The sequence below is a fragment of the Gopherus flavomarginatus genome, chromosome 7, assembly GCF_025201925.1.
Source record: "Gopherus flavomarginatus isolate rGopFla2 chromosome 7, rGopFla2.mat.asm, whole genome shotgun sequence".
In the NCBI taxonomy this organism is placed as follows: Eukaryota; Metazoa; Chordata; order Testudines; family Testudinidae; genus Gopherus; species Gopherus flavomarginatus.
This window is the reverse complement of record NC_066623.1, coordinates 24,231,952-24,743,566: the sequence shown is the minus strand read 5'-3', so window position 1 is coordinate 24,743,566 and position 511,615 is coordinate 24,231,952. Positions and strand designations below refer to the sequence as shown.

The 511,615-nt window shown below is 40.5% G+C and overlaps 3 protein-coding genes and 1 long non-coding RNA gene across 11 annotated transcripts; 2 read left to right on the top strand and 2 right to left on the bottom strand.

Annotated features, from left to right (window-relative positions):
* Nucleotides 1-105,480: 105,480 nt before the first annotated feature.
* On the bottom strand, nucleotides 105,481-135,963 carry GABRA6 (gamma-aminobutyric acid type A receptor subunit alpha6). Of its 3 annotated transcripts, XM_050962732.1 has the most exons (10): nucleotides 135,907-135,963; nucleotides 135,573-135,691; nucleotides 135,035-135,102; nucleotides 133,381-133,601; nucleotides 133,211-133,293; nucleotides 131,870-132,013; nucleotides 131,272-131,424; nucleotides 126,654-126,913; nucleotides 112,089-112,358; nucleotides 105,481-105,905 (listed from the first exon to the last, which is right to left on the bottom strand). In XM_050962732.1, exons 1-10 carry the CDS (start codon nucleotides 135,942-135,944, stop codon nucleotides 105,855-105,857), a joined length of 1,407 nt encoding a protein of 468 aa, XP_050818689.1. In that variant the 5' UTR covers nucleotides 135,945-135,963; the 3' UTR covers nucleotides 105,481-105,854. The 3 variants fall into 3 exon arrangements, with proteins under 3 accessions (XP_050818689.1, XP_050818691.1, XP_050818690.1); XM_050962734.1 differs by lacking the exon at nucleotides 112,089-112,358; XM_050962733.1 differs by lacking the exon at nucleotides 105,481-105,905 and having other exon boundaries at nucleotides 112,039-112,358.
* Nucleotides 135,964-143,542: 7,579 nt separating this feature from the next.
* On the bottom strand, nucleotides 143,543-220,776 carry LOC127055697 (uncharacterized). The gene is made up of 3 exons (XR_007775572.1): nucleotides 220,433-220,776; nucleotides 217,549-217,645; nucleotides 143,543-146,616 (listed from the first exon to the last, which is right to left on the bottom strand). It is a non-coding gene; the product is annotated as an uncharacterized LOC127055697 (long non-coding RNA).
* A 142-nt stretch (nucleotides 220,777-220,918) lies between these two features.
* Nucleotides 220,919-488,823, top strand: GABRB2 (gamma-aminobutyric acid type A receptor subunit beta2). 6 transcript variants are annotated; one of them, XR_007775509.1, is made up of 12 exons: nucleotides 220,919-221,005; nucleotides 221,121-221,212; nucleotides 222,104-222,171; nucleotides 333,507-333,727; nucleotides 391,594-391,676; nucleotides 455,064-455,201; nucleotides 457,393-457,545; nucleotides 458,658-458,902; nucleotides 463,372-463,482; nucleotides 479,917-479,967; nucleotides 481,909-481,988; nucleotides 482,638-482,722. XR_007775509.1 is itself a non-coding variant. In XM_050962710.1 (11 exons), the coding sequence occupies exons 1-11, from the start codon at nucleotides 220,929-220,931 to the stop codon at nucleotides 482,983-482,985; spliced, it is 1,587 nt and encodes a 528-aa protein (XP_050818667.1). In that variant the 5' UTR covers nucleotides 220,919-220,928; the 3' UTR covers nucleotides 482,986-488,823. The 6 variants fall into 6 exon arrangements, 4 of the variants coding, with proteins under 4 accessions (XP_050818667.1, XP_050818669.1, XP_050818668.1 ...); XR_007775510.1 differs by lacking the exon at nucleotides 463,372-463,482; XM_050962710.1 differs by lacking the exon at nucleotides 481,909-481,988 and having other exon boundaries at nucleotides 482,638-488,823.
* On the top strand, nucleotides 277,891-280,193 carry LOC127055598 (zinc finger and SCAN domain-containing protein 29-like). The gene is made up of 2 exons (XM_050962792.1): nucleotides 277,891-278,486; nucleotides 279,569-280,193. Exons 1-2 carry the CDS (start codon nucleotides 277,964-277,966, stop codon nucleotides 280,054-280,056), a joined length of 1,011 nt encoding a protein of 336 aa, XP_050818749.1. The 5' UTR covers nucleotides 277,891-277,963; the 3' UTR covers nucleotides 280,057-280,193.
* Nucleotides 488,824-511,615: the final 22,792 nt, after the last annotated feature.

Genomic DNA, 511,615 nt, shown 5'->3' with positions numbered 1-511,615 from the left:
ACTGAAAATCCCAGCCCTATGCATAATTATATTTGTATAGTAACAAAAAAGCCATCTAACTGAAGATAATATTGCAAATAGAAATATATTTTTTAACGCTAGGCCTTCTTTTCTTTCCCAGTTGTTCATTGTAAAATTGCAGAAATAAACAGACATCCTACATTGCTTCACTATTTCATTTCTTTTCCTCATTCAAATAAATGACTGAATCAATTTTGAAGAAATTTGGTGACTATAGTATTACACCCAGGGGGAATATATAGCATGCCAAAATTTCATCTGTAGTGTATTTGAGTTATAATCTACTGCAAATGTGTAGAGCTCCACTGGCAACACTGGAAAAGCAACTGCTAAAACTCTTTTCTCATTTTACTTGCATTGGGATATAAAAGAAAAGTGTTTTTGTTTTTTTTTTAGTTGAGCACCCAGGGCTATATGGAATGGTCCATTCCTCCACTGGTATAAATGCTGTACACCAAAAGTTGACAAGGTTTTGGGGTTCTCCCTGGGTGAAGATATTGACCTAAAATAGGAAGCAGCACATTATATTTTTAATTCTTTCTTTTAAAAATGTAGGACAAAACTATTCATTTTTCCTGTGTGGCTGAGATTCCAGCCCATCAGTGAGACATGTAGCCCAGATTTTCCCATTTTCTTTTAAAGTCTGTTAGCACAGACCTCATTTCAGTCAATCGGAAGTGATGGAAAATATTTGGGTTTAGTGAAAGAGACTGGTTTATTACATGCTTTTGAGAAAAATTGTAAACTGATATTTCTAGTTTTTAAAGAATGTTTTGCACAGGAATTGGCTCCTTGTTAGGTTCTTCTTACCAAAAGGGATGCATTTTCAAAGATGGAGGGGTGAGTGAGAGAGACAGATCTCTTTCTATTCTCAAAATGCTCTGGTCTAAAGAGCCTGTTCCGAAGCCCAATGAGGCCAATGGGAGTTTTCCATTGACTTCAGCAGGTTTTGAATAAGACCATTTGGCTAGGACTTTCAAAGCAGTCTGAGAGTTAGTTACTCAACTCTCATTGAAGTTGAATGTCTAACTTTCTCAAGTGCCTTTTGAAAATCTTAGCCTAAATGTATAACTAATAACATTTAGGTCCAGATGATTTTGATCTTCAGTGGGTTTCTCACGTGAATAAAGAGAATTGGATTTGGCTCTTAATGTCTCCAAGTTGTTAACTATTAGCTATGCATCTCACTGCATAGATCTACAGTTCACATTTGGAAAATGAAGATGTCAAGAAGACCTATGTGATTCATTATTTTCTAGCCAGCTTATGAGTTGGGCAAATTTTCAAAAAGAATGGTTCAATCATTCAGATGATGAGCTATTGCTACAGTTAAATGCTTTTTAAAAAAATCTAAAAAGATCAACTGTAACATCTTGCTGAAGGATTGATTAGATAATGTTTGTGTTTTGTGTATGAAAAGTTGCATATTAGTGCAAAATGGCAGTAGTAGTAAAGTTAGACCAGTGACATCTTACTTTCAATGGAATGTTCAGAAACAACTAAAAGAGTATATTAAAATTAACACAGAGCCCGATTTTCAAAATTTCTCCACACACATCATTTCATATTGTTTTCAAAGTGAATGCCTGGGTATGGAACATTTTTCATAATCTGGCCACTTATTTATCTGCCTAAATCTGGCCAATGATCTCTACATACAAAATATATTTTATATACATTGACAGGTCAGACTATCAAACATTTTTCAATAGTGTGTTTGTTCACCATATTAATATATAAATAATATAATAATATATTAATGACATGCATCTGAGGAAGTGGGTATTCACCCACGAAAGCTCATGCTCCAAAACGTCTGTTAGTCTATAAGGTGCCACAGGATTCTTTGCTGCTCTTATTAATATAGTAATTTTCCCATCACACAATTATATATATAATGTGTGTGTGTGTGTGTGTGTGTGTGTGTGTGTGTGTGTGTGTGGTGTATACACATATATATGTAAAATGACTGAAATGTTCCAGAAGAATTGTTCTAATAGAATTTACCCCAAACAGCAGATCAGATAAAGAATTAAAACAAATATCGATCTGTTCCAAAGCTTTGATCTCTGTTAGCTACACGTCTTGCTTATGTGATTAAACAAATGTTTTGTAGATATATAACTAAGATTTGATTTTTTTAAAAAATTTAATGTGCTCCATAAATATATAGAAGTGTGTCTACCCTCCCTTCATAGACTTAGGGAAATTCAATTAATTTGATTGCTTTTTTACTTCATTTTACAACTGCAGAAAAGGCATGAGTGAGTATCTCTTGACACCTAACATTTTTGCAGTTGGTGATATCAGCCAGGAGTACACATAAATGATGCCGTTTTTTCTTTTTTTTTTTCTTTTTTTTCCCCCCTTAAAATAAATGAGTAGAAATGGAAGAAGACTTGGTTGGAAAATCCTGATGAGGATCTTTGAAAATAAGTTTCACTGTTCTCAAAGAGTCATTTGGATTTGAGATACTAGGTACCATTAAAGAAAAATGGACATTCTTTCTGGGTACATATTGAAAGACTGAAATTGACACTTGGACAAATAACTGAGGAACTAACTGATGTTAGAACCTTGAAAAAGATAATTGATGACCAAATGCTAAAATGCCCTGATACAGTTTGCCAGCCTACTGTAAACTTTCACTTGTGAATTTATCCAAGCATCTTAAAATACAGTTAAATGTATTTATACCTTGGCTTGAAGGTGAAGATTGCTATTTTCAAATACCACCACCAAATGAAGTTTGTGAAACTGAAAATGTAGGTTGCTATCATAGGTGCTAACACCACTTCATGACTGATGTCATAATGGCAGAAAGACATTAGAATCCATTTTTTAAAGAAAGTTTAGACTCTATATATAGCAGTACCAGAAAAAGAATGAGTTTCTTTGGGCATGTGGGCTTTAAAAGACAAGAAAGGGGTATTAAAAACAAAAACCCTTGTAACTATGTAGTCCAACTTCCTGTAAACTTTCGTGATCGTGGCCATTGATGAAACATGAGGCAGGTCTATTTCAAACGTTTTTTTCTTTTTCTCTATTTTTGGCAGTAACTGGATTTTCCTGAATGTCATATCTTCACCATAAAGCAGTATGTTCTGTGCTCCACCCAACCCTGCTGATGAGGTGAAAACTTGACATCTGAAGCCTAAGCCTTTCCAAAGCCTTTATAATCCCTTTATATAAACTAACCTTTCTGCACCCAGGCTTGACTACCACAACTATTGTCCATGCAGAATAGCTGAACTGAATTACCTTCAGCACTCTGTTAATGCCAGTCTTTAATGACAAGTGGGTGTCATTCATCCACACTCAGGAAATGGCACAGTGGTTTCCACAGAACTCCAGACGCCCTGCCCTGCTCATGAACTGAGAGATCCATTTTGGGATTCAAACCTTGATATTGTGATTGGTAGTTGAGTGTACCAACCTGTGAGCCCATATTAATTGTACTTTTTCCTACTGATCTTCAGGGGCATCATGTGCATTCACATTTAAATCTACAATTACATCTATCTTTGATTATAACCTTCCTAGAATCTGATAGGATGAAACCAATTTGAATGGGAACTGTGCTAGGGGGTTCCAAATCTGCTGAGTTTGTTTTTTCTCTTTTTAAACAAAATTATCTTGCAGTAGCATGGTTAGTGCATTAGTAAGCGTCCATTGCTTGCCACTTCAGTTATAAATGAAATAACTGAGTATGACAATATGATAGAAAGTGAGTGGTGACTGGAACAGGGAAATAGAAAACAAATATGATTAAAATCTGTCAGTGTACTTGCGTACATGTTATACATACTAAATACCAGATTATCCAGAAAATGTGAATGGCCTCAGCTGTTACTCTCGTGTTGTGTTTGGTTGGTTGTTTTTTTTAGTTTCATTTTTAGTTTTACGTTGAAAATTTTTTAGATTCTTGGACCTCACTTCAGCAAAACATTGAAACATGTTTAAATAGATCCATTTTCAGAAAAATACTTAAGCACATGATGAAATCTCATTAATTCAAATTGAATTTAATAATGCTCTTTAAGTACAAGATTTAGGTGCATTGCTCAATAGGGATGGTTTGCTGAATTGGAACACTAGCTTTCCTACTGGCTTGCTATGTGAACATCATTTAAATTCTCTGTGCCTCAGTATGCTCATGTGTAAATGGATATAATACAACCTGCAATCTGTATTCAGCCAAAACTCCCTTAGACTTCAGTGGCAATTTTGACTGAGTAAAGACTGCATGACTAGGGTTTTCATAACGGTGTTATGCAGTAATTACATAAAGTATGTAAAACATTTTGAGATCCTTGGAAAAAATGGAATGTTTTGTGTTTTATATTTGGATGTATGTATCTACCAACATGACGCAACATGTGCTGTGTGACTGCTGAAGCAGTTAGCTGTGGATCAAGCTGTTCAATGCGGGTGTTAATCCCAAGGCAATTTTGCATACACTGTACATGGTCATCACATTTGTTTGTGTCTATGGTTTTGAATGTACATAGCCCATCTACTATATAAACAATTGAGAAAACACTTGAATAATATCCTGGAGATCTACAGACTCATATTTCATTTCAAAGTGACCTTTTGTGATAAAATGTTGGTGCAGTCAAGTGTGGTAAATGTGTGGGTGCTTATACTACTCTAACTGTTGATCATATTAAAAAAGCAATGATGTCAATGAAAGGTTATAGTTGAATACTTAACTATTGCATTTCCCTAAATGTTTTGAAGTTCCTCATCCAAAAAAACATTGATTATATTGCACATTGGTACATTCAGGTTTATGGTAATTAATGTATAGGGCCATAATTTTTTTAACATTGGGAAAAGACATTTTTAAGAGACTCACTTAATTCAAAGGTAACTGAAATATATATAATTAAAGGGAGAAAATATCTTTGGATAGGGATCAAGCATGCAAAATCTCAACTTTCTGAAAAATTCTGATTTGGATTATCAAAGAATGAAAATATAAGTTATAACTGAAACTCTTTTGCAAGATAATGCTACATTGTTCACTGCCAAATGGATGCTATGAGAATCCCATGTTTGCAGAAAATCTTTAATTCTAAAACATCTGATCACTGAAGATGCTATACTTTATATTTTAATAAGTACTGGCCTTTTGGAGACAGTGCTTTAAATGTTCATTAGCCTAAGCAATTTTGTAGGTCAAGGGCAAGATTTTCAGCTGATCTAAATCAGCATAGCCCTAATAAAGTCAATGTACCTCCATTGACTTGCATCAGATGAAGGTTTAGTCCATGCATGCTACCCTATTGAAATGAAGAAAGCAAGTGCTATAGATGTTTAGGGTATTTCAGGAACAGTCAGTTAATTTAATGTGAATACATATTTAGCATTTCCATTCTTTACTCCCTTCTTTCATTGTTTGTTAACATATTCCTTGGTATCCTGGATATTGTTGTGCAATTTTGCCCATTATTAAGTTCTTTCTGCATGACTATTAAGATCTATATTTGCCAATCTACTACATAAAGTGTAGATGTATTTTGAAAAATGACTTTGCAAAAATTTTACGTTCTTAGTCAATCATTTTGCTCCCTAGTTCTATTTAAAATTATGGCTAAACTAAAATTAGAGGCAAATTCTGTTCTCCTCTACACTAGGTGTAATTCCAGAGTAACTACTAAAATCAGCGCAGATATTTGGGATTAATATTAGTGTAACTGAGAGTAGAATATACTTAGCACCACTATGTAGAATTGTTAGCACTGCTGTGGGAGAGTATTTTGGCTCAGGAATTAAGAGAATTGATAATAAATCTGGTTGCAGGACCAAATTCTGAAGGCAAAAGCATTGCATCTAAGGGCAGAACATGAAGACATTGTGTTTGCATAAATTTAACGGGGGCGGGGGCAGATTTTGGCCTACGGAATCTTTATTACTAGAAAAGATGCATAAACCACAAAGAATTCAGCCTGACTTTCAGATTAAATGGTGAGGTTGAATGTCGTGAAATTACGTTTTTACTTATAAACTGTGAACCTTTGCTTTGGAAGTCATTGAGTGACAATATGGAACCACACTGTGCATCTTTTCAGATGAGATTCATACATTAAGAGAAGGTAAAAAACTAAGGGCTTGTCTACTCTTACCAGGGGATCAACAAATGGCAATTTGTGCATCAGCAGTCGACTTAGCGGGTCTAGTGAAGACCCGCTAAATTGACTGCAGATTGCTCTCACATCGACTCCTGTACTCCACCAGATCAAGAAGAATAGGGGATGTCGATGGGAGAGCGTCTCCTATCAACATCACGTAGTGTGGACACCATAGTAAGTAGGTCTAAGCTACTTCGATTTGAGTTATACTATTCACATAACTCAAATTGTATAGCTTAGATTGAATTTCCCCTGTAGTGTAAACAAGGCCTAAGAGTGAAATCCTGGTTTCATAGACATCAATAGCAAAGTTTCCATGAACATCCAGGGGGCTAAGATTTCAATCTGAATGATCACATGCAAACAAGTGAACAATACTAGTTAGAATCTTTAAAAGGCAGACATTCAGAATAAGAACTCTGTTTCCCATTATGTTATACATTACACCTTCCCATACTTCCCCACTTCTGTAAAAATACTTTGTAAAAAATGAAAAACAAATAGAACATAGTACACAAGTTCCTAGTAACCTGTGTGTAACTATATTTAAAACTCAAAGAGTCTTGATCTGTCCAAATATTTGACTCTTACAATTTTTTTTAATAAGGTAGATATGCAGTATTTGATACTGCATCCCTGGATGATGATGCCTAGCACTGACTCAACACAACTAGTCTCAAATACTCCATGTATAAAGATTACAGAATCAGGACTATAGAACATTTATCCTAGGGCAAGTATAAGACTTGTAGTAACTTATGGTTATTATGATTTGATTTACTTGTATAGTAGCTCAGAATCCACCCTATTTACTGAGTGTTCTGGGCACAATAAGGAATGATCTGCAACACAACAATATTCTGACATAGACATGGGGTTTATGAAGACATAACCCATTTTTCAAAGAAATTTAATTTGGGAATATGAGCTTATTTGTCTGTAATGCACATATACAGTTTCTCAAGTGCAGACTGAATATAGCTTTATTCACTAGAATTACATACAGCTGTAATTTAAGCATCTTTATATGAATGACTATATGATGACATGGTTAAGCCGGTGTGATAAAGCAACAGGCATATGCCACATTTTGTTCAATGAGTAGTAAGCAACTAAATGCTTAATCACATTATAGAGAATTATGGTTTCATGATTTTCTCCTGTGTTATGGGTGATGCCAATGGCCATAAGATTTCATGATTGATGTTACATACATGGATTAAAGACAGTGACTTGCTATGGTGTCTGAAATATATCAAACAACCTTGCTTTGCTTTGGATGCCAAAATAGACATATAATGCAGGATGTCATTAAGACAAGATTGATGCAAATTATAATGCATGGGCTAGCAATCCAGTATGTCCATGCAAATATAACACGTTAGCACATAAAGTGTCAAGATTTGAAACATTAATGACTACATTATAATGTTATGACTTTGACAGATAGTAACATCAGAGTGCTTAGTCTTGGGCTTCTTTCCCAGATGAAGAAGGAGGAAAAGGAGTAGGAGAAGGAAGTTTTTTAAGGAGGTCACTTGTAGGTAATAGTCCAGCAGGATGAGGTATCAAGAAAGCACAGGAAGCACCTGTCAAATGTGAATTTTATTGTAATTCATACAGGTTTAAGCCAGCGGCACTTGAGTTAAACAAATAATTTTAAAATGGATAATTTATTCTGTTAATTTGTCAAATTTTTCTGCTTATGGATCATGCACAAGTAGATCACTGTTTCCTCAATTGTATTTTTTCACATTTATTTGATAAATATCTTTGGTTTTTTTCTTTATTCATTGATCTTGGGGTGGTTTGCCCATGCCATCAGTCACTGATGCCCATGATACAGTGGCTACACTTCTATTTTTAGCATGCTTGTTTGATGAGAGCTAGCACAAATATATCCACTCAGACTGGGAATCATACCATGTCATGGTATAATTCCCCACTCTGAACCTTAGCGTCCAAAAGATGGGGTACCAGCATGAATTCCTCTAAGCTCAATTACCAGCTTAGTACTTGTAGCGCTGCCACCAACCAGGAATTCCAGTGCCTGGTACACTCTGGTCCCCCCTTGCCTGGGGACCCCCAAGACCCAGACCCTCTGGATCTTAACACAAGGAAAGTAAATCCTTTCCCTCACCGTTGCCTCTCCCAGGCTTTCCCTCCCTGGGTTACCCTGGAAGATTACTGTGATTCAAACTCCTTGAATCTTAAAACAGAGAGGAAAATTCACCTTCCCCCCTCCTTCTCTCTCCCCCTCCCAGACTCTCCCTGAGAGAGACAGTAATCCTAACACAGAGAGAAAATAACCTTTCTCCCCCCCTTCCCTCCTTTCTCCCCACCAATTCCCTGGTGAATCCAGACTCCGTCCCCTGGGGTCTCACACCAGAAAAAAAAACAATCAGGTTCTTAAACAAGAAAAGCTTTTAATTAAAGAAAGAAAAAACAGTAAAAATTATCTTTGTACATTTAAAATGGAATAGGTACAGGGTCTTTCAGCTATAGACACTGGGAATACCCTCCCAGCTGAAGTATACATGTACAAATTAAAATCCTTTCAGCAAAATACAAATTTGAACTCCTTCCAGCCAAATACACATTTGAACTCCTCCCAGCCAAATACACATTTGCAGATAAAGAAAACAAACATAAGCCTAACTCGCCTTATCACCTAGTACTTACTATTTTGAATCTATGAGAACCTGTATCAGGGAGATTGGAGAGAAACCTGGTTGCACGTCTGGTCACTCTCAGAATCCAGAGAGAACAACCACCAAATTCTAACAGCACACACAAAAACTTCCCTCCCTCAAGTTTTGAAAGTATCCTGTCCCCTGATTGGTCCTCTGGTCAGGTGACAGCCAGGCTCACTGATCTTGTTAACCCTTTACAGGCAAAAGAGACATGAAGTACTTCTCATAGACTCATAGACTCTAGGATTGGAAGGGACCTCGAGAGGTCATCGAGTCCAGTCCCCTGCCCTCATGGCAGGACCAAATACTGTCTAAACCATCCCTGATAGACATTTATCTAACCTACTCTTAAATATCTCCAGAGATGGAGATTCCACAACCTCCCTAGGCAATCTATTCCAGTGTTTAACTACCCTGACAGTTAGGAACTTTTTCCTAATGTCCAACCTAAATCTCCCTTGCTGCAGTTTAAGCCCATTGCTTCTTGTTCTATCATTGGAGGCTAAGGTGAACAAGTTTTCTCCCTCCTCCTGATGACACCCTTTTAGATACCTGAAAACTGCTATCATGTCCCCTCTCAGTCTTCTCTTTTCCAAACTAAACAAACCCAATTCCTTCAGCCTTCCTTCATAGGTCATGTTCTCAAGACCTTTAATCATTCTTGTTGCTCTTCTCTGGACCCTCTCCAATTTCTCCACATCTTTCTTGAAATGCGGTGCCCAGAACTGGACACAATACTCCAGTTGAGGCCTAACCAGCGCAGAGTAAAGCGGAAGAATGACTTCTCGTGTCTTGTTTACAACACACCTGTTAATGCATCCCAGAATCACGTTTGCTTTTTTTGCAACAGTATCACACTGTTGACTCATATTAAGCTTGTGGTCCACTATGACCCCTAGATTTCTTTCTGCCATACTCCTTCCTAGACAGTCTCTTCCCATTCTGTATGTGTGAAACTGATTGTTCCTTCCTAAGTGGAGCACTTTGCATTTATCTTTATTGAACTTCATCCTGTTTACCTCAGACCATTTCTCCAACTTGTCCAGATCATTTTGAATTTTGACCCTGTCCTCCAAAGCAGTTGCAATCCCTCCCAGTTTGGTATCGTCCGCAAACTTAATGAGCGTACTTTCTATGCCAACATCTAAATCGTTGATGAAGATATTGAACAGAACCGGTCCCAAAACAGACCCCTGCGGAACCCCACTTGTTATACCTTTCCAGCAGGATTGGGAGCCATTAACAACTACTCTCTGAGTACGGTTATCCAGCCAGTTATGCACCCACCTTATAGTAGCCCCATCTAAATTGTACTTTCCTAGCTTATCTATAAGAATATCATGTGAGACTGTATCAAATGCCTTACTGAAGTCTAGATATATCACATCCACCGCTTCTCCCTTATCCACAAGGCTCGTTATCCTATCAAAGAATGTTATCAGATTAGTTTGACACGATTTGTTCTTTACAAATCCATGCTGGCTATTCCCTATCACCTTACCACCTTCCAAGTGTTTACAGATGATTTCTTTGATTACCTGCTCCATTATCTTCCCTGGCACAGAAGTTAAACTAACTGGTCTGTAGTTTCCTGGGTTGTTTTTATTTCCCTTTTTATAGATGGGCACTATATTTGCCCCCTTCCAGTCTTCTGGAATCTCCCCCGTCTCCCATGATTTCCCAAAGATAATAGCTAGAGGCTCAGATACCTCTTCTATTAACTCCTTGAGTATTCTAGGATGCATTTCATCAGGCCCTGGTGACTTGCAGGCATCTAACTTTTCTAAGTGATTTTTTACTTGCTCTTTCCTTATTTTCTCTTCTAAACCTACCCTCTTCCCGTAAGCATTCACTATACTAGACATTCCTTCAGACTTCTCAGTGAAGACCGAAACAAAGAAGTCATTAAGCATCTCTGCCATTTCCAAGTCTCCTGTTACTGTTACCCCCTCCTCATTGAGCAGTGGGCCTACCCTGTCCTTAGTCTTCCTCTTGCTTCTAATGTATTGATAAAAAGTCTTCTTGTTTCCCTTTATTCCCATAGCTAGTTTGAGTTCATTTTGTGCCTTTGCTTTTCTAATCTTGCCTCTGCATTCCTGTGTTATTTGCCTATATTCATCCTTCGTGATCTGACCTAGTTTCCATTTTTTATATGACGCCTTTTTATTTTGTAGGTCTCGCAAGATCTCAAGGGTAAGCCAAGGTGGTCTTTTGCCACATTTTCTATCTTTCCTAACCATCGGAATAACTTGCTTTTGGGCCCTTAATAGCGTCCCTTTGAAAAACTGCCAACTTTCCTCAGTTGTTTTTCCTCTCAGTCTTAATTCCCATGGGACCTTGCCTATCAGCTCTCTGAGCTTACCAAAATCCGCCTTCCTGAAATCCATTGTCTGTATTCTGCTGTACTCCCTTCTACCCTTCCTTAGAATTGCAAATTCTATGATTTCATGATCACTTTGACCCAAGCTTCCTTCTACTTTCAAACTCTCAACAAGTTCCTCCCTATTTGTTAAAATCAAGTCTAGAACAGCTTCCCCCCTAGTAGCTTTTTCAACTTTCTGAAATAAAAAGTTGTCTGCAATGCAGTCCAGGAACTTATTGGATAGTCTGTGCCCCGCGGTGTTATTTTCCCAACATATATCTGGATAGTTGAAGTCCCCCATCACCACCAAATCTTGGGCTTTGGATGATTTTGTTAGTTGTTTGAAAAAAGCCTCATCCACCTCTTCCGCCTGATTAGGTGGCCTGTAGTAGACTCCCAGCACGACATCACCTGTGTTTTTTACCCCTTTTAGCCTAACCCAGAGACTCTCCACCCTTCCGTCTCCTATGTCCATCTCCACCTCAGTCCAAGTGTGTACATTTTTAATATATAAGGCAACACCTCCTCCCTTTTTCCCCTGTCTATCCTTCCTGAGCAAACTATACCCATCCACACCAACATTCCAGTCATGTGTATTAGACCACCAAGTTTCAGTAATGCCAATAATGTCATAGTTGTATTTATTTTTTAGCACTTCCAGTTCTTCCTGCTTATTACCCATACTTCTTGCATTTGTATAAAGGCATCTAAGATACTGGTTTGATTTTGCCTCCCAACTTTGCCCTGACCCTCCTTCCTCTCTGCCATTATAGCCCGTGCTCCCTCCTGTTTCCAACCCATCTCCCAGGTCTTGTTCCCCACTTACCTGTGGGCTTTGCTCACCTGTCCCCGTCGAACCTAGTTTAAAGCCCTCCTTACCAGGTTAGCCAGTCTGTGCGCAAATAAGGCCTTTCCCCTCTTGGAAAGGTGAACGCCATCTGTTCCTAGCAGTCCTTCCTCAAGTAGCATCCCGTGGTCGAGGAAACCAAAGCCCTCCTGGCGACACCATCTTCGCAGCCAGGCATTCACCTCCACGATGCATCTGTCTCTGCCCGGACCCCTACCTTCAACAGGAAGAATCGAAGAGAATACCACCTGCGCTCCAAACTCCTTAACCCGTACTCCCAGAGCCCTGTAGTCACTCTTGATCTGCTCAGCGTCACACCTCGCAGTATCATTTGTGCCCACATGGATGAGTAGCATGGGATAGTAGTCAGAAGGCCGGATAATCCTCGACAAAGCCTCTGTAACATCTCGGATACGGGCCCCTGGAAGGCAGCATACCTCCCGGGATGAACGGTCAGGGCGACAGATGGGTGTCTCCGTCCCCCTCAGCAGAGAGTCTCCAACCACCACTACCCTACGTTTCTTATCAGTGGTGGCAGCAGACCTCCCAGCCTTAGGGGTACGAGGCTTCACCCCCTTAACTGTTGGGGGTGATTTCTTCTCTCCTGTATTTTTTACCACAACAAGAGGGTTCACAGCAGCGGTGGAGCACTGCCCGCTGCTAGAAGTAACCAGCTGGCTGTGTCCACCCTGAGCCTCCTCCTCCACTGGTGTGTCAGGTACACCCTGAGGCATCTCCTCTTCCACTGGAGTGTCAGTAGTCCTGTCAACTGGGACAGCACCATCAGCTGTCTCCACATGGATACTGTCCAGGAATTGCTCATGGACATGGATGTTCCTCAGCCTGGCCACCTCCTCCTGTAGCTCTCCCACCTGCTGCCTGAGAGATTCCACCAGTAGGCACCTTTCACATTGGATGCCACCTCCAGCCTGGATATCAGTAAGTGGAAATTGCAAATTACAGTCTTTGCAAGCCCACACCAGAATCTGGGTAAAAGCATCCATGCTTTGGTGCTCTGTCTGGCTATTAACTCTGTCTGTTCTATTAACTCTTAACTATCCATTTATGACACACACCCTGTTCTAAGTGTAGATGTAGCCTTACTAGAGGGAATATTCTCTGTGTATCCCTGAGCATGGAAACTGCAATTGTCCCTGGTCCATGCATGCAGGGCATACAAGGGAGCTAGAAAGCTCCTTGCATTCTCTTACCTCCTGTTCATCAGCAGAAGGGCCTGGGACAATGTAACCCTGAGTAAACTTTGCAGTCCCAAAAGGAAGTAAATTTAGGGGGCTTTCCTAGATGATACTGAAAGAATTCACTAAAAGATATGATGACTTATAAGTGCATTTTATGTTTTCCTTGGTTCTTTTAAATCAGACTCAGTGGAGAGATAATTATTATGGTATACTAATGTCTACATTTGAATCTCAGGGAAGATGTGGCATTATTTTGTTATTGGTTTTTTATTATAACTGGTACTTAACCTGGATATGATTTTATATCTATTCAATTTATTTGTTGTATTTATTTTGGGCCTAGCTGATATTACACAACTCAGTCAGGCAAAAACCTGGAGGGAGAAAAGGAGGTTGAGACTCCTTTGGCTAAACTGTACTCTGTTACACCAGTGGAAGGGCATAATCTTGCCGATTCTTAGTGTATATTTACACTTTGAGCTGGAAGTGTGATTCCCAGCTTGAGCAAAACATCTGCACTAGCTCTGATTGAGCTAGCACCTCAAAAATGTGGCAGTGTGACTAGCAACCCTGAGTGTGTGCCTGTCCAAGACCCTAGGCACAAATCTGAGGCTAGCCTCTACTGCTGGTTGCACTGCCATAGCTCCACTATTTTTAGTACACTGGTTTGATCAGAGCTAGCACAGGTAACATCTCCATAAGCTGGGGACCTACCCACAGCTCAAAGTGTAGACAGACTCTCACTCCTGTAGTTCCAGCATTGCAAAGCCTGAAAGCAGCTGCCACTTCCATTTCTTCTAGGGCCTGCCTGCAAAGACCAGGAAATTCTCTGATTCGACACGTTCCCTTTGTAGCCTCTACCAGCAGGTTGCTTATGGCGTCCACAGCATAACTTCAGTTGTTCTCCCTGTATAAATCAGCCAGGGCCCATGCAACTTCCTCAGGAAAAGGGCTTTGTCAGCATGGTTGAATCTGGCCTATTGTCAGCCATTACACCCCATATGTGACACTTATAGGGTGTCCAATATGACCTAATCATTAACTTAACATTTACTTCCCTGCTGTATTCTGGAATTTGTGCTATTAAGAAAAAAGAAACCAAACATCCAAAGAACAAACACAGTCAAGCAGATTGTTATTCTAAATCAGGCCTGCACAACTCATAAAGCGGCGAGGGCCATATTACTACAAAGAAAACAGCTGAGGGCTGACCCCTCCCCACAGTGCTGCTAAAACCCCTCTAGCCCCCCCGAAACACAACACACACACACACCCAGTGCCGCCCACACCGCAGAAACAAACCCTCCTTCCCGAGCACCACCCTGCCGAAACAGCTGTGGGCTGAAAAGGAAAGTTGGGGGAGGGGAGGGTAATAGTTGATTTAAAAATTTTCAGTTAAAGCAAAAAAATTTTAAAATTATTTTAATTTTTTTTATGAATCATGGAAAAATGAAAAACATCTGTTCTGTTGAAAGAAAACATTTGTACTTTTCATAATGACCTTGCAAATTTAATGAGAGATATTACATCTCTTTTCGGCAACAAGACTGTCATACTCGGGGGTCATATTTGAAGTGGATATTTTCATAACGTCTTCCAAATGGTCATCAGTCAGAGAAGTACGTTGCTTGTTTTTATTCATGTTTATGATGGAAAATGTTTGTTCACATATGTAAGTGCTTCCAAAAATGCTGAATGTTTTCAGTGCAACTTCGATAAGATTCTTGTATTTTTCATCGTCCAGACTTTTGTAGAAGTCCTGCAGGCTGCTTTCTCTGTGCTTATTTCAGTAAACTGCCAAACACTGAAGTTCAATAACCTCCAACTGCAAATCTAATGGAACTTCCTCTGGATCCACAGAAAAGGGATCTTCAATCAGCTTCAATTGGATGTCTTCTTCTTTAGACAAAGTAAGTCTTCTGTCTAATTCTTCAATCGAAAGATTGATTTGCTTTGCATATTTTTCTCCTACCCAGCATGTTTGTGCTGAGGGATATTCTGTGCACAAGTGGGAAAGTGACACATTTCACCTATTGACAGCTGACTTCTGAAAAGTTTCAATTTCATTTTGAAAACTTTCACTGCTGCACACATGTGAAATATAAGTCGATTTTTTCCCTGAAGTTGAATGTTGGGATCATTCAGGTGTGCTGTAATATCACAAAAGAAAAAGAGATCTTGATTCCAGGACTCATTTTCAAGCTCTGGGAATTTTATTGGCCCATTTTCTTGGAATTTTGTTACCTCCTCTTTCAAAGCAACAAAACTACTTCTGTATAGTAGATTAAGTCGCTGCACTCGGCATTTACCCCTTCAAGAAAGGCTCAAAATGTCCTATGTTTTAGTCCTCTAGAATGGATGTAGTTTACAATGGAAACTACCATTGACATTACATGCTCAAATTTTAAGACTTTGCTAAACAAAACCTGCTGATGTTTGGTTATTTGTCTCCTGATAAATTCTTCAAGAAGAGTAACTGCTCCAACATTTTTTCCGCACATAGCTGGAGTACCATCAGTACAAATGGCCACCAAGTTTGTGAAATCTAATCCCAATTGATCATTCATGCACTTTATCACTTCACTGGAGATTTCTTTTCCTGTTGGGCAACCCGTCATGGAGCACATGCCAACAAGTTCTTCAGTAATTTCAAAGTTTTTATCAATACCTCTATTATAAATAAGAAGTTGGGCGGTGTCTTTTAAATTGGTGCTTTCATCCATAGCTAGGGAGTAAAAGCAGAATTCACTGACTCTCTGCTTTAACTGATCACTCTGATTAGTAGAAATGTCAGCTATTCTTCTCTGTACAGTCATGTGTGAAAGACTGGCATTCTCAAATATTCCCCTCTTTTCTGGACATAACTCAGATACAGCAATCAACATACACTTTTTAAAAAACTTGCCGTCTGTGAAGCATTTCCCAGCAGCATCAATTTCCTTAGAAATTTGAAAGCTTACTTTAGTAACCGTATCCTTCTCAGTGCTCACTTTCCTGAAAATTTGCTGTTCTCCACTAAGGTTTTTCGCTAAACTGGCTGCTTTAATTATTTTTTCATTTGGGTTCAATTTGGTGAGCTTGGGATGTTTAGTTTCAAAGTGCCGCTGAAGGTTGTATTCTTTCAGAACGGCTAACATTTTGCGACACACGAGGAACAGTATTTTGTCATTGGAAACAGTACATAAGTATTTATTCATCCATTCAGTATTGAAAACTCTGTGCTCTGATTCTATTTTTCTATTTTTCTTTTCACTTATGGTAGCCATTATGAAGCTTAAGATTTTGTTGAAAAAATTCACACACAAGGGAAACACTCACAGTCACACACAAAGAAGAGATATCTCACGGAGCGTGGCACACTAGCAAGGCACTGACAGTGTGTGGAAGCCTGTAGGGAGGGAAAGAAACGGCGCGCATGGGGTGACCAAATCACAGCAGTAAAATAGGACCCGCCCCATCCTCACTTGGCTCCACAATTACACCCCTCTTCAACCCCCCAGGGGTCACGATATTACTGCACACAGCAGTACCAAAAATTAAAATACTGAAAATGGATGCCTCCCTCCAGCACCGACTCACTGCTCACCTCCTCACTCCACCCCCCAAAGTATAAAGCCTTGCCGCCACTGCCCACCTGCCCACTTCGATCATCATCCCCCCATGAAATAAGGGGAGGGGAAAAGGAGGACAGTTTGCAGGGATTTTCCTGGGCTATGAACTAAGCCAGGGAGAGGAAAAGGGGCAGTGTGAAGGGATTGGATGTGACTATCCAACACACAAACAGGGGCCGCAGGGAGCCCCGGCCTTTAGGGCGGTTGGAGCGCAGCACACTCGCACAGGACTGTGAGGTGCCTCCCACCCCACCCCACCCCCGGGCAGGAGGTGAACCCCAGGCCAGTGCAAGAATATTTTGGCCCTAGGCGAAACTTCCACCTTGCCCCCGCCCCCACCCTCGCCCCCGCACATCGGTTCATTGAGTGGCAAATCCCAACGAGCCTTTATAGACCCCAGGGGCCAGCCATGTCCAGGGCTGCTCCCCAGACCAGGTTCTGCCCCCCGCCCCCTGAACTCCCCTGGAGGGTGCAGAACCCCCCCACAAGCCCTTCCCACCCCATTTTGGCAGCCCCCACCCCAAGTCCATTCACTGGCTTTGCTGGGCTTGGGCCACTGCAGCAGCTCGGCAGGAAGGAGCTGCCTTCTGGAGGCAATGGAGAGCCAGTGTCCCACTTGCGGTGGCGGTGAGCCCCAGCCATGAAGGAGCCGGTGCAGTGCAGGGGGGCAGCAGCTCTGCAAAGGCGGTGGCACTGCTAGCGGGGAGCAGCCATTCCCCCTGCCCCTTCTGCCCAGGCTGCAGCCTAGTGCCCCCCCACCAGAGGCTCGTGCAAGCTGCAGTGGATGCATGCAGGTGCTGGCCCCCCATGCGCCCCCCGACTGCCCCCTCACCATGCTTGGGCTCTGTGGATCCTGGGAGTGTGAGCCATCACCACTGCTGCTCCTCCCGGAGCAGACTCAGAGCCCCATGCCCCAGCAGCTCACACACCCAGGAGCCACAAAGCCTGAGCGTGGCAAGGGGGGAGTCAGAGGGTGCACTGGGACTGCCGACCACATGCATCTGCTTCAGCTTGCAGGAGCCCCTGTGGGGGGGGGGGGGCGCCAGGCTTCAGCCTGGGCAGGAGGGGTGAGGGGCGAGGCTTTTCCCTGCTAGTGGTGCCGCTGCCTATGCAAGGCTGCTGCCCCCTGTGCCATGCCGGCTCCTCCATGGCTGGGGCTCACTGCCCCTGTAAGCCGACGCTTTGGCTCTCTGGTGCCTCCGGAAAGTGGCTTCTCCCTGCTGAGACAGGACACCACTTTTTTAGGGTTACCATATTTCAACAATCAAAAAAGAGGATGGGTGGAGATCCCCACCTGAGCCCTGCTCCATCCATTCCCTCCCACTTCCCACCCCCCTCAGAACCCCCAACCTCCCCTGCTCCTTGTCCCCTGACTGCCCCCTCCTGAGACCCCCCTCCCACCCTAACTGCCCCCCAGGACCTTATCTCCCTGCCCGTCCCCTGGCTGCCCCAACCCTTATCCACACCCCCACCCCCTGACAAACTCCCTGGACTCCCACACCCCATCCAACCACTCCCCACCCCTGACAGACACACCCCCAGAACTCCCGACCCATCCAACTCTCCCCCTGCTCCCTGTTCTCAGCTGCTCCAATCCCTCTCCACACCCCTACCCCCTGACAGCCTCCCCAGAACTCCTGACCCATCCATCCCTCCCCCGCCCCCTGAGAGCCCCCCCAGAACTCCCAACCCATCCAACCCTCCTCCTGCTTCGTGACTGCTTTCTGGGACTCCCCTTACCTCACGTGGAGCCAATCAAACAAGCTGCCTAGCACACACCCCCTCCCCTGCAGCATGCTGTGATGCAATGCTTAGGCAGGGGAAGGGGGGCAGGGGAGAGACTCTGCCTGCTGGAGGCCAATGGGAGCAGCTAAATCAGGCCCAGGCGCCCAATCAGCCGCGCTGCACTCTGCGTGGGGGGAAAGGAGGGGAGGAAGAAAAAAATCTCAGATGGCTGCACTGGTCCTGGGCGAACCCGACAGCCCCACTCCATCGCTTGCCCATGGGCCACACGGTAAGCCCACGCGGGCCACATGTGGCCCACGGGTTGCATGTTGCGCAGGCCTGTTCTAAATCAAACTAAAATAAATTAGGAATAAAATTGTGCACAAAGTGCCCATACACAGGCTCTGAGTGTCTTGCCAATTATTTAAAATGAGATTTAGGTATTGTCATTTTAATTTGGCTCATCCATTCTTCCAAGCAACAGCTCATACTGTAATAATAATAATAATAATAATAATAAAAACACTCCCATGTGTGAACGTATACCTCACTTCCTCTACCTCTCTTAAAAGGCCACCTAAATCAAATGCAACATGCCCTAAAAGTTGATAAACCTTGGTTATATCAGACCAGCAGCTGCAGGGCATTCCAAAGACCCAGCATCCCATATGGAGAATGCCCTGCCGGCCACCCGAATTCTGTTATATCTAGCATCAATGCCTCCACTGATTGCATTATTAGTGGAGTGTCCTGGGAGAAGGATTGTCTCTTGGACAAGCTGGTCTCATTGTGGCATTACTTTTGATACAGAACTTATCACTGATCCACTACAAGGACTGATGGTATGATGTGGTCCATTATTAGTGATATAACAACCCGTATCTGAAAACCCTAAAGGGTTAAATCTGGATCTCCATGATATAATTCACTATGAGTAATGTACTAGTTTCATAATTTAAAATGTCATCCCACTATATGAACTGATCATCTAAATCATGTTTCCTTTGGAGGCCTTGTGCTACATTGCTCTCAACTTCTATTTCATTGAGAATTGAAGGGCACTCTATTTCCAAAAAGAACCTGACAAGATAAGTCTGTTAGGCCTTATCACAGCAAGCACTTCTGCATGTGCTTAATTTTTAAGTATGTCAGTAGCCTAATTAAACTCAATGAGACTAAAGTCAAGCACACGTGTAAATGTCTGCAGAATTGGGACCTTAATTTTTAAATCTTCAAATATTGTCTACTGGATACTTCTCTCTTTTTCCTAAACATCATCTGACAGGACTTAATTTTGAGATAAATAGAACAGTGTAAAAAGTCACCAAGAAATCTGCTATTATTGTTTTAAACATTTCTATAAAAATATAGTCAGGGTATTATTCATCTATATCTTAATTCTGCTTCAACTGGTTTATTTCATTAATTAGTGCTGGGGGAAAAAACCCTCACAGTTTTCTGCTTGGCAAATAAAGTATCATACACATAAATCATTCCAGGATAGGAATCTATTACTGAAAATAGCCTGATAATGGCAATGTTCTTGTTCTTCTACTTTATAATAATGCTATTAAAATGCTTCTTGGCCTTGGTGGATGTAAGATTCAGTAGGGCTCGACATTGCCACATAAGGTGTGCTTTTCATTTGTCTTATACTCCTGTTGCATTCCAATAAGTGCTTCCAGATGATGCATTCATTTAATGTGAGTAACAAACAAATCTCTTGTAATAAATAATCCTGTACTGAAGCAGAAAACAGAATTGAGGCTTATTCATGTCTTAGTGTAGAAATGATTTCTAATGTAAAATATTTTCACCTACAATAATTCTGGTTTTACGTATGTTTATGAAGGTCCTAATTTTGAAAAATGGCTTCTCTTTTCTCCCCACAGTTTTGAAAGTGGAAATAATTGTGAGATCAAATATGTATGGGTATGGTATGACTAGGCCCTACTTAACACCTAACAATTCAATTGCATATACAAGTGCTATAATGTGGGTCTATTTGTTTATGGGCACAAAATTGCATATGCAACATCTGAAGTGAGACTTTAAAAAATGAATACCTAAGGGTCTAACTGAACTATCATAATGTAAATAAATAGTTTCAGAATTAATACCATGCTTTATTTCTTTGTTAACATTATGATAATTAATCAAAAGTTTATACAACGCTAGTTTACTGAATATTCATTTTGCTTTCTAGAAGTTTCATAATTATCTGTACCGAAAAACTGATAGTAGAATGTGCCAGAACTTGCTAGAAACTAAATCATGTGACAAGATTAGTTTCTATTATACTAGTAATAAATGCCAAAATATTTAGCCCTATGTCAATTAAAAAACCTCACAAAACCCCCTAGACATTGTGCACTGAAGATAATTACTATTAGACAGTGGGTGTGATATAGCCCCGAATCCTGAACACATACACATGCTTCACTCTGTGCATGTACATTGTCCAAACTGGGACATGGGTGGCCTAACCTAATGGTCAGAGTCCAAGCAAGGATTGGAGTCAGTCCAGGAACCAAGCCAGGGTCAGAGGTAGTGCAGGAGCTAGTCAGGAGGTGTGTCAGTTGCTCAGACTGCTCCCTATGCCCCCTTCTGGCTTAAATAGTATGAGCCGGACAATCAGTGGAGCCAGGCCTTGTCCCCAGTCAGAATCCTTATGGGCAGTGCCTTTCAGAGGGACCAGAGTCCTGCTAGCCCCTCACTTTCAGTTGTTCTGGATGAGCTGCCCAGTGGCAACCCAGTGTGAGGGTGGCTTGGGAACGCATGGGCCTTTAGATAAGTAGTTCTATTGACATCAGTGGAATTACTCACTTGCATAAACATAAGCGACTGAAGCATCAAGGCCATATCAGTGGTCAGAAGAAACAAAAACATTTCTTTACGAGTTCCTGGTCTCTACTAATTCTCTCTAGTGCAGGGTTGCCCTCTACTAGGAACTGTTTTCCAGCCCACCTTTCTGGTGCTGGCACTTTATTTTTGGCAGGCCAATCAGCTGCAGGTCTGAAGTGGCTATGTTGTAATTAGCCATTGCTTACATTCCAGTTAATAATTGTTAACTCTTGTTTTCGGTCCTCCCATATTTCCTCATATTCCTGAAAAGATGGCACATTCTTGTAGTGAGACTGAACTTAATAGTACCATCTGATACCAAATTCTCACGCTGTTTTTAATTAGAGAAATACCAAAGTATGTGATTAAATTCAGTACTGTTGGGTCCACAAAAGGAGGATTTAATTTAGCAGGATGGTTTCTACTTAGATTTAAGAGTCCTATGATCAGTATGAATTCAGTATTCACCAAGGGCTAAACTGGAAATGATAGAAAAATATTGTTCCATACTTACAAAAGTTTGCACAATGAATCAATTATATGTATTTACAGGGTCATTCGCAAATATGTCTTCTAGGGTCCTTTCAAAAATAAATTGTTTTCAGAATCAAGGCAGTTGAATCTCTGATGCTTAGAGAGAACTTGATGGGGAGGACGTTTTCACCAGAGATTTCCTAATAATATCTTTTAAGTGCAATCTTAATTTCAGTGTGCCCACACTAGGAAAATGTTTTGAGTAGCACTTCTCGAAGAGAAGTGCTTGAAAGAAACATTGCAATAAGGGGGAAAGGTTGACATGTCAGGGACCAGACCAGTCAGGAACAACTTCTGGCCAGCTCCCTGACTAACGGCACTACTGGGCAACCAGGAAGCCCACTCCCTTAGAACTAAGAGAGTGGCCACAGACTCTGATTTGACTGCTGGTTTAGTAGCCCTGCTTATAAGCATGGCCTCCACAGCACTTCACCAGCTGCTCAGATATACCATGCCTGCAGTTGTGCTTGCCCTTCTTTCAGTCCCCGCTCCTGCTTTGTTTCAGCCCCTATTTCCCTCTGCCTTCAGTCTTCTGGCTTTGATCCCTGGCTCTGCCTCTGGTTTACAACTCTGGTTTACCCCCGGCTCTGGCATTTGGCCTCTGTTCCTCTGGTACTGATCCTTGGCTCATTTCCTGGACTCTGTTCAAGTTGGATCCAGCTCTAACCAGAAGGCCAACCTCTTGTTTCCACCACTAGGCCTGACTGGCACAACCTGGTTGGCTACACAGGGGAAAAGGGTCCAGATGAGAATTTGTTAAACTGTTTTACAAGAGAAAGGAATCAAAGGGAGAGAGGCAGTCAAGTGTAAAAGGGAAGACCCTTATAAGAACTGGGCCTCTTCCATCCGTAATATATCAATTGTTACAACTGAAATCCAAACAAGAACTTCTTAAGAACTTATGGAGCAATGTGAAATCTGAAACTATCGCATCTATCCACAATTTTAAATAACCATGTTAACATTACATACACACAGCTCTCCTCACAAAGAAGGTAAATATTTGTTTCGACTCTCAAAAGGTGACCTATGTAATTTTACTGATTACAACACAGTAAGGGTCCAGGAGTTAATATTAAGATCACGTTGCAAAAGAAATAAATCAGGAACGGATTTTGGTGTTGCTTGTTTTTGTTGAAATGGAATTTATGAAGCTGTGGGTTATGAAAAGAAGCTAAGCTATTGAGAAACAATCTAAATATGGTTTAAGATATGAAATGGGTAGGAAAACAGTAACATAATCTCCTACTGTGCTTTATAAAAAAAGAGGCTGAGAAGGAGAAAACTGACAAGAGAAATAACATGGGCTTTCAGCAGAAAATGTGCTGGAGTCTTCCATCACTGTGTGAATGCAGCAGCACATATAAGGCAGAGAGGTTGGCCTGTCCATGCTTCCTTGGATAGAGATCTGCTAGAAATGGCTGGTCAAAACCTATTGATCTTGATCTAACAGGGTTTCAGCCAGCATGGATCCTAACCGGCTCCATTTAAGTCAGTGGAAGTTGGATCAGTTCCTTTCAATCTTTCATTTTATCACTGCACCATCACCAATTTAAGTAGCAGGTCTCCACCTTTTCTGTCATTGGTTCACCTAGTGCTGCCTCTAAAGTTTCATCTTATGAATAGGGATGAAGCTATGAAGGGAGAGTTAATGCCTAGTCAGTCTCTGTGAGAGCAGACACTGTACCATTACTTTTCTCTTGTTCTGCCAGCCCCATCTCAAGGCACTACCTGCAGAACTCTGCATGCTCATGTTTGGTGTAGGACTGCTGCTGTTGGCAATGAAATGAAGGGGGCAAGGTATAGCCTCTGTGACTGCCTTGTCACAAAGCTTTTACACATGAATGTATGACAGTTGATTTCTTACATTTGAAATGCACAGCAATGAGCACTAACTTATTTATACTGAGATAAATGTGCCAAGTTAGTTTAAAAGATTTCATTGAAGATTAGAGAAGCAACAGGAATCTTATTCACAATAGAACATGCGTGCAAGTATTAAACCACAAAACATCAGAGGGACCTAACAGAAACACCATCTGAACATGGCTGGGAATGGGTAGATGGGACTAGGAAGAGCTCATTCCTTTAAAAATATGGCTAACCATGGCCCAAACCAAAACCCATTCATCTGGCTTCTACACAATTGTTAGGTTCTTGGCAAACACTAAACCAAGTTCTTCTGAAGTAATCCAATATAAGAGCATTTCTAGTGTGAAAAAATCTAGTATAATTCCAAGTCCTTTATCTGAGGTTCTGAAAAAGCTGCAGAGTTGTAAGTAAAAATTTAAAAATTTATGTTGGAAAACTTTTGCAGCACTATTTATCAGGCCTGTCTCTGTGCTCTGCATCCATCATTTTCATAACCTATGAAATTCACTATACTCTGCAATAGATGCACTTTAAAAGAGAAATAAACCTCTTTATTTAAGTGTAATCCATTAATCATAACTAAAAATAATACACATTTACAATTCTTAGTCCTATCAGGAACTATGGGTCTTGAAGACTGGTCTATCAGGCTCGTAGGCACAAATAATTTCCAACCTACCAGCCAATGGCATGTTAACAGTTGCCAGAATAGAAGCTGAACCCTGACAGATGATGCTGGTCCTGGAATTTGATTGGCAGAACACTGGGGGCCCTTATTGGTTCACAACCTCTATATAAATTCAGCCCAGAAACAGGATGTTGTCCTGCAACTGAGTTCTCCCTGCTTAGGACTGCTTCTCCTGCAATACCCGCTCCTGATGGCCTGGCCACTTGGCCCTGCCTGCTAAATGACTACTAGTTTGCCCTCTGGCATGTCTCAGACTCTGTTTTCCTAGTAACCTGACCTGACCTGACACCTGACTCTTGGTTTTGTCCTTGGGCTTGCCTCAGACTCTCATCTGCTGGTAGCTGACTCAGTCTGATGCCTGAACCCTACTCTGACCACTAGGTAAGGCTGTCTATGCCCTGGTTGTGACAAATCCTTTGGAACCATTTATTTTTGAATTATTAATACATGTGATTAAATAAAAATTAGGCAGTAATACCCACATCATCAACAGTAACAACAGGCCAGAAATGAATTACAGGAATCACTGAATGCTCTGTAAAGTGGGCAGATGTTTCACGTTGCAATACTCTTTTGCCCCAGCATATGCCGTATTATAATTAGAATAGAAAGCACTCCAAATACAGTAGTTAATACAAATATTTCAGGTGCTAAACTACTGAGGTCAAATCCTGGCCCCTATGTAGTCAATTTCACATTTGGTCTCTTTTATAATGGTATCTTCTATAGCTATGTTTTCCTTCTATCCCAAGTTCTTCAGGATCTCTTTGAATCAAGGCTCAAGAAACTCAATGACAGAGGTACATAAACTTCATGGGATCATGGCCACACTATGAGTCTTACCCTGCAAAGTTCCATACCTTTTCAACTCTCCTTGACATCAGTAGGAGTTGTGGGTGTTCAACATCTCACAGGATGTGCCCTTGTATTAGTTTTCACACAGCTTTGGTCAAACTCCCAAAGTCCTGTCGCAGGAGTCAATATAAAATGTTAAATGGATTCTCTGGGGGCCAATCTCTTCTGTTTTTCTACAAAGCCTGGGTCAAGAATCTGGACCAGGACAGCACAGGGTGATGAGTGCACACGGTATCATTGAGTCCTGCCTCTGAAAAAAAATATTGACTGTGGTTTTCAGACGTGACTTCACAAAAGTTATAACATTCTTTGTCATTCAGTAAGACAGAGGAAAGAGACAAGACTATTTAAAAAACACTACACTTCCCCTTGTTTTTAGCAGCCTTTCTAGCTACAAACAAGACAAACTCTGACATGTAAACCACTACCTTTAACAATTTTACTTCCAAATTACTTCATCATATGCATCATTACTTGCAGAGGCTTGAGTCTTCTGTGATTCTAAATTATTAGGCCACATAAAGTAGTGCAGGAGCCATAAATCAGAATTTATATATATGTATAAATTCCTGCCTCAAAGCAGTCTGGAGCAAGCAAGCACTGCCAATTCTACACGTCAACATCAGGAGTCTGTCTAACGTTGGCATCCCAACTGATGTGCTCAGCCAATAAAGTTTCACTAAAGCATCAGTACAACTAGGAACATGAGACTGATGACAATGCATAGAAACCTCATTTATATTCCAGTTTTTTGCCAATGTACAGATGAGAACATTACTAAAAATATTTCCAAGATCTCTGTTCTTTCATATTAAAGTTTTACTGCAACTTTTGATGCAGAGACTTGTATCTCCTCCTAGTTAAAGGAGAGAACTTGATAATTGATTCTAAGTATTGATTGTCAATGATCATGTGATTTGCATGTCAAGATATAAAACTTGGAGTATAGATTAGCACTCTTCATAAGAGCGTTAGTTTTCAGAGACGGGACAAATGGGGCTATTAGTCTAAAAAAAAAGTGGATGACTTTTCAGAAGGAAAGGAAAAATTTCTGCTCTGAACCCTTTGCAAAATACGTGGACCCCTTCATTTATCTGATTTCATTTCTAGCTGAGTGCATCTGGAAATATTGAGATAAATACCGTAGGGCACAGCCTTTCAGAGTCTATCTCTAGAATCACATCATTAGTACTTCCAGGAAAGACATTAAAGTGTGGCAGTTTGAGGTTCAGCTACAACATGCAAACTCCTAAGAGATAACTGAGCAGTTCTCTGAAGTTTTTACTTTTTTCAACTAAAGGAAATTCCCAGGGCAAAAAACATTGTTCAATTATAATCGAAACTATAAATATGTTCATAGAAAGGTGCTAATAAAATGCTTGTTATGAATAACTGACAAAAGTTTTTTATATGAAGTGTCTCACTGAAAATTAAAGAAAGGACTTGCCCAAGGGGACCCCATAAAAGTTGGCTGCAGCACCCATATCAGGATGGTCTGTAAGATAATTGTGTCAGGGTTAAGAACCCTCTTTGGTCTGTATAGGGAGCCAGCTCCAGTGTCTGGGGAATTTTTCTTGAGGTTCTGAACCTCTTACAACAGATGTAAAGACTAAACATCAAAGATGAGATAAGATAAAAGGATCATAAAAGCCATCAGGTACTGAAAAAGATGGCCATCAGACTGACCTCTGAGGACCCCCTCACAAGCCCTGGAGTAGATTCTAGGCAGCATTGTAGCCCAATGAGCATCCTGGGGAAGCTGTTGTACCTTAGACAGTCCCCTGGGACTGGCTAAACTACATTCTGGACCTCGGCAGACCCTGGAGCAGTCCGGGTTCATGATGTCATAAAGGTGGTTTACAGTCACCACAGCCCTCTTTCTCCCTGTGTTGCGAGTTCTGTGCTGTAGCTCTGAGGCTATGTCTACACTTGCAGCTGGGGTTTGTGATTCCCAGGTTGTGTAGACATACTCATGTTAGCTCTGCTCAATCTAGCTTGCTAAAAATAGTAGTGTAGCTGGTGCAGCATGGGAAGCTTAGGCTAGATGCCCTAGTATGTACCCAAGGACTCCAGGCAAGTTTCCATTATTGAGAGTAGACATTGATTCTGAAGATACCATAAAAATAAAATGTTCTGCCCACAGGCAGCCAAACCCACATCTCTACCTTCACCTGCACACTCACATAGTGTATACTTACACATCACGCTGCTTAGAAATGCCCATATTTTCCCATACCTATTGGGATTATCTCTGATTATACCTTCTGCAGTATATTTGGTGGGTTTTACTATGAATTTATAAACTGAGCACTAAGAGCCTCTTGCTAGTTGGAAAATAACCTCATTTGTCTTTACTTAAAAACCAATACATATATAATGTTGTTACATGGCATATTGTATAAGCATACAGTACATATATATTTATACAAATTGTATAAATTTGTGCTTCTGACCCATTTATGTATAAAATTGTGCTTCTGACCCATCATGCAGCCAAGACGTTGCTTATCATACTGACTACCTTGCTTGAACAATCAGTTTTAAATTAACATTAAAGAAAATCCTACATATGCTCTTTATGTTTCTAGAATGTAAGCTCGTGTCTTTTTCTAATTTAGGATTGAATGTTATTTCATCTAAACTTTTTTTTTTTTACATCATGTGAGCATGACAGTATTAGGGAATATATACCCTTCATGAAAGTCAAACCCACACATTCTCTAATTCATTCTGTTCGTAGGAGAAATTGCTCAGGTTAGGATTTGTTTTCACGAGAGGCAGCAGAGTTTTTAAAGAAATTCCTAGTTTTGCTTAAAACAATTTTCCATTATCTCTAAACTGCCTCAATTAATCCTTTGCAATATTAGTGTGGTGACATGTTCAAATGTATATCAACTACCCCACTATCTACTTAATATCTCACTATTTGAAATAACTCCTTGGAATTTTGAAATTGAAATCTGCTTTTACAGAAGCTTCTCTCTCTCATACTCACTGGTTTGTTGCTGGTCAATTTTTGCTTGTAGGCAGTTGATTCTATTTAAAATTAGAGCTCTGAAACCTTTTATTTAAAATAAAAATACAGATTTTACCAATGACCCAATGACTTATGCATCTGAATATTTGTATTCAAGTGAGCAAATAGTGCCATTCGTCTAATCACTCACATGATTAAAGTCATCAAGTGCATACCAGTTTGCAGGATCAGATCCAGACATAAGAATAAAATCATAGCTCAAAGATGGGTTTGCTAAATTTAAAACAAAATATGATGTTTTAAGTGCTTCCCAATTCAGGCTCCGGACAGATGGAAGTGTTCAACTTAAAATGCAAATTCTTGATGCTTAAACTGTGATTATACAATACCATAATTAAAGACTGATGAATGATTTATTATTTCTGTTAAAATATGTATCATTGCTTTTAGTTTAGGTTCTGCTTTCTGTTTCATTTGCTGCGCTGGCAGTAGATTTGAAGCTTGGAGGTCTGCCAATTTTTTTTGATGTCTATTCTACTTTTAAAAATCCAGTCAGTGTTTTAAAAGATAGACTTCATTAAGCATATAATTGTGTCCTAATATTCTTCCATATGCTACCAAACTAGGACTTCAGTCTATTCTATTCTAATCTAGTCCATTCTAGATACCTTCTTATACTTATACTCATTACCATAGTACCTTAATACCTCCCAGTAGTGCATTAAGCAACACGATTAACATTATTTAATTTAATTTAATTTAATTTAATGTATTTAATTGTATTACTGTAGCACCTAGGACAGTGGTGAGCAACCTGCAGTCTGTGGGCCACGGGGAGCTGTGAGCGGTAGTGCAAATATAAATGAACGATCTGGCAGCCTGCCAGTGGATTACCCTGATGGGCCGCGTGTGACCCATGGGCCACAGTTTGTCCACCACTGAGCTAGGATCTTCAGTCATGGACCAGGACCCTGTTGTGCTAGGAGCTGCACAAACATAGAACAAAAAGAGAGCTCCTTCCCCAGAGAGCTTACAATCTAAGTATAAGACAAGAGAGAGTAGATGAATACAGAAGGACTGATGAGGGCATACAAGATAATAGTGAGACTATTGGTCAGCATGATAGGCTGTGGTCCCAAAATGATAACAGACTCACCATTATCAAGTTTGGGTTTTTTTGTAGGCATCACAGCAAAGGAGGGATTTGAAAGAGAACAGTGAAGTGGCTTGGCAGATGTTGGTGGGCAGTACCACCCATGCATGAGGGGGAGCATGTGAGAAAGCACAGAGTTCCTTGTTCAAAAATGTAACATGTGGGCAAGGAAGCTAAAATCATGGGTAAGTAGGAGGCAGGTGATTTGTTCTCTCAACCTCCCCTCAAGGAGGAAAATTATGAGTACACTGGAGTGTTTTGTTTTGATTTTGGGGGGAGGGGTAATCATGGGCTTAATTTTAAGCATGTGAATAGTCCCACTGAAGACAATGGAACTAATCACTTATTTTAAATTAGGCATATGGTTAAATTCTTCCCAAACTGAGGTCCTACTTTGAGACAAGCAGGAAGCTCTCTGCTTGTTTTCATTTTTGCTTTGTTTCTGTTTCTATTTTGTATTGGCTTGATGCTGTGTATAGTGGGAAAGACAAATGACAAATATAAAATGCTTAGAGTGCTGCGTAAATAATTCTGAATAATTCAGATTGCACTTAATAGTTAACAAAGTATATAATCTATACTGTATAATAGAATGAAAAATGGTTATTTCTCCTGGGATGTAATTTTAGTAGATAAAATTCAATCTTGTCATTAAATCAAACCAGAGATTCTACCCTACCCTGATGGTACATAAAAGAAATGATATTCAGAAAACTTCAGTCCAGGATACGTATGACAACCCTCAAGCATATGTACGCTTGCAGCACAGTAGGAAATATATGTATATGTTAATTTCATTTTTATACCTTTTATTAATTCAAAGCAAATTGTGATATAGATATGATAATGATTCAAGACTACTTTAACTGGAGACCAAATTTTGCCACTTTTAAACACAGTAAGTATTCTACCAGTAGTTCTATTGATTTCAGTGGGACTATATGTGGGGAAAGGTGCTACTAGTAAGGGTGGCAGGATCTGTCCCTATAATTGTAATAAGCTTACAATGCACCACATAGTGAATTGTGATTATGCACTTTTTCAGAAAGTATAATTTATTGAGAAACCTGGAGAGGATTGGCTAAATGTTGGATGTTTTAAAATTACTAATTAGCTTGGCAAAAAATAAACGACACAGCCCTCTTATTTTTTTCTGTGTAAAATGTTAACCTCCAATTGAAGCAAAATGAACCCCTTCCTGCAACATCATTTGTGATTGCCATATCACTGATATCTTCCCTAATGCCTTTTGGACACAACAGCATCTCTGCCCACAACCTTTATTTCTCTGCTATATCCATTGTAAATTCATTTTAAGCCAATTTTAAGCATGGCTGCAATATGTGTGTAGTGATGCACTGCCAATATTTTACTTAGCAGCATCCACAAAAACATCTCCTTTAGCTTGTCATAGCATCTATCATCCATACTGGAGGAGTCACATGCTCACAGGGCCTGATCTAAAACCCACTGAAATCAATGGAAAAACTTTGAGTGATTTCAGTGGGCTTTGGATCAGGCCCACAAAGAGATAAGCAATGAGGGAATTTATTCATTTGTTTTCCCATTTTAAGAAAAAAAAATAAAAGGGAAGAAGCTTTTCTATAACCATAACCAAGGAAGGAGGTAAGGCTACTTACCAAATAAACTTACAGAGAGTGCACTTGCTGGAAATGTTTATGCTTTCACATGAACATATGCTGAGCGTGTGAGATTAATAGCCGAAAGTTCAGACAGCATAGTTTGAAATAGAAGGAGGGTGAAGATCTTGTAGTAAGGATATTCTCCTCTGGGAACATATATTTTGAAACTACCTACCATTTGGTGCAGTCTGATACATTCTGAAAGCAAAAGATTTTTCTTTTCAGAATTCTTTTCATAAACCTCAGGGAAAAGTCATCTTTGCAGGATGATTAAGCAGTATCTAGAGAGGGGTAAACTCCATCAGAGAAAGGGAAACCAACCCCCTCCCCGCCCTTCCATTTGGTGATGGTACTTTTAGAAGGGGTTCCTGGAAGCTGCTGTGGGAGCCCTCAAGCACATTATGGTGTGTATGGGTGATATGTGTAAAACAGAAAGGCAGTTGTTTTAGAGAATATACTCTTGCAGTTAGAGATTGCTCACACTGGTGCATAGAAACTCCATTTCTTCATGCTGTTGGAAATATATTTAAATTCACTTATCAGTCAGGACACATGAGTTCTTTCTGAAAGAGGTTTGCTGCTGAAGGTTATGCTGTGCTTGTCACTAAAATATTATTTTCTTGGCTGTTAAGGCTTTAGGACAGTAAAACTACAGGCAATTGTTAGTGTGTATGGTCCAATGGAAAATGTAAACTGGTTTGGTTTTTTTTAGAGAGACAAATAGATTAACCTAAAGAAGATGGTTCGCACAACTCCATTACATCTATTTTGCAGAGGAATTTTTTTTACTGTAGCTCCATCTCTGGATTGTGTGCCAAGTATCTCCCCTCCCCCACCATCAACTTTCCCTTTCAATTTCAGAGCATGAGCAAAATCTGTACTGTACAGCCTCAGTTTGCCAACCATCATAGAGAACATTTAAAATGTTTGCTAAAGGGATTAGGAAAACATTAGAGGACATGGGCAGACATGCTGGCGCTAAGGGTGGTAGGGGTGCAGCAGCACCCTCTAGCTTGAAGGGTTTTCCATCATATACAGGGTTACAGTTTGAACCAATGACTCTCAGCACCCCCCAATATAAAAACTGTGCCAGCGCCACTGGACATAGGTCTGCTATTGGTAAGATCGATAACCGAGGCACTGATAACCAAGATTGTACTGCATTTGTCCAGAACATGTTTCTAATAATCGATCTATTTGCATCCATCAATGTGAAATAATATGTCATGAATTCTTTTTTCTCCTCACTAAATTTTCTAAAGAGTGTTAAGCATGAACAACTTAAATGAACATGATGTATCACAAGGTGCACCAGAAAATGTAGAGAGAGCTGGACTATTGAAACTGACATAAAATCCATAAGACAAAGGAAAGGTGGACAAAGAGATAAAGAGAAAAAAATTAGGAGCATTCCCCACATCGTCCCTCTGAAAAAAAGAATAACAATGCAATTCCAGTTGCTTTATTGCTATTTTTTTGGTGTGGAGACTACCTGACAGAAAAGTTAATGGAATTTGGAATTTAAGACCCATCTCATCTCTAATAACTTTGTATTGAAAGCCAGTAATGTCATTTATTATGCACTTCCTAATACTGTCTACTAGACTTTTAAGAGTTACTTAGCAAAGTACCAAAACTGAACAAGGAAAGTGATGGGGACCCAATGTGCATCGTGCACATGGTCCCAGAATTCATTAATCTGTCACTATCACCATCTCTAGAATTTCCCAGGTAAAACTTCCATTGATTGGGACCCACTACTATAATTTAGTAGAAAAGAGGGAAATTAATCACTGTTGGAGGTTCTATCCTGACAGTTTTTGTAGCTTTTGTTTACATCACTCAAATTTTTCAGGATTATGGGTTTGCTCCTGCAAGATGTTGATCACTCTGCCCCCTATCCAGCAAGACACTTAAAGCATGTGCTTCCATGCTTTTTTGAATTGGGGCCAAGCTACTCAGAACTTAGAAGGATCAAGCCATTATTCTGCAGCAGCATCTCTGCTATTGTGTCCCAAGCTGCTGTTAGCAGACATGAAGTCTCTTAAGAAACACACACATCCCAATGTATCCTATTGGTGAGTACTCTTATGAGTAATTGAAATGAAAAGTCCTAATAAGAGCATGTATTGTTTATGATTAATCATAATTAAATTTTAACTTTCCATCTGTAATGAAATCTTTTCATTATTATTTTATGATACAATAGCACATGAGAAAGGAACTTTGCAACAGATAACAAATATTTCTCATTCTTAAATTTGTATTCCTATCACAAAGGATGGATTTAATTCACCTTTATTTTTTACCTATTGTAGACAGAGAGAGACAGCAGGTTGGATAACATAACACAACACTTGCCTTGTCTCTCTCCTATATTATAGTCTTTTCTCAGTAGCAAATGCTATAATTTGCAAAAGATTTTCCATCATAATCCCTTGTTTATACACTCTCATAACTTCCTAAGCAGTTATCTTTGAAATTTTCTTGGTGTCTGGCTAAAAGTGAATTTATTTGGTAAATATGAATAAACTCCACTTTGGAAATTTGAGGTTAGAAAAAAATACACTTTCCCCATTTAAAAAAATATATATATATATTTTGTTTTCCCATGGATAATCCCCAAATGGCTAAACACTGAAATCTGGAATTCATTACATAAATAATACTCAATGAGGAGTATGTCCTAGGTCAAGGGTTAACAAGTAATTGGGTGTTAATTGTTATGAATGGCTGGAAATTGGCTAATACTCTTACATAGAAGTGCTCTGTCTCTGGAGATGGTGGGGGTACCTTGTGAGAAGGAGATAGAAAGTGTCACCCTGCCTATGGTGCGTGCAGGAATCCCAGCTAATCCTGTAGCCAATGGGATATAACAGACATAGTGGAGTGGCTGAACTGCTGCTCTGTGCCAAGCCACAAGGTTTGTAAGTAGGATTTCTTCCTGTCCCAGCAACCCTGACACCCTGTTTAATCATTCTTTGCATGAAGGTTGAGTGTGAATTTAGGATTTAGAGTGGTTTAATCTCATATGCTGCATTAAGGATTTATTATTTATTAAGGATGGTCTTAAAACATTTTAAGCCACAAGTGCTGCCTTTAGTCCTTAAAGTAGCTTAATCAGAGATTTTAGACTTTTCTTTAAAAAGAAAGAAAAGATGGGTGGAAACCCATGTTGTTAATGCAATGTCAATTGTAAGCTCTTCGGGGCAGGGACCATGTCTCCCACAGTTTGTCCAGCACAAAGCACAATGGGACCCTTTACTCCGAGTAGTGTATTTATTTCAGTTTAAGTACTAGTTTAAGGAACCCTCTATAGTCACAGAATCATAGATGGAATCAGGTTTGGTCAAGCAGAATCTGGATCAGATACAAATGCAAATGCAGAAATCCTCTTTGATACCAGTGGGAGAAAGAGAGACCTAATCCAGCTCCCAGATCTCTGTGGCTACCTTCTGAGTTCCTGTTAAAAATATCTGCTCCTCTTGCTCCTGTTAGTGCTGTTTCTCCCACTCTGTCTCCTTATTTCTCTCTATGGACTGTATTTTGAGTCTGATACACTTCACTTTTTCTGGCGCTCTATATGCCCTGTTACCCTTCTAAGCTTGCAGTATTTCCACCTAAAGTGTTAGCTGAGTCACTACTGAACAATCCTTCCCATTGGGAAACACACCAAGGAAAGCAAGGAGAGAGAAGCAGCGATGAAAGCAATGCTCCCAGGACTTCCCGCTGACTTCCTTGGCACTGCAACACTGAAGACCTGCTGCCAGAGACTCTCCAGCTGATCTCACTCCACTACTGAGGAGTGAATGCAACAGGAGTTTAGGGTGATTAATGTGTGTGGAACTATCAGAGGCAGAAGTAGAAGCTGTAACAATGAGCGTATTACAAGAACATTAAAAGAAACACTTAGAAGGGAGCAAAGATTACAGTGTACAAGTGATAGACTGTGATTTGTTTGTGAAATTCCTAGACAGGCGAAAGCACACAAAGGTATCTGAGCTGCAGACCAAGGTACACAGAGTTTCATAATATAGTTAGCAAAAAATAATACAAACCACAGAAAGACACAGAGGAGTGAAAATACGTCCTGCTGATCTCCTTGCAGCCCTGAAGAAGATATCCTGCCAGAGACCCTCCTGCTGATCTCACTCCATTACTGAAAAGTTAAATACAAAAGCAAACACTATCTCAGTCAGACTTAATTTTATTGTAGATTCCCTGTCATCTTGATGGGGACAGGATAAGCATTTCTTAGACCACCCCAGCCAACTTTCCAGGGAAAGAGGATGAATGCTGGTGCAGAGATGTATCCTAGATGGGGATCCGTACAATTTTTATCCCCTCCACTTTGAGAAGCAGAAGGAAATATTTGTAATATAGTCTCAACAGAGATTCTATTATGTGGGGAAAAAATGTTAGATTAATAAATCAAACAAAGAATAATAATACCTTTCACTCATGTACAGCCTTGTTCTTTGGAAAGGGGGCTACATATCATACTGACAAATTACAAATAATATAACTTGTAACACCATTTTACAGATGGGAAACAGCCTTAGTTCCATCTGGTATAGGGTCTCTTTCCTCCCTCTTTGTGCTTCTTTTTACATTCTCCCATAAGTAGAACATGAACCTTATTGTGCTAATTCAAACTGAGCTTTCAAATCCATGACGTTTGAGTGGGTACAAAATTTGGCAAAACAAGTTTTGCAATTCCTTGTTTCTATGCCTGTCTTTCTGTCCTTTGATTCCAATATATATTAGAAATGGTCAAAAACCAAGGGAAAAATAATGGGAAAACTTTGGAAAAATTTGTCTAACAAATATTTCATGGAAATGTTCTGAGCATCTCTAATAAATATATTGATATTTATATTGATCTTTTATTTGGTTAACAATAGCTGTGTGCTATTACTGATATGACAAAGCCATGTGTTGTGGGATAACTGTAAAATTAATCAAAAAACGTTTTAGATTAGAAAAGGAGACTGAGGCATCACGGTTTTGAAATATGCCATACTTTAGACTGGATAAAAGATAGATGCCCCAAAACTTGGTAAGAAAATAAGAGACTCAAAATAACAGAATGTGAACAGAAGCAAAGAAAGAACAGAGTTGAGGGAGTTTAGGGTGATTTATGTGTGTAACTGACTACCGGAGGCAGAAGTAGGAGCAGTAACCATGAACCATTAAAAGAAACACTTAGGGGGAATAAAGATTACAGTGAACAAGTGACAGTGATTTGTTTGCAAAATTGATAGATGGAAAAAACCATACAAAAAGTCTCAGAGATGCAGAATGAGGTAAACAGAGTTTCATAATATAGTTAGCAAAGAATAATATAAACCACAGAAAGGTATATAAAGGTGAAAATATTTTCCCAGGCTGGAAGCTATTGGGCACTAAGAACTAGAGAACAAACAGTTTATAGGACAGAAATTTTCACCTATCTCCAATATTACTGAAACACTAGAACACAAGTGGTAGATCGCCTAAACAGCTACATGGCTTTCAGATGCAGAACAAAATGTTGATCTATCATGGCTCTCAATGTCCACAAAGATGGCAAGTTTCCTTGGCAGTCATGAAGAGATTGGCCCTGTTGCACAGCTCATGGCTGAGGACATGGGCAGCACCCATTCTGGGCACAACTGGCAGCAACAAACCTGAATAATGGATGGACAGTGATTCAAATCTAGACCAGGTAGTGATAAAGAGTTGTTACGATTTGGTACTACTGACTTATCTGGATTTAGTTGTATGCAGTGTAGTGGTAGCGGTGTTAGTCCCAAGATATTAGAGAGACAAAGTGGGTGAGGTAATATAATTTAACTCATCCATCTTGTCTTCCTAATATCCTGAATTAGCTTAGTTCCAGTACATAAGATTTCCTATTAAAAAAATTACTACCATATCCTTCATTAACTGGCAAACCTATTGGTAATCTCATTAGAGAGGCCTAGGAATCGCCCTGATCAAAGTCTCTTTGAAATCAGTAGGAATCTTTCTATTAACTTCAGAGGTTGAAGGATCAGATCTTAACACTAGAGATGGTCCCCAAGGAAGGACTGAGGTGCCTTTGTGGGTCTGTTTGTGGAAAGTCTTATTGACATTGGCATATCTCTTCCACGGATAAAGGCAATTGCAGTTTCCCTGGCTGCAAGTTCAGCACTTTTTTATGCACAATACATTTATGCAAAATATTTTTAAAACTTTCAGGCCTAGATTTTCAGATGTTCCTAACACATTTAGGAGCACAAGTCCCACTGAAAAGAAAGGTTCTTATCCTATCAGGCACTTCTGAAAATTTCACTCAAAGCAAATAGTTAATATAAAGGGGAAATACAAGTTTGTTCTATTTCCATGTATCTGACTAAGCCTGGATTAACCAGTGTGCACTTGGGATATTTGCATAGGGGGTTCCCATTTCAGAGGTCCTTCCAACTACTGAAAAAATAAAAACAACAAACACCACACACACCAAAAAAAACAACCCAAAACTTACCTCTGCAAGCCCAAATCAATGATGGACATACATGTGGTTATGGTAGAAGTGGCTGGAGCAAGTGTCAGGTCATAGTGCCATTCAGGTTTGGCCTGGCTGACCCTCTGTCATAAAGGAGGGATGACCAGGCAAATCTGAGTGAGTGACATTGTGACCTGGCACACAGGTCACAATGTCATTCTGTTTTGGCACCCTATGCAAAATCTCTGTCATCAACATCAAAGTCTGCCTCCTTGGGCAGCTGCCTAGTTTGCCTGTGGCTATAGCAGCCCCTGAATACCCGTATGTAGTGTGGAAGTAAAGAAAGAACTGACAGGAATTTGTAGGGGATCTTAATGCATGACAGGCTCCATTAGCAAGAGTTAGGCTAACTGTAACCCTAATAACGCAAGATTTGTAGAAGCGAGAATTGTGTGAGGCAAGTGGAAAATAACTGTGTGAAAAGTTGTTTTGACTTTGTGTAGATAATGTGTAGATAATACAATATGTAGACTGGAGTCTCTTAAGTGAGAAAAACAAAATATTAGGATGACCTATGTATAAACAAAATGCAGCTGTTGCTTATTATTGTCTGTAATAAAAGTATAAATGCTTGCTGTAATTGTTTAGCTGTTAAGATACCTGTCTAGGAAGGGGACACCCTATGTCCTAGTGCACTTTCTACCGCTGTAGCTGGTAAACAGAATAAAGTGTCTGACTCTGCTGCACCCTACCAAATAGTTTTTCTCTGACAATAGCATGTACAAAAAAAATCAAGACACATGCACACTATAGTTAAATTGATCAATTAATTTTAAGTAAGGAATTGCATGTCGGAAACACATGCTCCTCCAAGCAAAAATTATTTAAAGAAAAGGAACTGCTGGTGAACGAGTTACTAAGCAAGGAACATCAGGGGTTGGGGTGCAATCTCCATAGTGTACAAGGCCCCAAAATTCTTTAATCTGGCACTGAGCCTACTCTACAGCACAGGATTCCTCCCTGAAGGAATTCTTCTCCCATAGCATAGTGTTGGTGCAATATCTGAATGTGGGGTGTTGATTTCCTCTGGTGCATTTTCCAGGCCTTAATACTTGGTGCCATAGGGTTTGGCTTTTCATTGCTACAGAGGACAGCTGATAGGAGGTTTAATGGCTATTGTTGATTACTATGGCCATTGGAATTGTACCATCATTCAGGGTTGTTCAGAATTTGTTGCAGTTTCTGGGCTTGATAAGTCATTTGGCTGAAACTTGGCTGTAAATTGAGAGCAGGTGGGGCACACCTTGGACAGAATCTGACCTGGCCATGGACTTCATGACCACGCACATTATGAGGCACCCCCACAGAAACTGACTCATAGGAAAGGTTAGGGTTTAGGAGCTGCTGTAACCTCTTTAGCAGGATGTAGGCTTTGGGTATTTACGGTGTTGTGGGGTTAGGGGGTGTCAATTAAACTTGATTTGACTCATTCAAGAAAGCTATGACCAGAGGGCTTAAAATCCTAAATCCTTATCTGTGAGCACTAGCAGTTAATACTAAAGAAATTGGAAAACTGATCACCTTAAAATTACTATTGTGGTCATCCCATTACATTGTTTGCACTATAATATCTGTCTATGACAAGTAGTAACAGAGAATGGCACAGCAAAAAGTAGCTTATAAACTGCACTGGACCCTTGTTTATTTTGAAAGTTAATTCATTTCAGAACAAGCAGTGACTGGAATGAATACCAGTAATGCAGGCCACTAAAGATAGTTTTTCACAAATGCTCTCTACAAAATGCATTAGGTCTTTCTAAAAAGTACACAAATAATAGGAAGTAAAACACATTTGTGTATAGGCCAGCTCCAAAGCCTATGGAAGTCAATGGGAGTCTTTTACCTTAGGATTCCTGTGTTTGCAGGAGAAAACCCACTCTATAGAAAGCCCACAGCAATCTATAAATAAATAGCAAAGCAGTCATTATTCTTCCCATTGTACAGTATTAGTTTTGGGTTGCTGTGGCTGTATAATAAAATGGCAGAGATACTTTAGTAATTCACTTTGAACAAATAAGAATCATCTAACTCATTCACAAAGATCAAGGATGGTTCTCATATCACTGAAGCTCTATAGTCTAGAAATTCCTTAAAAATAGAGTCATAAAAAGAACATAAAATGTCATAGCAGTTGTCCATCTAGTCTGATATCTGTCAGTGGTTAGTTCCTAGAGCATCAGAGTAAGGAAAAATCAACAAACACATAAACATAAATCTAGCATGTTGTGGTATACTGTGCACATGGGAGATGGGAAATCCTTTCCTCATTTCTGTAAGCGATCATTCTATGTCCTGGAGCATGAGATCAAATGACCATGTAACCATGTGAAATGTACCCTCTAAAATGTAGTGCAGCTCAGATCCAGCCCAGTCTCTTCCATGACATGGCTCCTTTAAGGAATTGGGCATTTTAGGGAGCAGCAGACAAACTGGAGTGTTAATCAGGGTGCTATCTCCTTAACGGGATAGAACTCAGCTGTTAGCTGGCCCTGGGAGAGAGAAGAGTGCTTCTGTGGAGTGGGAGTGTGGGGGTGGAGGGTGGTGAAATCCTATAGCCAGGGGGTTGGTTAAGAACCAGGGGAGGAGGTAGTCTGTGAAAGAGATTCTTCTGAGAGGCCATGGGTTGTGATGGGACTGGCAGAGTTCTCTGGCTCAGAGGTAACTGGAGGGGCAGCCGGGAACCTGAAGTTCTGATGTGAGAGTGGACTTAGGCTGAAGGGTAAATGTGTTTCTTAAAGACTCGATACATTGAACTGCAGGAAGCCAAATGGTACTTCAAGTACTCTGGGCTATGAACGAGCTATTGGGAACTGAAGGTGAGATGCCTGGCAGGGCCATGCTGTGCCACAAGCGGTGCCCTGGAATGGGACCCTGCCGCAGACCCTTATTGCTTTATCTTGTGTTTCTAAAAATGATATTAATGAGGATAAAATTATCCAACTGCAGCCTGCAAAGGAGATGAATCTATTTCTTTTTCAGCATTAGGACTGAACTAATCAAACAGGGTTTTTTTTCTAACTTTATCCCATGTGGAAAGCTGTGTGCTCTGACTTCCACCAATAATTAATTAATAAAAAACATGTCAAAAGAGGGCCATGCAATGATTAAAGAATGTATCTGTTCAAGGGGCAGCAGCAGTAAGAGGCAATATAACAAGAGAAGAATAAATACTAGAGAGAGACCTCAACAAAATCCCCTATAGCAACACACAGGCTCAGCTCCAGCTTTGAATTTTACAAATGGCTCCCATCTTCATAGTGGGCTGACCTGACATCTCAGATCCAAAGGCACTCCACTGTGTGGGTACTCAGACTCTAATTTCAAATACAAATTTTGTGTCTTGAGACTCTCTAATATAATCTAGGACTGTGTCAGGAAGAGAGACCCTCAGAAAACAAAGTACATCCTTAACAAATCATACCCATACTTTCAGCTAGTAGAACTCCATTAATCTCTTCCCCAAGCACAAGGGGACTATGCTGGCTGCATCATCCAGTACATAGTGTAGTTTGCTCCCTCCTTCTTCCCTCACTGTGGCTAGCCCAGCTCATGGACTAGTTTGAAGGGGGAAGGCTGCCTCCTTGCCACTTTCCATCTCTTATAAAGCACCAGGCACCCCTACGATGTACAAAAGGAACAGTCCCTCTTTAACCTTCAGTTCAAGGACTGCAGTTTTGACCACCTCTTGCACATGCCATGCAAGGTCTGAGGAAAGATTCCTTGTGTTGTCTCCATGTACTGTGAAGCTCTATGACAATTTAGCCCTTAAGGGGCAGATACCTGTGAATGTTTGTTCTTATTAACAAAAGTAACACATGTGCTGCCAGAAAATTCTAAGGCAAAGAGAAACAAGTTGCTGAAATAGTCTCATGGATAGGGCTGCTATCAGCATGGTGGCAGAGATGATTGAATGGAACAAGAAAACCTCCTCCATTGACACTAGGTGGCAAGCAGAGGGGAGCATGAAGAAAGCTGTCAAACAATCCTCACTGTTTAAAAATAAATGTTACCACAGCAATGGTTCTGGGTTTCCTTTATAACTCCCATCTGCTTCACTTTCTTTTTCAGTTTCAATGTAGAGAAGCCTAGGATTGTGATCCGAAGGTGACAATGGTGCACAAGTGCCAGAAGGGAACCTATCATCCCTACATCTCAAGTAGTGGAGCTGTGATTACAAAAGTATTCTTATCACACAGAACATGATAAAACTCCATTCTTCTGGCAGGTCAGGAGGAGGGCATGGGTATCACTGAGTTTCCTTCCTTAGAGAAGAACAGACAAGTGCTTCATCTGGCTACTGAATTAAAAGGCGTAAACATGACAGGGAGGACAGTTACTGTATGTACCACTCATTAGTGGCTTTCATAAAAATGAGCAGACTCGTTTTATTTCCAGATTGCACTGTGATGAAGGTCACTGAGTTAAGTGAGTCAAACACTGAGAGGGTGGTTCATGAGAAAAAAAGCAGTCTTTTGCCCAAGCCCAGAGATGTTAGAACTAGAGATGGAACTAAAAAAAATAAATCAAAAGCTGTTGCCCAAGGCTGGTTTTTATCGCTGTTTGTCTTTTGTCATTCAGTTAGGTGAATTAGTTCATTCCTAATGGTTCACTAAAGAGTGGCCAGAGCAAAGTTCATGTTCAAATGTATTTTTCAAAAGTAGGAATGATAGCTACCTTGGCAAAAGGACATATCTTGATGCATGCAAAGTTAAACAAAATCTTTCTTTCCCTGTGGTGGTCATGGTCGTGATTTTGAACATCCCCCATGCCCCACAACAGTCATGCAGGAAGCTTAAAATAATGTATAATGTCCAAGATGCTCAGCTGGTCTATTACGGCAGAGCTCTGAAATCAATAGAGCTGTGCTTATATGTACCAGCAGAGCACCTTGCCCTTCTCTGTCTTGATTTTACACTTCTGCAGTAAGTAGCTTAAAATAAGGAGTAGGAGGATGATTCAGAGCAGATACCTCACAAGAGCCAAAGCAGTATTTTTGAGATCCCACTTTTCTCTTGAGAGACCAGCAGGTTCAAAATGTTAAGCCTATGGCTATAGAAAATGCTAAATTCTTCCTTTAGTGTATGTTTGTGGGGGATTTTACCACTTATTTCTCTGTCTTTATCCCTGAAGCAAAACTTCTCTTTTCATGCTCACTTTTATGGGTCATGTTGTGTAACTGAATGACAGAAAGATTGGGAAAGTGTTCTAGTCAAGTACTTCCCTAACAAGTTTTAAGTCATGACAACATAGGTTGATTTTGTGTGTTCCTGTCTCTAATGTCTACTTGAGCTGACTACTAAGAGCTCTACAGATACATTCCTGTAATAGTCTGTAACTGTGCAGTGGGAGTCTTAGTATACTCCAACTGCACAGTTTTCTTGCTAACGGGAGCTTTTGGAACCTCTTATACTGACAGCTCACTGTAAAAATAAACAGAAATAAGGGCAGTTTACTGTACAATGGCATTTACATGGAAAGAAAACACATGCATCACACATTTTAAAAATAAATTTCCTATAAATAGAAACATGCAGTTCTTAACTTGGACAGTGAGAAACTAACTAGCTAGGCCAACATCTTCAAAAGTGACCAATTTCAGAAAGTCACGTGGATACTGAAGGACAAATTCTGCTATAACTAGTCTATATCAGTAAAGATAATAGGATTTCACAGGTGTAATCTAGTGCAAAATTTGGCCCTTGATATTTCAGCCTCTTTTTCGCTTTGTTATCCACCTACCTGATCTTGTGATTCTTTTAACCTCCTAGGCAGCTTTTCAACTTCCTTCCCGTGGTTGATCTTTTCTCCTTCAAGATTTCCCCATAATCGCCAACCCCTATGGCAACAAGCAGAATTTACCTACTGGCCTTTGGTTTTCACATCTGTTTCTATGATGCATGAGTTCAGTATTTCCTGCCCCCTCCCACACTTAAAATCCTCCAAAAATCCGTTTGGCTTTTTCTCCCGTAATGGCGAAAAAATAATACACTTCCTGAAGATTTTTTTTCTTCTTTCCACAAAAATAGCAAAATGATAAATTCACTGGAATTGCTTGACATGCCAAATGTTTTATACACTTTCCACAGAAGGACGTAACATTCTGTTTACCACATATCACTTTAGAAGCTTCAAATGAGAAAAGGATGGACAGATATGAAGTCTTAGACCCACGGGGCTAATTCTGTCCCTACAGGAACCTATTTTGGGGTTCCACATGAAATGCAGCAACCTTTCAAGAGAACAGCTGATCTTGTTCTCATGAGATTTTTGGGGTAGAAAACAAAATTTTAGTGGTATTGGGTCTACAGCCAACCATAAACCTTTTTCCCTGATTTAATGACAAAACTCAAACCATGAAATCTACTCTAAACTGGATCCAGATCAGCCCATCTCTAATAACTTCCCTTTGTGCTATGTCTCTGTCATAACATAATCCCAGATTTGGACCTTAGCGTCCAAAATATGGGTGTTAGCATGAAAACCTCCAAGCTTAGTTACAAGCTTGGACCTGGTAAAGCTGCCACCACCCAAAAAATTAGAGTGTTTTGGGGCACTCTGGTCCCCCCCAAAACCTTCCCTGGGGACCCCAAGACCCAAATTCCTTGAGTCTCACAACAAAGGGGAATAAACCATTTCCCTTCCCCCCTCCAGGTGTTCCCTCCCTGGGTTCCTGGAGAGATACACAGAAGCAAGCTCCGTGAATCTAAACAGAGGGACTCCACCCTCTCCTATTTCCAGTCCTGGAAACACAAGCACTTCCCTCTTCACCCAGAGGGAATGCAAAGTCAGGCTAGTAAATCTAACACACACAGATTTCCCCCTGACTTCTTCCTCCCACCAATTCCCTGGTGAGCTACAGACTCAATTCCCTGGAGTTCCCCATTAAAGAACAACTCCAACAGGTCTTAAAAAGAAAGCTTTATGTAAAAAGAAAGAAAAATACATAAAAATGGTCTTTCTGTATTAAGGTGACAAACACAGGGTCAATTGCTTAAAAGAAATATGAATAAACAGCCTTATTCAAAAAGAATACAATTCAAAACATTCCAGCAACTACACACATGTAAATACAAAAAAACAAACCTATGGTCTTCCTATCTTTGTACTTACAACTTGGAAACAAAAGATTAGAAAAGCAGGAGACAGAAATCCTCTCATAGCCGAGAGAGTACAGGCAGAACACAAAAACAAAGAACTCACACACAAATTTCCCTCCACCTAGATTTGAAAAAGTCTTGTTTCCTGATTGGTCCTCTGGTCAGGTGTTTCAGGTTACTCCTTTCCAGGTGTAAGAGACATTAACCCTTAGCTATCTGTTTATGACAGTCTCATACCCATAAGTTGTTCTAATTACTTTTACTTTTCTGCTGCAGAATATAGTGAGAAGCGAAGTCTGCCCTCTGAGCTGTCTTTCAAACTTCTTTATACAGAGTAATAGCAGCAGTAGGAGTTCATTGCTATTATTTTAATTTTACTCTACATTTTTCAAGGTATTGTATCAAGGTTGAAAAGTTGTAAGTTTCACAACATTGTTCACATCTGCAACAACAAAATATCTATTTTGCCTGAAAAAATGTGGTGACAGAAATTGGCATTTCACCCACTTCAGTGACCAGCTACCAGCCACATAACTATGGAGGGGAGAAGGGAACTCGATAAGGTCCACTATGATCCTCATGCTGTAGACCTAAGATAGCTTTGCAGTGTTTAACTTCGGTGATAGGCAACGTGGAAAACTGAGATAAATCAGTCAAATTGCTACTAATATAGGGATGACTGAATTCAGAAACACTTTTAACCATCAGCCTGTTAGACTCTTTGGCTGGCTAACTATTCTGCGGCTATCTCACTTCAGAGGAGATCTGCTGGGGCTTTTGCCACAAGATTGTTCTACTGTCATTGCAGCATTGTCTTCCCTTCGCTGCATGAGCAGAGAGAAGATAAACCAAGGCAGAACCACCAGGGTGGGGGCATGATGCTGCAAAAGCATAATCACTTCACATTCACAGAAACCCCTCTACATAAGCTCCAGGAAAACTTATGGACAGAAAGTTAGAAGCTAAGGAGCAGTGTGTGCTATAGGCCTTTACAGAGGCAGCTGATCTATAAGCAAATAACTGCACCTAAGTTAATGCTAGTAGAAGCACAATTGTCTTAGGATTCATGACTGAGCCTTCATTGGGAGAGCAGGATGGGTTGTGGGGTGAGATATTAGCACAGGTGCAGGGTAGGGGACAATGGAAGCACAGCTCTTCCCAGAGTTGTGCTGAGAAGGGAGAGAAAATTATGATGTGTCTCTTTATGAGAGGGTTAGAGCAAGCATCTGGAAGTCATGAATGCAGGGTTCTATTCTTAGCTTTGCTAGTGGATCTAATGGGTTCTTGCACAAGTCATTTAACATTCCTGTTCCTGGGTTTACCCATCCATATAATGGATGTAAAAATGTCTCGCTCCTAGTGGTACTATGAGACTTAAAACCAGATTGTGCCTCTGATCTTCCCCATGCTCTTTCAAGACGCTAGTGCTGCCATGGACACTAACCAGGAGCAATGCCTCTGCTTTCCAATAGGATTGAGCTTAACCTCTCTCCACTGGTGAAAGTGGAGAGGGGAAGGTGCATTTCATGTCTCTCCCCTTGCATTCTTGTGCAAAGCTAGGCACATTCTAACCCTCAGTTATTCAGTACATATACAGTGGTATAAGAACCTATTGCTAAAAAGTACAATGGAAGGGCAAAGAATCATGTTAGTTGTTGTTAATATACCTGACAATTTTGACCACCGGTTTAAAAAAGTTTAAAAAACTGTGGTGCTTTACAGCAGAGGTCTTTAAGCATCAGATATTCTAAATCTCAATGCAGCATCATTTATAATAATAAAAGCTCTTCGAATATTTTGCATAACAACTGTTGCTAAGAAAAATCTGCAGCCTAGACCAAAATTCAAATCCTATCAGCATTTCCAGAGCTGGAGAAGACTAAATATACATAGTTCAAATGGCTGGCTTCCTCCAGCAATGATATTTTTAGATGTTTTACAGAGTTATACTGATTTAGTACATAGAAATATTCTTGCTAAATTATAAATATAAGTGGAGATGAGGAGACTGGATCAAGACAGTACCAAAATTTGATTTTTGTATGGTTCAGATGTTTACAAGTTCAAATCTGAAATCAAATCCATCTGCTGAACCAAAATAGCACATCTTGTGATGAAGTTTCTGCATTCTCTCTCTGACCTCATCCCTTCTGCCTGCAGTCATGCCAAGGTCTGGCTGACATAAGAGTGATTTTGGCTATTCTTCTTTTACATTGAATTGTTGATCTGCTTAAAAGGATGTTATTGCTGACAGAACAAAGGTAATGGAAGTTTCGAGGTAAAAACACAAACCTGTAACAACAAGAATCTTTGTTTCCCGGTAAAAGTAAGGAACCGGGTGAGGAAAACATGACACAAACTGAATAAAGAAGCAAAAATGCAGAAGTGGGATAAATTGAAACTTGTACTTGTATAAAATAGGGGTTACATGAAAGCCAAAAGCTTGATGTGCTAAAAGCTGACTGGAAGAAAGTTAAGGAATATGGAATATGGAAATGTGAAAAAAATCCAAGTGAAAAAGGCCCAGATTAGAGAACACCAGACCAGAAACTGAAGGAACAGGTCTGAAGAATCAGCCAAGGAATCCCAGGAAGCTACAACCATCAAGAAATGCAGGAGAACTTTCTGGTTCCCCAGAATGTGGTAACTTGGGCCCTCTACCTGTTCCATCTTGTCAGTGGTTATTGTCTGGCATAAATATTTATAAATGTAAATGTTCAGATACTATAAATGGCAATTATCAGCGGGTAGCCATGTTAGTCTGTATCCACAAAAACAACAAAGAGTCCGGTGGCACCTTAAAGACTAACATATTTATTTGGGCATAAGCTTTCGTGGGTAAAAAACCCACTTCTTCAGATGCATGGATTGAAAATTACAGATGCCGGCGTTATTATACTGACACATGAAGAGAAGGAAGTTACTTCACAAGTGGAGAACCAGTGTTGATAGGGCCAAAATAATCAGGGTGGATGTAGTTCACTCCTAATAATTTATGAGGAGGTGTCAATTCCAGGAGAGGCAAAGTTGCTTTTGTAGTGAGCCAGCCACTCCCAGTTCCCATTCAAGCCCAAATTAATGGTGTTAAATTTGCAAATGAATTTTAGTTATGCAGTTTCTCTTTGAAGTCTGTTTCTGAAGTTTTTTTGTTCAAGTATGGCTATTTTTAAATCTGTTATAGAATGTCCAGGAAGATTGAAGTGTTCTTCTACTGGCTTTTGTATATTACCATTCCTGATGTCTAATTTGTTTCCATGTATTCTTTTACGTAGAAGTTGTCCAGTTTGGCCAATGTACATGGCAGAGGGGCATTGCTGTCATATTATGACATATAACACATTAGTAGATGTGCTGGTGAATGAGTCCCTGATGGTGTAGCTGATGTGGTTGGGTCCTCTGATGGTGTCACTAGAGTAGATATTAGGTATTGGAGGGGTAGCTGTGTTAGTCTGGATCTGTAAAAAGCAACAAAGAGTCCTGTGGCACCTTAAAGACTAACAGATGTATTGGAGCATAAGCTTTCGTGGGTGAATACCCACTTCGTCAGACACATGCATCTGACAAAGTGGGTATTCACCCATGAAAGCTTATGCTCCAGTACATCTGTTAGAGTAGATATGGGGACAGAATAGGCAACAAGGATTGTTGCAGGGGTAGGATCCTGGGTTAATGTTTCTGTGTTGTGGTGTGCAGTTGCTGGTGAGTATTTGCTTCAGGTTGGGAGGCTGTCTGTAAGTGAGGACTGGCCTGCCTCCCAAGGTCTGTGAGAGTGAGGGATCATTTTCCAGGCTAGGTTGTAGATCGTTGATGATGCGGTGGAAAGGTTTTAGCTGAGGGATGTATGTGATGGCAAGTGGTGTTCTGTTATTTTCCTTGTTGGGCCTGTCCTATAATAGGCGACTTGTGGGTACCCATGTTGCTCTGTCAGTCTGTTTCCTCACTTCCCCAGGTGGGTATTGTAGTTTTAAGAATGCTTGCTAAAGATCTTGTAGATGTTTGTCTCTATCTGAGGGATTGGAGCAAATTCAGTTGTATCTTAGGGCTTGGCTGTAGACAATGGATCATCTGATGTGTCCTGGATGGAAGCTGGAAGATGGAAGTGGTCAGTAGGTTTCCGGTATAGGATAGTGTTTATGTGACCATCACTTATTTACACTGTAGTGTCCAGGAAGTGGATCTCTTGTATGGACTGGTCCAGGCTGAGGTTGATGGTGGGGTGGAAATTGTTGAAATCCAGGTGGAATTCTTCAAGGACCTCCTTCTCGTGGGTCCATATGATGAAGATGTCATCAGTGTAGCACAAGTAGAGGAGGGGCGCTAGGAGAGAAGAGCTGAGGAAGCGTTATTCTAAGTCACCCATAAAAATGTTGGCATACTTTGGGGCCATGTGGGTACAGATAGCAGTGCTGCCTACCTGAAGGCATAAGTTGTCCCCAAATCTGACAATAATTTTGTCTAAGACAAGGTGGATGAGGTAATATCTTTTACTGGATCAACCTCTTCTTGTGAGAGAGTAAGCTTTTGAGTTTACACAGAGCTCTTCTTCAGATCTGGGTAACTAACTCAGAGTGTCACAGCTAAATAGAAGGTGGAACAGATTGTTTAACATAAGTAGTTAACATATATTTCAAGGGACCATTAAATTGAAGTGGTCCATTAACACCCTTCCAGTCACAGGGAGCAAAGGAAGGGAGAGAGGAGAAAACAGCTTGGTGGAGGAGAGGAAGATGCTAGTGGGCTATATATTTTTGTAATAAGCCACAAATCCATGTTCATTCCATGATTTTTAGTGTTTAGCAAAGTTGTGAATTTATGCTGCCAGGCTTATCTTCTGAAAGTCTTGTGCAGGTTTCCTTTGAGGATGAGGACTGATAGGTCAGATATGGAGTGATGACTTTGTGAAACGTGTTCACTCATAGATGATGTGGTGTTTGTCTTTCATCATTTTCCTGTTTGAGCTCATTCAAGATCATTGTGACTGTCTGGTTTTACCCAAATAGTTGCTATTGGGGCATTTAGTGTACTTGATGAGATACACCACATGTTGTGATAGTTATCTGTAGGGCCCATGGATCTTGAAAAGTGTGTTGTGGGAGATGTTCATCAATAGTTCTGTCTGAAATTCTGTAAATAAAGGTGAAAATTGATTAAACCCAAATTAGGTGGACTTGTGACTCATTTCCAATCCCACCCCCAACAGTGTAAACCTGCCCTAAATTGTGAGAAAGTGCTGCAGGGTGGTGAGTTTTGTAACAATGGGTTATGGAGAATGTAGCATCTCTGTTATACCCAGGGGGATGTTCCGCCTCGGTCAGGATTGAGACTGAGGTGTGATGATACGACAAGAGTCTGGGGGAAGCATCATCTGCTGCTAATCTGTAGATGAAGTAAGGTCTTCATTCACCAAGGCTGCATAAGTACTAAATCCATACAATTTATTTAAAGCCATGTTTCTCTTACATGCAAACTAGTGCTTTAAATAACTTCATAGATTAGAAAGCCAGAAAGGATTATTGTGATCATCTAGTGTGTCATCTTGCACCTGCCATTGGACTTCCCTTAATTAATTCCTTTTGAACTAGAGGTTGTTGGGTTTTTTTAAGAAAAAAATCCAGTCTTGATTTAAAAATCACCAGTGATTGAGAATCCACCACAAGCCTTGGTAAATTGTTCAAATGGCTAATTACCCTCACTTGAAAATTTACATCTTATTTTCAGTCTGAATTTGTCTGGCTTTCCCTCAAGCTATTGGCTTTTTTTATATCTTTGTCTACTAGATTGAAGAGCCCATTGTCAAAGTTTTGTTCCCGGGTTCTTACAGGCTGTGATCAAGTCATGCTTTAACCTTCTGTTTGTGACAATAAACAGATTGAGCTTCTTGAATGTATCACTATAAGGAATCCTTTCCAATCTTTTAATCATTGTCACAGCTCTTCTCTGAGCCCTTTCCAATTTATCAGCATCCTTTCTGAATTGTAGATATCAGAACAGGACAGAGTTTTCCATCACTGGTCACCCCAGTGCCAAATACAGGAATAGAAACCTTTCTACCTCTACTCAAGATTCCCCTGTTTGAACATCCAAGCATTTTGCTAGCCCTTCTAGCCACAGCGTCACACTAGGAGTTCATGTTCAGATGACTACTTAGCATGACCCTCCCAAATCTTTTTCAGAGTCACTGTTTCACAGTGCACAAAATGCCACACGTGGAGTTGCACAGAATTTGGCAACTAGGTTAAAATCTGCTGTAATTTTCATTTTTTGAGGGAGGTCATTATCTTAGAATCCTTGTCAAAATCTACTCTTCAACGTGCACATCTCAATTGTTTCAAAATCAATCACCAGGTCACATGAAGACCTTATGGAAGGACCTATGGTTTCATCTTCTCTGTATGTTCTTTGGCAGAAAAGGACAACTGTACCACCAATTCCAAGCATAAAATCATGATTCATAAAATCATGAAACCATGAGATTCCTAAAAATATAATAAATTTTATGCTCTTTTATTTGCCTTTGTGTCTTTGAGCCTTTAGGATTCATGTTTTCCAGCTTTTCTCTGCAACAATGAAGGAGAGAAGCTTACCTTTTTGCCTCACATTTTAAATAATCACATGGCTCTAGGAACTGGAGCTTTAAGAAAAACATCCTGTCTTGTGAGAAATTCCCATTGGTAACAGTGGAGCATCTTTGTGTGTAACATTATGATTTATGGCAAGAAGTGTTTATCAAAGTTTAGAATACTACCACAATTGTTTTTTCCTGGGAGTGTGGGAAGAACTCACAAAAGCAGGGTTGACATCTGGGCGAATCTGTGGGCACATCTAGGTAGAATTTATCTGTTGCATTGGATGTAGGCATCTTTCCTTTGTCCCTTTTGCTCTTCCATTGGAGCTGCTTTGAGAAGTCAATTTTGTTAACATGGCATGTAGGACGGTAGGACACTGAACCAATTCACTTAGTCTTCTATTGACCTTCACCCTTCACACAGTACTTTGTTACTGCAATCAAAAGATACAAAACTACCCAAGCATGCTGAAGATTTTGTACTATTAAGGAAAATATAAACAGACTCCCTGTTAATATCACCACTTACCTTGTAATATTTGCTATATAAAAGCTAATAACAATATATTGTGATGAATAAATTCTTAGACCAAAGATCATTTTGTTGTGGAGTATAGTTATTACTAAGTTAACAAGGAACACTCACAATGGATTAGTAGTGTTATACTGATATATGCTCCCCCTCTCTCTTAACTCTGTTCTTCAGAATCTTTGTGATTCTTAGGAAGAACTACTACCCTCTCTCATCATACATTTACATTGTATTTATCTGAAAAGCTCCCACTGTTCCTTTTATTGGAGCTGGAATGTAGGTTAACAACATATCCAGATCCCTCCTTATGCACCCCAAAGCCTTCTGACAAGGAATATCAATGCAAACTACCTTATAATGTAATGCAAATGTAGTTCTATGTGTGGGTTCTTTCTTTGGGACTCTCCTTGCACTCTATTCATATTGTCATCAGAACACTTAGCTAGAGGACTATGTCATTAAAATTACAATTGCACTGAACCTTTTAATTGCCACAGAAATATACCAAATATAGATATGTAAAATCTAGACTTTTCACATTCCTACTGATTACAACTGGGATATTCAAAGTTTTTATGAGTATGAGACCACCTTCAAACTGAGGACTGAAATCCAATGGTAAAATTTCTATTAATTTCAATGGAAGTTGGGTTAGCCCATTAAATAATTGGTATTTCAACAACATGATATTCTGCTGAGGTTTCATTTTTTAAAAAAGGAATATCACATACTGTATTGTCAAGCAGCCAAGCAAAAAATATCTTTACTAGTACTTAGATTTCAGTTAAAAGCAACAGAAAAATTCAATTCAAATATACTTAAAGAAAAAGATTGGTAAAATAAATGTTATTGTGCAACTTCTTCACAAAAAAGCCCTGGAAAATAAATATTTCACAGTTTGCCACAGGCTTCTGTAGGATGGAAGCCACACATTATTTTAATAATATTGGAAACTTTATTAAGAAATGTAAAACAATGGTAGATGCAACGTCATAAATACATAAAATACGAAGGAAGTTGTCAGTCAATACAAACTACTTGCAAAATCAGGCAGAAAATTGTGCAATGAGTAGATACAAAAATGGTGGTGCTTTTGCTTCAAATTCCCTACTAGAGGAGTGGCAGATTTTGTCTTAGAACTTTCTTCCCATAGTATATTTCTTTTGTGGGATCACATAATTTTGAGGGAATCACATAATTTCTTGGATTATGTTCTGCATCTTTATTCTCCTACTACTGTTTTACCTTAGCACTTCCTGTTTAAATAATGCCCCTGAATCCAGAAAGTACTTTGTGGACTGCTGGGAAATATAGTCAGGTTCATTCCCAGGGAGTCACAGTTTGTTCGTACCATTCATAGTTCTAGAGGGAATTTGAAAGAACTCTGCAGGAGCAACGTAGAGCTCAAAGTTTTGGGGAGAGGCCCTCACGTTAATTTCTGCTTTTAAAATTTGTTTGGCCTGAACAAATCTATGGCAATCACTTTCATTTTTACAGAAACAAAAGGTTAACTGTTTGAAAACTCTGCAAAAACATTTATAGAAAAGCAGCCAACAATGTTTAGCTAGTGGAAAAAAATTATACATGCCTATCACAGTATATGATCCTTTACATTATTATTATTACCTGAAAATATATTTTCAATCTGATCTAGTGCTTTTTAATAACTCCTGCACAGATACAAGTCATGGAACATTAGCTAATAATAATGTCATTCATTAAAGTACAGAATGGCTGGTCATCTGTGCTGTGAAATTTCTTGACAATATTGTGGCTCTCATTAGCTTCTAATTTCTGTGCAACTCCTCTGCTCTCACTCCTATGAATTGGAGTAGCCAGAAGCAGGAGTTTTGAATATGGCTAAGCAACACCTGTGTTTTTTTGTTGTTGTTTTTTAAAGGAAGATTTTCTAAGTGCATAGAATAGAATAATTTCATAATCCCATCACAAAGTAGCCTGTGTTGCTCTGTCAAAATAATCAGAACTTTTCAACCAGCAAATTCTTTCTCCTTATTTCTTCATGCTGTGTTGAAAGGTACATCCAAACAGCACATAAAACAAGAGAGTAATTTTACCTCTGACTTCTCTCGATATGTACAAGCCATTTAAACTTCACCCTCAAGGTTTGTATTCACAAGAGAAACCTCTGATTAAAATATAGCCCTGCAGTGTGCAGCTGAGTTCTTTATTCTCTGTGTGATAAATGAATGATGGCAATAAATGTATAGAAAGCCTTACTTTAGAAAAATCATGATGAATCATTCTAACATCAGGGAAGTCATTAGCTGCTGATCCAATAGCAGGTTATGACTTTAAGTTTTTATTCCAATTATAAAAGTACATTTTAAAAAAATTCAAGGATAGCAAAATGGCCTCCTACATTGTGTAAAATGGAGCACTTCAGAGCAAAACATTTTGTAATAGCAGAGGATCGAAGTGCCAAGAATTAACACAAGTTGCATATAATGAACTGTCAGAACATGAGATGGTTGAAGAGGCTGATCAGTTCATAAAACAAAATAAAATTATGAAGCGGTTTTGGTGGGAGGGAAGGAAATTAATGCTGCTGAGGGACTGTGGTTTGTGTCATAAACCAGTTGACTCTCCCTTATGGTTTAATATGCAAATATTGCTTATTTCTCTGTGTATTAAAGTGCACTTATTTTGATCTTTGGCCTCCTCACCTGAAATCTACTCACTTAGTCCCTTGTGGCAATGGATATGTCTCCTATTCCAAGTTTCTCAGCAACCTTCTATCACCAATTACCACCAAAATATTTCTTGATTTCCCCCATATGTGAGTCAGGTGAAAGCAGGGACTGAAAATTACACTGGGATGAGCCCCTGATTTTCAAAGTTCAGTCCTGGATTATGTGCAGTGTTAAACTTCACTTTCCCATAACCTGTCATGGCTAAGGACACATACTTTATAATGCCAGATGATGGGGATTCAAGGTTGCCCAGCAATCTAGCTTTCAACCTTTCACTTCCAGTCCTGGCAAGTTGTAACGTACCCTTAAACTTTGTAAACTGGCTAATTCCCTTTTGGTCTGACTTTTTGTCCTTCTGGACAAAAGTCTCTTCTGAAGTCTTTGATTATCTGATTTAAATCCTAAATGCTAGAGTTGGAGACTCTTTGGCTTTACTTAAGAGTTCCTCTGAGGAAAGCATCTATTCCTAGGCAATTTGCAAGTCCTCCTAGGGTAAGAGGAGTTGTTTATCTGGGTTTTCTTTTGAAATGGGTAATGATAATGAGGTGTAATTGAGAATTGCTTTGGGTTCATTAATATGCATGTTGTCATCCAATTGTTTACCTGTTTCCTTTAAAGTCACCTCCTTGAGCTCTTGGAATATGACTTGTAGATTATCACAGCACTTTTTCTTTCTTGAGTATTATTGCTGGGGGGGTGTTATTTTTGTTTTGTGTGTTTTGATGTCAGAATTGTGGGGATTTTAATGATTATTTTTTCTTTTCTTACAGAGTTTCTGGGATTTTTTTCCTAACTGATTTTCCATTAATGTGGGCTTTGAATTTTCTAGTTGCCCTAAATGCACTGTTACTTAGAAGTATTTTAATGTACAAATAGGAAAACAAAAAGTCCTCCCTTGCATTTTAAACCTTTTTCTTCCATTAGACATTCACTAATATCTTAACTATGTTAATGGCTTGATTTTTTTTCCCCAGAGGTTCTTGGCACATTGGTTCTCACTGGCATCAGTAGCAGCTTGGGGTACACAGCACCTCTGAAAACCAGATTTTAAATATTAAGCCTTTATTTTGTCTTCCCATAAAACATCACAATTAAATACCTGGTTGTTGCATAGCAGGTCCCTGCTAGCTATTAAGATAGTTACTGCTGTATTTGAACTTCCTATTTCTTTTTCAACAAATCTTTATAGCTAATAGGTTAGATCTTTTGCCAAATGCTTTTCCCCTTTCCAGTGAAGCCACCCTTAAAAACTATGTCTTGGCCAAGGAAAGCTAAACCTACAGGTAAACTCCACGTCCAGTACGTACCTCTGAGCACCGACTGAGAGAGGATGCTTACACAAGATGAGCTTCTTATCCCCAAGGGTTTAGCATGTGGAATTGAACTTAAAATCCAAACATGGGTCCCAGTGTGACAATATTTCCTTTTTCATTTTCTCCCTTCTAAACAATTTGTTTTAGCATTAAATCTGCTGCACAGAATTCAGTAAATCAGGTTTTTCTGCAGCAGATCCAGTCTTGTGGACAGTGAGCAGGACTAGTGCATAGCCCACCATTCTGTGACTGTTCTTCCAACTTATGCATTCCCTCTGCACCAAGGAAATTGGATCCACATAGATGCTGAATCCCACAGACTCTTCCCCTGGTATGGTCCAGCTCACTCCTCTTTGCTTTCCAACCTATGTAGCATGTAATTCCACAATGGGTAGGGAGAGGAAGGATGGCCTTGTGCCCAAGGCACTGGACTATGATTTGGGAAATTTGGGTTCAGTACCTGATTATTCAAGACTCCCTGTGTAACCATATGACAGACTTTTTAAGGGTTCAATTTTGCTATAGGCAGCTAAATGGACTGATTAGATTTTCAAAAATACTCAGGAGCTTCTATTGTCACAGTCCCAATAGTTTTGGACCCTGCATAGTTTTGGGTCCAAGGGACTGAGGAGAATTGGATGGCCTCCTGCCTAGGCCCCATCTTTCCTCCAATTCTCGTATTGCAATACCTGCTGAGCTGCTTCAGTGTCCGTTTGTGACAGCGTGACTTTCTTTCTCCCGGAGCTGTCTCATCCCTGAAATTTCTTTCCCCCTCCCCAGTCCACATGGCTGCCTTAAACGATTTGTCAGGGGAAAAAATGTGCAAGGGTATTAAGTCTAAATGGTCTAAGGCAGTGTTGAAAAAAGTAGGAGCCCAGTCCCGCAAGCCTTTGACTTCAATACGCCTAATCACATGAGTAAAGATTGCAAGATCAGACCATTAAGAATACAAACAAGTTTCTTTCATGGACATTCATAGTTATATGAATTTGTCTAAGGGTGAGCAGAAAATCAACAAAATAATAGGCGCAAATAATACGAAATTTCTCAATTTGGTTGGTCAAATATCTTTCAAATGTATCTGTTCACTTTAGATAGGGTATTTAAACAGATATTTTAATATAACACAACTGTGTATGTCATATTACTTGTTGTTGACTAGGCCAGATTTTCAAAAGAATTCAAGGATGCTGCATTCTGTCCTGTACAGAGGCAACTAAATGAGAGCTGTACTCTTCTGAAAATCTGGTTGCAATTTTCAACTCTGAGCACTTCTGAAAATCTGTCTCAAAAGGTACCTTTATCTGTGGATGCACCTGATTCATTAAGGCTTAATTAAATATTCATAGCTTGATTCATAATTCTCAGCCATATTTTTTAAACTTCAGGCTTGATACCTGGAGCCGTATACTGTCCATAACATTCTCTCCCAAAACTACCAGTAACTTCTATTATGATACTGGTAGAAAGAACCGTATACTTGATTCTTCTATTTTATTTGCATTAACTTCTAACTCTTAATATTTTCCTTTCATTGCTTTTAAAGTAATTTTTAATCAGTATCCTTTCTTTTGCTTTTTACTGTCATATAAAATCAAATGAAAGAAGCAGGTTTTTTATTTCCATATAGTTTAGCGGGACTTCAAGATGAGACATCACATGGATTTAATATATAGAGTTTGTGAGAAACTGAGCAGTGGCCTAAGGTCTTCAGAAGGTACACTAGCAAATAAGTCATTTGTGGACTGACTCAGACCCAGTTAGGGTCCAGGGGAAGACCTATTGAAGTCAGTGAGAGGTTTTTCATTGAATTCAATGGACATTGGGTCAAATTCTTGGATGAGATTCTCGCATCCACTCCAGCCCCTTTTTACTCTGGATAAAGAGGTTGGAATAGCAGAAAGGGGCTCTTAATGCCCTGTAGCCAATTATATCCTAAATATACCTAATATTTTTTATAACAGCGAAATACAAGTATTAATGTTGTAACACAAGGTCTTTAGGCATGTTAGATATTTAGCTTAGCCAAACAAGGCCACATTTCAAAAGATAGACTAACGTGAGCAGCTAACCAATGAGTGACCCTATGTCACCAGATGAAACAGTTACAGTAATAGATAACTGCAGATATTTAGGAAATTATATATTGCAATGTACCAGTTAAAGTAGGTTAAAGTAATTTGGGGATTGTTGCAGACATAGGGTATCAGCAATGAGTTAACCGCAAATAGTTATGGTGATTAAGTAACATATTTGTGAATGAGTATAAGGGGAACTAACAAGTTAGCCTATGAAAAATGGGGCACACCAAATTTGGTGGGGTGTGGAAGTATAGATAATGAAAGGGGATTGAAACCTTCATAAATGCGTCTGAACCCCAATGGGTTTCAGAATAAACACTGTAATAGCTTGTGTGCCCTGGGAGACACTAGAATGACAGCCACTGGTAGTGGTGGCAATGAGGAGGACAATAATGACTCACAGAAGGAGTTGTGAATGGTGCTAGTCATAGGACTAACCACTCTATATTATCTCTCTATCTGTTGTGGTATTTCCATGTTTCTGGAATTGCTTATCTGCTTAGTGGATTTGTTAATAAAGGGATGTGTGATAACTTGCAGATGTTTCTTGTGCGGTTCTCAGGTCTCTCATTCTAATAACATCAGTGGTGATCTTCCTGATGTGGTAACCATTCAGGAGACCAAAAACTTATTGACAACTGTGGTCGTGAAAATTAATCAGAACACCAAGTAGGCTACAGGCACATATCAGTCTGGGGGAGAATTCCCTTGGTGCAAGAACTGAGGAAGATAGATATCAATTTTGAGAACCCACTGTCACATTGTAGTGTAGGGGATAGGCCAGAGTTGGAGCTGCCGATGGGAAGGGAACACTGGGGACAAGACTACAGCATGGAGCAATGTGAAGATTCTGGACAAGGTTGTTGCCCATAGGGCAACTTGAGGAGTCTGCTGTAACTTGAACATTCCCTCAGGGCTGGAGCTGGAGCAGAGCAGAATTGGGAAAGCACCTCCGTAATTTAAAGCCGACATAGTCTCTCATTCCTTTGGCTGTAAATTCTGTGCCTCTAACAGTCACATCTCAGAATTCACCTCTTCCTTATGACTGAGAGGACTGTGATAATGTTTATTATGAAATCTGTCCCTTTGTGATTATACATTTCCTCTCACCATTTGGTTTCTTAATTGCAGTCTGTCTCTTGATTTAGTTCCATTGTATGAAATTACCAGACCTCCTAACTAGACTGGGCAGAATTTGATATATATATACAGTAAGTCCTCACTTAAAGTCGTGCCAACTAACGTTGTTTCCTTGTTGTGTTGTTGATCAGTTAGGGAACATGCTCCCTTATAACCGTGTTTGGCAGCCACCTGCTTTCTCCACTGCTTGCAGAAAAAGCGGCCTGTTGGAGCTAGCTGGTGGGGGCTTGGAACCAGAGTGGACCAGCAGCCTCCCTATCAGCTTCCCGCTCCCCTAAATTCCCTGTGTGGCAACCACCCAGCAGCAATTGCCAACAGTTCAGCTGTTCCTCCCCCAACTGCCATGTGCTGATCCTGCCCTCTGCCTTGGAGCTGCTCCTGGGAGCCTCCTGCTTGCTGTGCAGAGGTTGGGGGGAAGAGGGATGCTAATGTCAGGCTGTTCCCCTTACCCCCCCCGCTCCTGCACCTTATCTCCACAGACAAGGGAGGGGGGGATACGACAGGACTGAGGATGGAGGGAGCTTGCTGGCAGCAGCTGCTGTCTCAATTTGCTGATCTACTTAAAAAGATAGTGTTCTTAGAGGGAGGCCAGCATATTTAAAGGGGAAATATTTGTCTTTCTTACACACGGTGTGTGTCTCTTTCTCTCTCTGCCATGCTGTCTCCCCTCCCTCCATTAGCGCTGCCTTGCAGAATGTGAGGCTACATCAACAACAATGTGTTAACCCTTGAGGGCTCAACCAAGTGCTAGTTCATAATTTAGCAGTAAGGCATTCCCTGAGAAATATCCCACCCTTTTCAACCCTCTGACTTCACCACCTTCACAATCATCATTGCTGTGTACAGTATTAAGTTGTTTGTTTAAAACTTATACTGTGTGTGTGTGTATGTGTATAGATATAAAATATAGTCTTTTTTCTGATGAAAAAAATTTCCCTGGAACCTAACCCCTCATTTACATTAATTCTTATGGGGAAAGTGGATTCACTTAACACTGTTTTGCTTAAAGTAGCATTTCTCAAGAACATAACTACAGCGCTAAGCGAGGAGTTACTGTATATGTATTTTCAAAGAATAATACTGCAGTTTATTTCTAAGCATTTTTTTCCCAAATTTTATAGATTAATATTTTCACAATTGTGGAAAGTTGGGTGGGAGGTGTCAGACAATTGAATGACAGTAGATGTGATTCAAAAAGTTAAAATTTTATAACCTATTAAAAACGCAAATTGTCAACATCAAATAGCAAAATATACAAAGTAAATATCCTTATTCAATAAATCGTATCAGTTTTTACTATTCATTCACTAGTCCATTTTGAAACAAGCCTAATTCAAAAGTCTAAATCACTGGATTTTTACTCTAATAAATTCCAAAACAGCAGTTTTCTCACTTTGTTTATCTGTACATTTCTGTTATCGATGGAAATACATTTTCTGTGGTTTGTGTGTATGGTGCAATTGATGTTTGCCAGTAAATATGTAATCCTTCCAAACCCATATGCATAACTATTTTTGTTACCATTGATGGTAATGGGGAAATACATTTTGACTCTTGGCTCCCTTCTGTAATAAAGACTATAATTTGATCCACGTTCTTAGTAGTTAAAACTAATTCTAAGTATGCTAATTTGCCCTGTTTTCCAAATGGAAAATGTGCTGGAGACAGAGTGTGTATAATTGTTAAAGACACATTTCTATCTCACCTACTGCTATGATAGCAGCTTGCCACCATCATTCTTCAAGGTGGAAGAGCAGATGTTTCACAGTTGACATCAGTGCTACTCTTTGGCTAGCTGACAACGGAAGTCCATGACTCCCTCCCTTTTCAGATCACAGATGCCACTTTTGAGACATTTCTTTACTAGGAGAGCAATCAAACTGTCACACGTTTGGCACCACCATGCAATATTATTTTGCACTTTGTACCTGTGTCCCTGCACGTCTGTGTCTGCATGTGTGTTGGTCTAGATCAGCAGAATTGTATATGGGAACTGTGTGTGCCATGGCAGGGATTTAAATAAGTAGTTATCTGAGAATGGGATTTTTCTAATGGATGAAATCCTGTTGGGGCCACTTTCCACACCAAAAATAGACAGCATGTAAGCTTTGTTCTTTTTAAGCTAAATTTGACATTCTTGCCGCATGAATGCTTCTCCTAGGCTTCCAAATATTGTTTATAATCAGGCCAATAGTTCACAGAGATTCAGTTCTCTGCTGCCTCAAACTACTTTGACACTCTTTCCTTCTCCAGCTTTGGAAGAGGACGGGAGGAGGAGAAGGTGTAAAGAAAACAGAAGTGTTTTGAAAGAATGCCAATTTGCAAGCACTTGTGACAGGACGAGGTTGTGTCTCCTCCTCCATATATTTTCAAATGTGAACAATATTCAAAATGGAGACCAGATGGATAATTTCAGCTCTCCAACATGCACTGTATCATTTTATTTATTTGAACCCCTGGTTGACAAAGTTGCAAGCAATGATTGTTTCAGTTTCTCCAATCACTAACTTTTTTTTTTTACTGTTCTCTTTTTTAAAAAAATATATGAAGTAATTCAGTCTTCACAATAACCCATCATTTGGTCTGCTCTTGCAAGTAGCAGACTGAATCAGGTTTTCTGTGACTGCAGTTAAACCATGGAGATTCTACATACTATAAGCACTTCCAAATAGAGGGGTGGTGCTTAACATATGCATGGACATACAGAGTATTGGTGGTCTGTCCCTCTTGCAATCATTAGCTGTAAAACATTATGTAGCTATATCCTATGATTAACCCAATAAGCATGAGCAGATGCTATGGTATCATTAATTATTGGAAATTTCAACTTTGGAGCTGCACTTTAAAGAATAGTAATTTTTAAATGGTTCCCTTTCACTAATACCCATCCTAGCAACAGGACAGGCAAAATAAAAAGAGGTAAATATTTTTTAAAAATACCTTCCCTCTGTTTTTTTAAAGTGATTATATGTGTATGTATTGGCATGTGGCCTTACAGGATTTAGCTGTAAAGACAGTTAATCCTGTATCTAATCTTCCTTGGCCCTATCCACCTCTGTCTCGACTTTCTCTCCAGCTGTTTTTCCTGCTCTCCTCTCCTGCTACTCAGCAGCTTCAGGAACTTAAATGTCATGAAAGTCTTTGCAACTCACTGCAAATATTTTGGTTTTGGCTGGATTTGAAAGGATAGGAACTGGGGAAAAGGTTAATTAAAAACTGCAGTAAAAATAAAATAAAATCATTCACAGAATCTTTAAAAGTGAGAGAGGATCTGAATAATATTGACAAACAATTTATATATAAAATAATATAGAAAATGTATATGGAATATTTTCTCAGGAACCACTTTTTCATAGTGGAAGGATACATGTCATATAACTAATGCATTTTAAAACTTTTTCTAATGATATGTTAAAGTAAATAACAACGTACCAGCAATAAGATACTGGTATATCTTGCACATTAGTATGGTATTGATTCACTTCTTGATATCTCACACTACAGCCATGTACCAATAGCCTAGTAAAGTGACTTATTGCTATACTGGCCAGTGATGTGGCTTTAGATGTCATGCTTCTGGAAGTGATATAAAAGCATTCCGGCCACCGATTATTCATCATAAATTTGGGTATGTCAAATAATTGAAGGACTGTACTATGCAATCAAGCAAACCAAATATTTCAAATTATAGTCACTTGAGGCTGGGACAATCTCTTTGTTCTCTGGTTGTGCAGCACCTAGCACAGTGGGGTCCTGCCTTATGACTAGTGCCCCTAGGCACTCTGGAACACAAATCATACAACTCAGTCCATCTCTAAGACTAAAGTATATTTCATTGCATTTAAAAAGCTCAAATGAAGTGAAAAGTAATAAGCGAGATCCAGCTCTAGATGGACACCTACCCAAGGGTGTTTGATGAGAATTACAACATGTGGGACGTGAGTAAAGCTTTCTCCAAATTTACAGATGAAACTGTTTGCAGGGGAGAAATCCTTCCAAGGTTTCCTCACGTCCCACATGTTGTAATAAACTCCTAACCGGAAGTGATTTATCCTGCAGGTTTTACGCTGCCTTCTCTTACAACTTTTAGGACTAAAGAAAGTATGTTTTCCTCTTTAATAGTGTTACTGTCACTGGGAAGAAAACAAAACAAGGGGAGGGGGAGTAATGGGCAAATTACTTCACTTCTCTGCATAGCTGAGCCTGTCATTAACATAACCAGGTTGTTATCCATAAAGACCTATTTCTTAAAAAAAAAAAATACCCTCCCCAGTACCCACAACCACAGAAGAATAAAAAATATATGTAGTGCCAGAGTGTGGTCACTCCTTCTATGGACTCACAGGAGCAGATGAGTGTACGCAGTGGTGAGCTGGAGCCAGTTCCCACCAGTTGGAACAAGGCTTTAGTTTTTTGAGAGGTTTAGTTTTTTAGGTATTGTTTGCTTTTGGCCCTTTTGGGTTGCAGTGGGAAGAGCTGGCGGTGCTTTTTTGAAGTTTGATGTTGTTTGCTTTTGGCCCCAGCCTAGGGGCTAGCTTGATTTGGGTATGGTGGATTTAGATATTTTGTTCCCTTACTCAAATTGCAGTATGGGAGGTAAAAAGGACTTGAAAAGGGCCAACCCACCGGGGTTGGAGAGGCTTGATTTTTTACTTTTTTATATAGACTTAATTTTTTGGCTGGACCCGATGAGCAGGTACATTAGCAGGTAAGGACTCAAATTGGGCTGCATACCTATGAAGAGACATGAGAGTATTTTGGAGGGAAACAACGTATTTGGTTAACTTTTTGTTTTTTTAAGTGGCTAAATTAGTTACAGGTTTTGGGTTAGCAAATTTGGGGTATGGCCTGCCGAATAAAAGTTTAGAAGATGAGAGACCAAGTTGACCCCTAGGGGCAGTTTGAACTGCTAAGAGGGCCAAAGGCAGAGCCTGAAGCTTTTAACCCAGTTTGTGCACATATTTTGGAGAGCTTAAGCTTTAAAGTTTGGTTTATTTTTTTTATATGGTTTAGGGACAAATGGGACCTATGTTGATGAGGGAGAGGGTGCGAGCACCATTTGGTTGGTGATATAAGGTTGGTTTTCACAGACAGTGGGATTATTTTATTTTTTGGTGGGCATGAACATGAATAATGGCAATCTCGAATGGCAGGTGCACGGCCTTTAACAGTTTTAGAATTAAGGGCCCATATGCTACTTTAGTGCCACCGGAGATAATAAAACCCCACTTTGCCCAGAATTGGCTCGTGCCATGGCAAATGTCAAAAGCATATTTTGAATTAGTATAGATATTTACAAACTGACCTGCTGCCAGCTTACATGCTTGGGTGAGGGCTACCAATTTTGCCATCTGGGCTGAGGTGGAGGGTCCCAGGAGTGCAGACTGTAATACCTTAAACTAGGTAGATACTGCAAATTTAGATATTTGTTGGCCCTTTACAACCCGTGCTGAGCGATCTGTATACAGTTTTAGGTTAGCATTTGGAATGGGCCAGAAGGCCAGCAGCAACTACCGCCTGAAGGCAACCAGGAAAGCCTTGTGCCACCGGATTTAATTTTTGGGAATAGTACGCCACAGGTTGTTTCTTGGGCCCAAAAGTTTGGATTAGGACATTGGACTCCAGACGGCTGCGGCAAACTAGGAGCGGCGCCATCGAGGTGTTTAGCCAGTCTTCCTCACTTCACCGCGGCTCCTGGGGTTCGTGCTCCGATAAGGTGAGCCCTAATAGAATAAGGAAACACTTCCTGGGTTCTGATTATATTCTGGTTACCTGTTTACTGTATTTCTGTCTTATACCTTTGGGTGTTAGGTGTGTGGGCAAAACTAAGCTTCTTGTTCGTAATTCCTCAGGGTGGAAGACATAGCGTGCGAGGAAGCCCTGAGGTCATATTAAAATCCTTCTGTTCCATCCCCTGTAGAAGTCAGTATAAGCAAAGATTGCTGGCTTGGATTTTTTGGTTTAAACCATTATCCCCTCCTTCTTTCTGTTTAATTCTCTATTTAAGTGACAAAAAAGGGAATGGGTGAGTCTCAGCGGAAGCGCTATAAGGATAGCCCTTTGAATTTCATGTTAAATAAATGGCCTTTACCTGATGTTCAGAAAGAAATGAAAAAAACCACCCATTTATTATTGTCTTCTAAACTCTGGGGCTGCCCTCTCCACTGTTACTGTCAAGCCGAAGAAGGGAAGCCTTATAAATAAAAGTATTCCAGTAATAGGAATAGGAGGCACAGCTCCGGCTTGGCCTCAGTCCCGGACAGCTGGGCGCCCTGACTCCAGTCCCGGCTAAGCGCCCCAGCTCCGCCCGAGCAGCTCCGGTCCCAACCCCGGCCCCAGCCGAGCGGCCCAGCCTGGCCCCAGCTGAGTGGCTCCGGCCTGGTCCCCACCTCTAGGCAGCGAGGAGCAAGGAGGAGGTGTTGGATAGAGGGCAGGAGAGTTGGGGGGTGTGGATTAGTGTTGAGGCGGTCAGAGGCAGGAAACAGAGGGATTGAAGGGAGGCAAGGGTCCCAGGGGGTCAGTCAGGAAGGAGCAGGGGTTGGATGGGGCTGGGGGGGCAATCAGGGATAGGGATTCCAGGGGCAGTCAGGGGACAGAGAAAAGGGGTAGTTGGATGGGGCAGGGGTCCCGAGGGGGCCATCAGGAATGAGAGGAGGCATTGGATGGGGTGGCAGGGGGCAGTCAGGGGACAGGGAAGGATGAGTCAGGGGTCCCGGGGGGGCTGTCAAGGAACGTGGGGGGTTGGATGAGGCAGGAGTCCGGGGGGGGCATGACCCCCTTGTGGGGTGAGGAGGAGGGAACCGGTTGTTAATATTTTGGCAGCTCATCACTGAGTATGGGAAGCACCACTGCCTTGCCCCCAGGAGATTGTGCTTCAGGAGATACACTATCTCCTAGAGCATTCCCCTAGGGTTATGCAACTCTGCAATTGTTTACACCTCATCCACAAAAGTGTATGCAATTTGTATAATCCAGCCTTGAAAACGAATGCCTCATAGCAAGAAAAATACCAAAAAATTCACTCCACTCTACATAGGGAAGGGATTCATAAGTAAAATTTCCTTTGCCCAATGCAAGCCAGGCAATGTCTACACTACGGTGTGATTTCCCAGCTTGTGTACACATACTTGCGCTAGCTCTCATCAAGCTAGCGTGAGTATAAATAGCAGTGTAACCATGGTAACAAGGGCAAAGGCAGCACAGCTTAGCCATTGCAAATACAAACCTGCTTGAAATCAGCACATGTGCCACTGCTACCCTGGCTACAGTGCTATTTCTATTCACGCTACTCTCATTAAGCTAGTGCGAGTCTGTGTACCTGAGGTGGGACTCACACTCCTAGCTCACAGGAGTAGCCATAGATATAGCCTTAGAAAGGCATTTGTTGTCCATTGAACTGCTAGGAACAGCAATGATACTTACCTAATGACTTGCATTCTCCTTGAGGTTTATTTTCTATTAATAATTATCTGTGACTTAGAATTTATCTTGAATTCTCCTTACTGCACTTGAACTGATTACACACTCCCATGGTTAGAGTCAAAAGTGATATGACTGCATTCTTAATAACAGCTGCTGACACGTGTATACTTAAAAATATCACTTCTGAAAGGTGTTTCTACGCACAGCAAGCAATATGAATATCTGAACAACTGCAGAATAGCTATGATGAAAAGACTCTGATATTAGCTTTAACCAGAAGGGACATTGACATAGACTTTTATGGTCATGGATAGCTCATATTTTAATTTATTATTGTTTGTTATATGAATTATAATCGCACTTAGAGGCCGCAGGCAAATTTGGTACCTTGTTGTGATGGTCTCCAATCAAGCACATAGTAAAGGAGTTTACTGTCTAAACAGGAATGAAGCCGGGAAAGAGAAAGCTGTCTAATTATTTACATCTCATGGACGGAGACACAGAGAGATTGATTTAGCCAAGGTCACACTGGAAGCCTGAGGGAGAATCAGGAATCTAAGCCAGATTTCCTGCATCCTAGTCTAGCATCTTAACCACAGTGCCATATCTCTTCTCAAGGGGCCTAGCCTTCCTGTTGTAGGTGCAAATTATACCTGCAATTGGATTGTGAGTACAAATCTGCTACAGGTGTTAAACCCCAATCTGTGTATGTGCAAATTATGTGGTCAGAAGTGAAAATGTTATAACTTGTGGGTGCAAAAGTAAAGTTGAATAACAGAATCAGTAGAATTTAAAATAAAAAGGTGAAAGTATGTGCTTCAAATGGAATATTTTAGAAGACTGTGATACATCTGAATGCTTGGCAGAAGTGCAGTACCACAAAGGCCCTCCAGTCTTCCAAGATGCCTGTACAAGATTCACAAACTCACAGCTTGATTTGTGTACACTTATCAGGCAATTGAACAAAGGGTATTGTTAGCTCCAAAGTGTAGTAGTTAGAGGTGCATCAGTGGTCAAAAAAGCAAACAACATTCAGTGGGTGAGTTATCAGAGTCTGGCTATATTGTTAATGTAATTCTTATTTCATTTACACTATATACAGCAGTCTTTGAGCAAAGGTAGTCACAAACAGCATGCAGGCAAACCACTCATTCAGAAGATTCATCACTAATGCCTATGCACCATATCAAAGAAGCCACAATGCATCAAGATTGACTCTAGTTACAGTTTGTTAGAAAGAAAACAGTCTTGCTACTTGCAACAGCTCCCCAAAAGAAATTTAATCACAAAACTAGCAATAATATGTCATTTCATCTGAGTGAACAGTGCTAATGCTAAGAAAGAGAAATTAAAAGATTGTAAAAGTAGTGTCTGGGACTTCTGCCATAACAATCTTACAATGCCATTATCTGTATTCAGATCTGATCAGCCCATTAGAAAAAAGGTGGTTGCAGAAACTGAGGGGGTTCAGAGATGAACAACAAAAATTATTGACATGGAAAGTCTCTTATATGGGGAGAGAGGGACTGCTTACCAGAAAAAGAAGATACGATTAAAGTATGCAAAATAATGAGTGGTATAGAGAAGGTAGATTGGAAATGTTCTTATGTGATGTGAAAAATTCATATATAAGAGACAAAGGTCGCAAATTTTAACAGAAAGCAAAATTAGCTTGTGGAATTCATTGCCACAAAATATCACAATGCCAAGAGGCACGGGATCCTCAGAAAGGACTGGCCATTTATATGTTTAGAGTTACAATAGTTTAAAAAACAAAACCAAACATTTCAGAAGAATTACCAAATCCACTGCATCATGGCACAAGTCAAATTCTAACTAATGTAGGTTAGGAAGAAAATTATCCTTGGTCAGGATATTCCATAATTGCCTCCCCTATGGTTTCTTCCACCTTCCTTTGAAGCAGGTGGTACCTAGGAGTGCTGGCGACACAATAGTGGACTAGATGGAATACTACTCTGATCCAATATGGCAATTTCTATGTTCCTATGAAATTGCTATTTGGGATTTGACCCTGTGTTCACTGAAGTGTATGGCAAAGCTACCATTAGCTTCAAGGTTGCAGGAAATATTGCATACATACCTATTTACCCACATACATATGCAGGGTTTTTTGCTTTCTCTCTCAGCCTTTAGAACTAAGAATTGCTATCTAAATCATGAGTGTGATAAGCACATTATTGGTTTTCTATTCCTTCTGCTTATTTATTAGTAGTACCTGACATTATTTTAATAAGGCAGCTAAGTGAAAATGTATCTAAAAAGTATGTGTGTGTATGAGTCTCATAATTATCTGCTCATGTTAACAAGCACAGCTGACAATTTTTTATTTAGCAAAATGAGTGAAGCCCTTGAGCCCTGCCAACAGTGTTTTTCTGTTAATTAAAGTGCGACTTTCCCACCCTGTTTTTTGCTCCTAGTAGACAGCTGAGAGTCTTGCACATCTTGCAAGGAGGTAATGAGATGGAAATATAAGACCAAAAGGTCTCAAGCAAGAACACATGTTTTTCATAAAGCCAATGGAAAGGTTAGGGTCCCAAGTCACACAGGATGAGAAATGTTTTTGAATTAACTATCATAAATAAGCCTCCAAAACATTATTTGGTTGGCTTGATTTTTTGGATGCAAGCTACTTAGTTCTAAAATGCTGGGCTTCATCCTCCAATATGATCAACCCACTTTATACTGCTCAAGGTCTCAGAAACAATCTCTGAGCAATATCCCAGTGAGGGGGTCTCCCCAGGTGACACAGAGCCTTTATGTCGTCTCTATGCTAGCTCCCCTCCTAGTACAGGGGACGTGTTGGGTGAGGAAAGGGATCTTCCAGGAGCATTCTGGAAGGAAAGAGAAAAAGCAGCTGAGACCCACCACACTTTACCTATTCTCAGCTGCCAGTTTCCTCTAAGGGTTGCTCTATGGCAAGAGACAGGCTTTGAAAATGTGTGTGTAGGGTCTGGTCTACACTATGCATTTAAACCAAATTTAGCAGCATTAAACCGATTTAACCCTGCACCCATCCACACAACGAAGCCCTTTATATTGATATAAAGGGGTCTTTAAACCGATTTCTGTACTCCTCCCTGACGAGGGGAGTAGCACTGAAATCGGTATTGCCATGTCGGATATGGGTTAGTGTGGCCGCAATTTGAAGGTATTGGCCTCCGGGCAGTATACCACAGTGCACCATTGTGACCGCTCTGGAAAGCAATCTGAACTCGGATGCATGGGCCAGGTAGACAGGAAAAGCCTTGAGAACTTTTGAATTTCATTTCCTGTTTGCCCAGCGTGGAGCTCTGATCAGTACGGGTGGCCATGCAGTCCCAAATCCAAAAAGAGCTCCAGCATGGACTGTACGGGAGATACTGGATCTGATCGCTGTATGGGGAGACAAATCTGTTCTATCAGAGCTCCATTACAGAAGATGAAATGCCAAAGCATTTGAAAAAAATCTCCAGGCTATGATACAGAGTCCACAGCACAGTGCTGTGTGACAAGCGTAATGGAAAGCCAAAGAATCAAATGGACGCTCATGGAGGGCGGGAGAGGGTACTGAGAACTCCAGCTATCCCACAGTCCCCGCAGTCTCCGAAAAGCATTTGCATTCTTGGCTGAGCTCCCAATTCCTGAAGGGTCAAAAACATTTTCCCAGGTGTTTCAGGGTATATGTCGTCAATTTACACCCTTCCCTCCCCGAAAGAAAAGGGAAAAAAATCGTTTCTTGCCTTTTTTCAATGTCACCCCATGTGTACTGCATGCTACTGGTAGATGGAGTGCTGCAGCACTGAACATCAGCATCCCCTTCCCAGTGGCAGATGGTGCAATATGACTGATATCTGTCTTCATCATCAGCCCGTGAGTGCTCCTGGCTGACCTCAGTGAGGTCGGCTGGGGGCACCTGGTTAAAAATGGGAATGATTCGCAGTCATTCCCAGCAGATGGTACAAAACGGCTGGTAACGGTCCTCATCATAGCAACTGGAGGCTGAGCTCCCTCAGCCCCCCCCCCCTTTCATGTCTAAAGAAAAGATTCTGTACTGCCTGGACTATCGTAGCAGCGGGAGGCTGCACTCCTCTCCCCCGCCACCCTTAAATGTCCTGCCTGGACTGTCATTGCAGCTGGAGGCTTCCTCCCCCGTCATTTTATCTCACTAAAAAGTCAGTGTTTCTTATTCCTGCATTCTTTATTACTTCATCACACAAATGGAGGGACACTACTGTGGTAGCCCAGGAGGGTTGGGGGAGGAGGGACGCAGTGGGTGGGGTTGTTACAAGAGCAGCCCCTAGAATGGCATACAGCTCATCATTTCTGTGGGATCTCTGGGGCTCTGACCCGGAGCGGCTGTGCTCTCTGGTTCTCTAGTACACTTGTCCCATATTCTAGGCAAGATTGACTCTATTTTTAGACAAAACATAAAGAGGGGAATGACCCGGGAAGTCATTCCCATTTTTGTCCATGTGACCCCGGCCGACCTCAGCGAGGCCAGCCAGGAGCACCCATGACAGCAGCAGATGGTACAAAAGGATTGATAACTGTCATCTCATTGCCAGTTTACAATGGCAGACAGTGCAATAGGGATGGTAACTGTCTCTGCTACCTTGCAAAGGCAAATGAATGCTGCTGTGTAGCACTGCAGTACCACGTCTGTCAGCAGCATCCAGTACACATATGGCGACAGTGACAAGGCAAAACGGGCTTCATGGTTGCCATGCTATGGCATCTGCCAGGGCAATCCAGGGAAAAAGGGCGTGAAATGATTGTCTGCCGTTGCTTTCACAGAGGAAGGACTGAGTGATGACATTTACCCAGAATCACCCGCGACACTGTTTTTCCATTGGGATCTTAACCCAGAATTCCAGTGGGCGGGTGAGACTGAGGGAACTATGAGATAGCTACTGGATAGCTACCCACAGTGCAACGATCCGGAAATCGACGTTAGCCTCGGTACATGGACGCACCAATGTGCTTAGTGTGGCCACGTGCACTCGACTTTACACAATCTGTTTTACAAAACTGGTTTATGTAAAATCGGAATAATCCCGTAGTGCAGACATGCCCTCTGTGTGTGTGTGTGTGTGTGTGTGTGTGTGTAAAAACAGTGTGAACATATGTATATATGAATATATATAAAGAAGATGGAACAGTTTCCATAAAAGTCCCCTTTTTTCTAAAATTCCCATAACTGATCAAAACATTTACCTTGAGGGCTGAAATTTTCCATGCTTAGTTTCTGCTTTAAGAATAAGGTGTAATAATAAAGTAATGTGCCTTTGCTCTCTTTTGGGAAGGAGGTTGGGTTATTAGCAGGAGTGGAAGGTAGAGGAAGTAAAACTTTCTGGCTATGCCTCTACTGCCCTGCAGTTCAGACTACTGGGGCGTGAATAACAGTGTACACCAAAGTACTGTACTGTAACTTCCCTGTGTGGACTGTTTGAAGAGGAGGATTATATTAACATGAACAAGGAGCCTTTTAGTTTGCACCTTCAGCATGCACATGAGGAAATTACAGAGCAGCATTTTGGGGTATATGCACTGCTATTGACAACACTGTACTCCAAACTGCAGGGCATTGTAGATGAGCCGTCTGTCAATGGGAGCTCTGGGTTCTCAACTTTGAAAATCAGGCCACCTGTTTAGATGCTTAAATATGAATTTAGATGCCTAACTTTAAACACTTGAACTTCAAAATATTGTGCTATATTTATGCTGGTAGCATATAAAGATATACACCCATTGCAGAGCGTAATCACAGTAGTGACACTAAGGGTATGTCTGCATTATGAAATTAGGTCGATTTTATAGAAGTTGATCTTTAGAAAGAGATTTTATACAGTCGATCATGCGTGTCTCCACTAAGCGCATTAGGTCAGCAGAGTGCGTCCTCAATACCGTGGCTAGCATTGACTCATGGAGTGGTGCACTGTGGGTAGCTATCCCACAGTCCCTGCTGCCTATTGGAATTCTGGGTTAAGCTCCCAATGCCTGATGGGACAAAACATTGTTGCGGGTGGTTTTGGGTACATGTAGTCAGTCTACCCTCTCATCCCTCCAAGATGAGACCTGCCTGACAGTTGAGAAGCACGTGGCGATAGCCCTGTGGAAGCTTGCAATGTCTGACTGCTGTCAGTCAGGAATCAATTTGGAGTGGGCAAATCTACTGTGGGGACTTCAGTGATCCAAGTAGCCAAGGCAATCAGTAACCTTCTGCTAGCAAGGGTAGTGACTCTGGGAAATTTGCAGGTCACAGTGGATGGCTTTGCTGCAATGGGGTTCCCTAATTGTGGTGAGGCGATAGACAGAACACACATCCCTATCTTGGCACTGGACCACCTTGCAAACCAGTACATAAACCACAAGTGGTACTTCTCAGTGGTGCTGCAAGCACTGGTGGATCACAAGGGACATTTCACTGACATCAACATGGGATGGCTGGGAAAGATGCATGACGCTCAGATATTTAGGAACTCCCAGTTGTTCGAACAGCTGCAAGAAGGGACTTACTTTCCAGACCAGAAAATTACCATTGCAGATGTTGAAATGCCAATAGTTATACTTGGGGACCCAGCCTACCCCTTGCTCCCATGGCTCATGAAGCCATATGCAAGCAGCCTGGACAGTAGTAAGGAACAGTTCAGCTACAGGCTTAGCAAGTGCAGAATGGTGGTAGAATGTGCCTTTGGATGTTTAAAAGCTTGCTGGTGCTGTTTGCTGACTAGGTTAGACCGCATATCATAACCTTAGTCCCACATTCGGACCTTAGCGTCCAAAATATGGGGGTTAGCATGAACCCCTCCAAGCTTAGTTACCAGCTTGGACCTGGTACCTGCTGCCACCACCCAAAAAATTAGAGTGTTTTGGGGCACTCTGGTCCCCCTGAAAAACCTTCCCTGGGACCCCAAGACCCAAATCCCTTGAGTCTCACAACAAAGGGAAATAATCCTTTTTCCCTTCCCCCCTCCAGGTGCTCCTGGAGAGGTACACAGACACAAGCTCTGTGAATCCAAACAGAGTGAATCTCCCTCTCTGTTCCCAATCCTGGAAACAAAAAGTACTTTCCTATTCCCCCAGAGGGAATGCAAAATCAGGCTAGCAATCCAACACACAGATCTCCCCTTGATTTCTTCCTCCCACCAATTCCCTGGTGAGTACAGACTCAATTTCCCTGAAGTAAAGAAAAACTCCAACAGGTCTTAAAAGAAAGCTTTATATAAAAAAAAAGGAAAAATACATACAAATGTTCTCTCTGTATTAAGATGATACAACACAGGGTCAATTGCTTAAAAGAATATTGAATAAACAGCCTTATTCAAAAAGAATACAAATCTAAGCACTCCAGCACTTATATTCATGCAAATACCAAAGAAAAGAAACCATATAACTTACTATCTGATCTCTTTGTCCTTACACTTAGAACAGAAGATTAGAAAATAGAACTACTTCTCCAAAGCTCAGAGAAAGCAGGCAGACAGAAAACAAAGACTCCGACACAAACTTCCCTCCACCCAGAGTTGAAAAAATCCGGTTTCCTGATTGGTCCTCTGGTCAGGTGCTTCAGGTGGAAGAGACATTAACCCTTAGCTATCTGTTTATGACACGCCCCCCAAATTGCAGACAGTGGGGAAGCTCACTGGCGGCGATTTCCTTCTAGAACTTGAAAATAAACAGATTAATACAACACATACACCTTTACATATACTCCTAAGTATATAACTAACAGACTTCTACATTTTAAGAACACTTTTTAACTACTGAATTCTGGGAAACTCTCACGGGAGAGTGCATCAGCTACTTTGTTAGAAGCTCCTGTGATGTGTTGAATTTCAAAATCAAAATCTTGGAGAGCTAAACTCCAACGAAGAAGTTTCTTGTTGTTCCCCTTGGCAGTATGAAGCCACTTTAGTGCAGCATGGTCAGTTTGTAGTTGGAACCGCCGTCCCCAAACATATGGGCGTAGCTTTTCCAGGGCGTACACAATGGCATAGCATTCCTTTTCACTGACTGACCAGTGACTTTCCCTCTCAGACAGTTTCTTGCTGAGAAACACGACAGGATGGAAGTTGTGATCTGTTGCTTCCTGCATGAGCACTGCTCCTATACCACGCTCAGATGCATCTGTGGTTACTAGGAATGGCTTGTCAAAATCCGGGGCCCTGAGCACAGGGTCAGACATGAGCATCGCCTTAAGCTGGGTAAAGGCCTTTTGACACTCATCAGTCCACTTAACTGCATTTGGCTGGGTCTTTTTGGTCAGGTCGATCAGTGGGGCAGCGATTTGGCTGTAGTGTGGTACAAATCGCCTGTAGTATCCGGCCAAGCCTAAGAAGGATTGGACCTGCTTCTTGGACCGTGGGACAGGCCACTTTTGGATAGCATCCACCTTGGCCTGTAGGGGGTTTATGGTTCCTCGACCCACCTGGTGCCCCAGGTAAGTCACTCTGTTTTGGCCTATTTGACACTTTTTGGCCTTAACAGTTAGTCCTGCCTGCCTGATGCGCTCAAAGACCTTTTCCAGGTGTAGTAGGTGTTCGGGCCAGGAGTCTGAAAAAATGGCCACATCATCGAGGTAGGCAACTGCAAATTCTCCCAGTCCAGCTAGTAGACCATCTACCAGCCTCTGGAAGGTGGCGGGTGCATTTCGAAGGCCGAAAGGAAGGACATTGAATTCATACACCCCTGCATGGGTGACGAATGCTGACCTCTCCTTGGCAGGTTCATCTAGCGGTACTTGCCAGTACCCCTTGGTTAAGTCTATTGTAGAGATGAACTGGGCACGTCCCAACTTTTCCAATAGCTCATCGGTACGTGGCATTGGATAGTTGTCCGGACGAGTTACAGCATTTAGCTTACGGTAGTCCACGCAAAAGCGTATTTCCCCATCTGGTTTGGGTACCAGAACCACTGGAGATGCCCATGCACTGGTAGATGAGCGGATTATACCCATCTGTAGCATGTTCTGGATCTCCCGTTCTATAGCAGCTTGGGCATGAGGAGACACTCGGTAGGGTGGGGTTCTGATTGGGTGAGCATTACCTGTATCAATGGAGTGGTATGCCCATTCAGTCCGTCCTGGGGTGGCTGAGAACAATGGGGCGAAGCTAGTGCACAGCTCCTTGATTTGTTGCCGCTGCAGACGTTCCAGGGTGGTTGAGAGGTTGACCTCTTCCACGCCACCGTCTTTTTTCCCGTCGTAGTAGACACCGTCAGGCCACTCAGCATCATCTCCCTGGACTGTAAACTGACAAACCTGTAAGTCTCTGGAATAGAAAGGCTTGAGAGAATTAACATGGTACACTTTAGGCTTTAGTGAGGAATTGGGAAATGCTATGAGGTAGTTTACAGCTCCCAGGCGCTCTTGGACCGTGAATGGCCCTTCCCATGATGCTTCCATCTTATGGGTCTGTTGCGCCTTCAAGACCATAACCTGGTCTCCTACCTTGAAGGAACGTTCTCTGGCATGTCTGTCATACCAGGCCTTTTGCTCTTCTTGAGCATCCTTTAGGTTCTCTCTAGCAAGGGCTAAAGAGTGTCGGAGGGTGCTTTGTAGGTTGCTTACAAAGTCCAGAATGTTAGTTCCTGGAGAAGGCGTAAACCCCTCCCATTGCTGCTTCACCAACTGTAATGGCCCCTTAACCTCGTGACCATACACAAGTTCAAATGGTGAAAACCCTAAACTGGGATGTGGTACAGCCCTGTAGGCAAACAGCAACTGCTGCAACACTAGGTCCCAATTACTGGAGAATTCGTTGATGAATTTTTGTATCATGGCCCCCAAAGTTCCATTGAACCTTTCAACCAGGCCATTGGTTTGATGGTGGTACGGGGTGGCAACCAAGTGATTCACCCCATGAGTTTCCCACAGTTTTTCCATGGTCCCTGCCAGGAAATTAGACCCTGAATCTGTAAGGATGTCAGAGGGCCAACCTACCCTGGCAAAGATGTCTGTTAGGGCCAGGCACACAGTGTTAGCCCTGGTGTTGCCTAGAGCTACTGCTTCCGGCCATCGGGTAGCAAAGTCCACTAAAGTCAGTACGTACTGCTTTCCTCTGGGCATCTTTTTTGGGAAAGGGCCCAGAATATCCACAGCTACTCGCTGAAATGGGACCTCAATTATGGGGAGTGGCTGGAGAGGGGCCTTGACCTGGTCTTGGGGCTTTCCCACTCTTTGGCATACCTCACAAGACCGGACATACTTGGCAACGTCCTTGCCCATCCCCTCCCAGTGGAAGGACTTCCCCAACCGGTCCTTGGTTCTGTTCACCCCAGCATGGCCACTGGGATGATCATGGGCTAAGCTTAAGAGCTTCCCCCGGTACTTAGCTGGAACCACCAACTGTTTTTGCGGCTGCCATTCTTCCCGGTGTCCACCAGAAAGAATTTCCTTGTATAAAAGTCCTTGGTCTATAACAAACCGGGATCGATTAGAAGAGCTGAGAGGCGGTGGGGTGCTCCGTGCCGCCGCCCAAGCTTTCTGAAGGCTGTCATCTGCTTCCTGCTCAGTCTGGAACTGTTCCCTTGAGGCTGGGGTCACCAGTTCTTCCTCAGACTGTGGACTTGGGCTTGGTCCCTCTGGAAGCGATGTAGGTGATGGGGTTGTTTCCATTGCTGGTGAACCGCTCTCCGCTGGTGCACCTGAGGGTATTTCAGGCTCTGGCTGAGCCTTTTGGGTATGGCTGTCTGTTGCTTCTGCCAGTTGTGGCTCGCTGGCGCCCACTGGCGTTGAGTTTGAAGATGGGGTTGCAATTGCCGGTGCTGGTTGCTGTTCCAGTTCCGGGCCTGGGACTGCAGGTGCTGTGGCTGTTTCAGTGGTTGGCATGGAATCCGGGTCCACTACCTCTGTCTGGGTCTCTGGTAACACAGACGGGGCCTCTGTGGACGGCTCAGGAACAGGAATGGGTCTGGAAGCTTGCCTGGTTTGGCTACGTGTAAACATTCCCACTCTCTTGGCCTGCTTCACCTGGTTGGCCAAGTCTTCCCCCAGTAGCATGGGGATAGGATAATTGTCATAGACTGCAAAAGTCCACATTCCTGACCAGCCTTTGTACTGGACAGGCAGTTGAGCTGTAGGCAAGTCTACAGCTTGTGACATGAAGGGGTAAATTGTAACTTTGGCCTTTGGGTTGATGAATTTGGGGTCAACGAAGGATTGGTAGATAGCTGACACTTGTGCCCCCGTGTCTCTCCACGCAGTAACCTTCTTTTCGCCCACTCTCAAATTTTCCCTTCGCTCCAAGGGTATTTGAGAGGCATCCGGGCCTGGGGATCTTTGGTGTGATGGTGGTGTAATGAATTGCACTCGCATGGTGTTCTTGGGACACTTGGCCTTGATATGTCCCAGTTCATTACACTTAAAGCATCTTCCATCTGATGGGTCACTGGGCCGAGGTGAGTTACTGGAGACTGGTGAGGTTGAAGGGTAGGGTATCTGTGGCTTTACTTGGGTGGTATGTGGGGTCTTTGGCTGTCCTCGGTTGTAGGGTTTATGGTCTGTGTGCCCCCTGGGGTAATCGTTCCCCTTGACAGTAGCTTTCTTGCTTTCTGCCAGTTCCATCCATTTGGCTCCAATCTCCCCCGCCTCAGCGATATCTTTGGGATTTCCATCTTGTATGTACCGTGTGATGTCTTCAGGAACACCATCCAAGAACTGCTCCATTTGTAGGAGGAGGTTTAGTTCTTCCAAGGTTTGAATGTTGTTTCCTGTTATCCAGGCCTCATAGTTTTTTGCAATGTAGTAGGCGTGTTTGGGAAATGACACCTCGGGTTTCCACTTTTGGGTTCTGAAGCGCCGACGGGCATGATCTGGGGTTATCCCCATTCGGTATCTGGCCTTGGTTTGAAAAAGTTTATAGTCATTCATTTGCAGCTTAGGCATTTCAGCTGCCACCTCTGCTAAAGGTCCACTGAGCTGTGACCTCAATTCTACCATGTACTGGTCTTCGGGGATGTTGTACCCAAGACAGGCTCTTTCAAAATTTTCCAAGAAGGCCTCGGTGTCATCACCTGCCTTGTAGGTGGGAAATTTCCTGTGCTGTGGAGCAATAATTGGCGCCGGGTTGTTAGGGTTGGCTGGCACATGCAGCCCAGCTTTTGCCAACTCCAGTTCATGTTTTCTCTGTTTTTCCTTCTCTTCATTCTCTTTTTGTTGTTTTTCCATTTCTTTTTGGTGTTTTTCCATTTCTCGGTGGTGGGCCGCCTCCTCTTCTTCTTGCTTCCTTCTGTGGGCCAACTCTTCTTCTGCTTGTTTCCTTCGGTAGGCTACCTCTTCTTCTTCTAGTTTTCTTTTGTGTGCTGCCTCTTGGGCTGCCTGTTCTCTTTGGAAGGCTGCCAGTTTCATGCTTTCTTCCTTTTCTTTCATCTCCATTTCTCGCCTGTGTTCAGCTTCTTTGATTTGTTCTTCGGCCTCAATTTTTGCCTTAGAAGTCATGGTTCCTGTTTTCTTGTGTTGGGGTGCCCTCCGGTGTTTATTTTCTGAACTGCAGGTTCTCTGTTGCCTCCTGGAGTCTGCCTAGCAACAGTGCTTTTTTTCCCTTTCTCTCTCTAGCTAATGTTCAATGAAGGGAAACCAGAAAAACCACTTTATTTGCATGCATATAAGTGCTGGTACTTGCCTCCTAATGGGAGGGCTATTGCATGACAAAAGACCCTTAACAGTCTGGTAATGGCTTCTTGCTTAACATGCAAGCCACAAACTGCCAGAGAGAGCAGAAAAAAAAATTCTCTCTGGTTCCCTTTTAAAACCAACTGTTTCTCTCTGCTAAAAAGCCCTTAGCAGAGAAGAGAAAAATATAATATTCCTACTGGCTTCTGGATTCTGTCTATATCCCACCGCTGCTACTCATATCATAACCTTAGTCCCGCATTCGGACCTTAGCGTCCAAAATATGGGGGTTAGCATGAACCCCTCCAAGCTTAGTTACCAGCTTGGACCTGGTACCTGCTGCCACCACCCAAAAAATTAGAGTGTTTTGGGGCACTCTGGTCCCCCTGAAAAACCTTCCCTGGGACCCCAAGACCCAAATCCCTTGAGTCTCACAACAAAGGGAAATAATCCTTTTTCCCTTCCCCCCTCCAGGTGCTCCTGGAGAGGTACACAGACACAAGCTCTGTGAATCCAAACAGAGTGAATCTCCCTCTCTGTTCCCAATCCTGGAAACAAAAAGTACTTTCCTATTCCCCCAGAGGGAATGCAAAATCAGGCTAGCAATCCAACACACAGATCTCCCCTTGATTTCTTCCTCCCACCAATTCCCTGGTGAGTACAGACTCAATTTCCCTGAAGTAAAGAAAAACTCCAACAGGTCTTAAAAGAAAGCTTTATATAAAAAAAAAGGAAAAATACATACAAATGTTCTCTCTGTATTAAGACGATACAACACAGGGTCAATTGCTTAAAAGAATATTGAATAAACAGCCTTATTCAAAAAGAATACAAATCTAAGCACTCCAGCACTTATATTCATGCAAATACCAAAGAAAAGAAACCATATAACTTACTATCTGATCTCTTTGTCCTTACACTTAGAACAGAAGATTAGAAAATAGAACTACTTCTCCAAAGCTCAGAGAAAGCAGGCAGACAGAAAACAAAGACTCCGACACAAACTTCCCTCCACCCAGAGTTGAAAAAATCCGGTTTCCTGATTGGTCCTCTGGTCAGGTGCTTCAGGTGGAAGAGACATTAACCCTTAGCTATCTGTTTATGACACCTCAGCGCAACGAATATTCCCATTGTTATTGCTGCTTGCTGTGTGCTCCATAATATCTGTGAGAGTAAGGGGGAGATGTTTATGGCAGAGTGGGAGGTTGAAGCAAATCGCCTGATGGTCAATTTTGAACAGCCAGACACCAGGGCGATTAGAAGATCACAGCTAGGCACGCTGCGCATCAGAGAGGCTTGAAAACCAGTTTCACGACTGGCCAGGCTACGGTGTGACAGTTGTGTGTGTTTCTCCTTGATGCAAAACTGCTACCTTTGTTGAATTTACTTCCCTGTAAGCCAATTCACCTCTCCCCTTCGACCTATTGTTCTGAATCCATGCATTCTTTATTTATTTAAAAAAAAAGTGAGATCACTGACAAGATAGCCTGGGTGGGGTGGGGGAGGAGGGAAGGACAAGGCTACATTGCTTATTGTAGCCACATTACAAATCAAAGCTGTTTGAATGACAGCCTTCTGTTGCTTGGGCCATCCTCTGGAGTGGAGTGGCTGGGTGCCCAGAGCCTCCCTTCCCCACCCCTCACCCGCATTCTTGGGCGAGGAGGATATGGAACTTGGCAAGGAGGGCAGGCAGTTATGCAATGGATGCAGTGGTGGTCTATGCTCTTATTGCCTTTCCTGCAGCTCCATCAGACACCTAACCATGTCCGTTTGCTCCCCCATTAGCCTCAGAATCTCCTCCTTCGTGTTCTGACGACGCTCAGTGAATGCTTTCCTGGCCTCTGCCACAGAATGTCTCCATGCATTCAGCTGTGCCCTATCAGTGCGGGAGGACTGCATGACCTCGGAAAACATGTCATCGCGAGTGCATTTTTTTCACCTTCTAATCTGCGATAACCTCAGGGACGGAGATGATATGGGGAGCATAGAAACATTTGCACCTGCGCGGGGAATAAAAAGGGGGAGTAAAATTTAAGAAGATACATTTCTGAGAACAAAAGGGAGACTCGTTCCCAGTGAATCAAGCAATTCACAGCAGACAGCACATGTGCTTTAGGTACAAGGTCACATTTTGCCTTTTATATTGAGTGCCTGCCAGTATGTTGAGACATCACACATGGCTGGGCAACAGAATTCGGTTTCAAGGCAGCCATGGTAAGCCAAAGAGGCCATGGTAAGCCAAAGAGTATGCTGGATTGGCTTTTTTTGCCTTCATAATGTGTGGGAATGGTTAGAAACTGCAGTGCCCTCCTTTCCAATAGCAAGCAATGCCGTTTAAAAGGAGGGGGCTGTGGTGTTGGGTTGGATGTGCAGCACACCCATTGCCCCACCATGTGGCTATTCTCTGGGATGATCCCTTTTAGCCAAGTGCAAACAGCCCAGCATGAATTGGGTCCTTTTATTGTTCCCTTACAAAAATTCCCCTATCTCAACCAGGTCACCATGAATGATATCACTCTCCTGAGACTAACACAGAAAGATAAAGACCGAATGTTGCATGAATGCAACCAAAACCCAGGACCATTTGCTGCCATGCTTTGTGCTGCAATGATTCCAGACTACTTGCTACTGGCTTGGCATGGTAAAGTGTCCTATCATGGAGGACGGAATAAGGCTGCCTTCCCCAGAAACCTTCTGCAAAGGCTTTCAGAGTACCTCCAGCAGAGTTTCATGGTGATGTCCCTGCAGGATTCCTGCTCCATCCCCAGACACGTTAACAGACTTTTCCAGTAGCTGTACTGGCTGCAAATGCTTCCCAATTCTTCAAGGTAAATCAAACATTAAGCATGATTGCTTTTAACCCCTGCAGTGTAGTTACAAATGTGCATGCACCAGAGGTGCCTTCTCCGCCTTCAGGGTCTGGGAACCCGCCTTGGGAGGGTATTGACTCCAGGGTGATGAAAGGTCCTGGCTGCCAGAGAGAATGGATTCTCCGCTTGCCTGCTGTGCATTCTCTTCCTCCTCTTTCTCGTTCACAAAATCTTCCTCCGTGTTGCATAAGACTTCCCTCTTTGCAGGTGTCCACAGACAGTGATGGGGTACTGGTAGGATTCCCCCACAATGGCATGCAGCTGGTCATAGAAGCAGCATGTATGGGGCTCTGACCCAGAGCTACTGTTTGCCTCCTTTATCTTGTGGTAGGCTTGCCTGTGCTCCTTAACTTTCACGCGGCACTGCTGTGTGTCCCTGGTATAGCCTCTCTCCATCATGCCCTGTATGATTTTGGCATATATATTAGCATTTGTTCTTTTTGATTGGAGTTCAGACTGCACAGATTTTTCTTCCCATACAGCAATCAGATCCAGTGTCTCTTGCTGGTTCCATGCTGAAGCTTATTTGCAATTCTGGGACAGCATGGTCACCTTTGCTGCTGAGTTTGCGACATTGACCAAACAGGAAATGAAATTCAAAATTTCCCCGGGGTTTTTTCTTTGTACGTGACTAGTGCATCAGAGTTGAAAGTGCTGTCCAGAGCAGTCACATTGGAACATTCTGGGATAGTTCCTGTAGGCCAATACCGTCGAATTGCATGATGGTGTGCCTGCAGTACCCCAAATTTGACCCAAGAAGGTCAAATTTAGTGCTACTCCCCTCACTGGGGACAAGTACAGCAGTCAATTTTAAGAGCCCAATAGGTGGACAGAACGAGGTTGATTGTGTAGCTGCATTGCTTATAAAATTGACCTAACATGGCTAAATTTGGCCTAGCCTTGTAGTATGGACCAGGGCTAAGAAACATTGTTATTTTTAAAGAATTACACAAGTTTTTATTATAAGTCAATATTATCAGTGATGATTTTACAGTAAAAATTTACTCTTGAAATCTGTGTTCTTTGTAGAGGAATATTTCCCCTCAACATTCTTGGTTTAACTAAGTTCAGATATAAATATATAGATAAATATTAAATTTAGCCTTTGCCTAAGAGAAAGATTAGTAATAACAATGACTAGATCCTAACAGTTTCAGGGTGTTGTGGAAGCTTCCCAGCATATCTGCCAATGCAACTGTTTTGGCTCAGCTTGCAACACCTCTGCTATTTTAGTTTTACAGACTATATCTTCTGCATAACTACTCTATCATGAGGATAATCAATGTGAATATTCACCAGGCACATGAAGTATAAGAAACAAGTTTAGCTTAAGTTTATTACTTAAGTACACAAGCTCTCCTATTGACCTGATAGACTGTAATGGCTCCAATGAGTGATTAAAGTTTTAGTCAATAATCCATACATTACGGGTGCCTAATTGCATGCATTGACACAATAGATTAACCTGAGTTTCTCCATATAATGTAAATTATATATTCCTAAATTAAACATTTTCTCTAACTTTTAAAAATACTGGAATGAAAAAGATTAGAAGAAGCCAAAGTAGAAAAGTATCCAAGAGTGTTCATATAATAAGGTTATTGCTCTTTCTAAAACAAGGATAGCTAAAATGAAGTCTTCCACTTGATCTCTACATTTTCCAGTGCAAGACCAAGACCCAACACAGCAAGTCAAATGTGGGCTCTGATTTATTTCAGATTTGATCATTTGAATAAGATCTTTCACGTGACTACAGCAGGCTTTTCTTTACCCTTAATAGTTGTGTGTTACATCATTACCTATTTAGAAAACTGGGATCTATAAGTGGCCTGTTTTTTTTTCTTCTCATTATATGGTACATTGTATGAGCTAACCACAGCTTTTTGATGATCTCTCTTTCTCTGTTATCAACTTAAGTTGTCTATCTCATGTTTAGAGCTATTGTTCTAAGCTGCTTAGAGCAGAAGCAGTGGAGTGTGAGGACTGAGGGCAGATGATGCTGACAGAAAGCCCAGAAGTAATGTTTTAAGTACTGCTGGAGCCAAACCGTTTTCATTGAGCAGATAATATGCATTTTTAGCAACTGTGTGAGTAAATATGCATTGACAGGCACCCACAGATTTCTTCTATGCTTTTCTGTGACATTGCACTCCATATGTTTTATGAAAATACGCTTATGAGTGTGAATATGATGTAACTGGAATATGCTTTATGCAAAAGGTCTCTTGTAAGGTATCATAACAAAGGTTAAAACCTACTGAATATATTCCTCCTATTTGAATGTATGTATCATTCTTGTATCTGAAACTAGAAATATGAAGTATAACTCTGAGGTCCTATTGTAATTATGCAAAGTGTGGGCCATTAATGGCGGCTTAGAATCTTGATGGCTCCCATTGATTAGGACAATTGGTTGTGAACAGGTTTATTTACCTGCAAGCCTTCCTGTGTATGTGTGCCAGCCCATGGGTAATGAAGAATGAGGTCTCACAGGACACGCGACATATCAAATGATACTGGAATCCATCTTAAATCTGGTACTTTTCCATTTAGAAGGAGGGGTGGGGACCCAGAGAGACAAAAGATTCCTGCCTTGTGCTATAAAAGGGGGTGGAACAGAACAAAAGGAGGCTTCAGTCATGAGAAAGCCCCTGTTTTCCACCTATGATGTCTACTGGAACTAACAAGGACTGTACCAGGGGAAAAGATTGGGCCCAGACTAGGAAGGGGTCTAGTCTGTGGAAGAAACTTATTGGAACATCTCTGAGGGTGAGATATTATCTGCAATCAGTTTCTTAATGTATAAGGCTTAGAATTGCATGGATTTTGCTTTATTTTGCTTGGTGACTTACTTTGTTCTGTCTGTTATTACTTGAAGCCAATTAAATCCTACTTTTTATGCTTAATAAAATCATTTTGTTTATTAATTAGCCCAGAGTAAGTGATTAATACCTGGGGGAGCAAACAGCTGTACCTATCTCTCTATCAGTATTATAGAGGGCGGACAATTTATGAGTTTACCCTGTATACGTTTTTTACAGAGTAAAACAGTTTCAGGTTTGGATCCCATTGGGAACTTGGTGTCTGGGTGCTGGAGATAGGTGACCTGCTGAGCAGTTTTTGGTTAAAAACTGCAGCTTTGGGGGCACGGACCAGACCTGGGTCTGTGTTGCAGCAGGGTAGTGTGTCTGGCTCAATAAGGCAGGGTTCTGGAAGTCCCAAACTGGCAGGGAAAACAGGCTCAGAGGTAACTTCAGCATGTCAGGTGATAGTCCCAAGGGGGTTTCTGTGGCCAAACCCATCACATTCCCCAAGAAAATTTTATCTTTGAACCATAAAATGCATTAATCAAATAATATTGAAGATGTAAGGCTGGATTTAGTGGCATGATACATCTGGTGCAAATTTGTCCATAAAAGCAATATAGACAGCTCCAAAGGTTCATGCCCAGTGAAAGGGTGCTCCTTTACTCCTACTACCAGCACAAGGATGCCTATACCACTTCCTATCCCAGCTGCCAGAATATCAGGGAAAATTAGAAATGGCCAGGATCCACACAAACTGGTACTCAACTTTATTTTCAGCTCTAAGAGCCTATTTGCAGACAGCATAAGTTAGTTAGGACACCTTTGGAGCACTCTGACTCAGTGCAAAGGGACGAGACATTTTAAGACTGGTTAAATTGTCCATCTTCAATTGATCTGAGGTGCTCATCAGTGTTCCCTCTAATTTTTCTCTCGCATGTGCAGAATGAATTTTGTTATGTGCACCAATATGGAGGTGATGTGTGACACATCACCTCCATATTGGTGCACATAACAAAATTCATGTGGCGTAGTTGGGGCTGAGAGATTCGGAGTGTGGGAGGGTGAGGGCTCCGGCTGGGGGTGTGGGCTCAGGTGCGGGGCCAGGGATGAGGGGCTCAGGGCTGAGGCAGAGGGTTGGGGTGCAGGGGATGCAGGCTCTGGCTGAGAGTGCAGGCTCTGGCGTAAGGTCAGGGATGAGGGATTTGGGGTACAGACTGCCCTGGGGCTATGGTAGGGAGAGAGAGGACTCCACACAGCTCTCTCTTCCCACAGCAGCACCTGAGCTGGGGGATGAGAGGTGCCTCTCTCCACTATGACAGGTCTGGGGCTGGGGCCGTGGGATAGCCACCTCTCCCCGGCCACAGCAGGTCTGGGACAGGGCTGGGTTTGGATCATGAAAGAGGCATCTCTCCCCCTGCCATAGCAGGTCCAGGACGTGTCTGGGTTTGTGACAGGGAAAGGGAGCCTCTCCCCCAGCCCCAGCAGGTCCAAGCAAGGGGAGGGACACCTCTCCCCCAGCCATGGCAGGTCCAGGGCTGGTATGGGGTCAGAGGGGAGAAGCATCTCTCCCCACCACAGCCCTGAGCACCTGCGCAGCGCTTAATAGGCTGCTTCACAACCACACAGCTCAGAAGGAGCTTAGGTGCTCATACAGGAGAATGAAGTCATTACTTAAATTTAAACCGGCTAATACCATAAATTAAAACTATATTTTCTAGAAAGAAACTGTCGGGGGTAGGGGAATGCCATTTGTTCCCACACAGCAGAGTGCAAAGAAGGTCCTCGGTACAGCTTGGGAAATCTATGGAGCAATGATAATTTACACCAGCTAAGGATCTGCCCTGCCTTGTTTTTTAATTCTCTTTCCTGTTAGGTTTATCTCTACCATAGATTTCAAAATGTTAGTTGACTTCTGAATGTCTTCAGTATGACACTGAAGAATAGAGAGTAGAGCTGGCCAATTAGGGGAATTCTAGAAGCTCATGGCTGTTTTAGCAACTCTCACTGGCAGAACAGAGTCTGTCTGGGTACAGATAATCCATCGGTGCATTTAACCCAACACCAAGACATTCTTATCACTCATGCAAACACAGTCTCATGGGGATGAAAATTCAAAGGAGATACATCTCTGGAAGTATGTTTCCACACCTGACATGCTCTGTGTGCAGAAACCTGATCAGCATGTTTAGCTTCCAATTGTAAATGTAATGCTCTTGTACAGTCTCACTTCCTTTGATGTTTCAACATTATCCCAAGTCTTCTTGTGTACAGAGACTCATTAACTTCTTAAAGCACAAATGTTAGGTGTCTGGTTTTCTGTTCTGGTGAGCTCTTCTCAACACAAGAACACAAAAGTGTGTGTAGGGAGGAGGTGGGGGAGGTGTCAGTTACTCCCATTGACATAAACTAGCCTATAGAGAGAAAAGACGTGGGAATTGATTCTCCACTTCTCTGCATCTGGTGAAGCCACTGACATCAGTGGAAAGTGGGTGTAAAATAGAGCTGTTCAAAACTGTTCTATTTTTCAAATTTGAAAAATATTTTTGAAAAAAATTAATTGAAATTCTTTTCAGGCTTCTTTCTTTTTTTCTTTGTTTCATTTTTCAACCATCTTCTAGACTGGTTCCAAAATTTAATATTTTTGCTGCATTTTTCAACCAGCTTTCTAGTAAAGCACAAGCAAATGGGAACATTAACAATTTACACTCACTACAGCTGTTACAAGATACAGGATCTGATTTTCTCCTATCTTGTAACCCCACAATATAGTGGAAAATCATAATGCAATCTCAGTTAGACTGACAACTCTTGTCAAATAACATACTAAGTAGTATTCTTCCAAAATGAAGCTTGACACGAGGCGTATAAGTAACACAATTTGATGTTTATACAGACATCAACTGATTCATTGCTCCCTGATCATAGCTTACCATAGTCTTGGATGCAAATGGATATAAATTTATCATTTAGTTAGTAAAAGACCTCCTGAAGATTTAAAAACACTCTTCACCATAAGCAACATTAGCTCAGGGAAGTTTAAAACTGTATATTGTCATACGTTTGACATACATCTGTCTGCAATTCTTGCTCAGGAAAAATATTGATTTGATTGGGAGTGTTGCTTAAATACGGATTTCAGATTTGGGTCCTTGATGGTCACCCATGAACACCAAGAATAGAAAGAAAACTTCTCAAATTATGTCACCGTTTTGGGCGAGATGCTGACACTACAGATGCTGGTTCTGTGGATGTTTACCTGTGGAATAAGGTGTTGTCCAAAATGAGTGTCTGAGCAGGAGACTCTTAATTATAAAATGATCAGAGCAGATAGTGACAATAATTATTCACACAAAATTATTTGATGCTTCACAGAAAAAAAATGAATACATTATTTGGCAAATCTTGTTCTGCCACCTGTACCTGCTTGAATAGTACCAAAAAGTTATTTGTGAATAATTTATTTGACAATTGACAGAAAATGACATGGAATAAACTATGCATGAATATTATTCACAGGAGAAGGCTCTTTATCATAACAAAGCGTCTGTGTAGGAATCATTCTGCAGGAGTCTCTCTCTCCTTCCAGTTATTATTGAAGGAGCATAACCTCTATAATTTGGGAGAGGATTCAGTAAGTGCTATTCTCTAAAGCAATAAGAGAAAAATTCTGCAAGGCGCAGTCCATAGAAATGTGAGAGAAATGCTGTGAGATTGATTGCCAGGGGCTTGAATGGATGACAATGGGTATGAACAGATTTACTACTTCTTCCAGTAAAAGGCACAGCGATATATATAATCATGTAAGTTGCAGTCAGAGATGGCTTATAATGCTTTTTTTAAATGTTTGAATAAATCATAAAACAAGACAAAAATATATTATAAAATGACATGCCAAAGGGTCCTTTATGAAATCTTCAGTGATCATGCAATCTGTTGTGCAGTAATGGCCTGGTTTTCAGAAGTGCAGAGCACCCGCAAATCCCTTTGAAGCCAGTGGGAAGCTGCAGGCACTTGTAGCCTTTTAAAATAGGCCATAAATCTTTACAGTTCTGTCTGCACATCTTCACTGCCATCTTTCTGATGGACTCACATATTATATATTATTAGATCAATAGTATCACATTTCTAGTGAGTTCACTTGAAATTTGTATTCAGTTTATATCATTTGTGAAATTCACATGATAGTTGACGATATATTTGGCTTCTTAATTATATTGTATTAACAATTGGTCTGAATTCATGTGTGTCATACATATCTCGGTATGCAAGTATTGATTTGTTGAGTAATGGTATTCAGATCAGACTTGGTACTTTATTTTACCAAGATTTCTGCATGTAAAGGTTAATGATTTTCTGCACTCATAGTTTTATTCCATCATGACATAAAATGGCACCCTTTTTATGGCTTGTGCCAAACCATTGTCACTCAGACCGTGAGGGCTATTGAGCAGCTCTAGCTGCAACAGCAGTGGAATTAAGGTAACACCTGCAATAGTCTGTTTGCATCGGATGCCATTTTGGATTTTGTAGTCCAGAGCCAGTGTCTGCTGCATTGTCCCCATATTATATTGGGCAAATTACAGAATGCTGATAGTGTAATTAGCTTTTCTGATTGCTTCATACATGATATGGTGCACCAAGAACTCTTTGCTGCATTCTCATGTCAGAATGTAAATCTCCCTCTTCCTGAAGAATTTTCTATCTACTATAATATAGCCTCTTATTTGAAATCTTAGAGGAAACAGTATCATCCAGTGGATAGAGTGCTAGACTGAGACTCCAGAAACCTGGATTCTATTCCCAGCTCTGCCACTGACATGCTTTGTGACTCTGTTACTCTTTCACTACATACCCTTTTCTACCGTCTTTATTTGGAGTGGTCAAAAAATTTCTGTTGAAACTGTTTTTTGTGTTTGTTTGTTTGTTTTTTTACTCTGGTGCAATGTATTTATACTAGAGAACTGCACTGGTGCAGCTACATTTAGGTCCAAACCTAGTTGTTTTGCAGGCCAGGAAGGAAAATATTTCAGTGCCTACAAGTGGCTGAGCCTAAAAAGCCCCCCAAACAAAAAGCAGAGAGGAGCAACTAAGTGATGTGGTACCTCTTCTCTCCCAATTCCCCACAGATTTGGCGTCCCCAGATGTTGTTGGCCAGGGCAACTACCCTGATGTCCTGCCTCTAGTGTCAGCTCTAGAAATATCACTATAGCTAGAAACAGAAAGGCCCAAATTCCTGCAAGTAATCTTTATCTGCCCTCTGCTTAAGCAGTGTGATTTGCTGTTAATACAGAATGCAGTTGCTTATGTGAAGATAATTTGGTGTGGTCTGTCTTATTTCGTCCTAATAAGAACATAAGAACGGCCCTACTGGGTCAGACCAGAGGTCCATCTAGCCCAGTATTCTGCCTTCTGACAGTGGCCAGTCCCAGGTGCCCCAGAGGGAATGAACAGAACAGGTAATCATCAAGTGATCCATTCCCTGTTACTCATTCCCAGCCTCTGGCAAACAGAGGCTAGGGACACCATCCCTGGCCTTCTTGGCTAATAGCCATTGATGGACCTATCTTCCATGAATTTATCTAGTTCTTTTTTTAACACAGTTATGGTCTTGGCCTTCACAACATCCTCTGGCAAGGAGTTCCACAGGTTGACTGTGTGTTGTGTGAAGAAATACTTCCTTTTATTTGTTTTATTATTTCATTTGGTGACCCCTAGTTCTTGTGTTATGAGAAGTGGTAAACAACACTTCCTTATCTACTTTCTCTACACCAGTCATGATTTTATAGACCTCAATCATATCTCCCCTTAGCTGTCTCTTTTACAAGCTGAAAAGTCCCAGTCTTATTAATCTTTCCTCATAGGAAGCCCTTCCATACCCCTAATCATTTTTGTTGCCCTTTCCTGAACCTTTTCCAATTCCAATACATCTTTTTTGAGATGGGGTGACCACATCTGCACACAGTATTCAAGACGTATGCGAACCATGGATTTATAGAGAGGCAACATGATATTTTCTGTCCTATTATCTATCCCTTTCTTAATTATTCTCAGCATTCTGTTCGCTTTTTTGACTGCCACTGCACATTGAGTGGATTTTTTCAGAGAACTATCCACTGTCCAAGATATCTTTCTTGAGTGGTAACAGCTAATTTAGACCCCATCATTTTATATGTATAGTTGGGATTATGCTTTCCAATGTTCATTACTTTGCATTTATCAACATTAAATTTCATCTGCCATTTTGTTTTCCCAGTCACCCAGTTTTGAGAGATCCTTTTGTAGCTCTTCACAGTCTGCATGGGTCTTAACTATTTTTAGTAATTTTGTGTCATCTGCAAATTTTGCCACCTCACTGTTTATCCCTTTTTCCAGATCAGTTATGAATATGTTGAATAGGACTGGTCCCAGAACAGCCCCCCTTGGATCACCACTGTTTAACTCTCTCCATTCTAAGAACTGACCATTTATACCTACCCTTTGTTTCCTATCTTTTAACCAGTTACCAATCCATGAGAGCACCTTCCCTCTTATCCTGTGGCAGCTTACTTTGCATAAGAGCCTTTGGTGAGGGACCTTGTCAAAGGCTTTCTGAAAATCTAAGTACACTGTGTCCACTGGATCCCCTTGATCCACATGCTTGTTGACCCCCTCAGAGAATTCTAGTAGGTTGGTGAGGCATGATTTCCTGTTACTAAAACCATGTTGACTCTTCCTCAACAAAGTATGCTCATCTATATGTCTGACAATATTATTCTTTATTATAGTTTCAACCAGTTTGCCTGGTATTGAAGTCAGACTTACAGGCCTGTAATTGCCAGGATCACCTCTAGATCCCTGTTTAAAAATTGGCATCACATTAGCTATCCTCCAGTCATCTGGTACAGAAGCTGATTTACAGTTAGTAGTTCTGCAATTTCACATTTGAGTTCCTTCAGAACTCTTGGGTGAATACCATCTGGTCCTGGTGACTTATTGCTGTTTAATTTATCAATTTGTTCCAAAACCTTCTCTAATGATACTTCAATCTGGGACAGTTCCTCAGATCTGTCACCTAAAAATAATGGCTCAGGTTTGGGAATCTCCCTCACATCCTCAGCTGTGAAGACCGATGCAAAAAATTCATTTAGTTTCTCTGCAATGGCCTTATCTTCCTTGTGTACTCCTTTAGCACCTTGATCATCCATGGTTGTTTAGCAGGCTTCCTGCTTCTAATGTACTTAAAAATAATTGCTATTACTTTTTGAATCTTTGGCTAACTGTTCCTCAAATTCTTTTTTGGCCTTCCTAACTGTATTTTTACACCTTATTTGCCAGTGTTTATGCTCCTTTCTATTTTCCTCACTAGGATTTAACTTCCTTTTTTAAGGATGTCTGCCTCTCACTGCTTCTTTTATTTTGTTGTTTAGCCACAGTGGCTCTTTTTTGGTTTTCTTACTGTGTTTAATTTGAGGTATACATTTAAGTTGAGCCTCGATTATGATGTCTTTAAAAAGTTTCCGCACAGCTTGCAGAGAATTCACTTTTGGCACTGTACCCTTTAATTTCTGTTTCACTAACCTTCTCATTTTTGTGTAGTTCCCCTTTCTCAAATTAAATGCTACAGTGTTGGGTCACTGTGGTGTTTTTTCTGCCACTGGGATATTAAATTTAATTATATTACGGTCACTATTACCAAGCGGTCCAGCTATATTCACCTCTTGGACCAGATCCTGTGCTCCACTTAGGACTAAATCAAGAATTGCCTCTTCTCTGGTGGGTTCCAGGACCAGCTGCTCCAAGAAGCAGTCATTTAAGGTGTCAAGAAACTTTATCTCTGCATCCCATCCTGAGGTGACATGTACCCAGTCAATGTGGGGATAATTGAAATCCCCCATTATTATTATTATAAATTTTTATATATATTTGAATCTAATCTATTTATGTGCATATCTGAGCATCTAAGAAGCATAGTATTAAAAATTAGAGCTGACCAGAAAATGACAATTCCGTGTCACAACAACTTTTGAGGTTTTGAAATTTGTCTTCGTTCAGCACTGGAAAGAGAACAAAACCTTTCAAACATTTTCACAAAACAGCATTTTCTCAGAACAACTCTTTCCACTCGAGATGGTCAGGGTTTCTGGTTCTGCATGCTCTGTCTAGTCAGAAGGGACCAGAGTGCTCTGGACCTCAGAAATCTTCAAACACCGTCTCAGGCCTAGTCTACACTGAGGGAGTGGGGTTGGGGGGAAGAGGGATCAACCTAAGATACACAACTTCAGCTATGAGAATAGCGTAGCTGAAGTCAACGTATCTTAGGTCGACTTACCTTGCATCCTCACAGTGCGGGGTTGACTGCAGCCGTTCCTGTGTCAACTCCGCTTCTGCCTCTCACCATGGTGGAGTATAGGAGTCGACATCAGAGCGATCGGGGATCAATTTATCGCATTTACACTAGATGCAATAAATCAATCCCTGATAGATCGATCACTACCCACCGATCCGGTGGGTACTGTTGACGTACCCTTAGTCTAAATCAATACACCTTCAGGTGAAATTGTAGTTACTGCTCTATACCAGCAATATGAAAGAAGATATGTCTTCATGAAACATATTGGCTTTGATGATACACACCATGTTGAAGAAAGTACATTTTGTCAAAAGCATGCTGACCAGCTCTTAATCAGAACAATGGGCCAGGCCTAGCCCCCCACCCCCGCGATTGCTCTGTGCCACTCCATTGGTGCAGTGGGGTTATAAAGCTGCCCTAACCAGACAGCTAAGGGCTCCCTAGCATGGGAAATCACCAGGTGGTACAGAGCTGATCTTCCCAGCATAGCTAGGTTTCCACAACCTCCTTCTTCAATCCCCAGTGTAAAGGGTATATCAAGGGCGTGGTCAGTGAAGGAAGAGTAACTAAAGTGCTGTTGTTGTCCAGCTCATCTCTGAATGGCACCATGTCCCATTAAGGGGTCACTACCCATGGCTTAGAGCTGTCCTGTGGCTGCCCAAAATGGACCCCAAGTGTCACCTAGCTAAGAAGAGCACAAAGGTAGCACATATCCAGTTTTGCCGCCTCTCCCTCAAGTCCTACACTGACTATAGATTTTGTAGACTCAATATATAATTTTGCAAGTTGATGTCTGTGAGACACAGATCTTATCATAAAACATATATATTAGGAGATGCCTTTAGATTGCTGTAACTTTAAATGGATCTCTTAGTAAGTCAGAGTGTTCAGCTCACACATCTCTGACCTGAATATATTTCTGATGATTTGGGAACATAAAAAGGTGTTGATTATAAAAGTGGTGAGTCCTTGATTGGTATAAAATTTAGTGAAATGGTACCTTGTGAGTGCACAAATTACTTCATGTTCCTAAAATAAATCTAGGTTGTTGGAATCATGTAGACATGAATTGCATAGTGCCGCTGGAATTAGAATTTTAAACCTTATTTAGCTTCTGTGGCTGTTTTATCGATGCTGAATGAAGCACATTTACCCACTGGTTTTAATAAAAAAAAAAACCACAATAATGCTTCTGCAATTGCTCTATAAGGAGTTGTTAATGAACACATCTCAAATGCAGAAAGCCATTTTCTGATCAAGAAACTCTTTTTCCAGCCAAAGAATAAAAATAAATTAATAGATACATCATATGCAGAGTTTCTTATAAAGGCATTTGTGGTCTCTTTTGCATCTCAATTCTAGCTCTCTCTGAGGGTTTTGTCTTTTATTCACCATTAGAAACTCCTCATGTTGCCTTCATATTATATGCAAAGCTTTTTTTCTTTTTTTTTAATGTAATGGCAGGCATTTCTAAGTGCAGCTTTTAGAGACACATTTGCCTTAATTCATTTAATTAATTATAGTTGTCAATATTCTTTGGGCTTTTATAACTGATCTTTTTAGGGGTTGCATTTATTCAAACATACTTATGCAATATTTTGGAAAAGATAGCCCTTTGCTAGGTTTAACCAACATCACCATTCCATTTGAGTTATCGCATAAAAATAAAAAATCATATTTAAACAGCTTTCTTATATAAGGCCCCACTTCCAATCTCACTTACATTAGTTTAACTCCAGACTAATTCTATTAACGTCAGTGGAATTATTTCTGACTTTCATTGTTATAAGTAAAATCAGAATCAAGCCCTAAGAAAGACAAGCCAAACTTTAATCTTATTTAGTCACATTGATTTAAATACTGTCTGAATAAACTTCAGCTCAAATATCTTAAAAGCATGTGGTCAAGTCTTCAACTAATGAACATTTATACCAGCAAAGGTATATCTGGTCCATATTGTCTAGCAGGAAAAAAAACATTCATTTCCATTGAGACAGATGTACAAATTGTACCTCAAGAGACAAACGTCAGAATGATTTCAGGCACAAGCCCAAACAGGGTCTGTGCTATGAATTTCTTAAATTGGGGAGGTAATATCTCAAAAACTTAAAAAATGAGCTTTCTACTATAAGGAGTTTCAAATTCCTTAGTGGTTTAGTATAAATAGTGCTATTCAGACCTCACTCTACCCATGAATCCCACCAAAAAATTCTCCTTGCCCAAACTTTAAAATTATTAATTGAAACAAAACTAATTAAGAACATGAGATAAACCCACAAAAGCCAGAAAATTCAGAGGTAAAGCTGAACTTCCCTAGTCCCCCTGTTGTGCCTATATTTTACTGGTGCACAGATAAGGCCATACATTGCCCTCAGTGTATATGCTCAGCTCCCATTGGCAGGAGCTGATATGCCTCCCACTGCATAAGTAATCACCTGCAGCATTTTTGTTTGTAGACTTTTGCTATTCCTGGATGCAAAAACATAAGGTATAGATGTCTTTTTATAACCTTAAATCACCGAATGCACTGTGATTTGAATATATTTTTCCAGTTACACTTTCTTTTTACATTCACAACTAAGTTAATTAACAAAAGAAAATCCTCTCATGGCAGCATATACTGTGGGAGTTAACACACTAGATTACTAGGTAATTCAGTACTTGGGCTCTATATCTGATATATACATATTTACAAAATTGTAAAAATGCTTGTTAATATTTAACAGTAGATCTTGTGAAGGACAGGGTGCTAATAATTCATGAATACTGTATGGTGATTGGGATAGTTACCGTATTACTATATTAAGTCATTGGGCTGTTTACAGTGTGCATATGTTGGTTTAGTTTAATAGCAGGAGGTTAGGAGGCTCCATACAAAACATCTCCTGCTAAATATCTGGGTTAAGCAACAACGTCTGAGCTATTAACTCAAAGGCATCTACTATCTTGGTTCCAACCAAATTACAAATCTTGTTTCACCAATGGTAGAGATCCAACAGATCAAAAGCACTATAAACAGATACTCTATAGCCAAAGGCCAGACAATTATTAAGGAGCTGTTTTCAGGGAACAGACTGACACACAGAGAACCCGATGAGGGGACTAAAGAAGTCAGGCCTTCATTGGCTTCCACTACAGGGGATGATAAGCCTTCATTAAGACAGTCATATGTGTAGCCTTTCCATTGTTTTAGAACACTCTTTCCCTTATGTTATGCTTCATTCCTACTGTTAAGATGAAACAATACTTTGATTTAAGAAGGCTATTTTGTGTCATTAAGCTGCTAGGACACAAACACTCAGAGCAGGGGTCGCCAACCTCTGGCACATGGCTCACCAGGGTAAGCACCCTGGCAGGCCAGGCCAAGCTAGTTTGTTTATCTGCCGCATCAGCAGGTTCAGCCCATCGCAGCTCCCACTGTCCACGGTTCGCCATCCCAGGCCAGTGGGGGCTGCGGGAAGCGGCACAGGTGAGGGATGTGCTGGCTGCGGCTTCCTGCCTCTCCCATTGGCCTGGGATGGCAAACCATGGCCAGTGGGAGCTGCGATCGGCCGAACCTGCCAACACAGCAGATAAACAAATGGCCCAGCCTACCAGGGTGCTTACCCTGGCGAGCCGCGTGCCAGAAGTTGCCAACCTCTGACTCAGAGGGAAGAACCACAGGTGCACAAATCCTGTTGCACTTGCGGGGTATACTCAGTTGACCCACAGGGTACTGTAGTTCAGGACCTGGCCTAAGAATGTGATAATACTGAGACTCCACCCTGAGAGAGATGAAGGCTCAAGGCCTAAGACTTGAGAGGGTATTATACTCTCAATGACACCGAGGTACAGCTAGTCCTGTAACTGTGACAGACCTATAGCTTTCTTGACTTCAGTAGGGCTGCACTGATTTACACCAGCTGTGGTTCTTGGCCTACATCTGTATTTAGGAACTTTCTTAAACTTGATTAACTCTATAACACTATTGAAGGGCTCATTTCAATGTGCTCATGGACACTGATCTTAGACTTGTTTTGTTCAATAAACAATATTAGCTAGAAAGATACTTTCATGTATGCTAGCTACCTTCTAAATGTTAAGTATCTATGAGTTATCTTTATTACTTAGGCCAAAATAAGTTATGTGAGCTACAGGCATACAAACTTTTATATATATATGAGGAGTGAATCAGGGAACACAACAGAAAAGCTTTGACTCCATTGCCTAACATTACAATCTCTTCAAGCTGAAAACTTAATATCCCAAATTCTATGTTTTTATGACCAATTAAAACTTGAGAAGACATGCATTGATTATATAAAGGTTGATATTCTTGTTCTTACCACTAGGATGATGACAAGTACCACAGTAACTAACATATGGATTGCTAGCTTTATTAAATCCAAATTATTAACATCCTTGCTATAGAAATTTGTACTAAAACACAGTGCGTAGAAGACAAAAAAAAAAGCTTTACAGCAAAGGTTGAATATAAAATACCCAATGGTATCTAAAATAGGAGGATCAATTATTTCTTAAGAGAAGCATAGAATTTAGTGCAATGCTTGACTTCTGACTGACTCTAGTACTTAACAATATATGAAAATGATTATGGAATCTAATATCCGTGGTAAAGTAAAAAAGTGGATGCAGGGAACGATACTAAAAACAGATTGAATTTTCATGCGCTAATGATCTCCTTGTAAAAGCACTGATCAGTAACACAGACCTATAGGACCAAGGATCAAAGACAGAAATGTTATAATTCAGATACCAGTATAACTTCTCTCTTTTGCATCCTATTTTCCCAGTTGAGAGTAGTCCTAGTTGCTCTGCCTATGTATGGTACCACATATGATAAAATCACCCATTTTCTACTACTACTCTCCTTGGGAAGATATTATAATAATTACTGTGAAAGGTCTTGATTAAAGGTAGTTAAAAAAAAAATTCTGATGGAACAAAACTTCCTGGAGAAATGTGTGAATAGTGACAAAATTTATTTTTAAAAAAGTGGGGAAAAAGCATTTTGATAAGGTTGAAATGTTCTTTTTTGACATTTTCAGAGTTGAATACTTTTGATTTTGAAGTATCAGAGGGGTAGCAATGTTAGTCTGGATCTGTAAAAGCAGCAAAGAGTCCTGTGGCACCTTATAGACTAACCGACGTATTGGAGCATGAGCTTTCGTGGGTGAATACCCACTTCGTCAGATGCAAGTGATTTTGAAGTTACTTTTCATTTAAAAATTAATTTTTATTTCTTTTTTAAAAAATTAAAACATTGAAATATTGAAAAATGCACATTTTAATGTTATCAGAACAATGTTTCAAATGACATGAAATAGAATATTTTCTGAAATTTTATTTCATGGGATTTTTTTTTATTATTATTATGATTATTATTATTTTTCTTCATTCTGATTCAGAGTGAAAACAAATTTAGAATTTGCAGAATATCCCACAAACTGGAAAAGTCACACAGTTCTATTCAGTGGATGTCATGAGGTACTGTTGCAGAGCATTTCTGCTTTGGTTTAGTGAAAATATACTTTTTGGTTTATGAAATACAAGTCTTGTGATACAACAGTTTTATATGATTATGTTTAGCATGGTTGAAGATATTTTTCTTATCTGTTTAAAAATGTGCATTTCTTAAGCATAAGAAAATACAAGAGCTCTTTCTGGGCAGTTTGAGGCTGGAAGAAACACAGCATGAACTGAGAAGAGATATTTAAAGAGCACTGTAGCCAATTGTAAACACCAGCTGAGCACTCTTTATTGAGGTTGAGAAGTACAAGTAGAATCTATTTTACAAACTAATTGGGGATTGAGGAGTTCATAAAATTGAACATCTCAAAATTACAATTGTTACTGAGCATAAATTGCAGTCTGGAGCACTGCATCAGTTTCTTCTTGTCATAGAATTTAAGGACAGAAGAGGCCACCTAGTCTGACCTCCTGTATATCACATCCCACCAATACCACCCAGCACCAGCCCCATAATGCAACAACAGAATTTAGACCAAGGTATTACAGTCCTCAGAAGACTAAACTATTATATGCGTCAGGCAGAGCATAGGAGGGACTGAATACCTTTACAGGAAATAGATTAAGTGAGAGATACCCAGATGATCCCAGCAAATGACCAGCATGCCATAATGCGAGGAAAGTGAAACAAACCCAAAGTCACTGCCAGTCTGACTTGGGGAAAAAATTCTTCCTCACCCTTTAAACTACTGCAAAATGATGCATGCTAATGCATTGAGGGCTTCAGAATGTGAAGATGTGAATGGATGTGGACTTAACTCTTCATCAGCATCACTTTTGTGATGTGATTTCTCCCTCTGAGTCAGGAAAAATGGTTTGTAGAACTGATTGGTGTTCATAAAATTGAGGTTCTCCTGTGCAGCTGAATTTTGGATTCATTCTTGTGCAGGGAAAGTGCCAGGGGCTTTCCCTGCACAAGCGGCAGAACAAGTTTGGGAACCACTACTTTAGATGAATCTAGAACAGTAGGATTCAGAAACTGGAGGCATCAAAGAAGTTTCAGGAACTCGAGGAACTGGAAAATAAGACATTTCTAGACACAGAGGCTATACTATGCCCTGAAAATAATCACAGATCTTTCTCCAGGACTCAAACTGAAAATGCTGGAATGTATGTATATCAACAAGCAGAGCTTATATCTGCAGTAGACCTGGTGTGTTCCAGGAGAAAACACATGTATTAAGAATTTTAACTGAGAATTTTCCCTTTCAACTCTTTTCTAGTTACTTAAGTTCAAGTTGAAGATGCAGCTTTCTTTTTGGGCATTTTGTTGTTGCTGCTAAAAAAGGATACATATATGCTACCACAGAGAGAATCCTACAAATAGGAGAAGTTATAAAACTGAAAAATACCTTTCAGAAGCCCTAAAAAGGGCATATATCTCCCTATGCAGCCAACCTCTGGCCTTTCCTTAGCTTTTTCCTCACCATCATGTGCTTTTAGCAAGTAAGGGCCTGATCCTGAGTGGTGCTGAACACTTCCAATCCTCATTTAAGTCAATGGGAGTTGTAGGTGATCAGCAACTTACAGGATCAGACCCTAATTAAGGAGGAGTGCCTTAAGTGTGCCATTCAAGAGCACAAGGAGGGTCCTTTCTCTGTCTCTCCCCTTCCCATACACACACACACTGCATACTTGTGTAAGAGGTAGCTAGGCCTAGCTATTAAAGAGTAGTTTTCCTTCATTCCTTTTATTACATCCTTGAGAAAGATTCTTTCTTAGCAATGTATTTTTTTTGTAAAGTGTCCCATCAATTCATGCTGTTCCATCACATTCATAATGACTAAAGCGGTGTGAGAACAGTGTCAGGTGAAATTAGGCAAGAGTGAGCTGATACAGCCTGCAGGACTGAGTTTTGCTTGGTTTAATTTTGGATTTAATTCACGTGATGATGATCATCACTTGGAAAAAAGCTAAAGAAACCCTTTTAAACCATGGTGCATGCACAGTGTCGTATACTACATTCCTTGAGTAGGGCATCAATCAAAGTCCTTTGGGGCAGAGTTGGGCATGCCCTTCCAAACTAGCTTCAAAAGGGATTAGAAATGTCATTGTAATAACAGCTTCATAATGGTTTGCAGCCTCAGCAGCGTGAACAGGCACGCAACTGAAGAACACATCTTATTGAAAAACTACTGCCAAGATTCAGGTTAGGGGGAGTCACAGCTGGTCACATCTAGTCACCATGAGGTAATTTAAATAAGAATATCAGTACACAGAAATGAGCTAGACCAAAGGACTCATTTCAATATTTGCATTGTTTAGAATTACATTATTTTAACAATGCAATGACCGTACTCCTGCAGTAAGGTATTGCTCAATGTCAGAGTAGCAGAATTCAGACCCTGTGGGAGTAATGGTGCATTGAGGACCCTGTTTGAATTTGAATGGAGGCTGAGTATGAGAATGTTTCAGTTCAAATCACACAGCTGACATCCCTCTACTTTGGACCGTGCCTAGTTTTGACTCCTATACAAATATGCAATATGCATGAGGTGCTCTGTATAATGGCTTTCTGACTTGCAGTGTATTTTTCAGCCACTAAATATCTGTGTCCAGTATAGAGTTTCGGAGAAGAGTAGTGCCTGGTAAACAAGGGAGACAAAACTGTACCCTCAAGGTATGTGGAAACTTGCTTGTTTGCTCTGCTTTTTGTGGGTGACTTTTTTTTTAAAGGAAATAGTTCCTGTTTAAGTGATGATCTGAAAGATTTATTGTGTAGTTATGGTCAGAAATTGGAAGGCAAAAGTGGCATGGCTGTGTGTGTCATATTTATACTTTGTCAGTAACTTCTATGTCCAAGGTGTGGAAGTAGATAACACACAAATGTATTCAGATAACACACAATATTCTAGCATGAGGATATCAACCTGATATCTGAAAATCAAAGAGTAATCTTTATACTTTGTATATCACCAATGCAACACATTTTGGAGTCAGAATTCAGGTGGCAATTTTGCTGAAGATATGTGAGAGAAAATGGAATATAGCTTACTCTTCCCACAGCTGTGCTGACACTATATTGTGAATAACTTGTTTTTCCTCAGTAAATTTAGCAGCTATGTTACAGCAACACTGTGCATTTTTGCAGTCACTTTTCACATCTCTCACATGAAGAGAGACTGTAAAGATTGAGATTGCTTACCTTAGAAAGGAGATGAATCAGAGATGACGTGATAAAAATGTATTTAAAAAATGAATGGCACTGAGAAAGTAGAACGGGAGCTTCTCTTCTCACTGTCTCAAAACACAGGGGAAGAGATGTTCAGTGAAATTTAAAGGGGGCAAATTCAAAACAAAAAAAAAAGGAAATACTTTTCTCACGATGCAGAATCAGATTAAGGAACTGATTGCCACAGAAATCCATTGTGGCCAGGAGTTTAGCAATATTCAAAAAGATTTTAGATAACTCTGAATATGCCGTTATAATAAATGATAACACAAACTTTGGAAGAGACATTAAATCTTGTACTTCGGGGTTTAAACCAATCTATAACTATTAGAGATTAGGATGATACCTAGTCTGGGGGTACATTATTCCATATCTGCCTCCTGTCGGGTTCTCACATCTTCCTCTGAAGTTTCTGGTACTGACCACTGCTGGAGATATGATACTGGACTAGGTGTGCTGATCTACTATGGCAATCCCTAGGTTCCATATTTTAAAACCCTGGCTGGAATTTTATTCAGTTTAGAAACCATGAAAAACACAAAAAACCTATAACGGTACAGGTAACTTCTCTATTGTAAGGGGCTTTCCATTATATCTACAATATAATTCTGCCCCATTCTCTGTTCTTAGTCATCTTTTTCTCCCCACTTACCATGGTTACATGCTTCCCATTCATTAATTCAAATCCACATCTTGAATAGTCAGTGGTACAAAATCAGAGCTCACTTTTTATTAGGATTTAAGGAAATCTCAGGTCAGTATTCATAGAACTTGTCTCCAGAGCATGAAAATCCAGGATCTTTCTTTATTATTCATGAAGATTCTTAGGTCTTCTGGTCCGAGCATCCTGTTGGGCATATACATGTTCCCATCTCTAGCTTTTCAAAGTGCCTATGCGAGGGTGACTCAGGCCACCTTGGCCTCCCTGCTGGAGGCATCTGTGTCCTGACTACCCCTGGTTCAGAAAAACTCACCTCAGCAGTGCTACCTGTGAGATTTAGTCCTCCAGAGGCCTAGAAGGGCCAGGAGGTGATGCGGATGATTAGGGAGCCAACAGGCCAATTAAGAAGGTTTACTTGCTTCCTTTGAGGGTAGTCCTGGGGGATACTGGGATGAAGGGGAAGCTCCTCAGTGCTAAGTCAGAAGCCGAGAGCCAGGCCAGGTCCAGTCCGATCTGATCCTTGGCTTATAGCACTGCAGCCACATGTGTCTCTGTTATATTTGTTTGCCCGTTTAAAAGAACGGATAGCCAGATTCTAAGGTGGTTATTATTTAACCATTCAAAGATTGTATGCTGATCTTACCGTACAGACCACCCTCATCTGGATCAGTTGCTACTCCTTGTAAACTAAGGCAGGCAGCACCTGCCATGCCACACCCCAGTGCAAGGGGGTGTAATAGTGGTGAGTGGAACTACTTACAGCACCACTGCCTAGTTTCTACTGTTCCTATTAAAATGGTTCATGCCTTATAAAAGCAGTGTACATGTAGTAGTAATTATGAGCAGGATTGTTCCTCATTTAGAAAATGCAAGGAAAAATTAAATACTTCCCTTAATTTCTTTTAATTTGAGCTACATATGCTCAAGTGTCCAAGCAGATACACAGGGGCAACTGCTGTTCACCTTGCCCATGTAAGAAAGAAATCCCACTGAAGTTAGATGAACAGAATTTGGGCCCATACTATACGGTATATATTTGGATCAAAACCTGAGAGTTCAATATCAGTTTTGAAGGTGCTAATACATTATTTCCAAGTTTAGATAAGTTTCATTGAACCAACCTATAGCTTAAAACACTGTAATCAGCTGTAGGTGTCAAGCAATTTTTTTCAAGGCATTTGAAAGGATTTGTTTCAAACGCTTATATTTAGACTGAGTTGTTTTAACTAAAACAGAGTTAAATACAAAATTAAGCTTTTTTTCAGTTCCAGTTTAGCCTTCCCTTCACCTTTATACATTTATATTTTATAAACAAGGCTGTCCAAAATTATTTTGAAAACTGTGGTAGATTATTCACTCTGTGTGTGTGTGTGTGTGTGTGTGTGTGTGTGTGTGTGTCTGTGTCTGTGTCTGTGTCTGTGTGTGTATTAATATAAAATGTGTTTGTAAAGCAAAAATGAATATATTTACACAAGCCAAATATCCATTTTAAAATCCAAATAATCTTTGGGCCTTTGAGTTTAGTTTGTTCTTTGTCAAGTAAAATATATTTACAAATTCTAAAATACAAAGTTGTAGGGGAGGTCCTGTGTTTAATAAAGATATTGTACGGAAACTAAAAATGGGGAAAGCTTTCACAATTCTGGTTTCAGAGCAAATGGGAAATAATTCAGTACACTTATAAGTGCCTTCAAACATGCCAGTCTGTTACCTCTGGAATAAAATTAACTGCATATAATGACATCTCGGTGTGTAGGCTGCAATTACTATATTAGCCCAAGTGTACTGAGCATGAAACTTACTCTACCCACATAAAGTACACACAGGTGGAGAGCAGGGAGGCTGAAATTGAACTGAGGATCTGACCTAGTGTGTTGTGTCTGGTTGCCAGACCAGGAGAAGCTACATACATATTAAAATAGGGGGAAAGTAGGCAACTAAAGCCAGATCTTAAGATGGCATAAATTGGCATAGCTCAAGTGAAGCACTGAGAACTTACAAGAGCGGAGAATCTAGTCCCTGAATATTAACTCAGAGTGATAAAGAGGTTTAGTTTAGATGAAACAAGAAATCCTTTGCAATACTTAGATCTATCATAGAAGATTAGAGTTGGAAGGGACCTCAGAAGGTCATGTAGTCCAACCCTCTGCTCAAAGCAGGACCAATCCTCAGACATATTTTTACCCCAGTTCCCTAAATGGCCCCCTCAAGGACAGAACTCAAAACCCTGGGTTTAGCAGGCCAATGCTCAAACCACTGAGCTATCCCTCCCCCTCAATGAACCATTGCAGCACCTAATCATCCCACTAATTTTTAATTCCATTTAGCTTAACAACAATTTAATATAAATGTAGGAGTTCTTAGTTTATTTCTACTGCATGTTATTCTCAATGCCATCCAATATCCACTGGGCTTGCTAGAAAGAAGGCTCAGGTTTTATTTCATTGAGTAAGTTCTCTCTAATTACATTCTTAAACGAGGATAATGGAGACAAAGGGTGGGTATATGTCAGAAAATATAAAATGTCAGAAAACAAAGAAATATGTAACATAAATACTACAACAAGGACTGGACCTTTCTTTGTTACAAGACTGTGAATCAAATTGTAAATACCTTCAAATCTAATGGTGGTGAAAGTGACACCAAACTTGCTGGTAGTGCTTTATCTGAGTATAGGCAAGATAAAGTGCAATATCTTAATTTACCTGCTCAGATTAATAAGCAGTGATTTACATGTCCTGTTCCATTCCCTTTGGCATATATTTTTTGGATTTTTTTTATAACAGTGGGTGAATCTTCATTTAAATTTTACATTTAAACAAGATGATAAAAACAAGAATACAAACAAATGTACAGCATTCATCATGAAAAATTGATAGGGTTCGACCCTCTTTGACAGGACATCTCAACAGATATTAGGCGTAAATTGACAACAGCCCTGTTGACTGCAATGGAGCTGAGCCTACTCACGCTAGCTCAGAATCAGGTTTTCATTAGTACCTTTAAAAGTACTTAAGGGAGATGTTACAAGGACTCTCAATTTTGATTCAAGATTTACCTTCAAACATTCATAATAGAATTAGAACAAGTATAATTCTCGGTCCTAAACCATTTAACAAAATAAGAACTCGAGCTTGCACTCTGAATCAACACCTTAGAACTTTGCACAGAGACTTCAAGCAGCCAAGAGTCTAAATTTCCAGATGGTATCCCACATAAATACACTATATTTTACATTTGGGGCAGGCAGAGATAGACATTCATCCTTTGAAGTCACTGAGCTCCACAAGATGGTCAGTGATTTGTCAAACCTGTGTTGCATACATCAATTGGGCTGATAGTCATTCCGAAGATGCATTGCAGTGGGTTCAAAAAACTAGAAGAAAAGGTACAAGGGAAATTTTAGTCATGTGCTGCTAACAATGCAGTCAATCAATAACGCAACTCAGCTATTGATTCCCAGCTGCCTCAGCAGGCTTAAACCAGCAACTTATTGTAAGGGAGAATCTTCTCAGGATTAGAAGCAACATTTGCTACTGGGATCAGCAAAGCTCAATTCTATGTATGATAATGACTCTGGCTAGTTCTTTTGCAGTTCATTTTATTTTCCAGTGGTTAAAATGAAGCATGATGTTATATACATTGCAAGGGTCAGCGAAGTCTTCTGAATGTTAGCATATTATTGTATATGGGACTGGGCGACAGGGGATGGATCACTTGGTGATTACCTATTCTGTTCATTCCCTCTGGAGCACCTGACATTTGCCACTGTCAGAAGACAGAATACTGGGCTAGATGGACCATTGGTCTTATCCAGTATGGCCATTCTTATGTTAAATGCCTTTCCAGTTCTCACACTTCTTTCTCCTGGTCTATCCACTCTGCTGCTGCTAAAATCAATTCCTCACTCAAATCTCTGTGCGGTTTCTGCATCACATTCAAACTCTACATCTTCTCGTTTAAGCCCCTGCAAAGCTTCCTTCCTCTATCCCACCATGCTCATCTCCAGGTATGTGCATAACAGGAACAGCGAGAGTTACAATATGGAGGTTCCAAGAAAACCTACAATTTGGGAAGTGATATAAATCTTCATTCTTCAGGTCATAAACCAAACTCTTACTGATTGTGAAAGATGGAGAAAGATTCCCTCGGGGCAGATGTTCCCATAACTGCCCACTGCAGGGCTTCTTGGGCCTTCCAGTGAAGCAGCTAGCCAATGTCAGAGACTGGACACTGGAGTTGATGGACCGCTAGTCAAATTTTTAATGGCAATTGCTATCTTCCTAATACGTTATTCTTTGCACTTTGGTTTCGGACAGTATGCTCATGTAGAACTGTGTGAACAAAGTTTATCTGGGGGGAATTTATTATCCCTCGTATATTATTTCCACAGTTAGGGCTATTTCAGGTCTAGGGCAACTTTCACTGAAGCAACCTATATTTTTTTTCAAATTAGTTAGATTCTCCACTCATAAATCCCTGTATCTGGCTTGTCTGTCCTGGTGGTTTTGGAATGGTGCCTCCCACTGTGCTCAGCAGATGAGTGTATGCATGCAAATACAGTTGGCAGTATTCCAGTGTCATGTAGGTGTGATGAGGAAGTCACATTCTGATACTTTGCAGCTAAATTAATTACAAATTGACCTTACATAGAAAGAGAATAAGTCCTCTTAGAGTAGTGGTTTTAATGCTTTGATTTTTTATATTATAAATGGTACATCCATGCTGCTGCAGTTAAACATCTGTCAGCATTTCAGTTATAAATCTATCTTTGCAGAGGCTTATAACATGGCTACCAAAATTCATTGTGGTCTAGAAACTGACATCTGTGGTTTCAGGACATTTTTATATAAAACATTACAAACACTTCAATTTTCCTGTTACGAACTGCACGGGAGGAAAAAATCAGTGGGACTCTAATTATAAAGCCAAGCAAACTGCAGGCAGAACATTGTGTTAGCTTCATTTCACAACTCTGCTGATACAACTGTGGCCCTGCAACACCACTGCTACTCCAGCCCTGAACAGGTGTTGAGCAATAATGGCCAAGTGTGTCAAAAATACCAAACCGTGTGGTGGTTTTATGATATGGAGAATTGCTGTTTATGGACAAAGAAAAGTCATTTCCACCCATGCTCTAGCTAAGATTTGACTCATTTCTCTTTACCCTATTTTCTTCATGAACAGAAAATTCCCATAATCCTCTTGTTTTAACTTGCATTTGCTTTTCTTTCATTTTAGAGGGTTTTGTCATATTACTTAAACGTAATGTAGGCCTGGGCATAAGTAACTTACTTGCCTCATTTCTTAGTGGGTATGACAGGCAAGGTAAATTGATCAGTCGGCTAGAGACAGGATGTCTGCATTAGCTGAGATAAGAGGGAATATCAGGATACTGTTTACAATGGACAAAATAAGCCTGGAACGTAAGATGAGGTAAAAAGTAAGTCGTGCGTGCACAATATGTGAACAGAGCATGCTGTACAGGGATTGATTCTTGCAGAATAGCCAAACCAATCCGGAAGCGTGTGATGCAATGTATAGTTAAGAATGCAAGTGTTATTAGTGTTGGTAAAGATGTATATAAGGAAAACTTTTGCCTATACCCACCCCCTATACTTGAATCTGATGAACTCAGCATAGCTTTGATGTATGCAAATAAAGGAGCCTGAGTGACGAGACTGGAGTCAAAATGAGTTCTTTGGTAACTGAGTGGTAGAGGTCTCAGGGGACCCCCAACAAAGATCAAACCAGCAATTTTACAAAAAATTTGATAAAGTTATATGTGAGATTCTCTGATCCAGCTGAGTTGTACTTGGCACAGGACCAGCGCGGGGGATAGGATCTGACATTACACCATTTATGCAACCCCCACTCCTGATGTCATGAAGTATCAACTGCATAAAACAAACCAGCCTGGAAGGCTGCCAGGGTCTGTTCAAGAACCCAGAGTTCAGCTGGATCCAGTGCACCAACTTTCCCGGCCACGCACCATAATCCAGATTTTGGGAGGACAGTATGACATAGGACCTGCTGTGTCAGCACTCTGCCATCAGTGGATTCCTCCCTCTAGGAGACATCCTCCAATGCTTGGATTCACTGGGTTAATTGCTGCCTTGCACAGAGGGATTGGTACAAAGGGCCCATAAATTTAGCCTGTGGTATACCTGTGACCAATGGGCATAAGTACTCCATTTTTAGCTTGTTGATATTGATGGGATTTATATATACATTAGGGCAACATTTTTCCCTTGGTCATTTTGTTAGTATATTTTCCCTTGTGGCATTTTCTATTGTTCTGCATATAGAAACAACACTGAGAATAAGTAAACATGGCAAGACACTTCTTTCAATACACAAAAATCTAATTATTGCATCTGTGTATCTAATATTTTTATGTTTTCCTTTTAATTGTGTTTTCCAGAATTGTACAGTTCTCTAATAAGAAAATCATTTAATGATAATGATTTAACATTTATAAAGCACTGCACCTCCTTATGAAGTGCTTTACAAATTGTATTAACTGACACACCATGCAAACTATACAGGGATCAGTTCATTCACCCCTAAAATGCAGCCACTTTTGATTTGGGCAATAAGCAGTAACTATATGATAGCGCACAGCAATACTTCCCAAAAGTCTAAGGGACAGATCTTCAGCTGGTGTAAATCAGCATGGCTCCATTGACTTCAGTGAAACTATGCAGATTCACTCCAGATGAAGGTCTGACTCCAGATCACGAGGTAAGGAAGAATACTATAGCTACTGAAATAAAAAGAAGAATTTGGGCAGACTATATAATGTTCTGAATTGGAAAACAACCAAGACGCCTGTGTTAACACACCTGCTCTTACAAAAAGTGCCATGGATCTTTATTACAAATGATCCAGAGCTCATTGTTATGTCTCATCTAAAAAATGGTTGGTCAGTTTCTCAGCTAGTACAAAGTGGCATCATTCCGTTGACCTTGCTCAGAGGAGCTACGTCCAGTTTAAATCAGCTGAGGATCTGACCCAGTAGTTCTAGCCCCACAGTCCACCATAAAACATACTGGAGAAATCTTGATTGAATACAGACTAAAGGGATAAAAGGACCACCTTCAGAAACACCAACACCACTTATTGCAACAGTATGTATGATTTCCTTAAAGGTCTCCCAATCCAGATTACCCTTGCTTAGATTCTGAGATCTGACTGTACAAAGTGGATTTATTTTAAAAAAATGCAGACACACATGCAAGCTGTTATTCATTTCGGAAGCCCAAGTGATAAATAATTAAAACTATACCTTTATATGGTCCATATTATAAGGATCCAGACCTCTTGTAGGCCCTAATCCTGCAAAGCATTTAAGCACGTGTGTAACTTTGCTCTATGATTAGTAGAACTATTCACCCCAGTTCTGCAAAGCACTTCAGCACATTCATGATTGGGGACACTAGTCCCTGATAATATTACTATACAGAATGCACCATAGTGTTAGCACATGTAATGGATATTTGGATAATATTAATGTATTTATTTTTTTAAAAGACGTAATAAATTATTTTTAAAAAATCTAATAAAACTGGATTGTTATATAAAAATGTGCATAGGTTGCTACTTTTTTTGGAAATGTAAGGCTCTATGGATGAGCCGAATGAGCCACTTCCGTAAAGTAGATGCATGTTTATTGACTAATCTCCATTGACTTCTTATACAAGTTATACACTGATCCAATGTAGTCAGAGTATGAAAAATATTAATGATGATCAAAGATATTGTGGCAGGATTCAATTTGCTAAAACAATTTATTTCAGTAGCATATCCCTGTTTAGTAACTTTGGGCCTAATCCTGCAATTGAGTTGAATTGGCCTGTTTACATGGCCCAAGCTTTGCAGAATTATGCCTTGAATAGAAAAGATTTATATAGCAAAATGACTGTAGGCATTTCAGGCAATAATGAAAAGTTAGTGAGATAGTATAATAGATTATAATTCTAACAATGAATATCAAAGCCATCATTCTTCACAAATGAGTAAACAAAAAGCAAAATGTAATTTATGGAGAAGTGTCTGAAAAATAGAAACACTGACCGAGTTCTGTAGTTCTGCTTTAGGATTTCTGCCATATTATAAGGCTAGTCCTGAAAATAATTTCTCAGTTGTGTGTGTCTTTTGGGAGCATTTAAAAGTGAAACATGAAAAATGATTGCAGTCAGCACTATCCGAAAAGCCTTTAAAATGTGTAGGGTTAATATTTATGGTAATATACTTGGTTCAACTTAAATTTTTCATAGCAACTGTGGGAAAACAACAATAGTCTTTCATTTTCCATCCTCAATTTAGAATTTCAGAGCAAGATCCTCATTTGATACAAATCAGAACAGCTCCAATAAAGTCAGTGGAGTTTACAACAGTTTACAATAGCTGAGTATCTGCCCCTCAAACTCTTACACTACAGTTCATGTAATAATTATGTATTGTATATATTTGTTTTAGGGGAACCTGAATATTTCTGACTGGTTGCGTGTGTGTGTGTGAGAGAGAGAGAAATATATACGTTTTCACTCTCTGTTGAGTATTCAGTATTGTTCAAATGTGGCCATTCTTTCTGTAACTCTCACACACAAAGCAAAGTATATTCATAAAATCCATTGCAATGTATTAGGTGGTTCAAAGACAACATGGTAACAAAGTAAACACCTCATGGGTTGCATCATTCTTTTGTCCCATCAGCTGTATTTAGGTGAAAGAGAATAAGTTCAAAGGAGAATTTAAGCTATTAGAAGAAAGATTTAGGGTTTTAATGACTGCCTGAAAACGGTAAGCTAATCATTGACAGATTAACCCAGGAGCATTCAATTTGCATCATATGCATCTTTTCCACAACACCTAGGAATAAGTCTGGGAATACTAAGGACAGGACATTTTGCTGCTTAATGCAAGTAAAACTAAATCTTTTAAACAAAGTTATGCAGAGGGGGATGGGGTATATGCATGTGTGTATTCAAACTTTATTGAGGTAAAAAGATGCACCAGGGTTTGATAGATAGATAGATATGATGGAGCAGTATTTAGAGAATGTACAATGCAAGTGCAGCCAATTTTTTCCTACTGTTTAATGTTTAGAATGCATCTTAATTTTTTCTTTCTTTTAAGAGACAATGCAAAATAAACTCATCATTTTAAGGCAATCATAGAAGATATTTGGGTTCTTAGCTCCTTCATTTCACTTCTTCAACAAATACTATACCATTCCTTGTCACACCTAACAAGATTAAGCGATGAAAGAAATAAAATTTGCTAGGAATACTGTCATATATACAGTCTTAGACAACTGCCCCCAACCTGCTCAAAGTATGTAGAAAGAAATTTAATTTCTCCCCTATGAATAGTATTACTTCCTTGTCTTCAATACTCCTTTCTCACTGGCTGCTAATGTATATTATTACAAATGTCCATGCTGCAAAGAACTGAGTAACTGAAGTTCCAAGGCTGATTTAAAAAAAAAAATGCTGGCCCCTAAAGCATAATTTCATTCTGTAACAGTTGAACACAATTAAACACTAGTACTCACTTCCATAGTGTCTTTTGAAAGGTAAACAACCCAATATACCAGGTTGAATCCTGCAAATGCCACTGGAAAGAGGATCCGGGAATACTGGTCTATTTTACTAGTGCCTCCGATTGCTGGTGGTGGTGGTGGCAGTGGTGGGGCTGGCAGGGGAATAGATGTTGGTTGACCTTGAGATGCACTATTGGACATTATGCTGGCTTCAGGGGACTGGTCTGTCTGAGAGGTTGTGGAGTTCATTCGCTTCTTTAGGTTACAGTTGGAATCAGAATGCTGTAGGGAGAAAACATTACCAGATTCTCAGCTGTCAGATTTGAGACACATGTTTGCAGTTTCTTTCAACATACTGAAATTAGGCTTCCTTCTGCCTTTCTGCTTGGTTTTCTGAGCATTGTTGTTGTGGTTTTTTGTTGTTTTTTTTGTTGTTTTTATATTCCTCGTTGTACAGTTTAAAGCAGACACAAAACTAATACACATAGACATGCTAATGGCCAGAGTCAGTCCTCAGGTGTATATATGTGCATCACTCTCACGACATGAAAGATACATGCAGATATCTGAGGCAATATTTGTCTCAGAGCTTTGATATAAGATGATCGAAGAAAAAGTGTTCTATGTATAATGTTGTTTACCATTATTATATATGTGGGCTGGGTGAGGGAGGGAAAGACAATAGATCAGAAGAGGAACCGGAGAGAAAAGACAAATGAGAGAACACAGAAGAAAAGAGATGAAGTAGACATAAATCCCGTACTTCTCTTCTACGTCAGTGCCTCAACTTATAGGGCCAAATTCTACTCTCAGATATGTGCACACAAATCCCATTGGCTCCAACAGATGTTGCATACAGATAGCTGAGGACAGACATTTTCTCTAACTAGGATTTTTCTGCCACTTTTTTATAGCATAATCTGTGTTTAATAAAAATGAAACCCTGCTGTTTCTCATGCTTTGCAGAATAGCACTGACCATCACTGATCACTGACATCAACATCTGTTCCTCCATTGTTCCCCTTGCCAAACTACCCCTCACAGAACCCAACCATGCTGTGAAATCCATAAAATTCAGCCAGACCCATTGATGCATTAGGTGTTTGCCTTCCCTATAAAGTATCCAGAGAATGCCCAGTTCATTGTCAAATGTTTTCCTATCCTGCTTGATTCAGAAAGACTGAAAACAGGTTGACTGTGCTTATTAAGCATGGATGAACTCTCCTGGGGCTCCTTAACCTGAGGTATCTATGCTCAGTTCTATCTTAATTCTTTCTCGATTCCTGCCACTGAAGTTTTTCTACCATTGAGACTGTTATTTATTGTTTATATTACCGTAGCATGTGAGAGCCTCAGTCATAGACCAGAATCCTATTGTGCTGGTTGCTGTAGAAACACAGAACAAATGACAGCCCTTACCCCAAAGAGTTAACAATCCAGTGGATTCACTGATTCTGCTCAGTTCTGTCTACTATCATCATAGCTAGGCTTGAAGCTTACAGAATCTGAGGAAGGAAGGTGTCCCAAGAACCTATGTTTCAGGGTAATGGATAAAAATGTTGGCACTTAAATTGGGTATAATCTCTGTGGATGTGAATTAGTGAAAAACCTAAAGAGCTTTTTCAGTCATCCTCTGCAGAAACAGAATGACTGAAACTGATGACTGAAGTCTTCGGCAATTTAAATGCCATTAGATTAACAAGAATGCTTGTATTGTAAAATAGAATTGTCATATTACTTCTTCAGACAATGCACAATCAACGGACAGTCAGCTTTGGCAGGGGATGTTATGCAGGCCAAAAGTATAACTGGGTTAAAAAATGAATTAGATAAGTTTATGGAGGATAAATCCATCAATGGCTATTAGCCAAGATGGTCAGGGACACAACCCCATAATCTGAGTGTCTTCTAACTGCCAGAAACTGGGACTGGACAACATTTCCCTGTTCTGTTCATTCCCTCTGAATTATATGGCACCAGCCACAGTCAGAAATCAAGATACTGGGCTATATGGACCATTGTCTGACCCAATATGGCCATTTCTATGTTTTTGTATTTGAATTGTATAGCACGGTAAAATGCTGTTGGATATCTAGTTTTGGTTACAAAACTGTGCAAAATTCATTATTTGGACATTGATTTTTATGACAGTCATTTCTTTAAGAACATCCCAGTGTCTTATTGTAAAAGTTTTATGGCTTGATTCTTCAGCTGCTCCATGCATCAGATTTCATTTCAATGCAGAAGCTGCAGGATTGGACCTTAAGCATTTAAAGAGATGAACATGTGTTTGTGACAGGTTGGATCACAGAAACCCCCTTGGGAACTGCCAACTGATGTGCCAAGACTACTTCTGCCCCTGCCAGCTTGGGACCCCAGCACCTTGACTTGCTGAGCCAGAAACACCTGTCTGCTCCAACACAGACCCAGGGTCTGAATTACTTGTCCCAAAGTTGCAGCCTTACCTGAAAGCAGCTAACAGAAGTGTTCTTGCCTTTAACACTCAGATGCCAAACTCCCAATGGGGTCCAAAACCTAAATAAATTCATTTTACCCTATATAATGCTTATACAGGGTAAACTCCTAAATTGTTTGCCCTCTATAACACTGATAGAAATAAACACAGCCATTTGCCACCCCCCCGAGTATTAATGCATACTCTGGGTTAATTAATAAGTAAAAAGTGATTTTATTAAATACAGAAAGTAGGATTTATGTGGTTTTAAGTAGTAACAGAGAGAACAAAGTGAATTGCCAAGTAAAATAAAATAAAACACGCAAGTCTATGTCTAATCAAACTGAATACAGATAAAATCTCACCCTGAGAGATGTTTCAATAAATCTGTTTCACAAACTGGATGCCTTCCTAATCTGGGCACAATCCTTTGCCCTGGTACAGCCCTTGTTCCAGCTCAGGTGGTAGCTAGGGGATTCCTCATGATGGCTTCCGTCTCTTTGTTCTGTTCCACCCATTTATATATCTTTTGCATAAGGCAGCAATCCTTTGTCCCTCTGGGTCCCCCCACACCCTTCTCAATGGAAGAGCACTAGGTTAAAGATGGATTCCAGTTCAGATGACATGATCACATGTCACTGTAAGACTTCATTACCCACTTGCCAGCACACACCTATACAGGAAGACTTACAGGTAAAACAGAGCCATCTGCAGTCAGTTAATGGGAGTCCTGGTTAATGGGAGTCATCAAGACTCCAAACCACCATTAATGGTCCCCACTTTGCATAATTACAATAGGCCCTCAGCTATAGTTCATATACTATATTCAGATACAAGAGTGGTACATTTATACAAATAGGATGATCACACTCAGTAGATTGTAAGCTTTGTAATGATACCTTACAAGAGACCTTTTGCATGAAGCATATTCCAGTTACATGAGCATATTTTTATAAAATCATATAGAGTTCAACATCACAGTGTTGAAACAGTTATTCTATTCTATGATAATCTATAGTTAATATCATGCACTTACGGATAGACAGATAACCTGGTATTGACAATATGTCTTATGTTTGGTGAACAAAAGGAATGTAAAAGAATTATCTTCTTAGTATTCAGTATCACTGCTAGAGTATGAAAGAGAACCACACACTTCTCACAAGAGGCCAGATTCTGCTCATGGATGCACATGCTGATTTCCCATTGAAATTGATGGAAGTTGTATATGTGTATCCACTTGCAGAATTTGGTCTAAGAAAACATAAACAGAAGGCAATGGAGAAAAATAAGCTTCTATTTGCACAACAGATAATGCTTTTTCTTTCTCTCACTGTTTCTACCCCTCCCCGCACACGTTTCTTTCCTGAATCCCAAGCCCCTGCCCACACTATGTCAAGTAACTGAAGAGAAACATGTTTTGCAGATGGATTATAAGTGGCATACATACTGTGAGGCTATGTCTATCTGGAACACAGATGTTTGATTTTTGTATTTTCCAGTTACACTGCAAGCAGCAGACAGGTTTGAAGGGGGAATCATCCACAGATGTGTCACAGAAACAGAAAGAGGGTTACCCATGTGCACTGGCACTAATCATAATAATCCTTCTCTCTAAACAGACTGGTTGTTTGAGCCTGAGCCATTACTTCCGCTCAGAGTCACTATCCCATTCTGCTTCTGTGCCCTGCTTTCGAAACTGGAATGTTGCTAGACATGCAATGTGGTTTGTCTTTAGCTTTTGTACAAGAGGGCTTGGTCTCTCCACAGTGGAGGAAAATGAGCAGAATTTTTTTTTAAAAAAGTGTTTATTATTTCATCCTATCACTTGTCAATAAACAGCATTCTGACATATATAAATCAGGACAAATTCTGCCTTGAATTACACTGGTGTAAATCAGGATTCAGTACACTGAAGTCGAGGAGGTACCATGGTGTATAGCTGGTCGAAATGGGTATATCTACACAGCCCAAATAGACAGACATAGGCTAGTGGGGCTCACACTAGTGTTCTAAAATAATTGTGTAGGTGCTGCTTTGATGCTGCTCAGGCAGGAGCTTGGGCTCTGAAGTCCATCCCCATTCCTAGGCTTCAGAGCCCAAGTTCCAGCCCAAGCTGCAACTTCAAAACACTGTTTCTAGAGCACTAGCCAAGCCCTGCTAGCCCAAGTCTGTCAACCAGGGCTGTGGAAGCTCTCTCCCCCAGGCTGTATAGACATCCACAGTGAAAAGAAAAATAGGCCCACATGTTGCTGATGATGCTTTGGCAGAAGGTACATTAACATTCTTTCTATTGTTCTACTGTTAATGCAAAGATAGCAAATCCTTTTGTATAGGGAGTTGGTTGAGGGGAGCTGAGGTGGTGATTTTGTCAGTGGGTTTATTAAATCTTTTTGTTATATTTATGTTGCTGCAAGGGTGGGTTATCTGCAGGGACTTGCTGCAGGTTGTTTATTGGGGGACGTATTTTTAAGAGTGAAGTATTCCCAGAGCATGGTGTGGGCAGTTCTTTATTTAGTATAGCACAAATTTTAAGAAATAAATATCTCTACCCATAGATGCTGGAACTGGGAGAGTGGGGGGGCAGGGATGCTGCCACATCCCTCTGGCTTGAAGTGGTTTTCATCATATACAGGGTTTATAGTTTGATTCAATGGCTCTCAGGACCCCCAATATATGAATTGTTCCAGCACCCCTGTCCCTACCATGCTATGAAGGAACATTCTCTTCACATCAGATGATGATAAATTTGGGGAGGTTTTGCCACCACAAGATACAGGAGATTCCTTTTATTTTAACTTCTCCCTTACTTTCAAGGGCCCACTTGTATATCTTCATTTAGCATTGCAGTCACAGAATCCTTGATCACAGATTCAAGGTGAAATATATTAATTAGTCCCAATTCTTGGGTCCCATTGAACGAGACAAGATAGTTTTATACTCCCAACCCTGGACCTAGCCAGTGGCTGGATGGCAACTGGAGCAATTAAAAGGAGCATCAAATTGCTTTAAGTTACACCTCAATGGCCTGTTCCAGCAGCCAGGACACATTATTGCTCCAGCCATTAATGGCCAGTTCCTTGGGCATGCCCCATACACTGAGGAACATCAGGTAGAGCTGGTAAAACTCTCTGGAGGGGAAACCTCAAATAGCTGCTTAAACCAATTTAAAGATCCCTGTTTGCTACTTAAGCAATGCAAAAGGGGCAGATGGAAGCCTAGGACTTGGTCTTTTGTGTTGCAATGGATTGTCTTTACCAACACTATCATTGTAAATTATTCTCCAATTTATAATACAACTTTTTCTCAGCTACCAATGAAGACTCACCCAGACACTCTGGCCAAAGGAACAGCAGCAAGAGGATGCAACAACCTGTGGCTTTCATTCAAATTAAATTGATAAAGTTTATGCGTGAGGATGGGAGCCTGCAGGTTCTGTGGCAGCTGAGCTCTGAATAGTTGCTGTAGTCATTACTTTTCTCTACTTGGATTTTCCTTTTTGAGTGTTTTCTTTGACAAAGAGCATTGAGATTACAGTGACGAAATTTGCCAAAACACTACACAGAAAGAAAATATATGAACTATTACAACTAGCAAGCTATGTTAATCCCTGCTTTTATGGGATATAATAAAGCAAACTTGTCCAGCACACCTAACACAAAATCTCAAACACTGTTAGTTGATTTGATAAATTGCAAAAGAAACTGGCTTCTTTACGTGGCCTCTTTGCTGACAATGCAGATTTGTGATGCAGCACAATGAACAAAATTGCTCCATGCCTGCAGTCTGACCCATGCATGTGGACCTTTGCACAATCACTCAAAATTAAACAGGAGGTGCTGTACTGCATAGAGTAGTAAGGTGCTGTCTAGGACTAACTAAGATCATACAACTAAACTAATCTGGATGCCCTTTGGATGCCCACAAAGCAGCTAGGAATCTATTCCATCCAGATACTTATCACCCTCCATTCTCACTGACTTTGCTAGGGTTTTCTTGGCACAACTCAAGAGGCTCTCAGCAAATTGCAGCATCAGGCCCTTACCGCCTGTTAGAAAAGATAGAGCAAATATCACTTTGGAGTGTATGTAATTCTGTATTCTAGCATTCTCTGTTTTTATAGGGATGCTGTGCGCGTATTATTAATTTTGTGTGTATATTTTTCTCTTCATATTTCTAATTAAAAATCACTTTGAAATTATCTGTAAATCTGCCTTCCTTCGTACTGTGGATATGTGATTTTGCTGTCACTGCAGCTTGTAGCATAGCACTAACATGAGCATCTTATGTATGTGTGTAGATACCAACAAACTTTAAAACAATTTGTACCTGTTCTTATTGCTGTCTCCTTTGCTCACTTAAGATTATGTACTTTTCCTGTCAGTACAGTGAAGTCAGAAGAAAATAATGGCAATAAACTCTAAACTTTCAGATAGAAAAATGTGATATTTCTTATTTCCTTTGTAATTTACTACGCTAAGGATATAGAATTTTGCTGTCATCACACTGGAATGAAATTAGTGCCAAAGCTCAAATATGCCTGGACAAGCATTAAACAAGAAAAAAGCATAACTCCTATGCTTTTCCCCCTTTCGTCTTATTAATATACCTATGAATATGTGACATTTCTACCAGCGCTACGCAATATAAATGAAATAACTAACTAATAAATCCTCAAAGATTATTCAAGGGCCTAACTTCCATTATGGGTGTTAGGTGCCTGACTACTTTTGAGGATCTGGACCCTAGACACTACAAAACTTAGATAATAACAATAATTAATAATTGATAGAGCTGTTGTTCTCATTTTTGTTTGTTGACCTAATGGCAAAAGGACTCTAAGAACACTCATTTAGATCCCAGTGACATAGATATAGATTTAAAACCAAAACACCATTGAAAATATTAAATCTACATCCAAATTGGGCCAGATTACTGAGCCTTTACTCACAGTGGTGAGTACTTACTCATAAGAGTAGTCCCAATGTCAACAAGACCAACCTTATGAGTAATTGCTTACCAGTCAGTATAAGAGGTTCACTGTCTGGCCCTCGATTAGTAACCTTCTCTCCAAAGTTCTACATTGCTCCCGACATCCGTTGATTCCATCACCAACATTTAAAACAGGTAAGGAATTGGCGCAACTGAGCCCACAGCTGTTACTAACGCTATTAACATCTGCAGAAGAAACACAGAACTCCATCTGAGGATTGGTCCTGCTTTGAGCAGGGAGTGGACTAGATGATCTCTTGAGGTCCCTTCCAATCCTAATAATCTATGATTCTATGATCTCAGCAGGTAAAAAAAAAAAGCTCTTTTAAAGATTTATGATCTTGCTGTCTCAGTGCAGTTCCATGATATGATAAATCAAAATGCAGACTGACACTGCAGAGCCTCTGACAAAATATATTTATTTTATGTTATTTATGTTAAATGTTTGAAGCCAAGTTTTGCTCTTAGATACACTGGTGCCAACCCAGTAATTTAAACGGAATTATTCTGGAGTGGCCCAAGTGGAACTGTGAGCAGAAGCCGGTTTCTCCATTTACTTTATGCAATCTTTGCAGCTTTTATGCATAAAGAAGTGATATTCCTTCATTTTTACTCTGTAATCACATTTGTTTTGTCCTATTTTAATATGTGCTGCTGTGATTACTGAGATCAGACTGCAATACTGGGCAAAAACGTCTAAATGCTAGTGGGGAAAAACCCTCATATCTTGAAATACAAGACATATAACATATATTTGTGTGTGATTTCAACTCTCTCTTCTCTCTCCCATCCCTATCACTCAGCTCTAGCTCTAGAAAACATTTAACTCATGTGGACCCAAATGATCATCAGTTACTTGCCCTCTCCTTTCAGCCACATCAGGATACTCATTAAACATGTCCAACATATTCTGATTGATGTAATCGCAGGGAACTAAATCCTTTATACTGGAAAAACATCAGGCTCCTCTACACTTGAGGAATGTTGCTTAAAGACAGAATAAGAATCCTCTGCTGTCGGAGCCATATCCCTTTTTGGCTTAGGAAAAAGAGCTGCTTGAAAAAAACAAACAGCAAAAAGCTTTCACAAAAATATTTAATTGGAAAGGGTTTTTTATTTGTTGATTTTTTTTTCACTTTTCATTTGTTTATCGAAATGTCATCAAAAATTCTGACCAGCTGTATAGGAAATAATCCCTGTTAAGCTCTTTGACTGTCATGCTGCAAAAGCTCTTGGATACTGTACAACAGGCATCCATACTAAGTGACTTAGGTCCTTGTGCTCTAGTGTACTGGTGGACTCTGGCTCCCTCCTGAAGTCAGTGAGAGTCCAGGGGATTCGAGGCACCTAGGGACCCGTGCAACACTTTCAGGATCTGGGCCTACTGAATAAAGAGAGCTGTGAGGAAGAAACAATATGATTCATATTTAAAACACATATTTGAAATGGAATAAAATCTAAAAGCTGTACTGCTTTCCTATGCTATAGATTCTGAGTTGTTTTTGATATGCTGGAACAAACGTAATTACTGTAAGAATAAAAATGGGCTTCCATCAGGGTCCAGATGCATTCTCAGCTTGTTGCTGTCATATTTTGGAGTGGAATGCCCATAGTTTTGTATTTCACACAGAGATCACCTGCAGCTGACAAATACAATGAGCCAAATTCTGCTCTGAGCTACCTGAGGTAAATTCATAGTGACTCCCTGGCAACAAGTGAAGTCACTCTGGGTTTGTATCACTTCACTGAGAGCAGAATTCAGCCCACTGTATCTGACTGAAGAAACGGAGTCCAAGGACTTAATGGAAGTTTGTAGCAACTCCACTGAGTATGACAGAATAGAATTTGGCCTTGTGCTGTCTCTATTTTTAGATTACAGAGGTCTGGTGGAGGATTATGTAACAACATATTAGCAAGAGATTTTGAATAAAAGAGGCATTTGAACAAAATTAACTATCCCGAAGGGTGAGAGGGACATGTCTACTGTATTTTGAATGATTTTTGTAGTAGACAAAATTAGATTTGGAATTGTAAAAAATTGAACATATTCTGAATCCACTTTAACTTGATGGGTTTAAAACTATTCAAGCAACTAAAGCTTTTAAATGACTCTTTGAATTTTCATCAATACTAGATCTTCCCTCTCTGGTCTTGTCTGCTACAATGAAATGTTTGGGTGCAACTATTTCATCGTTACTACACCACCAGTGGAAGTGTTTGTGTAAACAGGGGCATACACACCATCATATCACTTAGACTGGTTGGGACAGGCTTAGAGAACATGATGGCAAAAATGCTGGTATCTTATTTACACTGTAACTCACCCCATTAATACCACTAATGAAATTGTATTGGTAGCACTGAATGATTCCCAGTCTAACACAGCCCTCCTGGACTCTTCAGTAACTAGCTCAACCTTAACATTCTCCATCAGCTTTCACTATCTAAGGAGTAAGTTATATAAAGACAGAAGGAAAATAGCAGTCTTCCTTCTGACACAGACACTGCTCACTACATTTCTCCTGAAAATCCCAACTGATAAACCTAAACCCTTGGCAATCACCAAAAAACAAAACAAAACCCACCATTATAGTGGAAGAAAGGTTGTTTTTTTTTTAACTCTGCTGGAGAAATATTAGAACTGAACAGAAAAGGAGACAAGAAGATCTGAGGGCATAGGAGAATGTGAAGATTTTTAATTAAGGGATTTCTTTTAATCACGTGAAGCAGAGAATTTGGTGCTACTTAGACAGGTGGGGGGAGGGGTAGAGAAAACTTATCCTATTTAAAACATTGTTGAGGGTGAATAGCACAGGGCCTGGTTAAAAAAAATTAAGACACACAGAGGACATCTTAGAAAAGACAGGAAGTCCTGCAACAATATTATACAACGATCTAGAACAAGAACTAGACCTTGCAGAAATCAGAAAGAAAAGGAACTGCAAAAGAAAGCAATGGCATGATTTAGAATCAGATAAGGAGTAAGGAACCAAAGCATAAGAAGTGAATACAAAACAGAAGGGGCAGGGTTCTAGAGAGAGAAAGAAAAAGAGACAAGACAAATAGGAGAGTGATATAGCAGTAGTATACAAAACACAGTCACCCCTCCTTTCCTCAGAACACCTTCCTTAATGACATTCTAGTTCCTATTAACTCCCCTTGAACCAGGGCTGCCTTTTTACAAGAATTTTTCCCAGCATGCCTTTATGAGAGTCAGCCCTTTAAATCTAACAGAGTCAAGCAGTTGCAGTCCTAAGTAAGCCACTTTTGCAACTGCTTGCTACATCTTCTTCTAATTCGTAAGAACTCTTGATTCTTGTGATTTCCCTTGGTTTTTCCCTTTCCTATTCCTGAGGAGATGGGTACATCCTTATGCCAAACCACCAGGGTGGAAGTGGAGCAATATTCCACAGGTATAAACAGTGATTGCTGACTCTCTGAAGATACCAACTCTGAAGTTCTGCTTGGGGAGAAGTTCTATGCACTGCTGTCTGTAACCTTTTTAAATTTGGAGACTTTTGTATAGGGCTTATATTGTTTGCTTGGTTGGATTTTGCTTCTTTCCTAGTTTTAGATGCCATGTATTATTTGTAAATAGCTCTGTTAAGGAAAATATTTGTAGACTGTGTTTCTTAGATATTTTACTACTCACTTGCTGGCTTTTATTGCTAAAATGGTGAAAAACGAGGGAAGTATTGATTGTACTTACTTCTACAGTTGTTTGTGGTTTAAACCCTTGAGAGGGAAACTTTACAGAGTGCGAATTTCAAACTTCTTTGTTTTGTTTATTGATTTCTTCAAGGTCAGACTTTTAGCCTGTGTTCAGATTGGGCTATAATGGTATGGAGAATATGTAAATCCCTTCAGTGGCTGTGGGAGCTGCCAGGCTTTTTAGACTCAAGCCCTGGCATGACTGGGAAAGCAGCTATGTGGAGCAATGTCCTCAGCAGCAGGGCTCTCACTTCCTTTACTTTGTAGCATCTGTTGCAGAGTCACCCCACAGCAGACTATGCAGAGGAGGGCAAACTGCAAAAAGACACGTGCTGTAATTGCTCAGTATGAAGTTAAACTGTCTGAATATGGGCCCTGTTTTGGGGAAGCTGAAACTCCTCTGTGATCTGCACTAGAGCTTGAAGATAGAGGAGTCCCTCTGTGAAAGGCAGTGGTTCTGTACCTTATATGGGTTTTGCACCATTCTGACTTCACAGTAAGAGAGAGCAGAATCCTACCCAAAACCTTGGATTGTAAATTTCTGAAACCCAATATGAGGACTTTGAGAACTGATGAAGAGGCTGAGAATAATGAAAGTGCTGATTGGATTTTGGTATTTGATTGAACATTTGCAACATGAATGTAATGTTCTTTTCACTAGAGACTCTTGAGTTCTGCTAAACTCTCTGTTCTTTGGGAGCTGAGGGCACTCAGCACCTTGAGGATCAGGCTCATGATGCCTTTGGCAACCAGTGCTGTGGGTGGGCCTCCTCACTGCAACTTCTGGGAACAACAAATAGGAACTACGTCAGACAAGTTTTCCTGCCAGGCCTCCTTGAGCCACCTTGTCTTATTCAGATTCCACTGCATGTATTGGTGTCTTCAAAAAAAATGAGGCAAAAATTTGTCTACCTATGAACAGGAGTTGGATCTTCTAATATAATTTTTTTCTTCTGGGATCTCAGAATTTTAATGACTGCAATACTTAAGTAAGTGTTTTACTGGATATAATTTGATGTCTCTGCCTACTGTGTTTGGACTCTAAATTGTGTAAAATTATATTTTTCCCTTCTCCAAGAATGCAGGATTTTATGGACCATTATCACATTGTTCTTTTCTCCTCCTTCTGTCCTCTTTGAATTAATTTCATTGTTTATATATAACGGACACTCTATAGATCATATTACATTTTCTTTATATATTTGGGTCTTTAAATGGAACAAATGATGAAGAGCATTATTCAGGGACTCAGACCCGAAATGTCTTTCCAGTTTAGGGTTCTTATTCTAAGATAGGGATGTGCTTTTTGTTAATATTTTCTTTTGCTATGTCATGTCAGGTGATCTATTTAACTTAGTATTTTGATATTTTCCTGAGTGATTTCCTGTGAAAAAGCTATATTTGGGGAAAAAAAAAGGAGGGAGGGCTTAAAACCTTTTAAAGTGCTCCTAGTCTTTAAATCTGTAGCATTTTACCTTTGTAGCATTAATTTGCTGTTATAATATATTGCCCATAGGATATATAATGTCCTCGGTCAAATAATAATAATTCAGTCATAACAACTAAGCCTTTCTCAAATGTCATGACATTTGAAAAAAATTATTTCATCTGAACATTAACAAATATATTATCTGCTTTTGTTGTAAGTTGTGATGAGGCAAGTTATTATTAAGGTTTCCTTAGAATAATAAAAATGTAAATATTCAACATGCACATCTAGATTTACTTTACGCTTATTTATTTACAAGTTTCCTCAAAATTGAAAATCTACTTTTTCATTATCCATTATGGCAAACTTCTGCAAACTCTATCACACAGGACTAGCTTTGCTCAAGTCAGTCTTGCTTGAGTTTTTTTGGGGAAGTTCTTTAACCTCATTTTACACAATCTGGGCAGGAAAAAACTCTGTTTTCTGAGTTGTAATGTGTGATACAGTTTCTTTAAATTTTTATGAAAGACAAAAGATGTTATGAGAATAATCTGCTTTTCTTTATTTTGTCTGTCTTTTCTGTAGTCTCCTGTTTCTTCCCAATGCTAAAACAAATCTTTATTAAAATGCACTGCGGGCTTGCCTAGACACACAGTTAGTGTGCGGCAAGCTGCAATATAAATCTATAGTATGCTAGTTGTCCATATACACCCTGCTACCATGCAGTAAAAGTTCCCTAGAACACTTTAATCTACTCTGCTTTACAGAAGTATATTAAAGCATGCTAGGGGATGGCCTACTGGTGCACTGTAGACTTGAACCCCAGTTTGCCACACGCTGTTTTTCTAGACAAGCCATGAGATTTATGAGCCCAATTCTTCTGCCACTGATGTCAAGGAAATGTTGTTTTTTATTTCAATGGGGAGCAGCAACAGTAACAGGCTGTACAACTACACCTTTGTTAGTAAATGTACCCTACTACTTTTTAAATGGTTTGAGATACACCTAACCTATTACAGTTTAAGTTGTACTAAAGTATATTTAAATAGAAATGTTTTAGCTAGGGACTTTGAGATTTGACATGGAGAAGCAGGATGGCTTTGTGGTTAAGGCAGTGGAATTGTATTCAAGAGAACTGGGTTCAGTTGTGCTACCCACTTTCTGGGTCACCCTGGGCAAGTCCCTTAATCTTTATGTGCCTCGGTTCCCTATCTGTAACCGGAGATGACGATAATGTTAACTTAGCTTGGATTAGTGTTGTGCATATAAATAAACTGAAGTTGGTGATAATGCAGGCTATAGCATTAGTTAGGGAGACTTGGTAGGGAAAATATTTAAAACCAATTTTCAACCATTTAACATATCTTGCTATTGATAAAAGAAAGTATTTCTGTCTCTCTAATGTGCTGAATATTTACCCCTCTTCCTTTAAAACTGTATCTCTGTGTCTTTCTCAAAGCTTCCGCCAACACAGCTCTTTATGCAAGTAACAGATGCCAAGTTTATGTAAAAGCTAATTCTCCTTCCCCCAACTGACCCACTTATGGTATGTATATTACAGTGATCCAGTAACCATCTAGCCAATGCATGCTCTCACTCTTTTTTGAACAGTGCCCTGCAAATTCTGCAATCTTACTATGATGTAGTCTGCATACTGGTGATTATTTCCCTGAATCACAGTACTTACAGCATTGCTTGAAGAAAGTATTTGTGTGTAACACTCTAATGTTGTTTTTCTTTAATTATTTTGCTTTATATAAATAAGAATGACTGAAGAAGAATATCTCCACTTAATACAAACAACTACAAATGAACTGCTTTCACCTGTTGACGTTAGAGCAATAACTTCCTTGACATTTGAATTGATGTGACTCAGTTATGTAATCTGTTCCAGACTAAGATCACTTTAACATTGTTCAATTGTTTTGCATTCACTACTTTGGCTGTCTCATCCTATATGATGCTTATTATTAGAAAAATGAGCAATTACCGAGATAATCTCGTCCTCTGCTGGTACAGTTGCTGCTGATAGTGCTGCTGCTAGTGCTGCTGCCCGGGCTGCCTTCCTCATTGCTCTCTGAGTCTGAAGATTGGTAAAGTAGTTGACAGCTGCAAACTCGATAAGTGCAGAGAAGACAAAGGCAAAGCACACAGCTATGAACCAATCCATGGCAGTAGCATAAGACACCTTGGGCAAAGAGTGGCGCGCACTGATGCTTAAAGTGGTCATTGTTAGAACTGTAGTGATCCCTTTAAAATAACAGAATGAAAATTAAGGTATTAGGATTTTGCTTATATCCATATTGCTTATAAATTGTTATAAATATATAGATTACACTTCCTATTGTTTCATTACTATGCTCCCTATCAGCTGATTAACAGATTGCAAAATACTCTTTGTGCTTCAAACAGTTCATATTTGTATATCTAACCATAGTGAATAAGCCATCCTAGATTGTATGCCATATTTTAAAATGGTACACAAATGTAAAGTGAAGATACTCACTGGCTGGGTAAGTGTTCTTTCTAGAATGATGCTAAAACATGGATATAACAGCATGCCTGGAAGCACCACTTTCTAGAGAAGGTAGTTGTAGGAAGGCAAATCCCATATAAGAAGGAAAGAGCTCAGCTTTCAAAAACCTATTTTATCTATGGGTTAGTGAGCACTATCTATTGCAATAATCCAGGTTAAAATACTATAGTTTAGTAACATGTAATTTCAGCATCCTTCTCCACCCATCCCACTTTGAGGTTACATTGAAGGGACATAAGGTGTCATGCAGAACTCCCAAGACTAGTGGCAGGATAGCTTCCAAGATCAATGTTCACTCTTTACAGTGGCAGGTGGGTCTGAGGATACCTTATACTGAAGTAAATAGATTGCCGAACACTGCTTCTCTCCTCCAATGATCAGGAAAGGGTGGGTGGGAGGTAGAAAATGTTATGTTATGTTGTATTGATCATCAATATGCTATGACTGATGCTGAGCAATGAGAATGCAGTGTCATCACATACTGATGTAATACCTCACTGCAGCCTCTGGACTATGTGAGTAGATTATTTTAGGGTTCTCTCTGCAACTCTCTCTCAAGATGCAGCTTGTCAACTATCTGCAGTTGAGTACCACTGTTCCAATGTCATAATCTAACATGTTGTTAATAAAATGCAAATAGAAGATTAAAAAAAAAACAATATCTCCTGTCCCCAAAATTTGGCAGACATTTTTATAACAGAAATATAAATAAGTCTGAGGTATAATTCAGTGTGAAAAGTCCATGACTCACATATGCACATGGGTGAAGTTTTCAAGATTATATGTGCTGAGATTAGAACATGGTCGTGTGCTATTTAACAATATTTAGTAATGTAATGATGGATTCAGTGTCTGTATAAATACTTATCAGTACTGGAATTTAGATATTAGGAATCTGGCAGATTCCTATCAGTAAGGGCTGCATGATTTTAGAAGATGATTTTCTTGAAATGCTCTGGACTGACAAAATCTGCCTTATCTCACAGAATGCCAAAACACAGTTGAAAAAATTGTACAATTGATATTTGTTTATCTTTGGCTGTAGATTTTAAATATTTCTCAGTAAGATTTAAGAGAGTTCAGTTAACATCACTGTAAAACTCATTTTATTTCACTACTTGCATTATAAAATTTTGCTTTAAGAATCTTTCCACGTCTGAGATTTTTATGAATAGGATAGCTCAAAGGTCATATTCTGGCTCCCAGTGTGATACGAAAACAAGAGAAAGCTGATCGTATCTATCTGTGCATAAGATTTTCCATTCTGAATCTATTAGCTAAATATTCATGTAGAGGGGACTCATTGTGAGGACTCTGAGACAGACATGAATCTGGATGAAGTGGTGAGACCATGAACACAGTGGGTGTGAGCTAAAGGATAACTTGCATATGACTCTTAATGGGACATACTTAGAAATACGCATGTTCTTTATTCCACTCCAGGCTGTGAGTAATATATATATATATATATATATATATATATATATATATATAGGGAAGCGCATATTGGGAATCCACTGCCCTTTTTGAGTACATAGCAGTACAGAGGAGTATTACTGTACTTGAGATGGTTCTGCCTACCACACTGTTTCTTTCAGAAGTTTCTAGCAAGCAGACCTTTATGACCCCTGCTTCCCCTTCATCTTGGGATCATAGCATTCCTTATTTTTGTAGACTGTAATCTTGCACCCTTTTGAGGGATTCAATCTGCTTACAATGTTGCCCCATTTATATAATATTGGAATTGGTTTTTGCAAACTAGCTTTAATCTCCCATCATTAATTTCTCCTTTCCTCCCTCTTTAAATCTTTAATTTGGGGAAATTCAGATGACTTTTCAAGCCAAATTCACTTAGATAATAATTATAACATCAATATTTTCCAATGTTATACATAATGGGATGTTAGATCTTCCATTTTAAACCTCTGATTTGTCACTGGGTCTGATAATTTGCTCTAGGTAATAAGGAACTGAGCCTGCAATCATTTTGCAGGTGAAACTCTCTGGAGTCAAAGGAGTTTTCTCCGAATAAAGACTGCAGGTTCAGGCTGTAATGGGGATAAATCCTTCAGTCCTTGCCCTGCAGAAACTTTCAGTATAGTCATTGGACTGAATGTCCTGAGTTAGGACTGATGGAGTTGGTATATTTTTTGTACAAAGTGTCAGGCTTGCTATTACTATTTTTTCAGCAAAACTGGCAATGGCACTTGCATTTACTGTGTTTTCTAAGAATATTCCTCTGTTGCTAATTCTGTATTTACTCTTCAGTCTGAAATGGCTCATAAGACTGTCATTTCAGATGTTTGTAAATATTTTTTAAAAAATCAGTCTGAAGACCTATTTACCCAATAGACTGAGCAATTCCAAATCACCCATTCAGCCTGTCAGGTGAATAGTATACATTTCACCAACTATGCCATGATATGCTTCCGATCATCTGTAACTGTTCCATGAACTACGCAGTACTGGGAGTGTTATATTATGATGTCGGATTGTCAACCCACATTTGTTCTATACACACTGCACTTCAATAGCAATACAGCACCCTTTAAAATCTATTATATCAACTCATCCCAGTATCTGTTTATTCTTTATAGTTCTGTCTGAATACTTAAGACAATAAACATTAATTTCCAAATTTTCAAAAGTGGTCTCTAATTTTAGGTTCCACATTTTTGTTGGGATTGTAAGATTCCACACTGCAGTTGGGATTGTAAGAATGAAGAAGCATGCACAACTCTATTTCAAGTCAATGAAAGTTGTGTGCGCTTGGCACTTCTAAAAATTGGGCCCAAGGTGTCCAGTGGCTCTAACATGCACATGAGTAGCTGTACATATATTAATAGTTCCACTGCAGTTAAGGGAGACCCATAAAAGCCAATCCTCCTGTCCCCTGAAGTTGGGCAACCAACATTTTTGAAAATATGACCCTAGATCCTGTGATCTTAGTATAAAAGGCAAATACAGAAGTTTGGTCTGTACAAAGACTACAGGACTTGGCTCCAAGGAATTTACAATAATATATCTAGAGCTGGTTGAAAAATGATATTGGGGAAAATGTGTTAAAATTTACAATTTTTCCCCATTTTTCACTGTAAATATTTTTGATGAGAATTTTTTGTCCAGCTCTAATTATACTCCAGTCCTTCTCAACCATTTGGTTGGTGGAAGTTCTGTCTTTGAGGTTGATGGGCACAGTACAGGTCCAAAATTAAGAATGAAGTAAACAGAAGAAGAGTCTAACTTACAAAAGCCAAATATATATATGAGGATCCAAAATATAAAATTGATAGTCCACCCTTTAGCCCAAGCCATTGGAGAGAAGGCAGCCCAATATCATGAGAGACAGGCAGATAAGAGAGCTTGTGATGGGGGTTTTTGTTTGCGTTTTGTCACTCTTTTAACATAACTTTTCATAGACTTCTCCAATTTAACACTATATATTTAATTTTCATTAGTTTTATTGGTAAACCTTTCTTTTAATCTAAGTATTGATTTTAACAGAAAACAAATCAAGAGAAAACCTCTGTTCTCAAATCTGAATGGTGGATCTTAACTCTAAAACTCTCCGTGCACAGTTGCCTGGAATGTCTATGGATACCACACAACAGAAACAGTCAAAATTGACCATGTAAATTTTCTGAGAACAGATTTCTGTTCCTAGTACAATTTTTTTAACATTATTTATTTGGTTTCAATACAATTATTTATTTTTGTTCCCTGGGATCCATTAGTTTTTTCTTTCTCTACTTAAAAACAAATTCCCATCACACTACAGTAGCTGTTCAATACAGTGGATTCAATACAACAAATGAATTTCATGGTAAAAACGTTAATACCAGCCACAGTTCTTGCTGGAACAGATTCTTTGTTGATCCAAAACACAACCTGAGATAGGACTACAGTCATGGTGCATGGAATATATGTCTGAATGAGATAGTAGCCTATTTTCCTTTGCAGATGAAAATAGAGCAGTTGAAGTGAATATTCACCTGCAACAAACAAGCAATGAAAGGTGATGAATAAATGGAATCATGACATGAGCTGTTGCAGAGACTTTAACACAGCATACCAAAAACTGTTCTAGCTGGAACAGACTCCTTATTAATCCAGAAAGACACCTGAGAAAGAATGACTGTCATAATGCAGGGAGTATAAATCTGTATCATGAAGTAGCCCATCTTCCTTTGCAAGTGGAAATAAACTGTCATTATTACGTATTCACCTGTTAGGAGACAAGTATGTCAGCGTTATTTTGGCAATATATGAATGAACATTACTGGAGTAAACTTTGGAATGTCTTATATTAATATGTTGTGTTTTGAGGAAAGCAGTGGTGAATAATGGGCCTCCTACTATATGATAAAGTTTAGCTGATCAATAGAAGCTAAAGTGAATCAACTGAGATAAAGAGAAAAGGTAAATCAGTTATTACTTTGATATGTTGTTCTGCTATTGAAAAAGCAGTGTTCCTGAAAGTTACATTAAACTTTGCCCGCCTATGAGCAATATGTTGAAAATCAATCTTTTGCAGGAAACAAACAAAACATTTTCAGCCAATTTAGTTAGGGGAAGAAGAGTAAACAGTTAAGAGATAAAAAGGAAAGCAATTAGTTGGTTTCCAATGAGTGTTTTCTAATGTGTCAATTCTACATGAGGCTATGTCTTACCTGTGTTAGATTTAATTGTTTCACTAGACACTGTTTGTCCTATAAGATCATACTGGAGGAGACTGGAAGACTCTTGTGGTACTTCTACTGAATACAGAGGTCCCTTTTTCCATGTGTAAATGATTTCACTTTTTGGATAGGCATCTGGGGTATCATAGAGGAAAAAATCAAGAGTATTAATTATATTACAGTAGTGCCCAATGGCCAAAATAAATATTATGGCCCCACTATGGTAGGTGTTGTACAAATAAGGACACTTGGTCCCTACCATTACAAACTCTTTCTAATCTAATTAAAATTCAATTCTAATTAAGATTCAGCTCCTGAGCATAACAAACAGGATGGGGGGACAGGAATGATGAGGGTAATAGTAATAATAGCTTCTCCTTCTCAACCTTCCTCTTCGCCCTGGCTCCCATGTAGCTAGCATCTCCACAGGACCCTTTTCGCCCATTTAGCCACATAGGAAGGGCAGACAGTGCTCATGCCCAGGCTGAGAACCCATAACATAGACTAATAACATGCCTCAGCTTGAGGGTTTTGAATTACATTAAGGTTCTTTTTTATTCTAATTTTAAAATTCCCTATCAATTCATAATGCATTGTGCTCCCTCAATATTTATCTTGTTTCCCTCCATAAATAAAAGGTGATCTTGTCCCCATGGCCTTTGTATTTATTTTCCCTCTGTGCTACATAGACTACAACCACCACCCATCTACCTACCATTAAAGGGGCTTATTAAGAAACATAAACTATCACTATGGCTCCCTGGGAGGATGGGTCCCCCTCTCTCTACATAAGCCTCCTCTTGATGTGGTATATCTGCCACACATGTGGGTCTCTGAGACTGTCAGGGCCCTGAGAGGTATCCCACTCACTCTGATATTGCCCACAGTAGAGAGGTGGTTCCCTCCAGCTGAGGGCAGAAAGTCTGTTGATTGCAAGTGGTCATTTCAGCATAGTTCTTCATTCAAAATATACCAGTTTCTTTAATAAGTGAGAGCATATAAAGATAACCTTTCTTCACTGCTAAAACAGCAGATTTGTTTAAAAGGTACCAGCATACACTTGACTGTGTCAGAATAACAAAAAAACACAATACAGTTTATAGCCATGAGCTTGCAATGAGATCCACTAGCCTGGATTCCACTGACTATGCAAAGTCCTAGTACTAGTGGTATGCATGAACAGATTCTGATGTGGGATATGGGCCTATAGTTAATTAACTCCTATTAAGGACCCCATTTTCAAGTTCTTAAAGTCACTAACAGGCCCTACATCCTGTTGTTCAAATATGAATAAATATATTAAAAAATCTGAAACTTTTACAAAAAACTTACAGCTCCCAAACTTCAGTGGACAAGCATGCCCATCCATAGGGAAGTTTACCAGCCGCATGGGACAATCAGCATTAATGGTCAGTCTAAAATACATTAAAATAAATTGTACTGAGTTCCTTCATTAACAGTTGAAAACAAGTTCAACAGGAAACAGCACAGCAGAATCTTACCTCATCGTGTAGAGAATAGTTCCATTCTGCATAATTCTGAAAAGTTTGTTAGGAGTTGTCATATTATGAGCAATTGACTTTTTTCCATTTCTAAAAAAGGTGTCTGGTGTCCAGATCTTACTGACCATTAAATTGTTCAATCTAAGAATTTCAGTTGGCCCACTAAACTTCAACCTCTCATCAGTCCAAGTCTGCCGAAAGAAAACATCCATTGTGTATTCCTACAGGAAAACAAATCAATCATAGGTCATGGCCAAAAGTACTGACCTAATATAACTCAGTGGAGGACACAACACAGGTGGTAATACATTTCATTCACCACTGCTTAATCGCTTTAATCCTATTATCATTAAGTAGTTGCTAAAAAAAAGTCAGTCTATGAGAAAAATATCCTATTTTCTTACTATTTTAATAAAGAGCTGTGAATTAATCATTGAACAGATAATTTGATATGAATACAAAGAAAGTTCATTTTGCTCTCACAAAACACAATTTAATTCAAATGACTGCTGTTGTAAAGAGATACAAATGTCTAGTTTTATATGTCTTATGACTGCTACAAGAAACTCTCAGTACTTAGTGACAGTGAACAAAAAAAGACACCCTCAATATCTCTTATGCAAATTGTTTTGCATATTTGCGACAAAAATCTTATACATATTCATTAGTGTGATTACACAGCATGTCAAGTTACTTCATAGTGCTATTGCAAATTAATGCTTACAAAAACTTTTTCTAATGTTCATGTCAAACTTTTCAAGGAGCCTCTAAAGTTAGTCTCCTCAATCCATATTTAAGCACCTAAACAAGTTACTCAGAAGCCCAAATATAGACACCTAACAGTAACCGCCCAAGTTAGAGAATACACAGCCACTGTGACTCATAGCTGGAGAGCGAACACCATTTCTAGAATGCAAATATACTTCATGGTTATTTGGGGAGCATGGGAAATGGTTTAGTTTCGATGGGTTAAACTCTTGCTATTGGTTTCAATGTACGTTCTTGTAAACGTATAACTTTTATAGGAGTCTGCAGCTACCTGTGTTCGGGTACCACACCTTATAGCTTCGACTGCTTTACTGAGAAAAGGAAAAGGTGGAAATCATCAGTATTCCCGAATTACTCCTGTCTTTATTTTACTATTAGTCTGTTTCCTAACACGCAGCCCTGCTGTAAAGCTCTGTATTGTAGCACACGTGCCTAAAATCTTCTTAATGGTGCTTATGCATCTTTAACCAAGCCTTCCTTTCATTCAACACTCAGTAAAGCAACGGTCGCTCTCGTTGCCTTAGCTTGGGAAACAAACTTATTTGCAACCCATTCCTCTCAAATGTTCTTTGCAAATGCTGCCGAAATTGCCTGGCCAGTTAGGTTGACACCATTGTGGAACTCGCTCTATGGGACCCAGTAGTAAAATGCTCTCTGCTCGGTCCCTCAGAGGCAGGGATTGTCAAGAAGATTAAACCCTAGTAATCTGCTCTAATGACAGTCCACTCAGATGCCACCTTAATGAATCCTGGAAAACAAGACCGGGGCCGGGGACAAGCGCAGCTCCCATGCTGGAAAGATCCCACGGTTTGTGCGGCGAGAATGTCAAAAAAAAAAGGGAACTGTTACCGAGCCCTTGGTGTATGTAATTTATAATGAGTCTTACCATCTCCACGTCTGACACGGGACCGAAGCTGGTCACATAGATATCCGTTTTGACTTCTGTAACAGCACCTAGCGGACATTCAAACAAGCTCTGAGCACCGCCAGGGTCACAAGCGAAGAGATGTATGCTATCGACAGGATTTCACTCAGCAATCCGCCTACCCACAGCACCTTGTCCAGGACATTAGCGTGGCCCTGGGGCACAGCAACACTGCTGTGGAGGAACTTGTTCCCTAGTGCATTACAAAACAAACGGGGTGTACGCAGGGAACAATGTTCACTTTGACCTTCTGCTTCTGGATTGTGTAAATCAACAGCAATTGTTTCTCCTGTAAACAACTCCATTCTGAAGGGGTAATTCAGATGCAAACTTTCTCGTCTATATTGAAGGGGGTAGGGGGAGGACACCTTCCACTGCTGTGACTTTCCCTAGGAGAAGGGGGTAGGAATTCAGGGCATGCAACTGTTTCCTCTCTAAAATCGATTTTGGACACAGGGAGAGGGGAGAGCTACAGTTAAAGATACTGGGTTTCCTCTACCTCCAAATCCAGGTCGGAGCCTGTTGTCATATCCATCCAACAACTTATCCAGAATTCGGGTGATGTTTTCAGAGTACAGTTTCCCTTCATCAGTCTGGCTCCCCAGCGCCTTGTCTACACTGCAATTAACACATCAACAATGCCATCGTCCAGCCAGTCCTTCCCTTTCCGTGCAAAGTCAACAGTTGCTTTTTTTTAGCCAGGGTCACGGAAATACAGCAGGAAACATACACCCCGCCACCCATCCCCTTTTCCCCATTGACTCGACTCCGGGCAGGGCACTTGGGTTGCTTAGTCTGTGATTGTCTTTAGTATTGTTTAAGAGCTTACTCACCAGAGAGTAATGCACATCCAAGAGAACAACCAAGCCATGCTTCAGCACTGCGGTCGGGACTCCCGGATAGCCTTCTGCCTAGTTAACTGGAGCAAGTTCCACAGTCCATCTTTTCCTCTCTCCCCTGGGAATGCCCGGGGCTTTATGATCTAAAAATGCAGTTGTGCGGGTGGAGTTGTTTGTTTTCTCCCTCTTCTGGTTCTGCACCCTCTTGTGCGTGTGTGTGCGCGCGGTTTGATTTCCACGCCGCGGTTCAGCCTCGTCTGACTGTTTCAGTTGGGGAATTAGAGTTTGAAGGGACGGTGCACGGTCGGAGAGCAGTGACAATAATCGAATAAGGCATTAGGGGAGATTAAAAGGAAGAAATCCACTGCTAGTTTTGGCATGGAATTAGCAGGGACCCGTTAGGAAATCTGGAAAAGCGCTGGCATCTTGCTGATAGAGATTATATTAGAAATGGCCTCAGCTTTTATTATTTTTGTGGTTCACAGAGAGATTATTATGCAGCTTCTGCATCATTAGAACTTTAAAAAAAAATCTATGATTTTTCAGTAGGCTGTTTTCTGACCTTTCCCAACAGATTTATCTGTGACAAGGCCTTTCAACCTATCATAGGGTTTCTTGAATCCCCCATTAACATGTAGATGTTCATCCTTCAATGCTAGTTTTCTTTTTTAATACTGGTCTTTACTGGGGAGTTGCATGGAACTATTTATATTCGGATTTTAAACCAGAGCATTATGAAACATGCTACTTCTGCCCGGATTGGTGCTATCCCATTTTAAATACTAGGGTTTATGTATCATTGCTAATGTTGTAATGATAGGTATTACTGATTGGATCATTAAGGATCACATTCTTCAACAATTGTGTTAATATAGCCAGATCTAAAGGAAGGTAAGATCAGGCCTATCTTTCAGTGATACTACTACTTCTTCTAAAGCCACTAAATGATATAGCTGGCATGCATGTATTTAGCTCTGTTATAAATAAAACAACTAGATGTCTTGTCTCCTAATAGTAATAGGTGGGGAAAACAAGTCACTGGATCAAAGCAGACTAATTCTTTGTAACATTTTGTTGCTTAAAATACATTTCCTTCACTGAGACTGTAAGCAAATATATTTAAGTTCCCATTGATAGACCCAATGCAGGGTGATTCTATGGGGCTGATGGAGGAGAATGTTCATGTCACAGCAGAGATCTTTCTTTCATCATATGTAGTCCAACAGTTAGTTTGTTTATTAGGTGTTTCCCCACCCAGTTTAAGATTTGGGTCCAACAAAAAAGGGTAAAAATGCTCTAAACTATATAATTGCTAACAAAATGAATGATCTATTGTCATTCAGAGACATTTTTGTGTGACATTATGTGAGAATGGGACTATCTAGCCTATAAACATCACAGTAAGTACATCAAGTATTAAAGGGATTCACTGTATGTAATAGAGAAATCAGAAAATCAAAGCTGCCATGCCATGGGGGTTTTATTCCCTCTCGGGATCACTAACCAGGATTCCAGGCCCACCACTTTAAAAGTCTCCCTATTTCTCTAATACATTTGATTTCACTGGCATGTTCTCTACAGCTTTTATGTGCATCCACTCTAGTCAGAACATTAAAACTGCATTTAGCCTTTAAACACCACTAATGCCCATTTTTAGCAAACATGCTTCCATTAGTATTAAATATGTAAACACCTCTGTCTCGCAGGGAGAGGTAGCTCAGTGGTTTGAGTATTGGCTTGCTAAACCCACCGTTGTGAGTTCAATCCTTTAGGGATGTGGGGCAAAAATCTGTTTTGGGATTGGTCCTGCTGTGAGCAGGAGGGTGGACTAGATGACCTTAGTCCCTCCCAACCCTGATATTCTACATGTTAACAATTTTTTGTGGCTCTGCTGTGAGACTTTGTTATATTCACTGCACAGCTACTTATACTCCCTGACTTACATCAGGACCACTGCTTGGAATGGTATCTTTTCACGTGCTGCATAAGGAAAGAAAGCAGTTGCTCCAAAATAAAAGCAAGAGCACCTTCTCAGATTGCTCACTCCCTGAGTGTTCAAACAGAAATCATAAAACGACTTGAACCTTGAGATGATGGCTAAAGCACAGGGCATTCATTCTCCAGAAATGTCTTGTACATATCAACTGAAACTACATCTCACATAAAAAATACATAAACCCAATTTTGGCTTTCTTTTTTAGTTTATAATAACAGCTACTTCAAGGCAAGGCACTTCCTGGGGATTAATGGTTCAGTGCTGCAGTGCCATTGGCTCCTCCCAGTCGTGCATTAATCCCCAGAAATGCCTACACCTTGTTCTTACTGCTTAAGTAGAGCAGATGTTTTCTTATTAATCAAATCAAGTATTGCAATGTTGAGTACTCTTCAGTCCAGTTCAAAACAAGGCTTTTAATGTACAAAGTGAAAGGACAAGACAACTCAGGGTGAGTCAGATGAAGGGGAGAATGCTGTCTCCATAAATTGGACTTGATAGTATTCTCACTTCTTGATCCAACTCTGACTAGTACCAGTAGTCAGGCCATTTTTACTATGACTATGCTGTCAGTGGAGCAGTGAACAAGACACTAGTGGCCTCCCTCTCTCACCAGTCCTGCTCTGTCTATATGGCAGGAGCTATCACCAGTTTTCTCTATTAACGCTCCATTCCTCTGGGGGAGCTAAACTCCATTTGTTCCCCTTAAGAGACCTTCATTGCTACAGATCATGGTGACATATACTATTTGGTATATTTAATTCATTAACACAGTTAGACCAATGTCTTCCTGATTTTGGGTGCCTCAGTTTCATATACCTAGGGCCTGATTTTTCAGAAGTGCTGAGCACCTATGACAAATGGAATTTGGTGGGGGCTGCAGATGCCCAGAACTTTTGAAAATCAGGTCTCCCCAAAACTGAGACACCCAGCATTTGTGCATACTTTTGGAAATTCAGTTTCAGGTATGTCCATGATATAGAAAAATTATTAGATCACTTATTTGGTCAGAAACATTTGTAAGTTGTTGATGCAACATATGAGCAAACTAAATTAATTAAAACCTTATGAGATAATTTTTGCGAGGCATAATGCATATATCTCTCTATTTCAGGCAACGACAGGTGAAGGCACAGAAAAGGCTATGGACAGAGACAGAGTCGACAGTCAAAAACATCTCAGTATTTGACCGAGAGAAAATTCAAATTACACAGTAATTTTAGCCCAAATTTGAAACACCTCCTCACATGGACTATCCTTAATCATGTGATCCAAGCCATCCTATTGACTTCAATAGTTTATTTGTGTGAGTAAGGTCTTCTCATGTGAGTAGCAGTTGCAAGACAAGGCCCTACATTAGTAGTGCTGTCTGGAGGAGCATTTCCTGGTTTTGACTGGCATGTAGGGTGACCAGATGTCCCAATTTTATAGGGGCAGTCCCAATTTCTGGCTCCTATTACCTCCCACCCCCTGTTCCGATTTTTCATACTTGCTGTCTGGTCACCCTACTGGTATGCTAGCTAGTGAGAGCACTCTGCTCTGGTGCTTTTGTTTCTATTGTCCTTTTCAGAGCATGGGGTGTTTTTTTTCCCTTTTTCTTACTGAAAAACTTTCTCCTCTTCTCTTCCTCAAAACCCTATGTCATGGCAAGCTTCCTAGGTCAAGCAGAGCTGGATGAGATTTCATTCAATGCCCACTCTCAACTTAGCCCCAGAAACTGATGCAGAGTTACAAAAGGCATTTGATTGAATGTCCTAGCTCTGCAGTGCTCCAAATCTCTGCCAGCTGAGAGACAAAGAGATCCTCAGGGTCAGAGCCTGTCGTGCACCAGACACTGTTCCATGAATCCAAAGTTGCCCTAAAGCTGCCTTACACAGTCACCCAGAGTAGCTCCTATGGTTCCTTTCTCCCTGCAGCAACTGCAGGGGGGATAGCAGGGAAAGAGGGAGTATGAACATGGCCCTTGGCAAGTTGGCAGCTGGCACAAGTTAGAGCAGCAGTAAGTCTGTTCTAACCTGCACTAACAAACCAGCCCAACAGAGAGCAGCCTTGGGATTACAAGAGCACAAAGCCTTCTCTGAATCCAGTCGCTCCCTTCAGTTGCATCAAACACTCCTCAGCTGTTGCCTAAACTTGTAGGTGCCTACATTCCCTAGGCACCTAGATATCTGTCATTAGGCAAGCGCATAGCTGCACCTGTCCTATGCCCACTTGACTCACTCACACACAAACCATGGTAGGATCCTTGAATTAAATATTCCTCTGCCTATCTTGCCTGCAGGACCCGATCTGGAAGGCCTGCTCAGAGGCCATGTAACATGTTGGCACATGTACAAAATGCCAGAGGAGGAGATGCTGTTATAATCTTTAGCCCAGTGTTTAGGGCAGGGCTTTCCAGGGCTGAGCCCTGGCACCCCTAGGCTTGACAGTTCATAGCCCCGGCACCTCTGAGCTTGCCGTGTCAGTTATAAAAGTTGCTTGAGCCCTGGCACCTCTTTCATTACAAATTAAGCACTGGGTGAGGGCACTCATCCAGGATGTGGAAGAGCTGGAGTTGCCTGCCTGATATAGAGCTGGGATTTGAACTCATATCTCTCATTTCTCAGAAAGTGCCCTATGGCTGTGGGGTATGTTTTTCAGTCTTGCCCATTGAATATGTTCCACTTTGTATAATTAGTCATTGGAGCAGGGACATGAACTGGGGTTTCCCACACCCCAGGTAAGCATTCTAACCACTAGGATACACCATCATTCTCTGAGGCCTTCTCTGACCTAATGACTATTTAATTAATGGAGCCAGAGGCACCAGCCCCTCCATTTTTTACCAAAAAAGGCTTATGTGCCAAACTCCAGCAAAGAGCTCCTGGCTGTGAATACCAAGTGGAGATAGGCACTCTCTTCTCACTCAAACTTAAGTATCTAAATCCCTCCGAGGGGTGGGACTGAGGCCTCACCTCTCTCCTCTTCTGTTGGTGAGGTTAGGCAGCTCTTCGCTCAACTTGTTGGCTTTTGTGAATCCTATTCTTAGTTGCATAACTCTCCTATGCATTCTATAGGGAGCCTGAGCACCTGCTGTGGAATCCACTAGGCATCAGGGTGCCTAAAGTTAGGCATTGCAACTTTGAGAAAAGATCCTTTTTGTCTGTCTAGCCCTTTTTGGACCAAACGTTTGGAAATCTGGTAAGAAAAATGAACTGACTATCTGAGAAACTGGCAACAGCTGGCGCTTTGGATAGCAACATTGTAAGTGTGGAGGCACAGTTTCACTCTCCAGCTGTCAACATTATCACCTTATGGAACATCATTAAAACTGTGATGAAAAATAATGCATCTGAGTCACAAGAGCAACAATACTCCTGAAAGTGAATGAGTTTCTTGTCTGCCTAAAGGAGGTGTGGGAGACAATTGGACATGTGCAGACATGTTCCTAACTTCCTGAGAGAAGCTTTTGGAACCAGAGCCATGAAATGGAAATCTAACTAGATGACTAGTCTGACTGAAGTGATTGTGGCAGCTCATGGGTTAAAGTACCAAAATTGACACAAAACCCACAGGATTCCAATTATGTTTCCAATATTTGCTGTTACCAAAATGCTACAGGTGGCTAATGTAGGAGCCATTCACCTCTGGAGAAAGGAGATGCCTACTATTTTTTTTCCCTCCTTCATCATTCACCTTGCAAGGAAAATGATTCTGCACATACCTGTATTTAAATAAGGGGCAAAGATGGTGTCTTTTCAGATCACAAAATTCATTTGCTTCTAGAGTTGAAGGAAATAATGGGAAAACTGTTCCTGAAAAATGTGTCCTTTTTTGTCAACATTTTTCAGAATTTGAAATGTTTGACCAGCTCTATTTATTTGCCAATGAAGAAACCCTTCTCCGTTTTAGATGATGTATGGTATACATGTAGCTAAAGATCAAGGTCATGCTTGTAAATTCAATGGAAATGAGATTCTTGTTCCTGTTCTGGCTTCTTTATGTCACAAAACAGCCTTAAAACTTTACAGTTTATCCTTGCTTGCGACGGTCCTGAAGTGTTATATAGCTCCCACATTGTCTCCTATGCCAGCCTACAGCTGGAAGATGGTAACTGATGGCAGAATTATCATGCTGCCATGGGAGGTGGAGAGAGGGCAAAGCAAAGCAAGCTTTTAATATGTATGAACTTGCTCCCTCCCTAAGACTGAGCTGAGCCCTTGTGATATAATGTTGGCAGATTGTTTCCCCCCCCCCATTTGTTTAACAGCTTCTGCTTGAGTTTGTGAGACAGACACAAAGATATATTTAGTGGGGATGTTCTTTCAATACTACGGTAATGTAATATTAAATGGGAAAAACACTGTTCCACCAGCCATGATAACTTGGCTGTGTGTCATTAATATATTATTATATTATATTATTATTATTATATAATGCTGTGCCTTTACACAGCTCTTCATAAATACAGAATAAGGCTTGGTCCCTATTCTGAATCGCTTAATCTGCAGGGGAGCAGAAACCTAGGCATTATGATGGAGCAGGAATGCAAAGGGGAGAAGATGATTCTTTGTTTCCTCCTGAACCTAAGTAAACTATTCATGGTGGCCAGAAAGCCCCAGCTCCACGGAGCTAGAGGAATTGGACTCTCTCTATATGACTGTTGGCCCAGCATAGGTTAATGCTGATTGAGTTTGGATTAATTTGTGCAGGTCCCTCACCTGTAATCTGTTTATCTACTTATATGTTTAATGCCGCATTCAGCATGGTACTCAGACAGTAGGTGATGGGGAAAGCCTCCCACACCTCTCAGATTTATGGCAACAGCAACTGTTGCGAGAGGCCCTAACAGCCCATTTTCATTGTTATGCTGCCATGGACCTTGATGCAAGCTGAAGTACTGTTAAGTGATAGCAACCCCTGTCATGTAACAATGCTAGTGGCGTGGCTTTCTTTTAACATTGGGCTGGAACTGTATTAGAATAAAGGAAAAAATATTAGTCCTAGAGCTCCTCCCTCTCTCTCTGCTTCACTGCCCATCTTCAGCCTAGAATTTTTCCCAGCCACTCCAGCTGTTGTCATACTTCGATTTACAGAAACGGTACACCTACTCCACCCTGCTCCCATTCCCCCCGGTACCATCCCCTCCCCTAAAGATCTGTGGTTTTGTGAAGTCAACCATCCTGCCACTTCTGCTGAGAGAAAACCTGTACACATACAGCAATGAAAGTGTCAAATGAATGAATCCAAACTCAGTTTCTGATCCCCATGTGACAATGGTAATATGGGGCTCTCAGTTTGGTTACAAAATATGTTGACACTTAAAAATGTGAAGAATGTCTCTCTTCTGTTCATATTTGCAACTGTAACTGTATCATTTATGCATAATATAAAAATAAAACATATTCAGTACAGAATCTGAGACAGGACAAGATACTGTAGTATGACAAGCAATTCAAGTGTTTCCTTAACAGATTACTATTCTTGGAAGATACTATTTTAGTGGATACTTTTTTCCTGTAGTTGTGCATTTAGATATGGAGCCATAAGGGCCTAAAAATTATTTTGTGCGAGCAAGATCTTTATTAATAAAACATTAAAAACCATGTTTTTACATAATATCACTTTTTATACATAACAAAAGCTTACAGTTCAGTTTTCAGAATTATTTCATTTATTACTCTTTTTTTCAGATGATATAATTTTCTCATAAATTCACCTCTTCAGATCAAATTTTCTACAGTTGGCTTCTGTCCAAAAGTATGAGGGAAACCCTTGCAGCCTTAGAATTGGAGGAAGGTGAAACAGATTTCTTTTTTAAAAAAACAAAACAAAAAGAGGAAACAATTTTAATTCTAAAGCACATTTTTTGAGACATTGATCTGAATAAAATAGACTTTTGAAAGTAGAAATTAGACATCTAATTAGTCTTCTACAGGAGTAATCTTCTGCTGGTTCAAGGTAAAAAATGATTTCAATTAGGTAAAATTAAGACTGTTTGGAATCTGACCATGCACACAGCAATTATTTTTAAGTATACAAATGAGTGCTTCCAGATAGATTAATTACACAGAAAGGCAGAGGGTGTGTTTCAAAAGTGCCTAAATGACTTAGGAGCCTAAGCCTGTATTATATATACATTTTTATACCATGCTCAATACCATAGTATCTGAGTGCTTTCCATGAGCACATTAAACACCATGACTATACATCCTCTCACCAGAGAAAGAATCACATGGAGTGGAGTGTTTTGTTTTGGTAAGTTATATATATCTGTTGCTGTGTATTTATATTAGAGAAGATAAGTTCAAATAAATGAGCCTTCCACTTGGAGCAGAAAGTGGTGAGATTTGTGATAGTCCTTAGTTCCTGGTGGGGGAGTTCATTCAATAGTCTTGTACCGCCTCTGGAGAAGGTTCTGTCTCCCACACAAATGAGTTTTAGTCTTATTATTGAGATTTCCATTGCATCAGAAGAGTGAAGTTGTCAACAACAGTCTTTGTCCCACAACCTTAAAAAGTCTTAAGTATCCTGGGCCCAGGCCATGGAGCGCTTTGAAGATAAGGACCAAGGCCTTGAACTTGATTTGGAATTCTATAGGAAGCCAGTGAAGAGAGCTGAAGACAGATTTGATGTGCTCACAGTAGCCTCTGTTCCTGAGGAGCATACTGCAACATTTTGTACTAGTTGGAATTTCCTCATTGCTGAAGATTTCATGCCCAGCTATAACACGTTGCTGTAGTCCAACTGAGAGGTGACAAAGGCATGAATAACTGAGGCCAGATCTTCATCCACCAATGTGGGACAGACTCTCCTAGCCAACCAGAGATGGTAGATAGCATTACTCAATGTGAGAACTGAACATCAATGAGGAATCCAAGAGTACTTCTAGACTACGGACTGAATTGACTGACTGTGGATGTGAACCTTCACTCAAAGGAGACTGCACTGTCACTGAAAACTCCTCAAAATACTTTCATCTGCCCACCAGCATCACCTCTCTTTTGCTCAGGTTCACCTTCAGACAGCTTCTCTTCATCCATGAGTTGATCTCATCCAAGCACTGGGCTGGTAGTGGTCTGTCTGTATGTGATGAAGGATAAGTAGTGCTGTGTGTCACCTGCATATTATTGGCACTTGAGTCCATGTCATCTGACCAATTCATCTAGTGGTTGCATGTACATGATGAAAAGGACCAGAGAGAAAATTAATCCTTGTGGAACCTCACAGTTTCAGGGGTCTAGTGGCAGACGTGAAGTTTCCATCATTATTCTTTGTGTGTCCCTCTCCACCTCAGGAAGGACTCAAACCATTTTAGTGCATTATTCTAGACTCCTGCCACTTCTCTCAGGTGAGACAGTGGTATAATGCTGCAGAAAGGTCCATGAGGGTAAAAAATGCAAGTCTGTCCTCTATCCAATGGCAGGAGAAAATCATCCATCAGTGCCACTAAAGCAGACCCCTATCCTGTCCAGAATCCAGATTGTGTTGAGTCTCAGATGTTGTTTTCAGTTAGATGAGCTTGTAGTTGGCCTTTGGGTAGATTCTCTATGTGCTTGCTCAAGAATGACAGGTTTGACACTGGGAAATAGCTGGCTAGGAGTAAAATATCTAGGAGAGAGTTTCTTCAGTGTTTGAAGAAGAAAGGGAAGATTCCTTATCTGAATAAGGCATCGGCTATTTTGGTCAGGAGTGGCATAAGTTGTTCATGACTCTTTCACAAGCCAGGAAGGGCATGGGTCAGATTCATAAGTCTTGGATTGGGACTCTTTTAGGGTGTTCAGAAGAGTTCCTGGATGTGCATGATCTTTCAAGTAGGATGATGCATGTTGTAGGCACTCAGGATTGCTGGAGCAATTTACTCCCCAGATAGCTTCTTGGGTGGGATTTGGCAGCCTTGGTGGAGGCTGATAGGAAAGTTCTCTTGGCCTGTAATACAGCTTCAGCATAGGCTTTGAGGAATCCATTATGTTTCATGCTGTCTGAATCAACCTCTGTTTTCCACCACTGATGCTTGAGTTTCTAACTCTCTCTCTCTTCATCCAGTATAGGGTGTCAGAAAACCAAGGAGCAATGAGGAGAAAGGGGCAGTTTGGGGGACAACGTGTCAATGTCCGAGGCTAGTGTAGAATGGTAATGATTCACCAGGTTCTCAACTCCTTATCCTGTGGATGGGGTGCTGCTGTACTTTAGCAGGCTTTCAAACTTATTGGAATCCATGAGTCTTTGTGATCAGATCAGGATCTTTCTTGTTGCTTGAGCATTGGAAGGTCTCTGATTACTGCCTTTATGACCTGAAGGATCAGCCGTTGTGTCTTCTCTTCACTATGGTATCAGAGTGTCTGCATAAGTGTGTGCCACTTGGGAAGTGTGCATATTTATTACAGTGTATTAAGACTGCAGCTGTGCAAAGTCTACAGCCTGTCCAAATGCTGTATTTGAACCTGAAGTCTTCTGGCCCCAGCTTCTTAAGTTTTCCCCAAAAATATTGTTTATTTCAATGTGCAACCGTTGAATTTCCTGGACTCTTTGTCTTGCACAACAGAATGAACTAAGATATCCGGTGTCAGAGAAATGTTAAATTGTTGACATCACAGTGAGTCCTCCAGATGCTCTGTGGCTTCCCCAGTCTCCAAGTAGGTCCCTGGTCAGCTGTTGGGTCCAGTTCAAACTGATTGATAAGTTGGTTCCATGTCCACTCTCTTGCTTGTTTTTCCTTGGTTTACCTATTCCTGTAATAATTACAATTTGAAAAAGGTCAGTACAGTCATAAGTTACAAGTGCAACAATAATTTTAACTAATATGTTCCGTCTCTCTCTTCATCTATATATATATATATATATACAGGGACTTGATTTATGCCCTGCATGGGTGGGTGGAGGCTGAGCTTCAGTGATATTAACTGCAATCCATGGAGCACAACTTAGAGAAAAGTTTCCATTGGTGTTCCAGACTCTAGACGAGTATCTGGCGCATCCTCCAGGTGGTCTAGCTATAATGACTCCTAGTCAGCATCACTCAGAGTAAGGGTGAAGGGTCACTTACACAATTTTGGACCTTCTTTCTGGTGTACATTATATGCTGGGAGCCCTATGTCAGGGTCTGAGCTAGCAGACAAAATATAATGGGGTACTTCTTATTCCTGTTTTTCTTGTTGCCTTCCTATATTTCTATTTATTTTTAATAGTTACACAGCATGTGCAATGAGACCAAATTAATATTGCTGCAGGACACCAACTTTTGAATCTTCTAACTTCTTATTTTATTTGTACAACTTAATTTTTGCACTAATATATAATATTGAATTTATAATTCACAATGGAGATCCATTCAATTAGTGCCAAACTGCTCTGAGGCAAGCAAAAACAAATGCTTTGAAAACAGAACACCCTGAATATACAAAGGTAATCATTTAATTATTACTATTAATTTCTCACATCATTGGACTCAATTTCTCTAGTCTGAAGGGACAAGCTTCTCAAGTTTTTTCAGGTTTATGAAAGATGGGAAGCAATGTAACTTTAATCCATCAAAACCAGTTCCTCAGAAGTGACACACTTTTAAATCCAACTGCTAATACTAAACATTTATTCTGATCTTCAGCTATATAAAACATTTCTGAAGTGTTTGCAAATTCATTGCGTACATATTTTCCTGAATAACCAATCTTCTGCAGACAAAGTTAATTTTAAAAAAGAGGATGATCTTATTTTCTAACAAATATTATGTACTATTTATGCTCTTTTGTTTACTATTTGTTTCCCGAATAAATCAGTGATGATGCACTGGGGCAATGTTTGCTTGTACTGTATTTCAGAAATTAAATATATGGATTGAATGAATTATAAATATGTTTACACATAAATTTTATTCAAACATACTGTACCATAAAATTCAAAATGTATGAGTGATCTGACTACATAACATGATGATGGTGGTTTGATTTAGGAAAGGTGAAACATTTCAACATTGTAATAAATTTACAATTTATGCTCCTTTTAAGTGGAAATTACTTTCAAAGATGTACAACATATCTGCTTTATATTTTGCTATTTTATAAATGAGTAACATAATTGAGTATTTCTTATATTATTACAATTTTTTTAACTGACTCATGCAAGCCCAATGAAGGCTATTCAGAATGAGCTATTCAAACAAAGTGCACAAAGATCCCAAAAGGAGACACTGACACAGTTTTAACAGGAATGCTGCATTAGATCCAATAATATCTCTAACCCCCAAGGCTGACACTAGGTCTGCACCTAATGTTGAATTGCCCAAGGCTCTGTGATTTTCTGGGGCAGGGGAAGAAGGGCTGAGGGAGCATTTTGTCAAGACCTCTTCCAACCACTTCCCCACATCTTCAAAGATCAATGACGGCAGCTCATCCTCTCCAGCCTCCCACTAATAGCATGCACTCTGATCTCCTCATGCTTTTAAACCCTCCCTTATCTTCAGAACAACCCCTGACCTATCCAGCTGCCAAACCCTACCACCTTTTGCTGTGGAATGCAGATTGTGGAAGTGCAGGAAGTGTTGTATATCTTATTTCACACAGGGCCCTGCAAAATCTAGAGGTGGTGCAGCTATCCACCCCGCCACCATCCTCACAATGTATGAACACAGAGCAAAAGCACAGCTCCTATTAGTCAAGGGTCAAATGTAAGCATGAGTATTCTAGAAGAAGCCATAATAGGAGAAGGGTTGCGGTGAAGTTAATCCTCAGGGCGGAAATGGCAGAGCTCCCAGATGTTTCATTTTAATGTCTTAGATATACACACACCAGGTAAGGAAAGAACAGAAATGGGGAAGAAAAAAAAAACTTATGCATCTGATTCCACCTCCAGAAGTGACACAGACATTTGTATCTCAAGATGCAGGCCCCGAGCTCCTTACATTGATATTGACAGCATATTAATGCTGAATAATAAAGCAATCTTAAAAGTCATTTTTATCCAGGGTGTTGGTGTTTGATGTTGCATATCTTGACAAGATACTAGTGAATGTGACTGTGTGTAGGTCCAGTATGGCAGATACTTATAGTTGGCTGGGCTGTTTAGCACATACGGAAGCTGTATCTGAGAAGAATGCACCTAGAACTCCATAGGACCAATCATATGTGCAGCAGAATTTATTACTGATTTCCTAGAGTAATTGAATGTTAGAACCTTCAATAAAATGGTTTCATTCACATCCTTGGGAGTTTTAGAATATATTGTTATTACCTAAATTTGCAAAGAATTAACATGATCTGAGGTAACCAGAGATTGCTTGAAGAAAGATAATGTTGTACAATGGAAAGAAAAGAAGCACTGAAACAGAGGAGAGATATTAACTAAATATGTAAGGAAATACTCATATGAGTTCAGAGGGTGAAATATTAATAAATGCAACATATTATAAGCTATATTTTAAGACATTTCTAGCTCTATATGTGTTCATTATATTCTGACCTAGTATAGTAAACAAAATAAGCATATTATATATTAAGTATCAAAAGAATTTAAGAGAAACCAAGGGAAATATATAAGAAAAAAGGAAAATCCATAATTCACCTGCTAGTAAAAATACAATTAAAAAAAATTCATCTCCCAATCAAATATTTATTAAAAAGCTAACTTGGTTATATCACTTTGGTTACATCAAAGGTTATCTTCTCCTCTAATACTATGCAGGCATCTTCCATTGACTGCAATTGAAGCAAAACAAGGAAAGATTATTTTAAATAATATTTAAACATTTGCTACGTTATATTTAAGTTAAAGGATATCTTGTATACTCTATTTCACCAGGAAACAACTGTTAACATTGGAAATAATTTACCAGCTGTATAAAACCATTAGACCACTCCTGATGAAATTTTAGTATCATTTGCCACACCAGTAGAAATACATTCAGAATTGCTGGTAATTTAGCCCAAATTGCCTTTTTCTGTGAAATACATCTATGCTTTTGTACACTGTACTTCATACCAATGTTTTATGGTGGACCAAAACATTTCTTGGATGAACATATTAGATTCAGTAATTTGTCATTGGTTATAAAATACTGAAACCTTTATTGTAACAACTGCTTTCTAAATATTTATAGGCATAACTACAAGGAAGAACTGGCAAGAACTCAGAGGGGAAGAGACAGAAATTTGTTTCCTTCAAGGTAATTGCTAAATGCTCATTGTTGTGGTTGTTGATTTAAAAATATATTCTGGACGAAAAATATATAGTTTTCATTGATAGGCAGATCTGCTACATCTATCCACCTTCAGTAACACCCTGTTGAAATCAACAGAACCCTTGCAGAGTATATACTTACTCAAAGTAAGGGTATCAGAATCTGATCCATACACTGACAATCCTCCACCCCCATACACAAACACTTGATCTAATGCCTTCTCATCATGAGCTAAAATAATCATTCATAAGCTACCTAATTATATGGCTATCAAAGAGTACTTTACATGAACAGCAGTAAAATGCAGCTATAAAACCTGAGCAGCTATTTGGGTAAATTAAATTAAGAAATAACATTTTGACTATGTGTCCAACTCCTCTAACATTCCTGGGGCTATGTGACTGCCTCTGATCTACTGATCTCTATGGTAGGTTTATGCAAAGATCAAATGGAGTATGTGACTTGAGGGAGGGAGTTCTAGATTTCAGGTTCATAATGCATAATATGAAACTGTTGGGTAGCTAACTGATCCATGTCTGGACCTTGGAAAACTGGAAAGTCTAAATCAGTGGTTGGGTTCCCCATACATAGGGTATGTGCATTCCTGTGCCAAGTAGCGTGTGTATATCAGTAGCTGGAACATGCCTCTTTACCCCAAATCTACAGTTCCATTTGCATGGGGTCTTCTGAGCAGTCTCTTATTTCTGTTTTAGAAAAAAATCATAATTGAGCCCTTTAAGCTAGTGCAGTCCTTATATGGCTCCAGCAAACTACACATTGTACAAATCCCAGCCTAAGCCTTCTCCACATGCATGGCTGCTCAGAGGGCTTCTTTCCTAGCCTAAACAGTCTCTCATTTCCATTATATCCAGGCTTGGGGGTGCTGAAGTTTTTTTTTCCTTTAGTTTAGAATTTGTCTATTCCAGAACCTAACTCTCACCTTGTTACAAGATCCTAAACTGTGCATCATGGATTTTTTGGCTTCCAGCACTGAGAAACACCAGCCAGATTTTTGTGTATATTAAAGATGAAGAGCTATTTAAAAAGACAAAAAGAAAAAAGTCAGACATGTTACCAGTTGATACATGTCCGGAAAAGTAGTAGTATGTTGTACTCTCAATGACTCAATTATATGGCTATGGCTGCTTGGTTTGTGGAATTTGTATTAGGTTCTTATGCCTTTTTTTTCTCTCAAAACTTTGATTCAGATTTAAATCTCCATCAAATTATTTTGATCCTTCTTCTGCAAGAATACTTTTTCCACTCTAGCTCTCTTTTTATTGATAAGTTTTTGCCTTTTATTCCTCGTCTGCCGCTTAGCCTGAGTTTTACTGTCCATTCTCCAGTTCCCACATTTATTCCATTCAACATGGATAAGTCCATGGCAATGGCTGTGTGAACTGTGACTGAAAACTCTGAACTATTTAATTAGTCGTGAAGTTTTCATGTGTAATTTTGTGTTCACTGCCTTCATCCACCTCTTTAACAAAGTACCTCCTTCACTTTTCTGCCATATAAACTACAGCACATTTCCTTCATTTTTCATGCATAGTCATAACATATATCAATTTTTTTCACTGACTGTAGTTTCTGCATTCATTCTGCATTCATTGCCGCTATTGGCATCAATGTGTCTTAAGTGATGAGGATGTAGTGAAGAATCTTCCATTGCATTTCTATTCAACTTACCACTTTTTGATTCTACAAGTATAAATTTGGATGCCACTAGTCCAGTTTTTCTGATGTGTTTTTTTCTGTTTGTAGAGGAACAGGTGCCCAGTTGTGAATTCCAGTTGTTGTTTTTTCATTGCCCCAACCTTTTCTATTAATGTAATTTTAATTAAATGTTCTTCAGCCAAGCACTTCATCATGGGCATAACTTTAAGTGCATGAGAGTCCCATTGACTTAAGTTGTACTGAAGTGATTTGCTATATCAAGGGACCTTTATTTTGTTCATCTACATAATCAGCCAGGAGATTTCTATAAGGATCAAATTCCAATAACAGTTTGTCCAAACCCAGTGCTTTGGTCCAAGCATCACTGTAGTGGGACACAAAAACACTGGAAATTGAGAACTGATGTACATATTTATTGATTGCCATCCTAGGACTATTTGTGAGACGGATGCCATATTTCTGTTCTCAGTTACATATGTGCAATTCAGTATAGTCCAGAGCAGTGCATTCTCCACTAAAATAATATCTACACCACAACGCCTTAACAACTGCTCCTTGTAAAATTCATAATGATGTCTCCTCCATCCTGATGCCTTCTCTACTAGACTATGGTAGAACCTAACCCAGTTAGCTAAGAAAAAACTCTTCCTCATGAAATTGACCTATAAATGAAGCCTGGGATTTTCAAAGCGGCTTGAGGGAGATAGACACACTAACTCCATTGAAATTCATTGGAATCTGGGAGTGTAAATCCTTTAGGCTCCTTTGAAAATCTATCCAAAATGTGCTTTTAATGGTAGCTCCTAAAACCCTACAATATTACTTCTAACACCTTCCTGCAAGTTTTATACCAAACATGCCTGTTAATCTTGTAGCTACTTCTTTTTTTTTTTTTTTAAATAACCCTAAATCTGACTGGTCTTCAATGATATGCTACAAAAAAATGTCTTAAAAGGTCATTAATTTTGATCATCATTTACTTTAGAAGTGGGGATCATAACCCTAATTCTCTAAGGTACTTAAAACACATGCCTAGCTTTAAGAACCTGATTCAAATGACATCAATGCGGCTGATGATGATATCGTAAGGAAAGCTCACTGTTGTAATCATCATCATTTTTTTCTGACATTTACAGGTCAATGATTTGTAAACGTATTAAAAGTTCCTATATAAATAAATAGATTAAAAAATAAGCACATATGAAAGTATTTATTTTGTAGTGGATATTTGGTCCATCTAAAAAGTTTCTACTCTTTTCTCAGCTATTTCAATTGGTTTTTGCTTATTAACTCGTCTAATATGTGTATACACGAGATATCTAATATAATCTACATATATATAAAAGATGAGACAGCTGTTAGACTCTTATTCTTCGTTATGTTTAAAAACAATCAAAGTAAAATAACAATTTAATGACTGCTATTTTTTATCCTCCTTATCTGATTTCCCAGTATAATCATTTGTTGACCAATTTCCCTTTTTCCACATCCTGCCTGCTGTGACTATATTCTATTTTCTCTTTGCAGTAATTTATCATTTTAATTTGCTTCTCTTGATTTTTATAGCTACCCATGTCCGTCTCCTCACTAGATTGTTTATAAATTTAAAAAAAAATACCTCCTGCTTAATGTTTATATTATTATTTTAGATCTTCACTTGGCCACCTTAGTCTCTATTGCTTTTGAGGAGAAATTTCCATGTCAGTGTTTCTAATTGGATCTTCAATATTGTCCACTTTTCAACAGTAAATTTTCCATACACTGTAGAGTGACAAATAATAAAAAATTGGTTGATGCAGCTCCCAATTAAGTCAATGTGAGTTTTGTCACTGAGTTAAGTGCACATAGTACCCAAAATCTCTACAGTATTCTATGAAACTCAGCTTTCTAAAATTATTTGTACTGCTTACTCTAGCACATATTTATTAATTTATAAACTAACAATATTGTGATCATTATATACTAGACAATCTCTGGCTGTAACTGCTTTATCTTGCTTGGCTCTTTTCCTCAGATTAGATCCAGAATAGTCCTCTGGCCAATAGACTTTCAACAAATTGCATAAGAAAGCAGTCCTGAAATACCATATGGGGTGCATTTCCCTACTTATTTTTTGCATATCTGTTATTTCAGTCAGAATCTGAGAAATTAGAATCCCCAGTATTTAAAGTGCTGGTTTTCTCATGAGCATCTTCTTTAAAAAATAAAATAGAACAGAAAAAAATAATAGTCTGTTGTGAAGGGCTATAACTATAATCAGAAATCACCTACTTATATTTATGTTCTGAAACTTCCATAAAGTTCAATAACTTGTATCAACTTCTATCTGTCAGCCAATATAATTTTCCTCTGCAGACTCAGCATATTCTCCTCCATGATATTGCTTCAGCCTCTCCTGTTTTAGTTTGACTGTTCAACAAACTCTGTATCCTGAAATGTTAACTCTGCAATCATCTCCTTTGTCCAGCAGTGTGTGTGTTAGTCTAAAGATATCATGCTTAGGATCTGATCCTGCAAGCACTTAATGCATGTGCTTAAAGTCACTCAAAGGGGTAGTCCAGCTGAACTCTAGTTTTGTGTATGAGGTAATTCACGTATAAATATTTGCATAAGGATCCTATTCTTGAAAGAACGATAAGGTGGTCTTTTGGTTAAGGTACTGAATTGGAAATAGGGAGATTCCCAGCTGACCAGTAACTTTTTTTTCATGTGAGACTTTGAGCTGGTCACTTAATTGCTCTGTACGTCAATTCCCAACCTCCGGAAAAGGGGTAATAAAGAGAGTTGGTTGGAAAAATTCTGACAAAACAATCTTTCATTGGAATTTACTGATTTTTCTAAATTAAAAATTTTTGCTGAGGTGGTTGGATTCTGACAATTGTGACAGATTGCAGGCAGGGTTCTATTGGAAGCCTGCCTGGTTTCCTGCCAGCTTGCCTGCCCAGCTCCTCAGCAGTCCACCTGGCTGAATGATGGGCATCTGAGAATCTGGAAGCTCTCTGAGCCCTAGCTCCCAAGCTCCCAGCGACCTGCAGCTCCCTCAGTAGCCTGGGCTCCTAGGACTTCCAAGGTCCACAACTGCAAGCATTTGCCAGGCAGACTGCCTTAGAGTCGGGGACCCCAGGCTTCTAGGCTCCATGGCTCTTGGGCAGCTTTCCAGACAGATTGCCCCAGAGTCACCATTCGCTTTTACAGAGAATTTCAAATTTTTTTGATTTCATTCCAAATCAAAACAAAATCATAGTTTAAAATGCCAAAATCCTCTCCGAACAGAATTACCTTTCCCTGCCCAGCTCTAATAACAATAATTCCTTCCTATCCACCCATCATCTGTTCTGTGTCTATCTTGTCTGTTCAGACGATAAACTTTTTGTAGATGAGCCAGTCTCTTAATATGAGTCTATACAGTGTCTAGCACGACTGGGCCTGGAGCCACTACTGTAAAAGTAACAACTGTCAGAGTAATTCATCATTCTCATTAAGGCTGGTCAAAAGTTTTCCACCAAAACATTTTTTGATAGAAAATTTGATTTTTGATTACAGGAAAAAAATTATGGAAAGTATCTGCTTCCCTCAAAACTTTTTCATTGGAAAACTGAAAACCCTCAAATAAAAAAATGTCACTTGAAAACCATACTTTTTTTTTAAAGAGGGTAGTTTTCATGCGAAAAAATTTCAGTTTTGAGTAAACAAAAATCAAAAAATAAATTCAGTTTTAAGGGCTGACAAAAAAATTTCTGCTTGGAGAGTGGGACAGAGGGAGAGATGGGTAGAAAATATGTGTGACCAGTTCTATTTCTTATTGTATATTCTAATAGCCTTTTCATGGAAGTTACTTTGCTTTCCCTTAGCTGTCCTTTTATGGCAACTTTCCATTAAACCCATCTCTTAAGGTATCACAAAAAATAAATATGCATTTTTCCTTAATAGTAAACTATCACTTTGCTCCTCAATGGTAGGGACGCAATCCAAATCTTCTCAATGTAAAAAATTTAAGAAGTCTAAATGCTGGAAAAAAGAAAAACCAAAACACTTGTTATTGAGTTCAGTTTTGTTTTGTTCTGGACCTAAAACTTGTATGGTGTCATAAATTAAATTCTTACCATATGTGAAACCTCCAACCCATCTCCACTGCTGCTACTGAGCAGCCACATATTGCTACTAACAGGCAATCCTCACAGAGAATGACTTCCTCAAAACTATCAGGACATCATGCTCATGTCCAACCCTCTGAATAATTACATCATCATCCCTTTGGGGCAAATTAATCAAGAGGCCAACCTGATGGTGTACAACAAAGGATATGAACTTATTAAATAACCTGGAAATCAGCCAAACATTCATACTTATGACTAGCTAGCAGTAAGAAAGATGTTCTTTTGTGGGCATTGGCCATATTATTATTATATATTAATTTCATAAGTGCTCATATTCAAAAGTTTCTGAGCACCAGATGGGGGAAAATACCATAAAAACTAAATTTATAAATAGGCAGCTTAATCCAAAATCACATACTAGAACTGGCAAACGTATGAATCCACAAACCCAACAATGCCTAACTGGTGTGCTCTGGGACAGCAGTCCCCTTTAAAGTTTCATTAGTTTTCCCATCTCCATCTACAGATAGGAGGCCATATTATTCGCTATCTAGGCTGGTGTATTTGGTCACCAAAGATCATTAAAGAATTAAATACAACATTTTGGCATTCACCTGAATATTGATGTTTGATTAGATACACCATAATGTGTTTGTCTGCATTAATCTAAAAGGTGCATGCTTATCAGAGGTCACTGACTTTTGTCAATATGTTAATTGCATACGGCACTATCCATTTTTATTTATAGTAACATGAACTCATTAGTAGGGCAAAGCATATAATATTTACAAATATACTGCAATAGCAACAACCAATATAAATTCATTTATAGCAATACCTGTCCATGAGACTAAAATAGTAATCCAAACGAAAACAGATGCTACTGTCCATAAATCTAACGATATGCAAATCATTCTTAATTTTTTATCCAAACCTTCAGCAGAACTACTTTACCCCTTCCGCCTTTAAATATCTCCACTGCTGTGGAAATTTGTTCCACAGTTTCTTCGTTCATATGACTAGGGTATTATGACTCTCTTTATTCAAAACCACTATCAGATTAGGTGGGACCTGGCATCTTTGGGTTCTGCTTGGTGATGGTTGCTTGTTTTGTATTGTCTGGAACATTGCTGGGCTATTTTCAGTGGGGAAGCTGTTGGAACCTTCTCCCTTTGATGTTTCACCAGAGCCCCCGTTGGGTGAACTGAAGAGCACAATGCCCTTCCCTGTAGTGACCAGGGGAGAACTTTCAGTGGACAGAAGGGAAATTACACAGTGCCTGGGTGGGAGGTGGCATGAATGTGAGAGAGCATGTGTGGGTGGGGGAGGGGTCCTGTTTTTCCATTGGATGGAGTTGGGAGAATAAGCTAGCCAGTCTGTTTAAACTTGTTTGAACTTTTCACAAGCCTATTGCTATGGCTGGCAACCCCACTCTACCTCCCCTTAGTATAGCATTGGTGCTGTGTTATTTAGGATGCTGCAGGTCTGACTGATCACTTTTTAGGGGATTGCAAGGAAATTTTTCTCATTGAACCAAATAGGCAAGAGGTGTGGTGCATTTTTGCAAATAACCTTCCTTGCAACATCATGGAAGCACAGTTAGGTTATAGCACTAAGACTTAAAAAGTTTAACATTAGGCAAGTACGACTGTTTTAGCTTGTCACAACTTGTGGCAGGTATCCAATGCAGACAAGGATAAAAGGGACCAACTCCCAGAGGCCAATGGAGACTCAGCTTGTACTCCTGGCACTTTTGCCTGTGGGAAAAAGGGAGACAAAAGTTCTCTCTTAGGAACCTCTACCTCTGTTGGGGAGGTGGAAAGGATTCAAAAATGAGCTGAGCCATAGGGTGGGCCTAGGCTGGTCTACCCCAAGTTATTGGATGTTTGTGTGAACCCAGTAAATGCCTGATGTGTGAGAGCAGAGCAGTGAGGCACATAATGCCCCTCTCCAGTATTAGGTGAAGTTACAGCCTGCTGCTTAAAATCTATCCCCTGTGTCTGTCATTTGTTAGCCCGTCTGATCTGATAAATGCAAGGGGCATTTGTTTGCACACACCCTTAATTAAAAGCCACATTTAAATGGAATGCCTGGTGCTGAGACAAGGATGGGGAAAATATACATAATAGTCACCTTGGCTTTTGGAGAGCTCCTCCTCAGTACTGTTTGACAAGATAGTGTATGTAAGTGTATCTATTGTAATTTGGTTCTTGTTTGCATCTTTCAGAATATTTTTATGTTGTAAAACCAAAATATTGCTACGTGAACAAGTTTTACTTATTTGAGAGTCCTGATCTTGATTTCTCTTGGGAGAAAGTCTGGAACTTATGAAAACTATACAAGTAAAGATGATTATGATCATTCTCCTCTGTTTCTGCCTTTCAGAACTGTGATCAAACTGCAGTTTTTTATATGTATATTTTTGTCAATATTAGGGCACTTCGCTTTTGGTTTTTATGAAGCATGGACATGAATTTACTAATGTCGATCAAAAGCCAGTACCAACACTATGGGTACATCTACACTACGGGATAATTCCGATTTTACATAAACCGGTTTTATAAAACAGATTGTGTAAAGTTGAGTGCATGCGGCCACACTAAGCACATTAATTCCCCACACAGCGATCAGATCCAGTGTCTCCCGTATGGTCCATGCTGGAGCTCTTTTTAGATTTGGGACTGCATTGCCACCCGTGCTGATCAGAGCTACACGCTGGGCAAACAGGATATGAAAATCAAAATTTCGCGGGGCTTTTCCTGTTTACCTGGCTGCTGCATTCGAGTTGAGATTGCTGTCCAGAGCGGTCACAGTGGTGCACTGTGGGATACCGCCCGGAGGCCAATACCATCGATTTGCGGCCACACTAACCCTAATCCGATACGGTAATACCAATTTTAGCGCTACTCCTCTCGTCGGGGAGGAGTACAGAAACTGATTTAAAGGGCCTCGTAGTGTGGACGGGTTCAGCGTTAAATTGGTTTAACGCTGCTAAAATCGGTTTAAACGAGTAGTGTAGACCAGGCCTATAATAAAAACCTATGATGATGAAGGTGACTATATTAGGTTGTAATCATCTCTTGTTGGATTGCATGATTAATTTTATTTCAGCAAGTGATGGATCAAGATGGACATCATAAAGCCAACATAAAGGCAGGTTATCTTGTATCTGCCACCTTTCATTTTCGAGATACCGAGCAGTAAAACAGCTCTTTCTGTTTCTGTATTGAAAGATGGTAATATGTACATCAGAAAACTAAAGAGGCTGCAGGAAAGGTAGAGAGTGTAATGAGAATGCACCAGATCTAAATACTGTAAGAACCTGAAATTTTATTTTCTGGCCCCGACAGGACAAAGGATCACATACTCAGACAAGTTCTGCAACCTGGGGGGAAAAAGAAGTCCAAGCCATGTTTCTCCTCCTCTAATTCTAAATAACCAAAATGATAAAAAATGAGCAAAGCAATCTAATATGCTATATTCATATGCATTATTAATAGTGGAAAATTGTGAAGCATTGTAGTACAGCACACAAATGTAATCTTTTTTGGAAAAAGAATACCTTATTACAGTATCTATAAAAAATCAGTGCACTGAGTTTTTTTCTGGCTTCAACATTTAATTTTATGCCAAATAAGCTTTCTGGAGAAGAGTTGCTAAATCCAAAGACCTTTTGTTTAGAAGTCAGAGAAGGTTGGTTTTTTAGTTTGTTTTGTTTTTTAAGAAAAAAGCACCATGAAAAATCTTCACCTCTTAATTTCCTCGCTAATTTCTGAGTTTTTAAAGAAGCTTTGATTTAAGCTATATTAAAATAGCTTGAAGAATGAAGAAAAAGAAGAAACAGCGCAAAAAATAATAGAATATGTTTCTTGACTCATTCTGAAGATATGTCAAACCAAAAGTCAGTTTTAGAGGGAAAAGATGCAGTTACTTGGAAAGTGATCTTGTCTGAAACAGGAGAATTAGTCTACCTGTATGATCAGTAAAAGGAGATGGACCACTTCTGTGCTAGGAGCTTGCCATACATATGAGGGAAGAGGCTTGATGTGCTGCATAGTGAAATGGTACTTTTCACAGAATCATTTCACTGCAAGGTATATGTGGTATATTTGGAGTTGCTGTTTTCACATTCATTACATCAGAAATCCCATCTAAAATCACTGAAACTCAAAATACAAGTTGTATTGGTCAGTATCAACTGTTTCATTAGGTCACATGTTTATGTTTCTGTTTACTGATTGGATGAATGTAACTTCAAATCAGCTTTCTCCTAGGAACCCTTATGTTTACGATTAAAAATCAGCAAACACTATTGCAATGGATCAGATGTATTTTGTGATATATTTCATTAAAATATGCAAAATCTATAAAGGATGCGTTCAGAAATTCCAATGTCATCTGAAGGACAAGTCACTGGCCCATGTTGATACAATGCTTAAAATAGCATGTTGCAGAAATTCCTTTCCACCTTATGCATCTGTAAGATCTTGCAAATTTACCCCAGTCTAAGATGGTTCTTGACCCATCCAGCCACATTTTCCATTTAACTTTTCCAAAAATACTCACCAGACACATTTTACAATCTGTTATCCTCACAAAGTAATTAAGCTTCCTTTTCTCTGCAACGGCTGTTGCTAAACAATATAGAAAACCTCAAAATTCTGAGATTATCCTGCTGGCAAAATTGAAATGATTTACCAAAAATTACATTCTTTTTTTAAGTGTAGCTTTCTGCCCTTCCACTTCTCCCACTAAGCTCTTTAACATTTCTGTAACGTTTCCTCTAAAAGATGGGATTTTTCTCCTTTGTTTTCAATAATCTAACACAATTAGAGCATCCTTGAAGATGAAACTAAGGAAAATAAATTAGGAAATTAATACCATGATCCAATGAACCTTTGGTACAATGAACACAACTAGGAATCAGTAAAATCATTAGCTGAACTACAGTGAAGATAATATAGGATATAATTTAACCTAACATCTCCAGTGTCCTTTTAAGAACCATCTCATGTCCTCCAGTGCAACTCTACCAAATGAAAATCCTTTTTACCCCTATCTTATTTCCTGTTCTATTTTCTTTCCATCTGCTTTGGAAATTATAAGGCCCTATATGCACAAATATACCAATATGGATGCTAATAGTTACTGAGGGAAAATTAGACTTGGAATGGACCAGGCTTACAATGATATGTGCATAGACCGATCATTGATACTGATGGAAGTTTTCAGGTGGATTAAGGACAGAGCATATGACTCTTTGGGATACATTTTAAATATTTAGGGCTATATCCACAAAAGGATTTGTGCACCTAGTTGTCATATTAGTCATATTAGATCAACCTCCCCCCTCCACCTCACTGAACTGCAACTTAATCTTATTGACAACTAAAGCCCCCTAGGTGCCTAAATTTCTGCTCGTGGGCATGCCAAAAGCAGCCTATGTCTTCATGCCCAGCTGATGTCTAAGTCTTGACAGCATCCTCAAATTAAATGTTGCCCCATACACTGCCTGTGGGGCCCAATTCAGTAATGTTCAGAGCACGCCTATTGGATGGGCCCCCACCTAAAGCAGCGGCGGAGGTGGTGGTGCCCCACCCATTATAATTTAAGTACAGTAGTTAAAGCATTCACACAGGATGTGGGAGACACAGCTTCAACTTCCCATGGAGTAAGAATTTCAACCCATGATCCTAGCTCTCAGAAGAGTGCCCTAACCACTGGGCTATAGGATATTCTTGAGTGTGTCTCTCTCCACCTCTCCTATTGAAGCTGTTCTGCTGTGTATAAATAATTATTCTTCGGATCAGAGGCAGAATGAGAACTCTCTAAGCCCATTGTCAGGGCACTCATCTGGGTTGTAGGAAGACCCAAGTTCGAAAACTTGCTCCAGTGACTATTTAATTAGTCATACAGAGTGGGACATATTCAACAGGGAGATGGAGAGACCATGCCCAGAATAATCCATAGCTCACTGATTAGGGTGCTGGGTTCAAGTCCTTTCTCTACATCAGGCAGAGGGAGGATTTGGACCCAGGTCTCCCACATCGTGGGTGGGGGCTTTAACAACTGGGGTAAAGGTTATAAGGTGGTGAGGAGCACCTCCTCTTCATTTATTTTTAAGAGAAAGGGCCTAGGCACCTAACTCCAGGAGAGGGTTCACAGCTGTGAATACCAAGCAGAGGAAGATAGCTGCATCTACTCTGGATTTAGGTATTTAACTCCTTTTGGGAGAAGGCCACACCCTTCTCTTCAACATTTCCTATTGGTTGTTTAGGTGTTGGCTCCCTGCTCAGTTTGCTGGCAATTGTGATTCACATTCTATGCCATCATGCACCAGCAATGCCCCTCTGTCATGTACAGTGGTCAAACCAGACAATCTCAATGCAAAAAAATAAACGGACATAAATCAGATGTCAAGAATTATAACATTCAAAAACCATTCGGAGAACATTTCAACCTCCCAGGACACTCAGTTACAGACCTAAAAGTCACAATTCTTCAACAACAAAATTTAAAAACAGACTCCAACGAGAAACTGCAGAACTGGAATTAATTTGCAAACTGGACACCATTAAATAAGTCTTGAATAAAGACTGGGAGTGGATGGGTCATTACACAAACTAAAAACTATTTCCCCATGCTAATTTTCCCCTATTGTTCCTCACACCTTCTTGTCAACTGTTTGAAATGAGCCATCCTGATTATCACTACAAAAGTTTTTTTCTCCTGCTGATAATAGCCCACCTTAATTGATTAGTCTCATTAAAGTTGGTATGGCAACCCCCATTTTTCATGTTTTCTCTCTCTCTCTCTTTCTCTCTCTCTTCCTACTGTATTTTCCACTGCATGCATCTGATGAAGTGGTTTTAGCCCACAAAAACTTATACCCAAATAAATTTGTTAGTCTCCAAGGTGCCACAAGGACTCCTTGTTCTTTTTGCTGATACAGACTAACACGGCTACCACTCTGAAACCATTCTTCAGTACCTAACTCTCACCATGCATTGTATAGGGAGCCTGGGTGTCTCGCTCAGGGCTGTGGATTCCACTAGGTGGCAGGGCTTCTAAATGTTAAAGGTTGCAGTGCTGATCTTGCCCGTGGTACCTACACATGTACATATCCACAAATCATTGCACATTAAAAAGTAAGGTGTACATATACAGCTACCTCTGAGTGCTGAAATATCCTTTTTGCACACATGAGTATAACATAGTTATGTGTGCATTTAAGGCATAATCCAAAGCTGAATGAAGTAAATGGGAGTCTTTCAATTTACTTCAATGGGTTTCAATGAGGCTCTTATTTTGGATGGAGCTTATGGACTTAACTTTTAAAAAAACTGAAGGTGTAGACATTCTTCATTTTTTTTATTCTCAAGGGAAGTGTGGAAAATAATCAGTTTCTACATCTAGTTCTTTTCTATTTTGAAACTGTGTTTATGGGATAAAAAGGGACCAGGGCAAAAAAAACCCAAAAAAACCCAAGATGACTTTTTTTTCTTTGAAGCTGTCCCTCAATATGTGAGAATCAATAGGGTAGGATATTTTTACATATACCAGTCTGGGCCATGTCCTTTTAACCAATACATCTTGTTTTATGTGTTTATGTGACCGATGGAGGGAAGCAGAGCCAGAGAAAAGATGATGAATGTACCACATTCTTGAGAGCTGCATAGGACAACCAAACAGTACACAGTGTTAAAAAAAACAGCACTTCTACTCCAGGCACCAGTCAATAATACTAGGCCAAGATTTTCAAGAGTGATATGATTTTTCATGCCCCCGTTTTCATGTATTCAACCTGAAACCATAAAGGGGCTTGATTTTCAGAGGGTCACTGTTCAACACTTTCTGAAAAATCAGATCTCTCCAAAGTGTCCTAACTGGGAACCCAAAATCACTAATCGCTTTTTGAAAATTGTGACCATTATTTGAACAAGTAGAAGCAAGCTACTTATTAGAGCAGGCAACTGAAGCTTGTAAAGGGATGCAAAAGTTTGGTACTCTTGGATTTTTTTTTTTTTTGGTAGATAAAAAATGGAGAAGTTTGCTTTAATATCTACTTTTTTCTGGTCATAACCAAACCATTAAACAATTCTGTAATTTTTAAAAATTAAAGAAATAATCATTTTGATTGTTAAATATGGAGTCAGGAAAAATTAGACTTGTTAGTTTGAGGACTAGCTTTTCTATAAAAATTGTTGGGGGGTTTAAGCTTTGATTTGTATAGGTTTTGGTTTTGGAAGCCAAGTGGGATGTATATGGGATCTGCTTCTGAAGTGTTGTGGTGGTATATGTTTTGGAGCAGAAGGACAAAAGGTGTATTCTTGGAAATATTTTCTAGAAGGAAATTTGGATGTTCCCATGGGAGAAAGACATAAATAGTAAAAAGAAACCATTTTCAAGAATTACCTCACAGTCCAAAATAGGAATTAGAGGGATTCCAGAATTGTCTCTGTGATGTGCTTTTTCTACATTGGATATTGGTCCAAAGTAACAAAGAAAAGAAGGATATACTGGATATGTGTTGGTATGTATTAGTTTACTCAGATTAGGATATACTTAGTGACAGTTTAGCCTAAAAATAAAGGATGTATTCTGATATTGCTTCATAAAGAGATTTATCAGGGGAGACAATGTTAGTTGTCTTGACTCATACAGTACTTGATCCGTTGCAGTGCCTAGCGCTCTCATTTGCACTAGTTCTTTTATAAGTAACTTCTCTGAAAATAATTGGGCTGCTTGCAAGATCAGTGGTTTAGGGCCTGATCTAAAGCCCATGGAAACATTTCCATTGACTTCAGTTAGAGCAGTATCAAATCATTAAACCTGATATAGATCACAGAAAAGTCAATGCCAAAATTTCTATTTACATTTAGTGGGAGCAGGATTAGGTCCTTCTGTTTTATTGCCATGAGAATAGACTTAACCTCTTTATTTATAGCCTACCAAGGTGGGAATTGTAGCCAACAAAAATATTGTACAGATGTTATTCATCCAAAGAAGTGGCAAGTATAAAATAGTAGTATTCAGTGTTGTTGTAGCCATGTTGGTCCCAGGATATTACAGATGTAAGGTAATAAGTTTTATTGGACCAACTTCTGTTGGTGATAGAGACAAGCTTTCAAGCTTACACACAGCAGTTTCTCAGAAGAGCTCTGTGTAAGTGTAACACTGACAGACCCCAGTCATTGGTGGGTGGGATCGAAGCGGGGACCTCTGGAGCTTAGTGCATGAGCCTCTACAGCATGAGCTAAAAGCCAACAGGCTCTTAGCTAAGGCTGTAGAGCAGACTCATTTAACTCTCTCTCAGTGCCACTAGATGGGACAGAACATTGCACCAGGAGGTGTGTGGGTTACATAAGCTCAAAAGCTGGTCTCTCTCATGAACAGAAGTTAGTCCAATAGAAGATATTACCTCACCCACCTTGTCTCTCAAGTACAAAATAGGCCACTTTTGAGATTAATTGTGGATTCATCAACAGAAAACTTTGATATTAAGTTCAAGATGATGCTGTGTTAAAATAACATAATTACTATGGGAATGCTTGTGTGTTACACATGCTGTTATGTACATGGGGGTAAAGGATCTTAAATCTGGAACATTTCTATTTTTTATTTCCTATATCTTGTGAATCAATAATTTGAGTTTCCTAAAATTCCTAAGGGAAGTGCATTAATGCATCTTTTAAAAGGACAAGTCTAAAGGGGGAAAACAAAAATGCAAAAATACTAATGGTCTACAAATTTCCTTGTGTCCGGAAAAGAAAAAGAACACAAACTATGATTCATCTTTTAGGTATATGGGAACTGGTCATTCACATTTTTCAGTGCTGACAACGATTTGTTGCCTTATAGAGAAAGGGAAATTATTATACTTTATTTATAAACATTCCTAAATAAAGGTTTTATTGTCCCACTAATACAGATAATAAATTCCATAAAAACAGAATTATCTTTATAAGTGAGAGGGGAAATTACCAAAATAATTACAGTGTAAACATTGGTTTCCTTATTAAAAAGTAACTTATGATGGAAGTAAGAGCCCTACCAGAAATTTTCCTCATGACTATCATCAATTTTCCAAAGCTGTAGACTAGAAAAAAGGGAACTGAATTTTTTTTCCTACATTGCTGTATTGTTTCCTTCCTTTTAGTGAAATAATGTAAATGTTTAAACTGCAGTTGCAATGTGTAAATACTCCACCCAGTGTAAGGGTTACCCATCCCTTTTGTTTATGCCTTTTATTTCAAAGAAACAGTGTAAAAGTGAAAATCCAAAACTGTAATTCAAACTATTTTATCAATAAAAGCTTAGCATGGGGCAGATGTGTTCTTTGTGATGATTGTAGGTTGATAGAAATTCCTGTACAAATTGCTGTTATAAAAAAATCAGCTGTTTGATGTGTTTGGCTGTTATTGAGCAGAGGAGGAATACTGCTTATGGATTTTTGCTTAGATGACATTTATTGCTTATATTTTTAGAGATGTGAATAGGCAACTACTAAGATAATGAGGGAAGAACTTGTTTTAACACTACCAAACTCCTCTTAAATGCATTTAGATCATCTTGGAATGATCAACTACCCTACTATTAAAAAAATGAGATTTTTGAAATATAAAAGTTCTCCTGAGAAGATGAAAAATGAAGAACATGAATTTCAAAGCATTTTCTGAATTACAAGACTCACTGAATCCATCCAGCAGAAAGTACAAACTAGGTGCCTCAAGCACAGTCAGTGGCTGTGTGGTGGGGCAGTGCCCCAACCCCTGAGGAAAAGGGCTGAACCAGGCCCCAGCAGCTGTGCAGACCAGCAGCCAATCAGCCAAGGCCTGGGGAGAGCCAATCAGGACAGAGAAAGAGGCAGCCAATCAGAGCCAGGCTAGGTCCTATATAAAGGCTGCCTAGCAAAGGAGAAGTTAGTCACTCCCTGACTAGTGGGGGGTGGGGAGACTGGTTCCTCAGCTAAAGAGCAGTACCTTGGATAGAGCAGTGCTGGGCAGGCTTGGGGGAGCAGATTGGAGCTCTGGCCAGATACCTGCCAGGCTGCAGCCCTTGCTAGAAGGGGTGGAGAAGGTGCATATGGCCAAAGGGGAAGTGGCCCAGGGAAACTAGGCAGACAAGAGGGGAGAGAAGGAGGACAGAGGGAGGCTGCCACTAGAGGGTCCCTGGATTGCTACCCAGAGTAGCGGGCAGGCCTGGGTCCCCTTCTTGCATTACCCCTGCCCACTGAGGAGAGGGGCTACTACAGACTATGACCTGCTGCTGAGATGAGGGGCTAGATGCTAAGGTTGTGTTTGGCCACTGAGGTAGGGCAAACAAAAGGACTGCTGTTAACCCCTGTCCCCTGGGAAGGGGGTGAGATCAGAGTAGTGGGCACTGACAGAGGGCAGTGTCCTGAAGCTGATGAAGACTGTGCTGAAGAGGACCTCACTGAGCAGGGAGCATGTGGGTCCCAGGGCAGCAGAATGGAGGCAACTGGTGAGCTATCATGCGGTGAGGATGCCCTGGACTGGTCAAGAGCTAATTCCTGGAGTGACTGGCAGGGGGTGCCAGCGGTGGTAAGTTGAACCCTGTCACGGGCTGATACAAAGTAATACTAAAGTCCCTAGGCAAACTACAAGGCTCACCTTTTCTCCCTTGCCTGTGAAGAATTGTGTAACATTGCTGTTGAACTCCACTGGGGATTATATGGGGAAGATTGATTCATTTTTGATTTAATTACATTATCATGGGGCTATTTGATTTGATCCAGGGTATTACAGGATGAATTTGCAGCAAGCCCTCTAACACTTTCAATTATACAGTGTTCTTCTCTATTTGAGAAGTCCTAACCTCTCCATTGCTTATAACAGGTCTTTGATCAGACAACTACCTTCGGCTTGCAACATGAAATTTTGTTCTGATTTAGCTGATATAAACCGAAGCAAATCATCATTTCCTTGATCTGGCTTGTGTTGCTACTGCTTAATTTTGGCAGCAAACCAAATGCCTTAAACAACCTAAGGCTAAGCTCCTGCTGAAACCATAGTAGCATCAAATGTTGCACTGGGAATCCCTTGGGAACAGAAATCCAGCCCAGCTGCTGCAAAAGCACCTGTAGTAGAGGAAGATTGGAAGAGAAAGCTGGGCCAGGCTCCCTTAGACTACTGCACGTATCTAGCACCAGACCCAAGTAGTCCGGGCTCTCCTCTGGGGTATCATATGCGGCACGATCCCCCTCTCACACACCCCTCCCAGGGTTGGTTTAAAAACCAGTGTAACTGAAATGTACAAATAATAGAGAATCAGGAGCTCACGAGTTCTAGATTCACTTCTGCTAATAAGGCTGTATCCTTCACATTTTTTGGTATTAACCAATGCCTCAAACACCAGAGAATTCACACAAACTGAAATTAGAATCCTGTGTTCTAACACACCAGACCCAAATCCCATCTGTTTAGCCACACTGCTGCTTAGAAAGAGCATACCATAACTTTCTCTTTGGCTATGTTGTCTGTAAAATGGGCTACTCATGCATAGGTAACCCACTATTTCAATGTGTGTTGCTTCCTACTCTAGTGGCAAAGAATGTGGTGGGGAGTACTAAGTTGTCACAAACTTGCTCAACTTTTGAGGCTACAGGAATTCGTCTAGCAAATGCTCCAATGCACAGATCTATCTCATTGCCTTTATTAGTATAGACAGAACCCTAATGTCATTGCAAAGAGCAGTCAGCCAACAGGAGTATGGCATAAATGTAAGATACCTGAAATGATCAGTATTCTGTCAGATACAAACACTTTTGCTAGCCCCTCCAGCTTCACTTCAGTACTAGGAAAAGCCATTTGCTTGCTTTGGGGCTGATTCTTACAAATTGTGTAGGCTGCTCTCTGGGCCTGCCACTAGTCTTGAGTTCAGGCTCTTAAGCCAGCTAGGTCCCTGCAGCTCATGCTTGCTCCTACAGCCCCACAGTTCCTTCTGCAGTAGCAATGCCACCCTCCAATCAGAGGGAGAGTTAGCAGCAGGTCGTAGGAATGGGATTTCCAGCCAGCTGTTTAGCTCATCAGGGCTCCATGGGGGATGCAGAAGCGAGCTCCACTTCTCCAGCCATCCCCAGCCAAATGGGATTCCTAGGGCAGGGCCAGCCTTCACAATATTGATGCTGATCTGTGGAATAGGAGATCCACACAGAATAACAGCTGTTTCCTGTTATCCACTTATGTAGATAGTCTGGTAGATCAACTGGTAAAGTCAGTGCCAATGGCTGAAGTTTCAAACCTTGCTGCAGATACTGGGGAATGGGACAGAGGTGTTCATGTTAAATTTTTTCTCCTGTTACCTTTTATAAAACAGGAAATTGTGGTGGTTTTTGTTAAACTTACATTATAAAGGTTTTTTGATTGCCAAGTCAAGCATTTTTGAGCTAGACAATGCCAGCTTTAAAGTTGCCTGTGCAACCCTAAGTCAACCATCTTGTGCATATGCATTATGCTACAGTCTTTAACTACATAATCACGTTCTGTGTTTGCCACAGGTCCTCTCTCATACAGTGGCCAGGAAAGATGGTTTAAATCACCATTGAAGAGGAGCTGGTGATAGTGAAGTTGAAGTTAAGGTAATCAAATAATTATACTTTATCAAAATTCTTGGTTATAAGTCAATAAACAGAGCTGGTGACTCTTGCTGATTTTCCTTTCACTAAATTGGAGGACTTGGCCAAGATTTTGAAAACTAACTAGTAGTATTAAGAATTCTTGGTTACTCAGCTTCAGATGCCCATGTAGCCTGATCAAATTACTGAGTGTTGTTGCAGGTTCTTTTCCAATTCAGGTGGCTACTTAGAGTTAATTAAGAAGACAAAATTGGTGGAGCACACACAAACTCAATACAGACCAATATAACTGAAATCACAGGAAAAATCAATATTTGTATGTGTAAAAATAAGATAAATACAGCAAAGTGGTTTCCTGCAATATTTATATTTGTTTATACAGTATGCATACTTTAAAACCTTACAGAGACATTAGAAACAAAGATGGAAGTAAAAGTAAGTGGAGATCACCCACAGGAAGCCACTGGGCCAGGCTTTCTACCCAGTTGGGACACCGGGACAACAATGTGGGACAACAGGTTCGATAACCACATCTTCTATACACCATTTCCTATTCCACTCTCATGTGTTTTGAAACATATTTGATAAGGTTTTGGCTCCTGCCTATGAGTGATATTCGAGCCAACCTTATGTGGTATACTGGCCAACAGTTTAAATTTCTGTGAACATCTCATTTGTGTCAATGTCTCAGTAGATTTGATACGTCAATGCAGTTAGCTCCCTGGTTACCTTATTGCAAAAATACCCTAAGATGCTACCGTGTGTGTTTGTGGTTTACCTATTTATCACAATTATTCATATTGCAAAATTTTATAACCTTAGGGCAACCTTAGGACAAACATGTATAATTTATATACTTGACAGAAGGTTATTAATAATCACGCTAGCTTATACCAGCTACCAACTTTTCTGGGCCTCACTCTGAACCCTTAACTCTTCATGCTAAAAACATGGACAAGTCCATTTTTTAATAACTTTTGTTTCTTCTACTTCCTGTTATAGCTTCAATAGCTTCCATTATTTCCAGAAGCAAACATAGCAGATAAAATATAATTCTCAAACTAGAGACCTTCCAAGGTTAGGTATGGGATCAACAGTCAATACCTGAAACCAAGTTTCAGAGGCTGGAGTGCTCTGAACTTTCTTAAAAAGGATCTGATTTTCAGATGTCTCAGATTGAGCACATCTCAGGATCACCAGACACTTCTGAATTTCTCACACCTGACATGTTCACTAACCAGAAAAAAGAACTGTAATTTGTTGTATGTTGTTGAAGACCAGCGGCCAAATTTTCAAAGGTGCAGATAGATGTGAAGTGCCTGGGCAGGTTAGAGCACTTAACTTCCATTGACTTTCAAACGGGCACCTGCAGGACCGGTGCTAGTATTTTTAGTGCCCTAGGTGCACAGCTATTTCACCGCCCCGCGTGCTGGTCCCGCGGCTCCAGTGGAGCTGCCACAGTCATGCCTGCGGGAGGTCCACCGGAGCAGCGGACCATCCACAGAAATGCCTGCCAACTGCAACCGGAGCCGCCTGCCGTGCCCCCCTGCCCCGGCAAAATGCTGCCCCCCAATAATCCTGGCGCCCTAGGCGATTGCCTAGGCCACCTAAATGGAAGCGCCGGCCCTGGACACCTGGTGAGACTTAGAGAAGTACCTATCTGCACCTAAATTCCTTTCTAAATCTGGCTCAAGGGCAACTGAATGCTTGAAATCTGGTTAAAAACAAATGAATGGCCTTCTGTTTTCCTCTGAAGGGAAAATCAGATTTGGAAGGGTGGCTCCTAAATGAATGAGTTTCAATCTTGATACTGTAGCTCAATAGGAATATGGAAATTAGGAAGTCTGTGACCTATTACAGGTGTCTGTACACATACTAATCCAGTATGTTCAGACTGTAATGAGTTGTAAGTACTGATATGGTAACACTCATCTGTTTCTAATGATTGGTCACAGACACTAAATTGAACATTTCTGGATTAATACTTTTTTATAGTAAAACTTACAAAAAACAAACCCTAAATCTAACCAAGTATAAATGATTCCATGTAGAAATAGGACTCAGTTAACTTCCCCTATAATGCATTGTACAGAATAGATAGACCTGAATTATACTGGGTTTTTTATGCTAATGTTAATCTTTCCAGTGTGTTAACCTCATACATTAGCATTAACTACAGCAGGAAAAAATGCAAGTAAACCACAATAAGTCCACTACCAATGCTCATGATTGGGAACAAAAAACTCCAAATCCTTTGATGGGTTTAGCAGATGACTTGTATAACCACTACAATAGGAAACATACCTTCGTAAATAAATATCTTATGCTGCTACACAAGAAAGCAGAGGTTGGTTTTTTTTTTCAATTTAGCATTTTTGGTTTCTTTTGCTATCTTAATGAACATAAAGAGATGCATAGGTTTCAAAAGAGCATCCCATAATATGTTTGTACTGAATATGCATGATTTATTAATTAAGTAATAAACACTTAAAAATGCATATATAAACTTTGACTGAAAGTTCAGTACAAAACAAGCAATACACAAAGACACCCTATTTGTGGACTTTTAGTTAACCATAGATTTTGTATTCTGTGCTGGTAATCATAAAATGAGAAGAGATATTTAGTCTGAAATTGGCAAGAAAAAGTTGCAATTGCATGTAATACTTCATTAACTAACAAATTGACCACTGTGCTTGGACATGTGGCCCCCGCAGCATGGGAGAAGGAGAGGGTTAACACTCTACTTTTACTTTCCCTTTCCCACCTTCCCCAGACCTAAAATCACTAGACTGAAATCTCTTCCCAAGTCTCTCCAAGGCCCTGAGATCTGTTGCCTGTAACTGCACCAGATGAAAACATCAGATTGCAGGTAGAGAGGGATTAGACACTCTCATGGATTACATGAACTGAAAAGTCTCTTCCAACTTTCAGTTCCATGATTCTAGAATTCTGTGGGCAGAATGGGATCCATACCTCAACTGCACCCAGAGTGAGTCATTAATCCACTTCTGCCATCACTGTGCCCAGATGGGCTACACTGCCAGGATGTGATCCTAGGAGATTATTCAATTAGCAAATTTTAAAGTACTACCCAGGTAGTGAATTGCATTCATACCCAATTAGCAGTCAATAAACTACAAATCTACTCATCTTTTAGTATTCTGTTTTCAGACTCAACTGGGCAAATACTACAAAAAAGTCTCTGAGATCTGCCGTTCAACTAAAACAGAAAGCAAATGACCCCTTTTCACAAATGTTATTGAAAACAAATATGTAAATATTCCAGAACCACACTTTTGTGGGTTTGGGAGTCATTCAGTCAGAAAGCAGAAACAATATCAAGTGACTGAGGGTATGTCTACACTAAGAGATTATTCCGATTTTACATAAACCATTTTCTAAAACAGATTCTATAAAGTCGAGTGCACATGGCCACACTAAGCACATTATTTTGGTGGTGTGCGTCCATGTACCGAGCTTGCGTCGATTTCCGGAGCGTTGCACTGTGGGTAGCTATCCCGTAGCTATCTCATAGTTCCTGCAGTCTCCCTCGCTCATTGGAATTCTGGATTGAGATCCCAATGCAAAAAACAGTGTCGCGGGTGATTCTGGCTAAATGTCATCACTCAGTCCTTCCTCTGTGAAAGCAACAGCAGACAATCATTTCACGCCCTTTTTCCCTGGATTGCCCTTGCAGATGCCATAGCATGGCAACCATGGAGCCCGTTTAGCTTTTTGTCACTGTCAACATATGTGTACTGAATGCTGCAAACAGACACGGTACTGCAGTGCTATACAGCAGCATTCATTTGCCTTTGCAAGGTTAAAGAGACGGTTACCAACTATAGCACCGTCTGCAACTGGAAATTGGTGATGACCGTTATCAGTCCTTTTGTACCGTCTGCTGCTGTCATGGGTGCTCCTGGCTGGCCTTTGCTGAGGTTGGCTGAGGGCACATGGACAAAAATGGGAATGACTCCCCAGGTCATTCCCTTCTTTATGTTTTGTCTAAAAATAGTCAGTCCTGCCTAGAATATGGGGCAAGTGTACTAGAGAACCAGACAGCACAGCTGCTCTGGGTCAGAGCCCCAGGGATCCCGCAGAAATGATGAGCTGCATGCCATTCTAGGGGGTGCCCCTGCAACAACCCCACCTGTTGCTTCCCTCCTTCCCCAACCTTCCTGGGCTACCATGGCAGTGTCCCCCCCCCCCCCCGCCATTTGTGTAATGAAGTAATAAAGAATGCAAGAATAAGAAACACTGACTTTTCAGTGAGATAAAATGAGGGGGAGGCAGCCTCCCACTGCTATGATAGTCCAGGCAGTACAGAATCTTCATTAGACATGAAAGGGGGTGGCTGATGGAGCTCAGCCTCCAGTTGCTATGATGAGGATGGTTTTCAATCCTTTTGCACCGTCTGCTGGGAATGACCAGGAGTCATTCCCATTGTTGCCCAGGCGCATCCAGCTGACCTCACCGAGGCCAACCAGGAGCACTCACGGGATGATGAGGATGGTTTTCCACCATTTTGCACCATCTGACATCAGGAAAGGAAGGGGAGGGGATGCTGCTGTTCAGCGCTGCAGCACCACGTCTACCAGCAGCATGCAGTAGACATATGATGACATTGAAAAATGGTGACAGACTTTTTTTTCCCCCTTTTCTTTCTTGGGGGGTCGAGGGGAGTAAATTGATGAGATATACCTGAACCACCTGGGACAATGTTTTTGACCCTTCAGGCATTGGGAGCTCAGCCAAGAATGCAAATGCTTTTCGGGGACTGTGGGATAGCTGGAGTCCTCAGTACCCCTTCCCTCCCTCCATGAGCGTCCATTTGATTCTTTGGCTTTCCGTTACACTTGTCACGCAGCACTGTGCTGAGTCCCTGCTGTAGACTCTGTATCACAGCCTGGAGATTTTTTTCAAATGCTTTGGCATTTCGTCTTCTGTAACAGAGCTCTGATAGAACAGATTTGTCTCCCCATACAGCAGTCAGATCCAGTATCTCCCGTACGGTCCACGCTGGAGCTCTTTTTGGATTTGGGATTGCATGGCCACCCGTGCTGATCAGAGCTCCACGCTGGGCAAACAGGAAATGCAATTCAAAAGTTCGCAGGGCTTTTCCTGTTTACCTGGCCAGTGCATCAGAGTTCAGATTGCTTTCCAGAGCAGTCACAATGGTGTACTGTGGGATATTGCCTGGAGGCCAATACCGTCGAATTGCGGCCATACTAACCCTAATCCGACATGGCAATACCAATTTCAGCGCTACTCCCCTCGTCGAGGAGGAGTACAGAAATCGGTTTTAACGGTACGTCTACACTACAGGATTATTCTAATTTTACATAAACCGGTTTTGTAAAACAGATTGTATAAAGTCAAGTGCACGCGGCCACACTAAGCACGTTAATTCAGCGGTGTGCGTCCATGGTCTGAGGCTAGTGTCGATTTCTGGAGCATTGCACTGTGGGTAGCTATTCCGTAGCTCTCCCATAGTTCCCATCATTGTCGCGGGTGGTTCTGGGTAAATGTCGTCAGTCATTCCTTCCTTCAGGAAAGTAACAGCAGACAATCATTTCGCACCCTTTTTCCCTGGATTGCCCTGGCAGACGCCATATCACGGCAACCATGGAGCCCGTTCAGCTTTTTTTTATTGTCACCATATGTGTACTGGATGCTGTTGACAGAGGTGATACTCCAGCGCTACACAGCAGCATTCATTTGCCTTTGCATGACAGCACAGACGGTTATCAGTCTCATAGACTCATAGACTCATAGGTCAGAAGGGACCAATCTGATCATCTAGTCTGACCTCCTGCACAAGGCAGGCCACAGAACCCCACCCATCCAATTTTATACAACCCCTATCCCAGGACCGAGTTATTGAAATCCTCAAAAATGGTTTGAAGACCTCAAGCTGCAGAGACACCACCAGCAAGCGACCCGTGCCCCACGCTGCAGGGGAAGGCGAAAAACCTCCAGGGCACCTGCCAATCCGCCCTGGAGGAAAATTCCTTCCCGACCCCAAATATGGCGATCAGCTAAACCCTGAGCATGTGGGCAAGAGTCACCAGCCAGCACCCAAGAAGGAGTTCTCCGCAGCAACTCAGTACCCATCGCATGCAACATCTCCCCGCAGACCATTGAGCAGACCTGTCTGGTGGTAATTCAAGATCAATTGCCCAAATTGACGATCCTATCATAACATCCCCTCCATATACTTATCAAGCTTTGTCTTAAAGCCAGGAAAGTCTTTTGCCCCTACTACTTCCCTCGGAAGGCTATTCCAGAACTTCACTCCCCTAATGGTCAGAAACCTTCGTCTAATTTCAAGTCTAAACTTCCTAATATCCAGTTTATACCCATTCGTCCTCGTGGCTACATTAGTACTAAACTTAAATAATTCCTCTCCCTCCCTAACGTTAACCCCCTTGATATATTTATATAGGGCGAGCATATCCCCCCTCAGCCTTCTTTTGGCCAGGCTAAACAAGCCAAGCTCCTTGAGTCTCCTTTCATAAGGCAGTTTTTCCATTCCTCGGATCATCCTCGTAGCCCGTCTCTGAACCTGTTCCAGTTTGAATTCATCCTTCTTGAACATGGGACACCAGAACTGCACACAGTATTCCAGATGGGGTCTCACCAACGCCGTATACAACGGTACTAACACCTCCTTATCCTTGCAGGAAATACCCCGCCTGATGCATCCCAAAATCGCATTTGCTTTTTTAACAGCCGTATCACATTGGCGACTCATAGTCATCCTGCTATCAACCAGTACCCCAAGGTCCTTCTCTTCCTCCGTCGCTTCCAACTGATGCGCCCCCAACGTATATCCAAAATTCTTATTATTAATTCCTAAATGCATGACCTTGCACTTTTCACTATTGTATTTCATCCTATTTCTATTACTCCAGTTTACAAGGTGGTTCAGATCTTCTTGAATAGTATCCCTGTCCTTCTCCGTGTTAGCAATACCCCCCAGCTTCGTGTCATCCGCGAACTTTATTAGCACATTCCCGCTCTTTGTGCCAAGGTCAGTAATAAAAAGGTTAAATAAGATCGGTCCCAAGACCGATCCTTGAGGGACTCCACTGGTGACCTCCTTCCAGTCCGACAGTTCACCTTTCAATACGACCCTCTGGAGTCTCCCCTTTAACCAGTTCCTTATCCACCTTACAACTTTCATATTCACTCCCAGCTTTTTCAATTTAACTAACAGCTCCCCGTGCGGAACCGTGTCGAACGCCTTACTGAAATCTAGGTAAATTATATCTACCGCATTTCCTTTATCTAAGTAATCCGTCACCTTCTCAAAGAAGGAGATCAGATTGGTTTGGCACGATCTACCTTTAGTAAATCCGTGTTGCAGTTCGTCCCAATTACCATTGACCTCTATGTCCTTAACTACTTTCTCCCTTAAAATTTTTTCCAAGACCTTACATACTACAGACGTCAAGCTAACAGGCCTATAATTACCCGGATCACTCTTTTTCCCTTTCTTAAAAATAGGAACTACATTAGCAATCCTCCAGTCATACGGCACAACACCCGAGATTATCGATTGCTTAAAAATTCTCGCTAACGGGCTCGCAATTTCACGCACCAGTTCCTTTAATATCCTCGGGTGGAGATTGTCCGGGCCCTCCGACTTCGACCCATCAAGCTGTTCAAGTACGGCCTCTACCTCAGTTGCAGTAATATCCACTTCCATATCCACATTCCCGTTTATCATCCCTCCATCATCGCAAGGTTCCTCACTAGTCTTATTAAAAACCGAGGCAAAGTACTTGTTTAGATGTTGGGCCATGCCTAGGTTATCCTTAACCTCCATTCCATCCTCAGTGTATAGCGGCCCCACTTCTTCTTTCTTTGTTTTCTTCTTATTTATGTGGCTGTAGAACCTTTTACTATTGGTTTTGATTCCCTTTGCAAGTTCCAGTTCAATGCGGCTTTTAGCCTTCCTCACTTTATCCCTACATGTTCTGACCTCAGCAAGGTAGCTTTCTTTACTGATCCTGCCTTCCTTCCACTCCCTGTAAGCTTTCTGCTTTTGTCTAATCCCCTCTCTGAGTTGCTTGCTCATCCAGTTTGGCCTGCAACTCCTGCCCATGGTTCTTTTCCCCTTTCTCGGGATGCAGGCTTCCGACAGTCTCCGCAGCTGTGACTTAAAGTAATTCCAGGCCTCCTCCACATTTAAATCCACTAATTCCTCCGTCCAATCCACAGTCGTTCTGTGCTGTATGCTGTGCCATTGTAAATTGGCAATGAGATAAAGGTTATCTGTTGTTCTGTACCGTCTGCTGCTGTCCTGGGTGCCCCTGGCTGAGGTTGGCCGGGGGCGCAAAGACGAAAATGGGAATGACCCCCCGGGTCATTCCCTCCTTTATGGTATCTAAAAATAGTCAGTCCTGCCTAGAATATGGGGCAAGTGTACTACAGAACCAGTGTATCAGAGAGCACAACTGCTCCGTGTCAGATCCCGCAGAAATGATGAGCTGCATGGCATTCTAGGGGGTGTCCCTGCAGCAATCCCACCCGTTGCTCCCCAAACCTTCCTGGGCTACCGTGGCACTTCCCCCCTCCCCCATTTGTGTGATGAAGTAATAAAGAATGCAGGAATAAGAAACACTGACTTGTTACTGAGATAAAATGGGGAGAAGGCAGCCTCCAGTTGCTATGATAGTCCAGGCAGGACATTAAGCGGTGCAGGGGAGAGGAGCCCAGCATCCCGCTGCTATGATAGTCCAGGCAGTACAGAACATTTTCTTTACACATGAAAGGGAGGGGGCTGATGGAGTTCAGCCCACAGTTGCTATGATGAGGACGGTTACCAGCCGTTCTGTACCATCTACTGGGAATGACCGGGAATCATTCCTATTTTTACCCAGGCGCCCCTGGCCAGCATCACCTGAGGCCAGCCAGGAGCACTCACGGGCTGATTATGATGACGGATATCAGTCATATTGTACCGTCTGCCACTGGGGAGGGGAGGGGAGCGGATACTGCTCTTCACTGCTGCAGCATCATGTCTACCAGCAGCATTCAGTAGACATAGGGTGACATTGAAAAAAGTGTCAAATTATTTTTTTCCCTTTTCTTTCATGTGGGGAGGAGGGGATACATTGACGAGCTATACCCTGAGCCACCCTGGACAATGTGTTTGAACCTACAGGCATTGGGAGCTCAGCCAAGAATGCAAATACTTTTTGGAGACTGCTGGGGACTGTGGGATAGCTGGAGTCCTCAGTACCCCTTCCTTCCCTCCATGAGCGTCCATTTGATTCTTTGGCTTTCCATTATGCTTGTCACGCAGCACTGTGCTGCGGACTCTGTATCGTGGCCTGGAGATTTTTTTCAAATGCTTTAGCATTTCGTCTTCTGTAACGGAGCTCTGATAGAACAGATTTGTCTCCCTGTACAGCGGTCAGATCCAGTATCTCCTGTACGGTCCACACTGGAGCTCTTTTTGGATTTGGGACTGCATGGCCACCCGTGCTGATCAGAGCTCCATGCTGGGCAAACAGGAAATGCAATTCAAAAGTTCGCGGGGCTTTTCCTGTTTACCTGGCCAGTGCATCCAAGTTCGGATTGCTGTCCAGAGAGTCACAATGGTGCACTGTGGGATACCGCCTGGAGGCCAATACCATCGATTTGCGGCCACACTAACCCTAATCCGATATGGTAATATCGATTTTAGCGCTACTCCTCTCGTTGGGGAGGAGTACAGAAACCAATTTAAAAAACCCTTTATATCGATATAAAGGTCTTTGTTATGTGGACGGGTACTGCATTAAATCGGTTTAATGCTGCTAAATTCGGTTTAAACGCATAGTGTAGACCAGGCCTGTGGTGACAACACATACAGGGGAAAGGAGATATTATGAACAGTGAGTACTTAAGCAACAGTTGTGCTGAGTAGTTTAGTAGCAAATCATAGGCTAACATACGTTTGCATAAAAATTTATTAAATTGTGAATCACTAACAAATTAGTTTTAATCAATGAATCAATCTATTCATTAAGTATTTGCAAACAAAAACAAGGCTTAAATGTGTGAACAAATCACCAGCTCTATTTCAAATGTGTGGAAAAGACTGGATTGATATGAACAGCTTATGAATTCCTTCTAGTGATGAACAAGGGTAAAGTGTTCATGGTGATTTTATTAACTCTGTGAGCAGCTTTTGGATAATAGCGACCATACAGTTTTCTTGATCTGATTGGAAGAACTTATGGATTTGCATGGTGAGTTCTTTCAGCAGTTTTACTCCTTCTTAGAGGACTCCTGGAGTGTGGCTGTTGGTAATTGCTCGTCTTCCCTGAAGTTATCCTGTATCTGGTCCTATAAGGAGTCACTCTTCCTGTTCAATGTGTATATAAAGCCGCTAAGATTGTGAAACCTTTGGACTTAATTTGTATGCCTGTGTTGATGACACGCACCTCTACAACTCTCTTTCATCCAACCTAGATTTTGTAGGGTTTTTTGTTCTTGCACAGCGTAACTATCATAGGGCTCTGGAAAAAAGTGAAATGGCTACAGCATCAGCAGAATTAGATAGAAGCCATGTCTGTTTGTGTGTGTGTGTAGCAGAGAGAGCCTGAGACATAAGGCCTAATTTAAAGGACGTGGTATGAGACCTAAACAAAAGTCAGGCCCTGCTAATTAAAGCAAAGTTAGCAAGAGTCAGGTTATGAGCAAAAGTCAGGCCCTGTTACAAAATATGCCTGCTTGCAGGTTCCTTGTCTGGAATATGAACTTGATAAGTACAGGGCAAGTTTTGCAAAAACACAAACGCTCCTAAGAAGTGCTAGGCACAGGATACTTGCATAAACACATAAAAGGCATTAATATTGTGCTTTGTCAGCAACGAACCTGGCTGAGTGCCTTTGCCATTCAACTGAGTCCATGGTCGTCTTCGGCAGTTCAGTCAAAGTCTGTTGTATGGGCTATCTGGCCAGAGCCAATACAGCATGCAGAGAGAACACAACTGACATGAGTTTGTTGGCTTTTGTTGTTCGTTTTTTTTTTTTTTGTTTGTTTTAAAGAGGGAAGATATTTAAATGAAAGCTGAAATATATCAGCACCATATGTTGTGGGTCTTTGCCCACCTAGCACCATGGCAAATCAAGGTTCTATTGGATCCTGGATTCCCAGGTAAGCTGCAGTGAACTATGAGGCCTTTGTTGCTCTCTATGCCTCAGTAGTGCATTGTGCACAGGGTTACTTTCACAGAGACTGCTCTCCACCTGATGAATCCTGAGGCGTGTCCATTCCAAGAGTTAAATAGGAGGGAGTAAAATTCCCTATTCTGAAAAGGGCTATAAAAGAGTTAGTTAGTATTAGTTATTATGAGGGGCATGGATTAGCATTCATGTCACACTCCCCATCAGTACCCGGCTCAAGCCAGCAGGCCAAATTTAGTGATGAATCCTGAAGGGATAGCTCAATGGTTTGAGCATTGGCCTGCTAAAGTCAGGGTTATGAGTTCAATTCTTGAGGGGGGCCATTTAGGGACTGGGGTAAAAATCTGTCTGGGGGTTGGTCCTGCTTTGAGCAGGGGGTTGGACTGGATGACCTGCAGAGGTCCCTTTTAACCCTGATATACTGTATTCTAAAAGCAAAAGGAGAGCTTCCTCTCTTTTCAGGCAGGTGAAACTAAAATGAGAGCTTGATTGCTGCTTGAAGGGAATTTCTGGGGCTACCAGTCTTTCCCTCCATGAGGAGGAGCAGCAGCAGCCCTGGCAAGCAAAGAGAGGACTTCCAGTTGAGAGAGCTCTTATCAACCTCCTCTCCTCTAAACAAAGGTGCAAGGCAGGCTGGGTTGTAGATCCTCATCTGGCTCTGTGCTGTGGGACTCAGTGGGGACAGGATTTATCCCTTAGTGCAGAGAAGCCTCAACATTTTCACCCTGTGAGTGATGCAGAACAGGAGAGTAAGTAGTCATCACAATGTTTGTTGTTGGCGGATCGGGAAAGAGAAATGCAATTATTGCAGAACTTTGGATGCACATTGTCCTCTGACCACACTACATCAGTGGATTGCTCAATAACAGCTCTTCTTCCCCAGATAGACAGCTGTTTGCCAGCATCAACCACTTTTCCTCTGAGTAGCTCTGCCAAACTTGCTCCAGCCCAAGTGCCAAAATGAGTAATATGGAAACAAAAACAAAAGTGCTGAATATTCAGGTCAAAATGTTACAAAATCTAAAAATGACATAGTATGGGTGCAGATGCAGATACCAAATACTAAAGGCAGGGTGATAATGGAACAGAACAATCTGCCCTTCCCCTGTTTCAGCTTCCAAAGTGGGTAATGTCTTAGTTTTCAGGGAGATAAATACTGAGGCCTTGGCTACACTGGCGCTTTACAGCGCTGCAACTTTCTCGCTCAGGGCTGTGAAAAAAACACCCCCCTGAGCACAGCAAGTTACAGCGCTGCAAAGTGCCAGTGTAAACAGTGCCCCAGTGCTGGGAGCGCGGCTCCCAGCGCGGCAAGCTAATACCCATGGGGAGGTGGAGTACCTGCAGCACTGGGAGTTTTGAGTGTAGCCAAGCCCTGAGACTTAGCACTGTTTGTTGGTAGGCACGGATGCATCAGTGCATTTAAGAATGCTTTCAGTACAACTAGTAGCTTGGGGAGAGAGGGAGATGTCATATGTATTCATAGCAATTTATCTGAAAAATCAGTGACTGTGCTTACAGACTCAGCAGGTGATTTGACAAGATGCCCAGGTTTTGGGGACCTGTGTATTAGAGGGCACAAGAGACCACAGCAGTGGTCTGTTTTCTAATCCTAGTGATTGATTACCTGAGAGAATTATCTAAACATAGCTATTTTTATTTTGGCAGTATACAAGCAGAAATAAATTATTTAAAATCTCCACCTTAAAAGAAAGCAGTAAATACATACAGTAGTATTTTTATGAGCCTCATATACTGTACCATCGAAAAAACTCCATGGTATTTCTAAAGAACTTATTTTACCATTTTAAAAAAAAATAAATAAAATTCTTTACCTTGACACATCCTGCATCAGACTGTATATACAAGATTTGACGTTTTCATGAGGCTCATGCTGATTGCATGGGAAACAACATGCTCCATTCCAGCTAATATAATCTATTTTGGTAACAGACATTTGGGTCAATCTGTTCTCATACAAATTCTTAATAAACACACTTTTTTTCCAGCTATACAATTTGAATGGATGAACTAGATCTGAGTAAACGGGCAAGCTAGAAGAATCATTTTTATATTTCCCAGAGATTTTATTATTATTTTACTATTATGTTTTGTGGGGATTTTTAAATGAAGCTTAATTTTTAATGCATCTCAGGATTATTTTAGGGTATAATTTCATGGGTACATTTTCTAAATGGGCAGGTACAAGGAATAACTTTCTAAAGCCTGTATTTCTGTAGACAGAAGGTTAAGCATGCAGCTATCCAACTGACATGGGGGTGGGGGGAGTTATGGTCTCATTGCATGCACCTTCCTTTGAAAATTTGACTTTCATTTTGTTTACAGAGCTGTTTATTAAATATAGGCAGTTGACTTGACTCCACTCCACTTTTTTCATATTTGCAGAATTTAATCTGTTTTGTTCTGAAACTATTTTATCGCAATCATATATAGCAAGATTTAATGTGAATTGCATGTTGTTAAAATTACAATTTGATCGCCTGTTTTTCATGAGCTATTGCTTATAAGCTTGGTAACATTTGAACAGTGTTAGCATTAATTTTCCAATAAGTAAAACAAATGTGTATTAGAATATTTAGCAACTACTGTACAGTTGTTAAATTTAACAACCTAACCAGATTTACTTAAATCATTAAAAGCCTATTAGGTCTGCAGCATATTTCATTTCACCCAGAGCAATCTGCAAGCCGAAGGGTCAGTTTCACAAGCAGTGTAAAAGAAGCTTTTGTTTCATCCAACACTTAGCAAAGGCTAATTGAATTATTTCATGAAAGATTCATCAACATGAATATTCATTTCAAAGTTGCTAGAGATATGCTAAAACCATAATCACCTCAGAATTGCTATGGAAGAATTATGCTGGTCTGACAACAGGAAGATGACATTTGGTAACCTACTGTATTTCTCTCTGTCCTTATATAAGTAATGTGTTTTCCTGCGGGCCTAGTACATGCAGTGTGTTGCTATACTATCCTTTCATTTCTGAAGGCAAAAATTTCAATTCTGGCTGAGTTCACAAGTGAAAGCAGATTTGTTGGTCTCATCCTAGGCCCTAGTGGACATGTTGTGTAGCAACCCTACAGTTTGGTACTAAGTAACATAACTAGAGGACTGAAATATGTTTTCAAAGCTGTTTAGGGAAACCTTCTCAACTCAAAGCTATGAGCCTATCATCTTCTGGAGCAACATATACATGACGACAAAAACACTGAAGATGCAGCTGTAGGCTTGTGTAAAATGGTCACGCTGAATTCTAGGTGTATCTGTGCATAACTTAAGCCTTATTCTGAGGATTTAAGTAGTGCATAGGTCTTGTGTGGGCCCTCTGCACAGGAGTGAATTTCGCCCAGATGAGTTTTTCCCCAATACTTAAGGCTTGTCCACATAGCAAGACAGTGCACAGCAAGCCAGGGTGTGAATCTACAGCACACCAACTTGCTGTGCACTAACTCACCATGCAAACAAGTCCTTACAGATATTTTAAATTAGTCAATTTTTAAAATTAGTAAAATTTGAAGCAGGTGCTCAGATGCTGGTGAGACCCATAGGGATAAATAGATCCAAATTATTTCTTACCACTCCTCCTACTGTGCTTCCAGAATGACAAGGTGGGAAGGAGGATATTGGTTGGAAGGAACAAGATGGAAGAGATAATTTCCAATGAGCAGCTCAGTGGCTCCTCCCTTAGACAAAAGAAATGAGATATTTCTTTGTATTTTGTAACTGGCTATCTAAGATCCTAGTACAAATCTGTGTACAAATCAGACTGTCTCAAACTGTATTGTGACATAATGATCCACGCTGGAGTGACTAACCAACCATCCAAAGAACAAATGTTAATTTAATAAAAGACTTGGGGAGAAAACATAAGCAAAGCTTCAAGTGAGCTTCTGAATCACTAGAGACAAAAGTGCTTTACCACTGTCTCTCAATTCTGTATTTTTTTTATGCTACCATGTTTGTCAATTCTGACTTTGCAGCATTTTACAATATGCAGTCAAAAGTACTGAAAAAAGTGGAAATGCTGCAGCTTTTGGTTGTTTGTTCCCCCATTTCTTTCTGCATGCAGTCCATGTCAGTGTCTTTGTTGGTTACCTAGGAAACTATTGTAGGATGGAGTTTGATTGGCTGTGTTCTCAGATTGATTATTAAAGTCGTGGGCAATTTCAAGTGGCAGACGTTTCATAGGTTGCACAAAGTAAGTAGCACTAAATGATTTACAATTTAAGATTCTTTTATTTAGAAATGAACTGTATGGAACATTAGATATGTCAAATCTTTGAAAACTTGGATCAGAAATGAGTAATAGTTTAAAATTTTGTCTTCTCTGCATTATAATTCTTGTTTCTTCTAGACATTTTAACTCTTATCTTGAATTGTCTTCAGTTTATTTCCTGATTTTATTCAGAGGTGTCTGGTCAAGGGCAGGCAGGCTACATAGTGATTACCACTGCCTGAGAAGACCAAAATCACAGGAGATAGTTCCCTTTCTTGTATTTTGCCCCTCTTCCTATCCTCCAGATGGAACCATAAAATCCATATTTTATGCTGTTTGGACATGGGGTTTGGGGCCCATATCTCCTACATTCTAGCATTTTCTTTTCCCTTCATCTTTCCCAGTCATTAATTTCCTGCCCTATTCACAATGGATCTGCTTTTCATGACTGCATGTGAGGCCACAGAGACCCAGCGAAGAACCTGGTCCCGCATGGCCTCCACTCCCATCCCTGCGCTCTCTAACTTGACGGCTGGAACTCTTCCCATCTTTTCCTTCATACTGCTCGGGCTCCAACCAGCCTGTAAGGTGGCCTGCTAGCATCATGAAGTCTGACTTTTGGCAGGCATATTCAAAATGTAGAGGAAGATCTGTTCCTCTGAAGGGAAGGACAGCAAGAGGGGAAGGGGTAGGAAAGGATGAATCCCAGAACATGAACAAGACAGGAGTGGGGGAACATAAGAAATAGATGGAGAAATGAGTAACAATGACAATGAGAGGAAGAAGATGGGTCAACAGAAGGAGAGAGACTGAGAATGGAAAAAAAGTATTAGAAGCAAACTTGTATACAGAAAAGCCTGCTAAAGCACTGGAGCCATATGTTTGTTTTTTCTTTATTTGTTGATATTTCTGTCGCAGTCGCCACAGTCAGGAATGGGACGTTTAAGACCATTCCTTTCATTATTTGTTATGTTACTGCCTAGAGGTCCCAACTGAGATTTAGCTTATTGTTGCTACTTTTCTCTCTCCTTCTGTCTTTGGAAGCGAATGGCATATGGGCCCTTTGCTATGTGGATATCAGACTTTCCAGCCCTTAAGTCAGATCTACCCTAGTCAGCAGTACAAATTTTGTATAAGATGTTTAGAGACTTAAAGATCCAGCATGGACAGACTGAATCACATTGTACCATTTTTTGGGAAGTCATCCATAATTCCTGTAAGACTATCATACAAACCTTTCCCCCACAGGGGGTGAGGTAGGCTTTCCTGTCCCTATCCTTCACTGATTTTTATTAAGTCTGCTTTTACAGGTTCAGATGTCACCTGTATGTTCCATAGATCACCTGCATGTGTTCTTCCAGAGGATAGAACTTTCAATACATTGCATTTCTTTCAGTGGGATATTGGGTGTTTTGGACATAACTCATTCACTTGACATTGATTGCTAAGGTACACCCTCAGTGTTCCAATACTGCATCTGGATCTCAGGCATATATTGCTCTAATGCATTCATGGTTCTCTATCTTGAATATGTTTTTAGTTTTGGATTTATACCATTTCCCTAAGAGCACCTTCTGCACTTCACGTTATAGTTACTCTTACACCTTCTCTTCTGAGCCAGATGTCTCTTTGCTGATGCTTACAACAAAAGTGCAAGCTTTTTATCCTGGGAGGAATACAGACTTCCTGTGACCTGTGCAAGTTACTAATCTCCTTGTGCCTCACTGTCCCAATTTGAAAAAACAGATTTCCTTTTCCCTTATCCTTTCTTTATATTGTCTTTTGAGACTGTAAGCATTTACAGGGTTAGTACTGTCTCTTAAATAATACACTGTGCATGTATCTATTTTATGGGTTTATCCAGTCACCCATCACCATAGTATCTGTGCACTTTTCATGTAAAAGCAGTAGCAAAGTAGGGATTTTATTTGATTTGATTAATTTCCTGTTTGGGGTGGGCAGTGTTGCAGGTTTACAGGTAGAAGGGGCTGTCAGTGTTAGTGTTGTTCATTTTTCAAATTGCAGCATCTAAAACCAGTCACACTCTAGATTGATTGTCTGTCTGTCTGTCTGTCTGTCTGTCTGATTTCCTCAGAGGCCCTGATATGACACGGGCATTAGGCATTATTGTAATATAAATAATGATAGATCAACTGTAATCACTCTATAGAAGCTCATGATACTTTTGTGCAAGTGCAGCAAGTTATATTTCCTGTTCAGATGAGATTCAGCTTACTGTGCTGGAACACATTTGCGATTTAAAAAAAATCATATAATACATGCAGATACTGTTGCTACTTAATATCCAGGACTAGAAACATTTTTTGTTGGTATCAAGCATCTGAACTTAATGAGGAGCTTATCAAAACCTTTGAATACCCTTACATTCTGCCATTGGTTGTCTCAAGCCATTGGTTGTACTAGCGAAAGAGAATGGTTGTAAAATAGGTGTCCCTGTGGTCAAGTTTACTAGACCATTCTGGGTTCTGTTTACCATCTTCATTCTCAGCTGCAGTTCACCCTGGCACAATCTTTGTTGCTTTTTCATCTATTTATTTTTAAATGGAACCCATGATTGTTTCATAAAAATAGACAGTCTTAAAATTCTTATGGTGACAAACTGTCACCAAAGTGTTACTTTGTAATGTAGTTTTGTGGTATGGTGGATTTGTTGGTTAAGTATGCATGGTTCTCTTACTTGCCATTTGTATACTCTATTTTTTCTGATTAGAATTCATTTTTGGATAATATTTTGATTATCTGAGACCTTATTACCTATTTCTGAATCCCAGTCTGTACTGAAGTATCATGATATGCACCTATATTTTCTGGTTTTCCCTAATAGATAACCTCCACTAAGAATTATGTGGACAACCTATAATGGGATTGTGTCCTACCATGGTCAACATGTTGCCTAAATTATGTGTTACGCTATTGAAAGTTTTTTTTAAAATTCCATAATAATTTGTGCCAATTATATATCAAACCCAAAATTTTTGTCACACTACTAGTTACTGGGGCAAGGGATGGCCCTGGACTTCAATGACATTCATAGAGTGTAAGACCATAAGTCACCATTAGATTATCAAGTCTGACCTCCAGCGTATTGTAGGCGAATACATTTCACCCAGTTACTCTTGTTTTAACACCAACAATATGTTTGGCTAATGTTTATCTTCCAGAAAGGCATCCAGTTTTGATATGAACACATCAAGAGATGGAGAATCCACCACTTCCCTTGGCAGTTTGTCCCAGTGGTTAATCATCCTAACCGTTAAAAATGTGACTTATTTCTAACTGGAATTTCTGGTTTCTGATTCCAACCAGTGGTTCTTGTTATGCCTTTCCCTTATAAATCCCTTTAGTACCTAGTATTTTCTCCCCATATAGGAACTTAAACACTGTATGCAAGTATTTATGATATTCCTCTCAAGCTTCTTTTTTGATAAGCCAAACAGATCAAGCTCTTTATGTATTTCAGTGTTTTATATTTTCTCCAATCCTTGAATAATTTTTCTGGCTTTTTTTTCTGTACCCTCTCTAATTTTTCAACTTCTTTTTTGTAAAATGTGGACACCAGAACTGAATGCAATATTCCAGTATCTCTCTCACCAATGTCATATTTAGAGGTAAAATCACCTTACCACAAAAGGAGGATCCCTGAGAAGTTTTCTCTTTAACTCTTCTTTTCCAAGAGCCCTGAAGTCTTCTGTAATTGGTGTAATTCCATGTTATGCTATGACATTGATTCCAAATTGTATCATCACCAGTGAATACTGGCCAGATAACATCATAATCCCATCCAATCTTGCAATTACAGCTCATATATTTTTTCTTCAGGGAGACAGCACACTATCCACCATCTTGCTGTCCTTTGCTGAATTCTCTTCTTAATATGGATTACTCCTGCTTGCCTTTTTAGGATGGTTGAAGAATCTCTCTTGGTAGCTACCTACCTTTTTCCACTCATAAGTTTGTCTTCTGTAGTTTTCTGTTCCATTCTTCCAGAGACATGTTCTTTGGTAGATGACTTGCTGAATGACATAACAATTTGATATATTTAGCCTGCTTGACTGACTCCTAGTTCTCTTTCCCTTCTGGTCACAAATCATCAGTCCACTCACTTGGTTCCTACTCTCTCCTCAATTCTTATTGCTGATCCTTCCCCTTGTGGTATCTGTGGCAACACTTTCAGAATTTTTTGATTAATTGGAACACTATTCAATGCTGAAATTAGTGCTTCCAGACAATGCTTCTTGTCCTCCAGTATGTCTATCAGCTTTTACTTCATGCACCTCATCTCTTCTGTATGTTGGCAGAAAGGATACCATAGAACATCAAGGCATGTCATAGCAGTTGTTCCCTTGCTGTCCATATCCACAATATGGTGTATGTTTTAAATCAAAAAACAAAATGAAAAGCAACAAATGATTCTTCCCTCCCTGTCTTGCCACACAAACACATTAAAAACTATTGAAATAGTCTAGTCTTGAATTTCATTTAGCAATACTAACTTTAAGATTATTGGGTTGGAATTTTCTTTATTTGGTTTAAATCTTTGATTTAATGCTTCACCAGGGTCTGCTGCTGCTTATGACAAGTTGTACATATATTAAAACTGGAATGGTAGTTACAACTTTCTCTGCTGGGCATTTCAAGAGATGGGGCCAGATTTTCAGAGCTCTGTCAGCACTAGATTTTTCAGAAGAGCTCAGCCTGTTGATTGCTGAACTGTTCTGAAAATCTCTCCATAAATGTTGTAATGGAAGCTGCTGGGTGCTGAGCACTTCTGAAAGTCGTGTGTGTGTGTGTGTGTGTGTGTGTGTGTGAGAGAGAGAGAATAATGCGCTGGTGGTGGTTTGTACTGATATATTATTTTTACTGATCTTGCTTCCTGTTCCTCAAAGATTACAGTGCTGTTACCCCAACCAATTCTTGCTCCCCAGTTGTAGCCAGCCTCCATAATACGCTGGTGCTATCATTCTCTTTCCTAAGGTCTCTTTTTGTGTCCTTGCAATAGCGGATGCATGGTTCAGGGGACAGAGCACTAGCCTGGGACTTGGCAGTCCTGGGTTCAATTGCCTGTTCTGTTCCAGATTCCCTGTGTGACCTTGAGCAAATCACTTAGTGCCTCTATGCCTCAATCCCCCATCCGTAAAATGAATATAATAACACTGCCTTACCTCACAGGAATGCTCTGAGGATAAATACTTAACAGATTGTGAGGTGCTCAGACACCACAGTGATGGGGGGCCATACGCCTGCCTTTCTCCATGTAGTTTGTGCAGTGATAGTTAATATATGGTGGCTCCTATACACAATTACATGGAGAAATAATGACTCCTGTATCATTTCACCTGTTTCAAAATGGGAACTGTTAACTGGCAGGTTATGCCAGCATTCCAACCAGACATCTACTAATTAACTCAGCTGTGGAATTCGCAGCCTGATTTTACTTGCTACCCACACAGCTTACTACTAGGAAACCTCACTGTGACAAGCTGGTAGATGCAGCAGCTGGTAGAATAGAACAAAGGAATCTGTTTAGATTGAATATGAAGTAAAGACTGCCTGCAGCCAGAGTCTAGTCCTAAAACTAAGACTTGGGTAATTCTGCCTGGGGTTCAAATAAAAAAGGGTATGTGGGGCCTTCCTGCAGCACAAAGTCAAGTGTGGGCATAAATAGGAAGCATCTAACTTTCAATGTTCTCATCTACCAGTTCTTTCCTTGTTGCTGGTTTATAAGAGAATCTGTGCATGGTACGAATTATGCTTGATAAGACAGCTGAGCAAATTCTGACAAGCCTACTAGTTGGCAGCAGTTGTAGGGATACTGCTTGCCTAGGACATGGGTTTTAATCTCTGTTTTGCCAGGTATTATGCAAAATTCATCCACCCCATCTGACTAACTAAAAGATCAGTTGAACACACTGAAAAAAGATAGCAAATGCTACATGGGTGGCTACCAAAGTACTCTTCTGATGATTCAGACACTACAAAAGTATTTCAGTCTATCATAGAATATTAAGGTTGGAAGGGACCTCAGGAGATCATCTAGTCCAACCCCCTGCTCAAAGCAGAACCAATCCCCAGACAGATTTTTACCCTAGTTCCCTAAATGGCCCCCTCAAGGATTGAACTCACAACCCTGGGCTTAAACCACTGAGCTATCCCTCCCCTGTATCATGAAATCATGAATGTGTTAAGCAAAGTAATGGACAATAGTGTGCATTTGTCATTTCAGAATTACAAAGCTCTACTCTTTCTTGAACTGCCCTCCCTTTTTTTGTGGGTGTAATTTTGTACATATGAAAATTTGTCTGCATTTTTGCTCTTTTTTTTTCTAACTACTGATTTTTGGCATCCATGAAGGAACATATTGGGCAGTTTTTTGCAGACACCAAATTACACCAAAAGAACTGGAAGCTTGGATTGATGCCCAGATGAACATTTGGTCCAAAATATATAAACACTACCTAAGCACGCAATAAAAACTATTACAGAATTGCAGGGACCTTGATAGTAGAATGGGATAAAGGATATCTTGTTTCTCTTTACTGCTCGTTTCCCTAGTTATACCCAATCTTCTACTATTCCCTGTTAGCTGAAAATTCATAGCACTGCTTTTGATTAAGAAACTCCAGAGGACTGTCTTCATCTGAAAGGGATATTCCAATGTAGCTCATCATTGATAGATAAGAGCTGCACTATAGGAAGTGGAGAGATCATACATACAAGACAAGTTTATTTCCTAACTTTTCAAAGTTGTGTTCCAAATTTTAGCTGCTGTTTTTTTTAATGATGTGGCTAAAACCTCAAAGTGATGTATTTTCAAACTGGCTCTAGATATGATATACAAAAGTTGTGTGGAAAATAAAAGCAAAATGTTTTTGACTAAAACATATGGGCTTTAAATACTGTATTACAGGGGTCGGCAACCTTTCAGAAGTGGCGTGCCGAGTCTTCATTTATTCTCTTTAATTTAAAGTTTCGTGCCAGTAATACATTTAAACATTTTTAGAAGGTCTATTCTATAAGTCTCTACAATATATAACTAAACTATTTTATGTAAAGTAAATAAGGCTTTTAAAATGTTTAAGAAGCTTCATTTAAAATTAAATTAAAATTCAGAGCCCCCCAGACCGGTGGCCAGGACCCAGGCAGTTTGAGTGCCACTGAAAATCAGCTCGTGTGCCACCTTCGGCACATGTGCCATAGGTTGCCTATCCCTGGTATATTACCATGTGCAAGCAATAATCGTGACTTCCTTTTCTGATCCTTAATCAAGCAAAGACCCAGCAGGCAAAATCCTGACTCAGGTGTTCACTGTCCACACTTCCCCAACATAATCAACATTCAGGCACATTTTGCACTTTTGGAATCTCAAGGGGGAAGTTGAAATGGGCAAGGAGCAGCCTTGTGTTAGCCTACTCTTGCATCCTGGAGCCTCAGGCAATTTGAGACTTAAATCCCTCTGTCTGGGTATACTGCAAGAAGGACAGGAGACTTGTTATGGGTTTTATTCAGGCTACAACTTTATACAGATGTCTTGGACTACTCCGCAGATAAAATGTACATTGCAGGCAAATCCATGCTTATTCACATCAATTCTCTGAGGCTTCCAGTAGCCCCCCTTCGTTTCCATCCAGGTCCCCCGGCCGACTTATGGCTTGGACCTTACCATTTACCAGCCTTGCAAGAGGCATAAGGAGGGCTATGAACGGGGTGGGGGTTGGCTCCCTGCCATACTGGTCATGGGAGTCCCTGAACCACTCCCCCATTCTGTTTCTTATCCAGTACCTCCTTTTAAGTCCTTTACCAGGCCACTTATCTGGTCACTGGCTGCCCTCCCTATAGAGTACCTGCACTGAACATCCACTGCAAGGAGGCACTAGCCATTTGCTCGGCTGTCTCTCCCCAAACTCCGCTGGGTTCCCAGACATCTGCAAATGGCCTATTGGCTGGCAGCCCTACTGGGGAGAAAGAACCCATTGCCTCATGTGTCAGTTAGATGCCTGCAAGTCACCGGGGCCTGATGAAATGCTTCCTAGAATACTCAAGAAGTTAATAGAGGAGGTATCTGAGGCTCTAGCTATTATCTTTGGAAAGTCATGGGAGACGGGAGAGATTCCAGAAGACTGGAAAAGGGCAAATATAGTGCCCATCTATAAAAAGGGAAATAAAAACAACCCAGGAAACTACAGACCAGTTAGTTTAACTTCTGTGCCAGGGAAGATAATGGAGCAAGTAATTAAAGAAATCATCTGCAAACATTTGAAAGGTGGTAAGGTGATAGGGAATAGCCAGCATGGATTTGTAAAGAACAAATCGTGTCAAACCAATCTGATAGCTTTCTTTGATAGGATAACAAGTCTTGTGGATAAGGGAGAAGCGGTGGATGTGGTATACCTAGACTTTAGTAAGGCATTTGATATGGTCTCGTATGACATCCTTATTGATAAACTAGGCAAATACAATTTAGATGAGGCTACTATAAGGTGGGTACATAACTGGCTGGATAACTGTACTCAGAGAGTAGTTATTAATGGCTCCCAATCCTGCTGGAAAGGTATAACAAGTGAGATTCCGCAGGGGTCTGTTTTGGGACCGGCTCTGTTCAATATCTTCATCAACAACTTAGATGTTGGCATAGAAAGTACACTTATTAAGTTTGCAGACAATACCAAACTGGGAGGGATTGCAACTGCTTTGGAGGACAGGGTCAAAATTCAAAATGATCTGGACAAATTGGAAAAATGGTCTGAGGTAAACAGGATGAAGTTCAATAAAGACAAATGCAAAGTGCTCCACTTAGGAAGGAACAATCAGTTTCACACATACAGAATGGGAAGAGACTGTCTAGGAAGGAGTATGGCAGAAAGATATCTAGGAGTCATAGTGGACCACAAGCTAAATATGAGTCAACAGTGTGATACTGTTGCAAAAAAAGCAAACGTGATTCTGGGATGCATTAACAGGTGTGCTGTACACAAGACACGAGAAGTCATTCTGCCGCTCTACTCTGCGCTGGTTAGGCCTCAACTGGAGTATTGTGTCCAGTTCTGGGCACCGCATTTCAAGAAAGATGTGGAGAAACTGGAGAGGGTCCAGAGAAGAGCAACAAGAATGATTAAAGGTCTTGAGAACATGACCTGTGAAGGAAGGCTGAAAGAATTGGGTTTATTTAGTTTGGAAAAGAGAAGACTGAGAGGGGACATGATAGCAGTTTTGAGGTATCTAAAAGGGTGTCATCAAGAGGAGGGAGAAAACTTGTTCACCTTAGCCTCTAAGGATAGAACAAGAAGCAATGGGCTTAAACTGCAGCAAGGGAGACTTAGGTTGGACATTAGTAAAAAGTTCCTAACTGTCAGGGTGGTTAAACACTGGAATAAATTGCCTAGGGAGGTTGTGGAATCTCCGTCTCTGGAGTTATTTAAGAGTAGGTTAGATAAAATGTCTATCAGGGATGGTCTAGACAGTATTTGGTCCTGCCATGAGGGCAGGGGACTGAACTCGATGACCTCTCGAGGTCCCTTCCAGTCCTAGAGTCTATGAATCATTGAGGGACACCAGCAGCTCCATTGTCCTTGACCTGGTACTGCAGCAACTGCCCTTAACGGAGGGCCACATAGGCGACCCATTCTCTGGAGCCTTGTATGGACAAGACTCCTTAAAAGAAAACAAAATAAACAAACTCGTAAGCTGGAGCCAAAAAAAAATCTGCATTTTGCCAACCGTATGACATTCCGAGGTTCCAGAGAACCCATGGCAAACTGGAAATAGACATAGCGTCTGCTATGCTATTATCCATGGCCGGCACGTGCTTGGAAGAAAAAACAGATGAAGGTTAAGCGTTGGAGAACAAATGCCCTTACCAACTTTCCCATTGTGCGAGAGCTGGAAGTTTGGCGATTGATAGTCTGTGCTACTGCCATGTTGTCACACCAACGGCACACCCATATATTAGACTCAAATTAATAACCATTTGTACCTTCACAATGATACCCCCTTAAATTGAGCTAGAAAACTTTTCCACATCACAAGTCTCACCACATATGTGTAGTGACTCGTACGTAATTGTGTGATCTGGCTATGCTAGCCCATGCCACTGCCAGCAACAATCTTGCAAGCAAAGTTCAGCTCAAGGCCCAAGTAGGTTAATATCATGAAAGGGGCCTTCTGTTTTCTTTTGCTAGGCGTTTCCCCAACTACTTAGCCAGGGCCTGAAATGTGCCTAACAGGTAAAAACACTCATCTGGCCCAGCTTGCACCTGCGAACAAAAATTTGTGCAAATAATATACTATTTGCTTTAGTCCTACTGACTGCACCACTGCCCAATTGTACTAAATTTCTGAAAAGCTGCACAGGATACTGAACAGCCCATGGGCATAGCCTTGTCGAAATGAAATTGCTGGCGGTAAGCATCTTAAACAACCACCATTATTAAATGCCCAGCAAATACTATTATGTGCTTGGGGGCCCTTTTTGGGCTTGTTACAGTATGAACAACCCCCTGGCGCCCTTGGTGTTATGCCCTGGAACCCCAGTGTGTGATGCCACCTATTCCAGTTTGTGTTGCTGCTCTTAATGGAAACTGCTTCTGACATGCCCCCAAACATATTGAGTGCCCGCCTAATTATATTCGTATAATTAACGAAGTCTGGGCTGCTGTCTGGATAGGCCTGTACCATAACACCTGCCTAGATGATGAGGGCAGCCTCCCAATTTTCTTTCCATGTTCTAGGCACCTTTGGCCTCTTGGGCAGTTAGCTGTTTTTGCTTGCCTTGTCCGTGTTTACTGTCTGTGAACCCTTCCTGGGCCATAGGGACATTACATGCACAAATTGCCTGTGAGGATTCTATATTTAGTTGCACGGAGTAAGTGAGCTGCCATCGGGTAAGCTTCCCCAGCATAACTGTACTGCAGAGCCCTGCTCCCCCATAGACTCCCCCAGGAGAGTCTACTCTGTCCCCTGTGGTTACATGCCCTAATGGCCGATGAGTTGCCATGTGCCCCGTCCTTGTCCTGCTGCTGAAACTTGAGCCCATGCTGGGCCTACCCTGTCACCCTGTGCAGACCCCTCACATCTAGCTGCCTGAAGCTGCTGTTGTAATTGCAAATTAGCTTGGAGCAGCTGGGTAATGCTGTCAGTTCCCCCCACCGAAGGCTGGATACCACCGCTGCCACCCATTTCCCCAACCTCTGTGTGGTTTAGATTACACTCACCCCCGGGATCAGCATTAAGCAGCCTAGTCTTGCATCCTGGAGTCCCAGGCAATTTGAGACTTAAATCCCACCCCTACTGCCTTACATGATAGTGTGGGCCTTGGGAAGGGATGCCAAGAGTTTTTGCCTTTCCCAGCATCCCTGCATGCAGGGTCGGCTCTACTGTTTTTGCGGCCCCAAGCTTCGCGCGGATGGCGGGGGCAGTCTGTGTGCCATTAGGGTGGCACATGTGTTTCTGCGATGGCAGCAATTTGGTGGCAGCTTCTGTCTTCAGCTGGGAGACAAAAGCTGCATTGCCGTGGACAGCTGAGCATAGAAGCTGCTGCCAAATTGCTGCTGCCATGGATATGTGCGTGCCGCCCTAACGGCACACTGACTGCCCCCGCTGTCCACGGCAGCAATTTGGCACGCTGCTTGGGGGGAAAAAACACATGGACTGACACTTCTTGCAGACTGCCGCCACAAGCACCTGCTTGGAATGCTGGTGCCTGGAGCAAGTCCTGCCTGCATGAAGAGCTAGTTCTGCATTGAGACGTCTGAGCTGAATAATAGCTAAGATGGGGTGTCAGCTGGGAATGAAGACACAGTACATCTGAAGATTTCCTCTCACCCTGTCCCAGGCAGGAGAAAGAGGGACACAACAGGAATCTTGAAACACTTGTCAATCCACCCACACAAGTTAGCTTTTTGGGGGGTCACCTGAAGCCCCAGTTCTCAGGTCTCTCAGAATATCCACAGATACGTGCTGAAATGGGACTGTAATTATGGGGAGTGGTTGGAGAGGGGCCTTGACCTGGTCTTGGGGCTTTCCCACTTTTTGGCACATCTTACAAGACCGGACATACTTGGCAACATCCTTGCCCATCCCCTCCCAGTGGAAGGACTTCCCCAACCTGTCTTTGGTTCTGTTCACCCCAGCATGGCCACTGGGATGATCATGGGCTAAGCTTAAGAGCTTCCCCCGCTACTTAGTTGGAACCACCAACTGTTTTCGTGGATGCCAGTCTTCCTGGTGTCCACCAGAAAGAGTCTCCTTATATAAAAGCCCTTGTTCTATAACAAACCGGAATTGGTTAGAAGAGCTGAGAGGCGGTGGGGTGCTCCGTGCCACCGCCCAAGCTTTCTGAAGGCTGTCATCTGCTTCCTGCTCAGTCTGGAACTGTTTCCTGGAGGCTGGAGACACCAGTTCTTCCTTAGACTGTGGACTTGGGCTTGGTCCCTTGGGAAGCGATGTAGGTGATGGGGTTGTTTTCGTGGCTGGTGAACCGCTCTCCGCTGGTGCACCAGGTGGTATTTCAGGCTCTGGCTGAGCCTCTTGGGTATGGTTGTTGCTGCTTCTGCCAGTTCAGGTTCGCTGGCGCCCTCTGGCGTTGGTGTTGAAGATGCGTTTGCAAGAGCTGGCGTCAGTGCTGGCAATGGTTCTGGTGCTGGTTGCGTTTCCAGGTCCGGGTCTGGGACTGTAGGTACTGTGGCTGTTGCAGTCGTAGGCAGGGGATCTGGGTCCACTACCTCTGTCTGGGTCTCTGGTAACACAGACAGGGCCCCTATGGATGGCTCAGGAACAGGGATGGGTCTGGAAGCTTGCCTGGCTTGGCTGCGTGTAACCATTCCCATCCTCTTGGCCCGCTTCACCTGGTTGGCCAAGTCTTCCCCCAGTAGCATGGGGATGTGATAATTGTCATAGACTGCAAAAGTCCACATTCCTGACCAGCCTTTGTACCGGACAGGCAGTTCAGCTGTAGGCAAGTCTACAGCTTGTGACATGAAGGGGTAAATTCTTACTTGGACCTTTGGGTTGATGAATTTGGGGTCCACTAAGGATTGGTGGATAGCTGACACTTGTGCCCCCGTGTCTCTCCACGCGATAACCTTCTTTCCACCCACTCTCAAAATTTCCCTTCGCTCAGAAGGTATTTGAGAGGCATCTAGGCCTGGGGATCTTTGGTGTGATGGTAGTGTAATGAACTGTACTCGGTTGGGGTTCTTGGGGAAGTTGGCCTTTATATGTCCCAGTTCATTACACTTAAAGCATCGCCTAGCTGACTGGTCACTGGGCCAAAGTGGGTTACTGGAGATTGGTGAGGTGAGAGAATAGGGAGTCGGCGGGTTCCTTGGTTGTAGGTGGGGTCTTGGGTTGCCCTCGGGTATAGGGTTTATTGTTGGTGTGACCCCTGTGATATTCGCTCCCCTTGATAGTAGCTCTTTTCTTTTCTGCCACTTCCACCCATCTGGCTCCAATCTCCCCCACCTCGGTTACAGTTTTGGGCTTCCCATCTAGGATGTACCGTTCTATTTCTTCAGGAACACCCTCTAAGAACTGCTCCAATTGTATTAGGAGGTGCATGTCGTCCAGAGATTTAACATTGGCTCCTGATATCCAGGCATTATAATTCTTTCCAATGTGGTAGGCGTGTCGGGTGAATGACACATCTGGTTTCCACCTTAGGGCTCTGAACCTCCGACGGGCATGCTCAGGTGTTAGCCCCATTCTGATTCTGGCCTTGGTTTGAAAAAGCTTATAATCATTCATGTTCTCCTTAGGCATTTCAGCCGCCACCTCTGCTAGGGGTCCACTGAGCAGTGGCCTCAGCGCTATCATGTACTGGTCTTCAGTGATGCTGTACTCATGGCAAGTCCTTTCAAAATTTTCTAGGAAGGCCTCAGTGTCATCACCTGCCTTGTAGGTGGGAAATTTCTTGGGTTGTGGAACAATAACTGGCGAAGGGTTGCTAGGATTGGCTGTGTTCTTCTGCTTAGCCTGTTCTAATGCCAGGGCCTGCTGGTGGGCCTCCCTCTGGAGTTCTGTCTGTCTTCTGTGGGCTGCCTCTTTGTCGTCTTGTTCTCTTTTGTGGGCTGCCTCTCTTTCTCTTTTTTCCCTCTCTCTTTCTTTTATCTCCAGCTCTCTCCTGTGAGCAGCCTCTCTTTCTCTCAGCTCCATTTTTTTTCCTCTCAGTTCCATCTCTTTTTGTTTTATTTCTAGTTCTTATAGTTTCTTTTCCATGTCTCACCTGTGGTCTGCGTCTTTGATTTGTTCCTCTGCCTCCAGTTTTGCCCGTTCCTGTTTCAGTGTCCTTGGTAGTCATGGTTTCTGCTTTCTTGTGTTGAGGTGCCCTCTGGTGTTTACTGCCTGAAATGCTGCTTTTCTGTTGCCTTCTTCGGGTTGCTTAGTAACAGAGTCTTTTTTTTTTTTAACTCCTTCTACCTAGCTATTCCCGATAGAGTTAGAAAGGGAAAAAACCATTCATTTGCAAACGTGTTTTGCTGGTGTATGGTGACTCACAACTGGAGTCCCTTTGTTTAACAAAGATCCTTGTTAAACCCTAATGCCTTTGCCTTCAGAGTACTCAGAAGGGAAAGACCAAAAAAACTTGCAGACCTTTGCTTTTAAAAGCAATCTCCTCTAGCCTGCTTTACACACAGCTAGCAGGGAAAGAGAAAGAGAAAAAATCTTACTGGCTTTTGCTCCTAAACCCAAACCTCTCAGTCTGCCTGCAGATAGCTAGCAGGGAGAGAAATAAAAACCTCACTGGCTTTTGCATTCTATCTTATCTATCCCACACGCTGCACACCATGTCATGGTATAATCCCCTACTCTGAAACTTAGCATCCAAAAGATGGGGTACCAGCATGAATTCCTCTAAGCTCAATTACCAGCTTAGTACTTGTAGCGCTGCCACCAACCAGGAATTCCAGTGCCTGGTACACTCTGCCCCCCCCCCCAAAACCTTGCCTGGGGACGCCCAAGACCCAGACCCTCTGGATCTTAACACAAGGAAAGTAAACCCTTTCCCTCACCGTTGCCTCTCCCAGGCTTCCCCTCCCTGGGTTACCCTGGAAGATCACTGTGATTCAAACTCCTTGAATCTTAAAACAGAGAGGAAAATCCACCTTCCCCCCTCCTTCTCTCTCCCTCTCCCAGACTCTCCCTGAGAGAGACAGTAATCCTAACACAGAGAGAAATTAACCTTTCTCTCCCCCTTCCCTCCTTTCTCCCCACCAATTCCCTGGTGGATCCAGACCCAATCCCCTGGGGTCTCACCAGAATAAAAAAAAACAATCAGGTTCTTACACAAGAAAAGCTTCTAATTAAAGAAAGAAAAAACAGTAAAAATTATCTTTGTAAATTTAAGATGGAATATGTACAGGGTCTTTCAGCTATAGACACTGGAATACCCTCCCAGCCTAAGTATACAAGTACAAATTAAAATCCTTTCAGCAAAATACAAATTTGAACTCCTTTCAGCCAAATACACATTTGCAAATAAAGAAAACAAACATAGGCCTAACTCTTCTTATCTACCTAGTACTCATTATTCTGGACATATAAGAGATTGTATCAAAGAGATTGGAGAGAAACCTGGTTGCACGTCTGGTCACTCTCAGAACCCAGAGAGAACAATAACCAAAAACTAACAGCACACACACAGACTTCCCTCCCTAAAGATTTGAAAGTATCCTGTCCCCTGATTGATCCTCTGGTCAGGTGACAGCCAGGCTCATTGAACTTGTTAACCCTTTACAGGCAAAAGAGACATGAAGTACTCCTGTTCTATTAACCCTTAACTATCTGTTTATGACAGAGCAGTATTCCAGTGCAAAATGGATTTAAAAAGTCCTTTGTCCATGGCTAAGGAGAAGTTGTCACTAACTAATTTGACCTTAGAAGCTGGAAGATTAAACCTGACATACTATCAGAGGGGTAGCTGTGTTAGTCTGGATCTGTAAAAGCAGCAAAGAATCCTGTGGCACCTTATAGACTAACAGACATTTTGGAGCATGAGCTTTCATGGGTGAATACCCACTTCGTCAGATGCTCCAAAATGTCTGTTAGTCTATAAGGTGCCACAGGATTCTTTGCTGCTCTGACATACTATGTTGCATGCTCGCAGGTAATTGTAGAAGAAATGTGCTGTTTCTGACAGGATCCAAGCCAAAATATAAGCATATGAGTTTAGAAGAGATGCTTAACACTCTTTAATACCAAGTTAAATTTACAGATACTAATTTAAAATAAATAGTAATGAGCCTGCTCTTAAAAACTTGTATATTGTGGATCCTGTAGGAAGGGGGAGGCAACATATCCATTTTTTTTAACCTTTGATTTCACATCTAACTTTTTAAAAGAATTAACAGGATACAAGAGATAGGATAGATCCATATATTTTAAGGCCAGAAAGGACTACTGTGATCATCTAGACTGACTTCCTGTACAAGACAGGCCACAGGATTTCCCTGAATAATTATTGTTTGAAATAGATCATCTCTTTTAGGGGGGAAAAAAGTTATCCAGTGTTGACTTAACTGCAATCCTTGGTAAACTGTTCCAGTGGTTAATTCTCCTCGCTCTTAAAAATGTATGCTTCATTTCCAGTCTGAATGTGTCTGGTTTCAACTTCCAGCCATTGGATCTTGTTATACCTTTGTCAACTAGATTGAAGAGCCCATTATCAAATTTTTGTTCCTAATGAGGTTACTTACAGGCTGTGATCAAGTCACCACTGGTTCTTTGTCAGGCTAAATAGATCAAGCTCCTTGAAGTGCCCATTACCACTTCCCCCCGCCCCCCATGTAGGTACTTATAGACTGTGATATAGTCACCCCTTAATCTTCCCTTTGTTAAACTAAATAGATTGAGCTCCTTGAGTCTATTGCCATAAGGCATGTTTTCCAATCCTTTCATCGTTCTCATGTCTTTTCTCTGAACCCTCTCCAATTTATCAGCATCCTTCTTGAATAGTGGGCACCAGAACTCTACAAAATATTCCAGTAGTAGCACCAGTGCCAAATACAGGATAATAGAAACTCCCTACTCAAAATTCTTTTCTTTATATGTCCAAGAATTGCATTAGCCATTTTGGCCAGGACCTCATGTCCAGTTTATTATCCACCATGACCTCTAAAGCTTTTTTTCTTAAAATAGGATCACCTGGACTACATTCATTGTTCCTAAAAGTATAACTTTTTATATAGACAAAAACTTCCCTTTACATTCCAGGCCCAATCCCACAAACACCAAAGCATGTGCTTTGCTTCATCTATGTGTGTAGTCCCACAAGCATCAACTGCACTATTCATGTGCATAAAACAAAGCAAGTATATGTCTGTAGGATCAGGAGCCAAGTTAACATTATTGGTAAACATTGAGCACATTTATTTAAAATTTCTGGTCGAATTTTTTTTTTGGGTGGGGGCTGAGGAATGGCAGGTAGGTAATGGTGGTAGAAGGGAAACACTAGTGTCTTCTCAAGCCTGTAATCATTAATAAGAATTAGATTAAACACATTAAAAAGGAAAACAAAATGTTTTTTGAGTGTTGCAAAGTTACCTTGCCTTCCCATGCATGCTATATATACCTAAGGGGGTGGGGAATAACCAGTGATTATGTGTATATAGTAAACTCATTTTTGTTTGCCTCAGGATTTTACCTTTCAGTATTTTATCAAAATGAACATGATACTCTAGGTAAGTATCTAAAACATCCTCCAAATACCACATTTAAATATGGTATGTTCACATTTTCAGTGTAATGTATTTTGTGAGTAAAATGCTATTATAATAGACAGAAGGCATGCTTTAATGGAAATGATAGGGACAACTCAATATAACTTGCAATTAATTTTAGGGGTCATTAAGCAGAGAATGAGAGAAAGCATGCCCCTTTAACTTTTTAAGCCAGCTTAAGCTGCAGTTCATTAGATTGCTAGCCTTGAATTATTTTGTCCATCTCCATCAGGGTATTTGTTGTTAGCGTTCATTTTTAATGTGCGCATTCTTATGTACTGATCCAATATTTAAACTTCCTTCAAGGGCTGACTTCTCTAAAACAATCATACTCTAATTTTCTACAATTTGGAGTGTTTAGAACTCTGCCTTGTGTTCCTCAAGCTATTTCTAATGCCAACACAGGATCTATACATCAATTCTTATATATCTTAGGCATTTTAAAAAAGGCTTTAATTTTTACATATTGATTTGTTTGGTTGCAATAGAGCTGCTACTCCAGAACCTTGAACTTCCACAAACTATGAACAAAAGGTAAAGAGATAAAGAAATTTACAGAATCAGAAAATGAAAGTACTTAATATAAAGTATAGCCGCAAAGCTCAATAGGACATCTGTTAATCATTCCAGATAAAAATCGCCTCATATTCAACATGGGCTCAAGATGGCCTCTATGTTTGCATGTCCAAAAATGTTTGCACAGACAAGTGTAAGATTTTGTAGTCTAAAATGTATATGTACCATTGGCACAAAGTTTTGGCTAAGCAGAAATTAGGACGCCATTTTGAATTTGCACTCACTTCACAGAATTTTGTAACTCAAAATGTTTCTAAATAACATTCATTTTGTGTAGTACCAAATATAAAGTCAATGATGTTATTCACTGTGGTGAAGGATGGCAGATTTGGTGAAGAGAAGATATTTCACTGTAGTGCTGTGCTTAAGAGTTTTTCTTCAGTTACATATGAGAGGTAGCGATATTGTTAAAGAGGGTCTGACTCCAAGTTTTACTAGTGTTTTCAAAGGGAGCAGGATTAGCTCAAAGTTGGTAGACCTAAAAAATTGTGCTACTCTACCTTGAAACTAGTCCTTTAGAGTGCATTGATTGTTTCCTGTACAGACCCGTGTGTGTATGTGGAGCCTCACTAAATCATGAGAACAAAATACAGTTATATGGGTGTATGGGGTTCATTGTAAGATAGACATTTAAATCTGAGGCCCCTATTTGGGAACATCTTTACATGAAAGAAGAAACTTCTCATGCTGTTGCTCAAACTATGATGAAAGTGGTATATGCCCAATAATACTACTAGACCAATGGTACATAAATCATCCATAGCAATTAAATGCTGCTGGAGTTTTGTTGGAATACTAATTATATGATAGGGTCTAGTGCCTTGTTATAGGTGTATTTTTATTATTATTTATTTTAAAATAAAACAATGTGTAATGTGCTAGAGACAATTCCCATTTACTGAACAGTTTCCTGTGAATCTCACAGTAAGTCATATCTCCATCTGTTTGTTTATTTGTGTAAGGGCAGCATGGATCGATATACAAATATGGACGACTTAAGGGTCAGAGCTTACAGATGAGACTACTGTCATGGGAGGTCATATTTCAGAGCCAAAAATCTTTAGTGTCCCTTTAACAGAATATGTGATGTCTTAGCTTTTGATTTACTTTGCAAAAGATTTACACTGAGCCTTCTAAATACAAAAAGCTTCTTAAGTTAGATCTCATCTTTTCTACATTGTGTGACGGATTCTATTGACCATATAGTGAGTGGTATGTACCTGGTGAATGGTTACCAGTGTTTTGATTGATCTATAGCTAATAAATACAGACTGACTTGTCTGCCTCATTCTTCTGAAATACATAGAACTATTTGCAGAAGTGTGGATTAAGAGCTACATCTTGTGAAAATATTTATATCACATTGCACACAAGCATAAAATATGAGTGTCCATTTCTGTAGCCTATTTCATAAACAATTCACACCACTTGTATACACTTATCTGAAATGTCCTATCCTGGACTCCTTAACCAGCACTCAATTTGTCAAGGTGTTTTGCCTCAGACTCCAGGATTGAGTATAGTTGTTATATTTGTGTCATGTATACATCCATCTGGTGTTTAGTAATCATATCTATTGATCTTTTCTTCTTTATTGCTGATGCATGCTGAAATAAGAATCTAAATGCTGAGTCAGTTAACAAATGATGGTGGTATAGCGGGGATGGTTCTGAGAGCATCCAGTAATTAGGAGATCCTTGGCTGTATAAACTCCATATGAAAGACTATCGAGGGTCCAGTAGAAGCCAGTGGGACCTATGTGCCCAAGTGGCCTATGGGCAGGAGTCACCTATCTTCTCAAAATCCAAGCAAATCTTGGGAGGTGTGGTGGTTGAAATACCTGTCTTCTTTAATCAAGGAGGAGGAGGAACCTTCATATTACTCCTCCGATTGCAGAAATTGACAGGTGGACGATGGGGGATGGATCACTCAATGATTGCCTGTTCTGTTCATTTCTTCTGAAGGATGTGGCATTGGCCATATTGGAAGACAGGATACTAGATGGACCATTGGTCTGACCAAGTACAGCTGGTCTTATCTTATCTGTAAACTGAAACTCAGTGTTTCCGTTACTGTATGGGGTTATTTATATTGAAGTATTATGAGGCTTCTGGATGTTAGAACTGTCTTTTAATTTTCAGATAATTTTAGAAACTCGTTTTAAATTTGGAAACTCTAGTCACTGGTACTCAATCATCTGGTGCCACTCCAGTATCAAAGGCTTTCTAAAAAAATAATTGCTGATGGTTCAACTATTGAGTTCCTAATCTCATATCACCTGTAGATGCTAACTCATCACTACTTTTAAATTTATCTACCGCTGTTTCAATAATCTATCTTCACCAGGAAAAAGTGGAGAATACTCTCACACATCCTCCACAGATGTATTGTTAATATTCTCCTTCAATACAGATACAAAGAAACTTTATTTTCTCTACCAATTTATTTTTTTTAACAGTAACTAATACTTGCTTACTTTGATGCACTATTAATGGTCTCCAAAAGGTTTTTTAGGATAAAATCTTCAAAACTGGGCCCTGCCACTGAGAGTACAAAGTTAATACATCACATTTTTGTGCACAGTTTGAAAGATATACACTTTATCAGTTCCACTAATATTAAAATAATATGATTCTTCATCATTTTCTCTCTCTTCTATCCTCAGTTCTTAAAAACCACTCACTATGCTGCAATATTTTTATTTATTTATTTGCTCCTTGTGGCATTTTAGAGCCCTGCTTAAGTTTCCATTAACCAGCTTACCATTCACCCACACTAAATTAATTTTGTTTAGTTTTGCATAAAGGAATATGGTATCCCTGAAAATACTCTATTCTCGTTGTAAAATTTAGCTAACTTTTGCTTATAGTACCTCTTACCAATAAATTATCACCACTCTGTTTTTGCTCAGTATAGATGGAACAGTGGCTCTCAACCTTTCCAAACTACTGCCCCCCTTTCAGGATTCTGATTTGTCTTGTGTACACCCAAGTTTCACCTCACTTAAAAATTACTTGCTTACAAAATCAGACATAAAAATACAAAAAAGTGTCTCAGCACTTTATTACAGAACAAATGCTTACTTTGTTACCATAGAATTATAAAATAAATCAACTGGAATATAAATATTATGCTTGCATTTCAGTGTGTAGTATATAGAGCAATATGAACAAGTCATTGTCTGAAATTTTAGTTTTTACTGATTTCACTAGTAGCCTGTTTGTAAAGTAAATATCTAGATGAGTTGATGTACCTCCTGGAAGACCTCTGTGTACCCCGGTGGAGAACCACTGGTATAGAGTATTTCTCATTTTATCAAATTAAGGTTTAGCCTTTGACATCTGCTCCAGTGCCTTGCTGAATTTGGCCCTTTATTTGGAACAGATAGAGACATTCAATGGGGTTACTCCAGAAATTCAAACTGGTAGGGACAGAATGTGAAACAGTTGCCAGGATTCAATGGTTACTTTACTTCATTAAAGTGTTTTATAAACTAGGCTACAATTTCGTAACTATGATATAAAATGCATCCGAACTTATTTGCCAAGAGTCAGTAGGCTCTATTGTGGCTGTTACATTAGATAGAAGTAACATATTGACAGAGAATGATATCTAGAAGGCATATGGTAAAGAAAGCAGGGAGTGCTGCATGCTGGGAGATCTATTCCTATTTTCCCGCAGCACTGCATTGGGTGGGGGTGAACATGCATCTGTGGCTCTCCTGAAAATGTATTAAATGAATAAGAATGTATTTCATAATAACTCCTGTGCTTATTGAGCTTTCTATTTACACAATGATACTCCTAGAATAGTCGGTATAAAATAATAGCTGGTCTCTATTAAAGGAAAGCTAAGTAACACATCTTTGTTATTAGTGATTAGTTTTTTTGTGAGAAGTAAACAACTTTCAGCTAAAAACAGAAGCAAAAAAAATTAGAAAATGCAAAATAGACTGTATATTAATCTTCAACTATGCAGCAATATTATACTAATTACTGCATTATTTTGCAGTTAAGGTGAATGCATTTCATAGCATGTGACATGTCTTGCTGAAGTGAAAGTCCTATTCCACCTGATATTTTTGGCTGTAATACACCACTTAGACTGAGGAACATCTCAGTCAAAATCTGAGTTACATGCTTTTCATTTCATTCAAAAGCAGGCTAAGTGCCATGACATTTTACAATCTCTTTACATTTTTATAAGCAAATCTCACTGTCTTGTGTGTTGCTAAACAATGAAATGAAGTGAGAACCACTTGTCACATAGGACAAGTAGCTCACCTACTTCAGTGGCTTAAATCAGGGGCTTAAGGGGAAAGTGTAAAACCCACATAAAACACCTAATTTTACAATCTACTCCCATTGGTATAGGAAGGGAATGTTCCAATAGAGCACAGGCCAGGGAGTTATGAACTCCTTGCTTTTATCCTGACTCCCACTGCAACCTTGGGCAAGCCCTAACATACCTGTCTCCATTTCTTCATCTGCAGATTAGAGAAAAGTCATGATACATTATTTATTATTACATTTAAACCCCCTACAGTAAAAGAATGTGAAGATTACACTCAAAAGTCAGGAAATAATCTTGCTTGTGAAACCTTAATTAGGTCTCCATGCACATATGAAATGTCGTCTTCATATTCCTATAGTAAGTCTGTTACAGAATCGGAAATAGAACCCAACTTTCCTGGGTTCCAGTCCAGTGCCTTAACCAAAAAAATACCCCACTGTTTGTTTTTTTCTTACAGCCCTCTGACTCATGTGCTGTGCGCTGAATAAGGAAAGGGTCCTGTAAAACAAATGGAATTTCATCATATAATTAAGACTCTCTCATGATATAAATGCACAATAGGGCTGAGTGAATATTGCATGTTCAACCTTAATTCTTGCATTCCCTAACTTCTGTATATTTGATCTTGGAACTTTGTTTTACTCATTTTTTAAAATATGTAATTTTAGGGGTTTAAGACTGAAATGAAAACTGAAAAAAACAAAACCCAGAAGTTCCATTATGTGAAACCATATTGACCAACTTTCAACCCTCCATGGGTCATCAGCAGAGATGGAACTACAATACGGATGTCTGCCACTTGACCTAAAAAAGTAACTGGTAGCAGTAGCAGGCTATTATCCTTTGTGAACCAGCGACGACAGGGGTATATGACATACACTTGGCCAATGGCTTATATAACTATTTATTTGACAGAAGGAGAAAGTTGAATAATCATGAGTTCTATTGCTGGCTCTGAAGTGGGTGCTGTTAGTTCAGCCAAGTACTTTTAGGTGCACTCATTCTTAAAGGCAGTGTGCTCAAATGGATGAGATTTAGATCTGCTATGTCAGAGTCTACGGTTCTGCTGCAAGCTCCCCCATAAATAACCTTGTACACTTCCTTACCCCATGTGCAAAATGGGACTATTTATCTTCATCCTAAAGGTTGGAGCATGAGGCTTTGCTCAGTGGCAAGGGATATGAAGTGCACAGAATTATCACCAGTCGGTGGAAGAACGGAAACTAGAACTCATCTCCTCCTGGGTCAAATGAGCGTGCTCTCCCCCTCACCAGTCCAAAGGCGATGTTGACACTGCTAAGGGAGGCTCAATGAGGTCTGGGAGCTTCCTCAGTGCACTGGCATGCACAAGGCTGCGTGGGTTTCGGCATGCTCAAAACAGATGGAATGTTCAGAGACTTTTCCAGTAATCCTCTAACACATTCTACCGAGTGTGTTGCCCATGTGGGAATTTTGGGTCCAATATGGGTACATTTTCAAGGAGACAGCAAATGGAGATTATGGAATGGAAATTTGCAGGTAGACTGAAGAACAGAATAGATAAATGGAGGCAACAGTTATGTAGCTCTTCCACATAGCCCAATCAATGTGACTCACTTTTATTAGGTGGTTTCACTTGCTCACAATCGTCTGTTGTTTGACTGTATGATAATGTCTTTTCCTCAAAAATTGAGGTCTCTCTCTTCAGCCCCATTCCCTGACTGCTATTAAACAAATACATTTGCATAGAAACCTCTAGTGCTACCTTTAATCTCTCCACATGCTGAAGACTGGTCAGTCATTCCTACCTATCACCTTTTAACTTGTACTTGTTTTTAATGCAAGACAGGGCTTGATGTCTCACATCATTATTACCAAGTTTACTTTATAACCTCTTGTAAAGGATATTTATCCAAATCATTGAGAAACGGTGAACATCTTAAAACTATCAGTTCTCAATTTTTCCACTATGTTGTCAACTCTTTAAAAGAATTCTAACAGATTTATAGAGGCACAATTTATCCTTATAAAACCCATTCTGATCATAAAATTTTACAGTTCTATTTTCAATGAGTTTCTCAGCTGTGCTGCCTGGCCCTAAAGTAAGGCTCATCCGTCTGCCAATTCCTTGGGTAATCTTCATCTCTTTTTTAAAAAGATGGACACAGTTGGCCATACTTCAAGTGTTTCTGTTTTGTAGCTGATAAATTATGAATTTTGACGATAAACATGTTTGTTAGCAGTTCACCACTTCATTCTTGAATTCTTTCAAAACTCTTGGTTAAATGTCCCCATGTTAAGTTCTCCTCACACCTTCTATGGGTCATCTCAATTATCACGTCTAAGATTTTTTTCTCCTGCTGCTGATAGCTCATCTCAATTGATTGGCCTCTTAGTTGGTATGATTACTTCCACCTTTTCATGTTCTCTGTATGTATAAATATCTTCTGTCTGTGTGTTCCATTTTGTGCATCCGAAGAAGTGAGCTGTAGCCCACGAAAGCTTATGCTGAAATAAATTTGTTAGCCTCTAAGGTGCCACAGGTATTCCTGTTCTTAGTTCTGGTGACATTGCAGTTCAGCTTATCTAGTTTTTCCATCAGTTCTTTTCATATTTTTGATGCCTCTATTTCTGACAATGCCTCATCCTCAGTACCTATAAACTTTTGTAGAATTTAACAATCTCATTTTATCAGTAGAATCACATCAGTTGCTCTTAATAATCCAATGCAGACTAGGACTTTCCATATATAAAGGCCTAAATTCTGACATCTGCAGTTAGAGGCAATCCACTCAGGGATGGAGTGAAGAGATGTAGGGACAAGAGGTGGTTCTACGAAGCACAGTGCCTGCATACCACATAGGCAGAATGCATCAGAGACATGGTGAAATGGGCTGTGAAAAGCATGTTCACACCGTCTGCAGAAATGTGCCATGTAGTCTCCTGTCTCTGGACACTAGCCGATACTGGGATGACAGTGAGAGACAGGACCCTGGTATGTCCTCAAACCAGCTAGCCACATCCCAAGTCAGAATTTCAACAGTGGTTCTCAAACTCTCTCCCCCCACCCTTCAAGGGCACCTTTGGCATCTGACTAGATGTCCCAGACCTGGCCAGACTCAGAACATGCCTGGCAGTGTCCCCAGCAGCATGACTTCTCATGCACAGTGAGTGCAAGGTCATGCTGTGTGGAGGACGCCATTACGTGAACAAAATAGTATCCTCCATGTGATAAAAGCACCTGAATGCTGTTCCAGCCTGGCTCCAGGGACAGACTCCTGCATAACCCACGGTTGACTCCCAGGGGTCCAGGGACTCCACTTTGGGAACCACTGATCTAGAGCATTGCAGGGAGCACTAGCTACCTGCTTTTGCTCATGGAATGCTAGAAGCAGCATTCTGCTTGGCTCCGGCATACAAGGAGAGTAGATTCCCTCAGCTCTCTCCCCTTCTTGAACACCCATAATTGGCCAGCCATAATTTTGCTTATGGTAAATTACAAACCACTGTTCTCATAGTTCCAATTGCTTTTTGAATCCTCATTTTGTAACAGGAAGACAAGCAAATGACACTAAAGTTCACCCATTACATTTCTCCTTAGGCTAAATTCCTTTTTAATATGGACTCCTCTGCTTCTGACCCGATGGCTTTACTTAAGCAAACATCTTCCCGGATCAGTCTTGTTTGTTCCATCAAGTATATGGAATTCTAGCATTATCTTTTCAATCAAATATTTTGCATTTCTTAAAATACATCAGTTGAGGCTCAACCCCCAACAATAGACTGGCCACTAGCATTTTTACCTCTGTAAAGCACTTTGAGATCTATATATGAAAGTGCTATATACATTGAGTGAATCAGGAAGCATTTTTCATTTCAGACTCTGGGTCAAGCCATATTCCATGTTTGATTTCCTAGAGCTCAGGCTCCCCCATACATTTTTAGAGGGCTGTCTGTATCTGGACAGCGCAAACATTTTATGCTGATCCTGTGCCTGACCTCTCAGACACACAGATTATTTCACTTCTGGGAAATTACTTTGACTGGAGACCTAAAACAGTAGTTTCCAACCACATTTTTCTAGGGCACCCTTTGAAATGCTCTGTTAGGGGAATGACCCGCTGTGACAGGCAGGGCCTTGCTGGTCAAGCTGGGGCACCCCCATCAAGCCAGTATGGGGGTGGCCTGCTCTGCCACTTAGTCATGGGCTTCCCCATTAAGCAAGTGACTTCTGTCAAGTGTGGCCCGGCCCCTGAACAGGGTCACCTAAAGAGGTATCCATGGATTCTGAGCAGCAAAACAATCAAACAGTCTGAGGAATTAGCCCCCTGGGCAAAGTAGCAAACAGGCTGCAACCCCAGGGCAGGGTGGGGCAAGGCAAACAGTCTATAGCCTCACATGTCTCTGGGCTGGGGCATGGTTTAGGCAGCTTCCTCAATGGGCGGTGGCTTGGCTTGGCTTCTTTTCAGCAATCTACACAGCCAGTGAGTCATCTGGCGGGTAGTCCAGGTCCCTGGGCTTTACCACCAGGGACGCTGCAGGTACCTCTGCAGGAGCCAGCAGCGTACTCCCTTCCTCCTGCATTGCCATCCTTACTTGGCCTGGGCTGCCTCCTTTTAAATGAGTTCACCACTTGGCGCATGTGCAGCAGGGAAGAGGGGGCGTGGCCTCCTGGGTTTACAATGATTGGTCTGCCCCTGGCGGCCCAATGCAGGGCTGGTACACCCCATCAAACCCTCCCCTTCCTGTGGGCCATACCCTGGTATCTCTACTCCTGGTCTTTTCTTCCCCCTTCTTGTCTATATCGATGCTAAAATTTTTGCTTTTCTTTGAATTAACTCCCACCTTCTCTGCTGGCTCCTGTTCCTAATTTCTTCTTTCAGCAGGAGACTTCATAATGCTCAGCATAAAGGGGATTCCATTTGTGATTCTGGGAGATTGAACTCCATGTACTTTCCCAGTTGAAATGAGTGTTGTGAAAACACAGACGCTAAAATCTTTTGGGTGGTTGACTTCTGCTTTAGTCTTAAGATTTGACATGTACAAGTGGACAGCACCTGAGAGCTGGCTGGGGGAAAAAAATAAAAGAAAAATTCACAACATTTCACTTCTGTTTTTCATCCCAATTTTCCAACCGGCTCTAACTATTTGCAGAATCATTTACTATTTATAATAGTACCTAAGATTGCGCTGGGAGCTCTAAAATAATGTAAGAAGGCAAGATCCTGCCTTGCTAATGAAGGCCCAATGCTGCAATCAATCCATGCAGCCAGTCCCCTGCATCCCTATTGAACTGCCCTGACTTTAAATGGGACTCCATGTAGTCATGAGGCTCTGCCTACACAGGTCACGTTGCAGGGCTGGGGCCCAAGACAAACACCAGTTGAGGGACGGGACAATTAAGAGACACACACACACACACACACACACACACACACACACACACACACACACACACACACACACACACACACACACACACACACACACACACACACACGAAGTGAGGTGATCCTGGCACACATCCTATTGGTTCATGGATTTTTATATTTCTTAAATGTTTTTATTACCCTGCCTCTCTGCCCTACCCAATTCCTCTACCTTCACAGCCCTGGTCTCCTTGCCTTTAAAAGTCAAAGGTAAGTTGGTGGCACAAGCTAAACATGGAAAATTGGCCTCTGAAATGGCCTCATCTGTCCCCGTGGTCCTTGGTCCTATTTTAAAATATTTTCTTAAATGGTTTAATCCGCTCTTACCAAGTTACTCCACCTATCTCATCTTACTCTGGCTCCCAGTCATCCCTACCCTCCATTAAACAGCTCTTACTTGGTCAACCAAAACCCCTGTTCCCTGCCCGGTATCACCCTCAGACATACTTCCCACATCCCTCCCCACCCCCAACAGATAGTCTCCCCGTCCTGCCTCTCTGGACCAGAGAGCTTTCCAAGGTTCTTTAACCACAGCTGCAAGAGCACATTTGAGATGAGGAAGCACAGTATATCCACGGTCAGTGCAACTTTCCATGGTTCTCTGATGGCGAAATCTGATGCCAGTGTAGTGGAAACTATTCTGAGGTGGGGCTCACTCCTCAAGTTGAGAATACAGAATGACTGTGGAACTTCAATTTTGCTGTCTACATCCCTGTTACACTAAATTATATTTACTCCACCACTTTGAAGGAAATAACATTTTTATGCTTTAATGATTTAATAAGAGTTTTAGATTTCCTTTTGTCATAATTCAAGGTGCCAGACGTTTTGCATTTTGCTCCAATTCCTTACAATTGACACTTTTCTGCAATCAGAGCATTTGGGGATGTCTCACACAACCATTTCACTTCCATTTTTATATTATCAGTAATTTAATTTTGTATTAAAACCTTAGTGCAATGTACACCTAACATCTATTGATCCCAGGCAATGCTAAAAGGGATGTTTGTTAAAAGACATTCAGGAATTCAGTACCTTAATGTTTCCTACCTGTCCTTTTCACTTATAAAATAGTCTGGATCATGACCTGGGTTTTGCTCTTACATACTATATTTTAACTCTGTGAGTATAATATGCAGTTTGTCCTAGAATGAACAAATCTGAGTTCCAATTACCAAAACTCTACATACAGAGAAAAGCTAATTAACATCTACTCTTTGCTCCCTTGTCCCTGCTTTCCTCCTGCAATTAAGTACAGTGAACACTATATTAATGTTACTTATTCTCTGAACAATTTACCAGACCAAATTTATGCATAAGATTGGTCAGTTCAACTTTCAAACATAAAATGATAAAAGAAAACCAAGTGATATAACACATTGCAACTTTAATGTTCACGTAAAATAAGACAGGTTCTGACTCAAATTTAAATTCAGTAAAGATTCATCTTGGAGAAGTTAGAGGTGGAAAAGACTTATTAAAATGGATCATCACAAACATTCACCTGCAATGGCCGCAGGACATATTCAGTCCCCAAGACAAAGTACATATCAGATGGTAGGGGATGTGTCTGATATTAAACTCATAAGAACAGATTTTAAAAAATTATTAAAGCTAATGTTTAAAATCAAATTTACACAAGTTAAAAAGGAAGGTACTGTATATCTGGGGTCAGGCTTGAGTTATGAGAGATTACAAGGGTCACAAGTTACATACATAGTACATAACCAGCATAGACCCAGATTGGGGTGCAGGAGTTTTTAAAGCATCAGTGAATAAGTGATCTCAGGTATGCCACCCATAGAATGTATTTAGAGTCCAAGTCAGTATTGGTGTAGCGAATAGGTATATGGGTGGGGTGCGTCCCTAGGTTTGTCAGGGAAGGAAGTATTATAATTTCATCCTAGTGAAAAGGCCAAGAAAGAGGGAAACTGTACTTGTACAGGGGTGTGTGTGTGCAAACATGATAGTGAAGAGAGGTATAAGGGTCTTGTCAGCATGCCTTTGACTTATTACTCACAAGTGGCATAGCCCTGAATAAAGAAACAAAGGGACAGATTTTCAACTGGCATAAGCTGGCATTAAGTTCAATTGAGCTACACTGATTTATACCAGCTGAGGATCTGGCCGAAAACTCTTATTTCACAGCACAGTATATTCTATATATGTTACAGGGGAAAAAAGAGATTGCTTTAGAGAGTTAACATTTTATGGGGACTAATTTTTTCATCTCTCTGCCTGTGAAACCAGGTGTTTTAGCTACCACGAGTACAAATGTAAAGAGATTAGAGGGAGTCATAACCTCTAAAAATTACCTACAATACCTTGTTTATACACAAAATCGTCATGTTTTTAAAGTCTAATATCTCAGGTCTTTCCAGAAGTCTGGCAATCTGGTGGTCTCCACTATGGTATAAAATCTGCAGAATCATGAGATGCCAGACCTTAACCATATCAGTGGAGTAGGACTGATGCCTGCCAATCCAGGTGCTTGCACAAGTAGGTAGTCGATCCTAAGCTGTCGTGCATTCAAGATGAATTAATGAAGGGACGATGCACCCAAGATCAGGCACTCTGACTTAAGACATAGAAAACGATTTGAGTTGGTGCAGCCCTTATTGACCTGATGTCAGCCTACGACATTTTGTGGCACATCAGGCTGCCTGACAAGCTGCTATTGAACCACACCTTCAGCCAACATGGAATAATTTTCATCTGAAAAATTATTAACCGAAGTTATATCCTGCAAGTCAGGCAGAAAATCAGTCACTTTAAACATCTCTGCAAAGGGCTTCCACAAGGGTCAATTTTGGTTCCCCTTTTTGATCAATATGTACACATATGACCTTCCTGGAACGTGGGCTGAGAAGTATGTGTATGCTAATGACATCTGTATTGCTGACATAGGAAACTATTTCCATAGGGTTGAAGTGAATCTCAGTCAAGATATGGACATTTTGACCACTTATTTCCACTAATATCTTAGTAAAACGAAGACAGTTGCAACTTTCAGTCTAAACAATCTGACTCGCCTTGATCTGTGCACAGGGATGGTTGCTGCCATTCCAACTAGCTGTCACTGCAAAAGTTGTAAGGAGCAAAACTCAACCATAGCCTGATGTACTGGCCTCACTTGAAAATGAGCATCTGAAAATAATCTCTCTTCCTGTTCCACCTTGATACAAAAACTATCAGGAATCTCCTGGGGAGCAGACCCTACATCTGTAGTAACCCTCATGTTTGCTCTAGCTGAATAGTGATCTATGGTCTGGGAGTGCAGTCACCACACTCAGCTTGTCAACATGGAGCTGAATTTGGCCACTCATCATTAGTGCAGCATAGACACCAACTTGTAGTTTTCCCCCGGGGTGTTTCACCCCAAGGCCCTGCCACCACTCTGCCCCTTCCCCTGAGGCCTCACCCTTGCCCCCACTACCTTCTCAAGGCCCCAGCCTCGCTCTGCCTCTTCCTGCTGCTGATCAGCTGTTTGGTGTGGCCCAACAGCTGTTTGGTGGTACCCCTGATTAGCTCAACAGGCTACTGTCTGGCTTGTCCAGAGTAGCCACAACTATGCACCTGACTGGCTGGGTTTCCTATCCATGTGACTGTGGGGCAGTTTATAACGCATAGCCTCCCTTTATACAGATCTCATCTTCTGGATATGGAACTTGGCCATTGAGCTCTGATGTCTGCATATGAGGAGGAGGTGGTCATCTCAATGCAGTTTCTACATCAATAGAAAGGCCAACTTGCCTTAGAGCCTGATCCCATGGGGTACAGTGCACCTTCAACTTCCACTGAAGTCAGTGTGAACATAGGGATCTTGAGCCCCTGGTTACTGTACAGTGTCGTCAGGTTCTTAGATTTTAAAATAAACTTAAGTAGCTTCTGTTTTTGTAAAGTGTTTTTAGTTGAAGCAGCAAAGAATCCTGTGGCACCTTATAGACTAACAGACGTTTTGGAGCATGAGCTTTCGTGGGTGACTTCAGATATGCATCTGACGAAGTGGGTATTCACCCACGAAAGCTCATGCTCCAAAACGTCTGTTAGTCTATAAGGTGCCACAGGATTCTTCGCTGCTTTTACAGATCCAGACTAACACAGCTACCCCTCTGGTGCTTTTAGTTGCTTGTCCATACTTTATTTTTATATACAGTTTTGTATCACTGTTTTAAATTTGATATTTATAACAAACATAAACAAAATAAACTTTTCTGTGTGTAAGGACGTCACTGTTTTGAGCTGTTATCTATTCAAATGCCAAAGCTGAGTACAAACGCTATTTACATTGCTGTATAGAATTGTATTCACTTCTGTATGTCTTGACTCCTATGTTTCTAGCCTTGATGTCACATGGTATTAGACTATAAATCTTTCCCTAATCCTGCACTGAATATTGCCAGCTCTGGGCCTTAGATCTTTCTTTTTATCTGATTCACATTTCGACAGGAAAGAAAGAAAGATCTTAATAGCAGTTCAATATAATAGTAAAATCAGAGCTGAAAATAACATAGGAATTTAAAATGTCAGATGCGGTTCCAATGTAAATCCTTATGGGTGAGGACAAAAGTGCACAATCAATGCCTTTTACTACCAGACTACAGGTTTTATCATGTGGTTGCAGAAAAAAAGAAATGCATATCATACATATCTGACAATACAGGATTCATTGTACAAATGAATGTCCACTACCTGCTTTGAGGACCATTTTTCAAGTGCTTTGAAAGTGAAGCATCCCAGCTGTGAGAGAACAGATACCTTCATTGGTTAACATAGCATCCATCATGCACTAAAAAAAAAATAAAAAATCCTATTTCTCAATCTTGAACAGCAAAAAAAGGGCATTGCAGTGTGACAAATTGCTAAAAATTTTTACTCATACATGATTATTTTTAGAATACATAAATAAGACATTTCAGAGCTCCTGAAAACTCTTCTAGCCTGTTAACCTTGTAGTGTTCATATGCATGAATTCTCCCTATGCCATAACTCCAACTGCCATAATAGGAAAGAGTGTCAGTCCACTTAGCAAGTATATTACCTCTTTTTTTCCCTCTACTCTGGGTCTTCAAAAGTAATTTGAGTCTAATATTTTTCAAAGGAACCAAAAACAAACAATACAGAGATCTCACACAAAGGCTTACTTTGTTGGGGATGACTTTTGAGGGTTGCCATGGTAGGCTGCTCAATCCTACCTGTTTCCTATGAATATGGTTTACTGTGTGAGTGCAGCAGACGGGTAGATCTGCATGTGTTGCCTGTGGAATGCACTAGACCAGGGATTCTCAAACTGGGGGTCAGGACCCCTCAGGGGGTCAAAAAGTTATTACATGGAGGGTCACAAGCTGTCAGCCTCCACTCCAAATCTTGCCTTGCCTCTAGCATTTATAATGGTGTTAAATATAGAAAAATGTGTTTTTAATTTCTAAGGGGGTTCACACTCTGAGGTTTGCTATGTGAAAGGAGTCACCGGTACAAAAGTTTGAGAACCACGGCACTAGGTTGTGGTAAACTGGTATCTGTGTTACCTAAGGAATATTTTGAAGGGCAGGGGGAAGATATTTTGACCTTTTACAAGGTTTGACTCTGATCCTTCCCACTCACTAACCTTCAGTAGTTGAACATTGATTACATTTTTTTTAAACATACCTGCAGAATTTTGTTAAATGGATGCTGGCCTTTAAATCTACCTCTCATGTATTCAGCTTTTCCTCCTTTGCATCCTTGTTGTTTCTTCAAAGTCTCCTAAGCTGCACCCCTTCTCTCACATAGTATCTGTGCTTTTACCATCTGCCTGCAATCAAGGCCTGCTCATTTGCACTCCTGGTCCGTGCACCCCCTTCCCATGCGCCTTCCTGATGCAGTTCTCTTCAGCTGTATCCCCCTGCCATTGTTTCCTCAGACAGCTGCACTCACTACCTATAATCCCTCTCCTCAACTGCACCCATTTCCCTTACCACACATCTAGACCATGCCACCTCAGTTGCACCCTCTTCCCATGCATCTTATTGCCCGGGTCCTCTTCTTCGGGCCCCACCCAGCCCTTCTCGCTCGTGCCCCAGCTGGTTTGGAGGAAGGAGCCGGAGCGAGGCTCCCCTCCCAGCAATCTGCCAAGAGCAACTGGGACCCGCTGCCGGGATTCGCGTGTTGCCGGGGGCCGGTACAGCTGACTGGCGTAGGCTGCATCCGCAGCTCTGCAATTCTCACGGCTGCACCTCCAGCGGGTTTGGTTTTTACATGCAGTGCATGCCCAGGGAGGCCGGGGACTGTGCTCTGCCTCTTCACGCGGGGCTCAGCTACCTCTTGCTTCAGTTTATAAAATATATCCATACATCTAAAAAAAAACATCCCTCGTCCAGGCGATTGGAGGCGTTTGTTTGTTTGGTGACCGTGATATGCATGCATGTGAAATGGCCTTTCACCAGGCAGCGGGCTTTGGTCTGTGGAGAAGGGGGGTATGAGGTTTTAAACCATTCCCCTTTGGGTGGAGGGGGGCTTAGCAGCCTGAAGCTCCTGTCATTTGCTGTGAGTGGAATGACTAAACGTTTATTGAGGGGAAATCGGAGGCTTTCAAAGCGTCTGTTCCTTAGCCACGGTTCACGTCTTTCTCTCTGTGCAACACTCACCCTTGTTTCTTTCCTGCTCCCTCCCTCCCTGCCTGCCTTCCCCTTGCAGCGAATTAAATATTGCTTTTGTGAACTGAGGAATTTAGTGTCTCTGCCAAATTCCCTTCGCTGTGCAATCCAGGCAAGGCGAGGACGCGTGCACACCCCAGATCCGTTCAATGAAGCAACACAAATCCACGGGTCCAAATGGGTATTTGGAGGAGGTGTAAAAGGAGCTACAGCAGCGGGCAGATTTGCAAGGAATAATTTAAGTCCTCTCTCCCCCACTCCTTCCCTCCTCCCTCTCTCTCTCCTGCTCAGGATTTAAATGTCACTCAAAACATCCTCAAATCAGTTTTCTGCTCGTCTCCGCTTTCTTCCGAAGCATTAATTCGGCCCAACTCTGCCTTTCAGCCGCTCTGGTGTTTTACTCAGAAAGGTAAGGAGGGTCTGTGAGTGGAAATGCACCGGGTATGGAATGGTCACTAAAAGCCTAGTTTTCTTTGCAGGGTATCCCGCTCCCCGACCCCATTCCGTGGCCAGGCTAAATCTACCTGAGGAATTTGCATTCCCTGCTAAAGGAAAAAATAGCATGATCCCCTCCCCCCCCGCCTCCCCACACTTGCCCATCCTTGCCAGCCATTGCTGTACGCTTAGGAGCCACGCTAAAATACAATGGGAACATAAAAGCGAGACGTTCGTTGTAATTGCCACCCTTATAATATTATAAATCTCCAGAATTGCCTGGCTGGTACGTCATAAAGCGAGTCCCTCTCTCCCCTCCCCAATTCCTCTGACCTAGGAACAGCTCCTTCTAGGAGAGTAGGAAACATCCGAATCCCTTCTTACAAGAACCTGGTTCGTCATCATTTCATTTTCCCCCAGGAAGATTACCATAGGCTCAACCCTCTCCCTCCCCCCCTACCCCCACCCCGTCTTGCAAATCTAGGTCCCTTTTTTCTGCCCCTCACCTTTCTTCACGTAGACTGACGTTTCCGAGGAGCGTAAAGTTAAGCTACCCCTCGTGTCTGCCTCTCGCACCGTATGCACGATTTGCAGCCCCAGTTTCTTTTAAACCTCTTTCCTCCTCTGTTTCTAATCGGATCCTGCACATGCCCGCCCCACTTTAAGCTAGGTTGCAAAACTGCCGTACCCTGCAACTCCTGAAACTTCCCTGCTTGCTGCAGTTTATATTATATTGTAATATACTGACAAAAAGACAAAAAATACACTCGATCCTCCTGTGGGATGACTCTTTTTTTTAAATAATGCATTTCCTTCTTCCCCTTTAATTTTTTTTTTTCCGGCAAGGAAATTTGCTCTATCTCCAGCAGCAACCACTGCTCCTTTTGATGTTGTGGTACGCCGTGCGCATGCGCCTCACATTAGAATTACTGCACTGACCAGAGTAAGTTGGATCTCTTCTCCTCTTCACTGAAACCCTAAATCATATCAAAAGCTAAAGGGATGTTGAGAGTCCGGAAAAGGGGCTACTTTGGAATTTGGTCATTCTTCTTAATAATAGCAATGGTGTGTGCACAGAGGTAAGTGAGCGAGACATCTCTTTCCCTTCACTTTGAATTGCCCTGTATGCCACTGTTCCCCGAATGGGGAGATTGGCTCTGAGATACAAGAAATATGTATTATTGTTTTTTTTAGTGTCAATGACCCTAGCAATATGTCGCTGGTAAAAGAGACTGTGGATAGACTGCTGAAAGGCTATGACATTCGCCTGAGGCCAGATTTTGGAGGTAATTTGATTGCTTTTTGAATAAGAGCTGTTCCATACTCAGGCTGTGCAGCTTCTGTGTGTGTTTTGCAACGTGTTGTGGGTGCTGCTGCTTTGGTGTGTATGTTGCCATTTTCTCAAGCTGACCCAAAGTTAAGCCAATTGTTACTCAATTTTCTTAGCACTGGATGCTCTTAATGCGACTGAAAAGCTGTATATTTGTAATCGGGCTCATTTGTGAGAGTGTGTGCGGATAACTTATTAATCCATAATTAAACCCTCGGTTAATTGGCTTTATTGAAATGCAAATCTCTTAAGTTTATCCAGCGTTTGTTCTAGTGAACCTAATGTGTCTGTGACCACAGTTACTATTTTTGAGTACAAAATATGCTCTTAACTGATACAGAAAATGACACTTAACCCAATGTTTGCTGCAACTTTGAACTAGTTGTGTGCGTGAATGTGTGTGTACTACTCCAGGAAGCAATCTTAAGAGCCGGGTATAAATCATTGGAATCTCAGGTGAGATTCTTTTTTCTCAGTTTGTCTGTCGCATGTGTCGAGTAGAAGGAGTTAAAATGTGCAGTCCAATCTTTTCTCCCCCTCTCCTACGTACCGATTCGAACTAGTTAATACAATAATCGATTTGTGTGTGTTTGTCTATATAACTAGTGTCTATAGAGCCCCCGTTATTAACACGTGTGTGCATGTTACATAAAATGTCCCTACAGCTGACGGCGGAGGCAAAGGGTGAACACTCTGCAAACGGAGGGTTTTCCAGGTTTCAAAGGAGAGCCTGGTTTGTTGTTACCAACACTCGTGCCATATCGTCCTTTGATTAGTCTTGATAACTCTGGTGAGAATGAGTTAAGTTCTTAGAGATCACATTGCGGACCATCTCGTTGGTTTGCAGGTCCCCCAGTGGCTGTTGGCATGAACATAGACATTGCCAGCATAGACATGGTATCAGAAGTCAATATGGTGAGTATTTAGTTTTTTTACCCCCTCTCTCTCTCCCCTGAAGATTGTGGTAATAAGCTTGGGGGTTGGGGGAGAAATGACTGATTATTTCTCATCTGGTCACATTGTGCAATGGCTGGTACTCCCCGACCGGTGATCAACCAACCGTACTCCCCATCCCCCACTCCACCCCCAAAATCTCCTGCTGCTCTTTGTGTGCATTGTAAACCTAGTAAGGACTTGTTCTCCTCTTTGGCATTACGAGACACTGCCTTTGCCTGTCTGCTACAGCAAATGTTACCAGTCCAAACCTGCATGCAGATTCTGGGGAGTGAAAAAATCCGCGGAAATCTATGAATAAATGCATTTAATCAGAGGGGGGTTGGATTTAGGGAGGCTCAGGTTTGTGCCTCCTGCCCTCGCCACCCCCCCGGAAAAATCCAACAAATTAATAATCTGCAATATAGGCTACAAGGATTATTTTTATATTATGACTCACAACATGTTCAAAGCTTGTACGATTTATTGACAGTCTTACTGTTTAGTAGCTACCACTTCAGCCGTACTGTAAGCGCTGTTGAGCGGGCCCTCGAGTTTATAGTCAGCGGAACAACGTTAGTCTTGTTTTGCTTCGTGCAAGAGCGCCCCCTGCTGACAACGGGGTTCCACTGCAGCCGAAAGACAAATTATAATACCGTTCAACTAAATCCCCGATGTGCTGCTGGTTCGTTCTTTAAAAGGGTTTAAATTATGTTTTTCTTTGCACTTTGTGCCTATTGGGGAGCGAAGGGACCCGCAAATGCTTCAGCTAGCAAGGCCACGTTGGACTGCCTGCAAATTATTTGATTCAATTACAAGACCTACATGCTTTTTCATGTGCCAGTCACTGAAAAGTGCTTCAATGTGCAGAGGAAGTTTGTGAACTGGGTAGAGAACTAGGTCTATTCCCAGCCAGATTTCCTTACACTTGATCTCAAACTAAACTAGATATGGAACCACACAGTGCAGCTATCTCTTCTCTTATGGGTGAGGTGATAGCCCGTTAATACATAGTTCAAAAATGTCTCAAAGCATTGTGCTTTACATCAAAAATGCCTTTCAGATTATGTGGGTGGGAATTGAGTTCAAATGGAGATTTTGCTTACAGACTTGTTTTTCTACCTAACTTTTTTTTTACAAAACGAGTTGTTTTACAAACTACACACACAAAAGTCAGCCCCAAATAAACATTTTAATTTATGTAAATCAAAGCTATTCCTGTGCTCTTCATTTATAGTCTATATGTAATACAATGTTGAAGTTGCTGAAAGGATAATAAGAAGTTAATTAATTATTAGTGTGTTTTGCTTCCATTATTTGGGGGTCTAATGAGCAGTTGAGAAAACAGCAGCATTCCTGAAACTAACATCTGAGAAGGAGCTCTTCAAGGGTTAAACTGGACTTTCCTAGTAATGACTTTGCTTACATGTAAATGTTATGGGCCAAATTCTGCAGTCTTAACCTTAATTTCAGTTTTGTTTGGTTAAGGGAACTGGTTTGGGCCCTGAATGATGACATGCAGACATAAAACATTCTAGCAGCAAAGGCAACATGGTAAATGCATATTAATAAAATGTATGGACTGGGAAGGAGATAAGTATCCTGTTTAAAAACAAATTGTCCAACATTGCTGGCACTTCTAACTATACATGTGAAATTATTTTTCAAAAAAGTTATAAAGTGCCACTTTGCACTATCTTGACCTTTATACCCATTAAAATATATTTTGCTTAATGGTTCAATCGTCTGATCTGAATTAATACTTTCCAAAAATGCTGTACTCCCTGGGTAATGTTGTCCAGTGCACTAGCATCCATTTGTGGTTTATTTTCGTAACTGAAGGTGTTCTGTGACTTACAGAAAATGTTCCATAATATAAAAAGGCAACTTTAGGATTACAAGAATATTAGCTTTTGTTTTTGGAAGACTTGCTAGTTGAGTGCTTGGTCTGCTATCATTGGAGACAATGGCAAAGTTCCCAATAACGTCACTGGGAGCAGAATCAGTTCCCAAGTATTAAGTTTTAAAGTAGCTGCCTAAAATACAGTCTAAAAATCTTTGCACTGAACTTCTGGTTTTGTTGTCATGGGATACTTTGATATGTTCTATTCAGGAAGTTTAGGTGCTAAAGAAACAAAATTACATTTTATTTTAAGCAGCTTCCTTTTAATGAAATCTGGGTAGAACAGACATGGCATATATAGAATCTTTATAAACATCCGTTAGCCATTTGAGAATGTCACTTGCTAGTGCTGTGAGCTAGAACTGTTAGGTTAGTGTTACATCTCAAAATCTCTGCAAAACTGGACATTGATGCAATACCTTTTCTTCATTTAAGAGGGTGCAGAATCTGTTAAATAACTGCCAGAAATTTGATCTCTATTGAAAAAATGTCACCTGTGTAATGTGGCACAACACACACAAACTGAATATTGTTTTGAAAACTTCTTGTGTATGTCTTGAATATTTAAGTTTCTTTAATGAAAATTGTACTTTAGAAAAACAATGAAGTCTTTTAAGGACTTTGTTAGATAATTTGGCAAAATTGGCAGGCGGGTTTGTTGTAAAGAGACATATATTGAGTTTTACCCATCACAATTGTGTTAGAGACTGAACATTGTATAACTGTATCCGAGCTTAACTAGTTGGAACATGACTAATTTCATTCTTGAAACCACAAGTTTTTCTTCAATAATTTTTTTTATCGTTTAGTATGGGGATAGGGGTTTCCTAATCAACAATAGTAAGAGTTATTTTCTCAACCTATTAACTGCAAAATAAGAAACACATAAGAATGCACTTACAGTACTCTAAAAATCATAATGGATATATGTCTTGATAGATTAACAGTGAATGACCTAGGAAGACAGGCACACAAGAAGAGAAGGAGAGAAATACTTAACATATAGGGTCGTATCGTGCTCCTTTTGAAGTAAGTGGGAGTTTTGGCCTTTGATAGAATCTCTTTGCAGCTCTCATTACTTCAGAAAGGTTCTCATCTCATTTAGAGATCCTTTTTCCTACTTGTGGACCTTTTGCTGCTCATACTGAAGTCAATGGCAAAGTTCTCACTGACTTCAACTGAAGACAAATCATTGCCAATATATGTTTATAGCTTGCACTAACTTTTTGCCTGCAATGGCGACTACACAACCTGGGACATTAACATGAGACAATCACTGATAACTGCAATATGAACTTAGTTTTAGAGTCCCATCCTTTCCAACACAAAGACACACACTTCCATAGGCAGAAAGTTTTTCTATCATCATCCACAATAAATCAGGCTTTGTAGTTGCCTTCAAAATAGCTACTCTGGTCGGTAACAGCATTAAAACTGGAAGCAATTCATTTACCTCTAACCTTTCCTAGTTAGAAAGTTGGAGATATATTCATAAGCTTATATTACTTTTTCAAAACCTGTTGGTAAAGAGTATATATGTACTTGACTTTCCAGCTCTGGGCTATACTGAATGAACATAAAGGGAAGTAGTGAGTCCTTCAGCTACATCTGTGAGTTGATAGGTTTCATGTCTGAATTTGCTTTCAGACTTCATATTTTGCACAGGAGTAAAATACTTCATGTAATGCTTTTGTGCAACACAATAGTAACCATAGCTAATTTCATTGACTTCTTTGTGCTTTGAATCAGGCCCTGTATTACCATTGTTGAGAGTATGCTTTGTGCCAGTCATACTGCAGTTTTCCTTAAAGATTTCCTGGTGCAAGTGAAAGTTGAAAATAAACATGAAGAGGTGTAATAGCTACTTAAACCAAAATGGTTTTCCTGTCAAAATGAATTCTGTGTTACATAAGATGAGCTGTATTGCAGTGAGCCTAATATAACATTCTCAAGAGAGTTTCCAGGTGTTTGTTACTATACTTGAATTTCCTTCTCAGCTTCCTTTTTCCCTGGTACTAATCAGACTCATTATAAAGATAATATCTCTAGAGGGCTTAATAGTCTATTTTTAAACAACTAATGCCAGCTGAGATGTCAGATTTCCAAATCTGCACCCTCTTGATTAATAATTGGAGCAGAGACTTTGACACTGACACAGCAGCTAAGATTCCTTCTCTCTCCCCCAATATCTCTATTATGTTTAGAAAACAAACTTAAACCTACGCATTTGTTTGGTGGCACAGAAGGAAATTTAGGATGTATTTTTTCCTCTGAAGTCTTCACTGAGTGTCCTCTATAGCATATTCTGCATTTGTTTTGCTTGTTGACCTTCCATGGATGAGAGAGTGCAGATCTCGGAGGAGACTATTGGACTGGAATTAGGTTCCAAATTTTGGTTTGTTTTTTTAAAAATAGTTGGAAACAGTTTGTGTCTGCGAATGTGGCTCTTTTGGAATTCTGATACAGAATATCCTAAAAAGAGAAGGAATTCTTGATATATTTTACCCCCAAATTAGTTTTACTTTAAGTGATGTGTTATATTTAATTTAATTATAGCTATTAATCCATACTGAGATGAGGAAGGTAGAATCTAAACAAGTGACTTGGTTCAAAATATGCACTTGGATGTAATTTTAAAGAGCAGCAGTAATATGTCGATATTGGCACGTGGCTTTAGTACGCATGCATGGAGCCAAATTAATACATTAGACTGGTTTGTTTTATTGGGAGTCGTCATGGTTGGTTGAGTGTATAATCCTTCCATCAAGAAGGAGTTACGGGATACAAAGGCAGTGTTAGTATATCAGGGTAAGATTCACTTCTTACAATCTGCTGAAGTTTTTACAACAGACCCTATTAGCATCTAAGCTCTGTAGAGAATTACGTTTAATATTATATAGCAACTTCTGTACTCAAGGTGCCCCAGAGTACAATAAGACACTGATAAGTCAAGATGTAGTGATACCAGAACTGTGCTGTTGCACTTTTCTTGGTAGGGCAAAGCAGTACTCTGTTAGTGGACCTCGTATTTTCAGTTTCTATCATAGTCCATATTCACTGCCGTGTTCTCTTAAAATCTGCCACACTGCCTTGAGGTATTCCAGGTAGGGAGCATTAATAGAGGATCAACCGAAGCAATCTAGTGTAATGAAAATAGTCTGATGCGGGTTTTCAGACTTCAGGTAGTCAGAAATTGCCTCTGGGTGTGTGAAGTGGGAGCAGGGCTGATGAGAGGAAGGTAAGGGGGAGCAATTGTACCAGGCCCCCCCAAAAGGTCTATAATCTCTGCACAAATAAAGTGAAATTGGACGGGGTGGGACCCCAGTGAGCATGATGTACTGGAGTCCAAATTTCTTTCGATGGGCCTGGCAGGGAGACAGGATAGGAGGGACCATTTGCTTGTTGGGGAAGGAGTGTGGTGGGTAATGCTGATAAGGGGAAAGGAGAGAGGTTGGAGCCAGATAAACCAGAAAAGGGCAGAACAAGATAGGGATAGAGCTCTGGTAAAGGAAAGAGAAGGAGAGGAAGACACGACAAATAGAGAAAGGGGGAAGATGGAAAACATGAGGGGGAAAGGAGAGAGAGCAGGAGGGAAAGAGATGAAGAACATTGTGCCTGCTGGCAATAATCCCCTTATTGTTTACATACCGGAGATACTGGCAAGGGCAGGAGTAGTAGAGCATGGCCACTTCATATGCCTTGATATAGGGCATCTAAACATGAAAATTAAAGTCACATATTGGGAGGGCATCACTTTCTTGGTTTTATAACACAAGATTACTATTTGTTCATTACTGGTTTATTATTTCTGCAGTGACATGGGTGTGCATGGAGCTGTTTGAACAAAAGACAGTGGTCTTTTCCCAAAAAGCTTCTAGTCTGAGTCTCATGTTGAAAATATTTCTGCAAATAGATTTAGAACTTTTGCACTCCCAAAATTATCCTGACTGCACACCCGTGCTGGTAGTGCATGGCTATATAGATAAATGTAGCAACTCCTATGAATGCAGAAGTAGATCCCAAACGTCTAGGATATGACAAACTGTCTTACTGAAAGAAGGAATTTTGGTCTGAATATTGAGATTATCCATTGTTCATTTTGAATAGTACACTTCTACCCTGATTTACCACAAATTCTGATAACGCGATAAAGCAGTGCTCCTGGGGGCCGGGGCTGCTCACTCCAACAGATCAAAGCAAGTTTGATATAACGTGGTTTCACCTACAATGTGGTAAGATTTTTTGGCTCCTGAGGACAGCATTATATCGAGGTAGAGGTGTATAATGATTTCTTTAATTTCCTGGAGAGCGCAGGGTTCAACAGAAAGGACCTCAGTTTAGTATCTTGTGTGAAAGATTTAGTAGTACAGTGCCCTCTTCCAGGTCTGTGGTATAAAAACCCAGTAAGAGCTCAAATGATGGTAAAAGACTTGCATTCATGAGCACCTGGCCCAAAAATGAGAGTGCTGCCATTAGTATTATAGGCATGGGTTAAAATATATGAAGTAGATCTGTATAATGTGCATACATTATCATGTAATTTTTTTTATATAAAACACCTGTATATGAATTGAGTTAAGCTTTAAAAATACATTTTCAACTGAATACAATCCAAATATGCATTCTTAATATTATGTATTTTATGTTCAAATAGTTCCTGGGAAATGGACACCTACTTCAGTAAGACATTAAAGCTGAGAGTGAGATGTATTTTATTTATAGGAAATGGTCACTTAGCATGTCTACATTTCCTGTGATAGCTTTCTCCATTAACTGTTAACTCATTGGCTTATCTTATGTTTAGAGAACTCTCTGTGTGCTGGTACAAATCTCTGTCTGATGACCTGTAGCCACTCTCAAGCCCCTCTTTACACCTTCAAATGGATGATATATTAGCTTCCACCTGTGTGCTCTTCCTCCCTACAGTAGACAGGAAGCATTTGTTCCTTTAGCATTAGCAATCACATCCAAATTATAGTTGTGGTTGAGTACTATACTATTTATTTAAGAAAGAGAGGTGTGAAAGAGATAAAAATAAAGAAAAGTATTTAATGCAGAGGCAGTGACAGAGCCGTGTGGTACTATGAGCTGGAAAAACACAAATTACAAAGGTTAAAGAGTGGTAGCTATATTCTTTATGCTATTAGCAACGACCCACTTTGTAAATGCTCTTTGGAACTGTCTGTCTTTTTGTGCTTCATCTGAATGTCAGTGTGTAGCCTGCTTCCACATAATGCTGTTTTAAATAGTGAAGCCCTGACTTTTCTCCTTTCCCCTCCCCACCCCAAAGACTACCTCCTAGTCACTTCTGAAGGTGTTCCGTTTGACTTTCTAGGGTGCATTGCTCTCGACTTTGTGGGCCCAGGCAAGCACTGAGATTATTCACACAACTATTATTAGCACTTTAGCATGAGCCCAATTCTGTAGACCAGGCTCTGAGAGTCACTGCTGTGTTTTGTTTTTTTGGGTTTTTTGCCATGTAGATATACCCACAGAGACTTGCACAGAGTTTCAGAAATAAACTTTAATAAATGCCCATGACCTATAAATCTTGAATCCCTAGAAAGGCGCCTGTTACAGTGTCATCACCAGCTTCTGTTTAAATGTATGGTCTTTGCACTGACCTTTAAGGAAGACAGTAAGTGCCCAGTTCAATGGCCTGATTTCAGTGGGAGATTTTCTTGCTCAAAGAGTAATGAATTGGACCCTACAGACCTGATCCTGTAATTTCTTTCATACAGAGGTACAGCTGTGACCACTGAAGTCAGTGAGGTGCTGGGTGCAGTAGTCCATGTTGTGTGCAAGAAGTTGCAGTATCCTGTTACTTAAGACATTTAAGTCAAGGATTTTTTGTAATATCTTCGTTCGCTTTAAAATGAATGCAGCATTTCTGTATAATTATCCTGATATTCTTTTCTTTGCTTTCCTTTAACAAATTAAACATACTGCATTGGACATCACATTTTCTATGCTGCAATGTTTCAGTCTTATTTTTTTTTAGTAGAAGTAGTTTATTTTAAATTGATCACTTTGGATTTATTCTTCAGACCAGTGGATAGTTGCCAGAAATTTAAAGCTATTGCCTTGAAGATGATCTGTACAGCTAAGTTAATAATTACTGGCATCTTATTTCCTGTTAGTACTCACCCATAAATATTTTAACTAATTTGGCTTCTGCCAGAGAAGAGAAGATGTATTTGTATTTACCATGTTTTATGGACAATGTCCTATAGTGCTAAATCGTGGGAAAGGACTCTCTGTGCACTTTGTTACCTGCTAGTACACGGCTTTCTGTATTTCATAACTTGGCTATTGGCTATCCCATAAGATCTTTATAAATTAACTGTGGTGGAATGAAAAATATTTTTATATCATGTTCTATAAACATGTCACTTACAATTTTAAAGAGATATCTGTGTTTGTGTTGGTGCCTCCGAGTGCTGCTAAAGTTAAGTCTATCAGTATTCCATGACAAAAGCCACCCTCTTTGTCCATTGTTTGTAGTTTGTTTTTCAGTACTCAACTGGGATGAAACTTGGCATGAAAAGGTCTCCGAGCGGATATGATGCTTGCTTGCCTGCCCCAGTGAGGCCAATGGAACGGCTTGTGTGAATAAGGAGAGCAGGATATGGCCCCTTCTGACAAATCCATAAAAAGGGGATGGTTTTCTTTGTTTTTGTAACACTTCTTTAAAATAATGAAAAATTTCATCGTGTTACATTTTAAGCAGACCTAAGCCCTTAAAAACAAAACATCCTAAAATGCGTGAGTTATTAATATTCAAAATTGACTACTGAGGTTTCACAGAAACTTGTAATAAAAAATGCATATTAATACGGTAATAGTGGCATATCATGGATTGACGAAAAGATAAACAGCACAGAAGAAGCCTTTGTGCTTTATTATAATTGCTCTTCAATATGCATCTATGAGCATTCCCACCTCTCTCATTTTATTTTAAACAGCAATATTACCAAACAAGAGAGATGTAACAGCTCTTGTAGAGATAATAGTGACCCCTAAAATGATGATAAAACATTAAGGGAAATACTCTTTCCTCTGTGCGGATGATCATTTGGGAGTGCCACCTGTGGCTAACGGCCAGATTATCAAATGAAGGTGCCTACATTGTATCTGCAAAAAATATTTGCATGCTGTTTGTGCTGCATAGACATTATTTACATTTGCAAATGGCGAAGCTTGTTGAAATCAATGGGTAGACTCCTGTTGGCTTTGGATTAGGCCCTAATTGTACATCTAGATACTCATTTGGGGGCCAGATTTTGGTTTTGCATGTACAAATGTGTATGCCCATTGTTGTCAGCCTTTACTGAAAATATGGTGTTATAGTCAAAATTCTGTCCTCAAAGACACAATTTCAGAAGCTTGACTAGGATAGCACAAGTCTGACTGAAAGCAGAATTTGTCATTAGGCTCATGCAGTTCAGAGGTAATGTTCTGAGTCTGAATCCTTCCTGTGCCGTCAGACATCGCTTGGGGCATGAACAAGGTTCTGCCATCCCTGTGTATCCTGGGATGCTCTTTGCATGTTCTCTCTGTTAAGTCCTATAAGTTTTCCCTCACTAAATATTATTTGACAGAGTAATTCTTTTGGTTAACCCCCTTTTACATGTTCCTCCAGCAAAACAGCTATGGTAATGGTATCAGTCATGGAAGTGCAGCTGAACTTGTGTGAATTTGTCTTGTGAGATTTATCGTTTATATTGATCAAATAATTTAAAGACCCCTGATTCCATAACAACCAAATTTTGCTCTCAGTGGCATCTCTGGAGGAAAATCAGTGGAATCACTCTGGATTTACAGCAGTGCTGTTGAGAGAAGAATTGAGCCCTACTTGTTTTTAAACACATATTGGTTTTATTCTTTTGCAAAAACATTAGCACTGAATCTGCAAAGACACAGCATGGTATAATGAGATGATCTGATAAATGCGAACTGAAAGACATCTACATTTTCTTACCTATATTTATTCATTTCCATAATAAATTAATACTTCATGTGTAAACAGTTCAGATTTCCAAACTGTCTTCCCCTCAGATAAGCTTCAGTGGCACACCTGCTTTCAGTAGTGATTCAACTTAAAGACATTTAGATAGTAGCAGGAACAAGCCAGACAACAGAAGATAAGCAAACGACCATAACTGAAATGTGAAAAAAAAGCTTTGTGAGCTAAGAAATGATTTGGGATTTTTATCTTGAGTTTTCTGGTTTGGGTTAGTTTGTCTGAAAACTGCAGCATCTTACGGGCCAAATTTTTAAAAGTGCTCATTGTGCTACACAGGCATTATTACATATGCAAATGTCTAAGCCCATTGAAGTCAATGAAGAGACTCCTGCTGACTGTGATTCAGGCCCTAATTGCACATCAAGCACCTAAATGAAGTGGCCATATTTTCAGAAGTTCTCAGCATCCCACAGCAACCATTGTTATCAAAGACATAACTACATTGTTTTAAATGGGAACTGCCAGGTACGTAACACCCTTGAAAACTGGCCCACTTTAAGTGCCTGGATGGGATCCGAACTCTTTTGGAAACCTGTCTCCAATTCTGGATGTTGCTTTTTTTTTGAAAATCTGACCCTCTAATTTTATTATGTATTAAATCTTTAATGGGAGTTTAAATTGTAAATTATGTAGTTGAGTCACAGACCCATTCTAGGCTACTGAGTAGTAAAATATACCTTTAGGCTATGTAAATGTTGTATTTAGGCCTTTAAAAAGGTATCTTTAAGATTAAATGCATACTTAATCACACCCATTTAACCAAAGGAGTAAAATAGCTTGAAATCTTTATGATCTATAAGGATAAATATGTATTTTCATTTGCATAGTACTTGTTACCCAATAGTCCAAAAGTCTGTATGGTTCATTGTGTAAATCCATAGTTCTGTTCTCTTTTTTACAGTGGATATTTTTGAATGAATAGATCTAGCACCTCCAAAGGAGTTGTTGCAGACTGTTGTGGAAATTTCTTCCTATTTCAAGGACTATTGAAATAGGAGGATCTATTGGCTCTTTTGGAGCTGTCACAGTGGTTAGTGCTCATCTGTCTTTGGCACACGTGCTCTGAAAATAACCATACAGTGTGAGTCCCAATTAGTTTCCATGTGCAGTAAATGGATTTTCCAAATAAAATATTTCAGATTTTTTTCATATTTTTTTATTTCTGTTCTAAAATTATTGTATTCTTCTAGTTTAAAAGATAGGGAGGAGGGAAACAGGGCTAAGTATGTTTATGCATGTCATATTTACAAATGAAATGTAGCATATTGTAACTAACCGCATCACTATTATACTAATCTTGTAACTCCAGAAACAATCAAAGAAGCTCATCCAGAACTAGCAGTTTATTTTAAACATGATGAAATCCTCTCCAATTTCAAGAAAACACTCATTCCGTTATACCCTTCTGTAGTATTTAAGTTAGCTCTGGATTTTGTCACACTATGTTGAATGCTAGTATAAGAGATCCTCTAAAGAATTGTTTCTCTGATAGAATTAGAGATGTAATGCTTATTTCTGGAAATATAAAGATCCTTAGGCTTCTTGGGATAAAATACTTTTAAACTTGTTCTCATAGACAAATGACTTGCAAAAATACCCTTTTAAAATTTAATAAAAAGTCCTTTTCAAGATATAGGAACATTTGTAGAGTTAAGCATAACTGAGACCTTTATACCAAGTTTCAGTAAGACTATATTACAGTGGCTGATGTGTAAGCCCCTGAAAATAGGTTTGTAATGGAAATACCAAGAGACCCTTAACTATAATTATTCTTGTTAGTTTAAATGCCTAGAAATGAATACAGTTTTCATTGATCTACTATAATGTGACAGAAGTGACTACTCTCAGGGAAATTCATAGTGATTCCAGTTACCTTGCTGCATTAGGAAATTAAGTTAAATGTTATTCACCCTGTGCAGAAGACTCCGACAGTGCCACTCAGAGTGTACCATTCAGGTCCCATGTAAACTTTATTTTGAGGGTTTAAAGTGGTGCTGACTGCACGGGGCTGAGTTTCACCCTCTGTGTCTATCATAGGCACTTACTCCATGGGTGCTCCAGGGGTAGAGCACCCACAGAAAAAAAATAGGGGGTGTTCAACACCCACCAGCCACCTACCAATGAGCTGTTTGGCGGTGGACAGGAGGCACTGAGGGGGGAGGTGCAGGGGTGGGAAGAGGGGCAGTGATCGCGAGGCACGCTCTGGGGAGGAGGTGGAGCAGGGGAGAGAGGCCTCAGAGGAGGGGTAGGAGCAGGAGGAGGAGGCAGAGCGAGGGTGGGCCTTGGGAGAAGGGATGGGATGGGGGTAGGGCCACAGTTGTGGAGCATCCACCTGGAAAAGTGGAAGTCGGCGCCTGTGGTGCTAGTGGGTGATTTAGATGACTAGAGATTTCCAATGTGAGATGGCTCCTTGCCTTTCTAAGACATGATGTGTTTATCTGAACTAGGTCAACAGTGTCCAGAATTGTAACTGTCTAATAGCAGCTCAGTGTCTTCTGTGAAATCAATGGGTAGTCTCAAGACTTACTGTTGGACAAATGAATACATCACAAAAAACATAATGGCTGTTATTGGCAGTTTCAATGGAGAGTCCTAAGGAGACCAAGCAGTCTTGGCATGGAGAATGAAGTACTTTCTCACTGCTAGGATTGGTTCTTCAGGGTATGTCTACACTTAAATCACTACAGCTGTGCCACTGCAATGCCAATGACAGGGTTTCTCCTGCCAGCATAGATAAGCTATTCCCCTGAGAGGTGGTAGCTAGGTTGAGGTTAGAATTTTTCTGTTGACCTAGCACTGTCTACAGGGGGATGTAGGTTGGCTTAACTATGCCACTCAAGGGCATAAGTATTATGTCAACCTAATTTTCTAGTGTAGATCAGGACTCGGTGTTAGGGTTGAAGTATGTTAGTGGAGTAATGGGAAGCCCATGTGGCTGCTGCCAATGCTAAAATGGTTCTTCGATACATGGAAGACTTCAGTTTCCAGCTGTGTCTTTCTGGCATCTTCCACCTCTTTGAATAAAGTAATACAAAGGAACTCTCTTGCTCTGAGTTATAAGACTGAGGGAAGGTATGTGCTAATGAAAGGACTTGAGTGTTGAATTTAATTTTGATTAACTTTTTAATTGGATTGACTTTTTGGGAACAGAAAGATGTATCAGTACTTGATATGTCACTTGACATTTTAGTGATGAGACATCTATGCTGCAGTATAGAATGACTAGATAACCATCTCACAGCTCTGCAGAGGCAGTAATTATCTAGAGCAGATGCAAAATAAGAGATTTCTTTCAAAATAAAGATCTTTCTTTTAGGGAAAGTGTTTGTTTGTTTTTTTCCACATTTATCCACTCATGCCAACTTTATAAGCATAATGTATCTTTTAGCTTTGTTCGCTGAGTAAGCCCTGTGAAAAACAAGAAAAGATTTTTTTTTTCACCCACATAATTTATGGAGAAGAAAGTACAAAATGAGAACACGTTTGCACATGAACGCATGAGCTGGGGTGGAAGTGGAATAAAGGATTCTGATGTTTTTCCCAATATGCTTTGACCTTATTTGTATCTACAGTTATTCCTTTCAATATGCATTAAAAGCAAATTACAACCAAAAAGTAAAACTGCATGGAGATACCAAACCAGAATATACTAAAAATGATCATATTTTTCCTGTCATGCAGTTAGTTAAATGTATTGACTGCAGTACAGGTAAAGATTTTATCGTTCTTTTCATTATTCAGGAAATGAAATATTATTTGGAGAGAAGAGGAGAAGGCTGGATGTTCAAAACAAAACAAAAAACCTGCTCCACTCTTTTCAAACAATTGAATTACTGTATCTCTATTTTTGGATAATTCTCTGAAAACTTCAGCTCAGTGTGCAGCAGTGGCCATAAAGGCTAACAAAATGTTAGGAAATGGATAGAAAATAAGACTGAAAATATCATAATGCCACTATATAAATCCATGGTGTTCCAACACCTTGAACACTGTGTCCAGTTCTGGTCGTGCCATCTCCAAAAGAATATAGTAGAACTGAAAAAGCTTCAGAGAGTGGCCACAAAGATGATCCAAGGGAGGAAACGGCTTCCAGATGAGGAGAGACTAAAAAAAGAGTAGTGTTTGCAGTAGTGTTGTTGTAGCTGTGTTGGTCCCAGGATATTAGCAAGACAAGATGGGTGAGATAATATCTTTTGTTGGTTCAATAAAATATGTTACTTCACCTACCTTCTATTTAAAAAAGATTAGGGCTATTCAATTTAGAAAAGAGCCAGTTAAGGGATGCGGGGGAGGATAGAGGTTTATACAGTTATGAATGGCATGGAGAGAGTGACTGGAGAAGTGCTGTTTATCCTTTCACACAATACAAAACCAGGGGTCCCCTGATGAAATTAATAGGCAGCAGGCTTAATACAAACAAGAAGTAGTACTCTTTTTACACAATGCACAGCTAACCTGTGGAAGTCATTGCCATGGATGTTGCAATAGCCAAAAGTATAACTGGGTTAAAAAAAGAACTAGATAAGTTCATGGAGGATAGGTTCATCAGTGGCTATTAACCAAGATGATCAGGGATGTCACCCTGTTCTCGGTGTGATCCTAAACCTCTGACTGCCAGAAACCAGGAGGGAAAGATGGGATGGAGCACTCCAACTGCCTGGTTCTGCATGCTCCCCTGAAGCTCTAGTTTGGGCCACTGTCAGAGACAGGACATTGGGCTAGATGGACCTTTGGTCTGACCCATATGGCAGTTCTTTGCACCTCCCTGCCTTGCTTCTTGAAAGATTGATAACTGCAGCTGCTGTTGGCTTAACATTTTTTAATAATGAATGGACATCAACATCACTATACTTTTGCAGCTGTTTATAAATCATTCAGAATGACTGCTTTTGCCATTTTTGCATTTGTTTATAAAGGTGTTGTGATTGATAAGTTTATGCTCATGAAGTAAAGGCACATTACTGCATTGAGTATTCAGTGCAAGTTGACTATGTACTTTTCCCTGTCGCTTTGGAGCTTTGTGCAAAAATAAGATATTGGGGTGGTGGTGGGGGGAAAGGGAAGTAAATTGCATCCCATGTGAGAGTTTTAGGTATGGTGGGAATAGTAGATTTGGTTTCCTCAAACCTAAACCTGCACCTGGGTCAGATCCAAAACTGGATCTGTCTGTTTTCTTATTTGAGTTGAAATGCAGCTGAAATCTTGTGAGAACATAGGCCTAGTCTTCATCTGACCTTGAAGCTGAACCTTTACCTATTCTTTACCTCATTCCAGTTGCTACTTCCGTGTCCCAACTCCAAAATATAACATATAAAATAACTTGGATGGCCAAAGGTTATTTGACATCATGACTCTCAGTGCAGCCAAAACATATATTGTGCCTTTGTGTCTGAGGGTAGAATAGTTGCCATTCATTTGCAAAAAGATGCAGACCTGCTTGTGGAACTGCAGCAGCGTTTTTCAGTGCAATATGGGACAGCTGTGTTTGAGTTTCTGGATTTCAGACTTTCAGCAAAGTAAAATGCATTCTGAAGCTGGCATGATTGATCTCAGCAAAGAAAGGATGCCAGTATTACACACTATCCATCAATCTCTAACTGTTATAACTGAGGATGTGTAGAGAGCTTCACGAAGGCCGGGAGTGATAATACCAGAGCATGAGTTTACAGCTGATTGTGCTTATGGAACTCCCATTGGAATCAACAAGAGCTGTGTGTACAGACTAGCTTCAGAATCAAGTCTGTAGGAGGAAAGGATGGTGCTGGTGATCGTAATTCTGAAGTAACGTTATCTCAAGTTATCTGTCACTGTCGGTGACTGAGGAGGTTGGGTGTTGGGAGACCAATGTTAAAGCAGACTATCTTTAATCGCTCAGAAGATAATTGAAATAGAGAGACTCAGCTGACATATAAGCTCCATCAGACTGGTTTTTTTTTTTCAAGTTCCATATTGTTCATACCCAAATACTGCAAGCACTTCCCCCATCTAGAAACAGCCTAAACAGTGGGGCCTCAGTGGGCTTTGTATCAGGATCAGAGACTCTAATAAATCAAAAACACAAAACCTGCAGTTCAGCAAACCAAACACATTATTTATTGGCATGTTTTCCTACAGAGAATGCAGATTAAAATGGCTGCAGTCAGCCTGTAGTTTATATGGTTGACTGTTAAGGTGAACTAACCAGATAGTATAAAGACAAAGGGAGTACAAGCCATATTCTTCCCTATTCCAGCTCTAACGTCAAACTGGGAATAAACAAAAAATGTACTCAAGCTCTGTCCACAATCCCATACTCCACTTGCAATTCCACATTAGCTTCTGTATGTTTCTGATCAAATGTTCAATAGTGAGATAATTAAAAATGTTTACATTCAGTTTTTGTTAGACATGAGAGCTAACACCTGTGGAATGAGTGGGGTCTATTTCTACTTCTCCAAGCTGCTAACCAGATGCTGCTCTCAGTTACACAGCTATAATTATATTATGATTATCTCCACTGGTGTGACTGAGATCGGAGTTTGGTCTGTTGTTTGTTTCTGTTAGCAGCTTCAGGAACAGCATTGATTACTATTCAGAAATGTTTCATTGCAACCATACAGAAGCTGAGGAGTCACCACAGAAGTGTTGGTCTGGCATACCACTAAGTACTAACTGAATATAACCACCACTTCTGTCCTTTAAGAGCATTGTTTTGTAACATGACTATCAACTAGACAGCTCAGGTGACCGCAGATTTTGGTTCAGTCTTGTGATTATTTTACCCCAAATAGTAAAAGAGTAACAGTGCTTTGCCTTGTATGGAATAGAAAGAAGACATATGCTTAGTTCTTCAGCAATTTGTCTGGATTAGCCACAAATTTATCAATTTGAAACTATGAGCAACAGAGCAGAGGCAATCCTTGCAAGTGAACTCATTCTTGTGATGGGACATGCTCTGTTTCCATGACTACAAATCTGAAGACCACGAGTCTCACTCTAGCTTGCTTGACCAGGACATAATGGCCACTAAACTGACCTGCTTATGTATGTCCATGCATAGGTGCCCACTCCATTTGTCGCTCTTGTACTGACAGCAGAGGCACTCCTGCATCTGGCTGAGTCTCCATCAGCTTTTAACAGTCAACTCTTTTGGGGTACATGGGCAGAATGTATCCTCACAAACACTCTATGTCTATTCCTCCCTTGCTAACTGGTACATACTTTAAATGACTCTATTTTTCTCATTTCCTTTGCACTGGTCCAGATGAAAAATACCAGCTTAAAGAGCTCAGCTTAATTAACAATAGTAGTCAAAATATTATCACACAAAAATTCTTCTCTATTTATGGTCAAACGTTTCTATAAAGTGAGACTAAATTTCTCTTATATTGGCTGGGTCATTTACGCCTAGATATGTGGGACTGTTGGGAAGTTGATTAGTGGGGTTAGGTTTAATGTGATGTTGGGGAGTTGGTAGCAATAGGGAGGATATAATAGGTCAAGTAGAAGCTATGGTGGTAAATCCTGGTCTAGTAATATAGTAGTATGGGATTTTCTTATATGAATCTCAAGGTAGGCATTGTTTAGTCATCCTATTTTAAAATGTTGTTTAAAATAGCACTTAAGACAAACACAGCTAATACATTTGAATAAATAAAGAGCACAGTCAGTACTGGTAATTGAGTAGAGTAGAATATTTATAATAAATTTTATTTGGTTTAACCATAATGGGTTTTATAAGGTAGTGTGGTGTAAGAAATTATTTTGCATATCTTAAAGATTATTTTGTTTTTTGCATTCAAGAAACCTAGAAGAGTTCAGTGTTTATGTATACTGGCAAGGTAATCATAAAATTTTTTATGTTCAGAGAGGTCTTGGAGACTGTAATTTTTCATTATTATACAGCTACCTTCATATAGATCGTTTTTAACACTGTGTAAATGGTTTGGATCATCTGCCTTCATCTTTAATTGAGTAGTGTCTACTTAAAGACTAATGAAACTTCAGGAATGGTGATTGATGGACAGCATAAAACATCTGTTACAGCATAGAGCAGTGACAGAGGACTAACAATTGCATTTTTAGTGCTTTAAATTGAAGTTAAACAACAGGCACTTAGGGGTTGTTGGGTTTTGTTTTTTTTTTTTGGTCTCTTGTCAAAGCTAAAATCCATTTACAATGTATATGTTAAATTAAGAGAGTAGTTTGTTGAAATCAGAGCAAAATAAAATAGTCTGCTAGGGTGTTTTTTTTTTTTTTTTTTTTTTTTTTTTTTTACTGTGGTTGTTCATTTTCTCTTCTGAGAGTTACTTCTCTGCCCCCTTAAGGAAAACTCTATGTAGGAAAACATCCTTGGAATTAGGATTACTGTTACAAAATTAGAAATTAAAGCATCTGTGTGCTGCTTTGTTACTGAGTTTCTTACTTATGGGTATGATGGTGTTGAACTATCATTCTTCCTTAGAATGTTAAACCACAACTGGCATTAAATCTTACTCTTGTTTGCAGTTTTAGCACAGAAGCCAAATTATGGCATAAAATGCGACAAGAGATTGAAATATCAACCATAGTGCTAGGCCTTCCAGGTCACAACTGAGATGCATTGGTGGACATAGTGCAGAAGCTTGCAAGGTCAGGGGTTGTGGGAAGATGCTGTCGTCTCTCTTGGGCTGTCACTCTTGTACCTTTCACAAACCCTAAATTTGCAAAATCAAGAAACCAAACAATATTTTAGATTCAATATTTTTTTTAAGCGTAAGCTTCACATTCTGATTGCTTAGGATATGTTACAAGGCCACTTTTTGGGATGCAGGGGGAAGGTAGTCTGAGCCAACTACAGGCAAACATTATATACTTTTTTCTTCATTTCCTTCCTTAGCCCTGCTCTGCTTCTTATCACACTCGAATGCCTCCCCTCTGGCCCCCAAATATGCCAGGGCAAGTCAAGCCCCTTGGATTAGAGCTCTAAGGGCCTGCAAGTGTTTCTAGATCCCAAGCCAGTCTACTGCATCCTGTCTCTGTGCATCTGAATCACAAGTTCTGCTGTGTATTAGGCCTTTCACACTAATGGATTGGGTCTTCTTGAGGTGCTAGCTGATTTCCCATGAGACCTAATGTTGGACATCCTTTTCCAAGACGTTAGCCAGAAGCATCCATTAATGGGTAGTAATTGGTAGCTAACATGAGTTGCTGTGAATGCTTACGTGTCCTGCAATGCAATTTTTTAATTCAATGAGACTTTATTGGCACAATAAGCTAAAAAAAGTATTGCCAAAGTAGAAGAAAGAGACCCCTGAGGTAGCTGTCTGAGGTAGGAGCCTTCTATGGTATTGATGCATGCTGTTTAGGGGTAGTTCTCTATGCTTATGTCTACGCTGCAGTTAGACACCCACAGCTGGCCCAGGCCAGGTGACTTGGGCTTGTGGGGCTGTTTAATGGTGGTGGGGGCATTTGGGCTTGGGCTGCAATCTGAGCTCTGGAACTCTCTCACCTCACAGAGCCTGGGCTACCGCCTGAGCCTGAATGTCTGCACCATAATGAAACAGCACTGTACTCCGAGCCCGAGTCACCCGGCATGGGTCAACCATAGGTTTTTAATTGCTGTGTAGACATACCCCCAGTCCATTTTTCAGCAGTTATCCTCAGATTGCTGGGTAGTGTGTTGCCACCTCTGCCATTTGTCTTCTTTCTTCTAGGATCAGGCACTGTTTTAACTCCTCACTTTTTTTAAGAAAAATCTTTTTGCGATTTCTGATAATTGAAGGAAATGTCTCTCATACTTTCTACTGCACTATCGCAAATACAAGAAAGTTTGTCTTTGTCTAAATCTCTTGTCTGTCATATTAGCTGTCTAGTCATTTCTTACTGGGTTTGGACTATGCTTTGTGCCTCCCAGTTTCCACTTCTGGTTTATGGTTATGGATTCTGTATTTGGTGAGAATCTGTTTTTCATTTTTCACGTTTCACTGTGGTGAGGTAGTCTGCTAGTATGTTAGCTCTGAGTAGAGATCTGTAGCAGTCTAGTTTATTGTTGGTTTTTGGTCTATTCTTTCTAGTGACTCATGTACTTGTATTGTAGGTGGCGCTCAGGCATCCTGAGCATTTTTCAGTTCTAGGTGGGGTTCTTTGCTCCATTGGTCAGGAGGTAGGATTTGCTAGGTTCAGACTGTGATATGTAGCAGTGGTTACTGCTTCCATTTGGATTAAATTTTTGATCTTCTAGTATGTTTTGGTGGGGAAGCATTTGTTGCTTTGAGATCGGACCAGAAGTTGAATAATTTTTTTCTGCATATTGATCCAGCATGTGGTATCGTCCTGGTCTGCTCTGCAGTCATTTGGTGCTGGAGCTCCTGTACACAAGGAAGATTTGTTTGCAAAATGGTAGCTATAGAGTTTCTGGTGGGGTTTTATCTCAGTGAGTTGTTAAAATTTGGGCCCCAGAGTTCACTCCCAAATGGTTGGGTAGATTGGCTTGGATTATGTTGTTGAATACTTCTGGTAATAGTTTTATTTGGATCATATAGAGTGAGTGGTTCTATGAAGCCCAAAAAGGCCCACAGAGCTGATTTCCTGTCATGATTTGGTAGTCAGACTAAAACCATTTGATACGCTTCTTATGAGGCTTAATATGTATAATTTAGGATATATTCAATTTCAGTGGCTCTGTAATTAAAAAAAAACATAAATATCTGTTTTGGTTAAGTTGGGACTTTTTGTCTGAAATATCATGATCTTTGTTTTTTCCTCAGTGACTTGTAGGGTTCATGTATTAGAAAGTATACGTTTCTCTGGAGACCATCTTGCATAAGTGATATGACCAGGTCATAAGCATAGAGCATTTTATCTCCAAGTCCTTTAGTAGGAGTCTAGGGATTGTTTCAGTTGGACTGGTAAATCACTGATTTATATGTTTGCCGTATTGTTGTGAAGTGTTGGTCTGGGGATACTGGAGACAGGGTATGTGAGGTAATATATTTTACTGGACCAACTTCTGTTGGTGAAAGACACAAACTTCCCAGCTTTCATGGAGTTCTTCTTCATGCCCTGAAGAAGAGCTATGTGTAAGTTTGAAAGTTATTCTCTTTCTCCAAGAAAGGTTTGTCCAATAAAATATTTCACCCACCTTGTCTCTCTATTGATGTATTTATTGAAGAGGGTCATGCTGTGATTAGATCCCTGTTTTATGGCCCTTTCTTGCTTAAAGAACTCTGCATAATGTTTTTTGCTATCCTGCATTTAATGAACTGGTTCATGGAGTTAATGAAGTCATACATTTTCCCATTATTTCCATTTTGTAGCATTTTAAGGATCGGTCCTGAGTACCAGACTGAGACAAAAGCTTTTCTGAAGACTATGACCTGGGCAAATATTTTCCTGTATTGTGTATTTGTTAATAAGAGTTTATAGGGTGAGGACAATGTGTTTGGTGGCTTGTTTCTAAGGGAGAAAGGCAATTTAGATTATATTGGGGATGGTTACATATAGTAGTATTCTTTTCTTGAGGATGCTACAGAATAGTTTGAAGTTGCTGCTTACACAGATATCTCAGTAGCTGCTGCAGTTCCTAGTTGCTAGTAAGATCCACCTGACCATATATGAGGGGAGTGGTAGGCTGGAGGGTTAAGCTAAATAGTTTTAGGAGAGCTATCTGGTTTCAGGTCTCAGTGCTATATTTCAGCATCTTGGCCAGGCCCCTGATTTCCTGAGTTTGAGGTTTTGAAAATTTTCCTTTAGCAATATATTGAGAAAATGTCCCTCTGGACTCTTTAATGTGTTTATACAAGCTTCAGTAGAGAACAGAAAATTAGATGTCCAAATTAATATATCAGCTACATCTGTGTCAATCTGGAGTAACTTCATTGAAATCTATAGATTTACTGTGGATTTACAGCATTTTAACTCAGACCAAAATCTGGTAAATCATTTACAAATAGTCATTGATACTAATGTAGCACCTTTCATGTAGGTTCTCAAAGCATTTTACAAACAGTAATTGTGTAAGCTTCATGTTGAGGTATTTCACTATTTTACTTATTTTATAGATGAATAAATTAAGAAATAGAGAGGCTAAGTGAGTGGACCAAGGTTACACAGAAACAAATTGTGGCGCTCAATCTCTATCCATGAGGCCATCCTGTGAATTTCGTTAGATAGATTGCATTATTGAAGCATACCAAACCACTAATTTCTGAACCCTACAGAAAAGAATCTTGGGTGAAATTACTGTCTAAAATTTTCAAGACAGACTATAGTGAAAATACCAGACTGTGGAGAGAATGAGGTATAATCATTGTGACTTGCTAGTTAGTAAATATGCCACAATTTATCAGACACGGAAAAAAGAGAACGCCCTGAACTAATTTAACCTACTAAATAAACACGAGTTGTAATCACAAGCCTTTGAAGGTCTTTATTAATGTCAGCTGACTCAGAAATTTGTGCAGATATATTTAAAGTGCAGGGCAACTCAAACTTTAAAAATTCTACTACCTGATTGGAAGTGGAATGAGTTGTTTTTTATGGAAATTCCTAAAATGGCATTAATAAATGGAATAGTACTTTTAAATGTTAGGATAACAAAATTATCTGTAAGGGATAAAATCAGACTTACTTAGTGACTGAAATCTGGATCGTCCTCCAACATCTTGACACGAAGGAGTTCTCAACCAATGCAGTATCATAGGAAGGAGGAATTGTATAGCAATGTCTTCCTACTCCTTTTTGTCCCAATGGAAGTCACTCCACTGAGTTTTCATGCAGAAGAGGCTTGGGGGTACGATTGAGGGTAGTAAGGAAAGAGGCCCTACCTTAAAGGGGTTCTGTGAAGCTTCGTTTGGCATTTGTGAAGCTTGCTGAACTCCTTGGATAAATGTGCTATATAAATACCATAGTATTACAACTAAGACACAATAAAGTTCAGTTTTCTGTAGCATCTTTCATACAAAGTATCACAAAACATTTCCCAGAGAGTCAATCAAAAGCATAAGTGGAAAATAAAAGCTAAATCTGAGGAAGTGCAGAGATACTTCATGAGGCATGGGAGAGCACATCAGGATGAAAATTATCCACCTGTACAGAAAAATGGAGGGGGACAGAAAAGCAGCCATAAAGAAAATATTGAGAGGGTTGTGAGTACAGAGAGATAAAGTAATAATGTTTCATGGAAAATTTTGAAGGCAATCCTGAGTTGGATTGGTAAATCAATAAGATTCCTGCAAAGTGACTGAGAAACAGAGTGATATGCTTGTTGCAATTACATCATTTCCATTCAGAATTGAGCCCCAGTAACTGTAGTGAAGAAATTGATGGGACACGGATTTTCTGATTTCCTGATGTTTCTGTATTCTGTACCTATGATATTTGAGAACAGGGGTTTCGAGAGACCATAAGAGAGAAATGCAGTAGTCGAGATAAAGTGATTAAGACATGAGTAAGATAAGTGATTTTAAATTACATTTATCATAAAGTAAAAACTGATAATATTGACCCACCTTGCAAACTCAAAATGAGAGTACACATTTTCTTAGCCTGAAGGCACTTATTGTTTAATTTCAAAGATCTTGAAGTGAACACCAATCTAAATGACAGTGTAATAGGTTCCTTTGATAAAGATGGATAAATAAGATGTCATTTTGTAATACGATAGAATCTCGGAGTTGTGAATATTTCGGTAATGGAGGTTGTTCATAACTGTGGACAAAATCTTATGGTAGTTCTTTCAAAAATGTACAACTGACATTGACTTAATACAGATTTGAAATTTTACTATTCAGAAGAAAAATGCTGCTTTCCCTATACTTTTTTAGTAGTTTGTTTAATTCAGCCATCGATGGACCATACAGAACTATTAGCCAGGACAGGTAGAGATGCAAACCCATGGTCTGAAGGATGTCTTGCCTCTGTTTGTCAGATGCTGGAAATGTGTGACTGGGAGAATCACTTGATGATTACCTGTTCTGTTCATTCCCTCTGGGGCACCTGGCATTGCCCACTGTCGGAAGACAGGATACTGGGCTATATGGACCTTTGGTCTGATCCAGTATGGCTGTTTTTATGTACTGTATTTGCTTTGCCTTTTTTAATTTTTTGTTTGTTTGGTCTCTGCTGCTGCCTGATTGTGTACTTATGGTTCCAAATGAGGTGTATAGTTGACTGGTCAGTTCATAACTCTGGTGTTCATAATTCTGAGATTCTGTGTAGAAGAAATCACATTATTTAATTGGGCTGGTAAAGAAATTTTAGCTTTTTTTTTTTTTTTTAAAGCCAGTTGTTCTTAGCCACAAATACATCTTCATTCTATTGCACATATTTGAGCTTAGCAATAGAACAGACATTTTAATCTTTATTTGCATTCCTTGTTAAAGGTCTTAAAGTGAAAAGTTAGCCGAGTCATAGAAGAATTCTTATTTTTTTCTGTGTTGATGGAGAGTTAGTGCTTGGTGATACCTAAAAGAAAGAGTTTGGATATTGTTAGCTGGAGACCAACTGAATTCCCTTTTCTTTAAAAAAGAAAAAAAAAAGAAAAAAGGGATTACTGTGTACTAATGATCTGTTTATAGGTTTCCTAAAAAATAAGATCAGAATTTAACTTTGAAATCAATTATGTATAAAAACACTAAAACAAAGTCCTTTCTATATTGCTAGTTCACATGAAGCTTGATCTATTTTAAAGGAAAAATTATGGTTCTTGAAATATATGATGCCATTTTAAAAATACTACCAGTTTATGCAGAATTTTCCATTGTCTTGGAGGATGCTTCTGAACATTCAGTGTTTGCTGTTCAATCTCAATAATTGCAGAGCTGTGGCATTTAGCACTGGTTATGACTTCTGTACTTTCATTAACTTTGCAACACATGCAGTAATAATCTGGGGTTAATTAAATTTGGCTCAAGTACGTGTATGTGAGCATTTCTTTTAGTGTTTCCACTTCCTGATTCCTCCAGTATTCCTTTGGTTATATAAGAGAGCTTGAAATTTTCTTTATGACCTCCTGACTTTCAGAAATGTATTTTCTCTTATGGGATAGCCTGGTTCTAATTTCTCATTGAATTGCTTGATGTCAAATTACAAATTTTGGTCTCTTCTATAAATGTGGCATGGTTGACCCAAAACTCTGTCTATGCTCAGTTTTCTCTCGTATATTGGTGGTTGCTCACATAGAGAGCATTAGTGATATTTATTAAGATCCTGTCATGCAAAAAAAAATTTAACAGAAAACTTTATTGAAATGAATGAGGAGTTGTGCTCAAAAATCAATGTCATGCCATGGCCCATAACTGGTTACATCACGAATAAATCTTTTTTATTAATGTATTTTAAATACAGCAGTTGAATACTTGGTATATAGTTAGTGCCATACAATAAACATTTCTGTTTCCGTTTGTGAATGTCATACAGGTACAGAAATAGTTTAATAGTGATCCAAAATGGACTTATGTAAAATCAGTCTGGTGCAAACTGTAATTCTTAGAGTCTCCACAAAGCCTGATCAAGGCACGGCATAAGTCCTATTTAAGCCCTTAAACTAGATTTAAGTGGAACTTAAATTGTTCTTGTACCTGGAGAGCTGGTCTTTGGTACAGGGCCATACTTTACCCTTAATAAATTACTAATTTTGCTTTATGGAATAAGAATGGATTTAAGCACATTTCAGTGCTTTCTTGAATCAGGTCCTTTTTTTCTGGCTAGCGTACAGTGAAATATACTTAATTAAATACTTACATAATTTTCTAGCTATTCAGCCTCTCTCTGTGGTATGCAGCATCATTAGGATCACCGAACTGTTTATTATCAGAAGGGTAGCTGTATTAGTCTGGCTCTGTAAAAGCGGCAAAGAGTTCTGTGGCACCTTATAGACTAACAAACATATTGGAGCATGCATCCAATGAAGTAGGTATTCACCCATGAAACCTCATGCTTCCATACATTTGTTAGTCTATAAGGTGCCAAAGAACTCTTTACCGCTTGAACTGTTTATGGTTTTTTGTTAAAAGAAAAATTAGATAACTTTAAATTCATATTTTTTCTAAAATAATTTGCCCTAGCTGGTGGTGAATTGCATCAAATTTTTATTAATAAAATATTAAAACGAAATTGTTTGTCATTTTCAGTTTATTTTTATTTTTTAAATCACAAGTTTTGTGCACGCACACAATTTTTCTAAGTTTTTCCACTGTTGCTAACACCAGGATTGCTTACTGTCCCAGATTTTCAATACAGCCTCCAATCTAAGTACATGTAGAATTAGGGTGTGCACCTCCCTCATTTGTGCATTGTTATTTCCATGTGTATGCTGGGTAATTGTGGTACTTACTGCCATATTTGTTTACTATGTAACTGTTTCGTTGCACAAATGGGCAAGTGGTTGTGCACACAAATTATGTGCAACCACTAGCAGTTTATAAAATGTGGCCTATTTTGTCTTGAAGAGCTGTTAAGACATAAAACTTGGAAAACCTTCGGTTTAAAAACAAACCTATTTATAATTAATATATTTTTTCTGTCTCTTGTCTTGTTCATTGCTAAGAATGTGTAGAAACAAGAATGTAGGCAGTGTAGTTGTAGCCATGTCGGTCCCAGGATATTAGAGAGATGAGGTGGATGAGAGCTAAGAGCTCTGTGACTCTAAAGCTTCTCTCACCAACAGCAGTTGTTCCAATAAAAGATACTACCTCACCCACCTTATTTCTCTAGAAACAAGATTTGTTATTTCTTTTAATCTCCTCACATGAATTCACTGATTTCTCTTCAGGCCTGATTCTGCAATCCTTATTCACTTTGAATGACACACAAACAAATCAGGCTGATTCAACAAAGCGCGTAAGTGCATGCTTAATTGACAACATGGTGCTTAAGTCTCAGTGAAGTCAGTGTGAGTAAAGCTAATGTTTAACTTTAAGCAGTAGCTTAAATGCTTTGCTGAATTGGGTCCTGTGAGGGTTGTGGGCTTGGGTTCTTGGCAATATCCCAGTCTTTTCCATTGTAACTAATGATGCTGTCACAAGCCAAGGATTCAGTTGAGAAGTGAGTTATAAGTAGTAGGAGCAGATGAACAGAGAAGGAAATCCTGTTTTCATGCAAATATTCTCAGTGATGGAAGAAAAGAAGAGAAATACAGTTATATGATATGTACACAGGATTATTTCTATGCAGAATATTTTTTCAAATTTTCCTTGTGACTTCAGCTGTTCTGTGAACATCCAAGGAGATTATTGTGCTTCTAATCAGTTTCCCACTCATTTTGATCCACACCACTTTGCTGTGCCATCTTAGTGTCACTTTTTAAATTCTGCAAAAGAAACATTTTGTTTATAATACAGAAATAAAAATCTGGAGAGAGGAAAGAATCTTTTTTGTCCTTCAGGTTAGCAGATCAAAGCTGAATCATATGTGAGCAGCAAATATGAAGTAAAGTAACTAATATGTTTAAAATGCACAGTGCCTGATTTTAAGTGAGGATTCGTTTAAGAAATACTCTGAATAGACATTGACTTTAATAGATGACTGTTTTTGCGTATGGTTGATCTTATTTTTAGAAAGTCCATCTTCCTGGAAATTATTACACTTAAACATATAGGAACTTAGTTGTTGACACACCACATGAAATCAGTGGTTTATCTAGTCCAGTATATACTGTCTTGGATATTGGCACCAGATACTTAAGGAGAAGGTGCAAGAATAGAAAATTATGGAATAAGCTACACAATAGAGGAAGTTTCGTCTTCACCCTGAGTGACTATGTTGGCTTTATGCCCCGATACATGAGGGTTCAGTCACTGATAAATACTTTTATTCTGTCTAATGTCACTGGTAATGTTCTTACATAATCATTGTAATCATAGTTAGGTCGGAAAACTAGTTTTGGAGTCACAATTTGTTGAGTAGTGAGAGCAGGGGGCTGATATCATACTGAGTTGTATTTCTAAATCTATGCCACAGGATTAATTAATGCAAGTTCTTCTTCGAGTGATTGCTCGTGTCTATTCCACAATAGGTGTGCGTGCTTGCCACGTGTACCAGTACCAGAAGTTTTCCCCGTAGCAGGACCTGTAGGGGAGTGCCCTAGCGACCCCTGGGAGTGACGCCTCCATAGAGTGGTGTAAGGGGTGCTGTGCACTCCCCCCATCCTCAGTTCCTTCTTGCCGCCAGTGAAGGTGCTTTGGAACTGCTCTGCTCCAGCTTTGCTGTAGCTCATCCCCAAAACTGCTTGTTCGTTCGGTATATGGTACTGTAGTTAGTTACTTGTTTAGTTTAGCTAGAGCGCCCTGGCCGGGGCATGCCCTGTGCCTCGGGTTTTAAGTCATGCGACACTTTTAAGTGATCTATGTCACTTAGCAATTCGCACACAGACTGTCTGCACTGTTTTCCTGATGGGCAGATGAGCAGGGCTTTTCCCCGGTGGCCACCCCGATCCAGCTTGTCCTGGACTACCTCCTTCACCTTAGAGCCTAGGGCCTGGTGCCCTCGTGGGTCAAGGTGCATCTGGTGGCCATATTGGCCTTTCATCCGCCGGTGCAGGGCCATACGGTATTCTCCCATGCTATGACTAGCCGATTCCTTAAAGGTTTGGATCTTCTCTTCCCATATGTTAGGCCCCCAGTACCACAGTGGGACCTAAACTTGATGATGTCTGATCACATGGGGCCCTGTTTGAGCTGCTAGCCACGTGTTCCTGGTCACACCTCTCGTGGAAGGTGGCCTTTCTGGTTGCGATCACGTCGGCTAGGGAGGTTTCGGAGCTCAGGGCCCTGATCTCTGAGCCCCCATACATGGTGTTTCATAAGGATAAGGTCCAGCTCCGCCCACACCCCTTGTTCCTCCTGAAGGTGGTCTCCGCCTATCATGTGGGTCAGGACGTTTTTCTGCCGGTCCTCTGCCCCAAGCCCCATGCGTCCAGTGAGGAGTGCTGCTTCCACATGCTGGATGTGAGGTGGACTCTGACCTTCTACGTGGAGCAGACTAAGCTGTTCAGAAAGTCCTCGCAACTGTTCGTTGCCTCAGCTGAGCATGTGAAAGGTCGTCCGATCTCCACTCAGTGGCTCTCCAACCGGATCACCTCGTGCATCCGTACCTGTTATGAGCTGGCGGGAATCCCTCCGCCACCAATTGTGAAGGCGCGCTCAATTTGGGTCCAAGCCTCGTCGGCTGCCTTTTTGGCCCATGTCCCCATTCAGGACATTTGTAGGGCTGCCACATGGTATGTTAACACCTTCACCTCGCACTGTGCGATCGTCTCCCAGACCAGGGATTACGCTGGGTTCAGCAGAGCTGTGCTCCATCCCAAGAATTTGTGAACTGCTGCCCACCTCCGTGAGAGTGAGCTTGGAATCGACTGTTGTGGAATACACATGAGCAATCACTCGAAGCAGAAAAGACAGTTACCTTTTCTCTAACTGGTGTTCTTTGAGATGTGTTGCTCATGTCTATTCCACATCCCACCTTCCTTCCCCTCTGTCAGAGTTGTCTGGCAAGAAGGAACTGAGGGTAGGGGAAGCGTGCAGCGCCCCTTATACTGCTCCATGGAGGCACCACTCCAGGGGTCTCTGGGGTGCTCCCCTATGGGTACTGCTAGGGGCAAAACTTCTGGCACCAGTACACGTGGTGAGCATGCTCACCTATTATGGAATAGACATGAGGAACACATTGAAGAACACCAGTTATGGAAAAGGTAACTGTCCTTTTCTTATGCAAACCATGGTAATTATAACTGTAAAAGATGTAAACTATTCTCATTTTACCCTCTGCAAAAAAAAAAAAAAATTCACAAGAGGTTTATGATGTGTAGTTCTTAGACCCAGAGGTACTGTTTAAACACTCTTTGAAGTAGTCTTCTTTGAATTTCAACTTGGTCTCAATTAACACCATCAAGTTTGTTTTTCCTCCCCAGACTAGCAGATAATTTGGCCATTTGCAAACTGTTGACATGATAAAATAGTGATGGTGAAAATTGCTTGTAGTTAACCAGGGACTTATTAGTACAGCAGGTCCTTTCTCTCATTTCTCACCTCATTTCTTGACAGTAGAATTCAATGTGAGTTTTAGTTGGCTGTTTGCTATTTATTGTCTGGTTATTCCGAAAGAAGAACAGGAGACATTTGACATGGATTTAATCAGGTTGCAACTTCATTATTAGATGTCTGGGACTACCTGGCATATAACAGCATACAGTACAGGTAACCCCTGTATTCCATAGTTACCCGAGGGGCATCCACTAGCTCTTCCTCTTTTTCCATCTAGGTCCTTCCAGCAAATCCACTGCCAGGACCTTGCTATTCACACCCCACACCCCATAGGAGTGTTAAGGGGGGCTATAATAATTGGGGGTTGCCTCCCTGTCGCATCAACCGTGAGTCCCTAACCACCTCCTGTTCGCTCCTTTACCGACATCTCTTTTTAAGTCCTTTCCCAAGCCATTTATCACTATCTACCTTCCCTACTGAGTAACTGCACTGGACATCAGCCACAAGGAAGTACCAGCCATTAGCTTGGCTGTACTATGCCAGGATACAAAATTACTGCCCCTTCTGTGGTTGCAAGGAATTTGCCCACGTCCCTATTCACATAAATCCTTGCCTTGTCCACCCTGGGAGTCAGGGGTGGGGGCTCATGCTCCCCAGCAGACCCTGTGCTGAAGCATGTCTGCCCATACAATGTTAACTCCAGGAAAAAGTTGAAGGATTAGCCTCAAGTCTCTCCTTGCTCTGAGCATTAGTTCAACCCCTTTAAGCATTCCCAAATCGTTTTCCCCAAGGTGCACCACAATTATATCTGGTGGCCGCTCACTGGCCCACACAGCATACAGCAGTGGTATAGTTGATCCCATAACATGTCCCTCTTTGCACGCCAACTGAGTACTGCTTCACCACCTTTACCCGCTGCGAATCCTCAGGCAACTTGGACACATGCCTTTGCTCCCAAAAGTCAATAGTGTGACTGCAGATCCACACCACTGTCTGCATGGCTGGTCGTCCAACATCTGTAATGGGGATTATAACAAATAAATGCTGACTTACCACCTGAGGTCATGCATACATTCAGTACGCGTCCGAATGCCAGTGTCCGATTGCCAATACCCGATTGCCTGAATTGCCTCTGCTCCCATACCTAGCTGTGCTGCTGCTGTTGCTGCCCTGATTCTGAATGAGTGGGAACCAAATTCATGGGCTGGCAGCCCCAACCTTGTCAGCCCCCATTTCAACGCGATAATTTGATAAGTTTTGAGGGGACTCCAGTCACCATGCATAAAAAGGGTCCCTTCCACCTCCAGCCATATTGCCAAGTAGGCCTTCAAAGCCTGAACGGGGAAGACCCCAGGCTCACCACCCTCCCAGAGGATGACAAATTTACCCTGGATGACTTGATCCGTCTTTGACCTTCACAAGTGTAGTATCAATGAATGCTCATGCCAGTGTGTATGTCGCAGTTCCAGAGCCCTTCCTGTAGAGTCCCTAACAGACCCAGGTACTGAGTCGCTGATCCTGAAAGAACCAAAAACAGAGGCTTAAATCACAGGGCTGCCCTTTTAAACCCCTCATTCCCAGGGGATGTCAGACCCTTTTGCAGCAGTTTTCATCTCCTTCCCTCTCCCCCCTAGCCATAAAGCACAGTTCCCTTTATTCAGCCAGCCAGCCACAAATACACCCCCCACACTCTGCTTAAAGGTGCAGGGCAGTAAGTATGAATAAGCAACAGATCTATTTAAATTTTTCATTTATTTTTAGGAAACATGATTGGGTTTTTGATTGATTCAGCAACTTCAGTCAGTAGATAGTTGAGTTAAAGCATCTTTGACTATTTATAGACCAATTATTCCTAAACTTCAATAGAGATTTATTTCTTTTCATGTACATAAAATCATAGAAATGTAGGGCTGAGGCAAGACCAAGTACTGTCTAGACCATCCCTGGCAGGTGTTTGTCTAACCTGTTCTTAAAAACCTACAGTGTTGCCTTTAATTTGAAATGTTCTTTCTACTTCACAGATTTTTCACACCTGTACATGTGTGATAAGATTATAATATCCATCTTGTAATTGTGGATCTTTGCGATACTATGATGATTATTGTTTTTATTTCAGTAACGACTAGGAGCCCCAGTCATGGGCTGTTGTGTGTTAAGTATTGTACAAACACAGAACAAAAAGATGGTTTCTGCCTCCAAAGTAACTTATTATCTAAGTAAATAAGCTATATTTATTTGGGAATTATGACTTCCTCCCTTGCCTCTGTTTCTGTTTGTAACTGTCCAACTCCCTGAGCAATTTTCAAGCTGTTGCTTCAAAAAATAAACAAACTAACAAATAAAAATAACTCCTTCCATGTGTTCTACTTCATGTGGAATTTCCCCCACAAATTGTGTGTCCTAGGTCCATCACTGACAAATTTTATTCCTGAACTAGTGGTAGGTTTAGAATATAGTATGTTATAAACAATCCAAAGTAGAAACAGGCACTGTAGAAAGTTGGGGTCTTCCCCTTTTTTATACTCACTATAGTTCTTGCTTGGGTTAGTTACTAAGTATAGGACCGTATATTCCTAACGACTTGGAGCAAATTAGAGCTGCTCTATGCCATTTGTACAGGTTTATTATGCTGTACATGTGTTCTGTATTTCTCTGTGCCTTCACAGTTGGATTCAGGGTAATAATGGAACTTGCCTTTGAAAATCAACTGATGTGCAGATTAGCACTGATAATATTAAAAAAAAAATCTTAGAATAGTGCCTTCTATCTGAACATCCCAAAGATGTTTATGAATGTTAATGTGTCATTAAGCCTCAGAACACCCTTCTGAGGTAGATTAGTATAGTGACAGTTATAACATCACCACTTATGACGAATGCATCCTTCTTAAACTCATACTGATAAAACATTTACCCGTACATCTGGTTTGAACAAACAAACCAAAAAAACTCCAACAACCACCCCGTTTTTTTTAAAGGGTTCCTGTTTTGTCTCTTTTGCTTTTGTCAGTGAATCTACTAATGGGAAAAAAATCATGGAGATGATAAAGCCAAACCATTACAGTTAATGTTCTTCATAGTGAGGGTAATATTTGATTCTTTCCTTTAACTATCAAAAATATTGTTTACCATTATCTTAACTTTTAAAAATAATAATTTTTAAAAAGTTGAAAAACATAGAAATATGTGGTTTAAATTGCATCAACCTATTAGCCAGTCCTAATTATTGAAGAAATCCATTAAAGCCTTCTGTGAGGCTTCAACCCATACCGCTATGTAAATGATCTAGTAGTAGGCTTGTGTAGAAACAACCTCAGCATATTCAAGGCTGTTTTCTCTGCTGCATTACAAAACTCCATTGGAGGCTGGAATCCTAAAGCTGCCAGCTTATCCAAGCATTTTGCATGACACTGCCCTATTGTGCTAGTCACAAGATCACCTCTATTAAAATACACTTTTGAAACAGCATTTTGCAAAGAAAGCTAAATTCTAACAAAACTTATTTGTATTTATTGACTACTTAGTGGTAGTGCTGGCTTCAGAAGTCTGTTCCCACACTATTAAATATAGGAATTAATAGTTGCCAATATCTCTCCTCCACAAGTAAATGCTGATTACTGATCCACAGCTGGAATTTACAGACATCTTTATTCATTAAGGTGTGAATAACTGCCATGTTGTTTTAGTCTCAAAAGAAGATCATTGGCAGCAGAATGGAATTGGTATGTCAGGCTGTTTCCCCTCATGTTTTGTAAATATAACTCATCACCAATCAGGTTCCTGAAGCCATCTGCATTAACATTTCTAGACAACTAAAATATAGCATATGTTGACAATGTAAATTGACAAAAATGGGGTTTAAAGAGATTTACCCTTGTACTTCATTCAGGTGGGAAACAAACGTTCTCTTTTAAGGAGAGGTACAGTTCAATTGTAGTATGCTATAGCACAGATTTTTCAAGGTGACTTCAACTTACTAGAGTCCAATTTGAGGTAGCTTAAAGTAGCGTGATTTTCAGGAAGTGCTAACCGTCCACCTTCCTCTTGATAATGGGTTGACAGTCTGTAACAGTTACAATTATGAAGCAAGGTAAAAATGTACTCCAAAGAGCTAAGGAGTAGTTTTCACAATGGAACCTTTCTGAAGAAAAATATTAAATGGCACATTTTTTTCACAAACTTGTACATTCTGTCAATACTATATAAATGAAACAATCATAATTTCCTTTTCTGCTGTCAGGAGTCCTATCGAGTTGTAGCAGTGAAGATTGAATTCCCCCTCATTTGTCATTTTGAGATTCTTACTGTAGTCTCAAAAAGTGATGTTGAGTTTACAAAGATATAATTAAGTATCAGAGGGGTAGCTGTGTTAGTCTGGATCTGTAAAAGCAGCAAAGAGTCCTGTGGCACTTTATAGACTAACAGATGTATTGGCGCATGAGCTTTTGTGGGTGAATACCCACTTTGTCATGCATCTGACAAAGTGGGTATTCACCCACGAATGCTCATGCTCCAATACGTCTGTTAGTCTATTAGGTGCCACAGGACTCTTTGCTGCTTTTACAGATATAATTGTTTTCACTGTCTTTTCCATTATGCAGTCATATATTTATATGCCATTCTTGCTGTGAGCTTAGCCTGGGCGGAATGGAGAATTGGGTTACAGGTCTTGTCTCTGAGTATGTGACCGGGAACTAGAAACTTCCTACTTTAACTCTGGCTCTGTGTGGATTCCCTCGGTGCTTTGGACAAGTCACATAACCTCTCTGGTTCCATTTCACTGCCAATAAAATGAGGATAATAGTACTTACCTCACAGGGCTTTTGTGAGATTTTGTTAGTTAATATTTCTAATAGGGGATAGGTATGAAAAATGCTAAGTAGTAGTAATTTTTAATTATTATTTGTTCACTGCTCACTCAGCTCATAAGACATTTCTTTTTCCTTTTGCCTTTTTCCCCTAGTGCTTCCCAAGCCTCTCACTAATAAACAGAAGCAATGGAAATAAAAAATGCGGAGTAATAGAGCATTAAGGGTTTGATGTTAGCATACAATATTAACTCTTCCATACTGCCATACAGACCTGCTGTTTCATTGATTTCAGTGGAATGTCCATTCATAATGACTGCAAGAAAACAGATCCAGCAGTGAAGGATTTAAGAAAATTTAGAGTGTAAGCTAGGTATGAGTCGACAATTTGCTATTAAGCCATTGCTTTAAAAAATAGTGCAGAATGGTGCAAACTAAGGACAGTGTGTCAGCCTTACTTCTGTGGGATTATCTGAAAGCCTTAACATTACTGATTTTGTGCATGTGGCTTAATTTATCTTTTGAGCTGCTGGGAGAACACAATTTTCAGCTTCAACAGCCTTCAGCATGCGAATATCTGATGGATCCTCTTGCTAAAATAATTTCTGTTAATGTGTAGTTAATGTGCATCAGAAAGTATGATAAATGAACTTTGTCACTTGGTAGCAGCATGTCTTGAGAGACTCTTACAATACGCATTAATGTGCCTTTGATGTCTGAAGGACATTTCCCCTAAGTAAACAGTTTTCTCTTACAGTTTTTTAGAAAACTCTGTACATGGAATGTTATATTCAGTTCTTTATACCTAAAACTATAGACTATATAGACGTAGTCCACATCGAGGAAAAGAATGGAGTTCATTCTCTTTACTGGGTTCTTGCTACTACAGCGGAAAGCAAACAGAATTGGCTAAACATCATGATTTCATGTATTTTTATTTAAATGAAAAGTTAACAGTAAGGTGAATAAGGGAAAAATCCAGTAATTATGGAACTATGAAAGTAAATTAACTCGGTCAGCAAGGTTATCACTTTGCCTTTTTGTGTTCAGCTTACTTCCTAGGTACAAGTATTTTTAATGGATTTAATGGATTTTTGTTGCTTTGTTAGGATAATTAAAATCTTGTCTTGTTATGCTCCAAATATGTGTGGTTTTAAGTGTTACCATATTATATTATATATGTCCCATTTTTGAATGCTGTAGTTTTAATTACTTTCATATATTTTTAAATCGAAATACATTGCACATTAGTCTGTCTAGTGTGTGTGTGTGAATGCATCTCTAATCCATTGGAATGGAAGTACAAGTAATAGCTTTTTCTCCGAATATTTGAAATGTCTATTCTCATGTTCTTGTCCTTTAATTAATTGTTCAATCACTTATGGCCCATGCTGTCTGTTTTTCCAGTATTTTTCATGTCTCTTGTCGTCATAATTTTTTTTACAAAAATAATCATCTCCGTTAACTGCTGCTTTAACTTCATTTTGGATGACATTTTCTTATTTTTTACTTCTATCTAATAAAATTGCTGAGCAATACATTTGGAGGAAGCTATGGTCCCGGTACTCCAACCCTTGTCTTTCTTTCTCTTTACCTCCTTAATACATGTGTGTATTTGAAACTATATTGTAAATGCTCCAGAGCAAAGCCATGTCTTTCATAACCCCTGTGAGGTGTTTTGGGCACTTGACAAATAATAACTCTTGCAGCGCCTTTCGTCAAAGTTGCTTAAAGTGCTTTACAGATGTCAGTTAATTAGGCACATTTCCTCCCTTATGAGATAAGGGATATGCTACAAAGGTAATTTCAGCCATTAGTGAGATGGTGGAATGATGAGGCTTGATTGTGTAATTGTGAAGAGCAACACTATGGAACAGTTTAAGATTGGAAGTAACAGTACCACAGTCCAGTGAAACTGTGCAATGAATTTAGGTAGGCAGAATGTAATTATCTTTGTTAAAATTTTGATGGAATATCAGAGATAGCATGCAACAAGTGGATTGGAATATTTAATTACTATAGTGTGAGCTTTATACCCCATCTGAAAGGAATGGTGGTATTGTAACACCCACCCATTGTGCATGGTCAATAGATATGATCCCTGCCCCAAAGAGCTTGCAGTGGAAGGGACATACTAGATAAGGAAATCGGTCATTGAATAGGTGATGGTTGCAAAAGTTACTCCTGGCAGAATTCTGTGCCAGTGTGGGGGTGCGGAATTCATATGGCCTGCAAATTTCTGTGCTCCCCCGCACAGAAAAATACAAAAGAAATCTGCTGGGAGACACATTTCTCTTCCCCAGCAGCCTGGGCAGTGTGTCTGTTGCAGCGTGCCTGGAGTAGCTTCAGAGATGGAAATCACTGCGGGGAGAGGGGGCTCGAGTGCGTGCCTGCAGGGGAAACCTTGATCACTGTCAGGGGGCAGGGCTGGCCAACAAGCTAGAGAGACTGTGTCCCTCTCTTGATAGTGTGGCTCGAGGGGCGCAGAAGAAAGAGGTTAGGTCTTTTTGTTATGCAAGAGGAAGGCTCTATCCCTGAGGCAGAAGTATAGCAGCCTGCCTACCTAGTAAAATGTAACTTCTTCAGAATTGAAAAAACACTTAATTAAATATTAGTATCACGTTACTGAAAATCGTTTGTTTTTAAGTTAAAGAAAATAGCTTTTGTAAAAAAAAATTACATTTTCTTACTGTTGCTGTTGATGGTTAATTGATCTCATTCTCTGAGGTAGAAATGTAGCAACCTGTCTGCATAGTAACATTGTTAATTATTCTATAGATAGTTAACTGTTCCCATTCTCAGTCAATTCCCCCAGAAGCATAAAAACCTGTAGAAATTTTAAGGCCCCTACATTGCCAGAGTGATGCAAACCCTTTTAAATGAGAGTAAGGGAAGATCTGTGTGCTTTCTCACTTTTTTCCTGTGCCAAAGTGGTACAATGGGGTTAGATTTTTACTTACCCATTTAAAAAAAACAAACAAACTTCTGAGGGCAAATAAAACATTTTATCAAGTAGTTAATAAGATGTCAGGACAATCAAAACCAAGCACTTCCCAAAGTACCCAGCTAGGTCCAGGACAATGATTAGCAAAATTGTATTGACTTTCAGGTGTGACAGTCTGAGCAATTTAAAATTACATTCCTTTTTTTTTCTTTCTGTTTTGATGTTCTGTAATGTAATTGTTATGCTCCAAATATGAAAGTCCAGGATTATAACTGGAATGCAGGGTATTAGTTACCAAGTATTTGTAACTTAACTTTCTTTTGTTTAGGAAATGCTGAATAGTTATTGTGACTTTTTTTCTGTGTTGTAGTTTAAATAACTTACCAAAACAATTGAAACTGGTGTGATTATATTGCATTATTTTGACAAATAAAATTTGCAGAATTTTTAATTTTTTGGCACAGAATCCCCCCAGGAGTAGAAAGTAAGGTCGTTCATCTATTTAGAGGCAGATTATGATAGCCTTATTCACAGTGAGTGCTTTCTTACTCTGTGTGAAATCCCACTGAAGTCAGTGGGCCTGTTTACAGAATGAGGTGTTACCAAACTTGAATAAGTGTACCATAGTCGGGTCCTCATTTGTTTGGCACACACCTTGTTCCAACATTTGTTCCCAAGTATTGATAATCCATTGGATTTTTAGTGAACAAATGGAAGAATTTCTTATTTGTATGGCTATATTTGCACTGTTTGAACCTCCTCTAGCTGATTAACTGCCTCCATTAAGAACGTAGATAAAAGTACGATAGCATAGCTGTATGTACCTGCTATGAGCACATATCTTCATCCCTAGCAAGCATCCCAGAAAATAAGCATCCAATCTTTAGGTTTGTATAGTTGAGCATTAGAAGTCAGAACAAGATAGCTGATGTTTTAAAAGTTTGTAAGGCACTAACTAGGAGCCTGCTCACCAAATGTTTTCTTTTTTTTTTATTTAGTCACAGCAAATAAGTGAAGTCATCCAAGAACAAAAGAAATGAACTAAGATGAATAAAACAAACTAAAATTAGCAATATGCTCACGGCATGCATGTTGCTTAGGGCAATATACAGCTGACAAATAATGTGATGACAGACTGCAGATGAATTTCCATTCTCAATCTAAATTCTGTTTAATACACAAGGTCAGACCTTGATTTAAAAAACAAAACAAAACAAAAACAAACAAAAAAACCCACTTTGTCCAGCATCTGCATTGTGGAGGCCTACGTTAAAGCAGTGTAATCCCTAGAAAACCCCTTAGTCCACAAACCCTTTGGTAGTATTAAGGTTTATTGACTCTGGCCCCAAATTAGTAATCTTAGTAATAGCTTTATGATGAATTATTGTTGCTGTCAATCTGTACTTTAAAGTGTTGTGTTTTTGCATGCCCTGAACAGCACGAGCAACTTCCTTATTAAGGATCCAATTCTGCAAGATATTTTATGACTTAATTTGTAGTTAAGGACACTCAGCACTTCACAGGAAATGCTCATCTCCTATCAGGATTTGGCCTGACTACAAGTGCTGAAATAGAGGAGGAAAGTGATAGGGCTAGTTGCTGATACAACTATACCGGGAGAGCCTCCTAGTGAGGGCACAGCTTATAACGGTATCAAGAGATTTTTTTTGCCAGTATAGTGCAACCACCTCCTGAATGACTATCAGCAGAAGGTCTCCTTTGCTGTATAGCTGCATTTACACAAGGGGTTTTGCTTTCAGAAGTATTGTCAGTCAGGGGTGTGGATTTTTTCATACCCCTGCCCAAAATAGCTATGCCAACAAAACTTCTGTAATATAGAATTAGCCATATTTATTAAAAGGATGGCAGCTTTTTCTGAATAGCTTAACGTAGGAAGTATTTGGAACTCACGGCAGCAGTGTAATTGAAGCTCAATGGGATTCAAAAGAACGTAAATCCATTTTGGAATTATTAGATAACTGAAACATTCCACAAAAAGAACAGGAGTACTTGCCGCACCTTAGAGACTAACAAATTTATTTCAGCATGAGCTTTCGTGAGCTCACTTCTTCGGATGCATAGAATGGAACACACAGACAGGAGATATTTATACATACAGAGAACATGAAAAGGTGGAAGTATGCATACCAACAGGAAGAGTCTAATCAATTGAGATGAGCTATCATCAGCAGGAGAAAAAAAAACTTTTGAAGTGATAATTAAGTTGACCCATACAAGGTGTGAGGAGAACTTAACATAGGGAAATAGATTCAATTAGTGTAATGACCCAACCATTCCCAGTCTCTGTTTAGGCCTGAGTTAATTGTATCTAATTTGCATATTAATTCGAGTTCAGCAGTCTCTCTTTGGAGTCTGTTTTTGAAGTTTTTTTGTTGCAAAATTGCCACTTTCAAGTCTGTCACTGAGTGGTTAGAGAGGTTGAAGTGTTCTCCCACTGGTTTTTGAATGTTATGATTCCTGATGTCAGATTTGTGTGCATTTATTCTTTTGCGTAGAGACTGTCCGTTTTGGCCAATGTACATGGCAGAGGGGCATTGCTGGCATGTGATGGCATATATCACGTTGGTAGACGTGCAGGTGAATGAGCCCCTGATGGCGTGGCTGATGTGGTTAGGTCCTATGATGGTGTCATTTGAATAGATATGTGGACAGAGCTGGCATCGGGCTTTGTTGCAAGGATAGTTTTTTTCTCCTGCTGATGATAACTCATCTCAATTGATTAGACTCCTCCTGTTGGTATGGATACTTCCACCTTTTCATGTTCTCTGTATGTATAAATATCTCTTGTCTGTGTGTTCCATTCTATGCATCCGAAGAAGAGAGCTGTAGCTCACGAAAGCTCGTGCTGAAATAAATTTGTTAGTCTCTAAGGTGCCACAAGTACTCCTGTTCTTTTTGAGGATACAGACTAACATGGCTGCTACACTGAAACCTGAACCATTCCAGAACTTCTTGTTTAACAGTTAGAGGGTTCCCCATAAAGAAAAGCAGAAGTACTTCAGTATTGCAGAGTTTTTGCTGTAGACTTCTCTTTCATGCCATAATCTGCATGAATAGTACTACTCAGAATAGTATAGTTCTCTTTCATAGTCTCTACGGTGGAAAATGTTTGGGTTTATTTCCACACTCTATTTTCATAATACCTCAAATGAAATATTTTCCCTAAGAATGAGTAAAGAAATATTAAATACTCTTCATTTAAAGTGATAGGGTTTTTTTTCCCCAAAGTAAACAGTATATTCAGCTAATACTAAGTGAAGATGTTTGTTTAACCTATTGCATGCCAGGCTGCCAAGTGCTTTGTTTCTCTTTTTTTACGTTTAATAACAGCCAATAAGTCAACTGAACCAACAGCTCTAAAGAATTGAATGAAGTTGAATAAAACAAACTAAAATTAGTAGGGCTGTAAAGCAATTAAAAAAATTAATCATGATTAATTGCATGATTAAAAAATTAATCACACTGTTAAACAATAATAGAATGCCATTTATTTTAAATATTTTTGGCTGTTTACTTCATTTTCAAATATATTGATTTCAGTTACAACACAGAGTACAAAGTGTACAGTGCTCACTTTATATTTATTTTTATTACAAATATTTGCACTGTAAAGAACAAAATCAATTTTTCAATTCACCTTAACAAGTACTGGAGTGCATGAAAGTTGGACTTCCAAATGTAAAAAAAAAATGCATTAAAAAATAAAACAATGTATAAGTTTAGAGCCTACAAGTCCACTCAGTCCTACTTCTTGGTCAGTCAATCGCTCAGACAAAAAGGGTTAGTTACAATTTGCAGGAGATAATGCTGCTTGATGTTTACAATGTCACCTGAAAGTGAGAACAGGTGTTCTTCTTCGAGTGATTGCTCAGATGTATTCCACAATAGGTGTGTGTATCGCCACGTACACCAGTGCCGGAAGATTTTCCCCTAGCAGTATCTGTACGGGAGTGCCCCAGTGACCCCTGGAGTGGCGCCTCTATAGGCCAGTATAAGGGGCGCTGCGTGCTCCTCCCCCCACCCTCAGTTCCTTCTTGCTGCCATTGAAGATGCTTCAGAACTGCTCTGCTCCAGCTTTGCTGTAGCTCGTCCCCAAAACTTCTTGTTCATTCAGTGTATGGTTAACTGTAATTAGTTAGTTGTTTTGTTTAGTTTAGTTTATCTAGAGAACCTGGGCTGGGGCATGCCCTGTGCCCTGGGTTTTAAGTCATGCAACACTTGTAGGCAATCTGTGCCACTCAGTGTTCCGCACATGGACTGTCTGTGCTGTTTGGGGGAACCCATCTCAGCGATTTGCTGCAAGATTTGCAAGCTGTTTAAGCCTCGCACCAAGAGAGAAAGGGACATTAGGCTCCAGGCTATTCTGATGGAGTTGGTGCTGACCCCGGCTTCAGTGTGCCACTCCTAGTCTGCACCAGACAGGGCGGTGTCGTTGCGCAGTGACCTTTTGTCGCCATGAACTAGTCGGCACTGCTCCCTGTCCACGGAGCACGCCAAGACTAGAAAGAGGCCTTCTTCGCTGCGGCACCAGAGTAAACCCGGGACAGAGGCTAGACCCATTTCAGGCACTCCTCGATCCCCACCGGCCCCTAGGCGTCTGACTCAAGTCGAGCGGAGTAGCCTGGCCCATTTGGGGCAGGCCTCCCTAGATGTCTGGATGCCCTCCATCCAGAAGACCTGCAGGTGGCCTGGGATGTTATGTCCATACCGTTACCAGGAGCACCGCAGATGGCAGACCTGTGCTGGTATGTCCGCAGTCGCCCCTGGCTCGGTACCGGTCTTGGTCAAGGGAGCATTCCTGACGCCGTTTGCTGCCCAGCGACTGTTCAGTGCAGAGTCCATGTGGATCGTCCTCGACTCCCACCATACTATCTGGTTGGGTTCTGTCTGACCGAGACTCTTGCCACCATTCCACCTCAAGGAGCGAATACTGACAGGACCGAGGCAGACAACGTCAAATGTCCTCGTCTTGGAGGGGCTATCACAGCCGGTCATAGCACAAACATTGACATCATTACCATTCAGCGTCCCACTCCAGGACCCAGCCATGGCATGGCCTCTGCAACCCTGGGTGTCGATCGCTTTCGTCTTGCCATCATGGGTCCGTCCATCAGAGCTGATCATAGAGCAGCTGTTACTGACGATGCCAGTTGTCCACGTCAGGATCGCGGTCCCGTGGTCGGCATTGCTCCCGGCACTGCTGCTCCTCCCAAACCAGGGACAGCAGCAGGTCATATATCAGCCCATCCTCCCTTTGTAGTCGTCCATTGATGGGCTGGGCCGGGCCAGGCCAGCCAGACCAAACAACTGATCCCCCCCCGGTGCCACAGCAGGTGCAGTGGCACCGGGCCCCGTGGCTGGCCCAATGATACCAGTGGGCACCATGGCCCCTGACACAGCCCCCGATGGGGGCTTGCTCGGTGTCTGGAGCCTCAGAAGGAACATTGGCCTCCCTCTCCAGATCTCCAAGGAAGGAGTAAGTGGGACATACATCCTCGGCACCTTGCCTGGAGACCGACCAGATGGTGGACGTACCTGGCTGGTGGACTCTCAAATTACTGCGCTGGCCTCCTCGCCCTCCCTGGATGAGGCGATTATGGCCCCACTTCCCTCCATTCCACAAGAAGACTTTAGGGCCCACCAAGAACTTAAAAAGGGTGACATCAAGCCTCCACCTCCAAGCAGAGGAGATGGAGGAGCCCTCGGACGCCCTGTTTAATGTGCTGTTCTCCTCGTCACCGGAGAGGGTGGCCTTGCCTCTCTATGAAGGGGTGGCAAAATTTTCAAATGCCCTGTGGCAAACACCGGCCTCATTGGCCCCCATCTCTAAGAGAGCAGAACAAGTGTTTTCTGTCAGCCGAGGGACATGAGTACTTATACATCCACCCTGCTCCTAACTCCCTGGTGTTCGAGTCTGTCAACCACAGGGATCGGCAGGGCGGGCCAGCCAGCCTCTATCCCGAAAAATAAAGATTCTTGGAGGCTGGACTCTTTTGCAAGGAAAATGTATTCGTCCTCGAGCTTCCAGTTACAGGTAGCGAACCACCAGGCTCTGCTGGGCCAGTATGAGTTCAATCTGTGGGCTCCCTGCCCATGTTTGAGGACTCTCTCCAGGAGCATGACAGGAAGTAGTTCAAAGAGCTGGTGTAGTAGGGTACATAGGCTGCCAGGACAACCCTGCAGGCAGCTTTGGATATGGCGGAAACGGCTTCGTGTTCCATTGCCTCCGCAGTGTCCATGAGAAGGATGTCATGGCTCCTGTTCTCTGGGCTGTCCAGTGAGGTGCAGACCTAACTGCAGGACCTCCCATTTGACAGCAAAGCTCTGTTTGCAGAACAAATGGATACAAAGCTGCATGGCCTGAAAGACTCCCTCATGACTCTCCAGACTCTGGATCTCTATGTTCTGGCTCTAGCTAAACCTAAGTTCAAGCCGCAGTAGACTCCTGCTCAGGCCACCCACCCAAAATACAAGGCCACTTATAAGAAGTCACAGGACTATAAGAGGTACCCACAGAGGCAGACTCAGCCTGTCCTCCAACCTGGGTCCTCCAAGGGCAAGCAGAAAGGGAAACAGCGGTTTTGATGGGATGCACTCAGCCAGTTCTCATCAGGGATCCACAATAAAACTCCCTTCTCCAATCGGTTGTGTGCTTTTCCTCTTGGTGTGGTCACGGCTGAACTTGGACCGATGGGTCTTCAACACCATCTGTCAAGGTTTCTTTCCCCACTCTGAACTTTAGAGTACAAATGTGGGGAGCTGCATGGACACTTCTAAGCCTAATTACTAGCTTAGATCTGGTATACACTGCCACCACCCAGAATTTCAGTGTCTGGGCACTCTCTGTTTCCCCCAAAACTTTCCTCCCCGGGTTGCCTTGAGGGACTTCACCAATTCCCTGGTGAACACAGATCCAAACCCCTTGGATCTTAACACAAGGGGAAATTAACTATCCCCCCTCCTTTCCCTTCACCAATCCCTGGTGAGTCCACATCCAATTCCCTTGGATCGTAAAACAAAAAACCAATCAGGTTCTTAAAAAGAAAGTGTTTAATTAAAGAAAGAAAAGGTAAAAATTATCTCTGTAAAATCAGGATGGAAAATACTTTACAAGGTAATCAGATTCCTATAGACCAGAGGGGCACCTCCGCACAGCCTTAGGTTCAAAGTTACAGCAGAGGTAAAATCCTTCCAGCAAAAAGAAACATTTACAAGGTGAGAAAAACAAACATAAGACTAACACGCCTTGCCTGGCTAATTACTTACAAGTTTGAAACATGAGAGACTGATTCAGAAAGATTTGGAGAGCCTGGATTGATGTCCCGTCCCTCTCAGTCCCGAGAGTGAACAACGAACAAAACAGAGAGCACAAACAAAGACTTCCCTCCACCAAGATTTGAAAGTATCTTGTCCCCCTATTGGTCCTCTGGTCAGGTGTCAGCCAGGTTTACTGAGCTTCTTAACCCTTTACAGGTAAAAGAGACATTAACCCTTAATTATCTGTTTATGACACCATCTCTCAAGGCTACACCCTCAAGTTTACTTCCTCTCCGCCCAACCACCTCCCGCCCCCATCCCTCCTGGGGGACCCCTTGCATGCTTGATCAGGAGGTGAGGGGGCTCCTGGGCCTAGGAGTAGTGGAAGCGGTACCCGGGGAGTTCAAAAGCAAGGAGTACTACTCCCCATATTTCCTTATCCCAAAGGCCAAAGGGGGGCTCAGGCCCATCTTGGACCTGTGACGCCTGAACCAGTACGTAGTGAAGCTTAAGTTCCTCATGGCCTCCCTGGCCTCCGTCATCCCGTCCCTGGATCATGGGGACTGGTACACTGCCCTTGATCTGCAGGATGCGTACTTCCACATTCATATATTGGAGGGGCACAGACGTTTCCTCCATTTTGTGGTGGGGCAGGAACACCACCAATTTATGGTCCTTCTATTTGGCCTGTCCACTGCCCCCAGGGTGTTCACGGTATGTTAGTGGTAGTGGCCTACTTTAGGCGCTGGGGGGTCCAGATCCCCTATCTGGACGACTGGTTGGTACCAAGTCCACATTCAGTCCCAGAGTCTGTGGTCGGTTTGGGATCTGACCCTCCACGTAAATGTCAAGGAGCTCAGGGCAGTATGGCTGGCATGCATGGCCTTCCGCTTGCACCTGGAGGGCTGGAGGGTCAGGGTCCTCACGGACAACACGGCCTCGATGTTCTACATCAACAGGCAAGGCAGGGCCCGACTCTCTGCCCTCTGCCGTGAAGCCTTCAGGCTGTGGGATTTTTGTATAGTCCACGATATCTGCCTACAGGCCTTCCATCTGCCGGGTGCCCGGAACGCGCGGGTGGATCACTTGAGCAGGGACTTCTCCTCTCAGCACGAGTGGTCTCTCCCTCCAGAGGTGGTGCACAGACTTTTCCAAGTATGGGAATTCCCCAGGTGGACCTGTTCGTGACTTGGCAGAACCGTCGCTGTCTCCGGTTCTGCTCCAGGGTTGGGCCAGGACGGGGTGCTATCTCCTATGCCTTCCTCCTGTCCTGGTTAGGCCAGTTTCTCTGTGCATTTCCCCTGTTCCTACTGATCAGCAAGGCCCTGGAAAAGATAAAGATGGAAAAGGTCCGTGTCCTTCTGATTGCCCTGGCATGGCCCAGGGCGGATTGGTTTGGGACCTTCCCGGGCCTGGCTGTTGCCCTGCCGTGGACGTTACTGTCCTGCCTGGACCTGCTGTCCCAGAATCAGGGCTGCCTCCTCTACATCAGCCTAGTGGCACTCCACCTCACAGTGTGGCTGCTCAATGTTTAGGTAGAGAGGAAAGGACGCGCTCAGAAGGGGTTCAGTGTGTTCTAAAAAGTAGGCGTCCCTCCACACACCAAGCCTACTTGGTAAAGAGGTCTTGGTTTTCCCAATGGGCAGCTGAGCAGGGCCTTTCCCCAGCTTATCCTGGACTACTTCCTTCAGCTTAGAGCCCAGAGTCTGGTGCTGTTGTCAGTCAAGGTGCACCTGACGGTCATATCGGCCTTCCATCCATCGGTGCAGGACCACACCTTATTCTCCCATGCTATGACTGGCTGATTCTTAAAGGGGTTGAATCGTCTCTTCCCATATGTTAGGCTCGCAGTCCCACAGTGAGACCTGAATCTGGTGTTTGCCCCTGTTTAAGCCGCTAGCCACATGCTGCTGGTCACACCTCTTGTGGAAGGTGGCTTTCCTGGTTGCAATAATGTCAGCCAGGAGGGTCTCGGAGCTCAGGGCCCTGACTTCTTAGCCCCCGTACACAGTGTTTCATAAGGATAAGGTCCAGCTCCGCCCACACCCTTCATTCCTCCCGAAGGTGGTCTCCGCCTATCACATGGGTTAGGACATTTTTCTGCCAGTCCTCTGCCCCAAGCCCCACGCGTTCAGTGAGGAGCGCTGCCTCCATACGTTGGTTGTGAGACGGGCTCTGGCGTGCTATGTGGAGCAGACTAAACCATTCAAAAAGTCCTCGCAACTGTTCATCGCTTCAGCCGAGCGCGTGAAAGGTCGTCCGATCTCCACTCAGCGGCTGTCCAACTGGATCACCTCGTGCATCCGTACCTGTTATGAGCTGGCAGGAATCCCTCCGCCACCAATTGTGAAGGCGCACACGACTTGGGCGCAAGTGTCATCAGCTGCCTTTTTGGCCCACATCCCCATTCAGTAAAAGCAGCAAAGAATCCTGTGGCACCTTATAGACTAACAGACGTTTTGGAGCATGAGCTTTCGTGGGTGAATACCCACTTCCTCAGATGCATTCACCCACGAAAGCTCATGCTCCAAAACGTCTGTTAGTCTATAAGGTGCCACAGGATTCTTTGCTGCTTTTACAGATCCAGACTAACACGGCTACCCTCTGATACTTATCCCCATTCAGGACATTTGTAGGGCTGCCACATGGTCTTCAGTTCACACGTTCACCTCACACTGTGCGATCGTCTCCCAGACCAGGGAAGACACCAGGTTCGGCAGGGCTGTGCTCCGTCCCAAGAATTTGTGAACTCCTACCCACCTCTAAGAGAGAGAGCTTGGAATCACCTGTTGTGGAATACACATGAGCAATCACTCGAAGCAGAAAAGACAGTTACCTTTTCTCTAACTGATGTTCTTTGAGATGTGTTGCTCATGTCTATTCCACATCCCGCCCTCTTTTCCCTCTGTCAGAGTTATCTGGCAAGAAGGAACTGAGGGTGGGAGGATCGTGCAGTGCCTGTTATACTGCTCCATGGAGGCGCCACTCCAGGGGTCACTGGGGTGCTCCCTTATAGGTACTGCTAGGGGCAAAACTTCTGGCACCAGTACACGTGGTGAGCATGCACACCTATTGTGGAATAGACATGAGCAACACATCTCGAAGAATACCAGTTATGGAAAACTTTTCACGTGGCACTGTTGTAGTTGGTATTGCAAGATATTTACGTGCCAGATGCACTAAAGATTCATATGTCCCGTCATGCTTCAACCACCATTCCAGAGGACATGTTTCCATGCTGATGATGGGTTCTGCCTGATAATGATCCAAAGCAGTGCAGACTGACGCATGTTCATTTTCATCATCTGTGTCAGATGCCACCTGCAGAAAGTTGATTTTCTTTTTTGGTGGTTTGGGTTCTGTAGTTTCCACCTAAGAATGTTGCTCTTTTAAGACTTCTGAAAGCATGCTCCACACCTCGTCCCTCTCAGATTTTGGAAGGCACTTCAGATTCTTAAACCTGGGGTTGAGTGCTGTAGCTATTTTTAGAAATCTCACATTGGTACCTTCTTTGCATTTTGTCAAATCTGCTGTGAAAGTGTTCTTAAAATGAACATGTGCTGGGTTATCATCCGAAACTGTTATAACATGAAATATAAGCAGAATTCAGGTAAAACAGAGCAGGAGACATACAATCTCCCTCAAAGAATACAGTCACAAATTTAATTGACACATTTTTTTAATGAGCTTCATCAATATGGAAGCTTGTCCTCTGGAATGGTGGCTGAAGCATGAAGGGGCATACAAATATTTAGCATATCTTGCATGTAAATATCTTGCAATGCCAGATACAACAGTGCCATGTGAATGCCTGTTCTCAATTTCAGGTGACATAAATAAGAAGTAGGCAGCAGTATCTTCCATCAATGTAAACAAATTTGTTTGTCTTAGCTATTGGCAGAATAAGAAGTAGGACTTAGTGGACTTGTAGGTTCTAAAATTTTACACAGTTTTGTTTTTGAGTGGAGTTATGTAACCAAAAAAAATCTGCATGTGTAAGTTACACTTTCACGATAGAGATTGCCTTACAGTACTTGTATGAGGTGAGTTGAAAAATACTATTTCTTTCGTTTATCATTTTTACAGTACATATATTTGTAATAAAAAATAATATAAAGTGAGCACTCTGCACTTTATATTCTGTGTTGTAATTGAAATTAATATTGAAAATGTAGAAAAACATCCAAAAATATTTAATAAATTTCAATTGGTATTTTATTGTTATAAGTGCGAATAATCACTATTAATTTTTGAGTTAATCACGTGAGTTAACTACGATGAATTGACAGCCCTAAAAATTAGTAACATTCATTGCTGTGCGCAACAGAGTTGATGCATGATGTGGTGACCATCAGCAGACAGATCCTCCTTCTGATTTTGAAATCTATGTATTTCATGCATTAATAATGTTGTTGTTCTCACCATCCACAGCAGCTGCATTACCATGTTGTCTACAGTTTTTGTTATGAGGTTGCCCCCTTTGCCTATCCAAGCTGTTGCACTGCTAATCTCCACCAGTACAGTTTGATTTTAGTGCTGGGAAGATATGACATGGATGAAACCTGCCACCAATGGACTTTGACCTGGAATGGCTAACTTAGATACGTTGTAATAGAAGGTTCCACAGCAGCTGCCTCTTTTGTTCCTTTTCCTTTGCTGCCCTCTGAGGTTCCCTGATTCGGCTGACATTGCCCCTTCTATATCAGCTTCTGCCTCAGGGTTCCTACCCTTTTGCAGCTCCCCGGCCCCCATCACTGCTTACCAATCTATAAGGGCATTTGTTTCTGCTGAAACCATTTCTGCACTTGCTGCCTCTGTTGTTTCCTTTTCTGTATCTTCTCCAACTCTGCAGCTGCTCACCCTCTTCATCTTCCTCACTTCAGCTGATTTGCTTCTTCTGTAGTATCTGTGGCTCATCACAACTCAGCAGTGATTGTGCTGAGGTGATGGATTTTAGGTAGGTAAATTTTATTTGGCCAATGAATTTTATAAATTCCATTACCTGAGCATACAAGTATTAGGACCCATCAAGGTGTGTTTGCATGAAAGTGGCATGCACATAGAAGGAGAGCCACTTTGCAAATCAGGCCTCAGATGTGTCAGAAGTGTATGAAACTTGACTATTTTCCCCCCAAGTGTATTATTCTCATTTGCATCAGCTGCCTTCCTCCCAGATTCTCAATCTTACTGCTTGTGCAGGCTGAGATGAAAAGACAGTGCAAGGCCAATTCTAAATGTGAACTATGTTTACCTTCAACTGTCAAACAGTGTCATTTATATGGAGCACTATAGTATATGCGCAGAACTTCACAAATCCCTGCTCCTGGGATCTTACAGTTTAATCCAAAGATATAATATAACAATTGCAAATCAAGAGAGCAACACTGATGTCTGTCTTAAGAAAAGGTTTTAATGAGCAAGCTGGTGCCTGTTGCACAAAATGCAGATGGCTACTTCAAGACTATAGGGGCAGAGAATACAGAACAGTGAGACTGTAAGGAGTGGGGTCACCTAAGAGCTGCAGTTGCTACTGAAAACCAACTGTAAGGGAAAAAACAGCTGCAGGCTTTGGGTAAAAGTCTTGTGAAGCAGTGAAAATGCAGTTTTGCTACCTTTGCTTTACATGCATCATGTTGCACAGTTGAACGTGTGAATCTTGATTGGTGCAAGCCCTTACTCACCTCTTTGTGACAGAGACTGTCTTTTTGTTATATTTACAGTGCCAAGCACCGTGGGGCCTTGGTATATGACTGGGGCTCCTGAGGTGCTACTGCAGAGCAAACAATTACAATATCATCGTTTGTGCATAATTACTCAGAAACTAACCCTTCTGAAGTATTGAGATGGAAAGACCCCTTCAGGGAAGCGACATGGCCTGCGTAATTGTCCATAAAAAGCAATTAATTATAACATTTCACTTTGAGATTTACTGACTGTAGACTGAGGTCTAATTTAATAGACTCATAGAAGTGTAGGGCTGGAAGGGACCTTGAGAGGTCATCTAGTCCAGCCCTCAAGCTAGGACTATGTAATAACTAGACCATTCCTGAAAGATGTTTGTCTAAACTGTTCTTAAAAATCTCCAATGATGGAGATTCCTACGCAGTTTGTTCCAGTGCTTAATTACCCTGACAGTTAAGAAGTTTTTCTTAATATCCAACCTAATTCTCACTTGATGCAATTTAAGCCTATTGCTTCTTCTCTCGTAAATTTAGAGATTAAGAGAACAATTTTTACCCTTCTCCTTTTAATAAACCTTTATATACTTGAAAACTGTTATCATGTCTCTCTCTCTGCCCCCCCCCCCAGTCTTCTTCAGACTAAACAAACCCAGTTTTTTCGATCTTTCTCCATAGATCATGTTTTCTAGATCTTTAATCATTTTTATTGCTCTCCTTTGGACCTTTTCCAGTTTGTCAACATCTTTTCTGAAATGTGGTGCCCAGAACTGGACATGATACTCTAGCTGAGGCCTTATCAGCACAGAGTAGAGCGGAAGAATTACTTCTCATGTCTTGCTTACAGCATTCCTGTTAATACATCCCAGAATGCTATTTACTTTTTTTCAGTGTTGTTATACGGTTGACTTATATTTAGCCTGTGATGCACTGTAATCTCCAGATCCCTTTTTGAAGTACACCTTCGTAAGCAGTCATTTCCTATTTTGTGTGTGTGCAGTTGATTGTGCCTACCTAAGTGGAGTACTTTGCATTTGTCTTCATTGAATTTCACTCTATTTATTTCAGACCGTTTGTCCAGATGATTTTAAATTTTAATCCTATCCTCCAAAGCACTTGCAACCCCTCCCAGCATGGTATCATCTGCAAACTTTATGAGTGTGCTGTCTATGCCATTATCTAAATCATTGATTAAGATATTGAACAGAACTGGCACCAGGCCAACCCATGAGACCCCAGTCGATCTGGCCTTCCAGCTTGACTGTGAACCATTGATGACTACTCTCTGGGAATGGTTTTCCACTCAGTTATGCACTCACCTTTATAGTAGCTCCATCTAGGTTGTATTTCCCTAGTTTGTTTATGTGAAGGTCATGTGCGACCATATCAAAAGCATTACTAAACTCAAGATATACAACATCTTACACTCCCCGCCCTCATCTAAAGGCACATCCCTTGGCCTGTGCCACTTCCCTTAGCCCCCATTGGCCTGGAATGGTGAACTGCGGCCAGTGGGAGCTGCGATCAGCCAAACCTACGGATGCTGCAGGTAAACAAACTATCCCGGCCCACCAGTGGATTTCCCTGACGGGCCGCATGCCAAAGGTTGCCGATCTCTGCTCTAGAGTGACTGCAGTATAGGAGAAAGGCAGCTGTTATCAACATTGTGTCATATTGTATGAACGTCAGTTAATATCTTCCAAATGAAACGTGCGACTATTGATGTTTTGTAGGCTTTCATACCATTCATCTCAGCTTTCTGATGTCTCTATAAATGTACGTACTGTGATACGTTTTTTGCTCCATTTACTCCCCACCTGCATAAAGTATAGTAGTTGAGCAGCTCTAATCCTGGTCTTTCCAAACCTGCACAGTGAAAGAAGTACTCCTACAAATATTTGCATTCCCTCCACTGCAACAGGCTTCCTTCTTTCATGTCTAATACTCAGGCTGGCCAAGTCACTGCTTTGAAACATCACATAAATCAATATGCCTCTCCCATGTTGTTAGAGGTATTAAGATTCATTGACTAGCAATAGTTGCAAATCCAAAGCTACAGATAAAAGTAAAAACCAATTTTTCACTTCAGTGGCATTAAAGATACTTTTTGCATTTGCTCCCCTCCTGTATACACCAGCCCCCTGCTCCCATTCACTCACACAGTCAACAAGATGAGAAATTCATAATGTTGATCCCCACTTCCCTGAAAAAGGTTTGTGGTAGAATTAATTTGTGCTGAAAAGACCTATTATGTTTCATTTCACCCAGATTTTTTTTTAAAAGCACAGCATTTTTTACACCAAATGTCATGAAAAGGCCTATGGGACCACTTGTTCACAGATCAGAAATAGATTCAGGAAGACAGGTGGCCTGTCAGACCAAGGCAAGACTCATTAGCCCCACAGGAGCAGTCAGGATTGACGAGGTTGAACCTCCAGGGCTACTTCAACACCATTCTGAAAGGATGATTTTAAAATTATTTGTTACATACTTGGCTCTTTGGTTCACTTCACAATGCATCTGTGGTTACACTAGCTAAGGTAAAAATTAGATGAGCATTGAATCCTGCTCAGAGGCAGATCATTAGCATCCAAGGTAGATGCATTATGAGGGGTTCTGTTAAGAAGAGATCAGCATAGAAGGACCATTGGTTTATTATAATATGGCCATTTTTATGTTTGATATGGATTAAAGGAATTTTTTACCTTTCTTTTTCCATAAATGGTGAGGTGTTGGGCATGGTCCACAAATGTTTAGTTCTGTTGTTCAGCTTGGACAATCTATTGTATGAGAAGACCAGATAGATCCTTGAGGGGCAAATATTTCAGAGATGACACACAATCGATTCATATATTTTATGCATTGCTTATACCACAGGAGGGCAGTTCCTGACACAGAAACAAGGTTCTTTAGTTGTCATATCATCCAGTAATAGCCTTATTTGAAGCAGACTCTCAAATCATTACCCAACCAAATCTGATTCAGGAGGAATCCGGACTCTCCGTTCTCTCTGAGAAGCACAATAGCCTCACAGTGGGAGTTAAGTGGAGTGGTCCAGAATTCCCTAGAACAGGGAAGCATCTGCAGTCTCAAGGCAATTATAACAGAGAAGAGGCATTAGAATTTATAATGTTATAGCATTTTTATGTTCAAGCTCTACTTTGATTCTTTTGCCTCTTTTTTTTACCTTTGCAAGACATCAAGTTTTACATTAATGCGACCTACTTATTTAGTCGTTTGATAATCACTTTCTTTGTAGATGTCCTGCTCTGACTTTTTTTTCTTTCTTTGATTTATGGCAGCGTATGGTGTTCTGCACCAAGACTAGATGTGTTTAAATAGATGTTTTAAGTCTAACACTCGGCTATTGTGTACACACCGTAGAGGCTAACAATAGCCGAGTGTTAGACTTCAAACATCTGTCAAAGTTAGACTCAGGACTCAGTCTGTCAAACCACTCTGTTTTATTATCACAGCACTCTGCTAATAACACCCAGATAATGTGAGCACCATGCAAGGCACAAACTATCTTATTTATACAGATAAAAGGGCGAGCACTTAACAAGATAACAAAGGAAACAGAATCTGATAAGTTTACCTGGGCTAGGCATGCATATCTTATTTCCTTACTAACTATTACCTATCCTCTGTTAATGTTTCATCATTAGCACCCTTGTTTATACCTAATTTTTTTTTTCCTGGCACCTGTATTTCAACATTACTTATTTCTGCTTAAAGGTACCTACAACATTTCTTTAATCCATTCTTATTTTTACAATTTAATTCATTCTACTTTCACAATCCCTCCTTTTGGTCAAGCTCACACCATGACCAAAATTTTACTGGTTCCACAAATTAATCGTTTTTTATTTCTTCATCAGTGATAAAGATAAGGAGGTGTTAGTACCGTTATATAAGGTGCTGGTGAGACCTCACCTGGAATACTGTGTGCAGTTCTGGTCTCCCATGTTTGAGAAGGATGAATTCAAACTGGAACAGGATCTGAGAGGGGCTACTAGGATGATCCGAGGAATGAAAGGAGACTTGTCATATGAAAGGAGACTCAAAGAGCTTGGCTTGTTTAGTCTAGCCAAAAGAAGGCTGAGGGGGGATATGCTTGTTCTTTATAAATATATCAGAGGGATTAATATTAGGGATGGAGAGGAATTATTTAAGCTTAGTACCAATGTAGACACAAGAACAAATGGGTATAAACTGGACACTAGGAAGTTTAGACTTGAAATTAGACAAAGGTTTCTAACCATTAGAGGAGTGAAGTTGAAGTTCTGGAACAGCCTTCCAAGGGGAGTAGTGGGGGCAAAAGACATATCTGGCTTTAAGACTAAGCTTGATAAGTTTATGGAAGGGATGGTATGATGGGATAGCTTAATTTTGGCAATTGATCTTTGATTACCAGCAGATAAGTATGTCCAGTGGTTGGTGATGGGATGTGGGATGGGATGGGATCTGAGTTACTGCAGAGAATTCTTTCCTGAGTGCTGGCTGGTGAGTCTTGCCCACATGCTCAGGGTTTAGCTGATCACCATATTTGGGGTCGGGAAGGAATTTTCCTCCAGGGCAGATTGGCAGAGGCCCTGGAGGTTTTTCGCCTTCCTCTGCAGCGTGGGGCATGGGTCACTTGCTGGTGGATTCTCTGCAGCTTGAGGTCTTCAAACCACAATTTGAAGACTTCAGTAACTCGGACATAGGTTAGGGATTTGTTATAGAAGTGGATGGGTAGGGTTCTGTGGCCTGCTTTGTGCAGGAGGTCAGATTAGATGATCACATTGGTCCCTTCTGACCCTAAAGTCTGTGAGGCCTTGGCTACACTACAGAGTTGCAGCGCTGGTGACGGGGTTAGAGCGCTGCAACTTAGGATGTGGCCACACTTGCACAGCACGGCCAGCGCTGCAACTCCCTGGTTGCAGCGCTGGCTGTACACCCGGTCGAGCCTCGGGTGTAGGGGATCCAGCGCTGGTGATCCAGCGTTGGTCAGCAAGTGTGGACACCCACCAGCGTTTTTATTGATCTCCGTGGCATAAGTAGGTATCCCAGCATACCTAAGAAGCCTCTCTGGTAATCATGCAAACTCCACTGCCTCCACCCCTCCTTTAAATGCCCCGGGAATTTTAAAAATCCCCTTCCTGTTTGCTCAGCCAGGTGTGGAGTGCAATTAATCAATCAATCAATCAGTGACCATGCCTCCACGCACCAAACGAGCCCCAGCATGGACCAATGCAGAGCTGCAGGACCTCATAAGTGTTTGGGGAGAGGAGGCTGTGCAAGCACAGCTGCGCTCCAGAAGGAGAAATTATGATACCTATGGGCAGATATCGCAGTCCTTGATGAGAAGGGGCCATGAACGGGACGTGTTGCAGTGCAGGGTCAAAATAAAAGAGCTGAGGAGTGCTTACTGCAAAGCCCGTGAGGGAAATCGCCGCTCAGGAGCTGCCCGCACAACCTGCCGTTTTTACCAGGAGCTGGATGCCATACTTGGGTGTGACCCCTCTGCCAATCCGAGGACCACGATGGAGAGTTCACAGCAGGGAGAAGTGGGGGAGGGTGTAGAGGAAGGCGACAGTGAGGCTACTGGCGTGGAGGGAGACACCCCGGAGTCCCAGGACACATGCAGCCAGGAGCTATTCTCAAGCCAGGAGGAGGCTAGCCAGTCGCAGCAGCAGGAAGTTGATGGTGAGGAAGAAACTGAGGATCGTGCTCGGGGTAAGTAGATTTTTATGTTTTGGGAGAGGAGGGTTGTGGTTATGGCTGCCTGCATGCATGCCTAAACGTGGAATAGCCCATTGCTCTATCACGTCTCTGTAATCTGCCTCGGTAATCTCTTGAAAAGTTGCAGCCAGAGCGTTGGCAATTTGCTTTCTCAAGTTGATCGGGAGAGCCACCGTGGTCATTGTCCCGGTCAGGCTAACTCGTCCGATCCACTGTGCAGCGAGGGGTGGGGGGACCATGGCTGCACACAGGCAAGCTGCATAGGGGCCAGGGCGGTATCCACATTGCTGTAGAAGACCCTCCCTCTCTTCCCAGGTAACATGCAGCAGTGATATGTCTGGCAGTAGGAAACCCTGTTGAGAATTTAGGGATAGCTGAGTGCAGGGCGCCAGGTTCGCGTTTCCCCAGCCCATTGCGCTCTGTTGTTTACCACCACCCCCTCCAAGCACGTAGCCAGCCACGTGGTGCGCTCCGGTGTCATGCACCCCCCTCCAAGCAGGCATCCAGCACCGCGGTGCGCTCCGGTGTTCCCCACCCCCCCTCTCAGCACGTAGCCAGCCACGCGGTGCGCTCCGGTGTTATGCACCCCCCTCCAAGCAGGCATCCAGCACCGCGGTGCGCTCCAGTGTTCCCCACCCCCCCTCCCAGCACGTAGCCAGCCACGCGGTGCGCTCCGGTGTTATGCACCCCCCTCCAAGCAGGCATCCAGCACCGCGGTGCGCTCCCCCCCCCCACCAGCAGGACGGTGTGAATGCGGACCAAAGCCCAACCCCCTCCCCCCCGCCAGCAGCTCGCCACCTTCCTGTTCACTACTGTCCCCTTTTCAGGACACCAGCTACCTCCTGTACCCATTGCAGATAAACCCCAGTGACCCATTGGTCAATTCCCACTCCCAAGGGGAACTCGGGGGAAAAACACTCACCCCATTGCTCGCCATGACTTAGCTTCCCTGCCCTCTCTGTGTTATGTGAGGTATGTGAGAAGGCTGCTACCAAAAGTCTAAAAAGTCCTTCACTGTATGATAATAAACAATGTAGCCTCTGTGTATTACATGGTTCTATCTCTCTTTTTTCTAGTTACCTTGACTAATGCAGCCGGATCACCGGCCTCACGTAGATTGCAGAACTTGAGAAGAAATCCAAGAAAATCAAAAGAGGAATTGATCAAATCAGTTATGAGTCATTACAACAGAGAAAGTAGGAAGACACAGGAATGGAGAGAGAAAATGTATGAATGGAGACAGACAGTACATGAATGGAGGCAAACAGAAAGCAGGAGAAAGGAATTGGCTGCTAACAAAACCACAAAGCAGATGATAAGCCTCCTGGCTCGCCAAACTGAGTCTTTCGAGTCTCTCGTAGCCATGCAGGCAAATATGTACCGTGGTAACCCACAGCCCTCCCAAAGCCCTCTTTCTTGTTCCCCAGTATTTCCACAAAACAACTTTCTCCAGCAGCCAGTTTCTTATTACCCCCAGCTGCCCCCAACACCTGTACGATCACCTACCAGCCCTGATAACTATAATTCTTACTGTGCACTCCACCCCCATTACCCTGCAGCATAGTAATCCTGAAGTGCAGCAGACATTGAATAGTAATCAAAATAGGACATATTCAAACCTGTGAATGTACAGTCCACCACCCTAACCCCCCTTGCCTTTTATGTACTGTATGTTGAATAAAGGATTTTATTTCTCTTTTACTACGTTATATTATTGCAGGAAGTGGTAAATATTGTACCCCAAGGTAGAGCAAAGCACATCAAAGTCACCAAACATTACTGTTGGCTCTCAGCATCAAATTGCTCCCTTAAAGCATCCCGAATCCTTGAAGCCCTTTCCTGGGCCTCCCTAGTAGCCCTGCTCTCTGGCTGAACAAACTCATCCTCTAGACGTCGAACCTGGGAGGTCCATTCCTCACAGAATCTTTCACCCTTCCCTTCACAAATATTATGGAGGGTACAGCACGCGGATATAATAGCGGAGATGCTGCTTTCCCCCAAATCTAGCTTCCCGTAAAGACACCTCCAGCGGGCTTTCAAACGGCCAAAAGCACACTCCACAGTCATTCTGCACCGACTCGGCCTGTAGTTGAACCGGTCCTTTCTCCTGTCAAGCTTCCCTGTATACGGTTTCATGAGCCATGGCATTAAGGGGTAAGCGGGGTCTCCAAGGATCACAGTGGGCATTTCGACGTCCCCTACTGTGATCTTGCAGTCTGGGAAAAAAGTCCCGGCCCTCAGCCTCCCGAACAGGGAACTGTTCCGAAAGATGCGTGCATCGTGCACCTTTCCAGGCCATCCTGAGTAAATGTCAGTGAAACGCCCACGGTGATCCACAAGTGCTTGGAGAACCACGGAGAAATACCCCTTGCGATTAACGTACTCTGATGCCAGGTGGGGTGGTGACAGAATAGGAATATGCGTCCCATCTATTGCCCCTCCACAGTTAGGGAAACCCACTTCTGCAAAGCCATCCACAATGTCCTGCACATTCCCAAGAGTCACAGTTCTTAGCAGGGTGCGATTAATGGCTGTGCAAACTTGCATCAGCACCATTCCAACGGTGGACTTTCCCACTCCAAACTGGTTCGCCACCGATCAGAAGCAGTCTGGAGTTGCCAGCTTCCAGATTGCAATAGCCACCCGCTTCTCCACTGGCAGGGCAGCTCTCAATCTCGTGTCCCTGCGCCGCAGGGTAGGGGCGAGCTCAGCACACAGTGCCATGAAAGTGGCTTTTCTCATCCGAAAGTTCTGCAGCCACTGCTCGTCATCCCAGGCTTGCAGGACGATGTGATCCCACCACTGAGTGCTGGTTTCCCGAGCCCAAAGGCGCCGTTCCACGGTGCTGAGCACGTCAGTTACTGCCACAAGCAATTTACTGTCTTCAGCGTCAGGCGATTCAATATCATCGTCTGACTCCTCACTGTCACTGTCACTTTGCAGCTGAAGGAATAGTTCCACTGCCATGCGTGATGTGCTGGCAACATTCATCAGCAAGGTCCTCAGCAGCTCAGGCTCCATTTATAACAAAAATCGCAGAAATAGCGCTGCAGAATCACAGTGCCACCAAACTGCTCGGAATGTGTAGCAAAGCACCACGGGGTGTTGGAACAGGAAGCGGAAAGACCCGCACACTTCCTTCCCCTTCCCACAAGCCACAGCGCCAAAATGGGACGAGGTGCTCTGTGGGATAGCTGCCCACAATGCACCACTCCCAACAGCGCTGCAAGTGCTGTAAATGTGGCCACACTGCAGCGCTGGCCCTACACAGCTGTACTAACACAGCTGTAACTACCAGCGCTGCAAAAGTGTAAGTGTAGCCCTACCCTGAGTCTATAAAAGGGCGAGCACTTAACAAGATAACAAAGGAAGCAGAATCTGATAAGTTTACCTGGGCTAGGCATGCATATCTTATTTCCTTGCTAACTATTACCGATCCTCTGTTAATGTTTCGCCATTAGCACCCTTGTTTATGCTTAATGTTTTTTTTTCCTGGCACCTGTATATCAACATTAGTTATTTCTGCTTAAAGGTACATACAACATTTCTTTAATCCATTCTTAGTTTTACAATTTAATTCATTCTACTTTCACACATCAATTTAAGTCTAAATTTTAGGGCAGTGATGTGCTTTGTACGTTCGTTGGGTTTGTGCTTTTATTGTAAATAAAAGTTAGGGGGGAGGGATAGCTCAGGGGTTTGAGCATTGGCCTACTAAACCCAGGGTTGTGAGTTCAATCCCTGAGGGGGCCATTAAGGGAACGGGGGTAAAAATCTGGGGATTGGTCCTGCTTGGAGCAGGGGGTTGGACTAGATGACCTCCTGAGGTCCCTTCCAACCCTAATAGTCTATGATTCTAAGTTTAAATCAAATACATGATTCGCCCTCGTGTTTGTAATCTACTCAAGACAACCTGCATTATCCAAGAAGTTATTTCTCCAGGCCAAGTTTAGGTTTATTGAGGGACTGCCCTTGTGCCTGTGCTGCACTCTTTGAAATTCATATAGGTTGGACTTTTCAGAGCTGCTAGACTTTCACCAGCACTAAAGTCAGTGAAAAAAGTTTTTGTAGTAATGCTTCAGGAGTTGATTATAAAATCGTTTGTCTCCTGCATTCCATTTAGGCGCTTCCATTTAGGCGGCCTAGGCAATCGCCGGGGGCGGCATTTTGCCGGGGGGCGGGGGCGGCAGGCAGCTCCGCTGGACCTGCCGCAGTCGTGCCTGTGGAGGGTCCCCTGGTCCTGTGGCTCCACTGGAGCTGCCGCAGGCATTCCTGCGGACGGTCGGCTGCTCCTGTGGCTCCGGTGTACCTCCCGCAGGCATGGCTGCGGCAGCTCCACCAGAGCTACGGACCAGCGGACCCTCTCCGCAGGCCAGCACGTAGGGCGGCAAAATGGCCGTGCGCCTAGGGCGCTAAAAACACTAGTGCTGGTCTTGCCTGCATTATACACTATTCAGTGCAAATGTGATTGGATGCAACATCTCTTGTGCTTTTACCTTAAGATCACATAAATTTCACAAAAGCCATAAGGAGAAAAGTACACAGTTTCTTAATATCTATTAGTTTGACATTAGCTATGGAATATTTACTGAGAGATAATCAGGATACCATTTTATAAAGCCAGCAAAGATTACTGAGGAAGACTGCATTAAGCATTTTGGAAACAAACAAACAAACAAACAGAGAAAACTACTAAAATTTTTAAAGAAAATACATCACCAGATGTTTCCTAGATCAGTGGTTCAGGGTCTAACACAAGGTAATTAGCTCCACCTTATATAATGCAAATTATTGCTTTTCACCCTTTGGATACTGCTAATGAAGAGACCTGTGCTGAGGCCTGAAATGAAGTGCAGGATCATTTTTTAAGTCTGGTGCTGTTTCCTTTAGCTATCACATTACCTTGTGCCACAGGGAGTGGAAGATTGTAAATAACAATTCTTTATCTAGACATACATCAGTACAAGCATGGACACACAATTTGAGTCTCTTCCTTCAGACCTGTATTTTTAATTTCTTACTGCCCTCTTTCTCCTCCAAATGCTATTTCTTTAAGATAGTAGTGGTTCCCGTTACAGTGTTTGAGCATATCATAATCTTTATTCTCACAAAACCCTTATGAGGTAGGAAAGTACCGTTACCCCATTTTACAGAGGGGAAACCAAGGTACGGAGAGGCATGGATGCACAGAATGAATTAGGCACCGAAGTCCCTGTTTTAGGCACTTAAGTCCCATTTTCGGTACCACTGCCATGCACAACATTCCCACTGAATGCTGTTGTGCCTAAACTATAAAAATTCCTATGGTGCCTACATAGTGTTCATGCTGCTGCCTATCTCCCACCTAAGCCCCAGAGTGATTCACAAACCCGTGAAAGATAGGCATTTGGTTGCCTCAGTCATGTGCACATCCTGATCCCATAGGTGCCTTCTGTGTATGCCCACTGATTAGGCTGCTCAGGTGAGTCCACGTAAAACACTGGAGGCGGAGAGGAGGACAAGAAGCTCTCTCGTAACTTTTATCCCAATGGTTAGGATATGTGTGAGACTCCTGGTTGAAGTCACCCCTCCTCCTAAAGGGAAGAAGGATGAGCATTCAGTTGAGTGCTTTAATCATTAATATCATGGGATATTCTAAGGTAGGAATCCCTGAGTCTCTCCTGTGGCAGCTGTTGCATTGTGGATAGTCATTGGAGCAGGGGCACTGGATCTTGGATGTCCAACGTCCTAGCTGGCTGCTCTAGCCACCAGGCTACAGAGTCATTCTCAAGCTTGTGCTCCCTCTTGCTTTCTCTCTCTCTCTGGCCCAAATGACTCCCAAATATTTCTCCAAAGTGCAGTGCCTTCAATAGGAAAGACTGACGGAGCCCATATCGTAATATCCAATAGCTCAGAGATTAGAACACTCACCTGAGAGCTGGCAGATCCCTATTCAAATCCTTTCTCCTCTTCAGATGGAAGGGTACCTTGATCCCAGGGGAGTACCCTAACCACTGGGCTAAAAATTATAGGGAGGTCCTGGTCCTCCCTCTTCTCCTCCACCTGTTTTCTTGCAAAAATGGCTTTGGCGACTAACTCCAGGAGAGAGTTCACAGCTGAGAATCACAAGCAGAGCTAGGCATCTCCCTGTAGGCTTGTTTTAGGTTCCTATCTCCGTGAGAGGGGGTGGGGTTTAGCACACTTCTGGTTGCATATCCCATTGGCTAGCTCCAGTGGCTTGTTGTCTAGATTATCATTTACAAAAGCCAATATAAAGTACACTCTCTCTCCACTTATTGTATAGGAGCATAGGTACCTAACTCAGGTTTTGTGAATTGCAGTGATTTCCTAGGCACCTAAAAGTCAGGCGCTGTGATGCTCAGTATCGCAACACCCAACTCCTTTTGGGCCTCCACGCCTAAGTGATATTCCTAAGGTCAAACAGAAAGTCCATGTGACCTTGGCTCTGGCAAGTCCCTTGGTTTTCGCCTTAACTACTTGTCATAAAAAGGTAGTAGGAGTTAATAGAACAGAATATCTCTTTTGCCTGTAAAGGGTTAACAAAATCAGTGAGCCTGGCTGTCACCTGACCAGAGGACCAATCAGGGGACAGGATACTTTCAAATCTTGAGGGAGGGAAGTTTTTGTGTGTGCTGTTAGTGTTTGGTTGTTGTTCACTCTGGGGGCTCAGAGGGACCAGACGTGCAACCAGGTTTCTCTCCAATCTCTCCGATACAGGATCTTATAAGTCCAGAATAGTGAGTACTAGGTAGATAAAGCGAGTTAGGCTTATGTTTGTTTTCTTTATTTGCAAATGTGTATTTGGTTAGAAGGAGTTCAAATTTATATTTTGCTGAAAGGATTTTAATTTGTACTTGAATACTTAGACACTGGGAATACCCTCCCAGCCTATAGCTGAAAGACCCTGTACCTATTCCATTTTAAATTTACAAAGATCATTTTTACTGTTTTTTCTTTCTTTAATTAAAAGCTTTTCTTGTTTAAGAACCTGATTGTTGTTTTTTTATTCTGGTGAGACCCCAAGGAACTGGTTCTGGATCCACCAGGGAATTGGTGGGGAGAAAGGAGGGAAGGGGGAGAGAGAGATTAATTTTCTCTCTGTGTTAGGATTACTTTCTCTCTCAGGGAGAGTCTGGGAGGGGGACAGAGAAGGAGGGGGAAAGGTGCATTTTCCTCTCTGTTTAAGATTCAAGGAGTTTGAATCACAGTGATCTTCCAGGGTAACCCACGGAGGGGAAGCCTGGGAGAGGCAACGGTGAAGGAAAGAGTTTTCTTTCTTTGTGTTACGATCCAGAGGGTCTGGATCTTGGGGTTCCCTGGGTAAGGTTTTGGAGGGACCAGAGTGTACCAGGCACTGGAATTCCTGGTTGGTGGCAGCGCTACAAGTCTTAAGCTGGTAATCAAGCTTAGAGGAATTCATGCTGGTACCCCATCTCTTGGACGCTAAGGTTCAGAGTGGGGGGTTTATACCATGACATTACTACTACAGCCTTCCTCTCTCCCTCTTCTTGAGTGAGATGGTGCAAGTTCCTTTTGGATTCTCTTTGCCAAAAAAAAACCCTTGCATTGAGAAGCAGCCAGGAGCCAAGGTAGTTTCAAAACATGAAAGGGGCATGGAGAAAGACAGAAGAGCTGTGGTGGTGCACCCGTTGTGCACTCTGTGCCTGCCCTGCCCTTTCAGATTATCAAAGGGGAGAAAAAAGAGGAAGCATAAAGTACCAAATTCCTTGCAGTTTTCTTAGGGCTTGTCTATAAGAACAGTTATTGCATGGCAAGCGGAAGTATGGACCCTCCTAAAATGGGATAAAAGTTCCCTTGTGCACTTTGATCTACTCTCATTTCAAAGTAGGGAAGATCAACGTGAACCTGTAGCATGTGGTAGTAGGTCCACATGGACCTAGTGTGTGTGGCACGCTGATGCAAGATTGATTTACACCTCAGTGTGCTGTGCACTATTTGTTTGTATAGACAGGCCCTGAGAGAAGAAGAGCATGTCAGGCCTGCATGTCAGATTGGCTTTAGATGTGTGTATTTGCCTAGTCTAAACTGGATGTGCACTGATGACATAAGCAATTCTCTGAATTGCTCTGTTTTCTGTGCTGATTTTATATATAATGTTGTGTCTCGTGTTCTTATCTGTTGTGAAACCTCCCAGAGAAAGGCTCAGCAGATATACATCGAAACAACAAATAATTTAACAAAAATCTACTTATGTGAGGTGCCACAGAGCTGAGTTTTCTGAAAGGAGCTATACAATTAATATATCAGAGGGGTAGCCGTGTTAGTCTGGATCTGTAAAAGCAGCAAAGAATCCTGTGGCACCTTATAGACTAACAGACGTTTTGGAGCATGAGCTTTCGTGGGTGAATACCCACTTCTTCAGATGCAATTTTACAATTAATATAGTCGCAGCCAATTTTACTATGAAATCTATGCTAGCCAATCAGGTTGCTGACTGGATGACTATTACTAATAAAATAAAATAAAAGCTGGAAACATTCTGATAAATCAATAAGAGTTTTAATGTCATTTCTATCAATAAATAGTGCTCTAACTTGCTGAAATTAATCCAGTCTAGGTGTTGGAATTGGGTCATAAGAGTCTAGCTACTGGAGTCTGTTTTTGGCCCATGTCATTAAGCTGTACTGTTAACTGGGGCAGGTCACTTATCTTCTGAACCGCAGATGAAAGGTGTTGTTATATACTGTTGAAATGCAAAGTTTTATTGATAGCCAATGCAAATGCCACAGGTTCAGAATAGTTCAATGAGCAACTGTCACTGTGTTGCAGTAGCAGCCATCAGATCAAATGATTAAATCAACATTCACAATTTAGAATAATGGAAATAATGTAATTTGTCTTGATTTTATTGTGTAACTCTTTGGAAAGTTATGTGATTCATACTATATATCTGCTTTTGACTTACTGACCATGTGAAATATGCATATGTTGTGCCTTGTAATATAGAGACTTAAACTCTACCATCGTGTTGACCTGTAATGTCCACTATGTGCCAAGCAGAGAAGGTGTGACCCCTGGCCTAGAGTTCTCATGCTTTAATATAGATACTCAGACAAAGAATTAGGGGGAAGGATGTGGGATTTAGTATTCCCAGCATACCCCTCAGGTTTGTCATTGCCTATCAGTAACTTGTGCATAGGAATCATGGTGGTGAAGATAGGAGACTTTTATAGTGAGCTCACTACAGTCATTCTATGCATGGAGGCAGCATGGATGAACACATGGAGATGTAAGAAGCCAGCAAATCTATGGATAAAGCTACCATGATTGGAAAAAGAGTGTGGGGTATTCTGGCATTTAGCTTGCATCTATCTAGGCCTTGAGGTGCTAGATTGACAGACCAGAGGGGAGGTGCTTATCTCTGCTTGGGATTCTCAAGTCTGAACATATCTGTAGTGAGGTACCTAAACCAGATCAGCCCTTTCTTGTAAAGAGGGAGAGAGACCTACTCCACTATATTGGCTACTCCACTATAGCCAATAGTCCAGGGCACCCAGCTGGGATGTAGGAGACTCAGTGGGAAATTCCCACTCTGCCTTATTTGGAGCAGGTATTTGAACCCATGGGTTCCATATCACAGGTTAGTGGGTGTGCTGAGAGACATCTCCTCCAAAAATAATTCTCTCCCTATTGGTCTTTTGTGCCCTGACCCCACCTACTGAATCAGCCCCCCCAGGTGGACAAGTGGGGGTACGCCTAGATTTAGAATCTGGGTCTTAGGAGTGAGTTAGGGTTCCAAGCAGCTTGTTAACTGTGGAACAGCATTAACAGTTAGGCAGCTTTGCCCATGCTTACTGGCAGAAACCTAGGCACCATGGGGACTTTAAGCTCTGTCATAAACAGATGGTTAAGGGTTAATGTCTCTTTTACCTGTAAAGGGTTAAAAAGCTCAGTGAACCGGGCTGACACCTGACCAGAGGACCAATGGGGGGACAAGATACTTTCAAATCTTGGTGGAGGGAAGTCTTTGTTTGTGCTGTTTGTTTTGTTCGTTGTTCGCTCTTGGGGCTAAGAGGGACCAGACGTGCACCCCAGGTTTCTCCAATCTTTCTGAATCAGTCTCATTTTTCAAAATAGTAAGTACTAGCTAGAAAAGGCGGATTAGTCTTATGTTTGTTTTCTTAACTTGCAAATGTGTATTTTGCTGGAAGGAGTTTTACCTCTGTTTGCTGTAACTTTGAATCTCAGGCTAGGGGAGAGGGAGTCCCTCTAGGCTATATAAATCTGACTACTCTGTAAACATTTTCCATTCTAATTTTACAGAGATAATTTTTGCTTTTTCTTTCTTTAATTAAAAGCTTTCTTTTTTAAGAACCTGATTGATTTTTTTTCCCCTTGTTTAAGACCCAAGGGGATTGGGTCTGAATTCACCAGGGATTGGTGGGGGGAAAGGAGGAGGGGGGAAGGTTAGTTCCTCTCTGTTTTAAGATCCAAGGAGTTTGGATCAGTGGAGCCTCTCAGGGTAGACCAGGGAAGGGAAAGTCTGGGAGGGGGAAAGAAGGGGGGATGGTTTATTTCTCCTGGTTTTAAGACCCAAGAGGTTTGGGTCTTGGGTTCCCCAGGGAAGGTTTTGGGGGAACAGAAAGTGTGCCAAACACTATATTTTGGCTGGTGGCGGCGCTATCAGATCTAAGCTAGGAATTAAGCTTAGAAGTGTCCATGCAGGTCCCCACTTTTGGACGCTAAAGTTCAAACTGGGGGAAAAATACCTTGACAAGCTCCTACAAGATTAGGTGGCAATTGAGCGGTGGTTCTGTGAATGTCAGTTTTGCCTACACATTGGATTTAGATATCTGAAGAGGCAGCGAGGTGCTTTTTGTGAATCTAGCCCATGGTGCCTCCACTGTACTGTGTACCTTAGACTGACACATCCAGTGGTCAATTTACCATGTACCAATGAATATATTAACGCTTAAATGGTGTGTTTGTCTACAGTTAGTAAGGTAGAGTGCAAAATAGACATGTTATACCTAGTCCACTGAGAAGTATATTAGTGCATACCACAGACATTTTATTCCTTATTATTTATAATATAGGCCACCCGCATATTGAGTTTCTTTGGGAGCTGTCAAATTTCTGTCTCTCAAGAGAATATGGGGCGTGCATGACTCAGTCTGTGGGGGCAACACCACAGATTGTGTTGTCTTAATTGTTTGACTACCCAAAGGGAGAGTAGGGGAAAAATAGTTTCAAAAGAATCAAGTTAACCCTGAAATTACGTTGCAGAGTTTACTGTAGGCCTATGCAGCTCCACATTGTCAAGAGGGGATGTCAGGCAGAGAAGCAAAGGTTTTCACCCTGGCTTTTTAAGACAATATCATCATTAAGAAGAACTTTGGTGTCTTTATCTAAACCACAACCATAGATTTATACTCCGAGATCATGGATCTAAACCCATCAGAATTCAATCTTAAGGGTTTTGTGATAAATCCTCTTTTTTTTTTGTCTTGCACTTTCAGTTCTAAATGGGCACCTGGAACAACATCCACAACAGCACTTGTGTATAAGTGCAAGGCTGCAAGTCAGTAAAGCTTTAAGATCTCGAGAGTCTGCTTCTTATGAGAAACTGCATCGAACAGGAATGAAAGAGGTTCACTGTATTTGCCTCCCCTTGAGACTAGCTTGAGAGAAATTCTTCGGAAGACATAGGACAGCCTCAGAAAATGTACAGTTTAGTACAGTAACCAAGTGCTATCCAAATGTCCCAATTTGAAACTTCACCAGTAAAACTGAAGTAGACAACAAATACAGAAAACTCAAAAAAAAAAAAAACCCAAACATTTATTCCTGGGACTTGTGTATTGATTTTCATCCCAAAGTAAATTTCAGTGACAGAGTATCTACAAGAAAAACAATGGATAACATTTAACTTCACTGTTATTGAGGAGGGGAGGGGTCTACGCAGAGACTTATCAACTTGACATCTATATCCTGTCCCCAAACAATGCTGAAGAGCAAGTTAGTCATATGGCATTAGTGTTAAATGACTGAAATGGCCAGTAAGAGCTGTGAAATCCCAGTATGCAGATTCATTTTTACAGCTCGTTTTAAATGTTTGCTGACAGCAGCTAGAATTTAAGACTTAATTTATTTTGATTTTAAGGAAGCTGTTGTGTGTCAGACTTAATGTACCATTTTCAGTGGTCCAGAATGTCAAATGGTCATGGTGAGGGTATGAACCGTGAATGGATAAAGGAACCTAATTATATATCCTAAAGGGAAACTCGCATATGAGTGTCACCGGGGGCTTGTTTTCACTGCAGTGTTAGCTTGAGAGAGAACTCGAGTGCTGCCTCTAACAGCTCTCTCATCCACACATAAAAGTCTCTAGCTTGAGTTAAGCGGTGCTTTAAGCTCGAGCTTCCTGGTTCATCAAGGGCTGTGGGTTGAAGCTTGAGTGCTGCTGACTATTGGAGGTAGTAGTGCAGTGGGAACCCTGTTACTCTGTATTGCTAATCCAAACATGATGTGTAAATCCAGGGGTGTTTTGCAGTTTGACCACTCTTACTTCAGGTAGGCTAAGTTCATAGGAGTTAACTTAAATGTAGGTCACTGGAATTACCACTGCAATGGGGCCAAATGTAGGGTGGAGATGTATGATGTAAGTGTTAATTTTATAATTTGAATCTATATATTAAAAGAGATTGTCTGTGGAGCATTACATTTTCTGATAACATACGATTGGGAAAAATCTGGTGAAAGATCAAACTGGAAAAATCAAAAAAATATTTACTAAATTCCTTCTGCATCGGTTCCCACAAGACAGAGGCTTCAGTGTTGATAAATGTAAAATAATACTCAACAGGTATCCTTACCATAAACATGTTTGTTTTTGTTTTCCCCATGTAGAAATCTCTCTAGATGTAGAAGAGGGACAATAAAAGTGGTCAAATTAAAACAGTATTTTGTAGGTAATTAAACTGAAATTCAGCCAGTTCCATGGGATTAATATTCCACTTGACTAGTTTTGCTTTCCTTCTCTCGTTCTCTTTTGAACAGATCTTGGCAAGAGCTGTGGTGGTTTTGAAACATGGACCAGACCACCAGATTCATTTTCCCTTTTGATCTAAACTGGGATTCTGCCCAGGTCTGTTGTGGTGAAATGCTAGGGCACCAGTCACTGAAGTTAAGATGCAATAGTTTTAAAAATTATTCATGCTGATTTCCTTCTTTCTATGTGTTTATTCCCTTCCCATTGTATAAGTTAGGGTTGCTATAGAGATGTCTTTGCTGGGAGGCGTAAATAATAGCAAATGGTCCTGTAGTCGTGCCTCCTCACCTCATGGACTGCCTCCCTTGTATTTGGTCACAGTGTTGCATAAAGTCCTTATCTCTGGCACACCCTGCTGGGCTCTCCATCAGCCCTGCAGTGGACTTTCCCAGTCTTCATCTCCTGACTCCCCTCTGAGTGTTCTGTGGCTTGGCCCTCCAACCACCCCTCGTGAAACTCTAAATCCCGTCTGGGGTAACACAAGTTCAAATGAATGTCCAACCAAATATTCAGATTAATAGCCCATTCACCCCTTTCCCTTGTTGGCTTTACCTCAGGAACATAACATGCTCCTGTAGTGTTCTTCCTCCATGGTTTCTTCTGTTAAATCCTATCCTAGGGTTTCTATGCACCAGAGAGAGCTGTCTTCTCTGCAGTCTCCCGCTTCCCTCCCCTCTGAGGTCCCTCTGTCTACTTATGAGGCCTTGCTCTGCTTCCTCTGGCCACAAGGCAATTAGTTAATTACCTCCTAGGTGCAGAGCATGACTAATTGGGGTTCTTTTCCCTTGCCTTGCAGAGGATGGCGGGCAAGCCCCATCACAGGTCCTAAGGAGGAACATATTTGCTGTAAACATTTGTTCCACAAGTAATTTTAACTAATGCCAAGTACTTATGAATCATCCTCTTATCACTTAACGGAAAAATAACTTTTAGTCTCCCATCTGCTTCTCCTTAATTTTCAGCTTTATTACACATGCAATTACAATTTTCCTCTTCGAAATAATTCACCGCACAGTTCATTTCACACAGAAGGTAAATGAATAAAAATTTGTTTTCTTTAGCATTAGCCTGTCTGTTTTCTGTGCGTGGTTGGTGGCCAGAAATGCTAGATTTCAGCATCCATATTTTTTAAAAAGTGTGGTTCTTAGGGCTAATGATAGATAATATGTATGGGTGCTATGTAAACTATCCTACGGTTGGAATCAGAACCCTCTTTTGCTATACTTTTTACCACTTCTTTTCTGTGTCTATTCTAAGCAAGGAATGGCTAATTATGTTAAATCATGGCAAATGTATATGTGGTGGTTTTCTTATATTAATAAATGTCCCCTAGTTAATACATTGAGATTTCCTTGTCCAAAGCAAAGTACTTGAGTTAATTTCACTGTTGTAAAGGTCATGTAGGTCAGTCAAAAAAACCAGGAAGTGGATGACAGCTGGGGAAAGAATGTTTGTTTCATACAATCCAGACTCTTGGAGAGAGACCTAAGACAAGTTACGAGGAAACTTGCCGGACAGCAGTGGTTCTCAAACTTTAGCTACCCGAGGACCCCCATTTTGATTTAAAATTTTTCTGGGACCCCCACGCTCCTCCACCCCACCTTTTCCCACCCCCCACTCACTCCATCCCCCTCCCTCCGTTGCTTGCTCTCCCCCACCCCCACTCACTTTCACCATTCTGGGGCAGGGGGTTGGAGTACAGGACGGGGTGTTAGTGCAAGCTCTGGGAGGGAGTTTGGATGCGGGAGGGGGTTCAAGGTGTGGCTCTGAGAGGGAGATTGAGTGTGGGATATGGACTCTTGGCTGGGGTAGGGGGTTGGGCTCCAGGCTCTGGGGTAGGGGGTTGGGACGCTTACCTCTGGGCGGCTCTTGAAAGCAATAGGCACATCTCTCTGGAAGCAGCTCCTAGGCAGGGAACCAGGGGGTCTCCGTGCGCTGCCCCTGCCCACAGATATCACTCCCGCAGCTCCACAGTTCCCAGCCAGTGGGAGATGCTGAGTCAGCACTCAGGCAGGGGCAGTGCACGGGGAGCCTCTGTTATATTTTATGTTTGTGTTCGGCAACCGTTTGTCTGCCTTCCGCATGACATGGTCCCATATAACATCAGACCAGTGGGTCCTCAGCACCAATTCTAAGGGCTGCATGTTGCACTTCACCTCACCCCTTCCAAACCACCCGCCCTCCCCGGTGGATCTGGGGGCCCCGGAGCATGCCCACCTGGGGCAGGAGGTGGACCGTTTACTGCACCTGGGAGCAGTGGAAAGAGTACCAGTAGAATTCCAGGTTAAAGGGTTCTACTCCCAGTACTTCCTGATCCCAAAGGCCAAAGGGGGCCTCAGGCCCATCCTCGACCTCTAGGGCCTAAACAGTTTCCTGTCCTGCTCCAAGTTCCGCGTGGTGTCCCTGGCCTCTATTATCCCCTCCCTGGACCCCGGGGACTGGTATGCATACCTGGACCTCCAGCACGCGTACTTCCACATCCATATTTTTGAGGGGCACAAGCACTTCTTTCGCTTCCTAGTGTGGCTGGACCATTACCAGTTTGCGCTCCTTCCGTTTGGCCTATCCACGGCACTCAGGGTTTTCACGAAGTGTATGGCTGTGGTAGCAGTCTACCTCAGGCAGGAGGGGGTGCAGATCTTCTCATACCTGGATGATTGGCTTCTCAAGGGCAACTCGCATTCCGAGGTAAAGACCCACATGGAGCTGCTCCTCTTTACATGCGCCGGTCTCGGCCTAGTGGTGAATGAGACCAAATCACCTTAGTTCCAGTTCAGCGCATAGAGTTCATTGGGGCGCTGCTGGACTCTTCGAGGGCCGCAGCCTCTCTCCCTCTAGACAGGTTCGAGGCCCTGAGAGATCTCATCACCTCAGTCACGGCTTTCCCAATAACAGCGGCGAGAGCGTGCCTTCAAATTCTGGGCCACATGGTGGCATGTACTTACATAGTTTGGCATGCCAGACTCCGAATGAGGCTCCTCCAACTCTGGCTAGCCTCCCAATTCTCTCAGGCCCGGGACGGGCTGGACAAGTTTCTCATGGTTCCATCCCTTATACTGGCTTCCCTTCAATGGTGGTCTTGCCCAAACAATATGCTGCAAGGGTCCCCTTTTGAGATGCCAGCCCATCTGTAGACCCGGTGACCGACACGTCGGACCTGGGTTGGGGAGCCCACACAGGAAACATGCAAACACAAGGGACATGGTGTCAAACCTTAGTCCCAGATTTGGACCTTAGCGTCCAAAATATGGGGGTTAGCATGAAAACCTCCAAGCTTAGTTACCAGCTTGGACCTGGTATTGCTGCCACCACCCAAAAAATTAGAGTGTTTTGGGGCACTCTGGTCCCCCTGAAAAACCTTCCCTGGGGACCCCAAGACCCAAATCCCTTGAGTCTTACAACAAAGGGAAATAATCCTTTTTCCCTTCCCCCCTCCAGGTGCTCCTGGAGAGATACACAGACACAAGCTCTGTGAATCTAAACAGAGGGACTCCCCCCCTCCCCGTTCCCAGTCCTGGAGAACAGAATTACCGAGAGTTAATCTCTCTTTCCCCCCTCACCCAGAGGGTATGCAAAGTCAGGCGAATAAATCTAACACACACAGATCTCCCTCTGACTTTTTCCTCCCACCAATTCCCTGGTGAGTACACACTCAATTTCACTGAAGTTTCCCAGTAAAGAAAACTCCAACAGGTCTTAAAAAGAAAGCTTTATATAAAAAAGAAAGAAAAATACATACAAATGGTCTCTCTGTATTAAGGTGACAAATACAGGGTCAATTGCTTAAAAGAAATATGAATAAACAGCCTTATTCAAAAGAATACAATTTAAAGCACTCCAGCAACTATATTCATGTAAATACAAAAAAACCCATATAAATCCTAACTGATCTTTTTGTACTTACAACTGGGAAACAGAAGATTAGAAAGCAGAAAATAGAAATCACTCCTCATCTGAGAGAGCATACAGGCAGACAGACAGAGACTCAGACACAAACTTTCCTCCACCCAGAGTTGAAAAAATCCGGTTTCCTGATTGGTCCTCTGGTCAGGTGCTTCAGGTGAAAGAGACATTAACCCTTAGCTATCTGTTTATGACACATGGTCAATCCTGGACTTGTCCCTTCACATAAATGTCAAAGAGCTCAGGACAGTACGGTTAGCGTGTGTGGCTTTTCCCACGTACCTTCGTGGCAGGCTGGTCAGGGTCCTCACGGACAACACCGCCGCCATGTACTACATCAACAGGCAAGGTGGGACTCGCTCCCTAGCTGTCTGCCGGGAAGCCCTGAGCCCATGGGAGTTCTGTATAGCCCATTATATCTCCCTGAGGGCCACACAGCTCCCGGGCATCAGCAATAAGCAAGCAGATTGCCTCAGCAGGGTCTTCTCCCCCCAGTACAAGTGGTCGCTCCACTCGGAGGTCGCCCACCGGCTCTTCCGAGAGGGAAGAGTTCCCCAGGTCGACCTCTTTGCAACCTGCCAGAACCGGCATTGCCCCCAGTTCTCCTCCAGAAGAGGGATGGGGAGGGGCATGATCTTCGATGCATTCCTCTTGTGGTGGTCGGGCTGGCTCCTTTACGCATTCCCACCATTCCCCCTCATCAACGAAGTCCTGCAGAAGGTAAAAGCAGACAATGCAAGAGTCATCCTCATAGCCCTGGCGTGTGTCCACCAACACTGGTACAGGACTCTCCTTTGCCTCTTGGTGGCCCCCACAAGGACACTGTGACTTCGCCCGGACCTTCTCTTCCAGGATGGGGGCCGCCTGCCTCCATCCCAATCTAGCCGCGCTCCACCTGACAGCGTGGCTGCTCTGTGGCTAGATAAGGAAGAGGGCAGGTGTTTGGAGCAGGTAAGGCTGGTCCTCCTGGAAAGCAGGAAGCCATCCACGTGCTGTACATACATGGTGAAATGGTCCAGGTTCTCCAAGTGGGCAAGTGAGCAGGGAGTCTCCCCCTCCTCTGCACCTCTCCAGCTTATCCTGGACTAGCTCCTGTCCCTTCAGACCCAAGGATTGGCACCCGCCTTGGTCAGGGTAAATTTGGTGGCCATATCGGCCTTCCACCCACTTGTGCAAGGGCACTCAGTCTTCTTGCACTCTATGACCTCCTGCTTCTTGAAGGGCCTTTACTATTCGTTCCCATATGCTAGACCCTCCCTGTGCTACAGTGGGACCTGAACTTGGTTTTGTCATGACTCACAGGTCCTCCCTTTGAACCCCGGCCATGTGTTCCTGGTCTCACTTCTCATGGAAGATAGCCTTTCTTGTAGCAATCAAGTCGGCCCGCCGTGTCTCAGAACTCAGGGCCTTGACCTCGGAACCCCCCTATACGGTCTTCCACAGGGATAAGGTCCAGGTTTGCCCACACACGGCATTCCTCCCGAAGGTGGTCTCCGCCTTCCATATGGACTAGAGCATCTTTCTCCCCATGCTCTCTCCTAAGCCCCATTCCTCCAACGAGGAACACCGCCTTCACATGCTTGATGTACGTAGAGTGCTGGCATTTTACCTGGATCGGACCAAACCATTCCGGAAATCCTCGCAGCTTTTTGTTGCCTCGGCTGAGCAGGTGAAGGGGCAACCTATCTCCACCCAGCGTCTTTCTCACTGGATCAACTCGTGTGTATGCATGTGCTATGACCTAGCAGGGGTTCTCCCACCACCAATCGTTAGGGCACACTCAACGAAGACTCAGGCCTCGTTAGCTGCCTTCGTAGCCCATGTCCCTATCAAAGACATTTGTAGAGTGACCACTTGGGCCTCAGTTCACACTTTCACTTCACATTACGCGATCATCTCCCAGTCTAGGGATGATGCTGGGTTCGGCAGGGTGGTACTCTGTCCCAGTCTATCGTGAACTCCTACCCACCTCCAACAGGGATTCCACCTACTGTGGAATACACACGAGCAATCACTCGAAGAAGAAAGGACAGTTACCTGTTCCGTAAGTGGTGTTCTTCGAGATGTGTTGCTCAGGTGTATTCCACACCCCTCCCTTCTTCCTCTCTGTCAGAGTTGTCCAGCAAGAAGGAATCGAGAGTGGGGGGAAATGTGAAGCTCCCCTTATAGCATGGTATAGAGGTGCCACTCTAGGGGTCGTAGTGGTGCTCCCCCACTATGGTTACTGCTAAGGGAAAAACTTCTGGCACCAGTGCATGTGGCGAGCACACACACACCTACTGTGGAATACACCTCAAAGAACTCCAGTTACGGAACAGGTAACTGTCCTTTCCTGAAGTCTATTTCTTTACAATTAACTAATGTATTGAGTGAATATCATTAAGAGGATAATCATATCTGTCTCATTCTGACTTCGTATTTGGTGGGAGGCGGTGGAACTTAACACAGTCATGCTAGGGCTTCCTCCCCTGCCGTCTCCCTCAGGTGATGTTCTCATAGATGGAGGCTCAGTTGTGTGGTGTGTAGTGTTATATGTCTATTAGGAAATCATCCTGAAGGATGTTTGCCATTATGTGTCTTGTCAAAGCAAAGTGTAGAGATAAATTTGCTCTTAAGAAATTTCCTCTAGGTAAAATATATTGTAAGGTGTATATTAGCTTATGTGGATTTTTTTATCATCCACAACATTTCCAGTAGTTTTTATTTTGTATTTTAATGCTTCCTCTGCATCACAAGCGTATTACTTTGGCTTGTCTAATCCAGTGACTCCTTTATAGGCATTTAAAGATAATACTTACATTAGAATAAAAACACTCTTTAATTGAGGAATTTTCTGACTTAATAGGGCAATAATTTCAATAAGCTGCAAATCAAATTAAATTGGTTGTAATCAAATAGAAACTATATAGTCCTCCTGTTCCCCAAACTTAGGGGAAATTTGCATCTGAATAATTTTGTATCTTAAGAATGTCTTTTTACAGAGGACCAAAAACTAGAGTCCTGAATAGAAACAAAAACATCTGAAATTTGGGGAAGTTCGGACTTGGATCAGATTGATTATCAGATATAAGTGTGATTTTCCTTTCTTTTTGTAAAACACTTAGACCCTGATCTTGCAAGCACAGGTACAAAAACAGAGTACAGGTCTAGTCATAGATTTGATCCTGCACCTGGAATTTTGGCATTTACTTCAGTAAATGCAGGACCAAACCCCATGTGTCTATAGCTTTCAGAGTAGTAGTAGTTGTGTTAGTCTGTATCAGCAAAAGGTTTGTGGCACCTTGGAGATTAGCAAATTTATTTGAGTATAAGCTTTCATGGGCTAAAACCCACTTCTTCGGATGCATGCAGTGGAAAATACAGTAGGAAGATATATATACACAGAGAACATGAAACAATGGGTGTTACAGTGTGTATGGTAACTAGAATAATTAATTAAGGTGAGCTGTTAGGTGAGCTATTATCAGCAGGAGAAAAAAAAACTTTTGTAGTGATAATCAGGATGGCCCATTTCCAACCGTTGACAAGAAGGTGTGAGTAACGGGGGGGGATTAGCATGGGGAAACTGTTTTGACTTTGTATAATGACCCATCTGCTCCCGGTCTTTATTCAAGCCTAATTTAATGGTGTTTAGTTTGCAAATTAATTCCAATTCTGCAGTTTCTCGTTAGTCTTTTTTTCAAGTTTTTTTTGTTGGAGTATTGCAACTTTGAGATCTGTAATTGAGTGACCAGGGAGGTTGAAGTGTTCTCTGACTGGTTTTTGAATGTTATAATTCTTGATGTCTGATTTGTGTCCATTTATTCTTTTGCGTAGAGACTGTCCAGTTTGGGCAATGTATATGGCAGAGGGGCATTGCTGACACGTGATGAGATTTATCACATTGGTAGATGTGCAGGTGAATGAGCCTCTGATAGTGTGGCTGATGTGAGTAGGACCTATGATGGTGTCCCCTGAGTAGATATGTGGATGAAGTTGACAACGGGCTTTGTTGCAAGGGTAGGTTCCTGGGTTAGTGTTTTTGTTGTGTGGTCTGTGGTTGCAGGTGAGTATTTGCCTCAGGTTGCGGGGACTGTCTGTAAGTGAGGACCGACCTGTGCCTCAACATCTGTGAGAGTAAGGGATTGTCCTTCAGGATAGATCCTTGATGTTATGCTGGAGAGTTTTTGATTTGGGGACTGAAGGTGACAGCTAATGGCATTCTGTTACTTTCTTCGTTGGGCCTGTCCTGGAGTGGGTGACTTCTGGGTACTCTTCTGGCTCTGTTAATCTGTTTCTTCACTTCAGCAGGTGGGTATTATAGTTGTAAAAATGCTTGATAAAGCTGTTGTCGGTGTTTGTCTCTGTCTGAGGGTTGGAGCAAATGCAATTACTTATGTGTTATATCTGAAATCAGTGAGGCTTCATGTGGATGCAAGGGTACATCACATTGCAGGTTTGGGAGTCTTACCTCTCATTTTTGTCTGAGAATTTATCTATAATTTATCTTCAAAATCCTTCTTGAAGCCCTGATTCAGAAAAGTATTTAAGGATGTGTTGAAATTTAAGCTTATGCTTATGACTTCAGTGGGATTGAGGCACATATTTAACATTAAGCATGTGCTTAAAGTATATACCTTCTCCCCCCATGTCGACGTTGCTATTATTAAGGTTTCTTTCTTCTTATTTGTAAGGAATAGTAATCCTCTCAGATTCCATGAGTTTCTCCAATTATGCATTTTCCTCATCTAATGTCTAGAATGAACAGATATCAAGATTGATATTGCAGTGAGCCTATAAATAAGTGTGTGTGGCCACGGGGTGTTGCTGCAATTTGTTAATTATAAACTGCTGTAGAAAAAGCATGGTATGCCTTAGGCCGATTGAGGTCTCATCTTGACTTTTTGAACATTGCAAAAGTTTAGGAGATAATTTAAGAGGAGTACTTAATTGTAATGCTCGATGATGTTAATAACATGTCTAATGCAAGAAATTATGCAATTAACTTATTGTGTGCTTGTCTAAAAATGTCCAATCAGAGCAAAAAAATTACATCTTACTTTCAGAGAGCACCTTTAATTATAATCTGGATATCAACACCTCCAGTTTCCAGTTTGTGGGTGCACATAATCTGAGATGTCAATGCTGAGATGCACCCACAGTGTGTTTTATGGGAGGCCAGGTTTCAGCATAGGCAAGAAAATATGATTTTAAACAAAAATCTTGTGCATGAACTTCATAAGTGTTTAAAATCTCCATCTCCCATTGACTCTAGCTTCAGCACTTCTAAAAACCAGGCCCATGATTTTTAACCTGACAATATCTCTAATTATTCTCCATAAAAATAAATTTAGAGGAAATTATTAAAACCAATTGACTTTAAAGCTGGGATATGGGAAGTTAGCAGTCGGGTGTTAATAGCTTCTATCATATGTATTAAAAGAGATGCTTATTACAGTGGGAAAATTTAATTCCTCTCTTTTTGAGTTAATTTGATGTCCTATATAAACTGCTCATATTATAATTGTATTTGCAAAAACCTGAGAAGTGTCCCTCAAGCTGTTTCTCATATATGTATTCCTATAGATATCAATGTGAAATGAGTAAGAATCTGCACAATCAGGGCCAGAAATTCCAATTAAAAATTGTTTTATCTTGTGTATTTTGCAAACATTATGTATTTAATAGTATGAACTACAGTTTGTTTAAATACTAAGGAACAGATCCTGTTGCAAATCAGGTGATTAACTGCCCTTTAATTATTGACTTCCTTACGAACTGATACCTGCTGAAATGTTGGTGTCATCTTCTGCTTAAAATAGAGAATAGCTCAATACCACATTAAATGTGAAACCACAAATAGTCTACACATCCACTGTCTCTAAAAGTACATATTAAAATGTTTTAATATTTTAGCGACATGAAAACATGTATAAAGTGTCATCACAAACAGGAATCAGCAATCATAAAAGTGCTAGGTATAGCAGAAATGGTTTGTATTGCTCAATACAGAGGAGAGTTGTAGCATTAGATAGGGAGGCACAGGCTTTAAATCTATATTGGAACTATACTATACGTTTCAAACCAATTTAGTTGTTTTATAAGTGACATGGGAACTGCCACTGTGGATTTGTGACCAAAAAGATTATTTGGTTTGACAGCAAAACAAAATAACGTTAGTTCTGAAGTGCACCACTTGGTTAAAGATTTACGTAGTTTCAAGAAGACAGTCTAGATGAGTGCTGCTACACATTTTTGGATGATTATTCTTTTATAAGTATTAGTTGTGGCAGTGATACAATAGGTGCTTAGATCCTGTCATGGTACTACAGTGATGAGGGCCGTGCAAATGCCTGGATAGTTACATATATTGAGGGTGAGATATTCAAACTACTCTGTGTGTTCGTAATCCTCAGTCAGTGTGAGAAAACGGTACAGTGTATCATGGGAAAATATTTTGGTTTTTGTCACAATAAGTAAAGTAAGAATTGGTTTGTACTTTACTCAACTCCCGTAGGCTTGAACTAAAGTAATTTTGCTGGTGTTTAAAACGGACAAAACTCTTTATCCTTATTTTGATGTATTTTCTGAGATTCAACAATTTGGATGAAAGAGATACAGTTATAAGGGAATTAATACTAAAACTTATAACCAATATAGTACTTTTTCCTGGTGATCTCAAAGCCCTCTGCTATCTGCTAGGAGAACCCAGTAACTGAAGATAGCCAAGGGCTTTGAGATTACCAGGAAAAGTACTATAAAAGTCATGATTAATTGCAATTTTAATCACACTGTTAAACAATAATTGAATACTAATTTAAATGTATTATAAATATATTGGATGATTTTCTACATTTTTCAAGTATATTTATTTCAATGACAACACAATATAGTGGGCAGTGCTCTCTTTGTATGATTATTTTTATTACAAATATTTGTAGAAAAGATAAACCAAAGAAAGCATTTTTCAGTTATCTTCATACAATTACTGTAGTGCAATCTTTTTATTGTGAAAGCACAAGTTACAAATGTAGATTTTTTTTTTTTTGCATAACTGCACTCAAAAGCAAAAGAAAGTAAAACTTTAGAGACTACAGGTCAAAGCATGAAGGAGGATATGAATGTTTAGTGTATCTGGCACGTAAATACATTGCAACATCGGTTTCAACAGTGCTATGTACACACCCATTCTCACCTTCAGGTGACATTGTGAATGAGAAGCGGGCAGCATTGTCTCCCGTTAATGTAAACAAACTTGTTTGTCTTAGCGATTGGCTGAACAAGCAGGACTGAGTAGACTTGTATGAGGTGAATTGAAAAATACTATTTCTTTAGTTTATCTTTTCTATAAATATATGTAACAAAAATAATATAAAGTGAGCAGTGTACACTTTGTGTTCTGTGTTGCAATTGAAATCGATATATTTGAAAATGTTAGAAAAACATCCAAAAATATTTATAATAAATTTAAAATGGTATTCTATTATTGTTCAACAGTGCAATTAAAACTGTGATTAATTGTGACTTTTTAAAAATCTAGTTTAATTTGTTTTGTGTTAATCACATGCGTTAATTGTGATTAATTGACAGCCCTATATTAAGTAGTATTTGAGCTATTTGTAAACTGGGTATAAATTGAGGACAGATAAGTAAAGTGATTCTCTCAAGATGGCACAGCAAGTCAGTGGTACATATGGGAATAGAACACAGAATTCTTAAATTACTAGTCCAATCTGTTACTCTAAATTTTCACAATTTAACCTGAGTAGCCCAAAGCCAAGGTATTGCACAGTAGCCTCCAAAGAGTGTAGTGCATACATGGTGATATGCACCCCCTGCCCACAATAGAGGGTTCCAGGCTTTGTGCAGGTGTAACAGTTCAGAAAGTAAATTCTTCCCCACATGTAACTCAGTGCTGCTTTTCAGACGTAGGGTCTGGAATAGCTGCCTCTGAGATCCTCCATACCAGCTGTGAGGAGTTACTGGTGCCATTGCAGCCATATAAATTTGGATCTGAAGCTCTTCCCACCCTCACTGTGGCTTTCAATGCCAACATATTTGCACAACAACCATCTCTGCAATGCAGAGGGAGGGCACTGGCCCAACCAGAATCCCATAATATTTGCTACATGTGGCTTAATTGATGCATGTGGCCTTGTGCTGGCATGCTGCACCATGGATGAATTTCACCCAGTGTCAGAAAGAGGGAAACTGAAGGATCATTGGAATTTCAGCAAGAGGCTGATTGTGACCAGTACTGTACTTAAGTTTCACACTTCCAAGTTGGGAGAACTCTGGATAAGGACAACTGTTAACAATGACCTTTCTATGTCACATGAAAATGTATCATAAGTCTCTCTTAATTTAAATTTCAACTACACTCTGTACAGCAGGATGAGTCTACATAGGAAGGAAGCCAAAGGATTCGGAGTGAGAAGCGCTACTATTCTCATAACAGCAACAGATGTGTCATAATCAAAGCCATTGAGTTGATGTGTAAATGTGTGTATTTCATGCATGAACTAACCTGCTACCAACTAGTGGATTTCAAATCGATGTGCTCTACTCACTGATTAACCTGTTGTGTGCTCATGCAGAAATACTGTATAAAACTTGTCTGAACGAGAGGTTAGAAATATGTGGGATGTTTGAGATTTTGCTTGTTGAACAGCTGATGAAGCCATAGTCTCGTTTGAGTGATTTAAAAACTAATCATTTGAGAGAATAAACAAAATGGCATTAGCTAGTGTCTTTGCCAAGCTGTTAAAATAAACATATTAAACGAAACTGACAATTGTATGGTGTAGGTGCAAAATCCATCAAATATATCAGTAGAATTTTTAACAGTGCTCATCAGCATGACCTAACTCTGTTCCCATTACAGTCGGTGGTAGTTTTGCCATTGATTTCAGTAGGAGCACTGTTAGACAAATGCTGAGCACTGCTGAAAATATCCTCTGTAGCATTTCATACAGTATAGTGTATTTGTGTTGCACTGATGTGTGTACAAAATGGATTTTATTTTAATATATTATGAGAGTTTTCCACTGCAGGTGTGAAAAATAAAATATTGTTAGTCTCTTTGTTAAACAAAGTTAATTGGAGTTATTTTGTGGAATGCAATTAAATTTGATTGATTTGAATGTGTGGTTATGTTCTTTTCAGTGACTGGTGATCACTTTTGAAAGTTTCATTTCTTGGTTATGGACGCTTGAATTTCAGAAGGTGTACACAGGCAGTGAATATATGTTAAGATAATATGAAAAAGCAAGAAAAATCAGAAATAAAATTAAAAATGGGACTGATATATGGTCCATTTTTATCAATACAGACACTATTAGTATAATGAAGTCTTCATACTGATGGTTTTGATTCAACACATTCTGGAAAGGACGAGTGCAGGCTTTACATGTCTTTATTAACCCAGTTATTCTGTTTCTTTGACTTTTAAAATGCTGTAGACTACGAGACAGTCTTAGAAGGGCTTAGCTTGGGTACATGTTTCTGTGCAGTTTATATGTGGTAATTCCATGTGGGAAATTTAAACAAAAGCTTTTATTTTCATCCTCACAAATATGCACCAGAAGCCTGACCATGGCTTGAACCCTCCCTTATCAAGCTAACCAATGAGGGAAGAGAGATTTGGAAGAAAGATTTGGAAAGACTTCATGATTCCTGCTTCTGACCTGTGAATTAGTTGGCTTTCTGCATCTTCTTCTAGTCCTCTGTCAGAAACCAAGAAAAGAATTCAAAAATGCATTCATGACGCAGGAATGGGTTTGATATAAGAACCTAGAGAGAGAGAAATGGAATTTCTTGAGTCCCCAAATTCTGTGATCTTTTTTATAGAGCAAGTGCAGTTCATAGTGCCAAAATGAGACACTTACAGAACAGGTGTTTGATATTCACCAAACATATAAAGTAATTGAGAAATGGTAATGAACTCAGCCTCATGTGACGAGGGAGAGGAAGACATAAACCTTTTGAGTGTTTGATTTATCTTGAATGACAACTGTTCTTGAACACACACAACTGGAGATTTGTTTTTCTTCACTATTAAAGAATAACCTGATTAGGCTAATTTGGATCTAATTCTGAGAAAATGCCTAAAGGGAGAAAAGTGATTAATGGGCTAAAGATGGACTTTGTTTTCAACCTCATACTCTGTAACATCGGAGGTGGTGATGCAGCTCACACAGTACCACCGCAGAGACATTAAATAAATACTTGGACTGCTAAGTAGGGAGAAGAAGGAAAACTTAGGCTAATTAGATTTTCTTAAATGGTGGAAGGGGTAACATGAAACCAACAGTGCCAGTGGATTTCATACAAGACTCCAAATGTTAGACTGATGGAGCAGTTATGTGAGTTAAAAAGTTCCAGTGGCTTTCAGAAAAATCACCTTTCTGAAAGTTTGATTAAAGAAAAAATGGTTTTGGAAAAAATGAGAGAATGTCTGGAGACGTCAGCTGGATTCAGGAGTGAATGCGTTGAGACTGGATCTAAAAGATGTCATTCCTCATGCATAATTTCATATATTTAAGTGCTATACTTGTAGAATCAACATCTGTATTTAGAAATAGTTATTTGAGAAGGATAAAGGGAAAAACGCAATAAGATTGATGCCATTGTCACTGCTATTTTCTTACTATAGGCACGACTGCCTAAAGCTTGCACATGCTAAAAGTCAAGAATAATGAGGAAACTAATGACTTCCTGGTTTTGTCTTTTTTCTGCTGAGCCAGATGCCTTGAGCTGGAGGATGAAAATTAATGCTTTCTGTAAGTCTTTTACCGCAGAGGAAGCGAAACCTGCCACTTTAAAAAAAACCCAAACCCAAAACCAAAAAAAACCAAACCAGCTACAGAGCAGGCATGATTGCAGTGTTCTCATCTGCTAGCGCTATGATCAATGTTCTGTTGAAAAGATTGAAGAGAGACAATTTCCCCTGTCTCTGAGAATGAGGAGGACCCAATTGTCATTACATCTTCTTTGATATATACATTGTGGTGAAATACAACATTTTATTGGAGTATTTGATCTATATCACATCCAACTTCTGATCAAGTGTCTGCTTTTCATTCTCTGTAATGGCTTGTCCAAGACGATGTGTTAATGGTCTAATACAGGTTGAATGTAATTGGGAGAAGCTGGATATAAATTAGATGCTAGAGTTAGCTGGAAATTTTTCAAATAAAAAATATGACGAAAAAGAGTAAAATGTATTTTGAGTCTCTCCACGTTTTCTGATCAGCTGTGGTACAGTGTTTATGCTTCAGTTTCTGATGTGTGCTGAGCTACCACCTGTCCTGCTCCAAAATGGCAGGATTTGCATGTCCTGCAATTTTCCAGAAAATTTTAATTTCAAAATGATATTTTGGTTTCCATTGCTCGAGAAATCAGGAGATGACCAGATGAGTTTTACATATGGTTATGGACTGGGCTGATGAACCAGCAGCCGTAAGATTTCTTTTGATTTAAGGGAAGTAGCTCTCTGAGGTTGATGCAAATCATCTATAGACCAAATGAGTGATAAGACAATCCAAGATTAATTTATTTCTACTTTTGTAGGTTCTCTAACACAGTTCTGAATTTAGTGTCTTCTGCCCAATTTTGTTCATATGTATTGCTTTTTGGGTAGTTGCAAAAATAACGCAGAGAGACTTCTTAAGAGAGACGCCTAGTTTTGCTCTAGATTTTGAATCTTAAAAGTTTTTTCGCATATGGGTTCAGATATTCCCAGGTGTTCCCTCCAAAGATTTAAAAAAAAATGAAAATAGATGCAATTGGAATTTGTGCTAATGATAAATAAATCTTCACTCTCTTGTTACAATCAATCATTTTTAGTTTCCCTTTTTTTGGCTTTTATAGAGGAATTGAGCGTCTGTCTTGCTCCTGATATTGCCCAATTGCTGAATCAACCCTTGTGGAGGCAGCACTTCCAGTCTGATTTAGAAGTTATTGATGCTGTTCTATGTACGTTTCCTTCAATTTTTTCTCCCTGTTGTTGCTTCCCTTCTGGTCTGTCTTGTTTTCTTTTCCTCCTCCTTCCTCCTCCTCCTCCACCATCTCCATCACCATCACCTTCTATCTCCATCATCATCATCATACCTTCTGCCAGACTCTGTTTTATCAACAAGGGAAAAGAAATTACTCTATCTTAATTCAGAGCATCATTCCTCCTGCCCCCCAACACACACTGCATACATCAGGCAATATAAACTCCATGTGAAGTCACAACTGTGGGACTGATGCAATGACTGGTGTTTCATGTGGCAGTGACATCTCACATTTTTCAGTTTTTTGGTTAATCAGAGCTAATATTAGAGAGGAAGAGGAATAAAGAGTGATCCATTGGCGTGGGTACTAGCCTGGGATTTGAAAAATCCAAGTTCAGTTCCCCCCTTTGCCATATACTTCCTTTGTGATCTTGGGCGGGTCCCTTGGTCTCTTTTTGCTTCCGTTTCCCATCTTTTAAATAGGAATAATATTTCCTTATCCTCACCAGCATGTTCTGAGGATTTAAATATTGGAGAGACAAGCTTGTCTCTGTCATCAGCAGAAGTTGATCCAATAAAAGATATTACCTCACCCACCTTGTCTCTGCAATATGCTTGGACCAACATGACTACAATAACACTGCATTTGTTAACTTTTTGATAGATATTCAGATACTAAAGAAATGGGGGCATATAAGTATTATTTCATTGTTTCCTTGTACTCCCACATCTGTCTGTATTTTTTGTTCTATGTATTTTTGGTAATTCTTAAGGTTAAAATGATTTCTCCTCTCCATATTAACAAAAGTGGAATGCACATCCCAGATAGAGACTATACATTTTTTTCAGGGAGTACAGTGAGATCTTAAAAGGTGTTACTGTTATGGGAGCAGATAATAAGGTTGTTACAACTATTAAAAACTGACATAACATGAGACTCAGATGAATTTCTTCTCAGAAGTATGATGGAAGTAGCAAGGGAAATTGGAAGGCCTTTGGCTAAAATGTTTGATAGTTCAAAGTGCATGGATTGTATCAGAGAACTGTAGAATGTTTAATATATTGTGTTTCCCATGTTAAGAAAAGGAACAGGGGAAGATCTAGGGAACGATAAATCCACAAGCCAGACTCTAGCTCTGGGTAAGATGTTGAAACACAGAGAGAGCCAAAATTGCAAAATATGATGAGATGAGATAGTTGAAAAAGTAGATCCATATCTGGAAGGGGGCACCTGGTATTGTGATGCTTGTTTTTATCCCAAATCAGGATAAAAAGTTGAAATACTAACATTTTCACAGAACAAAAAGTTCTATAAATTTCAATTAAAAATGGCAAAAAAAGAAAAAAATGACACTTTTTAATCAAAAGCAAGTGTTTTTGTTTTGAAAAATCTAGTGGAAATGAAATGTTTTGTTTTTCAAAATGTTGGTTCAAAATGAAATATTTTGTCAAAAATTTCCTGAATAATTGTAAAATGTCATGGAAATTAGCATTTTTCTACCCCCTCCAAAAAAAGGAAAACCCCATAATTAGTCAGGAATGTTTTTAGCTGAAACATTTTCACTAGCTCTAGTGACTAATAGCATTGTCAAGTGATAACACAACATAAGTTTAGTAGCCAGTGTGAACTGTCGTTTCCACTGACCATTGTTTCAGAATGACAATGCCTCTTCCAGCGATTCACAGTAATGGTAATATTTCAAATGACATTTTTCATGAGACGAATGTAAAATGTTGAGGGATAAAGAACTTTCTGCTATTTTTGGGAAAAGTAACTACCTACACTTATTTCATTTGTAAGACTTCCTGACTCTCAGTGCTCAGTTAATTCTTTTTATTCTTTGTTTTCTGTGGACTTCAAGGGTTCTGAGTTAGCACAATAGCTCACAATTTGTCTTTTGAAATGTGACCCATTATTGTCCTGACAGGAAAGTTTACAGCAAGCTTAGAATAATAAGTGTTATGTCATCTTGCCTACCTCACTGAGCCCAAAGCAAAATTATCTTCGAACTCTGCCATATGTATTAGGTGCTGGCATGCATTGAGGGTTTTAAGCAGTCTGCAGAATACCTTTCATAACTATTCTTTAGGAGTAGTGTGCCTTTCCTAATGCAGCACACTCTGTTCCACTAGTATTCAGGGGCATATTTACTGTTTGAAGTATACACAAATATTAACATTTAAGTGGCATAAAAGAGTATGTGGTGAGGAGACTAACCTTTCTGGCCATCATACATTTGCGACTGATACACCTCTGTTGCAACTGGTTTTGAGATTCAGCTTCTAGAACTAATGGAGCCTGCTTTCTGATGACCCTTTATGAGAGGTAAGTATCCTCATCATGGTTGAGCCCTGGCCTAATTCCAACATAGGTTGGGATATCATAAAACACATATATAAGTCAAGGTATAATTAGTGAGGGTGCAATGACTGTTAAATATTTAGTGTCTAGGTGTCTGCAGTAAGTTTTTTGCAAATTTTTTTGCCCTGCAGGATAATCACATGCATTCTTTTTCATCTCGGTACATCAGTTATTCTCTTGGAAGTGCCACCATTAAGTGTATTCTCTTTGCTGAGGTGTTGGGTTGCTGTGCAAACTGGATTTCCTAGCAGCTTCCACAAGCTTGTCATCACTATGGAAGCAATCATATGTGCTTATTTAAAATTGTCTTTTTACTTTAATGCTGTCAGCTCTCTGCAGTGTCTGACAGTTAAGAGAGAATCAGCCTAGCACAGACTGTGGGGGAAATAAGCATTTAAAATACTGGAAAAGGCCTACATGACACTGTTCCTGTGTTGTTGTTTTTTCCATCCTCACACTCTTCAACCCCCATTAAATCTCTGCATGCAGTTGGAAGATTCTGCAGGTTATTTGTCTGAGTGTAGCTGAACCAGATATTTTGTGTCTATTCCATAAGATGTGTATGTAAATAGGAAAGAAACACATTAGTCTGAGGTGCAGTAGGTAATCTCTGGTGTATTAGACCATGATATATAAATGCTTATAAGAACATATCTGTAGGAGATTTGTGCTCTCTGGAGTACATTGCCTCTTTCAAGACATCAGTTTGTCACTAACAGATTAATGAACCATTTTAGAGAACTTCTTGGGACTCAGCAGGGCAGAGAAGTAGAAGAATCCGTGAAAGTGTTTAATAGTAATGAACTGCTGCTGGTGTTGATGCACATGCTGTTGAAGAATGACATTAAAAATAACTGACAAATTGCAGTTGCCAAGATCCATTTCCTTTTTTAGATCCACATTCAATGCTTTTGGTAAGGGATATTAATTTAAAGGGATGCTCTTAATTTTAGGTTTAGCATTCAATTTTGTGTAAACACACATACACATCCAAAATCTGTGTTCATGATTCATCATCATAATAATAATTAATAAATAAATACTAGTGACTCTGTTCTCCCCTCTGTGGTTACAGGTTGTGTAGGGGAAAAGCACCTCTCTGAGCTGCTGCTTGGAATTTCATACTCATTTTCCTGCCATGCATTTTCCACTCCGTGGGGTTCCAGTACCCCAGTCCAAGTATTTCCCAATGCCAAACTGAGCTTGTGGGATCCGAAGGAGGTAAGGAGCTCTAAGGATGCCCCGCTTACCTCTTTTCTGTTCAGTCTATTTAGCCTTTGTAGGAGTTACTCCTCCATGGGCTTCCCCTGCCATAGCTGTCCTTCGAAGCCACCCTTCCTTCTCCCACCATAAGTTGCCCATAAAGGGCAACTCTATAGCCGTGATTGGAATGCAGCTGTAGGTGGCTACCCTGGGTCACCCCTCACTCCTGCCATACTCTTTGAAGTAGCTGGGATCCTATGGAAGCCTTTTGTGAGGGGTTCTGTAGGGTACGGAATACAGTGAATGAACTTCTGGTAATGCAGGCTCTCCTCTGTGTACAGACAGACGTAAGTATGGAACCATAAAACATAGCTCCAGTATACATCAGATTCAAATAGTGTTGTCAGGATAATCTTCTCTATTTGAGACCTCAACTTTATTTTTTGGAGATTATTATGATGTGACTGGGACTTGAGATGAGGAATAAGCAACAGAAATAAGTGTATTTTAAGGAAAGAAGATTCAGAATTTATGCACATGGTTTTAGTTTTAAAGAATGGAACAGCAATAAAACCATAGTACATGATCACACATGATCCAAGTTGCTTCTGATTTCATAACTTCCATGAGGCATCAGAGATTCTTTGAGGCTACTATAAACTAATGGAATTAATTAAGCTAACTTTATTCCAGCTATATAGTACATTAGTAAAGGGAATATAATGAATGGTGATATTTTTATAGTTTTGAAATTAACTCTAAATCTTAGAACAATTTTTATTTTTAAATGATTTTAAATATTATACTCTGAGGCCTGTACATGATTTTTCTTTTATACTTAACATTTTTGTAGGGAGCTCACCCAGATAGGGCTGTATTTATTATTCAGCATTCATTGAACTTGTTCAGAACTCTGGCCTCAGCCTCTCTCTCCTCATTTCCTCATCTGTAAAATAGGAGTAATATTTAGCAGTTGTACAGTGCTTAGTATGTGAAAGCACTGCATAACCAATAATATTTATGTCAGAGTGGTGTTTTGAGGAGTAATTAATGTTTTTGCAGGAAAGAGCTTTTGAAGTGCTTTGTGTATGACTAGCTGCAGTATGTATTCATGATGGCTTGCCAACTTTTATTCTATACTGCTAAGGGCATTTTCACAACAGTAAATTGTGATGTCAAAAGCATAGGTTGGTAATTTAGATGGGAAACAAGCTAAAGAAGCAGATGGAGTCTGAAAACAATAATTCTGTAGTTGTTCCTAGACATACCAAAGTGTGTACACATAGAAAATGTCCAGATCATCAGAATTAGTTTATAAAAATAAATGGCTTTCAGAAATCTACCAGGAACATATTTTCTGCTGGTTAGCCAACTTCTAGTTAATATTTCACTACTTTACAGTAGTAGCTACTGTCATGTTTGAGACCACTACAGCTAACCTTAACAGTAGAAACAGTATTCAGATATCCTTTGTACAATGAATCAAGGATTAAGAATGGCAAAAGGGAAACCATACTCTCAAAAGTATTTTAAACATGCTGTACAAGTGATAGAAAATAAATCAAAAAATGGCTAAAATTTTCAAACTTGGTGCCTAAAATTTGGCACCAGAAATAAGTGGCCAGTTGATGCAAAGGATCTGAGCACCCAGACTTCGTTATGTTTCCAGATTATGGGTACTTTTAATTAAAGTTACAATTAAATGGAAACAACACTTTTTCCAAGCAGAGCTAAGAGATTTTTTTAAAGAAAGGAGGAACAAGAACAGTAACACACACTTGAATACCCTTGCTTTAAACTTTTTCACAGAGACAATGTTACTTGGAAGATTTTTTTTTTTTGAAGTAACAGTTTCACAGCCACTTCATGCTCTGAATGAACATCATTTCACAAGTTGTGGTAGAATTAATGGTTCTGTCAGTTGTGTGAGAGTTGATAGAAAAGTTCAATCATGGAGATCAAAAAAGGGGGCTGAAATTTTTTATGAGAAAATGAGCATATTCCCCACCTAACATGGAGTGAATAAAGTAGATTTCACCGAATATGTGATGTGTCTATAGCAGTGGTTCTCAACCAGGGATCCAAGGCCCCAGGCGGCCTCAAGCAGGTTGCAGGGAGTTCTCCAAGAAGAGCCAGTATTAGACTCGCTGAGGCCCAGGGCAGAAAGCCAAAGACCAGGTCCCTGAGCTCTGCCACCCAGGGCTGAAGCCTGAGCGATGTAGCTTCATGGGCCTCTGTGGCATGGGGCCCAGGCAGTTGCCCTGCTTGCTATTCCATAATGCCAACCGTGGCTTTTATATGCAGAAAACCAGTTATTGGTTTTCTGTTGTTGGCACAGGTGGGCCACGGAGTTTTTATAGCATGTGTGTATACGTGTGTGTTCGGGGGTGAGGGGGCTCAGAAGGAAAATTGTTGAGAACCTCTGTCTATAGCACCATGCAGTGTAATAAGATCATATAGGTACAGAAAAACAGAAAGAAAGCTTTATTAAAGGAAGTCCAGTCCAGGAAAATGAAGGAAGTCCACAACTGCACCTGAATAACAAACTATATAAGCAGAGCATCCTGCTCATGATGTATGGTTCTGTTTTAAAGGTGAAGGGGGAAAATATACAAACGGGCAGTAATCTGAAAAAAACAAACAAATTTAGGTTAATGTTGACACCACAGCATATTATCTAATGTGGCTGGGGTGAAATTTGGATAAAAGGGCTATGTTGTCTTTGCTTGTATTCACTATAAGAGTCATCAGTGACCTGGTGAAGATTATTTGAGGGCATATATACACTACCCTACAGTTTGGATTATGGGGGTGTGAATAGCTATGCTCACCAAAGTGCTGTATTGTAACTCCTGCGCTAGACCCCTTGGGTGCAAACTAAAAGTTCATTTTACCATCATATCTTTGAAGTGTCTCTACCTCTCTCTTCATTCTTCTGGTTGCTGGCACTACATTTTGCCACTTTTATCTGTCTCTGCTATAGGAGGGAGAGCCTTTCCTCTCTTGAAAGCCCTAATAGCTGTTTTCTCCTGCTTGGAGTGTGGGAAAAGGGATATCTGGTGTTATGGACACTGGCCTTTTTTTGTGACCAGAAGACTTGTCCTGGACACCAGAAATGTGGTTCAATGAGGTCACATCTTTAAGTAAAATATGAGAATGATCCAGCAATAACTCATCCAGCGTAGGTCATACTTCCATAAATTATACCACCTTGGACAGGGCTGCTGTCAGGTCTCTTCTCCTACCCCCTCATTCTACCTAGTGGAAGATTACCATCAACTCCCCACCTCATTAACCTAGTCGGAGCACCATTGCTGGTACCCCCCATTCTCTTGTCATATTGAGGGTTAAGGAAGAGGGGATTATCTCCTTACTGCTACCAGTATTATGCGCCCCTACATTGTGGAGGGCAATGTAAATAACTTAAGATTGAGTGCTAATCGCAGATAGTGATGGGTGAATACCCAAAAGTCTGGAAAGTTCCGTTTGGTTTGACGAAGCATCCAAATGTTCAGCCACCTTTCCAGGCCTCTGGTCTGCAATATTAGGCAGGAAATCTTAACAGCAACATCATTCCTTCCAGATTTCTAATTGGTGCAGAAATATACTATACTTTATTATACCATTGTTGTTTTCAGGATAAGAGCTCCTGTATTTTAGTTATGGTGCAAACAGCTTCTACAGAACAGACACACTGAAGGTACATCTACACTACCCGCCGGATTGGCGGGTAATGATCAATCTATCAGGGATTGATTTATCGTGTGTAGTGTAGACACAATAAATCGATTCCTGATCGCTCTCCCGTCGACTGCTGGACTCCAGCAGTGCGAGAGGTGGAAGCAAAGTCGATGGAGGAACTGCAGCCTCGATCCAGCACTGCGAGGATGCGAATTAACTAATTTTAATTCAGTCTAAGATAAGTCGACTTCAGCTATGCTATTCTTGTAGCTAAAGTTGCGTATCTTAGATCGATTTCCACCCTCCATCCCACAGTGTAGACCAGACCTAAGATTTGCTGTATTTTATTGAGTGCATCCGTGCTGTGAAAACTGACCTGCAGAAACATCTCCACTCCGTCACAAATTCAGAAGCTAGATAGCTTTATATTTTAGGGGAAATATTAACAAGATAATATGCTTAATGAAACAAACAAAAAAACAAACAAAAAAGCCATTAACAGCTTCCTGCCAAACAAAATACAGCAAAATGAGTCCCTCTGAAAAGTTGTTATAAAATACTGGAAAAAGTAAATAAACACTCTAGAAATGAGTGTTCAGCCTGTCCATTTGAAAGCGAGGATGCAAAGGATAGAAGTTGGCTAGAGTGCTACTTGGCTCAATGAACACTAAAGAAACAGGTTAATCAAAACTTCCAGTCAGCTCTGTTTGTTTGTTTATTTTTTAAACTGCTGAGCAAGTTAGGGTTACGGAACCAATCCTCACTGAAGAGAACATTTTGTTGTTCATTTTAGCTCCTATAAGGGAAATTCTGCTTCAATGTGCAGGATATACCACTTGGAATGTAGCTGGTGCCACGTGTTATATGAGGTTGTGGCAAGTATTTCTAGAGTGTGCATCACTTTGTCACTAGGGAGGCATCAAGGTTCAATGTACTATCCTGAAGCCTTAAAAATTCTACCTTTCTTGCAGGAGAGGCATGTCATTTGAACAGGAATTCATTGTTATGCAGTAGAAATTTCCTTGTGGGACAGATGGAATTGGACATCACCCACATATAATAAGCAATCACATTGTGACTGCCTTTGCCACACTGAGATATTTGGGTACAGAGATGGATAAAATCCTAGCTAGTAGGCTGAATGCCATATAGAGCTAGGAACCTCCATTTAGTGTGGACAAAGAGGTGTATTCTGCAGTACATTTCATTGTAGCCTAGTCTCACGTGTATTTCTGGCAGTAGTGAATTTTAGAGGTGAGGGCCTGCTGAGAATGCTCTGCCTCCAGCACCTGCAAGTTTCACCCTTATAATAAGCACTCCTGATGAACCATGCTGGGTCAGTGAAGAACAAGCAGTCTGTTACATAAGTTAAGTCTAAACCAGTTAGGACTTTGTAAATGGCAATTGAAACCTTGAATTGACAGCCAGTGCTGGGCGATGAGTGCAGCTGTCATGTGGTTTCAACAATTTGCTTCTGTGAAGTCAGGCAACTGCATTCTGTAGAAGCCAAAGCTTCCTCGAGCCCTTCAAAATAAGTCCAGATAACCTGGCGGAGCAATAAAAAGTCATGGGTAAACTTGGTTTCTCTGAAAGAAAATGATCTTCTGGTCTGCCACAGATAAGAGATCTCTCTCTCTCTCTCTCTCTATCTCTCTGGGACTTGAAGCTTAATGAATCTAGAAAGGTACATACACTGCAAACCACTTTGACAGTAACTGGCCAGACAGCCATAAGTGAGCCAGTGCTTATAGATTTTATGAGCCAGCATCATCTCTGTTTGCTCTGGATTGATCTTTAGGCCATTTGATTTTCATACAAGTCCCGATCGCTGCTAGAGTGAAGCACAGAGTGGAGAATTTGAAGTCTATTACATATGGTTTGATAGAAAGAAGACAGAGACAAAGTTAATCAGTATATTGGCATACATAGTGATGGTAACGATCTCACCATTAGTTTCACACACATCTTAAATTAAGGGTATGAAAGGATTGCATCTCAGCAAGGCAATGTTTTAATGAATGCCTGGGGTGTCATCCTGTAGCTCTTCATGCAAAGTTTTGCAATATGCAATATTTAATTAAAAATATTATTTTGCTATTTTAAATAAATACCTGTCAATCTTTCTCATTGAAATAATTTTTCTAAAAAGCTAGTATGGTTATCTAGAAGTCAACTTTTAAGAGAAATGTGCTTTTCAATTTAGTGTTGCTTAGAAGTGTAAACTTGATCACTTTAAGCATTCAATTTTTTTCTTTCATTTCTTTACGATGAAAAAATCTCATTAGGAATTTAGTGTTAGGTTTACTTATTAGAAAATCAGTCACTGAAACAAACAAAATCACAGAAGTACACATCTCAGTGTTCATATAGGAACCAATTCAGCTAAACAGTGGAGAACATTAAGTATTTGCTTAAAGGTAACATGGTCCTAAGTGCTTTGCTGACTTGGAGCAACAGGCTACAACTATGACTGGATGAAAAAAGGAATAAGTTTTTCATGAACTTTTTTGCAAAAAAAAATATATATATTTTTGACCAACTCTAGGCAATTATTGCACTGTCACAGATTATGCTTTCTTCTTGTTCTTGAACTTTCTTTATATGCCACAGGTTTCCCTAATATTTCATTAAAAATGTCGATAAGGACTTCAAGATACATTCAGCATCTTCTGGTCTCTTCCTTTAGATCATCACCAAAAGTGGTTTTTGCCAACAAATCTCTTTTTTCTTTTGTAAAAATCTGCTTGTAGCTCTCTCCAGTTCTGCAAGATCATATTATAACCACCACAAATAAACAACATTAGCATGTTTTTCATAGTCTAGAATAATTATAACAAGTGGTCCTTCAGTCACAGCCTGTTAATGTTGAATTCCAAACTCAAATACTGTTTCTATTCTCTGACTTCAGCTCTCATCAGGAATTTTGTTGTTGCAGAATTGAATAACCAGTAAGTAGCCTGTGAATCCAGAGTTCTTCCAACATCTTTGGCAGTTGGCCTTATAGCCAATTTTGTGATACCCAACTGGGTTAAAATTCATAGTAAAAAAATTGGATACTCAAAGGGTTAGACTTTACATTTGGGTCTCGTGTGGGTTGCTGATACTTTTTAGAGCGCTTTGTAAACATGAATGTACTAATAGATTACAGTGAAACATGATGATGTTTCTGAGGCAGAAACTTTTTTGTTAAAATAATTGTCATGGTGTTTAAAGAAAATGTACTAAATTAATGTTAATACTTTAATCATTTTAACTTTTTAAATAATTAATTTAATGTTAATGCCCAGACCTGAGCTCTGTGAATCTCAAAAGTTTGTCTTTTTCACCAGCAGAGGTCGGACCAATAAAAGATATTAACTCACACACCTTAACTCTCTCTGTTAATACTTCGCACTCACACACTGTCTTTCATCTGAGAACCTCGCAACATTTTATGAAGATTACTAACCTCTTTAAACAACTGGGAAAACTGTGAGGCATTGAGAGGTTTACTGACTTGCCCAAAGTCTCACAATGAGTCAGTAGCAGAGCTTGATTTCCAGGCTCTCCACCCAGATTTAATGTACTTGATCACATTGCCTCTTGGTGTCAGGAGGCAGCAAATCAGGGAAGTAAATGGCATGGTGTGTATGCTGCACATGCTTTTTGATTAGAATGGCACACATATTGCTAGCCTTTGGTTAAGTGTGATGTCATGGCTCTGCCTGAGTGATTTGTTTGAGCCTAAAATCAAGTGTGTCTCTTGCTTAATTAATTGGCATGAGAGGAAACACTCCAGCTCTAATTGCATGATATTGCAGGGCATGAAGGCTAAGAGTATTGTATTGCCCAGTTATATATAGTTCAGTGTAGTTATAATTCAGTAGAAACAATGTAAATATTTGATACTGAAAGCACAGAGGAAGGAGTCTTGCCACTGTAATGTAGCCTCTTATCCACAGACTTCATGTCATCAGTGGGAATTGAACAAAGGGCTTTTTGCCCCCCAAAGAGACCGGAACCAGTAGAGCTGCAATTTTTCGTTAGCCAGTTGGGCTGGACTTGTGCCTTGGGTACTGAGTGTCCAGTGTTCAAACACATCTGAGAACTATGATGTTTATGTTCATAGCTAACATTCCTCATGTAAGACTGTTGCAACACTCAGTAATGTGTGGTCCTTAGTGGTGTGCTGCCTTAGGTAGATGCCTCTTGCCTGTTTTTTCCTGTGCTTGCGATATAGGATATTTGTGGTACATATTTTCTGGACTAATCCCTCATGGAATAAACATTTGGGTTATATGTTGGAAGAATCATAAATGTGCTTCAGACCCTGCAATTCCCATTTAGGAAAATGATGAATTACCTTTTAGGAAGTTTGTTGTGTGCTTCAAATCCAGTGCAGGGGAAGAGGCTTTGAAAGACCAACGATGTTCAAATCTAGCTCTATCAAAGGATTTAGATATTGGCTGAACACTGACCATGTGTATTTGAACTAGAGAGTCACTGACTAATATTGATATGACATGGATTGGTAGAATTTATGTTGACATTTGCTTTGGAATATCCATTGGTACAAAGCCATTACATTGACAATACTCTCTACTCTTGTATAGGTCACTGTTAGTCTCTCTAAAGCTTCAAGTTCATGCTTTGCACTGTTTTCTCTTATCCTCAGCCCCAAATGAGTAGTTCCGATCAACAAGGATACTCCAATTCTTGGCCTTCAAAGGAGGTCAGGGACTGGAATGGATTCTCAGTAGTAAGTCCTCTGCTATAGAGTTCTTACCTGAAAGAAATCTGTCAGAGCCTCACCATGCAAGGCACTGTATTTAGCCGTATGAAGTGGAAATCCATCAACTTCCTGGAAAAACTTGTACAGATACAGAGGGACGTCCCATTTTTTCATGTTCTCTGTATAATATATAGATATATATACACATCTTCCTACTGTATTTTCCACTGCATGCATCTGATGAAGTGGGCTTTAGCCCACGAAAGTTTATGCTCAAATAAATTTGTTAGTCTCTAAGATGCTGCAAGTATTCCTGTTCTATCTGTGTCTTTTGCGTCTCATTGTATGATGCACCTTTTTGTGTTCCGTATTTGTGTTTTCTGTGACAGTGGGTGGTGACACGTACTGGCTAGTCCTCTGAAGAAACTGGCCTCTTGTCTGTTAAATTGCCAACTATGTCTGCTGAAGGAGTGGGATAATGCAAATTGTTTGCTCCATAAGTAAATGTTGTATTTGTAGTTTTCTTTTATGAATAGCACCTGAATTTGTCAGTGATAGGGCCCCTTATAAATGCATGTAATAAATAAATTATAGCATGTGGTTCAGCTTCAAACATTTTCCAAAAGAGAGAATCTAGCCTTAAATATATCATGGTGGGGACTGAAATAAACTTTTTATTTTTACAAGTTAGGGATAACCAGGAAACCTGTGAGAGATGGACCACAGATGAGTTATTCAGTCATTTCTAATGAGAAGAAATTAATAACTTATTCTTTCTGTTGCTGCATGTTTTATTTATACGGCATTAAATTTTCCTCATACTCATTTATTTTTCTCCTCCTAAAATAGTTCGGTTGCATTATTTTCAAAGTGTTTCAATAGCTGTGCAGTCCCCTAATAAAAATGTAAGTCGGTGCTTTTATTACTGTGAATTCTGTTTTTGCAGAATGTAGAAGAAAAAGAATAAAGCTTTAAATGTGTCCCTGCCTGCAGGTATATGGGATCTTGGGGAGCAATTACCGCACAGGTGGGGTGCCAATTAATTTCTTTATTAAAGGAAAAAGGAAGTGGTGGGAATTTAACAATGAAATACGATGGGATGGGATGTATAGGGTGTTTACAATAGACAATGATGGGGGGGTTCTTATTGAACAGCGTAGGGAGTTCTAACAGTGGGGTACAGTAAGTGGGGTTCAGCACAATGGGATACAGTACAGTCAATAAGCGTATCAAAAAGAAATGCAAAATAAAATGGTAGCTTCTATATAAAATGGTCAACAATCTTAGATAGAATGTATTAAGTGGTTAGTGGCCTTATACACAATGTAACACAATGGTATCAACGCAAATACAAAGTATTTCAGAAAAGTGGAAGCAACCAATAGGGTGTTATAATTACAAGTAAAATGTGAATCACAGTGCAATAGTACAGTATGGGTGATAAGTGAAATTATGCAATGTAACGGTATAAAAGAAAATTAATGACTTAATTTGTGAGGCTAGGATAGCAGATAATCTGCAAGAGTGTACCTAAAGGCTGGGTCAAGGAACAGGGAGAGGGGAGGGGAGTGAATGATTAGTGGCAACTGATGAGAGGAGAGTGCGGCTGGAAGCAGCAAGAGACTCTGAAGCCCTGCAGGGTAAGGACAACGGAGCAGTGTGGTGGTGATCTTCGGTAGGGGAGGGGTAGCGGAGAAGTGTAAAGAAGGGCTAGAGAGAGGTTTAAGCAACAAGCAGACACCAAAAACAAAGGAAAAAAAGCGGCAAAGGGTTTGGGAAGTTTCACAGGAGGAGAAGCAGCAAGGGGTTTGCGAAGTTCGGAGGGTGATGCAGACGCCGGGGGGGGGAAGCAGCAAGGGGTTGGGAAGTTCGGAGAGACTGCAGATGCGAGGGAAAAGGCAGCAAAGGGTTATAACAGGGAGACACGGAGAAGCACACAGAGGGGGAGATTGGAGCGGGGAAAAAACAGACACGAATTCAAGCAGCAAAAAATCTTATCTATAGACACGGAGAAGTACACAGAGGGGGAGATTGGAGCAGGGGAAAAACAGACACGGGAAACTTCAGGGAGAGATCGGGATAGCGGGAAGACGAATGGTGCACTTTATGCTATGGGGAAGTTACAGAGGGCAGAGTGGTATGTGCCCAGGATCCAGCTCCCAAGGAAGCCAAGGGGTGGTGGCTGCAGCAGTGGATACAGCTGAAAGCAGAGAGCCCCGAGGCAAAGCCCACAGGAGCAGAGCTTAGCAGCTGCACAAACTTATTTTTAGCGGCAAAGTGCCACAGAGTTTAAGAGAGGTTTTAAGACACAGACCAAGGTTTAGTTTGAGTCTATGTGCTAGGGAAAGAGAGCCAGCAGCTAAAGTAATAAAATAAAAATATAGAAAGTTTCACAGAGGGATTCTTACCAGTCCCCAAGGCAGCAGCAAAGGCAGAAGCAGCAGTAACATCAGAAGAAGCAAAGAGGGCTCGGTACGGTCTTGATAATTAGGAGAGATCTCAGGCAGCAATTCGTTCTTCATGGGGGAGGGGGTTTAAAAACCAAGGGTACGCTCAAAAATAAAACGAGAGCGGAGAAAGGACCCCTCAAAACCCCTGGCTGATCAGACCAGGCAGCAATGCAGGAACCTTTCTGATGTTTGTTTCAAAAATGTCTGTTTTTAAAGGCAAACTTTAGGCAGTTTCCCGCCAGTAATCCTGATAGGCTCCCTCTGTCACAGGGAAGGAGGCACAGGGAAAAAACTGCAGGTGAGCTCAGAGACATGCCTGGGCATAGCCCTGTGCAATAGGTGACTCAAAAGCACATGAGGCCTATGACTCATGCCCAGGATCTTAAAAACACAAAAGGTCTTGCAGCTCTGGACATTGCCTGCCCTACACCGAGCCCAGGTTCAACGAGGTGATAACAGGACTAACCCTTTGAACAGGGCAGTGGTCCCATTTAGCATGCAGCACAAGTGGCCATCCCTTTGAGAAGGGCAATGGCTCTTGTTAAAAAACTTAAGGGTCCCTCCCTTTGAGAAGGGCAGTGGCCCTGGTAAACAACTTAACAGCCAGGGAAGGGCGGCCACAGGAGGAGAACAAAAACAAAATGGAGTATGAGGACAGCTGTAAGAAACAAAATGGAGTAGGGGGATAGCTGTAACAGACGAAATGTTGTTGTGCCAAGATTGGAATGTCCTCAAACTCTGAAGAACTTCAGACCAGGATCCAACCTTTGCAACTGAACCCTACTTCAGTTCTCAACATCTCTGAAATTTAGGAACTTCTTTGTCTGCCTTGGGCCCTTCTTGATTTCAAATGTTAGTTATTAATTGATTATGCCTGGGTCCCGCCCCCCCCCCAATATTTTAGTTAGTTTTTTGTATTAAAAAGCATGCAACATACATTTGTGTTTTGATATACAAGAGTCACACTTTATTATTAGATGAGAAAGTTAATTAAATATACAGTGATCAAATAGAAAAAGTTAGTGTTTATTGTTGATTTTTTTTACCAGCCTAGAAGAATAATTAGATAATTTAAAGTCTTTTGAATTGGGATCACCCTTATCAGGAGTCCATCAACCATGTGTTCCATAGTTGGACAGTTTAATTAAGGTAGACATCTCAGAAGTCTTATTGCTGTTGACCATCTGGTACTCTAGCTGTAACCAATTTCCAGCTACATTTTATGACATGTCATAATGATGTATGGCTTTTGTAGGTAAATTGTGCTCTGGGTACAATAGTTTTAGACTATTCACCATATTTTTAAGGCTGGTCTTGTGGTTAAAAGCACAGGTCAGAAATCTAAGACGGATTCTGTTTCTGTTTATGCTTCTAACTTGATATGGAACATACAAGAAATCACATGACCTTATTGTGCCTCATTTTACCCATTTGTAAAATGGAGATGATAATACCTAACTACCTTATGTGCATCCAGTTAAAATTTGTAGCATTCTCAGAGAAAACCATGCCAAAACAATGGCTTAAAGAGAAGATGATCTGGTGTAATATGATTGTTCATTGATCATAGCTTTTGGCACCAAAAATGTTAAAGTTAGTTAAAGCCATATTTAATTACAGTTGTCTATCACAAAAATCCCATCGCTTTCACAGGTAGGTTTCAGGCCAGAACATGGAATGGAAAGGGTATTAGTTAGATCTGTTGATAGATACATCTCTCTTCTCCATTGATGGGAGGAGGATATCTGTTCTCATGTTGTTAGATCTTTCTGTTAAATTTAATACCATTAATCTCATCTAGAAAATGTACCAGAGGATAATTGAAAGTACAGAGTTGGAGGAGTTTCCTTCTTTTCAGGTCACTCTCAGAGTGATGACTGGCAGTTTTTCCTCTGCTATCAGATTATGTGTGTGTGGACTATCTTAAAGCACCGTATTATTGCCTACTGTGGCTAAGTCATTACGTGATAGTTCAGAGCACAATCTTCTTGCCAGTCACAGATAGATGATGTTTTTCAGCAGCTGTAACTATTTGAAAGTCCAGAAGGAGAGTAGGAAACAATTTGTCTATTTCAGGGGAGATCTTTATTAGGGAGTGATGGTGGCTAGTCCTTCAAAATGCTGCCTCCTTACCAACAGCATCACCTTTGTCTTGCTGAAGTTTTGTGTCAGCAGCTGCCTTTCATCCACTTGTTGATCTTGACCAGGTCCTGAGATAGCTGGATGGACTGTTATCAGTGTCCCTAGTGAACAAAGAACAGAGAAGGATGTTATCTGCATGTTGTTGTTTGTGACCATGAAGTCTCACAATTACCTCCAGTGGTTTCATTTGGATAGTGCAAACTGATATTCATCAATCATTAACTTGGCTGACTGTAACATGGTCTATTTGTGAAATGTGTTGTTATCTTCTAATATATTTATATTAGCAGCAGTGAAAAGTTTCTCCAGATATCCTTGCACAAAGTTAGTGACTGAGCCTAGGGTGATAGTCATATATATGCTAATTTTAATACACTAATCACTGAATTTTTATTAACACAAAGGAAAGTTAACTTCATCTTGAACTTGCCGTTCTTATGATCTTTGTGTATCTTGACAGAAACAAAAGGCGTACTCAGCATAAATGTCTAGAAACAAGGGGACAGTAATGAAAGCTGCGCGAAAGGCTTCGTATGTACTGCTCACATGCTTAAAGATGAGCATACGTTTATGTGCTTTACTGCATCAGTTTGCAGATCTGGGGGGAAATGATGGGCCTCTGATCCCACAGCCTTGATTCCTCCTCCCCTGAAATCGCTGTGTTCCCAAGCAGCCCAAGTGGCTCTACGAAGAATCATGGAGATATCTAATCCATGAAAGAGTAGGGCTCAGGGTTTGTTGGAAATGAAATGGGGCAGCAGGGAAGTCAACAAAATCAAACCTATGTAAGTTGGTTTATTTCTAACCCTTACAAATCCATTAGCCGGATTGGAACTCTGTAAGGTCCTCTCAGCTCTAAAAATAGCACTGTTTTTGTTCGTTTTCTAATAATTATTGATTGGAGCATAGTTTAACTGGGTTGAAAACAAGCTCCATGAAAGTTAGATGAACTATCCACTGTCTATGTACATGTATGTGCACAACTAATCTCTGTCTGTGTTGGCTATGTATATATGGCACATACGCAGAAATGATTATTCATTGAGCCTTATTTCACATTTCACTCAACCCATTGTAATTATTTTGCGCCAGGCTTTCTGAGTGCATTGGCTCCTGTTTCACCTGCACATTCATTTTTACCTCCTAACAATCCTTACCGCTATTTCATGAATTTCTCAAGAAGGGACTATCTTTTTTTATAAAAATCACCTTTCCTGGCCTCCAGTTCCATCTAGTTCTCTGTCCCTCATTTGTTCTGTGAGGACAAAGAATTTGCATACCGTTTGGAACTCTACCCTTAGGGCACCAGGGAACTCCCTTATTAACTGTAAGATTAAGGATCTTTTTCTTTTTCATATCGCTTCTAGCTGAACATGTTTGTAATCTCTTTCAAAGTGTTAAGTGCCTTGGGATGCTCACAAGACAGACCTCTTTAAAACCGAGACTCTATTGTGCATTTGATTTCCTTATTCCTGTTTCAGTTCAGGTTTTAAAAATAGAGTTGTTCCTTCCTTACTGAGCTGTGAATTGTATCTTATGTGACTAATGAGCTGGTGTGTCTAAATTTTTGGATATTCTACTTAATATACCCAAAAAGGTCTGATTTTCCGAAAGTGAGAATTCTCATTGCTATCTAAAAATGATTCCTTTTAAGGTGTCTCAAGTTGAACATCCAAAATCACTGGTCACTTTTGGAAAATTAAGTCCTTTTGATTAGAGAGAGATCTGAACTACAACACCAAATCTGAACCTCTCTGAAATTTGGATTTGCTTCTGTTTTTCCAGTTTATGGCTTCTCTATATAGTGCCACAGTGCGAAGTAGGATGTGTGTGAACTGTAGAGTTGCTCTCTAACTTCCCCGTGTAGACCCTGTTGTGAGGCTCTGAAAGGTACCTAGTTCATGTTGAGAGAGCCCCATTTCAGACTGGATTAGATTAATGCTCACTTGGGTACCATTTAGAGCAGGAGGTGGGCAAAGTTTTTTGCCTGAGGGCCACAATGAGTTTCTGAAATTGTATGGAGAGTTGGTTAGGGGAGGCTGTGCCTCTCCAAACAGCCAGGCATGGCCTGCCCCTGCCCTCTATCTGACTCCCCTGCTTCTCGCCTCCACACGGCCCCCCTGGGACCTCTGCCCCATCCACCCTTCCTTGTCCCCTGACTGCCCCCAGACCCTCTGCCCCTGACTGCCCTCTCCATCCCATCCAGCCGCTCCTCCTTCCTGACTGCACCCCGGGACCCCTGCCACCGTTCAGCCCCCCTGTTCCCTGCCCTTTGACTGCCCCGACCCCTATCCACACCCCTGCTCCCTGACCACCATCCCAAACTCCCCTGCCCTCTATACAACCCGCCCTGCTCCCTGTCCCCTTACTGCGCTGCCTGGAGCACTGGCAGCTGGTGGCACTACCATACAGATGTTTCATAAAAGTATATACTACAGGCATTTTGCTGTACCTTTATTTAAGGTGTCTACCATCTCCTTTTCCTGTCACTTCTAACAAAGAAAGTTTTTGTCTTCACCTCAAATTATTGATGGGTTCTGGAGCAGGTTATGTCATAACAAAAGCAATACTCATTAGTCTGTTTTCCAAAAAACACGTAGACATATAAACCAAATGCACCAGGACAGGCAGCCTGGAGGGATGAACTGTGGCCAGTGGGAGCCGTGATCGGCCGAACCTGTGGACGTGGCAGGTAAACAAACTGGCCCGGCCTGCCAGGGGCTTTCCCTGAACAAGCAGCAGTCCGACTTTGAGAACTACTGCTCTAGAAAATGTGCCCCTCTAATTTGCACTGCAGTACCATGTAGACAAAACCCAAATGGCATGGGCCTGTCTTTCTGATGAGCTGCATCAGAGCATCAACTCCAAAGAGTTCGGAACTTTGGAGTTGTTCAGATTCCAGGTTTTCAACTCAGTTAGAGGAAGGCCCATCTCCTCTGTTGAACATAAAGAAGGAAAGTTGTTCTTTGTTAATGTTGTGTGGGTAATTGGCAGGGAAAGATATATCAGTACATGTAGGTCATAATTTAGAACATGCATCGCATTCACTATTCCTGATTTTCTAAGGGCATTGGAGGAGAGTTAGCTATGGCTCATAAACTTAGAAATGGGCTGTTATGTTACTGTAATGAAGAGTAATACATTTTCTTACTGGCAATGCATAACTAAACAGCTTTTGATGTCTGGTTATGGAACAAATTTTGCAGATTTGGTAGTAAACCAAAGAATAAAATAGTTAACATAATACTGCAATCCTGTTTTTAAGGACTTGAATCTTTTATGGTGAACTAAGAAAAACATTTGATTTTTTTTAAAAAAAAGGCTTTTTCACATGTAATATCATTAACAGACTGTATGGATAGGTTTAACATTTTTAAAGGGAAACACATTTTATAACAAAATGATTGAAAATTCCTTCTTCACTTACCTACTTGCATGGTCCTTAGTACAGGAATGCATGTCTCCATTAATATTAGGTGACTTCCTACCAAACAAAGCAATGAAGGGTGCACAGGAACATATTTCTTGTTTTTTCAGGTGTATGTGATTCCAGCAACAGGAGAAATGTAAAACCCAGAACTAAGAATTTAGGCTAAAAGGCTTGTTCATCTGTAAATGTAGAACACAGCGGGAAGAGGACTATATGAAAGTTTCACTATTCCGTTATATGTGGAAGGGAAAGCAAGGCTATTAATATCATTCTGACTCAGAGCGTGCTTTTAACCAGATAGGAAGAAAGACTGAAAAAAAAGCATTTAAAACCTCTCCTTGATGGACTCTACTGGGAACAGAAATGGAATCATTCATTCAACCAGAGTTTCTGTGCTATAGAGGATGTTTCTTTCTCTTTACAAAAAAGTGAGAGTTTATCCTACCTCAAATACATTGACTTGTGCACTGCAAGAGAAGCCGGATCAGCTAACTTTCAAATATTGTATTTTAAGTATCATTCCACTAGTTCAGTGAGTGGAAATGGAAGTTGAAAAAAGCAAATAACTGTTCCTGTCATATCTTCAAAATGCATGTATTTGCATGTTGACCTGTTTTCATAATCAAGTCAATAATTGCACACACAAACCTGATCTCTGTGTGGAAAGGTTAGCAGAAGAAAAAGTCTAATGGGTCAAGCCTGGGATTAGGAATCAGGAAGTCAGATTAGGGTTTCATTTACAATTCTACTCTGGACTTGCTGTGCAACCCTGAAGAAGTCAGTTAACTTCTTTGTCTGTTTCCCCATCTGAAGGTGGGATTTCTAGAAATGCAAAGTATTTATTTTAAATGTGAGTTTTGGGGAGTGCCCACATCACAAGTGTATTTTCACGTGTCCTTTGAAAGCTTGTCCCTTAAACAGTAAAACTGGAAGTGGCAAATGTGGGAGAGGGAAAAATGTTAATAGACCTCCATTTTTGTGTTTTGTGAGGAATTATTCTTGCCTGTTCTGTCATAGAGCGTGCCTGTGAGTATTTCAAAAGAGAAATCTCATGCACCCTTGACAGTCCTGAGAGAGGTTAATTTCAGTGCTGCTAAATTACAGAAAACTTTATTAGGGAGTTTCCGGGGGGCAGGGGAGTGTAATTCTTTCATCTGTCTACTGTGGCACTAGTTTCCATTCTCAACCATAGTCTCTTGCCATCTGGACAGTAGCTATGAAGTGTAGCTACAAAGTAAATTAATTGGGAATTAGTGTAGCAGTTTGCAGAGTAACTTGTGTTTGTCCAAGTGTATCTCTAAGTTTCTCTGTGTTAGCAGACAGATGGTGAAAGTTAACATGTGAGGCACAGTCACAGTAAACAATCACCTATTCAAAATAAGATAGTTTGGGGCATATGAATCTTTTCTCAGGCTGATGGATAGATACAAGCTCTCAGACACTAATAAATTCTCTGACTGACTGGGTGTTCATAATCAAAACAGCTTTATTGACTGCATCTGCTAAAAGGGACAATAATCATATTTCTTACGCTAACAATTGTCACAAAGCAATGCAGATCATATTAAATAGGAATACTCAAACAAAACACTGTGAGCTGCCTTCTGATCTCATCGAAAATTAAAGTGATGCCATTGTGCCTCTTCTGGTAGTTTGAAAATGAAGGCTGCCTGTCTCTGGCATTATTTTACAGTCATTGTTCCATGGACAGTCAGAGAGAGACTGTGTATCTGTACTAGGTATTGTCTATGGAGTGAAAAGTGTTATGTGTAATAAAATATACAATATATACTTAATATAGTTCCTCTTTTGTTTAACAATTCACAGTGATACACTTACAAGTATATTCTCCGCCCAATTATCAAAAGACCAGCACAGCTCCAAAATATTCATAAAGAGCCTGATTCAAAGTCAATTGGTTCCTAAACCTGCAAAGACATATACATGTGTGTAATGTTATACATTATGAATAGTCCTATTGAACTAATGAGACTTACTCAATCCATAACATTAAATATATAAATCAGGTTGGGTTTGATTTAAATAAAATTGATTTAAATCGTGATTTAAATCACTAGTCAGGAAGACTCGATTTAATCATGGATTTCTTTATAAAAGTGCATTCTTGTTGGTTGTTATAACCGTAATACATATTCTTCACAACTCAGAGATAGGTGTAGGTTTCATTTTTAGAAAGTACACACTATACATTTTTAAAGTGATTTATTTTGAAAAGATTTCAGATTAGTTTTACAGCTACATTAGAAAATGAATGATTATTTGGTTATTTCATTTACCAAAGATAATTGAAGCAGATTTTTATGAAGTCTTTGGGAAGTGAATGATCTCCAATTCAACAGGTTAATCGTTAATGTTTGGAGGATTTTCTTGCCATGCTGTATTAGGAGGAGAACATCACCAGACAGACATTTAAATTATTTTATTTAACTAAAACACCAACATTATGTATTCTGGATTTTTTTCTTCAACAGCAAACATATTTCAACAAAATAAGCATATGAATTTTTGAATTTAGTTAAACGTTCAAGTTTTTTAAAATCAGGTTTGTTTTTGTTAAAATTGTTTTTAACTAAAATAGTTAAATGAAATATTAAAAAAAATTAAATTGACTATGTCAGCCAGGTCAACAAGAGCAACTTAAAATATTGGTTTCTGCAGCTAACTCAGTCATCTTCACCTTCATTTTCCTGTTTGTTCATAATCTGGAAAAGAAAAACAATCTTTCCTGCTTTTCCAGGTCCCAAATGATTTCTCAATTTGGAATGAATTAGTCCAAAGGAGGAAGATATTCTTTCTACACACGCAGAAGAAGCTACTGCTGTTAAAAGTGAGATTATCACTTCAACAGTCTCTGAATGCAAGTGCTTAAGTGACTTCTACCAGTTCACTGGTGTGATGGTCTTTAAAACATCATCAGCAAACATATATGGCTTGAATGGTTCACACTTAGTTCTGAAGTTTATTATAATTGGCATTATGGAGGGATGATTGCTGGATGTCCATTCATAGCCAACCCCTCTTCTTCAGCAGTTAGGGTTTGACCGTGGCACTGAGTATTGAGAATATTTGCAAGAAAATGAGCTGGAGATCATGCTTGTCCCGTTCGGTTTTTTAATGCTTGTAATTTAACTCTGTCACTGCATATTTCTTTTTAAGATTTCTCTTAGTTCCTTCCAAATTTCAACAGCATCAGCAATAAAACAGCTATTTCCCTGCATTTTGTTCAGGACTACAGAAGTAGTCTTCAGGGTACTCAGCATGTGTTCAACATTTCTCTTAAGCCCAATGTTGAGAACTCTGGCTGTGACAGTGCCATCTATTTTTTCACAATTTTGTTCACAAACTGTCGTCAGATTTGGCCAGTTCTTAATATAGTACTCAAAACAGTCCATTGCTGAGTTCCATTGCACGTCTTGTGGGAGAGTTAGCTTGGTTCCTCCCACTTTTTTCAGAGCAACTGCTGCAAAATGGTTGTTACAAAAGTATTTTGCAATTTCAACATTAGCCTTTATTTCTGGAACACTGAAGTCTTTGGCTAGGAGGTGCATCAAATGAGCAATGCAACCGTATGTTATTACCTTGGGACTCTCTTCACTCTCTTCTAAATTTCTTCTCATCTTGGATACATTTGCATCATTGTCTGTAACCAAGCTATGTACTAGACATTTGAATTTTTCTTCAGAGTTTATTATAGCTTTTACTGCTATTTCATGGAAGTATTTTGCTGTGTGTGCATTTCCTGATATATCAATTGTTTCTGTAAGGAAGACATTCCCTTCTTCTGTTGTCACGCAAGCACATACAACAGGATCATTGTGGACATTGCTCCCACCCATCAAGACTCAGGTTAACAATTTCACCATCTAGACCTTTTGCACACTGCTCAATTTCTCTTTCATACACTTTATCCAGCAATTTGCCTGCGACATCTGCTCTGTTGAATGGACTGTATCCTGTTCTTAATGACTGAACCATGTTAATGAAGCGAGGGTTCTCAATCATACAGAAATGAAAATTTGTTGCATAAACAAACTGGGCAATTTTTTTTATCGATTACTTCTTTTTGTAATCTGCTGGTTCTTATCACAAATTTATCTATCGTTGTTTCTGGATGGAGATTTTCTTCTTCTTGCTACTGTGGCTTTGTGATATACGTGATGTGACTGAAACATCATCATTAGCAGATAACTCTGAAACTATAGAAAATGATGGTGATCTTGAAGATGAATAGTCTTCAGAATCCTGTATGCTGAGGATGGATTCTCCTAAACAAAATAAGTCAATGCAGTTATTTAATTATTATTACCATACTTCTCATTTAGTATTACTCATTGCATTCATTGACACTCAGTACTAATTTAAAGGTACAATTGTAAAAGGAACATCTGCCTATTTCAGCTATTTATTTTTTTATCACAACTGCATCTAAAATAATAGTACCATAGAGTAACAACTATATTTTTTGCTCAAACATGAGAATTCAAGAATAGTCCAGAAGGAAGACAGGCAGTCCTTAAGAAAGAAGTATGAAATAAAAAAGTTTACCAACCTGAAGATCCTGCATGTTCAGACATGTTCCTTTCATCATCTTCAATGAAGCTTCCCCCTCATAAGGAACATTTCTCATGATGTTGTTCATTTGGGAAACCAGGCCTGTTTGCATTTTGCACACATGCCTGTCTTACCCACAGGTAGAGGAACTTCATTAAAATATTCCCAAACTGGGTCTGTTTTATGGCCTGCTGCCATTGTATTTTTCCTTCTAGTGAGAGAATGGTATGGTAGATCTCAAATCAATGAAGGCTACGCTCAGAAAGACCTCAAGACTCCTGGAATATGCTGCTCAAACAGTTTCACTTTTGTTTCTACTGCCTGTCCCTCCCTTCTTGCATTTATCTCCAGACTTCTTCTTGTCCAGGTCTATTCCACCCCCAATGATTTTCTATTCACTGAACTTTTTGAAACTTTGCACTTTTAGAGCGAGGCAAGGGATTGACTCCGTATACACAAATTTGCAGAGGGACAATAGAGTTGAGGTCTGTTATTTCTCACCTCTATATATTATTTATTTAAAAACATTTTTTGCTGTTAACAAGCGTGTTATCTCTGGAGACACAAATCCACAGTTTGAGAACTGCAAAATTAAGCATCTCTGATGGTATCTTCTAGAGTCTGAGAACCGAGTCCCATTGGCCAGATAGAAAGATTAACCTAAATAATCTATACAGAAGCCCCTGAAACCCCATAAGATTGGGTCCCTAATCCATGAACTATAACTCATTTACAAAACTTTTCTTAAACATTACATGAATATATTGTCTCATACTATAGAATTAGAATGTATAATTCCTATTTCATGAGGAGATATCTTAGAGCCATAATGTATCTTAATTAAAACTATCTTTGGATAGGTTTTTCCTCAAAAACCATTTTATCAAAAAAAATCCGATTTAGATTTTAAAAAATCCATAAAAAAATTATTGATTTTTATCCACTCTGATTTAAATAAAACTCTTTGAAATTGGGGCTAGGAGTCTTTCTTGTTGTTTTAGTGCCCTTAATGAAAGCTAACAGGGTCGAACGCGTTTTTCATGTAGAAAAGATTGTAAAAGGGGTTGGTTGTATTTTTAGGAAGAGATACAGGGCCTGGTTCTGAGGTGACACACATTCCTTGTTACACCATTGAATTCAGCAGAAATCATGGAATAAAAAGTCAACACATAATTTGGCTCCGATTCCATGTTTTGGAATCTTGGAATTTCCTGTGTTCTAGAACACAAAGACTTGTAGAACTCCTTGAGTATATTTTCCATAAATTGTAGAGAAACTTCAAACAGCAGTGTCAAAAAGGGTTAAAATTTTTAATAGGCCCTCAAATTCATTTCAGTAACATTGGGTAATACCCCAGTCTACCTGTATTCCAATCCCTATTATTAAGAATGTGCGTAGTCTTTTCCTCTATATATACACGTAAATAAACAACCTGTGAAAATACAAAGCTGAAGTTTCTGTGCGCAAATGCTGCCACAAAGTATAAGCTGCATTTTAATATAGTTGCGGTATATGCCTACGTATATAGTCTGTTTCAGTGCGAATAATGATTCTATTTTTAATATTGCAGGACTATACTTTGACAATGTACTTTCAGCAAGCGTGGAGGGATAAGAGGCTGTCCTATAATGTAATACCTTTAAATCTTACGCTGGACAATAGAGTAGCTGATCAGCTTTGGGTTCCTGATACCTACTTCTTGAATGACAAGAAATCATTTGTACATGGGGTCACTGTGAAGAATAGAATGATTCGCTTGCATCCAGATGGAACAGTCCTCTATGGTCTAAGGTCAGTGTCATCCATTTTTAACTACATTTTTAAATCAGTTTCAAACTGAAAAGTACTGTATATAGATCTTCACTAACCATCTGTCTCAACTGCTGGCATATTGCAGACAACGTCGTCTTAAATGTTTTAATAACAGATAAGACTATAAAAGCCTTTTTGGATAAACTTTGAGGATTAAGTGTTGTTTTTAATAACATTCTAAGATGTTTGTTTTAATAACTTATGAAGATATAGAAGCTTTTTTGAATAAACTTTCTGGATTAAGTGTCCTTTTCAGGAGTGCTTCCGTAAAGGATTTGAAATAGAAAGTATCAAGTGGAGGTTAGGGGTGAAAAAGAAGGTGGGTGCAACTGGTACATTCATTATTTTAAAAAGTCAGATGCTCCATTTTATAAATCATTTTTGGGATGAGCTGCTCAGAATGGGCTGCACTTCCTTTTGATGGCAGAGAATTTTCTCCATTTTCCTGATATGCAGCTGGAGTTGAAATGTTTCTTCTGTGTCTTTTATGTTGTTAGATGTGATATTAGGTGGTTATGCTGCTCGGTGGTGTCATGGTAAAACAATGGAACAGCCTAACTGTACCATAGGAAAGCTCAACAATTCTTTTTTGTTGAAAACAGTTCCTGAAAATGGCAATTTAAAACTACAAAGCTGGTAATGACCTGAAATGATTGGAGTGTTCCTGCATTACAGTGTGACAAACTTCCTACTCAGATCTCTCAGATGTTGCCCTGCCCTCAGCATGTACTGAACTAGAAACAGATGGAGCTTAACTTTGTTTCTACAAGTGTCTTGGGTTCTTGTTCTGAATCTTTTTTTCCCTTAGCCTGGAGTGTTAGTGATGAAAAGTAGTTATTATATAAGGGGTATTCAGTCCTGTGTGAAATAAGTTCATATGTCCTCATCACAAATGCCTCTAATTATTGGTGCTCTTGTTATCAGTCTCAGCAAATACATCCAGGACAATCGATCTGGAGATTCAATTACCCGCTCATGGTGGCCTCCCAGATATTGCTTTCGAAGCACATTGGATAAAGTGGGGACATGTATAATCTGTGTTGTTTTTTCTGTACTTTGTTGATAAATGAAAGACTTCAGTCTTAATTACTGTGAATCTGTCTCTGTTTAATTAATGGAAACAAACAAACAATAAACCCTACCACCAACAAAAAGCCTCTTTGGATCTGGATCCAAGAAGGGAAAGGAATCAGTATAGACAGCTATCATATGGGTAGTTTTGCTGACATACTTACAAGTGATATGGGTGGTTTGTGGTTGTTGCTTTACGAACATTGTAGTTATCATCCATCCTTGTATTGTGCAACAAAATTTAAATTGCTCTTGGCACTCATTACTGCAATGAAGATCAGGTATCCAATTCCTTTGTTTTCTTATGAGTGATGTCATGTTCGGTCTGGGCACCTTTGACTGCAGCAGGTCAGAATGAGTGGTTGTGATTAACAATATTTATTATTTATGTACTATATGCTGATCTGCACAATGTGCCACACTACCCCATACTTGCCCCAAACACAGTATGGGGTGTGTTCATTGTAACAGCAATGCCTCAAGGAACAGACTGAATCTTCAGGAGTTTGGGAGGTTGAGAGGGAAGTGCATGTTACGCAAATTGGAGGCTGCTTCAGATGCCTTTGGTGGCTTGAAAGAAGGATGGGGGAAAGCCAAGATGACACAGCATGATGTGAAGTAACCAAGGCTGAAAAGCCTCTTACGTGTTTGTTTAATGAGGACTAAACACGCACCCTTTTTCAGAGACTAATACATGGATTCCCAAAAGAGAGCAAAGGGATGAGGATGGAACTGAGGCCTAGAGAAGCAGGATATGAGATAAAAAGGAAAGGGAAGCAGAGACAAGCAGAAGCTGGACTGGTGGTTAGATGGCAGCCTGTCAGAGTTCAGAGAACAAGCAAAGTCCTTTGCTTCCTTTGCTTGGAGTGCTGCAGAGGCAATGCACTCAGCCACTGGCTCAAACATGGCTTGTATAACCATTTCAGGCTGACTGAAAGAGCAGCAAGAATGGGTTCTAGAGGGAAGGTCAATGCAATGCTTGGTTATGAGTGACTGAGAGTAACTGGGCAAAATAAGAGGATTGGAGGAAATGCCTCTTACCCATAAAAATAAAGGATGGAGAGAAGAAAAAGCAGGATAGAGAGAGAAATGCAAGTGAGGGCTAGAGAAACACTGGCTGAAATAAGAGCATGGGGGAGTCGATAAATCTACAAAGTAAATGCAGGATAAGGAATACATAAAAGAAAAATTAAATAAAAGTTCAGTGAATGTGTATAGCTTTCCAAGAGGGTGTGAGGTGGTGGGGGAAAAGAGTAAGTATATTGATGCTTTGGAGGAGTGCTTGAACTTAGAACTGATTGATGGTGAATTTCCATTTGTTGTCAGCTTATAGCTATCATGACTAGGTGTGTGCAACTAACTCATTTGTTCTGTATGGATATGCTGCTAAAAAAAAGGTGATGTGTACCTGTTTGTTTTTACTGTTTACTCTGAACTTGAGTGTAAGCAGAAATAGCTTGCCACTTGAATATAGGCAAAGTAGCTCTACATCTGCTTAGAAGTATCAACTGTAAGTATCCTGGTCTGAAAAATATTGGGGGCATTTATGTTCCTTTGTTGTTTTTCTTTTTTTGTGCATACACTGATATTAGGCATGCAAGTGCCTTTTGAAATGTGGCTTTTAGTATAAAACTTGTTACATTTGCTGAGCCAACTCACTGATTTATCTGATCTCCAGATCTCTCTCTGCATTGCTGTTCTTGAAAGTAACTCTGTTGGACCTGAGAAGAGTTTAAAGATTTCCCCCTGAAAATCAAGGCATTTAGTTAGATGGTTTTAAGAGTCTAACTTTAGAGGCCCAAGTTTTGAAAATTTTGGCTTCACTGATTTTCCCAAAGCCATATAATTAGTGAGTAACAGAGCTGGGATTAGGATCCAACTCTTTTTGGCTCCCAAGCTCCATTCTCAGTTCACTACATGTCACTGCCTCTTGTACTATAGTTTCAAAGTAAAGATTAGTATTTTACAGATAAAGAATCATTATTCTAGCTACCACAAAAAGTGATCCCAACTAGATGTGTGTGTCGATAACAAAATGTGACCTGCATGAAATTATACTTTCTCTTTGGGGTGATCACGTAATTTGCATTTGTAACTGCAATGGCATATCATTTCTAATGCAACATGAAATTGGTGAGGCAGTTGCACGAAAACTGCAAAATTCAATCCTGTTTTTGTGCTGACAGAAATCAAAGCAATGTATTTCACAGCTGGAACTTTAATGCAGATCAAGTATTGCCTTGTGAACTCTAGAGGAATAATTTGTCATGGGTAAGTGCAGGGAATTTAATTGATATTATGTTGTCTGATATTCAGGTTCAGTTACGCCACCCAAAAGTCTCTAAATGCTGGCACATTATGGTTAGTTAGTAATATCCCAGTTGTGTGTTGTGCATGAGAACAAACTAAGATTATGCTTTGGAACCATGGTGGGTGTTGTGTTACTAGATAATAGGTTTTTTTTGTTGTTTTGGTGCATTGTTGTTGCGTTTTTTTGATGTTTGGGCGTGTTCTAAAATGAGAGGGGTTTTTGGTTCTTGGAAATAAACGCCATCAAAAACAAAAAAATACAAGGAGGATAAAACATCTTGCACAGCAACAGTGAAAAATCTGGTAAATTTATGTAGTCCCCAATAAAAAAACACACTCAGTATTTAATATTCTAGGGTAGCAAAACTATAATTAAGACTGTACCACAGTTTTCAGTTTAACAGGATTCTTAAACCTTTATATCTATATCTATAGATAGATATAGATACATAATAAATATAAGATAAACTAAACAAGATTTTACTTTTTCAATGTTTCTGAATTTTTCATGGCTTTTTCTGAAAAGCACCTTATTTTTGACGAAAACTTAAAAAAAAATGCTTTGAAAATGAACGTTTCCTGAACAACCTTTTTTGTTTAAAAAAAAAAATGAAAATTTGACCAACTCTAATAATGTATCTAATTCTTTTGTCACACCAGCTTCATGTTAGCATAACTCTGTTCCCTTGGGTGGAGTTCGTTTTCAGTTTCAATGGGACTAGAGTAAAATTAGGTCTCTTGTACTTGATAGTGTGATCAACAGTATTTGGTTGCAGAGCAGAGCCCAGAGCTGGAGTGCGGAGCAGCTCTGGAGCAATGGAGTTGCAGGTTTTTCCCTGGAGCTGGAGCGGAACTGGCGCACAGCTCCAAAGCTCTGTTTTGTTTATCTTTACTTGTAAACTTAGGCCCAGATTTTTAAAGGTATTTAGGCCTTCGTAGATTCTAAGTGTGGAAGGGACCACTGTTGTCATCTAGTCTGATCTCCTGTATAGAATTTCCCCAAAATAATTCCTAGAGCAGATCTTTTAGAAAAACATTGAATCTTGATTTAAAAATTCTCAGGGATGGAAAATCCACCACGGCCCTTAATACATTGTTCCAATGGTTAATTACTCTCACCTGTAATAAAATTGTGTGTCTTTTTTCCAGTCTAAATTTGTCTAGCTTAAACTTCCAGCCATTGGATTATGTTATACCTTTCTCTGATAGATTGAAGAGCCCATTAGGAAATATTTGTTCAGCATGCAGATACTTATAAACTAGGGGTGGGCAAACTACGCCCCATGAGCCGTTTTAAGCTGGCCTGCGAGCTCCTGCTGGGGAGCGAGGTCTGGGGCTAGCCCTGCTCCGGTGCTCGAGCTAGGGCACAGGGTATGGGGCCGCACCATACAGCTCCTAGAAGCCATGGCATGGCCCCTCTCTGGCCCTTCAGCTGGGGCATCATAGCCCCGCACTCCAATGGCCCCTCTCCAATGGTCCCCTCCAGTGTTCCAATGCGAGCTGCTGGGGCGATGCCTGTGGATGGAGCAGCGTGCAGAGCTGCCTGGTCATGTCTCTGCTTAGGAGCCTCTTCTGGGAGCCGCTTGAGGTAAGCACCCGCTCGAAGCCTGTACCCTGGAGCCTCTCCCCACTCCCTGCCCCAGGCCCGATCCCCCTCCCACCCTCCTGCACCCCAAACTCCTCATCCCCAGCCCTACCCCAGAGCCTGCAACCTCCAGCCAGAGCCCTAACCCCCACCCTCCCAGCACTCCGCTTCCCCACCCCAGCCCGGAGCCCTCTCCCACACTCTGAACTCTTTATTTCTGGCCCCACCCCAGAGCCCTCGCCCCCTCCTGCACCCCAGCCTCAATTTTGTGAGCATTCATGGCCCGCCATACAATTTCTATTCCCAGATGTGACCCTCGGGCCAAAAGGTTTACCCACCCGTATTATAAACTATAATGAAGGCACCCATTAACCATCTCTTTGTTAAACTAAATAGATTGAATTCCTTGAGTCTTTACTATAAGCATGTTTTCTAATCCTTTAATTGCTCTCCTGGCTTTTCTCTAAACTATTTCCAATTTATCAACGTTCTTGAATTGTGGACATTAGAACTGGACAGAATATTCCAGCAGCAGTTGCACCAGTGTCAAACACAGAGGTGAAATAACCTCCCTACTCCTACTCAAGACACTCCTGTTTATGCATCCCAGGATTGCATCAGTTCTTTTGGCCACAGCATCAGACTGGAAGCTTATATTCAGCTGGTTATCCACCATAGAATCATAGGGCTAGAAGATACTGCCAAGATGCAGGAATTGTTGTTTCTAAACAATCCAAGAGAGATGGCTATTTAGACTCCTTTTGAAAACCTCCAGTGAAGAAGCTTCCACAACCTCCCAAGGCAATCTGTTCCATTGTCCGACTGTTCTTACAGTTAGGAAGATTTTTTTCCCTGACATTTAATCTAAATCTGCTATGCTGTAGTATGTCATTGCTCTTGTCCTGCCTTCTGTAGCAAAAGAGAATATCTTTTCTCCATCTTTTTTATGGCAGCCTTTCAAGTATTTGAAGACCACTATCATATCCCCTCTTAATCCCTTCTTTTCCAAACTAAACATATACAGTTCCCTCAGTTTTTGCTCATGGCTTGCATTCCATCCCTTTGATCATTTTTGTCACTCGCCTCTGGATTCATTCGAGTTCCTCTACATCAGTGGTCACCAACCGGTCGATCGCAATCTCTGGCAGTGCAGTGTGGCTGCAGCTAAGGCAGACTCCTTGCCTACCCCGGCCCCACGCTGCTCCTGGAAGGTCTCCCTCTGCACTCTGCTCCTGCCTGCAAGCACTGCCCCCACATCTCCCATTGGCTGAGAGAGCTGTGGGGGCGATGCTTGCATAGAGGGGCAGTGCCTGGAGCCATGTGCCCCCCGCCATTCCCCAGGACCACATGAGTGTGTTGGTCCTTTCTGGGAGCGGTGTGGGACACAGGTAGGCAGAGAGCCTGCCTTAGCCTCGCTGCACCCACCACTGACTGGGAGCCGCTGGAGATAAGTGCTGCCCGGTGGCAGGCCACACCCCATCCCTGAGCCCCCACTCAGAGCCAGCACCCTGTACCCCCTCCTGCACTCCAACCCCATGTCCCAGCCCTGACCTCGTCCCAGAGCCAGCACCCTATATCCCCTCCTACACCCCAACACTCTGCCCCAGGCCTGACCCTCCTTCCAGAGCTAGCACCCCTACCTCCTCCTACAGCCCAACCCACTGCCCCAGCCCTGACCCCCTCCCACAGCCAGCATCCTATAACCCCTCCTGCACCCAAACACTCTGCCCCATCCCGAAGGTCCCTCCTGCACCCAAATTCCCTCCTAGAGCTTGCACCCCTCACCCCCTCCTGCACCTCAACCCCGTATCCTAGGCTCAGCCCAGACCCCCGCCCCACTGCAAACCCCTCCAGAACCCCAGCCTCCTGCCCCAGCCTGGTGAAAATGAGTGAGGGTGAAGAAGAGTGCGCGACGGAGATTGGGGGGAATGGAGTGAGCAGGTCAGGGTTTTAGGGAAGGGGTGGGGTAGATCCTCGGTTGCCCTTAGATTAAAAAAGTGATCTTGGGCCTAAAAAGGTTGGAGACCACTGCTTTACGTCCTTTCTATACTTCAGTAACTAAAATTGGACACAGTACTCCAGCTGAAGCATAACCAGCACCAAGTAAAGTGGTACTATCACCTCCCGTGCCTTGCATGCAATGCTTCTGTTAATGCAACCTAAAATTGCATTTGTGTCACTTGCAACAGTGTCACATTGCTGACTCATGTTGAGGTTGTGATCCACCACAACTCCCAGATCCTTCTCAGCAGTGCTGCTGCCAAGCCTGTTTTCCCTCATTATGTATCTGTGCATTCGTCTTTTCTTTCTTAAGTGTAGCATCTTACATGTGTCTTTGTTGAATTTCATTTTGTTGTCTGTAGACCAGTTCCCCAATGTTTCAAGATCTCTCTGAATTTTAGCTCTATCCTCCAAAGTATTGGCAACCCTCCCAGCTTTGTGTCATCTGCAAACTTGATCAATATGCTCTCTATACGTACATCCAGGTTGTTAATAAAGATGTTAAACAACACCGGACCCAGAACAGATCCCTGTGGATCTACATTTGAGAACTCCTTCCAATCTGCCGACATTCCATACTCCTTTGTTTATGGTTGTTTAACCAATTATATATCCACTTAATGGTAATTCTGTAGCGCCCACATTTCTCCAGCCTACTTATCAGAATGCCATGTCGGACTGTGTCAAAAGCCTAGTTTTTCACCATGACTCCCAAACGTTTTTCAGAGTCACTGCTTCCCAGGATAGACTCCTCCATCCTATAAGTATGGCATCCATTCTTTGTTGTCAGTTGTATTTACATTTACCCGTATTAAAATGCATATTGTTGCTTGAGCCCAACTTATCAAGCAATCTAGATTGCTCTGAATCAGTGACCTGTCCTCTTACTTATTTACCAGTCCCCCAATTTTTGTATCCTCGGCAAACTATCGGTGATGATTTTATGTTTTCTTCCTGGTCATCAGTAAAGATCCTAAATAACATAGGGCCAAGAACTGATCTGTGGGACCCCACTGGAAACAGAGCTGCTCAATGACAATTTCCCATTCACAGTTACATTTTGCAGCTCTCAGCATTGCAATACTAATCTGAGTAGCCTAAATCTAATTTTCAAAATGGATTTAGGCACTTAAGAGGATTTAGGCATTGGGCGTTTAGACTCTTAAGTGCCTAAATGCCTTTTGAAAATGAGACGTAGGTTCCTAAATTAGTTAGGTGTTGCATTGTTGAGCACAGCAAGACCTAAATACATACCTTTAAGGATCTGGGCTCTAAAGCTGATATCAGATGGAACATTACCAATACTTGGCATTTCTGTAGCACCAGTTAGTGGATAATCTCCAAGAACTTAATTGTTCTTATTGAATGAAGCCATGTGATACCCGTATTGGTAGGGAACGAATGCAGAAAATAGACAGCACTTTGAACTTGCTGTCTCTCACAAAATTCTGTGTGGTTAGCAATGTCAGATATTTTAACAATATGGTACCCAAAATGCACTAGGAATATTGGACAGTAATTATTCTGGGACAAACTCTGCAAACTGCATGCAGCCCAGAGTGAAGAATGGTGTGGAGATACCCTTCGTCTTTGGAGCTAGGGTAAAAGTTCTGCCTCTGAGGAGTTCTCTGGTATCCAGTGGGAGCATACCCATTGCTACCTCCTTCCAAGGTGCTTCTTGCTACTCTTTGTGTTCCTGAGCTAGTATGGAGGGAATGGGGACAGCTCATGGCCACTCCCTCCCTTTCTCCCTGCCAACTTTGGGGCGAACTGCACCCCTAAGTGTGAATGAAGGCAGTGGTCCCAGTGTGTGCACCTTCCTCCCTATCCCAAGTGCAGGAGCTGCACTTGTGGCTGGCCCCCATGCAGCTATGCAAAGGGGAGATAGAATGGGAGATGAAGGGGAGAATGCTCAGATATGGTTCCAGATGGAAATAGAAAAGATTAAGAGAAAGAGAGGTCTAGCTTTCTGTCTTTGGATGAACCATACAGAGTCCATATTGCCTTCCAATGTAATAGTCGGCTTAGAGCCTCCAGCCCTTGGAAGACTGCCAGATCAAAGTAATCAGTTCTAATAATAGAGCAATGCTTAGGCCCACTCATATGAAACAGGGACCTAATCATGTACTTCTTAATGGAGGAGGGAGAACCCCTCCCTTTTCAGTCAGTGAACCCAAGTAAAGGCTCTGAGATATAGGAAACATAACCCTCTCCTTCCTGCTAATAAGAAAAAAACAATAAAAATAATAAGAGAGAAAGGTAGCTGGCAATATTATTTATTACTGTTTTCTAACACCTGTGATGTGTTAAGGTCAAGAAGAAAATACAAACCTGTAAGGTGTTCACAGACACAATTCTTTTTAGTTAGGAGTCTTTTTAAAATCAATTAAAATGTAGGAATTGATTTGCATATACCAGATATTTGGAGGAGTACAATAGCTTATAGAATTGCTAACCATCGTGCTGTATGTTTCAAATATGCTTTATGTTAAGCTTGTCTCTTCTAAACATCAGTGAGGTAAGGACACTTTTCAAAGACCATAAATGTTAGATGATAGAACTGTATTTCTCTCTCTCCCCACCCCGCACCCCCACCCTTGCAGAGTGAACACAGGGACTGCTGCTCCCTGAGGTGCAGTGTACTCTAAAGGAGGCAAGGAGGAATGGGATGGGGAGGGGCTGTGAGCTGCCCTCCTCCCATTCTTCACAGCCATACAGGCATTTCAAATGTTCATAATTACTCTCAGGTAAACCTTGTGTATATTACTAGAAACTCCACTATTAAAACATCTGCGTTTTTGTTAATGATTATTATATATTTTTCCCCAGGTAAAGTGTACAGACTTTTCCCCCCACAAGCAGGGCCGGATTAACTCTCCTGTGGGCCTGGGTCTATTAGATTTTGTGGGGTCCCTGTATACAAGTCTTCTTCCTGGGAGGGAGTTTGGTGCAGGAGGGGACTGGGGCAGGGGATTGGGGTGCAGGAGAGGGTGCAGGGTCTGGGAGGGCGTTTGGGTGCAGGAGGGGATTCTGACCTGGGGCAGGGGGTTGGAATGCAGGAGGAGGTGCGAGGTGGCTCCCAGCTACCTGCTATAGCCCCACACTGCTCCCAGAAGCAGCTGGCTCCTAGCATGACTCTGCGGCCTCTCAGGGAGGGGGACAGCATGTCTCCGTGCACTGTCTGCACCCGCAAGTACCATCCCTGTAGCTCCCATTGGCAGGTTTCCGGGTTAGGATTAGGGACCCGCCTTCCCCCCCGCCAGGGGCTGCAGAGACTTGCTACAAGCCAGCCGCAGCATGCAGGCAGCCTGCCTGAGTGCCCCACTGTGCCTTGAGACTTTTAGTAGCCCGGAGTTGGAGATCACTGCCTGTGATTTATTTCTGCAGGCCCCCTAGGCTGCAGCCCCTAAAGCCCCTGCTTTAATTCGGCCCTGCCCACAAGACTCATTTGACATCCTGGTTACTCACAGGTTCCGTTCTTTGTAATCCAGAATGTGATAAGACAGTCAGTGCTCAGCCATGTTGGTCCCAGGCTATTAGAGAAACAAGGTTGGTGAGGTAATATGTTTTACTGGACCAACTTCTGTTGGTAAGAGAGACCAGCCTTTGAGCTTACGCAGAGCTCTTCTGAAGACCTGAAGAAGAGCTCTGTGTAAGCTCGAAATCTTGCCTCTCTCACCAACAGAAGTTCATCTAATAAAAAATATTACCTCACCCAAATTGTGTCTCTAAGTTTTTTAACTGTCATTTTTTAAATAAAACATAATGGAAGAAAGGCTATCTGATGAAAACAAAAAGCAAATGACATTACAATATCATGTTGGTGCAGACGAAAATACAGTCTGTTTCCTAAATAATCAAGGTCAGAGGAGGAAAGAAAAAGTTAGCTTTGAAAGAGTTTTTTTTCATTAGTGTTTGTAAAGTTTTAGAAGGATGATGCTTTTGTGCATAATGAAAATTTAGATGGATCTCAGAAAGTGTTGAGGCTGAAATAAATGGAATGTGGTCTGGGGATACTTTTTTTTGTGATTTTAAAAGTAGTCTCAATAGACAGAATTCCCCATCCCCCTTTTTTTAACTGGCTGTCACTGCTGGGTTTGCATGGTCCATCTGGCAAGAAAAATCTCCTCTGCTGCCAAATATACCAAGTACTGCATGTCCTGCTGTTTTATTGATTTGCGGGGACATCAATTGAGCATGGTGACAAGGGAGCTGGAGTGCAAAACCATCCATGAAACAATTAGCAATCAATTGATGTAGTGGTTTTAAACAGATTGTGAGTTGAACTTGGTACAAAGAGCTCAATTGTGTGCTGTAGATATGAAAATTAATGTAATGATTATATTGAAGCAAACATTCAGTCAATAAAATGGCATATCTTTTAATTTATTGAAACTTAGCCAAAGCCAAGTTACACAATATATGTAATTACAAATGTACTGCTTTGTCGAGGTTTCCATACATTAAAATATTTTCCATATATGATACCAGTAACAGAATCAGCCAGTAGGGTCAAAAGAATTTCTTACTTCATACAAAAAAATTGGGTAAGTATCCTTCTGCCTGACTCTGTTGCCCTCAGAACTTTACTGAAATGCATCTTGTATCTGAGCAGATTTAGCAATCGTTGCTGGGCTAATGGGTATCTTAAAATCTTGTGTGTTCCAGGAATTCTACGTGGCTGGAGGGTTCCATACACTTCTGTGAAGTTTGACTGGGTCAGAATGTTTTGCTGTTTTGTAGCCGTGGTGTTTGTGAATGACTGAATGATCAGCGTGCCCAGAGACTGTGATGGGCGCACATTTATAAATTTTAAAAAAAGAAAAGGTGCAACATCAATCTTCCTTGGCCAAGGCTTTTTAGCAAGAGGAGTAAAATGAAGTAGGTTCCCATAGTTTTGTCAGAAATGAAGAGAATTCTCCTCTCAGAATTTTATATGCAAAGACCTAACTTACTTTACTTGTAAAGATCCAGTTGTGAATTTTCAGGAAAACCAAAAATGATTGCTAATTATTGGATTATTAGAACTTCGTCAAGCTTAATTGAAGTTTTACAGCTGCTATTCAGGTGCAGAATTATGAGAGAGATTAGTCTGCCCTGCATTTATTTCTTGCTACTAATATTTAGTTACATGAATTGAAGTTATTTCTACTTTCTAGACTTTGCTTCCTTTTCCACAACTCCTGATCTCCTCTTGTAGGTTAATAATTCAAATATTTTTTGCTGTATAATCAACTTCTTCAGCAATTTAACTTCTCACGTGCAGCTCATTATCTGCAAAATCTAACAAAATAAAACGTAGCCCATTCATGAATGCCTGTTAAACCCTCAGAGGGAAGTCTTAATTCAGAAATGGCTAATTCAGATTGTTCACATCAGACATTATTGGGAAAAAAATGATTTGGTCTTCATATTTTAACAACAATAATGGCCTCAGCAGCAGCAGGAAAAACAACTGTAAAAAGTGCGGCAATAAACATAGTCTGTTGAAAATAGCTTTCTGCCTCTCAGCTGGAGATTTTTATACAATACTTTATCAGTGCTGCTGATGAGAATTAATATTATGTTATCAGTCCGTATTTTGAACTTCAAATTGCCCAGAACTGCTCTGGTGGAGACTAGATAAATCTTAAATACACACCCCATTTTTGCACCTCTAAAATATACTCAAAACATCTGCTCAAAGATTTTTTATTGCAATTTTTTGGTTTTTGAGGGGGTGGGGGAGGATAAATATAGGGAGGTATGTTGTTTGAATATTAATCTCAAAGACACATAAAATTTAAAGATATTTAATGTTGGTCAGTGAAAACGTTTATAAACAGTGATATGTAGGTTAGGGGCTATTTTAAACATTTTATTTTATTACTCGATGAACACTCAAAAAGCATTTATTCATGTTAAAAAATTATTGATTAAATACAAGATAGAATAGGAATTTAAGACAGGCATTTATATTGAAACTGTGGTTGAGTGATTATGCAAAACAAACTTGGTCAAAACCTTTAAAGCCTTTCTCCTTTTCCAGGCAAATATCACTCTCTCTTGGTTTTAGAACAGCTTTTCTTTGATGAAAAGGAAAGAGTTAATTTTATTCTCAGTCCTGATGTGAGATGGAATTTACTTATCCTATTCTTAACAAACAGACACACACAAGTTGGAGGAGAGACTGGTTAGAAAAGATGGGTGAAATACAGATTTTGCTGATGTTTTTGGAACACTGGACCATTAGTTAGTTACAAGTGAATGCTTTTGGCTGGCAAGATGACCATGACATCTGCTGCTTGGATCCTGGTTTATGATCTGGTCAGGGATGTAATTTGATTGGCTCTTTCCTTAGACAAGGCAGGCTTGGATGAACACAGCATAACTGACTTCAGGATTCAATGAAAAGCCAAGGGAGTGAGCGATAAGGTAGAAGGAAAGAGGGGGAGAGGGGAGGGAACAGGAAGGGAAAACGATGCAGGGTCTTAAGTGCTTCTGCAGTGCTGGCAATTAGGTATCCCTACTGATAGGGTGAGGATTGGATGGCATGATAGTGGGATGATTTTCAGCACTCAGAGATGAAAACAAAGCTCTTTGAACAAGATTAGAGCCACCCAGCCTTCTGCTCAAGACAAAAGTCCTTTAGATATCTTAAGATGAAACGAGATGAATTGTAGTGCTGGAAGTTCAGGGGATGAGCTAGGATGCAAGGTGGGACAGAAAAGAGAGAGCTGAACTGAAGTGATATGAACTGATCATGTCTCTTTTTCAAAGTCTCTTTTTAAGAAACCCAGAAAGGGGAAAAGTGGGCATCACAGTTCATCCCCAACATTATTTTGTCTACCAGTTAAGCCTAATATCTGTCTCTCCGGTTTTGGTCTGTTAACTTCTGGCTCCACGTCTTCTGTTTTTACCAAGCATAATATCAGAATTACTTGGATTATATCAGTGTGGCCTTTTTGGTTCAGACTAATCCAGCTTCTTTGTCTGGTTCTTTTGCATTTGTTACAACATTCAGCATTGTAAACAACTTACAGTAATCATGACAAATAAGTTAACATCTTATGAATGCTCACATATCTTTTACATTTGAGCTTGCAATGGAGATCGACTGTGTAGGCCCAATAGTCACAACAGGTACAACAGCACTGCTCTAGGATGTCACTATGACCCATAAATATCTCTAAGTAATGCTGCCAGTATTCTTGGTAAACATCATGCATGATTCTCATGATAGGTGTGAAATCTAGCTGATTTCAGCAAAGTAGATCTCCACATGGCGGCTGAGGGCCATTAGACACTGAATTTTATCAGTGCATATCAATGGTGTAAACACCTGTGCTCAAACTCCTGTTCTTTGGCATTAGAACATATTGAAAGTGGTGTACCATCTCTGGCAGTATGCCCCCTTCCTGCTGCTGTCACAATGATGTCACTTGCCCACTGACAGTCACACAAATATGAATTTTAATTCAAATATGTAAATGGAAGGTTATAAGTGGTAACGTGTTTCATGCCATGCAAACTTTCAGAGGCCTATGTTGAACAAAATATGTGCAGTTATCTTTTGAAGGGCAAATTTTACATTGCCTGCAAGGTATACCTCTCATCCCTCCTTTTGAAAATGGGCCTTCCGGGGTAATCAGAGAAAAATAACCCCAAAGGTAATACAATGTTGTATCCATAAATCATCAGTCCCAAGTGCATCTATCATTAAGACTGGCATTTTTAAGTCTTAACAAGAATACTTGATCTTTCCCAGTGCAAAAGGGAGGGGTAAGGCACAGGGCTGCCCCTTTTAAACCCCTCATGGCCAGGAGTGAGTCAGTGACCATGCTGACCCTTTTGCAGCAGTTTTCATCTCCCCTGCCCCCAGCCATAAAACTCAGTTCCCTTCATTTGGCCAACCAGCCAAATACCCCCACCCCTTTTAAAGGTGCAGGGCAGTCATTATCCTGTTATAGGTGGAAATACTGAGAGAGAGAGAGCAGGTACCTGACTTGCCCAGTGTTACATAGCGAATCCATCCCAGAGTAAGGAATGAAACACAGGTTTCTTGATTCCCAGCCAAGTGCTTGATACAAGTAGTTGTAGCTTTCCTATTAATTAAGCAAGATGTCATCCATACTTGCAGATTGTATGGGTCAGATCCCGCTCTCCTTACTCATCAAGGAATCCCATTGAAGCTCCTGATTGATGAACAATAAAACCAGTCGTCTTATTTCTATTAATCAATGAACTGGAGATCAGGAGACCTGAGTCTCCTGTGTGACATTAGGCAAATCAAGAAACCCCTCCATCTGAGTGTTCAATCCATAAAATTGGAATAGTATATTTCCCTGCCTCAGAGGGGTGTTGTGAGGATTAATTAAGTGGTTTGTAAAGTGCTTTGGTTCCATAAAATGCTACATAAGTGCCAAGCATTATTATGAAGAATTACAAAATGACAACTTTCATGTGCACCTCGGGATGGCTGTTTTATGGCTGTAAACTGTTTTACTCTCCTCACAAACATATTTCCCCACTCTACCCACATAAGAGCAAATTTACAAAAGGAGTCAATCCAGGCAAGGGGCTGGAATAAACAAAGGGTTATTGAGCGTGACAAATACTTCTAAGACTCACAATTCTCTTTCCCCTGATGTATTTTACTGGATTTGTTGTTGAAATCACTTCCATCAGGAGAAGGTGGGGGTGTACTCAAGCATTATACATCTCTCCCATCTGAAACAAGGCAGGTACATCTTTACTCTTCCAGTTCTTTTACTAGGTCTTAAGTATGGGATAAGTATTCAAGAGGGGTCTCTTCCTTTTACTATATATGAAATGGCTGTGAAATCATAAGTATGTGAATAATTAATTAAATTAGGTGTAGTAAGGAAAAAGTGTAAAGTCACAGAAATCTCTACCATTAGAGTTCTGTTATAAAGTGTATTACATTGCAATGAAGAGAAAAAAGATCCAGAGTTTTATTGCCTAATGGAGAAGCTCTTTATTAGCAAGAAAAACTCCATCAGCTGTGGGATCATGTAATAGGTAAAGTTGCTCTAAAGATATTAGATAGATTTCTTCCAAAAAAAAAGAAGTGATCAAATACATAATCTTAAATTGAGATTTACGTATCTGAGTATTTTACAGTCAGCTCTATGAATAATTATTTGTCCAGGTTCAACTTTCCACACTGTTTTGCCTTATTTTGTTAGAGATGTAACCAGGGTCTTTTATAGGCCTGGTCTACACTATGAGTTTATCTCGAATTTAACAGCGTTAAACCGAATTAACCCTGTACCCGTCCAAACAACAAAGCCCTTTATTTCGATATAAAGGGCTCTTAATACTGATATCTGTACTCCACCCTGACGAGGGGAGTAGCGCTGAAATCAATATTGCCATTTCGAATTAGGGTTAGTGTGGCCGCAATTCGACGGTATTGGCCTCCAGGAACTATCCCACAGTGCACCATTGTGACCGCTCTGGACAGCAGTCTGAACTCGGATGCACTGACCAGGTAGACAGGAAAAGCCCCACGAACTTTTGAATTTCATTTCCTGTTTGCCCAGCGTGGAGCGCTAATCAGCACAGGTAACCATGCGGTCCCAGAATCAAAAAATAGCTCCAGCATGGACTGTATGGGAGATACTGAATCTGATCTCTGGATGGGGAGATGAATCTGTTCTATCAGAACTCCGTTCCAATAGATGAAATACCAAAACATTTGAAAAAATCTCCAAGGCTATGATGGACAGAGGCCACAACAGGGACTCCACACAGTGCTTAAAATTAAGGAGCTGAGACAAGCGTACCAGAAAGCCAAAGAATGAAATGGACGCTCACGGAGGGAGGGGCGACTGACGAGTGTAGCTATCCCACAGTTCCCGCACTCTCCGAAAACCATTTGAATTCTTGGCTGAGCTCCCAAAGCCTGAAGGGTCAAAAACATTGTTGCGGGTGGTTCAGGGTATATGTCGTCTGGCCACCCCAGCCCCCGTGAAAGCAAAGAGGAAAAAATCATTTCTTACCTTTTTTCAATGTCACCGTATGTCTACTGGATGCTGCTGGCAGACATGGTGCTGCAGCGCTACACAGCAGCATCCCCTTCCCTTCTCTTGCCGCGGCAAATGGTACAGTAGGACTGATGGCCATCATCGTCGTCCCGTGAGTGCTCCTGGCTGGCCTTGGTGAGGTTGGCCGGGGGCGCCTTGGCAAAAATGGGAATGACTCCCAGGTCATTCTCTTCTTTAAGCTTTGTCTAATGGAGAGTCACTCCTGGCTGGAATATCATAGCAGCAGGAGGCTGCCCTCCTCTCCCCCCTTTGATCTCTGCTTGCAGAGGCGGTAAAGTCAGTGTTGTGTCTTATTCATGCATTCTTTATTACTTCATCACACAAATGAGGGGATAACTGTCACAGTAGGGGCAGGAGGCGTGGGTGAGGAGGGGTGGCAACAGGTGGGGTTCTGCAGGTACACCCTCTACAATGGCACGCAGCTCATGATTTCTGCGGGATGTCTGGGGCTCTGACCCAGAGTACCTCTCTGGTTCTTTAGTAGGCTTGCCTGATATTCTAGGCAGGACTGACTCTCCCTTAGACAAAACTTAAAGAAGAGAATGACCTGGGGGTCATTCCTATTTTTGTCCATGGACCCCCAGCCGACCTAATCCAGGCTGGCCAGGAGCACCCATGATAGCAGCAGATGGTACAGTGTGACTGGTAACCGTCATTATGAACTGGCAAAGCAGCAGACGGTACAGTATGGCTGGTAACCATCTTTGCTAACTTGCAAAAGGCAAGGAGATGCTGCTGTGTAGCGCTGCAGTACCGCGTATGTTAGCAACATCCAGTAGACATACGGTGACAGTGAAAAAAGGCAGAACGGGCTCCATGGTTGCCATGCTATGGCGTCTGCCCGGGCAATCCAGGGAAAAGGGCACAAAATGATTGTCTGCCATTGCTTTCACGGAGGGAGGATTGACTGATGACATTTACCCAGAATCATCCGCGACACTGTTTTTGCCCCATCATGCATTGGGATCTCAACCCACAATTCCAATGGGCTGGGGAGACTGCGGGAACTATGGGATAGCTATGAGATAGCTACCCACAGTTCAATGCTCCGGAAATTGATGATAGCCTCGGTACATGGAGGCACACCGCTGAATTAATGTGCTTAGTGTGGCCAAGTGCACTCGACTTTATACAGTCTGTTTTACAAAACCGGTTTCTGTAAAATCGGAATAATCCTGTAGTGTAGACATACCCATAGAAATGTAAAGAGATTCAGGGGAAAGAAGAACTATCCCAAAAACGAAAAACCAAACCAAATATTTGTATGATTTAAAATAATGTTAACTGTTATTCCCCCATTTCCATGAACTGTCTTTCATTCTCCCATTCCTTTGTAATTCTAAGTTCTGTGTGGGCCTGGATGTGCCAGAGTGCTCCTAGAGAGGTGTAACTAGAGCAATATTTCTGGCCTACCAATAAAACAGATAATAATGGAAATCTTACAAAATATTTGTTATTTTGCTGTTTTCAGCTCAGTTTTGCAGTCCCAAGAGATTAGGATAAGCATCTGGAGTTGCAAATATTTTTGTCTTTTAATGTTCACCCACCACTAATCTCTAAGGCTATAATCAAGTGAATTATGCATATAGTAGGCATGTTCCCATCAAGTGGATTGAAGATGCTCATTCAAAAGTTCTTTAAAGGTACCACAAGGACTTCTCATTGTTTTTGCTGATACAGACTAACATAGCTGCCACTCTGAAACCTTTTCCCTTTCTGTAAATCATGTCTGTGTCCTACAGGAATACATATACTTTGTGCCATCCTCTATCAGTGCTTTTTCTCTCTTAATTTCAGAATTATGTAGGACAATCCATGTTTCTAATATTTTATAATATACCTGAGCAAGTAGAAGAGATTGAATAAAGAGGATGTTTGGGACACCAGATCTTTTTACTTTGCTGGAGAATGCCATCTGCATGAGCAGATGGGAAACATGTCACAGGGCCGGAGGGAAACTACAAAATCAAACCAGAAGGAAGGAACTACATGCAGACTTGTTTGTAGTATTACAGCAGAATGGATCCCAGTTGCTGTCATTACCTCCATGATCTGACCCAGGCATTGGCCATTGAGAAGCTGCTGTTTTTGAAGCAGAAGAAATTCTGAGTGTTTGCTGTTGTAGAGCCTTACAGCATTCAATCTGTGGTCCCTGTCAGTTTTGGGCAGGGGCCATAAGCACAAATGTTCAGATACCTCAGTTAACATTTTCACAAGAACTGTAAACTCAGCTTCAGCTTTGAAATGAGAGGGAGTGCAAAAATGTGGATCTTCTGTCATAAACAGATAGCTAAGGGTTAATGTCTCTTTCACCTATAAAGGGTTAACAAACAGTGACCTGCAAACACCTGACCAGAGGACCAATCAGGAGACAAAATACTTTCAAATCTCATGGAGGGAAGCCTTTGTTTGTGGGTTTTGGGTTTGGCTTTGTTCTCTCTGGGTCCTGGACGGGACTAGAGGTGCAACCAGGTTTCTGCCAATCTCCCTGCTACAGTCTCTTATCTATTCAGAATTGTAAGTAAGAAAAGGCGGTCATAGTCTTTTAATTTTTTTTTCATTTGCATATGTGTACTTGCTGGAAGTAGCTTAAATTGTGTTTCTGCTGGAGAAAGTTTCTTTCTATTGTTTATAGTTAAAGACCCTGTAACTTTTTACCCTCTAAAGTGCAGAGATAAACCTTTTACTTTTTTCTTTCTTTTTTATTAAACGTTTTGCTTTTAAGACCTGTTTGATTTTTTTTCTCCTAGTTAAGGTTCAAGGGAATTGGTGGGGAGAAGGGAAGGATAAATTTTCTCTCTGTGATAGATTCACGCAGCTTGAATCAGTACGGCCTCTGGGTGAGGGGGAAGGTAACACTCCTCTCGGTGTGGTGATTCAAGAAGTTGAATCAGGCGATCTCCTAGTGTTCCCAGGGCGGGAAGGAGCTGGGAGGAAGAAGGGAGGGGGAAGGGAATGGTTTATTTCCCTTTGTTGTGAGACTCAAGGAATTTGGGTCTTGGAACCCCCAGGGAAGGTTTTTGGGGGAGACCAGAGTCTATCAGGCGCTCTACTCTAAGTCCTGATTGGTGGCAGCCTATCAGATCTAAGCTGGTAATTAAGCTTAGGGGAATTCATGCTAGTACCCATACTTTGGACGCTAAGGTCCAGAATTGGGAATTATACTTGACATCTTCTCAGCTAATTTCTCAATCAAGAGGTAGTTAATTTTTCTCCATCTTCAGCGGTGATACATATTTCCTGAATGCACAACCAATGTTGCATTATTTATCTTTTGTATTGCAGTTAGAACAGACTTTAGAATGTACATGCTACATCTCATGGTACAAGTGCATGATGAACTGCATTGACAGAGGAGTTCAGTATGCAAATATCATATGGAAAAAAAAGCTGTGGCTGCTACGTACATTTTCCTTTGCTGACACAAGGTTCTCTCTTGAGATTGCTTTTTAAAAATCTCATATTTAACTTAAACATATAAATAAAAATATTGACTTTGGCAGTTCATCTTGAAAAGTGAAATGCAGGTGAACTTTTAAGAGACTTTGAAATTTATTAAAAAAAACCTCATATTTTCTTCAGAGCTGTATATGGGGTTATAAAGTCAAATGGAGTTGCATGGTAAACACTCTGCTCCATTTAGAAAAATCTAGAGAAAAGATTTAGTTTGGGAGCTGCTGATAAGAGAACTAGCATATTTTGTTCTGCTGTAGAAGGTGTAAAATGCCAGTTCCCTTCCTCTGGGGAAATGTTAATGGGAAATTCCTGTCAATAATTTGTAGCAAGAAAAAAATATGTATGTAAGGGCAGATTCTCTCCTGTGTCAGAGCTCTGCTGTGCACAAGAAGTTGGGCGCTGAGGACGTGTCGTGAGGCCTGTTTTAGCTTTCTGATTCTCAGGGCCATCCGCAATGCTACCTACTGATAGGCAACTCAAAGTTCCACCTGTGGCTTGAGGTCCTTAGTGGACCCTACACCAGTGGAGGATAGGCATAGCAGAGCAGAAATCCTCCTTGCTTTCTCCACACACACCTTTCTGGGAAGGGTGACAGCATGCCCAGTATCTTGAGTCAGCTTGCTTGCATTAGAAAAGAATGCTCTGTGCCAAGTGAATTCTCTGCTGGCTATTTGTGACTAGTTTCCATTTTTTCTGAGTGAAGCAAAGGGAGCAGCTCTGTTCAGAAAATCCAGTCCGGTTCCTTTGGGTTTGATTCACCTCTATAGATTGCATCTGTGTATGACAAAGGTGGGCAGGTACTCTGGGGGCTCTCTGAGGAGAGCCGGTTGTGGTATTGGCCATGACATCCCTGGGGGTTACATCATTAAACTCCAAGCAGCAGATGGTGTTTTGTTGTGGTTTTATATATGTGTGCGTGTGTGTGTCTGTGTGTGTGTGTGTGTGTGTGTGTCAAGTTTTCTGTGCCAATTTCTACCCTTAAATAATAATAAAATGACATTCAACTGTGCTACTAAGAGACAGATCTTCACTTCCTGACTACAGACATATTGCAAAGGTCAGGATTACCAAAAGTCAGACCAGGGGTTCTCAAACTTCATTGCACGGCGACCCCCTTCTGAGAACAATAATTAATACATGACCCCAAGAGGGGGGACCAAAGCCTGATCCCACCCAAACCCTGCCGTCCTGGGCGGCGGAGCCAAAGCCATAGCCTGAGCTCCACCACTCTGTGCAAAGCTGAAGCTAAAGGGCTTCAGACCCAAGCAGGAGGCCTGTAACCAGAGCCCTGCCACCCAGGGCTGACTCACTTCAGCTTTGGCCCTGGATCGTAGGGCTCAGGCTTCAGCCTGAGGACCCCAGCAAGTCTGTCAGCTCTGGCAACCCCATGGAAACGGTGTTGCAACCCACTTTGGGGTCCCGACCTACTGTGCGAGAACCACTGGATTAGGCACTTGCCACATGCCACAGTGGCTCCTGTTATGTTATTAGGCAGTCAGTGTTTTGTACTTGGCATGTCTGAGTGTTCAGAATGCGAAGGCATATATGGCTCTGTAAGTTGACTGGCAGATAATATGGCTGTACTAAGTTGCTTGTGCTTCATCAAGTTAAAATCCTGATGGAGAATAGAATACAAGAAATTTGTTTACCATACACTATGTACCATACAATATGCACGTTACCCTGTTATCTCTGACCACAAAGCAGCATTGCTTTCTTCCAGTCATATGGAGCCTGTTGTAGAAGTCTTGTGTCTGGTTGTTATATTATTTTTAAATGAAAAATTAATAAAACATTGAACTACTATATGCAAGTTAACCCACATTTATTGGGTTGTCTCTTTCCCTTCCTTGTGAACGTCCATTCTATCCTTCCTTGTCTCAGAGGCCTGAGCTACATTAGAAAAGTCATACTGATTTAACTAAATCACTCTAAACCAGTGCAAACTCTTGCTTAAGTTGGTTTAGCTCAATTTGGTCATTTATTGACCTAAGTGAAATCAATTTAAACAAAGGTGAAACTGGTTTCTGGATGTCTACATTAGGGGCTTGTAGTGATTTAACTAGATCAATTAAATTCTGATTGAATTAAATGGGTGCAACTTTTCTAGTATAGATAAGCCCTGAACTTCTAGCAAGTGCCCATTTCCCCTGCTGAGCTCCCTTCAGGCCACAACTTTATCCCATGCCCTACTCCATTCTGTTAGACCTGCATACACCAGCTCTACCCCAGTTTTGGGCAAATTCCTGATCCCAGTGAAGTCAGTGGCAAAACTCCTATTGATTTCAATAGGGTTAAGCTTTCACCCATCTGGCCTCTCCCAATTTCCTTCCCTCTTGGCTTTGTCATCTTTTTTTCCCCATGCTACCTACTCTTCCTTGCTAGTAGAAAGCTGCTGTCCAGGCAATGTGTGCTGTGCCCACTGGCTACCTTTGCCTCATTCGTGCCCCAATCTGTTGCTGATAATGGCTACCTCTAGCTACAGGTGCCTTTTACTGTGGTAATCATAGGTAGTAATTCTAATGATAGATTTGATCAGCACAGGATCAACAAAGAAAGGCCATCCAAGCAATATAGCTGATATCGTGTGGCAGGGGAGAGAATCGCACACATACACATACAAAAACCTTTGAATGCTTCACCTTAAGTTCAGATAAATCCTCCAGCGAATTAAGGTACATTTTACACTGGAGCACAATACAGAAATAATTTATAATAGAAATGAACCTCACAACAACTCATGAAGTGGATTGTTTTACCAAAGGGTTCTTTTATTTAATAAGTCCCCATCTTTTCATCTACTGTTTTATCCCATCATCATCTCCCCAGTGTCTGTTGTGTACTGTAGATGCCCATTTCTGTCCCATCTGTTTCTGTATGTGAATTTCAGTTTTACCAATACACAATACAGTTTTACCAATACACAAATGGGAAAACAAGACAAAGGCAGTAAGAAATGAACTGCTGCTTCAAGCATTTGTCTATCTTCATGTTTCTTTTGTTGTTCACATTGAAAGTTACATTGCATTGTTACAGTCCAGTTACTAAATGTTATTGTTAGCTAATGCCAACTTCTACTCTGCTTCTTTAAGAATTATTCTTTGGGGTGTTTTTGCATGCAAAGTTTCCCCTAGGCTACATTTCCTTCTAGTGAGCAACTAATCTTCTATAGCTGTTTTTTTTAATGCTTTCAAGAATCCTTCATAGATGTAGAGAGTTGTTGGCAATTCTGTTACAGTAGAGAAATTGTGGTATTTTTGATCCTGGCCAACCAGCATGGATGAAATGAGCAGAAGGGCAGAAATTCTTTTTAAGAGGAAACATAATAGCCACAAGAGACACATGCCAGTCGGTGTTGTGTTCTTTTGCTCATGTTCTTTGTATGCCATCAAGTAAATACCTTTTAGTGCTAAAGCTTTTCATTGAAAAATTGCAGCATGTGAAGAACAAACCATATTGAGATGGATATTTCCTTCTGAAAGTAATGATAGTAAAAAATCTTAATAAGAAATATTGGAGTCAGGATCAATTAATTTTTGTAGGCTCTTGTGTTAAGTTTTTGGTAATGGCACAATTAGCTATTTCATGCCATTTAAAGGAAACATTTATAATGTCATTGAATCTAAAAGATATTGAAAATGAACATTTTGAAAATTACTGACTTTTATTGCACATGACCTATTGTTCAGGGAGGTTTTCTTAATTTCTAATTATACATTGCTTTTTACTTCATATAATTCCATTGTGTAAAACTGATAGCCTAGGACTGAAGCTTTTTTTCACAAAATTAGCCTGTGGAATTCATTGCCACAATTTATTAGTGAGGCCAAGACTTTAGTGGGATGTTTAGCTGGATAACAAGAACATCTGGATAGTGAGGATAGGGAAGCTTGAGGGAATGGGGGCGGGGAGGGAAGGGACTGGAATGAATATAAACCTTCCTGCTCCAGGCTATAAGTCAGCTTCTAACTAACAAGGGTTAAGAAGAACCATTCTCTCTGCACAACGTATTTCACTGCTGTGTTTTTTGTTCCTTCATCTGAAGAGTATGATGCTTGCCTCTGTAGGAAACATATCCCAGACTGGATGTACCCCTAGTTTGATCCATTATGGCAATTCCTCTGTTCTCAACGTACAGTGTGGGCCCCAGCCTTGGATACCAGTGTACCTTCAGCTCCCCTTGACTATAATAGAAGTTAAGGGCACTGCATATTGCACAGGAAGCATTCTGCAGTCCATATGTGGGTTCCATGACTGGGCCTTGTATGTGTATGATATTCTGGCTAAAATATTAATATTTACAATGCTGTTTTGGAGGCCTCCTTGACACCATCTGAATGAGGTCACGATCCCGTCTGTCTGTGTTATGTTCTTTCCTAGAGACTCTGATGTATGTATTTAGATTGGATTTTCCTATTAGACCTGTCTTTTTTGGCTGATACCCATACTCATGTTCAGCAGCTAGAGAAGGTTTTGATTTGTTATAATCATAGCCTTATTTCTACTTTATTCTGAACTACATTTCCCCTGTCCCTAAGGCAGACGTGCAGGGAAGTAAAGCCCTCCATTCCCTGGCATGATCACATAAGTGTCACCTGGACCTTATGTCCAGTTCTAGAGCGTTACACAACTGATGCTCACCCTCCCACAAATGAGCATGGGGCACTGCTCCACTACGCATTTGTCAGCAGAGTGGGCTGGGCACGTGGAGGGAAATAAGCTGTTATCCCATCAAGAAATAAGATAAATAGGATCTTCCAGCATCCCACTGTAGCAACAGGAGGAGTCATAATTACTGCAAAGACCATTCCCAGGGCATTCAACTCTTTACACAGAGGTGTGCTTCAGGGCACAGTGTTGCCCATATGAGTTGCATATTCCAACAAATATAAGAACTATGGAATTTGTACTTGGGATGCTCTGTATGAAAACATCTCAAAATATAAATATTCCATAAATGTTATTCTTTAATTACCAGTCAGTGAGTTAAATCTCTACTCCCCATCCACATCCATTTACAGTGGTGGTTGTTACATACAAATGAAATAAAGAGATTAACTATATTGTCCCAAAATATCCAGGAAATTGAAATGAAATATTATTTTTCTCTTTTGGTATACTTTGCCCGATTGACTGTTTCCAACCAAAAGAGACAAGTTTGGTGAGTGAGTAATGCCTTTTATTGGACCAACTTCTGTTGGTGAGAGAGAAGATTTCGAGCCACACAGAGCTCTTCTTGAAGTTTATGCAAGGTGGAACAGATTGTTTAATGGAAGTAGTTAGCACGTATTCTAAAGGACTATTCAAGGTAGAGTGACATTCAGTCATAGGACAAAAAGAGGGGGTTAGTGGGTTACAGATTTTTGTAATAAAACTTAAATCCAGTGTGTCTGTTCGGTTCATGATTTTTAGTGTCTAGTAGAGTAATGAATTTAAACTCTCAGGCTTGTCTTTTGAAAGCGTTGTGCAGGTTTCCTTTGAGAACAGGAGTGATAGGTCAGATATAGAGTGATCACTTTGTGAAAAGTGTTCACCTGCAGGTGATAGGCTATTTTTAAAAAGATAAAGTTACATGAAAGGGCTTTGGTGAGGAGTCAGTTACAATGTTGTGTGTGTGTGTTCTCTTTACAGCACTTTGTGTATCTGTGTTTGAGAGAGATTTGAACAGTTTCATCTGATCACATCTTGTCTGTTTTATCTCATTTAATTTTCCCTAAGCTTCATCTGTTAATTTTATTTCAATATCATTTTAATTTCAATACAGTCTAAACCTATGATCTGTATGATTGCTAGGAAAAGCTGCACTGTACTGATCAGATAAATAATGGAGAAACACCAGAGAGGGTTTTCAATGGGAATAGTGAACCGAGTAATAAGAAAGGGGAACATAAAGTTAAATTGAAAGGTTGTTTAGTTAATGTTTGTAAGTATTTAAAGATGAAAATAAATGCCAAGTGTTATCATTATTAATTATTATAGAAATTGATTAGAGTATAATTTTAGGGAAGTTATACAAGCTGCCTCAATGGAGTATGAAACCATTAGTAATAGCAAATGAGAGGTTTAATAGTTGACTAATGTGTGCAATGCATAATTTCATGGACATGGTAGATCACTGGGGCCAGTGAGGAAAAGATAATTATAAATTTGCATTCCAAAGTAAAGAAGCATTGATTAGGAGTTTTTCCATATAAACTCATTATCCCTTTTTGCCTTCTTAGACTCAAATATGTCAGTGTTTTATGTGAAAGAACCTGGCTTTTAGTTTTGCTATGTTAAGTAATGTATTTACTTGTGTTCTGAGGGGTATCTGCCACTTATAAATTTTTACTGGCATTAGTTATATTAGTGATGGGCAAACTGATAAATTTGGAGATTGCATTTAATTTGTATGACTGCCTCAACGTGTTGATGAAAATTTGAAGTATCTGAACCTTTTTAGGTCGGCAAAATTGGGTGTGAACTCTTGTGAACATACCTACTGCTTCCAATGTGATTATAGCAATGTGATTTAGCAAAAATACAGCTAAAAATGAACAGTAGTGGAAAAGGGAAAAGCTTCATCTAATATTTTCAGACCTAAGTTTTGGTTCAATTTCAATTTGAATGTAGAGTGAATGTTTAGGAGGTGAAGATTCGCCCCTTCTCATTGGTCTTTCCAGGAACATTGGAGGGAGAATTTTTTTATCACTTACTACTGTTGATTTTATATTAGCCTTCTCTCATCCCATTGCCTTCTAGGTCTAGCAAGCTTGGTTCTGTTAAAGGATTTATCGTTTGAAAGGTGGGTGAAGGTAGTGATTCCAAGACTAGGGAGAGACAATATTGGCAAATATTGCCTTACTGATCTCCCTCCTTGAAGTAGCATGCCACTCAATGGGGCACAACGCAAAATTCACAGCAGAGAGCCCTTGCCCCTCCATCAAGAAGTTCTGCCCTATGAAACCATTTCCCAACCAACAACAGTGAGTTAGACTCGGTAGTTCCCATCAACTTCAATAAAAAGGATTTGCAAGGAGAGAAATTCTCCCTCTCCCACCCCAGTTGGATTTCTAAGTATCACCTCTGGTATCATTTCTAACTATAGAAAATAATTCTACATTTAAATATATCCCCTGACTGGGAGAACAATGCTAGTAAGCCAGCCTCCTACTGCTGTTATTGGAGAAAGGTATTCATGTCTCTTGCACACACCTATCCTGCTTCACTCTGTCGTTAAACAACTTTTATCCTCTCTTCTTCTGGCTTCGCTTAACACTTTGCTATTCTGCCTCATCACTTTGTGCTCATCCAGCAATCTACTAAGGCAAAGTCTGTAGAATCTGTAAATCATTGGAAATGCAGGTTGTGTTTCCGGGGTCAGTTTTTCATTCAGCTACAGACTTTGTTTATCTCCTGAGTCATCATTTTCCTGTAAAATGTATAGAGTTCCTTTTTCTCTCCTCTTTACTATAAGGCTGACTTGAATTCAAAGGAATATTTTGTCTCTTAAAGCATTAGGTGGCTGATTTATTTTGGTTCCACATACAACCTATTTCTAGTTCTTCTCTGCCTCTTCCAAGTGCGTAAGTTTCACACACCTATGTATATGTGGAATCAATTGAGAATAATGTATGAGCTACAGCAGAAGCTTTAGTCAGCGGTGAGCTTTAAATTGTTTGTCTAATGAAGATTAGGCTCTCACTTAATAAGCTATATAGTCCTAAATGATGCTGCTACTCCCGCCTACATCTCTTTGCTAGACCACATTTTAATTGTACAGATGTTGGTTTTGCCGCTCCTCTTTATAAGTCAATTTCCATCTCTTCATGTGGACTTTGACATCAGATAAATAGTTTTTATTAAAGATTTTTCACTTCTTTATTTATGATAGATTTTACATGATTTACCATCTATGTTTGAAATCAAATTCTAAGGTTAGATATACAGTACATTTTGTTACTGGGAGAATTTGGATGCATACTTTATTCCTTTGACCATCTGAGTTTGAAGTTTGAAATAGCCTCAAAATATCAAAACAAATCACTGCCAGAACCACTGGGTTTTATCTGCTTTCCCACAGAAAACACATGAAACTTCAGTGCATGATTTCAGTGCATAACCATAAATCAGTCCTGGTTGCCTCAGAATGTACACAGACCTGTCAGAGTTTGTAACCAAGCCCACAACTAAGCTAAGATTTATAGGCAATTACGTTCCTCTGCAAACATTTTGCACAGCTCTAGTGAAGCAAGTCCATTTTGCATATGGCTAATGGAATTCAAAGTCCTGTATATTTCTTTTTGCCTTTTTTATGGATTCACTCCTATACTTTTTCTTTTAACAGAGTAATAAGAAAAACAGCAAACAAATAACCAACCAAACAAAACCTACAAAGAACTTCAGTCACTAAAATTTCACTTCTGCTTTTGATCATTCTTTCTTGGAGCCATCTTCCCTTAGGAATTAAATTGGTAAATTGTACACTTTGTTTTCATTACATAATGTTAAAAGTATTGACCTTTTCTTGTTCAGAAATTTGGAGTTTGTATTCATAAAACATAAATCATCTACCCACGTTATATGCTACAGTCAGCTCATTAGAGGTTATTTGCCTTCATGGCTCATTTTTTTTCCAGCTTTCTTGACCAGCTTTTACAGTTACTTAGGTTAATTATGCTTACCTTAGTACCATCTTTTGGGCTCAATTTGTATGTGGAAAATCAAAAATCCTGTATTGCAGATATGAGAGGAAGTAGAGGGCTATTTTTAGAGAGTGCAAATCAGCAGTAGAACTGAGATTAGATCCCTGGGGTAAAATCTTAGCCCCATTGAAGTCAATGGGAATTTGGCAAGGGATTTCATTCCAGATCTTCTAATAACTCAATGGCTACCTAACCCCTAATCACAGAGCTTTCCAGGCAAGCCAGTTATCTCTGGGTCTGCTGCCCTATCTGTAAAATGAGGATAAAAACATAGGCAGAACCACCTTCTGGCTCTCTTCCTTAACACAGCATTGACACTCAGGTCACTAGTGTTCTCATTTGTTGACTTGGTGAAGTGGATGGGAAAGTCATTTAACCTCGCATCAGATATGTGGAACACTGACACTATTTGCCAAATTGTCATTAACCTGGCTTCCCTTTTGCTGTGTAAATGAGTCAGGCACCACCAACAAGATTTTGCCAAGGTATTAAATCTAGTTTTAGCTTAAACTTGACATACGTAATTTCATAGATTCAAGGATTCCAACCCCAGAAGGGACCATCATCCAGTCTGACAGAGGCCATAGGATTTCTTCAGAATTATTCTTTATCCAATTTGAGTAGATATCTTGATTTAAAAATTGGCAGTGATGGAGAATCTTCCATGACCCTTAGTAATGTTTTTCCACTGGTTAATCACCATTGACCACCATCACTAACAGTAGTAGCATTACTAGTATATAGTTAGTAATAAACACAACTATGACAGAGTTGGCATCACAGAGACCTGGTGGGATAATATGCAGAACTGGAATATTGGTATAGAAGGATATAGCTTGCTAAGGGAAGTGAGAAAAGGGAGGCAGTGTTGCTTATATATTAAAAATATATACATTTGGACTGAGGTTGAGATGGAAATAGGAGACAGACTTTGTTGAAAGTCTCTGGATAAAGATAAAAGGGGTAAAAAAAAACAATGGTGATTTCATGGTAGGGGTCTACTACAGACCACCTAACCAGGAAGAAGATGTGGATGAGGCTTTTTTTAAACTACTAACAAAATCATCCAAAGCACAGGACTTGTTGGTGATGGGAGACTTCTACTACTCAGACAACTGTTGGGAAAATTACACAGTAGGGCACAGATTATGCAATAAATTCTTGGAATGTATTGGAGACAGTTTTTGTTCAGCAGGTGGAGAAAGCCATTGGGGAGAGGCTGTTCTAGATGTGATTTTGACAAATAGAGAGGAACTTGTTGAGAATTTGAAAGTGGAAGGCAGCTTGGGTGAAAGTGATCATGAAATGGTAGAGTTCATGATTCTAAGGAATGGTAGGAGGGAGAATAGCAAAATAAAGACAATAGATTTCAAGAAGGCAGACTTTAGCAAGCTCAGAGCGTTAGTAGATAAGATCCCATGGGAAGCAATTCTAAGGGGAAAAACAATTGAAGACAGTTTGGCAGTTTTTCAAAGAGACATTATTAAGGGCACATGAGCAAATGATCTCACTGCATAGGAAAGATAGGAAGTATGGCAAGAGACCACCCTGGCTTAACTAGGAAATCTTCAATTATCTAAAAATAAAAAGAGTCCCACAAAAAGTGGAAACTCAGTCAAATTACATCGGATGAATATAAAAAAAATAACACAAGTATGTAGGGAGCAAAATTAGAAAGGCCCAGGCACAAAACGAGATCAAACTAGCTAGAGACATGAAAGGTGACAAGAAAACATTCAACATATACATTAGAAGCAAGAGGAAGACCAAGGACAGGGAGAATAATAACAGAAAATGTGGAAATGGCAGAGATACTTAATTACTTTGTTTAGGTTTTTACCAAGAAGGTTGGTGGTGATTGGACATCTAACACAGTGAATACCAGTGAAAATGAGGTAGGATCAGAAGAGGCAAAAATAGGGAAAGAACAAGTTAAAAATTACTGAGACAAATTAGATGTCTTTTAGTCCCCAGGGCCTGATGAAATGAATCCTAGAATACTCTCAGAGCTGACTGAGGGGATATTTGAGCTATTCCATTGAAAAGTCATGGAAGACAGGAGAGATTCCAGAAGACTGGAAAAGGTCAAATATAGTGCAAATCTATAAAAAGGGAAATAAGCACATCCCTGGGGAATTACAGACCAGTCAGCTTAACTTCTGTGCCTGGAAAGATAATGGAGCAAATAATTAAGCAATCAGTTTGCCAAAATCTAGAAGATAATAAGGTGATAAGTAACAGTCGGCATGGATTTGTCAAGAACAAATCGTGTCAAACCAATCTGATAGCTTTCTTTGACAGGGTTACAAGCCTTGTGAATGAGTGTGTAGCGGTAGACATGGGGAAAGCGGTAGACATGGTATGTCTTGACTTTAGTAAAGCTTTTGATACTGTCTCACATAATCTTCTTATAAACAAACTAGGTGTGAATGCTGGGCCTGCTCTGACCTGTGAATTTATATGTTGCTATGCAGAACAGCTGTGCAAGAGACCTCCGCTGATTCTTAGAACAGCAGATGAAATACGCTATGGCTGAACAGGATGCGCTTAACCACAAACTGCAAAACAAAATGTAATTTGCATAAGAAGAGCTGTTGACGTGTTTGCCTGTATTTCTAAATCGCATAAAAGACGCTCGGGGACACACAGTCGGGGCGAGCCACATTGGGGTACCTGAACCTCGGTGAAGGATGTGCCAATCGTGGTCTCTGCCCGGTCCACGGACCGTAAGGAAATCGCAGTCAACTGGTAGCTGTGAGAATCTCGAAATCCTTGGAGACAAGGCCTAAGCTCAGACAGACACATCCCCACCATGGGAGATCTGCCTTGAGTGGCGGCCAAGAGCCCAAGTGAGCGGGATTGGAAAGGGTCTCGAGACACATCCCCACCAAGGGAGATCTCGCATTGATCCCGGACCACCCTAGAGAGTATGCGGTTCCACCAGAGGCGTCAGACGATTGGGAATGCAGGCAAAACAGGGGCAACAGTGGACTCAGCTTTGCTGTGTTTAAGCAATTCAAAGAGCAAAAGCCTGTTGCGATAACGGGACATATATAAGTGCTTATTCTAAAAAGGTAAGGTTATTATTAAAACGCACGGCCTGATCAGCTGTAACAATAGATATTCTAAAGATAGATACAATTAATTGAATTAATGCTAGGAGATTGTTAAGTATTATAATACTAGTTATCAGTTAAATATTATCGGAAGAATAAATAATAAAAAATTGTTTTTATCATAATTACGCCTCTCGAAGTGTCAATCCTAAGAAAGAACTTGCGTGGAAGCAGCCAGCCGCTTAAGGGCTAACCCTCATTGGATATAAGAGGAGGCTCATGGCTGGGCCACAACTAAAAGTGGTGTCTCCACAGGAAAAATAGCGGAGCACTAGGGAAATGCAACCTAGATAGAGTTACTATAAGGTGGGTGTAAAACTGGTTGGAAAACCGTTCCCAGAGAGTAGTTATCAGTAGTTCACAGTCATGCTGGAAGGACATGATGAATGGGGTCCCTCAAGGATCAGTTCTGGGTCCGGTTCTGTTCAATGTTTTCATCAGTGATTTAGATAATCACATAGAGAGTACACTTATAAAGTTGGAGCAGCAAAGAGTCCTGTGGCACCTTATAGACTGACAGACATATTGGAGCATGAGCTTTCGTAGGTGAATATCCACTTCGTCGAATGCATGACACATGTATTCACCCACGAAAGCTCATGCTCCAATACGTCTGTTAGTCTTTAAGGTGGACACAGGACTCTTTTCTGCTTTTACAGATGCAGACTAACACGACTACCGTTCTGCTACTTATAAAGTTTGTGGACGATACCAAGCTGGGAGGGGTTACAAGTGCTTTGGAGGAGAGGATTAAAATTCAAAATGGTCTGGACAAACTGGAGAAAGGGCCTGAAGTAAATAGGATGAAATTCAGTAAGGACAAATCCAGAGTATTCCATTTAGGAAGGAACAATCAGTTGCACACATACGAAATGGAAAATGGCTGCCTAGGAAAGAGTACTACAGAAAGGGATCTGGGAGTCATAGTGGACCACAAGCTAAATATGAGTCAACAGTGAAAAGCTGTTGCAAAAAAGCCAACATTCTGGGATGTATTATCAGCAGTGTTGCAAACAAGACACAAGAAGTAATTATTCTGCTCTACTCTGTGCTGATTAGGCCTCAGTTGGAGTATTGTGTCCAGTTCTGGGCACCAGATTTCAGGAATGATGTGGACAAATTGGAGAGAGTCCAGAGAAAAATGACAAAAATGCTTAAAGGTCTAGAAAACATGACCTATGAGGGAATATGGAAAAAATTGGGTTTCTTTAATCTGGAAAAGAGAAGACTGAGGGGGGACATAAGTTTTCTATTATGTAAAAGATTGTTACAAGGGGGAGGGAGAAAATTTTGTTTTTGTCTTAACCTCTGAGGATAGGACAAGCAGCAATGGGCTTAAATTGAAGCAAGAGAGGTTTAGGTTGAACATTAGGAAAACCTTTCTAACAGTCAGGGTGATTAAGCACTGGAATAAATTGGCTAGGGAGGGAGATTTTTAAGAGCAGGTTAGATAAATACCTATTAGGAATAGTCTAGATAATAGTCCTGCCATGAGTGCAGGGGACTGGACTAGATGATCTTTCAAGGTCCCTTCCAGTCCTATGATAAATGATGAATTCTAGTCAGCTCTTGACATATTATATTAAACTAGTATGCAGATGAAATATTGAAAAATTTGTGAGAATTGAAAATACAGCAGATAGATTTCCCCCCTGTGCACGACTTAACTGCATTCTTGGAAATATGCATGGAATTGCTGATAGTGGGAGAAGAATGCTGGATCTGTATTTATAAGGAACTGTCTTGCTAGTTCAGGACAAAGCAGAGATTCTTCCATTTGAAAATCAAATAATAGAAATACTGAGGGGAAACCACTTGTCCATAAAAAGATGGACCTCTTACTCTGTACTCTCCCTTCTCTCCCCATCCCTTCCTACTGTGTAAACATTAAAGATATTGAAGGTTGAAAATCCACAACTATGTCAGGATTTTTCTACCTGTGCTCTTATTTTCAGCATGGTGTTCTAGCATTACTTCCATAAATACTATTCCCTAGTGGCTACAGTGACGGGCCATTATCATTCATGGTATGCTATGAAATTGCAAGGATGCTATGATAAAGTAATGAATGCAGACGGTGGTGTGCTGTCACCTTTGCTTGCTATCAGCTATGTGTTTTGACAGGCCAGCATTCAAAATGTGAAAATAATGTAATATTTGAATCAGATGTCTATTGCTTTCTATAGTGGAAGTTTATCTGCTATAAACTAGAATTGAAACTAGTGTACCAATTCTAATGAGGGGTCCTATGCTACCATTTTATAATATATAAATGGTAGGAACTGCTTCCTCTTTGGATGAAATATCCCTTGCACAAAGTTCAATGAAACACACAGAAAATGACTTAATTTCTGCAAAGCTTGAAAGCAACAAAATGTATTTAATCTCTTATACTGAACAGATATCACTCAGAGGTTGTCAAGGGTATATGTCCAACACTACAGCTGGTTTGAATTCTGCTAGAGCCAGGGAACAGAAAGGGCTGCTGATTTGTGACAGGAGACATTGATAAGTAATTTATTTTTTCCTATTAAAAAATGTTTTGTTCTGCTGGCTTTGGTTATCCTAGCAGCAGCCAGGCACCTCAAGGAAAAGGAGAAAAGGAGAGTTTTGCTGCACAAGAGTTTTCTACACAGACAACTTGCGAACTACTCTCTCTAAGAAAAACAATAATTTTAAAGGATAAAATTTACCCAATGAAATGTTCATCTTCGACTCAAGACCTAGCACCAGTCAAAAGGCTTTATTCATTAAAATGGATACTCTGTGTCACCTTTCCCCACAAATACAGCTATTCTTAAAATCAGGCAGTACTTTTTTTCTGTGCCGTAGGAGCTTGATCCAAAGCCCACTTAAGTTAACATCTTTAACTTTGACATCAGTGTGCTTTGAATCAGGCCCCACAAACCTTTCTATCATTGCAGTCAGTGGGATATCTTTCACTTAGGCTGAGTGGCTATTTAGATCCTGATCCTGCAATAAGTTTGGTTTCGGGTGGAGAGACACCTCTCAGTTTTAATACGTCTGCACATGGACCCAAGGGGACAAGTTGTAGTATCAGAGACTTAGACTGTAAGCTCTTCAAGGAAGGGACTGCATCTTGCTTTGTGTTTATGTAATGTCTAGAACAATGGATGTCTGATTTCAGTTGTGACCTATAGACCCTGCTTTAGTACAGATATATATATTGTAATAATGGGTTTGAAAATGCAGGAAGTTCCTTTGTTTTTTGCCGTTAGAGATTTTCTAATCAACATAACATTTTAAAATTGTAATAAATATATTCAGAGGTGTGTTAATGTTTTTATCCTCAAACAACTAAATATGCAAATATGTTGCTTGAATATTTTTGAAATTTCAGAATATTTTTTAAGATGGAAAGATCAGAATAGACCAGTGGGACTGACAGGCTATAATGCGTTATATTTAATTTTCTATTTCAGTTTTTCTGCACTAATATTACATATTTTCAGTACTTTTTAGATTTATTCCCTTTTTGCATGTGTTCTTTTTTAATTCAAAATCCAGCAAGATCTGTCCTATTCATTTTGATACAACTTGTAGAACTGATATCTCTGTGCCCATGTGCAGTGTGTGTGTCTCTGTTTATATACTGCATGTTAGTAGTTCTCTTCATGGTATTTGGCATATTATTCTATAATCTGCATTTCATACTTCAAAGATTGTTACTTACCAAGTGTGGGTTAAAAAAGGAAACCACATGCTTTATTTGTAAAGCTGCATATCATGAAGTTTTAACCATAATCTGTCACATTCCTAAATTAGTTAAGTATATTTCATTTTAAATCCTGCATAGCATACATGCATGGCTGATTTGTCTCAATAAATTGGAAGAGTAAATGTGAGTACTAAATCTTTAATTAATATTTAAACAAAAAGTGGATTATTTATTAAACAATAGTCTGGCCTAGATAACAAATGACCTAATTCATTTAATACAAGCAAAACAAATTGTATGAAAATAGAAATAACATTGAAACAAAACCAATCAAGTCTAACTTGTCTGTCATGCTGTTTTTATTTAATGGTATTGCAGCCCATTCAGCTTACAGGAGGCAATATCAACCACTAATTCCAGATCTCAGCAAGCTCTGTTAAGCAGTATGGTAAATTTACCTTGTTCCTTTTAAATGCAACTGTATAAAGCTCTAATCTGACAAACACTTGAGCATCTGAAGAGTTGCACTGAACTCAACTCGCATATATACGTTTGAATCAGGGCCTGAATCACTTTGGCTCATATCAAAAGCTAAAATCAGTGTTTATCTGTGATGCTCCACATGGGTACCCAGGGTTCTGACCTTAGCGCGAGGTAGTCTTATTTGTGTCTGATATGGGTCAGCTTCCTGAAACCACCAGCCTTTGGCAACACAAGCACTACCTTCCAGTACACCACTGGCCTCGCTTTTTCAGTACAGGTAACGCTAGGCTCATACGAACTGCCAAGTTCTCTGAGAACTCCCAGCAGTGTCCAGTCCATTTTCCACTGAACAGTCACAGAATTGAGACATACTGTTCCCAAAGGAAGAGTGTACCACAGCTGCTTATTTATACCTCAGAACACACCTCTGCTAAACACCCAGCACTTAGGTATATGTATAGTGAAAACAAGGATATGTTTATTATCAAAGAACATAGATTCAAGTCATAGTGAGCAAGAATATTAGAAAAAATGTATCACGCTTGCTAAAGACTAAACTTAACTAACAAGTTGAAATCCCGTCTAAAGAAGCTTATCTCACCCATAGTTCTCTCCAACGTTTTCAACCAAACCTGGTTGAGACCCCTCTTTCAGGAAGCAAACTCACTGCCTGTGCACCTCTTTGGTGAAGGAGTCGGCCAAATATATTAAAACAAACATTTGATGTGCCCCTCCAGATACGGTCCCCCTCCACAGTGTTTGCTTTTACTTTTCTTTATTTGAAGCTCACAGTACTTTATTAGCATTTGATTCTGGTGGCTTTTTGTGAACTATACAATACTTAATTTACATGTAGACAAGTAAACATTTCTTGTCTGAAAGAAAACCCATTTTTCACCTTGCTTGGTCACCAGTCCCTAGATACAGACCTTAAAAACATAATTTCCAGTGTGTATACATAACCCATATACAACGTCCATATGTGCATATTGCAGTGATATTGATGACCATTGTGACACAGGCTTTTTATTAGAATCCTGACACCACATTCTAGTTCACCAAAAGAATGTCAATACCATACCCAGAAGAGTCCCTGTAACTCCTGTGCACCCCCTTTTTGCCCTTGGCCTGTTGGTAGAAAGAGATTCCTGGGTCACATTGAAGTCTCTAAAGCTCTTTGAGGTTCTTGAAGATTAGTTTGGCCTCTTCAAATAACAGCATAGGGCTGGATGCATTGATAGTCTCCCTGTTGTACCACTGAGAAAACTCCTAGTTCTCTTATAGGGCTATGATTTACCTACCTCTCTTGAATTTTGTGAGGGTTAATTAGTTGATGTCTGTAAAATGCATTAAGATCCCTAGATTTACATGCATGATAAAAGTGCCGAGTCTCGTTATTAAAGATTCTATACAATATGAGATTGGCATAATTATTTAAACAAAACGTTCTTGTGAAATATATGAGGAGCTAAATTGTCAAACCTTGGGCACCTAAGTCATTTACTTATGGATTTAGCCCTTTAAAATTCTACCTGTTCTGCAGGTAGAGCTTTCCCCTCGCCCTGCCATGCACCTTCCTCAGTATTCTTCAGTAGTGCCCTGCAGGACGTGAATAAATAATAACTTAGACCTTGTTCTGCAACTTGACTCTGCCGAGGCAGACCTCTGTGCTTGCAGGATCTCACTGAAGGTTCCATGCAGGCACAAGGATCTGTGCATATTGAGTCAGTTGCAAGATCATGGAGTAGAATCCTGAAATGGGTATTTACATTCTGAAGTGCCTGTAGGCACTTAAATGTGTGAGTAGGCACCCAAATGTGAATATTTGGCCAGAAGGGTGCACCTGTGTGTGTGCGCATATAGGAACTCCTCACTTAAAGTCATCCCGGATAACATTGTTTTGATGTTAAGTTGCTGATCAATTAGAGAACATGCTCATTTAAAGTTGTGAAATGCTCCCTTCTAATGTCGTTTGGCAGCCGCCTGTTTTGTCCACTGCTTGCAGGAAGAGCAGCCCGTTACAGCTAGCTGGTGGGTGGCTGGAACCAGGGTGGATCAGCAACCCTCCCATCAGCTCCCCCAATGAGCTCTCCACTCCCCTAAGTTCCCTGTGCAGCAGCTGTCGCTCCCCCCACTGCCATGTGCTGCTCCTGCCCTCTGCCTTGGAGCTGCTCCGAGAGACTCTGCTTGCTGTATGGAGGGGGCGGGGGGGGGGGAAGGAAGGCTAATGTCAGAGTGTCTCCCTCACCCCCCTGCTCCTGCACCCTGCGTACCCTATCTTCCATAGAGCAGGGGGGACACATGACGGAAGAAGGGAGCTTCTAGGCAGTAGCTGCCATCTCAGGTCTCAGCAAACTGATTTAATTAGCAAGGCAGTGTACTTAAACCTGGGATCAGCTACTTAAAGAGGAAATGTGCATTTTTTTCTCTCTCACACAGGATGTGTGTCTCTATCTGCCCTCCTTCCTTTCCTGCTGCCCTGTAGAGTGTTGTGAGAGTTAACCTTTGAGGGCTCAGTCAGTTGCTAGTTCATTTAGCAGTAAGGCATTCCCTGGGAAATATCCCACCCTCTGACTCCTCCACCTCAACCAAGCTTCACAATCATCATCACTGTGTATCAGTATTAAATAGTTTGTTTAAAACTTATACTCTGTGTGTGTGTGTGTATGTATATATAGAGAGAGAGAGCCTTTTGTCTGGTGAAAAAAATTTCCCTGGAACCTTACCACCTCATTTATGTTAATTCTTATGGGGAAATTGGATTCACTTAACATCGTTTCGCTTAAAGTCACATTTTTCAGGAACATAACTATAACATTAAGTGAGGAGTTCCTGTATATGTAATGTATGTGCGTGTGTGTGTGTATACATTATGATGCAAAATGATTGTGCCGTGGCATCTCTAATGCACCATCATGGCAAATCCCAAAGGGACGTGGCCTTCTTGCAAATCGAGCTCCAAGTGGATCACTTTCTCTGGCAAAGTGGTTAAGGTGGTCTGCTGGTAATGGACAAACTAAATATACAATCAATCTTTTTGCACCACCAAAGTTTTTGGTTGTGTAGTGGCATTCCTTGATACACACACTTTGTAATTCATTGATTTTTAACATGTCCATATCAGGAAAGCCACCGAAACTGAAATTAATGGATGTGGTGGCTGGTTTTCATCTCTTTTCAGATCTTGTACTGCCACTTAACATGGAGTAGCTCATAGAGATGTGAATCAAAAACATCAATCAGGTGTTCTTCAACCTTCCTTAGTACCCAAATTTAACTTTCACACAGCAGAGTTGGTGTCACAAAATCCCCACAGAGACCTCTGAAAAGCCTGAAACATGGCAGAAGGGACATGTGTATCCATATCTTTCAAACATCTTTCAGCACTGTCAGTGATGCTGCCCAAATATTTGACATCTGCCACCTACTCAGTGCCCCTCTGGACAAGTTAATATTGAACTTGTTGTAATCTGGAGCTGGAGGCTGTTTGATGATAATGGCAGGGACTTAGTTTTATCCTGATTAATAACCAAGCCATTGCACACCACTTCTTGCCCAACCAGGTCGGCCTTCAGCTGAAGCAGTTCACCAAACTAAGCTAACAAGACATTGGGATGTATTCAACATCTTGAAGCAGAATGATGTCTGCTCAGTGCCTGCCTGCTTAAGCTTATCCATAAACCAATTAGTGCCAATATTGAACAATCCTGGTGGCAGAACACAACCTTGCTAAATTTCCATGGAGATAGGAAACCAGGCCATGTATCTGCCATTAACCCAAACACAGATTTCCATTCCACAGCTTCCATAGAACTCTCTTATCAATGACACTATCTTTCCCGGGACTTTGAGATGCCTCATCAGATCCCACAAACCTGCTCGATGCACAGACTCAAAGGTCTGACAAAAGTCTGTAGAAAGTGCTGTGCACAGCTTGTTAAATTCAGCCATGTTTGCAAAAGACTGTCTTGAGGTAAAGATCTGGTTGACATTGGAATGACCAGGTCTAAAGCCACATGGAGTATCCCAGCCTTTGCCATAAAGAACATTGTTAATTCTACTTATTAATACAATAACAAAGACTTTCCCTAAGCTCTGGTCTACATTGGGGGGAGGTAATTGATCTAAGTTACGCAACTTCAGCTATGTGAATAACGTAACTGAAGTCAACTTACTTAGATCAACTTACTGTGGTGTCTTCACCACGATGAGTCAACTGCTGCCACTCCCCCATCGACTTTGCCTGTGCCTCTCACGGTGCTGGAGTACAGGAGTCGACGGGAGAGCACTTGGGGGTCGATTTATCGCATCTAGATTAGACGCGATAAATCGATCCCTGCTGGATCAATTGCTGCCCGCCGATCCGGCAAGTAGCGTCGACATACCCTGAGACCAACACTAGCACAATACCTCTGTAATTGCAACATTCAGATTCATGCCCTTTTGAATGGAGGCAGAATAACTAGTCATTGGGGATGATATTAGTATGCCAGATGTGCTGGAAGGCTTTATGCAGTCACAGTTCAGTAATATTCTCACTGGTCTTCAAGAAACTCAGGGGTAATCTTAGAAATCCCTGGTACCTACCAGATTTCAGCTTATGGACTGGACTGCAATCTGGATCTCTTCTTAGTTGAAAGAAGGTGACTTTGCTGGAACTTTCTGCCCCTCTTCAAATGGAAGAGGGACTGCAGGCAATAAACAGTTGAGGAGCATCTTGAAATGATCTTCCCATCGATGCATCTGATCCTGCAAACAAACTGATTCTTCCATCTCAATTCTTCACTGGACAAGCTGTTGCCACTTTCCCCTGAAAACACCAAAAAGTTGAATAGAGAGTGTGGAGGTTGTGCCTGTGGCAAGCCTGAGTTGACCACCAGGATTCCTTACCTTTCTTACACAATGGTTTGTCAATATTCCAAAGTCAGACCCATTCATCATTTGATTTTGCTCTCGATAAACATGTCTTTGAAGACTTAAATTGTAGCCTTGGTCTTTTTTTTTTTTTTTTTTTTGTTTGCTCCAATGGCTGTGAGCATGTCCTTTCTGATCCATGGATTACATTTGAAGATCTGAGGTGCCAGCACTGTGCTGGCAGCAGTCCACACTGACTTGACATCAGATGACAGAGTGAGACTTCAGTCTCTAATGCATCAGTGTCCCTGTGAAGTTCAGAACAGAAAGCCATCGATAACTTGGTTGTAATAAGAGCTTTTTGTGAAATTGAATTTAATTTCAGCCCATTAACTTGTTATCTTTGAAATCAGAGGCATACTTTTGTCAGCAGAGGCTGATGCCAAGTGTCAAGTTCAACACCTCTGTAAATTCATACATCCAGGGCCAGCGCTTCCATTAGGCGACCCTAGGCGGTCACCTAGGGCGCCAGGATCTGGGGGGCGGCATTCTGTGTGCTCCCCACGGGGCACACGGGAGCTTCCAGTTCTGCTCCTGTCGCGCCGCTGAAGAAGGACCTTCTGCCAACGTGCAGCGGAAAGCAGTGGCAGACAATTGAGCAGCTCAATGACAATGCCGCTCTAGCCTGCAGCATTTCAGCGGAGGGTCCTTCTTCCACGGCGTGATGGGAGTGGAACCGGAAGCTCCCACATGCCCCATGGGGAGCGCACAAAATGCCGCCTCCCCCGAATTCTGCCTAGGGTGCCAGAAACTCTGGCGCCGCTCCTGCATACATCCATGACCGTTGACTGCCAATGATTGTTAATGAGGACATGATCAATAACAGTCCTGGTGAACCCATCCAGGCTGTACCTGCTCTGCTTTTGAATATTTGAGTGATAGAAGAGCAGTTCAGTGATCACCATGTCATTGGCAGCCACAAATTCCAGCAGTGGCTACCCTTTCCTGGTCTTCCGTCTGACACCAAACTTCCCAAGCATAGTTGCTCAGATGTCATTGTCCTTTTCCCACTTGCCCAGTAAAGACATCCAGGAATGACAAATCATCTTGACTGCTGTTGCTGGCAAAAATTACCTGCAGCTGCATCATTAGCATAGGTGGTGGTGAGACCATACACTGCAATGATGGTAAGATGCCCACAGCCAGTATGGAACTGGATGCTGAGTCTCATTAATCACTCAACAACCCTGCAATGCGTGCTGGACATTGTGTGAAAGTACAACAGCCACCCCTTGCTGGAGCAACACATCAGGGCTTCCTGAGAACAAAAACATATACTCCTCAGCATTCTTTTCACAGTTTCTTGGCCAGCACACATCAGCTAAAGCACAAATATTAGGCCATGTCAACACTCACCAGAGATCGATGCTGCTGTGATCGATGCAGCAGGGGTCAATTTAGCAGGTCTGGTGAAGACCCGCTAAATTAACAGCAGAGAGCTCTCCGGTCAACTCCAATACTCCACCAGAACATCAGTGCAGCGTGGTGTAGACACCGTGGTAAGTTGACCTTAAGCTACTTAGACTCCAGTTACATTATTCACATAGCTGGAGTAGCATAACGTAGGTCAGCTTACCACGGTAGCAAAGACAAGGTGTTCACACTTTTCAACTGTTAAAATCTCCAGTGCTTTGTTACTTGCTGTACATTGCTAGTATGCAGTTAAATGTATCCCATACAACGTAGCAGCAGTATTCTGTAAAGCAAATGATCACTACTTCAGCATAATTTCTAAGAGCGACTTGTATGAAAAGAAAAACAGAGTGCAAATATTTAAATCATAGTTTTAAAAAGGAAAGTTCCTCTAAAACTGACCACCTTACCTTTTCTGAGATTACAAAGTTGATAATAGCACTGCATATGGCAATACATTTGATGTTTTTAAAAGCTTTTATTAAAATTACACATGATAAGCTTATGGTTAATTTATGAGCTATGGTAATACAGAAGTTTGTAACTCAACCCCCATTGTGAAAATAAACATAAAGCATGAAAAAGAATGAGGTCTGGAAGAGAAACTGCATAAATTAGTTAAGGACACTAAGTGGGATCTCTTGGAGTTGTCTTTAGATCTGTGTTTTTGCTTTAGTTAAATCTATCAAATGAGCTAGACAGACAATCCAACAGTGAAGTACAGTTTGTGAATTTGTTGATGATTCACAATTGCATGAAGTAACAGATAACAAAACAAACAATATGTGATCATTCTAAGCACTTGGACCCTGTTTTTATTAGTCGTTGGGTAAGGAATGAAAATGGCATTTGGCTGAAAAAGGAGAAAATATAATTACAAAACTACTGAACACTGACATTGAAGAGATTTTGGAATAAATAGCAGAGCTATCGCCACTAATAAATATTCGGGGGGGAGGCTGCGCATCTCAGGATAACTAGGGGAGGGCATGTGTGGATGTAGGTACACCTCTACCCGATATAACATGACCCGATATAACAGGAATTCGGATATAACGCGGTAAAGCAGTGCTTCGGGGATAGGGGGCTGTGCACTCTGGTGGATCAAAGCAAGTTTGATATAATACGGTAAGATTTTTTGGCTACTAAGGACAGCGTTATATCGAGGTAGAGGTGTATATACATAAGTTATTTTTTACTCTTAGGTTACCATATGAACCCATCCCCCATCAATAGTGATCATTAGTTTTCGTTTGGTATACTTGAATTTAATTGCACACTAGTACCCATTAGTGTTTTTAAGATTTATTCTAAAAAAAATCCCATGCTCTTATATTGTATTATTCAAGAAACAATATAATGAGGCTGGTGTTCTCAAAGAAGTTTAAAGCAATTACATGCCTGATTTCTATTGAAAGTCAATCGGATTTGGGTGCTTAACAACTTTAGGTTCATTTGAAAGTGCTAGCCTTAAATGCCAAATTATGAAGCATATGCAAAAAAGGGTAGAATTCAGGTTACACCTGTATTTCACTTTCAGGCAAAAATCTGAGTGCTTGTCCATGGAAGTGCTAATCATTTAATTAGAGATCCAGGTACTCAGAATATGCTTACAATTAATTTTGCATATGTAAATATTATTGGTGCAAGATACAACTGAATGAAGATAGGCTGGCTCTTAGCCTGACTGAAAATGTACTCCATCGTTTTCTCTTTTGCCAATACTACTGACATCTAAATTTCTTAACACTGCAAGATGTCTCACAGGGTAGACTGAAAAAATAGTTTGGTACTACAATGGGGTGAAGTATTACCAACTGTTTTCTCCTAATAATGGTCATTGGCCACACTGAACCTTGAAATGCTATCTTTGTATCATTGTGTTATCTCAGTGGTGCTATTAGTGCTTATCACACTAGGCATAACATGCCAACGCAATACTTTAGTTGCTGAATTTCAACTCTTTAAAACCTTCTGGATTATTTATACATATTTTTGCTGTGTTGTCAAAGGTTGATGATACAGTGATATTTACAAAGATAATGCCAATGGGATGGAACTTTGTTTCTGGGTAATTGTCTCGTGCTGCTCCATAAATACCAGGGCAAAGCTGAAATGTTTATTTGAGGAGCAGAAAACATTGATCCTACGATGATATTCAATTGCAATCACACTGTGCCTGTTGTACCAAATTATAAGCATGGATTTAATTGGCGTATTCAATAAATGCTAGTGCAATGGAGTCACCGTAACTCATTCCCATTATTGACTGTTGCGTTCCAGCAGGCTTAGAGAACCGTGTGTTTCTTATACGGCTACTTTGTGTGTGTGTGTGTGTGTGTGTGTGTGTGCGCGCGCGTACTTCAGCCAATTACAGGGCAATAAATCTATAGTTGAGGCCTTTCTATCTAATGGTCTCAGTACACATATGAATAAACTGATTGCTAAGTTTTCAGCATTCATCAAGGAATTAAAAAACATAAGAAAAAGTCTCATCATCATCCTAGTTTTATAAAGTCATCTTCTCTGACTGGGCTTATTCTCAGAGGTAGGAGGAAAGAAATGTATCGCTAATGGTAACTGCCCTGCATGCTGGAGCCATACCACCAGATGGTGCAGAGGAAATGCATTGCAGCGAGAGCACCTAGGAAAATTCAGATTTAGTCACATGAAATTCTTCCTAGTGATCTCCAAAGTGATGTGCTAGAGCTGTAGCTCTGTTATTCTCAAGGACAGTACAGGATGCTCCATTTCCAGTTCATTCTACTGATTGCTCCTCTCTGCTGCATTTTAGATAGCTCAGTCTTAATTCATCACTTTATATAACACCATTAATTTCAGTGGATTTACATTAGGGATGAATTTGACTCTTTATACTCACTGCTCGCTATCAGGGAAAGCATCTCAAGTGGGTCCTCGCCCTTCTCAAGAGAATGAGGTGGGAGGTGGGAAAGCTTGCTACACCTTGGCAGTGTCAAACAGAATCAGGTCTTTAAATATCAATATCTCAAAACTGGCCCCTTGAGTTTGAATTTCTGTGGGATAGCACTTAAGTGTTTCCACTCATCCAAATTCACAAAAAATTTAGAAAGAAACATGTTTCTTTCACTGAGGGTGTGTTGGCTGTAAAAGAAATCAGAGGAAATACCACAAATACCACAAATAGATTTACGGATCCATTCATAACCAGAGACAGCATTAGACAAAGGGTAAATCAGGTGCTGCTTAGAATGCTCACTAGAAATGTGCTGGAACCATTATGGTTACTGGCTGAGACAGTTACTCACAGTCGATTTTCCAAGATGGCAGAGCTTCTGCCCAGAGTAGTGGCCCTTTCCCCACACCACTTTTTCTGTTTTATGTGTAACACATTACCCAAAATATTTTGCTTCAGGACATCCTTCAAAGCAATGTTTCCCAAACTTGGGATGCCGCTTGTGTAGTGAAAGCCCCTGGTGGGCCAGACCGGTTTCCTGCTGTGTATGCAAGTCTGAGCGATCGTGGCTCCCGCTGGCTGCAGTTCGCTGCTCCAGGCCAATGGGAGCAGCTGGAAGCAGCATGGGCCAAGGGACATTGGCCTGGAGCGGTGAACCACAGCCATTGGAAGCTGCGATCGGCCCAAACTGTGGACGCGGCAGGTAAACAAACCGGCCTGGCCCACCAGGGGCTTTCCCTACACTAGCAGCATCCCAAGTATGGGAAACACGGCACTACTGCAAAAGGTTCCCCAGTTCTTTGGGGAACTTCAGGGTGCCCATTGCACAAAGCTGAGCAGAAATGAAATTCCATTTTGGAGGAAGAAGTGAGACAATCATAGAGGGCAAGTTCTTTATAGCTAGATGTGGACAAATTCCCTTTAATCAATGTGAAATAAGGAAAGAAATATATTAGGTTATTCTCGTGCTGTGAAAGTAGTGGGTCAGTTGCTGAATGGAAAAGATGGCAGAGTGGCATAGGTTGGGCTGAAATCCTGTCTTCAGCTAGGGCTAGTTTTGTTCACAACCCATCTATGTAGATAGAAATGCCTAACAATAACTGCTACAATAAACAACACACTTACCCTTTTGCTGCTGTGCAGGAGCGATGCCTCGGAGGACCATCTGCCTTCTTTCATAAATCCTTGACTATTGCATTGATTGACAGAATTTAAAGCATGATTAAAATTTAGGACAGTGAGAGTGCATTTCACTGTGGTCTTAGAATTTCATGAGGACACCTGCAGAGTGTGTTATTGCCCTATTGTAAAGATTCTTGGCAGAAGTACATGGTAATTTGAGATCTATTGTAGAGTCTCTTACTAGCCTTTTTTTTTTTTTTTTTTTGGATCTGATTGTAGCCCTGTTCACGAAGAGTCCATTTAAACCTATTTGTTCAATTGACTTTTCCCTGTGGCAAACCAGCCTTCTTGTTCTGAATCACAAAAGCCAGAAGAATAAGAGCTTTAGGCTCTTATCTTAGGTCTTCTATTAGAATTACTAAATAAGCTGTATTCATAACGCTAAATGAGCCTTTTCTTCCCAAGGTTGTTTTGACTTTCACATTAATTTTGAACTTCAGGTGAAGACTTGATTCTTTATAATATGGAAAATATCATCTTGCCAGATCAAGCCCCACACATGTGGCTTTCCCCTTCCAGCACAGAAGGCTGGTCAGCAGCAGGGCCGGCTCCAGGCCACAGCGCTCCAAGCGCGTGCTTGGGGTGACATGCCACGGGGGGCGCTCTGCCGGTTGCTGGGAGGGCAGCAGGCGGCTCCGGTGGACCTCCCGCAGGTGTTTCTGCGGACGGTCCACTGGTACCGCCGCTCCGGTGGACCTCCCGCAGACACGCCTGTGGCAGCTCCACCAGAGCTGCGGGACCATCGGACCCTCCGCAGGAACGCTTGCGGGAGGTCCACCGGAGCCGCGGGACCGGCGAGCAGCAGAGCACCCCCCGCGGCGTGCCGCCGTGCTTGGGGCGGTGAAATTGCTAGACCCGGCCCTGGTCAGCAGCCTTCCTGGTGCCACTTGTGCAAGGCCCTGCAGCAAAGTCCTACAGGACTGGACCTGTAGGAGGAGAAGGAGTGGGTCAGGAATAGGAACAGGACAGGTCCATCTGTCTGGGAGCAGGGTTCACATCATCCTTTCCGCCACCCATGCATTATAGGGAAAGGTAATATAGCCCCAAACTGTAATTTGCCATGTAGCCTTTTTAATGTAGCCGTCTTTAAGGCAAGTACTAGGGACAGCCATGGCCATGGGAGTCCCTGGTAGAACGGTTAAGTTGGAGCCTCTCTATTAGGAAACACAGAAGTGGAGGGTGGGAAAGTACGGGGAGGAGGCTGTCAGGTGGGACATACTGCCAGGGCTGCAAAGTATACAGATTTTTAGGATCCACGGGGTCTTATGGCAAACAATGTGGTTGTGGGCAGGCTCAGTGGACATTTCCTGAACAGAGGCTGTCCACTCTCCTCCCAAAAGCAAGTGTTACAATGCACTACAGGGCAGAACTAGGTTGTTTTAGGTGTCTCAACTGTGTACTTCTCCACCTTAACATGTTGGAATTCCTCATAAAATTCAGAGTTAATGCTGAATTTTGTAGGTCTGCAGTGGTTGTTTTGGGGATAAATACTACACTATAATATTCTTACCCTCAGATTACTATGTACTCTCTACCTCAGTGTTTCCCAAACTTGGAATACTGCTTGTGTAAGGAAAGCCGCTGGCAGGCCAGGCCATTTTGTTTACCTGCCGTGTCCACAGGTTTGGTCGATCGCGGCTCCCACTGGCTGCGGTTCGCCGCTCCAGGCCAATGGGAGCCGCTGGAAGCAACGGCCAGTATGTCCCTCAACCTGCTCCACTTCTAGCAGCTCCCATTGGCCTGGAGCAGTGAACCGTGGCCAGTGGGAGCCGTGATCGGCTGAACCTGTGGACGGGACAGGTAAACAAACTGGCCTGGCCCACCAGAGACTTTCCCTACACAAGTGGTGTCCCAAGTTTGGGAAATACTGCTCTATCTTAACTTGAACTCAGAATATGCACGTGTGTGCGCACACACGCACATGTGTGCAGAAGCATGTAACACATAGATAAATAGTCAGGCATGTAGGTATGCTGGAATTTTCAAATTAGTTTAAAGGAATTAGGTACCCAATTTCAATGAAATTCAGTACACTAACTCCCTGAGACTCCTTTGATAACACAGGTGTCCTGTTTGTAGGTTTTTAAATGGTTCTTTATTAAACTTAATGTCATGTAGGAAATACAACAATTGGGTTTTTTTTAAAAATTGAAGTCAGTCTACCTTTTTATGCCCTACAGTAGCTTGAAGTTCTGACAAAGAAAGTAAAGAATTAAAAAGGCTGTCAGTTGTGTGAGGAAGGTGCTTCATGTGCTCTGAAATCCATTAATTTAAACAGTTCATTCCTAGGAGTTTATTACTAATTTTTTTTCTAGCAGAGGCTAAATTAAGTTCCTTTGCATAAATGACCTACAGTGCTTTCTCAGCTGCAAGGATTATGAATGGTGACTTGATCAGTAACAATATAAAATTGCAACAGAAAAGAGCAGAAAGGATGCATTCTTTATTTACTGTTAACATTACGTTATCAGAATGAAATATACATGAACTCTTTCCAAGTGGAGTAAAGAACATATTTTTAAAAAATACTTAAGAATTCTTTCAGTTCTCCAATGTTGGTAATAAGGTAAGGGGTCAGTGAACTACATATTGGCGGACCAGCCATATTGGTCCTTTACTCTAAGGCTACTTGTTTTATTCAGTCACCCTGCTATCATTCTCATGTTATTCCGATGTTCTCCAAGCACTATGTGTATTACATATTTTTTTTGAGAGGATGAAGGGAAGTGAGTGTTTTGAGACAGGTATACATTTCTCAATGATAAAATATTAAAATTTTAAATTGCTCTTCCTAGTTATTCTGCATGATTATCTCACGTGATTATGTGGATTTTATCTGCAATAATATAAGGAAAGGTCAGAATAGCTACAGACCAAATCCAATGCCAGGGGTTTTGTAGTGGTAGGTTGAATTGTAGTAAAATGGCATACTATTTAGATGGATTTAAACAATGAACATGATGTTGTGGTTCTGTTCCAGGTTTCCAATTATATGTTCAGGATAATGGTCAATACTACCTCTCTAACTTAGTTCTGCACCAGAGTGCTCTTGGTGAGGAGGAAGGCTAATCCTGACTCTATTCAAATCAGTTGACAAAATTTGCACCAGTGACATTCGTTCATTCCTCCACCATGAAACAACATCAGAAATTACCCTATTTATTCCAATTTTTCATGCTGGTGGCACAGCAGGGTAATGGTTATTCCATTTTGCAGAACTGTCTCTTCAGCAGAGAGTAGCATAGCTGCTTAATTAGGAGGAAAGCTAATAGACAGCTAGTCTTAAGCTATGTCTGTCTGCTGTTTGGACTATGCGGTTGTGAATAGCAGTGTACACCAAAGTGCTCAGCTGTAACTCCCCTCAGTGTGAACTAAAATATCACTAGTTTGCATTGCTTTGTCCTGTTTGAAGAGGACTGCGTGAATGCAAATCAAGATCCTTTTACCTCACACCTGCAGCAGCCACGCAATGGAGTTACAGCACAGCACTTTGGTGAACAGTGCTGTTCGTGCTCCCATAGTACAAACTGTGGTGAAGTGTAGACAAGCACTTATTGTACACTATCCAACATCTAATTCTTTTTTCCCCCATGGAGCTGTGGACTCCATTTCCAGTCTAGTTGTCTTAATTTAAGAAAAAGACTTGAATAGGAGTTCAGTGCTCCTATTTCCCATTTTTTATCCATACCACAGTAGAACTGTGACAGTTCCTTTACCCTTTGTATTGTCATTTGGGTGGGGAACTCCATGGTTAGATGAGTCTGGCACCTCTTCTTTCCTGAGTTCCTTTCCAAAGTTCCAGAGAGATGTCAGCTTGGGGCCTATCAACTCCTTCAACATTGCTTTTGTGGCTTCGTAAATAAGCTAGAGAATGTCACACTCCCAGCTTTATCAAGCTGACTGAGTCCTCTTGAAGCCCATTTCTCACATACAGAAATTATACAGGTAGAATCAGACAAGCACAAAATGTCTAAATGTTGTTTGGTGGCCAAAGGGGACTCGGTCATTTCCTATGTGACTACATAGGCCAGGATGCCCATGAAACCTCTGTAGCAATTTTGGGTTGGATGATATTATAAATTCTGTGATAATCTAGGAATGTCATTGCCTCTCTCAGTTTACCATCAATAACTCCAGATGCTAGTTTTCTCTATAAAAATATGTCAAGAAGCTCTCCATGCAAAAAAGCATGTGCACTCCAAAAATCTTGGTCGTTAGTTACAGAACATTCTGCTTTACCAATGTATTTTTAGAAATGTCACTATTATAGATGCTCTGCTAAAGCCACCCCCTACACCGTTACTATAAGGAGGAAGCACTTATGACATTTTTTACTGGAGAGGGAAGGAGAAAACAGAATTCTATGGGCTTTACCACTTATAGTTAACTTGTAAAGAGGTATAATTTGGTTTAAAGATAGGTCAAATATTTCTAACAACCTTGATCATGTCTCTTTAAAGCTGATATTCCTGTGCAGGAGAGAGATTAATCACAATGCAGTTTAGTCTCCAGATTTCCACCTATTTGTAATTGGGTTTGCTGCCTACTGCTGCCAACATTTCCAACTGTCACACAGCAGGTCTGTTTCCAAGGAGCTGAAGTGAACACTGCGCATAGCTACAGTACATGGCTTAGATAACTAATTCAGATGGGGAAGAGACTCTTACTCATCATGTGCAGAGGAGTCTGATAATGATAGTGATAAAGTGACATGGTCAGCTGCAGAACATAATTTACATCAAAGCTTTTGTGAATTGATAGTGGGATTGTTAATTAAGAGCCAGATTCTGCTGTTGTCTTCAGTGGGAGTTGGGTGCATGCATCTGAGGGAAGAATTTGGCCTTCTTACTTTCCTCTGGTATAGATTTTGCCCTTGACTTAAATAGGAGCTGGATCAGCCTCCAAGCAGGCATGATCGCTAGGAATGCCGTAGACAGTTCTCCAGAAATACTCACACACTGCCTTACTCAGCTGCTTCATTCCATGTGTGTATTCAATCATATCTGCTTACTTAGGGGAAACTTATTTTGGCCCCTATTTCTTACTTTGATTAGCCCTGCAGAGGCAATACAGCTATAGGGAAGGGTGTTGGCCTACTTCACACATCAGCAGAATTGTTCACCTATTCTCCAGTAAGTACCTTTATTACTGGTGACATCAGAACTATTAAGATCCCAGTTTACGTTTCTGATACCAGGTGGAGTCTGCAGTGCTGACAATACTGAATAGTTGTGCTTTGTTTAAATGACCCTGAGAAACAATAAGTACTGTAACTCTGCCATAACAGCATCCATTAGATATTATTATTATCTGTATTATTACTAGTTTGTGATGTATGTTAAAATCTAAGAGCCACGTTGCTGCCGTTACTGCCAACTTGAGTAGGGGGTTGTGTGGGTTTGCAACACCTCATGTGCAGTTTACACAGGGACTGGTCCTCTGGGTGACACAGTTGCTCCTGAAGCAACTGCTAGATGAAGAACTACACAGGTTGGACATCCTTTTGGAAGGGTATAGCCTGTTTCCCTCACTGTAACTGGCCTGCACCAAGGGCCAGGAGAAAGAGGGAGTAATCGGTGTCCACTCTTCCGTCCCGCCATCTTTGGGATGCACCAAGGAAGCAGTTTATGCCCTTCCTCAACCACGGCGAGTTGTAGTTGTGACAGGTCCTTGCATACGTGGTGCAAAGGGGAAGGAGGACCTTCAACACTCATGCTGTACCAGTTGTACACATGCATAATTACCTTTCTGAGACTATATCCTGCCTATCTACTGTGTCTGTTCTGTATGCATTACAATATATAATACATTCTGTAACTGTAGTATTATTTGGAACCTAACTGTGCCACTTTTTAAATGTACAGTTTCCTTTTTGGGTTTTATGTTTCATGATATGTTTTATTTAGTCAATTTAACTTAAACAAAAATAAGTAGAAGAAAGTGTTGTCTTCTGATACACTGCAGTGGTTTTAAATTCGAAACATACATCATGAAGAAGGTTGCTGAAGACTGATTTTCATTGTTAGCAGGCTCATAAAATATCAAAAGGAATATCAAAAGGATTCTATTTCATTAAAAGTAGATCAAAAATCAGAATAGCAGACAGCTTCTGTGTTATTTCCTTTCATAGAGTATTTCTTTGAGAGCAGCGTGCCTCTCATGACTGTAGTCAGAAAGCTGTGGGTATTTTTAAGCTCCCTTTTAATGGTCATTTCTCAAGGCTCTGCTCTGCAAAGTATTTTTCATGTTTTATGCATATCAGTTGTCATAGATAACTTAAAAACAAAGAATCTTTTTAGTGCGTTTATGGAAGAGGAATATCATAGTTTTGGGAAAAGGTTGTGTGTCCATTTCAAAAGTTCCTTTCTCTTGTCGTGACCAGGTATTGGTTCTTCTCTCTAAAAAGGCATAAGGTGGATATCCATGTGTCTAGAGCATTGACGAATGTGGCGCAGTCAATATTTGAAGATGTTAATCTTTATATGATCCCGCATTAATCTCTCAATGTATGAAACGAGACCAGTGTGAGTTGTGTGTCAACTGTAGCCATCTAAAGGCAATTACTTCAAAATAAGTAACTCTTTTGAAGATGTGAGAGGTGACTAGGTCTTCCCTTATCAGTATTTTCAACCAGAGTAAAAAAATATAAAAGTCAAAATAAAATCGTGGAGGAGAGTAGGAGGAGAAAAAAGGACAGATTTTTTTTCCATTGATTTGCACTGTGGATAGGAATGAACAAACTAGCTGGGTTGAAATAAATCATCCTAAACTATTATTTAGGTTTGGTTAAGGCCATATCCTAGTTACCACCAACTATTCTTTCTTACTCCCATTCCTGAGGAAGCAAAATACTGTCTTTGTGTTCATACAGCATTATATGTGGGGCTTTGCTCCTGACTGATGCCTCTGGGCCCTCTTGTATTATAAGTAATAATTACATTCTCACACAAACATACACATTACATTAAAACAATGTTAAGATTGCAAAGTCAAGCACTCAAAATGAAGAAATACCAAAATTAATTGCTGGGGATAGCACACCTACAGATTGATCGGCACACAGGAGTTCTGAGAGGATGAGGCATGCTCAGTGCTGACAGAATCTTCAGAAAATTTAGCTACCAAATTCTAAGAAGTCTATACTGAACATGTGTGAACTTATAATTTGGCAAATGTTGGATGCTTCCCTGATACAAGAACAAACCTCCTTACAAATTTCAAATCTCTTCTTCAAAGCCTGAAGGTGCTAGAACTTCTCAGCCAAACAGTTGTAGGGTTTGTTTTTTATTTTTTACCTATGCAAAACATTTCTGTCCTTAGTTTCATTCTTGGAAACAGCTGAAACATTTTTGCTGAAACTTTCCTCAGAAAAAATCAGCCTGAGGCAGGCACCCAGAATTAACAGTTTTAGCCTGAATGGCAAAGTTAATAGCCACGGGAAACAGTCTTATAATGGAAAATGTTGGACAATCTTATATACAGATGGTATTTTCTTCAGTTGCTTACCCCTTCTACTTCCGGGAGTTCCCCCCTTCATGGGACTCAACAGCTGTCTTTAGTCTCTCTTCTTTTTTCCCCTTCAGGCAGGTCTCTTCTTTAGGCTTTCAACCCCTGCCACAGTATTCTGAAGCAGGAAGTAACCACTGACGCACATGCGGTGATGCCCACTGATTGAAAAATTGAGATCAACATTGTTGAAAACTTTGGCAGATGCAGAATAGCTCTTTGGGTGCCCATCTATAGGTTAAAGAGAGAGTTGAGTACACAGGTGATTTTCAAAGATGCTGCTTCTTTTTTCCTGAATTGTCTGCACAGTGGGCCAGGGGCATGGTCCTGGAGAATGGATGCCCACCTAGTAATTTTGGAAGGGGCCAGGAGTGCTGGAGAGATGCTCCAGGTGCCAGAGGCATGTCTAACTCAGGAAACGTATGTTAAGGTGCTCAAGCAGCATTGAGCTTGAAGTCTGCCTTCCCTGAAGATAGACAATACATAGATTAAAAACCCACCTTCCACACTCTGTGTGTGCAGATTTGAAGGAGACAGACAGAGGAGATTTGTAAAAGCAGCAAAGAATCCTGTGGCACCTTATAGACTAACAGACGTTTTGGAGCATGAGCTTTTGTGGGTGAATACCCACCTCCTCAGATACATGTAGTGGAAATTTCCAGGGGCAAGTGTATATATATGCATGCAAGCTAGAGATAATGAGGTTAGTTCAATCACGGAGGATGAGGCCCTGATCTAGCAGTTGAGGTGTGAAAACCAAATGAGGAGAAACTGGTTTTGTAGTTGGCAAGCCATTCACAGTCTTTGTTTAATCCTGAGCTGATGGTGTCAAAATTGCAGATGAACTGAAGCTCAGCAGTTTCTCTTTGAAGTCTGGTCCTGAAGTTTTTTTGCTGCAGGATGGCCACCTTAACGTCTGCTATAGTGTGGCCAGGGAGGCTGAAGTGTTCTCCTACAGGTTTTTGTATATTGCCATTCCTAATATCTGATTTGTGTCCATTTATCCTTTTCTGTAGAGAGAGGAGATTTGGTGAGTGTTTATAGGATCAATGTAGATAAAAAAGGAAAATTGTCAGGATTAGAGCTGTGAGTAGGAAAGGTAAATGTAGGCGTTATAAAGAGGCTAATGCAAACCTAAAGTGAGGGGGTCATTGTAGGACTTAGGAGTGTGACAGCTCAGGAAGAGACTGCAGTACTGCGTTGGTCCCCTGTGGATAGGCAGTCCCAGTACCAGATTATGCAGGATTTCTGGGTAATGGAGAACATCCCACCTGAACTAGGCATTATAGATGGTACACATTGTGGGAGGTACTTTGAGAGGTATCAAATGGTGGAAATGAAGCCTACAGAAATACAGAACACGTTTCCCATTAAGTTGATGGCTATATGTGATGCAAAGCTGGTGTTTGCTGTTGGGATGAGCATACCACAACAGCTACACCCAGCTATTGGCCCCACAGCACTTATCCAGTTTACAGCCTGACATAACAGCCTGTGCTTTCTGTTGCGTCCTCACCCGGCAGCTCCTGCTTGAAGGGCTCGTTCACCAGTAATGAGGCTCTCAATTTCAGAGTTTATGTAGTTGAGCTTCCTTTTGCTCCTTTTAGCAGCTCTGTCATGCTCAGGCAACTCTATTTCTGGGGCTACGATACCAAAATGGGTGCTAGTGAGGTGGTTAGACTGCCCCAAAGAGATTGCTAAAGGGTCTTGAGTGATCTTTGGGTGTCTCCAGGCACTGCGATGGTTCTTGCTTCTAAATTAGTCATTGGGACAGGGAGTAGACCATGATGTTTAGGGATGGAAAAACGGAGCCCAGCAATGGAGGGGTTTCCTAGGTCTTGAAAAAGAGTCCAACTGGAGGAGGCTTAGGTCTCATGCCATTTCCTGTTCCTTCTCCCCATGGATATTAGAGCACGTGCTGAGGGTCAATACTTTGTCAGAGGAAAGAAGTTATGTACATCTCAGGGAAAAATTTATCAATCTGTAAACTGATCCCAAAGAGTTCCGACATCCCAAGTTAGGAGGAGGATAGAACGTAGCTGTTTCATGTGTTTACTGGCAGATTCCAAAGTGTACTATTTTTCAAGTGCAGTGGAGCTCTATACAACATTGTGTGGTTTGGGGGTGGGGGAGAGAGACCAAAAATTGATTTTGTCTACACAATAGAAAGATTTCAGAATAAAATATTGCTGCTGTGCTCTGTGCATTGGTTCACGTTCAGCTCAGAACTATTCCTCCCTGAAATCTAGCAGTAAAAGATTTTTGATGGTACAGATGTTTCTAACAACATCTAAAAGGCGCAATTGACACATGTTAATGGTAGTGTAATGTCAAGGCACAAATATGTTCTAAATACTTTGTGAAAACAGTCCTGAAAATATTTGTTGCGCTGCTGGTGAGGATGCACCACTAAAATAAGCCTTCATTTGTACAGTATTATTGGGTGTAAGAGAGAATGGAGAATTGAGTTTTATATGCAATTGTGCAGAATAAATATTATGTGTTAAATGTCTTTTATGCAAAGCCTGTTTTACACACACTTATTTGTAACTCTTCAGTGGCACTAAGGAAATTCATCGGATCACCCAGTTGGTGAGCAAAGACAAGTTGTGGGACGTCTGTCTGACTCATGATCCAGCTGGTTACTCTCATCAGGAAAATGAGAAATCAAAGCTAGGAATGAAACCATAGTGCCTCTCAAGGAAGTGAACTGCACTCCACTTGAGAAGAGGAAGGGTTCACTGGCTAGGGTACTAGCCCTGGACTTGGGAGACCTGCATTCAATTCACTGCTCTGCCACAGACTTCCAATGTGACTTTAGGCAGGGTTAGGTACAAGTGAATATACTGGAACAAAAGGGGTGTTCTTAACTTTGATTAAAATGGCAGTGAAGACACAGCATCTCGTGTTAGCGGGTCAAGTAACAACTTATAGGAGAGAATGGGGTTGGATTTGAGCTGCTAACCTGAGTTAAAAGTTGTCACCATGTCTTCACTGCTATTTTAACCCAGGTTAGGTCACGTGGGGTTGCTAACCTGAGTTAAGAATATACCTTTTTTTTTTTTTTTTTTTTTTTTGGCAGTGTAGACATACCCTTAGTCTTTCTCTGCCTGATTTCTCCATCTGTATAATGGGGATAATATTGCCTTACTTTACAGGGATGTGGTCAGTATTACTAGATTGAAGATTGTAAGGCTCTGAGATTCTATGGTGATGGACATATAAATATAATAAACTGTCCACTTGCTCACCAAATTGGCGTATGAGTTTGCTTCCATAAACTAGATTAGTAGTACCATACCCTTACGAATAGCCAGCACATGCAATATCTTAGTAATAAGCCAAGAAGCAAAATTGCTTATCATGCAGAATCCACACTCTGTTGTTTCAACTCGGTTTAATCAAACAAAGATATGAATCACACATAATAACAATGGCCCTCATATATGCTTTTCTTTTAGAATTACAACAACAGCTGCTTGTATGATGGATCTACGAAGATACCCGCTGGATGAACAAAACTGCACACTGGAGATAGAGAGCTGTAAGTACTTTTGTAAATCCTGCTTACTGTATGGTCAAACTGTTTCCGCCATTTTATTTATTTATTTATTTGGGTACATGTTACTTACCTAGTTGCCTTTCTGTCAGATAATATTTAGACTCTTGTAAACACGGACACCACATTTAGCTTTCCAGATGGGTTAGTAATTTGTGGCACAAGGATTAGAGGAATTTATTTTGTGTTTTGATGGACAATTTTCAGCTTTAAAAGTCTCACTCAAATGGCTTGTTGTAGTTCATGTGAGGAGCAAGAGGATTATTATCATTTCTTTATCTTTCTCTGCTGCTGAACTGTGTTGCTGATTGTTTTCATTTTTAAACAAGGGCCTAGATTTTTCTTTACAGTTGATGTGTTTTTTTTTTATCACCGACACGGTAGTTAGACTTTCGGTGCATGTGTAATACAATCTATTATATGTGTTGATTGAATAACTAGTCTCTCTATTAAAGGTCAGGCTTTCCATACAACTAAGACATGTGCTGCGAAATGAAATTTAAAATCTGTTTGAAAGCTCTTTGGAGAATTTTAATATATCAGAAAACAAAATAATGTATGGTCATATGATAAATACAGTATTGCAGGCAGCAGGTTATTTGACATAGTAATTAAGATTGTTTCAGCACTTCCATGGTAAGCTCTGTTTTTTAGTAGAATGGTAGATCACTCAACTGTGGTACGTCATGAAACTGAAATGTGACATATTTCACTTTCTCTGAATGGAATTTGAGTGATTTGCAAGCAAACAAAAAATAATTTGAATGCTTTAATCTATGAACTTTGCAGCATTCGTTAAAACGTTTATACTCTTTAAAACAGCTTTGATTATATAGCTATATATGGTATATGTGTGTGTTAGTTGGCTAGATTTACACATGTATTTAATTCCTATACTGTTTCCCCTGTTCAAGAAAGCACTTCAGAACATGCTTAACTTTAAGCATGTGTTCAAGTCTCATTCACTTCAATTTTATTCAAACATGTTTTTTCTATGCTTTCCTGAACAGGGATACTTTCCTGAATTAGACTCTGTGAGTATTCTCATTGAAATCATTCACAGTGCATAAAGCTAAGCATTATTGATGTTATAGGTGGTTGTTGCTTTTTTTTTTTTAATGTCCTTATTTTATACTGGAATATTTGAGTTGCAAATATTGTGACTGACTTTGCTTTTGGAAATATATATATAGGGTAAAATCCTCCTTCTCTTGAAGTCAGTAGCAGGACTCCCATTGATTTCAATGGACTAGGATTTCACTGTTAATTTGCAGTTTAAGCATTGCTGAACAAACTATGCTAGTACATAACTTAGTAGGAGAGAAAAACAGTTAATCAATTTATCTAGTGGCATAACAGCAATGATTCTGTAGATTTACGCCTGCGGAGAATACTGCTTTAGTGAAAGGAATCTCCCCCGCCCCGCACACACCTCTCCCAAATATTGCTCTCTGCTTCAGAAAATGTTCCAGCACAATCCATTAGAAATATTGCCAGCTCTGAACTTTTATATGGTATCAGCAGGATGGCATGCCTTGCATTTCATTTAGTTTGCACCAATTGCCTGTGTGTAAGAGGAGCAGTAACCGTGCTCTGGTTAAGGTCGAGACTCGTTTATAAGCAAAGTGGAAAAGAACAAATCTAAAATATATATATATATATATTGAAGCAGAAATGTATGAACAATGGAGAGTAAAAATCAAACATGGAATAATCTAAAAAATGCATTTCTGATTGTGTCCTTGTTGGAGAGGCAGTAAAATTTGTGGTTTAAACAGAGAACTCCAGTTCCATTCTCAGCTTTGTCATTATCATATGGATCAACTTTCAGCAAGGCACTCGCCCTGTCTGCAGCTCGGTGTTCCAAAATGTAAAATTGAGATGATAAAGCAGACTGTATTTAACTTGCCTTTGAAGATATTATGATGTTGAGAGCCATATAAGAAAACAGTCAGACAGATGTTAATAATTTAATATGGTGTTCTGAAGCCCTATATCAATCCTCCATATTGAAATTATTAATGAGCTGCCTGTCCAGGTAGAAATGCAAATCTGTCCAACTGTTACAACTGATTGAGTCAAATTTTCAAGACTTGAAATTTACTGCAGATCTAAAAAAAAAAAAAAATGTATTGTCCTGGGCCAAAGGATGAGTTTGATTTAATTTCCTGCAAACATGGATTGAGAAATTACTGTGATGGAGAGTTTTACTATTAGGTAAAATATGAGGCCATACGGTATCATCAATCAAGAGAAGCAGAAGACAGCATTTTTACAGTATCAGTTCAAGAAGCAGGATTAATGCCCTGCGTTATCTGTATACCGTAAGCAGAAAAAGCAATTAATTAAAATAGGGCCATAGTTTTTGACTGAAATATGAGATATATGCTGCTGCCTTGTAGATCTGTGGACATACCGGTACATTGTTTTTCTGTGATCATGGCTTGTACAGTTCATCCATAAAAACTGAAACGTCTTGAAAATCTGCCTTCTATTTCTGTGATGCTTTTGTACTACTACTGTCAAGTAGCTCTTTCCTGGGTGGGTAAGATCAGAGCTTCTCTATCTTCTTTCATCTCTCTTTCCTCTTCTCTCTCTGCTGGCAGCCAATGAACAGGTCATTGCTGAGTAGTAAAAATGAGACATTAGAGTAAAGTCAGCAGGTCATCACCTTCTCAGTGGGATAATGGGCAACAGAGAGAGCTTCCTTTTCAATGAAGTGTTGATATCAGAGGGTAGATCACTCTTCTCTTCTGCCTTCTCCCTCTACTACTGCTATATGAATAGCTAAGCTCCTTGTGGCATCCTAGATTAGTTGATCCTCCCACCTTCCATTCATTTGTGTGTTGCAGTTCTAGTGATTGAAAAGAACCAGATGTGTAAGCAAATAAGTCACAAGTCTAGAAGGAGCTTGGAAGCAAACAGATGTTTTAGGAAGTACATGGAACATTGGTTCAATTAATTTAAATAAATAGAATACCTTCCTGCACATCTGCTGGACTCTGGATTTCAAGTGATGCCGTCTACACACAAATCTATTTTGAAACAGTGGAGTCTTTCACTGTAAAATCATTCAGATTGATCTGGGGTGTAATCATGGATTTTTCTGAATATATTCAAATGCAGTTACTCTAGTTTGATATGATGCGTTTGAACTATTATCCATTTCAATTGCACATTGACACAGGCTTTAAAGTTCATTTCAGTTCTTGCTCATCTCATTACAAAATAATGTGTTCAGTACAGCAATGTTAGCATTCATGCAGGTAACCATTATCTGTTCTGAAATATCATAGCGAATCTGTCCATCTTATTACAGTACTGTATCTCTGTCCATTTCTGTGTTCTTATCCAAAAAAAGCAAGTACTGGTAATTGCTCCATAAGTGCACATAACAGACCACCTTTGAAAATGTCTCCTGTAAGGTTTTAAATATTTAGCTCAGTTGCTGCTGAAGTATAAAACAAACAGAAGGAAAATTTCTGTACAATCTCTCTTTATAGGCTTATGATGAGGATGTCACATACGCTACAAAATTTTGTGCAAATAGCACCTCAGAAATACAAACTGATAAAAATAGGTATTTTTCCATATATAATTTAAATCTTATATATGTTTCTCATCATTTCAAAGTACAAATTGTGTAGAAAGAGAAAAATGCTTTCAAATATTGTTTGCTTTTTGCATTTTCTTGCCCTTTTTTCTCTTGGCTGTAAGGATATTCTCTGAAGTGAGCAGTGTAGAGGTACATTTTTAATGTGCACTGAGGGAATTTCTCTGTGTAACTCCCATTGGCAGGAAGTGTCAAGTATCAATGCAAGAGATTAAAAATTAAGATCTTGGATTTTTTTCACTGATTTATGGCATGAGCTTAGGTAGTTCACTTAACCTTTCTGTACAATAGGTTGCTGACTTGTATTGTAAATATTTCTACTTCAGAAAGATGTTTTATGGCACAATCCTCGGACATCTCTTATGCAGGTGCATTAAAGAATAGCAGAAAATACAGATAGCTTTTCACTCTCACTCCCCTTAGTGTACCTACCCAATTAATAGCAGGAAAAGATACTGACCTAAATTCTCCTTTGAGTGCTGGGCAAAACGTCTGGCTGTTGTGCTCAGCATACTCTGTGGTCACAAAAAAGTTTAGTCAGCTGTGCTAAGGTCATGCCAGAATCCCACATACACCTAAATACATACTGCCAGTGCCATTGGCAGCATGTCTAGAGGGTAAGCCCATACGGCACCTATTTGAAGCAGCAGTAAAAATAGCTGCAGAATGCATTTGTCCAGACCTTACTGAAGCAACCTGTCTGTGTGGAGTCAGGATTAGAGCTATGAAAATACTGGATTTTTCAGTTCAGTTGCATTTTGAAAATATTGAAATGTTTCAGATATTTTGCAATTTTGTTCAGGGTTTTTCTGACCAAAACAATTCAGGAAAATTGGCACAAATTCATTAAATATTTTGGTATCACCAAATCTGCAGTTTTTGCCAAATAAAATTTTAAATCAAAAAATTTTGCTTAGCTCTAGTATGGAATATTCAGAAACTGCCTTCTCTGTATTAAACCAGTTTTCATACCACTGTTCCCAACAACTTTCATGCTACCAGGATGTGAGTTTTTCCCTGAATATTTGAAGAGTGAATATTTGAGATCTTGAAAGGAGATTGCCGAAACCACAGAGGAAAACATGGTCTCTGCCCTGAAGAACTCACAGTGAAATGGTTTGTTGATACAAAGGTGGAATGCATTGCATTTACTTTTAAAATGGTACCTTTCTTCTGAAACAAAACCAAAGTTCGGTACAAAGTGTGTGTATGTGGGTGCAGTGCAGCCATTTCTTCAGGGAAGGTGAGACAGCCAAAAGAACAGCTTATGCACAGAGCACCACAACAGGAGGAAAAGGGAGATTTTGGTGAAAAACTGCAAGACAAACACCTGTTCTTGAAACATGCTGTACAGTGTTTAGTGGTTATGCAAAACAGAAAGAACTTTGATTATAAAGTTTTTGTTTGTTTTCTGAAAGCCCAAACACAGTAAACTATGTGGACTTCAGTTTATCTTCTATGGAAAGATGAAAAGCTGAATTGAATCCCCTAGTTTGAACATGTGATTCCTAGCGTTCTGAGTATTTGTAGCCTGATATTTAGACAGCTCTATGCTCTGTCTAAGCTGAGGAGTTACCTGCTAATAAGAGCACTGGCAGTAATAATGTATCACAGTTACAATGGATTTTCTCTCATAAAAGGCCTAACATTCATATCAAATGCCTTGTGAACTGATCATCTCTTTGAGCTATGTAGGTGAGTTATCAGAATGGGATATTGACGTGCTAACAAGTGTCTGAGATGTGCATGGCATTTGATATGAAATGGTTGCTTCATGACCCTCTACAGAATGTAAATACTTTTTTACTAAAATGTAGAGAAAATCTGGGTTGTAATTGAAACCCTTTAAACCCCTTCCTCAGTCAGTGTGTGATGCAGCCAACATTTCTGGGATGAGCTAAATTTATCAGCAATGTATTGCTCTTTCATGGTCTCCTATATCAATTTGGGCACAAAAAACAATTGCTGAGTCAATGTAAACAAAAGTCTGCTTACCTATGATTTTCACTTTGTGCCTGGTGCTTCTGAGAATGCCAAAGCTGGTCATTAATAAATGTGAAATCTCAGCTGAGTCCACACGAATCACTTCAAGAGGCATAAAAATATATTCAGTGGTAACACATATTATCTTCCCTTCTAGCAATGCAAGACATATTACATAATACACCATGGTTCATGGTAATAACAAGCCATTGTGTTCAAATGGCAACAACAGTAACTGGGAAAAACAGCTTCCTAATCACTGAATTAAAGCATTAGTGATGTCTTATTTTGCTTTAATGATGCTGTTATATGTCACACTCTGTATAATACAGTATACAGACATAAACATAAAAGGTAATATTGAATTCCTTATTTATCTGTATATGTCTCTGATATATATAAACACACATGGTAACGTGATAGCCATGTGATCAGTTTCAGATCATGTGTTCAATGAATTTTTCACATGCTTTGGACATCCTTCGTGCATCTCTGACCACCTGTCCTACACATTCATCTCCTCTGAGACTTATTCTAACATTTCTAAGCAGCTTCAGCCTGCCTAAAAATTGTTTCTTTCTCTCCCACCAGTATGGAATTTCCACTGAAAAATATATCCAATTAAGGCAGAATCATTGTTCAGCCCTGGGCCTATGACTGATTTTGATATACGTTTCACAAGCTTTCGAGTTGGCTATCTTGAAGTGCTACAGGGCTATAAACAGGGAGCATCTTGTGAAAGTGAGCTTCCAGGCTTTCCAGTGAGCCATAGAAGCACTTAGTTCTAATCTTGGAAGGTCTTAAAATAAGAGTTTAAAAGCATGACACGTAGGTAATTGTGGAAGTTTGTGTGGCTCCCTTTGAGTTCTTTACCTTGGTTTCATGGTAACTAAGGCATATGACTTTCCAGATAGAGGAATTTAAAAAATAATATCTTTTTAAACTCTCTAAAACTTTCCTAAGGTAGTTTTTTTTCCCCTGTAAAATACAGTAACTCCTCGCTTAACATTGTAGTTATGTTCCTGAAAAATGCGACTTTAAGTGAAACTATCTTAAGCAAATCCAATTTCCCCATAAGAATTAATGTAAAGAATTAATGTAAATATATATATAGACACACACACACACACAGAGTATAAGTTTTAAACAAACGATTAAATAATGTACACAGCAATGATGATTGTGAAGCTTGCTTGAGGTGGTGAAGTTAGAGGAAGGAAGAGGGTGGGATATTTCCCAGGGAATGCAGTACTGGTAAATAATGGACTGGAACAGCTGAGCCCTCAAGGGTTAACCCGTTGTTGTTAATGTAGCCTCACACTCTACAAGGCAGCACAAATGGAAGGAGGGGAGACAGCACAGCAGACAGAGACACGCACCCTGTGTGTGTGTGAGAGAGAGAGAGATGTGCATTTCACCTTTATGTAGGCTGACCCCACTCTAAGTACACTGCCTTTTAAGTAGATCAGCAAGCTGAGATAGCAGCTACTGCCAGCAAGCTCCCTCCGTCCTGAGTCCTGTCTTGTCCTCCCTTGCTCTATGGAGATGGGGTGAGCGGGGGCGGGGAGCAGGAACAGGGGGAAGGGCGACATCCTGACATTAGCTCCCCTCTTCTCACCCCCCTCCCCCGCACAGCAAGCAGGAGGCTTCTGGGAGCAGCTCCAAGGCAGAGGGCAGGAGCAGCACAGGGCAGTGGGGGGAGGGACAGATGAACTGCTGGCAATTGATAGCCTGCTGGGTGGCTGCCGCACAGCGAACCTAGGGGAGCAGAGAGCTGATGGGGGCAGGGGGCTGCCGGTCTACCCTGGTTCCAAGCCCCCACCAGCTATCTGCAACAGGCTACTCTTCCTGCAAGCAGTGGAAAAAGCAGGCAGCTGCCAAACAACGTTATATGGGAGCACTGTACAACTTTAAACGAGCATGTTCTCTAATTGATCAGCAACGTAACAACATAACAATGTTAACTGGGACAACTTTATGTGAGGAGTTATTGTATGTGGCATGTACAGAATACATACGAGTATGATATTGTGTGCAGGTTTTAGCAACACTTGTTTGGATGGCCTGAAAAACTCACTTGTGCCATTTGTGATTAATGCAGTTGTCCCAGATTCCATCAAGAAACTTTTTATGCCACTCCAGACCAACGTGTAACATCCATCATGCACATCTGCACTCACACGTGTGTGCACGCACACACACATCTAACTGCTACAACATTTTTTTTTGTGGTAGAATGGATTGGTCTCCTAGTCAGTGGGTTTAGGTGCACAGTTCACTCAAAGCTTTCAGGCTTCCTGCCTTAAGCCCAGTAGATGTCTTTGTTTCATGCTGAGCTGAGTAATCCATTAGGCACATCATGAGGAACAACCTTGAATGATGCATTAAAATCTGTGCGTCAGAGAAGTGAGAAATTTAGTTATTTTGTTGGGAGCATGATTCATCTGAAACAAAGCATCCTATTCTGAGCTAGGACACTGTTTAATAAATTCAGTCTGGTTGTGTTTTATTTATTTTCCTATTGATGGAGTAATGATATGGGTTGAGTTAAACCCGAGGCTGTAATTTCATCAGAGTGAAAGAGGAGGTATAAAAGAAAGAAAGGCTACTGCTGTTCTGTACTGCTCAGAAGAAAAACGGGAGACAGAATAGTCCATCCTCCTTTCATGGTTGACCAGTATGTCCATGATCATGGCCTAGTGTAGATCTCTCTTTCTCTCTCACACACACACTTTTCCATATATTTTGTTATTATAAAACTGCCTATGTGTAACAGGGTACACTCACGGCTGTGATGTATCCTTGTGGCTCAGTTTGGGATCATTTCCCATCCAGTCTGATGTCCCCCTTCCTTAGTTGCCCTATATTCTATAAATCTGAGGAGGGTTTGCAGGCAATGTCCCTAGGGCCTGTCTGGGGAGCCAAGTGGGCAGCCAGAGTCCTAGTCCCATCATCCATTATAGAGGTAGGAGAGTTAAGGGGACCTGCATGCTGTGCAAGACATGGTGGCATACCCCTCATCAGGCTCAAGGCCCATGTCTATGTAGTCCATTGGGTTACAGCGACCTCACACTGGACACTTTTTTAACTCACTAACTCCAATGGAACCAGACCTCTAGGATGCTGGATGGAAGATGAAAAACCCTGCACAAGATTTGCCAATTTTACCATATGGGAAAATTTACCTTTTAGACCTCAAATAAAATTTGGTGACAAGCATAAACCGTGGCACCCTAAGAAAAAAAGCAAAAATGAATACAGGGAGGAAAAAACCCTTCCTTCCTCCCACTGCCTGTCCTTCGAGGAGCCCATCAGTCTCCTTAGATTCCAGTCATACTGTGGAAGCAGAAGCAGGTGGGACAAGCCAGGGAAGAGAGACCAGTGGGAGCCCAAGTTACTCTGTCCCCTCTTCTCCCATACAAGTAGGGAGGCGGTGAGTGGCATCCATGTGCCCAATGATCCCATGCCCAGCTATTACGTACCATGGGTTAACAGAGAAGCATTTTAGATTAATATAGTGAAGTGTTCATATTTGGGGATATAGTGTTTTTTAAATGTCTGAGTATGGTCACAGAGGGGGAGAAAAGATTAGGGAATCTGAGAACTACAGATGATCATGTACATGCTTTTTGATGGGTGTTCTCATGGAATATACCCCTTCTTTAAGTGAGTGGAAGAAATTTTGTATCAAAACCGGAGGGTAGTTTTGTTTCTTCAGGAGTTTGTTTCTTTCCATACCCACAAGATTACATGCAGTCACATCTCATTCAAAGGTTTAGTGCAATATTTCTTCTCTTTATAACTTCTTCAGACTCTAGAGTCTAAAGGGAAAAGTTTGTTTTTTTTAATGACTGTTCTGTTGAGGAGAGAAGATAATTCTTTTCCTCTAGAAAACCGGGATTGAAATAGATCTTTGTGTTCAAATTATAATGGATCCCCTGGTTATCTTTCTGTGAAGTTACTAAATGATCTTTTGAAGGTAAGTCAGAAAGAGTGAGAGCAGAAGAGACAGGGAAGAGACTTTTAAAGATTCTTCTGGACAGTGGAATATCCCAAGATCAGATCCTTTTTGTTTGTCCTTTTCTTGGCTGGCAATAAAATGGGTTTAGTAAGCTAATAATAATAAAATATTAGAAATGTAGGGCTGGATGGGTCTTCAAGAAGTTATCAAGTCAAGCCCTCTGTACTGAGGCAGGACCAAGTAAGCATAGAACATCTCTGACCTCTTTTTAAAAACTCCCAACAATGGGGATTCCATAGAGCAGGGCTTTAGCTTCCTCAGCCATGAGATGCTGTTCCAGGAAGAAGGTATGTTGGGAAGAGATGGGGTTCACCTGACCAAGCAGGGAAACAGCATCTCATGGTCGAAGAAGTGGAAGCCCTCACATCAGCACCATCTGCACAGTCATGGATTCATCTCCAGGATGTGCATGCCTCTCCAGGCCCTTACCTTCAACTGGGAAGATGGATGAGAACACCACCTGCACCCCATACTCTTTCACCCTCACTTCCAGAGCCCTGAAGTCACCACTGATCTGCTCAGGGTCATACCTGGAAGTGTCATTAGTGCCCACATGGATGAGCATCATGCAGTAGTGGTCAGAAAGTGGATGAGCCTCAGTCTTTTTCCATAACATCTTGAATGTGGGCTCCAGGGAGGCAGCATACCTCCCAGGTCATCGTGCCAGGTCGTCAGATGAAGGCTTCTGTCTCCCTCAAGTGGGAGGCCCTAACCACCAGCACCCTATTCCTTCTCCTTTTGGGAGCAGTGGCCATGAGCTTCCTAGCTTTGGGGGCAGGTGGCTGCTCCTCCACAGCCATTGTTCTCACTTCCTGTTGCCAATACATACTGGTTCTTCACCTCGATGAATGGGGAACCTGGGTGAGGGGTGGAGTACTGTCCACTACCTGAAGTGGACAGTGGTCAGTCTCCACCCTATAGAGTAGCTGGTTCTCCTCCCTCCTATTGTGCTGCTGTAGTTATCTGTGGTGGGTTAGCATCCTCTGTCCTCAATGTTTCCACATGCATCCTGTTGATTAATTCCTCTCCTTTAGTATCTGTCTTATTTGAGAGGTCAGTTATACCTTTTACTAAGTGGAATAACATACTCAAGGGAGTATGGTTGTTATGAAATAGTTACACTTCTCAGATAATGAAGGTAGGTACTTGACCTCCAGTCTCATGCTTGACGGTGCATATATGACACTGAGACATGTTTCATCTCATGATAAACACATAGCCATGACTTACCCTTATTTAGGATATCTCTCATACACCATGCTAAATAATTGAAATACAATGTTTCAGATGTTTTCCTTGGTGTTTTCCTTATTTGTCAGATGTTTTCCTTACTTGTCATTTTATTGTCATAAACTACTGTGCAAAAATAAGCATACCTCTACATTTTAGAAAAAATAAATATGTTGCATTAATTCATCTATGTGGTGTGAGACATAGGACAGGCTCAAGCTTTGGTTGCCCCTCCCAGGGTTGTGAACTAATTTTTATTGTCAGAAGGGGGTCATGGTGCAAGGAAGCTTGAGAACCGCTTTCCACAGATGTTTATTCTCTGTTCTGAAAATAATGTGTGTGAACAGTCTACATCATTAAGAAAAATAGAAAACCATTTTGACATATGCCATTGCTTTACTACAGACTTCTTAGAGAGTTAGTACTGAACATTCATTAAAAAAATGGCAGAAAATAGTTTTAATATTTTCATAATATTTCATAGAAACTATATCGACTCCCTAACCCACTGAGAGGTTGTTTCCAGAAAAGGAAGAGATCTTTTGGAATGTAATTTCCTAGCCTCTTTTATGTTTGATCCCTCTAATTGTTCTTACAATTACCAAGAGCTTGTATATATCATTAAAACAGTTGAACAACATATCTGAGCTCAAACAAACTACTTCCTGGATAATCTGGCTTCATACAAAAGATAGCCTGCGGCTCGGGGAGGAAAGTAGCAAGCTTTGTAAAGTGGTGTTGCAGTTGCACTGCAGGTCACCAGCATGGTCCAGCAGTGTTGTGTGTGTCAGATGAAACTCAGGGATCACTGTTAATAGTCCAGTGTGTGATATTTCTGTAGGTCAGTGTTTCCCAAACTTGGGACGCCACTTGTGTAGGGAAAGCCCCTCGCGGGCCGGGCCAGTTTGTTTACCTGCCCTGTCCGCAGGTTCGGCCTATTGCGGCTCCCAGCGTGGCTGCGGTTCGCTGCTCAAGGCCAATGGGAGCTACTGGAAGCGGCACAGGCCAAGGGACATACTGGCTGCTGCTTCAAGCACCTCCCATTGTTCTGGAGCGGCAAAGCACGGCCACTGGGAGCCATAATAGGCCAAACCTGCAGACGGGGCAGGTAAACAAACTGGCCAGGCCCGCAAGGGGCTTTCCCTACAAAAGCAGCGTCCCAAGTTTGGGAAACACTGCTGTATGTATTTTACTATTTAAATAGAAAGTTACTTGGTCATTTTGAGCTTATGAATATGTCTTGTTTCCTAAATTTTACTAATTATCGATACACATTTGAATTCAGCTTTCAGGAAGCACAAGGTGTTATTTGCATTGCCAACCTCGCATAAGGGTTCTGTTAGAGAAAATCAGCTAATGTATCCCTTTAGCTTAATAATGTTTCTGCATGTAGATTATACATTAAAAGTACAATTGCAACTGTTTTGCCTACTGTAACCCCAAATTTTATTAAACTGCCTGGAAATGCGTGATACAAATAACCTATCGTCTTTCTTTGGAAAAGCACATAAATTATGATAGTTTTGTTTAATTTTCAAGTATCAGAGGGGTAGCCATGTTAGTCTGGATCTGTAAAAGCAGCAGAGTCCTGTAGCACCTTATAGACTAACAAACATATTGGAGCATGAGCTGCCCACGAAAGCTTATGCTCCAATATGTCTGTTAGTCTATAAGGTACAACAGGATTCTTTGCTTGTTTAACTTTGAAATTTATAGTATATGGAGAAGGAAAACTATACAAAATAGTAAATTAAATGATAGTAAAAATATACATCTTTGCATGAATGAAGGGTCAATTTTAAATATGTAATAGTTCTCTAGCTTGGATAAAACAGTATATTTTGAATATACTTAGACTGTGATTTTTTTTTTGTTAGTGTTTAGAATGGAATTTTTAATAATATGTAAGATGTTCTGAAATACACTCAGACCCTTAGAAACAAGTCATTTAAATGGCCACGAAGACCACACTACCATCTTGCTCCTTGAGGCTATTTCCTCTCTACCCCACCCCATCCCCAAGAGAGGGTGATGAACTAATCCTTAAATTGTCATTGTCAGTTATGTATCTCTGCTATGGATATGCAGGGGACTTTATTGCCTGGGGCTGATCAATCTTTCACAAGTACTAGAAAAAAAGTGTTGGTATTTTCCCCCCAAGTTATAATGTTAGAAATGTAAAGAAACACAGAGCTCAGGATTTGTAGTGAGGACTGTAAGAGTTTAAATGGATCTCTGGCTCTGCCAATGGTTGGGAATAGTCTGGATTCAGCAATTAATGATGTATAGCTGTTGCAACTACAGCAGTCCTGACCATTAAGTGTAGACAATGACAAGCCAAGGTAAACCTCTATTAGCTCAATCATTGTAATCAGTGTGAAGATTTTGAATAGCAAAGCAAGTATAAAATCAACCATTCTGATATTTTAGCGTCCCTTTGAGATCAAGTCACTGAAAGGCAGCTTTCTGATAAAGAGCACACTGTGAACTGAAATTATTTTTATTCATTTTGGTCATGTTGTTTTGTACTGCTTCTTACTGGTAATTCAGCCTGTTCAAAGTCCGTCTGTATCAGAAAATATAGCTACTTTTTGTTGTTGGAAATAGTCCTGTTTTCCTGTGCCTTACATCTATAGAATATAGAGTTGAACATTAGTATTGCCTTCTGATAGCCGTAGTTCATTTAAAGAGAGTTCAGTTATGCCTTTATCTAACTTTTAGCAATGCTAGGGGATGCAGTTGTCATCTCCTATCAATCCAAAGCTACTGTAATTGACGTGTAAAAATGCCGTTTCAAGTTTGCTAGAGCATACTGGTATGAAAATTGTAATGTAAATGCTTTAGATAGCCTCTGCTTTAGATGGCCCGGTGGCCTCATGGATGAGGCACCGGTTTCCTAAACCAGAGTGTGTGGGTTCATGTCCTAGCTGAGGTGAAAAACTACTTTCTTTGTGGGGAGGCCTAGCTCAGTGGTTTGAGCACTGGCCTTCTAAACTCAGGGCTGTGAGTTAAATCTCTGAGGGGGGCATTTAAGGATCTGGGGCAAAAATCTGTCTGGGGATGAGTCCTGCTTTGAGCAGTGGGTTGGATTAAATGACCTACTTCCAACCCTCATATTCTATGAATTCTACTAGCTTTAGGAAAATTTAAAGCACATATGGTAGTCCATCAAGCATATGTAAATTTGACATGGGCAAAGCATTGATTGTAATTTGAAATGTTGATATTTGTTTATATATCAAAAGTTCATTCTTTTAGTCCTAGCAAAGCCTTGGATTATAAAATGTTGAACTGTCTCATAATTCATATTCATGTCTCATATTCAGCTTGTATCGTAACAAGACTAAATACAAAGACTGATGCTTCTGTAACAATACACAACACAAGTAAAAATGCCGGATTCCAAGATAATCTTTATCAAGAGAAGGATATGTAATTAGCTGGGAGAAATATTACACAGATTATATTTTCAAGCATGTTTTTTTGGCTTTTTAAGTGCCTTTATTCACTAGTACTGAATGCAATCCAAAAATTGAGAATCTCTATTTGCCATGAATTCATTGTATTGGTGAAAACACAAAGAGCCTGATTCTCATTTATGCTAAGGCTGCTTTATACCACTCTGGCAGTATACAATGGCCTTAAAGTAAATTTCCATATTCACTGCACCTTGCCAGTGTATCTTAGTCTGATCTGGAAGAGCCTCCTTGAAACAACCAACGAGGTTGTCATTTATGGTGACAATTTTTAATGATATGAATTTTTTTTAATGTTGCTTTTTACTTGGGGAAAGGGAAGAAAGAGAAAGCAATAAAAGAGATTAATAATATCTGTACATTTCACAATGCATGTTTCATTCTAACTGTGAAAAGGGATGGCCTTATTGGTTTATACGTCTCCAGCACACTCCATCTGCCTCTTAAGTAATTATTTACCACTATGAGACCGGAAATGATGTTTTCACAATTCTTGTTATATTACATGCAGTACAGACTGTTCAGAAGAACTATGAAGAGTTATAAGCAATGTTTGTAAATGGCATTACCATGAGAATATTCTGCATGCAGCATAATTGAGATAAATGTGTAACAAGAGTTGTTCTCTCATATGTTTGATTTTAGTCTTACGTCAGAATTTTATACTGTATTACAAAGTAAAGGTAAAGTAGATGGCTATTAGACATCTGATTGGTTCCCAAGTGGGACATAATCAAGTGAAATCTCTTGCACACAGACCAAGAAGCTACCACACACTTTTTGAACTGTATTGGCAAAAATGTGAAATTTCCTCTCCTGACATTTACCTTGAGGCTAGATTCTGCATATACACCGGTGTCCCTGGTTTATTTTTAAAGGCAAACTCCCCAAAAAATAAGGAGTTGCCTTGACATGAAAATGTGCCCATATGAACAATTGCCTGAAAACTTTTGTGACACCATCACTGGCCAAATAGAAAGTCACTCACTCCCCCGAATAAAAATCCATTCTCTCAGATCCTGCACATCTGCCCAACATGGTGTTTGCCTTTACTGTGTATGGAATCATGAAACCGGACAGTTCCATTGGAACATATTGGAAAGGCACTGCCTCAGATTACAACTTTGGAATTTGCTGTATAGTATATTATTATTATTTATTGTCCAATATCAGCAGTAAAGATGCTCCAGTGGGTAATGACTCTGTGTTGTGGTTCCTTGTCAGTTTTGGTGTTTACGGTTGATGACATTGGTTTGCAATGTAACAGAATGTAACAGGTGCCACTTCACTCCAATGTGATTACCTTTTATAACATTTAGAAGGTAGGACAATGAAAGAACAAGGACCCAGTGATGGAAATCACTGTTCAGCCAAGTACACCGAAGGATATCCCTTTCTGCTCTATTGACATAGCCCCTCTCAAGTACAGAACCCTGAGGAGAAGGAGAACTAATGATGGCAGGAGTACCACAGCAGGAGAAGTTAAGAACATCCCAGTCATGAAGGGTGTTTGGTATCATGACAAATACAGGTATCTAAATCTGTACTAGGAGGCTGCTATTCCCTCAGCCGCTGCAATCCCCAACAAGCGTTTGAAGGCTGCTCTGCATATCCTAATACAGCATCCTCCCTCTAAGGTGACTACAGGTCTCCCTGTTCATGGTCCTATTTGATGAAGCATTTTGCACTTGACAGAGCTAAGAGGTGACTTTGGTAGCAGGCACAGCCCATGCTGAAGGCTGATACTTATGGTGTTTTGGTACAGGAAATTCTTGTATCTAAGTTTAGCAAGCACGTCTATCCTGTGAGAGTTCATCTTTGCAGTCCTGGTGCTCGACAAGAGCAGAAATAGACATACTTCAGCCATACAAGGCCATCTCGGCAGCTCACTATCTGAAACCTGGCTTGTACCAAGACTTTGCCAAGACCTCCTGAGTGATATAAAAAAGAATGGTAAGTCACTTATTTGTAAATATGGTTTGGGTTGTTAATTTGTTTCTTTTTGACCAGAGTGCAGGCTACGAACCCAGTGATCAAAGTCCCATTGCCTTCACTGGGAGATACCTGGGTTTGGCTGCAGTCCTGGGCCCTGTTCTTCCCTTTGACTAGCACACTCTTTCTCTCTTTTGTTTACTTTCAGAAAATGAACCATACCAATTAATCACATAAACAGTAACAACAACGGGTCCAGTTTCTGTCAGCATTTGGTTGGGGATAGATTCCTGGCTAAACAGCCTTGCACCCCTCTCACACACCACTAAGCCAGTGGTACTATGAGGCCGTGGGTACTAGGGGTTGGCTACTCTGTGAGTCTGAGTAAGTTCCTTTACATTTCTATGAGACATCTGACTTGAATATTGTGTACATATTATATTAACTAGGGCACTCTTTTCCTTTCAGAATTCAAGAACAGCATTCTTGAACCTGAGGCGGCAGCTCCCTGAAGCACAGTAGGTAAATGTGTTACATTTCTGCCCCTCCCTCAGTCTAGCGAGGTTCTTATCACCATGGTATCTGAGTGCCAGCGTGTTCTAGCAAAGAAAGAAGTACCCGTCTCTGGTCAACTTTGTGCACTTGTATTTATTTTTGCCCATTTATTGTGGGCAAGCTTGGCAGAAGAAGTGGGTTTTGCATTTTGCTTTGAGAGTAAAAGGTTCAGCGGTGATTCTCTATCTGAGATTTATATTGCACAATGTGACATATGCTGTTTACAGTGTAATCTGATATATTTTTTCTGGACCCTGTTATGACATCATGTGCTGCAATATTTTTTGTTGTGTTTGTTCATATGGCTTATTTTTATTATAACAAACATAGGTTTTATTAACTAAATATTTTATATTGCTTTAAAAATAAAAACATATTTTGATTGATGTATATGTGTGTCTAATTAAAATTGCTTTTCATTTGTAAACCCACATTAGCAGCCCACTGAAGATGGGAGTAAGAGGTCGGGGTCTGTGGCAATTACCAGTTTATTCTCTACCTGCCTGGATATCTGTGTGTGTCAGGCAGTGTAAAGGGTGTTTTGTTTTAGGAACCAGTAAATGACGCAGATATAAGTGCTAGAGCACAATACATGACAATCTGTTACTTGTGCTGCTGGGTGTTGTGTGTGCAAGCTCTTAGCTATCTTCCTTGTGCTCCAATGGGTGCTTCTAATTTCACACATTTGCTTATATACTCATTCTTCTTTGGATTTGTAGGTCCACGGAGGGTGACATTGTGCCCCCCTTTCCACCAGCCACACCCAAACACGACAGGGTTTGTGGCTGCCAGTGATCTTTGTGTCTTGAGTGAGGAACATCTTTTATTCTGGAGTTAACCACAGACTGGAACCATATATTCAAAAGAGCGTTGACATTCCTCAGAGTTTTCTTTCTTCACCTAGTGTAGAGCTTTCATATTTTTACATGAGAGAACTGGTTGAACATGGTTACAAAAATGATATTATGTCTTGCCAACATAGAATCTAATCCTGAACTCTTTATTCAAGTATACCTCAGCATTTAAGACTACTGTGAGTGAGAAGTTGAGAAGTGAGCACATTGTCAGTATAATAGTCCTAATGTGTGCCTTGGGCCAGTATAATGACCATGTGTGCCATCTGTTAATGAGATTAGACATCAGTTTGCCTTTCACAACAAGGAAAACCAAAACTGCGGTTCAGAAGCTTGGGCTTGTTATCTCACTTACGAAAACTGTGGCCCTCATTTTCAACAACAATATAAAATAAATTGCTAGAATTGTGCTTGCTTGGCGTGTGAACATTGGCATTCTTATTTAATTTCCAAATTCATTATATGTACTCTTACAAATATTTTAACTGCAGTTGCTCGTTAGTCTGTCTCACGATATTATGATCTAATATATAAGAAAACAAAATCTTCTCATGTATGCCAAAGAATCAGGTTAATATCTCTTCCATCATTTGAGGATCTTTTTTAATACACATGTTCCTAATTAAGTAAAACTTTTTTTGTACATAAACTGTTAAATTAAAACAGTACAATATTTCCAGAAACATGGTAGATGTGCTGCAATCCATGAGAAAATCTAGCCAACAAATGGGGGTAGGAGGAAGACTTTTCTGAGTGGAATTTTCAAAAGTACTCAGAGTTGGCTTCACTCTACACCCAATTAAATTAATAGTAAAACTCCCAGTGATTTCATTGGAAGCAGAAATAGACCAACACAGAGTGCTTTTAAAAAGCCCACCCAAGGTTATTCACCTAAGCATTTCTAAAAGCACACAAATGGGGGGTTATCCTAGTTCAACATAAGCTCTGTGATACATTAATTGCATAATGACTTAAAGTGAAATTAAGATTTTAGCTTTTACAAAACAACATCTGAGTGGTTTAACTTACTCATTAAACTATGTGTGCAATTAAACACCTGTGTGTGGCTGCAGGAAAAAATCCTTTATGATATTATTTTATTAAACTAACCCTGTCATGTGATACAACCACTTGTTAATATTAGTACATTCGATTATATGATTGATCTAGATAGGTACAAATATGTAACACTCCCTGTTATACACAAATGCATTATATATTTCTATATATACAACAATTTCTATGGGATTAGTTTTTAGGGAAAAAATAAGTTAATACCAACGTTAGTTAAAGCACTGAAACCAATTATATGTTTATGAAAACAAACTTTTGATCTGGTAGCCACTATTTCTTATTTTTTTCCCGATGTAAAAGTGGGATGATAATACTTCAAATGATCATTCGGCAGTTTAATTAAATTTTCTTTCTGAGGTACTCTGTTGCAAGTACTTATTCTTATTAGAACCTGTCTAATTGATCTGAAATATCCATCTGGCATGTCATATAAATGATGAAGAGTTGTCCGGGACCAGATTTTATTAGTTCACCTTGATTAATTTATAATTTTCAAATTGTCTGGTAATGAGTGGTTTTAATGACAGAGTGATAGGAAGTCTAAGTACAAAATTGGATGACATGGTTGAAGGGATTGTGGTTTGTTTGGAGAGGTTTTTGCTTTTTCACTTATCTGAGTTTGATTGGATTGTGAGGAAGAGGTGACAATCAGTTAGGAAATCAATCTTGCACTCTACTCTACACAACCCTACCTGGGACTCAGCAGCAGTAACTTCACTGCTTGGATAACTAGCAGTTGGTGGTTACGAGATTGAAACGCAGGTTTATACTAGATATGCAGAAGTCTGGAAGGAAGATTATTTTTGGAATCTCTGGTTCTCTGGTTTCTATGGTTTGAGCTTTGTGGAGTCTAGGCAATTCATACATCAGACATACAGCTTTGATTAGACAATTTAACACCATTGGTTTAATCTTTGGAGCAGAGATATCAGCAGTAAGGGTCCCAGTATTAATTCATACTGTTTAATGCAAGCTGTAGCTCATAAAGATGTGTCTACCCATGGTTCAGTCTTCAAAGAGGCCCTGACCTGGTAGGTATAACCAAACGTGCCCAGTGTTAAATCAGCTCTTTTCTGGCAGCTGCAACCCATAGAGGCTTAGGCAGGTGCCGTGCCTGTGTTACTTGCAGCTGCCTTTAGCATCAGAAGGTATTTCATTTTAAAATTAGGTATTTTATTTGAATGTACTCACCTGGTTTGAGAGTTTGAAGATGAATATTACATGTGATTAGTAGAGTTCAGGTCACTGCAGAACTCCATGAGATCTGGTCATGATTTTGACCTCTACAGCACTGAACTAGCCTTATTTTCTTATGTGACTCTGATGTCCTTGTGAACAATGTTTCATCAGAATTGACTTGTGATCTCAGAGCAGCCAGGGGCTATCCCTATTGATTTCTGGTGCTCTGCATTCTGTTTAAACATAATCTGGATCGTATATTTGGCCAAGACTTTTTTGACAAAGCCAGTAAAGATTACACTTTGGTCATGGTCACACTACAATGTATTGAAAGTTAAGGTCATATATTACTTGTTCCTATCAGGATGAAAGACTAGATTCAGTGGTTTTCCCTGGCCCCTTATGGTACCCACTTTGATTTCAAAGCTCTTTAAGGGTGAATACTTTTCAACCAGTGATCCTGGTAGAACATGGCGCAATCTCTTGTTTGTTACCAGCAAATACAGTTGTTCCAAGGCATCCTTTGCTATATCTCTTTCACAAGATCACTGTGTTCACAGATGGAAAGTATGGGACACAAATTGGAATGCCAGTGCTGAAAATTGTGCATTCAGATAAATAGTTTGTGGCATAAAGAACTTTAAAAGTTCAAGAAAATATTGTTCTCGTCCGCCACTGCATTTGTGAAGTCTCACCCATTTGAATAAATCTGCATGTTAGTCATCTTGTCTTCTCTGCTTGTAAGCAGTCAGATATATTTTACCAGTTATGAGGAGTTTTCTATTGTAGTGACTAAATCTTATTTCAGAGGGACAAATGTGTTATCTTTTCTGATTGATCTTAGACCAGTATCACACACTTAGTTTAACTGCTGTGACTGTTTCAATAAGTTCGTTAACTTTGGCCATGGCTGCACTGGCGCTTTACAGCACTGCAACTTTCACGCTTAGGGGTGTGAAAAAAACACCCCCCTGAGCGCTGCAAGATACAGCGCTTTAAAGCCTCAGTGTAAACAGTGCTGCAACGCTGGGAGCACGGCTTCCAGCGCTGCAAGCTACACCCGTAGAGGATGTAGAGTACGTGCAGCACTGGGAAAGCTCTCTCCCAGCACTGGCACTGCGACCACACTCGAAACTTCAAAGCGCTGCCGTGGCAGTGCTTTGAAGTGCAAGTGTAGCCATACTCTTTGAGACTGTAAAAACACCATCCTAGAGAAACTATATGATACAAGAACAGCCATTTCAAGTCTATACAGCAAGCAAAATGAATTATTATTAGTCATTTCTAGTGGGGAAATATGGTATCCTTTGATATGCGAGTTGAATGTCAGGATGTTTCCTTTGGTCAAGGGGCCATCAAGCACCATAATTTCAGCGGAGGACTCTGATAGGGTTTTCTCCAGAGCCTGTCAATTCTTAGCCTTTATTGACTGGAGAAGCCACTGTTTAACAGTATGAGATGCTTCCATCTCTCAAGAGCTAAATGCATGTTATGCCTTTTCTCTCTCTAAGGGCAGAAGCCTAAATCCACAATGTTACCTTGGTCTTCATCATGGCAGAGCAAATCACCGTCACTAGACCTACAAGGCCAGGCTGGATTACTGTAATTTTGAAACATTCTTTTTTGGGTAAAAAAACCACTTCTGTGCAGTCACGTGATAAATTGGTGAATAGTTTTGCATGATATATTTCTTACAGCTCTGGCCTACAAAGCTGTTCACCTAGGCCCTAATTTGTGTCAGTGCAAATACTTTAAATGTAAAGTGATGCTGAAGTATATGTTTATAGTTTGAGTTGAGAATTCCCCTTCAGCAGTGGGTCCTTGGACTACCTGTGATCAGCTACTTGCAGGTCATGTACAGATCACTGGCTGGTCACCTGATGCTGGCTGTCCTTGATTCTAGCTGTATGGGATAGATCAGATGGGAGGGCGAGAGGAAATTGAAAGCAAATGTAGACAGTGAGATTCACTTTTTTTTTTTCCACACAGACAAACCTCTTAATGCCCAAAAGATAGCAACAAAACAAAACTACAAATCTATCAATACTTTTGTATTACATTTCCATTTAGGCAATTGTTGTAGCTTCTACAGGGACGTTTTGTGATCTTAGATGGGAGAGAAGGTAGTCCACAAGGTAAACTCTCTAAGAACCTCCCATCTAGAAAGATAAATTCATGCTCTGTCACTTTCATGGTCTGTCACACAGCAGAAATAAATGCCTTTGACTGCAATACCTAGCAGTGAGCATCTGTTGTTCTTTCTCTTGCCTCTCCTGTTGGATCTATCCCAAAAAAATGTTAAAATAGGCTATTCAGATATTTTTTTTTTAGTACAAAGTATGAGATATTTCCTATTGGTGATCTACACAGTTCTTCTTGATACGCATGTGTCATGGTATATTTTCCCACTCTGAACCTTAGCGTCCAAAAGATGGGGTACCAGCATGAATTCCTCTAAGCTTAATTACCAGTTTAGAACCTGTAGCGCTGCCACCAACCAGCAATTCCAGTGCCTGGTACACTCTGGGCCCCCCAAGACCTTGCCCGGGGAACCCCAAGACCCAGACCCTCTGGATCTTAACACAAGGAAAGTAAACCCTTTCCCCCACATTGCCTCTCCCAGGTTTCCCCTTCCTGGGTTACCCTGGAAGATTACTGTGATTCAAACTCCTTGAATCTTAAAACAGAGAGGAAAATTCACCTTCCCCCCCTCCTTCTCTCTCCCCCTCTCAGAGTCTCCCTGAGAGAGAAAGTAATCCTAACACAGAGAGAAATTAACCTCTCTCTCCTCCTTCCCTCCTTTCTCCCCAACAATTCCCTGATGAATCCAGACCCAGTCCCCTGGGGTCTCATCAGAATGAAAAAAAAAACAATCAGGTTCTTAACAAGAAAAGCTTTTAATTAAAGAAAGAACAAAGGTAAAAATTATCTTTGTAAATTTAAGATGGAATATGTTACAGGGTCTTTCAGCTATAGACACTGGGAATACCCTCCCAGCCTAAATATACAAGTACATATTAAAATCCTTTCAGCAAAATACAAATTTGAACTCCTCCCAGCCAAATACGCATTTGAACTCCTTTCAGCCAAATACACATTTGCAAATAAAGAAAACAAACATAAGCCTAACTCGCTTTATCTACCTAGTACTCACTATTCTGAACTTATAAGAGCCTGTATCGGAGAGATTGGAGAGAAACTTGGTTGCACGTCTGGTCCCTCTGAGCCCCCAGAGTGAACAACAACCAAAAACTAACAGCACACACACAAACTTCCCTCCCTCAAGATTTGAAAGTATCCTGTCCCCTGACTGGTCCTCTGGTCAGGTGACAGCCGGCTCACTGATCTTGTTAACCCTTTCCAGGCAAAAGAGAGATGAAGTACTTCTGTTCTATTAACTCTTACTTATCTGTTTATGACAGCATGAAAGGTCCAAAACATAATATGTTGAGTTTATTGGTATCCAACTGAGCAATGGTACAGTATGCATAGGAAATGTGCTTTTGATATTTATAATTGCCATGATGTGTTGTGCTGTGAAGCAACTAATCTTGTACATTTCTCTGTGGTCCATCTATGAAGAATAAATAGTTGTTTTGAAGATTGTGTCGTCTTGACGTAGATATTTTTATGCTTCCAAAACAGCAGGTGAAAAGAGAGGAATTCTAGTGTGCTGAGTTCTGAGCTAGAGAACTGATATTTGATATTTAGCTGATATATGGAGCCATGAACTGGCTTCATTACTTTTGAATGCTGGCTGTATTTCTTTTCCTGGTTTACTGTGGGATAGGAAATAAAACTATATAAATTAATACAATATCACTTCATTGTGCTATTGAGAAAAATGTAGACTTGATGAAAGGATGTTCTTCTGCTTCACCTGGAATTTCCACCGGTGCCTAGCCCTTTTGTTGCTGTACTCTGTGGTATTTCTATTTGTCAATATTTCTGGCCTTGAGGTGCCCAAGAACAAAATTCTGGGTGCTGTTATGGGACCAATAACCTCTCTTGTGTGGTTTGCATGTAGCCCAAAATAGTATTCACTTTTTTTGCATCAGAAGTTAGTATCTAATCTTTTTTCCATTATCACCCCTAGGTCTTTTATGGGATTACTACTGTTCAGGCTCCACTCCTGTGGCAGTGCAGGAATGGGCCCAATGCTCCTGAAAAGCGTAGGCATTGACTGGCTAGAGTTAGAGTTAGTATCCCAATGGAGACAGGTGTGAATGAGCAATGTTGGCGCTGTGGTGTTATCTCCCCTGCGCCTTGTTGACTTGGCATGTAGGAGAATCTCTTGTTAGACCTTTTCAGAGAATGTTGGAGCTACGACTCTAGCATGTGTTTTCAGGAGCTCTGAGACGAATTTTTAAGAAATCAGACAGAAATCCAGTTAGTGTTACTGATGCAGCAGAAATCTTCCTCTCCCTCATTACCTCAATATAAGCCATGGCTTAAAAGCCCAGAACTGATTGTTTTCCCTTATTGATTTGATATTTTACAGGGATAATAGTTACCTCTTTTCAATTTCAAAGTCCATTTTATTTAAATTCATTAAGCTCAAAATGCAAGACAAAAGAATGTTACTGCTGCCTATATTATAACAGTTGTAATATTTATATTACTTTATGCCATTTGGTTAATCTTAGTAAGTTTTGTTATGGTAGGAAAGAATAAGGACAAAATCTTTAAACAACTTAAGGGTTTCTAGTTTTCAGAATATCCTGATTGAATGCATCTTCTAAAGATACTCATAAGACTAACGGGACAGGTGTGAAAGAAAAATCATACATGCTTAAATACAGTGTTATTCAATATTGATCTTACTTAAATCAACATACAGTGACACTGTAAAAAAAATGGTTTCTAGGTAACAGTCCTAAATCTGAAGGGCATCATTTACTATCTTGTGACATATGCTGGTGCTTGGCAAAAGTAGCTGCAGAAAGCATGTCAAATGCCATTGCTCACAGTATTAAAGTTTTAACGAAATGTCAGAGAAAACTGAAAAACTGGTTAATCCACAGAAATCTGTCCATAAAGATTCCATTTTAAGTTTATTTCAGCATGAATTCTAATGACATATGAGAGCTTAAAATATACTGTATTGATAGATCTTTATGGTGAGATGTTTATATAACATAATTGCAACAGACTATCATCTCTTGTTAATTTATTAAGATAATAAAAGATGTAGTGTTTTTGTTACAGTGCAAAGAATGAGACTTGCTCATAAACATTTGATGTTACCTGAACCATAACTATTTGTACTTCTCCTGTGCACAATCTATGAAAACAGAAATAATGTATCTATTTTGGTTTATGCAGAAGATTGGCAGTACTCTGTATGTAACCCTGCAGTGCTGATGTAGTCATATTATAAAGGGTTATTGCTCTGGGCACTGAAGTATGAGAGCCCAGAAATGAAGCGAGATGGAAGTCTAATATAAAGTATGGAACTGACTTGCTGAACTAAGAGACATAACTTTATTTAAACTCCCATTGGGGAAAATGAAATGGAACCCACGTACAATGAACTTGGATTCAGAAAAGCTCTATTTATAGCCAAGTAGAACAAAAGTCCTGAATTATTTCAATGTATTGCAATTTGCATGGCTGATTATCATGACCCTACATGGAATATCAGGGTTGGAAGGGACCTGAGGAGGTCATCTAGTCCAACCCCCTGCTCACAGCAGGATGAATCTCCAGACAGATTTTTGCCCCAGATCCCTAAACGGCCCCCTCAAGGATTGACCTCACAATCCTGGGTTTAGCAGACCAATGCTCAAACCACTGAGCTATCCCTCTTACAAGGAAGCAATTATATGAAAAAAGATTCCAGTTATGTTTGAGAGTCACAGTGAGATGGTGCTCTTCATATTCCTATTTGAGTCCAATCTGTCTGTCTTTCTGTCTATGATACATTTTCATTTTCAGTTCATCCACTTTTGAGTAAAGGTGATTTATAATATAATATTGCCTTCTGAAAAATCATCCTGTATTTGGTTAATTATGTTCTCTTTCACTTATGTAGCACAGTTAGTCATTTCTAGTTTACATTATGTCAACAGTTATGCATGGGCTGAATATTGAGATGCTGTTACTGAAGTTCAGAAACATTCCTCTTTTACTGGCTTCTTGCCCAAGAGGTTGTGGGGTAGAAATGGGTATTTTCCAATTTTTGGATGTAAAGTAATTTTATGTTAAAAATACTAAAAGTATTGTATTTAGTTTTGAGAAATAAGAAATGGTAGGCCAGCTTTTTATGGACTGTTTCTCCTACTGCCAATTCATGGGTGTATCAAGTGGGGTGCCCCCTGGGGCCGGCTTTGTTCAACATCTTCATTAATGATGTGGATAATGCAAGTTCACGGATGACACTTAAGCATGCACCCTCAGTAAGTTCGCGAATGACACTAAACTGAGGAGAGGTAGTTACGCTGGAGGGTAGGGAAGGGGTCCAGAGTGACCTAGACAGATTGAAAGGTTGGGCCAAAAGAAATCTGATAAGGTTCAACAAGGACAAGTGCAGAATCCTGCACTTAGGATAGAAGAATCCCATGCACTGCTACAGGCTGGGGACCGACTGGCTAAATGGCAGTTCTGCAGAAAAGGGCCTGGGGATTACAGTGGACAAGAAGCTGAAGATGAGTCAGCAGTGTGCCCTTGTTGCCAAGAAGACTAATGGCATATTGGGCTGCATTAGTAGGAGCATTGCCAGCAGATCAAGGGAAGTGATTATTCCCCCCTATTCGGCACTGGTGAGGCCACATCTGGAGTATTGCATCTAATTCTGGACTCCCCCCACTACAGCAAGGATGTGGACAAATTGGAGAGAGTCCAGCAGAGGGCAATGGAAATGATTAGGGGACTGGGGTACATGACTTATGAGAAGAGGCTGAGGGAACTGGGCTTATTTAGTCTGCAAAAGAGAAGAGTGAGGGGGGATTTGATAGCAGCCTTCAACTACCTGAAGGGGGGTTCCAAAGAGGATGGAGCTAGGCTGTTCTCAGTGGTGGCAGATGACAGAACAAGAAGCAATGGTCTCAAGTTGCAGTGGGGAAGGTTTAGGTTGGATATTAGGAAACACTATTTCACTAGGAGGGTGGTGAAGCAGTGGAATGGCTTACACTAGGGAGATGGTGGAATCTCCATCCTTAGAGGTTTTTAAGGCCCAGCTTTACAAAGCCTTGACTGGGATGATTTAGATGGGGTTGGTCCTGCTTTGAGCAGGGGGTTGAACTAGATGACCTCCTGAGGTCTCTTCCAACCCTCATCTTCTATGTTTCTATGATTACTACATTAGTAATTACTACATAGCAGTAACAATTAGAGATTTGCATTTAACTAACATATTCACAAGTATGTATTTTACAAAAGTGTTTGCCATTTCAGTATTAAGAAATAAACAAAATATTTTTAAAAATGTCAGCTACGTTTCTCTATAGTTTTAAAAACTTTTTTTTCTTGAAAGTCTCTCCGTGTTAATTTTGGATTTGCACAGCTTGCTCATCTGAGCTGGATTCTGTTCCCCCAGTCGGATTCGCACATCACTTTTGTTCCCATCTCTAACATCTGTGTGATATGTATTTTGATATCCAAACAACATCCTGAGAAGCTGAGCACTTCACTGGTGTGCCTTAATTCTTACCCAGTAGCAACTAATTTATTGAAAATACATTTGAATCCTAAGAGACTATACTCATGACAGTTTACTCTGGAGGAGAATGTTTCCAGCATAGTTATAGGTTTGTGCTAAAAATCATTATCAGAAGTGTTTGTCATATTGGAGAAAGAACCAGACTGCACATTACAGGCTTTAATTTCTTTAAGACATATGAATAGATTTTTGTGTGTTTCTGTAGTAACCATTAGGGGTCTCGGTCCACCATGAATAGGAGAGTTGATGGCTTTAAGGACAGGCATGGATCACTAGCTTCAACATGTGCAGTTCTCCCTGGTTTTCAAACTCCCAGGCTACTTTAATTACACATCTTGGTCTGCCTAATGACACTACAAAGTCTCTGTGAGAGGGTGCTAAGATCAACACCCTGATCACTGACATAGCTGCAGCCTAGATAAGGCTGCAGGCCCAGCTGAGGGAAATTATACATTTTTCTGGTGAAGGATTGTGAGCACCTCAGTGACAATCACTGGTCTAACAAGGTAATTGGGGAGAATATAAGGGGTGGGGGACAGGAAGCACAGGGCAGCTCAGGAGAAGGAATTCAGAGGATGAGGCTGGGCTGGGCAGCAGGGAAGCCTACCTTTGCAATAAACCTGTATTGCACAAGTATTGCTATGTAAAAGTGACGTAAATGCACCCCTTGAGATGTAAGACAAACAGCCCAGTGTGTGTTTGTGACTGAGAAACCAACTGAACTGGCAGGGCAGTGAAGTTCACTGGGTAGTGATGGAGGCACCCTGTGACAGGCCCCTAAATCCAGGACTGGAGTACAGCCTGCTCTATAAATTTTTTTTGTACCATTTTATCGGTTTGGAGGCCAATCCAATTAAAGATGGCGAAACCCCTATTGAGGATGTAGTTACATTAGTGTATGTTGGTATGGCTCATACCCACAAATTTATATTGTGGAAGTTATGAAAGGAATTGCTGACCCCATTAAAAGGGATCTACATTCAGCTATTATATGCAAAAGAAATGGGTGGCCCACCACATGCATTGACAAATGAAGATTCATTTCATACTGTGCATGTGGTTATTATTCTTTGCTGCTCTGTAGGCAAAAGAGAGTGTTACAGAGAAACACCTGTGTCATGACCCACAGGTCTCAAACCCAGGTCTGCAGGACTCATGGAAGCAGCCACTCTCCAGCCTGGCAGCTTGCTGACAGTTGCTTACCTGCTTGCCCAGCCCTAGAGTAAGGCTCTGCCCTAGAGGTCTGATTGGTGGAGTCCCAGAATGGCTGATTGGCCATTGGCCCTACTTAAGCCAGCAGCAGTAACAGGAAGCTGTCTGAACAAGTATGTTCCACTCTGTTCTGGACTCTGTGCTTCTTGCTCCTGCTTCCCCAGCTTGATTTCCTGGCATCTTGACTCACTGTGATTCCTGGAATCTGACTTGTGGTTGTGATCTCTGGTTTGTCTCCTTCCTCTGACCTGGCCTGACAATGGTTCCTGACTTGTGGTTTTGCTTTCTGCTTTTGATCTCCTGGTATTCTGACCCAGCCAACTCTCGACTGGCCTGACAGTGACAGCATGTTTCCCAAATCTGTCTAGGCATAAGGTATGATAGCTGGAGACTAATAGGGAGTATTTGCACTTGAATTTTTAATCATGTTTCAACATGTGTTATTTAACACAATGCTAAATCCTTCTGTGTATAGGACATATATTTTTGTTCTAGTGTTAAACAGAACACAGACAAGTATGTGTATCTTTGAATATACATTTCTGTAGTGCATGCACTAGAATTTACAATCATATTGATTAACATAATTGAATATCCAATGATCCAAATGAATGCATACAAAGATATTCAGAAAGGGATGTGTGTAATAATTTGTAAGAAAGGAAGAGTAACAGCAGGGGAAAGGAAGAAAAGATTAATTTAGGGTGGCCAATGGCTTAAACAATAAATTATGGGGCGGGAGGAGTGATCCCATTTTTTGGTGAAGAATATTGGAGTGACTTTCATCATACACAGAAGAACCCCAACAGTTTGGATTTAGGTGTATGGCACCACTTTATGCTTGAGTATTTAGTGTGTATTAAATTCCTTTTTGAGTTGCTGCTTTTCCAATGGTTTTCTGTGCATTAGTTTTGATAATTAAATCATTAGGATTTTAATTTTTTACTTCAAGCATAGTTCACCAAGTACTTGGCAGTATCTGACATTTACAGAACTTGCACTTCGCCTAGTTTGAGGGACCAATCTGGTATCTGTTTTTTTCCACAACTTTAATTCCAATATGATTTTGCAACTAATATTCCCACAGTTTCTCAGACTCATAGTTTAATGCACTCTGTCATTTGCAAATGTATGCCATAAATCTCCAATTCAGATAACACTTGCATATATGACCACTGAAACTGATGGGACTACCCTTATGTGATCCATCCAATATGTACTTTAAGGTCCAATGTTTTGTGACTTGTCAAGACAGAACCACTCTGGCAGACCAGTACAAAATGCTTCCAGGACCACTAAGCATTTTTGAGTGCTGATCCTCCTGATCCAGTGATCAACAAAGTAAATAAGTCTATCCCTCGGTCCCAGCAGCACCACTCACTGCCATCGAACTGCCACAACCCTTAATACTACCCACGTCCCTGAACCATCCACCAGAACCAGTATTTACAGTGGGTGGCTGTCTGCAACTGCCTGGAGAAGCATATCCTCTGGGGCCTGCATTTGTAACATAGTCCCCTGCTCCATATCGCAGCCCATCTCTTCTTGTTAGAAACAACAATTCAGACCTTAAACATATGCATAGTGGGTGTAGCTGTGAATACACTTGGCAATGTATTTGAAATTGAAGTAGATGAAAAGTACAAGTCCCAGCTGTGGCAAAATGCTTTATGTAAAAGAAGAAAGCAAAGACTGAAAAAGAGAACCTTGAATATTTAGGAAGAGCCTTGCCAGGGTCCAGTAAGTAATTGTGGATTTAACACCACCTACAGAAAAAGTGAAATATCCAACAGTCCCAAAGTAATGCAGCAGCAGTAGGAAAGAGAGAGGGTGATTCCTTGAAAACTACTAAAAGAAGAACAAAGTATCATTCTGATAGTGACTACCTGAGAAAATAGTTCTAAATGGAAGAAGGAAGCAAAATTGCCATAAAAGCCCTTCCATTCTATACAAGGGAGCCCTCCCTCCAAAAATAAATTATGGGGAGATTTTGAAAGGCATAAATGAGAGTTAAGCACTTTTTTCACATTGTCTTGTGATTTAGGTGTCTAACTGCCTTTTGTGACTTTGAAAAACCCTTGTCCAATAATGATTTTTCTATTAAATAATAGGAGAAAATAGCCAAATTGTCCATCTCTATGTGCGTATATGGATGCTAAGTGAACACACATATATATTGGCCTTGCTTGTGGATATGTGTAGAACTTGGTACATACCCTAGAGAAAAACATGGGGCTGCAGTAACTTGTGAGAATGGCAATCTGATCTGGTCAAACTGGACACAGGAGTCAAATGTAACATCTTCAGAAAAGTGGTATTAAGTTAGGAAATTTACTTACTGATCAATTAAGAAATAAAGCTAATAAGCTAATACCTTTTAATGAAAGTGATCTTGAAGCTACAGGGCAAATTGCAGCAATCATATATACTTTATATACTTAAATGTAAGTAATATGATATTAAAGGCTTCAATTAGCTACTCATGATACTACATGTAATGTACAAGGCACAGAGATAAGTTTCAGTGATGCTTAGACCATAACGTTACTGGCTTGTTGGCTAATTATATTCAAAATTGGTGTGGAGTATGTCCCTCGGCACTGTGCCACTTCCAGCAGCTCCCATTGTCCTGGAGCAGCAAACCACGGCCAGTGGGAGACGCGATCAGCCGAACCTGCAGATGTGGCAGGTAAACAAACTGGCCCAGCCCGCCAGGAGCTTTCCCTAAACAAGTGGTGTCCCAAGTTTGGGAAACACTGGCATACTCCATTGTAAGCCTTAAGAAAAGGGCAGTAATTTTTAAACACTCTCTGGAAAAAGCTGTAAACAAGGTAATGATAGCCTTGGAACTGGTTTGCTTTAAGGGTATACAGTTTCAAGAATATGAAAAAAATATATACAAATTACTTTTAGAGTGAAAATCCAAAATTCCAGTTATTTAATTATGAAAGCTAGTGCACAGAAGACCAACAGAAAGGAGAAATGTATTCAAAAGGAATGCAACCCTCAGTAAATACTCAAGTGTTAAGTAATGCTATGCACACAAAAAAAAATTGTCTTGGGATTTTTTGCAGAATCTCCAATATCACCCAAAAAATTGACCCAATTTTCTTGCATATTTCATTCTCAAAAATAATATCATGTTTCCCATTAATTTATTATAAACCACTGGCCAGCCTGATAACTTGTTTGGTGTTTTGCTATTAAAAGCATAAAAAAATCCATTATGATATCCAGTTCAGTGTCCTGTAGCACAAACAGTTGGCTCATAGTGCATTCAAATGCATCAATTGTAAATTCTAATGTGGGCGCTACTCAAATCTTCCATGACACATACATTTGTTCCTAATTACAGCTAAACCTAGAATAAACATTTGTGTCCTGTCTACATGTTTTAATATACTTTCTGCACCAATGTTGGTGCCCAGAATGGAAACCAGTCAATTCCATTCCTCTCTGTCATTTGCTGCTGCTATCATTTACTCTATGGTGTTGGGATCAACTCTGCTGCCCTCCCTGCAAAGGGTTCTTTTTAAAGTTTCTCTTGGATGCCCTTGTTTCTTCACCCCACTTGGCTTCCACTTGACAGCTTGCAAAGGGTCAACTCACTGCTAACTTATCCTTATGGCACAGTATGACAGCACACTCTCCAGGTGAGTCTGCTGCTGCTAGTTGCTCTGCCTCTGCAGTGGCCTGCCTCTTCCTGCTCTGGCCAGGTCACTTAAAAGTATTTCACTTCTGGGGTAGTTAATAAACAAAAAAAATCCAGTTTAATAAGAGAGCAAGAAATGACTCACAATCAGGATCAGGCCCTCCCTTCTCTCAGGTAGGGACCTTCACACAGAGGCTAGTTCCTGCCTTCCATTGGCTCTTTCCTCAGCAACTGAGGGTTGTAGGTCTGTTCTCTTTCCTGGTCTGCTCTCAGGTTGTTCTGCTTCCATTTTAAGTCCTCCTCCAGCTTGTGGCAGGACAGAGTTGGCTGAGCACAGAGCAGCTCCTTAACCCCTTCTTGTCCAGTGTGGGGTTTGTGTACCCCATCCAATAGCTTTATGTGGGAATCTGCATGTTGGCATCCAGAGTGCATGCCCCAAATAGGGCAAGTGCTTCCTTCTGAATCTGGTGGAAATGAGCTTCTGGTTTGTGATTTCTCAGATGTTTGTTAGTGATTAAGTCTTTCCAATCAATGTCCAGAATATTCCTAGGCACTTGTTTTCGAAGGCCTTTCTGAAGTTTTAGTAGACCAACAGTTTTCACAGCCATAAGTTCACAGTGAGATTACATTTGAATTGAAAATTCTCAGTTCTGTATATGTTTGATTCTTAAACATTGTTGAGTTTAGTAAATGTTGGGGATGCCTTTCCTATTCATGATATCACTTCTTTCTTGAGATCTGTGTTGGCCAATATGGTGCTGCCCAGGGAAAGAACAGGTTAAAGAGTATTTAGATAAGTTACACGTACTCAAGTCGACAGATTCTGATGAAATTCATCCTAGGATACTTAAGGAACTAGCTGAAGCTATCTTGGAACCATTAGCAATTATTTTTTATCACTCTTGGAGGATGGGTGAGGTCTCAGAAGACTGAAGAAGGGAAAACATAGCACCTATCTTTAATAAGGGGCAAGAAAGAGGACCTGGGTAATTGTAGTCAAATCAGGAAAACTTTGACATCTAGAAAACTACTGGAACAAATTATTAAACAATAAATTTGTAGGCACTGGAGGATAACACTACGGTTATACAGAATAGCCAGCATGGATTTGTCCTTGCCCAATCTTTAAATTAGGTATTAATTATATTGATTACTTAAGAATCTCCAGTTGTCACTTTGAGGATTGACAGGTTCTTGCCCCAAGATCAGGCACAGTATTATTTAAATTACACCTCTACCTTGATATATGGCAACCCGATATAACACGAATTCAGATATAACGCGGTAAAGCAGTGCTCCGGGGGTGCGAGGCTATGCACTCCAGTGGATCAAAGCAAGTTCGATATAACACAGTTTAACCTATAACACGTTAAGATTTTTTGGCTCTTGAGGACAGCATTATATCGAGGTAGAGGTGTATTATATAGTTGGGAATCCCGATGTGCACAGTTGAAACACTCATATTATAGGAACTGTTTTATATTTACAAATATAGTTTATTAAATACATTTAGCACAGTCACAAACACTCCAGCTCAGCAAGGTATATAGAGATACTACAGAATGTAGTCTGCACATCCATATACTCACACGTCCCTTGTAAAACTACCTGATGTGTTAGCCTTTGTCTTTCTCATCACCATTCACCTTCCCCATCATCATTAGTGACCATCATTCTCGCACCTCCCAAGGACTACATCTCTTTATCCTATTGTCCCTCGGCTGTGATGCCACTTTTATAATATGTTACGCTGACGCCATTATATTTGATGCATATTCAGTAGGGGATTTTTTTTCCCTTTTCCTTATTTGTATTTCTTTACTTTCATTTGTTACCATGGCCCTTTTGTGGCTTGGAATCACATTTGTTATTTCTGTCCTAATCAGTTATTTCGGTTCTTTCCAAGTTCCAAGCTGTGGTGTACCTGGTAAGTTTAAAAGCGTATGAACTTAGGAAGTCTCCTTTGCCAGCCTACTTCAACGCATCCTCTATGTTAAAGGTTGCAGCCATATATGGACCTTATGCTTTAGCTCATCACCATCTATCTAGGTGAAAGGTCCCAAACATATATATGCTAACTTTGCCTTAGCTCAGCATACGGGATATGGCCTGTAAGTACCTTATGTTACAGTCAAAATATACTCTAATATAAACCTGTTATAACAAAACAGATAAACCCATAAGAAAATAAGGAACTTAAAAGAAAATATATAGAGGCAAGCAAGCAGGCTAGCCTTAGACGTATTTCATGTGTCTGTTATGTACGTCAGTTCGTTGCCAGGACACTTCTGTGATTGATTCATTTACCTGTGGTCAGAACTTCCTCTTAAACTCTATTTTCAACTCTCCAAATAGGTGGGGGTTTTTGTTGGTCCATTTATCTGTGCAAAGTTTATCTTTTCAAAGTTCCTAGGCCTCAAGCCTTATGCTAACTTGCTGAAGCTAATGTCTTATAGGATACAGTCCTGTAGGTTTCTTGAATTACTGCTGAATATAATGCAAAGCAGAATATAATACAAAGCAGCTAATATAATAAAGGCAAGCTAGCCCAGTAGGCTACAGTGTACAACTAGTTGAAAGACTGTATTCAAAGAGTAGTTCAAAACTGGGAGGACGTATCTAGTGTGGTTTCCCAGGGGTGAGTCCTGGATCTGGTACTATTCAGTATTTTCATTAATGACTTAGATAATGGAGTAGAGAGTATGCTTGTCAAATTTGCAGATGACACCAAGCTGGGAAGGGTTACAAGCATTTTGGAGGACAGGATTAGAATTCAAAACACCTTAACAAATTAGACAATTCTTCTCAAGTCATCAAGAATAAATTCATTAATCACAAGTGCAAAGCACTTCAGTTAGAAAGGAAAACTTGAATGCACAGCTACAAAACAGGAAATAACTGGCTAGGTGATAGTACAGTTGAAAAAGATACGTGGGCTATAGTGGATCAGAAATTGAATAAGGGGCGCCAATTTGATGCAACTGCAAAAAAGGCTAATTTCATTCTGGAATGTATTAACTGGAGTGTCAGCGGTAAAACAAGAAAGGTAATTATCTCGCTCTGCTTGGCACTAATGAAGCCTCAGCTGGAGTACTGTGTCCAAATCTGGACGCTACGCTTTTAGGAAGGATGTGGACAAGTTGGAGAGAATCCAGAGGAGAACAACAAAAATGATAAAAGGTTTAGAAAACCCAACCTATGAGGAAAGGTTAAAAAATGGGGTGTGTTTAGTCTTGACTGAGGAACCTGACAACTGTCTTCAAATATGTTAAGGGCTGTTATAAAGAGGACAGTGTTCTCCATGTCCACTGAAAATAGGACAAGAAGTCATGGGCATAAGGTGCAACAAGGGACATTTAGGTAAAATATGAGGAAAAGCTTTCTCACTATAAGGGTAGCTAAGCTCTGGAATAGGTTTCCAAAGGAGGTTGTGGACTCCCCATCAGTGGAAGTTTTAAAATACATGTTGGATAAAGTCAAACACCTTTCAGGGGTAGTCTAAGCTTATTTGGGCCTGCCTCAGAGCAGGATGACTTTTTAAGGTCCCTTCCAGACTTGCATTTCTGTGGAGGTGTCTTTTCCCCAAATTTAACTGAACAGCTCTGTCAGTTTTGTTGTTGGTATCTCAGCATTTCTGCTGTAGTTTGATCATCTTCCACTACTTTATTTTTCAGCTTTTTGGATTGCAACCTGTACTTTTGACATCTCTATTGAACTGATATTAATATCAAGTTGATCAGATTCACATTTCATCAAAATTTTATGCTGCAGTGGGGCTATTTTGAACATCATTGAAATGCTCTGCCTATCTGTTTTTTTGTTCTTTCTCTCTTGTAGTTATTTTTTCATCTTTTGCTTTTTATTGGCTCATGTCTCATTTGGAAACTTACAAGTGTGTTGATATGTTAAAACGTGACTAAAAATTCAAGTATAGCTATACACTATCACTCTCTATCACAGCTTTTGCCAACACATTTTGCATATATACTGACTCCACTGTGGAGTTTGTCATGCAGACCAACTGGGGTGGCTCCATGGAAAAATATGTCCACAATTGAGCTTCATATAATAGAAAGGTGCTTGTAGCAGCCCCCAAACAGTGTAGATGCTCAAGACCAGAAGATGCAGCAATAATTCCTCCTTCATGGTTTTATATGCACACCATAGAGGTGTATATCATAAGCTTTCTTTGTGAGTAAGCTCTGAGGTCTACCTGAATCTTTTTCCATGTTGAGGGGAGGAAGAAGTTGCGGTGCGATGGTTTAGCCAAGTATGCTAGAAATCATTAGGATTGTGCTTTACAAATCCAGCCTTCTCTAGCTTTTGAGACACCTTGAAAGGGCCTGATTTTCGGAAATTGCTGAGCTCCATACCTTTTAAAAACATTCTCCTTTAATGTATCTCTAGTTGAGCACCCAAAATCGCCATTCTCAATTTTGAAAATGCAGTTTACATATTGCAATGATTTGAAATCTGTCAGCAATGGGAAGAGTTAAAAGACATGATTTTATAGATCCGGATGTATAATTGATGTTAGGTGAAATCACAAAGTGTGTTGTTTCCTTAGCTAATAGCTCAGGGCCACTTTATAGTGGATAATTAATTTCATTTGCTGGATTGAGAGTTGAACTAGGGTATCCAAATGCCATAGGTGTGCAAGGAGTTAGGAAGAAAATGCCTTTAGCACATGGACGGCATTTTCACAGCACTAATCACTCCCTGAAGTCTTTCTTGCCAGTATTTTTCAAACTTGGCTTTTGAAAAGACAGTTAAAAATAGATTTGTTAAAAGTGTAGTCTTGTCATAAATGGATAGTTAAGAGTTAATGGAACAGAAGTACTTCATATCTCTTTTGCCTGGAAAGGGTTAACAAGATCAGTGAGCCAGGCTGTCACCTGACCAGAGGACCAATCAGGGGACAAGATACTTTAAAATCTTGAGGGAGGGAAGTTTGTGTGTGTGCTGTTAGAATTTGGTGGTTGTTCACTCTGGAGGCTCAGAGGGACCAGACGTGCAACCAGGTTTCTCTCCAATCTCTCTGATACAGGCTCTTATAAGTTCGGAATAGTAAGTACTAGGTAGATAAAGCGAGTTAGGTTATGTTTGTTTTCTTTATTTGCAAATGTGTATTTGGCTGGAAGGAATTCAAATTTGTATTTTGCTGAAAGGATTTTAATTTGTACTTGTATACTTAGGCTGGGAGGGTATTCCCAGTGTCTATAGCTGAAAGACCCTGTAACATATTCCATCTTAAATTTACAATGATAATTTTTACTGTTTTTTTCTTCCTTTAATTAAAAGCTTTTCTTGTTAAGAACCTGATTGTTTTTTTAATTCTGGTGAGACCCCAGGGGACTGGGTCTGGATTCACCAGGGAATTGGTGGGGAGAAAGGAGGGAAGGGGGAGAGAGAGGTTAATTTTCTCTCTGTGTTAGGATTACTTTCTCTCTCAGGGAGAGTCTGGGAGGGGAGGAGAGAAGGAGGGGGGGAAGGTGGATTTTCCTCTCTGTTTTAAGATTCAAGGAGTTTGAATCACTGTGATCTTCCAGGGTAACCCAGGGAGGGGAAGCCTGGGAGAGGCAACGGTGAGGGAAGGGGTTTACTTTCCTTGTGTTAAGATCCAGAGGGTCTGGGTCTTGGGGGTCCCCGGGCAAGGTTTTGGGAGAACCAGAGTGTACCAGGCACTGGAATTCCTGGTTGGTGGCAGCACTACAAGTACTAAGCTGGTAATTGAGCTTAGAGGAATTCATGCTGGTACCCCACCTTTTGGATGCTAAGGTTCAGAGTGGGGGATTATATCATGACAAGTCTTTTAAAAAAAAAACCTTCTACAGACAATGATCAGATCATTTCTAATAAGTGGTTTTGTGAAGCACACCAAGATATCTCTCTTTTCCCATGTACCATCCCATTCAAGGACCCCCATGTAACAGTGATCCTCATTCCAGCTGATGATTCAGCACTCTTTTTAGATTTTTTCCAGCATTGCTGCAGAAGAGATACATCTACAATATCACAGAGCTCTCTCTCTCATTGCATAAGGATGCTGCCTCTGCAGTTCTCCCAGGCCATATCATCCAAAGGAGCAAGAGACTAAACTCTGTTCCAAACTCTTAGCCCTTGCATTATATTGCCATTAGACCACTGGGCTGGTCTTGGAGATAAAAGTGCATGGTATATAATTGTTATTGATGCATGTGTATTTACCCAGCTATAGTAGATGTAACATTTAAGTTTCCCCCTCATTCTTGTCCCTTTTGCATCCCCAATGTTCTCCAGCACTGGCTGAAATGAAGAGGAATTTTGCCTTTATGGAAGGTGGCAGCCCCACTGGCTCAAAAGCATATTTTCATTAATCCTACAGCTGAGAGGAGATAAATAATAGTGTCCCAAATGTTTACTGTGCTTAGAAGTTTGGAGGGTCAAAATTGGCCAGAAAGGCCTGTCCGTGGTCACCTCACCCCACACTGACTTCCCTCACTAACACACAACGGCACAAACTCCAGGAGTGTAAAGCAGGTTGGGAGTGTACCAGAGTTGAGGAAATCTGTGCAAAAAAAAGCTTGACAGGTTTGACCTGCACTGTCTTTTCCTTATCTGTTAGGAGTGGTTGCAGAGCTATTCAGCTTTCTCATCTACACTAAACAACGCACAATCTATTATTACTACATTGTAGTGGATACTGTAACCAGGCCTGTGTTTGTCCCAGTCTAAGGAATAGTTCTTGCTGCACTTATTCATCATAAGTAGTGTGCATACTCGCTTTGATTTCAGTAGAGCTTCTTGTGGATTAAGGTCATCTTGAGTAAGGCGGTAGGATCTGGTCCCAGATGTTTCCCAGAAAAGAGAAGAGAGAATATTAATACATTGGCTTCAAGTAGTAATTTCTCACCCTAAATGTTGTTTTAAGCAGGTTGCAGTTTCTTGAAGACAAACTGCTCTTGCTTGCAGCTCAGAACTCCAGGTATTCCTTTCACACTCCAGACACCTTCTAGCCTGGGTCCAGTCCTTTCTTCCCCAGATCAGTCTTGGGTGTTTTCAGTAGTCATCTTGGGCGGAGATTCAGTAAAGAACCAACCCTAATTAACTCATTTCCCTGTCTTAAATAGGATTTACAAAGGAATCCTCTGATTCCCAGTTTGAGCCACACCCTCTTTGTGGAAAAATAGTAGCAGTCCAAGATTGAGTCCAGTACCAGGTGACATGATCGCGTGACCCTGCAGTGTCAAAGCAGCTATAAGTCCTCAGGAAGACTTCGTAGAATCAGAGAACTAGAAGGGCCCTCGAGAGGTCATCTAGTCTAGTCCTCTGCACTCATGGCAGGACCAAGTACTATCTAGACCATCCCTGACAGGTGTTTGTCCAATGGTTGGACTCCAACTTCCTCTTAAAATTCCCAATGATGGAGATTCCACAACCTCCTTAGGCAATTCATTCCAGTGCTTAGTCACTCTGACAGTTAGGAAGTTTTTCCTAATGTCCATCCTAAACCTCCCTTGCTGCAATTTAATGTAAATTTTGATCTTTGAATAGTGAAGGGAGAAAAATTGTTCTTCTTAACCTCTGAGGATAGGACATCTTTATTTACACACATTTGCCTCATCGGTTTAAATTATATTTAGCTTGCAAAAAAGCTCAGCAACCTAATTACTTACTGAACCCACAAATAAGGCTGAAAATTAAATGCTTTTCCAAATGCCTTTCTCAGTCTGTATTCCAAACTATCTTCTAGTTTAGGAATTATCTACTCTTTTTAATCTTTATTCCAAGGCTCATTTTTCTGAATGTATGTATTTTGCACAGTGGTAGTCATCTATGTGCTTAGGCTCAAATGATCCTGGACTCTCCATATCTGAATTAATTTTCCCTCTTAATAGTGAGTTCTTCCCAACTTATCATATTGACCAGAAATCAGCTATTTACTAGTATTGTCATAACCATTCAAATAACTAAAAGTAATTAACCAATATGATAACTATGGAGTTTCTCTGATTCTTTCCACAGCCTGAAAAAAGTCCACATTGCAGATTCTTAGTGGGTGTAAACTGTCATAGTTACACTGACATTTGACACCAGCTGAGTATCTATTACTTCCCCCACAACTATTTCTTCCCCTTATATACAGTTTTTCAATGCAAGTTCTGATGTATTCCATGGTTGTGAAATTTTGACACATGTAATGCCTTTGATGAAAAGCACATAAAACAGAAATGCCAACTTTCTGATACATTTATATGCATAATGCATTTGTGTGTGTGTGTTTGTGTGTGTGTGTGTGTAATATGTATGTATAATATAAGAATTATCCCACAGTTTACTAAATTGTGCAATTTAGATCTGGTCAAAAATTTCTAAATCTGAAATTTTTCAATGAAAATAGGGGCGTATATTTGTGAACATTTTGGGTGGAAAAAAGATCTGTTTCGGTGTTGTTTTTTTACAGTTTTTTAACACCTCCAGTGTTCTTTTAATGGTTTGTTTGCTTTTGGCCTGTTGGTGAGAGCGATCATGGACCTTGAACCCGGCCGCTACCCAACATCTCAGCTGAGCAACTGGAGAAAGGAACTAGCAAAGCACTAGCCCACAAAGGGCTCTACCCCCAAAGCTTCTGATTTGAGGGAAATGTCCAGCACCCCTGTTTGGCTGGGGAGCACTATTTAAACCAGAAATAGGCCTAGGAAGATGTTTGAGTAATGAGAGGAATCTTTGACTGGCTGCACTATGGACCCATTCTGCTTCCTTGCCTTCTTCCCTGCCTGCTCCTGGTTCCTGTTCTCCTTATCAAAGACCCCCATCTCTTCCTATTCCTGCTTTTCTCGCTCCAGGTCTCTGCTCCTGTGCCTTACCCATGACTCTGTATCCAGCTCTGACCCCTGGGTTGGCACCTTACTCTAACCTTTAGGTTTGACCACCCACACTCTGATCATTACAGTTTGCCCTTTTCAAAGTGATGGTATTATATGAATTTCAGATCCTCAGCTGTTGACCCTTAGACAAACTAGGCATGCTGCATATCCTACAGAAAATGTTAACAATTTAACAAAATGTTGCCGTGTTCCTCATTAAATAAAGCATCAAGTACTTGTAATGAACAAGGGCATGAAAGGATTTATTTTGGTAGAGAAGCAGCAGGTCTTGATCAGCACATTCCAGATTTCCAGTTTATTTGATTTGATTTTAATTGAGATTATTGGTTTAGTCAAAGGTATGTGATTTTTGTCACATACTGTAGAAAGAAACGGTGTGGCCAAGGTGTCCTGTATTTAACATTAAGAAATTCTAAACAGATCATATTTTCCTCAATTAATTTTGTAGCTAGCAAGTCTTTCATAGATATTGATCCATTTTATAAAGGACATCAAGGGGCTTTTAATCCATAGGAAGATATCATCTACATACATAATAAGGCTGTCTGCCAGGTTCTATGGTGTGTCTGAACAAGAGCACAGCACAGGACAGGGAAGGGTGTAGTTCAGAGCTCACCTTTGCACTCCTCTGATCCTTCTACAGGGCTAATGTAGAGCTTTGCAACCCGATTCAAACCCAAATGGACCCAAATACAAGTATCGGGTTCAGGTCCGGTATGAAAACAACCTGGATCTCTTGGGCATTGTTTCTGATCCCCTCCTCCTGCCCAGGGGTTTGGGGTGGCAGCAGCTGCATGCCCATCACCTGCTAGCCACTGCCATCTCACTGTGCATGCTGAGCAGTGAGCATGCTGATGAGTCGCACCATCTCTCACTCTGCAGCACACGCAGTGCAGCAAGGCAATGCCACCATGCCAAATCCACAAGTAGGAGATAGGTTGCAGGCATGGGGAGCTGGAAGCTCCACCCAGGTTAGCCCCAAGGGTGAGGTGGCTCTGACAGAGGTTTGGTGGGAGCAACCTGGGGCACGGAACCAGCTGCCCTTTGGATGTATGTTGCCAGGGCAGTGAGCAGCAGCCAGGGGACTGGTAGGCAGGGGGAGAGATTGGGCCATGTGGCAATTAGATCCAGCAGCTCTGCAGAGGAAACAAAGGAGGGAAAATGGAGTCTGAGCCACTGACTAGACCCTTGCAACCCAACAGGATTTGACTACAGATGTTGGGTTCGGGTCAGATATGAAAACAACCTGATGTGCTAGGTCTTGAGTCAGGTTTGGCTGTGGTCTACTCTGGCTCGGGTCAGGCTTTAAAATTACTCCAGAGCAGACCTCTAGGCTGGTCCCCTGCCCTGTGATAGATCAGCTGGCCATACTCTTTTCCTCCATCTCTGCCCTTTTTCCTTGTTATACCAGTGGTAAAAACAGCATAAGAGCCTGTATATAGGTTTTATGCTATTAAAGGATCACCCACAGAACTTTCCTAAGCTTGCAGCAGCGTATAAGGAACATGTACCTACAAGCCACAGTGAAAGGCAAGCTGCAGCCATGCTCACTGCTGTGTGAAATGCTCCATTGGGGGAAGCTGCTGGAGCCTTTCCTGTTTCCTCATCCCTGCCCAAGCCTTTCCCTGCTACCAGATTCTTTCACTGTAGCAGGGAAGGGCTCCAACAGTGGGACGGACATACAATGCTAAAAAGAGCTGTGTAGAGGGAGGGAGGCACTGCATGGGTGTGTAGGGTACATACTTTAGAGTTCAGGCGTGTAGGGCACTCTGCTTGCCTACATTGCTGTTTTTACCCAGGCTATCTGGTTGTGCAGTGTCTGTACTCTACATGCCACCGTAAGTGTAGACCTACCCATATAGTACCCATTTATGACAGTGGTAAGGCCAGATTGTGGCAGCAGTATGGAGAATGTGGCCCACATGGAGTCCCACTGAAGTCCATGTTTTTCCAAGCATAGTGGGGACCAACCACCCTACCAGAATTTGGGTCTAAGATTGGGCAAGGGCAGAGTCAAGGCAGGCTTTCAACTATGTTATTTTAGAATGAATTTATATTGCCATTTTGAAGACTATCCTGCATTGTTAGCCCTTAACAGACTTAAAACAGTTTTTTGTGAGTTTTCTTTGCTAAAACTCAGTTCCTTCACTCAAACATCTGTAATAATCTTCATAAATATGAATACTTCGCAGCTTTTGTCTTAGGATCTCTAAATATGTTATAAACTGGAAGCAAGATTCTATCTAGTTCTGACATGGGTACATAATAGGGGGGAGGGATTAACCCCTTGCATGCTCCATGTATAATACTTGGCACTTACATAGTGCTTTTCATCGGTAGAACTCAAAGTGCTTCACAATAGCTTCGTGAGGATGTATCTTATTTTACAGTGAGGCAAGCTGATTTCTGCAAGGTCACACCGGAGGTTTGCGTTGGAGCATGGGGTTGAACCCAGCTTTCCAAAGTCCTAGGCTAGCACCCTAATCGCAGCACCATCCTTTGTCTCTTGCAGTCCCTTTCCACAAGGAAACACAAGGACTGGTCTGTCTCTACTCTCCCTACAGGCTAATGTTTCCCCAAAGGGCAGAGCCATTGTTCCCTTTCACGCACCAGTCAGTAGAGCTGGGAGGCTGCACAAGGGGCTGGGGTAGGTGTGTAGCAGAGTGCATGTCGCCCTACTGCAATAGACAGCTCTGGAAGCTATTCGGCGACACTGAAGCTTGAGTGACTCCTGTCAGGGCCGCCCAGAGGATTCAGGGGGCCTGCCTCCTGCTGCAGGTCTTCAGGGCACTTCAGCGTTGGGTCCCGGGGCAGAAGAACCCCCTGCCGTGGGTCTTTAGGGCACTTCGGCGTCAGGTCCCGGAGCGGAAGGATCCCCTGCTGCCGAATTGCCACTGAAGACCCAGAGCTGAAGAAGCTCTAGGGGCCCAGGCCCCGCGAGAGTTTTCCAAGGTCCCCGGAGTGAGTGAAGGACCCTGGTGCAGGGCCCCTGAAAAACTCTTGTGGGGGCCCCTGCAGGGCCCCAGGCCTGGGGCAAATTGCCCCACTTCCCCCCCCCCCCGCCCCCTGGGCAGTCCTGGCTGCTGTTGCTTACTCTGGAGCAGCGCCACTCTTAGCTGCCCTCATTTCCAGGCTGTGGCTCAGTGGTACTTAACAGGCTATCTTGCCCCTCTAAGGACTGGGGCCCTGCCAGAGACAGGAGGAAAGACCTTGAGGGCAGAGACTAAGGCCAGTGGGGTAATTGCCTAATGTAATTTTTCATTTTGGTTTGTTGATTTTGGAAAATAAAGGCCTGCAAGACTACTGGTTGTGAATTTAGTTTGGGGCATTGAAGAGGGGAGAGATTGGTGGTGGTCTGTTGTAGACAAAAATGTTATCTCATACAATAATATTAATAAATCTTACAATCATAAAAATCTGTCATCTTACAAAATAAACACATCCCAGCAATTATCTCAATGCAACACAACCCTGACAGCAACATAAATATAACAATGATTTAATAAACCCATGGACAAAATTGCCACCAGAATCCCTCTCCATCCCTGTCTCACCCACCTCCAAATAGCCAAGAAACGAAGATGAGGTTGACAGCATGCCCCAAAGAGTAGAGAACTTTAACTGATATGAAACAAGGGAGCAAAGCAATTTTTAGATGCACAGGACCCAGCCTAGTTGATTGGGTGGGCTTCAGAGCTGAAGCTCCAGCCTAACCCACAATTTCAAAGCACTGTCTACACAGCTATTTTTAGAGTGCTAGCATGAGTCTGTCAACCCGGGCTGGGAGACTGGCTTCTGTGGGTTGTGCATTCATACCCCTACAGAGCCCTCTCTCTTTCATGTGCTGATCCATTTTCCACAAATAATCATTCTTCCAGTTGAGGAATTTGACAGACAAATAAAAGAGTGGCACTTTCTAGGCAGGGAAGCATTGAAACTGATAATTACAGTGTAGTTGGTGATATGGTGTATCATGTAGATGAGCACTGGGTTGTGTGTATATGTTGGGATGGAGGAGAGATTAGCTGCTGTAAGAGGTTCTGGGCAGCAGAAGAGAGCAGAGAAGGGGTGGGGTTAGTAACAAGTTAGATTCATTGTATAATCTTCCAAGCAAATATAGCTGGGCAATTTAAAAAAAAAAATGAGGACAGAATTTGCATCTTAATCAGTCTTTTCATTAGTGAAGCTGTGCAGATGTGTCCTGAAAATATAGTGATTATAAAATGTTAATAGTGGTTTCATTGCTGCATTGTGTATTATATATTATTTTATTATTCATATGTTTAGCTGTTGGTGTATAATTTTTTTAAGAAAGGCATCTATTTGAAAGGCACAAGTTACGCGCAGTCTACATGGGGTTCTCAGCATAAAAAATAGTATATTAACTCATGTATTTGAGGCTGATTACCTTTTATGTATGTTAAAATGTTGTTGGTTCTTTTTAATAAACATTTACATGCAGATATCCTGCTTTTCCAGCCCATGAGGCAACTTTATGCAATATACATTTGCATATTGACATAGTTATGATACTAGAACTGGAAGAAAACAAAAGTATCATGAGCAAGTTAAAATCCTACTGGGGGAATACAGCTCCTTAAAAACTTGGTATCACCAGGGCTTTTTGGCAACTGCCTCAATTACAGGTACCGTCTCTAGCTGTGCATGCCAGGAATTAACTCTCAGGTGAACACAGATTTTCAGAAATGCATTCCAAAGGATTCTCTCAACATGAGGAAGGAGCTGTTGCTTGCTTGCTTTCTGAATTTTGAAGATAATAGTGCCTGAATGGTACCATACAAGGGAAATCTGAGAATAGCAATACAGGACCAGCAAGGGTGGAAAAGAGGATATTAAGCAAAGGAAATATTAAATTTAAAGGATGCTCTGAAAACTATTTTAAAAGTTTGTTTCAGTTGTATGGGACCTGAAAATCAAAACTAAACCTGAATAATAATTGACTCTCTTAAGCCAGGGCTTCCACATGCCCACCTGGCTGCCTTCTCCGCCACTGGTATCGTCTCGAGCATGCCTAGGAGCCCTGCAGCCCTCCTGGGTAATTCAGAAGGGCCCGGGGCCCCCGGCCACCACTGCTGCCCTTCTAAATTGCCCAGGCCCCTGGGCAATTGTCCCCTTCCCCCCTCCTCTCCCATCAGCGGGCCTGTTCACAACACAAAACATCTCATATGTTTGTATCTCCCTTTTTTCGAACTGGATCCTTACAGGAGGAATTGGGGGATGTAGAAATTTACTCAACTACTTCAGTATCCTAGCAAAGCATCTGGGCCTCTACCTGCTAAGTAGTGTGTTCCCTTCTGCGGTAGTAACACTTTCCAGACCCTTGCCTTCGAGCAGTAAACACAGGTAGAAAGAATTTGAGAAATCAGCAGGAGCAGTCCAATGATCACTCCAAATTCAGAGCCAAACCTACCTGTGTGAAGACTTCTGTGAAATTTACTGTAGCTTTGAAGAAACATTGGTGCTGTCCCAACCAGGGCTGGCTCCAGGGTTTTTGCCGCCCCATGCGGCCAGGAAAGAAAAAAAAAAGCCGCGATCGCAGACAACTCCACTGCGCTGTGCCACTTTCTTCTTCGGCGGCAATTCAGCGGCGGGTCCCTCGCCACCGAATTGCCACCAAAGAGCCTGACCTGCCGCCCTTCCCCTTGGCCGCCCCAAGCACCTGCTTATTCAGCTGGTGCCTGGAGCTGGCCCTGGTCCCAACTTGAAGGCTAATGTAGCTAATCAAAATAGCTGTGTTCTGTTTTACACATTTAGTGTGTAAATAGTTCCATGTGGAAAGACTACCAGTAATTCTCCTTGACAACATTATGAAAAGAAGGGAATTATCCAGACAAATGTCTAGGCTAAGAAAAAGTTTGCAACTATATATCATATGTAACAAAAGAACTTTTATTGTAACCTGTGTTATTAAAAGAAAATAATTTCTGGAAATGCATAGTTAAGGGTCCAGAGACAACCCTAACTCTGACCCATGTGCAGTTGTGGCTTTTTTTCTTAACTAGTTATTATACCTATTTAAAGCCTTAACTCCGTAACTTAATGATTTTTGCAGGGCTTTCCCCCCACCCCCGGAATCGTGTAAAACAGCATCCCTTTCCCCCCATAATCAAACATATTCTTTAAAATAGTTAGTCTTTTTAGAAGTCGTAATGCCCAAATACTGCAGGTAAGGATGAGGCAATTTGTCATAACATTGCCTTGCAAGTAGTTGCAACTGAACAGATCTTAGTGAATAATATTTTCCTAAATTGAACAAACAGCATGAACACCAGTCAGCAGGGCTTCCTTCTACAGATTGTTTTTCTCCTTGCGGCTTTGGATTTTTAATATAGCTATGGAATAATTGAGCAAAGTGGAGTATTAATGCAGTTTTGCTACTAATATATTAAGGTTGCCAGATGTTGTTCATTTTTTCCTCTCATTTTTTAATGTACAGCACCATTAGAACTCTTGGCTATTGATGGGGTCATTGAGAACTGAGGCATTGAGAACCAGTGTATTTATGTACAAACAACATTTGGGCTGACGATCGTGTTGTCCTTCTTCCCTCATATGACTCGTTAATAGCACTTTTAATGCTCACCTTGGAAACTCACAGTAGCAATTTTGGTATACCAGCAACATTGTAAGTAAGATAAGGGGAGCAGTGTCCAAAACACATTGATTCAAATTTATATGTCTTGTAAATTCCAGTAATTGTTTTACTGTGTGAAAAAAAAGTTGTTTTTAAATTAACCCCTCTTTATTTCCAGAGAATATATTTGTTTGCACATCAGTTTTCTGTGGAATACATTTCAATTAGATGTAGCCAAATTCTGGCACTATTCACTATCAGGGATACATTTTCAGAAAAGATAAGGACTGGCCTAAATGCAGTTTACACTGACAAAGTGTATCCTCAGTGCAAAGCTAAGTAATTGTACTCCTAGGTATCTGATTAACTCTCGCAATCAGATAGTTGGAGGCACATACACTCAAACGTGTCCAATTCAATTGTGGATGAAATTTTTTGTGGGGGAAATTTGCTCCTTCAAAGGGGAGACTGCCCTTTGGAAAATGTGGCCCATAGTGTGGACATGGGAACAATAGTCATCAGGCACAAAATCTGCAAAAATAGCTTAACATGGGCTTCTAAATTCAGACTTAGTGGCCTTATACCAAGATGTCTCAGAGACATCCCATTACACTTTGTTCATGTACAGTACCTGGTTCAGAGCTGAGAAATGGTGAGGACTGAGACATTCATGCATGACTTTTGAGCTATATTGCTGGTTGCATTATGTTTTTAAGAATATACATGTTGACTACAGAGATGCTCAATTTTCCATGCAGAGTACCGACGGGTGGTAATCTTCAAAAGATTCAGAAGCTTGGTTTGGATAAGCGCCTATGTGCTGAAGCCTATTCAACTCCATCTCTACTGTGATAAAGGAAAGTCAGGATTCAGTCGTAGTGAATATGAAGAGTATCGTTTACTAAGGACTCTGGATATAAACAGATCCTGTAAATGATCTAACTCCAAGACTAAATAAATAGCTTGTGGTGTCTAAAGTTATCACAAGGTCTCTCCAAGTCCTGACCTGGACTTAGCAGTTATGGGAAGGACTGTGACTACATAGCAGTGAAAAAGCCCGGCAGCTCAAGCCCTGTGAGCCTGAATCGACTGGCACAGGCCAGCTGCCAGTTTTTCTTTGCTGTGTAGACCTATCCTGAAAGGACAGACCACTGCAGGGTGGAGTTACAGTGGAAAAGGGAAATGCCGGGGATGGGAGGAAGTCAGCCTGCCATACCCCCAACCAGCCGCTAGGCAGCACTGGCAGTGAGTGTTCTTTTCACTGAACAGCAGGATTGTACTTACCACCTCAGGTACCTATGGATTTTCACTACTTAGATTCACATACATCTCAGGACTCAACTGTGGCCTCCTCACTATTGATGATGATGACTTGCTAGTCTTCATGAATGCATCCAGTCATAATAGACTAGTGAATCTGAAGATGCAGAAAATCAGGCTACAGATCTTGAAATGAAATAGAGAGTTGATTTTATCCTGTACATGTTAGGTTATGTAATCCCTTAAGAAGCAAGTGAACAGAATGCAATGCAAATCCAGTGGAAATTTTAGTCAAATGAAACACATGTCCACCAGTTTAAGGGAGGATTTAATATAATGACCCAGTTAATCCTTAATAAATAAATGATTCATTCACAGAGTTGAGTTCAGATGAAAATTTTGAATCTGATGTATCATGTCATCTGTCACACACTCGGCACTGTGTGTGAATGCATCTGGTACACTCTGTATATTGAAGATTCAGGGTCTGGTGAGGAAGAGCAGAGTGTGTAGTGAAAAGGGCAATATCTAGGCATTCTGAATCAGTCATAAGCATTTAAATTTCTTTCTAGCTCAGTTTTATTTTAAAATTCTTTTCAGTTGTAATATTTTTCAAGGAGAAAATGCTACTGCAAGATCTGATACAGAACGCTTACTGCTGTGGACATAACCTGGAAATAAGGACAGCGCTAGGATTCTTAAACTAGTTGTGATGCCTCAAAATATTCAATTAAGGGCATTCTTTATCTTATTAAAGTGGTTTTCAAATGTATGATGTTCATTATGCACCATCTGGGCTTATGTTTCTGGTCTCTCCATACAGCGGTCTTCTTTTCTATGAGAGAAGGTGAGTGAGGTAATATCTTTCATTGGACTAACTTCTGTTGGTCAGAGAGACATGCTTTCAAGCTACACCGAGCTCTTCTTCTCCGTGTATCTTGAAAGTATATCTCTCTCACCAGCAGAAGTTGGTCCAAAAAAAGATACTACCTCACCCCCCTTGTGTCTCTAATATCCTGGGACTGACATGGCTACCATACTTCATTTCTAAGAACAGTGCTGATACTGTGAGATATTGATAATTTGGAAGGTGAGAAGTAGAAAGAATCCAGTTTATACCTGAGTCCTGAAGAACGGTAAGAAGTGGTTCATGAACATGAAAATTCAATTTTGGGAGATGATTTTATAACCTAGAAGGTATAAAAATAATGGAAATTGTAATAAGTTTACTGTAGCCCTAAATCTATTGTACCCTATTTGGTGAAACTGGAATGATATTGATGTTCTTGATGAATTGGTTGATTGTCCAGATGCTGATAACTCAGAGATCTGCTTGGTATCTGTGAAACACCAAATGGCACACTTCCATATCCAGCTAGTGGGTGTTTCATTTTCTCTGTAAATTTCTGCCTTTTAGACTGGCATCTCCACTCTGAAATTTGTATTTCAATTGAAGCAGTGGTGTTGATGACCTTCCTAACAGGAAGGTATAACAGTGACCCCCTACGTGGATTAATAGTTTCATTTAGTGCATTTCACAAAATATTTATAGTGAAGGGTGTTTTGTTTTGTTTTGTTTTGTTCCTCGTGAACCTTAATTCTGCTGGGATGAGCAAAATGGACATTGTTTTTCTTTAAGTTTTCATGGCAAACCTTCAGATGAAGAGAATATTTATTCCTTCCATTTCACATTTTTTCACCTGAGTGTGGAAGGCAGTTATGAATGATGCTGTGACATTTCCTGTGCTTTGGAACGTCATCAACATTCTATGTAGTAGTGAAATATATTTGTATTTTCATATTGGGCACTGCTATGAAAAGATCAAATTTGCTATTTTTTGTGAGTGTATATTTAGATATTGTTTAGAAACTGCTAGTATTTGATTGCATATGTCTTTTAGAAATTGAGATTTTCAGCAAAGTTGATTCAATCAGTGATGAAATAGGTACAAAATAGATCATGTATACATAAGAATTAATGAGATTGCTGTTACTATATTAAATCTTCACTGATTACTTACAACTGATAGAGATTCAAATTTAAATATAAAATTGTTACCATCTAAATATCATTATTCGAAACAGAGATACGTAACAACTCCATGCTTTGATACTGCAATTCACCTTTATGCCTTTGAAAATCTCCTCTTGAGAGTAGTAAACATGTACTTCTCACCACACCTACTTAGATGCTCAGACTCTAATTTATGAGGACACTCCAATATCTTTGACTCATAATTATTTAGCATCCTTGTAGTCCACCTAGTACACTTTTAAATTATAATATTACTGAAATTGAATATGTTGCTGTGAAAGAATATTTAATAAAAATATGGCAACAACCTTCTTTTTTTATTCAAGGGTTCCTCAGATAAAAAAAAATAACTTTTTAGAACTCTGGTCAGTCCTGATGTGCTAGGCACAACCAACTGTGTGTTTGTGAATCATTTTTGTGGTTTGTTGGAGGATTAATACGGAATTAAATGCAGTCTGACACTTGGCTGTAGGTTAGTAATATAAACTGATTTGTTTTGTGAATTTTCCAAAATGAAAACTCTGTTTAATATGATATTTTCTGTGTACATTTCACTATTCATTGCAGTAGAAAAAAATAATGTGTATGAGGAAAACTAAAGTCTCATTCAAGGAAGAAAGGAACAATGCCTTAAGGAAAAGAATGAAAATTCTATTCTTTATATCTGAGAAGTTGGTGCTATTTTGTTCTAATGCCATTCTTGACATCAACTCTTTCAAAAAAGGAACAAGTCCGAAGATGTTCCAGATGCAGTTAATAAAAAAGCTGACAGTCTGCAGTCAGCACTACACTCCATGAAGGGGAAACTTGAGTGCCCTGTCAGTAGAAGAAAGCCATGTATAAGGAGTGTGCAGACAAAAAGTGAACATGGGCTAGAAGGAGTAGATGCAGTGCGAATATATCATCAGGGATCTGAGGCCACAAAGTTACTTAAAGGCTATTTGTATGTCTCTTTATGTGTGTGTGTGTGTGTGTGCGCGCGCGCACACACATGCATCAGTGTTCCCATGTACTTAAGTACATTTGTACTAAAAAAAAAAAAAAAAAAAGGCCCTTGCAGCCAGAACTCAGGGCCTGAAGTACATTTACACTTACATCATTTAAAGTGCTCTACATATGTCCACTTAAGTACTTTAAATATTCTATACTTAGTACTTGCATTTAAATACATTTCAAAGGTATTATTTAAAGCACAAGTAACAATTTTTTTTTATCTGCAAGCACTTCCAAATAGTTTTTGAGACAGTCACATCCCTCCCAGCTGTCCTGGATTCTGGTTGGTCCCCAGAACCCACTGTCCCAGCTTGGAAGCTCCAGGCCCAGAGTTCTGGCTGCCAAGGCTTTTTTGTGCTGGTCCTCCTGTTGTACCACCCAAAGAGGGTGGCGGCCCCACCCCACTTCACTTTTGATTGGTCACTGCAACTGGCAGCCGGGAGTCTCAGTTGAGTTTCACTGTAATCAGAAAATTGTACAACCTCCTCTCTGTTAAAATTCTTAGACCCTGAAGGCCAGGGGGAGAGTTTTTGAAGTTAAATGCAAAAAGAATGTTAATGCTTTATGCAGAAAGACCACATATTGGGTCTGGGGACAGGAACTTGTTTATATTTCTTGGATCATTAGTAGTGGTCCATGTGCAATGTTTTTTTCCATCGCCAGATGAGTTAGACTATAGGCAAAATCCTGTTGCCCTTACTTACATGTTGTCCTATTGACTTCAACATGAGTAAGGTGACTTGAATTTTCCTCTGCTTTAAAGAACCCTATAAGGTCAAAGTAAGATCTTCAATTAATTCATTAAGACTGGCATTTTCAAAGCAGCCTAAAGGAGTGAGGAGTCCAAATCCCACTGAAATTCAGCATGAGTTAGATATTTAACTGCCTTTGTTTCCTTTGAAAACCCCAGTCTAAATGTTTTGGTTACTTGGGCTATACATTTAGATTGGCTTCATATGAAGGGACGGATAATTGAATGAAGTAGAGATAATTGTCCTTCTCTGCATGGCTCTGGGGAGGCCTTAGCTGGAGTACAGTACTGTGTGCAATTCTGTGTGTCACACTTCAGGAAAAATGTGGAGAAATTGGAGAGAGAATGCAGAGGTGAACAACAAAAATGATAAAAAGGTTTAGAGAACCTGACCTATGAGGAAAATTTAAAAATACTGGGCTTGTTTAGGCTTGAGAAAAGACTGAGGGGGGACCTGACAACTGTCTTTACATTTGTTAAAGGCTATTATAAAGAGAACGCTGATCAATTGTTCTCCATGTCCACTGAACGTAAGAAAAGAAAGTAATGGACTTAATCTGCAGCAAGGGAGATTTAGGTTAGATATTAGGAAGAACTTCCTAACTATAATGGTAGTAGAACTGTGGAATAGCCTTCCAGGGGAGGTTGTGGATTCTAAACACACAAAAATTAGCTTCACAGATATACAGATATTATGGCAAGGGGAGTATTGCTCCCTCCTATGTAATGCATACATACATTGCTCCCTCCTGTGTGATTTAAATGACAGTCACACATCATGACTAATAAGTAGTTAAAGTAAACAGTCCATGACTAACCCATAGCTGCGTATCAGGTTCTCCATTTGTAAAATAGTGATGATAATCTTTAAATACCATTGTAGGTTATTAAAAACTACTGCAGCAGTAAAGAAATCACCTGAAGCAGGTAATATGCACAAGTACTCTATAAATAAAAATGGAGAATGTTACCTTTACAGTAAATGTACTCAGCCATACACTGTACTAGAAATGTAAATTTTTATCTTCCAAGCCCGTTTTCTGTATACAATTTATTCCATGGTAAAGGATCTACAAATGTCAAGATCCTGAATTAGACTTCTTACAGAGCAACTCATTTATTTGAAAAGGTTGATATGCCTTAAGCCAAAGAGCTTCTGACAAACTTGTATGTTATTAGTGAAAGCATTCAACCTAGTATTTAATCTCATCCACCAGTTCTCTCCAGTTTGTTTTGGGAGGCTATTGTTTCATGATTACATCCTTGGCTTGCCAAAGAAAATCTGGGTGACAGAGGCAGGGTATGAGACCTAAAATAGCTTTGTAGTCTTTCCTTCCTAGTGGGTCAGTAGATTTTTTTTTATTTTAAAATATAATTTCTGTGTATATAATACAACACCTGTTTGTTCTCAGTTATGAACATGCTTTTTTTCTGTAATAAAAATTCACCAGCATATTTATATTGGATGCCTTCTTAGACTACTCTTTGCAATAATGAAGAAAAATGTGGCTCTGGTGGATAGTGTGTCTCTCAAAAGCCACCTGCGCCTAATTCTGACGTGCCTCATGTCACTGTGTGAAAAGAAGAAGAGCTGGGGGACAGGAATGGCCATGTACCATCAATTCTGTCTGTGTCTTAGGGCTTCGGGCCTGTAAGGGGAAGGAGGTGGTTATGTTCTACCCCTTCTCTGCTGCCACACTTGCTGACACCTATAACTGTTCAAAGTATATGCCAGTTTAAGGGGCAATTCCTTCTATCTTATACCTGGGAGTTGGTCCAAGACCAAGCAGGAAGTAGCTGAAAAGGGCTCGCTGTAGGCTTCTGCTGCCTTGCACTTAATGTGGCTCAACAAATGTAGGACCAGCATGGTAACTCATATCTGACAGTGACTGCACCTGAAGCTGAGAGACAACCAGAGTTAGAACCCTCACCTGGGTTTGTCTACTAGATTCTAACAGTTTCTCACTTTTTTGTGGTTCGTGTATGTTTATTATACTTAGATTATAAACTCTTTGAGACAGGGATTTCCTCATCATTTTATATATATATACTGGGGACAATGGGGACCTGATTCCTTACCTCCAGTGTTACCACAGTATAAATACTAAAATATGACCCACTGCCTGCCACTTTTTATATATTATACACACACCTTATCTGGATGTGTGTGCAATATAACGTGTGTGTGTGTGCATATCTCTAAAATAGCCCAGTTGTTTTGATTGTTGTTGCCCTGTGTGGAAAAAAAAATAATTCCACACAATAAATCTCGCATTAGATTTTATAGACTTCTCACAAAGGCTATTTTTTTATGTACTGTATATATTAACCACATCTTGAGTTTAAAATGCAAAACCAGTCAGTCTTAAGCAATAGTGTTTGCATGTTTTAACTGGTGTCTTAAATGTTTCAACGTATGTTAAATTGCAAAAAGTAAATGACGCTTTTTCTATAGTTTGTGTGTGTGTTTCTTCTTTCAAAATACACCATAGTCCATCGTCCCTTTTGTGTGAGGTATTAAGACAGCATAAACTGCTCTCCAAGTTAATGGGAGTTAAGAATGCTTAGCTCCTCTCAGAATCAGATCCCATATTTGCAGGAACAATGTATTGATTTGGTTGACTCCTGATGTGTGACAAATGACAGGAACGAGAAATGAAACTTTCTAAATGTGAAGTGAATCGTGCTTCTGATGATATATAGATGATTTAGGGGGGGAGAAAGCAATCAGTCATTCCTGGTAACATACTTAGATACAGGCTAATATACAGTAGAACAATAACTCTTTTACAATCATATTACATTTTAAATCAAATAGACAGTGCCTTCTGCTAGGAATCTTCTTATACAAAATGAATGATGAAGTATTAGGCTTGATGTGCTTTACATGCTCGGTGTGCAGGCTCCATCAATGTTCTGATCATTTAGAAATATTGATCTATTACTCATTCTTTTTATGTTTTCTTTATCATTGTTATAAGTTGATTTTTTCCAGGCTGTTATTACTCTTTAAAATTGCCTGGGCATTAAATCATTTAACTAGCAAATAGAGATGTCTTGAAGCCTAAATACCTGCTGACATTGTATATTATGTTCACAGGTAATTGGACTTATAACTATTACTGGCAAAACATCCACCGGGGAAATGAATGCATCCGTTCATTTTACTGGCTGATGTTTTGTAGGTATTAGGTTTGTCTCAGATTACCTGTAGGTATTTTAGCGGTACCCAATGGCATTCATATGCAATTCCCCCCATAATATTCCTCTCTCCTCCTCCATGCAATGAAATCAACGGGACTATTCATTCTGCGTAGACCGGGGAGAGAAATGTTTTAATGGGGTTCTGAATACTTGTAGACATTTCCTAAAATTCTTTCTTCTGTTACTGATGGATATTAACAGCTTTTTCATTCAACATCAAAGCCCCATTTTAACTTCTCTGTAGCATAAATGTTCTCTAGTGCCTTAAATAGCAGGGGGTTGTGCACAGCTTCACCACAGCAAAATTGAATGTTTTGGAATCTTTTGCTTAGATTCTTGTGGCAAGATTTTCAAAAGAGCTCAACTCCCCTCATGGTACCTAAATGAAGAAGCCGGATTTCCAGAAGTGCACAGCACCTGGCAACTCCCATTGAGAACGCAGGAGCTGTTTACCTGATGCACTCTTTCTTGAAGAAACTAAAGGGAAAGTTGGAATGCTTCAGAAAGTGTTGGCAGAGAAATCAACAGCCATTTGTTGGGTGAACCCAAGTCTGAGTGGGAGATGTGTAATTAAATATCCATTAGGAAAGATTCAGAAAAGGACTTGTAGTAAGTTGTGTTTCATAAAAGTTTGGCTTAGGTTTTTGAAACACTTTCTTCAATCTATTTTCCCAAATGAAACAAAAATGTATCCTGATGTTTTAATGTTACACAGCATGCAGTTTATAGACACTAATAAACTTGTTTTGCTAATTTATTTTTTGTTTTCTTTTGCTATTCTTTTTATAGTTCTAAAGTGCAGTAATTAACCCTGACATCAAAACATGCTGTTGATTCATCCTAGAAGGCTCGAGAAGATCTCTTAGAATCCTGAGCTTAATGCTGAAATTAAATAAATGTTAATTTGGAATATGGTGTGAGCAGATGTTTTCCTAGCAATTTTCCTATAAATAAAAGTAAACTGCACAATAAATCATGTAGAATCCTTTTGCATAACCTCTCAAAGGACACAGTTTTTACATTTTTTTTTGTAGCGTACAACTACCTTTCTTTACTGATCTGTGCTGGCGTGTTTGTTGCTGCATTTTTATTTTTTACCTTCAAAAAGAGAAATTTAGATTCTAAAGATTTAACAAAGATGGTGGTTGACCAGAAAACATTATATCTCATTAAAATGTTCACCTCTTTGCTGGAAAAGAAACCATGAATAGGGAAGAAAAAGGGCATCATGATGACTTGATCTATTGCAGAATTTCCAGGCATCTTTGGTAAAAACCCTTTTAGGCATTGAAGTATGATCAGAGACCTGAGTACATAGAATAAGGGATTTTTGTTCAGGATAAATGTGTAGACAATTGTTTCCATTGAAACATGGAAGAAGAAAACATAGTAGTTGGTCCCCTAAATCTATCTTTAATAGAGTCCATCCATGTACCCCTTACCCTATTCTCCCCGTTTTTGTTTTTGGGTTTGTTTGGTTTTTTTTTTGGAGAGAGGGAGAGAGAATGAAGCACACTTCCTCATAGCACTTGAAATCAAGGATTCTGCACAGAGTAGAAACATCTTGTTAGTAACCTTTGACCCATTTTTTGTCATCAGTTTCCCTCTTTGGTGGGCAGATCTTCATTTGCTCTTCATTCTGGAGTAGCTGCTGCATAGCATGAAAAGAAAGTCTTCTTTCTAGATCGCAGTGGGGGAAATTACAACAGATTTGGTTATAAGTGGAGTCAGCTTTAGATAGATTCCCCTCCCCAAACAGTTTTCATACAAACTAATGTGGAGTACACTGAGTACAGTAACATGCAGAAGATGCTGGAGGACCAAAGGACTTACCCTAACAACGTGCGATGCACATTTACCATGAGTAACATACTGGAGTGATGTATATAAAGGGAGTGGAAAACCCTGCAACTGTTTATCAGTTGCATTTTCCACATAAATTACAGTCCATTAATTCAGAAAGTTCAATGGTATCGATTACAGAGCCAGATGTGGCAAAGGGAAAAATGTATGCTTTACCTATGTGTTCCTTAAACATGTCCAGCAGTTAATAGAACCTATGAGTTTCAGGCCATCTCTGCTGGAAAGAAACATTTGAAGTATTGCACATTCTTCCATATCTACCTTTAGATATTTCCAGGTTGTGGAGAAAAGAGAATAGGGTTAATTGAAAAAAATGAGGGATTGAGAGGGGGTTCTTGTGTAATTAGGCAGTTTTCAGGAAAGCATAATTAAGCTGTGAAATGCTTTATTTCCCCTACAGAACAAAATAATTCCCATCTCTGGAGTAAGTATGTAATTTGACTTTTTTAATCATCTAGCCAATATAGTAGAAGAATTTCAACCCAATCTGAACTGTGGAAGTTGTACAGAAGCTTTGCTATCCATAGGAAAATATCTGTGTGCGCTAAATACAATGCACTGTTGATTAATGCTCTGAAACCTTAAAGTCCCCTGTGTAGCTTTCTATTAAGATAATTTTCTGTAGTATACTAATGGTTCTAGTTTCCAAAGATGCAAATGACTAGCAGCAGGTGGATCTTGAAGATCAAAAAGCATGTTGATCAGTGGTTATTGTGGCAACTTTAGCACTTCAGGAGCATCAGTATAACTCATTCTTCAATCGTGCTTGATGCTTTCTGGACCACACGTGATCAGGCTTCTGTCAACAGATTGCAGTGATCTTGGTTCTTTCCCAGACTTGCGTTATTTTAGACTATTAGACATCTACTGTATTTATAAATATCAAACACCATGACCTTCCACGAGGACTCTGTTCTATAAATAAACCACTGTGGATGCTTGCCAATACTGAACTTTGCTAACTTTAATCCTATTGATGGCATTGCCTAGTTCACAGGCAGAGAAAGGGATGATCCATTTGGTGTAAAGGTTGTCCGTCCAAACTACACGTGGCTCCTCTGGCAAGCCTACATGTGACAGGGGAAAAGGTCTGTAAGGGAAACAAAGGAGAAAAAGCATGTCCTGTAATAAATGAGCAATCAATTTTTGGGTCCTCTCTGCTTGAACTCAAGCCCATGTCACTTATGGAGGTTCTGAGTACATTGAGGAGAATGTCCTGCTACATCTTGAGCTATGGATCCTTACTCTTCCTAGTGGAGAAGTATTGGGTCCTTTACCAATGGCGTTTACCAACCAAAACTAGTCAAATTTCTGCGGAAAAACAAAATTTCACAAAAATGTGCACATTTTTTCTCCATTTTCTGACCAGGTTTTTTGTCCATGCCAGTTGCTGATAATCTATTCAATCATTGACTGATATGTAAAGTTTTTAATTGTGGCTAGATAAAGGAAATGTTGTGGCAAGACATCTCTAAATATCCTGATTTCTCTGACTTCCTTAGCATTTGTTAATTGGGGTTCCCACCTGGGAACAGTGCAGATAGAAGGCAGACTGGGATTCCTGCTCCCTGGAGGAGACACCTGAATGAAGCTACACAGATCCCAAGATGAAGGGCTGTTGGCTGAGGGCCTCAGAGTTTGTTTTGGATTTTTTTGAGGGGGGAGGAGGTTAAGACAAAATAAGACCCCACAAGGGAGAATCTTATTCAAGTGCTCTAGCCCATTACAGAGCGAGCTATTACAAAGAACTGAGAGACTGTTGAGGGCAGGGTGCCTACAGGGCTGCCTTAGGTCACAATGAGACACGCTAGAATGGCGCTCATCCACAATAATTAGAAAGCTTATTTGTCTGTTTTCATGGATGACTTTAACTAACAAATTGTTTTGCATGGAGTTTTTACAAAAGGGAATAAAACAAAAGAAATTACACTAGAATGAATCAGACCAGTTACATGAATACTCTGAATAAAAGATAACAAATTAGTTGAAAACACATTGGGCCATATTCTGCCCTAACCTAACAAACCATGAAACCCCCCCCCACATTGAGTAAAGCAAGATTTTATAGCATGCAGGGTTTTGGACCCGTGTATTGGGGCTCAGTCCTGCATGGTGATAAATCGATGGTGCTCGGCACTTCATAGGATAGAGCCCAAAGTGAGAAAATATTCCACTTAGAGCAAGAGAAAATGTTCATGCGTTCTGATATACTTTTCACTTCTCCTGTTGTTATATTTTCTTTGTCTGCTTCCTCAAAGCATGTTAGACTTCCAATTAGTACCCTAAGATATAGAATGAAAGCAATCACTTTCAGAGAAAGCTAAAACTGACAAAAACAGTGCTATAGAAAAATACACACTATGAGACTGCTTTAAAACTAATTCTGTATGTTGAGCAGGCTTTTGAATCCAGCCATTCTAATGTTCTGAAGGATTCCTCAGTTCTCTTCATCAATTGATGAAGCACTGTACATTTGCTTACCTTTTCAGTGCTACTATTCTACACTTGGCTGATCAGAAATTAAGAGATTTGGAGACTATTTAGTACATTTTCAGGTAGTTGTGAAGTGTGCCGTGTTTTGCCAGTCTGCTATAAATGTCCATTATCCTTGAAATCGAGTATGTTCAAGCAATGTAAAACGCTTTACTTTTAACATATTGTAAGATTTTACAATCATGCTCAACTGCACATCAAGCTTTCTTATGCAGTTACCCTCGAAGTCTACAGATAAAATTTCTGTCCCTATCACAATTTGTCCTTTATAGTTAACAAACATTTATTTTCTTGAGTTTTTAGTACATTGCAAGACATTGTGCCTAGTTTATTTACTTGCTTTTGCACCTCCTTCATTAATGTTAGTAGTTTATACTAGAGCTGTTGATTAATTGCAGTTAACTCATGCAATTAACTCAAAAAAAATTAACTGTGATTAAAAAAAATTAATCATCCTTAATCGCCCTATTAAACAATAGAACGCAACTGAAATTTATTAAATATTTTTGGATGTTTTTCTACATTTTCAAATATATTTATTTCTATTACAGTGCAGAATACAAAATTGAACACCGCTAACTTTATATTATTAATTTTTATTACAAATATTTGCACTGTAAAAATAAACAAACAAAAAAGTATTTTTCAGTTCACCTCATACAAGTACTGTAGTGCAGTCTCTTTATCCTGAGAGTCTAACTTACAAATATAGCTTTTATTGTTACATAACTGCACTCAAAAACAAAACAATGTAAAATTTTAGAGCCTACAAGTCCACTCAGTCCTACTTCTTGTTCAGCCAATTGCTAAGACAAACAAATTTGTTTATATTTATGGGAGATACTGATGAATGCTTCTTATTTACAAAGTCACCTGAAAGTGAGAACAGGCGTTCGTATGGCACTTTTGTAGCCAGCATTACAAAGTATTTACATGCCAGATATGCTAAACATTCATATGCCCCCCTCATACTTCGGCCACTATTCCAGAGGACATGCTTCTATGCTGATGATGCTCGTTAAAAAATAATGCATTAATTAAATTTGTGACTGAACTCCCTGGGGGAGAATTGCATGTGTCCTGTTCTGTTTTACCTGCATTCTGCCATATATTTCATATTATAGCGGTCTCGGATGATGACCCAGCGCATGTTTGTTTTAAGAACACTTTCACAGCAGATTTGACAAAATGCAAAGAAGGTACCAATGTGAGATTTTTAAGGATAGATACAGCACTTGACCCAAGGTTTAAAAATCTCAAGTGCCTTCCAAAATCTGAGAGGGACAAAGTGTGGAGCATGCTCTCAGAAGTCTTAAAAGATCAACACTCAGATGTGGAAACTACAGAACCTGAACTACCGAAAAAGAAAATCAACCTTCTGCTGGTGGCATCTGACTCTGACAATGAAAATGAACATGCATCGGTCCGCTCTGCTTTGGATAATTATCGAGCAGAACCCTTCATCAGCATAGATGCATATCTTCTGGAATGGTGGTTAAAAATGAAGGGACATGTGACTCTTTAGTGCATCTGGCACATAAATATCTTGTGGTGCCAGCTAGAACAGTGCTATGCGAACAATGCCTGTTCTCACTTTCAGGTAACATTGTAAAGACGTGGGCAGCATTACCTCCCTCCTGCAAATTGTAACCAAACTTGTTTGTCTGAGGGATTGGCTGAAGTAGGACTGAGTGGACCTGTAGGTTCTAAAGTTGTACATTGTTTTATTTTTGAATGCAGTTATTTTTTGTACATAATTCTATATATGTAAGTTCAACTTTCACTATAAAGAGATTGCGCAGCAGTACTTGTATTAGGTGAATTTAAATATACTATTTTGTTTTTTACAGTGCAAATATTTGTAATAAAAAATAAAGTGAGGACTGTGCACTTTGTATTCTGTGTTATAATTGAAATTAATATATTTGAAAATATAGAAAACATCCAAAATATGTAAATAAATGGTATTCTATTGTTTAACAGTGCAATTAATTGTGATTAATTTTTTTAATCATGCGATTGTGATTGTTTTAATCGCTTGACAGCCCTAGTTTATATACTCTTGCTGTCTGTGTGTGTTATGTGCCCCCCCTCTGTGCCCAGTCCACAGAGGATGTGCGTCTGTTACACCTAGGAGCTACAGAGCCTGCCTCTTTCTTTAGCTCATGCTGTAGAGACTCATGCTTTCAATTCTGGGGATCCCCAGTCGATCCCTGTGTTGGCCAAGATGGCAGATGTCATATGTGCACAGCTTTAGGGACAATTTATGTGCTACTGTACAGCCAAAATGGGTGGGGCTCACACATTTATTTATGATGTCTACAGTAATGGTGTCTATTTTTGTTTGACTTCTAATTTCTGGGCAATAAAAGGGTGAATCTACTTTTTAATTAAAAACAAATAAAATAGGTTTTGAATCTGAAGTTCCATATTCAACAATAGACTGATTATGTTGTACATTACATGCTATTTTCTGATTGAGATTAAATAAATCTGTAAGACACTGTATACTGGACTCCACCTGTGCTGAGTACTTGTATAATCTAATTTCCTTTTATCAGTTTATTTTATTAATTATCTGACTGAATCAGTGTATATATATATATATATATATACACACACACACACACACGATTCAGTATATATTCAGTATATATATATACACATTTAAAATTGCCATTTGACATAATCATCTTTATAACTAGAGTGTAGATTGTTGGTGACTGTGTGTACACATCTGTTACATTATTCATATTTTTATTTTAGGAAATACAATTAACATGACTTCAAGTTCCTGAATGAATGTACTGAACTGTTCATTACAGCTTTGCATGATATCAGAGCCATAACCCTTTGCTCCTGTTTTATAGATGGCTACACAACAGATGACATTGAATTTTACTGGCGTGGGGGTGATAATGCAGTCACAGGAGTGACAAAGATTGAACTGCCACAATTCTCCATTGTAGACTTCAAGCTTGTAACCAAGAATGTTGTTTTCTCTACAGGTTTGTAGAAGGGGAGTTTAAGGGGAACTGTATTTGCTCACTGAAAATAATTTTAGAAATAAATTTGTTACAGGGGTGCAGTCCTTGATCTGAATGAAAATTTAACAGGAATAGCTTAGAGAAACAATTCTGAATTTGCAAATGAGATATTCCGATGGAATGTTCACAGTATAGTTAATACAACATCACTGATGAATTGACACAGAGAATTCCTGTGTGTTTGGCCCTCATGACCTTTCATTCTAATTAGGAAACATTAATCTCTAGTATCACGGCTCGCTCCAGTAAAGTATATTGTCTGGCTTCTGCAGTAAGTTAGCTCATGAAAGCTGAAGAAATTGGCTGTGCACCTGAGCTAGCTAAATTCTTCCAGACGTAACCTAGCCCACAGGAAAACCTTTCTGTCTCTCTTCTCTGTATTTTGGTTGATGGAGCCAAGCTACGGAGGTCTTATGCAAATTAGTTCACCTTCTGCTACACGAGCTTCTAATCCTGGTTTTGTAATTCTCCCTTGGTCGACAATGAAATGATTTTCAGCAGGACTGGGAAGACACTGTGTAGCCCAAAGAGGGGAAGCAGAATTGGCAACATATGCATTAAAAAAAAAAAAAAAGCCTGTTAATATTTTCTCCACGTGGATTGGGTTTTTATGCTTCTTAGAGCCCTTGTGGATTTGTCCCATTAGCATTTCCCTTTTCTAAATCCACCTTCAAGACGCTGGACTGTGCCAGCAGAGATTTGCTCACTGCTTAGGAGAACTGAGTGTAACTCCAGCTGGAGCTATTGAAATAAAACCAGAGTCAATACTGTTTGGTCTCCAACTTTCCATTTTGATCGCTACATTTCTTTTATGGCTTCACTTCTCCCCAAGGAGGAGGCTTTCTTTATTATTTGAGAGACTTAAATCTTGGGTGCTTGATCCATTGGGTGCTTGATCAGAAGTAACTCCATTTAAGACAGTGTAGTGACACCAATATGAGAGAGGTAGCGGAATCATACCCGTACTGTTCATTTGACTGTTGTTTCCTAAGTAACTGACATGGCTGCTGTCTGTCTGTAACCAAATTCAGGAAAGTCCCATTCACTTGCTCATTGTGAGTGAAGTTCAGCTCTATGGGAGAGATTTATACAAAGAATGTGTGCTCTGAAATTTTCAAAATAGCGGAATTTCAGTCTGCATAGGCCAGTGAGGGCCTTGTGCACCGGGGTCACTATCACCCTGCCTGAGTCGCACTCCTGCAATACTCCTTAGCACCTGGTGAGCATGTATGGCACTTCAGATCAGGGGAGACTCCAGGCACTAGCGCAGCAAGCATGTGCCTGGGGCAGCAAGCCGCGGGGGGCGGCCTGCTGGTTGCCGTGAGGGCGGCAGTCAGGCTGCCCTCAGCAGCATGCCCATGGGAGGTCCGCCAGTCCCACGGCTTCAGTGGCAATTGGGTGGCGGGGACGCCAATGTCGTGGCACCGGTGGACCTCCCGCAGGCATGTCACCAAATCCACGTTACCAGTGGACCTCCAACAGGCACGCCGCCGAAAGCTGCCTCACTGCCATGCTTGGGACGGCAAAATACATAGAGCCACCCCTGCTTCAGATAGGGAAGATTGCTTGACACCTAACTTGGTATTCAGTAGCCATGTAGGACTGAAGCCTTTGCACAGTTTGGCACTCTAAAATGTATTTTGACAGCTGATTATAGGAGATTTTAATTATCAGCAGCTGTGAATCTATGTATTACTGACTCAAGATATTTAGTACAAAATACCTTTGAATACAGACTTCATTACAAAATCTGCAGTTGATTGTCCCCAACAAGGCCGGCTCCAGGGTTTTTGCTGCCTCAAGCAGCCAAAAAAAAAAAAAAAAAGCCCCGATCGCAATCTGCAGCTCTACCGCCGCCGCTTCAGTCTTTGGTGGCAATTCGTAGGCGGGTCCTCCACTTCGAGAGGGAGTGAGGGACCCGCCTCCAAATTGCTGCCGAAGACCCGGACGTGCCACCCCTCACCATTGGCTGCCCCAAACAGCTGCTTGCTGGGCTGGTACCTGGAGCCGGCTCTGGTCCCCAAGCTAAGGCAATTCTGTGTGTACGCTAAATCTGTAACATGGGAAACAGAGTGTGAAACTGAAATGATGCAAAGAATTTTAAGGGTATACTAAAGTAAATTACGGCTATGCCTAAATATTCCCTTTTTAGGTGCCTACCCAAGGCTGTCTCTCAGCTTTAAACTTAAGAGAAACATTGGCTACTTCATTCTGCAGACCTACATGCCTTCCATTCTGATTACTATCCTCTCCTGGGTTTCATTCTGGATTAATTATGATGCCTCAGCTGCAAGAGTTGCTTTAGGTAGGCATTTTTACTCCTATCATGCATTGTGTATCAGTAGAATATATTTTCTTGCTTCTGGTGTAACGTATAATGCATGATTTGGGAAAAAAAAAAAGTCTCTGTTGGGTTTTTTTGCCTAGCTTGTTAAGCTTTGTATTATCTGATTCAGAATTTAAATCATCACAATTTAAATAAAAATTGAAAGTGATTTCATGTCTGAATTAGCTAACTATATAATCATTGTAATTGGAATTAGCCTGATTGTCTCAATCTAGTTTTTTTTTTATTGCACTTGCTTTTAGTCTAAAAATAGCATGTATTTTATTTGTTTCTGCTCATGGAAGTCCAGAGCAAACCTACAATACTGTAGTATGGAATAAACATTTCTTTTCCTTTAGGTGTGAAGTAGATACAATTGTGGCAGGGCCTGTGCATTTGACTAACCAATCTCCCTTGCCACGTAGAGGGCTTCCTCTCCATAGTGTTACCTTAAATTCCACAAGCAAAACAATTCTTATAATGCTGAGAACACTGCTCTTTATATTAATGTATCTCATCAATTATCCTTTCAGGGTCTGTTTATATTATGCCCCTCGTCACAGTATATGAGCACACACTGCAAATATAAATGTGAATGGTGCTTGCCAAAAGTTAACACAAATCAAGCCCACTCCTGTTGATACTTCCTCCATCCATGGAAATCAGAACTGGAGCCTGTAGGTAGGAGTAGGTGACATCATGGTACTATTGAATCCAATGGGAATTTTGCCACTGACTTCAATGGGGCCAGGATTTCTTCCCAGGAATTCAAATCTAAAGACAGGTAGCAAGAACATTCTAGAGGAAAGCAGTAAGGCAAGACGTAGTGTGTCTATGCTGGCTGCTGATAGCCCAGGTAGCTAGGAGAGGCTACAGTTCCCTTTAAGACAGCATATTTGCATGAGTCAAGATTACTGTGTATTTGTCTTTAGACAACTACAACTGTAATAAGTTGCACTAATACCACACTTTTTTAACAAAGAACAAAAATGCCTTCCTAACATCCCTGCAATGCTGGCATTTAAAGATTGAGTTATCATGATAGAAGATTAACATGAATATAATCAATGGAACTGTCTTCCTTTTTCTAGGAATCACAACTGTGCTCACTATGACAACGATCAATACTCATCTTCGAGAGACTCTTCCCAAAATTCCCTATGTGAAAGCCATTGACATGTATCTGATGGGATGCTTTGTCTTCGTTTTTATGGCCCTGCTGGAATATGCATTGGTCAACTACATCTTCTTTGGCAGGGGACCCCAACGTCAAAAGAAAGCGGCAGAAAAAGCTGCCAGTGCCAACAATGAGAAGTTGCGAATGGATGTCAATAAGGTAAATTGAAGTGGGGAATATGTTTTAGCCATTCGTAGCAACCACAGCCGATTCACTTCTTCCAAACAGAGCTTAAAAGTATAATTTCTTGTGTAGAACATATCCAGTCGGATTCCTAGAAACATGTCTTAGTTCTGCAAAGCATTATATTTCGCTATCTCAGCAATGCATGCTGCCCTCTAGCTGGAACTATGATTGTTAGAATGTTCTTTTAAAGCGCAGACTCAGAATAGGCTGAGCTCAGAGATGCATTCTCACTCAAAATTGAGGTAGGAAAGCTTCAAAATAAACCACAAAAATTACCCTGTTCCTTAGAGGCCTTAATGAGCAAATCCAAAATGATGGCTATAAGCTCATGTGTTAGAAAGAGCAGTATGAAACCTTGGCAACAAACCCCAAACTTGAACCAGATTCCTAAAACCTTTCAGAGAAACTGAGGTGATGGGACATGGGTTTTCTTTTTTTAAGGAAACTTGACATTTGGTGGTTTTGCATGTTATCAGCTACAAGTGTCTCAAATATTCTTGGCAAAATGCAAAATGACTCAGAATTATGGTGTCAATTTTTATGCATACAATTTGAATCTGAAAATAGGCCCAGTGGGGTGGAGGGAGTTGCTAAGATACTTGCTTTTTTCAAGTGCATGCATTCCTTTTGTGTAATGAAAATGAGGCCATTATTCGAAGTAGCAGCTTTGGTTAAATTTCACATAAAGCAAAATTGGGGGGCAAGCACCAAATCATGCCAAGCACAAAATGGCAAAAAACATGTGTAAATCCACAAAACAAAATAAAAATTTTGATTTCTCTCAGAGTTCTAATTTTCAGTCAGAGTCCAGATGAAATGTACAGATTTCAACTGGCTTTTCTTTTAATTTGGGTGGTTTTTCACTTGTATCACTCAACATGAAACTCAAAGGGTACAAATTCAAAACTAGAGGAAAAAGTTTGCATGGATGGAAATGGAGAAGTTTCTCACAGCTCTGGGGGCGGAATATTTAATATCTTCCCAGATTTTTATGCTGATGTACTAAGTGTGGGTGTAGGGTAATGGGAAGGGGGTATGTATTTTTAACAGCAGGCGCTAATTTTCCACTATCAGCTGGCACCTAAAAAAACATTCTTTACTGAATGTTTTCAACTAGAGGATTATATTTAATGGCTCAGATTTCATATACTAGCTATGCTTTTTTTATTTTAACTTTATTTTGTGTAATGTGAGAAAACCATAAGACAACTGCTTTTATCTAATGGGATTGTAGCATGCAAATGAATTAAGGCAAATGCATGAGGATTGGTAATTACCTTTGATGTTACACTCTTACAACTCATCCCATTCACCCTTCATCATTCCAGTGTTCATAGTAAAATTCAATGAAAACCAATTTTAAAAAATCACAAGATTTTATTTCACTTGTTTTTTTTTAAACTAGTTTTCCTTTAACAAACAGAACCATGCCACTCAAAAATCCAACAGGGTATTTTTGTGTAAACTTAAAATAAAAAGCACTTTATTTCTTGTTAGAATCTTAGGAAAATCAAAATATATACTGAACACAACACAGAGAATTGTGAATAAATTTACACATCTTAGAGTTCTATCATCACCATCCAAACTAACTTTGCTCTCAGAAGGCCTAATTCAAAACCAACTGAAATCAATGAAAAGATTCAGGCACATAATTACTGTCGTGTCATCCAAGCTACCGGGTGCAGTTTGCACTGTATATCTTTGCAGCTCACAGGTTCCCTTGTGCTGTCCTCTGTATAATTATCCCCACACACAGCCAGTCACATAATGGCATGACCAATAACTTCATCCAGTGACAAACTGCGCCCATTTGGCTCATCCTGTTAATATCAAAATTCAGGCACTAACAAGCACATTGATATGGATCATATTCAGAGATTCTCAGTTTTTAACCCTTCATCTCATTGAGTTAAATAACTTCAGTGAGGGTCAAATTATTTCCTGTGCCAGAAATGAGAGGTGTCAGAGAGCCAGTTACAGCTTCCTGATTCTGACCTGTTTTTGCTGGCCCGGCATTGAAGCAGACTAGGGCCTGCTCTAGTTTATGCCAGGTGGGAGTCAATGGAGTGGAGTGGAGCAGAGCTCCACCCTGCCTCTTCCCTCCAACAATGCATCCCCTATGCTGGGCAGGGAGGGGGCAATTGATGCAGGAGCTGGCTCTGCCAGCTTTCCCTAGCTGAGCTTTTGTCCTTGCCCAAGGGAATTTTCAGTTGTCCAGTTACAGCCAGAATCTCTCTTACACCTCTGGAGCAGCACAAAAGTTCTGGATCCTTATTGAAAATCTGGCCCATAAACTTTAAATTGTCATACAGCTGTACTACTACGAACATCATAGAGAAGTGGGCTAGAAAGAGGATCCATAATCACTGGAAATGTTGCAATTCACCAGGTTGGTAGATTTATATTTTGTAGAACTGCCCATTGGTCCAATAAATCTGGAATATATTTCCTCAAGGTTTAACGTAGAAACCAGCAGAGGGTCACATTTTTCGTGCTACAACTCCTCTACCCCTAGAGGGAATCAGTGGAAAAAATGAATACATCTCTGGCTTACACTGTTGAACTCCCCTGTAGAGTCCTACATGGGACTATTTTTTTAATCCCACTCCCATCCCACCCTGCAATAACCACTCCTATCCACTCCTGTATTGTTTTGTGCATTTTTATCCTGCTCCCAGTCACAAAAAACTTAAATCCCACAAATCTCGCCAGAGAGATGGATTCACCTATGCTACTAAAACCAAAAAAAACCCACAGTCAGTTTTTATATAGACAGAATTTTTCCGCTGAAAGAATAAAACAAATCTTGCTTAAACCATGTAAAAATACTTTAACTCCGGTTATAATAGACATCAAATCTCTTTCTATCCCTCGCTTAAATTTAAGTATTAAAAGTTTTTAAATGTTTTCCTGCAAATTATCACAGTCTTTTTTTTTTTTTTTTTTGGCCACCCAAACCCTCCTGCAAGAAAATATATTTTACCTACTCCTGCTATTATGGCAGCACATCCTGCAGGACCTGTGTGCTACAGGGCTGTGCTTCCTTCCAGGCAGCTGTTCCAGGGCAGGCAGAAACATTGGCAACCTGGCTCCATTTGCTCCTTGATATCCAGGAGTAGAGAGTTCCAGAATCAGTAGAAAGGCACAGGGGCTTGTTTTTATTATGTCCAGGGCCTGCTGTGAATCCCTTGTGATCTGTGTGGAGGTTGGGGGTTCTGAGAGTCAGAAGTGTATTAACCTTTGGTTTATGACACTGGACTGAACCCCACCAGCCCTCATCCAGGAGCTCCTATAAGCTTTTCCATATGACAATGTGTACTAATCTAATGTTTTCAATTATATTTCATACTATATTCATGCAAAATGCCTTGCATCTATTTATCTTTCAGAATTCAGGTAGGACAGAAATGCAATGTCTTCCTTTTTTTAATTTTTGTTGTCCTATATCCTTTTTGTTTGTTTTGTTTTTTGCAGCATGTAGTTTCAATAATAAAATCAAGGGGAGTTAAAAAGTACACAAGAGCAAGGAAAATTTCACAACAGATTATCTGGAAATATGTAACCATGGACTAGTTAAAAATGAATTCTATATGACAAGCTTTATTTTACTTCATAGCCACTTCAGCTTGGAAAGACCATGCAGATGATCAAACCCCACCTTCCTGCAGTATGCAGGAATTTGCCTTCTGTATTTCTCAGGTGTTTTGTCCTCACCTGTCTATATTTTAAAGTTGAAGCTTCATCAGCTGACCTCGGCAATTTATTCCATGTTTTAACTCTTTTAACAACCTTTCTCCTCATGTCAAGTCTCATTGTTTTTCTTGTAAGCAATTTCATACTATTACTTCCAAGTTTGCCTTCCTGTGCTGACTTTAACAGTTCCCATTTCCCTTTATTGCGGACACTCAAGTCATTTGCAGATAGTTAACACACACTTTCTTGACCGCTCTTTTCCAGGCTATATGCGTATATATTTAGTGTTCCCAGGCTATCCTCATACCATGTGATGTTTCCTCCTACCTTTGTCATCTTGGAAGTACCTTCAATTTATTATCCTTTTCATACTGAAGTGCCCAAAATGATACACAGTATTGCAAGTGCCGATGTAGTAAGGATGAATAAAGCAAGAGTATTGCCTCTCTGCACGTTGGAGAGATAATATGACTTATACACCCCAACCTAATATTATATTGGATTTTATTTTCTAACCGTGAACAGCTCTATCTGGCTAAGAATAGTATTAGAGGTCAATAAACCTTTCTTTCCATTTTGTATGGACATTTAGAATTATTTTGTCACAAATGTATAATCTTTCTTTTATTTTAGTGAAAAATCTCATTTTTATTAGTTTGTCCTTATAGTTCCTAAAATGCTTTTGCATTTTTCTGTGCCACCTCTAGCTTTGACCACCATTCCCTATTCTCTACTTTGTCTTCCAGGTCTTTTATAAAGATATTAAACAAAATGGGACCGAATTCCGATCCCTGGACCCCACTGGAAATCTCTCCCCAACTAGACGGACTACCAATTACGATTACTCTCTGTATACGGTTAGATAGCCAGTTTTTGATCCATTTTAATTGTATTTCTATCCAAGACATCTTTTGTTGGCTCCCCTCCCCTGTGATACTGTATCAAGTGCTTTTCTGAAATCCAGACGTAATGTCTACTGCATTCCCTTTATCTACTAATATTGCAGTCATATCAAAATAGACTATGAAATTGGTCTGGCAGGATTTGTTCTTAACCCACGTTTAACCCCATGACGCTTTTGCTTCTAGATTATTATAATTTTGTTCCCTGTTTGCTTCTTTACTTTGCAAAGGACGGATGTGAAGTTTTAAGGGTGGAAACAAAAATGGTACCAGGTTGACACACTTCCATCTTTTGGGACCTCAAGGTCTCCACAGCCTATATAGATATTAGCTGATGATTATTATCTCAGTACCCATGTGCCATGGTATAATTCCCCAATCTGAACCTTAGAGTCCAAAAAATGGGGTACCAGCATGAATTTCTCTAAGCTTAATTACCAGCTTAGATCTGGTAAGCTGCCGCCTCCCAAAATATAGTGTTTTGGGGCACTCTGGTCCCCCAAAAAACCTTTCCTGGGGACCCCAAGACCCAAATTCCTTGAGTCTTACAACAAAGGGGAATAAACCAATTCCCCTCCTTACCAATTTCCCGGTAAATACAGACTCAATTCCCTTGAGCCTCAACAAGGGGAAAAAATCAAACAGGTCTTAAAAAGCAAAACTTTTAATAAAAAGAAAGAAAAAAAGTAAAAGTTGTCTCTGTAATTTAGATAGTAAACGTTACAGGGTCTTTCAGCTTATAGACACTAGAGAGAAGCCTCCCCCCAGCAAAATACAATTTAAAATACTTCCAGCAAAATACACATTTGCAAACATAGAAAACAATCAAAAGACTAAACTCGCCTTTTCCCTGGTACTTACTAAAATTAGAACAGAAGAGATTTTTTTCAGAAAGATTGGAGGAATCTTCTTACATGTCTGGTCCCTCTCAGAATCCAGAGAGAACACGGACAAAAAAAAGAACACACAAACAAAGACTTCCCTCCACTGAGATTTTAAAGTATCTTGTCTCCTGATTGGTCCTCTGGTCAGGTGTTGCGGGTTCACTGTTAACCCTTTACAGGTGAAAGAGACATTAACCCTTAACTATCAGTTTGACACCATGTATCCCCTAGAATTCTGGGGTGTAGGTCTGCTTGCTATTAGACTGGCAGGTTCTTCAAGTAACTTTTTGCTAAGTTCTATCTCTTTTGAAGTTATGGATTTATTCTTACATTGTTGAGCCTAGTAATGTTGTCTTTGTTGTTATTAAATAGGGGTATGTACTAAATGCATTAGTTCTGCCATCTTCCATCGCTCTCACTGATTTCCTGACTGCTTAGCAGAAATTTCATTTTGGATTTGTCTTATCCTTGATGTAGCTTATAGCTCTGTCCCCATTAGTAAGCAAGATTTTCTACTGTCTCTGCTTCTTTTCCTTCTCGCATGCAGGACATGTAATCCTGACTAGATACCTCTTGACTTTCTGTTTACAATACAGCTTCTTTTTAGCCCTGAATTTATCCATGCAGCCTATGGTTTGCCAAGCTGAGCTTCCATCATTATGTCCTTCAGAATTGTCAATATTTTCTCCACAAATATTCTCATTAGTACTCCATCCCTCTTGACTCAGACTAACACTTTTAGTGGCTTCTCTGGAGGTATAACAAACCTTGAACACTGAAATGGCAATAATAGTGATTAGCAGAACTCCCTCATTGCAACATGACGATTTAATGGATGTTATAGATGGCACAGTAAAGCATATAGTAAACATGCTGAGCTAATTGCAGATCTGTTCTATACCCTGGTCTTTCATAAATTAGTGTTCAAGGGCCTTGCCAGTAAAAATCTTTCCTGGGGAGACTGTGGTGGTGGAAAGCACTGTGAAGTACCTTTCACCAGCAGAGCGGGGACATGCTACCTCAAAACTGTGAGGCAGCACAGGCTAGGAAGAGGAGGGTATGGGCAGTGCAGCAGGAGATATATTAGCACAAAATATTTCTGCTACAGCTTTCACAAAAGGACTCTTATTTAACAGAAAGCTAAAACTGACTCTTTGTATGGAGCACTGAAATAAAACCGTGTTTTCCTTAACTTCCCCCAGGACCGAATATACCTTCCTTCTGGAAATGTTGAAACCCATAATACAATATTCAGATGGAACCACATCCTTTTAGATTTTAATTACAGTAGAAATGTTGCCCCTTTAAGGCCAACTGTGGAGCTTAGGGAGGCAAAGGGATTTTGAGAAACTGTTTCACCAACTACGCAAATGAGAGCCACCATAGTTTGGCTGGGGAATAAGACAGATATCCCTTGCGTGCACACCCCTGTGCAGCCATGGCTCTCACTGGACCATGGGTCTGTGTCATAGCATTCCCTCTCAGATCTGAACCTTAGAGTTCAGAAAATGAGATACTAGCACCTGAATCCTCTTAAGCTTAATTACTAGCTTAGATCTGATAGTACTGCCACCACCCAAAAATATAGTGTTTTGGGGCACTCTGACCTCCCCAACCTTCCCTGGGGACCCCAAGAACCCAGATCCCTTGGGTTCTTAAAACAAGGAGAAATAAACCATTCCCCCACCTTTCCCCCTCCCAGAATTTCCCTCCCTGGGCTATCCTGAGAGATACTGATCCAACCTCTTAAATCACCATACAGAGAAGCATCTCCCTTCCCTTCCACAAAGAGGCAAACAGATTCAAGGAAACAGAGAGAGATTCTGTCTCTCCCCCCTCCAGTCTCCCCCACCCGTCCTGGTGAGTTATCCCAATCCCCTGGAATAAAACAAGGGAAACAAGGGGAAAAAATCAATCAGGTTCTCTAAAAAAGAAATCTTTTAATAAAAGAAAGGAAAAAGTTAAGAATTATCTCTGTAACTTCAAGATGTAAATATTACAGGGTCCTATAGCTTACAGACACCAGAAAGAGACTTTCTCCCCAGTACCAAAACAAATCAAAATATTCCCAGCAACTACACATATAAAAGTTAACCAGCCAGATCCACAATTGCAAATAGAGTAAAACAATCAAAAAGTCTAAACCGCCTGTTTTTACTTACTATTTGAAAAGAAACTTAGAGAGCCTGTAGTAATGTCTGGTCTCTGTCAGACCCTCCGAGAGAAGAACACACAACGGACAAAGAACACACACAAAAGCTTCCCTCCACCCCAATTTAAAAGTATCTTGTCTTCTGATTGGTCTTCTGGTCAGGTGTCCAGTTCCCTGCTTGTAACCCTTTACAGGTAGAAGGGACATTAACCCTTAACAATCTGTTTATGACAGTCTGGATGTGAGGGAACAGGGGAAAGCAGGGGTTGCACATTTGCTACTCTCCCTGCCAAGTAAGTAGGTGGGGAGGTTTGGGAGTGTACCATGCCAAGTTGCACACATCTGAGGCTCTCAGATCTGAACTAGCACAAGGAGCAAAGTATGGTTTAAATGGTGTAGAGCCGGATATGCTAGTGTCTTACCAACTGAGACTACTCCTTTGCTGGACAAATTGCTGACTGTCTGTTTATGCCAGATTTCCAGCCCCGTCACACCACCAGAACAGCTAGAGTGAGGGTCAGGATCTTGCCCTAAGTATTAAAGTGGAATAACTATACTGCAAGGTCACTAAGCACAGAGATGAGAGAAATAAGGTGGAAGCATGTTTTACTTTAGATGAAGGGAGGCTGTAGTGAAGAGGAATGGAGAATAGCACAGGCATGTGAATAGTGTAGATATTGCACAGTATAGAAGGACTGAGGAAGAGTCCTCTTACTATGCGGTCAGATTCTTTCATCCTTATTCATACTGAACAATACTTTATTCCTATGTAGTGCTATTGAAATATTTGGGGCTAGTCATAGAGTAGAGTATATTCAACATGAGTCAGGACAGCAAAATCTGGCCCACAAACATCAAGAGCCTAGGAAAACAAGATGAGTTTTAAAACAAACACACACACTCAATTACTGGAACTGTACCATGCAGCATTCTATTACATCACCACTTTCAATGGCCTGAAAAGTTCCATTTAATATCTTCTATATCACACATGCCCCTTTGCTCTGTGCTTTGGGGGGTATTCATCACCAACAACACTCTGCTAAATTTTCAGCTAAAACATTTTTTACTACCTTATAAAGATGAGTGTTTTGTTTACACTACTACTAAAACTGTATTGGGAGTTATTCTTGATGCCGAGCCTGAGGCTATCCTCCTTGCTGAATCAGATTACAAGATCTGTCATAAAAATGGACAGCGATAATAAAAGCACCATAAACAGAAAAGCCCAGTATTGACCCCACATCTTTCATCCTAAATTTGCCATTCACATATCACAGAAGAACACCTGAAAACCAAATTAAAAAAAAAAGTAAACCCTCTGCCCCATTAGCATTATCTAGGAGTTTGATATGAATGCAATTTGAGAAAATTCCATTCTTAGCCTGTGGCCTTTTACAGAAGATCAGAAGGTGACTTGTCTCTACAGTCCATAGTGATATTCCATCTGACATCAGAATAAAGGTCAAGTCAGCCATGTGGGGTTTTCTGTCTGGGGCTGTGATCCTCACAATGCCATCTTTAATTCATGTAAGAACAGTGTACACACATTCTGCTTGTTTAAGGCACATCAGGCTACTTGCATCATCTAAGAACCTGTCACCCATCACTGACCCTAAGTTAAGAAACTCGCCCATATAATTCTTATGCATTTCAGATTTGTATTTCAGATTTTGTAACAGCAGACACAGCTATGCCAAACAAAACACTAATACAGTCAAGTGTGAGAACTTTTGGCATATCAAGCTTATTGCAAATAAAACATAGGGGGACCTCCGCCTAGTTACAACAGGGAAGGGACTGGAAATCACACTGCTAGATTCTGCCTGGTCCTACCAAAGACTTCAGCCTTGTTACCTTGAACAAGTCATTTGCACCTTTTTAAAATCAGTATAGTAAACCTTACCTTTCAGGGTACTGTGCATAAGAATGTTGAGGTTATTGGCTGAAGCAAGGGCCATTAATATTATCATCATAGGGATGTACAAGAATACCACATACGAATTCATTATCCTCATGTCTCAGTGATGTCTGAAACCATTATAAAATCTGATATTTAGATAAATTTGTTTTGAGTGTTTTTAAGGTTTTTATTATTATTTTAATTTAGAGGGAGAAACATTTCAAGTAATCCAAAATTCAGGTCATGAGCATTAGGATAACTGGGATTTACCTATATGTAGTATTGATGAGAGAGATATTACATGTCTTTGAGTCCATCTTTTGCAACATTTCCCCACCAGAGAACTATAAATTTTGAGTGTCTTCTGCTCTTGTAAAAGATACAAAAGCAGTTTAACAACTTGTCAATGTTTTTTTTAAGTTCTACTAAACAGAGGCAGTTAACTCCTCAACACTATTTGAGAAGCAAAATTGCTGTGTCAGATCTCAAACCTGAGTTATTTCCCTTATTTTCAAAATAGTGGAAATGATTGCTACCTTACCTTCAGGAGTGTTGTAAGTAATTCTTCTGCTGTACTCTACACTGATTAGGCCTCAACTGGATTACTGTGTCCAGTTCTGGGCACCACATTTCAGGAAAGAGGTGGACAATTTGGAGATAGTCCAGAGAACAGCAACAAAAACTATTAATGACCTAGAAAACATGACCTATGAGGAAAGATTGAAACACTTGAGTTTGTTTAGACTGGAGAAGAGAAGGCTGAGAGAGGACATGATAATAGTACTTTTTCAAGTGATTGTTCATGTCTGTTCAACTTAGGTGTGTGTGCTTGCCACATACACTCGTGCCGGAAGTTTTTCCCTCAGAAGTATCCCTCCAGCCCCCTGGAGTGGCATGCACATGCTGCGATATATCGGGCACTGCCAGTTCCCCCCCCACTCTCAGTTCCTTCTTGCCACCAGTGATGGTTCTGGAACTGTTGCTGCTTCAGCTAGTGCTGTAGCTGCTCATTCGTACAAGCTAGTTATCTCCTGTATTATATTGTATATAGTTTTCTATAAGTGTTTATAAATCCCATAGCTATAGTTAGAGACTTTGCTTCAGGACAGGGCATGCCCTGATCCACAGGATTTAAGCCCTGTGATCTCTGCAAGAGGCCCATGCCCATTAGTGATCCACACAGCAGTTGTTTGCATTGCTTGGGTGAAGGACATACTAGTGAGAAGTGCAAAATTTGCAAGTCCTTCAAGCCAAGGACTAAGAACCAGTGCGATAATTCGTTTAAGAGCTCTCCTTATGGAGTCAGCCCTCACCCCGGCACCAGAGCAATGCTCCAACTTGGTGCCGAGTTCCATGACCTCCGTACACAGCGCCCCATCGGCTGGCACCAGTCCCTATCCTGGCTCTGACGAAGAAGCCCAAGAAAGCAGGATGAGACCCATCTCCAACCTCCCACAGGGGAAAGGATAAGACTAGGTGTGAGCAAGGTCCCATGCAGGTCATCCCTACCCTCTTCATCCATACCGGGATCTTGGGCCCAAGTTCCAGTGGAGCGATGTAGCCAAGCCCACTTCCTGCCGGCTACCCCAGATAGCAGCAGAGGCCTCCGTCAACCTCAGGTGCCATCCACGCCTAAGGCCTGCAGGTGGCGCAGGAGATCATGTCCCTCCCAGTGCCACCTACATCAGTTCCTGTGGTTCCCTAGTCACGGAGTAAACCTGCATTCAGACCACTTTGGTCCCCACCTCAGCAACACCATTCCCTGTCGTGGGGGAAGTCCCGCAAGGACTCACCCTCCTGTAGCCACCACGCATCTGACTGCAATAGGCAGACGCAGATGCAGCGGAGCCCCATTTGGTCCCTGACCTTGCGCACGGGCACAGAGGCTTGAGGCACAGCTTGCCGGCCACCGGGCGCAGACCTTTGGAGGCACACGCCCCCTGGCAGGAGTACCAGTCCTGGTGTGCAGCATCTCTGAGACCATGGTACTGCTCCACGGACCTCTGAGGGGTACTGCTTGGGAGTCACCTAAGTTGAATGGACATGGGCAATCATTTGAAGAAGAAAAGACAGTTACCTTTTCCATAACTGGTGTTCTTTGAGATACGTTGCTCATGTTCATTGCACAACCCACCCTCTTTCCTCACTGTCAGAGTTTCCAGCAAGAAGGAACTGAGGGTGGGGAGAATTGGCAGCACCCTGTATGCCACAGCCTGTGTGCACCACTCCAGGGGGCTCTGGGGCCGGTTCTCTATGGACACTGCTGAGGGAAAAACTTCCGGCACTGGTGCACATGGCGAGGACACACACCTAAGCTGAATAGACATGAGCAACACATCTCGAAGAACCGGTTATGGAAAAGGTAACTATCTTTTTTTCAAGTACAGAAAAGGTTGTTATAAGGAGGAGGGAGAAAATTGTTCTCCTTTATCGTCTGAGTTTTGGACAAGAAGCAATGGGCCTAAATTGCAGCAAGGGAGGTTTAGGTTGGACATTAGGAAAAACTTCCTAACTGTCAGGGTAGTTAAACACTGAAATAAATTGCCTGTGGAGGTTGTGGAATGTCCATCATTGGAGATTTTTATGAGCAGGATAGACAAACACCTGTCAGGGATGTTCTAGATAATATTTAGTCCTGCCGTGAGTGCAGGGAACTAGACTAGATAACCTCTCAAGGTCTCTTCCAGTCCTACAATTCTATGATTCTTGGATTTTCAGTAGTGGAAAGTACTGATTCTCAGGACGGCCTTCATGTGCACACTCACTGCAATAGTCCATGTAGAAATATTCTGCATGTGTATTATTATTATTTATTATTTGTATTATTGTAATATCTAGGTGTTCCAGTCAGGGCCAGATTTCCAATTAGGCACAGTAGGCGCGTTCCTCAGGGTGGCAGCATTCTAGAGGCACCTAAAACTTAAAAGTGGGTTAAAGTTTCATTTTTTACAGAGAACACAAAGGTCAGCTGTACGCCGGGGGGGCACTGAAAATGCTGTGCCTAGGGGCAAGTACGTTGTAAATCTTGCAGAGCCCATTGTGCTAGGCGTTGTACAGACACAGAACAAAAAGACAGTCCTTGCTCCAAAGTTATATTATATTAAATGGGAGGGGGTGGAAAAAGAGCCCTATGCTATAAAGGTTAAATTCACCCAGAAGCTTAAAGTTGCCAGACATTCTTTTTGGCACTGCTGCATATTTTTTTTGTTGGCTCACACAGAATTCTTTAAATGGACAGAAAAAAAAACTGAAAGCAGGTTCCTGAGTGAAAGTCCCCAGGCTAGAGTGAGAGTAGGCTGAAAAGTTTTCTTTTTTAACTCTTTATTTTATTTCTTCTTTATTTCTTACTTTCCCGTTTTAAATATATTATCCTGAAATCAGCCTCAGTCTTAAACAGGACAAACAGCTACATTAAAGCAATTCACGGTTACCTTTTATATTGAAGCACAAAGGGCCAAATCATCCTCAGTCTCTGCTCAGTCCCCACCATCTGCCTTGAAAAGTCACTGGATGTGACTTTTTTCACTAAAATATCCATATTTCTTCAATGAGATTACCTTGCAACATGCAGTCAGAATAGAGGCAGAAGGAGTGTGCTTTACCTTCCTCTCTGCCAGTAAATATGGCAGAGCCTACTCACAAACCTGATGGGTCCAGAGTCCCTCCACACAAAGGCCCTCTACTCCCACGCTGGCTCTGACCCCAAAATGGACTTCAGCTCCCTAACTGCCGGAGACTTCACAGCCACTGCTGCCTTCAGTCTCCATTGGGGGAAACTACAACAAAGCTACTTTTCCGGGTAACATTGTTCCTGCCTCACCCTCTGACCATTCACTCCTCCATTTTCTGCAGGGCTAGAAACAGGAAACGTTACCTATAGAAATGAGAGAATTTTCCTTGCTTCTTGCTCCATAAAGTTCTACGGTATCAGACAATAAAGGTGTAGAACTTTTAAGCGTAGAAAAAATACTTTAGGTCATTTTTAGATGGCAGCATGGCTCCCTCTGAGCCCGGTAGACTAGGACTCATGGTAACTAAAGCACATGGCTTTACAGCCAGAGGGCTACAAAAGAAAATTCCAAAAGCCAAATAATTAAAAAAACACTTGTAAAATACATGATATATATCAAATATATAGTGTGGTGTGGCATAACAATTTTATCAGCACTCATTTGAGATGACCTGAATAACCCATGGGTTTGGCCAGTTGTGACTTGAAAATATTGATATCCTGTACATAATAATTGAGGGTAAACTGTTAGACGTTTTGCACTTTTTTCCAAGACATAAAAATTTTGTTTGATTTGCTGGGATTAAACCCAAGATGTTCTTAAAATACATGGAGTGAAGATGTTGATACAGAGTCCTATGTTACACGTGCTCTGTATGTGTGTGTGTGTGCGCGCGTGTGCATGCAAGCAAATTTTTTCAATACATTTGTCATTTATAGATCTACAATATAGACATGCACATACACACAAGAGCTGGTAGAGAGAAAGAAGAAAATTTCCACCAAAAATCATTTTTTGCACCCTATTTTTTGTTGATAATTTGAATTTTCTGGAGAGAGAGAGAGAGAGAGAGTGTGTGTGTTAGTGTTATAGCTAATCTGAACATTAAAAAAAATCAAATTTCCAAGTGAAAATGGCAAGAAGGGGCAAAACAATGTATTCCCTTTCTTTACCAACTGTAGAATGAGTGTACATATAAATCTAAATATATAATGTATATATTTTTGACATCCATGCACAATTTTATTTGGAAAAAAGCCTAAAATGCCTCTGTTTCTTCTGCAACAGAAACTCTCATTCTGTTCTTGTCAGGCATATTTCCCCCAAACATGCCCTAAAACTAGAATATCAAGGTACAGGTAAGCCACACATTATTGTTCTAATTCTAACAAATTAAATGATAGAGGAGCTTTTCTAATTACTTTACAACAGAGCACTGCTAATTTTAATGATACCAAACAATCAGTGAAGCCCACAGCCACAGACAATTTTTCAGACCTTGAAATCACTCCTATACTCATTTTCTTTCATTTGTGTTTACAAATACATTTCTAGCCCCTTCGTTGTGAAGATAACCTTCAAAAATATAAACATTTTCCTTTGGCTAGAAATTTGCAAATAATTCTCCATAATAGTCATGAATACAGTTCTGGCCCTGTTGGTGTCAAGAGAAATGTCACGACATTTCTTATTCACAGTCTTTGCCACTGCTGCTTAAGGCCAGTGACACCTGTGTCTCCCTGAAGCTTTGATTAGGGCTCCAAAGAATCATAATTCTGACACTCTCCAAAATCCTGAAGTTAAACCTGCATCCAAGCAATTATATCATATGAAGATGATTGGAACATGCTATGCAATCTTTTCTCCAGTTTCTTATCTTCCAAATTGTGATTAAACATCCCCATGTACCTGAGTGCTTGCCATATAAGGCTTCATGTATTTGACTTGACTTCATGGAGGAAAAATAATCTGTCTACATTTTACAACAATTTGTTTTGAGAATGGGCTAGATGTGCCAAAACTTGTCAGCATGATGTTGACTGTCTAGCTTGTGTATCAAAAACACAACTATTTCCAAATGATGGTGTAAGATCTTTGTGTCTATCTTTTCATATTGCTACCACCAGTTAACAGTCAAGTATTTCCAGCATAGTTGGCTTTTCAGGAAACAGTCAAAGAGCTGCAATAGAGAATTTCAGTTACAAATGTTTGGAGATAAGCCATTTGGTGCTCTTTCTGTAGTGGCTTTTGATGCATACTCCTTATGTTGAGGTACTTCATAAGCTTAATTAATATTAAGTTCTTCTTCGAGTGATTGTTCATATCCATTCCAGTTAGGTGTGTGCGCTGCGCGTGCACGTTCGTCAGAAAACTTTTTACCCTAGCAACTCCAGTGGGCCAGCAGGTCGCCCCCTAGAGTGGCGCCGCCATGGCGCTCGATATATACCCCTGCCGGCCCACCCACGCACACTTAACTGGAATGGATATAAGCAACACATCTCGAAGAACAACAGTTACAAAGGTGAGTAGCCGTCTTTTCCCACTCCTGTAGACCCTACTGAGAGCAAGTCTGTGACAATTTTGCCTTATGTACAAAAACATTTCGATATGCAAGAAAAAAACAAATGTCTTTAAGATACTGAAAACATACATGACACATTTTTGCACATGCTTCCTGTTCATCGGCTTGATTCTGTCTTAGGTCATAACTGACACAGCTAATCATCATCTGAAATGTTGCTCAGCCCCTCCTCCCCAGGCTTACATTATCAATTATACTTCACTTCTTTTTAAAAGAAATACATTTTTTACTCTTACATTATTATCTAGGGTAATGTTGTGTTCAGTTAATCTGCTACTTAAAAATGAACTGCAAAGGTTTCCCTCGCAACAAAAGCATTTTTGTATGATCTTCCCAAAAGGTAGACATATGTAAATATGATTAGAATAAGATGTGTGATAATGACCTCCCAAATAGAGTGAGAATGACCGCACGGCACTTGAAGTGGGGGAACGTTGTCTGGGCTTGCCGAAGGAAGGCAGCAATGCTTTATGGCAGAGATGGGAAAGAGGGTCAGAAATTGCTGTAAAAAGTGAGCAGTGGTCAGATTTGTGGCACTTACTCATCCCCCAGGATCTGAGGTCAGAATGCATAAAGGTGCAAGCCCATGGCACTTGAAGCTCCTTTTCCACGCAGCAGGCAAGGCGGAAGCCCCCTCCCTCCCTGAGAGGTGGCTAATATCAGGATGGGTTAGGACTTGCTGTAGGCATTGTGATAGTCACTCCTTTTTAGGGGGGCTGGAAAGGAATTTTTCCTTAACCACTAGATTGGCTTTGGTGGAGTGAGGTTTTTCGCCTTCCCCACAATGGGTGTCAGGAAGGGCCTTTTCTGGTAAGAAGAAAAGGTGGTAAACTATATGTCGCAACTTAATTTGTAAGTGTTGGGTGGATGTCCAGTGCAGGTACTCCAGTGAACAGAAGGCATCCAGTGAACAGATGAATGGCCTAGTAAAGGATTTAAAATCCCTTATCTTCACTATTTCCTAAATGTCTCAACATTTTTATAGTTTTGCTGAAAATTTACATTTTCAAATTTTCAGTCAGCTCTACTAAAAAGCTTCCTTATATATTATTTCAGGTAAAGGTTTGTTTTCTCTCTCCCCCAGCACACACAACGTCTCCCATTTAAAAAAATATCAGATAGTTCAGACAGGTCCAATTTTAAAATTCAGAACCTTCAGATTAGTTTCCAATCAGGAAAAAAAAAGTTTATGCTGTATGCAAAATTGAGAAAATTTGGTTCACAGTTCTTTTGTTTGCTTTAAGCTAGAACCAGTACAGGTTAGAATGAAATGTTTTTTTCCATTCAATTATAGTGGTTTATGATGTCATATATTTACAGATGTCCTTTTTTCTCTGCACTCAGATTTCTTAAAGAGCTGTGGTTGCCTTAAATACGATCAATGAAGTTCTAATTACATTTTTCAAATGCATACCTTTTCTCTTTTTTTAGGTTTCTAAATTGCAGTGTAGCTTAAATAATGTGTTTCTGATAATAACGGGTATTTAACTTTCCAGATATCATTACAGAGATAAAAAAGGTCTGTTTGTTATGTGTGTGTAAGCTTATTCCTTTGGGATAGCTGAAATACATTCATTATCGTTTTCTTATATATCAGTTCATTTCTGTGTTGTCTTATCTGCTTTGTCTTGTAAAATTCCTTCCTTCTCCTATGAATCCTTCTTCCTTCCCCTGAGGATTCATAATAGCTAACAACTATTACATACATTACTATGGTAGACTTGGGGGTGAGGGGCTTAATATTAATCTAATACTTTAGGCTCCGATTCAGGAAAGCACTTAAGTGTATGTTTAACTTTAAGAATGTGATTAAGACCCATTAAAATTAAGCATCTGTTTCAGTGCTATCCTGAATTGGGATGGTTCCCTGATTCAGGGACTTAGTTGCAGGTTACAGTCAACTAAAGTTGCTATAAGGAAATGGAAATTGAACATACAATTTAAAGGTTTTGTTTATATGCCTAGTCCCTCCCATTTTACTAAGGGATAAGGTAGGGCTAAACTTTCCCGGTCTAAAAGTAGGGAGGGAGGAATTGTATCTGTACAGACTGCTCCTCATCTTTCTCTCCACTGGCTGATTCAGGTGCCTGTGTCCATTTGCTCCTGGAAATAGGTAAGGATAACTGGTATTACAAAATGGCTGCTGTAAACTAGTCTAGGGCCCAAGACTGGATATAAGGAGACCAAGAATTACATTTCCCAACAGTGTCCTCCACATTGTAAGTCATGGAGCAAATTCAGCTTTTGATTCAAAACCTTTTGAAATTAATGAGTCTTTCCATTGACCTCAGTGGGCTTTGGCTCAAACCCTGAGGGAGCATAGAGTCAGGTCCGGAGTGTGGATGTTGTGTGGAAATTGTGGAGTTTTCTGAGGTTTTTTTTTAACCTCCACTGTGATGCCCAAAGACTCCCCCTTTTCCTCTTCTATGCTGCATAACTGTTGCAGAATAAAAGTCCTCACATCCTGGAATGCTGTGAGTGTGCAGTGGATATTAAAAACCATACACATTTTTTTTGTTTCTGGTGCGTGGCCATTTTGTATGTTCAGGATACTGAAGCATTTATGACAGATTATGCTCCCAGATGTACGCATTCACAGCTCCCACTGAAATCTACTTTAGTTGAATTCTTAGAATTGGAAGGAACCTCAGGAGGTCATCTAGTCCAACCGCCTGCTCAAAGCAGGACCAATCCCCAGATCCCTACATAGCCCCATCAAGGATTGAACTCATAAACCCTGGGTTTAGCAGGTCAATGCTCAAACCACTGAGCTATCCCTCCCCCATAAAAGCAACACACATCTGAGGGTAAAATTAGGCCCTGGGAATTTTGTTGCAAGTAATTAGAGACGTGTAAAGCTCAGCAGTCTTAGTTCACAGTGGGTTTTTTTTCAGTTTGTTTTCCAAGTTTCCTATCTGTTTTCCTATCTGTGAGAGTTAAACTCCCTTGATTTACGTTGAGTTTTAGGGTTTAGATAAACCCAAGAACCTGAAGGAAATCACTACTGACTCTCCAGAGTTTCGCTGAATTTCGATCTTGGCCTGAAATCAAACAAAATCACCTGAAATCATAACTCAGCCCATGTTTGCTCACAACTCACCTCAGGGTTAACTACAGAGTCTGTGAACCTCACTCACATTTCAAGTTGTTACAAAATCTGAACCCATGTGAGCTTTGCTTGCTTAATGTCAAGTTTCTTTCTGAACAATTCCTACAGCTCTGAAAGTAAAGCCCGCTTTCTCTATGGAGGCACAAAGCACATGCGCATGTTTAGTGGCACATTTCCATTTTTGGAGATTTTAAAATATTGACTATGCATTTTGAAGTGCATACATGTTTAGTTTTAGTAGCACATTTACCACTCCAGAACAGCTACATGTAGTTGGGCTGGCCATTTGTAAACGATTACATTTTATGAATATTTTCTAGAGCAGGGGTTAGGCAACCTATGGCATACGTGCCAAAGGCAGCACGCAAGCTGATTTTCAGTGACACTCACACTGCCCGGGTCTTGGCCACCAGTCCAGGAGGCCCTGCATTTTAATTTAATTTTAAATGAAGTTTCTTAAACATTTTAAAAACTGTATTTACTTTAAATATAATAATAGTTTAGTTGCATATTATAGACTTGTAGAAAGAGACCTTCTAAAAATGTTAAAATATATTACAGGCATGTGAAACCTTAAATTAGAGTGAATAAATGAAGACTTGGCACACCACTTCTGAAAGGTTGCCAACCCCTGTTCTAGAGTGAAATTAGAGAGACTAATACAGAGACTTCCCCCATAGTGTATACAGAGTCTTCCTCCATAATATCTCTGTTCCTTCTTACACACCTTATTCCTTATAACCAGTGCAATTCCTGTAGATAAGATTCAAGTATTCTTTCTAGAGGGATTATTTTATGTCCTTTGGCATTTCCCGTATGTGACCCTTTCCAAGACATATTTCCTTCAATTCCAGTCTAGAGAGTTAATTCTAAGTTGTTTGCTCACAGTATATGTAAATGATGAGGCCCAATAGTACAGTTTAAACCTCTGAACAAATTAGATAATTTTGCTTTTCCTGTCCTGGCAGAATGGACCAATTTGGCTTTGACAAATTTGGCAGGGGTTAACCTTACCTAATGAAATTGTGCATTATTTCTATGCATTTTTCACCTGTGTTCTTGTTTCACTCAGATTTCACAGAAATACCAGCCATCATATCTATCTTATACATTTCTTCTGTACCACTCTGTGTTTAAAATGAGCAATCAGTATCTGCAAGTATCTATACTATATAGATTAAACAAGAATTTTGTTTGAATACCAGAAAGTAAAGATGTCAATGATATTATGTGTTTTGAATAGCTAAGTTATGCATTACAAATATACCTTCTGAATAAATGATGAACACAGCCGGAGATAATACTCCAAAATCCAGATACTGATTCCCTACCAGCATCTAGAGAGAAGAGTGATTGTTTGTGGAAGTGAATCCTCCTAAATGTATATACACATGAGCATGAATGTAGAAGTTGTACTATTTAAGATATTGTACATTGGATAATTAATAAGTGTAACAGGAATTCCTTTAGATAGCCATCATTTTAGAGTTTCTGTATAGCAGAGAGAATATACAATGGTAACATTTAAACACTCTTCTCTCTGTCTTTCTTTTGTTTGGGAGGCCATCAGAAAAGATCAGCAGCCCTCTTATAGGGCTCCAGGGTCATTTTTTCTCACGTCAACCTGGACCTATGAATACCATTTAGACCATTTATTTTGCCATCCTCCTTGTTAAACTGGTGATGAAAATTCTTGCATGTGTGCTGTGCTCTAGGCTCTACTATTCCAACTTCTGAATTCACCTTTTATTTCCATAGTTCTTATTGCTACTTTTTTCATCATCTTCCCATCCTCCCTTCTTCCCTCCCTCCTCCCCAGGGAATTTCTCCATTATGTTTGAACTCTGTTGTTCACCATAAGGAGTCCTGTTGTATGGTTGAACAACCATTCAGCACCAAATGATGTTTTTAACCTTCTCCTACTACCTTTGAAACCACTTGTATGCCCACTTCCCCCAAAAATAATTTCTGTGATTCTTTTCATATCATCATATCTTCCTGGGTCAGAATGACCACTCAGAAAAAATACATGTGCATCACTAATTTGTTACCTACAAGTGGCAGGGCCAAGGCAGTAATAGCACCTCTAAAGCCAGAATATACTTATGCTGGTTGTTGGCTTAGAGGGCCCTGTACCTTTAATTAAAAATGCATATCCTATTAATACCCTATAGTGCATAAATTTTTACTGAAAGATAACAGCTACCTTATCTCTAAGGAAATTGGTCTTGATTTTATTAACTTACAGGACAGAAGAATAATTGGCACATATCATTGTCCAGAAATGTATTCAACAAAGGTATCTTTCATTGTTTTTTAAATGTTTTTATCCTTAGAGAATTAAAATTGAGGTCCTGACCATTTATGGTCATTAAAGATCCCATGGCACTTTTTGTAAGAGTAGGCACCACAACCCCAAGCCTCCTGGCCAAATTTCAATTTGTGTAATTATGTTCTGCTTATTTGACCTTCCCACCACCACCCACCCACCCACCCCATAGTTTCAATTGGCTACAACATTCTTCATTTCCTGTATTAAAATTAAGTGTGTTGTTCTGCACTGATAGACAGTCACCACATTTCACCTGACAGGTGATTGCATTTCACTGGCTTGTGAAGTGATTCTTGTTTCTAAAGTTTGTAAAGCGCTTTGGGATCCTGCTGTGTACAGTAAACATGATTCATTATCATTCTATCTCAAATACCAATTTAGTAATAAAAATACCTGTACATTTTATTTAGGGCTGGGCGAACCTGATAAGTTCAAATGACACTCCTCACTCTAATCTCATAGTGAACCTATTTTGAGGTTCAAAAGTTAGGTTAACTTTTTTCATTGTTTTTCATTTTCACATTCCTCTGTGCTTCCTGGATTGGAGGTGAAAGATCTGAAATGCCATGAAAAATACTATTCTTGTGAGATGTTCAAACAAATGTTCCAGGTGTGGGAAGGTCAGATTAGTTCTGGAGACGCATGTGAACTTTTGTGCGCTTATCTGAGCATTCAACCATTTGGAGGTTCGCCCAACACTAATTTACTGTATTTGGGGTTACTTCTGTTTTTCTTCAAAAAAGTTGTTGAGGTTTTGCAAAACCTCCTCTCCAACTTCATGTTGTTAGACAAACTTGATATGTGCAGAAGAAGACACCTATTCCCAGAGACTAGTTTAGAATTTTAAATAAATAAAGGATCTAAAACAAAATATGTTCTCGCAACTACTTCCTTTCTGTTTTTAGTGATACTAATCCACTATCTGCTGCCATATTTTCTAGGTGCATGCTAACATTTTAGTGATCTTAATGGCATATCAACAGCAGCCATACAAGACGCAGTGCAAAAGAAATAGATAGTTAAGTGGAGAAAAGTTCTTAGCTGTTTATTGTAGCATGTCTAGGTCCAAGTCTATTTGACTATAATAAAACTTTTCCTGTGTTTGTATTTTCAAAGTATATTCTATAATGTTCTTTAAAGAACACCTTGTGGGCTGATATCAGTGCTAGCCAGAGGGTAGATAAACTGTTCAGATTCATTTCAGTCTCAAAGAACTTCAGCTGTGGCCAAATTTGGTTAAACCAAAGTCATTCCTATGGTAGATTCTTATCAATGTACAGCTGTCTGTCTTCCTTTTTAAGCCAAAGTAACCCAAGGCCTGACCTTTGTTAAACCTCTTGGGTGAAAACCTGGCCCTTTTGGGGTGAATGACAAATCTCCCATTGATTTCAGTAGAGTCAGATTTTCATCCCTCATAGCTGGATTAGACAATATGGGAAATGAAACTTTCGAATAGGCTTGTAACTCATCCTTTGACCTAATTAATTATCTAATATTGTCCGTTAGTTAACCTCAGTATTTCCATAGTTCAAAATATTTCTTGCGATAACTACATGGGGAATTGCAGGGAAAAGTACAGGTGTTTAGGTAAGCTTATGTATTTATTTTTTAAAAATGGAAAAGTTTTAAGGTCCACTGTTGCACTCCTGATTTACGCTAGAGTAGAATTTAGTCCCATATCTTTGAATGCCCTGAGTTTTGAGTACTCAGGCTTTTAATCATAACACTGCATTAATGCTTTTTTCACTGAATACTTTTTTCATTGAATTGCCGTGTTTGAGTTATTAATTTTTTTAAAAAGTTAGTAACCGCATTTGAAACAAATGTGCAATTACATTTAATGTAATTACACTCCAAAATAAATGCATTTTTCTTGCCTCTAAAATTCAGCTCTTTTGTTATTGCCAGTGCTCTGGTCTGATGAGATGACCCAACACGCACTGTGCTTATGAAGATCATGAGCATTGGAGAGTGGAGACTGCCTATAGGTATAACACAGAGTATGTCAGTATTTTCTCTCCCAGTAGCCAGTGGTTGTGTTAGAGTTTCAAGATTTCTTATATGATCTTCTTACAAAACTGCTGAATATCTTGGGGGAGGAAATCATGTTTGCTTTATCCTCACAGGCATGCTCCAGCATTCATGTATAGCAGTACTGAATTCACCTATGTTGTGCACATTTGGAGGTTTTGCTAAAACAGAGGCTGCATTTCATGGAAGTAAAAAAACAAGACAAAAAAACTCCTAGCACTATATTAAACCCAGATATGTGTGCACAAGGGCAGTACCATACTTTTTCAAGATGCATGGAGGTTAGTGCTAGGCATGTGAAATTAGGATATGGCCACTGACTCTGGGTCATAACTGTGTATTGCCTCTGCTCTCAAAATCTGGGATCCAGCATATATAATCTGTTCAGACATACAGGACAGGCCTTATTACTCTTATCATTTACAAAAGAATGACAGTAAAAACTGTAATGATTGTATTTAAAGGACAGGAGTAGAAGTTTTTTAGATAGATAGGCATCCAGTGGATTGGTATTGTTAGGTCCAAGCTTTGTCAATGTGGTCTCAGTTTACAACTGATTGGGCTTTTCTTTCCCCCATGCTAAAACTGCCTTCTTATATCTTACAGATGGATCCACATGAAAACATTTTGTTGAGCACACTTGAAATTAAAAATGAGATGGCTGCCTCCGAGGCTGTTATGGGGCTTGGGGACCCTAGAAGCACTATGCTGGCCTACGATACTTCAAGCATCCAGTACCGGAAAGCTGGCTTGCCCAGACACAGCTTTGGTCGCAATGCCCTGGAGCGACATGTGGCACAAAAGAAAAGTAGGCTACGGAGACGTGCCTCTCAACTGAAAATTAACATCCCTGACTTGACTGATGTAAATGCCATAGATCGATGGTCACGCATATTCTTCCCTGTTGTTTTTTCCTTCTTCAATATTGTCTATTGGCTTTACTATGTGAACTAAAAAACAAAGCCACACAGAAAGCAAGAACTGGATTTCTCTTCAATTTGGTTGTACAGCCAAAAGTGGGACTTAGAAAAATTCTATTCAGGACAAAAGTTACTTTAAAACACCTTAGTTGCTGGCCCTCTCTACGGTCTGTTTTATGATGTTTTGGTTGCTTTTGCTAAGTCATAAACACATTCTTAGTTACAGTAGAAACCTGTTCACCCTTTTAAAAATGTGGGTGTATATGAAGAGTGAAGGCAAAATTCCATTCAATCATTTTTTTTCAACACTCATATCTGAGTTTAAACCTTAAACTATAAAAAAGGGAAATTTGAGAGACAGGTTTGAGTTTTAACACCAGAATGTGTCATTTCTTTGTGAAATTGCACATAGAGTACATATGCATCTATACTTGATTAAAGAGTGTACTAAGATGCTATCATGCTTGTGAAACATATACATTACCTTCTAAATGTGTAAACTTGAAAACAAATAGTGCCTGTCATCTCACCTTCATGATGATGATGGTCAAAGATTTCTGAGCAGTAGTCAGGTAATTGCTATTTTTTAATTGAAAGACTAAACCTTTGACTGATATTATGAGCAGGTCAGGAGTTTGCACAGAAACTTAAGCAAGTAACACTAGTTTTGTTTTGGATTTTAAAGAGTTGGCATAAGGTCATAGTCACAATTCATTGTACTTTTGATATGTGGGGGAATGTGGAAATCACATTTAGAGATGGACCAACCTATCATGGCCTAAATGGTGGACATATTGATACGCTCAGTTCCTGGGAGATGGAGTCATTTGTCCGAAGTGCCAAATGTTGATTGGCCAAATAATAACTTTACAGATGACTAATGGAAACCATTGGTGCCCTGCTCTTTTAGGATAGAAAAAGGGAGACAAGTGGCAACCATTCAAGAATGCAGCCCCAGAGAAAAGGAAGGCTAGGATTATATTGTACAAATGAATGTTGTCAGTCATAGTCCCTGTATTAGTCCTAAAGGTTCATATGGAAATGAGCGTTTTCTTTCAGCTTTGTAGGCTTTTGTGCTTTACACCTGAGAATGCTTTTATATTTCGCATCTAACATCCAATTTAAAGAGAGTTATTGAGAAAGCAGACTGTTACAGGAATTAATATCTTAGCTGTTTGAAGAATTCAGATTTCAGAAAGTTTCCAGTTTTATAACTTCAATAGAAAATTTACAGATAGGATACTTTCTCCAGCTGGACTAGACAGTGCCATGCATTGTTTTTTTTTTTAATTGAATAAGATATTATAAAAGGAATGATTCGGTAGGCATGCCTTTAAGAGATTAAGTAAGCTTTTCAGTATTTCCTGCTTTAGAAGGTCTAATGGCTTCCTTTAAAAACGCAAAATTCAGTTTTGCCTTAGAAAATATGGGAATTTTTTATTTAAAAAAAATAGTATCCTCTTGTTTTTCCTTCCATGTAATTTTATTTTTTTTTATAGGAGAACTATTCCTAAAGAATGAGGCAAGGTAAAAAAATGTGCTCATTTAATGAAAAATAAAAATTGACAATTGTGATAAGAAAAAATCACCAACTTCTAATGCCTTCTGCAGAATTATTCGCTCTACAGTTTGACGAAAAATAGTTATGATAACAGCAGCCACATCCTGTTGTAACTATGCTACCTCTCAGCTATATAAAGATTTCTTATAAGAACCACAAATTCCAGCATGCTCTGAATAATAGTATTTCTGATATAGTAGAGGCAAATTTACAGCTGTGTTTTACCTATTTAAGGATTCAATTGCCAGTCCTTTTAAGAATGATTCCTTAACATTTTTCATAAAAAGCAGATTTTTTTCTCTTTCCTTTAAAAAAGTAGTAGCTTGTAGAAATTTCTGTGGAGGGGGCTTAGGGGAGACAAAAGATTAGAGGAAAACAGCTTTGAGAATTAATATGCCAACTTTACACCACTATTTTTTCTTCTGTTCCACATTACCATGGGCTTCTGCTTCAGAAAGAGAGAAAAAATAGCTTTAAATGTTATTGGGAAAGAACCTGAAAATTAGATGCACTGAGTACCCACAACTCTCTCTTTTAGGGGAATGGTGGGTACTCAGTACTGCCTCTATGGTCAAATGCTGAACTGCATGTAGATTCAAGCTTTTGACCATGTGATTAGCCTTTCCATGGCGTTCGCACATGAGTTTGCAGTGCATTTCACAAAACAAAACAATGTGCTTTTGTAGATGCATTTGAAGTTTGAACTTCTGTGAATCATGCATGCGAATTCACCCTAACTTCTCGGGAAAGGATCCACACCACAAATTGATAACAGTCTTAGAAGTCGATTTTTTTATATATGGCACCCTTTGTGATAACCTAATGTTGTCTTATACACACAGTTTTCATTCAATGCACTAAGAGCCTTTAACACTTGTGTTTCACAGAAGCGTAATTTAAATACGGGGAGCACAGTGCACGCACATGGTAGTTATGCCTCAAATATAAAGCCTAATAGAGAGTATGTTTACTCTCCTGCATTGGTTTAGCAGGTCAGCTGTAGTCAAAACCAGGGAGATCAGATCCTAGTACTGCATATTAATTTATCTGAAATTATAGTACAAGCCATAATACTCTCTAATGTTGCTATTTGTCCAGTAAGAGAAAATGTCTGATTTCTGCTCAGGTGCCACTGGGAAGGATGTATCACTAGGAGGAAGGAGCACTTTAATTTCCTTTTGGTTACTAATATCATGTACAAAAACTTTTGGAAGACTCTTCCAAATATGGATTGGTATAATTTTGTACTAAAGCTAAACACTGTGATGTGAATGGGGTGGGAGGTGAGGGTAGTGTAGGGGAGGAGAACTGACAAGACCCTGGTATGGAAGAACCAGAACCAAGGGAATGTGAGTCATTACCTCCTCTTCTTGGGACATTTGTGACAAAAGTGATAAATTATGCCAGCATACAGCAGCTGTGCTTTTTATCGTGTGTACTACCCTCTGAGTAAATTAGACCAACCAGACTAGCTTTTACCTTAGAATTTACCTAAAAAAATACTCCAAACCTTTCCACTCCTGTTCACTGTTGTTAGATCCACTAACTAAAGTATTAGTTATAATTTAGATAATGTTTGTAATATAATTAGAAATAGACATGTTGTTATTTTATTATACAGAACAGCCAGCAATTAAGGTGTTTTTCATCTTTGTGAAATTCATGGGAAAATTATGACTATAATATGGCACAGTTTTAATTAATGATATATTTGAGATCAATATGTAAATATAAACTGTATATGACTGCTAGTAAGTATGATATGCATTTTCAGAACTGAAAACTCATGCAACATATTTCTGTGTTTGCATAAGGAATGTTGCGTTTCTATCCTATTGTGGTTTAATGACTGGGAAGAAAGACTCAAGCAATGTCATTCTCAATATTTCCTTTATCATTCCTGGGGGTGGGATGGAGAACCAGAGTCTTAAATAATATGTTACAGAATACTTCAGAGAGTTTTTACACTCTAATACAAAGGACATAAAATGTGTCAGGCACAAAAAGCACAATGCATAAAGAAAGTGAGAGGTGGTCTTATACCTAGGGAAAAAATCCTGTTCATTTTAGGCAACATGTGCATTAAAATTAAAGGTCAAATAACTTTTACTATAAATATAAAACCATGTTCCAATTCCATAATTAACACAGTACTTAACATAAAAGAAGTAAACAAATGTTAAACATTATCCAAGTGTATGTGTATATAGACAAATATATTTATATATATATATCTATATATGCATATGTGTTTATATACACATTATATAAATACACATTCATATGTTGGTGTGTTAAAGGAATAAGCTAATAACAGTTTTGTTTCTATCATCACCCAGAGTATGAATAATTTTTTGAGAAAACAAATTAATGTATTAAAAAAATCTTACTATACAGGGTAACTGGGCATTTCTATATCAGCAGATCAATGCATATAATTCTTATGAAGCATTGCACAGTTTGACGTGATATACTGTACCTCCTCGCATCTGAAATTAGTCTAGTCCTCACATTGCTTGCCTATTTCTTCTCTTTTTTTTAATAACACTGTCCACTAGTAACTTTTCAATAACAAAAAAGTCCTATTGATACCAAGAAAAAAAAAAGCAAAAATATTAAATATTTATAGAAAAAATAACCTAGGGTGGGGGATGGCCAGGGTACAATATTATAATAGTAGTGATCATAACATTTTGCTATATGTATATAGAACATATAATGTGAGCAACCATGATTTAAGCTGAACTTATGTAAATATTATCAGATTTCTTAAACATTTTTAACTTCTAATTTGTACTTTATGGTAAGGCAAAAAGCTGATTCTATTTATGGTTTAGGTTAATGTGTCCTAAAATTATGTAAATAACTAAATAAGCTGTAAATGAGCAGTCAATAGATACAGTAATTGTTTAGTGACTTTTTTTTTTTTACTAAGTACAATAATTGCAGTGCTCTAGCAGAGTAATTTAAACACCCTTTTGCATAAACAGATTTGGATTTGAGATACAAGTTTTAATACAAAAATTCAAGGGAAGTACTGTAGTGTAAAATAGTCATTGCAACAATGTTACTGCTTGCATAACAGGTTATTTTTGTATGGTTAAAAAATTAAAGCAACAGAAGATTGTAGTTCAGCACTCAGTACTCAGATCAGCATTCAGATGGTAGAACCTGATTCCCTTTTACACCACTCTGGCCAGTTCAGTAAAGGGATATTAGTGGAAAGGAGAATCCAGTCTATAAGGATTTCACTACAGAAAGCCCATCTACTGCATCTGTTCCTGAAATCTGTCTCTCTTGTGATATATATTAGTAGACTTTAAAATAAAAACTTGTTTGACCGTCATTAGCTAGCATAGTCCCCCAAAGCCAAAGAACATTCACTCCAGAAATGGTTTTAAAAGGGAAAACTAGTAAGTCACTGCTTAACACCAAAGGTAAAGTTTAACAAAAATGCACTAGGAACTCTGTCAAAATTTTTAAGGAGCAAATGGAATGTTAATCAAAACCGTTGCCCTAGTCTACTTTGTAAAAATAACAACACTTTAAATATCCATTAATTAATTCTAAATTGAAATAGATCATCTCTGCAAGTATATGCAAGACACACATTTATATGTATCAAATGATTATTTTTTTTTAGTAAATGCTTTGACAGTGAATATGAAATGTTGGAAATCTTAGCTATACTGTCATACTATTTTTTTTAACGTTTCTCTCAGCCATGAGGTCATCTATTCCAATTTGATAAACATTTTGTATGTTTGCACTGTTACTGCCATTTGACAAATATTCACCAGGCTTTATTGTTTATGGTCCATCGTATGGATTGAGTTAAAGATCATGTGGACATTTGAAACATAAGTAATTCTAACAAGCTGACTATAATTTGACTTCCTTCACATTTTTATTTGCATGGGTGTTTAAATGGTTCTGTTAGTACTGTCTTTGCACAGTTCTGATTTGTCTCTTTTTTACTTAGTACTATTTACTTCATAATGTAGTAATCATCAGCCTTACTAATGACCTTGTAGCCTTTCTTATATGCACATAATGCACATTTTCCAATGGCTAGAAAATGCAAAATACTAGTGGATATCATTGCATCAGATCTTCATGTCTTTCTCAAAAGGACTGCTAACCTCTGGGATAAATGAGGTAGTAAAATGATGATTGTAAATGAGTAGCACATAAGAGATATTTTCTTGAATTTAAACTTATTGCAGCCAGTTTCAGCATGTAAATATATAATAATAATGTTGGCTAGTGTGTAATTCTTGAACTAAAAAAAATAAAGAAAACCTACCAGAATGTACATGTAGTTGTGTAATGTTGGGAAGGCATGTTATTCACACCATAGATATTTAGAGTGAAATCTCACAGATGTAAAGAAGATCAGAAGTAACCATTGTGATCACCTAGTCTTACCACTCCTGTATAACACAGGCCCTAGAGCTTTCCCAAAATAATTCAGAGACCATATCTTTTAGAAAAACATCCAAGCTTGATTTAAAAATTGCCTGTGATGGCGAATCCACCAAGACCCTTGAAGTAAATTGTTCCAGTGGTTAACTACCCTCATCTTGAGGGCCTCAGTTTTCATTTTGCCTTTATTCCAGCATTACTCCTACTGAAATCAATGGTTCTGGCAAAACTAGATCCATATGTCTAAGGAAAACCTCTAAACATCTGACACGTATCTTCCCCCTCCAGCAGAGAAGGAGATTGGTCAACTGCTTTCGTGGCATCATTCCTGCAGATACTATAGAGCCCTCATGGTTCCAATGTCTATTCATAGAGATGAGTAACTGGGAACTGTGGAACACACAGTCGTCCATCTGGCCATATATTCACATGAAAAGTGAATACAGCCTGCAGAAGTTTTATCTTTTCTTTGAAGACCTCCTCCTGGGAGCAGCCATGACTGGAGGAAGAACTTGGTAGCATAACTTCAATGGAGTATTGCTACTTCAGTTTAGGGGGACAACAAAGAGACAGAATAAAACAGAGGGGAAGTCCACACAGATGGCCGTGGCCTTCCACATTTACCTAGGGATATGCCAGGTTTGTAGACCAGACCAAGTGGACTATTCCATGATGTAATTATTGGGGAAGAGCTCCATAAGGAGTTTCACACAAAGATTTCCCTCATCAGAGTCTCTTCCTCTGGGCATTTCTAAGAACCTGAAGGTTTGGAGGTCAATGGAGTGGAATTACCATTAGTAGCTATGATTCTGAGATGTGTAACTCACAGATTTGTGTATGATATGAAACATCAGGTCTATACATACTTGCAGTTTTACCTCCTGAGAATAGAGTTTCATTTTAATTGATACCCACAATATTCTGAATCAACAGCAGAGGTCTGGGATACTGTGAAATCTGGATTCTGGCTGTGCATAGCTCCAGGTGCATAGAACAGAAAACTTCAGAACAGGATGAAAAGAACCTAAATCTTCATGGATATGTTTGCAGCTGTGCTCAAGGAGTTCACGAGGCACTCCAAAAGAAACTGGGTAGGGGCAAGGAGGACTGGTGGGGGCTACTGCTTTGTGGTGAGTCAGTCTCTTATATCAGTGGTTCTCAGCCAGGGGTATGCAGAATTCTTCCAAGGAGAACATCAACTCATTTAGATATTTGCCTAGTTTTACAACAGGCTACGTAAAAAGCACTAGCCAAGTCAGTACAAACTAAAATTTCCATATGGACAATGACTTGTTTATACTGCTTTATAAACTATACACTGAAATGTAAATACAATATTTATATTCCAATTGATTTATTTTATAATTATATGGTAAAAATGAGAAAGTAAGCAGTTTTTCAGTAACAGTGTGCTGTGATACTTCTGTATTTTTATGTCTGATTTTGTAAGCAAGTAGCTTTTTAAGTGAGGTGAAACTTGGGGTACGCAAGACAAATCAGACTCCTGAAAAGGATGCAGTAATCTGGAAAGATTGAGAGCCACTGCCTTAGAGCAGTCCCTGATTCTATGACTAATTGTGGCATTCAAGCCCTAGCCCGAAAAGAGGGCAGAGCGGAGCTGTACTGACTTAAGAACATCCCAGGGAGGGGGAGCACGAGTAGCAGTTTTCTCTGACCATTTTGTGGGGATGGCTTTCTACAATATTGCACATACATACATACGTACGTACATACGTACGTACACAAAAGTCCTTCAGTTTGGCCTATGTGGAAGGACGAAGTGGAAAAGTAGGGGCACCAGAAGGGAGAACAAAGGGTCTGCGGGGACAACAGCAACCAAATCCCCATCTTCATTGCAGGCGGTTCCCATTCCTGTCAGGAAGTGCACACAGCCGCTGGTGGCTTCTTTGAAATTGTTCATCTGCCTGTCTTCTCCACATGACCCCTGATCCCTCAACTCCACTGTTCCCAGAATGGCAGATGTCCAACCTGTTTTACTAGTCTTCAGTGTGCACAGACGCCACTAGAACTGCAGAGAGAAGCAGACATACACAGATTCTTGGAGAGGGAAAGAGCCACCAGACACACATCTGACAGCAAGGTGAAGAGATACTGGCATTAAGAGGTACATAGTGAGTGTCAGCAGAGGCAGGGCATGAGGAGCAAGACACTACAGACTTGTTTAGGAAAACTTCATTTTGAATTTGTGCTTGGGATAGGGTATGTATCTAAGACATTCATTATATCCCTGCTGGTCTTCAAGGAAGGGTTCTAGTATGACGGTCCAAAAGGATTCCTGGGACATACTAAAATGCCAACGTTTGTCTCATCTGTGACATATGTGTGATATATGCATTACCGTAATTTCCAAAAGTGTTGTTCTAGCTCAAACAAAATATGTTTTAAGCTTGGCTCAACACTTCAGTAGCATACAAATATCTATGCCTCATTAGTAAATCTCATCTCCAAAATTGAAATAAAGTAATATTCTTAAATGGTGTAAATGTTTCCAATATCTGAGATCCAATCAATGGAAAAGAATTAAAAAGCACTGAATAGTGGTTTGAATAATTAAGATAGCTTTGTTCTATCTTCAGCTTTGACACTAACTCACTGTGGGACCTTGAATAACTCACTTAATCTCTCTGAGCATTAGTTTGCTCAACTGTAAAACGGGAATAATATTCACCTTTCTCATTAAAATGTTGTTTTGCCAAATATTTGTAAAAATAATATGAGATTAGTTAAGGAAATACACTGTGTGTGTGTGTGTGTGTGCATACACACACAGAATTAGTATCTAATAAAACATCATTTCCTTCATGAATTAAACTTCTCTTTTTATTTAAAGTAACAAATGTACTTGTATTTATAGCTGTCATGAATATTGCACAATTACATGCAAGTCAAGTAATGAAATTGGCTCCAGATTGTAGCAGTTAAACATTAATAAATTTAACATTGATACATAAATAGCAATTATGTTCATTAATATAAATCCTTAGACTATCAACATTAATGACCACTGTGACATTATTAATTTTGTTTCACTCCTCATAGTTTGAAGGATATTCGGCGTGGCTGGTTTAGCAGAATGCTTATTAGTCAGAGTAATTAATAAATTAACAAATGGTGAATAGATAAAGAAAAAGGGCCAGATACTCAGTTGGTGAAAAATCACTTAAGTCAATGGAAATAAGATGATTTACATCTGTCAAGGTTCCTTCCCCACTCTGAACAGACGTGGAGACCCGCATGAAAGACCCCCTAAGCTTATTTTTACCAGCTTATGTTAAAAACTCCCCAATGCACAATTTTTCTCTTATACCTTGGATTAAGTAACGCTGCCACCACCAAGTCATTTAAACATTTAGGGAGGGCAACTTGGAGCCCTACCTTCCCCAAATATCCCCCCAAGCTGCTACACCCCTTTCCTGGGCAGACTAGAGAATAATCCCCCAAGATCTACACCCCATTTCCTGGGGAGGCTTGAGAATAATATCCTCACCAATTGGTACAGGTGAACACAGATCCAAACCCCTAGATCTTAAAACAATGAAAAATCAATCCAGTTCTTAAAAAGAGAATTTTAATTAAAGAAAAGTAAAAGAATTACCTCTGTAAAATCGGGACAGTAAGTACTTTACAGAATAACAAAAGACTCAAGAACACAGTGGATCTCCCCTCTAGGCAAAACCTTAAAAGTTACAAAACCAGGCGTAAACCTTCCTCTTACACAAAGGAAAACACAAGCCAAAATAAAAGTAAACTAACACATTTCCTTGCTAAATACTTACTAACTTTATAGGAGCTGGATTGCTTGCTTCCTTGATCTGTGTCCAGAAAAAACACAGAACAGACAAAGTCTGTTCCCCCTACCCCAGATTTTAAAGTATCTTGTCCCTTCATTGGTCCTTTTGGTCAGGTGTCAGCTAGGTTACTTGAGCTTCTTAACCCTTTACAGGTAAAAGAGGAATTAACCCCTTACAGGGTAAAAAGAGATTTTATGGTACCTTTAGCTGTATGTTTATGACAACATCAATTGAAGATCTTGTCAATCATGTACACTGGTTATATTTCAGGGACAAACCTTTAGAATACAGCTCATCCCATGGACAAGAATATTTTGTTTACTCTTTATGACAGGTTATCAGACCTGACATAATGCATTCATTTTCTCACTTTAGTGGCTAATGCAATGCTTCCAGCTGCAACCATTTCCTTCTAACTTTCCCCTTTTTTTGAAAGAACATAACCTGGAAAATGAAATCTCCTGATGTTTGATATTTTTTCTTACTAACATTTGAAAAAAAGCCATATAATCTGTGTATATACACTTTTGGCACCACAATGCTATTCTACTGTCTTTCAAAGGGTACATGAAAAAACCTTGGCATACTTATGCTTACATTGATATGTCTTATTAATTTTCTCTGTTTTCTACTTCAGCCCACAGGAACCTAGTCTCAGACCTCTCAGTCCAAAAAAGTTCTGATTTCCAGATTAGAAATTTACAAAGTTGTTATATTGAAGACTCTGACTGATCACCTTTGTCTTTGATCCTCAGTTGTTTGTTCATATTTTATAACATTAACATTCATGAACATACTGCAAAGTAAAAGAGATCACAAAGAGGCACAAGAGAACAATGCAGCACAAGTTAGAGTAAACTAAGTCCTTGCATGTGCTCTTTGACAATAGCAACAAAGGAAAAGATGCAGTGATGTACACACAGCACAACTGTCACCAAACAACAGAAGAACAAATTTGATAGCATTATCCAGTATGGCATTCTGTCGTGAAAGCTTTGTATGGTAATCTCTCCTTCAGTGAAAGTAAAATGAGAGGATATGAAACATGGCAGAATAATAAAAACAGAAGAATGAGCACTTATGTCAGGAAAAAGACTTCAGGTTTCCCAGACTAATTTAATCATTTTCACTCCTATTCATATATTTCACGGTGTAAAATAAAGGTTCATATTTTAAAAGAATGTGCACATTTTCCACATACCTAGGTTGTATGTCCAGTAATATGCATTTGCAAAGGTGCCCATGAAAACGCTAAATCTGCACACCTGGATTAGGAACTTGTCACAATAAGAGCTCTCCTCCTTTCACACATTTGAGACACACTGTTCAAGTAGAAATAAACCAGACAAATGTATTATACTCCCAAGCTTTCATATCTAAGATCAAACCAAAGAGGCAGGGTGGGTATTATTACATGGCCAGATCTTACAGGTTCAAATCTGTCTCATGTCACAAATGAAATTTGGTCTTAATCTAGTTCCCAACATCCAATGTAAAGTCAGCTCACAACAACTTGGTTAAATACCATATGATAATCACCTTTCAAGATCGTGACTGAAATATAAAGAATCAAAAGAACTGACAAGAAGTGGAATGGAGAATTGGGCAATGTAGACAGTGCCTTCCGAAGCAATGGCTGACTGAAGACAGTAGGACTCTAGTCTCTCTCTCTCTCCCCCCTCTCTCTTTTCCCCACTCACAATAAATATCTCTAAATAAATAAATAAAAGATTTTTTGATATTGTGGGCAGGGAGAAGCCCCCTGTATTTCACAGTATTAGCTTTACCCTGATGCTATGAATTTGGGATCTCAACATGAAGATGTTAGCTGATTCCAGTCAATCGGACACACCTGAAATGTCTTAAGGAAGGTCTCCAAATAGGCTAAGGAAGGTTAAACCATGTCTGATATTATTTGCCTGCATTAATTAGTGACGGTTACACAATATCTGAACAGGTTTGACTTACAGCCTAACTTAAGATCATAGAGAGAGAGAGAGAGAACCTGTTTAAAATGACATCCAGACAACAATTTCCAGGAGGACGAAACCAAGAAGGAAAGAGGAAAAAAAAAAAGCTTTCATTTTCTCACTGATCCTATGAGATTCTAAAGAATGCTACAAGTTCCGTTTGTGGTACAGTATGTTTCCTTTACCCTTAAATACATCTCACCCACTCAGCATCTGCTTTCCCCACATTACTCCTTAGTCTTCAGAAAGTGAAGCTATTTGCAATAAGCTCTATTTTTGCTGATGAAATTGAAGGCTGCACAGCATATGCCCATCTGACTTCCTCTTCATTGGACATGTGTTGTACATTCTTCAGCACTTAAAAAAAATGCCAAATCTCCTTCCCCTTCCTCCCAGTTAGTAGGATTTGCCCCAACATCTTCCACCCAAACATCTTCCCAAACATCTTGTTGACAAAACACCTTTTTCAACTACTATGCAAATCCTGAAAATTGTCAGAACAGTTAAACAGTGGGAGAAAATGTTCCTCTTTTAATAACTGGGATAACTAGACCCATCTGTTAGGCTGTAAACTAGAACATCTTGTTTATATTTTGCATGGACTCATGCATGTTACTGAACTGGAAACAATAGCATATGAGAAGCTGTACTTTAATTAGAACATAGTTGGCTCTGCTTAGATACCCCAAGAAATTTACACTGGAGGCTTTAATTCTAATGAAATGAAAGTATGAGAAAGGAGGAAGATATGGAGTTATTGTGTTAAAGACCCTACCGCTTAACCACTTGGTGGAGTGTTGTAGAATGACCCTTATGAGTTTCTAGTCTATGTGAACATACTCTGTACTAGTGTTTACATCAGGGATATGTACCTGGTAACCAGACCTTAGTGAGTAATATGTAACAAATAATTTATTAGATCAGCTTTATCTCTGTTCTTGTTAAAGGAGTGTCTAAGGTTGCTGTTTTCTCACATGTATGTGCTGCTTGAAGGCATTTGACTATTTTTAATGAATTTTGTTTACTTTTTGAGCAGTGTTGTTTAGTTGTGATTGGTCACATCATCACATAGTATGGTATCTCTGATTGGATGAGCCTAGTTATAATAAGAATGGATGATGGAAACAAAATAAAAAGTTTGCTACCTATGAGTATTCAAACATGAAAGCCTAGCATCAGGAGGCATGGCCTTCACCCTCACCCTTGGGTTCCTAGTACATCATAGGCCACTGATGGCAGTTTGAGGTCTCTTCTAGAATAACCTTACCAGCTAGTTTGGGACAGTTTACTCCAGTTAATTATTATTTGTTATGTAAAATTGTGGCCTCCACATTTAACCACATAATGGTCTCATTTGTTTCTGTGTCCACATCAAAATAATGTAACCTTAGAATGGATGAAGAACATGGTGCATCCAGAGCATGTCTGGCTGTTATTTCCGAAGACCCAATAATAGAATGAAAGGATCTCAAGAGATGTGACCTCCTCGGTGATTCTAAATAAGCCTTTTATAATTAATTCTTAATGACCAAAGCCCAGTAAAAGGCTGGAATCTGGAAATAAAAGCCCCGCAGGCCTTAAATAAAGCTGGGAAAAAAAACATTTTGTCTTTAGCTGTAAAGTCAGTAGAACCATCAGTGGACAAGTCAAACCTGCTTTTGAGCACGCCACTTTCTCTGTGTGTGTGTGTGTGTGTGAGAGAGAGAGAGAGAGAGCGATACAGTCTATGCAGATGCATGGATGCCCACAATATACCAGCAAGCACTGTGTGAAATTAATGCCACTATACACTTGTTGAAAATAAAGAGCTTCTCTGAGGCCTGGTCTACACTACTCGTTTAAACCAATTTAACGCTGAACTCATCCACACTACGAGGCCCTTTATATCGATATAAAGGGCTCTTTATATCGGTTTCTGTACTCCTCCCCAATGAGAGGAGTAGCGCTAAAATCGGTATTACCATATCGGATTAGGGTTAGGGTGGCCGTAAATCGACGGTATTGGCCACTGTGACCACTCTGGACAGCAATCTCAGCTTGGATGCACTGGCCAGGTAAACAGGAAAAGCACCGCGAAATTTCCTGTTTGCCCAGCATGGAGCTCTGATCAGCACAGGTGGCAATGCAGTCCCAAATCCAAAAAGAGCTCCAGCATGGACCGTACAGGAGATACTGAATCTGATCGCTGTATGGGGAAACAAATCTGTTCTATCAGAGCTCCATTACAGAAGACGAAATGCCAAAGCGTTTGAAAAAAAAATCTACAGGCTACACAGTGCTGCGTGACAAGCGTAACGGGAAGCCAGAGACTCAAACGGACGCTCATGGAGGGAGGGAGGGGGTACTGAGAACTCCAGCTATCCCACAGTCCCCAGCAGTCTCCAAAAAGTATTTGCATTCTTGGCTGAGCTCCCAATGCCTGTAGGGTCAAACACATTGGCCGGCGTGGTTCAGGGAATAGCTCGTCAATTTACTCCCTCCCCCCCCACGTGAAAGAAAAGGGAAATAAATTGTTTCTTGACTTCTTTCAATGTCACCCTCTGTCTACTGAATGCTGCTGGTAGACGCGATGCTGCAGCAGTGAAGAGCCGTATCCGCTCCTCTCCCCTCCCCGGAGGCAGACGGTGCAGTAGGATTGGTAACCGTTCTTCTTATCAACCCGTGAGTGCTCCTGGCTGGCTTCAGGTGAGGCTGGCTGGGGTCGCCTGGGTGAAAATAGGAATGATTCCCGGTCATTCCCAGTAGATTGTACAGAACGGCTGGTAACCGTCTTCATCATAGCAACTGGGGGCTGAGCTTCAATAAGCCCCCTCCCTTTCATATGAAAAGAAAAGATTCTGTACTGCCTGGACTATCATAGCAGTGGGATGCTAGGCTCCTCTGCCCCACACTGCTTAATGTCCTGTCTGGACTATCATAGCACCAGGAGGCTGCCTCCCCCTCATTTTATGTCACTAAAAACTCAGTGTTTCTTATTCCTGCATTCTTTATTACTTCATCACACAAATGGGAGGGACACTGCCACGGTAGCCCAGGAAGGTTGGGGGAGGAGGGAAGCAACGGGTGGGGTTGTTGCAGAGGAACCCCCCATGAATGGCATGTAGCTCATCATTTCTGCGAGAACTGATACAGAGCAGCTATACTCTCTGATACACTGCTTCTCTAGTACATTTGCCCCATATTCTAGGCAGGACTGACTCTATTTTTAGAAACCATAAAGGAGGGTGTGACTCAGGGAGTCATTCCCAGTTTTGCTTTTGCGCCCCTGGCCGATCTCAGCCAAGGGCACCCATGATAGCAGCAGACAGCACAGAAGGAAAGATAACTGTCATCTCATTGCCAAATTACACTGGCAGCAGACGGTACAGAACGACTGGTAACCATCTCTGCTATCATGCAAAAGCAAATGAATGCTGCTGTGTAGCGCTGGAGTATCGCCTCTGTCCACGGCATCCAGTACACATATGGTGACTGTAAAAAAAAAAAAAGTTGCCGTGCTATGGTGTCTGTGTCATAGTATAATTCCCAAATCTGGACCTTAGCGTCCAAATTATGGGTACTAGCATGAATTCCCCTAAGCTTAATTACCAGCTTAGATCTGATAGGCTGCCACCAATCAGGACTTAGGTAGAGCGCCTGATAGACTCTGGTCTCCCCCAAAACCTTCCTTGGGGGTCCCAAGACCCAAATTCCTTGAGTCTCATAACAAAGGGAAATAAACCATTCCCTCCCCGCTCTTTACCTCCTCCAAGATCTTTCCTGCCTGGGTACACCAGAAGATTACCCTGCTTCAACGCCTTGAAACACAACCCAGAGAGATCAGGTTTCTCCCCCGCTTCTCCCAGAGGCAATACAGATTCAGTTCCATGAATCTAACACAAAGAGGAAATTTACCTTTCCCTCTCTGCTCTCTTTCCCTTCTCCCCACCAATTCCCTGGTATATACAGACTCAGTTCCTTTGAGCCTTAACTAGGAGAAAAAAAATTAGACAGGTCTTAAAAGCAAAACTTTTAATAAAAAAGAAAGAAAAAAGTAAAAGGTTTATCTCTGCAATTTAGATGGTAAAAAGTTACAGGGTCTTTTAGCTTATAGAAAATGGATAAACAGCCTTATCCAGAAAAAATACAATTTAAACTATTTCCAGCAAACTACACATTTGCAAATACAGAAAAACAAAGTAAAAGCCTATATTGTCTTTCTACTGTTGTACTTACAAATTGGAAACAGAAGATTAGAGAGCCTGGAGATTTGTGTGGTCCCTCTCAGAGCCCAGAGAGAGAACAGCCCAAGAACAAAGGACCCACATCCAAACTTCCCTCCACCCAGATTTGAAAGTATCTTGTCTCCTGATTGGTCCTCTGGTCAGGTGTTGCAGGTCACTGTTTGTTAACCCTTTACAGGTGAAAGAGACATTAACCCTTAGCTATCTGTTTATGACAGTCTGCCAGGGCAATCCAGGGAAAAAAGGCGCAAAATGATTGTCTGCCATTGCTTTCCTGGAGGAAGGAATGACTGATGACATTTACCCAGAACCACCCGCGACAATGATTTTTGCCCCATCAGCCACTGGGCTCTCAACCCAGAATTCTAAGGGGCGGGGGAGACTGCGAGAACTATGGGATAGCTATGGAATAGCTACCCACAGTGCAACGCCCCGGAAATCTATGCTAGCCTCGGACCATGGACACACACCGCCGAATTAATGTGCTTAGTGTGGCCACGTGCACTCGACTTTATACAATCTGTTTTATAAAACCGGTTTATGTAAAATCGGAATAATCCTGTAGTGTAGATGTACCCTGAGTTGACAATTAATCTGCAGGAAAGGTGAGGTAAGCCGTGTTGGTGGCCTCTGCAAGTGTATCTCCAGGTACTGCTACTGCACTAATTATGATAAACATTGCCTTCCCATAGTCAGTAAGCCATATGCTATGCACTTGAAGGGAATGCGCGTTATTTATTAGGCTGCTGAAAAAATGTGCTGGTATCGCTTTTGCATTCACAGTATTTTTCTTTTTTAATTATTTACTTATTGGAAAGAGAGAGAAAAAATAGATGTCACTCTTGCTTCTATATTTTTAAACACCCCCTTCCCAACCCCATGTTTCCATCTGACCTCAAATAAGTTAAAGCTTCCACAGGACTTCCGTGTAAGACAAATAAACTGAAATGCCTCATTTCATCAGAACCAGTTCATTTTCTGACTGCTACAATTTATTATAGTTAGCCCATTATAAATTAGACAGTGTCTCCAGGGACCTGTTCTGTACTTGAAATACCACAAGACTGCTGTCATGCATAATGCCAATAAACACTGCTAAATTTATACCCACCAAAAGTGTACTTTACGTTACATAAAGACTCAGTTTAATTTTGATGTATAAATGGGCTTCTTTTCTTGCAGACCATGTTTTTTCTCTACTTCAGAGCAGGAGCTTGGAAACTCTGTTTGGTGTGTAGTGTGATTGTTCTTATTTCATAAGAATTGGACATACTTTCAATTCTCCTCTAGAGACAAAAGCATGCAAAGGGCAATTTTCTCTGCCAGTTCATGTAAAAGTCTATGGGAATATATAAACAGACAGGAGCAGATTGGTTCCTCGAGTTTCGAGCTTTTTCTTCTCTTAAGCAGTTTGTACACTGAATGGTGAAGACAACAGTAGGGTTGATGTGTGAAGTACGAGTCGACCTGACACAACAGATTGAGCTGAGTTGCACAATTTCAAAACGTAACATGATACAATTTGAAAGCAATATTCATTTAAGCTGTAGAGAACCCCGGTACGCAAACTAATTACTAAAAAAAGATAAAAAAGGAAACTGGCTCATTTTCCCCAATAAATCACCGAGCCTGATTCTGCATCCACATGGGTTTTACAACAGTGTAAATCAGTGGTGCTAGTTCTGATTTGTAGTATGAGACGAGAAAGCAGAATCAGGCCCATAATGACGGCAAGCAAGTCTAATGTTAATAAGTGCACAGTTATTAGCTACATAAAGGACCTCCCCGGTAAACCTGCCTCCAGTACTGTACTCTACTACTTCCATAATAAGAAAAATCAAGTAAGAACGGTATACTACTAATTGATGTGTCCATTCACTATGGCAATAGAAGCTGAAGCTGTATTTAAATTGATAGGCATTCAGAAGCAAACATAAGGAGGAAGAAGAGCAAGTGAAGATGAAGAACAATTTTTCATATCAAACAGGAGGTAAAATAGTTCTTTGTAAAAATATCTTTGTGGTCCTGGGACATCAGGACAATTAGTGAACTCCTTTGTGATGCATAAAAGGCAACTGCACTGGTTTCCCTGGATACTGCTTGCTTATCATTGTGTTAGGGTCAGCCAAATACTACAGTATTTGAGTGCTCTTTGATTATATTAGGTTCAGGCTGGCTTCAGGCTTTACAAACGAGAGTCTCTCACATGGAGATCAGCGATTCCACTTGTTTTACAGAACCAAAGAGACAGGAACTAAAAGTGGTTAGCCATCGGGAATCCAAAAGAGCAAAGATGTTCACATCAGATACCAGAAATTGTTTGTTAAAGCGAAACTTATTGTTAACTAAAGATTGGGCGTGTCTGTTAATACCAGCGTACAATAGGCCAAACAACCCCGCTTAGCCAAAACCTCATCTTCAAAACACTTGATGAAAATCTGAGCATTGTACAATATTCTGATGGCTCAAATGGAGATTAAAATATGCTTGCATAGCTAGTATTTTCTTTTCTCAAGCAATTTGCTACCCAGGCCTTTCTAGTTTTGTATAAGACATGCTGCTGTGTATGTGTTGCCAACTCCTGTTGGCCTTACAAAGCTCAGGTGAGAGGAAATAACCAAATCAGACTCAAATAAATATACAGTGTAAATATCACCATTGCGAATGACAGAGAAAATGTCAGGAATCTGGGCAGAGGGAAGGAGACAGAGTTTTAAGGATTTTTTTCTAATGAAGTTTCAACCTTCGCATTCCTTTGCAAACTGCATAAAGGCTGGGAAATAAACTCCTCTCTGATCAACTGGACATCAGGAAAGTTCATGTATGACCTAGAGGGTTCATAAATAAAGAAGGGTTTCCTTAAGTTGATGTTTATGGAGGCCTGGAGCGTTCACAGGTTAGGTTTGGAATGGAAAAAGGTTAGGATGAGCTAAAATAGCTATGGTGTCTACTGAGATGACTGGGAGCACAGTATAACTTTGTTGTTTCTTTGTTTGGGTAGGGGAAATAGTTCTGTAATTTAATGAAAATCATTTTTAGTCTCAGAAAGTCAAATGCTTGTGTGCTGGCTCTCATGATTATGTAAGGTGCACTTTAATATTGGAGATGGAAGACAGAAACACAGTGAAAAGGTCAAGGTTCAGTATATGAGAACATCTTTACTGTAAAATGGAGTGAGAATACAGAATTCTGCTTTACTAACAACCAGTTTTAGTCTGTGTGATGCATTTAGTTTTGCTTTCAGGAGCAGAATTTCCTACCATAACCTTCATGTTCAGTATTGCTATTCCAATAAACTGTAAAACTGGGCTCAGTTCTCGTTTTCCATTTCATAGATGACTGTATAGAAACTTTAGTGTAATTAATGTCAATTAGATTGCACATGAAAGTGGTGCCTTTTGTCAAAACCATATGCATGTACTGTATTTACAGTTGCACAATTAATGTGTTGTAATTAGAGACAAATTAAAAAGGGTAAAGCTTGATTTTCAATTAGATGACAACTTTGCTCACTTTTGGATAGAAATAAATCTAATTAGAAGAGCCTTAACATAATCAGATATGAAGCCTGGGTTTATTAGGATATCTTAAACATCTCATTCTACAGCAATTCCTGTGTTTCATATTACATAGACCTCTGAACCTGCTAGACCAAAATTGCTCCCTTGGTTCCAATGTACCATGCTAGTGAACTTCTAGAATCATAGACTGTAAGGTCAAAAGGGACCATTACGATCATCTAGTCTGACCTCCTGCACAATTCAGGCCACAGAATCTCACCTATCCACTCCTGTATCAAACCTGTGTCTGAGCCATTGAAGTCCTTGTAATAACCTTAGTCCCAGATTTGACAGTCCTCAAATCATGGAACCTTCCAGCAAGTGACCAGTGCCCCACACTGCAGAGGAAGGCGAAAACCCCCCAGGGCTTCTGTCAATTTGCCCGGGAGGAAAATTCCTTCCCAACCCTAAATATGGCGATCGGCTAAACCATGAGCATGTTGGCAAGACTCACCAGCCAGACACCCAGGAAAGAATTCTCTGTAATAACTCAGATCCCACCCCATCTAACATCCCATCACAAGCCATTGGGCATATTTACCCCTAGTAGACAAAGACGAATTAATTGCCAAATTAGGCTATCCCATTATACCATCCCCTCCATAAACTTATCAAGCTTAGTCTTGAAGCCAGATATGTCTTTTGCCCCCACTACTCCCTTTGGAAAGCTGTTCCAGAACTTTACTCCTCTAATGGTTAAAAACCTTCATCTAATTTCAAGTCTAAACTTCCTGATTGCCAGTTTGTATCCATTTGTTCAGCAGCCCTCTCATTTCATAGGCTTGGCAGTGCTCCTGGGTTTGCTAAATGCTTGTATGTTTCAAAATCCAATGAAGAGCATCTCCTTCTCCCAATCTTTCCCACTGTGAGCTGACTTGCTGCTTCTGTCCCAGAGGCTACATGAGGAACAGTTCCCTGCCCTTCCATGTCAGTCAGATGCTGTTACAAAAACTCACAGCTGCTGGCTTGTCTCCTCCTCAGTTCTTTCTCTCCATCTTGATCCCAATATGATAATGCCCATTTACCACTTTTTTTATTCTGCCGCAATGAAAAGCTGCCAACAATTTCCCCTGCTTCTCTCCTTCATTTTTATCCTGGTACTTAGCTGGGTCTGTCCACATGGCTTCAGATCCATCTTCTCTCCATGCCCACAACTATCAACACAACTCCTTCTGCTTCTCCCTGGTTGTCACCTTCTCTTCTGTTACTCCTTCTCTGCCCTCTAACTATATTGCCTTCAGGAACACCTGCTTCTCCCAGCTGTCTAGAGTGGCTCACAACTGTGAGTGCCTACCTCAGAGCAGACTTTCAGACACTGGGAAGATATCCAGAGGGTCTGGGTCTTGGGGGTCCCCAGGCAAGGTTTTGGGGGGACCAGAGTGTACCAGGCACTGGAATTCCTGGTTGGTGGCAGCGCTACAAGTACTCAGCTGGTAATTGAGCTTAGATGAATTCATGCTGGTACCCCATCTTTTGGACGCTAAGGTTCAGAGTGGGGGTTTATACCATGACACATGTGCAGCCTGTCCAAAGACCTGTCACAGCCATGTAGCCTGTAGTTTGCATGTCTTCACAACAAATCAGCTAGAAACCTCTTCTAAGTGCTATCACCCATGGCTTTTATTTACAGGGACAGCTCCCACCACCTTCAATTTACAGACCATTGCAAACTAGCAACTTGGGGAACAACTAGCTTCTCCAACCAACAGGGACGGACGGCCAGCCAGCCCTTCCTCCACTTCATTCCTGCCAGCCCTATATAGCCCCCTGGCTAATGAAGTCTGCAGGTGCTTCCCTTCTATCAATTAGGCATGGCATACCCAGGAAGCCCCAATTAATGCTCCTTAATTGGAGTTAGGTTAACAGAGGGCTGGATCAGGACTTTCTGGTCAGCACCCTGTTACATAACTATATAAGGCTTGCTCATGAGTGTGCTCATTGCAGGATTATTCCATGCAGTATGCAGAGTCAAGAAATGCTGTTGTGATTAAATGTGTAAGTAGAATTGGTTGTACCTATTCTGATGGAATGTGTTTCTGTCAGAAATGCTGACTGGTCAAATTTGAAATGCTGAAACTTTCAGTGGAAATGATGCAGATTTTTGACTGAAACCTGCCTGGTTTCCTGTCAGCTCACATGCCTGCCTCCCCGCACTTCCTGGCTCCTTGATAGTCGTCCTAGTGGGCTCCCCGGGCTCTCAGAGCTCCCTGCTCTTCAGTTGACTAGGAATCCAGGCAACTGGATTGGTAGACAGTTTGAGTGCCTAGGCAGCAGGCTCCCTGGTTCCCCAGGTGGGTGGCTCTCTGGGCTGCCTGGCTCCCCAAGCAAGCTGAACATTGTCAGTTCTCCCAAAATGGAATTTTTCCTGTCTTTCCTTCTTGTGAAAAATATCAAATTTTGATCCTCCTTTTGTCCTGATATAGGATAAATGAAATTTTAATGGAATAAAAGCTGTTTTCTAGCCAACTCTAGATCTAATCACCATGGTTTAAGGGATGGAGCCCTCTGTTGGCAAGGAGGGACAAAATCATTTTTGGCTGGATTCCTTTACATAGTTACCCATAATTCTACCCTGTAAGTTTTCATTGTTTTTTGGTTAAAATGTAAGTGCCTATGTGATGATAATTATCCTTATTGTCTAATGAAAAGACATATGAACTGTGCTAAATATGCTCTGAATGAGGGATCACCACTAGGGTATAAGATGTGAAATAAGACTAGGTAATGGAGCTTGGGTCCAGTGGGAAAAAAGACAGGGGGAAAGTAGGAGATAAGAGATGTATCCGAAGGAGCAATGACTCTGTCTAAAGGTATTATTTGCTTTCGGTTCCTCTATCCAAATATCCTGAGAGGAGTAGTCAGTGGATGAGGCTTGACCAGACCAAGGCATAAGGGTGATTCTATGATAAGGCTTGTCTCGATCAGCATTGGCAGCAGACCAGGGAACAGAGATACCCCTGATTGGTGAAGACCTGCAGCAATAACCAGCTAGACCTGCAGCAGGGGTGGAAAGTTTAATATGAACTACACTGGCAGTGATGTGGACTCCATGGTGGGGCTGACAGAGATGAGCCCTAAATCATCCAGCAGGGACCCTGTAACATCTGACACTACCCTTCCTATTACAGTACAGTCAGTCTAATTTTCCTTGTGTTTGTTTTCTTCATATTACATTCACGTTACTTTATCCCACTCCCAAATTCTCAATTTACCATGGAGTTTTGTCTAGCAATGTGTAACTGCCTCTAGAAGCGTAGGAGGACTGTGACCTCTGTGCCACCTTTGATGAGAGATTGAGTGACACCCTCCCACCCCCCAATGGAGGTGCCAGGTTACACGTCTAATTTGGGGAGTCTGGAAACAGTCACAACACTGGACTCAGAGTCCTTTCACTCAAGAGATTCACTAGGATCCTGGTGGTGCTTATCTATATGCAGGGGCTTGGGAAGCTTCTTGCATTCTCTCTCCTGCTTTGTGCATCTGCACAAGGTTGGGCACAATGGTTTTAAGCAGCTGGATCAAAACATAAAAGCTACTTAATCATATTTTAAAATGAGAGAGACAAGATAAGTGCCTCTCAGCTTATAGCCATTCATTTTCGGTTGCTGTGTTAGAAGTGTTGCAAAAGTAACAGAAAAGTGTTCACTTCCCTAAATAGTCTCTCATAGGAATGCTATTAAGACATGTCAGAGCAAAAGCAAAATAGCCTAATAGTAGATTTGGAAGTCACAGCTGTATTAACATTAGCTCTAGGGTATTTGCTTTATTAAATGCTTTGATAACACTGTGATGGTCTAAGCTACCATCCAGATGAAATGGCGTTTGATCCAAACAAATGATAAAGAGATCTTAGAATGTGTGAGCTGTGACTAAACTAGTAATTAAAAATAGGGAAGAGAGAAATAACCCGCTCATCAGTTTGGAGAATGTTAAACTAATTGGGGCAAAAGTTGCTGCTCTTCAGGACAGAAGCTATTTTGGAATGCTTTGGGCTATGTCGACATTAGGATATTTTTGCTAGAACTTCCACCTGGTGCTCTCTCTGGTTCCACTTTAGCAATGGCTGGTAGGAGCACACGTGTTAAGAAGGCTCTGGTTGGCCTCCAGCATTTTAACTGGTCTAGTTTAATCCGGGGAAAGCGGCAACCCTTTGATAGAAATATGCAATTCACCCAAGAGTTGGGAGAGTGAGTTTATTGTTGGGAAGGATCTTTTCTTTCTCTTTGTAAAGTTAATGTATGTACAAAACCAAGGTTAAATTAGTATCATAACTGCAGAACTGAGCAAAGCCCTCAAATTATGACATTGGTGACTGACAGTTAATCAGAGAAATTCCAACAGAACCATAGTCCATGCAGCTCTGTTGATAGGAAAATGTCTTTCAAAAGTTTGATCTTGTTGAACTTTTGTTGCAGAACAAAGGAAAAAAAGTCAACGATGTTGGAACAGCCTATTTTGGCATTTTCAGAAAGCAACAATTCGATTTTTTCTTTTGAAAAGACTTATTGTTTTGAATTTTTTATTTTGTAGTCTATATTATACAATATAAATGACCACAAAAAGATTTTTTTCCAGAATTTAGAAATGTTTGGGTTTCCTCCTAATTTTGAACAAAGTCAAATTTCAAAATCTCCAACTCCTTTGCAAAACAAAAGAACTGTTCTGCACAGCTCTAATTGGCACCAATTGGTCAGCCTCTAGTTGTACAAGCCATCCAACAGGGACTATTACACCAACAGTACATGCCCATCTGCAGTGAGACACACTGGAAAGAGCTCTCTTTATATATGATCCTTAGCAACCTTGCCTATTGGAAGGGAGGTTGTTTTAATGACCTCAACAGAACCTAGTTCCACAGTCCTTTTTTTGGGAAATATTGGTTGTCAAAAAAGGTGAAACAAGGAAGAAACATTTGTGGCAGTACCCAACTATTGAGGCACTTACTCGAGCCTGCTATGGAGGCCATCCTATCAAAAGAAACCATATATCCCTTCTTATACCATAAGGTAACATGATACTAAGGGCTGGTCTACACTGGGGTGGGGTGTGGGGATCGATCTAAGATATATCTACTTCAGCTACGCTATTCTCATAGCCGAAGTTGCATATCTTAGATCGACTTACCTCCCATCCTCACAGCGTGGGATCGATGGATGAGGCTCCCCCATCGACTCTGCTTCCACCTCTCACTCTGGCGGAGTTCTGGAGTTGATGGGGAGTGCGTTCGGAGATCAATTTATCGTGCCTTGTCTAGACCCGATAAATCGATCCCCGATCGATTGCTACACGCTGACCCAGCGGGTAGTGAAGACTTACCCTAATAGTTCTCTTTGCAACATTCCAGAAGACAAATGCTAGCTTGTGATTTATTCTACTATAAAATGCCTCCTCCTTCACATTAGTGGAAATGGATATTTGCAAATTTGTATAAAACATCTCCCCAGAGGATGTACCTGCAAATGTAAGCTCAAAGTGAAGGAAAGAACAGTGATCTTAATTAAATTCGTCTGAAATGCAGATATAAGTGAACCCTTGGAGAAATTAAGTATACAACAAATTGATTTTTTTAAAGGTAAAGGAATTTATTTGAATTAAGCCAGCAATATGTAATACATTAAGATATAAAAATCTCATTGTGCAACAAAAACAAAACACATGCAGTTAAACCTGGGTCTGGCTCCTAACAAACCTCCCATTTTGCACCCACAGTTGTGTGCTTACATGTAACTGGTTGTAATTCACTGTAGGCATGAGTAGTCTGGGCAGTATTCCCCCTCAGACAAATAGCACTACATCTGGAGCAAGACATTATTCAATATAAGTTAAGGGCATCAGAATCTAGTCTTGAACAATTAGTTTGCTAATTAGCTGCTTCCATTGATTTTTGGAGACATAGAAGCTGAAATTGCAACATGAAAAGAACCTGAAATTATAACCTAGACTTGATTCGGAAAGAGTGCAGCTTATCAGAACATTTGCAGCCTGCAAGGCAGAAATCCTTCTGCTTCATTTAAATATTAAAATGAGAAGACATTCTGATGGACTGTCTGATCCTTTTTTGATAGACAATGAAACCTTGAATTTTCTGGTTCAAGGTACATTTTCATAGCAGTGCAAAGCAGAAATATCCAGATCACACAGGTATTGCCTCTGAAGGTAGTTCCTAAACCAAGAATATATATACTTCTCTATTCAATCATTTGGTTAAGGTGGTATAACTTTGCAACATATGCTCATTCTTTTACGTGAAATGTCAGAACTGCCTCGCCACCCCAATGAATACCTCTGTATTCATATTTTTATATATTTCTGAGAACTAGTGTCAGTCAACAGTCTCTTATTTGTAAACAAACAAAACACTTGGATTATAAGAGTTATTTTCATAAACCAAAAACAGATCAAACGTTTAAACATGTCCCTATCTCAGCACATATTAGGAGGCATTAATTAAGATGATTTAGTCTTTATTGGAGAAGCTTTGTTTCCTTAAATCTATAACACCAAGATAGTGAGGATTACAGAATCCAGATCTTCAGAGAGCTTTAATGCCTGTCCTTTCCCTTCATCTTCACCCTAAAACTAAAGCCACCAGACTTTCATGCTTACTATGAACAGTAGAAAGCACACTGGAAAGATGGCTCTCTGATCCCTACAACATTATCATTATTTCTACCTCTTACCTAGTGATTTTCATCAGTAGAGTTCTAAGTACTTTATAATGGAGGTCAATATAATTTTCCCCATTTTACATATGGGGAAACAGAGTCACAGAGCAGTGAAGTGACTTGACCAAGGTCACCCACAGGCTGAGCTGGGAATAGAATCCAGGCCTCCTTAGTCTCATGCAGTCCAGTGCTCTATATGTTAGTCAACACTACCTCCAATAGGTCCCCTAGAATTTTAAGTCATTAACAACTTCCAGACCTCTAGCTATATCCTATTAGGGCCTGATTATGTAAGATACTCAACTCTCCTCAGATCCTATTGACTTTAAAATTGAGGCCACCAACACCTCACATTACCAGGCCATGAAAGTACATTCACCTGAAATGGATTGAAAATCACATGCCAGAGGTGCAAGTCTAGAGTGCTGAGAATTATTATAAGCACCCAGTGCAGGCCTAGTTCTACTTTCATTGCATTGCCACATCATTATGGCATTGCTGAAAAGCTCTGGCATTCCCCAAAGTAAGCTTTCAAGGATGGCAAGGCAGCGCAACTTTATAATCATGAGTATTTTGGGTCTACCTGAGAGGACTGGCAGAATGTACTTTAATTCTGACTTGTCTCTATTTTGTCATTTACTTTTGTACATTAGGACATTATTATACTGGATAAGAAACTAGAGCTGACTCAGACAGGCACACTACAGATAGTGCTAATTATCCCTGTGTCTCGCTCTCATACCCCTCTTGCATCCCTCCAGCTCCTTTTCAAGACCAGAAAACAAAAAAATGAAGAGTAATTCCACCCCCTAAAACATACTGCTAGTGTTGATAGAAACTGCTGCCTACACTGTGGGAATACTTTAAAAGTTTGTTTGAGTTTTAGAGTTAGTGCAGGTTTCTGAATTAGTCCTCAAATACTGGAAATGGGGGAAGCCACCGGAACTGGAATGTACACACTGTATATTGGGATTAAATTTTCCACTGACTTTTAGTGAGACACTCACTTCCTGAAAGAGAGGTGATTTTAAATACAACCACCATCATTTGGAGTGGGAGGAGGTGGACATGCTTGAGTTGAAGGTGCTGAATTGTCCCTGCTAATGGCAGTAATCATGCTCCCTCTATGGGCTTTTACACACTACCACTCGTGTCGCTGAGGGGGGTGAAGAAGGTGGTTTCATTATGCTGGTAGGAGACCTCTCTCCCTTTGACAGAGTATCTTCACCAGATGTGCTACAGTGGTGCAGCTGCATTGGTGTAGACTAGCTCTGAGAGAAAATAAATCTGAAGAGTTCAAAGTTAGTTTCTCTAGAATAGAGCCGCGTAAGGACACAGCACCACTCATGTAGAAGTAAGAGTAATATATATCAATTTAAAACATATTAATGATGCAGTTGATAACACTTACATCACCCTTTTTATTTGACTATTTTATATTCATGTCCTCAGGGCCCAGTCCTCAGGTCTTGACAAGATACTGTCCTCGATCATAGAGCGAGTCATGAAGGGAGAGCAACAGAGGAATGGCAATGCCTGATCTTTGCCACCGGAGGATTTTGTGTCTGCAAGGAGAATCCTCAGATACCCCCACAGACCTTGTTTACGCTGCTGGAATGGTGCAAGAAAGACTTTATCAGGGTGAGGATCTGAGCCTCTGTGCTTCCTTGTTCACTCTGTGCTTAGTTATTTTGGGCTGGCAGAGTGGCTCATTGTTCGCTGTGACTGGGGAACAGACAGGCCCACTGAACTTGAATTAAACATTAAATATGAAAATGAATCATACCATCAATATAATATTACTTGTGTTATATAAAATTAAATTCTTTTGTGCTTCCCATACGTTTTACCATACTGTGGGTCTTTATATTGGCTGCATTATTGAAGATATCAAGGTGGAAATGGAAGTTCTAATAAGGGGGAAGTTGAGCTTTTAGTATCCAGGATGGCAAAGAAGCTGCCTGGAAAACTGAGTGCTGAGTAAAAACAACGAGGAGTCCTTGTGGCACCTTAGAGACTAACAAATTTATTTGAGCATAAACTTTTGTGGGCTAAAACCCACTTCATCAGATTCATGGAGTGGAAAATGCAGTAGGCAGGTATAAATACAGAGCATATGAAAAGATGGAAGTTGCCTTACCCAGTGGTGGGGGTCAGTGCTAAAGAGCCAATTCAGTTTAGGTGGAAGTGGGCTATTCTCAACAGTTGACAAGAAAGGGTGAATACCAAGGGAGGAAAAAGCACTTTTGTGTGCTAATGAGACCAATATAATCAGGGTGGCCCATTTCAAACAGTTGACAAGAAAGTGTGAGTATCAGCAGCGGATAATTCGTTTTTGTAGTGACCCATCCATTCCCAGTCTTTATTCAGGCCTAATTTGTGCTGAGTGTTTCTACAAAAATGATCCACACTGAAATAATTAAGGATGTTGACATTTAATTTCCCATG

What these genes read in the sequence shown, in the direction of transcription:
- GABRA6 (XM_050962732.1), bottom strand. Translation starts at nt 135,944, where the DNA reads ATGGCTTGGTTGTTCTCTTGGATGTGCATTACTCTCTG. An exon ending in TGGATGTGCATTACTCTCTG is followed by an intron (nt 135,692 to 135,906) that starts GTGAGTAAGCTC and finishes TGTTAATTGCAG; the next exon opens with TGTAGACAAGGCGCTGGGGA. An exon ending in CAGAGGACGAGATTATCTCG is followed by an intron (nt 112,359 to 126,653) that starts GTAATTGCTCAT and finishes TTCTCCCTACAG; the next exon opens with CATTCTGATTCCAACTGTAA.
- GABRB2 (XM_050962710.1), top strand. Translation starts at nt 220,929, where the DNA reads ATGTTGAGAGTCCGGAAAAGGGGCTACTTTGGAATTTGGTCATTCTTC. An exon ending in CACACTGGAGATAGAGAGCT is followed by an intron (nt 391,677 to 455,063) that starts GTAAGTACTTTT and finishes CCTGTTTTATAG; the next exon opens with ATGGCTACACAACAGATGAC. An exon ending in ACGATTACTCTCTGTATACG is followed by an intron (nt 463,483 to 479,916) that starts GTTAGATAGCCA and finishes ATTAACTTACAG; the next exon opens with GACAGAAGAATAATTGGCAC.
- LOC127055598 (XM_050962792.1), top strand. Translation starts at nt 277,964, where the DNA reads ATGCCTCCACGCACCAAACGAGCCCCAGCATGGACCAATGCAGAGCTG. An exon ending in AACTGAGGATCGTGCTCGGG is followed by an intron (nt 278,487 to 279,568) that starts GTAAGTAGATTT and finishes TCTTTTTTCTAG; the next exon opens with TTACCTTGACTAATGCAGCC.